The 576,716-nt window shown below is 40.1% G+C and overlaps 2 protein-coding genes across 9 annotated transcripts; one reads left to right on the top strand and one right to left on the bottom strand.

Moving 5' to 3' along the window:
- Nucleotides 1-192,444: 192,444 nt before the first annotated feature.
- Nucleotides 192,445-308,944, top strand: LOC132823422 (progesterone receptor-like). 3 transcript variants are annotated; one of them, XM_060837247.1, is made up of 9 exons: nucleotides 192,445-192,676; nucleotides 196,105-197,123; nucleotides 256,690-256,847; nucleotides 266,870-266,986; nucleotides 280,398-280,676; nucleotides 282,788-282,932; nucleotides 297,843-297,973; nucleotides 298,927-299,084; nucleotides 301,850-308,944. In XM_060837247.1, the coding sequence occupies exons 2-9, from the start codon at nucleotides 196,132-196,134 to the stop codon at nucleotides 302,003-302,005; spliced, it is 2,136 nt and encodes a 711-aa protein (XP_060693230.1). In that variant the 5' UTR covers nucleotides 192,445-192,676; nucleotides 196,105-196,131; the 3' UTR covers nucleotides 302,006-308,944. The 3 variants fall into 3 exon arrangements, with proteins under 3 accessions (XP_060693230.1, XP_060693229.1, XP_060693231.1); XM_060837246.1 differs by lacking the exon at nucleotides 192,445-192,676 and adding an exon at nucleotides 193,533-193,656; XM_060837248.1 differs by lacking the exon at nucleotides 192,445-192,676 and adding an exon at nucleotides 194,660-194,854.
- Nucleotides 308,945-312,427: 3,483 nt separating this feature from the next.
- Nucleotides 312,428-560,959, bottom strand: LOC132823420 (rho GTPase-activating protein 26-like). 6 transcript variants are annotated; one of them, XM_060837239.1, is made up of 25 exons: nucleotides 560,012-560,959; nucleotides 482,074-482,169; nucleotides 481,190-481,251; nucleotides 478,505-478,576; nucleotides 477,486-477,587; nucleotides 466,936-467,046; nucleotides 466,256-466,360; nucleotides 457,748-457,877; nucleotides 455,618-455,718; nucleotides 443,885-443,979; nucleotides 442,894-442,972; nucleotides 434,280-434,319; nucleotides 432,319-432,384; nucleotides 425,088-425,162; nucleotides 421,200-421,278; nucleotides 406,584-406,642; nucleotides 385,559-385,664; nucleotides 371,785-371,944; nucleotides 368,952-369,093; nucleotides 350,187-350,346; nucleotides 339,723-339,770; nucleotides 328,990-329,022; nucleotides 317,976-318,086; nucleotides 315,188-315,279; nucleotides 312,428-314,194 (listed from the first exon to the last, which is right to left on the bottom strand). In XM_060837239.1, exons 1-25 carry the CDS (start codon nucleotides 560,163-560,165, stop codon nucleotides 314,091-314,093), a joined length of 2,382 nt encoding a protein of 793 aa, XP_060693222.1. In that variant the 5' UTR covers nucleotides 560,166-560,959; the 3' UTR covers nucleotides 312,428-314,090. The 6 variants fall into 6 exon arrangements, with proteins under 6 accessions (XP_060693222.1, XP_060693224.1, XP_060693223.1 ...); XM_060837241.1 differs by having other exon boundaries at nucleotides 312,428-314,179; XM_060837240.1 differs by having other exon boundaries at nucleotides 350,187-350,343.
- Nucleotides 560,960-576,716: the final 15,757 nt, after the last annotated feature.

Below are 576,716 nucleotides of genomic sequence, written 5' to 3'. Positions count from 1 at the left end.
CATAGAATTTAAAGGCAAGGAGGTTCTGCTGGAACTATATAAAATGTTGTTTAGGCCACATCTAGAATATTGTGTGCAGTTCTGGAGTCCACATTATAGGAGGAGTGTGAATGCACTGGCGAGAGTGCAAAGGAGATTTACCAGAATGTTGTCTGGGCTAGAGAGTTTCAGTTCTGAAAAAGAGGTTGGATAGATGGATTTGTTTTCCTTAGAGCTGTGGACTGCTTGACTGAGACAAGGCATGATTATGAGTGACATAGATCTTTTCCCTTGGTGGAGAGATCAATGATCAGGGGTCATAGATTTGAAGTAAGGGCAGGAGGTTTCGAAGGGATGTGAGGAAAATGTTTTCACTCAGAGAGTGGTATGAATCTGGAATTCACTACCTCTAAGCGTGGAAGAGGAAGAAATACAACATAACATTTAAGAAATTATTTAGATGTGCACTTGTGATGCCAAGACATAAACGGTCATGGGTCAAGTGCTGAAGGAGGAGAGTGATTACAGAAAGTTAGCAATTACTTGAGAGCAAGTACAGAAAAAAGTTCATACAAGTATGAATGAACAATTCTTTCTACATCACCTTGAAAAAATGCCTAACTAAATATTTCATAATACCATTTCAAGGACTATAATGTTAATATGATCCATTGTATTTTTACTTTAAACAATGTGGTTATCATTTTCTGAATTGCTGGTGAAACTCAAAAGATCTGGCAGCATGAGGGAAGAAAACAGTGTTAATGTTTCAGTCCAGTTCTTTGTATCAGTAATTGGATTCTGTTTTTGTTTCAAATCTCCAGCATTCACAGTTTGTTTTGCTTTATTTTATGGTTATAATATTATTTTGTATATATACTTATATTGAAAAAGTTGTAATACTGTGCCAACCACTTGTGGCATTTAAATGAAGGTACAGTGGAATTCATGTTCCCCAAGTGTTTTCCTGTGAACTTGTTTGCATGTGACTCAGCTGACCTCTTTTCTTAACAGAATTATATCAAAAATAGCCTATTCTGTTTTGTGTTGTTGGAGAAGCTTGTTTCCTATCTAGATCTCTAGCACTTATGTTCAGAGGATCCTATAGGTTACTCTGTATCCCAATGCCCCAAGATGCCAGTCTTGTCTCAGTGGATGCATTCTCGTCTCTGATATAGTAGGTCATCAGTCCAACCCCAACCCACTGCAGACATTCGAGTATATAACAAGGGCTGGTATTTCAGCACAGTTCTGATGTAGTACTGCAGTATATGAGGTATTGTTTTCAGATGCAATACTGAACAAAGTTCACATCTGCCTTCTTATGTGGACATAAATGATTCCATTCCATTATGTAAAGATGAATGAGGGAGTTCTTCTCATAGCTCAGCCATTATTTATCCATTAACTAATGTAATTAAACAGGTAATCTGTTAATTTATCTTATTGCTATTTGTGGGACTAAGCTATGTACAAATTGGCTGTCATACATCCTTACATTGCAATGGGAATTACATTTCAAAACTTTTAATTATCTACAAAAAATTTTAGGATGTTCTGAGATCATGAAAAAAGATATATAACTTTGAGTGCTTTCTGCAGGATGCTCTATTTAGGCATAGTGTACTGCACTGCCTCAAGCTTTTTGAATCCCTTTAATCTTTTGGAGCCCATTTTTAAGTGCACTCAAGGTGCTCCTATTCAATTGTACTAATGATACATCTATCCAATTAGTTCAACCACTCTGTTCTTTCCCTATTGCCTTGCATTTTTCATTTCCTTCAGATATTTTTCTAATTCTCTTTTGACTCTTATTATTGAATCTGCCTCCAACACCATCTCAGGCATTGCATTCTGGATCATATTCACCTTGTGAAAAAGAAAGATTACATATGCTTGCTTGGCTCTTCTGCTAATTACCTTAATATGTATCCTCTATCTACTGATGTTTTTACTACTGGAAATAGTTTCTCCATATTTACTTTTTCTAAATGCTTTATATTTACCAAACTTACTCTTCAACTTTTCATTTTGAACTAGACCAATTTAGTTCCTCTGTTTTCTTCATATCACTGCAAGTGTACAATTCCTGATACCATTCTAGTAATTTTTTCTGTGTCCTCTCAAGACTGCACCCTTCTGAGACCTAGTCATTCTCAATGTATTCAACACATACAATGAATGTGTTGAATATGGTACGGTTGAGCACATTGATTCCCAAAAGATTCTGGTGTAGCCCATGGCTTCTTGGTAAATGACGACCACACATAATAATTTTCAAAACTCCTTGGACCTACAGGTAATAAGATACTGAAATGTATGTTCTGGGCATTTTCAATCTTCTGTATGGCTTGCAGCTATTCCAATAGGTTTTCATACTCAGAAACCCCAAGTTTGAATTCACACAATTGGATGCACTACATAAGCTGGTTGTATCTAAAATACCTGATGTGGCCTGATTTTCTCACATACTACAGGAACTGTGGGACACGGAGCTCAACTATCCATAACTTTTCTTCAACTTCTATCTACTTTTTAAAAATTGTATAATTTATATAGTTTAGTTCTTACACATTCCAGTGGATTTCTAATTCATGTACAATGGATTTTTATTCAATACCATTCACACTTCTTTAATGTTACCATCCTTTCAGTTATTTTAATGTTAGTCTTTTAAATCTAATTAATCACTCAAATGATTTTTATATTTACTGCTGTCCATTAGTTTAAACATTTCAATACCTCCTTCACCCATTGTGCCATTTTTCCATTGTCATCAAATTCCATTGCCTCACTGTTGAGTAAGATACTCCATTGGAAAGAATTTTTAACTCAGTGCCTACACAGCTCATATTCAAACAAAGCAGTTTTTACACATAGACATTTAAGCAAATCTCTCAGTTCCACCTTTAATTCAGTTCACCTGCTGTTGATATGCTTAATCCATGCTTTTGTTATTCCTAAACCTGACTCTTGTTCAGCCTGTCATGCTCTACACTTTGTAAGCCTGAGGCCATTCAAATCCTACAGCCAATGTCCTTATTTATAACAAATCCCAGCCACCTATCACCTAATCCTCACTGATCAACATCAGCTAATGGCAAGAGGAATAATCTTCATTTTAAACTTCACATTATTTCTCTCAAATCTCTTTATGATCTCTTTCCTTGTGATTTTGTAATATCCCCTAGCCCCACAGCTCTCCACGATATCCACTCTTCTCCAATTCTGACCACTTATGCATCTCCAATTTTAATAATTGTGGCAATGTCTTCAACTGCCAAGACCCGAACATCTGGGACACGTTTTCCAAACCTTTCAATTTTTCAATGTCTCTTTCTCCTTGAAATATGTTCCTTAAAACATACCTCATTTACTGAACACTTGGTCATCTGTCCCATGACCATCATATGGCTCAGCATTCATCTATGTTTTAGTAACACTTAGAGTCATAGAGTCATAGAGATGTACAGCTCAGAAACAGACCCTTTAGTCCAACCCATCCATGCCAAACCAGATATCCCAATCCAATCTAGTCCCACCTGCCAGCACCCAGCCCATATTCCTCCAAACCCTTCCTATTCATGTACCCATCCAGATGCCTTTTAAATGTTGCAATTGTACCAGCCTCCACCACTTCCTCTGGCAGCTCATTCCGTACACACACCACCCTCTGCGTGAAAAGGTTGCCCCTTAGTTCTCTTTTATATCTTTCCCCTCACCCTAAACCTATGCCCTCTAGTTCTGGACTGCCTGACCCCAGGGAAAAAGACTTTGCCTATTTACCCTATCCATGCCCCTCATGATTTTATAAACCACTAATAGTGACCCCTCAGTCTCCGGTGCTCCAGGGAAAACAGCTCCAGCCTGTTCAGCCCCTTCCTATAGCTCAAATCCAACCCTGACAACATGCTTGTAAATCTTTTCTGAATCCTTTCAAGTTTCACAACATCTTTCTGATAGGAAGGAGACCAGAATTGCATGCAATATTCCAATAGCCACAACATGATCACCTAACTCCTGTACTCAATACTCTGATCAACAAAGGAAAGAATGACAAATGCCTTTTTCACTATCCTATCTACCTGCAACTCCACTTTCATGGAGCTATGATCCTGCACTCCAACGTCTCTTTGTTCAGCAACACTCCCTAGGACCTTAACATTAAGTATATAAGTCCTGCTAAGATTAGCTTTCCCAAAATGCAGCACCTCACATTTATCTAAATTAAACTCAATCTATCATTTCTCAGCCCATTGGCCCATCTGGTCAAGATCCCATTGTAATCTGAGGTAACCTTCTTCACTGTCCACTACACCTCCAATTTTGGTGTCATCTGCAAACTTACTAACTATACCTGTTATGCTCACATCCAAATCATTTATATAAATGATGTAAAATAGTGGACCCAGCACCGATCCTTGTGGCACTACACTGGTCACAGGCCTCCAGTCTGAAAAACAACCCTCCAACATCATCCTCTGCTTTCTACCTTTGACCCAGTTCTGTATCCAAATGGCTGGTTCTCCCTTTATTCCATGAGATCTAACTTTGCCAACCAGTTTCCCATGGGGAATCTTGTCGAATGCCTTACTGAAGTCCATGTAGATCAAATCTACTGCTCTGCCCTCATCAATCCTCTTTGTTACTTATTCAAAAACACTCAATCAAGTTTGTGAGACATGATTTCCCATGCACAAAGCCATGTTGACTATCCCGAATCAGTCCTTGCCTTTCCAAATACATGGCTGAAAATGTGTTGCTGGAAAAGCGCAGCAGGTCAGGCAGCATCCAAGGAAAAGGAAATTCGACGTTTCGGGCATAAGCCCTTCATCTGGAATGCTGATGAAGAGCTTATGCCCGAAACGTCGAATTTCCTGTTCCTTGGATGCTGCCTGACCTGCTGCGCTTTTCCAGCAACACATTTTCAGCTCTGATCTCCAGCATCTGCAGACCTCACTTTCTCCTCTTTCCAAATACATGCACATCTTATCCCTCAGGATTCCCTCCAACACCTTGCCCATCACCAACGTCAGGCTCACTGGTCTATAGTTCCCTGACTTGTACTAAATGTCTTGTGTTTCATCAAGTTAAATGTGCTATATCAGTACTATGGACTGTTGTAGTATTGAACATAAACAATGATACAGACTAATTGGATCCAATTATTCTCATTCTGTGTTGAACATTCTATTTGAAGTGACGCTTTTAGTGCACTGTAAACAAATGCATTTATAGGAGAAGTAAAGGTCACATAATCATCACAAACAAGCCATTACACTTAACTGCAGCTGCATTTCTCCCACAATACCTCTTTACCTAAAATGAAAGTACTATCATTTGCAGTTGCAAATTATGCAAGTTACTTAATATACATAGTCACAAAAAAGCTAGTCATTCATTAACAAAGTAGAGTGCTAACTCGAGTTAGTTCCATCTTTGTCAGTCTCTATACATGCATTGCATCTTTAAAATGTGTTGGTCTCTTAATACTGTGTATGCATTTCTGTTGGTGGATTCATCATCATTTTATAATTTTTGAATGAGATTGTTTCTTCCCGATCTGCAGCCTGCAATGAAGGAACAACTTCTCAATTGTGTGGATACGTATACAATTGTGGCAATATGTGTAGTTGTTCATTTTCACCATGTACAATGTAGTTAATATCTGTTCAATGCATCTCCCAAGTTATTATTGAGAGTGTTGACCTTTTTCACTTCGATTGCTCACCAATGCTCAAGTGTGACGCGGAAAAAGCTCAGTATGCCAAGCAGCATCCAAGGAGCAGGAGAGTCGACATATTGGGCAAGACCCTACATCAGGACTGGGCTCAGAGATCATGCTGGAAATCAGAATTGAAAAGTGTGGTGCTGGAAAAGCACAGCAGGTCAGGCAGTATCCAAGCAGCAGGAAGGGAGTGGGAGTGGGAGGGGAAGTTGAAGTAGTAGGCCACAGGGCAGTGGGGTTGTTGGGTGCATGTGTCTCGAGCTGGTGTCCTGTCTCCCCCATGTAGACGAGACGGTGTTGTGAGCAATGGACACAGTAGATGATATGTGTGGAGGTGCAGGAAAGTTTCTGCTGGATGTGGAAGGATCCTTTGGGGCCTTGGATGGAGATGAGGGGGAAGGTGTAGCCAGAGGTTTTACACCTCTTGCAGTGGCAAAGGAAGGTACCAGGAGGTTGGGTTGGTGTGGGCGTAGACCTAACAAGGGAGTCATGGAGGAAATGGTCTCTGTGGAATGCTGATAGGGGGTGGGGAAGGAAATATATCCCTCGTGATGGCGTCTGACAGTTGGTGGCAGAAATGGTGGACGATGATGCATTGTATCGGGAGATTAGTGGAGTGGAAGATGAGGACCGGGTGGGGCGGGGGGACGTGGGGATTCTATTCTTGTTGCGGTTGGAGGGGTGGAGTTCAAGGGCGTAGATGTGGGAAGTGGAGGAGAAGATGTGCTGGAGGACATTGTTGACCACGTTTGGGGGGGGGGAGGTGATTGTGTTCCTCGAACTAGGAGGCCATCTGGGATGTTCTGGAGCGGAATTACTCCTCCTGGGAGCAGATGTGGTGGAGGTGGAGGAATTGGGAGTAAGGGATAGTGTTTTTAGAGAAGGGGAGTCTGGGAGAAGGTGTAGTCCAGTAGCTGTGGGCCTCGGTGGGTTTGAAGTAGATGTCTGTGTTAAGTCAGTCACCAGAAATGGAGATGGAGAGTCCAGGAAGGGGAAGGAGGTGCCTGAGATGGTCCAAGTGAACTTGAAGTCAAGGTGGAAGATGTTAGTGAAGTTGATGAACTGTTCAACCTCCTTGTGGGAGCACAAGATGCCGCTGATAGTCAGTGATCTAGCGGAGGGGAATGGTGCTGTTGTAGCTGTGGAAGATGGACTGTTCCATGTATCCGATGAAAAGGCAGTCATAGTTGGGGCCCATGCAAGTGTCCATGACTACCCCTTTGGCCTTGAGGAAGTAGGAGGGTTCAAAGGAGAAGTTGTTGAGGGTGAAGACCAGTTCAGGCCAATCGAATGAGTGTGTCAATGAAGGGGTACTGGTTGGTTCGGCCGGAGAGGAAGAAACAGAGGGCTCGGAGGTCTTCGTCATGGTGGATGGATGTGTACAGGGATTACATGTCCATTGGGGCCAGAGAAGTCATGAAGGAGCTGAAGAGTGTGGGTGGTGTCCCAAAAGCATATGAGAAGTTGCTGGACCAAGAGGGACAGGACTTTATCAAGGTATAACAAGATAAGTTCGGTGGGGCATGAGCAGGCAGAGACAATGGGTCGGCCGGGGCAGTCAGGTTTGTGAATTTTGGGTAGGAGATAGATCTGGGCAGTGCAGGGTTCTGGCAATATGAGGTTGGAGGATGTGGGCGGGAAACCCCCTGAGGTGATGAGGTTATGGATGATCTGGGAGATGATAGTTTGGCGATGGGAGGTGAGGTCGTAGTTGATGGGACAGTAGGAAGGGAGGTGTCTGTGAATTGGCACTTGGCTACAGAGGTATACAGGTCATTGTGCCAAACTATCACTAACCACCCCCTCACACCCCCCCACTATGTCCACTGGTTTGATGGTGAGGTTGGGTTTGGAGTAGAGAGTGTGTGTTGTGAGGGGAAGAAGTTGGAGTGGGTGAGAAAGGTGGTCAGGTTGAGGCAGTCAATGTCTCGACAGCAGTTAGAATTTAGATTAGATTAGATGAAGAGATCGAGGGCGGGTAATAGACCAGCATGGTGTGTCTAAGTGGATGGAGTACGTTGGAGGTGGGTAAAGGGGTCCTCAGAGGGTGAGTAGGAGTCCTGATGGAAAAAGTAACCGTGGACGCGCAGGCGGCAGAAGAAATATTCAATGTCATTGGTCTGGGATTAAGGTGAGGCCTTTATTGAGGACTGATTGTGAGGTAGAAGAACAAATAGGTAAACAGATTATGGGAAGATGTAGAGGCAATAGGGTAGTGGTGATGGGAGATTTTAATTTTCCCAACAGTGACTGGGATACACTTAGCGTCAGAGGTCTGGATGGGGTAGAATTTGTAAGAAGCATCCAGGAGAGTTTTCTAGAGCAGTATGTCAATAGTCCAATGAGAAAAGCGGCCATATTGGACCTGGCACTGTGGAACGAGCCAGGACAGATGGTAAGAAGTTGCGGTGGGGGAACAGTGACCACAATTCTGTAAGTTTTAGAATACTCATAGTTAAAGGGGAGAGTGGTACTAAGGGAAGTAAACTGGGCCAAGGCCAATTATATCAAAATTCGGCAGGAGCTCGGAAATGTGGTTTGACACTGCAATTTGAAGGGAAGTCCATATTTGAGATGTGGGAGGCTTTCAAAGATAGGTTAAAGATAGTGCAGGATAGGCATGTCTCGTTGAAGGCAAAGGAAAGGAGGGGCAAGATTCGTGAACCGTGGATGACAGGAGAAATAGTACGACTAGCCACGAGGAAAAGGAAAGCGTACTTAAGATCTAGGCAGCTAAGAACAGAACAGGCCCTGGAGAAATATCGGAAGATTAGGACAAGTCTTAAACGAGGAATCAAGTGGGCTAAAAGGAGTCATAAAGTAGCTTTATTAAGGAGCAGAATTAAGGAGAATCCCAAAGCATTTTATTCTTATATAAGAAGCAAGTGAGAAACGAGAGAAAGAATTGGTCCACTAAAGGATAACGAAGGAAGGCAGTGTGTCAAGCCTGAGCGAATGGGTGAGATTCTAAATGATTACTTTGCATCAGTGTTCACTCAGGAGAGAAACATGATGAATGTTGAGATTAGAGACAGAAGTTTGATTGGTCTGGATCACATTGACATAATAGGGAAGATGTGTTGGGTAGGCTAGAGGTTATTAAGGTGGACAAATCCCCAGGACTGGATAGGATCTATCCCAGGTTGCTGATGGAGGCGAGAGAGGAAATAGCTTGGGCTCTGACAGATATCTTTGTAGCATCCCTAAATACATGTGAGGTGCCAGAGGACTGGAGGGTTGATCATGTTGTCCCCCTGTACAAGAAGAGTAGTCAGGATATTCCAGGTTACTACTGACCAGTGAACCTGACGTCAGTGGTGGGAAAGTTGCTGGAGAAGGTACTGAGGGATAGGATCTATTTATATTTAGAAAAGAATGGGCTTATTAGTGATAGGCAACATGATTTTGTGTGGGGGAAATCGTGCCTTACCAACTCAATAGAGTTCTTCGAAGAAGTGACCACGATGAGAGATGAAGGAAGGGCTGTTGATGTTGTATACATGGACTTTAGTAAGGCATTTGATAAGGTTCCCCATGGTAGAAAGTGAAGTCACATGGTGTGCAGGGTGTTCTAGCTACGTGGATAAAGAACTGGTTGAGCAACAGGAGACAGAGAGTAGTAGTTGAAGGGAGTTTCTCGAAATAGAGGAAGGTGACCAGTGGTGTTCCACTGGGGTCAGTGTTGGGGCCACTGTTGTTTGTAATATACATAAATAATCTGGAAGAGGGCACTGTTGGTATGATCAGCAAGTTTGTAGATGACACGAAGATTGGTGGAGTCGCAGAAAGCAGAAGGAACTGTCAGAGAATACAGGAGAATATAAATAAACTGGAGAGTTGGGCAGAAAAGTGGCAGATGGTTTTCAATCCAGACAAATGTGAGGTGATGCATTTAGGCAAGTCTAATTCTAGAGCAAATTATACGATGAACGGAAGAGCCTTGGGAAAAGTTGATGGGCAGAGAGGTCTGGGAGTGCAAGACAATTGTACCATAAATTTGCTGCACAGGTGGATAGAGTGGTCAAGAAGGCATATAGTATGCTTGCCTTCATTGGATGGGGTATTAAGTATAAGAGCTAGCAAATCATGTTAAAATAGAACAAGGCATTGGTTTAGCTGAATTTAGAATATTGTGTACAGTTCTGGTCGCCACGTTACCAAAAGGATGTGGACGCTTTGGAGAGGGTGCAGAGAAGGTTTACGAGAATGTTGCCTGGTATGGATGGTGCTAGCTATGAAGAGAGGTTGAGTAGGTTAGGTTTATTTTCATTAGAAAAAAGGAAATTGGGGGGGAACGTGATTGAGGTTTACAAAATCATGAAAGGTACAGACAGGGTGGATAGAGACAAACTTTTTTCCACGGTGAAGGATTCAATAACGAGAGGTCACACTTTCAAGGTGAGAGGTGGAAAGTTTAAGGGTGATACATGCAGCAAGTACTTCACACAGAAGGTGGGGGGCGTTTGGAATGCGTTGCCAGCAGAGGTGGTAGAGGCAGGCATGGTAGATTCATTTAAGATGCGTCTGGACAGATGCATGAGTAGGTGGGGAGCAGAGGGATACAAATGCTTAGGAATTGGTGACAGGTTTAGACAGTACATTTGGGTCGGCTTAGGCTTGGAGGGCCGAAGGGCCTGTTCCTGGGCTGTAAATTTTCTTTGTTCTTTATATAAATAGGCATGTCCTTGATGACTGTAGGCCATGTTTGCATCTTTAATCTCTGCAACATTTGGGGAGTTGCACTTTATTGTATAATTCGCATGATTTGAACATGACACTGGTCTTTCAGATTCAATTTCTCTGTTGAGTTGATGACTTCCAAAACCTGTCAAGCCATTCCTGATGAAGGGCTCTGGCCCGAAACGTCGAATTTCCTGTTCCTTGGATGCTGCCTAACCTGCTGTGCTTTAACCAGCAACACATTTGCAGCTGTGATCTCCAGACCTCATTTTTTACCCGACTTCCAAAACCTGTCAAGCTGTTGTTTCTCATTGAATCTGAAAGATTTTACACTCTGTCTTAATTCAGTTATCTTCATAGGGAATGCTGCTCCATACAGCATGTTAGCAATGTTCATCATGAACATTGTCATGAACATGGGACACCACTGGTCACCTTCCTCTATTTCGACACACTCCCTTCAACTACTACTCTCTGTCTCCTTTTGCTCAACTAGTTCTTTATCCACCTATCTAGAACACCTTGCACTCCATGTGACTTCATTTTCTACCATGGGGAACCTTATGTCATGTTTTTATTTCATGTCCAGGTGATATCTCCATAAAGAAGTACCATTTGTTATGAATGTAATTGTGTGGTGTTGCCTCTTTAAGAGACTGGTGACTTTAGGTGACATCATGTGGGAGCTAGGGGAGGCAGTCTAGAACTGACAGGGGAGTTGAGAGGATAAAATAAAATATTCTTTGATTACGTTTACCCTCTGTTTATCTCATATTCTATTTCTGGTTCTAGTGAACCACAAACTCAACAACTGGTAATGAGGACGGAATCTGGCGCACAAACTGTGTGTGAATGCCATTTTTTTTGTCAGGAGGAAAGAGCATGGAATTGTGGATGTAATGTTGAGGGAAACAGTCATGAGGGGACTTGGCTGGAGTCGATGCCAGACAAGAAGAGTGTAGTGAGCCAACGCTCTGGATGCAAACAGGTTGTGTTTACTGCATAATAGTTGTTCCAAGTTCTGTCTGGCTGGCATCACACTGCAAAGTGGCTTCTTCATTGACATCGTTGTACCTTAGCATGATGTTTTCATCACTAACTGGACCCCAATACCACTGCATGCACTCAGCAGTAAGCTTATAAATAAATTTTCACTCTCATGACAAATTAGATTTTCAGCATTTTTCTAAATAGATCACAAATCCAACAAACCATTGCACCGCTTTCACATGTATTGGTTGCTCCACCTGTGCTACAACTCCCACCTTGTCAGAATCCAATTGAAGTCTTTTCACTGTCGGTACATGACCTATGTACTTGATTTCATGCACCTTCATGAATATCTTTTTCATATTCAATTTCAGCTTTGTCTGATGAGCTCTGTCTAGCAGTCATGCCACATTCTGATTGCGATCTGTGATGGCTTCTTCCACAGTCTTAGACTCTCCAATACAACTCATCCATAATATCTTCCACACTGGGAGATTCATTGACTATCTCATGCTGTTTGCATTAAAACTATAATGGAGCAGTGAAAATGCCAAATGGATGTGCACCCATCTGTTTCCCTCCAAAGACATCCAGAACTTAGATAGAAAGTTGCTGTTTTCATCCCGCTTCACTCACTGGTAAGCATCTTTAGCATAGAGGGCAGTAAAGACTATTGACTTGGCCAAGTGTGGCAGAATTTCTTCAACAGTTGGAATGGGGCACTGAGAGCTCTTCAAGGCTTTAGCAAGACCTTTGGATCAATGCATGCTCTTCACATCCCACATGGTTTTCATAGACACTCATGTTGCCTATTCAGTCTGCAGGAGTTGTCACTTTCTTAATTACGCCCTTATTTCCCTCTTGCCCTTCAGGCTGGACTTAACAGCAGCTGGAACTCTCCTCAGCAGATGCTGCATTAATATCACCACTGTGAGGTGATAGTCATTAAGGAGACCTTTATAACCTTGAAAAATATATTTGTAATCATCTAGGATCTGTTTGGCAGTGACTTAGTGACCATCAAAACACTGTAAGTCTCTTCTGGCACAATTTAGGGTGACCAGTCCAGGTTTTAGACTGGCTTCAGCTAAAATGGATGGATTTTGCTTCATATCTCAAATCTAGATCTCCAGATCTTCATTCTTCACAATGAATTGGGCTCTCAGCATCTTTTATCCTCTTGGAATGAGGATTGTCCCATCATATGGTCTCAACTATACATTTGAGGTTTTCGCTTTTTAGTCACAGTTTTGAGCCAGCCTTCACAGACTGGTATAGTTCATGGTGTTGAACAAAGCACTTGTGTCAATCTGATACTTCATACTCACTTGATGCTCTTTTCCTGCAATTACCATTTTAGTAGTCTCAAACCACTTATCACTTTGAGACCTGACAACACCAACCTGTTCTAGACTATAGTGTAATTTGTCAGAATGATATTTCTCAACGGTCATCCAAATCGATTTGTTTTGCTTTTTTCTAGCTTAACATTTGTGTATAAAATGATTCAGTTTCTCACAGTTAGCTTACTAATTTTTCCACAATGGGCAAGCTTTGTTTTCTTTTGCGTGATGTTTTCAGCAATATTTGCATCCCATCCTCTGGCCTTTTTCTTTATGCTGGCCTTTCTACAAATTTGTATACCGTTTTACAAATCTGTTGTTCTTGTTTGGTGTGTCATGTCTCTCAGTGTAATGCAGAACCTGGTCTCTTCTCCTATCAATACTCTGTTGCTTGACGATGTATAGCCTCAGATACTGATAATTTTCTTTAGAGAAAATTTCTCCCTGTCTCAGTTGTAGATGGCTCATTCGCAGCTCTGAAAATTCAAACATCTTCAGCTGCAGCATTCTGACACCAGGTTGCAAAATGATGCATGTTTAATAGCTTTCACAGACTTCACACAACGGTATTTACAGTGGAGATAGAGGTCACACGAATATAACAAGCCAGCAAGTGGCCCAAATTTCTCCTAACACATTCAAAGTAAAACAGAGATGAAAGTCAGTAAAGAAACCAAGAAATTGCATTTGTATTGCACCTTTATGTGAGATCTGCCAAAACACTTCACATTTAATGAAGTACTTTGAAGTGTAGTTATACTGTTGTAGCATTAGGCAAATTTTAGTGGCAGAATTCATAAGGTTAGAATTACAAAATGACTCAGCACAGCCTGTGGCACTGTTTTGTTTCCATCCAGTAAAAGCTAACCCTTCTTCAGTCATACTCTTGCTTTTTCCTGACCATTTGAGAAATGACTCATTCTCTGATGCTGGCTTTAAAATCTTCTACAGTATGTGTGTTTAAACTGGATCGTTACAATATCAACAATTGTAATATTAGTTTCTTAACCACTCTAAAATGACTCAAGGCACTTAAATTGATGTTTAACACTGGGCATTCATAGCTAGAAGGGGGTGGTTTGTTGTTGCTATGATTACATTACATCTAAAACCACACAAGAAAAGGCACACAAATCAGTGCACAAATTAAATGTCTTGTGGCTGTACAAAATGTTCACTGTGCATTTCATGGCACAAAACAGTCACTGCCTGATACCTTCCAAGATGCATTTTAACCAGAGAGGATATGTAATTATAACTACATTAACCTGAATCATATTCCTCTCCTGCAGCTTGTAAACTCATGAATGCTTTGGACATGTTTCAACCCATTATCTGCTCTTTGAGAGTGCTGTTAAGTTTGACTTCCTGCACCTACCTACAAGATATGCCTTTCATTTAAATAACATTGTTTTCCATAGGCAAATAGCGTGTTGAATAAATGCACATCTCTGCGGCATATTTTTCCAGTCTCAGGGTATTAATAAACACATAAATAATAAATAAGTACACAAATATTGGCAAGGCCTTCCCAACCTACTTATGTAATTTTGGTAGGAAACCAGCAGAAACTACAAAAAAACCCATCATACATGGTGAAGCAATAACAGCAGATAGGAAGAATTGCCACAGAAATACAGACACTCAGGTAAAAGGAAAAGGGGCTGAAATTCATCTTGGGTGGCAGGGGCATATAAAACTCCACCTCAAAGAAATTTGGTTGCCAATTTGATATCGCCTATTTTCTGCAATTACCCAAGATAGATTTCCCCTTCAAAATGCTGTGTTTACTGAAAGTTTGAGGAAGTGTTTAGAGAATGGAACAAATTCAATGTAACTGACCTTTTAGTTTTGTGTATGATTAATTATAATCTGCCCTCAATCTTTCTTTGTGGCATCATAATTTCTGATCCAGCTTTGAAGCATGTTTCATACTTCTTGCAGTCTCTACTTTCTCTCCACAGATGCTGCCAGACTTGCTGAGTTTTTCCAGCAATTTCTGATTTTGTTTCTGATTTCCAGCATCCGCGGTTCTTTACTTTTTTGAAGCACGTTTATTATTTCTTTTTTGCAATTCTTTTACAATCAGTTTCTGGATCAATTTGGTTTCACTGTATGAAGATAATAAAACTGTCCTGTTACTCATGAGACATGAGTTTAAATCTGCCAACTTTGTGGAAGGGGCAAATGGTTAATTTTAAACTGTAAGGGACTTACTGACCATAGCCCAACACACTTTTCCAAGATTCCATTATAAACTGCTCCTATGGGCAGTTGTGGATGACATTTGCCGTAATTCAAAAAGTCCCTTCTTTGAATATGGGGTTCAGTTTCCAGTTCCCTTATAGCTTTTATTTTCATTCGAAGCCTGTGATGAAAAGCAATACTGTTTTGGACAGACTTCATGAAACAGTTGGAAAAAAATCAAGTTGCTATATTTACATTGACTTTCCTAATGGTGACAGGAGGCGAAAGATGCCATGTCTGCACCATCCAAGGAAAATCATGACAAATTCTGAAGCTCAATGCAGTGACTTACCTGAATCCCTTAGCTCGCTGACAACAGTGTCTCTTCTCTTAGCATTTCACAGCTGCCAGCCTTCTGTAACCTCCAACTAATGTTGGGTTGAAGACTTGAATCAAAATTTCATCAATGTCATGTTGCTTCCTGCCTCAATCCCCACCTGCAAGACATATGTCCCAAGCTAAAATTAGAGCTATGATTAAGTCACCAATGCCTAAACATACATAGTATTTTGGAAATTAAGTATAATTAATCTTTTTGTGGAACAGACTATAGTCATTTCATATCTTATTTTGAAATATTTCTCCAAATCCAACACTTTACAGAAATTTACTACAGTGACTGTCAATGTGGGCTCTTTACTGGCATCCTGTGTGACGCCCTTCTGTTCTACTTTGCCTAAACTCATTGGTTTTCACCATCTAATCCTAAGTAAGTGTTGTCATCTATGATCTGAACATTGTTATTGACAATTCTTGCTTAGGGAATTTGAAAAGTGGATTCAAGGCAGGGCGACCAGTGCTACAAAGTGTGGGGTCTTTGGGGTTAAGAGCAGGGATATGGATTCTTCCTGCAGACAGTGTTGCTCCTTGTCACCGCAGTGACCAGAATCTAGCAAGATCCTCTTTCTTGTCTAGGTGACCATGGCAGCCATTCCCCCTGCTACACCTTGTCATGCCAGGCTTCATTTTCAAACCCTGGGTGTTCAATACCTAATCTCATTAGCATTTGTTCAGTGTCAAGGGCACTTTCCTTACCAAGTGCCAGTTCTGAATTTCCCCCAAGCCTGTTATGTTATCAAACAAATGTCTTGTGATGGTCATGACATTTTCTGTTCTCTCTCACCTTCCTTCAGCTGGTCCATTACTTAAGACAGTACAGCCTGTTCACCCCTTTAACAAACTCAATATCATCCCTTAACAAGCTCTGAACGAACTTTATGAACATGTTAATTCACTTCACTTGAAGAGAGTGCAGGATTCCAGTCCTGCACCAATCACCACCTGTAATAATTGCTGGTGGGAAAGTTCACAATTTTAGCAGGACATGAAAATTCGGCCTAAGTTGCCAAATTGTAGTAATTTCAGATAGCCTGTGACTTAAATGAATACCTTCTGTTAGAGTAGATTCTGTTATAATCAAACCAGACTTCTTCACTACTGGAAGGTTTGTAACAATAACCTTGACATTTTTAAGTATTGTTATTTTATATAAGTGTAAAATTGCAGCAATTAATTTCTGAAAAGCTAATTTCACAGAAAGTGTTTCCAAGAGATTTCAATGCCAAATTCAAGTCCCCACGAATTCCCATTCCATGTAATTTCTGGAAAATACTTGACCTTTCATGTAATTTCATGTCAATTTACCAGTCAACAATTACCCAGATCATTCTAGACTTGCAGAAGTGGCATTTGGCGCATTCATAAAGGTTTGATCAGTAATTGCTGCAGCTAGAGATTCCTTTTTGAAGTGGTGCTTTGTCTCTTTAGCCTTGGACTTGCTTTTTACTGCTTGTGGGTGCAGGAAACCACAGCCTTGATCCACCCACCTTTACTTCTGGTGAAGCAGGAGCAGATGAGACATTCCTTTTTATGTCATTATTCTTTTGCCAATTGGTTTAACATTGTGTCAAACGACCAATACCTCTGTGACTGGGAATACTTTTATCACAAGCTGATCATTAAGGAAGAGGGAACTCTTTCTGGTGAGGAAATAGAGACAAGACAAACTGAAGCAGAGTATTGAGATAATTGCTAAAAGAAGTAAAGGACAGATGCAAACACATATTTGAATACAGGGAGTTATTGATGTCGAATGCTCTGTCTGAATGTGCAGTGGAAGCAGATTCAACAATAACTCTAAAAGTGGAACTGAATAAAAATAAATGTCTTGGACCATAAGCCATAAGAGTAAAATTAGGCCTTTCAGTTCATTGTGTTTGCTCCACCATTTAATGAGATTATGACTGATCTATCCCTGATGAAGGGCTTATGCTCGAAACGTCGAATTCCCTATTCCTGAGATGCTGCCTGGCCTGCTGTGCTTTGACCAGCAACACATTTTCAGCTGTGATCTCCAGCATCTGCAGACCTCATTTTTTACCCCATTATGACTGATCTAACCATTCTCAACTACACTTTCCTGCTTTTTCTTCATAATCCTTGATTCCTTGACTGATTAAAAATCTGTCTATCTTAGTCTTGAAAAAGCTGGATGACGAGTTTCCACAGACTCACTAACCTCTGAGAGAAGAAATTGGTCCTCGGATCTGTACAAACTGGGTGACCCTTTACTCCGCAATGATTCTCTTGCATCCTAGACTCCCCCAAATCCCCGCCCCTACCTTTTATCTCAGCCCCCTTGGCACACCAGATCCTGAAAAAGGGCTTATGCCCGAAACGTCGCTTCTCCTGCTCCTCAGATGCTGCCTGGCCTGCTGCGCTTTTCCAGCACCACATTTTTCAACTCTGGTCTCCAGCATCTGCATCCAAACACATACTTTCTCCATGTTTGTGACTGATAAGGTTTCATATCACCTCTGCTCATATGCAAAATAAGCTACACAAACAGCAGCAAAGTGACCTTACAATGAAGTCTATCCTATTCGAGTGATCACCAAGTCAATTGCCAGGATGTTAGGGATGCATTTATTGCCTGGGAATGATTCTACAACTCTAGCTGTGCCATGATTTACCATCCAACAGTATCTCATTGATATTCTGGGGAGGTGACCCCAGCTATGTTAGGGATAGAGCATCAGGCTGATCAGCACTCAAACAGCTGCTCAGTTTCTGCTGCAAACTGTATGCCTGATCACTACCTTCTTCTCCATTGATCATATTCTAACTTTGTTACTCTTACCTTATGTCTTTCACCACATAATTAAATAAAGGAAAGATCCTAAAAAGCAATGCTCATCATAAAACATCGTAGCACATCAAACCACTTTACTATTTCAGAGAATCTCAGTGCATCCTATAGCATCTGTAGAGAGAGAAATCAAGTTAACTTTTTAATTCCAGTTATAACTCTTGTTTGGACATTTGTTGTTGCAAATTTTCAAAATTGCAATATTGTGATTTTACTCTTTACTATTTTAATGATAATGTAGAGTTAATTATCATATTGAATAAATCATAAAAATGTCTTTTCTGAGGTGGCTTTTGCCTCCATTAAAACTGGCTCACTAAGGTCCTTCAGGGAAGCAAATCTGTCATCCTCACCTGGTCTGGCCTACATGTGACTCCAGAACCACAGCAATCTGGTTGACTCTTAACTACTTTCTGAAATGGCCGAGCAAGTCACTTGTATTAATCACTACACAGTCTCAGCAAAGAAATGAAACCTGATGGGCCACTTGGGCATTGACCTAGCCATCAAAAAAGACAATGTAGAAACCTGCCAACCCTGCAAAGTCCTCTTTACCATCGCCTGGGTGATAGTGCCAAAATTGGGAGAGCTGTCTCACAGACAAGTCAATCAACAGCTTGACATAGCCATACTCATACAATCGTACCAGTACAAAGGAATCAGGCACCATCATCACAATTCGTGCATATGCCCTTTCGCACTAGCAAGACCAATCCAGCAAAGGTAGTGACACAATGGTATACAATCAGGTGAAAGTGGCCCTGGGTGTCCTCAGAATTGACTCTGGATCCTATAACATCTCATGGCTTCAGGTAAAACGTGGGCTTGGAAACCTCCTGCTGATTATCACATTCCATCCTCCCTTGGCTGAGCAATCAGTACGCCACTATTTTGGGCAACACTTAGAGGAAGCACTGAGGGTGACAATGGTGTAAGCTGTACTGTGCGTGAGGGATTCCAATGTCTATCACTGAGAGTGGTTCAGGAGTTGCACTATACTGATCAAGCTGTTTGGGTCCTAAATAATGTATTTGTTCACCCGGATCTGTGGCAGTTATAAGGGAACAAGACAAAAAACATACATGACCTCATCCTTCCCAAACTGTTGTCTGCAAGTGCATCTGTCGATGATAGTATCGGTAAATGTCACCATCGCAGGAGACCAGCCTTCACATGGAGAGGTCCATCGTGTTGTGTGGCACTATCACTGTGCCAAATAGGACAAAGTTTGAACATAGAGTCATAGAGTCATACAGCATGGAAACATATACTTCAGTCTAACTTGTCCACGCCAGCCAGACATCCTAATCTTATCTTGTCCCATTTGCCAGCATTTGGCCCAAATCCATCTAAACCCTTCCTATTCATTTACTTATCCAGATGCCTTTTAAATGTTGTAATTGTAACTCCCTCCATCAGTTCTTCTGCCAACTCATTCCACACATGCCACCACCATCTACATGAAAAAGTTGTCCCTCTGGTCCTTTTTAGAACTTTTCCCACTCACCTCAAACCTATGCCCTCTGGTTTTGGTCTTGCCCACCATAGAAAAAAGACCTTGCCCTATCCATGCCCCACATGGTTTTATAAACCTCTATAACTTCACCCCTCAGCCTCTGATACTCCAGGGAAAAGGCCCCAGCCTGTTCAGCCTCTCCTTCAAACAGTCCAGTTCCGGCAAATTTCTTGTAAATCTTCTCTACATCCTCTCAAGTTTAACAACAAATTTCCCATAACAGGGTGACCAGAATTGTATGCTATATTCTAGAATTGGCCTCACAGATGTCCTGTATAGCCACAACATGATATCCCAACTTGGGAGCCCCTAGTTCCCTTTGTTTGGCAACACTCCTCAGGGCCCTACCATGAAGTGTGTAAGTCCTGCCCTGGTTTGCCTACCAAAATGCAACACCTCACATTTATCTAAACTAAACTCCATCTGTCATTTCTTGACCTATTAGCTCATCAGATCAAGAGCCCAGTGCACTCTGAGATAATTTTCTTTACTGTCCACAATACCTCTATCTCCTACCTCAAGAAAATGTTGTATCAAATTGGCTAGATCCCCCCTTGGATCCCATGTCATCTGATCTTGCTAACCAGTCTACCATGTGTAACTTTGTCCAGCACGTTGCTGAAGTCCATATAGACAATGCCTTCATCGATGTTCTTTGTCACCTCTTCAGAAAACTCAATCAACAGTTCTAGCAACTGTATATGGGCATGTATGAGGTATTGTAGGCCATCATATACTCCAATAAAATCTGCTATCTCATTTCCCAGCATACCCCACTCAACCACTCCCATCAAGCCAGAGGATCAACCCTGGTTCAATAGATTGTGCAGGAGAGCATGCCAGGAGTAGCAGTAAGTGTTCCTAAAAAGGAGGCACCAACCTGGTGAAGCTGCCAAACAGGAATACTTGCATGCTAAACAGCGTAAATCGCAAGTAATAGACAGAGCTAAACAAACCCACGAAAACCAGATCAGATCAAAGCTCTGCAGTCCTGCCACATCCAGGCATGAATGGTGGTGATCAATTAAACAATACACTAGAGGAGGAGGATTCGCAAGCATCCCCTCCTCAACACTTTAGCATAAAAGATAAGGATAAAGCATTTACAGCATAACTTCAGCCAGAAATGCCAAGTGGATGATCCATCTCAGCCTTCTCTAGTGGTCCCGAGCATCACAGATCCCAGTCTTAATTCACTCCGCATGTTATTAAGAATTGGTTGGATGCACTAGATTCTGCAAAGTCTATAGGCCCTTACAACATTCCAATAATAGCACTGAAAATGTGTGCTCCAAAACAACACTCAAGAAGCTTGATGCCATCCAGGACAAAACAGCCTGCTTGATTGGCACCACACCCACAAGGATCCAGTCCCACCACCACCATTGATGCTCATAGTAGCAGTTTAAAAGTTGCACTTTAGAAACTTAATAAAGATTTACCTTGTGAATGTGTGCCATGCATTGTGTAATTGGTACATGCTGCTGCTACTAATCGTTTAGTGATTGAGGGGGTGATTGTTTGTGGATGTGATGCCAATCAAATGGGCATTTTTTTCTGCACGGCATCAAGCTCCTTGAATGTTGTTGGAGCTGTATTTACCCAGTCAAGTGGGGAATATTCCATCGCCTTGCCAAGTGAGAATGTCAATGATGATTTGAACCACTTATAAAAAAGTACTGACTTGGAGCTGGTAAGAAACAAATCTCCCCTCTCCTGGTGTGCAGAGTTTCTATCCACTTCTTGATGAAGTGAGGGACAGCCAACTGCTTTGAATGATTTGTGACTGTGAATGCTGAGGATGATGATAATCTTGATGGCCTCCTTTAGGGTGTGCTATATGCTGGTAGATCCTATAGCTATAGAACCTACTGAGGGAAGTGACACAGACAGTGAGTGTCTCCTTGTTGAATCATAGATGACACACACATTACCCCTGACTGAAGTCGGAGTTGTTTCCTGAAGCTCTTTGATGCATCAAGCACTCAATGCAGAGCCCTCCCGCTATGCACAGATTTCCATCTCTGTAACCTGTCATGCTGGAGACCAATTTCCCATGGTGAGCCTTAAATTTAATTTTTTTAAGATTTTCTTACACTGCATTACTTTTAATAATGTGAAACACTCAAACTGTTAACTGAACATTCTAGAAGAAAAGGCTAATCCTTCCAAGAGATGAACTTACTCCCGCCTCTCGCCTCAAATGTTTCCGTCATTACTCTTCATTGATATTACACGTGTTATCTGTTCCTTTAGATCTTCTTTGCTTCCTCCTAACATTTAGATCTGTCATTTTCCTTCTTTACTTTCATAACTTCGAAAAACATCTCATTACACAGTTTCCTGTTTTTATTTTGTTTTGACCTGAGACCTATGCAATTCCATATTTTTCTCACTATTTCTGAAAGTCAGTCATGGCACAGTTGGCTGCTTTCTTAGCTCTGGGTCATTACTTTCTGAGCTGGAGCTGAACTTCAAAACTTGCAACACAAAAAGTCAAGGTTGATACTCCTGAGCAAAACTGAGGTAGTGCGATATTTTCAGGGGAGCAGTCATTCAGTTATGGTGGTAAATTGAGGTCTCTCTGCCTGTGAGGATTGATATTAAAATCTCATGGCACCATTTCAAAATGACATCTTATGCAATATTTATCTCCTTGAATTGACACTAGGAAATCAGACCCTTGGCCCCTATACATTGCTGTGTGCAGGAATTGCTAGGCTTAAATTGCCTGCTGTGTTTGCAACAAAGACTACACCTCAAAAGTATTTTAATGGCTGCCAAGTACTCTGAAATGTCTGTTGGTCATGAAAAGGACTGTATCAATGCAAACATTTTCTTTTTGTTTCTTGAACACTTGCCAGGTTTTTAAGACCCAAACTGCAGACCACCTAATCAGTTTTCACTTTACAGTCTCACTTATTTGTTTCTATTTTTGTGGTAATCTGCACAAAGGGCTTTGCTCCCCTTTGGAGTGGAAATGTGTTGCTGGAAAAGTGCAGCAGGTCAGGCAGCATCCAAGGAGCAGGAAAATCAACGTTTCAGGCATGAGCCCTTCTTCAGGAATGAGGAAGGTGTGCCAAGCAGGCTAAGATAAAAAGTAGGGAGGAGGGACTTGGAGGAGGGGCATTGGAAATGCTTTAGGTGGAAGGAGGTAAAGGTGAGGGTGATTGGCCGGAGTGGGGGTGGGGGCGGAGAGGTCAGGAAGAAGATTGCAGGTTAGGAAGGCGGTGCTGAGTTCGAGGGTTGGGACTGAGACAAGGTGGGGGGAGGGGAAATTAAGAAACTGGAGAAATCTGAGTTCATCCCTTGTGGTTAGAGGGTTCCTAGGCAGAAGATGAGGCGCTCTTCCTCCAGCCGTCATGTTGCTATGGTCTGGCGATGGAGGAGTCCAAGGACCCTGGAGGAAGAGCACCTCATCTTCCGCCTAGGAACCCTCCAATCACAAGGGATGAACTCAGATTTCTTCAGTTTCCTCATTTCCCCTCCCCCCACCTTGTCTCAGTCCCAACCCTCGAACTCAGCACCAGCTTCCTAACCTGTAATCTTCTTCCTGACCTCTCTGCCCCCACTCCCACTATGGCCTATCACCCTCACCTTTACCTCCTTCCACCTATCGCATTTCCAACGCCCCTCCCCCACGTCCCTCCCCCCTACCTTTTATCTTAGCCTGCTTGGCACACCTTCCTCATTCCTGAAGAAGGGCTCATGCCTGAAACGTCGATTCTCTTGCTCCTTGGATGCTGCCGATCTGCTGCGCTTTTCCAGCAACACATTTTCAGCTCTGATCACCAGCATCTGCAGTCTTCACTTTCTCCCCTTTGAAGTGATCAGGATAAAATTAAAACAAAATCCTGCAGTAGTTAATTTCAGATTTCCAGTGTAGGTCATCATTAACATGTACAATTAACAATTGTCATAGTTTCACGACAATATTTTGCTCCATTTCCAAAAGAAAAATGGTTATCTTCCTGCACTGTGTTTTATAGCATACTGTGTTCATATAAGTTAGAAACAAAATTATTTTGTGATGACAGCAAGTTAAGATGTTTATCAAACTCAAATGTTACTTCCTCACAGAATGTGAATGATAAGCAGTATGTTAGTTCATCTCAGTATTGAACGTGAAGGTCACACATATTCATGTAGAGTCCCTGATCTTGGGAAAGGTCTCACCGCCTTTTCTCTGTAAACAGGTAACAAAGCACATAGATCCAGAAATAGGCTTAGGGTTGAGCCAATGCTGCAAAAAAAAACAGTGAGAAGACTATCAATAGTCTATCAGCAAAGTTTGAGATTAGAAAACAGATTGCAGTTATGACACAACAAACCTTTATGTGGCACTCGCAGGAGTGTCAGCAAATAAACTTTGACAGCAAACCAATGGAGATGGCAATGAGTTTTAAGAAGCAAGTTAAAGGAGGAGATGGAGAAAGGCAGAGTGCCTTAGGGAGGAAATTGCAGAGCCTAGGGCTCAGGCAGCCAAAAAATTGTTGTGTGCTTAAATTCGGGAAAGCGAAAAAAACTGTGGCAGTGGAGTAGGTCATGACCATGTGTTGGGAAGATTTGAATGTTTGGCTAAGGATTCTAAATCCAAGATATTGCCACTTTGGGAATCAATGTAGGTCAGTGAGCTCAATTGTTTTTGAAAATGGGTCTTGGTGTGAGTTAGGACAAAGAGCAGCGGGGTTTTGGGTGGAAAGAGGGTAGAAAATAGAAAGCTGGTCAGTAGAGATTTAGAACATATGAAGTGACAAATTCATGAACAAGGGTTTCATCAGCAGATGGACAGAGACAGAGGCAGAAAGGAGTGATGTTGCAAAGATTTAAATAGCCAGAGCAGATATGTACTTGGAAGCATATTTCAGGATTAAATAAGGTTATCAACAATCTGGTTCAGCCTTGTATAGTAATCAGGGAGAGTGATATTGCCAATACCTAAGAAAAAGAATGCAGGAGAAAAAAATAATGTTGCTGGAGTAACTTGTCTCACTCATGTAGAGATAGTGCTAGATTCTTTATTGCTATCACTGTCTTAACATATGCCTACTGGTCTGTATCTTGCTCCAAAATGAATTATCAACATATCAATCCTCATCTTTCAGGCATTTGCTTCATTTAGTAGCACACACTCTCTTTCTTGGGCTGCCTTCCTAAGGGTATGCAGCCTCAATAACTTGTCTGACAGCATTCACTGGGTTAAAAGCAGAAATTTCTGGAGAAACCAAATGGGTCTGGCAGCATCTGTGGTGAGAAACCCATAGAGTTACCCAAACCCACATCCTTGGCCCTGCCATGATATAAGCTGCTCTAAGCACAACCCATTTTCACCTACTTATAGTCTCTATTAATAACTTTTCTTTCTCCTTGGCATATTATCATCCATCCTGAGCTGAAAATGTGTTGCTGGTTAAAGCGCAGCAGGTCAAGCAGCATCCAAGGAAAAGGAAATTCGACGTTTTGGGCACAAGCCTTTCATCAGGAATTCCTGATGAAGGGCTTGTGCCCAAAACGTCGAATTTCCTGTTCCTTGGATGCTGCCTGACCTGCTGCGCTTTAACCAGCAACACATTTTCAGCTCTGATCTCCAGCACCTGTAGACCTCACTTTTTACTCGAAGATATTATCATCCATCCCTTTGTCTACCTAACTGTCGTTATATCTCGCTTTGGCTCCATCTCTGCCTATCTGCTCACTCCTTTCTCTCCCAGATCTTGCTTCCAACATGTATGCAACCTTCTTTTTGCTGCAATCGTTTCTGAAGACGGGTCACTGCACCCGAAACATTAACTCAGCTTTCTCTCCACGGATGTTGCTAGTCCTACTGAGTTTCTCTATTTCTGTTTTTCTGAATTTCTGTTTTTGTTTCAGATTTCAAGCATCCACAGTTCACGGTTTTCTTTTGACATTAAATGAATGGCAGAGATGAAAACAGCCAATTAGGAAGTTGAATCATGCAAGAACGTACATTATAAGCCAATGCAGTTGCTGATGAAGGGCTTATGCCCGAAACGTCGATTCTCCTGCTCCTCGAATGTTGCCTGTCCAGCTGTGCTTTTCCAGCACCACACTCTCAACACTGCTCTCCAACATCTGCAGTCCTCACTTGCTTATCATGTGATTGGAGCTCAAAAATTGACCTGCAAAGGAAGAGTTACTTTAAAATTCCTCCCTTTTCTTGTTTTTGCTCATGATGAACCACTTGTTAATTTCAGAGAAACGCAAAACAAACTAAACGAGATAGCAGTAATGGTGAAATTAATCAATGATTTTATTATTATCTGATTAAAGACATGGGGAATATAGCTTCTGTGCATTTAGGATGGGACCATTCTGTGGCCAGTGCTCTTCTGAGCTACATAAATAGGGAAATCTAGAGAATTTAAAATAAATATTGGTAGAAGAAATCAACTTTGGGAATCTGCAATAAATAAAAGAATTGGGAGGAAGCAAAAGAGAATGTCATACATAGATGATGACAGGAAGAGATAGAGAATACAAATCTAAGACTAAATCAACAGATAGGGCTAATTTCTACAAAAAATAAAAACATTAAATGAAAGACTCTAAATGGAATTTTCACAGCCCTTAAGCAGTGCAGGCGAAAAACATGACAAGAGGGAAAAGATCAGATTCTCGATGTTGAGAAGTTTTAATTTCCCTCCTCTCCTTAAAGTTTCAATGGTGAGTCCTGAATCTCATTAATAAGCAATGATATCTTATTTCTATGGTATTTGCACTTCATCATTAGTTGATCTCACCTTATTTACATTCGGCTTATGATTCTGCAATCCACTGTTAAGAAACTGGCATCAAGTCCCAATATGAAAGTCAAAGCTGCTACCTGATGAATGCAATTTGCACTTGCTTCTCTAGACTCTCATTTTAGAGTTCATTCATCAATATCTCATCATATACTCAATGGGCAGTGACTGCCTCATCCATCGAAGTTGGCGCCAGCAAAACACCAGCCTCACAGATCATCGTTGACAAGCTGGAAGCTAGAAGAACACAGCAAGCCAGGCAGCATCAGGAGATGGAGAAGTCAATGTTTCGGGTGTAACCCTTCTTCAGGCTGATCTCAGACTAACTCATAATACACTCCAGTATTTCACGCTATATTTGGACCACATGGGTACCTGACATTTCCATGCTCTTGCCACAAAGGAACACTCACCAACCTCATGTATCTGCACAGGATGCATTTTATGACTCAAAGCTTGGTTTCTTCACGCTCACTCACTTTGCACCTACTTGGAGACTTATCACTTCTCTGACTTGCCTTACCTTTAAGCACAGACAGAAGGGCTTTTGCAATTGTAACCAGTGCTGAGGCAAGGGAGTGGATATGTTGTTATATGGCACTATATGCAAAGACAATGTCAAACCTAAAGCATATAAAACGAGCTTAAATGGCAAACACATGCACTTCAACCAAAAGACTATGTCTGAAAGGTAAGGGGACCAGGCTTTAGTGGTGAAGGTGGTGCTGAGTTCGAGGGTTGGGACTGAGACAAGGTGGGGGGAGGGGAAATTAAGAAATTGGAGAAATCTGAGTTCATCCCTTGTGGTTGGAGGGTTCCTAGGCAGAAGATGAGGCGCTCTTCCTCCAGCCGTCGTGTTGCTATGGTCTGGCGATGGAGGAGTCCAAGGACCTGGAGGAAGAGCGCCTCATCTTCCGCCTAGGAACCCTCCAATCACAAGGGATGAACTCAGATTTCTCCAGTTTCCTCATTTCCTCTCCCCCCACCTTGTCTCAGTCCCAATCCTCGAACTCAGCACCACCTTCCTAACCTGTAATCTTCTTCCTGACCTCTCCGCTCCCACCCCCACTATGGCCTATCACCCTCACCTTTACCTCCTTCCACCTATTGCATTTCCAAGGAGAATATAATCAGTTAGAGAGTGGCAGCACACCCAACACCCAATCAAGAGTTCATTTGATCTCAGTCTAGGGGATTGGCCATAATCCCTCAGGCATTTGATTTGGCCAGAGTCCATCGATTCTTGTCCTTGCATTCAAAGGAGGAGTTAGCCTCAAACATCAAGTCCAACCACTGCATAGATCACAAGTACTTTAGTGAGAGGACTGTGGGGATAGGGTCTGGAAACTTGAGTCTGTTTATCTGGGGCTGTCCTCATACATCAGTCTAGAGTGGGAGAGAAGGGAAGGGTGTTTATCATGGTCAATCCTGAAGATCTGGGTAGTTAAAGTTAAGGAGGTTTATTAGGGGGTAGTCTGTGAGGTATTGTTAAAAGTAGAAAGCTCAATGCTGTGGATAACTGCATTATGTTGTGATACTGAAAGAATCCTGTGAAGGGGGGCATTTCCAAATATTAGATTACTTACAGTGTGGAAACAGGCCCTTCGGCCCAACAAGTCCACACCGACCCACTGAAGCTCAACCCACCCATACCCCTGCAGTTACCCCTTACCTAACACTACGGGCAATTTAGCATGGCCAATTCACCTGACCTGCACATCTTTGGACTGTGGGAGGAAACCGGAGCACCCGAAGGAAACCCACGCAGACACGGGGAGAACGTGCAAACTCCACACAGTGAGTCGCCTGAGTCGGGAATTGAACCCGGGTCTCAGGTGCTGTGAGGCAGCAGTGCTGACCACTGTGCCACCGTGCAGCTCACTAATATAAGGATGGAATCTTGTACACATGTGAGCGTATAGGTCATTGTGGGAGGTGGGATGTTTTCAAGTCACCATCACCTTTGCTTCAATGGGAGGACAGTGGATTACAATAGTTGGCATGGCAATATGGCAAGCTATGGGCTGAGGAAGAAAGTTTGGTACAATAACCATCTAATTATGGAGTTGGATGGCAATGTGAGGGCTTTAAAGCTGTTAGGGTTGCCTGCACAACATAGTGGGTGATGTAAGTTTTTTCTTCTCTGATGGGGCAGGGTGATGTGACACCCCGATAGGAACACCCTGTAGGATCAATGCTACCCCACATCTACCATCAAACTACACTTCATGTGCCACTTTTTCATTGATCAACAGTGCACTTTGCTTTCTTGGCCAAATGTTTCATTGTTCATGTCAATGTGAAGCTGATGTGATCACAAGTGAACTCAACAATGTTCCTGTATTCGTCAATTCAGAAACACATTTCACAGGCTTCATTATCACATACGTCTTGGAGCTGCTATCCTCATGCACTGAACTGCAAGCACTTAAGACAGTAATCTGTAAAATTGAATGTTACATTGATGGGTGTGTGGGTGGTTGGCATGGGGTGGGGGGAGTGGAGTGGGGAGGTCAGCAATGAGGTCCAGTCCTTCAAGAATTGTGATTTCCCAATGTTGATTGGCAACATGGTTTGTGTTGTACATATTTAGATTAAGTGAAATAAGTCAGAGGACCATGCAGCAGCATTACCTTGCCATCCTTCAAGAATCTTTTGTGTCATAGTGTAGCCTGTTTCCACACTGTAAGGAATCTAATATCTAATATAGTGTAGAGTGCTATATTATAATGATTTGTTTTAACAGGAAAGGGTTCCATTCAGTTAATGTGCAACTAATTTGTGATCATCATTGCTATATCTTCAAGGTTAGCACCAGGCATCCAAAGAGCTGCTATTATGTTTATATTCTTAACATCTTAAAGTTCCGGTCTCACTCCAAAGGCTACACACCATGGATGGCTGCTGGGAGACAAGGGCTATCCTTTTGAGATATGATTGATGACATCTTTATGGTACTTGCTGACTGATGCAGAACCATGAGAGAGATCTTCCATCGAGCGCAAGAAGCCAAACAATAACTGATTGATACCCAATTACTGATTGGAGGAGAAAGTGAGGACTGCAGATGCTGGAGATCAGAGCTGAAAATGTGTTGCTGGAAAAGCGCAGCAGGTCAGGCAGCATCCAAGGAACAGGAGAGTCGACGTTTCGGGCATAAACCCTTCTTCAGGAAGGCCTTCATTCCTAAAGAAGGGCTTATGCCCAAAACGTCGATTCTCCTGTTCCTTGGATGCTGCCTGACCTGCTGCGCTTTTCCAGCAACACATTTTCAGACCCAATTAATGATTTCATAGAAAAGATAAATAAATGCCAAACAAAAAAGCTACGCTTGTTTTTGTAAGTAACAACAACACAAATTAATAAAACTGAATGATGTCTCCACCCAGTTCATACATTCTGGAAGCAGGTATTATGTGACATAGCCATCTAGAGTGTACAGTAAGACCCTGCCAAAATGATCCAAACATCTGAACCTCATCTTGAGGAGAACAATGGACTGTAAACTGTGCTAGCCATAATGGTATACTAGGCTGCATTGTATCTGTGTTCTGCATAAGTGAGTGGATTTTGTAAATGTGTCACTAACCATGTTTGGATCAGGTTGCTTGTTTCTGTCACCAAATGCTTGAACACTTTATATTATCTGCTCTTCTCATATTCAAGAATTAAGAGATTGTGTGTTCTGATGAGCACGAGGGAAAAGATAGCAGTCATTCAGAGAAGATCATAACATCCGGTGGTGTTAACACCTGCTGCTATCTCAGATGGTTTGTCAGGAATTAGCAATACCTCACCAATACAACTTCCACTATCTTTGGGATCTACAAAGAGGATGTTTTACTCTGACACAGTAGCCAGTTAATCAGGTCCTACATTAAAATCACAATCGATCAGACATGTTGCAACGGTGAGTAGATATGAATTAAAACTTGGAAAAGACTCTTTACGATGATGGGTCATCAGTACCACCTATGTGCCCTCAGAGCTTTTGTTTCCATGTCCTCCTACCAAATCTAGGTACAGTCCAGAGGGGCATTGAGAGAACCTACTCTGGAGTGGACCATATTGAACTGGAAGATATTTGTGGCTAGATTGTCCAGACATGCTGGGAGGGTCACATCTGGAGTGCTTGTGTGTGGCTTCCCCTACATATGGGAGTCTGCTAACCCCAACTTGTTTCACCTGAAGTGGAGTTGAGGTCCCTCTTATCCTGCTGCTGCTGAGTCCTAATGACTATGTGTATTTCCAGCAGCCATTGAGCTATCCCAGCACTGACCTGCCTATCTCATGGTGTTCAGCAGTTTGGGTATGGAGACAGCCACACAAATGCTGAAGCCAACATGTTACTGCACATGTTGATAGGTTCCTCCAACCTTCAAACTGGTTTACCCAAGATCTGTAACAAACCTGCCTGATGTTCCTACACCTGTCTGTGCATGTAAACATTGGCCAATATAATGGGACCATCTTCTGGTTAGGGATGAGCAGGTGCCTGGTCTCCAGCAGTCCTCTGAGTGCCATGAACTTGAGGCATTTTTTCCTTGACCAGCGGTGGAGATGTGAAAACGATGTGGTCACAAGACCATGCTTCTGAATCTAACCTACTGAACTTACTTCACTGAACTTACTTCAGTGAACTTACTTCAGTGAAAGTCTCTGAGCTGTTGGATGGTACAGGGATGCCTTGCAGTTGCATCCTCTGTGGGAGCTGCTCCTTCCTCCACAGACATGGAGGAGAAGCTGATGTCCAGAAGGACTGGTCTCTTCTGGGTGGAAGCTGTGTATAGTATCTCTGGTACCTGCAGAAGAGGAGAGGTCATTCATTGTGCAACAGCGTTCGAAGCTTGAGCATCTTAAGAATAACTTAACTCTGATGATAAGGAGGGAACAGTTCAGCACACATCAACGAAGCTTACTATGTTATCTCGACCCAGAAGTCTTGGCATCCCCACATGATCTGTCTCAATACTTTCCAGCACTCTCAGGGCATCTTCTCTCCACAAAGGGTGAGGAGTTGAATGTTTGCCAACCTACTGTGTATTTAGCCCTCCCTGTGTGGTTACGAACTATTTTCTCCTGCAATGAGTGGGAAGGGTGGATTGAGTGAGTTGAAAGTGAATGGAAGCGCTGTTATTGATTTGACAGGAACTGTTAATGTGGTATGGAGTCCCAAGTGAGAGAGTAGGAAATGGAGAGGCCAGAGGTGTTGGGTGGGTGAGAGCTGTTGAATGGAAATGATGCATGCAGTTGGGAGAATTCTTTTTGCTTTGTGGTGTTACTGTACATTGGCAGAGTTAGAATGAATTGCGTAGCAGGAGGTTATTGACCATCTTCCTGCATTCTTGGGCATTTTGTTTGGTCGGATAAATGGTACTGAGCAGGACCACTCTCTGGGTCTCCTTTGTCAGTCTGTAGGAAGGTGAATGGGCCTCCTCTCTACAACCTCATCCACCAGCACTTCTAAGTCTCTGTTGGTAAACTGGGGTAACATCTTCCCTTTCTGCAGTATGTCCTTTGTGATAATGGTGGAGCAATACAGAGTGGCAGTTCCTGGCTTCCAGCATTTGAAGTGCTGCACAGCTGGGTTTAAACATGGTGCCAGCAGTGAGAACGATGCAGAGTCTGGCAGAAGTGAGTTCCTTCATGTCTGTTGCCAAGTGATTGCACGATATGGACACTGTAGATGCATAATTAGTGAGCTGAGCATTGGCAAACAACATGAGAAAGGTAGGTGTGAGCCATGCTGGAACACATACCATTAGACTTCCGGAAATTATACTTTGGCTAAAAATAGGAACATTCAGCCTTCTGTACCCGAAGAAATAGAGAATATGAATCTAAGAATCAACCAGCAGGTTAGACTAAAAGTTACAAATAACGTAAAAGCATAAAACTAATGCTCTGTGGCTGAATGAATGTCGCATTCTAAACAAAATAAGTTAAATAAGAGCATAAACAAAAATAAATATGAACTGGTTGCCATCACAAAGACATGGCTGCTGGTGACATGGATTGATGCCTGAACATTAATAGATACAGAACATTTAAGAAAGGCAGAAACTAGGAAAAGGTGGAGAGGTGACCCTGTTAGTTTAAGATGGTATGAGCACAGTAGAGAGGGATGACCTAAGATCAGGAAATAATGATGTTGCCCCCAGCAATAACCACATGGTCTTGTGGAGCACAAACCAAGAAATAATGAGAGCTTGTCAGAAAGGCAATGAAGTAATCCTGGGCGATTTAAATCTACGTATTGATTGGAAAAGTCAGAAAGGCCAGCCCAGCTCAGATAATGAGTTCATTGAATGTTTTTGAAATTTCTTTGAACAGAATGCACTGGGACTAACCAGAGAGCAGGATGCACTAGATTATAGTATTATGCAACAAGATCAGATTAATTAATGATCTGGTAGTGAAGGCACCCCAAGGTAGCAGTGATCACATTGTGATTAAATTTGACATTCAGTTTGAGAGGTAAAGGAATGGGTCCAAGACTGTGTTTTGTTTTAAATTTATGTAAGGGTAATTATGAGAGCATGAAGGCAGAACTGGTTAAACTGCTTTGCCAGACAAGGTTGAAGGATATGACAATTGTGATGCAATGGCAGTTATTTAAAGGGACATTTCAGAATATAGGAAAGATATAAAAAAGTCAAGTGGAGGAAGCTCATAATGAACAGGGATTGATTGGATCATTGTACATTCTAAGGATACAAAGATAAACCTTGCAGGAACAGAGGATTGCAGCCACATTCACTGCATGTAACATTAAGCCTCACAAATGTATTTTTTTAGGGAATTTATCAATTCTTGTATGCTTCTAAAGCATTCATGGGATGTATGAGTGACTAGCAAGGCCAGTTTTCATTTCCCATCATGAATTGCCTTTGAGATGAGGGTGGTAAACTGCCTTCTTGAATACATCTTGTAGCTTGTTAGGTTATTTCAGAGAACAGTTAAAAGTCACTCAAATTTCTGTGGTTCTGGAGTCAAAATTGATTGATTATCACATATACTGAAGTACAGTGAAAAGCTTTTTATGAGCAGTACAGACATTACAGTAAGCAAGGATGTACAGATCAAAAAGACATAGACAGAGGTACATAGGTTACATTGCACAGAGCATGCACTCGACGACAACAACATTAGCATGATCAGCATTATTTGAGGCTGGAGAGTCCATTCGTCAGTGTAATAATGGCAAAGAAGCTGTTTCTGAACCACTGGGGTGTGTGTGTGTGTGTGTGTGTGTGTGTGTGTGTGCGCGCGCCATGTAAATAACTCAAGACTAAGTAAGCACAACAGCTTTGCTTTCCTATTGGGTTAGAGACGAAACAAACTGCAGATGCTGGAATCCAAAATAGACATGCAGGAGGCTGGAAGAACACAGCAAGCCAGGCAGCATCAGGAGGTGGAGAAGAAGGGTTACACCTGGAATGTCAACTTCTCCACCTCCTGACGCTGCATGGCTTGCTGTGTTCTTCCAGCCTCCTGCTTGTCTATTTTGTTTTCCTTCTGGACATTAGAGAATCAAATGAATTTTTACAACAATCCATTCATTTCACAGTCATCATTACTAATATTAGCATTTTTATTCCAGTTACATCAACAAATAGAATTGGAATTCTCAAGCTACTATGATAAGATTTTAACTCATTTCTCTGAATTATTAGTCCTGATTTCTGGAATAGCAGTTTCATAACAAAACAACTACACAATCATATCCATAATTTGATTTCATTAACAATTTTTTTTAAAAATGGCAGTTTTGCTGAAGTGTCAAAGATGTGTGAGGCATAATCATTTCCTCTCAAAGCATTATTTAAATCTTATGATTATGGGTTAATGAAAATACCGTCCATCTGGCTGTACGCCCACAGTTTCACGATTTTAGAGCAGAATTAACTGAACCAAGTTGGCTTACAACAGTGAAGTGATTAATTTCCCGCTATTGAGATGTCAAAATAGTACTGTATATTTCCAGATAGTCTGCCTCTGAATGGCTTAAATTACTATTACTGGCAAATTAACTGACAGTAATGTAGGTCAAGCCAGTTCCCTTCCTATGTGTCATCTCTGTCATAGAGAAGCAATCTTGAGCTTTTTGTACATTTGAAGTAAGACATACATCATAATTGTTACATGCTCAAATGTAGCCAAGTAGATGTCAATAATTAGCCATGCTGTATAGACTAGAGTGTGCTATGATGATTGGTGGGTGAAGCTTTCAGAACAACTGAGCATTGTAAGGCTTTAGGTTATACATTTCCTTTTGATCAACTGCCTTGAAGAGACATGGGCACATAGGACATGTTGTAATCTTGGGCTGTCTACCTAATGTAGAGTGCTGTTAGCTAGTCTCATCACTGGATTGTTTAAAACATGTCATCTAAGATATCGTTTCCCAGATTCTATGATGAATATAGATGTCACTGAGGCTCCCTACAAGAACCTTCGGTATATAATTATTCCTGCCTTCTTAACAGAATTCTTAAGTGCTAACTAGACAACTTTCCTTCCAACCATTCTGTGCCTTCACACATAATACCCGAACTACTACAGCATTACACCAAGAAAACAAATTAAAACAAGTTGGCTTACAATGGTAAACTGATTCATTTCCCACTATTGAGATGACAATGTAATACAGTATATTTCCAGGTAACCTGCCTCTGAATGGCTTAAATTACTATTACTGGTAAATTATCTGACAGTAATGTCGGTTTAGTCAATTCTCTGTATTATGTGTCATCTCTCTCATGTAAACATGGAGAATTGCAACACGGTGTGCGGGGAATTTGAATCAACATTAATGTGCATGCTAGAAGAAGTTGAATGTATACTATCATGGTGTCAGCCCCCCCCCCGCCACCCCCGTTTATCTCTCCACCCTGGAGGCTTCCTGCCTCTATTCCTGATGCAGGGCTTTTGCCCGAAATGTCAATTTTTCTGCTCCTCGGATGCTGTCTGATTTGCTGTGCTTTTCCAGCACCACTCTGATCTAAACTCTGGTTTCCAGCATCTACAGTCCTTACTTTTGCCTGTCATGGTCACACAACCCTGCCAGTTGCTCATATTTCTATTTGTGAAACTTGGATCAAAGGATGGGTTTTGCACTATACTCAAAGTAACAAGCACCAACCTTTGATGTAGAGTGATTTTTGAAGAATGTCTGTTATTTCAAAATCTATGGAATTACTTTGGAATGTTTTTGATGAAGGTATGGTATGTTCCTTGATTTGACAAGGGAAGTATTGTTGCATTCACACTGGAATGGCAAGGGACTACGTCCCCTGTCCAAAGTAAGGCTGCAAAAGGTATAGATCTGCAATAGCAGAAGAACTTATCCTGCCATCAAATATAAAATTCCATGGACCAGGGTGAATCCAATTTAAATGTAAAGAACATATAGCTGCTGTACTACAGTTCAAGCAAGATAAATTACTGAAATTTTGTACATGACTCTGAACCAGCATTGTTCACGTTTAACTAGAAGATCTACAATTCATTAATGAAACTGGGAAGTCAAAGTGAAGCAAGGAATTGAATCGATATTACAACAAGATGTTATCTCACCTGTATTAACACCTGCATGTTGGCCTGTTGGCATCGATGGAGAAACAAAGTTAATATCTCAAATCCAATATGACTTCTTCAGGGTTCCAAAGAAGACGCATATCGGACTTATTACATTAACTTTTTTTAACATCAACCTTTTGAAATTTTAGCATTGTCTCTCCACAGATACCGCTGGAGCAGCTGAGTTTCTCCAGCACATGGTGTATGTGGGTGCAACATTTAAAATACATTTGGATAAGTGCACGAATCGGAAATGTTTGGAGGCATATGAGCCAAGCACAGGCAGGGAGACTATTTAGTTTGGGATTATGGTCAGCATGGATTGGTTCAAATAAAGGGTCTGTTCTGTATAACTCCATGACTCTATTGTTAGGTTATTTAATTCATGCAAGTGCTGTCTGTTTGGAAGTCAATGGGATGAGCTTCATATACTTATCAGCCATAATTGAATGGCAGGAGACAAAAATCTGCAAATGCTGGAATCCAAGCAAGCCAGACAGCATCAGGAGGTGGAGTAGTCAATGTTTCAGGTGTAATCTTTCTGTGTCAGCAGCCGGAGCTACTGAGTTTCTCCAGCGCATTCTTTTTTTTATTTTAAATCTCCAGCATCCAGAGTATTTTTCTTTTATTGTCCACAAGTTGATATTCAGGTGCATTTCCAGTACCAAAATCAAATAAGACACTATGAATCTGTATAGATCCTGCACAGTTGAATTATGTTTTTGAAAGAGAAACATATCCAATGGCATCTGTGGATGAGAGTCCAGCAAAGCTAGGAAAGAGCTCAATTTTAACTCAACTGGATGTGAAGAATGTATTTTGGAAACTAGCCTTGGATGAGGAATTCAAATTATTTCCAGCTTTCATCATATCATTTCAGAGAAAGTCTTTTATTCAAAGTCTTTTATGTATCCTTTGGTATCACATTTGTAAGAGTTTTTTTTCTGGAAAGAATGGTAAGTACTCTCAAAGGATCAGAGAAATTAATAAGTCACATGATAATATCCTAATCTACAATTCCGGTACAATAGAACATGATAGAAACTGAGAGCAGTGCTACAATGTCTATCAGAAGTAAGACCTTGATAACAAATTAGAGTTTTCACAACTAACGTTACATGTCTAGGACACTTTATATGTGCATCAGATCAAATCTTCTAAAAGCCAGAGTAATTAAAGAATTACTACCTTCATTGAATGTCATAGAGCCTCTCTGATTTACAGGGATGGTGAAACAAATGGAAAGAATCTTACCCAATTGTTATATATCAGAAATTCACTACATTAATCACTGGAGAAAGAAAATATCCAGGGCTGCTTGTACTGCAAAGTGCTGTGTCCAAGTCTGAAATTCTGATTGGTGGTCACGGTTCTTAAAATGATGCGAAGAAATTATTTCTAGTGGATAGAAGTCAAATATCTGCATGGTCTAACCTTGGAAGCTGTCATTACATTATTGAAAGATATTTTCGCTACATTCAGGTTCCAGACAATGTTTTGTCTTTATTATTAAATAAATATATTAAATATACAATTATACAAATGAAATAAAAATATTGGAATATGCTTAACATAAAAATACTCAAAAAGGCATTTTTGAAGAAGAATAACAATAACAACTGTTGAATCATTGTTCTATACTCTTCAGTATGGTCTGGTTCCAAGAAACTTTGATAAAAAGGCTGTGGAATCAACTCCCTGGTCTTCTGTACACAGAAAGGTTACACCCGAAACGTTGACTTCTCCACCTCCTGATGCTGCCTGACTTGCTGTGTTCTTCCGGCCTTCTGCCTTGCTACCTTGGATTCCAGCATCTGCAGTTTTTTTTTGTCTCCTACTATTCAGTCATGGTTGATAAGTTTATGAAGCTCATCACATTGACTTCCAAACAGACAGCCCTTGCAAAATTAAACAACCTAACAATAGAGTCATAGAGTTATACAGAATGGAAACAGACCCTTGGTTTGAACCAGTCCCTGCTGACCATAATCCCAAACTAAGTTAGTCTCCCTGCCTGTGCTTGGCTCATACACCTCCAAACATTTCCTATTCATGCACTTACCCAAACATCTTTTAATTGTTGTACCCACGTCCACCACTTCGCCTGGAACTTCCTTCCATACACAAACTGCTCACTGTGTAAACAAATTCCCTCTCATTTTTCTATCTTCAGAATAAGTTTGTACCAGAAGATCTGAAGTAAAGTGTCTTTGCACAGGCTGCATTTTCTAAATTAGTCAACCATAATACAGGGAAGTTAATCACCAAATATGTACATTTGTCAGCATTACTTTCAGTTGTAATTAATGCAAATTGAAGATTTGAACTTGAAATTCATATAACTAACTGCCAATATAGTCCAAAACACAATGATAAGCCTTAATTGCAGTTAAATACCTGAGTATACCAGTCACAAATTTCAGTCAGTGAAATAGCTGAGTTTTTCAACTCTTGAAGAAGTTAATAGGGTAGGAGCTGGGCAGATTAAACTGTAGTTTGGAGTCACAGTCTCAGAATAAGGGGTTGGTTATGAGGATAAACTTTATCATGCCAAGAGTTGTGGATTAATGGAGTTTTCTGCTCCAGAGGTCTGTCATGCTTAGTTATCAAATATATTCAAGACACATTTTGTTAGATCTGTGGATGCTTGGAAATTAAGGAAATGGGGATCATGCAGACAAGTGGATTTGAGGTAGAAGACCTTATTGAATGATAGCATAAAACAGAGTTGAAAAATGTGATGCTGAAAAAACACAGCAGGCCAGGCAGCATCCGAGGATTAGGAAAATCGACGTTTCAGGCATAAGCCCTTCTTCAGGAATGAGGCTGGTGTGCCAGGCGGGCTGGGATAAAAGATAGGTGGGAGGGGATTTGGGGGAGGGGCGCTGGGAATACGATAGGTGGAAGGAGGTGAGGGTGAGAGTGATAGGCCGGAGAGGGGGTGGGGGTGGAGAGGTCAGGAAGAAGATTGCAGGTCAAGAGGGGGTTGGGACTAAAATAAGGTGGGTGGAGGGGAAATGAGGAAGCTGGAGAAATCTACATACATCACGTGTGGTTGGAGGGTTCCTAGGCGGAAGATGAGGTGCTCTTCCTCCAGGCGTCGTATGGTCAGGGTCTGGCGACGGAGGAGACCAAGGACCTACATGTCCTTGGCGGAGTGGGAGGGGGAGTTAAAGTGTTCAGCCTCGGGACGGTTGGGTTGGTTGGTGCAGGTGTCCTAGAGGTGTTCCCTGAAACATTCCGCAAGTAGGCAGCCTGTCTCCCCAATGTAGAGGAGTCCGCATCGGGTGCAACGGATACAGTAAATGATGTGTGTGGAGGTGCAGGTGAATTTGTGACGGATATGGAAGGATCCATTGGGGCCTTGGAGGGAGGTTCTCCTGTTCCAACCACACGGGATGAATGTATATTTCTCCAGCTTCCTCATTTCCCTCCCCCCACCTTATCTCTGTCCCAACCCTCAGATTCAGCACCGCCCTCTTGACCTGCAAACTTCTTCCCGACCTCTCCGCCCCAACACCCTCTCCGGCCTATCACCCTCACCCTCACCTCCTTCCACCTATCATATTAGGTGGTATTAGTCAACTAATTTCGAAAACATCGATTCTCCTGCTCCTCGGATGCTGACTGGCCTGCTGTGTTTTTCCAGCATCACATTTTTCAACTCTGGTCTCCAGCATCTGCAGTCCTCATTTTCTCCTCCCTGATGGCATAAAAGGCCTTATCTGCAGATTTTTTTTCATGTCCTTTCCTTAGTCGACTGTTCTACTTTCACAATTCCAGCAGTTTTCACAGGACATGAGACACAAAGCATTGGCTTCTGATGCTATGGTAGGTAGTAAATATAGCTGAGTGAAATTGTACAGAGTGTTAACCCAGGTCTTCTAAACAGAAGCAATATTCTTTTTTTAAATTCTAACTCAATTCTCCAAATGTTTCAGGAAATGGACACTGGAAAGACAATGCCAAAAAAATGTTTTTGAGAATTTATTACAAATCACCATCTTGCTGCAGTGGCTAATTGCTATTAAACACCTTTATTACTTTCCCACATTTTAATGTAACAATCTGTTTGTCTGTGATTAAGTCAAATTGCTTGTTTTAATGCAACAACTACATGCCTATTCCCACGGGGAGATTCAATTAAGAGTTTATTATTTAGCATTTTAAATTTATAATTATAGCAAAGTACAAACAATCAGACCAGAACACCTTCAGCCAGTCAACAGAATCCAGAAAATTACAACAAAGCATCTGGATGACAATATTAAAGCAGCATATAATGAAAATGTTATTTTTATAATCCTGATGCCTGGAACGCAAAGAGAAACAAACTTGAAAGGTCATTGGGGTTATGAATTAGGAAACTGCGTCAGGAGACATTGGAAATACATCAGCCCTCAGATGCACCAGACAATGCCAGTGTGGATGGCAAAGCTATGCCATGGACTATACCAGTGGGTGTATGAACCAGGCCCACAGCAGGAAATGTTGCCAATGTAGCTACGAAGCAGAGCATACAAAAATAAGGTATGAGATGCATACCAGTGTGAGTCTAAGGATAATTTGAGAGCCAAAGCAAAATAAGATGATTGCTGCTTTTATTCTTTCTGTGTTACAACTCACATAACGCCAGGTTATAGCCCAACAAGTTTTTTTGGAACTATCACCTTTTGGAGTGCTGCTTCTTCATCTGTGGAGCTGGATCATAAGACATGAAATTTATGGCAAAAAATTACAGTGTCATGCAACTGGTCATTTAGAGATGTACCGCACAGTCACAGACCCTTCAGTCCAACTCATCCATGCCAACCAGATAGCCGAAATTAATCTAATCCTATTTGCCAGCAAGTGGTTCATATCCCTCTAACCCCTTCTGATTCATATACCTATCCAGATGCCTTTTAAATGTTGTAATTATACCAGCCTCCCCCACTTCCTCTGACAGCTCATTCCACACACGCATCACCCTCTGTGAAGAAAGTTGCTGCTTAGGTCCCTTTTAAATCTTTCCATTCTCACTTTAAACCTATGCCCTTCAGTATTGGACTCCACTACCTTGGGATAAAGACTTTGGCTATTTACCCTATCCACGTCCCTCGGGATTTTATAAACTTCTATAATGGTCACCACACAGCCTCTGACACTCCAGGGAAAACAGACCCAGCCTTGTAGCTCAAACCCCCTAACCCTGGCAATATCCTTGTCAATGTTTTCTGAACACTTTTAAGTTTAAACAACATTTTTCCTATCGCAGGGAAACCAGAATTGAACGCAGCATTCTAAAAATGTCCTGTATAGCCACAACATGATATCCCAATTCTTACACTCAATGTACAGACCCATAAAAGCAAGAGCTATAGGGAGAGGTTGAATAGGCTAGGCTGTTTTCCCTGGAGCATCAGAGGCTGAGGGGTGACCTTCATAGAGGTTTATAAAATCAAGAGGGGCATGGATAGGATAACTGGACAAAGTCTTTTCTCTGGAGTGGGGGAGTCCAGAACTAGAGGGCATAGGTTTAGGGTAAGAGGGGAAAGATATAAAAGATACCTAAGGGGCAACATTTTCACGCAGAGGGTGGCACGTGTATAGAATAAGCTGCCAGAAGGAGTGGTGGAGGCTGGTACAATTGCAACATTTAAGTGGCATCTGGACGGGTATATGAGTAGGAAGGGTTTGGAGGGATGCGGGCAGAGTGTTGGCAGGTGGGACTAGATTGGGTTGGGATATCTGGTCAACATGGACAAGTTGGACCGAAGGGTCTGTTTCCGAGTTGTACAACTTGTCGATGATTCTCTGACTCTAACTGAAATAATATATTGAACAAACGTGGATTGCTATTAAGAATGGGATGCAGGTTTCACTTCATTAATATGTAAATCCCAGAACTTCTTTTTAAGTTACATTCTCGAGATAACTTAAGATTTTATAAACAAAAGTGACATCTCAACTCAGACAATGCATTAAAGGTGTGAGTTTAGAGTCTGTCTGTATTCCAATCTTGAGTTGGACTGGTTCTATTTCCAAAGTAGGAGTTTATAAAATATTACATGTAGTTACATGGATTGACCACCTGCAAATTGTGCACTTTATGAGCAAAATAGAATGCATTTGCAAATACAATGTTGCAAATGCAATTTTTTTCTGTTTCAAAAATCCTTGTCTTCATTTGTGTAGTGAACATTCTATACCATTTGTATCCAGTGCTCCAAGTGATTTTAATGTTGGGCATTCAGAAGTCTACAAGTAAAAATGCTACATATGGGCATGGCAGAAGGAAGGGTAGTGGTTGGTGTGCACTGGGGTCAGTGTAAAAGCAGTAATCATCATCTACTTCTAAGTCCTATTGCAAATTCAATTGTGACTTTAAGACTTAATTGATACACATTGGTGTAAGTTCGAAAGGATGTTGAGTTAATTAGACCTTGGCGTCATCCTCTTTGGTGAATGTCAAAGAGAAGTGAGTTATCCCAATCTCTTGGTCAATATTTGTCCTTAAAACACTATCACCAAATTAACAGTTTATCTGATCATTAGCACTCATTAATGATAATGCTGTCATGCTTCAAGGACAGCTTCAGATCACCTTTGTAGTGATTTCTTCATCTTAATCTGGAATTCTGTCTATTTACAAGTTGAAAAATGGAATCTGGGAAGGGAATTTGTAAAACTTTTCATTTATTCAAACAGTGTCCAGTGCATCATAGTTAGTTATGTGGGGAGTTTACCTCAATGCCTGTAGAACTGGCTTTTAGAAGAACATTAGTATCTGTTCAATGGTCCTCCAACTGAACCCGGAGAATGGAGCAGAGACATTGTTGATAAACTCTAGCAATCATAAGTGTCACTGATAAACTGTCTGAAGGCTCACTGCAATACAGAAGTCTGATGATAACAACTGCACTGTGCAGTGGGATTCTGTTGACTTGTCTTTCTTGTCAAGTGCTACTATTGTAGTTTGTAGAAGGTTGAACATCTGCAGCTAATCCAGTGTTGGATCTCTTTGTCAGTGATGACCGCTTAACAGACATGACTGCTAAACTATAGAGTGTGTTCAACACATTCAAGTGTCTTTCCTTCAACGTTTATCAGAAGTGGAGTATGTAACTGACAAGGTCTGCTGTTGATAGGAAGTTTGTTCTGACAGCATTCTGCAACAGGCAAATCTTTTGAATCCAGATTAGTACAACAGTAGGACAGTGACCACATCTCAACAGCAACTAAGGCATTTAAAAGTGCAATCAATTCTGAAATGTATATAAAATGACATTTTACAGAAAGTACAGTATCAGGATCTTAGGAGGGCCCTCTTGTTGTGCAGTTGTAATGTCCCTACTGCTGAACCAGGAGGTCTGGTTCTGAGGTGTACAATAACATCTCTGAATAGATTGGTTAGAAAAAATAGGTAAAATAAAATGAAAAATATCAGAATCTCAGCAAACAACAGAGGCACTTTTCATTGGGAGGCTGGAGCTTTATAATATGATTCAATTCCTTGTATAAAGGGGAGAAAGGTTGAATACAGTAAATCCTCTGCAGGATGCACTCATTTGTAAGTATTCTTTTGCAGATCAAGGCCCATTGATTAGTGCTGATCTTGAGGTTTTGCAAACCATTTAGGTCATTAGATAAGCACCTCTGTTTTGCAAGGCAAAAGTGAGAACTGCAGATGCTGGAAACCAGAGTGTAGATCAGAGTCGTGTTTTGTAATCCCATCTTGTTCTCCAACTGCATGAACAATGGCCACTTTTCCCAGTGTAGCTGGAACTCTCCTATGGTCGTGCACCATAGTTTGGCAAATGTAAAGATGGTCTATCAATTGATCACCTCTTGTAAGGTCACACCACACTACCCACCTCCAACACACTGTCAACCATCCATTCATTGCCCAACTTTCTTTCTTTTTCTTTATGTTCCAGCTCTATCTATCTGCTCATTTCTTCAAAGCATCCACCTCTTCCAGTGGGGCATCTGCCACCCAGAAGTGCAGGCTCTCACCTCAGGAACTTCCTGCGAACTCAATAAGTCAAGCAGTAGGCTGGAAGAACACAGCAAGCCAGGCAGCATCAGGAGCTGGAGAAATCAGCATTTCGAGTGTAACCTAATGTTGACTTCTCCATCTCCTGATGCTGCCTAGCTTGCTGTGTTCTTCCAGCCTCCTGCATGTCTGCCTTAGATCCCAGCATCTGTAGTCTTTCTTTGTCTCAAACTCAATAAGACAGCAACCTCTTTACTAGTCGCCTTGTGTAAATTTGTGTAAACAGACGTATACACAGACCAGCAGGAGCTCAGCATCTGCATATTGTCTTGATGCATAAGGGGGGCATTGCTAATCCCAGAAAACTTTGGTCTTTGCAACTCTTTTTTGATGAATCATGTATGATATGTACACTGCTGTATGAGCTAATGTGAGCCACTGATTACCCACATTTACACAGAAATGCATATATCACGTGATTACTGGATAAGGAAGTTCATTTTCCCAAAGCAAGCAATAAAACCAGATAAAATCATTGAGAAGTGACATAAGTTCTGTTGAGAGACCTGTAATTCAGGTTTTTTCACGTGCTGTGGAATTCTACCAAGTGTGAGGTTTTATTTTGAAAGGTTCCCAGCATGATGGACAGATTTTACAGTCATTCTAATTGCAAACATTCAAGAGGACACGAAATCCACATTGACCACTGTTGCCAGTGTAAACACGGTGGGGGGTCTCATTTTGTTCCTCAATGGGGAGAATAGTGAACAAGGGAGTAGGTGTGTTGTCCTGCTGGGAAAAAGCTGGGAGAAAGCACTTAATCCCTTCAATCGTCAAAAGCTGATTTGTTTTGCTTTGGTTGCCAGTTTTCCCAAGGCCTGGGAAGTTCCACTGGACAATAAGACCAAATGACCAAATGCCTGATGAAGGATGTTTGCTCAACACTTCGACTCTCCTGCTCCTCAGATGCTGCCTGATCTGCTGTGCTTTTCCAGTACTACACTTTTTGACTGATCTCCAGCATTTACAGTCCTCACTTTTTCTGAATAAGACCAAACGAGTCAGTGCTGCCAAAATACAAGCATTCCTTGTAACTCTTGCTCCCAGAAAATGGAGTGTGAAATAAAATAGCACTAAACAAAATTATTTTTTCTGTAAAATAATCCATGTGATAATAATAGGTTATGTTCCATGCAATTATTAGTTGCAAGCTGACGCAGATTGTAATCGTTTTGATTGTGGTATGAACTGGTTGATTCTGGAGTTGTGCTGGTTCCCCCTCCTATCTAACCAGAGATCTGTCGCCTGTTCAATTGTTAGTGGAGAGCAGGAAATAGCAGAGGATTGACCATCATCTGAGCCACCGCCTCAGGTCCAGTTACATTCTGCTGGCAGAGGGCAGCAGAGAATCAGAGACAGTGAGGAATGAGGAATAGGCCCAGAGATTAGGAACACAATGGGCCCAGCAACTGAGCAAATGTACTAGTTGTTAGAAGAAGGGACCCCAAGAGATTACAGTATTGGTCAAAATAACCACTGGAAGACATAGTGCAGCTCTAGATAAACAGTTTAAGCGTGGGTAGAAGAATGTAAAGATCCTGTTCCAGCAGAAAAGGTGGGGAATTTGTCCCTGTCCCACCTTCAGAAAAGATCAGGAACCAACCTCTCTCCATTCAGAAGAGCCCTGGAACCATTTCCTCTCTAGCAGCAGAGACAGTTAGGATTCGTCTCCGACAAATCTACAGAACTAAGAATGAGGTACATCTCACCAGATTACTAAGATAGAACAAGAGTATGGATATATAATAATGCAAATGGTCCATTCAGCTCTGTGATACTTACAAACCACAACAAATCATCCAATGGGGTTCCACTGTTACCTTGTCGAGAGACATCAAGTGCACATACTCAGGTAGTCATAGAGTCATAGAGATGTACAGCATGGAAACAGACCCTTCGGTCCAACCCGTCCATGCCGACCAGATGTCCCAATCCAATCTAGTCCCACCTGCCAGCACCCGGCCCATATCCCTCCAAACCCTTCCTATTCATATACCCATACAAATGCCTCTTAAATGTTGCAATTGTACCAGCTTCCACCACATCTCTGGCAGCTCATGCCATACACGTACCACCCTCTGTGTGAAAAAGTTGCCCCTTAGGTCTCTTTTATATCTTTCCCCTCTCACCCTAAACCTATGCCCTCTAGTTCTGGACTCTCCGACCCCAGGGAAAACACCTTGTCTATTTATCCTAGCCATGCCCCTCATAATTTTATAAATCTCCATAAGGTCACCCATCAGTGTCCGACGCTTCAGGGAAAACAGCCCCAGCCTATTCAGCCTCTCCCTATAGCTCAAATCCTCTAACCCTGGCAACATCCTTGTAAATCTTTTCTGAACCCTTTCAAGTTTCATAACATCTTTCCAATAGGAAGGAGACCAGAATTGCACGCAATATTCCTAACCAATGTCCTGTACAGCTGCAACATGACCTCCCAACTCCTGTACTCAATACTCTGATCAGTAAAGGAAAGCATACCAAATGGCTTCTTCACTATCCTATCTACCTGAGACTCCACTTTATGATCCTGCACTCCAAGGTCTCTTTGTTCAGCAACACTCCCTAGGACTTTACCATTAAGTGTATAAGTCCTGCTAAGATTTGCTTTCCCAAAATGCAGCACCTTGCATTTATCTGAATTAAACTCCATCTACCACTTCTCAGCCCATTGGCCCATCTGGTCCAGATCCTGTTGCAATCTGAGGTAACCCTCTTCGCTGTCCACTATACCTCCAATTTTGATGTCATCTGCAAACTTACTAACTGTACCTCTTATGCTCGCACCCAAATCATTTATGTAAATGACAAAAAGTAGAGGACCCAGCACCAATCCTTGTGGCACTCCGTTGGTCACAGGCCTCCAGTCTGAAAAACAACTCTCCAGACTAATTTAAAATGTCAATTTCAGGACCATGACTGCTTGACCATAAATATGATGAGACACCTCCAGAGGTATGTTGGCTCTGTTTGGGGCTCAGTGGAACTTATGTGTGTCACCATAGAATAACTAAGATCACAGCTTATAGCATTATTTGAAAAAGTAACTTCATCAGATGGCCATATATAAAACTTTTTTAAAACTGTCACATTTACTAAACAAAGGGTGTGGACTGAAATAGTTACTCATTTCCACTTGTGAAATCACATAGGGAAAAGGCAGGGAAGTGGAGTTGAGGGTTATTGGATCAGCCATGATTTAATTAGATAGTGGAGCAGACTCAATGGGCTGAATGGCCTACTTCCACTTCTATCTCTTATGGTCTTATTCCACAGTGGCACACATAAGTTCCACTGAGCCCCTAACAGAGCCAACACACATCTGGAGGTGTCTCATCATGTTTATGGTCAAGTAGTTCTGGTCCTGAAATTGACATTTTAAATTAGTCTACAGCTCAAGAAATCAGACCTGACAGAAAATTGGCCAAACCCAATTAAACAGCAGCAGCAGCTATCGACCCCAGAGAGCAGTGGAAATCAAGATCAAAACGGTCACAAAGGTTCAAGGAAAACCAGTTGCATGAACCCATGGGTTGTGTATTAGAAAATTGTTGATCAGACATTCTAGCACCTTGACTGCCTGATTGCCTAAGAGCTGATGGGTCAAATACAAGTATAGTTTCTAAGGTTAGGAAGACCCCCCACTCTGGCAGCTGGTATCCAGACTTATCCAACACAAATGGTACAAACTGGTGGTGTATGTTGTTGTATCATGTTTGGCCAGTGTGTTTTAAAACCACCACATTTTGTGGTCTTGGTGTAGCCCTCGGATAAACATATAGGGGGTGCACTTCTGGCTAGTTTTAGGCCATTTCTAATTTCATACAGATCATATTTCCCCATGCCCCATAGACATCATTATCCAATTTCTAGCCCTTTCTCTGGGCCAATAGCCAAACATCGTATTTCTGTACATCTGGTTTTGGATCAAACTGCACCAGTCACCCCGATGTCTGGGCTTAGGTAGCAATAGTTTGAGCTCCCATTTGTCTTCCTATACACAACATGCTGGTTGTTACACCATGTCAGGATTTTTCGGGATGAACCCATCATTCTCACATTCATGGCCTACTGTGGATCAAATCACAGATAGACTCACTTGCCCAATTCATGCTTCCGATGATTGCATCCTGGCAATCCAACAGGCTATGTATCGTCATCCTGGAGAAGGGATCAGGATACATCTGTTTTTATCCTTATGTAATATCTGAGCAAGATTTGATACCTCCACACCCTTCTCCAACAGTAAAGATTTTTCCTAATTCCCTCTGGACTTGACCCATGCTCAGTCAAACTCCTCCCAAAATTTGCTTTTATTGAATTCTCTTAATACCTCTTTTGCCATTGTGTGTGTCAGAACGCACCTCAGGCCTGACATTTATTGATTGAGAATGGGTTATTAGCAATGAATCAGTGCACTGGCACTGTCTGAGGTCCAGATGATTAAAATTTAGATGATGAGGTAGGAAATGAGCAAAAAGACGAAAATGATTATGATGGCGATCCACCACATTGTATAGTGCTGTAGCTCTGTACGACCAGGGTGGACTGGCAGATTCAGGCCACAGTAGTAGTGGGGATTTATGAAAATGTTCTTTTATGATCAGGATACTGCTCCACTATATCTTGCTGGGGGTGTTGGAATAACTGCCTTGGAATAGAGATTGTCTATGTCTCTGGCTTAGAGCAACACATAGGATGCTTTCTTGGGTGGACTCTCTCTTATCATCCCTTTCACTTCAGGGCTGCTGCACACTAAGGCCTGCCTCTTTTGGCCGGAATTGTTGGGGCCAGCTGTGGTTCAGATTCTCAGGAGAGACAGTGTCCAGGGCTGATCCAGGATCCTGGCCTGGATTGGTAACTGGGACTGGTCGTGGAATGGAATCAAGAATTTGGATGAGATCTGGATTAATGACTGGTCTAGGGTCAGGATCAGGACTCGGGTTAGTGGCCACGTTCGCGTTCCCCTAGAAGAACATGGGCTCCATAGATCCATAGTTGAAAAGAGTGGCACTGGAAAAGCACAGCTGGTCAGGCAGCATCCGAGTAGCAGGAGAGTTGACATTTCGGGCGTAAGCTCTTCATCAGGAACTGGAAGGGGAAGGGGGATAAGTGATGAATGGGGTGTGGGAGTGGGGCAGGGGCTGGGGGGAACATAGTTGGATGCAGGTGGGTGGTAACTGTGATAGGTCGGTGGGGAGAGTGGAGCGAATAGGTGGAAGGGAGGATGGACAGGTCAAGAGGGAGGTGCTGAGTTTGAGGGTTGGATCTGGGATGAGGTGGGGAGAAAGGAGATTTGCAAACTAGTGAAGTTTGCAAACTGTTGAAAGGTCACAAGACGGAAGATGAGGCAATCTTCCTCCAGTTGGCAGGTGACTTGGATTTAACTTGCATGTCCTTGGGGGAGTGGGAGGGGGTGTTGAAGTGTTCAGCCACTGGCTGGTGGGGTTGTTTGGTATGTGTGTCCCAGAGATGTTCCCTGAAATGTTCTGTGAGTTGGCATACTGTCTCCCCAATGTAGTGGAGACCACATCAAGACCAACAGAGCCAGTAGATAAGGTTGATGGATGAGCAGGAAAATCTCTGTCAGATGCAGAAAGATCCTTTTGGGGCCTTGGACAGTGGTGAGGGGGGAGGTGTGGGCGCAGATTTTACACCATGCGGCAGCAAGGGAAGGTGTCAGGTGTGGACTGTGGGTTGATGGGGGGCCTGAACCTAATAAGGGAGTCACAGAAGGAATGGTCTCTGCAGAATGCTGAAAAGGGTGGGGAGGGAAATATATCTCTGGTGGTGGGGTCTGATTGTAGGTGGTGGAAATGGTGGAGGATAATGCACTACATCTGGAGGTTAATGGGTTGGATGGTGAGGACCAGGGAGGGTTCCATTCTTGTTTGTGGTTGGAGGGGTGGGGTTCAAGGGCAGAGGTGCAGGAAGTGGAGGAAATGCACTGGAGGAGATTGTTGGAATGGGAATTGTGGTCCTTGAATTAGGAGGGGCCATCTGAGATATCCTGGAGTGGAAATGCTCCTGCTGGGAGCAGATATGGTGGAGGTGGAGGAATTGGGAGTAAGGTGTAACGGTTTTACAGAGGGGGTAGGAGGAGGGATAGTCCAGATAGCTGTGCGAGTTGGTGGGTTTGAAATAGATGTCCGTGTTGAGTCAGTTGTTGGAGATGGAGATGGAGAGGTCCAGGAAGGGGAGGGAGGAGTCCAAGATGGTCCAGTGAATTTAAGATTAAGATAGAAGGTGTTGGTGAAGTTGGTGAACTGTTCAACCTCTCCGTGGGAGCACGAGGTGGCATTGATACAGTCATCAATGTACTGGAGGAAAAAATGGGGCATGGTGCCAGTGTAATTGCAGAAGATGGATTGTTCCATGTATTCCACAGAGGAGCAGGCATAGCTGGGTATCCATGGCTACCTCTTTGGTCTGACGGAATTGAAAGGATTCGAAGGTCCATGACTAACTAACTTCATGCCACCCAGATTTTCTATATCCATCAAAATTATGTACAGATGGATTGGTCTTGTCTGTCACTGAGCAGGATCCTGAATATCTGGGGGACAAGTTGTTCTTGGGCTCGAAAATTTGTAACATCATCTGCTGCCCCACCTCGTACTTTAACGGGTTCACCTTCCCACTAAAGCACAACATGCTCCACGTTTTCTTTTTTGCCATTCTGATGGCCTGTTTTGTGTGCAGCCCGTACGTTTTCTCAGAATTTTGTGGTGGAGGGCATTTTCTTTCCCTTACTTATTTGGGGTGCTCTGATTCAGGGGGTATCTTCCATATCACCCATTGCTCTGTGTGGGTGCTGTCTGAGGGATCACCATTTTCATAGGCTTTCCTCACTGTCTCAGTGACATGCAAGGGAGGTGTTCAGGTCCAATTTGACCTGTTTTGTGGTGTCAGAGCTGTCACATCTAGGTTACCCAACACTCCTGTGAACCGTGTCCACAGGCGCCTGGCAAGTGCAGCTGGGTGCTCTCCCTTTCACTGCTTACTTATTTAATCCCTCCATGGGATCCCCCCTATTGTACCCTACAGTGACTAAGATTGCTGGGTTCATGGCCTGCAGTTCCCCTCCTCCCACATTTTGTGAATTGGCTAAGACAGAATGGATCACAGGGCTCAGGCACATTAACATTAAGTTTACCTCCCCAACATCATGGACCTCATGGAGAACCCTTTATTAATGGGGGTCAGCTATGGGCTTAAATATGGGATCTTGTTCACTTTCTCTGACTTTGGCAGAACCATAAGCGGGATTACGTAAATAATTGGATTATTGTTCAGACCATCCTGAAGAATTGTGGTCAGTGTGTCCGTTGGGGCAGAGTAAGATCCTTGGGGTGCCAAAGGATCTACTCTCTCTGGAAAGGGCAGTGGGAGAACCCAATCTTCGGTGCTTTCGTTGTTCTTCCGTTTCCTCCCAAAGTATCCCATAATCACTGTCCCCATTTGATTCTATCATCCCAAATCTGGACATCATTCCCTTTTGAATGGCAAGTTGGGACTGTAACCTTTCAGCCTCACACTGGTATTTCAAATGGTCTACAGAGTGAGCTTGCCTGCTTGGTGTAGGACTCTAAGTGTAACATTCCTGATGAAGGGCTCTGGCCTGAAACATCGAATTTCCTGTTCCTTGGATGCTGCCTGACCTGCTGTGCTTTAACCAGCAACACATTTATCAGCTCTGATCTCCAGCATCTGCAGACCTCACTTTTTACTCTAAGTGTAACAAGTAAGGTTTTGTACTCCTTGGTCAGCTCATCTACAGCTTTGAGGGCAGCATCCCGATCACTGACTGCACACTGCTTCTCCTGGTACAGTCTGTCTCACTGGATCTGAAACTGTCCCAGTGTACCACATACGCCTGGCTCCTCTGGTCCTGCTGTGCTACTTTGACTTTACTTCTACCAGTTTCTGCTTCGCTTTCTCCAGCTCCTTACTTTGTTTCACCGTCTCCAATTCTCTACCTCTCAGCTGCTCCATGCAGCTGGCTATTGCTATCGTCTTCCAGGTTTCAACCACATTTTCCTTTAGCTTTCTGAGCTGCCTCCCAGCATTGCTGTTCTGCAGTTCCTGGAACAAACTGTTTGTTCACTGAAATGGTCGATCTACCTGGGCCACTTCTTATTTGAATATTTCTTAGTACCTCCTCCCACTGTGGGCACTGTTCCATTTCACCATTTTTAAGATTCGCTTGTAGGACCTGAGCATCGGTGGCTGGCCAGCGTGTTTATTTGGTGAGCCAAGGTGAGTTTCTGGTCAATGGTAGCCCCAAGGATGTTAATAGTGGAGTAAGACCAGTGAATGATAAGGTGCAGTGATTAGATTATTGGAGATGGTCATTGCCTGGCACTTCTGTAAATATTATTTGCCACTTGTCATCCCAAACTTAGATATCGTCCAGATCTTGTTGCATTTAAGCCTGGACTACTTCAGCATCTGAGAAGTTGTGAATGGCGCTGATCATTGCACAATCGTTGATGAATACCCCGACTTGTGGTGGAGGGAAGGTCAGTGATGAAGCAACTGAAGGTGGTTAGGCCTAGAACTTCTGCAGTGAAATCCTGGAGCTGCAATGACTGATCTCCAACAACCACAACCATCTTCCTCTGTGCCAGGTATAACTCCAACCGGTGAGGGGTTTGCCTGCTGACACCGATTGGTTCCATTTTTGCTAGAGTTCCTTGATGCCACACTTAGTTGAATATGGCTTTGATGTCAAGGGCTGTCACTCTCATCTCGCTTATGGAATTCAGTTCTTTTGTCCATCTTTGAACCAAGGCTGCAATGAAGTCAGAATGTTAATGGCCCTGGCAAAACCCAAACTGAGTGTCACTGAGCAGAGTATTACTGAGTAGGTATTGCTTGAAAGCACCGTTGACAACACCGACTGTCACTTTGTTGATGATCGAGCATACTCTGATACAGTTGTAACTGGATGTGTTGGATTTGTCCCGTTTTTTTGTGTACAGGCACACCTTGGTGATTTTCCATATTTTTGGATAGATGTCAATGTTATAACTGTACTGCAGGAGCTTGGCTAGGGAAGCAGCAAGTTCAGCAGCACTTGTCTTCAGAACTGTTACTGGAATGTTGTAAGGGCCCATAGCCTTTACAGTATCGAGTGCCTGTAACCATTTTGTGATATCAGTCGAGTGAATCAAATTGGTTGAAGAGTGGCATTTGTAATGCTATTGTTTCCTTTAATTTAAAACTATGTCTCTCTTTCTTTCTCATGGGTCTGTGACCCTATATTAGCTGGTTTTTTTCTTCTCTGTGACTCTGGGTCCTTGACCATTTTCACTATCTCTTACCTCATGTGTCCCTGACCATCCTCTAGCTTTTCTGAAAGCCCATGGATCTCCATCCCTGTATCTGTCTGTTTCTCCTCATGTTACAAACACTTGGTTTATGGCTCAATCACTGGTTGGACACTTTCACCCTCTTTCACCCATTTGAATCCTGCTGTCACATGGGACAACTGCCCTCTTAATTCATACTCAGGCTGGACATATGAATCTGGTTTGCAATTCCACTTGATTAAATTAATGAAACATTCCTTATTCAAACACTATGGAAATATCTAGGAGAAAGTGAGGACTGCAGATGCTGGAGATCAGAGCTGAAAATGTGTTGCTGGAAAAGCGCAGCAGGTCAGGCTGCATCCAAGGAGCAGGAGAATCGATGTTTCGGGCATGAGCCCTTCTTCAGGAAGTATCTCACTATGGAAGTATCTCACACTTTCCCACAATAATTACTCTCTATCTAACTCTAACCATCTGAGAAAGGCAATAATCCATGTGTTTGAGCTGGGCCCTTGGAACCTCCTTCTACTTTGATGCGCAGCTTGCAGTCTTTCATGAAGAGTCAAGGTGGATCTCCTCCTGAGTCTTTTTGGATTGCAACATGGTCTTCTGCCCCAAAGTCTTGCTGCAAGTCTTCACCAAGTCTTTACTGAGGATGTAGAGCCAGGTGTTCTTATTCCTCCTCACCCTGACCATCCAGAATGCTCTGTGACCTTTGGCCAATGGGGACATGAGCTGGATTCAATTCATCCAATGGGGTTCCATTGTTACCTTGTCGAGAGGCATCAAGCGCAGCTTTATTAAAAAAAGGTGACATCTCAGCTCAGACAATGCAGTAAAGGTGTGAGGTTAGATTCTGTCTGTATTCCAATCTTGAGTCAGACTGGTTCCATTTCCAAAGTAGGAATTTATAAAACGTCACATGGGTTGACTGCCTGCATTAACTGGCTGCAGATTGTGCATAAAACTTTTGGGCAGAAGACCATGCTGCAACCCAAGAAGAGGGTACAGGAGGAAATCCACCCTGCTCTGTAAGATCCACCTTTGTTAAGAGAGCTAGCACTGCTTGGGAGAAGAAGGAGACTCCAATGGCCCAGCTCAAACTTATGGTTTATTGCAGGTGATATATTTTCTCAGATAAAGAATAAAAAATTGTGGGAATTTAGAAAATGTTCTCCTGCTGTTTTTAATAAGGAATATTTTGTTTTAAAATTCTATTGAATCACAATCTGAGTTTATGTCCCTCTATCTGGTTTACTGACAAGAATTTTTCGATAAAGTGTATTTAATACATAAACTGTTCAAAATGTCTAAAGCATGGACAATATCGTGGACCATTCAGCCATGATGACTGGGACAGTAAAAATCAGGTGCCTTGTCCATTACAGAATGGCTAAAAATAAGTTATGCAGGACATTCTATATTCTTTGGAATATACAACCTGTTATGATTTGTCTACAAGGTGATTTATCTGACATAGTAAAATGAGTATATTTTCTTTTGTAACATAAGAACTGGATATTGGGATATTGAAGTACTGAATAGAGATTTATTATAACCAACTACCACGTACAAACATTGACCCAGATGTTCCATTGGTCAGACAAATGTTATTTGGCATAAATGAGAGTTACACATGGAGATATTATAAAATCTTCATCATCACAGACTCCAAAGCAATTAGCCTAGAAACTCAATTTTCTATTTGGCAATTTCCACTGGACCATCCTGCTGGATTGGAGCCCTATCCTGCCCCTGGGTTCCCCTACCAGCAGACAAATCAACCTGGCCCCTATCAACCATGAACTTGACCCATTCAGCCCCACTACCAGAGCTGACCAACAGTTCTGCACAGGACTCACTCTAGGCCAAAGCCCTACAGCTGGATCAGACCTGATACCACACCGAACTTGCCCATACACCATCTGACCTTATCCACCATGAGTGGACCGAGCCTAACTAGCCCCCTCACCCCAGACCAGACCTGATTTCTCCCACCCAATTCAACTTACCCTAAACACACGTCACTTAATTTGCCAGCTTGCACCTAGGCTGCCTACCCATGTGAGAACTTGTCCCTTACTCACTTAGTATCCTTCCCACCTGTCATCCTACTCTGCTGGAATAATATTTACCTGGCACCTACCTCTTTCCCATCCCGCTTCCTATTTCTAGCAGGCTAGCTCTACCCAGCCAGATGGGTAGTGATGAATTGGGTGCCAGGTAGTAGAATGTCAGTGCAAAAGGTGCCAGGTGGGCTAATGGTCTACCAGATAAATAGACTACCAAGTCTATAGACTACCCCTCCCCCCACCTTGTCTCAGTCCCCCTCCCCCCACCTTGTCTCAGTCTGAACTCAGATTTCTCCAGTTTCCTCATTTCCCCTCCCCCCACCTTGTCTCAGTCAAATCCCTCAAACTCAGCACTGCCTTCCTAACCTGCAATCTTCTTCCTGACCTCTCCACCCCCACCCCACTCCGGCCTATCACCCTCACCTTGACCTCCTTCCACCTATCGCATCTCCAGCGCCCCTCCCCCAAGTCCCTCCTCCCTACCTTTTATCTTAGCCTGCTGGACACACTTCCCTCATTCCTGAAGAAAGGCTTATGCCCGAAACGTCGAATCTCCTGTTCCTTGGATGCTGCCTGACCTGCTGCGCTTTTCCAGCAACACATTTTCAGCTCTGATCTCCAGCATCTGCAGACCTCACTTTCTCCTACCAGGTCTATTTACCTGATAGTCTACCTATCTACACTCTAACTCTTCCCCAGTTGGCATCCTACTTCTGCCAGGTGCCCTGTTGAGCTGGCACTCGACTAAGTTGGAATCACGTCTACCTTGAACCCTATCATTTCCTCACCTGGCACCTTTTGCACTGACATCCTACGTACCTGGCACCCAATTCACCCCTACCCATCTGGCACCCAACCTTCCCAGCACACTTACATAACACTTAATGTTTCAGTGTTTTTAGTCAATCTGTTCAGAGATGTTATGACACACCTCTGGAGAAGATAGGACTTGAATCTTGGCTTTCTGCCCAGTGGTAGGGGCACTATCACTATTCCACAAGAGCCCTTAAGGACATTTAGCTTATATATTTCCCATTTGGCAGACTGTCAGGACCTGTAAGTGTCAGAATATGGTAGCTGATTGCTTTGAAAATGGGATGTGGCTTGGCTTTCTCCGACTATACCACAAAGGGTATGTCAGAATTGAAATATGGCTCTGCATTTTTGAGGGAACCCTAAATGGAATCCCCTTTCTGTTTAAGTCAGCTTATTTAACTTGTCTTGTTTAATTCTGAGAAACTGAATACAATCAAGTGGATATATGGAATTGGTAATAATTCAAAAAGCCTGTTTCAGTCAAATGAAAGAATAGTAGTATTTGCCATAGTCCCAAAAGACTATTGTTTCATGAGAGAGAGATAACTGGCTGTGACTTTAATCTGGGGGCCTCTATACCTCAGGCAAGGAGCGAGGTTGAGAAGGTGGAACCATCACAGTGACCACAACTGATGTGGGAACTGAACCTACACTGTTAGCATCAGCCTGCACTGCAATCCAGCCAACTGAGCTAACTGACTCTCCCCAATCAGAATGGGTTGTTAGAAAGTGCTTTAAATAGAGGATTATTATCATAACTCATACGCCAAGCTGCCTGTCAGGAATGAGTTGACCTATGCTCTCTTGTTCAATCTCTGTTAAACTCAGAAGTGAATTGGCTGATAGTGGAATGTCGTTAGATTGTTACACTTTAACATTTCAACAAACCGTCATTTACTCATTTTTGAAGATTAGAATTCAGCCCAATAGCACCATGAAAATATATAAAAGTCTGACTAACGCAATCATACAGTGCACAAGGAAGGCATTTGAGGTATCGCACCTCATTAGTAGAGTTATCTTGCCCTCTCCCCTACTCTCCATTCCCCCTTTCCCTCCACTCCTCTTCCCCCTCTCCCACCCTACCCACTTCTCCTTCCCCACAACTCTCCCTGCCCTTCCCCTCTCCCACCCTCCTCCTTCTTTCTTTCTCGTTTTTCCTTTCCTCTGCTCTCATTCCTCCTCCCTCCACTCTTTATCATCATTATCCTGTTATTGTCATCCTCACCTCCTAGAAAACTGTTTCTAAGTATGCTCCAATTGACTTCAACTGCTCTTAATCAGATCTGGAAAAGCTCTTATCCACACTTACAAAAGTAGTCATTTCCAATGTTGTTAGGTCATATGTCAATAAAGCATCTTGGGACATTTTGAGCTATTAAACGTTCTATTTAATTGAAAGTAGTTCTTCTCCTTTTAAATCACAGTTTAGATCAGAATCTAGATCAGATCAGAAAGTACATACATGAACCATAGAATGTACACATTGCATTGAGCCATGAATACACTGTGTCCCCATATCATTCTGCAGAAACCTAGTTCATTTTGCAGTTTGATAATAGACTGAATGTTGGTTATCACTTCAATAGACTGTAATTGATAGAAAAAAAGATAGTGTAAATAAATGATCCCTCATGAACCAACATTGTACATCAAAACTTATCCTATTAGCAGCTTTCCACAATTTGAGTTGTGGTGGGAAATCTGTTAGAACGACACTATTTCATTCTTTTAGTTATATGTCCTAATATATATATATTTTTCTTTTATAATGCTTCAAATATTTAACTGATTAATGATTGTTCGAATCTTATACCACATATGGTTTACTGAAAGTGCAGTTGAATTTCACTTAACTAGCAAATGTTTATCAAATATTTTTGTTAACATTTATCTAAAGACTAGCATTCCCTTTGCTTTATATTTGACAGGATAAATGTTCTTAGATTTTATAGTGTTGATTGTTCTATAACATTTAAATATTTGATTCATTTTCTGAATCCTTTGTCTAGTCCCCAAATTCAATAGAATCACAGCTGGTACAATCACAAATTCTTCTCATTCTCTTTCAGTGTGATCAAAATTGAAATGCATCTTTGAGACAAGATGTTCTGGTAATTTTAAGGAGTCTTCTATACAGATCGGGTAGATGGTAGTTGTGTGGTGGGAGGCAGCAGGCAGTGCAGAACACTGGAATTTCATTGAGGAATCTTCATTGAATTTTGTTCTCTTCAAACTAGCATTAATCATTAGGTTATTAATTGGTATTTTCTCACTTGATTCAAGAGCACAGAGTGAAACATTGTCATTTGTATTTTATGATCCCAGTTGATGGTAATTCAACAAGTCAGATCTGGTAACAAAATCTCTTTGATTTTTTGTTTTAGTTGGTTAATGTGGTGTGAGTCACTGAAACATACTCATAAAAGGCTGCGGATGGTTTTTTAACAACAGGAAATAAATTTTGAAGAAGAGTCATCAGATTTGAAACACTGACTCTATTGCTCTCTTCACAGCTTCTTCTAGACTTGCTAAGTTACTCTAGCATTTTCTGTTTTATTTCAGATTCCCTGCATCCAGAGTGTTTTAGTATTATTTGAGAACATAAGCGTATCATACAAAAAGGAAAACAATATATGAAATAGATTTGGAGACAGTTTAATAAGATCTTAACACAAACATCAAGGCAAAGTTTCCCAATAACATGTGTTACAGAGACTCAAGTCCAGAGAAATTATACTCCTCTATCAGCTCATTCAGTTTCAACTTATTAATTCCTTCCAGGTTTTCGTTTTGAATTGTAGAGAAACTTTTCTGAGTCATTGCTGGGTCAGAATCTTTCATAATTCTGATGGTGTAAATTTCCTCAGTTTTAACAACATAAACATTTTGAAATCAAAACTGTCCTGGCTTGAAAGTTTCACAAACTAGAACTAATTTCTGATGAAGCAACTAATTCCTTAAACTGAACTGACCTTCGTTGGATATTCCTGTTGACCAAGAAGTCCCAAACCAGGAGTGACAGTTGTGAAATATAGTGTAAGATATTTTGGACTGAGGTAAGGAGAAATTTCTTTACCAAGAGAGTGGTGAGCCTGCCACAGAAAGTAGTTGAAGCCAAAAACTTGAATGTTTTCAAGAAGGAGATAGATATCGTTCTTTGGACTAAAGGAATCAATGGGTATGTGATGAAATTTGGAACAGAGGACTGAGCCACAGAATGTAGAGATGTAAGCATGGAAACAGACCCTTCAGTCCAACTCATCCATGCTGACCTGATATTCTAATTTAATCTATTCTCACTTGCCAGCATTTGGTCCATATTCCGCTAAACCATTCCTATTCATGTACCCATCCAGATGCCTTTTAAATGTTATAATTATATCAACCTCCATCATCCCCTTTGGCAACTCATTCCATACCCACACCACCCTCTGCATGAAAAAGGTTGCTGCTTAGATTCCTTTTCAGTCTTTCCCCTCTCACCTTAAACCTATGCCCTCTAGTTTTGATCTCCCCCATCCTGAAAAAAAAACATGTTGACAATTCACTCTATCCATTCCCCTCATGATTTTATAAACTTCTATAAGGTCACCCCTCAACTGTCCACGTTCCAAGGAAAAGAGCACTAGCCTATTCAGCCTCTCCCTGTAGCTCAAACCCTCCAACCCTTGCAACATCTTGTAAATCTTTTCTAAAACCTATCTTAACAACATCTTTCCTATAGCAGGGAGACCAGAATTGAAAGCAGTATTCCAAAAGTGACCGAACCGATGTCCCACACAACTGCAACATGGCCTTCTGACTCCTCTACTCAACGTTCTGACCAATAAAGGCAAGTGTTCCAAATGCCTTCTTCATTACACTATCTACTTATGACTTCACTTTCAAGGAACTGTGAACCTGCACCTCAAGGTCTCTTTGTTCAGCAACATTCCCCAGGACTCTACAATTAAATGTATAAGTCCTGCCCTGACTTGCCGAACCAAAATGTAGCACCTCGCAGTTGCCTAAATTGAACTTCATCTGCCATTTCTCAGCCCATTTGCCCATCTAATCATGGTCCCATTGTACTCTGAGGTAACCTTTGTTGACCACTACATCACCAATTTTGGTGTCATTTGCAAACTTACTAACCGTACCTCCTATATTCATTTATATGAATGACCAAAAACAGTAGACCCAGCACAGATCCTTACAGCAGACCGCTGGTCACTAGCCTCCAGTCCAAAAAGTAGCCCTCCACCACCACCCTCTGTCTCCTACCTTTGAGCCAATTTTGTATCCAAATAGCTAGTTCTCCCTGTATTTCACATGATCTATCCTTGCCAACTATTCTACCTTGCAGAACCTTGTTGAACACCTTAGTGAAGTCCATATAGATAACATCCACCATCCTGCCTGCATTAATCTTTTTGTAACTCCTTCAAAAATCTCAATCAAATTAGTGAGACACCATTTCCCATGAATAAAGCCAATGTTGGCTGTCCATAATCAACCCTTGCCTTTCCAAATACATATAAATCATGTCCCTCTGAATCCCCTCCAACAACAACCTATCTCTGATGTTAGGCTCACTGGGATTTAGTTCTCTGGCCTTTTCTTACCACCTTCCTTAAATAATGACCCTACGTTCGCCAACCTCCAGTCTTCCTGCACCTCACCTGTGGCTGTAGATAATACAATCACACCCCTAGCTTCCCACAAGATTCTAGGGTACACCGGATCAAGTCCTGAGGATTTATCTGCCTTTATGCAGTTAAGACTTCCATCACTTCATCCTCTGTTTATATGGACAAGATGTCATTATTTATTTCCCCAAGTTCTCTAGCTTCCATATCCTTCTCCACAGTAAAGACTGATGCAAAATACTGTTTGGTATCTTGCCCATCTTCTGCAGTTCCATGCATAGACAGCTTTGCTAATCTTTAAGCGGCTATATTCTCTCCCTAGTTAGTCTTTTGTCCTTAATGTATTTGTAGAATTGCTTTGGATTATTTTAACCTTAACTGTGAACTGTGAAACAGTTGGACAATATTGTTGGTAAATCACCCTTAATAAACTACTTATTTAAAAAAATCTCATAGATAATCAAGTACTGAAACAATGACTTAAACTTTATTGCATGCAGCAACCAAAATTAAACCCCTAAAGTAACCAAATCAAGCTTCACAATCCAACCTGGCTATTACCCAATTAAGGGTGGAATTTAGCTGTGATTCTGGAAGTGTCTGGAAGTGTCAGTTTGATCCTTGTGAAATATTGTCCTCAGGAGATCTGTTAAGAGAGAGTTCTAGGGTTGCTTTCTAATACAGTTTCTCATCTTTCAAGTCCATGACGTGATATTATTGATGATTCTTTAGATTCCTTTCATCCAAAATATTAATTAGCCTTTTGGAGTTCTTGAGACTGCAGTGTGTTTCTGACCAGAAATAATTTCTTTGTTTCTTGTTACATTTGGCTTTTAATGTCTGTTTGAAGACACTGCTTTCCTGTGATTAATGGCTTAAATTTTTTCAGCAGGGCAATCATTTATCCTGTGGCATGAGGCATCCAATTATCAAGCAGGTATCAAAACAGTTTTATCTATGCAGCCTCAACTCCTTCTATTGCCAGACACAACTCATTGCTTTCAATGTCTATGTAACAGCTTGTCTTTGTCCCTTAACTGCTTACTCCAGCCAGAGTTATTGCCACTCCTTTCCATGTATAACACGTTGTCTTTGTTGATTCTTTCAATCCATGAGCAGGAAATAAAATTCTGAAGTTTACATTATCACAATGATCAGCCATGATCATATTGAGTGATGAAGCAGGCGGGAAGGGCTGAATGGACCACCCTTGCTTCCATTTTCCATGTTTGTATATAACTCAGCTCGACTCAACAAAATATGGTTCCCCTGCTTGGAGCGAAACTGTCCTCTCTCAGCTGAGCTCTGAGTTCTCTGTTCTGAAATAACAAAAAGGTTTGGCCTAATATGCTTATGCTTCATAAATCCCAAAAGTAAACATCTTTTATGAGCACTTCAAGGATCTGCCAGCACTTGACTGCATTTATACATCTTATTGCAATTGCTACATTTATGTCACTATTCTAGAATGACATTCTGATTTTTTTTAAAAAAAGCCTTCGCAGCAATTACCTAAATCCATCTGCCCCTCTTTTTAAAACAATCCAAATTCCAAAAGTTGAATATATTATTCATTACTTACACATCATGTTGCAGGAGCCTCAGCTTTGAGGCTCAGGTTTGAAATTCTTGCTCCGTCTGTGGACAATAGTGGGGACTATAGGCTAGATTGCAAACTGACCTGACTGTGGTACAGGAAGCCATTCAGTGGGATAGAAAAGAGAAGTGTAGTTTTAATTAGGTACAGTATAGTCAGGGGAATAAACACTGTTCTCTGCAGCCAGAATCGAGAGTCCCAAAGACATTTTTGCTGCCAGGAAAACTTATCTGGAGTGCAGAGCAATGTGGAGGGGAAAAGTCCAGTTCTCATCATTCACATAGGTACCAATGATATATGTAGAATGAGGAAAGACATTCTGCTGAGAGAATATGAGCAGCTAGGGGCTAAATTAATAAGTAGAACTAAAAAGGCAATCATCTCCACATTACTACCTGAGTCACAAGCTAATTGGCACTGGGTCAATAAGATTAAAGAGGTAAATGCATCATTCAAAGATTGGTATGGGAGATATGGGCTTTAATTCATGGGGCGTTGGCACCAGTACTGAAGAAGGAGGGAACTATTCTGACAGCACGGGCTCCACTGAATAACGCTAGGAGCAAGTTGCATACTAGGGCTGTAGATGAGATTTTAAACTCAATAGTGGAGGGGGGGGGTGTTCAGTTGCATGAAAAAATAGAAAATTAAAGTGGAAAGAGTGCGGTTAGTAATGAGTGCGATGGTTATCAGAAAAGAAAAGGAAGGGATGAAATGTGTGATTGACATATCATAGCAAGGAATAGTAGAAGAGTAGGGAAATTTGATAATAGAACAAACTTAAATTCTTTGCATCTGAATGCACAAAGCACGTGGAATAAAATTATTGAGTTAACAGAGCAAATTGAGACAATTGGGTAAGATTTGGTAACTACTGCTAAGTTACAGGGAGACCATGTTTGGGAAATGAATACTGCAATGTTTCAGAAGAATAGACAGGGAAGGAAAAGGAGATTTTGTAGTTTTACTAATAAAGGAAGAGATAATGCTGCAATGAGAAATGATATTAGTGCTGGAAATTGAGACATAGAATCAGTCTGGTAGGAATAAGAAATAGGAGGGGAAGGAAGTCCCTGATAGAAGTAATCCATAGGTACCCAAACAGTAGTCCCACAGTGGGGCACAGTATAAACTAACAAATACTGGGGACCTGTAAGAAAAGTACAGCAGTATTTACTGGTGATTTTAATATGTGTGTAGAATGGATAAATCAAATTGGCAAGTGTAGCCTTGAAGTAGCGTTAATTGAATTTTTAGAGGTTGATTCTTGGAGCAATGTGTTGGGGAACCAGATAGGGAGCAGGCTATTCTGGATTTAGAACATAAAAACGTAAGAAATAGGAGCAAGAGTAGGCCATCTGATCCATTGAGCCTGCTCTGCTATTCAATTAAATCATGGCTGATCTTTTGGTGGACTTAGGTCTACTTACCTGCCCGCTCACCATAACCCTAAATTCCTTTACCGTTGAAAAATCTATGTATCTTTGCCTTAAAAACATTCAATGAAATAGCCTCAACTGCTTCACTGGGCAGGGAACTCCAAAGATTCACAACTCTTTGGGTGAAGAAGTTCCTCCCCAACTCAGTCCTAAATCTGCTCCCCCTTATGTGAGGCTAATGTCCCTGGTTCTAGTTTGACCTGATAGTGGAAACAACCTCCATTCTTATTCTTGTAAATTCCAATGAGTATAGTCCCAATCTACTCAATCTCACCATATAAGCCAATCCTCTCACCTCCTGAATCGACCTAGTGAACCTCCTCTGCATCCCCTCCAGTGCCAGTACATCCTTTCTTAAATAAGGAGACCTAAACTGTACAAGTACTCCAGGTGTGGCCTCACCAGCACCCTGTACAGCTGCAGCATAACCTCTCTATTTTTAAACTCCATACCTCTAGCAATTAAGGACAATATTCCATTTGCCTTCTGACTTACCTGCATGCACCTGCAAACCAATCTTTTTGTGCATCATGCACAAAGACATCCAGGTCCCTGTACACAGCAGCATGCTGAAATTTTTCACCATTTAAAGAATAGTCTATTTTGCTATTATTCCTACCAAAACAGATGGTCTCACATTTACCATTGCACTCCACCTGCACTCCTTTGCACTCTGCCTGTCAGACCCTTGGCAATTCACTTAACCTATCTATATTCTTCTGCAAACTTTGTGTCCTATGCACACTTTGCTTTACCACTCATCTTAGTTTCATCTGTGAATATTGACACACTACACTTGGTCTCCAACTCTAAATCATCTATGTAAATTGTAAACAATTGCGATCCCAACATTGATCAGTGAGGCACACCACTAGCTACTGCTTGCCAACCAGGAAAACGCTCATTTATTCCCACTCTTAGCTTTCTGTTAGTTAACCGAACTTCTGTCCATGCTAATACATTATCTGTACACCTTTATCTTCAGCAGTCTTTTGTGAGGCATCTTGTTGAATGCCTTCTGGAAATCCAGATACACTACATCCACTAGTCCTTTGTATTGTGTAATGTGATAGGTTTCATTAACGATGTAATGGTAAAGGATCCTCTAGGAAAGAGTAATCATAGCATGCGAGAATTCCGAATTCAGTTGGAGGGTGAGAAACTGGAGTCCCAACTAACATTCCGGAGTTAAACAAAGGTAATTATATCGGCATGAGGACAGATCTGGCCCTAGTGGATTGGCATGAAGGTGGGACAGTTAATGAGTAATAACAGATGTTTAAGGAGACACTCAATTGCTCCCAAATAAAATATATTCACGAAAGGAAGAAAGATTGTAAGAAGAGGAAAAAATCATCCATAGCTAATCAAGGAATTTAAAAATAACATAACGACAAAAACTGAAGCATACCAAATTGCAAAGGTGATTGGCAGGCTGGAAGGTTGGAAAATTGTTAAAGATTCACCAGGGGTTACAAAAAAAAGTCATAAAAAGAGCAAAAGTGAAATTATGGAAGAAAAGTAGCACAAAATATAAAAATAGGTAGCAAAAGCCTCTATCAGCATTTAAAAAGTAACAGAATAACTGAAGTGAATGTTGGTCCCTTGCAGGATGACACTGGAGACATAATGGTGGGAAACACAGAAATGGCAGAATCATTAAATCAGCTTTCCCATTGGAGGGTACTAGTACCATCTCAATCGGAGCAGGTAATGCAGATACTATAGAAAACGAGGAACTTAAAACAAATATCATCACTTGAGAAAAGGTACTAAGAAGCTTTTAAGATGGAAGGCAGACAAGTCCCCAGAGCATGATGGCTTACAATCTAAGGTCTTAAAGGAATTGGCAACAGAGATAGTGATCTCCTAGGGAAGTGCCACAGAGATTGGTTATAGTGTTCCAAACTTACCTGAATGCTGGAACAGTTAACGTGGATTGGCAAAATGCTAACATAATACCCTTATTCAAAAAGGGAGGGTGGCAGAAAATAGGAATCTATAGACCAGTTAATTTAATAAGAGTTGTTGGGAAATAGTTAGAATCCATTATTAAAGGAGTAATAACAGGACATTTGGAAAGTCAAAATATAATCCATCTGAGCCAGAATCATTTCATGCAAGGAAAATCATGTTTGACTAAGTTGCTGGAAATCTTTAAAGATAACAATCAATATGATTAAAGGAGATCCTGTAGATTTAGTATATTTGGATTTCTAGAAGGCATTTGATAAGGTGCTGTACAAAAAGTTAATACACAAGGTATGAGCATATGAGTTAGGGATACTTTATTAGTTTGGATAGAGGATTGGCTAACCAATAGAAAGCAGAGAGTTGAGATAAATTAGTCTGTTTCTGGTTGGCAAGACATAGCTAGTGGGGTGTCACAGGGTTCAGATGTTTGACTGCAGTTATTTATAATCCAAATGAATGATTTAGATGTGGGGATAGAAAGCACTGTAACCAAATTTGCAGGTGACATTAAAATAGGTAGGAAACTAAGTTGCAATAAAGAAATAAGAAACTTACAAATGGATATGGATAGTTTAGGTGAATGTACCAAATTTGGCAGATGAAGCTTAATGTAAATGAGTGTAGTGTGAGGTTATCGTTTTGTTTGGAGGAATAGAAAGGCAACTTATTATCTAAAGGGAGAGAAAACTTCAGAGTGCTTTGGTGCAGAGGGACCTGGATACCCTTGTGTATGAATCACAGAAAACGTGTGCATATACAGCAGGTAATAAGGAAAGCAAATGGAATTTTGGCATTTATAGCTCAAGGAATAGAGTTCAATTGTGGGGAAATGGAGGTACAATTGTACAAGGCATTAGTGAGTCTGCCCCTGGAATATTGCATAAAACTTTGCTTCTTGGACTTGAAGAGGGATGTAATTTAATTGGAGGCAAGTCAAAGGAGGTTCACTTGAATGATTTCAGAGATATTGGATTTATCTTAAGAAGGGAGATAAAGCAATTTAGGCTTATATTTTCAGGAGTTAAGAAGAATGAGAGGCGATCTAATTAAGGTGCGTAAGATGTTAAAGGGTATTGACAAAATCATTGTAGAAAGGATGTTTCCTAGTGGGGCATTCTGAAATGAATGGTCATAGTTTTAGACTAAGTGGTAGCAGATTTAGAACAGAGATGAGAAGAAATTATTTTTCTTGAAGAGTTGTGAACCTTTGGATATTACTACTAAAGTAACTCCAAAAATGCCAGTATCCCTTTATCAAGTTATCCTTTATTCACACATGTAAAGTTCTTGCCAGCTCTCAGAGTATATAGAACATCTGACACTTTTGTTTATATATAAGGTTCCCTGATTGGACCGAGTTAACAGCCCCAATCATGGATCTTATATTCTATGAGATCCACCTGACTGACTTTATTATAATCACTGCAACAACCCCTGACTGTGATGAATGCTGGGACATTGAATACATTTAAATAGGAGATAGGCAGATATTTAATTAGTAATGGGGTGAAGTGTTATGGAGAGTGGACAGGAAAGTGGAGTTAAAGCCAAGATGAGGTCAGCCATGATCATATCAAATGGTGAAGCAGACTCATGGGGCTAAATGTGCCTACTCCTGCTCCTCATTCTTATGCTCTTACGTTCTACCTGATAGCATAATTAAAGTGATGTATGACTCGCCTCTCTCTCTCTCCTAACAAATAAGGAAGTAAATAATAAGTTTTTTCTGAAGAAAGTTACTGAGAATTTGTGATCATTTGACAGACATGAAATTATGTTTAGAGTTCAGTTATCTTAATTGGCTAGAAGGAATATCACCAACTAAATATAGAATATCACCAACTAAGTGGGTTCATCCCTATTGCTGGCTGAGGCAGTTCTTGTGGCCTTATCTTTCTCTTCGGAGATAAGAGCTCCTGGACAATAAGAAAACTGTATGAAGAGAGAAGTGACATTTCAATCTGTACGCTAGGGTATTTTCATATGTGCTAAATTCTGGTTTCAGTAAAAGGGTCAGTTATCTTACTGCCAGTTATCTGATGAGTTTGAATAAAGTACCGGGTGTCCAATTCTATGTTGTGTTTGTGAGATTTTAAATGGAATGTATAGAATAATATAATAAAAATGTCTTTGTAGATTAGATTTCCCTACAGTGCGGAAACAGGCCTATCAGCCCAACCAGTCCATACCAATCCTCTGTGGAGTAAAACACCCAGACACATTTCTCCCTGACTAAAGCACCTAGCACTATGGGCAATTTCACATGGCCAATTCATCTAACCTGCACATCTTTGGACTGTGGGAGGAAACTAGAGCAAACCCACTCAGGCACGGGGAGAATGCGCAAACTCCACACAGACAGTCACCTGAGGCTGGAATCGAACCTGGGACCCTGGGGCTGTGGGGCAGCAGTGCTAACCACTGAGCCACTGTGCCACCCCATAATATAAGAGAAAAATATTGCAAATACTGGAAATCTGAAATGAAAATGGAAAATGCAGAATATACTCAGCAGGTCAGGGCAGAATTTGAGGAAAGAGAAAACCAACAGAGTTTACATTTTCGGGTGTGTACTCTTTCATCAAAGTATTTCTGGTACTTCCTGCATTTTCAACATATTTAATTTTTCACATGCATTAACAATGCATTTTCTGTGGGAAAGTACAACTTACCCTCTGTAAACCTACACATTATGGCGTATTCATATTTACCCGACAGGTTATGTATAGAATTAAAAGGGTTGGTTTCATTTGCTTTACTACACATAAAGAAAGGCAGGCAATAGTTCAACTTTTTAATGACCACAGGACACCCTAAAACATTTCATGCGTATGGCATACTTTACTTTCTACTATTGGAAATTCACACACAGCAACATTCTACAAACAGTATTAAGAAAAATGGCCAGATAGCTGTATTAGGTGCTGCTTGATGGATCACTATTGGCCAGGAGATTGGATCTTACTTCATTCTTCTTATTTAAAATAGTACCATATGACCTTATACCTGCACCCGGAAGGACCAACAGGTTTAATACCTTCATTGGAAAGATAGCACCCCAGTTGTGCAATATTGCACTAGCATCTCAGTCCAGATTTAGTGCTCAAAATATCAATCATTGGGGTTGATCGTGAACCACCAGTCTCATTTTCTTAATTCAAATTCAATGTAGGAATTCCCTCAGACCTGCTCTATTGACACTCCAATTGCCAGCAGTACAACATAATCATATTCTCGTGCATAAACACATACCTGACACACTTCAGCTGACATTATGGTGGTGGAGTAGACACAATTCCTGGGAGATTTCCAATCTAAATAGCATGATCTAAAAGAGATTTGAAACATGCCTGGTGTATTAAGCTGTCATAACCTGCCTTTAATGATTCATTTAACCAATGTTTAAGTATTGCACAATGTCCTATGACTGATAAAGTTAATCGGGCAGTGGAAAGACCGAATTGCTGTAATTACAACTATTTCTTGACATTGTAGCATAGTTCTGTAATCCACGTATCATACAGATGATGGTGCAAGTATTTGACTCCTACATTTTTGGTACAAGTACTAATTGGTATAATAGAATCCCCTACAAGTGTGGAAACAGGCCACTTTGGCCCAACAAGTCCAAACTGACCCTCCAAAGGGTGAACTATGCAGACTCATTCCCCTACCCTTCATTTAGCCCAGACTAATGCACCTAATGCACACATCCCTAAACACTATGGACAGTTTAGCATGGCCAATTCACTTAACCTGCACACTTCCTCCTGGGAGGAAACTGGAGCATCCAGAGTAAACCCAAGCAGACACAGGGAGAATGTGCAAAGACCACACAGACCATTCGAGGCTGGAATCGAATCGGGGTCCCTGGCGCTGTGAGGCAGCAGTGCTAACCACTGAACCACCATGCCACCCACAGGAAAGTTAATAATTTGATATTACTGTGCTTTTACATTTTGATCTTTTCATTTTCAGTAATTAATTTAGTATTTATTCTGCAGTAATTTACCTAAAATATGAGTGCCACTGCCATCTAGGAACAGAATTGAAATCTCTTCAATTTTAACTCATCTGAAAATTGTTGATTTATCAACTATTTTATCCTTAGTCTGTCATCTCAAAATTATTTCCTGTACATAAATGCTTGAATAAAATTTCCATATTTGAAGCATAGCCAATATGACTAGTTGCTTTTGTCATTTTTTTATAGGTTGCTGGGGCCATGGACACCTATTGACAGATGTCATACAACCAGCTGGAAGCCTGGAGTAAATTTACCAAATCATTTCTGGCATGAGAAGAATGGCATTGCATAACAAAGTTTGAATTGATGGCATATTTAATTAAAATGTTGAAGTGGTTAGTTACCGTCATGGTTGTGATGTCAGAAGGCTTGTGGTTTTTCCAATTTGGAATCCATACTGGTTTTTTGCCATTTTAGTAGACTAGTCAAAGGGCAAACCTGTTTGGGAATTGATATATAGTGATTTTTTTTTTGATTTTGTTAATTGTAAGCATTTGTTGTTTGTCAGCAAATGCCAAAAACGTGCAGTCATGCTCACAAATGCAGTCGTCATTTGAGCCCAACATTCCTCACAAACAGAAAATGGAGCTGAATGACCCAATTCATTTGTTCATGATGGTGTTATCTGAGATAATATTTTATCGGTCAGCACATGATGGGATCTTTTATGTGCTAGTGAATAAGCAGGTGGAACCTTGGTTTTACATCGCAAGCCAAAGATGGTCATTGTAGCAAAGCAACACTAAACTAGAAACCTCTCAGAATTGATACAGTGCAGAAGGAGGCCATTCACCCCATTGTTTCTGCACCAGAATATTCAGAGAGACAGTGCAGATACAATGGGCCAAATGGCCTGCTTCTGCATTGTAACAATTCTCAGATGTAAATTCCATCAGCTGAAATGTTGGATTTTAATCATATCCCTAAAATATTAGCCTGACATTCCGATGTAGTGACATGACAACAAATCCACCATATTCCTATTTCTCTCTTATGTATCCTCTTCTGTGCTGGAGTTATACATCTCCAACAAAGGTGAAAATGCAACAGACTTAATCCAGATTATACAAGGAGATTATCTACACCATTGGATTTAGAACAAATAAACTATTAAAATACAGGGAGCAACAGTTCCTCTGAAACTTGATGCCTGCTCCAAGTGTCAGATTCAGATTTCATTTGCTGTTTGAAGGACTATTTGAAGTTTGTTTTTGAAATATTAAATTGTTTTATGGGTGTGTAATGCCAACAATTACCAACCTGTAGTCACGTGGATAGATGCCACCATATTCTAACAGTGAGGTTATTTTCTGTAATAAGAAGCAACTTGTTGCATGATAACAAACATTTATGTTACATTAGTGAGATGTATATTGTTAGCTATAGTTTCTAAGAGAGAACTTGACTAACAGCTCTGATCCCTTCAAACTTTAAGATGCTCTGATTTACCCCACCCACATCCTTATGATAACATTAGAGTGGAGTTCAATTCAGTATTAATCTGTTCAGAGCTATTTCCTTATGTAACATAAATGACCTTGGGGTGAAAAATAGAACTTAGTTCATTGAAACTGAATTCTCTTATTCAACACAATTGTTACAAAGAATTTTTGGTCCTTTACAGACATCCTCGTTTGTATTTATAGATGGAACTTCTGGTATTTGTTGATGTTTAACACACAAGTTGCTTTGTTATGTCAGTCATAGGTATGTGTGGTAACAATGATTTCACAGTATGCAGTTGCATTTGAGTCTAATAATAGCTGGTATGCACGAGGAGCAACCAGAATAACCGGAGAAACTAACCAGAAATTAGTTGACACCCAGTTTTGCCAGTTAAACCTGATTGCTATCATTTGTGATTTCTTGGGATCAGTTGATTTATGAACTAGAAACTGATGGATGAAAGCTGAAGATACTGTTCCTCATGAGGCTTTGTGCTTGTGCGTCAATTATCAAATTGTATTATCCTCTTTTCTGTGTGTCATATCAGACCATTCACACATATTCACCCTTTCCTATATATCAGTATCTGCTTGGACAAAGTTTTCATACTCTTTCCATTATACTTACTATCAATTTAGTTTAGTGGGGTATAGCCAGATGTCTACCTATAACTGGTGGAGCCCCAGTTTCTCCCAGTGCTAGAAGAGTGACGTTTAATGACTATCAGTTGCAGCAGACAGCTTAGAAGTTGTGATGGCAAATAATCATCTGCTCCTGATTCTTTGTGTTTGTCCTTACTTCACAATCTAAATCCACAGAAGAGATGCTGCTTCCAGTTTCTCACACTTTTGCTGCTACAATACCCCTGGCCACTGTATGCGGCTATTGTTGGGGAGCTCTGCTTTGTTCATTGCTGCAAGAGCCAGTGACCAAACTGCCCTGATTCATTATCAGGGCCACACTGGATCTAATGCCATACTTTACAAAACTCTCTGATTTAAATGTGACTTTTGAGTGATGTAATTGTGAATGAATTTAAGTGATTGCATCTCAATGAGTGGAAGAAGGAAAAGAGAACAGAAAGATATTAGTCTGCCCATCTTGTGAATGGCTGCAATGTAAATGAGCATGACTTTAGAAAGTGACTGGAACAGAGGTATTCTAAGCCTCTACATTCCTATATCGTGCTGTTGAGCAACTGGCACATTGTTTCAAAATATACTTAATGGTTTCATTGGGTTAGCAGAGACAGAGATGTTTTCAGATGAATAAAAGGGAAGGTAACTGAATCAAAGAGAAATGTGTGGATATTTGCAAGAACGACAGTTAACCATTGCAAATTGTCCTTTCACATGTCACAATATTACCCATCCTGAAATAAATTAACTCATATTAGAAGGGTCACGTTCTGTAATCAGTAATAGAACCCTGCTTCTAAAGATCTACAAAACTCACCATTTATTCTATGATTCCTAAGTGACTGTGACTGCAGAATCTTAAAACAACAGCACTTGATTAATTCATCATTGCTTCTACAGGTGAAGACTGCACACAATGCTAGAAAATGACAGGCAGTCAGAGAAGGTCTTGATACTGACTTTCCCCCAAGGACTGGTAATAATTAATTTCAAACATGGCCTGGTAGTTGGAGATGGAAATGAACATATGAGTATAAGAAATAAGTGTAGGAGTTAGCCATACAGCTTCTCACACCTGCTGTACCTTTCATGGTTGAATGTTTTACATCAAGCTTCACTCTCCTGCAGTATCCCCAAATTCCTTAATTCCCTGAAAATCCTAAATATTTATTGATCTCCATCTTGAGTTGCAGCAAGCTATTAGGAAGGCTAAAGTAATGGTAGCTTTTGTTGCAAGAGGATTTGAGTAGAGGAGTAGTGAAGTCTTCTTTCAATTATATAAAGGGTTAGTTAGACCGTGCCTCGAGAACTGTGCACGGTTTTGGTCTCCTTGCCTGAGGAAAGATATTACTGCCACAGAGATGATGATAGGCCCATACTATGAACAAAGATTGGGCAAACTGAGCCTGTTTTCTCTGGCGTTTTAAAGAATGAAAGATATTTTCATTGAAACCTACAAAATTCTTAAAGGAAGGGGTAGGGTAGATTCATTTACATTTCACGCAGCTGGGAGGAGAGAACCAGGGGACACAGTAACGGGGGGGTACCATTTAGAATCAAGATGAGGAGAAAGATTCTAACTCAGTGGTTTGTGGATCTTTGGGATTAAGTGTGGTACTGGAAAAGCACAGCCTGTCAGGCAGAATTCGAGGAGCAGGGCAGTCAGTATTTCAAGCATAAGCTCTTCATCAGGAAGTGAAGCTCAAAATGTTGACTCTCCTGCTCCTTAGATGCTGCCTGGCTGGCTGTCATTTTCTAGCACCACACCTTCTGACTCTGATCTCCAGCATCTGCAGTCATCATGTTCTCCGATTCTATGGAACTATCTGTCCGAGTTGACCCTGGAAGCTCAGATTTTGAATAGATTTAAAGTAGCAGTTTATGGATTTCTGTATACTAATGGCAGAAAAGGTATCAGGATAATGAGAATAAGATATTCAAGTGTTTGATGAGCCATGATTGTATTAAACGGTGGACCAAGCTCAATGGGCTAAATCACCTACTCCTGTTCTTATGTGCCAACTTACTGACTCATCCATAATCCCCTGGGAGAGAAAGATCCATAACCAATATATCCCCAAAGCTATTTTTTATTCTGAAGGCCTGTTGATTTCAATGTGTTGTTTAATTGATTTTTTTAAACATTTCCGCACTCATACTTTAAACAACGAAATTTGTGATCTGGATATGCTGTCGCTTCCAAGTTTCTATATGCAAATGGAACACACATTGTTTACAAACTTACAAGCAAAGGAATTTCTCTTTATCACGCATGTTGACTTTTATTGTATTATTTGATGACTCTGTTTAGTCTCCAGAACAAAGTTAAAAATCAGACAACATCAGGTTCTCATCCAACAGGTTCATTTGAATGTATTAGCTTTTGGAGCGCTGTTGCTTCATCATGCAGCTAATGGGACAGAATTGTAAAACACCTTCCAATCTTGATGCAGACTGGTTCTATTTCCAAAGTAAGAATTTATAAAATGTCACAAGGATTGACTGTTTGCATTGACTGCTTACAGATTGTTTGCTTTTTGAGCAAAATAGAATGTACCTGCAAATACAATTCTGCAAAAGCAAATTCACCCCATAGACTAATATATGTGTATGTGCGTAGGAAAGAGTATGAATGTGAATGTGTGTGTGCAGGCATGACTCAAAGATTGGAATACATACTGACTCTAACCTCACACCTTTAATGAATTGTCTGAACTGAGATGTCAGCATTTTTTAAAAAACCTTAAGTTATCTTGGGAATGTGACTTGAAAGAAGTGCTGGGATTTACATACTAATGAATTGAAAACTGCAACCCATTCTAAAAGATGAAAGACTTAACAGCAATCTAGATTTGTTCAATATATCGTATTAATTGCATGACACTATGATCTTGTGCTATCAATTCTGTGTTTTATGATCCTGCCCCACTAGCTACCTGATGAAGGAGCAGCACTCCAGAGCTAGTATTTCCAAATAAAGCTGTTGGACTATAACCTGATATTGTGTGATTTTTAATTTTGTCCACCCAGTCCAATACCGGCACCTCCTCATCATAGTCTTCAAGGGTAATGGTATTTGAGTCCATGCAATTTTTGACAAAAACTTTTAATTTACAGCTTGATCTGTGTACACATTGTCTTCAGACCAGGCTAGACCTTCAAGCGCTCACCACTTAATCATATGACTCTGATATGATTACCACATCATCAAGTATGCTTCTGATATTAATCCCATTAGTCTACATCTGAACCCCTTATCGTCTGATCATACAGCAGATACATGGGAACATCATCAGCTGCATGTTCCCCTCCAAGTCACTCCCCCTCTTAGTTTGAAAACATATCCTGTTCCTTCACTGTCGCTGAGTCAAAATCCTGGAATCCCTCTCTGTCATTGTGGGTCTACCTGCAGCATTTACACTGCAGCTTGCCACTACCTTCTCAAAGGCAACTAGAGACGGGCAATATGTTCTGGCCCAGCCAGCGATGCCCATGTCCCATGAATGAAGAAAAAAAATAGTTATTGTCTCTCGAATCAGGGAAAACAGGCCTTAGTAGTTTTTTTCCAGCAAGCCCTCCAAGAATCTTATAAGTATTTAGTGAAATCAATCCTCATTCTTCCAAACTCAAGTGTATGGATATCCAATCCCACACTGACAATACTATTGACCTTGTTGATTGCTTGCTGTACCTGCCTGTTAGCTTTCTGTGATTCACATACAAGAAAATCCAAATCTTCTGAATCATAGCATTTATGAACTTCTCAACTAAGCTATACCATTATTCATAACAAAGCTTCCTGTTAATCCACATTTTTCTAGCTTCCAGCAGACGATGACACATCCCTCCCAGATCGTCTCAACGCCTTCTATATTCGCTTTGAGCAGAATTTCAGCGGAGACGTAACACCTATTCCAACAAGTCCTGACAAACATATCCCAACAGTCACTGCATCAGAGGTCAGATTAGTTTTCCTTTGTGTGAATCCAAGGAAAGCGATGTGACCAGGCAGAGTATCAGGAGGTGCACTCAGAGCATGCGCAGATCAACTGGCAGAGGTCTTCTCAGACATCTTCAACCTCTCCCTGCAGCAGGCCATTGTCCCTATCTATTTCAAGAGGGCCAACATCATCCCTGTGCCTAAGGAGGCTCAGGCGGCATGTCTCAATGACTACTATCCAGTGGCCCTAACTTCGGTAGTCATGAAGCGCTCTGTTGGTCATGGCGTTAATCAACTCCAGCCTCCCCACTACTCTTGACCCACTCCAATTTGCCTATCAGACCAACAGATCCACAACAGATGCCATATCACTTGCCCTTCACCCCTCCCTAGAACATCTTGACACCATGAACAGCTACGTAAGAATCCTACTCATTGACTACAGTTCAGCCTTCAATGCTATTATCTCCTTGAGACTGATTACCAAACTTAGTGATCTCGGATTAAGCCCCATTCTCTGCACTGGACCTTAAGGTTCCTGACCCACAGGCCACAATCAGTGCAGATTGGAGAAAATATTTCATCATCACTAACACTCAACACTGGAACCTCCCAGGGGTGTGTACTCAACCCCCTACTGTACTCACTGTATACCCATGACTGCGTCACCAAATACCAGACTAATGCCATGTACAAATTCACTGATGACATCACCATAGTCGGTCAAATTTCAGATGGCAATGAAACAGACTACACACAGGAGGTGGAAGACCTGGAAAAATAGTCCACCGAGAACAATCCAGCTCTCAATGCCAGCAAAACCAAGGAACTCATTATTGACTTTTGGCGAGATGTTACTCATGCCCCCCTACACATTAACAGCACAGAGGTGGATCCAGTGGACAGTGTCAAGCTCCTGGGAGTGCTCATCCACCACAAGCTTTTTTGGATTCTTCATGTGGATGCACTGGTTACAAAGACCCAAGCCTCTTCTTCCTCAGGTAACTGAGGAAATTTGGTATGACAGCGAATATCCTTGCCAACTTTTATAGATGAGTCATCGAGAGCATTCTGTCTGGATGTATCACTACCTGGTATGGCAACTGTACCATTCAAGATTGGAGATGGTTACAAAGAGTGGTGAACTCAGCCTGGACAATCACAAAGGCCAACCTCTCATCTATAGAATCCATCTACCAGGCCCGCTGTCAAGGAAGGGCCACCAGCATTCTCAAAGATCCATCCCACCCTGGCCATGTTTTTCTACAATCTCTCCCATCAGGGAGAAAGTACAAAAGTCTGAATACACGCACCAGCCAGTTTCGCAACAGTTTCTACCCTGCTGTTGTTAGAATACCGAATGGACTCACTAAGTCTTAACATTCGCCAGTACCTGTGTTTTTGTTTTTGCTGCTGTCACCTATTATTTACTTATCTATGTTATTTAACTATGTGACCTGCCTGTATTGCTCGCAAGACAAAGGTTTTCAATATGCCTCGGTACACGTGACAATAAATTCAATTAATTTCTCGTGCAATTTAATTAGTCTGTATCATATAATCATAGAAACCCAATAGTGTGGAAACAAGCCATTTGGCCCAATACATCCATACCGACTCTCTGAAGAGCATTCCAGGCAGACTGACCCCCGTACCCTCTCCCTATAACCCTGGATTTCCCATGGCCAATCCACCAAACCTAGACATCTTTGGACTTTGAGGGAAATCTGGAGCACTTGGAGGAAACCCACGCAGACACAGGGAAAATGTACAAACTCCACACAGACAGTTGTCTAAGGCTGGAATTAAATCCAGGTCCTTGGTGCTGTGAGACAGCAGGGCTAACCACTGAGCCAACATACCTCCCCCTTTTATAGCCTCTTCACAGCTTACATTCTTATCCAACTTTATTGCTGTCAAGTCTGCTTATCAATTCTTGTCTAGTTCTGAAGGCATCTCCCAAATCTACTCAGATAGAATGGGAATCAAACACATGCTGTTTGTGCAATTCTGAAATGCACCCTCGCCGAACTAACCAAACATCCAGGGTCAACTTTGTTGATTATCGTCTACATTAGAGTGGTGCTGGAAAAGCACAGCCAGTCAGGCAGGATCTGAGGAGCATGAAAATTGACATTTTAGGCAAAAGCCCCTCATCGTGATTATAGTGCAATACTACTCAGGCAGAAAAAGTAATCAACACTTTTTTTTCTCTCTGGATTCTCAATGAAAGGATAGGAGATTGCTCAACAGTAAGATCCTTGCAATTACTGTGGCAACCTCTAACAACACATCTGCATGTCCATTCATCTCAACGCTCACTCTTTCCCCATTTCAGGAGCACAGAAACACCCATTTATTGGAGGACATGTATTTTAAATCTTGAATTGATGTAACATGATAAAAGGTGCTATAAGCCACAGCAATGGAAACTCATTGCTTTCTGAAATAACTGCACAGAGACCAGTATCCCGTCACCAAGTCACCCTTCATTTACATGTGGCTTATACATGTGCTCTGACCAGCCAGCTCAGAGACGGTGCCTGGGATCAGGAGATGCTCTATCTCCTGTTAAATCTTTCAGCCCAGGCTCCCGGATTGACTCACGTTAACAATCCCATTCATGAATCACACAGTTAATGGGATCCACCTGACCCTGGTTCCAATCATTACACTTTCCAACAACCATCCTGCCTTTTATCCTCATTGTTGAAATAGGGCTGTGACATGGACAGATAACCTTCAAAAGTCTCATGGCAGCTCCTGGTTTGTTATGAATCCACATGCACAAGACTGTATAATCAGTAGCCCTTGAGGGTCTGGCAATTCTGTGACTGCAATCAAATTGAAAAAACTGATCTGCCCTGAGCAGACCAGGCATTTTGGTGATTTATCTAATAGAGGAGATCACGGTGAATTGGCTGATTGTGCTGAAGGTTCCTGTGACATCCTGCAAAGAGCCTTTTGCTTAAAAATTCAAGAGCATGGTCACTTTCTCAATGTGAGATCTAAACCTTGGTTTCAGATTTCAGAACACAACAAACATTTCTCCTCCAATTGCTTATGTCTGAAGCATAATCTCCAGCAACAGTTTCCATGGGGATGATCTCTGAAAGTGATTCACAAAGTTATTCTGAGTCTATACATCATACTAGACAGGCAATCCTATGATGGTGAATATCCCTTGTAGTTGTTCTGATTCCTGTCTAACCTTTCAGTCTCCAGGAGTTTCTATTCAAACTCATCTAACTCATATAAAATGCTAATTCAAATCGAGAAACCTAATCTGTAGATCTCATATCCTGGCCTGAATGTTTGTTCCTGAGGTGGGATACTTAAAATGGGAAGCATGATAAGGGAAATATCCTTGTGCACCACACCCACATCTGGAAAATGTCCCCGAATGGTGGAATTTTCATTCCTGGGGATAGATGTGAATAGTCAGGTTAATTGTTCAATCAAGTTGTATGCTTGTTCTTAAGTTCTCTAGCCCTCACATGACCCACATCCACTGCAATAGCCCTTCAAACTTTCAATGCCAACTCATGTCCCTCAAACTCCACAATGAACCTGTATAGGCCCTAATTCCATTTTAATGTAAACCCATGCCAATCCATCCACAACCTGTTGTCCTGACATGATTTATGCCAACTCACCCAGTATCCATCATGGGCAGACTTCTGGAGCCATATTGATATGAAATAAATTTCCATATATCTATTACAACCCTCCCTATATTTAACAAAAAGTAGCTTTAATGGAAGACAATTCTAAAATCAATCCCTTCAAATACATAATCTCTAATAAAATTGAATAGATTTTATTCAGACTCCCACAAACACAGCTATCCTTGAATACTTTCTTTTAGCTCTCAATCAATCTTAGGACATCATGCTTGAGTAGGTTGTGGCTGACAAGCAGTAATAATGATGAATGATTGCCCCTGAGGAAATATACAACAAACTGCTTTTGTAACTAATAGACCAGCTTTTTTTTGTCTCTCCCTAACACAGGCTTTTTTTCACTTTTAAAAGGGATAATGATTTAAATAAATTCATAGCATGCCTGTCCTAGAGACTTTCTCCACCCTTTGGAAGCATCTATTTTCTATTGTAAAAACCTGTAGCTCCCATTCTGTGGGATACAGCTTTACAGTTAAAAAAAATGCTTTCTATTTGAGCTCAGCACGGACTTCAAGTGACTCCAATAAGTTTGTGTTTTTCGCCTGTGCGTCATGGCCCAATCCTTTCCCCGACTGCAAAAAATGAGATATGTCTGAAATGGGACGGGATTCCTTGCTAATGGTTTGGAAATTTGGAGGAGTCTTCCCATCCCCTGGTAAGTCCAAACCTCTGGCAAAATTACTTGCTGAAATATGAAAGAGTTGTTATGCTTTCGATTGATGGCACTATGGGACATGTCAGATCCAGGAATGAAATCTAGTCTGATAGATTCGATCATATATTTTTATTAATGTGATGGTAAATCACAGACATATAATCACATGATGCTGCAGAGATTCTTTAACAGCACAGAAGTTAATTACACAAAATGCAAAAAAGCCCAGTTTATCTAGATATAGAACACATATAGAAAACAAGGGATTAGAACAGCCAAGAAAATAAATTTTCAATCATCATTTTCAACACCATCACTTTACAGTGATTTGAATCCACAGAAATTTCCACTCTATATCAAATCTTCAGGTTTATCATAACTCGTGTTCCCCTGTTATTTCCTGTGAATTGTATGGTCTTCTTACCCAAATACTCACAAAACTGAAAGCTTTGATTTTCTCAGCATTGACAAACTTGGTTTGTTGCACAGCTATCTTACAATCAGACACGCAGGGGTCTTGGAATAATCGTCAATGGTATGATTCCAGATAATCCAATATCTGTAGTAAATATCAACACTCTGCACCATAAACCAAACTTACACTTTGCTTGACAAAAAAGGCTCAAAAGACACTATTCAGAATGAATTTGACTTTAAATCCAGATAGTAACCAGATATTGAACAATTGCCATTTGAAACTCAATTGCTGAGGTCACAAGTAAACATAATCCTAATGCTTATAGAGTCATATAGTCATAGAGAAGTACAGCATGGAAACAGACCCTTCGGTCCAACCCGTCCATGCCAACCAGATATCCCAATCCAATCTAGTCCCACCTGCCAGCACCCAGCCCATATCCCACAAAACCCTTCCTATTCATATACCCATCCAAATGCTTCTTAAGTGTTGCAATTGTACCAGCCTTCACCACTTTCTCTGGCAGTTCATTCCATACACGTACCACCCTCTGTGCAATAACGTTGCCCCTTAGGTCTCTCTTATATCTTTCCCCTCTCACCCTAAACCTATGCCCTCTAGGTCCGGACTCCCCGAACCCAGGGAAAAAACTTTGTCTATTTATCCTATCCATGCCTCTTATGATTTTGTAAACCTCTATAAGGTCACCCCTCAACCTCAGACGCTGCAGAGAAAACAGACCAGTCTTGTTTAGCCTCTCCCTATAGCTCAAATCCTCCAACTCTGGCAACATTGTTGTAAATCTTTTCTGAACCCTTGCAAGTTTCACAACATCTTTCTGATAGGAAGGAGTCCAGAATTGCACACAATATTCCAACAGTTGCCTAACCAATGTCCTGTACAGCCCCAACATGACCTCCCAACTCCTGTACTCAATACTCTGACCAATAAAAGAAAGCATATCAAACGCCTTCTTCACTATCCTATCTACCTGTGACTCCACTTTCAAGGAGCTATGAACCTGGACTCCAAGGTCTCTTTGTTCAGCAACACTCCCTAGGACCTTACCGTTAAGTGTACAAGTCCTGCTAAGATTTGCTTTCCCAAAATGCAGCACCTTGCAATTATCTGAATTAAACTCCATCTGCCACTTCTCAGCTCACTGGCCCATCTGATCAAGATCCTGTTGTAATTCAAGGTAACCTTCTTTGCTGTCCACTACACCTCCAATTTTGGTGTCATCTGAAAACTTACTAACTGTGCCTATTATGCTCGCATCCAACTCATTTATGTAAATGACAAAAAGTAGAGGACCCAGCACCGATTCTTCTGGCACTCCACTGGTTACAGGCCTCCATTCTGAAAAACAATCCTCCACCACCACCCTCTGTCTTCTACCTTGGAGCCAGTTCTGTATCCAAATGGCTAGTTCTTCCTGTATTCCGTGAGATCTAAACTTGCTAACCAGTCTCCCATGGGGAACCTTGTCGAACGCCTGGCTGAAGTCCATATAGATCACATATGCTCTCATCAATCCTCTATGTTGAGATCACTTACCGAAGAGTTCTGTATACAAGTGTTGATTTTTAACAGAATAGTCTACATAATGTTAAATACAGAGGAGTTACCAAAATTACAAAAAAAAGTGAGAAGCTTGAAATTGTGTTTCTCATTTTCTAAGTATGTAGAGCAGAAGTGCACTACCTTTGAAGAGAAACATTTTTTTTCTGTCAGAAAATAAGTCTCATTTGCTGTTGTTTGAAGGTTTTCTTGCTTGCATGTAGATGTTCAAAAGGTCAAACAGATGCTCGATTGCCACTCTTCCAACATAGAACGACAAGAGCAGCACAGAAACACCACTACTGCAAGTTCCCCTCCAAATCACACACCATGCTCACTTGGAAATATATTTCTGTGCATTCACTTTTATTGGGTCAAATTCCCAGAATTCCCTTCCTAACAGCACTGTGGATGTCTCTACACTCCCAGAGTACAGCAGTTCAAGTAGGCAGCTCGAAGCAAATAGGAATTAGCAAATAATGCTGATCTAGTCAGCACCACCTACATTTAATTATTGATCTTTTAAAAATTTCCGGATTCCTAATGAGAGAGAATATCCACCCTGTCATGTCAGATTCATAAATGTTTCAATAGCATCATCTTTAATTATTCTAAATTGCAATGAGTATAAGCTAACCTGTCAAGTATTCCACGTAAAACAAATCCCTTATTCATGAAACAGGTTGATGAGCCTTCTCTGAGTTGCTTCCGAAACAAGTATTGCCCGCAATAAAAGGAATGCACTCCCTAGGCGTGGACCTACTACGTGCTCTGTATAGTTGTTCCAAGAATTCCTTCCTTTAATCTATTCCCCTTGCAATAAAGGCCAACATTCTGTTTGTCTTCCGAATTTTGTGTTTTACATGCTGCTGACTCCTTGCAATTCATGTACACGGCACCTAAATCTCAGATCTCTCTGCATTAGAATGTTCTGCAGCCTCTCTCTAAATAGAATTCTGTTTTCCTGCTATCCTTGCCAAAGTGGGCATACTTATATTTTTGCATTTTATAAGTCCTGCTGCAAAATATTTGCTCAACCCATTTATTTCTCTTTGCTACTTCTTTATATGCTCCTCAGAACCTATTTTCCTTTGTCATTGCATCGTCAGTAACTTGGTCTTCAACACTGTCCACCCCTTCAAACAAATCAAGATCCCAAGAGGGATTGGGGTCTTGGAAATTTCCATTCTTTTTGTGCCACTTAATTTTATCCAGCACTAGTAGGTGCATTTGAAGCTCCCTTTCTGCCCAAAACCCAATTATATCTCCTTGTACTGCTTTATAAATAAAAACAAATCATAATTTTATAATTTCCCAACATCATTCAGGTTCTCTTCTTCCTGCTTTTTCTCTGGACCACAATTTTATACTGCAGCATACTGGAACTGATTTATATGTGTTCCATGTACAAATGAAACAATTACTTTCTTACAATGGTTTCCTCCAAAGCCCTTACTAAAAGTTGTTGTTTTTTGACATAACTGTCCAATTGCCTGTGTACCTGCATTTTTTGTCCCACCCAACAATGGTTAAATTTTCTAACAACTGGACTGTTAAATGAGTCCTTATGACTCCGTGCTGTGTCTCTCACTTTAAGTTAGAAGCCATGAGTTCAAGACCCAACTACTCTCAAGTTTTGCCTGAAAATGATGATTAAAAATATTGACAACTGAATTGTTGAAGGCCAATTGGATTGAAGGTTGGTTTGCTTTATCACATTTAGGTCACTGGATTGTGGGTCCTAGAATTTTGCTTATATCAATTTGGATGCTAAGCAACCAACTATGGTGCTAAGAAATTGTGAATCAATGGAGTGACTCAATATGGTTTGACATTAAGTGTCAGACAAATCAAAGTAAGAAATTGACTTCTAAAGCTTTGGAGTTTTATGGACTATGAATCTGAAAAGGTGTCCCTTCAAATCAAATACTCAAAACAAGACATCTTATGTCCTATTATCAAAATAAGACACAAGTTAGAAATCTGAAACTAAACAGAAAAGCTGCTAACATTTAATGGGTCAGTCTTCATCTACAGGATGAAAGGCACAATTTGTGTTTCAGGTATAAATCTAATTAGAAGGTTTTTAAACAAAGGATTATTAGCTGAAACATCGTTTACGTTTTTTATCAGCTCCTGACTTTATGTCTGCCCTATCACCTTAAAACCCCCATACTGATACAGTGTTCAAATAAACTTACCACAGAAAGTGAAGTCCAGTTATTTCAAGTCCAAGTAACATATTAAATGACACAGCAATCAATGTTTCAAACCCTGATAATTTAAAATGAAGACTTTCATTTTTTTCAGATTTCAATAAAATAAGAATAAATCAAACTTTTAAGATGTAATTTTTTCTGCCATTTTCTCAATTAATCCAGTCTTTCTTTGAGTCCTTCTTATTTGATTTGACATTGAATGCACCCCTCTAGTTAACACCACCTTTGTACTTTCTATTTGACAATCCCTCAATCTTATCAGTGAAGGAGATACGTTATTGCTTGACTATTTGCTCAAATCTGGGGGAGGCGATGATGTAGTGGTAATGTCCCTGCACCAGAAGCCCAAGTTAATGGGCTAGTAACACAAATTCAAAGCTCACCATGACAAATGGTATTACTTGAATCCAATAAACAGTCTGTATTAAAAAGATAGTATAATGGTGACTGTGAAGTTGCTATCAGTTGGTGCTTACAAACTGGCCCACTAATGCATTTGAGGGAAAGAAATCTGCCATCTGTATTTGTTCTGGCCTCCAGATCTACAGCAATGCGGTTGGCTCTAAACTACTCTCTGAGAATGGGCAAGAAATGCTGGCCTAGGCAGGGAAATCCAAAATCTACGGATGAATTTGAAAAAAACATACAGGACACTGCATTGTTTCTATTATGCACTTCCAGAGCAAAATATCATTATGTTTAAATGGGTAAGGGCAAGATTAGTTAACAGCAGGCAATGTGCATTTCCAGTTTATAGGAATTCTTGGGCTCCCAAACACTGAAGCACTGCTGCCCATTATAATAGATTTCAGCCTAGTGTCAGCATTACCAATATTTGCTGTATTTCATTTCCTGGAGATGGTGGAATAGAGCTATTATCAATGGATTAGTCACACAGACACTAAGACCATTTCTCTGAGGAGGTGGGTTTGAAGCCCATCTCACTACAGATGATGAAATTTGAATTCTATTAATAATTCGGACCATGAAACCACTGATTTAAAAATAAATAATCTGTTTCATTATATCCCTCAGGGAAGGAGAGGCTGTTATCCTCATTGCTGTGATGCAAGACTCGCAGCAGTATGGTTAACACTTAACTGCCCTATGAACAAGCCCAGAAGCCACTCAATTGCATCTAACCATTATGAAATGTAATTAAAGGAATGAAAATGGATGGATTACCTTGCATCCACCAAGGCACTGGAAAAGAAAATGGCACTCCAGCTCTGTCTATCCTGCAAATTCCTCCTTCGTAATGAAGAGGGGCTTGTAGCATAGAATATAGAAAGGTACAGCACTGAACAGGCATTTTGGCCCACAATGTTGTGCCAAGGTTTAATCCTAATGTAAAATATAATAATTTAATCTATGCACCCCTCAATTCACTACTCTCCATGTGCCTGTCTAACAGTTGCTTAAATGTCCCTAATGTCTCTGCTTCCACCACCACTGCTGGCAACGCATTCCATGCATTCACAATTCTCTGCGTAAAGAACCTACCTCTGACGTCTCCTCCATACCTTTCCCCTAATATCTTAAAACTATGACCCCTCGTATCCGCCAATCCTGCCCTGAGGAAGAGTCTCTGGCTATTGACTCTATCTATTCCTCTCATTATCTTGTACACCTCTATCAGGTCTCCTCTCTTCCTCCTTCTCTCCAGAAAGAAAAGTCCGAGCTTTTGCAATCTTTCTTCATAAGGCAAGCCGTCCAGCCCAGGCAGCATCCTGCTGAGCCTTCTTTGCACCCTCTCCAAAGCCTCTGTATCTTTCCAAAGGTAGGGCGACCAGAACTGGACATAATATTCCAAGTGTAGTCCCACCAGGGACTTGTAGAGTTGTAGCTAAACCTCACGGCTCTTAAACTCAATCCCCCTGTTAATAAAAGCCCAAACACCATATGCTTTCTTAACAAGCCCATCCACTTGGGTGGTAACTTTGAGGGATCTATGTACTTGCACATCCAGATCCTTCTGTTCCTCCACACTATTAAGAATCCTTCTTTAATCCTATATTCAGCATTCGGGCTTGACCTTCCAAAATGCATCACTTTGCATTTATCCAGGTTGAACTCCATCTGCCATTTCTCAGCCCAGCTCTGCATCCTGTCTATGTCGCACTGCAGCCTGCAATCGACAACACCTCCAACCTTTGTGTTATCTGCAAATTTACTAACCCACCCCTCAACCTCCTCATCCAAGTCATTTATAAAAACTACAAAGAGCACAGGCCCAAGAACAGAGCCCTGCGGAGCCCCACGCAACACTGACCTCCAGGCAGAATAATTTCCATCTACAACCACTCTCTGCCCTCTGTCAGCCAACCAATTCAGAATCCAGATAGCCAAATCTCCCTGTATCCCATACTTCCTGACTTTATGAACGAGCCTACCGTGGGGAACCTATCAAATGCCTTGCTGAAGTCCATATACACCGCACCTACTGCTACACCTTTGTTGACCTTTCTTGTGACTCCCTCAAAGAACACAATAAGATTTGTGAGGCATGACCTGCCCCTCACAAAGCCATGCTGACTGCCTATAATCACGCTATGTTTGCCAAATAGTCATAGATCCTTTCCCTCAGAATACTTTCCAAAATTTTGCTGACCACAGACATAAGACTGACTGGTCTGAAATTGCCAGGGATTTCCCTATTACCCTTCTTGAAAAGAGGAACAACATTCACCTCCTTCCAACCCTCTGGTACGACTCCCGTGAAGAATGAGGAGGCAAAGATCTTCGCCGGCGGTTTAACAACCTCCTTTCTTGCTCCCCAGAGCAGCCCAGGATAAATCTTGTCTGGCCCTGGGGACTTATCAATCTTAATGTTTTCCAATATTTCCAGCACATCAACTTCATCAATCTTGATCTAGTCAAGACTACATCCCAACTCCTCAAAGTTCTCATTCACAACAAGATCCCTTTCTTTAGAGAAAACTGAAGCAAAATACTCATTCAGGACTTCACCTATCTGCTCAGACTCCACGCACAAGTTCCTTACGCTATCCCTCATCAGCCCTACCTTCTCCCTGAACATTCCTCATGTATGAGTAAAATGCCTTTGGGTTCTCCCTAATCCTATTTGCCAAGCCTTTTTCATGCCCCCTCCTGGCTCTTCTCAGTCCATTCCTGAGCTCCTTTCTACCAAGCCTATAATCCTCTAGAGCTGTGGTAGATCCTTGCTTCCTCCACCTTACATAAGCTGCCATCTTCCTTTTGACAAGAAGCTCTTCTGTTCTCGTCATCCAAGGTTCCTTAATCTTACCCCTTCGTACCTGTCTCAGAGGAATAAATGCATGCATCACTTGCAACAGCTGCTCCTTAAACAGTCTCCACATGTCTGCTGTGCCCTTTCTGTGGAACAATTGCTCCCAGTCTGTACTTCCCAACTCCTGTATCAAAATTGGATAATTGCCATTTGAACTAGTTGAGCAGCAGTCTTACATACAGTCAGGAGGGAGTTTCCCTCAGCGTTGACTCTGGATCAGCGAGTCTCATGGCATTCAGTGAAACATGAGCAAGGAAACCTTCTGCTGTTTCTGTGCCTCTCTGCTGTTTGCAATAGGGATTTGAAATGGGTGAAGGGCTTTAAATATTTTAAATTTGTATGCAGATTTTATTGATGGTAATTTGAATCATAGAATATTTAGATACTGTGAAACTGCTTCAACTTTAAGTAATCATCAACACTAAGTATGTTAAATATAATAGATAGAAAATAAAATCCATGTTTTATTACTCTAACAAGGAAATTAAATGATCATCAACAGAATAACTATGATGCAATTACAGGTCATGAAAAGTATGAACCACACCATTCAAAACTGGTCAAAACATTCATTCATTGGATGTTGTTATCACTAGCTAGGCCAGCATTGATTGTCCACCAAATTATCTTTGATAGCAAGCTTCCTACTCAAATTACTGCAATCCGCAGTGTGGAAAGCCATTTTTACAAGTGAGGTTTGTGGAGCCCTTATTTCTCCCTCCATTAGCAGCCATGATACAAGTGTCTTTTTTTTAACTACAGAGGAAACAGTAACATGCAGTAGCTTGGAAAACTCCAGTAACAGAAAAAAAAGTCTCTCTCTTTGGAAATGGTGTGCTTGATTCTGCAAAAGGTAATTAGCCTTCAGAGAAAAGTGACTGTGAGAACAGAGATCTTTTGCAAATATGGCTGCGTGCCTTGCTACAGTCTCCAGAAAAACCATGGTTTCAACATAGAATTCCTTCATTGAAGACATGGATTTTTGTTTCAATTCCACTGACCCGTACCTTGTGTAGAATTCTACTTGACTGCATGTTAGTGTGTGTGTGTATATCTTGGAATTCAGGACAGATTTTTACTTTTTTAATGTTTACGCCTATTTGCTGTGGGAATTCACAAACAAACTAGCTCTTTAATTCAGATTAATCGGAGGATATCTGTCTGGTATGTTCTTTATAGTTTCTATACACGTGCAAGTATATATTGAGTTGATTGCACATTTTTAAAAATTCAAACTTTATTTATCAACCTCAGGAATAGGGAGAGAGGAATTTTTTTCACTTCTCCAGACTTGGTTGCAATGCAACCGTGTAAAATGGCCTATTGATGCAAATCTGAAATGTATATTGTGTGTAAATCTTGTGCAGATCCCATGCCAGTTAAACCAGACTATTATCAAAGCTCACATTAATAAGAGAACATCCATTTGTGCTGAGTCCAACAAACAGTTATTTGTGTGACATCCCACTGCTCTTCTGAGTCACACGAGAAATAGCATAAGAAACTCAGCAATAGAAAACAATAGTTGCTTACTTCACTGCTGTAGAAGATACATCTCTATTTATATAGGACTGCATTGTTTAGTTTCTACTGTAATGTAATCATTTTTAGCTAATAATAAAAATATGCATTAGTTTCTGTGGAAAGATGTGTTTTTCCCCTCCAATGCTATCATGCTTCTGAAGGCACAAATTTTGGGTGCATTCAGCAATGATCATGCAACATCAACTGGATACAGAAAACAGTCTGAGTATTCCACTCACTAGACTGGAATTATTGAAATCAACTAAAACATAGTTCTCCCTTTCTCAATTAACATTCCACGGAAGGTCATGGTTCAGAAGTATAGAAGTAAAATGTGGAACACTGTAGTCGAAACACAATCCAGCTGACTGCTCTGTCCTGAATGACATTCATCTAAGTGATTATTACTACAGCTGAACACATCCAGGTGACTAATAAATATTCTACCATAGTCCTATAAGACTTGGAGATGGGGGAGAGGATTTCCAGTAGTAGACCACTCATCACAACTCACTAAATGTCTATCCTGTTTTGACAACTAAATGGTTAAATACTTAACACGGCACTATGCTTTCAGCCCTGTTGGTTCCAAAATCAACAATATTTGTGGAATGCAATTTGGCAAGTTTGAAGTGTAGTTTTAAATGAGATCAATAACCTTTCCTACCCCTTCTTCATTAATTTTAAAAAGAAGTGGGTAGCCTGAATATATTGAAGTCAAGGTTAAGTAATATGCTGATGAAATTTGAATAAAGTATCAGAGATTTGAAATGCTAACTCTATTTTTCTCTCTGCTTCACCAGTTAGGCTTCTTTTCTTCTGGCATAATCTGTTTTTATTTCAAATGTCTAGCATCTGCAATATTCTGCTTTCCCATTAGTGCATGTTGTAATGTGGTAATACAATTTGTGCAAATCCCCACCTCTCCTCTGTAAGAATGTGTAGAGCTTTGCTATACATTTATTTTTACAGTATCTTTTGAGACCTTAGGTACTTAAAGATTTAGAAGTGCCACAAGTCCCAGATGTAGATTCTGAACTGTTTGAAAACTTCTATTGCTTTAATTATTTATTCATAGGCACATCTTTTCTTAGCCTTTTCACCTAATTCTGCTCATTTTTACTCAATGAATATTTCAGCTAGAGTAAACATCTCTAATTCACCACTTAGGTTTGCTCATTTCTTTGACAGAGCAAAATGACAAAGTTATCTTGTTATATTTCGGGCATGTTATGGAGTAAGTGTTATCAATCTCTGGCATATTTCTTGGGATTTTCCAGGATGCACAAATGACAGATGAAATTTCTCATTGTTGACATCTGCATCATAGATGTTTATCAGGATAAATATAGATCACTTCATCAAATGTAGCTATACCACATTTTTTCTGAAACAATCCTTGCATTTGCCCGGTCTGGCCAAACGTGACTCTGGACTCACAACAATGTAGTTGATCTTAACTGCCCTCTGAGCAAATAGGGATGGGCTGATCTAGCCAGCTACACCCTCATCCCATGAATGAGTAATAAAATAACTCAGAGCTGTGCACAACACCATAATTAGAGAAGTGCAAACATCGTGGAAGATTGTAGGACTGACAAATGTTACTGAGGTAGAGAAAATGAAGCTGTGAAGCGATCTGAAAACAAGGATAAGAATTTTGAAATAGAGGCATTGCAAATCCAAAATCAACTGTGGGTCAGCAAGTACAATTTGGTGGGCAATTCCAACTTGGCTTAAATTACAATATGAACAGCTTAATTGCCTCAAGCTTTTGAAGGATGAAAGATGAGAAACTAGTCAGAAATGTGTTGGAATATTTAAGTTTAGAGGTAAAACAAAAGGCAGGGATGAGAGTTGAAACAATAGGCACAAGTGGAGTCAGACCATGATGTGGAAGTGAAAATAAGCAGAATTCATAGTGGCCACGAAAGTGTGATTGCAAGCTCACTTTGGGGTCAAATACTGAGGTTGTGAGCAGTCTACTTCGTCCTGTCAGTCAGAGAAGGATGCCGTCAGTGGCTACAGTTTGTGATCAAGACCGAAGACAATAGCTTTTACATTCTTAATATTCAGTTGAAAGAAGTTTCTGCTCATCTGGATATCAGAAAAACAGTGGGACAAATTAGAGATATAGTGGTGTAGGAGAAGAAGGTAAACATGAGTTGGAGGCAAGGTAGTTGTCAGTATACATATGGAACTCAATGTGTCTTTTCAGATGATATCATAATATAAAACAATGTCTAGATAATAATAGAATTCATGTGATGGCAGTGGTGGTTTGATAAGGATAAATCTTTGGGTGTTTCCAATGGGAATGATGCAGGAGCAGGAAGAAAATATATAATTGCAGGTGATGCTCTGGCTATAACACAACAGGTAAGACTGGAATCAATGAACAAAGCCCCTCAGCTGGAGGACAGAGGAAAGACATTGAAGGTGGGTGATGAGGTCAATCATTCCATTGCATACTCAGGTTGTGATGAGAAAATGCTTGTATACTCTTAAGGGTGGCACGGTGGCTCAGTGGTTAGTACTGCTGCCGCACAGCGCCAGGGACCTGGGTTCAATCCCAGCCTCGGACGACTGTCTGTGTGGAGTTTGCATGTTCTCCCCATCTCTGCATGGGTTTCCTCCCACAGTCACAAAGATGTGGAGATCAGGTGAATTGGCTATGCTAAATTGCCCATAGTGTTAGGTGCATTAGTCAGAGGGAAATGGGTCTGGCTGGATTACTCTTCAGAGATTCAATGTTGACTTGTTGTGCCAAAGGGCCTGTTTCCGCACAGTAGGGAAACGCTACTATATCTATACAGCACTGGATGTTTCTTACTCCACATTAATTCCTTCTAGTATTGTTACCAAGGTTGGCAGCAAAATGTACTGACTCTTTATCTTTTGTCATCTTATTCATGAAGATGGGTCTGTTCTAGATCATGTCAAATGGCAGGTATGATATGTCTCTGAAGAAGGGGGAAAGATTGTGATGGAGTTATAGGCAGTGGGATAAATTAGCTTTCCAGCAATTGAGTGAATTTGGTGAAGCTGTTACAGACACTGCAATCAAAGGAGAAGAATGGATACACTGTTAGGCCTCTGCATTTGAATTAAGGACACAAGCATAAGGATACCTTTCTCAATCTCGATTGACATGGGAATCAGCAGATTCTAAAAACATCCTCACACTACCGAAGCAATTTAATTAAACAAATCTACTGTCTAATCGTTGAACAAATACAATAAGCATTTTCTCAATAACCTAAGTCATAAATATTAAATTGTGATTCCTTCAATGCTTCCTGGACAGCTTGAACCCAACATGATAAACAAACATGCAAAATTCTAAACTTTTTGAAGGCAATGGTATTAGCAGCCTCAGTCTCCAATATGTGAGAAAAAGGGTAATAATAGAGTTTACAGTGAGATTAAGTATTCCAAACATAAACATGGATCTTTGTTTTACAACAAGTTTGTTTGCAACTGTAATTTTTACCTGAAATTAACCAAATTTATAGGCAGGAAGTGAGCATTCAAAATTGAAAAATATTGCTGAACCTCCAACTATTTACTTGAATGTGTCGGCATAGGATTCTCTTACCTGGAGTAGTGAAACCTTTACCTTAATGCTGTTCCAGGCTATATCAGTTAAATATCCATAGAGTCTCCTGAAAAGTGCACGCTTGAAATTATCTCTTTCTGTCAGTTCAGTTAAGATGGTTGTCCAGGATTTCTGAGGCTCATGACATAGTGGTTAGCACTGCTGCCTCACAGTGCCAGGGACCTGGGTTCAATTCCAGCATTGAGTGTAAATCTGTGTGAAGTTTGCATGTTCTCCTCATGTCTGCATGGGCTTCCACTCTGTGCTGCAAAGATGTGCAAATTAAGTGAATTGACAGGCTAAATTGTCCTTTAGTGTCAAGGGATGTGCAGGCTAGGTGGATTAGCCACAGTAATTTTGGGGATAAGGTGGGGAGGTGGATCTTGGTAGAATGCTCTTTGGAGGTGCAGTGCAGACTTGATTGGCCAAATGGCCTCTTTCTGCACTGTAGGGATTCTATATACAAAAGATGATAATATGCTGTATAAATATAAATACTTCCTATGACTATAAAGCTTTACAGTCAGTGGAGAACTCCTTCATCAATACAAAATTCAGAACAACAGTCAAGCAATTGTTAATAATTAATTCACTAGCTTGTTCACTGGCAACTATTTGCTATGCAATATATTGACCTACTTATTGATACAATTAGTCTTATTCATACAAACACAGCACAATGTCAAAGCCAGGTTAAAACAAAGCATTACAAAAACAACTAACGACACCAATGAAAACTGAAAAGCAAAATTCAGTTTCAAATAAAAGTGAAATAATTAATCATTCACCTTTAACTGTGTTGATGCAGATTTTCACTTGGTCCAGAATGCTGGATTTGAGTGCTGACTTTGGCTTTCTTTCCTGTGCAGAAAGCAATTATGGACCTAAATTGACCTCTCTATGGGCATTCAGTGGAAGCTGGTTAGTTCTCATACCTGAATCTCAAACACAGTTTCCCATGAAATGTTATACTTGAGTAAGGTATGGGAGCTAAATGGCTAGAATATAAAAACAGACTTGGGATTTGCTGTGTTATTAACTGGTATTTGTCACTTCCAATGAGGAGAGTTCAGCAAATTCAGTTTACTTACATTGAACAAGCTTTTTCGTTAACTCTATTTGCTTCCTCCAAATAAAAGGCGTTGCCATGGGAACACGTGTATCCTAGCTACGCTTGCCTTTTTGTGGGATACATGGAAATTCCCATTCCCAGCTCCACTCAAATCACCTGCCCAAACTCGAGATTTTATTTTTGGTATACTGAAGGCTATATCAGTGCCACTTTTTGGTTTCACCCTAAAATGGAATATTTCATCATCTTAACTGCAAATTTCCAACCCTCTGACTCTTTTGTTCCATTCCTTAACTTTTCTCTCAAAATTTCTGGGCATAGGCTAACATCTCCTAACATAACTGGCACAACTACCTTGATTATATTTTTTTCCACTGTACTCTTTTAAGGATGTTTTTTACAGCTCAAAATTAGATCTGTGGGTCACTGCCAGCACTATCTTACAGGTCTACCTCAAGCAATTCACCTTTGCTTATGTACCAGTGTCACTGCTGAACAATCTTCTGAGTTTCTACACAACCAGTCTCAACACACAAGTTGCTTGCTGATGTCACAAATAATCAACTACTTGCTTTGACATGGCAATTCCAAATTGGACCTGTTCTGAGGGGGTGGCTGAAGCAGGTTTTAGACTGATTTTAGTTAAGGTTCAACTGACTGTATTCATCTTTAGTCAATGTTCGGGACAACTTGTGGAACAGTTGTTGAAAAATTGAATTGGGCTCATTGGCATTAATAGACATTGGAAAGGAACTGGTAGCGAACAGGTCTAATTTGCTCAATATTATTTCCTTAGTCCACACTTCCCATTTCTGGTTTCCAATTTAAATGTAATAAAAAGCCATGATTGCTATGCTGTAAATTAGATTCTCCACTAATAGTTCAGTGAATGAAACCAAGCAGATAGCAAACAAATTAATTTTTATTATCATAAACAAATAATGGTCTAGTCCAGTTTACCCCATTAATTAAAAAAGCCTGCAACATAGTTACAGTAGATGGTAATTACATTCAGACTAAACTTACCAAATAAACATTTGGAGCTTATCCACCTAAGCGTAAGTCCTGTTTTAAAGATATGGCAAATATTGCCAAGCAACCTGTTTAACAAATCTTGACAAATCTACTGGAATTTTGAGGATGTAACAGGTAAGGTTGATAAAGCAGAATCATAGATATGTTTTACATGAACTTTCAAAAGGCTTTCCGTAAGGTCCCAAATAAGAGATTAGTGTATAAGGTTAAAGTGCACAGGATTGGGGTAGTGTACTGACATGGATGGAGAACTGGTTGGCAGACAGGAAAAAGAGTTGAGTAATGATAGAAAATGCTTAGACTCAGGCTATTCTGAATACAGTATATGATTTAAATGAGGAACTAAGTGTAATATCTCGGAGTTTGCTGATAACACAAAGTTCGATGGATAAGTGAACTGTGAGGAGGATTTAGAGACATTTCAGTGGACTGAGTGGGCAAATGCATGACCCTTTAGAACTGAGATGAGGAGGAATTTCTTCTGCCAATATGATGGTTAATCTTTAGAATGCTTTGCTGCAGAGGGCTGTGGAAGCCGAGTCATTAAGTATATGTAAGAAAGTGTTGGAAAGGTTTTTAATTAATAAGATGGTCAAGGGTTATAGGGAGAAGGCAGAAGAATGGGTTAAGAGACATATCAACCATAATCAAATGACAGAGCAGACTCAGTTGGTCTAATGGCCTAATGTTGCTCTTATATCTCACGGTCATGTGACCTTCTAATTGTGAGATTATCCACATTGGTAGCAAAATATTGGCAAACAGTGAAGTGCAATAAGACCTGGTGTCCTTGTACACCAGTCAGTGGCAGTAAACATGCAGGAGCAGCGGGCGATGAGGAAGCCAAATGATATGTGACCTTCATAGTGAAAGGATTTGAGTACACAAATGTCTAGCTGTCATTGTACTGGGCTGTGGTGATACCAAACCTGGATAATAGTGTGCAGTCTTGGTCTCCTTGTCTGAGGAAGGATGTTCTGGTTACAGAGGAAGTGCTACAAAAGTTTACTCGACTGATTCCTAGGGTGGCAAACTGTTGTATTAAGACAGACTGTATCAATTCAACAAAGTTTCATAGAAATCTATGAAATTCTAACAGGACTAGACTAGGGTAAATGCAAGAAGAATGTTCCTGATAATCAGATAGTCTAGAGCCAGGGGTCATGGACTAAAGATACAGGGTAGGCCATTTAGGATTGAGATAAATGGAAATTTCTTCATTAGGACAATTGTGAGCCTGTGAAATTCTCTGCCACAGAAAGCAATTGAGGCCAAAAGATTGTACGTTATCAAGAAAAAGTTAGATATTAAGAGTTAAGGTTAAAGGGAACAAAGGAAAAGCAGGAACAGGGTATTGAGTTGGATGACCAACCATGGTCATATTGAATGGCTGAGTAGGCTCTAAAGGCTGAATAGCCTACTTCTGCTCCACTTTTATGTTTCTTTATAAATTCAATAAGAATGAAGTAGCAATCCATCAGCTTTTACTTATTGTTGATCATTTTAAAAAATTAATACTTCTAAGTTTTATTTCCTTTCTCTCATATTTTTCTACCTTAATTAAATCGGACTCCTTTTTTTTCCATTTGCTGCATCTAAACCAACACTGAATTTCAATCGTAGTGGCACTTCCTGGTTCCAATTCTATGCTGTTCATTAAGGATTCCTCAGTCTGATTAGTTAGAGATTAGTTATGGCTATTTGCCCTGTTCTCATAGGCCCCAAATACTTGACATCCTGCTTTTTAGCTCCATAAGTTACAATAAATGCCAATGTCAAACCCCACAGAAAGTTTATTAGCAAGTTAATTAATAGCATTGGCATATTATTAAATATGTATTAGTCGCTGAGGGTTTTTTTGCCTTCTCAATAAAACATACATACTTAATGCTGAGGTTGTTAATTACTTAAATATTTTCCACATAATAAAATCTGCTGAATTTAAGATGAGCTATCTAGCTGACAACCCAAAGCAATTGCAAAAGTAAAATCAATAGCAAGGTCGATGTTTATGTATTAAAAATATAAAACATTTTGTGCTGTCTATGTGAAGTGAACACTATTAAACAAAGGGACATCAGTGAGGAATGATTTGGATTTTGACAGTAAAGCTATGGCATTATTTTCAGCCTTGAAGACTTAACATTTTGAAATTAATATTTATGGGCACTTACCAACTGGATTATTATTCCTAGCTGGTTGGGAAATGACTTTTTTTTATTTTGGTCTTATTCTTTATCATATAAATACTTCATATCCATCTATTAAACAATGCACACCACGTATCTGTAAAAGACTCTTTTTAATCAGATCTCCATTATCTGACTTTAGCTGAAGTATCAGGATGCTCAGGGACATTGTCCTATTTGGTACTTTATTTAATACTTTTTGTTCTGCTTCTGAAATTTCCCAGTAGCAGCCACTTAACATAACATATTATTATAAGCGACGCCAGCACAATGTTGCAGAGAATACCAAGCAACTGGAAAAGAAAATGTAACAATCCATTGTTTAATTAGATTAGATTACCTACAGTGTGGAAACAGGCCCTTCGGCCCAACAAGTCCACACCGACCCGCCTAAGCGCAACCCACCCATACCCCTTCACCTAACACTACGGGCAATTTAGCATGGCCAATTCACCTGACTCACACATCTTTGGACTGTGGGAGGAAACCGGAGCACCCGGAGGAAACCCACGCAGACACGGGGAGAATGTGCAAACTCCACACAGTCAGTCGCCTGAGGCAGGAATTGAACCCAGGTCTCTGGTACTGTGAGGCAGCAGTGCTAACCACTGTGCCACCGTGCCGCCCAATTCTGCATGAGAAAAAGTAATGCCAATTAAATGATTTAATATACTTGAATATACTTGAGAAACAGCACATTTTCTCATAACATATTGTATGCATTTATAATTCTGTCAATTACTTATCAGCTTTCACTTTAGAAACCCACAAAACTTGTTTGCCAAACAGAGAAAAATTTTCAGCACTAACATCCAGACACTGCAAGCCTTGGAACAGATGGGGAAGATACTGAAGTACAGGGGAATGCCATCTACCCCAACTCTGGTCATGTTCCTTCTTCATTTTACCATGTAACCAGGATATGATCCACATGGGAAATTGTTCCTTGTTTTCCTTCCAGAATTTTTGACATTGCTCTTTGAATTAAGTTTGAAGGAGGCTCCAAATAGTAGACAGTAGAAGCAATACCACCCAAATGGTGTAATGAATGTAGACAGCCATCTTGATTCATCATCCAGGAATATCTGCCAAAATCTGTTGGTGCCAAATGTAGTAAGTAACTTGCTTCCTATTAAACTGGTCAAACTATTGTTGATCAATTAAATAGGATGGATTTCTTTATTTGACTGTTGGAGCTAGATACAACATTTTAACTCTCCCTTTTTCTTGGGAATCATTACTATCCTATCCACATCTGTGTGTGTCCTGTCACTACAAAACAATATTTATCATGCTGTCTCAATTGATTTCACTTTTCCATCAGAGGATGAGGAATTTTCTCAATACAAAATGGATTTAGCACCTTTTGCAGAGTCATGTGATAACCCTAATTTAATTTGCTCAAGCCTTTGAAAGAATTACTGAGAAAAGACACATGATGAAGTTTTATTGTCTTACAATCATCGGGACAATTTGAAGGAATACCAATATACAGGGAAAAAAACAGCATTTATACTGTATGATTAGTAGGTGTGGTTTTGTTGTTAAGTAGACTCTGATGGGAAGAGGCATTACCATGAAAATTGCACTAGTTAATGATGATTCACAGTTAACTATTAATCTCAATGAGCAGGAAACTGATTGCATATTACCAGCCCATGTTTGCAAAATTTGCAGCGCGGTGGCTATCATTAGGTCTAATTCTGTAATCAGACAACATCTATTAAAAATTGCTCAGTGTAGAATAAATTACATTGACAGCGAGTTTAGGATAGTCAGTTATGCTCATAGTATGAAGCACTTGAGTGTATTGGAAGCAACATATGTTAATACATGCAGCTCTGTTCAATGAAGACACAAAGAATATGTACGCACACACTGTGCTTTTTTCAACTCAGCTCAACTCAAAATAGATGACAGTCATTCCCTGGTTCAGTTCTCAGGGCACAATGCCCTGAATAATAAGAATTACCTGCCTGGTTTAAAATTTAAATAAAACTTAAAACTTACAAAAAACTTTAAACAAAAGAAAAGACCAAGCACAGTAGTTGTTCTTATCTGCACTTTTCTTGAATGTGCAATACAGCAAAGTTGTATTGTGCTACTTCTAAACGGGCAAAAGAATATACAAACTCTGAAAATCATCCCTCAGCAAATCATAGAAGTAATTAAGAAAGATCCATGCAACAGTCTTCTCTTTGGCAAAAAATTAGTGAGATTCCCCTGCAGTTCCCACAATCAGACTGTTCCCCTTCGTAGTCCTTCCTATGGTCCAGTGAACATGTACATTTGTCTGGTGAGGAATAAGAGGTTGTGCAATAGCATCAGGAATGTATCTTCACTATTCTTCAGAATTGCAGCAGGGATTCCATCTCCATCAGAGGCCGAGTCAATTTTCAGCTAATAAGTGACTTTTGCACCTCATTCCAGACTGGCGCTAGTGCTGAAACTGAACAATATAGGCAGTTAGAGTAATTAAGTCATGGGACAATAGAGTCTGACAGCACGGAGACAGGCCTTTTGGCTCAAGCCGGTCCATGCCAACCAAAATGTCCATCCATATAAATCTCTACAAGGTCACCCCTTAGCATCCAATGCTCCAGGGAAAACAACCCCAGCCTATTCAGCCTCTCCCTACAGCTCATTTCCTCCAACCCTGGCAACACCCTTGAAAATCTTTTCTAAATTCTTTCAAGTTTCACCACATCCTTCTGACAGGAAGGAGACCACATTTGCACACTATATTCCAAAAGTGGCCTCAGCTATGTCATTTACAGCTGCAACATGACCTCCAAACGCCTATACTCAATGCTCTAACCAATAAAGGAAAGCATACCAAACACCTTATTCACTATCCTATCTAACTACAACTCCACCTTCAAGGAATTATGAACCTGCACTCCACAGTCTCGCAGTTTAGCAACACTCCCCAGGACCTTACCATTAAGTGTATAACTCCTGTTCTGATTTACCTTTCAAAAATGAAGCACCTCACATTTACATAAATTTATCAAAGAACTATAACAAATTTGTGAGGCAAGATCTCCACGCACGGAGCCATGTTGATTATTCCTAATTAAACCCTGTTGTTCCAAATACATATATATCTTATCTCTCAGAATCTTACTGGTCCATAGTTCCCAGGTTTTTTTTGCAGCCCTTCCTGAATAACAGCATAACATCCGCTACCCTCCAGTTTCCAGGACCTCACCCGTGGCTAACGACGATGCAAAAATACCAGCCAGGGCCCCTGCAATTTCTTCTCTCGCCTCTTGCAGTGTTCTTGGGTATATCTGGTTAGGACCAGGAGATGTATCCAACTTCATACATTCTAATACGTCCAGTCTACTGTGATATCGACTGTCCCCAAGATATGACTACCAACTTCACCAAGTTCAAGTCTTCATGTCTTACTCCATGGTAAACACAGAGGAAAACGATTCATTAAGGACATCGCTCAACTCCTGTGGTTCTACATGCACATGTTCAGTTTGGTCCTTCAGAGGCCCTATTCTCTCTCTCTAGTTATTCTTTTACTTCTGATGTACTTAAAGAACCTCTTTGCATTTACTCTAATCTTCTCAGTCAAGGCTATCTCGTGACACTTTTGTGCCCTCCTGATTTCCTTCTTCAGTAAACTCCTATATCCCCTAATCCCTTATATACCTCTATGGATTCCCTTGATCCCAGCTGTCTGTCCCTGAGCCATACTTCTTTTTTTTTCTGGTCAAAGCCTCAATATCTCTTGTCATGCAGGGTTTCCTATTTATGTCAACCTTGCCTATCACCCTCACAGAACATATGGACCTTGAACTCTAGCTATTTCACTTTTAGAGGCCTACCACTTGCCCGAGATACCTTTGCCTGCAAACAAAATACTCCAATCAAGCTCTTGGCTAATCCATCAAAAATTGTCTTGCCCCCGTTTAGAACTTGAACCTGTGGACCAGTTTTGTCCCACTCCATAACTATTTTAAAATTAATAGAACTATGGTCGCTGGTCCCAAAGTGCTCACCACTGTCACCTCAGTCACCTGTTCTGACTTATTTCCCAAGAGTAGGTCGATTGTGAAATAGAGTTAACGAAATTGAAGTTGAACACAGATGAGGATAAGAAACACTTCAGAATATTCTCTCCAGTAAGCATTTATTGCTCAGTGGTGGGCCTGTGGAATTCATTGCTGTGGAGTGCAGTGGAGGCCGGGACGCTAAATGTCTTCAAGGCAGAGATTGATAAATTCTTGACGCCACAAGGAATTAAGGGCTACGGGGAGAATGTGGGTAAGTGGAGTTGAAATGCCCATCTGCCATGATTGAATGGCGGAGTGGACTCGATGGGCCAAATGGCCTTACTTCCACTCCTATATATTATGGTCTTATCCTTGATGGGTTCTGTTCCATGCTTGACTTCTAGCAGGGTGAGCCTCTGAGTGTTAGAATCACAGAGTCATAGAGTCACGGAGATGTATAGCATAGAAACAGACTCTTTGGTCCAACTCGTCCATGCCAACCAGATATCCCAACCCAATCTAGTCCCAACTACCAGCACCCAGCCCATATTCCTACAAACCCTTCCTATTCAAATACCTATCCAGATGCCTTTTAAATATTGCAATTGTACTAACCTCCACCACTTCCTCTGGCAGCTCATTCCATATACATATCACCCTCTGCATGAAAATGTTCCCCCTTAGGTTTGTTTTACATCTTTCACCTCTCACCCTAAACCTATGCCCTCTAGTTTTGGATTCCCCCACCCCAAGAAAGTGACTTTGCTTATTTATCCTATCCATGCCCTTCATGATTTTATAAATGTTTATAAGGGTACCCCTCAGCCTTCTACACTCCAGGGAAAACAGCCCCAGCATATTCAACCTCTCCCTATAGCTCAAATCCTCCAATCCTGGCAACATCCTTGTAAATCTTTTCGAAACCCTTTCAAGTTTCAGAACATCCTTCTGATAGGAAGGAGACCAGAATTGCATGCAATATTCCAAAAGTGGCCTAACCAATGTCCTTGTACAGCCACAACTTGACCTCCCAACTCCTGTGCTCAATACTCTGACCAATAAAGAATAGACATGTTCATGCTAAAGAAACCACACCACCTATTTGAGTCCTTGAATTGTTGGCTCTCACACACTCTTTGTCCTGACAACTGTTCTTTGTTTCATGAGTTTAATGCTATACTGCCATTTTCAGGCACTATATTTCTGCTGTTTTCCTCAAACTATGAAGTTTCTGGTGATGTGAAACCTACCCACAAAGGCCCTTAAAGTAGTTTCCCAGACGAAGACTGAAAAAAGCAGTTCCTGGTAGACGCACAAGATTCTGTACATGTGCAATGCACAGCAATGTTTTCAGCTGTTTTCAGCTTTTTAAACATTTAAAAGCCCAACTATATAAATCAACAGAATTGCACCAATCTAGCATAGAAACCAGTATGGTTATTATAAAAGGGAAGCCCACTGGACCAGAGCAGTGTGCCAGGCTAAAGCCTGAAAAACTGATTCCAACATTGTCAGAAACAGTTCAAGACAGATCCAGGAAAACTAAAAACAATTACTAGGAAAATAAACTATTGGAGCTTGTATTCAGAAATCCCAAGAGAGGGAGATAATGAGAAGGTTTCAAGAGAGCGGCTGAGAAACCAGACAAAATTAAGAAACGACCAAAAGTCACAGGAAGCAGAAGAAAAGGAGAAATCTGCTGAGAAACCAGTTGGGGACTGAAGGAAGAGGAGCAAAAGAAGAAGATTTTGGCAGTGAATTGGTGCTGTGTGCAGGCTTCATGTAAAGCAAGCTGCAAGGAGCTCTGGAGGAGGTGGGAAGGAGGTGGAGATTAGCCAGACAGACAGTGTCCGGGAGTCTCTGAGAAGCAAGATTGAACTATCCGGAGGTGAGCAAGAATTTAGGTGCTCTGAGGCAGAGTAATATTGGAACAGTTAAAAAGCTAAGGCTGAGCATGAAGCTGAAATCCCTCATAAGGAAGATCAGCATTAACAAAACATTTAATGATTCACAATACCTAATGACATTTGAGTGAGTTGCTGTCAAATCCATGAGTTTTGGTTTGCCTATATCTGCCATTCAATGCGCAGGGTACTGTGTCACTATTTGTTAATTCATAGTTACCTTATCTAAAATTAGCATATTAATCCAAAAGTAGATATCTTAAGTATCTTGATGTATAAATTTGGACAATTAACCTCTAAAACATTAGCTACTTTAAAGCCTTCAATGTTGGTTTGAGAGAAAAAGTGAATAATGTGCTGGTACACTTAAAAATTGCCGTAAAAGTCACCTGACCTGGAGGTAGCCCTGCTCACAGGAATCTACAAACGAACATAAACTCATGTAGTAATTACATAGGAAAAAGATTATCCCAGAGTAACTACCTGGGCATCAAAATTCAACATGTGAAATGAAATTGGTAACAAATAAGACTTTTAAATGTCAATAGTGGAAAATTCTTGACCACAGACTCTTAAAATCAAAATAAAAACCAGGAAGGACTGGAGGAACTCAACAGCTCAGGCAGCATCTGTGGAAACTGACATTAAACCTAAATCCTTTAAAACATGGAAATTTTATCCATACAATAATATCCGTGAGAACAAATGAACCATTAATCCCTTCACCCAAAAACAGCAAATGCCTTTCATTTCCACTCCGACTCAGCCTATAGTGTTTTGTATTGCTTGTGAGCTATTGTGCATATGTGTGATGTGTATATGTCACAAAAATCAGGATGGATTTTATCCTGTTAGTAACGTTTGGTGTAATGCACTCAAGTAAAAAAAAACTCCTTTAATTTAATTATCAAAGAGAGCTTTGAAAAAAATGCTGAGTGATGGCATTGGAGTTAAAACAGACTGCAAACTTTGAAACAATGAAAGGAGGTTACTTTCCACTTGTGTTTTAACATATTACATCTAAGCTTATTCACAATAATATTCTCAGATGCATCATCCAAAGCACTAGGAGCAGTTTTTATTCAAGGACAAACTGAAAGTCCCATGACATGAAATACTTAGGATATGGGAGACTATATATCAGTGCATACAGTGGTACAACCATTGCAGGCACACAGCAACACTATCATTCTAAGTGTTGAACTCAACAAACTAGAAAGTTCCGTACGGTCTCAACCTGTAAGATTCGAATGTTGAAGGCATGAAAGAAGATGACAAGTTAGGTATTGGTGATGAAAGTGTTCATAGTCATTATGGCATTAATGTTGATGTTTTGATAACAAAGATTAAGTAAGTATAAGTAAATTCCTGGAATAGTTTAGAACAGCAGACAGAAACTGTATTTTTTTAGATGTTGGGATAGAGGTTGGAGAAAGCAATATAATTTAATTGTAAAAAAAATAATAATTTATACGTAATCAAAACTCATATAAATCATGATGATGTGATTTATTGCATATCTCTGGTACCAGTAAGAAAAGCCACTATTCTGGAATGAACAGGTGAAGAGAGAGGTCTGAGTCACTACACTAGAGGGATGTATTTACTAATTTATCAATAGTATGAGCTTCACAATATTTCTTGCCCATCCCTAAATGCACTTTTGGGAATTGAATATGTTCTCTCTGAAAGCAGTTAAAGACCAAATCCTTTTTATTTTTCTGTATTTTGAATTAGAGTTATAGAGGAAAGAGTGAGGACTGCAGATGCTGGAGATCAGAGCTGAAGATGTGTTGCTGGAAAAGTGCAGCAGGTCAGGCAGTATCCAAGGAGCAGGAGAGTCAACGTTTCCTGAAGAAGGGCTCATGCCCGAAATGGCGACTCTCCTGCTCCTTGGATGCTGCCTGACCTGCTGCGCTTTTCCAGCAACACATTTTCAGCTTAGAGTCACAGAGTTGTACATCATGGAAACAGACCCTTCATTCTAACTTGTCCATGCCAACCAAATATTCTAAATTAATCTGTTCCATTTGCCATCATTTGGCCGATATCCTTCTAAACCCTTCCTACTCATACACCCACGCAGATGCCTTTTAAATGTTGTAATTGCACCAACCTCCATCACTTTCTCCAGCAGCTCATTCCTTACATGCACCACCCTCTGTGTGAAAAGTTGCCTCTTAGGTCCTTTTGAAATCATTCCCCTCTCACCTTCAACTATGCCCTGTAGTTTTAGACTCCGTACCACTGGGAAATGACCTTGGTTGTTCACCCTAACCATGCCCCTCATGATTTTATAAATCTTTATATGGTCATCTTTCAGTCTCTAACACTCCAGGGAAAATAGCTTCAGCCTATTCAGCCCCTCCTGTCATCCCAATCCTGCCTCAGAGACACAGTATAGTTTTACCTCCTTCATCTTTATTCCAGGCCCTGGAGGGAGAGAGAACGATTGCCCATGTGCATGGGGACATGAGTTCTCAGTCTTCTCTCTGGAACAGCAGTTTCTCAATGAACTATATAGTCATTTTACAGGGAGGAACATCCAGATAAGGCAACATACATATTAATTGAGTGAGTGTTACAATCAGCGAGTGTCAATAGTAAAGATTAAGCCATCTGCTGTTACACAATAACTGGCTTTACATCATGAATTCTTTTCACCTTGTTAACTGACTTTACACACTGAATGCTTCCTCATCTTGTTAAATGCCTTCACATAATGAATGCTTTTCCACCTTGTTAACCCACTACCCTTGCCTCCAGCACCTCATTGTTTACTGCAAGTTTTTATCTGATCTGAGTGATGCTCAGCTAAAACTTTGGTTTCACAAAACTCAAAACTTAACTCTTTCCCTACCTGCTCATACCCTATACACATTCTCACTCCCTGTAGCTGAAAACTTCCATCCCTGGCAACACCCTTATAATATTTTTCCAAACCCTTACAAGTTTTACAACATCTTTCCTGTAGCTGCGAGACCAGAAATGAACAGAGTGTTCAAAAGTGGCCTAACCAATGTCCTGTACAACTGCACTTGACATCCCAACTCCTATACTCAATGTACTGACCAATAAAGGCAAGCATACCAAATGCCTTCTTCACTAGTCTGTCTACTTTCAAGGAACTTTGAAGCTACACCTTAAGGTCTCTTTGTTCAGCAACACTCCCCAGGACCTCATCATTAAGCGTATAAGTCCTACCCTGATTTACCTTACTAAAATGCCACACCTCACATTTATCATGACTAAAATCCTTCTGCCACTCCTCAGCCCATTGGCCAGTTGTATTCTGAGATAACATTCTTCACTGTCTACTACACAGCATTGTGGACTGAAATGGGAAAAGGAATTATTTTAAAAAGCTAAGGGAGAATACATAAGAGGGTTTGAGTTTTGTGTTGACAGATCTGATTGTACCTGTAGAAGAGTCTATTTATTTGTAGAAAATAATAATTCTTGTAAAGCACAGAGACCAAGTATGTGCTATCAACCTGGATCTGAAAGTCAGGTAAGTTGCAGAATTCTGCAAACTTTGTTAAAAACATTTAATTTTTACAGTGATCGTTTCGTGAATAGCAGGGCTTGATTTAAAGCACATCATCTCAGTGAGGCACAAAAGTATACTTTTAAAATGGCAGTAACTGGTCAAGTTAGATTTGTCCTACCTTTTATGAGCAGACCTGTTTTATTAGATTAGATTAGATTACTTACAGTGTGGAAACAGGCCCTTCGGCCCAACAAGTCCATACCGACCCGCCGAAGCGCAATCCACCCATACCCCCACCCCTTTACCTACCACTACGGGCAATTTAGTATGGCCAATTCACCTGACCTGCACATCTTTGGACTGTGGGAGGAAACCGGAGCACCCGGAGGAAACCCACGCAGACACGGGGAGAATGTGCAAACTCCACACAGTCAGTCGCCTGAGTTGGGAATTGAACCCGGGTCTCAGGCGCTGTGAATTGTGGTCAATTTTCCACAAAGCCGATAGGTGCCAGTGTTGTAGCCAATGTTAGTTAGGAGTGCAGCAAGTTCTGCAGCAGCAAGTCTTTAATACTATTGCTGGGATATTGAGAGCCCATAACCTTGCAGTATCTAAATCCTTCAGCTGTTCCTTGGTCCCATGTGGAGTGAATTGAATTGGCTGAAGACTGATAACCTCCTGAAGAGAAGAGATCAATCATCCATGTAGCACTTCTAGCTGAAGATGGTTGCAAATGCTGAAGCTTTGTCTTTTCAATTAATGTACTAGACTCCCCAAGTTGATGTACCTATATCAAAAGTACCAGAGTGATTAAGATAGTGCCTCATCACTAATGTCTCAGTGACATCTTGGAAGATAAACAATGTTAGCCTTGTTGATACTACTGAAATTCCATAACAAATAAATAAAACACCCTAGCCTGCATAAATTATATCCTTGTACTTTAAAAGAATCTGGGAAAGTGATAGAAGCTTTACAACACAGTTTTATTTTTGTTAGAGAAACTGTCATGTCAGAAGACTGACAGAAAAATAGTTATATCTCTATTTAAGAATGAAGGCAGAACATGCCCAGAGTGAAAAATAACAGTTAGCTTAATATCAGTGACAGGAAAAATAATTGAATCCAATCCCTGCTAACGAAAGAATAGAAATTTTTAGAAATGAAAAACATAATAATGAATAGTCAGCGTACATTTTAATAAGAAAGGTCTTGCTTCATCGATCTTTTTGAATGTTTTGAATAGATAGCAAAGAGTAGACAACGTTAATGAGACAAGCATAAAAACCTTTGTTAAATTAGCACAATGGAATAATTAATAAGATGAAAGAATGAGGCTTTAAGGAGCAAGTATCAGAATAGATCGTTGGTTGGTTTCAAGGAAGAAAACGGAGTAGAGATAAAAGGTAGCATAGAAATGTAATGTAGCATGACTTTAGAAGATGGGAACTTGATGAGGACCCTCCTCCAACCCTCTTACACATCATTGGCTTGCATCCAAAGTGACAAAAATCAAATTTCTAGAGTCGGGTTCAGGAGTTGCTAAAAAGTGTTAGCAGGAGGGAAACACTGTTTACCTAATGGAATCCCATACCAGAGGACGTGTTGAGTCCGGCAGAGTTGGGTGTTGAGGGTGGTGAATCAATTCAGGTCTGGTCAAGAAGTAGTAATTGGGAGTCCTGGGTTTTGGGGTGGGGTGGGGACAATGTATTGGCAGCATATTTGTTGAGTGTCAGGTGTTCAATCCTCACCCTTAACAATTTCTCCTTTGAATCCTCCCACTTCCTCCAGACCAAAGGGGTAGCCATGGGCACATGTAGAGGCCCCAGCTATGCCTGGCTCTTTGTTGGCTACGTTGAATAGTTGATCTTCCGTAATTACACTGGCACCACTCCCCACCTCTTCCTCCGCTACATTGATGACTGCATTGGCACCACCTCGTGCTCCCGCAAGGAGGTTAAGCAATTAATCAACTTCACCAACAAATTCCACCCTGACCTTAAATTTACCTGGACCATCTCTGATACCTCCCTCCTCTTCCTGGATCTCTCCATCTCCATTAGTGACGATCGACTTGACACTGATATTTTTTACAAACCCACCAACTCCCACCCTACCTCTTGCAAAAATGCCATCCCGTATTCCCAATTCCTCCATCTCCGCCATATCTGCTCCCAGGAGGACCAGTTCCATCATAGAACACACCAGATGGCCTCCTTCTTTAGAGACCGCAATTTCCCTTCCCACGTGGTTAAAGATGCCCTCCAACGCATCTTGTCCACATCTCGTACCTCCGCCCTCAGACCCCACCCCTCCAACCATAACAAGGACAGAACGCCCCTGGTGTTCACCTTCCACCCTACAAACCTTCGCATAAACCAAATCATCCGCCGACAGTTCCGTCACCTCCAAAAAGACCCCACCACCAGGGATATATTTCCCTCCCCACCCCTTTATGCCTTCCACAAAGACTGTTCCCTCCGTGACTACCTGGTCAGGTCCACGCCCCCCCCTACTACCCACCCTCCCATCCTGGCACTTTCCCCTGCCACTGTAGGGGAACTGTAAAACCTTTGCCCACACTTCCTCCCTCATCTCTATCCAAGGCCCTAAAGGAGCCTTCCACATCCATCACAGTTTTACCTGCACATCCACTAATATCATTTCTTGTATCCGTTGCTCCCGATGTGGTCTCCTCTACATTGAGGAGACTGGGCGCCTCCTAGCAGAGCGCTTTAGGGAACATCTCCGAGACACCTGCACCAATCAACCACACTGCCCTGTGGCCCAACATTTCAACTCCCCCTCCCACTCTGCCGAGGACATGGAGGTCCTGAGCCTCCTTCATCGCAGCTCCCCCACCACCTGGAGGAAGAACGCCTCATCTTCCGCCCCGGAACACTTCAACCCCAGGGCATCAATGTGGACTTCAACAGTTTCCTCATTTCCCCTTCCCCCACCTCACCCGAGTTCCAAACTTACAGCTCAGCACTGTCCCCATGACTTGTCCGGACTTGTCCTACCTGCCTATCTTCTTTTCCACCTATCCACTCCACCCCCTCCTCCCTGACCTATCACCTTCATCCCCTCCCCCACTCACCCATTGTACTCTTTGCTACTTTCTCCCCACCACCACCTTCCTCTAGCTTATCTCTCCACGCTTCAGGCTCACTGTCTTTGTTCCTGTTGAAGGGCTTTTGCCCGAAACGTCGATTTCGCTGCACTTTGGATGTTGCCTGAACTGCTGTGCTCTTCCAGCACCACTGATCCAGAATCTGGTTTCCAGCATCTGCAGTCATTGTTTTTACCTCGTTGATTTTAACCCTACTGTGAATCCTCTTGCAAGGATGCCTGCCTTGAAGAAGTTTTCCTCCTCTCTCTACAAGAATCTCAGGGAGTCCCTCTCCCACTGCAACTCCCAGGTCATTTCCTCTTCCCATGAAGCTCTTCAACCATGTAATGAAACAAACTCGGAACCACAGCCACATTTGCTTCCTCAGTGCCTGCCTCCATAACCAACTCATGCCACACGGACTCTGGACCACCTTTAAACCAGCAGAGTTCGGACCCGAACAGGACAAACAGTACAGACTACAGATTCAAAAACACCAGCAACAGTTCTCCTTCAAGATCCTCTGCTCCAAGCTCGCAGCAATGCGCTGGCACCTAACCTCTCTACAGTCAGCCCTGCCTCAGCTGAGGGCCACACTCTCTCAGAATTGCAAAGGACCCACTCTGTACTACATCCTCAGGAGAATTCATACTCTGAACAAACTCCATCTCAAACATCAAAAACTGTAAGTACAACAAACTTTTATCTACCCACCTCCATAACCAGCACTCCTCAAACATTCCAGAAGATTCCCCTGGCCTCGGAAATGACTCAGACGCTATTAGCCATGCTGCTGATGCAGCTACCACCCCCACACTGATTGATGACATCACTTCCGCCCTCATCATAACCACTCCCACAACTACTTCCGCCCCTCACAATTCCTCATGCATCACAAGTGACATAATATCCGCCCCTCACATCATTGCTGATGCCACACGCTCAATGACTTCTGCCACCCCTACTACCATGGTCACCACCACTTCCGCCCCCACCAGCGCCACTCACCTGCATTCTGCTGACACGCCCGCCACAGACCCCACTGTTACTATCCTCACCCCCCAGAACCCTGAGGGGAACACTACCCCTGCTCATGACTCCACCCCATTCCCCCCACCATCACACCCACTCCAGTTACTGGCTCCGACCCCACCCCCAGCTCCACACCCACACTAGATCCCAGCTCCCAGCCCAGCTCTCCATGCTTCAGGCTCACTGCCTTTGTTCCTGATGAAGGGCTTTTGCCCGAAACGTCGATTTCGCTGCACTTTGGATGCTGCCTGAACTGCTGTGCTCTTCCAGCACCACTAATCCAGAATCTGGTTTCCAGCACCTGCAGTCATTGCTTTTACCCTGTTCAATTTAACATTTATCCAGGAGTTGCATGAGGCTTTTAATCCTCCACCTTGGTCCTGGATAATAACTAATTTGAAGCAACTCAAAACCCTCAACATTTTGAAACTTAAATGAACTCTCTTGGAGTGTTCCAGATGCAGGGGAATTGCCAATGAAAAGTCTAAAATTTCCTGGATAATTCCCATAAAGTCAGCTGCACTGGGGATTTTGCATGATCCTGGTACTCAATTCCAATTTAGACTGACCAATGACTCTCTGGCCGTTGGATTATCTGACACAAAATTTCTAAATTTCCAGATGCCACCAAATTCAAGGGGGATAGTCAATACATGTGCTGAGGAAAACTGCAACAAATTGCAAGATATTAAGAAACTTATTAAATGAGCAAATAACTGGGAAATGAATTTCAACTTGGCTAAATTATGTTAGGCTTTAAGAGAGTAAGAACAAATAGAATGTTTCCAATTTAAAGAAAGAGCAAAACTAGAGGTCATCAATATGACCAAGCAGATACCAGCAAAGGCTGAATAAAAATATCCTTACAGCTGAGCTGCCAATAGAAAGGAAGGCAATGGCATTGTGGTATTTTCACTGGGCTAGAGATCCAAATCCCCAGGTTAATGAACAAAGATTCAAATTCAATCATGGCAGATGGTGAAATTTGAATTAAATTTTAAAAAACCTTGTCGTCAACAAAGTTGACAATGTCAATTGTTGTTAAATACTCATCTGTTTCAGGAAAGGTCCTTTTAGGAGAAAATCTGTCATCCTTACCTGGTCTGGCTTACATGTGACTCAAGAGCCACAATAATACATCTGACCCTTAACTGCACTCTGAAATGGCTCTCGCAAGCCATTCAAGTCAAGGGGAAGTTAGGCTGAGCCAGCCAGCTATGCCCACATTCCACAGATGGACTTAAAATCCTGGGAAATTCTGCAAATTAAACATGGTTTGATGGTGGGGATCTTCTACCAGCTGCAAAAGCCATCGATATGGCCTTTTGAGACTTTCATAACCAATGTTAATAAAGTTAATCAGAGATGGAATACTATACGATCTTTAAACCTATAAGAGGAGTCATTTCTTTCTGTGGACTATCTTTCAGCTAATGGTACAATGATGTGACAACTCATTTTAGTAAGTGGAGTAGCAAAGACAATGAACAGTGTCCACTGTGATGCACTGAAGTAGATGTAGTAAAGCCTATAAATGTGGGCCCCAAGCAACAATAGGTGAAAATAGATTAGGTGGTATCACATATCCTTTGATAGATCCTCATAAATTCTTCCTCCTCATCTCAAGTATTGAGAATGTGGAGAACTGACAAGAATTGTCGACATTCCAAGCTTTTTTCAATATTCGTTCACAGAATGTGGGTGTCACTGGCCAGAAGACAGTTCAGAGTTAACCACATTACTGTGGTTCTAGAGTCACATATAGGCCAGACCAGGTAAGGATGGCAGATTTCCAGATAGGGATTTTTTTTCCTGACCATCTGCAATGGTTTCATGGTCATCATTAGACTCTTAAATCTAGATTCTTTTTTAATTGAGTTCAAATTGCACCATCTGCCGTGGCAGGATTTGAACCCAGTTCCCCAGAACATTAGCTGAGTTTCTAGATTAGTAATCTAGCAATAATAGCACTAGGGCATTGCCTCCCCATTTTAAATTTCCAAAGAATAACAAGGAAAATTGTCGGCAAGGAAAAAGAAACAAACATGCAAAAATGGAAGCATTTGTGTCAAAAACAAATAATGGTAAGTCTAAAATCAGCTTTCCTCCCTTCTTTCACTTTCCCTTTAAACAGCCTGTTCAAGAAACCCTAATACCAAGTTCCCTGATGAGTCCATTGTCAAAAAAACCACATGATACATGTGTTTTCAATCTGCAGTAACAAATGGGGCTTCCAATTAAATGCTCTAAATGAGGTTTAAGTAGCTGGGCAGCATATTGTTATCATCACCGTCATCATCATCACCATTATTATCGTCATCATCATCACCATTATTATCATCATCATCATCACCATCATCGTCGTCGTCATCATCATCATCGCTCGTCATTGTCACCATCATCACCATTATCATCATCGTCATCATCACAATCATCATCATCATCATCATCATCATCACCCCTGAAATCACAAGCTGAAAAATCGGGTGCAGTGGGAATCTTCCCCACCCCGATGCATTTTTTTGCAATGTTATCTACCTGTATGGACAACCTTGTATTAGGGAAGATAATAAATGAGTAGATTCAATTGTTTTCTAATAACTATTATTAAATACATAATTTGAATCTTAAATAAATCTAAACAAGCCAATTTAACTGACATGGTTGTCATGGAAGCAGGTGCTGCAGTTACACATATTACAGTCTGGAGACTTATGGAGCACAATTGGCATGAATGGTACTACAATTGCTTAGCTTTACAAAAAGAGGAATATGAAAGTATGAGGAAAAAAATTTACAATTACAGAGGTTGTATAGTAGATATAATTTATTTGGATTTTTCACAGGACTTCAATCAAGGACTGCATACTAGATGAATTGCTAAAGCCAAAACATGTGGAGTCAGTGACCAGTAAATTAATGAATAGCAAATTGACAACAGAAAACAGATAATAGGGATTGAACTCAGACTGTTGGGAAGTAGGGTTGAGCATGGATCTATATTGGGACCACTAATATTTACCATTTCCGAAAACAATTTGGACTTTGAAATAAAGCACAATTTCAAAATTTGTGAATATCACATTAAGGATATATTTAGTACAGAAGTGGACTGCAACAAAATAAATATCAATAAAATTACAGAGTGGCCATCTAATCTGGCAAGTAACAGCAATGAAGCTAAGTGTAATTTATTGGTATGAACAAAAAAAAGAGGCTGCATAAGTGCAAAAATGGTTTTCTTCTGAAAACCAGATGGAGGTCTTGATGTGTGATACAAGCATTAAAGGATGTACAAGGGGGATGAATTGATTTTTGTATGCAATGTGGCAGGAGTTTGCTATTAAGGTTGCTTTGGAGTGTTTGTCATTAATCAATATTATTTTGGCATTGTGACCAAAAAAGAATAAAATCAAAGACTAACATTTATATGGAATCTTTCATGACTACCAGGTTATTCAAAGCACTTTACAGAATTCCTGATATCTTTATCGGCCACTGTGCCATCTGCATTTGAAACACCATGTCATGTCACTTTGTAATGTAGAAAATGAAGCAGCCAATTTGCAGAATGCTACTCCCACAAACAGCAATGTAATACTGACCAGATTGTGCATTTTATGAATTTGATTGTGACTTAAATTTTGGCAGGATACAAGGAATAATGCTTCTGCTCTTCTTTAAATAGTGTCATGAGATCTTTTCCATCCACATGAAGGGACAGACATTTCACTTTAACATCAGCTCCAAATGATGGTGCAGTGCAGCAAATTTTCAGTACTGCACAAAGTGCCAGCTTTGATTTATGCCTACAAATCCTGGAGTGGGACTTGAATCCAGATCTGAATCACAGCTAATGCTTGAAGGAGGATGCAATGATGGTCCATAACTGAGAGAAGGTTAGGGTATGGAACTGTTGCTGAATGGAAAATTCCATTGTGTTCATGAGGACCAAAGTTGAATAAGTCCGTGATGGACAGCTGAGTCAGAAATGAGCTTTACTGATTACATCTTTCCACCTCAGCTTTCACCTGCTCTTTGCCTTCTTCCTCAGTAGAACGAGATATGATACTAAGAGTCATCATAATCCTTGAGATGGTGATGTTATGCAGCATGCAACCATAGTGAGTTTTGAAGCATTCTGTCACATTCTACAGAGATCCTCCAGAGTGGTCAAGGTGAAGAAAGCAATGTTGAAGTGTCTCAATATTCTGCTCAATCATGTTTTGTGTATCTGAACAGCCTTTATAATATGTCTGCTGCTCACTTGTCTGTAGGTTACACAGCAGAACAGCAAACATTGGAATAACTTCTGGATGAGATATTTCTCAGAATTGACATATGTGCCTATAAAGGGATTTGAGTAAAGTCATTGGCAACCTCACTGTCAGGCCTATACTCCTCATGAAAATAAGTACGGTATTTGTTCCACCTATTGTTTCCTGGAAATGGAATTAAATCTTTTTGAATATAAAGTCATAATGAACTCATGTATACAGAAATGGATGGTAAACTGGAAGATGCTTCAAATATTGACTGGCCCAGCCTCATAAGAGCCAGCTGCATGGAGTTCACTTTGCAACTCACAGTCACTTACATGGCTACTGTCAATGTCATCTTCAACAGACCTGTGGCTGCAGTTCAGCTGGCAACAGGTGATGGATTTATGTGAGGATCTCTGTTAGTGAAGCAGAAATTTGATGCATAGTTTGTCATTGAGATTGAGGTAGGTTAATTGCTCCTGCATACTCCAATACATATATCCATCTACAAACAACCAATTGCCACTTTTTCTCCAGCAGCTTGTCCTTCTTGCTCTCCCCTCTGCCAATTTTACCTGCCCTGCTATAGTCCATGGAGACTGCAAACCACTGCACCCATAAATGAAAGCAAAGGTTTTGTGCAGAATCTTTGAAGTCAGAACAAAACCTTCATACCTGCCCAAAATTATTCGCAAATGTCAATAACTCTGAAGAACTGGACTGTCACAATCGCCATAAAGACAAATAATGTTAAAAAGTGATTCAAACTTCCAGTTAATAGCTGAAAGAATGGCACAGCAAGAGTTCACTTTATAAAACATTTATTGCATGAGATGATTACAAGTTCTATTGAAAAGACATTATTTTCTTTCATAGGTAATTTATACTTTAAGCAACCAAGTTTTTATTTTATTATTTCTGATTAATCTAGGGGTAACTGTTGCTGGGGATGCAGAGTTGTATTCAAGGATTTTCAGAACAAAGTAAGATAAATAAAGAGTCATAGAGTCATAGCAATGTACAGGCCCTTCAGTCCAACTTGTCCATGCCAACCAGATATCCCAACCCAATCTAGTCCCAACTTCCAATACCTGGCCTGTATCCCTCCAACCCCTTCCTATTGATATACCCATCCAGATGCCTTTTAAATGTTGCAATTGTACTAACTTCCACCACTTCCTCTGGCAGCTCATTCCACACACATACCACCATCTGTGTGAAAATGTTGCCCCTTAGGTCTCTTTATATCTTTCCCCTCTCACCCTAAACCTAAGTCCTCTAGTTCTGGATTCCCCCACCCCAAGGAAGAAATTTTGTCTATTTATCATATCATGCACCTCATGATTTTATAAACATCTATAAGGTCACCCCTCAACCTCTGACGCTCCAGGGAAAACATCCCCAGCTGATACAACCTCAATTATTATTTCAATTTTTTGCCAGCAAAACGTAAATTAGAGGGAGTATGCATTTTCCAGGTTAAAATAAGCTTCTTTACTAAAGGTTGAAATATAAAATATGGGACATGTTCACATTTAGAAATATATGGATGAAAGAGGAGGTAATGGATGGGGTTAGCTGAGGTTATGTGTTCTGAATTCAAGCAGATGCAGCAGCTCAAACAAGCATGGATAAACAGAGTAAAAATTTCCAAGAGCTATAAGGTGTCTATATTATACTTGTTTGAATTTAACTCTGTCAGAATAAACTGGATTGATTCCTGAATAGATGATGCAATTACAACACTGGGCAGCATGATGCTCAAAGTAATTAGTCAAATTAGACAAATTAAGCATGTAAGGATGCATTGGGATTAGTAATGGAAAACTAATGGAAACTTGGTGAATGATTACGATAGGCAACTGAATAATGAGATATAGGAAGTGAGATATTTTGACAGGAAGTGGTTTTGTCTTTTAAATGGAAAAAAGCATCAATCATAAATATAAAACCAATGAAGAATGAATAAACCATGATCTGTCAGAAAAACATCATTTGGACATGGCGAGTATGTGTCCATGGGGGTTCTCCATGTATATTGCAAGTTTGGAAGAAAAGCACAGGAACCTTATAGAAATAGCATAAGCACCATTTATTCACATTTGGATAATCCAATACAAAAACTTCTGCACCTCTATGCCATAAGTTAATGATATTCCCCAATGTACTTTATGACAGTGTGAATGATCAACCATCCAACTCACATATTACACTCTCCAAGGATCTCATGATTTCAGCCATTTTCTGTCTGCTGCTTTACTATGGGAGACCTTAATCTGAGCAACTCAGACTGAAACATCTTATCTCCAAACTCACACCTAATTACAGAGTTATAATCACAAAAGTCCATGTCTGGATAAATCATGTGGGGAAGAAAAAACAATTACTTTCTTCAAGATGCAACACCCATCAGATCTACTGGATAACAAGAAAAAGTTTATCAAGCAAAATAAACCCTCTGGACGGTACTCCTGCTAATTCACCTACAATGGTCAAATTAATGCAAGAGCTGTAATAGAGACTGAAGTTTTATAACTGTACACTTGTCACCTGCTCCCCATATTATAGGTTTCACTATTTGGTACAAATCCATCCAAATAATTCTCCTGAAATAACTGCACAGAGGCCAGTATCCCATCAACATTTATTTAGATGAGCTGGTCTCTGATCAGTCAGCCTCAGGGCCAGTCCCTAGAATCAAGAGACTCCCTGAATCCCCTGTTTATGTCTGTCAGCCAGGGCTCCCTATTGACCCAGGTTAACAGTCGCAGTTTCATAATCAATGAGACCAACTGGCCCTAGTTCCAATCCCTGCACCTCCAACGCAACCTGGCACTCATTCAGGTTTTCACCATTGGTCTTAGACTCAGTATATTTCTGTTTCTCTCCACTTAACAATGGACAACCTATCTCCTTATTGACAACATGAGAGTTCAACCCTTGCTCTATGGAGTCTCTGTATCATAATCTCCATCAACATTTGACAGATCCACTTTATATCTGTGACCCACTGTCACAAACCCTCTCCAGCACTCTTAAAAATCGAATCAGAATACAGACAATATAGAAGCAGCTTATAGGATAACATGTTCTGTGGCTGGAAACTGAAGAAGACTCCAAATGCAGCAAAAGGGGTGAATGAAAAGCTCAACATAAAGCTAAAGGTAAAGTTGCTGAAAACCATCGGGCCACTCCCTTATTCGAGGTAAACAACTGGCAGTGGGTTTAACCTGAGGTCACCATGCCTTAGGCAAGGAGTAAGTTTGAGCAGACAGGGGCCTCAATGAACCTGTGTTATTGGTGTCACACTACATTGCAAACCAAACATCTAGCCAACTGAGCTGACCAATCCCTAATGGAGACCTCAAGAATTTATTCTGAGGGCTGTTGAGCAGATGCACACTTTACTGAGACCAAATACTCTGAGTAGAAAACAAACCATGAAAATTCAATCATGCTGCATATCTTGCACTAACAAAAACAGATTTCAGTCATCGTTTCAAACCAGACAGTCAAACCATCACTGATCCCACTAAGAGAAAGAAAAATTTGCCTCACCAGACAGGAGGCATTTAAAATGGAGCACAGAAATGACATTTCTTTCCTCCCCTGATTTGACTGACTGCAATTTGAAATCGCAGCTAATGAATAAAAGCAGTCCAGTTACAAAAGTTGCTTTCATATTTAGAGAATTTGCCAGGGAAACTCAACAAGTCTGGCAGCATTTGTGGGGAGAAAGCAGAATAACATTTTGAACTGCTTTCTCCCCACATATGCTGCCCGACCTGCTGAGTTTCTTCAGCAATTTCTGTTTTTAGTTCAGATCTCCAGTGTCTACAGTTCTTTGTTTTACTTTATTATTTTGTTATTTATTTCTCAAGATCCATGAAGAAACCTTCATCAAATTCTGCTCCAGGTTTCACCCTTCCAGCTTTCTGCTATCCCTGACCTCAGAAAGATCTTCAATTTACTTTCTACTCTCCACACTTGAGCAGATGGCTAATGTAAGCACATTAAAAAGACTTTAATAACATTGCTTGCTCCTCATATATACCATTTTGGAATAACTGCATATAACCTGTACCTCTCTTGAGGGACTAAATATGATCAACTCTCATGTTTCAGACTAATGGTACGGGGCACAGACAACATATTCCTGTATAGATAACATCCAGCTTCATTGTTAAAAATCACACAACACCAGGTTATAGTCTAACAGGTTTAATTGGAACAGGTGTTTCTCCGATTAAACCTGTTGGACTATAACCTGGTGTTGTGTGATTTTTAACTTTGTACACCCCAGTCCAACACCGGCATCTCCAAATCATCCAGCTTCATGTTTGTGAATGTGTGCTGGAGATCGACAAATCACCAGCCTTTTCCAGTTTAAACCAATGGAATGGCCTTCCCCCCCTCCCCCTCCCCCCCAATGTTAGCTTAGCAGTAAAAATAAGTGCACATCCAGCCTCTTTCACATGTTACAGATGTTATCCATCTGTAACCCAGCTCAGTTCTTTTGAGATTTAAAGGAATATTTTACCACAAGCCTTCTTTAAAATAGAGACTTCTATATCCTATAAGGGAAAATGACAATGATATTTGAAGCTGCTGAAGCTATGATATCATTGAAAGAATATGAAACAATGCAATTAGTTCATATGTTCTTGTAAAGGGCCTGCACAAAGACAATGACTTCTTTTGGCTATGCAAACATAAATGATCGTCCACCAAATTCAGTAACTTTGAGGCATTTTTCCCTTGTTTACCCTGTGCTTTTTTTGTGGTAACCAGATTTAAATAAGATCAATGAAATATTAACCTGATTCAAGTGGAAAATTACTGTTTCCACTCAGTCGTCTGAGGGTTTCTGGTCTGTACAGATTGAAATGAAGATTTAACACATTCAGGGAATATGCCAGCGATAGACTTTGTAAACCATGATATTTAAGGGGCATGAATGAGTAAAAGGGAGTGTCATTACAGATAGACAAAATTTTGAAAAGCTTCAGAAAGATTCAGATGGCATCTGAACCCTTTTGCTAAGGTGAAAGAGGAAAAGAAGAAAATCCAAGGTGTAACAACAAGTCTGTTTGATTTATTTTTAACCACTTCAGAGCCCACTGTAGTGTCTTTTATATGAAGCACCTTCAGAGATGTGCCCACAATCCATTGTCACAGCAGAAGGTAACAACTTCACTGAGTCAGAAGTTTCTCAAGTTTTTAAGTTCGTGGGGAACCGTCCAAGCAACCTCATTTCCTGCAGGAAGGTTCTTGAAGATACGGTGGATTCGGAAATAGAGGAAGTAAATAATTTGGTAGGAAGGAAAGTAAGAAGTGGTTAAAGTGAATGATTTGATTGTCATTTATTATGATCAATGTTTCTGTACAAAGTGAACACTTTATGCAGTAATTCTGAATATAAGACCATAAGAAATAGGAACAGCAGCAGGTTGTTCAGCCCCGCCCCCCGGCTCTGCCAATTAATAGGATCATGGCTAATCTGACATTCTTCATATCCACCTTCCTACCCTGTTTGCATAACACTTGATTTTCCTACTGATCAAGAATCTATCTCAGCCTTAAATATATATAAGGACTCTGCCCCATCAGTTCTCTGTGGCAGAAGTTCTAAAGACTTCCAAACACCTAATGGGAGAAATACCTTTTCATCTCAGTCTTAAATTGGTGATCCTTTATACAGAGACTATTTCCTCTGGTCCGAGACTCTCCCATAAAGAAAAGCATCCTGTTAGCACTTACCCTGACAAACCCCTGAAGAATTCTATATGTCCCCATGAAATTGCCTCTCATTTTTCTAAACTTCAGATGCAACCTACCCATACCAGACATCATCCTCACCAGCCTTCTCTAAACTGCCTCCAATGAAATCTTACCTTTCCTTAGATAAGTAAACCAAAACTGCTCACAATACTCCAGCTGTGATCTCACTAGCATCTTGAATAGTTCAGTTAGACTTCCCTACTCTTATACTCCAACCCTCTTGAGAAAGGGCCAATATTCAAGAATTCAGTGGACAACTGAGATGAGTACACCACCACCATCACAGTTAGCAAGTGCAAGGAAGATTGTGTGCCAAAGAAATCAATCTGTGTGTTCCCCAACCAGGAACCTTGGATGAACCTGGGAATCCACTGCCTATCAAAGACCAGGCATGCAGCATTCAAGTCGGACGACCCAGACCTATACAGAAAATCCAGATATGACCTCCACAAAACCATTACAGATGCCAAGAGGCGATACTGGACCAAGATAGAGGCCCAAACTAACCATACGGACATCTATGGCAAGGCATACACAACATTACGGGATACAAAATGAAGCAGAGCAAGATAGCAGGCGAAAATACAACCCTCCCAAATGCACTCAATGCTTTCAATGCTCAGTTTGAGCAAAATGCCAGCGGTGTGGTGTCACCTGCTGTGACAGCCCTGGATGCACCTGTCCCCTCCGTCACTGCTTCAGATGTCAGATCTTGGGAGCCAATCCAAGGAAAGTAATGGACCCGGACAGAGTCCCCAGCCATGCACTTACATCCCGTGCAGACCAGCTGGTGGAAGTTTTTGCTAACATCTTCAACCTCTCCCTCCTATAAGATGAAGTTCCCAGCTGTTTTAAGAAGGCCACCATATTACAAGTACCAAAGACAACCCATGCAGCATGTCTTAATAACTACCACCCAGTGGCTCTGACTTCCATAGTCATTAAGTTCAAGAGGCTGGTCATGGCCCACATCAACTCTAACCTCCCAGCCTGCCTCAATCCTCTGCAATTTGCCTACCTATGAAATAGGTACACAGTGGATGCCATTTCCCTAGCTCTGCATTCATCCCTGGAACATTTGAATAACAAGGACACCTATGTCAGACTCATCAACTAGCTCCACCTTCAACATCATAATCCCCACCAGATTAATCTCAAAACTCCGAGACTTGAATCTCGGCTCTGCCCTCTGCACTGGACCCTCAGCTTCCTGACCTACAGACAACAATCAGTGAAGATAGACAAGAACACATCCACCACGATAATCCCCAACACTGCAGCCCCACAAGGATGCATTCTCAGCCCCCTACTGTACTCCCTGTACACCCACACCAAACTGTGTCACCAAATTTCATACTAATGCTGTCCAAAAGTTTGCTGATGTCACCACTGTGGTAGGCTAGTTATCAAACAAGAAGATGGAATGTTTGGTCTCATGGTTCAATGATAACAATCACTCTCTTAATGTCAGCAAAACAAAAGAACTGATCATTGAGTTCAGAAAGAAATGAGGAGGACATGCCCCTGTCAACATCAATGGAGCTGAGGTGGAAAGGTTTGAGAACATCAAGTTCCTCAGAACAACAATAACCAACAATCTCTCCTGAACTTCCAATGTAGATGTGACAGTCAAGAAGGTACAACAACACCACTTCTTCTTCACATAGCTTAGGAAATTTGACATGTCCTCAAGACCCTCACTAACCTTTACAGATGCACCATAGAAAACATGCTGTCCAGGTGCATAACAGCCTATTATGACAACTGCTCTGCCCACGACCATAACAAACTACAAAAAATTGAATGCACAGCCTAGACTATCGTGCAAGGCAATCTCCCATCCATGGAATCTATTTGTACTTCGCATTGCCATGGAAAGGCTACCAACATTGTCCAAGACCTGTCTCACCCCAGTAATGCTCTCTTCTAACCTCATCCATCAGGCAGAGTATACAGAAGATTGAACATACACACAATAGGTTCAAGAACAGTTTCTTCCCTGCTGTTACTAGACTGCTGAATGGACCTCTGTTACAACAAATAATGTTCATCTTGCTAAGGCTGACCTTGCTTTGTGCACCAACTGTGCAACCGTAACCTTGTATGCCTCACTCTGACTAAGAACCCTAATGATCTGTATGTCCTTGTTTGCTGTGATCTGCATATAATGCTTGTAAAACAAAACTTTTCACTGTACTGAAGTACATGTGACAACAATAAATCAAATCAAATCACATTCCATTAGCCTTCCCAATTACCTACTGACCTATATTCCAGCTTTCTGTATTTCATGCACAAGTACATCCAAGTTCTTTGTAGGAAGAAAATAGATTGAAGCAGACAAAGTAAAGAACTACAACATTCAATGATAATTATTTGCAGTTGCCACTGCAAATAATTTTGAAAATACAAACCTATTCAGCAGAGATGGGTGGGTCTATTTAAATATTATGGAGTATTATGGACTCGGCCAGACCACTCAAAACATTCTTAAGGAGGCAGCCCAGACCATAACTTTGCAATTTATTTCAGTAAGTGTACAGTGAAAATTACCCAGAGTAAGTTAGTGAGTTTGACTATCAGGTTAATAACACACAAAAATTTATTCACGATATTACACAATTAAACTTTTGAAAAAGTGTGGACGTAGTAGGGTTGTTGTAATGGGTGACTTTAACTTTCCCAATATTGATTGGAACCTCCTTCGAGCAGGTGGTTTGGAAGGATCTGTTTTCGTAAGGTGTGTTCAGAAGGGTTTCCTAACTCAGTACATTGACAGGCCGATGAGGGGAGAGGCCATTCTAGACTTGGTGCTCGGAAATGAGCCGGGGCAGGTATCAGATCTTGTGGTGGGAGAGCATTTTGGTGATAGTGACCACAACTGCCTCACATTCTACATAGCTATGGAGAAGGAGAGGATTAGGCAAAATGGGAGGATATTTAATTGGGGAAGAGGAAACTATGATGCAATTAGACATGAGTTAGGAAGCATGGATTGGGATTGTTCCATGGTAAAGACACTATAGACATGTGGAGACTGTTTAAGGAACAGTTGTTGCAAGTGATGAATAAATATGTCCGTCTGAGACAGGCAAGAAGTGGTAAGATAAAGGAACCTTGGATGACGAGAGCGGTAGAGCTTCTCGTCAAAAGGAAAAAGATAGCTGACATAAGGTGGAGGAAGCTAGGGTCAAGCTCAGCTCTAGAGGATTACAGGCAGGCGAGGAAGGAGCTCAAAAATGGTCTGAGGAGAGCCAGGAGGGGGCATGAGAAAGGCTTGGCAGAACGGATTAGGGAGAACACAAAGGCATTTTATACTTATGTGAGGAATAAGAGAATGATCAAAGAAAGAGTAGGGCCGATCAGGGATAGCATAGGGAATTTGTGTGTGGAGTCTGAGGAGGTAGGGGAAGCCCTAAATGAGTTTTTTGCTTCTGTCTTTACGAAAGAAATGAACTTTGTAGTGAATGAAACCTTTGAAGAGCAGGTGTGCATGCTGGAATGGATAGAGATAGAGGAAGCTGATGTGCTGAAAATTTTGTCAAACATTAAGATTGAAAAGTCGCCAGGCCTGGACCAGATTTGTCCTCGGCTGATTTGGGAACCGAGAAATGCGATTGCTTCGCCACTTGCAAAGATCTTTGCATCCTCACTCACCACTGGAATCGTACCTGAGGATTGGAGAGAGGCAAATGTAATTCCTCTCTTCAAGAAAGAAAATAGGGAAATCCCTGGCAATTACAGACCAGTAAGTCTCACGTCTGTTGTCTGCAAGGTATTAGAAAGGATTCTGAGGGATAGGATTTATGACCAACTGGAAGAGCATGGCTTGATTAAATGTAATCAACACAACTTTGTGAGGGGCAGGTCATGCCTCACAAACCTTATCAAGTTCTTTGAAGATGTGACTTGAAAAGTTGATGAAGGTCAAGCTGTGGATGTGGTGTATATGGACTTCAGCAAGGCATTTGATAAGGTTCTCCATGGTAGGCTCATTCAGAAGGTCAGGAGGAATGGATACAGAGGAACTTAGCTATCTGGATATAGAATTGGCTGGCCAACAGAAGACGCCAAGTGGTAGTAGAAGGAAAATATTCTGCCTGGAAGTCTGTGGTGAGTGGTGTTCCACAGGGCTCTGTCCTTGGGCCTCTACTGTTTGTAAATTTTATTAATGACTTGGATGAGGGGATTGAAGGATGGGTCAGCAAGTTTGCAGATGACACAAAGGTTGAAGGTGTCATTGACAGTATAGAGGGCTGTTGTAGGCTGCAGCAGGACATTGACAGGATGCAGAGATGGGCTGAGAGGTGGCAGATGGAGTTCAACCTGGATAAATGCGAGGTGATGCATTTTGGAAGGTCAAATTTGAAAGCTGAGTACAGGATTAAGAATAGGATTCTTGGCAGAGTGGAGGAACAGAGGGATCTTGGTGTGCAGGTACATAGATCCCTTAAAATGGCCAAGCAAATGGACAGGGTTGTTAAGAAAGCATATGGTGTTTTAGTTTTCATTAACAGGGGAATTGAGTTTAAGAGTCGTAAGATCTCGTTGCAGCTCTATAAAACTTTGGTTAGACCGCACTTGGAATACTGTGTCCAGTTCTGGTCGCCCTATTATAGCAAAGATGTGGATACTTTGGACAGGGTTCAGAGCAGGTTTACCAGGATGCTGCCTGGACTGGAGGGCTTATCTTATGAAGAGAGGTTGACTGAGCTCAGACTTTTTTAATTGGAGAAGAGGAGGAGGAGAGGGGACCTAATTGAGGTATACAAAATAATGAGAGGCATAGATACAGTCGATAGCTGGACACTATTTCCCAGGGCAGAAATGACTAACACAAGGGGTCATAGTTTTAAGGTGGTGAGAGGAAAGTATAGAGGGGATGTCAGAGGTGGGTTCTTTACACACAGAGTTGTGAGAGCATGGAATGCGTTGCCAGCAGCAGTTGTGGAAGCTAGGTCACTGGGGACATTTAAGAGACTATTGGTCATGCATACGGTCACAGAAATTTGAGGGTGTATACATGAGGATCAGTGGTTGGCACAACATTGTGGGCTGAAGGGCCTGTTTTGTGCTGTACTGTTCTATGTTCGATATTCTATGTCTGTATTCTGTTCTATGTTCTATGAAACAGAAAGAACAGAATTGTGAACCCCTACAGACCTCAGTCTATACAAACTATTCTTAATTATGCTGTTCCAAATACACACAACAGTCCCAATAAGCAAACCCCCTTAGAAACCAGAATAATTGAATGGAACAGATGCTTACAGGTTGAAGTTAGAAGGGCAGAGAAAGAGAGAGAGAGAGCTTGTTTTCACACAGCTCAATTTTGAACTCACAGATAGTTCTGGACTAAACTGAATTGCTCAGCTAGAGAGCTGATCATTCCCCTTTCATTATACAGGTCACTTCTAAAACATGACCACTTTAGCCTGAAGTCTCATCTGTTTACATATAAACACAAAGGCCTTTCAATACCGTTTCAGCTCTGTACCAAACCAGACTAATCAGCACAAAGAGCGGTTTCTTACCCCTCTGACAAAAACCAAGGACATAGTATCCTTGAGAAAAGGAACAGCTTTTGGAAAAAAAAACACTTTGTGACAGCAACAACAAAAAAATCGAAATGACAGAGTGCGTCATAAATTCCTTAGCTATATTCAAACCTGGGAGTCTTTAAGGAAGGTGATTTATGTGTTCTGCAATGTATCTTTGGTAATTCACACTTTATTTTAAATTTGATATCCCATCACTGAAGGAGAACACAGGACTATGTAAATTCACAAAACTTGCTCATGTTGTAACAATGCAATAAGCAATGTTTCCAGTAAACATGTTTACCCCAAAGCTCATTAAATGTGGCAAGAAACATACAGCAAGTCCACTGCCAATAAGCACTAAGTGTATGTTCACACAGAGAAAGGATAGAAGACAAAAGTATGTTTCATTTTTATCATAACTGGAAGTACCATTAGAATCCTGCTGTAAAAATGAACTTAACAACCAACATTCTTGTCTTTAAACCAAACAGCTGATCCTCAGTTCCCTTGTGCAATGCATGTGCTTGCATGTCATTGCTTCATTGTCAATAATCAATTTGTGACAACAAAAGAATAAAAAATAAGACTCAACAATTATTTTGGATCGTATTTCATCAGCCAAATCAGAAACTGTGATTCAAGTTACTGCTGAAAACACTTTTGTAAAATCACTCCATCTATTTGGAGCTCCAGCTTTATTGCTAACATGAAATAAAAAGAATTGCTTTAAATCATCAGAAACCTGAGTCATTAAAGATCAAAGATAAGAACAGCGGAGCCACAGAATATGGGGGAGATACTAAATGGATATTTTGTATCAGTATTTACTGTGGAAAAGGATATGGAATATATAGACTGTAGGGAAATAGATGGTAACTTCTTGCAAAATGTCCAGATTACAGAGGAGGAAGTGCTGGATGTCTTGAAACTGTTAAAAGTGGGTAAATCCCCAGGACCTGATCAGGCGTATCCAAGAACTCTGTGGGAAGCTAGAGCAATGATTGCTGGGCCACTTGCTGAGATATTTGTATCATCGATAGTCACAGTTTTGGAGCCGGAAGACTGGAGATTGGCAAACATGGTGCCACTGTTTAAGAAGGGCGGTAAAGACAAGCCAGAGAATTATAGACCAGTGAGCCTGACCTCGGTGGTGGGCAAGTTGTTGGAGGGAATCCTGAGGGACAGGATGTACATGTATTTGGAAAGGCAAGGACTGATTCGGGATAGTCAACATGGCTTTGTGCATGGGAAATCATGTCTCACAAACTTGATTGAGTTTTTTGAAAAAGTAACAAAGAGGATTGTTGAGGGCAGAACAGTAGATGTGATCTAAATGGACTTCAATGAGACGTTCAACAAGGTTCCCCATGTGAGACTGATTAGCAAGGTTAGATCTCATTGGATACAGGGAGAACTCGCCATTTGGATACAGAACTGACTCAAGACAGAGGGTGGTGGTGGAGGGTTGTTTTTCAGACTGGGGGCGTGTGACCAGTGGAGTGCCACAAGGATCGGTGCTGGGCCCTCTACTTTTTGTCAATTACATAAATGATTTGGATCTGAGCATAAGAGGTACAGTTAGTAAGTTTGCAGATGACACTAAAATTTGAAGTGGAGTGGACAGCGAAGAGGGTTACCTCAGGTTACAACAGGATCTGGACCAGTTGGACAATGGGCTGAGAATTGGCAGATGGAGTTTAATTCAGATAAATGCGAGGTGCTGCATTTTGGGAAAGCAAATCTTAGCAGGACTTATACACTTAACGGTTAGGTCCTAGGGAGTGCTGCTGAACAAAGATACCTTGGAGTACAGGTTCATAGCTCCTTGAAAGTGGAGTCGCAGGTAGATAGGAAAGTGAAGAAGGTGTTTGGTATGCTTTCCTTTTTGGTCAGAATATTGAGTACAGGAGTTGGGAGGTCATGTTGCAGCTGTACAGGACATTGGTTAGGCCACTGTTGGAATATTGCGTGCAATTCTGGTCTCCTTCCTATTGGAAAGATGTTGTGAAACTTGAAAAGGTTCAGAAAAGATTTACAAGGGTGTTGCCAAGGTTGGAGGATCTAAGCTACAGGAAGAGGCTGAACAGGCTGGGGCTGTTTTCCCTGGAGCGTCGGAGGCTGTGGGGTGACTTTATAGAGATTTACAAAATTATGAGGGGCATGGATAGGATAAATAGACAAAGTCTTTTCCCTGGGGTCGGGGACTCCAGAACTAGAGGGCATCGGTTTAGGGTGAGAGGCGAAAGATATAAAAGAAACCTAAGGGGCAACTTTTTCACGCAGAGGGTGGTACATGTATGGAATGAGCTGCCAGAGAATGTGGTGGAGGCTGGTACAATTGCAACATTTAAGAGGCATTTGGATGGGTATATGAATAGGAAGTGTTTGGAGGGATATGGGCTGGGTGCAGGCAGGTGGGACTAGATTGGGTTGGGGATATCTGGTTGGCATGGATGGGTTGGACCAAAGGATCTGTTTCCATGCTGTACATCTCTATGACTCTATTAAATTGGACAATGGTGATTCACTTTTAAATTGTTCAGCTCACAAATGTGCTATTAAATGTGCCGATGAAAAAAATTATTTGAGTAAATTTTCAGCTTATAAACTTTAAAATCAAAATAGGAAGTTCAAGAAAAACAAGTCCGGTGGCACCTGTGGAGAGAGAAACAAACATTTTGTTTCAAGTCCAATATGATTTTTCTTCTGATTTCTTTTTTCTGGATTCTAGCAGGCACAGTAAACACAGAGTCTTTTATGGAAAACATATTTTAGTCAGATTTACCAACCTCAAATAGTAGAACAGTGTGGTGCTGGAAAAGCATAGCAGCATCCGAGGAGCAGGAGAGTCAACATTTCAGGCATAAGCCACTCAGCAGGATGCCGCTGAGCTGCTGTGATTTGCCAGCACCACACTTTCCAACTCTGACTCTCCAGCACCTACAGTCCTCACTTTCTTCGAATAGTCGAACCCTTTGTAAACTTTAGCAATAAACATGATCTCTCAAGAGGAAAAATCAAGGAGAAATGCATGGATAAAATTTGTATTCCAGTGCATTTGTTACATGAATATTTCTTAATCAATGAACGTTTGAGAAAATGGGCCAAGCAGGTAAAGGCTACCATTTCATTAATTATGCATTGATTCCCTTCATAGATTGGACATGAAGGGTTGTGACTTGGAATGGCAATCCACTTCCTCTAGTCCTACAGATATCTGTGATGTTGACATAATAAGTGAAATGATAGACCTTAGTTATATCATCCATGTCAATATTCATGTAAATACGATTTGGAGTTGCCGGTGTTGGACTGGGGTATACAAAGTTAAAAATCACATAACACCAGGTTATAGTCCAACAGGTTTAATTGGAAGCACTAGTTTTCTGAGCGCTGCTCCTTCATCAGATATTTGTCTGATTGATCAACCACCTGATGAAGGAGCCGCGCTCCGAAAGCTAATGCTTCCAAATAAACCTGTTGGACTGTAATCCGGTGTTGTGACTTTTAATCGTGTAAATACGGATAACCTGCTGCATTGGAGCACAAAATGTATCCACAAATTTTCTGTTCAATTTTCCCAACTGTCAAATTTGTACTTTGTTGTATGAACTTGTTACTTTCTTTATCTGTGGTTGATGAATGTATTGGGGGAGAAATTAGTCATAGAACATAGAACCTAAAATAATACATCACAGGAACGGGCCCCTCCTATGATGCCAAATTAACCTAATCCCTTCTATCTAGCCATGGTCCATATCTCTCCAATCCTTGCATATTCATGTGCTTATCTAAAAGTCCCCTAAATGCCCCTATAGTATCTGCCTCCACCAGCATCCCAGCAGTGCATTCTTGACTTCTACCACTCTCTGTGTTAAAAAAACTTGCCTATCACATTTCCTTTGAATTTTCCCCTTTAAAAGCATGACCCCTAGTTTTAGACATTACAATTTTGGAAAAAAGATTCTGACCAGATTCTCGTTAATGTGGCATTAATTGTCCAGACAGAAATAGGTGATGAAAGTTTTTGTAAGTCTATGTCCTGCACCTAAGGAAGATTAAAAATTGTGTGGCATTGTTTTGATTCTGGATGAGGTACATCTATCTTAGAACCCCTCTGATGAAACTCTGATGCTCAGAGTTTATGGGAAGCCTATGCCACCAATGTTGGTGTTTTTATCCAACTTTGGTGTGTAAGCAGATAGTGTTGAAGTGCTTCATTGGCTCCATCACGACTGGCCTTCTTTCCATATGTTCTTCAATCTGTCTAGAACTTACCTGAGGGTTAGAACCAACAAGGCAAATGAACAGACAAATACCCTGCTGCAATGAATGATCTGGAACAAAACTGGACCTCATCTAAATTTTGAAAAAACGCTAAAGGCTTTGCCTGCAAAACAAAAGATCATGAACCGATTGCTCATCTGCCAATATAACGCTACTATTCATTTCCAATGCGACGGCTCAATGTTCAACTCAATGCCCTTCCTATACAATTCAGACTAATCTGTATATCTAAAATATTTCCTTTTGGACTTACCTCTTATTTCCAATCTGTATATGTGTTGCTTTAATAATGCTTTTCATATTTCTTCATTTATAAACTTATTCTTTGTAATTTGCACTTTTGAGCTTCAGAATTTTGTTTTCTCAAGTGAATATTTTCTCCTGATAATCTTTATGTCAAACAATCTGTCTTTTGTCTCTTTTAGTCTTGAATGTATGTATGTTGTTGTGGTTCTGTTCGCCGAGCTGGAAGTTTTTGTTGCAAACGTTTCATCCCCTGGCTAGGAGACATCATCAGTGCTCTGGAGCCTCCTGCGAAGCGCTTCTTTGATGTTTCTTCCGGTATTTATAGTGGTCTGTCCTTGCCACTTCCAGGTGTCAGTTTCAGCTCTCCGCTGTAGTGGTTGGTATATTGGGTCCAGGTTGATGTGTTTGTTGATGGAGTTTGTGGATGAATGCCATGCCTCCAGGAATTCCCTGGCTGTTCTCTGTCTGGCTTGCCCTACGATAGTAGTGTTTTCCCAGTCAAATTTATGTTGCTTGTTGTCTGAGTGTGTGGCTACTAGGGATAGCTGGTCGTGTCGTTTCATGGCTAGTTGATGTTCATGTATGCGGATTGTTAGCTGTCTTCCTGTTTGTCCTATATAGTGTTTTGTGCAGTCCTTGCATGGTATTTTGTAAACTACATTAGTTTTGCTCATGTTGGGTATCGGCTCCTTTGTTCTAGTAAGTTGTTGTCTGAGCGTGGCTGTTGGTTTGTGTGCCGTTATGAGTCCTAAGGGTCGCAGTAGTCTGGCTGTCAGTTCTGAAATGCTCCTGATGTATGGTAGTGTGGCTAGTCCTTTTGGTTGTGGCATGTCCTTGTTCCGTGGTCTATCTCTTAGGCATCTGTTGATAAAGTTACGCGGGTATCCGTTTTTGGCGAATACCTTGTATAGGTGTTCCTCTTCCTCTTTTCGCAGTTCTGGTGTACTGCAGTGTGTTGTGGCTCTTTTGAATAGTGTCCTGATGCAGCTTCGTTTGTGTGTGTTGGGGTGGTTACTTTCATAGTTTAGGACTTGGTCTGTGTGTGTTGTTTTCCTGTGTACCCTTGTGGTGAATTCTCCGTTCGGTGTTCTCTGTACTATCACGTCTAGGAATGGGAGTTGGCTATCCTTTTCTTCTTCTCTCGTGAATCAGATTCCTAGACAAATCAGATTACATCAAAAAAGCACAACAACTACTCGCAGACACCAACACCTACCAAATGAAGGATTCTGACCCCACACCACAACTCACCAATAGAATAAATAACACACTAAGGAATCTACAAAAAAATGGACAGATAATCAAAGCTGACCTACAAAGAATGAAACCGGAAAGCAACAACACCCCCAGATTCTATGGACTACCCAAAGTACACAAACCAGACATCCCACTCAGACCCATAGTATCACTACCAGGGACACCAGCATACAAACTGGCCAAAGAACTACAACAGAAACTGAAACACCTGGTCAGCGGATCCAAACACTCCATACAATCAACACAGGAATTCTTGGACGCCATCAGGAATACACACATAGACAAAGAAGAAACCATGATCTCATTCGACGTGACGGCACAGTTCACTTCGATTGACAAAACCCTAGCCAGAGAAACAATAGCCAACCTACTGGACATACAGAACAGAAAACAGGAGGCGGAACCTATCAACAAAGAAGGCATACTTAAACTACTGGACTTGTGCCTCACTACACACTTTACATTCAACAATCAGATATACGAACAAATCAACGGAACACCCATGGGATCACCAATCTCGGGACTCATAGCAGAGGCAGTTATGCAAAGGTTAGAACAAACAGCCCTCCCACAAATTCAACCCAAACTCTGGGTCAGATATGTCGATGACACGTTTGTAATCATCAAAAACACGGAAATAGAAAAAACACACCGGATCATCAACGCCACATTCACAGGAATCCGATTCACGAGAGAAGAAGAAAAGGATAGCCAACTCCCATTCCTAGACGTGATAGTACAGAGAACACCGAACGGAGAATTCACCACAAGGGTACACAGGAAAACAACACACACAGACCAAGTCCTAAACTATGAAAGTAACCACCCCAACACACACAAACGAAGCTGCATCAGGACACTATTCAAAAGAGCCACAACACACTGCAGTACACCAGAACTGCGAAAAGAGGAAGAGGAACACCTATACAAGGTATTCGCCAAAAACGGATACCCGCGCAACTTTATCAACAGATGCCTAAGAGATAGACCACGGAACAAGGACATGCCACAACCAAAAGGACTAGCCACACTACCATACATCAGGAGCGTTTCAGAACTGACAGCCAGACTACTGCGACCCTTAGGACTCATAACGGCACACAAACCAACAGCCACGCTCAGACAACAACTTACTAGAACAAAGGAGCCGATACCCAACATGAGCAAAACTAATGTAGTTTACAAAATACCATGCAAGGACTGCACAAAACACTATATAGGACAAACAGGAAGACAGCTAACAATCCGCATACATGAACATCAACTAGCCACGAAACGACACGACCAGCTATCCCTAGTAGCCACACACTCAGACAACAAGCAACATAAATTTGACTGGGAAAACACTACTATCATAGGGCAAGCCAGACAGAGAACAGCCAGGGAATTCCTAGAGACATGGCATTCATCCACAAACTCCATCAACAAACACATCGACCTGGACCCAATATACCAACCACTACAGCGGAGAGCTGAAACTGACACCCGGAAGCGGCAAGGACAGACCACTATAAATACCGGAAGAAACATCAGAGAAGTGCTTCACAGGAGGCTCCAGAGCACTGATGATGTCTCCAAGCCAGGGAACGAAACGTTTGCAACAAAAACTTCCAGCTCGGCGAACAGAACCACAACAACGAGCACCCGAGCTACATATCTTCGCACAAACCTTGAATGTATGTATGTATTTGGGTTTTCCAAAGGGATATTATTTAAATAGCACAGTAATATTGGATTTTCTTTGCCATTTGTTGAAGTTGTATCTTGACAATAAAGAGTTCTTTACCATTAATGATAAAACCTGTGTGAATTGCTTTTGGCCTGAACAGCAATCACTCAGGCAAATTGTTCATCTTGTTGGTTTAGTTAAATATTCACACATTTGTAATGACTTGTGAAATAGTGGGGTATGATGAGGAGCCCACTTTTCCCTGTTAAGTCCCACAGTGGCCAGTCTCTCAGTCTGTCCAACTGCAGAACAGGATACAGCTTACTGGAATCCATATGTGACCGTGTCACTAAATTCAAATATATTCCTTTTTTTTAAATTTCCTAGGTGCTGTGAGTCATCCACTGCCACACTTTGTTTTCCTGTAAATATGTTGAAATATAGTATATGAGTAACTTATGCCATGGCATTTGTAAATATAGTAGGCTTTGCTCTAGATGACTAGTTACTTTGGATTAAGGAGTAAGCAATTCTGGAGGATGCATGTTTGTCATCAGATCTCCCCCACTCACAAATGTTTGTAACACACATAAATTTTAGAGTGCACATTGCAGACACATTAACTATGAAGTATTTATAATGGTGATTATATTGATGTGCTAAACTCAACAGCAATCAGCTAACAGGAGATATTGTATTTCCTGAATACTTATTACAACACACATGATATTTTCTTCTCTTTTTTTCTTTGTATCCCAAAGTGCACTTACACACAACTGAATGTTTTCTTTTCCCATTACCAAATCACGCATGGTAACAATGGATATTATTAAAGTGTCAGATAATTAATGTCAAAGTGAGCTCATTAATTAGGACTTATTGATCTTGTGTTGAACTCTAGTCTCCTGCAGAGAAAAGTGTGATTCTAATTATTTAAAGGGTTTATTTATTCGCTTCAGACTGATTTTGTGTTTACACGACTAAATAAGGAGGCATCAGAAGGATAAAGGACACCTTTACTAAAATCATCCTGGGTGAACACATAAATGCAGCTCCATCTTTAAGCCTAAGTAGAGATCACATAAAGACTGGCTGATAAGCAATAAATTTTTGATCACTTTTTTACTTAATGTGATTGAAGACATGTTAATTATGTACTAATCACTTTTAATATTGGAACATTACAAATTGCATAGACGTTACTCAGTAGTTAGTAATGTCAATAATTCCACCATTTCCTGGAACATGCAGCACAATAGGAATGTAAACCAGTTTCAGCAAATATTGAGACATTATTTCCCAATATTGAAAACCCTTTAAATTCTCAGAAAGTTTCAAGTCGCAACTTCCATAGTGTCTCCCAAATGTTTCAGAAATTCAAATGTGTCCTTTCAGCTTCTCAAGCTTTTGTAGCCCAATACAGGTTCATTACATCCAGATATTTATCGATGCATACAGCACAGAAAAGGCCCTTTGGCCCATTGAGTCTGTATCAACATAACTACCACTAAAAGTGCACTAATCCCAATTTCATGCACTTGTCTCATATCCTTGAATGTATTGATATTTCAAGTACACATCCAATTTTTGTTAATGGTCATAGGGTTTCCAGCCTCCACTACCTTCCCAGGCAGTGTATTCAAGGTTCCCATCACCAAATGAGTGAAAAGTTTTTTTTTCACAAATTCCCTCTGAATTTCCTGTCCTTTACACTAAAACTATACCCACTCATGATTGACGTCTCAGCCCAAGGGAACAGCTGCTCTCTATTCACCCTCTTCATACCCCTCATAATCTTATACAGCTCAATCATGTCCTCCCTCAGGCTTCTCTGCTCTAAAGAAAACAATCCAATCCTTTTTAGTTTCTCCTTATAACTCAGTTTCTGCATCCCAGGCAACATAATGCTGAACCTCCTCTCTACCCCCTCCAGTGCTATCACATCCTTCCTGTAGTGAGGTGACCAGAACTGTACACTGTACTCCATAGAGTCATAGAGATGTACAGCACAGAAACAGACCCTTCGGCCCAACCCATCCATGCCGACCAGATATCCCAGCCCAATCTAGTCCCACCTGCCAGCACCTGGCCCATATCCTCCAAACCTCTCCAATTCTTATACTCATCCAAATGCCCTTTAAATGTTGCAATTGTACTCACCTCCACCACTTCCTCTGGCAGCTCATTCCACACACTCTGTGAAAAAGTTGCCTCTCAGGTCTCTTTTATATCTTTGCCCTCTGCTGGGGCATCTTCTTGCTCTTAAATTCTATGGCACATCTGTTGAAAGAAAATTTCCCATATGCCTTCTTAACTATCTTATTCAAAGACTCTACTGATTTCAGGGATCTGTGAATAACTACCCAAAGCTCCTGTCCTTCTAAAATATTCAGTGTCCTGCCATTCATTAAATATTCCCTAATCTTGTTTCTTCTTCCAAAGTGCATCACCTTGAAATTATCAGTGTTAAATATCATCTGTGACTAGTCTATAACCTACAACCATCTTCTTCATTATTAACCACTCTATCAATCTTGCAAATTTGCTTAACATCCCCCCCTATATAATTTATGCATATAACAAACAATAAAGATCACAGAACTGATCATCGTGGTACACTGCTGGACACCTGTCTCCAATCACTCAGTTAGCATTCTACCTTTTGCATCCTGTTATGAAAACAGTTTCTGACCTACCTCGCCAAGATTCCCACAATTCCACATGCTTTAAGTTTGTTAATCAGTCTCCCATGCGGGGCCTTGTCAAAAGCTTTGTTAAAATCTACATAAACTACATCAACTGAATTTCCCTCATCCATTTGATCACATTTTCAAAAAATTCAAACAAATTCGTTTGGCATGGCCTCCCTCTGACGAAGTCATGTTGACTATCGCTAATTAACCCATGCCTTTCCAAGTGGGAATTAATTTGCTCCTTCAGAATTTTCTCCACTGACGAGAGACTTATCAGTCTGTAATTTCCTGGTTCATCTCCACCACCACTCTGAAAATGAGTAACCATGTTAGCTGTCATCCAATCCTCTTGCACTTCCCCTGTAGCCAGACAGGAATTAAAACTTTGTGTCAGAGTCCCTGCAATTCTCTGCCTTGCCTCATACAGCGGCTTGGGAAACAATTCATCAGGGCTAGGAGATTTGTCTGTTTTGAAGCCTGACAGAGCCTTCAATTCCTCCCCATGTCCTACGTCAAATTGTGCAAGTTCCTCACAGTCCCTTTTCCTGAATTCCATACCTACATTCTCCTTTTCCAGAGTCAAGACCGAAGAAAAGTATTCATTTCACATCCTTCAAATATCCTGTGGTTTCACAGACAGATTGCCCCTTTGGTCCCTAATGGGCCCTACTGTCTCCCTGGTTAACCACTTTACTTTAATGCTGCAAATGTGTTGCTGGTCAAAGCACAGCAGGTTAGGCAGCATCTCAGGAATAGAGAATTCGACGTTTCGAGCATAAGCCCTTCATCAGGAATGTAAATATAAAGTATCTTAGAATCCTCCCTAATCCTGTTCAAAAATTCTTTCTCAAGTCCCCTTTTCACTAATTGCTGACGTAAGTTCCTTCCTACACTTCCTACATTCATCGAGGGCTGTAGCTGAAAGCTCCCTTTGAACTTATTAAAAGCCCTTCTGTTCTTCTACATCCAGTCATGGATTGTTTCTGACATCCAGGGTTCTCTGAACTTTTTGCTCCTACATTTCCCTCTAAAGGGTACATGTTGAACCTGTACTCTACCAAGCTCCTTGGTAGAATGTCCCCCATTGCTCCTCTGTAGACTTACCGACAAGGAGCTGTTCCCAGTCCACTTTGGCCAGTTACCGCTTTATTGTAATGAATCCAAAGCCATCTTTTCGAAACTATCTTTTTCTTTGTGCAGAACAAATTTGAACTGTGCCATGTTGCAATCACTATTGCCTAAATGTTCCCCCACTGCTACACCAAACACTTGCCCCATTGTTTTCCCCAGAACCAGATCCAGCACTGCACCATCCCTTATTGGTCCTTCTACGTATTGATAAAGAAAACTCCCCTTGATATATTTCAAGAAATCCACACTCTCTAAACCCTTAAGACTATGTATATGTGGGAAAGTTTCATTCTCCAAGTATGAAAGGAGATTCAAGGGGGACCTGATTAAGGTTTACAAAATTATGAAGGGTGGATAGAGACAAACTTTTTCTCAGGGTGAAGGATTCAATAACCAGAGGTCATGCTTTCAAGGTGAGAGGTTGAAAGTTTAAGGGGGATACACGTGGCAAGTACTTTACACAGAGGGTGGTGAGTGTTTGGAACGTGTTTCCAGCAGAAGTGGTAGAGGCAGGCACGGTAGATTCATTTAAGATGCGTCTGGACAGATGCATGAGTAGGTGGGGAGCAGAGGGATACAAATGCTTAGGAATTGACAGACAGGTTTAGACAGGGTTACATTTGGATCGACTCAGGCTTGATGGGCCGAAGGGCCTGTTCCTGGACTGTAAATTTTCTTTGTTCTTTGTTCTTTATAAGTACCAGATTATAACTCTAACACACCTCTGTGAACTGTCCACATATTTGCTCCTCTATTTCTCGCTGATTCTCTGAGGGCTATAATACACTCCCAGTAAAGTAGTTGCCTCCTTAACATTCCTATGTTGCTATGTTCTATCCACAAAACCTCATTTGAGGACCCTTCCAAGATATCATCTCTCCTCATTGTAGTAATTGACTCCTTAATTAATAATGCTACACCATCACCCTTTTTACATTGTCCTCTAGGTGATCTAAAGATCCTATACCTCGGAATGTTAAGATGCCAGACCAGCCATTCCATCAACTATGCTTCTGTGACGGCAGCAATATCATACTTCCATGTGTCAATCCATGCCATTAACATGGCATACCAATCCATGCTATCAAGCTATGTAAGAGCAAAAAGTTTCTAAATATCAAGTAGGTGAGCGCTCAGAGATCTTCAGTATCAAGGCCACAACCGGCGCTTGGGATCCCATCAGGAGCACTCACTTCCCTCTAGAAACAGCTGACTTCACTGACCGATATCCAGGATCGTGGGAGACATGCTGGACTTCAGGTGAGACTGAAACTCTAAGGTTTCAAGTTACGCCCCTTCCCTGCATACTCCTGGCAAACATTCAAGCCATTGAGATCAAAATGGATAAATTTAAAGTGAGACTCACCTTTCATAGAGAGCTGAGGGAATGCTGTGAGTTGTGTTTACAGAGACATGGCTCACCCTGCTTCACCAGACTTTGCTTTATAACTTGAATTTACAACTCACCAAATGGATCTCAGGCAAATCATGGGGTAGTAGAGTCTGCCTCTGAATCAACACCTCCTGGTGCTCAGACGTGCAACTTTGGGAGTCACTGCCCCCCCCTTCCCCCGACCTCCCAGACCTAGAATATTTAAAAGTGAAATGCCCATCCAAACTACCTGCTGCACGAGTTCACCTCTCTATCCTGGCAACCAGAAGTGAAGAGTGCACTTGAGGAAATATACAACACTACAAACAGTCTTGAAATGGAATACCCCGAAGCCTTCCTCATTGTAGTGATGACTTCAATCAGACCAGCCTCAAGAATGTGCTTCCAAAATTCCACCAACACTTCTCCTGTCCCACCAGAGGTCTGAACATCATTGATCATTGCTACACAACCACAAAAGATGGCTACCGTTCCATCCCTTGTCCACATTTTGGAAAATCAGACCACAATGCTGTGCTCCTCCTCTTGGTTTACAAGCAGAATTTGGAGCATGAGAACCCAGTGCAGAAAGTAGTGCAGTGTAGGTCTGATGAAACTGAAGGGCATCTACAGGACTGCTTAGAGTCAAAGGACTGGTCCATATTCAAGAACTAAGCACCCAACCTAAGCAAGTATGCTACGACCATTATGGACTTCATGAGTAAGTGTGGAGATAACAATAGCCAAAGAGGTTTATCTGACTGTTCCCCAACTGGAAACCATCCACTCCCTAGTGAAGTCCAACTCTGAAGCATTCAAATCAGGTGATCCTGATCTATACAGGAAATCCAGGTACAACCTTCGCAAGGCCATCAGGAGGTCAAGAGGCAATAACTTGAGACCCAGACTAACCACATGGACACCCGTCATTTGTGGTAAGGTTTACACGACACAACAGCGACAAAGTGAAGTTGAACTGAATTGCAGATAACAGTACATCCATACCCGATGAGGTCAATCCATTCTATGCTTGCTTTGAACAGAAGGTGAGTGAAAAAATATCACCCATCCCATCAGCCTCAGAAGCTGTACCCACAGTCACCACTGTAGATGCTAGATCGGTCTTCTTGACAGTGGACAACAAGGATGCCTACGTCAGGCTACAGTTCCGCCTTGGAGAAAGTGAGGATTGCAGATGCTGGAGATCACTCGGTGCTGAAAAAGCACAGCAGGTCAAGTAGCATATCAGTAGCATGAAAATTGACATTTCAGGCATACGTCCTTCATCAGGAATGAGGCTTGTGGGCCGGGAGGCTGAGAGATAAATGGGAGGGGAATGGGGCTGGGGGGGAAGGCAGCCAGGAATGTGACAGGTAGATGAAGGTGCGGGTGGAAGTGATAGGTCGGAGAGGAGGGTGGGGCTGATGGTTGGGAGGGAGGGAAGATGGACAGGTAGGGCCGGTCAAGGGGGTGGTACTGAGCTGGAGGCCCAGGACTGGGATAAGGTGGGGAGAGAGGAAACGAGGAAACTGATACAGCTCTTCCTTCAACACCTTATTTCCAAAAAACACCTATCTCCAAAGTACAGCACCTAGGTCTCTGCTCCCCCCACTGTAACTGAATTCTCAACTTTCTGACTAACAGATCGCAGTAAGGATAGGCGACAATACCTCCTCGATCATAAACCTCAACACCAGTGCCGCGTATGGCAGCATTCACAGCCTGCTATTATACTCCTTATACACACACACATCTCTGTGGCCAAATTCCACAGAAACTCTATTTACAGCTGCTGAAGGGACCACCATTGTAGGTCAGATCTCAAACAATGATTAGAAAGGAATCCAGGAAGGAGATAATGTTTGATGGCATGGTATAAAGACAACGATCTCTCCATCAATATCAATAAACAAAGGAGCTGGTCGTAGACTTCAGAAAGCGAATGCAGGGAACAGCCCTGTCTGCATCAATGGTGCTGAGGTGGAGATGGTCGAGAGCGTCAAGTTCCTGGGAGTGATGATCACCAACAATCTGTCCTGGTTCAGCCACATCAACGCAATGGTCAAGAAAGCACAATAATGCCTCTACTTTGTCAGGATGCTAAGGAAATTCAGCATGTCCATATAGACCCTTACAAAGTTTTATCCTATCTGGATGCATCACAGTTTGGTGTGGCAACTGATCTTCCCAAGACCGTTAAGAAACTACAGAGAGTTTTGAACATAGCCTAGTCCATCACACAAACCAGCTTCCCATCCATTGACTCCATCTATACTTCCCACTGCATTGGGAACACAACCAATATGATCAAAGATCCCTCCCACTTCAGTTATACTCTCTTCCACCCTCTTTTGTTGGGCAGAAGATATAAAAGTTTGTATAAAAGTACGAGAAGATTCAAAAGCAGCTTCAGCCCGCTGTTATCAGACTTTTGAGTGGATCACTTTAATGTTAACGTTGATCTCTCTCTGTACCTTTTCAGTAGCTGTAACATTGTATCCTGCATTCTGTTACCCTGATGTATTTGTACAACAAGATCTGCCTGTAAGACAACACCTTTCACTGTACCACAGTACATGTAACACTCAGATGCATGCATGGCTGATGAGCTGGTGTATGAGAGAAGTATTCATATTTTTGGATCATTGGAATCTCTTCTGGGGTAGATGTGACCTGTACAAGAAGGATGGATTGCACCTGGTATAGGGAAAGCTGGATGACTAAAGAAATTGAGGGTTTGGTTAAGAAAAGGAAGGAAACATATATCAGGTACAGACAGGATCAATCGAGTGAATCCTTAGGAGAATATAAAGGCAGTAGGAGTATACTTGAGAGGGAAAGCAAGAAGGCAAAAAGGGGAATTGAGATAGCTTTGGCAAATAAAGTTAAGGAAATCCAAAGGATTTTACAAATACATTAAGGTTGAAAGGGTAACCAGGGAGAGAATAGGGCTCCTCAAAGGTCAGCAAGGCAACCTTTGTGTGGAGCTGCAGGAGATGGGGAGATACTAAATGAGTATTTTGCATCAGTGTTTACTGTGGAAAAGGACATGGAAGATATAGAATGTAGGGAAATAGATGGTGACATCTTGCAAAATGTCCATAAATCAGAGGAAGTCTGGAAATGCATAAAAGTGGATAAATTCCCAGAACCTAATCAGGTGTACCCTGGAACTCTATGGGAAGCTAGGGAAGTGATTGCTAGGCCTCTTGCTGAGATATTTGTATCATTGATTGTCACAGGTGAGGTGCCGGAAGACTGGAAGTTGGCAAACGTGGTGTCACTGTTTTAAAAAAGTGGCAAGGACAAGCCAGGGATCTATAGACCAGTGAGCCTGATGTCAGCGGTGGGCAAGTTGTTGGAGGGAATCCTGAAGGACAGGATGTACATGTCTTTGGAAAGGCAAGGACTGATTAGGGATAGTCAACATGGCTTTGTGCATGAGAAATCATGTCTCACAAACTTGATTGAGTTTTTTGAAAAAGTAACAAAGAGGATTGATGAGGGCAGAACAGTAGATGTGATTTATATGGACTTCAATGAGGCATTCATCAAGGTTCTCCATGTGAGACTGGTTAGCAAGGTTAGATCTCACAGCACACAGGGAGAACTAGCCATTTGGATACAGAACTGGATCAAAGGTGGAAAACAGAGGACGGTGGTGGAGGATTGTTTTTCTGACTGGAGGCCTGTGACCGGTGGAGTGCCACAAGGATCGGTGCTGGGTCCACTACTTTTCATCATTTATATGAATGATTTGGATAAGAACATAGGAGGTATAGTTAGTAAGTGGTCATGGATAAGGTAAATAGACAAGGTCGTTTCTCTGGGATGGGGGACTTCAGAATTAGAGGCATAGATTTAGGATGAGGTGGGAAAGATATAAAAGAGACTTAAGGGGCAACCTTTTCACGCAGAGGATATATATGTGTGGAATGAGCTGCCAGAGGAAGTGATGAAGGCTCGGACAATTGCAACATTTAAAAGGCATCTGAATGGGTATATGAATAGGAAGGGTTTGGATGGACATGAGCTGAGTGATGGTAGGTGGGTCTAGATTGAGATGGGATATCAAGTTGGCATGGACGAATTGGTCCGAAGTGTCTGTTTCCGTGCTGTACATCTCTTTGACTCTATGATTCCAAATCAAATCCTGCTTTACATGGCTAAACCAGAATTGTACTTCTGGCAGGTGGAACAGACTGGTCAAAATCACATTAAGAAAACCATAGCAATGTTTAGAATTGGTGTATCGCCTGTGCCATTTTATTTGCACAATTACCTTTACCCAGAAATTTCCTCTTGAGGCAAATCTCATACCTTTGAATTTATCTCTTATTTATCTCCTGCTCGACATTAAGTTCTCAGTCAGCCATCTTGCCAGTTGGTTGACACCTGCCCAGCTCTGAGAAGCATTCAAAAAGATATCCTTCGCAACACAGGAATCAGCAAGATTCAGAACAGCAGCACTGTAACATACAGCCACAGAAACCTCCAACAAATCTGAAACAATTCTGCCAGTATCTTTTGGATGTAAAACTGATAAATGTTTCCTTGTGTGAAATGTAATGTTGTTAGCCTGCTACTCCCTGTGGGAGATCGAATAAAGCAAGGTTTTATTTGTTTCCATTCATCACTTAAAACAGACCCTGATCTTATTATCGAACAAATTAATGAGAAGCTGTGCTAATGCTTCCCTGACAGCATGAAGAGAGACAGTTGGGCGTTGGTTTTTCTTTTTAACTGGTTTAATAAGGGGAGTATTAACCCCACAACATACACACATTAAAAATAAATTGGGTTGGGCGGAATGTTAAAATGTCAAAAATCTTCAAGTTGGCAGTCTAATTTAATAGAAGCTGCCAGCCAGCTGGAAGAGATACTGTTGCTATTTTATTATATTGTAATAGAGCTATGCGCCTCATATTCAATCATCCCTTCAGCTTTGGGTGGTTGGATTTTCGGGGCTTCACTCCATCTGCTTCAAGCAAAGATCCCGCGACGGAAACTCCTCTGACCTATGCCTGCCCTTGCTGATCTCCCTCATGATGGCCCCACCTCGGGAATTTCCCCAGATCTCCACGTCGTTTCCTGCTACAAACCCTGGCCATTCCCCGCTTACGCCTCCCCTGCAGGCGGCCCAGCTCCCAGTCTCCTCTCGCCGCCATCTGTAGACATAGAGGGATGGGTGCCACTCAGACCCTGCGGTTCAATAAGGCACTTTCGGGTTTCCTGACCTCTGCCCGCATTCTCACCCCATCCCCACATCCACAAGGAACATTCTTCAGGGGGTAAAGTTTTAGTTTTAGATTGCTGTTCATAATAATGCTCTCGTTGGGGTAGATCTTGACTTTATGAAATGGTGTAAAGTAAATAATGCTGAGTCGGGTGAGTGTCTTATCGTAGGTGAGGCAGGTATGCGGAAGCCAGCTTCTAAAAATAACTCACTTCCCAGACCGAGCGGCTCTCACCTCCTTTTCGTCGACGGTTTTATCAGGTAACTCGGCTGTTGAGAGTTAAATTTAAAGCAACATATGATTGTAATTGAATTAAGCTTCCATCAAATGCTTAAACCTGCCAACTTGCATCTCAGAATGACACTCTCTGATTTGCACTAAATAAAGTAACAGGGGAAACTGCACAAATGGACGATGCACTCGCTCATAACTTCCCCCAGAAATCAGTGGTAAAGTAGTGGTTAGTTCACATCGCCACTATTATTAATGAATACAGTGTGCCCTCAAGTATTTTATGATGTAGTGGCTATGAATTGACCGAACTGCTGCGCTTCTGCGCTGTTAGCTCCCGAAAACAAAATTCGAATTTGGCCTCAATATTCGTGTCAAGATTAGTTGATTTGAACAGTAAATATAAATAAGCTGTGCCGCAGATGTTTAAAAGTGGTATTTCATGTCATTACTGAACTTCTTAATGATGTGATTTATTATCCTGCCAAACTTCCAGATAGAAAATATTTAAAACCCTTCCTCTTGGAGGTAATAAAGTGTTGGTCCAGATTTTTAGCATGCTTATATTTTTTCCCTCCTATACTAAATTGATCCTTTCAGCTTTTCCCATGGCACATGGGGCCATATCAATGTTGGTTGTTCACCTTGGTACTAACTTTTTTTTGGATTTGGGACAATAAAAGTCTGCAGATGCTGAATCCCAAGGTAGACAAGCTGGAGGCTGGAAAAACACAATAAGCCAGGAAGCATCAGAAGATGGGGAAATCGAAGTTTAGGGTGTAATCCTTTTTCAGGACTGAGGGGAGGCAGGGTGTAAGTTGAGCTGGAGATAAAGAGGGTGTTGTACAGTCAGGTGCTATTTCTGTTACCAGGCCTCTCCAATTACCCAGGTTATGGATTGGCACTGACACACATTGCCCTATTCTGAATTATTTTATAGCCACCAACTCCTAGAGTGGTACCTGACCTTGAGGCTGTCTGGCTCAGAAGTAGGAGAGCCATCCACCCAGCAAAGCTCAGCATATGCTGGAAGAACAGTGTCTCATTTTCTACTTGAGGACTCTGCAGCCTTCAGGACTCAATATGGAGTTCAATAATTTTAGAACAAAATAAAGAACTGAAGATGCTGGAAATTTGTGTTGCTTTCTCTCCACAGATGATGCCAGACATGCTGAATTTCGCAAACAATGTGTTTTTGTTTCAAAGATTTTAAGAGGCTGAATACCACCAACTACATAATAGTCCATCATGACATAGTTGCTTTCAAACTCTGCTTTTGTACATTGTGGCTTGGATTTTCAGACCTTAGAGGTACTGAGCAGGGACAAAAAATAGTTTAATCAGCTAATATGCCAGTTCCCTGGCTCCATTCTGCCTCCAGGCCATTTCTGTGGAAGTAAGATCACAACCAGCAGGGCTACCTGTCCACTTGTGGTGGATAACTTGTCAAGCTCATTAAGCACCTTACTAAAGCACTGACAGAGCCGATTCCAATGCCTGGAGGCATAGATTAGATAACATGTGGATATCCATGTGAGTAACATAAACAGATCTTTCCCTACAAAGTATTTCAGTCATTCATTTAAAATATTAGGTCATATTCATCAGGCATGGTCTACCTTTTTACAACGTCTCTCTCTGGTCACTGAAAATGTTTAATGTGTTTAATCAGCCTACCTTAACTATAATCTCAAGTAAATTCCTGATAATGAATATTGGTCCAATTGATCAATAGTAATGGTTTGATTGACTTACCATTCTCAATGACGAATGACATTTTCACAATCTAAATATTCTTGAATCAAGAGAATTGGAAAGGGAGAGGCTGAATGGGCTGGGCTATTTTCTCAGGAGTGTTGGAGGCTGATGGGTGACATTATAGAGGTTTATAAAATTATGAGGGGCATGTATAGGGTACATATTAAAGTCTTTTCCCAGGTTGGAGGACATAGATTTAAAGTGAGAGGGGAAAGATTTAAAAAGGACCTAAGGGGCAACTTTTTCATGCAGAGGTTGAGTGTGTATAGAATGAGCTGCCAGAAAAAGTCATGGAGGCTGGTACAATTACAATATTTAAAAGGCACTGGATGGGTATATGAATAGGAATGGTTTGGAGGGATATGGGTCAATGCTGACCATTTGGCCATCTGGTCCGTTGGGATTAGATTAATTTTGGATATCTGGTTGGCATTGATACGTTGGACTGAAGGGTCAGTTTCCATCCTGTACATCTCCATGACGCACAACCCTCTGTAAGAAAACCTAAGTATTAACTAAGCATTCAACATGTCCATTTCTTTACTTTGATGTATAACAGACTGAATCTTGAGATTTTTTTCTGTCAGTGAAGACTTCCAGAGGTTTCTCTCATGTAATTATCCATTCCATCTCTATGGCACCCTTCTTTTCAAGTCTAATCCCATCCTACTACTTGGCATTCCCAGAAGATTTAATCAGTTACTGGATATCACTGAAAAATCTGCAAAACTGGTACTGGCACCATTTTCAAAGACCACCCAGCATCTGGACAATACTAGCACTCCAAACCATCCTGGTCATCAAAGATGAATGAGTCACAGAAAATGGTATCACAATTCTCTAAAAGGGACTGGAGGCCTGGGTGATCCAGAGCAGTGATCTTCTCTTCTTCGAAGACCAGCAGAGAAGACCACACCAAGATTCAAGGTCACCTGATCAGGGTCATCTCCATGGTGCAAAGGAACGGTCAACAACTTTCTCCAACCCAACAGGATGAGGTCCACACTCTTCCCTCTCCCACCTCATTGTCACTCTATCTCTGCCACTACACCCACATCCTACCAAGACTCATGCACTGCTACTCACACTACTGCATGAAACATCTTCCTTCACTTGTTCTCATTCTCCCTTATCCTCTCACATCAATAACTCTGCATGGATTCTGCTTAATCAACCAGCTCACATCACCATCTTCTCCCCACCTGGGAAAGATGGAAGTTTCCTTCCCTGAATGACATCAGCAATGGTTTCATAATCATCATTTGTGCAACAGACTTGAGGGGCTGAATGACCTCTTTCTGTTCCTGAAGTACCTATGACACCCACTTTAATCTCACTCAATCCCTCCTTTTCTCTCATTCTAGGAGAAAAGTGGCCATAACAGGTGTAAAGGACCAGGGTGAGTGAAGGAGGGCTCAAAATTAGGCTCCTTACACACTACCAGGAGAAAATCTTGTCACTCGCAGGAAAATACTGGGACTGACCTTGGAGGGATGCGAGGACATCATCTGCCACCAACCAATTAAATACCACTGTTTATTCCACTACAACACTTACAGTAACCCTTCTGTCAGTGTCATTCATTGAACACCACTTCTAACCATTGTCCACATATCTTCTCTCCCTTGTGTATTGCAGATACCAGTGGGGTGGCTGTGGCTGGGAGGAGAAATGTGATGCTGTGCCAGAAGGCACCTACTTCTAAGAAAGAGAGTTCCAAAGTCTCAGAGAAATCATCAACAAGGCTGTTTCCTGACCTCTGGACCCCATTTTCTCCCCAGTTTAGACACTGATACCTCAGAATGAATGTCAGGTGCCATGTGCTGGTGATACCCACTGCAACAACCAAGGAAGCAAAGCCCAAGGTCACTGATGCTCAGATGTCTGCCAGAAACTAGACACCTGCTCAGCCCCAACCAGGAGAGGGTCTATGGGTCTTATGAGTTACTCATATTTTTGTTGTTATTTTCACCTCTCCCATTTGTCAGGATCTGTAATTTTTTAAAGCATTTTTGCATGATTTTTCTTTTATCCTTTAACTTCTCTGTCATTTACATTTGTTTTTGGTAAGTATATGATTTCTGAATTGATTTTAAATAAATGAACATATAGCATGGAATAAGTTTGTTATAAACCAAAGGGGAAATTGCTGGAGAAACTCAACTGTCTGGCAGCATTTGTGGAGAGAAAGCAGACTCAATCCAGCAGAGATTTTCCAACATATCCAAACACCTCATCTACTGTGTCTGTTGCTCTCAATATGGTCTTCTCTACATTGGGGAGCCAGGGCGCCAACTTGCAAAATGTTTCAGAGAACATCTGACACATGCACTAAATAATCCCAGAAGCCAATCACTTCAACACCCCTTCCCACTCCTCCAATTCATGCAAGTCCTGGGCCTCCTCCACCACTAGATCCTAGCCACCCGACAACTAGAAGAAGGACACCTTATCTTCCGCATTGGGACCCTCCAACCACACAGAATCAATGTGAATTTCATCAGTTTCTTCATCTCCCCTCCCTCCCTTTATCCCAGATCCAACTCTCCAATTCAGCACCGCCCTCTTGAACTGTCCCACCTGTCCATCTTCCTTCCCACCTATCCACTCCACCCTCCCCTCTGACCTATCATCATCACCTCTCATCTTCATTTACCAATTGCGTTCCTAGCTACCTTCCACCCAGTCCCACCCCTTCCCATTTGACTCTAGGCCCCTTTTCCCACCACCTCCCCCACATTCCTGATGAAGAGCTTATGCTTGAAATGTCAACTCCCCTACTCCTCAGATGCTGCCTGACCTGCTGTGCTTTTCCAGCGCCACACCTTTTGACCACAATTACTAATTTGTGAAGAGGAATGCATGCACTAGTACTAGTGACAAGCAGGCAGACAATTCTGATGAGTGCATTGTCTTATTTCTGTGAACCACTGGCATTGTTATGTGAAGCCAACATTGTTGTATTTACTTCTCTTTTGTCCTCTCAGTAGGAAAGGATATATGATGCCTGTGGATGGCCTCACACAAGAGGAGGACTCCTTCAAGTTGGCATCTCACTGCAGCAGGGTGGTGGAAGTGGTTGATGGATAGATGGCAGAGTTGGAATAGGTGAAAGAATATTGAATTCTTAGGTGAAAGGGACAAAGTAAATCCTGTCAGAATGGCAAGAATTCAAATGTCCCAAAAGTCCCAGTTCCTCAGAGGCATCTATTTCAAAGCTGGGTTCCCATGATCTTTTTCTGATGTTTCTCACAGGCCTGGCTTTGAAAGGATAACACACAGCAGCAGTGGGGACCTCAGATGAAATGGAAGCCACAAAACCAGCACCATCACATCATTACTCTGCCAGCACAGTTATAATCACGACATTTAGCCCTTGTAAGTAGTTTAACACTTTGAAATAGCCAACATATGAAGAATCCATGAAGAACTTTAAGAATACCATCAAAATAAAATCTGCCGAGTACATAGAGTCAATTAAAAGTCTGAAGAGAAAGTTTAAAAGAAAATTCTGCAAATCAGTGTTGTACAGCAGCAAGTTTAACTTTATGAAGTTTAAGAAAACAACAGGCAGACAGCCCAACAGAAAAGAACAATACAAATATTCAAACAGAGCTAAATTGGAGCTGCAAGTAAACTGAGAAGCTAAAATAAACTGGCCAATTACAGAATTGATTTTGAGGCCTGAAAATCCATTTCTAAAAGTTGAGAATTTATTTTCCAAAATTAGGAAAACATTCATCAGCCATTTTGAAAAAAATAAATGGAAAAGGTGTAAATCCCCCATTTTGTTTTAAAGCAAAATTATAGTTTTATGACACTTCTAGAACCCTGTCGTGACGTGGAAACCACAGTTTACAAAGTAGCTCAATGACATTACTGCTATAATATTGCTACATTTAAGATTTGCAGCAATGTTGCTACGTACAAGATATTGCTACATTGAAATAGTCTGAAGAGCTTTTTGCAATACTGTTGCCACATCAAATATCCTTTAAAGCTTCAAACAATTTGCAAACACAACAGTTTCTTTTTTCTAAGAAGCCCAATTTTAAAAGGCAATAACAGAACAAGAACAAACAAAGTCAAAAGTATATTGTCAGAACGTCCACAAAATTTTGTAGCTTGAATTAAGAGTAAGATGTAACAGACCCCCCTGACTGAATTTAAGATATTTAAACAGTATTAAGAGCTATGATTTCTAAATGTGTCTGATGCAGAAAAGTAAGCCATTAAGATTTGTTTAACAATCGAAAATGAATGTCTATGCAAATTAAATATGTCAGAATCAATGACTCAGGAGCTAAAAGATCCCCAATGTCACCTGAGAAAACTAATTCAGAATCAGATCATCAACTCAAATTCATGTAATTTCGACACAAGCCTACAAAATCCACAATCACTTCATGGGCAGATACAGAGAAAAAAACACCTTGTTATATGTTTTTCTTTCCAATGGGAAGCTCACAAGCAGAATTGCTGAATTGGTGATTGCTTCCAATCACATGGAAGTTTTCCAAAAGATTTGCCAGAAAAACTGAAAACTTATAGTGTTGAACAGTTACTGACGGTTAGACATAAATACAAAAAAAAAACAGGTCAATGAAGTTTACAGTCCCAAGTACAAATTCAGTTGTTGACACAATTACTGGATCACCCAAATATAACATGACATACAGGAGGGCCTTCTGCATGCACCAACAAAGCACCCAGCTTTTAACAAATGTTGTAAGGGATGTGACAGAAAAAAACATAGATAGAAGCCATGCACAAGAGCAAAAATAAGGCAAAGAAATTAATGCTAGAGATCAGAAACACACAAAAAAACAGAAATTCTAAAGAAATTAAATATCTGTGGAGAGAAAACAGAGTTAATGCTTTGAGTCCAGTGATGCTTTATTTCTGAATGTTGCCAGATTTGTTCAGTTTCTCCAGCAATTTCTGTTCTTGAATGCACTAGAGCAAACACTGACGTAACCACAAGCAGTCGTGCACTAACCCAAATGGGCTTCTCATGAGGAGTGCTTTCAAGCCATGTTATATAGAGTCAAAGAGATGTACAGCACAGAAACAGACCCTTCGGTCCAACCAGTCCAAGCCGCCGGGGCATTAACCGCCTCAACCTGTCGCCGCCGGGACATTAACCGCCTCAACCTGTCTACCCCCCTCCCCCAATCCAACCTCTCACTCTCAAAACGCGCAGCCCTCCAATCCCTCTGCTCCAATCCCAACCTCACCATTAAGCCAGCGGAAAAGGGGCGCAGTGGTAGTCTGGCGCACTGATCTCTACACCACTGAAGCTAACCGCCAACTCAAGGACACCTCTTCCTACTGCCCCTTCGACCATGACCCCACCCCCCATCACCAAACCATCATCTCCCAGACCATACAGAACCTCATCACCTCAGGAGATCTCCCACCCACAGCTTCCAACCTCACAGTCCGGGAACCCCGCACTGCCCGGTTCTACCTCCTTCCCAAGATCCACAAGCCTGACCACCCTGGCCGACCCATTGTCTCAGCATGCTCCTGCCCCACTGAACTCATCTCTATCTACCTCGACACTGTCCTATACCCCCTAGTCCAGGAACTCCCCACATACATTCGAAACACCACCCATGCCCTCCACCTCCTCCAAGACTTCCATTTCCCCGGCCCCCAGTGCCTCATCTTCACCATGGATATCCAATCCCTCTACACCTCCATCCGCCATGACCAGGGCCTCCAAGCCCTCCATTTTTTTCCTCTCCAGACGTCCCCAACAGTACCCTTTCACCGACACTCTCATTGGTTTGGCCGAACTGGTCCTCACCCTTAACAATTCCTCCTTTGAATCCTCCCACTTCCTCCAGACCAAAGGGGTAGCCATGGGCACACGTATGGGCCCCAGCTATGCCTGTCTCTTTGTTGGCTACGTAGAACAGTTGATCTTCCATAATTACACTGGCACCACTCCCCACCTCTTCCTCCGCTACATTGATGACTGCATTGGCGCCACCTCGTGCTCCCGCGAGGAGGTTGAGCAATTCATCAACTTCATCAACACATTCCACCCTGACCTTAAATTTACCTGGACCATCTCTGACACCTCCCTCCCCTTCCTGGACCTCTCCATCTCCATTAATGATGACCGACTTGACACTGACATTTTTTACAAGCCCACCGACTCCCACAGCTACCTGGATTACACCTCTTCCCACCCTATCTCTTGCAAAAATGCCATCCCGTATTCCCAATTCCTCCGCCTCCGCTGTATCTGCTCCCAGGAGGACCAGTTCCACCATAGAACACACCAGATGGCCTCCTTCTTTAGAGATCACAATTTCCCTTCCCACGTGGTTAAAGATGCCCTCCAAAGCATCTCATCCACATTCCGCCCTCAGACCCACCTCTCCAACCGTAACAAGGACAGAAACGCCCCTGGTGCTCACCTTCCACCCTTCAAACCTTCGCATAAACCAAATCATCCGCCGACATTTCCGCCACCTCCAAAAAGACCCCACCACCAGGGATATATTTCCCTCCCCACCCCTTTCCACCTTCCGCAAAGACAGTTCCCTCTGTGACTACCTGGTCAGGTCCACAACCCCCTACGACCCACCCTCCCATCCTGGCACTTTCCCCTGCCACCACAGGAACTGTAAAACCTGTGCCCACACCTCCTCCCTCACCTCTATCCAAGGCACTAAAGGAGCCTTCCACATCTATCAAAGTTTTACCTGCACATCCACTAATATCATTTATTGTATCCGTTGCTCCCGATGCGGTCTCCTGTTCATTGAGGAGACTGGGCGCCTCCTGGCAGAGCGCTTTAGGGAACATCTCCAAGACACCTGCACCAAACAACCACACCGCCCCGTGGCCCAACATTACAACTCCCTCTCCCACTCTGCCGAGGACATGGAGGTCGTGGGCCTCCTTCACCGCCGCTCCCTCACCACCAGACACCTGGAGGAAGAATGCCTCATCTTCTGCCTCAGAACACTTCAGCCCCAGGGCATCAATGTGGACTTCAACAGTTTCCTCATTTCCCCTTCCCCCACCTCACCCAAGTTCCAAATTTCCAGCTCAGCACTGTCCCCATGACTTGTCCAACTTTCCTAACTCCTTTTCCACCTATCCACTCCACCCTCTCCTCCCTGACCTATCACCTTCATCCCCTCCCCCACTCACCCATTGTACTCTATGCTACTTTCTCCCCACCCCCACCCTCCCCTAGCTTATCTCCCCACGCTTCAGGCTCTGTGCCTTTATTCCTGATGAAGGGCTTTTGCCCGAAACGTCGATTTCGCTGCACTTTGGATGCTGCCTGAACTGCTGTGCTCTTCCAGCACCACTGATCCAGAATCTGGTTTCCAGCATCTGCAGTCATTGTTTCTACCTAGATATTTTAACCCAATCTAGCCCCACCTGCCAGCACCTAGCCCATATCCCTCCAAACTCATCCTATTCATATACCCATCCAGATGCCTTTTAAATGTTGCAATTGTACCTGACTCCATCACTTCCTCTGGCAGCCCATTCCAAACACACACACACCACCCTCTGAGTGAAAAAGTTGCCCCTTAGGTCTCTTTTATATCTTTCCCCTCTCACCCTAAACCTATGCCCACTAATTCTGGAGTCCCCCACCCCATGGAAAAGACCTTGTCCATTTACCCTATCCATGCCCCTCATGATTTTATAAACTTTTATGAGGTCACCCCTCAGCCTCCGAAACTCCAGGGAAAACAGCCCCAGCCTATTCAACCTCTTCCTATAGCTCAAATCCTCCAACCCTGACAACATCCTTGCAAATCTTTTCGAACCCTTTCAAGTTTCACTACATCCTTCCGATAGGAAGGAGACCAGAATTGCACACAATATTCCATAAGTGACTAAACCAATGTCCCATAGAGCCGCAACATGGCCTCCCAACTCCTGTACTCAATACTCTGACCAATAAAGGAAAGCATACCAAATGCCTAATTCACTATCCTATCTACATGTGACTCCACTTTCAAGGAGCTATGAACCTGCACTCCAAGGGCTCTTGGTTCAGCAACACTCCTGAGGACTTTACCATTAAGTGAGTCAGTCTTGCTAAAATTTGCTTTCCCAAAATGCAGCCCCTCGCATTTATCTAAATTAAACTCCATCTGCCACTTCTCAGCCCATTGGCCCATCTGGTCAAGATCCCGCTGTAATCCGAAGTAACCTTCTTCGCTGTCCACTTCACCTTAAATTTTGGTGTCATCTGCAAACTTACTAACTATACCTTTTATGCACACATCCAAATCATTTATATAAATCATGAAAAGTAGTGGAACCTACTCCGACCCTTGTGGCACTCCACTGGTCACAGGTCTCCAGTCTGAAAGACAACCCTCCACCACCACCCTCTGTCTTCTACCTTTGAGCCAGTTCTGTATCCAAATGGTGAGTTCTCCCTGTATTCCATGAGATCCAGCCTTGCTAACCAGTCTCCCATGAGGAACCTTGTTGACTGCCTTACTGAAGTCCACGTAGATCACGTCTACCACTCTGCCCTCATCAATCCTCTTTGTTACTTCTTCAAAAAGACTCAATCAAGTTTGTGAGACATGATTTCCCACACACAAAGCCATGCTGACTATCCCTAATCAGTCCTTGCCTTTCCAAAAATAATATACAGCCTGTCCCTCAGGAATACCTCCAACAACTTGCCCTCCACAGATGTTAGGCTTACTGCTCTATAGTTCCCTAGCTTGTCCTTACCACCCTTCTGAAACAGTGGCACCATGTTGGCCAACCTTCAGTTTTCCGACACCTCAACTGTGACTATCAAAGATACAATATCTCAGCAAGAGGCCCAGCAATCACTTTCCTAGCTTCCCATAGAGTTCTAGGGTACACCTGACCAGGTTCTGGGGATTTATTCACTTTTATGCATTTCCAGACATCCGGCACTTCCTCCTCTGTAATATGGACATTTTTCAAGATGTTACCATCTATTTACCTACATTCTGTATCTTCCATGTCCTTTCCGCAGTAAATACTGATGCAAAATACTCATCTCCTGTGGCTCCACACAAAGGCTGCCTTACTGATCTTTGAGGGGCCCTATTCTCTCCGTAGTTACTGCTTTGTCCTTAATGTATTTGTAAAAACCTTTTGGATTCTCCTTGACTCTATTTGTCAAAGCTATCTCATGTCCCCTTTTTGCCCTCCTGACTTTTGTCTTAAGCACACTCCTATTGCCTTTATACTCTTCTCAGGATTAACTCGATCTATCCTGTATATACCTAACATATGCTTCCTTTTTTTTCTTAACCAACTCTCAATTTCTTCTGTCATCCAGCATTCTCTACACATACCAGCCTTTCCTTTTACCCTAATAGGAATATACTGCCTCTGGACTCTCGTTATCTCATTTCTGAAGGCTTCCCATTTTCCAGCCATCCTTTTACCTGTGAACATCAGCCCCCAGTCAACTTTTGAGAGTTCTTGCCTGAAACCATCAAAATTAGCCTTCCTTCAATTTTGACCTTTGGTGCAAGTGAGTTGTGTAGAGGGCATGCAGGCTTAATGCTGTCAGTTTGGGCTTAGGGTGGGTGAGAGCAATTAAGAAGATGTTGCAGCAATTGTGAAAGTGGTGGAGCATAGGCCTTGATGGGAGGTGGGTTGAATGGCAGAAATAGGGTGAGGTATCAGAAAGAAGATATTGACACATACACTAATGAAGTGAGAAAAGACATTGACTTTCTTCCTATAGTGTGAGGCATTGCTTCAGACAGCTGTGACTACCTAAGTCTAAGTGGCAATCTTGGGGCATGTTGGCACTGATGTTGTGGCTGCCATTGCTGTTCCTGGGGAAAGAGGAAGTCCTGCATCAGGGCTATACTCTTCAGCAAGGCCTCCTGCAAAGTGGGGCACTCATAATTTTCCCTGTCGGCAAAATACAGGGTAAATGTCAGCAAGCCTGCAATGCAGCTCTGAACTGACCATGTTTGTCTGTGTGTTCAACTTGATTTTAAAGATGGCACAGGCAAAAGAAATGCTAGCGAATTCCACTGACTGGTGAATTGATCCAGGTATGCGGTAAGATGGGGTGAAAATTGGACATGAGAGATGTCATAAGAATATGGTAGGTAATTAATCAAGTGAATTTGGATGAGACAACTTGCTAGATCTCATGGCAACAAATCCTCCAAAAACCAAGCCACAACTTGGAGTTAGCCAAAAGAATGGTTTTAGGATGAATAATGAAGTGTGTAAGATAAATTATGGAAATAGAGTCATGGAGACAAAGAGTTGTACAGCACAGAAAAAGATCCTTCAGTCCAGCTTGTCCACGTCAACCAAGTATCCCAACCCAATCTAGTCCCAGCTGCCAGCACCGGGCCCATATCCCTCTAAACCCTTCTTATTCATGTACCTATCCAGATGCCTTTTCAATGTTGGAATTATTCGAGCCTCCACCACTTCCTCTGGCAGCCCATTCCACACACGCACTACCCCCTTTGTGAATAAGTTGTCCCTTAGGTCTTTTTTTACATCTTTCCCCTCTAACCCTAAACCTATGCCCTCTAATTCTGGACTCACCCACACCAGGGATAAGACCTTATCTATTTACCCTATCCATGCCCTTCATGATTTTATAAACTTCCTTAAGGTCACCCCTTAGCCTCTGATGCTCTAGAGAAAACAGGCCTAACTTATTCAACCTCTCCCTACAGCTCACATCCTCCAACCCTGGCAAGATCCTTGTAAATCTTTTCTGGACCCTTTCAAGTCTCACGCATCCTTCCAATAAGAAGGAGACCAGAATTGCATCTGATAATACAGAAGTGGCCTAACCAATGTCCTGTACAGCCGCAACATGACCTTCCAACTTCTGTACTCAATACTCTGACCAATAAAGGAAAGTATACCAAATGCCTTCTTCACTATCCTATCGACCTGTGACTCCACTTTCAAGGAGCTATGAACCTGCAGTCCAAGGTCTCTTTGTTTAGCAACACTCCCTAAGACCTTACCATTAAGTGTATAACTCCTGCTAAGATTTGCTTTCCTAAAGTGCAGCACCTCGCATTTAGCTAAATTAAACTCCATCTGCCACTCGTCATCCTATTAGCCCATCTGATCAAGATCCTGTTGTAATCTGAGGTAACCTTTGTCACTGTCCACTACACCTACTATTTTGGTGTCATCGCAAACTTATTAACTATACCTCTTATGCTCACATCCAAATCATTTATATAAATGATGAAAAGTAATGGATCCAGCACCGATCCTTGTGGCACTCCACTGGTCACAGCCTCCAATCTGAAAAAACAACCTTCCACCACCACCCTCTGACTTCTACCTTTGAGCCAGTTCTGTATCCAAATTGCTAGTTCTTCCAGTATTCCATGACATCTAACCTTGCTAACCAGTCTCCCATGGGGAACCTTGTCGAACACCTTATTCAAGTACATTTAGGTCACGTCCACATCAATCCTCTTTGTTACTTCTTCAAAAAACTGAATCGAGTTTGTGAGACGTGATTTTCCACACACAAAGCCAGCCTGACTATCCCTAATCAGTCTTTCCCTTTCCAAATACATGTACATCCTGTCCCTCAGGATTCCCTCCAATAACTTGCCCACTACAGACATCAGGCTCACCGGTCTATAGTTGCCTGGATTATCCTTACCACCTTTCTTAAATAGTGGCACCATGTTAGCCAACCTCCAGTCTTCTGGCACCTCACCTGTGACTATCAATGATACAAATATCTCAGCAAGGAGCCCAGCAATCACTTCCCTAGTTTCCCACAGAGTTCTCGGGTTCATTCACCTGTTCAGGTTCTGGGGATTTATCCACTTTTATGCATTTCAATACATCCAGCATTTCCTCCTCTTTAAATTGTACATTTTTCAAGATGTCACCAGCTAGTTCCCTATTTCCATGTCCTTTTCCACAGTAAACACCAATACAAAATACTCGTTTAGTATCTCCCCTACCTCTGCGGCTCCACACAAAGGACGCCTTGCTGATTTTCATGAGACCCTATTCTCTCCCTAGTTGCCCTTTTGTCCTTAATATATTTGCAAAAACCCTTTGGATCTTCCTTAACCCTATTTGCCAAAGCTATCTCATGTCTCCTTTTTGCTTTCCTGATTTCCCTCCTAAGTATACTCCTACTGCCTTTGTATTCTTCTAAGGATTAACTCGATCTATCCTGTCTGTACCTGACATATGCTTTCTTCTTTATCTTAACCAAACCCTCAATTTCTTCCGGCATCCAGCATTCCATATCCCTACCACCCTTTCCTTTCATCCTAACTGGAATATACCGTCTCTGGACTCTAGTTATCTCATTTCTGAAATCTTCTCATTTTCTAGCCATCCCTTAACTGTGAATGTCTGCCCCCAATCAGCTTTCGAAACTTCTTGCCTCACACTGTCAAAATTAGTCTTCCTCCAATTTAGAATTTGAACTATTTAATCTGGTGTATCCTTTTCCTTCACTATTTTAAAACTAGTAGAATTATGGTCGCTGGCCCCAAAGTGCTCCCTCACTGACACCTCAGTCACCTACCCTGCCTTATTTCCCAGGAGTAGATCAAGTTTTGCACTTTCTCTAGTAGCTACACATCATCTTGATCCAATCAGAGACAAATGCAAGTTGATCAATGTACCAGGATCCAAACATGTGCGCACAGAGTGGTCAATACATGTTTTACATTGTCAATCACATGACAATCATCAATATTATCAAGCCATTGAAAACATTTGTAAAAACTCAAATCATCTGTCTTCCGAAAATTGGTGATTATCATAAATGTGATACTGGGCAAGTGCCAAAATACTACCCTGGCAAAGTTTTTAAACACTATCAACCCACAGATATGAAAAGCCATGGTAAATATATGAAGGGAAACTCTCAATATACAGCATTTCAGCAATTTGATGAACAGGATCAAATCGAACGTGTATGAATGAAGAAAAAGACACAATCAAAAATGCTTGGAAGTCACAGATATTTTGCATTGTAGGCACTGAGTTTTGTAGTCTTGCAGTTGATTGATATTTTTGTATTTGAGTTTTACAATATTTGGAATACTAGTTAATAGCTGGGACATGCCACTCTAAGCAGATGCATGAATTTCCCCACTGGTGCTGCCTTAACTTGATGAAGATCTACAGAGTTGGCATGCAAAGAGAAATAAACGGTTCCAAAAGGAATGATCTTACAAACCGATTGTCGTCAAATAATTAATTAGAAGACAGTAAGAAATGTTTCATTTGGATAAGGTTTCTTCGAAAGAAAGCAATCAGGAAGAGAGAACATAATGTTGAGCAATCCATGGTTGACCAATGTCAACATTGTACGAATAAGCCATTTAGTATTGTGATTGCCTTTCATCATGCCAAGGGTGAATGGCTCGCAAAGGTTATTATGGTCTGTATTCCAGTGGTTCGATGCCAAGACTAAAGGCAAAAATAACAGAACAAGAGTTATGCACCCAGTAAAGAGTGTTGTGAACTAGCATCCTGAAATGGATAGACTGAAAGCCAATGCTTTTATTTCAATTTTTCTTTGTATTTATTATGATGTATGTAATAAATGCTGTAAAGCCTGTGTAAATATATTTCTACCAATAATGGGTCTTGTAGATAGTCGGGACTAGGAAGCCTTTAGAAGGCTTTCTTAAAATCAGTCTATGATTTTAATTATAAGTCTGGCAGTTTAAATTGCACTTCAAAATCTGACAACAAGAAACAGGATGAACCACAAATCACCAATCCAATGAAATGCCTTTGTCCTGGGAGATCTGGAGCAATTCATATGTAAGGCAGATCAGGCTCAGTGTGATCAGCCATAGGAACACAGCTTGGGTCTAAAGCAATGCAAACGAGAGGTGGCATTGCATAATGCACACATCAAGCAGCTGCAAATCATTCAGTGGACAGTCCCTTAAAAAATAGCAAGTGGTACAAACAGAAAACCAAATAACCATTGAAGTGGCACTGGAAGAGGTCCAGGCTCCATGAAAATATAAAAGAAAAGAGAACTTGACAAGACAATATAGTAAAATCCATGTCTTTTAATTTTTATTTTAAAAGCTGGGAACTGAAATGAAAAAGAACTGTTTTAAAAATTAATGTTTGAAAAAATGGCTACTAATTTGACAGCAAGTAACCTGGTACCACATGTAAGTAACTGAATAAGCATTAATTGCATGGTTGCAGACGATTTGGAGTTGGAGGCAGGGGTGTATTGATGTTGCTTTTGCTGGCAACTAGAAGCTGATTGGTCTCTGAACTAGTGACTAGTTATCAATGACAGATACCTATTTACCTGGCAACAACTTGGTTTTCAGGTAACTGAGCAACTTGAAGTCACTTTTGTCTTTGTATATGTTTCTGTGTCTGTGTGTATGTATGTAATGGAGGGTTTATAAGGACCCTCATCAACTTTTATAGAGGCACCATAAAAAGCACTCTATTCAGATGCATAATAGCCTGGTACAGCAACTGCTCTGCCCAGGATAATAAGAAACTACAGAAAGTTGTGTACACAGCTCAGATCATTATGGAAGCCAACCTTCCATCCATGGACTCCATTTACACCTCTTGTTGCTGCAGAAAAACTGCCAACATCATCAAAGACCCTCCAACCCCAGTAATGCTCTCCTACAACCTCTTCCCTCAGGCAGAAGATACAGAAGCTTGAACATATGCATCAACAGTCAAAAAGCAACTTCTTCCCTGCTGTTATTAGACTGACGAATGGTCTGTCTAATTTCAAATAATGCTGATTTTGTTGAGGTTGATATTGCTTCATGCAGCTCCTGTGCAGTGCACCCTTGAATACTTCATTATGTCTGAGCATCCTTTTAATCCATATGTCTTTGCTTGCTATGATCTCCTGTTCTGCTCACAAACAAAAAACTTTTAACTGTATCTGTGACTATAATAAATCAAATCAAATCAAATCAAATATAAGTGGATTAGAGTTTTATATAATATATAAGGTATTGTGTACCAATTGTTTATAATTGTCTACTTTAGCTATAGTTTGATTACTTGCAATAAATAATGATTCTTGTTCAGTACAGAAATCTGGTCTTTCTATCAATCTGGGTCTGAAAGACAGGTAATTTGTGAAACTTTGCGTACGTTATAAAATCCTTAACTTTTGTGACAATCCAGGAATAGCGGGGCTCAAATTCCAAAATACTACCCCCATTGAGTTGTAATTGTATCACCGAATCCCTACTATCATAGAATCATAGTATTCCTACAGTGTAGAAACAGGCCATTCGGCCCAACAAGTCCACATTGTATCATGAATGAATGTGGAAATCAATGGCACTTCAAGCCAAACTTACTACCACAAGTTCTGGATATTGCACTAAATTAATACTCATTACAGAAACTTATTTATTACCATAAATAGTTGCACCTTCTTTTGGAATGGAGGCAGATACAAATGTGTGTTTTTTGCCTCATGACCCCAGGTGCTGTGCATAAGATTGCAATTCTCTCTATCTGTCGGTGTGACTGGGAGTGTGTATGCAGTACACATAAAACTCAGTCTCTCTGCTATAATATTTATTTCGTAATTTATACTGTGTTCTAATATGTTTAATTAGTTTAAGCTATGCATGAATCCATGATGAATTCATTTTTAGACCAAAAGAACCTGACAGTACAGGCCACCTCCCTGCACAATATAGGCATCATCCTGTTATGTGTCACCTTTCTCTTCTTCCTCCTCTCCTCCAATAAGTTGTGTCAGTCTAACATTACATCCTCTCCAAGGATCACTCCTTTCTGGAGGCATGCTCTGGAGATTATAGCAGATCAACTCACTGCACAAGAATGTTGCAGAAGTATCCTGCAGGGCTACACCCAAGTCATGGAAGCACCAGAGCCATACCTTTGGAAGCATATTTTTGTGAGAAGATGGCTACAATTATAATGCCTCTGTCTTTTTATTTTGTGTTTGCATAATGGTATGGGGGAAAAGCAGGACATTGGCACTAGGTAATGATGCTTGTTTGAAGAGCTGATGCAGACACAATGGACTGAATGGCCTCCTAACAATTCCATAAAATGACCACTAGCTTGTCTCAGAAGGAATAGGGATTTTTTTACTTACATGATGAACAACCCCTAGTTTGGAAGGCTTTTGTATTCAGTTCACAGATGTCCGAGTTCTATTAGAGCAAGGGATTCATTCAGAAAGGACAAAGGATTTACTTTGAATGTTTCAGACCAGTTTTGTTTAAAACCCTGAAGTGGTTATTCGGAGTTGAAAAAAACCAAAGCTCAGATTTAAAAAAGAAATGAAATAATGGGCCAGCATTTATTGTTCATCCCTAATTGCCCCTGGAAAAGGTGATGGTGAACTGTTTTCTTGAACTCCAATAGCCCATTTATAGATAGATATCCATGTAGATACACCTACAGTTCTGTTAGGGAGGGAGATCCAGGATTTTGACCCAGTCATACTGAAGGAATGATAATATCTTTCCAAATTTGAGTAGTGAGTGGCTTTGACAGATACTTGTCGGTTGAGGTGTTCCCATGTATCTGCTGGCCTAGTCCTGCTAGATGGCAACAACTATGGCTTTGGAAGGTGCTGTCTAAGAAGCCTTCACAACCTTCTGCAATGTATTTGTAGATGGGACATGTTGCTGCAGCAATGGAGGGAGTGAACATTTGTAGATGCGGCACCAGTCAAGGGGACTGCTTTGTCCTGGATGGTGTCAAGCTACTTGAGTGTTGATGGAGTTGCACATATCCAGGCAAGTGCGGAGTATTCCATCATACACCTGACTTGTGCATTGTAGATGATGGAGAGGTTTTTGGGACACAGGAGAGAAGTTAGTCACTGCAGAATTCCTATCCTGTGTTCTGCTTTTATAGCCACTTTATTATATGGTGAGTCCAGTTCAGTTTATGGTCAATGTGAATGCCTAGGATGTTAATCGTAGGAATAAATGCCATTGAATGTCAAAGTATGATGATTAGATTCCCTCTTATTGGAGATTATCATTGTCCAGGAATGTCTGATGTGAATGTTACTTACCACGTGGTCAGTCCAAGCCTGAATATTATCCAATTGGAAAAGCGCAGCAGGTCAGGCAGCATCCAAAGAGCAGGAGAATTGACGTTTCGGGCATGAGCCCTTCTTCAGAAGCCCGTCTTCTCCATTCCTGAAGAAGGGCTCATGCCCGAAATGTCGATTCTCCTGCTCCTTGGATGCTGCTTGACCTGCTGCGCTTTTCCAGCAACACATTTTCAGCTCTGATCTCCAGCATCTGCAGTCCTCACTTTCTCCTTGAATATTATCCAGGCATGGACTGCTTCAGTAACAGAGGAGTCATGAATGATATTAAATGTGGTACGATGATCAGTGAACATCCTTAATTCTGATCTTATGATAGAGGGAAGGTTATTAATGAAGCTGGTTGGGCCAAGGATATTATCCTTTGGAACTTTGATAGTAATGTCCTTGAAATGGGATGACTGAATTGTAACAACCACAACCATCTTCCTTTGTGCTAAATATGACTCCAATCAGAGGAGTGTTTTCTGCCTGATTCCCACTGATTCCAGTTTTTGCTGGGGCTCCATGATTCCACAATTGGTCAAATGCTGCCTTGACGACAAGTGCAGACTCTCTCACCTCACTTCAGGAATTTAGCTCACTTGCCACTGCTTAAACCAAGCCTATTCTGAGGTCAGGAACTGAATGGCTGTGGTGGAATCCAAACTGGACATCAGTGAATAGGTTATTGCTGAGCAGGTTTTAGGTTAGATTACTTACAGTGTGGAAACAGGCCCTTCGGCCCAACAAGTCCACACCGACCCGTCGAAGCGCAACCCTACATTTACCCCTTTACCTAACACTACGGACAATTTAGCATGGCCAATTCACCTAACCTGCATATCTTTGAACTTTGGGAGGAAACTGGAGCACCCGGAGTAAACCCACGCAGACACGGGGAGAACGTGCAAACTCCACACAGTCAGCCACTTGAGTCGGGAATTGAACCCGGGTCTCTGGCACTGTGAGGCAGCAGTGCTAACCACTGTGCCACCGTGCCGCCCATTGCCACCGTGCCGCCCATCAAGTGTTGTTTTATAGTACTGTTGACAATGCTTTCCATCACTTTACTAGCAATTGTGAGTAGATTGATGACAGATTGGAGGATTTGAGCTGTTTTTTTTTTGTTTTACCTTTGCCTTGGACAATTGTCTAACTTTTCAGATAATTTCTAGTGTTGTAGCTTTATGGAGCTTGACTAGGGGTGCAGGAAGTTCTGGAGAACCTATGTTCAGTACTGTCATTGAAATGTTGTCAGGGGCCATGCCCTTGCAGTGTTTAGTGCCTCCAACCATTTCTTAATATCATGTGGAATGAATCAAACTAAATGAAGACTGGCATCTGTGATGCTGGGGTCTGTTGCAAAGGCCAAGATGGCTCATCTGCTCACCACTTCTGGCTGAAGACTATTGCATTTGCTTTAGTCTAATTTTTTGCATTGGTGTATCTGGCTGCCCCATTGTTGAGCCTCCTCTTCCAAGGAGATATTTTTGTCCACTATCATTCATGGATATGGCAGAATTCTAAAGCCCAGATCTGGAAGCCTCGTACAATATCTTTGTATCCTCATTAGGCACCGGAGAGGTTCCAGAGGGCTGGCGAGTGGCTAATGTTGTTCCTCTGCTCAAGAAGGAAGATAGGGATAACCTTAGGAGACGACAAACTGTTGAATCTCACATCGGCGGTTGGGAAGCTATTGGAGAGAATCCTTCGGGATAAGATTTACACGCATTTGGAAAAGCATTGCCTAATTAGAGATAGTCAGCATGGCTTTGCGGAGGGCAGGTCTTGTCTTACTAACTTGATTGCATTTTTTGAGAAGGTGACAAAAAGTGATTGATGAGGGTAGAGTATAGATGTTGTCTACATGAAATTTAGTAAGGCTTTTGACAAGGTCCCTCATAATAGGATCATCCAGAAGATTAAGATGCATGGGAGTCATAGTGACTTGGCCATGGGATTCAGAATTGGCTTACCCATAGAAAGCAGAGGGTAGCAGTGGAAGGGTGTTTTTTTCAGTTCCACAGAGATCTGCTGTTTGTGATACATACAAAAGACCTGGATGACAATGTAGGTGGGTGGGTTGGTAAGTTTGTAGACAATAAAAAGATTGGTAGAATTGTGGATAGTGTAGAATGTTGTCAAAGGATATGGAAGGATATAGATCAGTTGCTGATATGGGCAGAGAAATGGCAGATGGGGTTTAATCCATGTTAAGTGGAAGATGCTGCACTTTGAGAGATCAAATGTTAAGGAATAGTATACAACAAATGGTAGGACCCGAAACAACGTTGAAGTACAGAGGGATCTTGGTGTTCAAGTCCATAGCTTCTTGAAAGTGACATCACAGGTAGATAGGCTGAAACAAAGGCTAGGAGAAAATGAGGACTGCAGATGCTGGGGATTAGAGTCAAAATGTGTAGCGCTAGAAAAATACAGCAGGTCAGGCAGTTTCCTAGGAGCAGGACAATTAACATTTCTGGCATAAGCCCTTCATTAGGAATGTGGAGTGGGAAGTGGGTTGAGAGATAAATAGAAGTGTAGGGGTGAGGCTGGGCCAGGGTAGCTAGGAAAGTGATAGGTAGTTGGAGGTGAGGGGTGATGGTGATAGGTCGGAAGCGAAGGTGGACTGGACTCGGCACTGCCCTCTTGACTTGTCCCAACTATCCAACTTCCTTCCCACCTATATGGTCCACCCTCCTCTCCAACCTATCACCATCACCTCCCACCTCCCACTTCCCACCTATTACCTTCCAATGTTTAGTTCAGTCTATCATTTGCTATCATGCTGTTTGGTATGCAAATTGTCCTGTTTTGAAGCTTCATCAAATTGACATTTAATTTTTAACAATGCTTGAATGCAACCTCTGGCATACCTTTCTTGACTCTTCATTTTATTATTGCTGATGTCCTGGCTTAATGCTATTGGTAGAGTGTGATATTGTGGGCCATGATGTAGATTTTGTTGGAATACAATTCTGCTGCTATTGGCTGACAGTGCCTCATGGATGCCTAGTTTAGCATTGCTAGATTTGACTGAAGTCTATCCTAATTAACACATTGATAGTGCCACACAACATGATGAAGGGTATTCTTGGCATGAAAAATGTACGAGTCTTTCATATTCACAAACTACACAGTGGTCACTCCAACTGATATCATCTTGGATTAATAAAGCTGGAGACTTGTGCTGTGGAAGTCATCAATGTTTTTCCTTCTTATTGATTCCCTTACCACATGCAACAGTTGATATAACTGAATGTTTGCTAGTTCATTCCACAGGGAGTTTAAGAGTCAGCCATATTAATGTATTTCTGAAGTCATGTGTAATCCAAACAAGGTAGGTCTGCAGAGTTCCTTCCCTGATGGACATTAGTGGACCAGATTGGTTTTACTGACAATCTAATTAGACATAAAATTCCAGATTTTATTTACCAGTGAATTCAAACTTTACAATCTGCCTTGGTGGGATTCAAACTCAAGTCCCCGGAATATTACTTGAGTCTCTGGATTACCAGTCCAATAACAATACTACTAGGCTATCACCTTCACTTTATGTAAATATGCAAGGAAACAGCTATCAGGCTCTAAAGACCAGGACTTTAAAGCAACAGTTGAATTAAACTTATAACTGAGATACAGAAGGGAAATATCTCTGATACTTCAATACTGTAATTGAATGCTTTTGGGATAAAGATATTTTAATGTGTTTTTAAGTATTTCAAATTTTATAAATATCTTACTTTATTTTATTTTATCTTAATGTATTTTGTGTAATAAGCCTCTGTTCCATTATTAAACCAAATCTGCAGCATTGCATGCTGATGTTTTAGTGAAAATGACCTTGTTAAATAAACAAAAAAATATGATTTATCAAGCCAAGTTTCAAGTTTCAGTTTGGAATATGACTTGTCCAGAAATAACACCAGCTGTGATCATAAACCACTATATACATGTTTTCCTTTGTTCATTTCCAGCAAGCTATTGTACTATGGGAAGGGTGTCAAAGGTCTCAAACAGGGCACCCTTCCTTTCCTAAAGCATTCCAAACTTAGAAAACTGTTAAAGGGATAAACAGACTGGATGCAGAAATTAAGTTTCCTCTGGCTGTGAAGTCTAAGACCAGGTGGCACAGACTCAGAATAAAAGGCTAGCCATTTAGGACTCAGTTGTAAATTTTCACATCCTCTATCCCAAAGAGTTGTGGATGTTTAGTCATTAAGCTCAAGACAGAGTCTAAGAGTCATAGAGATGTACAGCACAGAAACAGATCCTTTGGTCCAACTCGTCCATGCCAACCAGATATCCCATCCCAATGTAGATCCACCTGCCAGCATCCAGCCCAAATCCCTCCAAACCCTTCCTATTCATATACCCACCCAGATGCTTTTTAAATATTGCAATTGTACTAGCCTCTCTCACAAAGCTGGTTTCTTTTTTCTAAAAGCTGTTCCTTTTCTCAAGGATACTATGTCTTTGGATTTGTTTTCAGAGGGGTCATAAACCGGTCTCAGTGCCGATTAGTGTGGTTTGGTAGAGAGATTAAAGAATATTGAGAGGCCTTTTTGTTTATGTGTAAACAGGTAAGACTTAAGGCCAAAGTGGTCATGTTTTAGAAATGACCTGTATAATGAAAGGGGAGTGGTCAGCTCGCCAGCTGAGCAGTTCAGTTCAGCTGCCCTTCTAACTTCAATCTGTAAGCATCTGTTTATTCATTTATATTGGTTTTTAAGGGGGTTTGCTTATTGGGACTGTTTTCTGCATTCGGAACAGTATAATTAAGTCTAGTTTGGATAGACTGAGTTCTATAGGGGTTCTTTATTCTGTTCTTTGTGATTCATTGTGTAATTTTGTGAATAATTCTTTTTTGCTATTAACCTGGTAGTCAACCTCCCTGACTTACTTTGGGTAATTTTCACTGTACACTCACCAAAACAAATTGCAAAGTTATGGTTTGGATTGCCTGCTTTAGAATGCTTTGAGTGGTCTGGCCGAGCCCATAACAGGCTGGGGGCTCTTTGTGGGATTTTAAACAACGAGTGTCGGTGCTAATGTCTTTATTCCGGGTGTTGGCTTGGTTGGGTAGACAAAGCTTGGGATAGTTATGGCTCTTTTGGTCGCCAAAACATTTCTGGATGTGGAAGCTGTGGCTTTGGAAGTTTTGCAAAAAGTGAATAAGACCAAGCTGCAGGAATTAACAGACCAACTGTGATTGGAACTGCCTGTTTCTGTGAGGAGGGGAGAGATAATCACAGCAGTAGCTCAGCATTTAAACTTGCTGGAGAAACCATCAGAATCTGCAGAAATGGCAAGAGTTCAATTGCAAATGAAGCAGCTTGAGTTAGAGGCGAGAGATAAGGAAAAGGCAGCAGAAGAGAGGGAAAAAGAGAGATCAGAGAAAGAAAAAGAGACAGTGTTTGAACTTCAAAAATTATAACTTAAAAAGGAAAGTCAGCCTAAAAGGCTGGAGATAAAGGTTGAAGGTAGGCTTAGTGAGGAAGAGAGTGAGGATGACTAAGCCACTGGTAGACAAAAGCCTAGTGAGAAATTGCTTAAGTATGTTCAAGCATCACCTAAATTTGATGAGAAGGATGTGGATGCCTTGGATTTTGCCAGATGTGTCATACATATTAGCTAATCAGAAAACCACAGGCAGTAATAAAACCTGCACCATTAATACCTATTCCAGCATTAGAGGAACCTTTCACAAGAATCTTGATTGATTGTGTAGGTCCCCTACCTCAAACAAAAAGTGGGAATAAGTAGTTATTAACAATAATGGGTGTGTCAACTAGATTTCCAGAGGCAATCCCATTACACAACATCGCAGCTAAAAGGGTTGTAGAAGAATTGCTTAAATTTTTTACTCAGTACAGACTGCCAATGGAGATCCAGTCAGATCAAGGATCAAACTTCACATCCAAACTATTCAAGGAGGTGATGGATAACTGGGGAATAAAGCAATTCATATCTACTGTGTATCATCCAGAATCGCAGGGAGCGCTAGAGAGATGGCATCCAACACTAAAGACTATGTTGAGGGCTTATGGGTCAGGATTATCCAGATTGGAATAAAGGAGTTCTGTTTGTACTTTTTGCGATCAGAGACGCACCGAATGAATTAACCAAATTCAGTCCATTTGAATTAATTTTTGGCCATGAACTAAGAGGACCTTTAAAATTGATTAAGGAGAAATTAATAAGTCAGAATTCAGAGACCTCCCATTTGGACCATATGTCAAATTTTAGAGAATGATTAAATAGAGCTGGAGAGTTGACTAGACAGCATTTACAAGTATCACAGTGTACAATGAAACAGGAAGCAGATAAGAAATCACAAATTCACAACTTTGAAATTAGGGATAAGGTATTGGTGTTACTTTCAGTAACAGGTAAGCCTTTAAAAGCAAGTTTAGTGGACCATATCAAATTGAGAAGAAATTGAGTGAAGTCAACTACTTGATAAGGACTCCAGACAGGAAGAAATCTCACAGAGTGTGTTATGTGAATATTCTCAAAAGATATTTTGATAGGGAAGGAAAGCCAAAGGAGAAGGTTTTGATGATTACAGCACAAAAGGAGGAACCAAATTCAGAGGATTCTGAATTGGACATTCCTCAAAACAAATTGGATAATGAGGAAGTTGTCAAAAATTGGGATAAATTATTGAGTTACCTTCCACAAGGAAATTGAGATGACCTGAAAGAGTTATTGCTATCACATGGGGCGATATGTGGAAATAAACTGGGAAGTACTAACCTAATTGTGCATGATGTAGCTATAGGAGATGCTGTTTTGATTAAGCAACATCCTTATAGGCATAACCCTCTAAAGTTGGCACAGGGTCAGAAGGAGATAGAGTGCATGCTCCAAGATGGTATAATCAAAGTGAGTTACAGTGACTGGAGCTCACCAATTGTCATGGTGCCAAAGCCAGATGGTACCCAACGGTTATGTGTGGAATATCGCTAATTCAACACCGTTACAAAGACTGATGCATATCCAATTCCACAATTGGACGACTGTGTCAAAAATGTGGTACAAGAAATTTACATTTCTAAGTCGGACTTGCTTAGATGCTACTGGCAAGTACCTCTGTCAGAGAGAGCAAAGGCAATTTCGGCTTTCGTAATGCCAAATGGACTATATCAGTTCAAAGTCATGCCATTTGGTATGAAAAATGCTCCAGCCACATTTCAGAGACTGACTAATAAGATCATTGCTGGATTGCCCAACTGTGTGGTGTATATTGATGACCTGGCGATTTTTGGTCACTTGTGGAAGGAACATTTGCTGCATTTATTGGACTTGTTCCATCGACTTCAGAAGACAAGCTTACTGGTAAACCGAGCTAAAAGTGGATTTGCCGAAGCCCAAGTCACCTTCCTGGGCCGTATTATTGGACATGGACAAATGGTCCCATGGAATGCGAAAACAAAAGTAATTGCAGAATTTCCAACACCATCAACGAGAAAAACAGTACTACAGTTCCTGGGATTGAATGGATTTTACCGAAGGTTTGTGTCAAACTTTAGCAGTGTGGCTGCTCCACTCAACGAATTGTTAAGAAAGGGCAAGAAGTTTCAGTAGATAGTGGACTGTCAAAAGGCATTTAGGCAAAAGTGAGGACTGCAGATGCTGAAAATCAGAGTCTAGATTAGAGTGGTGCTGGAAAAGCACAGCAGGTCAGGCAGCATCCGAGAAGCAGGAAAATCGATGCTTCGAGCAAAAGTCCTTCGTCAGGACTGATGCCCTGTCAAAAGGCATTTGACAACTTAAAAACTGTGTTAACAACTGCCCAAGTATTAACCACACCTGATTACATGAAGCAGTTCAAGGCGGCTATCAATGCCAGTGATGTGGGTATCAGTGTGGTGCACCTGCATGAGGATGACAAGGGGATAGAAAGACCCAGTGGGTATATTTCCAGGAAGTTGAACAGTCACCAACAGAAATATTCAATGGTGGAGAAAGAGACTTTAAGCTTAGCGTTGGCATTACAACATTTATATTACCAACAGTGCATCTAAGACAATCATATACACTGATCATAACTCATTGACATTTGTGGAAAATTTTAAGGATAAAAATGCCAGACTGTTTAGATGGAGCTTGTTGTTGCAGCCATTCAATTTGACAATTGTGCATGTGGCAGGTCGAGAAAACATGATTACCGATGTAATATCGAGACTCGAATGAGACACAGAGGCATTCGGTGGCGGGTGTGCCACAGCCTGAATTCGCATGTAGTTGTGCATGTTTGGTTGTTTATAGTTAATAATGTATATGTGTGTTAAGACTACTAATCAGGTTTTTGAAGGATTTTAAAAATGAAACCATCTTTTGGTATTGATGGGGTTTTTTTAAAGAGGGGTGGTGTCACACAATTAGTTTCTTTTTTCTAAAGGCTGCTCCTTTTCTCAAGGATACTATGTCCTTGGTTTTTCTCAGAGGGGTGATAAACCACTCTCGGTGCTGATTAGTCTGGTTTGGTACAGTGGTTAAAGGGTTTTGAGAGGCCTTTTTTAAAATATGTAAACAGATTAGACTTCCAGTCAAAGTGGTCATGTTTTAGAAGTGACCTGTATAATGAAAGGGGAGTGGTCAACTCTCTAGCTGAGCAGTTCAGTTCAGTCCAGAACTAGTTGGAAATTGGCCAGTGAACTGTGTGGAAACAAACTCTCTGTCTCTCACTGCCCTTTTAACTTCAAACTGTAAGCATCTGTTCCATTTATTTATATTGGTTTCTGTGTGGGTTTGCTTATTAGGACTGTTTTGTGTATTCGGAACAGTATAATTTGGATAGTTTGGATAGACTGAGTTCTATAGGGGTTCATTACTCTGTTCTTTGTGTTTCATTGTATAATTTTATGAATAAAGTTTTGTCTGTTGTTAACCTGGTAATCAACCTCCCTAATTTACTCTGGGTAATTTTCACTGTTTACTTACAAATTTCAAAGTTATGGTCTGAGCTGCCTGCTTAAGTATGTTTTGAGTGGTCTAGGCCTTGCCCATAACACATCCACCACTTTCTCTCAGAGCCTATTCCACACACACACAACCCTCTGCATGAAAATGTTGCTCCTTAGGTCTCTTTTATATCTTTCTCATCTCACACTAAACCTACACCCTCTAGTTCTGGACTCCCCCAACCCAGGGAAAAGACCTTGTGTATTTACTCTATCTATGAACCTCATGATTTTATAAACTGCTATAAGGTCACCCCTCAGGCTCTGACGCTCCAGGGAAAACAGCCCCAGCCTATTCAACCTCTCCCTATAGCTCAAATCCTCCAACCCTGGCAACATCCTTGTAAATCTTTTCTGAATCCTTTCAAGTTTTACAACATCCTTCCAATAGGAAGGAGACCAGAATTGCATGCAATATTCCAAAAGTGGCTCAACCAATGTCCTGTACAGCCACAACATGACCTCCCAATTCCTGTACTCAATAGATTTCTAGTTACATCAAGGAATATGAAGATAATATGGAATATGGCATTGAAGAGGATGATCTGACATGATACAGAATGATGGAGCTAGCTTGAAATCTGAATGGCTTGCTCCTTCTCATGTTTCTGAACAATGGAGATGCTCTATGGACAATGGAGATGCTCTATGTGGTTGACCATGCATGTTGCGTTTTCAGTGAGTAAGCTCTTTATGTAGAATTTAACAGCTACATCTTTGCATACCATCCAGCAAATGAGTGGGTTATTGGTGTCAGTCAATCCACACTGGAAGTTTTCATGGTACATACAAGTACATATACAAAAAGGATATGGTTTCAAGAAAATCCGTCGACCACTGCACTTTGGTTTCTCTGCATTACCAAGTATTCCTGTTGGCTTCATACACTGTAAATGCATTTTACATTATCTTGGGCACCTTGCAAGGTTTGATGCGAATTGATCAATTTGATGGATCATTGATCCATGCATTTTGATCTATTGACACAAAAACAGTTATGAATAATGCACCTGGATCTGAAGGATTTATAAATTGATTTTTGTGAGTAGATTAAATATTTATTTCTGTGCAATTTAAATGATGTATCTGAGTTTCATAGGAAAGTTACTAAAATTCTGGGTAATCCAAAACTGAGTATGGGAATAGTTTCTGGCTGCAACAGACTGCTCCTTTTTTGAGGTATTATAGTGTTGGAGGTGATTTCCTCAAATGCCAGGAGCAGCAATTACTGTTTTGGAACTTTGGGAAAAAAACTCAAAATAATGGTACTTTTAAAAGGAGAGGAACAGACCAAGGCAGCAGATGGTGAGGTCAGTGCAAAAGGGAGAGGGAAAGAGAGAGAAACCCACACTGCTAACTGACACAGCAGTGAACCTGTGCAGTTACTGCCTTTGTTGTTGAATTCCTGTATCGCTGGACATCAGAGTGCATCTAGGAAAATTAACAAACAGTGAAATTCACAACTAATCTTGGAGGAACCTGTTTGGGAGAGGTCACAGCACAGAAACAGATAATTAAATAGTTTAAGTGTGGCCTTGCTGTAAGTTTGCAGTAGTAAGTCAGTGGGTTCTTTCTTGATTATATGTTTTATTGAGATATGTCTCTTGATTAAACTGAAAAATATAAGCCATAAGGATTAAGTTAGCCTAGAGTAGTGTTTTGTGGAGGAATAAGACAGTGCTATTTTCTGGGTCTGCAGATTGGAAGAAGCCAAAATAGCCCTTAGTAGAGTGATATGCTCTTCTTGTTGGATGTGGGAGTTCAGGCAGAGTTTATTTGTTACTGAGGATAATATCTGCAATAAATGCTGTTGCTTGTGAATCCTATCAGATCGAATGAAACGGTTGGAGCGACATTGAGAGGGCAATGAGGAATTTACAAGAGCAAGGAGGTGTAATGGAAGGCATTTATAGGAAGGGAAAAAAGTTGCAGATACAGTCACATAAATGAGTTAACTCCAGGAAAGGTAAGTAAGGTAGTCGGGTAGTGTGGGGAGTCTGCTGTGGCTATCCCCATTTCAAACAAGTATGCTGTTCTGGAAAATGGAGGGGGTGATGGATTCTCAGGGGAATGTAGCACAGACAGTTAAGTTTCTCTTATTGAAACTGGCTCAAATGGAATGAAGGGTACATCAGATTCCAAGAGATCGATTATGTTAGGGGACTTTCTAGTCCAAGGCACAGATAGAATGGCGTGTTGCCTCCCTGATGCCAGGATCAAGAATGTCTCAGAGACAGTGCAGAATAGTCTCAAAGGGGACAGAGCCCAGTAGGAGATCATTGCACACATTGGAACCAATGACACAGGAAGGGAAAAGGATGAGATTCTGTAGGGAGAATACAGAGAATTAGGTAGGAGTTTAAAAAGGAGGTTCTCGAGAGTAGTAATACTTGGATTATGCCAGGTACTACAAGCTAGTGAGGGTAGGAATAGGAGGATAGAACAAATTAATGCATGGCTGAGGAGCTGGTGTATGGGAGAAAAATTCTTGGGAATTTTTGGATCATTGGAATCTCTTCTGGGTTAGAAGTGACTGATAAAAGAAGGATGGATTGCACCTGAATTGGAAGGGGACTAATATACTGGCAGGGAGATTTGCTAGACCTCCTCAGGAGGATTTAAATTGGTAAGGTGGAGGAGTGGGCACTAGGGAGATAGTGAAGAAAGAGACCAATCTGAGACTGCAAGTCAAATAGTCAGGGCAGGCAGGGACAAAGCAAAGAACAAGGTAAAACTGACAAATCAAAATACATTTATTTCAAGGCAAGAGGCCGAACAGGTAAGGCAGATGGTCTCAGGGCATGGTTAGGAACATGGGTGTGGAATATCATAGCAATTATGGAAACATGACTCAGGATGGGCAGGACTGGCAGCTTAATGTTCCAGGATACATATGCTACAAGAAAGATAGAAAGGGAGGTGAGAGAGGAGGGGGAGAGGCGTTTTTGATAAGGGATAGCATTACAGCTGTGCTGAGGGAGTATATTTCTGGAAATGCATCCAGGGAAGTTATTTGGATTGAACTGAGAAATAACAAAGGGATGATCACCTTATTGGGATTGTAATATAGACCCCCTCATGGTCAGCATGAAGTTTCAGTTAACTGTAAGTATAATAGGGTGGTTACGGTAGGGGATTTTAACTTTCAAAATATTGACTGGAACTGATATAGTGTTAAGGGTTTAGATGGAGAGGAATTTGTTAGCATCTATAAGAAAATTTTCTAATTCAGTTTGTGGATGAACCTACTAGAGAAGGTGCAAAACTTGAACTACTCTTGGGAAATAAGGCAGGGCAGGTGACTGAGGTGTCAGTGGGGGAGCATTTTCAGGCCAGAGACCATAATTCTATTAGTTTTAAAATAGTGATGGAAAAGGATAGACCAGATCTAAAAGTTGAAGTTCTAAATTAGAGGAAGGTCAATTTTGACAGTGTGAGGCAAAAACTTTCAAAAGCTGATTGGGAGTAGATGTTCAAGGTTAAGGGACTGCTGGAAAATGGGAAGCCTTCACTAATGAGATAACTAGAGTCCAGAGACAGTATATTCCAGAAAGGAAAGTATGGTAGGGATATGGGATGCTGGATGAAGAAAGAAATTGAGGGTTTGAGTAAGAAAAAAAAGGAAGCATATGTCAAGTATAGACAGGAATCCTTAGAAGAATATAAAGTCAGTAGGAGTATACTTAAGAGGGAAAGCAGGAGGGTAAAAAGGGAACATGAGATAGCTTTGGCAAATAGGGTTAAGGAGAATCCAAAGGGTTTTTACAAATACATTAAGGACAAAAGAGCAACTAGGGAGAGAATAGGGCCCCTCAAAGGTCAGTAAGGCGGCCATTGTGTGGAGCCCAAGAGGTAGGGTTTTGCATTGGTGTTTACTGTGGAAAAGGAAATGGAAATAGAGAAATAGCTGGTGACATCTTGAAAAATGTCCAGTTGACAGAGAAGGAAGTGCTAGATGCCTTGAAATGCACGAAAGTGGATACTTCCCCAGGACCTGATCAGGTGTACCCTAGAACTCTGTGGAAAGCTAGGGATGTGATTGCGGGGCCACTTGCTGAGAGATATTTATATCATCGTTAGTCACAGATGAGGTGGTGGAAAACTGGAGGTTGGCTAACATGGTGCCACTATTTAAGAAAGGTGGTAAGGATAAGCCAGGGAACTATAGAACAGTGACCCTGATGTCTGTGGTGGGCAAATTGTTGGAGGGAATCCTGAGGGACAGGATGTACATGTATTTGGAAAGGGAAAGTCAGATTAGGGATAGTCGGCCTGGCTTTGTGCGTGGGAAATCATGTCTCACAAACTTGATTGAGCTTTTTGAAGAAGTAACAAAGAGGATTGATGAGGGCAGAGCAGTAGACGTGATCTATATGTACTTGAGTAAAGTGTTCGACAAGGTTTCCCATGGGAGACTGGTTAGCAAGGTTAGGGGTCATGGAATACAGGGAGAACTAGTCATTTGGATACAGAACGAGCTCAAAGGTAGAAGACAGAGGATGGTGGGGGAGGATTGTTTTCCAGACTGGAGGCCTGTGATCAATAGAGTGCCACCAGGATTGATGCTGGTTCCACTACTTTTCATGATTTATATAAATGATTTGGATGTGAGCATAAGAGGTATAGTTAGTAAGTTTGCAGATGACACCAAAATTGGAGGTGTAGCGGACAGCAAAAAAGATTACCTCAGATTACAACGGGGTCTTGATCAGATGGGCCAATGGGATGGCAAGCGGCAGATGGATTTTAATGTAGATAAGTGTGAGGTGCTGCATTTTGGGAAAGCAAATCTTAGCAGGACTTATACACTTAATGGTAAGGTCCTAGGGAGTGTTGCTGAACAAAGAAACCTTGGAGTGGAGGCTCATAGCTCCTTGAAAATAGAGTCACAGGTAGATAGCATAGTGAAGAAAGTGTTTGGTATGCTTTCCTCTATTGGTCAGAGTATTGAGTACAGGAGTTGAGAGGTCATGTTGTAGCTATACAGGACATTGGTTAGGCCACTTCTGTAATATTGCATGCAATTCTGGTCTCCTTCCTATTGGAAGGATGTTATGAAACTTGATAAGGTCTTATCCCTGGTGTGGGTGAGTCCTGAACTAGAGGGCATAGTTTTAGGGTGAGATGGGAAAAATATAAAAGAGACCTAAGGGGCAACATTTTCACAGAGAGTGTGGTGTGTGTATGTAATGAGCTGCCAGAGGAAGTGGTGGAGATTAGTACAATTACATCATTGAAAAGGCATCTGGATAGGTACATGAATAAAAAGGGTTTAGAGGGATATGGGCCTGATGCTGGCAGGTGGGACTAGATTGGGTTGGGATACTTTGTTGACATGGACAAGCTGGACTGAAGGATCTTTTTCTGTGCTGTACAACTCTTTGTCTCCATGACTCTATTTCCATAATTTATCTTACACACTTCATTATTCATCCTAAAACCATTCTTTTGGCTAACTCCAAGTTGTGGCTTGGTTTTTGGAGGATTTGTTGCCATGAGATCTAGCAAGTTGTCTCATCCAAATTTACCTGATTAATTTCTTAGCATACCCTTATGACAACTCTCATATCCAATTTTCACTCCATCTTACCATGTATTTGGATCAATTCACCAGTCAGAGAAATTCGCTAGCATTTCTTTTGCCTGTGCCATCTTTAAAATCAAGTTGAACACACAGACAAACACTGTCAGTTCAGAGCTGCATTGCAGGCTTGCTGACATTTGCCCTGTATTTTGCCGACAGGGAAAATTATGAGTGCCCCGTTTTGCATTCAGGGTCCTGGAGGCCTTGCTGAAGAGTATAGTCCTGATGCAGGACTTCCCCTTTCCCCAGGACCAGCATTGGCAACCACAACATCAGAGCCAACATGCCCCAAGATTGCCACTTGGATTTATGTAGTCGCAGCTGTCTGAAGCAATGCCTCACGCTGTAGGAAGAAAGTCAACGTATTTTTTCATTTCATTAGTGTAAGTACCACTATTTTCTTTCTGATACCTCACCCCAGCTCTGCTATTCAACCCACCTCCCATCAAGGCCTATGCTCCATCACTCTCATAATTGCTGCAACATCTTCCCAATAGCTCTCACCCATCCCAAGCCCAAACTAACAGCATTAAGCCTGAATGCCCTCTACACAGCTCACCTGCATCAACAGTTTTAGTTATGCCACCATTTCCATCTCCTGTAATATCTGCCATTCTCTCATTCCATGAAGAAATCTGCTCAGAATAAGGCAGAAAGAGTCAAGACAGATAGTAAGCTGCCCGACATGCATTTTGTTACCATTTAAGTGCATCTTGATAATGATTGTCCTGAGCTATGCCCAGACTCCAATCAGAAGCTGTCCTTACTTATGGAAACCACTGAGGTGAGGCTATCCCTCTTCATTGATTGAGGCCTGCTGACAACTATAATAAAGTTTCTAGCATTTTGTTCTGCACTACAAGGTTTTGCAAGACATCAGTGTTAAGAGCCTGATATCTCTGGCTGAAGGAGTAATGTGCAAACAGGCAGGGCTCCTATGAGCATCAAGGTTGTGCCACGGTGATTGAGCATTTTGACAGCAAGTGAACAGTTGAGAAATGCAGACTGGTCCTTTCCACGATCTGGGCGTGTGTCTCTGTGCTCACAGTGTCCTTGCAGCAGCATTACAATGATAGTTGCAGGTCAGCCTGAGGTGCAGCACTGAAGTACAGAACTATTTTGGAAGTTGATTAGAAATATAGCAGGAGGGTTCTCAGAGACTGGCAATGACAGGTGCCAATGTCTGAGGTCATGGCTGCATGTGGCCAGCGCCCATTGCCCAATCTGAAATGTGGCTGGTTTTTAACATGGAGATCATTTGGAGCAAGCAGTGAGCTGAATGCACCCAGGTGCTCACTGTGGTTTCCTTGTCACGTTTTCTAGATGTCCAGCTTCTTTGGTGACTTTGGTGAATGTGAATCTGAATATTAATACGTTAAATTGTGCCATTAACAGAGTAGCTTAACAAATGTTAGTCCCTGTCAATTGACACTTACTGTAACCTAACATTAATCTCACCACATCACTTGGGAAAAGCATGAAAGATGGAATGAAATGACGTCAGTATCAAGATGGGACTCACTGCACTTATCACCCATTTCTGTCACATGTCTTGCTATAGCCCATGTTGCTCAGGCTCCTATAAGTTTTCACCTTATGTCTCTTAACTGTTGGTGGTGAATAAAAAAAAGTGACTTTATTGAAGACTAATATATTAAATATCAGTTGACCAGTCTCCAAATGGTTTCTCATTCCTTTAGTTTATTTAGTGCCTGTTACACTTGAAGCTAATTAACAGCTGCTATAAAATGATTTAAGTTCAGTTATGTTACCTGCTGAAGCATTGCATGAGATTTGTTACATTAAAGGTGAATTCAACAATGCAGAGCACTCACTCACTAATTCTTCTGTTAAAAGTAAATAAGCATAAGTGTGAGAATTAGCTACTGATCTCCACAACTACCATATAAGTTTTTACGTTTTTAATGGGTTAATGCTGTGGTGTGCATTAAATACTACCCAAAATGATTATGCCATATAAACTTGGATGTGGGAAAAGCTTTGGATCTAGAAAGAGCTAGACCTACTGTCTAGGTCTGTCTTATAGTTTTACTAACAATGTACCAATATAGCTTATAGTAAAGTCAGCATTGTCCCAAAGGACCACATGGCTGCTCTCAACTTTGGTGAGTTTAACCTGACGGTGTCCATGTCTCAGGTAAGGAGCGAGGTTGAGAAGATTGGATCTTCATGGTAATCCCAACCATAACTTATACGTGATTGTTAGTGTACAATAAACATTGTATGTTTAAGATAACACCCTCTTATCATTAGTTTACCAAACGGTTTTCCTCGGTTAACTATAGATGAGTAAGTCCTTTAAAGCCAAACCTAAAAGAAAGATATGGGCAACAAATCTACCTAATGCCTCTTTCACCAAGGAACCTGGAGTGACAGTCCATTATAGAGCAAAGTAAGCTCTGCTATGGTTTTGGGTGAGCTTTGAAGAAATGTTCTGACACAGCTTTATGAGAGTTACCAGTACGGATAGTCAACAGCTGGAAAAGTGGAACATTCAACAAACTGCAAAAGAGAAGATTGTGGCAAAATTCTACAAGGCAGAATCTTTGGTTGCTTGTGAAAAAAATGTTTCAGACCTGATAAGACATGGGAAGCAGTAAGTGTGAGTGAGAATCTCTAAAGATCTGGAACATGAGCTAGTCCTAGGCTGTTACATATTGGGTCAGGTGCTGGTGATCTGTGGGAGCATTGCCGAATGAAAGTTCAGCTGGCCAGTGAACAGATCTCATAGGCTCCCTGAGTAAAGTTTGAAATCACTGATGGGGAAGGCAATAGCTTTAGAAAATTACATAGTTACCACTGGAAAAGCTATAAGTAAGCAACACACTTCTAACCTGGATCAAGCATTGCCAATCTAGCAGGGAATGCCCACAAGGTACGATTGCAACAGGAGAGATCAAGAGCCACAGAAGCAATTAAAAGTTAGATTGCAGAGTGGGGACATTTCAAAGTCAGAATTAAAATGAAAAAGAGGCAAGGTAGAAACCTAAGCAGGTAGTGTCTGATGAAATAGGAAAACTAGGAGACTACTGAAGCTGCAGAAGAAAGTGTGAAATCCATTATTTATATTGGAGTAAAAGTGGGAAGAATTTGGGACTCATCCAGAAACAAAAACATAAGGTGACAGAGATTATTAGTAGTGCTGGAGTTAGTACAAATCATTGAGAAAATCTATAAATCAGTATATGATTCATCTTATAGAGTTTCAGAGAGAAGAATTCATTTGGCAAAGCTTGAAGAGAACAGGTTGTCTTTGATGTCAGAGACTGCAGGATTCATTCAGGAGTGATATTTAAGACAACAAACTGGTCCTTAAAGCTACAGATAGCAGGGATTTATTTAGTAAAGCATTCCAAAAGTACAGAAATTTTTAACAAGTTGTGAATTTTTTGCATTTCACTTTTGGAAAATAGGAATCATCTTTTATTTTATTATTCATTCGTGGGACGTGGCATTTCTGGTCCCTAGGTGCCCTTGAGAAGGTAGGGGTGAGCTGCTGTTTTGAGCTGCTGCAACCCCCCCATGTGCTGTAGGTTGATCCACAATTTTGTGAGGGAGGGAATTCCAGGATTTTGACCCAACAATACAGAAACTTCACTGAAATTCATTATATGCAACAAAGGAACTATTACTCCCATAGCAGTAATATAATGAGACTTTTCGGTGTTTACAGTGCCACAACATGTGCCACAACACAGTCTGATTTTAAAAGTGAGAACGTACCACCTTTAATTTTGAAAGTTTTCTCCAGAATTGTGACTCTTGAACTTAGATCTCCATATGTGTCATATGTTTCATTTCCAAATGGATTAATAATATTTATTTAGATGTAATTCAATTGCCACTTCAGAGACTTAAGGGTTGCAGAACTGAGAAAATGCTGAATTATACGAGTTGCTGTTTTAATGTACTTTTATTGGAGGTGGAAATAGCAGCTCAGGAACAGTAAATAGATGATGGTGTTTTCAGGCTAAGGAATCTGCTAGAGAATTTTTCCGTGCAATCAGCGACAATAGATCTGGAGGATATACAAATATAAGACATAGGAGCAGAAGAAAGCCCATCAAGTTTGCTCTGTCATTCAATGAGATCACAGCTAGTCTAATAACCCTCAACACTACTTTCTTGCCTTTCCCTCATAAATCTCGATTTCATTTCACGATTAGAAACCTGTGCCTTAGCCTCGAGTATACTTAACAATCCAGCCTCCATAACCCACTGCAGTAAAGAATTGCACAGATTCATTATGCTCAAAAACACTTATAAAATTCCTCCTCATCTCCATCTTAAATGGATTAACCCTTATTCTGAGATTATGCTCTCTGATCGTCAACTCTTCCACAAGAGGAAAAAACCTATAAAATCATAATCTATAGGAACAAAAGCAGGCCATTCAGCGCATTGAGTCTGCTCGATTATTCAGTGAGATCATGACTGATCTGATCATTTTCAACTCCACATTCCTGCTGTTCAGCAAAACTGATGATTCCTTTACTGATTAAAAAAATGTCTATCTCACCCCTGAATGTACTTAATAACCCAGCCTCTATGGTCTTAGGTGGTGAAGCATTCTGCAAATTCGCTAGCCTTTGAAAGAGTAAATTCCTCCTTATCTATATCTTAAAAGGGAGATTTCTATTTTGAGATCATGCCCTCTGGTTCTACAGTCTCCTATAAGCATGTAATCTGTCAATATTGTCTGTTTTAATAAGGTCTCCTCTCATTCTTTTAAACTCCAATGAATACGGGCCCAACTTACCCAATCTCTCCTTCTTAGTAAGTCCCTCTGTATCCAGGATCAGCTGAATGAACCTCCTTTGGATTGCCTCCAGTGCAAGTACATCTTTCCTTAGAGAAGGGGAACAAAACTGTGCACAGTATTTCAGCTGTGGTCTGACTACTACCATGTATAGATGCAGCAAGGCTTTTTTATTTTCATACTCTCGTCCCTTTGAAATAAAGGCCAAATTCTATTTTCCTACCTGCTGAACATGTATGCTAACTTTTGACATTTTTACAGGAGCATTCCCAATTCCTTCTGTGCTATAGTTTTCTGCAGTCTTTCTCTATTTAAATAATATCAGTTCCTCTATTATTGTTTTCAAAATGCATAACCTCACATTTTCACGCATTATATTCAATCTGCCAATTTTTTTACCTACTAACTTAACCTGCCTGTATCCCACCAAATTCTCCATGTCATCCTCACTTCTTGCCTATTTTTGTGCCACATCCAAACTTTGGCTATTGTACATTCACTTTCCTCACCCAAGTCACTAATTGCGGTCCCAACACTGATCCCTATGGCACAACACATCACTAGTTATGGTTTCCATTCTGAAAATGACCCCCTTATCCCAACTCTCTGTCTTCTGTTGGTTAACCAATACTTTATCCATGCTAATATACTACCTCCAACACTTTGACTTTGTAAAGCAGTCTAACATGTAGTATCTTAGCAAAAGAGTTCTAACATGTTTGTCAGGCATGATTTCTCCTTCATGAAGCCATGCAGACTCTGCTTTACCATATCACATATTTATAAATGTTCTGCTAATATATCTTTTATAAAAGACTCTAACATTTTCCCAATAGCAAATGTTAGTCTAACTGTCAAACAGTTACCTGATTTTTGTATCTTCTTTTTAAATATGATTGGCAGTTTTCCAATCCTCTGAGACTTTTTTTCAGAATCTAAAGATTCTTGGAAGGTTATTACCAGTGCATCCACTATCTCTTTTAATATCTGAGGGTGTATCTCATCAGGTCCAGGGGACCTTCATCCCCATTAGTTTCCTTAGCAATGTTTCTCTAGTGATAATAATTGTATTTATTTCCATTCTTACTTGATCATTTAATACATCTGGAATACTCTTAGTGTGTTATTATCTCTTGTGAAGACTGATGTCAAATGTTTATTCAACTCCTCTGCCATTTCCTAGTTTCCTTGGCCATGTTTATTGACACCACACACATGTATGCTTTGGCTGGCTTAAATTAGTGCATGTGTAAATAATTGGCTTTGCCTTTAAACTTGGTGCAGCTGTGAACCAGAGAAGAGTGGGCTGAAACAAAGTTAGAAACATCTAAGTTACATTTAATCTTGTCCTTCTCGAGGCAGAAAACACTTTCCCCAAGCAGACCTTTTGTGAATACTCACCTATGACATAACTGCAATGCTCCCATTCTTTATGGTTTCACCATGGCAGTGGTTGTAATGTAAGACAGATACTAGTCAAGAGGTCCCAAATGCTATCTGCTCTGAGCAGCTGCTTTCCTGAAAGTTATGAATTGACAAAAATTAGCTTTTTTTCTGCTTCTTCTTCCTCTTCTTTGTTCCAGCTACCCAAAAATAACTTCAAAATTTCTTACTTCAACTCAACAAGCACAGAATTCTCCACCAAGGTCCAGTTCATATATGTGGGCTGGCTAGCTGTAATCATTGACCCAATATCTCATATCTCTGATACTAACAGATCCTGATGTTCTGATCCCAACCATAACTTGTATTTATTTAGCCTTATAGATTTTAGGAATTTGTGATCACAGTTACCTAATATAGGCAATCAACAATTAGTAACTAATTTTCTGATAGTCTGTTAAGAAGCAACAGTTTAGATATGATCCATTCGATAATTAAACCTGACAACTGGAAATGGTTCACTGATGCCACAGGACCAATAGGCTGTTGGCATGGAATGGCTCAGTGTTGTTAAAGTGGTGGAGGGGCCAGATCCTGCTCTCTAGTTGAGGTGAAACTCTTCCCTCAGTTTTTCCCCTTTCCTTTGGTCCATCTTCCATTTATGTGGTGAAGACTGTTCAATGAAGATTGTTTTCTGGAGACCACCTGATTAGAAATTCTGCTTGATGAGAACCTCTCTGCCCTGAGCACTTATTGTCATGTCATATTTCTGGGCGAGGTAGCTTACACTATGTTAATCAATTGTTTGAACCCTTTTGTCCAATGGCTATGGGTCAGCCACTTGTGATGTTGGATGATCACTGACCTCTTGCTTGCCTGCCTTCACCTGAAGGTCCATTTTCATTCCTTCTAAGAATAAAACCCTCTTATCTTTGAAAACAATACACTGATAGTAGGATGTTTTTGGTGCTAAATAAATTGTTGACATTAGTTCAATTGGCATCATGACCTCTGTTTTTTATGATTCTTTTCTTTGTTTTCATATGCTATAATTTTGGAAAGTTAATTACTCTGTAAGCGCTGTTAGATTAAGTCTTATGTTACATAGTAACTGCTAGGAAAATTCAATTTTTAAGAGACTACACTATTCAACAGCACCTTCAGTATAAAAAAAATCCTAGGTACTTCAAGGTAGATTTATGTATTAAGCAGCTATTAGTAATAACTCAATTTTTCTTGTATCCTGTAACTCACCACTGGCATGGTAGAAGGATAACTCAATGGACCATGATTTATTTCTCTCCAGCAACTCCCATTTTAAGATTGAATATTATTAATATTATTGGTGAAGGTATGCAAGTGCAAATGAACTATTTGTAGTTTACTTAACACTTAGTCTTGAAAGGTTGTCTTGCGAAGCCGAGGCCACTCATTTGCCAATACTGTGCTTTACCTATTTTTTACTGTTTGTCCTGCTCAGATCTTTCTCACCTTGGTATTCAAAGATCTACCTGACGAGTACTTCTGCAAAATATCAATTCATGTTTTCTTCTCTTTCAAATGATGCAGGCATTGTACAATGCTGGACAGTTTAAACATTTCTGAATATTCACCATATGATAGTCACTGATGTGCATGATTATATTTTTGTGGTCAGGTAGTACTTGAATTTAATTGGGTGGAAACGATCTCCTTTCTGGGAAACTGTAGAGTTAATGTAAACATCCCTGATGCCAACAAGGTGACAGCATATAAAAGCTGGCTTCCTGTTCAACTGGTACACCCATTTTACAAGGAAACTGATTAAAATATTACTGAAACTGAATAAAATCTAATAAATTTCAGTTCCCTGAGACATAATCTTCACTGATGAGAATTGGCATCCATGACCTAGATGTTTGTAGGTTTTTGTGCAGCATATGTCACCAACTCTGTGGAAGCTCATAGATTATAATGTTTCGAGAAACAAAAATGTTTACATTTGGCACAAAGACTATTTAGAACCCATGTGCCAGCAGGAAAATAAAAACAAGTGAAAAAACATTTAGAAAATTGCAGAATTGTACTTCCTTTATTGGCTGTCCTTGCCAAGAGATCTTTAAGAACATCTAAGTACAATTAACATATATTCTGCTATACATCAGACCGTCCTCAATCCTCACATTATTTCCTATCTCTAAACTGAATAATTTTAATAAATAATAAATAATCTTTAATTGTAATTTTCCCTGCCATTTGTCCTAAATTATTTGGAACAAAGTTTTGGTATAATGTGGGTATAGTTCGAATTCCTGCCCATTTTTCACCCCTGAACACTGGAATGGAGCGGGCAGTTATGAGTTGAAAGTTCAGGATTTGGTGAAACTTTAATGCAATAACATTTAAATGCTGTTAATTAAATGATGGCTCAGTGGTTAGTGCCGCTGTCTCACGGCAACATGGAACTGAGTTCAATTCTACCCTCAGGCAATGGTTTTACACATTCTCCCTATGTCTGCGTGGGTTTTCTCCCACAGTCTAAAGATGTGTAGGTTAGGTGGATTGGCCATGGGGATAGGGTAAGGAGGTGGGTCTGGGTGTAATGTTATTCGGAGAGTGGTTGTGGACTCAGTGGGCTGGATGGCTTGTTTCCACACTGTACAGATTCTATAAAACATCCGGGTGATGCCAAGATTGTAATTATCCTACAAACGATTCAGACTTGGGCACTTTTGAAAGGGCCTTCAAATATTTTGGATTGTTTATTAAATAAATAGTTTTAACTGGTGAGAGATTTTGTATATTCCAAATAATTCCATTATTTCTCAAAATATGATGCAGAATTTTGCAGTACGATGCTTGAAATTTGATGCATAGTCTGTCATGAACTTATAATGAAATCAGAGTGCTGGAAATACTCAACAGATCAAGAAACACTTATGAGGAGAGAAACAACTGAGTTGAATATCATCTTCAGAACCGAATTCAGGCTGAAATTTGATAGGTGTTATGCACTTGAAAGGGGAGGGATGGAAGAACAATAGGGAAAATCTGGGATAAAGTTGACAGCGAGAGAGATTAAAGATAAAAATGTCATCAGACAAAATGCCAAGAGCGTGGCAAGGATGTGGCAAAGAGGCAACGTATTTGTTCAGTGTAAGTGGACATGTCAGAATAATGGACAGCTGTGTCTGAAAGCAAAATAATAAAGAACAAAATTCAAATTGAAATTGTTGAACTAGTTTTGAGTTCAGGAGTATGGTAAAGTGCCTAACTGCAAGAAGAGATGTTGTTCTTCGAGTTGTGTTGAGATTCAATAGAACACTGCAACAGGCTGAGCAGAGAATTGTAAGTGTGAAAGTGTGAATTAAAATGGAAAACAACTGGACAGTCAATCATGCTAGCAGATTGGCCAAAGGTGTAATGCAAAGTGTCATTCAATCAGTGGTTGGTCTGACCTATGAAAGGGAGACCTGTGCATTGAGCAATGAATACATGAAATTGCAGCCTCATGTATAAGGAAAGTTTGGGACCTTGGACAGTGAGGACAGCAGTGGTGAAAAGGCAAATGTTACCTGCTGTAATTGATGGGAAGGTGCAGTGGGAAAAGTGCAATGTATCTGATGTGATTAAGGAATGTAATAAGATGTTGTGGAGGAAATGGTCAGTTTAGAATACTAGGAGGGAAGGAGGAAGTGTGTTTGTTGGTGGCAACATGTGGTGAAAATGGAAGAGGGTAACCCTTGGAATTTTGAGGCTGATGAGGTGGGAAGGGAGGACCAAGGTAACCTAATCACTATTCTGGGAGGGAAAGGGAGAGGACAGAAGTGCAGGAAATGGGTCAGTCATAGTTGACAGCTTTATTTACCACAATGGGAAAAGTCCATCGTTGAGGAAAAGATTGTGGCAGATTCATTGCAAGTAGGGTAGGGAGACCTAGTGATAATTTTGTAAGTCATACTCATAAATACTGTTGAAATCCTAGCATCTGACCAAAAAGAATTTATAATGAACCTCCATTCCTTGTCCTTTCATTTCATTCCCATAATGCCTCTAATCTAATTTTTTTTAAAAAATCAAATTTTAAAAAAAAACATGTGCATTAAGGGAGAGGAGCTGCATATAATGAACATTTTATTCAGGGATTTGAGCTTGTTTAAAATTTGCTGCAGTTTAGTTCAAATATTTACTGCTTTTTCTTTCAAGAATGTTCAGAGCACTATCATATATTTTCAAAGTTAAAAAGGATTTGGAAGGAAGTGAGAGTGGAAATTACATGGGAACTGGATACAATCATACAGTTTTCCCTAGACTTAATGGAAGTGCCAGAAGACTGGAACCATGAATTATGAACCAGAAAGTTGGGGAGCTTCAAGAGACAACTGTTCAGTGTAGAATTGGGAGTTAATTGGAAAAGGTGGATTGATTTGAAGGAATCAGCATGGATTTCTAAAGGGAAAATCATGTTTAGCTAACTTGTTAGCTAATGTGGGTAACACTGCTGATGTGGTGTATGTGGACATTCAGGAGAGGTTTCACACAGTGCCAAACAAAAGGTGAGTGAGGAAAGTGATTATTCATAAAATAAATGTGGACATGGATAAAAACTGGGTCAGTGATGGAAAACACTAAGGGTAATAGTTAATGGATATTTTTCAGGCAAAAGGAAGGTTTGTAGTGGAATTATAGAGTGATACAGCACAGAAACAGAACTCTAAACCCTTCCTATTCATGTACTAATCCAGGTGCCTTTTAAATGATGAAATTGTAACATCACTCTGGCAGCTCATTTCATACATGCACCACACTCTGCATGAAATTATTACTTATTAGGTCTTTTTAAAATCTTTCCCCTCTCACTTTAACACAATGTTCTCTTGTTTTGGACTTCCACAAACCCAGGAAAAAAATCCTTGGCTCTTCATCCTATCTGTGTCCCTCATGATTTTAAACCCTCTGTAAGTTTACCCCTCAGACTCCAATGCTCCAGGGAAAAAAAAACCCAGTCTATTCAACCTCTTCCTATATCTCCATACCTTCCAGAATGCAACATTCTTGTAAATCTTTTCTCCAGCTCTCAAATTAACAACATCCTTCCTACATCAGTGATCAGAATTCTATGCAGTATTCCAAAAGTGACCTCCTGTACAGCTGCAACATGACATCCAACCTCTGTACTCAATGTTATGACCAATGAAGTCACTATCCTATCTATCTGTGAGGATCTATGAACCTGCACCACAAGGACTCTTTTTTCAGCTACATTCCCCAGGGCTGTACCAGTAAGTGCATAAGTCCTACCCTGGTTTGCCTTACCAAAGTGCAACACCTCACATTTATCTGAATTAAACTCCATCTGCCACTCCTCAGCTCATTGGTCCATCTCATAAGGTCCCATTGTATTATGAGATAATCACCAACCATCTTGGTGTCATTTGCAAATTTACTAACCATACCTCCTATATTCACATCCAACTCATTTATATAGATGATGAATAGCAGAGGACGCAGCACTGATCCTTGTGGCACAATGCTGGTCACATGCCTCCAGTCTTAAAAACAGCCCTTCTCCACCACGCTCTGTCTCCTAATTTCAAGCTAAATTTGCACTCAATTGTTTAGCTCCCCCTGGATCCCATGTCATCTAACCTTACTAGCCAGACTACTATGCGGAGCATTGTTGAATGCTTTGCTGAAGTCCATACAGATAATGTCTACCACTCTGCTTTCATCCACCTCCTTTGTCACTTCTTCAAAAATCTCAATCAAGTTAATGAGACACCAGTTCCAGGAGTGGTTGGTATTAGGACCCTTGCTTTTCATCATATATATTATTGATTCAGATTTTGGGATGCAGGAGACAATTTCAAAGTTTGCAGATAACACAAAACTTGGAAGAATTGTAAGCTGTGAGGAGGTCAGTGTAGAATTCCAGAAGAACATGGATTAGTTGGTGGTCTGGGCAGATAAGTGGCAGATGAATTTCAATCTAGAGAAGTGTTAAGTGATACATTTTGGTAGGAATAACATTAAAACAATATATAATATGAGGGATACAATTCTAAGACAGGTGCAGGAGCAGTAGGACCTGTGTGCATATTTGCATTGATTATTATAAGTGTCAGGACAGGTAGAGAAAATAGTTCGTAAAGCATACAGAATCCTCAGCTTTATTAATAGGGGCACAGAGTACAAAAGCAAAAAGGTGATGTTGAACTTGCATAACACTCTTGTTAGACATCAACTGGAGTACTGTGTACAGCTCTAAGTGTCACATTATTGGAAGGATGTGAACACATTGGGGAGAGTGTAGTAACAGTTTACAATAATGGCTCCAGGGGTGAGGAACTTCAGTTTATGAGGATCGATTGAAGAAGATGTAACTATTCTCCTTGGAGAGAAGTAGCCTAAAAGATCTGATAGACACTTTCAAAACCAGGAGTGGATTGGATGGAGTAGATTGGGAGAAACTGTTCCTGCTCATAAAAGGAACAAGAACAAAAGGGTATATATTTCAAGTGATCTGCAAAAGAAGCAAGTGTGAAGTGAGTACTCAGCAAGTAGTTAAGGTCTGCAATGAACTGCCCAGATATGTGATGGAGGCAGTTTAATTCAGGCATTCAAGATGACATTAGATAAAAATAATATGTAAGGTATGAGGAAAAAGCAGGAGATTGTCACTAGGTGATAGTGCTCATTTAACAATCCAGTAGAGGCACAATGGCTCAAAAGGCCTTCTTCAGTACCAGGACACCTCTGTAATTCTGTGAATAGTACAGTGTGTGACAAAGGTTGTTTGAATGTGTAACCTGCTCCACTTGTTCCAACAAATTGCTCAAAATGCTTTTAGGATGTTTTGCTTCACACACACTTCTCAGCAACTGAATTTTTAATGTTCAAATTCACAGTTTAAAGAAATGAAAAATCAAATCAAATGACTGTGACCAGCTGGATAAATTACATGTGGATCAGCTGCTTTGATGCAATGACCATGAAATATAACATCTCTGAACAGGTTGATTGGAAAATATTGAAACCATTGGAGACAATGCATGTGTCAATAGATGTGGAAAAGAGACTAAAATTTTTTAAAAAATGAAATAAACACATGAAACCTTTGGATATAGAATAAGAATGAATAAGGAGATTAAAATGAAATGAGAGTATTTAATTTAAGAATGCATCTAAACTGCACATATGCAGCAATGTGGTCATGGTTAGGTACTCAATTCCAGTGATGTTGATGATAACTAAATACTGGACAGAAACCAGTATGTTCTCAAATGAAATGGAATGGAATACTTGACATCTATTTGCGAAGGCAAAAGACCTCAGTTAAATATTTCACCTGAAACGTGAGCACAATCTCAGTTTAGCAGCTTCTGTCACTACAATGGAGTGTCACATTTTGTGCTCACGTCTTTGCAGCAGTACTCAAACCCAGAAAATGTTTCACAGTTAAGTATGCTACCAACCAAGCCATAGCTGACAGCAGTAAGAATTATTTTCATGCTATCCAGTAGGAGGAAATGCAAAGAAAAATTTACAAAACGTTTCCAGCTTTTCTAGATCAGAAGGAATCAGGGCATATGATAGATGTTGAAATTGATTTAAAAATGGGAAAGATGAAATAGAAATAAACTTGCCCCACTGTTGAACCCATGAGATAATAGGAGAAGGAAAGAGGAACAGAGGTTTGCGGTACTGTGCAATGAAGATATAGCAGAGATTGTGTTAACATTTAAGAATAGGTTGGTTAAGTGTTTGAAGTAAAGATTATGTTAGAACTGGTCGGGCACATTTTACCGATGTGAAAAATACACAGAGTCTAGGCCAAATGGTCACCATCCGTTTTTATCACGAATACACAAAGTGACACCGACAAATTATACAAACAAATAAGTTTCTTTACCTATTCTAAGTTGATGTCTTATTTGATATTTGAAAAACAACCAAAGCTCCTTTGAGGAAACAGATGGAAACTCAAGACGGGTAGGGAAAGAGAGAAACTTGTTAACGTTGGGGGAAATGGAGCCTCTGATCTGGAGTCAACAGCCTCGAAGTGATTGGATCGACATCATTGAGGTTAAAATTGAAATGACTGGCAAGTGTACTAAGCGGGTGTAGGACTCCAATAGATAGTTCAAAGGGGGGGGGGGGGGGGGGGGGGATTGAAAGGGAAATTAAAATGGAATAGGGAAGTTGAAAAGGAGTGAGAAGGCAACTCATCCCGTAGAAAGATCGACAGAAAGACAAATTAAACATGGGGTTAGCAGCAACAGGCAAGGAAATGAGCGCATTTTCTGACGCAAGTCGTTTTTACGTTAAGACGGACTGGTTGCAACAATCCTTTAGCAACCTGAAAAAAAGAGAAAATGCGCCGATGGGTTTGTGAATGCTGGGCAAATGCAACAGTGTGAAGAGGGCAGAGAGTAAATTTATTTTTTCAGGCGTTGGAAAGTGACATGTTGCAGTGAAATTTACAAAATGATTTGCAGCAAATTTGCCTGAGTGCTCCACCTACTGTCCAGGAGAGCTCTGTGGCTGAGTGTACTGTACAGTGACAGAGAGACACAGACACAGACAGACAGAGAGAGAGAGAGAGAGAATCACTCTTCCACACAACTTCAGTCGGCGCCTGCTGCTTAAGACGTTTCGGGATCCCGCAGCAAAGGATTCATTCTCAGACACCGCCGCTGGCTCTGACATTTCTCTCGCTGAGGATTTTATATTTGCGATAGCAACACCGAATGTTTCTGGACGTAAGTTAGAAATCATTATCACGCGAAACGTTGCGAAGTTTCGGCGCTGACAGCTCAGCTGACACCGAACTGTTGCTCGCATCCGCTGGGTTCTCACATCTGACTAGAAAGAAGTGATAACTTTTCGTTGTTGGCATTCCCTCCTGAAGGGGGTCGGAGCTACACGACGTGACTTGGGCGTTGAGGCCTTTACTCAATCAGATTGAGCAATTATTATTTATTTTGATTTTTTTTTCGCAACAAGAAGGGGGCTGTTTTCTCCCGCCTCTCTCTCTCTTTGCTTCCCGTTTTCTTTTCCGCCTCTTTTTCAGCGGAGGCACGATCTTGTATCTTGAAAACGTTAGGCTCCTGCCGTACACGTCTCGCAAACGCCCCCACCCCCAAACTGGAAGAGCTAGTCATCCAGCAAAAGAGAACCTACAACAAATTGCATCAAACTACAGTAAATGCGGGGGTGGGGATTTAAACGGAGGCGTCGAAGGTTAAACATTGCGAATATATTTGATGAAACCTGGGGCAGACACATTTCTTAAAGTGGTGTTGCTGCCCACAAAAGTTTGACATGTCACTATTTTAAGGTGTCCAACTTTAATTATTTCATTATCTCAATTATGCTGTAGAATTCACAGAAAAATTAGAACTTTCAACGTCTATTGCTTTTAGATAAGTAATCTCATATTTTGGTTTATTGCAATGTTTATTTTAGAAAAAACATTTGCTTCGTGTAGCGGCCGTCTTTCAATCAGCGCCGCTCACGCGTCGACGTCACGGGACGTGCTCGTGATTGGCTGCGTGCCGCGCTCCTACGTGGCCGCGCGGCGGAGTCTCGCCGCCGTCCGCGTGCCCGGCTGAACGGTCTGTGAGCGGACATTTTAGGATCGGGGGAGGAAAGGCGGGCGAGCGAGCGAGCGACGGGTCGGCAGGCGGGCAGGAAGGAAGGCAGGCAGGAGGAGAGCGCGGAGGCCGAGTGCTGTCATGAGGTGAGGGAAGCGGCTGGCGGGCTGACTGTGCCTTCACTCCGGGAGTGGCGAGCCCGCCGGGGGTGGGAGCGGCCCTGGCCCTGGCCGGATGGGTCCTCTGTTTACCCTGCCTTGCCCCCGGAAGGGAAGGGGGGGGGAGGGAGGGGGGTCGCTGTTTGCAGAAGGCGGAGAAACAAACAAATAAACAAACTGCAACTTTCACACCGATTCCGCTCTTGGAGCCCGACCCAATGGAGATCGGGGGTTCGTGGGCGTCGCCCCTTCCCTCTCTTTCCCCCCCCCCCCCCAACGCCGCCTGCAGATAATGTGGATCAAGAACCTGACAGGCTGCTGCCTGAACTGCTGTGCTCTTCCAGCGCCACTCATCCCGAATCCAGAGGCGGGCGGGCAGATGGTTCACGCGCCGGTGAAATAAGTTGCATAGCGGCTTGGAGATTAACGAAAAAAGTTTACATTGAGAGACCGTGGAGCTAGCCGACTGACAGAGCAGCCGGAGTGCTGTCATGTTTTCTTGCTGTGAAGGTGCCCGTGTGTTGGACTGGGGTGGACAGAGTTTAAAAATCTCACAACACCCAGGTTATAGTCCAACAGGTTTATTTGGAAACACCAGCTTTTGGAGTTCTGCTCATTTATCAGATAGCTGTAGAGGAACACCGTTGGAAAGCTAGTGCTTACAAATAAACCTGGTGGACCGTAACCTGGTGTTGTCATTGTTTAAACAATGTTCTCTTGACGCACTTTTCGATCGTGCTTACTTTGACAATGTCTGTGCCCTTTTTTCCCGCTGCTTGCAATTTAGTGTGTGTGGTGTCTGTCAGTGCTTCAGGTACCAGGAACCGTGTGCTGCTCGCAGTACTTGAGCAAGACACTCTTCTTTCTCTTCCCCCCCCCCCCCCCCCCTTGAAATTTCCCTTTAAAGTAGACAATGTTTTCTGATTATTTCCAGTACAAAATCACTCAACGAGTTTTGCTTTGATCCAAGTTCAAAGCAAGAACGAGGCCTCTAGGTAAAAGATATGTACAGTGTGCGATTTGAATGACGTTATGGTGGATACATAGTATGCGTGTCTTCACAATTCATTAACAAAAAAGTCAGCACCCGAAATTCAAGCCCTGCGCATTAGGACACTGATGTAAGATGCATTAACTTGGAATCTACCTGGATAGGTGATGGAAAAATGTTACAATTATTTAATGTGTAAGTAAATGTTTAAATGCATATCCATAAATTGTCAGATAGGTATGAAATTGTCAGATAATATCAAGTAGTAAAGCGTAGTTTTTACATCATAACTGAGGAGCTGGGTATTCTGGAGAATTAAGGAATAGTGTAGCCTAAATAAATCACAGCGTTGTTTCTCACTGCAAGTGAACAACACTTAAGTATAAAAACTGTTAAAAACTTAAAAGCAGTGCTGTGGCTGCTGGAGATCTGAAATAAAAAAAATGCTAGAAGAATTCAGCAGGTCTGACAGAATTTGTAGAGAGAGGAATAAATTAACGTTTTGAGTCCAATATGATTTTTTTTTTGCAATATCAAATAAGTCACATTGGACTCCTTTTATTCTGTTTGTCTCTCCACAAATTCTACAAGGCCTGCTGACTTTCTCCAGCACTTCATCTGCCTATTGCATTCTCAGCTACCTTTTACCCAACCCCACCCATTTATCTCTCAGCTCTCTTTCTCCCCCCCCCCCGGCCCACAAGCCTCATTCCTGATGAAGGGCTTATGCCCGAAATGTCAAGTCTCCTGCTTCTTGGATGTTGCCTGACGTGCTGTACTTTTTCAGCACCACACTCTCTATTCTGATCTCCAGCATCTGCAGTCTTCACTTTTTCCTACTTGGTAAGCCTAGTAAGGTAATCAAGATAATTCCAGTCACCCGTTTTTTGTTTTGACTGCTGAGTACCACTTGTAAAAATGCAGTATATTTTGAATGTTGTATGGATGGACTATGCTGTTCACAGGTTAGAAGAACACAGTTAGGAAGAGATGCTCAGTGATTATGTAATTAAAGCTTTTATGTGCACTTAGATTTCATTTTTGCACTGTTGCAGTGAGAAATAAAAGTTTCAAAGTTGGTTTATACTGTAAAGTATACATGTAGAAGTTGGTTCTATGTGGATGAAATTGTACACAGGCAGTATGCACAAAAGGAAACAGACCCTCTTAGGAACAGTGCCTTTGGGGAATTGTAGACCTAACAATGATGCATCTTCAGAAAAGTCAAAGTTGCAAGTAACTTGGTCATATTCACAGGGAAAACATTTAATTAAGACAGTAGAGAATTAATTCTGTGCCTCAAATCAGGTCATGACAGAATGGAATCGTGCGCTTGTTTTATGTATACTAGATCCAGATTGGAGAAAGTTTGAAGTTTGTAAGAACCGGTGTTTATTTCATTTTTGTGATGAGCAATCTGCCCGAAATATAATTTCTTGTTGCAGGTCATGCTGTGAGTGCCCAGCTCGGTAATGGCAAATTTGATCGAGGATGAGAACATGAAACCAGGGAAACAAATCTGGGATGTGGTTTCTCAGTTAAGTGAAGGGAGTGGCAGTCTGAGAGACTGTGAAGGTGTTATGGAAGGCAGCACAATGCTGACAACCACACCACCCATACTACAGTTCCAACCACATGACAGCAACAAAAGTGACAAGCAGCAGTTGGATGGAGTTGGAATCACAAATGGAGGTAGCGGGCAGCAGGAGTCCTTTTCCCAGGCAGCTACCGACTTGTCAGAGTTGGAACAGAGCCTTGCTGCTTTGAATGAGTTGCAGGAGGTAGGGAATAGATCAAAGAGTGACACGGATATTGGGCTGTACCCAAGTGGCTGTGAAGAGGATCTCCTGGGTGGGCTCGATGATGCTGGCTCGGTGGATTTTCTTCCTGATCTTGAGTTCTTCCCATCTCCAAGAGGGGAAAAGCAACAGGGCAGTCCTTGGAGTCTGACTGCCTTTTGTGGAGATGATGATTCTGGTTTGCTGTCACCTCTGTCCTCTGAACCTGCCCTGCTTAAGGATCGTCTGGTGGATTTGCAGCCAATTGAAGAATGTACTGCTTCTTGGTCAACTCCAGAAAGTAGGTGTACTGAGAAAAAGGAGGATATCTGGGCTCCTATGCCAGTTCCAACCACTGCCCCCATGGAAGTGAAACAGGAGCAAGAGAGCTACATTGAATTAGTTACTCCTGGTGTTATTAAACAGGAGCAAGTCAGCAGGGGTTACTGCAGAGCTGCCAGTGAGGCAGCAGGAGCCAATGGTCCAGCCAAGGAACCCATTTATTTGTACAGTACAGAATCAGTGCAAACCAGTAGCAATCAGAAACCCATCTTCAGCTTTGTTCCACCTTTCACAGCAGTTGCTCAAGCTTGGGAAATGTGCCAACGTCCCAATGCAAATTTGTCCAACAGTCGGGTGAGGAATATCTGCAGTGGGGCAGATGCTTTACCAGCCAAGTACAATAGGTAAGCACTATTTTTGCTTTTCAACCAGTGTCCAGCTATGAAATTATGCTACCAAATATCGTCATTGTGAGAGCAAAAATTTACATAGCAGAAATTAAAAGTAGCACTTCATTGGCTGTGAATTGTTTTGGGATATGTTGGGTTCATAAGTTTTTTTCCCCTCATTCATTTTTCCTATTACAAAATGTACCTTAAGACGACCTGCACATTTAGCATACTGTAATGCCTAGTGCCTCAGTCCTGGATAAAGGGAATCTAATAAATCCCATAAGCAGCAGCCCTTGAGGATCTTGTATTTTTCAATCAAATCAGCTCTTACTCCAATAAACTCCACTGGATACAAACTTAGACTATCTAACTTTTCCTCATAAGGCATCCCTCCTACTCCAGGTAAACTAAGCAATAATTTATATTACTCAAGTTTCAAATAAGTGTATAAATTTCCATCAGAATTGGAGCTTAGTGTCACCATGGATATATCAATTGTAATAATCCAAAATATTGCCTTGCTAAAGATGATGTATGTGACAAAGGCTTAAAATTTCCATGTAACAATATAGTAGGAGGAGCTGAGCCCATGACTGTTAATTTGATATTGACATTTATAGGTTTGGTTTGCAAAGGATAGTTTGAACAGAAGAGAGAAATTACTTGTGGGTCAAATTTGCTTAGAAGTAGGACAATTTGCTTCATTTCTGTCTATAGTTGTTAAACTAGGTTTTGCAGTTGATCCAGAAACAACTCTTTTCTAAAACAAAAATTGATGTGGGGGTTATAAAGTGCATTTTATAAAATTGAAACATCACAAGTTGCTGTGTTTAATATTAATCAATTTCAACAAAAGAACCAAGGATGTGATTGGTTTAAACAGCGATCAGCTTGATTTTAATATGAGGAGAGTGCAGTCTATAACTTAAAAAGGAAAAATATTTTCCTAGCTCAGTCCCATTAAAATGTTGAAGATCACAAGTATTTGAATTGAGGTATATTGCTGGTTGTGGAGCAAGAAAGCTTTGCTTGTATTGCAAATAAGAGTCAGCATTAGTAGAGCTGAAAATCAGTGTTTCACTAAACCTTTTCGCAGACTGCACAGTAATAGCATTGAAGCCATCATTCACATTGAAACTGGACCTTTAAGATTATATGTTTGCACTAATTAAAATATTTTCTAGTTAACTGGTTAGTGACTGGTAAGTCTGTTAACTCTAGGCCAAAGCCTGTAAAGGCAGACTAGATTAGTCAAGATCCTGTTAGTTTATTAATAGTTCCATTCAGGTCTGCATTAATTCTGTCATTTGACTTATTCACTTCTGTTCCATAAAACTTCACAATTTTACTTGACTGTTACTCTAAAATCTGCATGCTATTCATCATGGACCCAATTTTGCTGCATCTGGAGACTGTCAGCTCTCATTTCAAAACACAGACAGGAATTAGTTGACAAGTGAAATTTGTTTAATAGAATGGTTGGACAAATGAATTCAATGCTCAGTTGCTTTTTTTTTTAAAATGAGTGCACAAATGCACAATTTCCTGAACCAATTTATTCTCAGAAAATCAGCACTAACTCTACTACTGCACAGGGCTAGGTCTTTAATAAAAATCCTCTGATGCAACCTAAGCAGTGGTATTTAAGTCAGCTTGTTAATTCCTTTCTTTGTAGTTCAAGAAATTGGACTACTTAGTGTTTCATTGGCAGATTGAAATTCTGGCCATTTGTTATGTTGGAAGATAGGACTAGCTGTTTTTCTTGTCTAACAAAATTGCAAACAAACAATCAGGTATAAGCAGGTAGAGAAAGTTTTGTGAAAACAAGAGATTCACCTGCTCATGACTCAGATCAGATAATAACATGCAGTTAATAGGGTACTGGAGGCAAGGATAATGGGTTAAAAACAGGTGAAAAAGCATCCATTATGTAGAGCTAGTTAACAATACTGGAAGTATTCAGTATGTAAGGTCAGTTTAACATGGTGGATCTATTTTTGCTTGGCATATGGCTAAAGATTTTCTTTTCACATAGAAAAACATTGAAATGCAAGAGAAGTATGAGGCAAGCAATTAGATGGTGTATCAGTTCCATTCTTTTCCTGTAATGTTAAATTTTATTGAGACTGTAAATAAGACTTTGTCTGAAACAATGAAGCAATGAGTGTCATCCTGTTTTGCCCCTCAGTTGAAACAGGAAAGTGTGTAGTTTTGCCTCCTTTATCTTTATTCTGGGCCCTGGGAGGGAGGGAGAACAATTGCCCATGTGCACAGTCATAGATGTACAGCATGGAAACAGACCCTTTGGTCCAACTTATCCATGCTGACCAGCTATCCCACCTGGTCCATATCCCTCCGAAAACTCTTCCTATTCATATACCCATCCAAATGTTTTTTTTAAATGTCCCATACACATACCACCCTCACGTGAAAAGGTTGCCTCTTAGGTCTTGTATCTTTCCCCTCTCACCCTAAACCTATGCCCTCTAGAGTTCTGTCTTCCAGAGACAAGAGCAGATTCTTCAGGAATTATACAATCATTTTACAGAGGAGGACCATCCAGATAAGTCAACATATTTTGCTGTGGTTCTGTTCACCAAGCTGGGAATGTATTGCAGACATTTTGTCTCCTGGCTAGGTGACATCCTCAGTGCTTGGGAGCCTCCTGTGAAGCGCTTCTGTGATCTTTCCTCCAGCATTTGTAGTGGTTTGAATCTGCTGCTTCCAGTTGTCAGTTCCAGCTGTCTGTTGCAGTGGCCAGTATATTGGATCCAGGTCGATGTGCTTGATTGAATCTTTGGATGAATGCCATGCCTCTAGGAATTCCCTGGCTGTTCTGTTTGGCTTGTCCTATAATAGTAGTGTTGTCCCAGTCAAATTCATGTTGCTTATCATGTGTGTGGGGCTACTAAGGATAGCTGGTCATGTCATTTTGTGGCTAGTTGGTGTTTATGGATGTGGATTGTTAGCGGTCTTCCTGTTTGTCCAATGTAGTGTTTTGTGCAGTCCTTGCATGGGATTTTGTACACTACATTACCCAGCATGAGCAAAATTAGTGTGCAAAATCCCATGCAAGGACTGCACGAAAAACACTACATAGGACAAACAGAACGACTGCTAACAACCCACATCCACGAACACCAACTAGCCACAAAACGACACAACCAGCTATCCTTAATAGCCACACACAGATGACAAGCAACATGAATTCGACTGGGACAACACTATTATAGGACAAGCCAAACAGAATAGCCAGGGAATTCCTAGAGGCATGGCATTCATCCAAAGATTCAATCAAGCACATCGACCTGGATCCAATATACTGGCCACTGCAACAGACAGCTGGAACTGATAACTGGAAGCGGCAGATTCAAACCACTACAAATGCAGGAGGAAAGATCACAAGCACTTCACAGAAGGCTCCCAAGCACTGAGGGTCATCTAGACAGGGGACAAAACGTCTGCAACACAAATTCCCAGCTTGGCAAACAGAACCACAACAAACGAGCACCCGAGCTACAAGTCTTTTCACAAACTTTGAATGTTGTGTGTGACTGTTAGAATCAACAAAATGTCAGTAAAGATTAAGCCATTTGTTGTTATACATTGAGTAACTGTTTCACATAATGATGGCTTTTCACTTTAACCTGACTTTATGTACTGAATGTTTCCTCATCTTGTTAAATGGCTGTACATAATGAATGCTCCAGTTCTAATATTCCCCGAAAAACAAACTCAAAATACATTTTTGTGAACAGTCTGCATTAAAACAAAGATATTATACAATATGCTCATCTGGCTAAAACATTAATCACTGACCCAGTTGTTTTATTAAACAGGCATTTTAGCATTTGAAAAAAATCAGGGGCTCAACGCACTCAACTTGTTTTAAGGTTACAAGTTAGATAATTTAAAAAAAAGGACATGGACAATTTCAAAGTTAAAACAACAAATCTACCCCATTTACACAGCCCACAAAGTACATTGGATTGAGATACTGATTCAAATAAGGCAAATCAGTTACTTAGAAGGATTTTCTGAACTATTATTTTAAACTAAAGTATTTAAACATTAAACACACTCAGCATGGCACAATTTACTTTGAAACTTCCTGTTCTGACTCAAGAATTAGTACAACCTTAATTTCAGCATTTAGTCATAGAGATGTCCAGCACAGAAACGCTCTTCAATCCAACTCTTCCATGCCGACCAGATATTCCAACCCAATCTAGCCCCACCTGCCAACACCTGGCCCATATCCATCCAACACCACCTATTCATATACCCATCCAGATGCCTTTTAAATGTTGCAATTGTACTAGCCTCCACCACTTCCGCTGGCAGCCCATTCCACACATGCACCATCCTCTGCATGAAAACGTTGCCCCTCAGGTCTCCTCTTTCCCCTCTCACCCGAAAGAGTATGTCCTATAGTTCTGGACTCCACCAGGGAAGAGACTTGGTCTATTTACCCTATCCATACCCCTCATGATTTCCAAAGCTGAGGTCACTCCTCAGCTTCTGACACTCTAGGAGAAACAGCCTTAGCCTATTCAAACTCTTCCTACAGCTCAAACCCTTCAACCCTGGCAACATCCTTGTAAATCTTTTCTGAAACCTTAAGTTTCACACACCCTTCTGATAGTGAAGAGACTAGTACTGCACACAACATTCCAAAAGTGGCCTAACCAATGTTCTGTAAGCCACAAGCATGACCTCAAAACTCCTGTACTCAATACTCTGACCAATAGAGGAAAGCGTACCAAATACCTTCACTATCTTATCTGCCTGTGACTCCACTTTCAAGGAGCTGTGAACCTGCATTCCAAGGTCTTTGTTCAGCAACAATCCCTAGGACCTTACCGCTAAGTGTACAAGTCCTACTAAGATTTGCTTTCCCAAAATGCAGTATCTCACATTTATCCAAATTAAATGCCATCTGCCACTTCTCAACCCATTATCCCATCTGATGAAGATCCTGTTGTAATCCAAGGTAACTTCTTCACTGTCCACTACCTCTCCAATTTTGGTGTCATCTGCAAACTTCCTAACTATACCTCTTAAGTTCACATCCAAATCATTTGTATAACTGAAGAAAAGTGATGGATCCAGCACTGATCCTTGTGGCACTCCACTGGTCACAGGCCTCCAGTCTGAAAAGATCTCGGAGCCAGTTCTGAATCCAAATGGCTAGTTCTCCCTGTATTCCGAGATCTAACCTTGTTAAATCAGTCTCCCATTGGGAATCTTGTCAAACACCTTGCAGAAGTCCATATAGATAATTTCTACCTCTCTGCCCTCAATCCTCTGTTACTTCAATAAAAACCTCAAGTTTGAGACAGAATTTCAGGCTGACTATCCCTAATCAGTCCTTGCCTTCCCAAGGCAGTGTGCATCCTGTCCCTCAGGGTTCCCTCCAACAATTTGCCCACCACAGACATCAGGCTCACTGTTCTATAGTTCCCTGGCTTGTCCTTACCATCCTTCATAAGCAGTGACACCACATTAGCCAACCTCCAGTTTTCTGGCACCTCACCTGTGTCTACCAGTGATAGAGAGAGATCTTTGCAAGGGGCCCAGCAATCACCTGCCTAGCTTCCCACAGTACACCTGATCAGGTCCTGGGGATTTATCCACTTATACATTTCAAGCCATCCAGCACTTCCTCCTCTGGTGACATCTTGCAAAATGTCCAATTTACAATTATTTCCCTACATTCTGTATCTTCCAAGTCCTTTTCCACAATAAATAAGGATGCAAAATATTAATTTGTTATTATCTCCCCCATTTTCTGTGGCTCCACACAAAGGCCACCTTGCTGATCTTTGAGGGGTGCTGTTCTCTCCCTAGTTACGCTTTTGTCCTTCATGTATTTGTAAACATTCTTTGGATTCTCCTTAATTCTATTTGCAAAAACTCATTTCCCTTTTTGCCCTCCTGATTTCCCTCTTAAGTATATCCCTACTGCCTTTATACTCTTCCAAGGATTCACTTGATCTAGTCTGTCCATACCTGACATATGCTTCCTTTTTCTTAACCAAACCATCAATTTGTCTATTCATCCAGTATTCCACACACTTACGAACCTTTCACCCTAACAGGAATATACTGTGTCTAGTTCTCATTTCCGAAGTCTTCCCATTTTCCAGCCTTCCCTTTACCGGCAAACTTCTACCCCCAACTAGCTTTTGGAAGTTCTAGCCTAACGCCATCAAAATTGGCGCCTCAAATTTAGAACTTCAAACTTTTATATCTGATCTATCCCTTTCTTTCACTATTTTAAAACTAATAGAAATATGGTCACTGGCCCCAAAGTGCTTCCCCCCACTGACACCTGAGTCACCTGCCTTGCCTTACTTCCCAAGAGTAGGTAAAGTTTTGCATCTCTAGTAGGTATATCCACATACTGAATCAGAAAATTGTCTTGCACCCACTTAAATTCCTCTCCATCTAAACCCTTAACACTATGGCAGTCCCAGTCTATGTTTAGAACATCAAAATCCCCTATTCTTCCTACAGATAATTGAGATCGCCTTACAAGTTTGTTGCTCAATTTCCCTCTTTACTATTAGGGGGCCTATAATGTAATTCCAATAAAAGTGATCATCCCTATCTTATTTCTCAGTGCCACCCAAACAACTTCCCATTTCTTGCATTCTCTCTATAAAATTAGACTTATAAAGATAAAGCCCTCATAGCAGACCACATGGTGAAACAGTCCAAGACACACTTTTCCCAGAGCAAAGACTGGCAGAGCCTCAAATTTCAACATTAGGAGTCTTTAACCCCTTTGTCACTTTACTCCTCATGGGGGCTCAAACCCCAATTAAACACAGAACTCCAATCCCAGTTTCTCAGTCTATTGGGAACTCTAATCCCATTACCATGCAGTGGCCTCAAACCTCAGTTAACCCACCAGGGGACTTGAACCCCAATACAGCACAGAGGACAGGAACCTCAATCACATTTTCCCCCACCCACCCACCCATGCAGCACAGAAGACAATAACCTCTTTCTTTCAGTGCACTTACAAAACTGTGTCTCTCAACTGAATTATCATTTAAAGAATCCATAGAATAGAGAGCAATAAGCAAGGGGACCACCTCCAACACAAGAATGTCAAGGGACCAATGTTTAAAATCTTACCTTGTGGGCCCATCTGTCTCAAGACATCAATGCTCTGGCAATCACTGACACCATCTGATCATAACTATTTATTTGGATCTTGTTAACTACACCAATATCATCATCCCATTTCTCCCCTCAGTTGAAACAAAAGCTCTGAGACATAGTATAGTTTCTTCTTATTATTACAGGCCCTGAATGAAGAGAAAACAATCACCCATATGTCCACAGTCATGAGTTCTCAGGAATAGCAGATTCTTAATAAATTATATAGTCATTACACAGGGAGGAGCATCCAGATAAGGCAACATACATATTCATTGAGTGACCATTACAATCAGCAAGTGTCAATAGTCAAGATTAAGCCATTTGTTGTTACACTGGCTTCAGATGCTGAATGTTACCTCATCTTGTTAAATAGCTCTACATAATGACTGCTTTTCCACCTTGTTAACCCATTACCCTTGCCTCCAGCATCCATTGTTAACTGCAAGTTCTTATCTGATCTGAGTCATGGTCAGGTGAATCTCTTGTTTCACAAAACTCAGAACTTAACTCTTTCTCTACCTGCTCACACATTACCAAAATTCTCACAAGGATCCGATAATCTTTGCTGTAGGTTTCCTCTTTTCTGATGTCAGTTTGAATCTACAGAGGGATATCTGGAATGGAGCAACAATGATGTTTCCAAGCAGGATAACAAATTAATTGAATACACATTTAGGATTACATCGGTTAAATAGCACAAAACAGCCCATTTGTGTCAGTTTGGATCCAAGCCAATTGATGAGACAGAATACCAAGGCACCTTTCCTTGTGAATAGGTTTTATTCACTATTTCTTACAGCTTCTTCCACCCAACCGTCTCAACCGTTCAATCTTTAACCAACCTACTTGTGGATGTGATTTGACTCAACTCCACGGCCATCATATTCAAAAGTGGTAGTTGATCTCATATCTTTTGGCTGAAAATGTGTTGCTGGAAAAGCGCAGCAGGTCAGGCAGCATCCAGGGAACAGGAAATTTAACGTTTCGGGCATAAGCCCTTCCTGAAGAAGGGCTTATGCCCAAAACTTCGAATTTCCTGTTCCTTGGATGCTGTCTGACCTGCTGCGCTTTTCCAGCAACACATTTTCAGCTCTGATTTCCAGCATCTGCAGACCTCACTTTCTCCTCATATCTTTTGGCCCAGAGGTACAGCATTATCACTGCACTGCAAAAGTCTTTCTTTCTCTTTTATGTATACTCAGTCAATTAATAAATCAATTAACCCAATTAACCACTTGCTATTTTAATAATTTTGTTCAACTCTTTTAAACTCCACTCTCAGCTTGTCCTAGCTTTCCTCATCTAAAACATTAATAATAACCCAGTATTCCCTTCTTCCTTGTGCTTGTCTAGCTGTCTTTAAATGCATTTGTACCATTAGCTTCAACCTCTCCATGTGGTAGAGAATTCTGTATTTTCTCAGATTGTAAACCTGGAAATAAAATACTTTTTGAACTTTTCAGTTTTAATTTAAATTTTATGGAGCAGAATAAATATTGAGACCTAGGTGCAGAATTAAGGTAGGAATTGAAATATTTTTAAACTTGGGCTGTATGGAGTTCAGAAGGATGAAGGGGTCAATTCAGAAGGTAGGGGTCAATTTGGTTGAAACTTCTAGAATACCATAGGAGAATCTGGGACTCAAATGCACACTCTCTGAATGAGGGATGTAACTTTAGAACTGGGATGAGGAGGAACTCTTCAGCCGGAAGAACTCATTATCTCAGAATGCTGCGGAGGCCAATCATTGAGTATATTTAATATAGAGATAGGTTCGTGATTCATAAGGGGAATCAAGATTTATAGGGAGAAGGCAGGAGAATGGGTTTGATAAACATCTCAACCATAATTGAATGGGAGTGCAGACTCGATGGACCATTGACCTACTTTTGATCCCATGTCTTTTGGTCTTATTCATCTTAAAATTAGGAGAGTTTCTTTTACCTCAGTGGGAAAAAAATTGAAACTTCATGAATATTAAATTTAGCTTCTCAGTGCAAGGTTGTTTGTTAGAAAGTATGATCGTGGTACATCATTAAAGATCTAGTACACCTTATTCAACGTGGTGTAATACTACCTAGCCACTTTAAGTTGAAACTAATAATGTAAACTGACAAATGGTCAGTTTTGTGATTTTTCTACTTGTTTGTCATTTGAGGGTGAGAGAATTTCTGTGTCTTCTGTGAAGAAACAGAGAATCGCTGATAGCAACTTTTGAATTTCTATGTCTAACTGTTTGCGTGGAGTCCAGAGCTAGCTGTCAGGTTCAGAAGAGTATTGACAATGCATTGAAGCAGTTTTGCTATCATCAAATTGCTGTAATTTTTGTTACAGATTCAGAGCCTGTGTCCTTCTGTTGACATTGAAGTCTGACACATTTTGTAAGAAATAATATGTTACTCCAAAATATATCTCCGGGATATGGTTCAGACATGGAAAGTTAACTGACTGAAATCCAGTGAGCCATCATAGTAAATATTATCCAGAATAATGATTATACCATTTATTACAGGCAGCTAGGGTCATGAAGAATTTTAAACTGGAAGCATTAGCTAAGTAAGAATTAATGAAGTTCAATAAAGGAAGAAGCAATGGTCGAGTTGGATTTCGTGCATGTTAGAAAGATTGCAACAGAGCTTCAGAGAACCTGAAGGCTACGAAGGTTAAAGAATAGCTAAAAGAACATGAGTTATGGAGTTTGGATCTGTCTTTATTTTTGAAATTCTCAGCAAATATGATCCAACGGCATTGAAGGCAGGCAATATTATAAAAGTGAAAGTAAGCAGTTTTTGTTTGAGAAGTTTGCAAACTCTGTTTCAGCATAACCAACTGGCTAGGGAGAGGAGTTGATTTTGGTGGCAGTAGTGTAGCTTGTAGCAACTTGTAACAGGATGTAAGAGTTTTGATTTTTGTCTTTCCAATGTTTATTCAGAGGGAAGTGCACCTTTTTTTTGAAAACTGTATGTTGCAGCATGACTCCATTAGTCTGGAGGAGGTGAAAGAGATAGAATGGACGTGTAGCTTGACCTCTTGTATGTGGATAATGCCAGTAGGAAGCATATAAACAAGGAGGAGGAGTCCAAGATAGACCATTGGTATTGTGAAAGGTCAGAAGAGTAATGTGTTCCATTTGAGCAGTTGTGATCAAGTGAAAACAAGGGAGCAGAAATTCCACTGAGCTCTACAACAGAGAAGAGGACTTCGAGGAGGAGGGTAATGCTAGGTGGATGGCATAACATAATGTCTGAAGCTAAAGTGGTTGAAGAACGTAAATGTAGTATAATCACTGATTGACTTTGACTTTGATTAGAGCAGTTTCATTGTCTTGTCAAGGAAACATTCAGACATGCAATTACAAGTAAGCTGAGCCCCTTCGTTTTGGAAGCTAGTGGAAGTGTTTATGGATTTTGAGAAGAAAAAGAGAGGCTGGAAGTGTGATGGTTTGTAAAGGACAGTGGAGTTGGGGGTGCATTTTATTTTAATTATGGAGGAAATAATGGTGATTTGCAGAGGAAAATTACCTGAAGAGGTTAAAGTTTTTACATGATTGGTGCATTCACTTGACTTTTTTTGGACTTCATGTGGAATTAATTTATACCATCATATTTGAATACTGCAGATATTCTTGCGTTTATTTCACTGCTTAGAAAGTGTTTGAGATGACTGTCTTCTCTGGAAAGATCGGCACTTGTTTAGTTGAGTCTATATTAGCTGTTCTGAGAAGCATTCCTATATGTTTATGTCTCGGGGGAAGTAGAGAGTACTCCTTCAGTTAAGTTTAAGTCTGCAGTGTTCTGAGCTAAACCTTCGGACCCTAATGTTCTCTTTGTATCCACAGAATTAATTCATATTATCGTTTTCTTAAAGGTTGTTTTACTTCCTGCATAAATTTATGTAATCTTCAATGATCAAACATAGCTTCTTTGGTATTTTAGCGGTGATCTCTGCCCTTGAACTATACATCATTCTTGCTGGTCTTTGAACCTTTGCCATTGTATTTTGTACTTTAAAAGTGTGCCTAATTTTTGCCATGTTATAAGTGCTTTATATTATCAGAATTTCTCATTGTGAATTGATTTATGTAAAATGATGGAACTATAGAATTAAGTTTTATAATGGCCAAAATATTATGTTTTTATTAACGTATAATGAGTCAATATTACTGATAGCTTTTATATTTGGGTGTTGAAAGTGGCTTTCAATCTGGCAGCAGAGTAAAAAATGAGGTCTGCAGATGCTGGAGATCACAGCTGCAAATGTGTTGCTGGTCAAAGCACAGCAGGTTAGGCAGCATCTCAGAGATGCTGCCTAACCTGCTGTGCTTTGACCAGCAACACAATCTGGCAGCAGAACCTATACTAAATGAGTGAGCAATGTTTTATTCCTTCTGTAAGACACAGTTGCACTCACTTGGATTAATCAAACTTCTGGTCCTTGGATCTTTGTTCAAGATGTGATACCAGATGGTTACTTCAGGAAGAGTGGTAGTGAAAATAGAGGGTGCTGGATCCTTTAAACATGTATCTTGTACCCTATGAAATTTGTAACTATTTTTCGATGTTTGAGGCTGGAACAATTGAAGACATTAAATGAAGAAGAAAATGAATTCTACTTAAACAAAGAACCTATGATGAGATAAAGTTCTGAATACTTGAATGTAAGATCAATTGAAGGAAATTAAGTTGGGAAGACATTAACAGTACTGATCATCTTAATTGAGGCCTCATTATCCGCATATGTATTGCTATTGGTGAAGTGCACGATTTCAAGCTGTAAAGTTAATCTTAGTGATTCTTGCTTTGGTAATGAAATTCAGGTTAAATAATGAAGAATTGTTTTGGTATAACAGTAACCTCCTCCTAAAGAGAGTTGCCATAATCTGTTGTGTATGTGATAATTAACTTGGATTTTCTGGTTGAGGTATTGAAACCTTAATTGTAGTTCTTTGAAATTTGTAAATTGAGGAAAAAAGAGCACTCTTTTTCTGAAAAGTTAACTCACATCCTAGCATTCTGTTTTAAGTGATTGAAGGAGCAAGTACTTCCATAATTCAAGCTGAAACTATGCTTATCTTTTCTAGCTTAAAATTTTAATTTTATTAAAGTTTTTGATCAGAATGTGCAGATGTTCTATATTAGAATGGTCAGTGTTGTTCAAAGTAAGCAAGCAACAAAGAAGCCTGGTTATCGGTCAAATAGTTGTACAGATGTAAAACTCTATTACGGGCTCATTTTGCTCACGACAGGAAACTTAATGTTGGCATGGCAGGAGGAGATGAGGTAAAAACAATGACTGCAGATACTGGAAACCAGATTCTGGATCAGTGGTGCTGGAAGAGCACAGCAGTTCAGGCAGCATCCAACGAGCAGCGATTTCGCTGCTCGTTGGATGCTGCCTGAACTGCTGTGTTCTTCCAGCACCACTGATCCAGAAGGAGGAGATGAGGATTTGGTGGCAATGATTGTTGCTTTGTTTTAGCACAACATATTAAATAGGCTCAATTTTATTATATGTTTGCATTAGCATTTTATATTTGCTTGGAAGCTTAGTTTGTATGTGCATTAAGTTATGCTTTATGATAGTTCAGTACAATGACTTCTCATAGCTAAACCCAGATTATTTTACCTGATGACAAATTGTCTGCTTATGGCATTCAAATGAAGAGCTGGACCTGTATACTTTGGAAAGTTAAGTAATGTCACACTTGTAAGAGTTCTATAACTAAAACACCACTATCCAAAACCTACATTTGAAGAGTGATTCTGCAATTATATAACAGTCTGGGTGTCACAGGTTAAGTGGTATAGCTTGAAAATTTCACCTTTGTCTTTATGCTTTTTTCTGAAATTCTACTGAATTTATTTCAGAGCTGTTGAATGATGGATGGTTTAAAAAAAAATTCCTCTACCTGCTGGTGGCTGTCAGTAGCAAAGCCAAACAGACATGAGTGTTTCTAGGTTTCCAATTCATGCTGAGTCTGCACTGATTGTGATTCTGAGGCCATTTGGCTCATCAAGTCTGCACTGACCCTCCGAAGAGCATCCCGCCCAGACCCTCTCACCAAAGTTACACTGAGTTGCCATTCTGTAACACCATGCCAGATTTGTTCCTTTTACACTTTACTTTTTCTGAAAATGTTCTGCAAGCTTTCAGATATAGGTTTGGCTTTCCATTTCAATAAAAATAGACAATATTGATTTTCTCTGACTTTCTTTCTGAAACTTTTTTTCTCAGTTGATTTTAGTAGATTTTATTTATTCCACTTTAATTGCATCTGTTCTGAGCTTTTTGTTCTTTGTTTTAGCTTTATCAGTTGCAACTTTGAGGTTATAAAAGTATTCAGGACACTGAAACTGGAGCTGAGGATATTGTTCTGAGCATTTCAATTATCTACATTTAAAAAAAATCAACTATACATTTTGCCTAGTCATTTCATTGCAAAGCATGGTACTAGTTCTCAGGAAAATCTTTTATAGTGTTGAATGTGGATGGTCATTGGACAGTTATTGCTGGTTCGTTTCTGATTGAACTTCCACCGTGGCACCTGCAGTATCATTGAATCATAGAATCCCTACAGTGTGGAAACAGGCCTTTTGGCCAAACAAGTCCACATTGACCCTCTTGAGTATCCCACCCAGATCCATTCCCCTACTCTATTGCTCTACATTTCTTCTGACTGATGAACTTAATCCCTGAATACTGTGGACAATTTAGCATGGCCATTTCACCTAACCTGCACACCTTTGGACTTGGGAGGAAACAGGAACACCTGGAGGAAATCCATGCAGACATGTGGCGAACGCGCAAAACCCATACAGAGTCGCCCAAGGCTGGAATCAGACCCGGGTCCTCGCGCTCTGAGGCAGCAGTGCAACCATGAGTTACCGTGCCACCCATTAAGAGCAATCCCGATTTCTTCAGTCTGTCCACTTACTGCATATCCCTGGACACTGGGTAATTTAGCATAGCCAAGCTACCTGACCTGCACAGCTTCAGACTGTGGGAGGAAATTGGAGCATCTGGAGGCAACCCACACAGAAGAACATACAAACTCCCTATAGTTACCCGAGGGGGTATTGAACCTAGGTCCCTGGCACTGAGGTAACAGTGGTAACCACCATGCTGCCCTTGCAACTACATGTTAGTTTTTTGCATTGGTCATTACTCTGCCATATTATTGATCATTTTGAAGTATTGGTTTGGCATTGAAAAATGATGAGTTTATTTAATTATATGACATGTTATTAATGTTTTGTATATTTGAAGACCCTTGCAGAGTATGTACAGTTCACAAGGAAAAAAACCTTCTCCTTCAGTCCAAAATAAGAAAACTATGTTGAAGTATTTAATTTGGCAGCAGTTAAAAATAAATACATGTTCAGTCAGAGTCAAGCACTAACTTAAAATATTTATCCAATGGAGTACAGTTTCCTGTTGATCTGGCAACTTGACTCCTGTCTGATTTAGACTGTTTCCAAACACTGCATACCGTGTTTACTAATTTGTTGAACTTTGTATATATTTGAATTACACTTAAGTATTCATCATGTTGGTTCAAAGGACACTAATAGGAGTTTGCAAATAAGAATGAAATATTGTGTATGTACAGTGATCTAATGGACCTAGTGTAGCATCTGGAGATGTTTTTCTTATAATAGCTTCAATGCTGATTATTGTCCAACTCAGAAATTTACAAGGCGTATTATTAGACGTAAGTACAGTTTTTAAGAATGGTCTTTGGAGTAGAACAGAGAAGTAAAGAAGCTTAAAAGGTTTGGAGATGGGATTCCAAAGACTGGCACCAAAATGATTGCACATCTACCAGTGGTGGAGTAGAGAAAATGGTGGATGTGTATGTGGCCTGTTGAAGTAGAGAGACATTGAGATTTGAAGTGAAGGAGAAGATTAGGTTGGAAAGGGTGAATATGTGAGCCAATATAGTTTAGCAACATAAAGACAAAGGCAATAATTGGAGACCAGTAATATTATGAAGTTAAAAGTAGACAATGTTTGTGATGAAGAGGGCAAAGGGTCAGACTGCAGTAAGGACAAGCAACAACACTTCCTCTACCATAATTCCCAAAACCAGTAAGGCAGCTTTCACAGCCCGCTATTATACTCCTTATACACACACATCTGTGTGGCCAAATTCTACACAAACTCCATTTACAAGGTTGCTGAAGGCACCACCGTTGTAGGTCAGATCTCAAACAACAATTAGAAGGAGTATAGGAAGGAGATAATGTATGATGGCATGGTGTAAAGACAATGATTTCTCCATCAATGTCAACAAATAAAGGAGCTGGTCATAAACTTAAGGAAGCGAGTGCAGGGCACACCTCTATCTCATCAGTGGTGCTGAGATGGAGATGATTAAGTTCCTGGGAGTGGTGATCACCAACAATCTGTCGTAATGGACAGTGAAGAACATTACCTCCGATTGCAACAGGGTCTTGATCAGATGAGCCAGTGGGCTGAGGAGTGGCAGATGGAGTTTAATTTAGATAAATGCAAGGTGCTGCATTTTGGGAAAGCAAACTTTTTAGCAGGACTTATACACTTAATGGTAAGGTCCTAGGGAGTGTTGCTGAACAAAGAGACCTTGGAGTGCAGGTCAATAGCTCCTTGAAAGTGGAATCGTACGTAGAAAGGTGTTTGGTATGCTTTCTTTTATTGGTCAGAGTATTGAGTACAGGAGTTTTGAGGTCATGCTATGGCTGTACAGGACATTGGTTAGGCCACTGTTGGAATGTTGCATGCACTTCTGGTCTCCTTCCTATCGGAAGGACGTTGTGAAACTTGAAAGACTTACAAGGATGTTGCCAGGGTTGGAGGATTTGAGCCACCAGAAGAGGTTGAATAGGCTAGGGCTGTTTCCCCTGGAGCATCGGAGGCTGAGGGGTGACCTGCTAGAGGTTTATAAAATCATGAGGGGTATGGATAGTGTAAATAGACCAAGTCTCTTCCCAGAACTAGAGGACATAGGTTTAGGGTGAGAGGGGAAAGATATAAAAGAGACCTAAGGGGCCATTTTTTCATGCAGAGGGTGGTGGGTTTATGGAATGAGCTGCCAGAAGAAGTGGTGGAGGCTAGTACAATTGCAACATTTAAAAAGCATCTGGATGGGTATGCGCATAGGAAGGGTTTGGAGGGCTATGGACCAGGTGCTGGCCGGTGGGACTAGAATGAGTTGGAATAACTGGTCGGCATTGACAAGTTGGACCGAAGGGTCTGTTTCTGTGCTGTACATCTCTATGACTCTATGGCTGGAGTTAGGAAATGTTTTGACACACTTAATGGTGTTTAAAAATTTGGAACACTCACCTATAAATGACAATTGATGTTCAATCTCAGTTTGAAAATAAACAATTTAGTGTATCAATTTTCATTAAACAAATATATTAAGGGTTATGAGAAAATGCCGATATTTGCTACTAGGTTGCAAATATCAACTAATCTTTCGCTGACTAGCAGAACAGGATCAAGCGGGCCAGTTATATTTTACTGACATTTCTGTCCAAGTTAACTTGATGAACTATCACCTTACAGTACCTTTCAACTTTTGAAATTTATTGAAATAAAATTGTTGTACTGCAGACTTTTTAATCAACTAACATCTCAGGGTGTGCTGGTTGAACAAATATTCAAGTTAATCAAGAGGTCTCGTAAACAAGGTAAAAACAGAGAAATAGAAATGCAATGCAGGGGGTGTACACATCACTGTTATACTTTACTTACAGCATAAATAGCTTAAGTAATACTGCAACTTTGTCTTAAATAAAATTGCGAATGGAGGGTCTTCTCACTCCTACCCTCAACTGAGTGTTCTGACATCGAGCTAGTGCAGTAAACGTCTGGTATTTTTGCCAGTTTATTGAATACTGGTTCATAAGGTGCCAGGTAAAACAGCGTTGATCATGTGTGTTTAGTGGTTACAAATTGTACAAGCTACAGTAAATTAAGTCTTCATTGATCTTCAGTCTAGGTGTTGCTATAAGATGTAGAAGCAGGAATTAGGCCATTTGGCCCATTGAGTCTGCTCTGCCATTCATTCATGGCTGATAAGTTTCAATCCCATCCTCCTGCTTTCTCCCCATAACCCTTGATAATCAAGAACCAATCTATCTCTGTCTTAAAAATACTCAGTGACCTGATCTCCATCTGGCAATGAAGTCCATAGATTCACCACTCTGGCTGAAGACAGTTCTCTTTATCTCTCTTCTAAAGGGTCTTCCCTTGACTCTAAGACTATGCCGTTGGGTCCTAGTCTCTCCTGTCACTGGAAATATCTTCCCAATGTCCACTCAGTCCAGGCCATTCAGTATTCTGGAAGTTTCAATTAGATCCCACCCCTATCCTTCTAAACATGGAGATGCCGGTGTTGGATTGGGGAGGACAAAGTTTAAAAATCTCTCAACATCAGGTTATAGTCCAACAGGTTTACCTGGGAACACAGGCCTGATACCATGAGAAATATTATAAAATTCTCTGGATATTTATTACTGATTAATCAACTAGGTGACTATGACAAATGTTGACTATCGTCCCTTCAGGTTTTAATTATCATTGAAAATTTTAAAATTAAGTTTTTCCTTTGTCTTTTCCTTATAAGTAAATCCTTTTTTCCCTCTTTTTTTTACTGGCCTAAAACTGCCATTGAATTTACCCACTCAAATGTGCAATTGCTTCTTGGTCCTTGTGCTGGTAAGATCATAATCCTTCAATCTGATTAATGCATTCAAGAGAAAGCTGGTATTTATTTATTTTGTTAACTCAGAACCAAGAAAGTCCTGTTTTCCTCACTGATATTGTCCATTCATATTTTCAACAATATTAATATGCAAACAATTAAAGATCAAGAAGAACAAGGTCATTGAATTAATTGGAAGTGGCTTGTAATGTTGTGGTAAGAAGACATGCCCTGTCAGAGTTTGCTCCTTTTAAGCCTGTTTTGACTTCATGCAGTTATTATACAAGTGCAGAAATCTTGTATGTTGTCACAGTATATTAAGCAGCTATTCCTTCTCTATCAGATTAAGTAGTGGTGAAAAATGTATACGTATTGTTGAAGCATTTCATCTTCTGCTGATCAGGACGTTTTTAAACAATATAAAGGAGCCAAGTTTTGTATGGAGAGTGAGTGTTGATTGGGCAGGTGGACTTTGATTGATAGAGGCAACATAGAGAATGCACTAAATAAATGATTACTGACACTTGATTGTCAAGCTGTGCTTAAATTTAAAATCAGGCAGGTTGACTCTGTTTAAGGCTTTGCCCTGAGGACCGTACAAAAGAATTTTGCACATTGTTCCTAACTGACAAGCTTAAATTAATTGTCAGCATAATTCCTAACACATACCAGATTATTTAGCAAATGTTGTTTGATTGTGGAATTGCATCTGAAATTGCACACTGTCTTCAGAGATTTTTTTTCAAACGCCAAGTGGTTGTACAGTTCGTACCTTGTTTTTTTGAATAGCTGACGGGATGTGCTGTTTAGAATGTTCCATTATTCCACTATTACTATGCTGTTTTCTGAAAATGTTCTCCATTCATGAATGAACACATCTGTATCATAACACCAATCAGTTCTTTATCTGTTTTAGAGGATGGATTCTCCCATTGCTTTCACAGTTGTGTTCAGCAAAAAAAAAGCCTATTTACAGTCTGGTATTGACATCATCTTGCATCATTTGACCAAGCCTCAATTTGTATAACTGGTTTCAAATACTGTACATGAGGGGTAGATCAAATCTTGGACTTTATACTGTGCACACCCTATGCTGAAGGCACTTCGCGTGTTTCGTTTCAAATGCCAAACACAGTTGATGACCGAAACTTGTCCATTTGGCTCTGTACATGGTTGTTTTAATTGCAATGTATTCCATTCTAGCTTTCATGTTTTGAGGTTGGCTTTCAGAATGCCTTTATATTTCAGATTGGGTATCTCATGATTATGTTACTTGGCCTAGCTGCTATTAGTATTGGGGGCCCTCTCTGTGAACCTGATGACCAGCTGTGTATTGCTAGACTATGTAATGTCTTGGGAGCCTGAGTTTGAATGTTATTGTGGCAGATGATCGAATTTGAATTCAATATTAATCTGGAAATAAGAATTTGATGATGCAATGAAACCATTGCTGATTGTCAAGAAAAACCCATCTGGTTCACTAATTTCCTTTTAGGTAAAGAAATCTGCCATCCTTCCTAGACTGACCTAAATGTGTCTCCAGACACACAGTAATGTTATTGACTCTTAACTGCCCTCTGGGCAATTAGGGATAGACAATAAACACTGGTCCAACCACTGATGTTCTCCATCCCATGAAAGAATAAAGAAAAATCCAGCAAAGCTGTGCTGGTCAGAACATTCTCCAATCCACTTTGCAAGAACCTAGGTATTGGCAGTTTTGTCTTGTCAGCTAATGTTGCAAGTAGATCTAGGAAGCAAAGGTAGATGTTTCTTGTTTTTAGCTATGTTGGTAGGGGTGTCCAAATCTTGAACCAATAAAGAAGTAATATAAGAACCATTGGCTGATAGATGTGGATTTTTTTTTCCCAAAGTCTGTGAGTAACTCTTACCAAGTGCCTTGCTGATTTTTAACATCTAATGTAGGGTTATTGGAGAGGATACTCCCATGATGATAGAACTGCAGTTTTGACAGAAGTATGTGGTCTTGACAGTGACTGTGGGGTCGTGATTTAGTTACTTACTATGAAAAGACCTATTCTTCTTTTAATGCTTTCCTATCCCCAGATATTCTTTCACAAGTCAAGATGTAAGATACTTTTCTTACTCCTTATTCTTGTATCCTTTTGTGTTTAGTAATTGATTTAATTTTGGTTAACACTCTGTATTGCTATAATCTAGGCTGATGTTGGCTGTTCTTGCACAAATTGCCATTGATAATTTGATTCCTCAATCTTTTCAAAGTGACCTATAATTCTTCTATCCTGTTGAATTTATATGATCAGGAGGCTCAAAACCAACTTAGAGGCTGCTTTTCATGGTATTTTAAATTTGTGACAACATCTGAAAGGAGAATGAACCTACTCCATGTAGATGTGGTGTTCTAAGCATTCCTCCAATATGATTTGACTTTCCTTCGATTGAAAACATGACATTTTTAAAAAATCTGCCAACAGAATTTTGGAAACCACCTCTTTAACCCCTTAGACAATTATAAATCGTTCAGAAGAGCACAACATAAAGATTTATGTTATATTTTGGTCTGGTGTTTGTCACCATTGTCACAGTCCGAACTGGTCCAGTTCTGCTCAAATGTTATGCAGCAAAATAACACGTACTGCATCTGTGGCAAACCATTCCATTGACCTGTTATTCTTGCCTTATCTAAAGTGTTCTAAATATGTGTAATGTAAACATTTGATTCTTTTACCTTTCATTTTTATTTAGAACTTCATCATAAGGCTCTTAAGTACTCATAAGTGTTGTTTTTATGGTTAGCCTTGTATTGAGCCTAATATACTTCACAATGTGAGGGGATCAAATCTCTCTGCACCTCATAATGGAGTCACTAATAAAGAGTGCCCAGTGTCTTATCGATTTCTATTATATTACCTTTTTAAAAATCATCTTCTGTGATTCATCTCTTCTAGGTGGATGAAATGAGCAGCCTGGGTTTTCTTGGCACATTGTCATTACATAAGTCAAAAGTGCAGCAAATCTGTTGTACAAGAAAGGTGATAAATGGTTCTGATTTTTACTTAGATGACTTATTCTATGATTTAACTCCAAGAAGTCATCAAAGTAATTCAATTGATCTGTTTCAGGTAGTTTCTAATCTCCAATGTATAACTAAGTAGCAACATATAGTTTCAACATTTTGTTTCCAACCCTACCCTTTCCTTTAATGAGCATGATGTATCATATACTTTATCAAAGTTATCGCTTTTGGGATCTTGGGGGTGTTCAATGTTCTCTTGAGAAACAACTCTATAAAAAGAAATCTGAGATCTGCAAAGACCTTGCTGTAAAGACAATAGTGGGGCTAACAGTACTGACTGTTACTAATTTGCAAATTATGCTGCATCTTCCAGCCGTTGCACATGGTGCCCAATTAAGCCTGGAAATCCAGAATTTGAAGTTCAAAGTGCTCTGCTGTTTTAATATATACCTTTTGGCCATTCTCAGGAAGCTGAGTTCTGTACTTGTCTCATGGTTTTGGCCTAAATTTATCAAAAAAGGTTGAGGCTTGTACTCTTCAGAGTACATACCTTTCCACCTGCCAAAGGATCTCTATCACTGAAAAGTATCTTCCAAAAATATCAGTTTACTAGTTGTGGTTTCTGATAATTTTTGAGTTTCAAAATAAATATTTTAACTTTTTTTCTTAATCCAAACTCTTTCCCTTTTTTGTTTTGTTTTGTGTTTGACATGACATTGAATTCACTGTTCTAATTTAGACATTTCCTGACATAAAAGCAAAATATTGTGCTTGTCAAAAATCTAAAATAAAGCCAAAAATGCTTGAAATAACATACCAGGTAACATTTGTGGAGAGCCAAAAAGAATTGACATTTCAGGTCAATGACCTTTTTTTTTCAGAAACTTTCTACCTTATTTGCTTCAAACTCTGGACTGCTCATTAAAGATTCTTCACTCTAAATAGTTATGAAGATGGACAGTTGCTCGTTTCACACAAGTCCTAGAGTCCCCATGGAGAATGTTAATGTTTTAATGTTTTCTCGATCAGTATCTGTTAAATGTCTAAGGTCAATTGTGTTGAATGGTAGTGCCATGTGTTTGTCTCGCAAAGTATAATCCAACCAGTCAGAATTTCTGAAGCAAAAGACATCCTCATTTTAATACAATTCCTGCTCTGCTGGAGCCTCTCTCTCCACTTGACTAGAAGCCTTCTCTTTTATAACCAGTTATAAATCTCGAAGCATGCATACTTAATATTGGAGAGTATTTTGCTATTTTTTCATAGAATTCTCCAGTATGTAATTTGTTAAATTCACTATTTGTTGTTCCTTCATGATTTTCTGCTTGTTACTTGATTTTTGTAGTACCGGAGCATTTTAAAAAATTTTGTATTTTCTGTAATAACTCTTTTTGATTTTTGTCTTAGCATCCTGACCCCTCTAATCATGTTCTGTACATTGGCTTTTCTCATTATCAGCGCTGAAAATGTGCAGCTGGAAAAGCACAGCAGGTCAGGCAGCATCCAAGAAACAGGAGATTCGATGTTTCGGGCATAAGCCCTTCTTCAGGAATCTCATTATCAGTTCTGTTAACATCATTTTTAATTTTACTGTTGATTCATTTGAAGCAAGTTTATTTCTTTGTTTGATATTTTTGGAGATTGGCAGATTTAAAGCCAAAAGATCAGGGAAGTGGTGCATTTATAGAGTCTTAGAGTCCTATACCATGTCCATGTATGTTAACCCCAGTTTCCTGCACTTGGCCCATATCCTTCTAAACCTTTCTTATCCATGTATTTGTCCGAATGCCTTTTGAATGTTGTTAGTGTATTTCCCTCAACAACTTAGACTGGCAGCTCATTCAATGTGTACCACCCTCTCTGTAAAGAAGTTGCCCCTCAGGTTCCCTTTTATTCTTTCCCTTCTAACCTTAAACTGTTGCCCTCTAGTCCTCGATTCTCCAACCCTAGGAAAAAGACCAAGGGCATTTACCCTATCCATGCCTCTCATGATCTTACGCACTTCAATAAGATCCCCTATCAGTCTCCCATGCTGTAAAGAAAAATGTCCTAGCTAGTCCAGCTCCTCCCTATAATTCAGACCCTTGAGTCCTGGCAACATCCTTGTGAATTTCTTCTGCACTCTTTCCAGCTTTATTACATCCTTCCTATAACAAGGTGACCGAAACTGAATACAGAATTGCAAGTGTGGCTTCACCATCGTCCTGTACAACTGCAATGTAACTTCCCAACTTCGATACTCAATGCCCTGACTGATGAAGACAAGTGTGCCAAAAGCCACCTTCACTGTTCTGTCACTTTCAGAGAACCATGCGCCTGAATTCCAAGGTCCATCTGTTCCACTATACTCCTTAAATTCCTACCATTCACCATAAAACTCCTACCTTGATTTGATTTTCCAAAATGCAAGACCTCACACCTATCAATATTAAATTTTATTTGCCATTTCTTGGCCCACTTCCCCAGCTGATCAAGGTCCTGCTGCAATTTGTGATAACCTTCCTCACTGTCCACGATTCTACCTATTTTAGTGTCATCTACAAACTTACTAATCAATCCTTGTACATTCTCACCCAAATCATTAATGTAGATAACAAACAGCAGTGGGCCCAGCACTGACTCCTGAGGTTCTCCCCTAGTCATGGGCCTCCAGTTCGACATGCATCCTTCCACTATTATGCTCTGCTTCCTACCATAAGCCAATTTTGAATTCAATTTGCTAGCTTCCCCTGGATTCCATGTGATCTCACTTGGCAGAGCAGCCTGCCATGTGGAATCTTATCAAATCCTTCACTGAAATCCATGTAGACTATGTCTACCACCCTGCAGTCATCAACCTTTCTGGTTACTTGATCAAAGAACATTAACAAATTTGTGAGGCATGATCACCCACACTGACTATCATAATCAAACCCTGTCTTTCCAAATGCATGTATATCTTATCCGTCAGAATCTTCTCAAGAAACTTACCCACCACAGATGTTAGGCTTGCTGCTGTATAGTTCCTAGTTTTCTCATTGCAGCCCTTTCTGCATTCGCACCATCCAGTCTTCAGGGCCTCGCAAAAATATCAGCCAGGGCCCGGCAATTTCTTTTCCAGCCTTTTGCAATGTTCTCTGATATATCTGGTCAGGACCAGGAGTTTATGCATCTTCATACATTCTAGTATGTCCAACACTTCCTCTACTGTGATAAGGACTGTCCCCAAGATGTGACCACTAACTTCCCCAAGTTCTCAAGTCTTCATGTCTTCATGATAAATGCCGAGGAGAAATACTCATTGAGGACCTCACCCATCTCCATTCCAGTAAATTCCTATATTCCTTATAAATCTCCTAAGGATTCCATTGAACCAGATGCCTGTACCTGAGCCATGCTTTTTTTTCCTTCTGATCAAAAGCTTCAATCTGTTGTCATTCAGGTTTCCCTATTCCTGCCACCCTTGCCCTTCAGCCTCACAGGAACATATATATCTTGAACTCGAGCTAGCCCACTTTTAAAGGCATTCCACTTGCTGGAGATCCCTTTCCTGCAAACAAACTACTCCAATCAACCCCTGCAAGCTTCTGTCTAATCCATTCAAAATTCACCTTCCCTCAATTCAGAACTTGAATCTATGGACCGGTTTTGCCCCTCTCCATATAAGTATCTTGAAATTAAAAGACCTACTGTTCTGGTTCCAAAGTGCTCCCTCGCTGTTGCCTCAGTCACCTGTCCTGTTGTGTTTCCCAAGAGTAGTTCGAGTTGTGCAACCTCCCAAGTAAGACCCTCTATATACTGCCTGAAGAAACTTTCCTGAACACACTTAACAAATTCCACTCCATCTAAGCCCTTAATGCTATGGCAGTCCCAGTCTGTTAGGAAAATTTAAAGTCCCCTACTATTGGTCCTGCAAGTCTCCTCAGTCTCCCTGCATTTCTGTTCCTCTAATTCCTGTTGACTACTTGGGGGCCAATAGTACAATCCCAATAATGTAACCACCCCCTTTTTATTTCTTAGCTCCGCCCACAATGTCTCACTGGTTGATCCTTTAATTATTTCATCTCTGACAACTGATACTCACCTTAATCAAAGATACAACTCCCTCTCTCTCCCTTCCTCCACCTCTGTCCCATGTAAAGCACCTGCACTCTGGCACATTATGTCTCTCCCTTAGCAATGTTTCTGAAATGGTTGTAATACCCCAGTCTGAGTTGAGACCCTTTAAATGAGTATTTAATGTTGTATTAGGTAGTTGGCCTTAAATGGAGTTGAAGACCTGTGGTGCTGGAAAAGCACAGCAAGTCAGGCAGCATTTGAAGAGCAGTAGATTCGACGTTTCGAGCATAAGCTCTTCGAAGCATCGATTCTTGTGCTCCTCAGATGCTGCCTGACCGGCTGTGTTTGCCTAGCACCACACTCTTCGGCTCTGATCTCCAGCATCTGCAGTTGTCGCTTTCTCCCAGTTGGCCTGAAACAGTCAACTCGGAAGCTTTGGAATAACTTCCTCACTTATCTGTAAATGACTCTGTCCCTGGATGGGCACACTCAATTCTAATTGTTTCTTGTCAGTTATTAGTCATTTCAATGATCTACAACACTTCAGCATAGATCTAGTTACCGTCCCGAGATAACGATGTCTCTTACCTAGTTACTGTACTTAATTAGTCTGAAGGTAATAGGAACTTGTTATCTTGCTGTTGTATAATAAGCTGCCTTTTGTTACTCAAGTATGTGCTTCTTCCACTGAAGACTTCAGCAATTAATTCTTCACTCAATGTAAATAAGCCCTGTACACTAATAGCACAAAAAGGAATTCTGGCAACAAAACTAGCAAAGAAGATCGAAGCAGAACCAGGAGCTGACTGCAGTATCTGTTACAAGAATTAATTGAACTCCTCTTAATTGCTGGTGAGTCATGAAAGTCGCCCATGAAGTTTCTCACTCATAACTTAATTAATTGAATAGCAAGAAGGGGGTGAGTTTCTCTCCAGGGCAGACTCACTTAGCGCTTCTCTCCACCTTGCTTGCCACCTCCAAGGAAGGGGAACTCATTCTTTATGAATTTCATTTGTTATCGAAATATAAATAAGCCCTTTTGCTTCAAAACATTTCTTTACATGAATTATCCTTGAGTCTTATTGCTCACTGGTGTCAAACTTGGTTTAGTAATAGGAATCTGATGTGAATTAGAAGCCTATGGATTCAAACTACATTTCCAGTGGCTTAAGCCCATAACCTAGGCTAACATTAAACTGCTGTACTGAGACAATATTGCACTGTGAACGGTGCCACCCTTATAAATGGCATGGTAAGCTGAGCCTCTGTCTTTTGTCTCTGACGGGCATAAAAGATCCCTTGACACTGAGAAGATTAACAAATATGTCCCGTTGACCTCCGTTTTAGAAGACAATTATCCAGCTATTTACGTCATACAATGTATTGCACATTAGCTGATTTACTTCCCTACCTTACTCTGATTATGCTTCAAAAGTACTTAATCAGGATTTGATGAGTCAAATGGTCTAATTTTATTCCTATATCTTATGGTCTTTCTTGGCTGTGAGCTCCTTTAGCCTGGCCATTAATTGTTCAGAATATCATATGGATACAATTTTGTTCTTTGTTTGATAATTTCATAGATATTATCAAGAGTTTTGAGAGCAGCTTGTATGCCCTGAATAAAATAGATATTTCCTGTTTGCAAATGAATTATAAATATTGTATTGAAGGCTTTCAGTCCTCTTAAAAGTTTAATTTTCTTGGCATAATGGATGAATCTATTTTAGCTTACAGATACTCAAAAACACACAATCCCACCCTGCCCCACTCAACTCTGCAACACCTACATTATATCAAGAAACATAACATGACAGCAATGCTTCTACCAATGTAATCCATTAATTATTCTTCAATTAAAAGCCCCTTTGATGTTTGAGTTTCTTGCAACCATTTTTGATTTCAACATTCGTGGATACCAAGAACATAGAAACATGAATAGATCATTTTTGAGCCTATTCCATAATGCATTGAGATCATGAATGCTTTGTGACATAATTGGACTAGATATGTAAAAACTCCTTCTGTAAGATGTAGGAGCAAAATTTGGCCATTCACCACATCGAGTCTGCTTGGCATTTGATCACGGTTGGTATGTTTCTCAACCCCATTCTCTTCCTTCTCCCCATAACCTTTCTAATCTTGATCACCTTACTAATCAAGATTTTAACTATCTGTGTAAAATGACCGAGCCTCCATAGCCCTCAGTGGCAATGAGTTTCAGAGAGTCACTGCCTTCTGGCTGAAGAAGTTCCTCCTTATCTTCCTTCTAAAGGAATGTTCCTTCACCCCAAGGCTGTGTCTCCTGGTCCTAGTCTAACCTAGAAGTGGAAACATCTTCTCCACATCTACACTATTCAAGCTTCTCAGTGTCCTCCTAAGGTTCAATCAGATTCCTCCTTCATTCTTCTAAACACCATTGAGTACAAATTCAAAGTCCTCGACCATTCCTCATATGACAGGACCTTCATCCCTAGGGATCATTATTTTAAACCTCCTCTGGACCCACCCCTGGTCGCTCTCCCCAAATACCAGCCAGCAATTCTTTCCTTGGGCATGGGGCCCAAAACTTCTGAGTATTCCAAATGCAGCTTGACCAGACCCTTATGCAGCCTTGGCAGTATACCTCTGCTCTTGTTTTCTAATCCTCTAGAAACAAATGCCAGCATCGCATTTGCCTTTCTGACCGCCAACTGAACAAGGACTCCCAAGTCCCTTTGTGCATCTGATTTCCATAGCCTTTCCACATTTGGAAAAAAGTCTATACATTTATTGTTCCTACCAAAATGTATAACCTCATACTTTCCCACATTGTATTCCATCTGCCAATTCTTTGCTTGTTCGCCTATCCGGTCCAAGTCCTTCTGCTACCTCCCTGCTTCTTCAACGCCACCTGTCCCTCCATCAAACTTTGTCATCTGAAAACATAGCAATAATGTCTTAAGTTTTTTCGTACAGATCATAACGTAAAACATGAATAATTGTGGTTCCAACACTGACCCAGTCACTGGCTGCCATCCTTGAAATGACTTCTTTACCCCTATTCTCTGCCTTCAGCCAGTCAGCTAATCATCTATTCATACTGGCACCTTGCTCTTAACACCATGGGCAGTTATCTCATTTGGCAGCTTCCAGTCCAGCACCTTGTCAGAAGCCTTCTGAAAATCCACGTAGATCATGTCCACTGGCTGTCCTGCGTCTAACCTGCCTGTTACCACCTTAAAAAAAAAATTCAGGTGTGACTTCTTCATGATTAAGCCTATTTTACACTTAAGTCTCATCCTTAGTAATGAACTCTGAAATTTTATCACCGGCCAAGGTCAAGCTAGTTGGCCTATAGCTTATTATCTTCTGCCTCCCTCTCTCAAACAGGGGTGTACATTAGTCATTTTCCAGTCCTCTAATACCTTCTCTAACTACAGTGATTCCTAACAGATTACCACTGAAGCGTCAGCTATCACCTTCAGAACTTTGTGGTTATAATCTATCTGGTCTGAGTGATTTATCCATGTTAAGACTTCTCTGCTTCCCCAGCATCTTCTCTTGGCCACTACACTTTCACTCTTGTCTCTCTCTTACCTTTTTAGATATCTTAAAAAGACTCTTGTGGTCTTCTTTTATTACTGATTAGCTTGTTCTCTCATATTTCATCTTCTCTCTCCTTTATTGCATTTTTAGTTATTGTGTGCTGGTTTCTAAAGGGCTGTTAATCCCCTGGCTTTCCATTATTCTGTACCATATCTTTCTTTTTCTTTTGCTTTTATGCTGTCTCTGACTTCCCCTCTCAGATATGGTTTCCTCGTTTTTCCCTTAATATGTTTCTTCTTCCTTGGAATGAATTTCTGCTGTGCCACCTGAATTACCCAAAAATTCCTGCATTGCTGCTCCACTGACTTCCATGCTAGGCTTCTCTTCTAGTCAAGTCTGGCAGCTCCTTCCTCGTGTCTTTGTAGTTACCTTTACTCAAATGTAAGTGTTATGTCTGATTCAATCTTCTCCCTCTCAAAATGCAAGGTGAATTCTATTGTTTTATGGTCACTGCACCCTAGAGGTTCCTTCATTTTCAGACCCCCAGTCAAGTCTATGCTTTTCCAGCACCACACTCTTGACTCTAACGAAGTCTGCCTCATTACACTTCTCTAAATCCAGAATTATCTGTTCCCTACTAGGTTCCGAAAAAAAAATCTCATAGACAGCTCGCAGGTCTTTTGGTAAGGAAGAAAATTACTATTTTACAGAGCTGTAGTAAAACTCTATATTGAATGTTTATTTTCTTTTAACTAATCAGCAAGTTTGATTAATCAATGTTTGTTTATTTGTTTGGATTAGCAGTAAAATTATAAGTTGTTTGGTTATTAAGATACAATGTGCTGGAATTTTCCATGATTCTTGCCCCTTTCTTTTCAGTCCAAACCCCTCAAATTTTGGCACCAAAATCTTTAAGTTTCAGTCTTTCTGTTTTCTCAACCCTGTTTAAGTCACTAGGAAGTCAAAAATTTTGTTGACTGTTTGCCAGGGCTAGCAAACTCCTGCGATTGACAGTCAGCCAAGACCTATAATCACCATTGATGTTATCAGTCGGGAAGTTCTGAAGTTCGGAATAATAACTTCATATTTACATAGAATGGAGCATTGTACTAAGCTTCAATATTGGGAGATTGTGAAGGAGTCTTGTGTGAAATTAAAGGCAATTAGAGCATTAACACTTTTGAGGACCAAATGGTTTACTGATGTAGGATTTGCAGTGGTGACAAGAGTATAAGTGTCTTTGTCTCAAAATAATTCTGGATCTCTTTCACTGGCAGAACATTTCTGGTGGAAGACATGGTGCATGAATAAAGGGAAGCTGGTGATTTTCCAGCTCTTGTTACGCTATAATATACACACCAGTTAATCATAGAAGAATCCCTCCAGTGTGGAAGCAGGTCATTTGGCCCAATGAGTATACACTGATCCTCCAAAGAGCAAGTCAAGCAGACCCAACCCACCGCTGCATTCTATCCCTGTAACACTGCATTTACCATGGCTAATCCACCTAGCTTGCACATTCCTGGACGATATGGGCAATTAAGCATCACCAGTTCACCTAAACTGCACATTTTTGGATTGTGGGAGGAAATTGGAACACCGAGGAAACCCATGCAAACATTGGACCACTGCACAAATTCCACACAGACACTCGCCCCTGAGGATGGTATCAAACCAGGATCCCTGGTGTTGTGAGATAGCAGTGCTAACCACTGATTGCTGTGCCGCCCTGTTATACTGACAGATAAAGTATCACTCAGACATTGATTGGCATTTACTAACAAGAATAAACATGACAAGGCAGGAAAACCTGTATTACTTCAGCTAGATTTAGAGAAGGAAAGATACCAGTGTGACTTGTGATATGGGCAGTGCCATGGTAGATGATTCTTAATTCACAAAATGCATGAAATTATGTAATCTTAAATCTTTGAAGGTGACAGGACAAACTAAGTAATCTGTAACTTGCTTTGGAAGAAGATATGTTTCTTGGCTTTACAAATAAAGGCATAAAGTACAAAAGCAAGGAGGTTATTGCAAAATTTTATTAAATCACTAGTTAGGTCTCAACTGCAGTATTGTATCTAATTTTGGGAACCACAGTTTAGGAAGTATGACAAAAAAACTCAGCAGGGGCTGAAACAATTTAGTAGAAATGTGCAAAGGAGGTGGGATCCCTGGAGAAACTTGGACTTGTTCTCTTCTGAGCATCAACTGACATTTGGAGAGGAAAATTCCCAAATTTCTCTCAGCTGGCATGTAGAATTGGTTCATTTTAACTTCAATCCTGAAACAGTTGGTTCCAGTTTTTAAAGTTGCTAACAGCCTAGATTTTCCAATTGTCAACCTCATGAACTAACCATCTTAAATTCCATGGAATGTGACCCAAGTTTGTATAATTTCTCCTGCATATTTAATCATTAGACATTGTTTAATGAGCCTTGCATTGAACTCTCTGCAAGGTGGCTCAGTGTTTAGCATTGCTGCCTCACAGCACCAAGAACTTGGGTTCAATTCCAGCCTCGGGCAACTGTCTGTATGGAGTTTACATGTTCTCCCAGTGTCTGCGTGGGTTTCCTCTGGGTGCTCAGGTTTCCTCCCACAATCCAAAGATGTGCAGGTTAGGTGAACTGGCCACGCTAAATTGCCCATAGTGTTTATGGATGTGTCGGTGAGGTAGGGTAGGAGAATGGATCTGGGTGGGATACTCTTTGGAGGGTCGGTGTGGACTTGTTGGGCCAAAGGGCCTGTTTCCACACTGTAGAAATTTTATGAAAGGCACTTGTATTCTATCTAATATGTGGTTTCCAGATCAGAACATGCGATCTGCTTAAAGTGTTTTGTTGCATTACTCAAACACCTTATTTTCATTCTTTAGAGATAAAGTTCAAAATTCAATAGACTTTTAAATTATTTTTAGTACCTGATTATTCAGTTTTATTGATCTATATACATGGGGCCCCAAGTTTTCTTATGAAGCCATCTCTCTGTTCCATTCCTTAAGAGTCCATTGTCAATTACCTCACATTTTCTATAATGTAATCCATTTGCCAGAGATTTGCCAAATCTCACAATCTATTGATATTACTTTATAATTATTCTATTCTATGAACATTCTTTATAATTTAAACTATTTTGTGAATCATTGGCAAACCTGATATGTAGCTTCTTACGTCATCATCTGAGTCATTATATATGTTGAATAATCGAGCATCAAAACAACTACTTGGCAGATGCTGAGCACTAGTTCTCAGATATCTCTTCCTATCTCCCCCTGGTCTATGACCACACCGTAGATCATCAGGCTACTATGTCCATTATGGACACACAGATGGGGACACACACCCCTCCTACCCATCACGGATCCATTCCTTCTGCCTTCTCCTTCCCCACTGAAGCTATCTCTTCCTATCTCAACTCTACTCCACGCCCCCCCCCCCCCCCCCAATCCCATCCCACTTACAGCTGCGATTTCACTGATGCTTTATATTAGTTTCAGACATTCCGGTATGCAGGCTCTGGCTACCTTTTCCATGGTTGTGCAATCCCTTTAACATCCTTCCCTCATCAGGATGCTCTCAGGGCTCTTTGCTTCTTCTGGGGAAAAAGGCCTGAAATGTCCCAATCCATCACCACCCTCTTCCACCTGGCCTCACACTGAACTCGTCCTCACACTGAACAACTTCTCTTTTAATTTCTGTCATTTTCTTGGGTACCCACATGGACTCCAGTCATCGTGTCTCTTTGTGAGATATGTACAACATTTCTTGTTCTAGTCCTATTCCGGCCCTCACCCACAATCTTTTCTCTGGTTGTATCTATGATACCATCGGTACTGCTTTCCTCTCGTGTATGCAATTGGAAAAGTTTATCAATTTCACTTTCTATTTCCACCCTGTTCTCACCTTGAGCAGGTCCATCACTGGCTGCTCTTCCCTTCCTCAACATCTCTATTTCCATTTCTGGGAATAGGCTGGCCACCAATATATAGTATAAACCAACCAACTCCCACAGTTACCTTGACCATACATCATCAAACCCTGCTTCCTGTAAAGACTGCATTCCATACCTCTGTCTCAGTCACATCTGTTCTGATGATGTCAACTACGACAAGGAGACCTCAGAAATGTCCACCTTTTTCCCCAACCAAGGATTCCCCAGCATTGTAGTTGGCAGGGCATTCAGTCGGGTCAGACCCACTTCCTGCACTTCAGCCTTTACACTCCTTTCTTCCCACCTTAGGCGACTGACTGTGTGGAGTTTGCACATTCTCCCCGTGTCTGCGTGGGTTTCCTCCGGGTGCTCTGGTTTCTTCCCACAATCACAAAGATGTGCGGGTCAGGTGAATTGGCCATGCTAAATTGCCCGTAGTGTTAGGTAAAGGGTAAATGTAGGGGTATGGGTGGGTTGTGCTTTGGCGGGTCAGTGTGGACTTGTTGGGCCGAAGGGCCTGTTTCCACACTGTAAGTAATCTAATCTAATTTTCCCTCTTACAATAGTGATGGGCTCCCCTTGTCCTTACCTACCATCCACCAGCGCCCACATCCGGAGGATCAATAGCTGCTATTTCTGCAACCTCCAGTGGAGTGCCACTATCAGACACACGTTCTCCTCCTCTCCCTTATCAACTTTCTGCAAGGGCCATTCCCTGTCAGACACCCTGGTCCACTCCTCCTTCACAGCCCCGTGGGACTCTCCCTTGCAACTGCAGAAGGTGTAACTTTTCTCTGTTTACTTTCCCTCTCCTCGGTACCGAAGGGCCCAAACCCTCCATCCAGGTGAAGCAGCGCTGTACCTGCACTTCACTCAATCTAATCAATGCTTTCACTGCTCACAATGTGGTCTCCTCTGCATTGGGAAATGAAGTGTAGACTGGGTGACCACTTTGCCGAACACCTATATTCTGTCTGCAAAAGGAATCCTAAGCTTGCTGTTGCCTGCCACTTCCACACACCCGAGGGTATTCCTGATGAAGGGCCTTTGCCCGAAACGTCGACTTTACTGCTCCCCGAAGCACCACTAATCCAGCATCTTGTTCCTGGCCAACATCTGCCTCCGGCTTGCTGCAGTACTCCAGTGAAGCTCGGTGCAAGCTGGAAGAATAGTACCTAATTTTCTGCTTGGGAATTTTCTGGACTCGATATCAAGATCAACAACTGTAAGGCTTGATGCACTTTATCCAACCTTACCCCAACTCCAAAACACCAGGCCTTATTTATCATATGTTTGCTATCACATAGCACACAACCCATTGTTAGCTATTAATAGTCTCCATTAGTAGCTGTTCGTTCTTCTAAGCTGACCATTATCCACTCCTTTGTCTGTTTGACTGTTTTGCTCTCCCTTTGGACTCTGTCTCCACCTTACATTCCCCACCCCACCATTTTCTGCATTAAAAAAATAACTTTTTCTGAGATGCCATCCGTTCTGAAGGAGGAACACTGAACCTGAAATATTAACTTTGATTTCTCTTCACAGATGCTGCCAGCAATTTGTGTTTCTGTGTCTTAAAACACCTTGTGGGATACTACCAGTGAGATGCTATCATTTCCACTCCCCCCACCTTGTCTCAGTCAAATCCCTCGAATTCAGCACCGCCTTCCTAACTGCAATCTTCTTCCTGACCTCTCCGCCCCCACCCCCACTCCGGCCTGTCACCCTCACCTTGAACTCCTTCCACCTATCGCATTTTCAACGCCCATCCCCCCTCCCTTTTATCTTAGCCTGTTGGACACACTTTCCTCATTCCTGAAGAAGGGCTCATGCCCGAAACATCGATTCTCCTCTTTGGATGCTGCCTGACCTGCTGTGCTTTTCCAGCAACACATTTTCAGCTCTGATCTCCAGCATCTGCAGTCCTCACTTTCTCCTCGAAGATACAACCAGTTAGGTCATGCTTGTAGGGTTCATTATCCCTACTTTGTGCCCTGCTATTGAACCGGTTTCCTAACCAAGTTAATAACAACCTTCAATCTCATGAGCCTCAACTTTGATTAACAGACTTTAATGAGTTTTTCAAAAAAATTAAATGTTTTTTGGAACTCTAATTAATGCTTGTAAATAATTTCTTATGTACAATTTTAACTTCCCCTCAAAAGTTTTAAATGGTTTGTCAAGCATTAGGTTGGTTAAAAGATGTTTGGCACACTTGCCTTCATTGCGGTGTCCTTTGAGTATATGAGTTCGGAAGTCATGTTGAGGTTCTGCAGGTGAGGCCTCTTTTGGAATATTGTGTCCAGTTCTGGTCGCCCAGTTATAGGAAGGATATTATCAAGTTGGAGAAGGTTCTGAAGACATTACCAGAATGTTGCCGGGTATGCAAGTTTGAGTTAGAAAGAAAGGCTGGATGGGATGGGACTTTTTTCACTGGAGTATAGGAGGTTAAGAGGCGATCTTACCAAAGGTTATAAACTAATAAGAAGTTTAGATAGAGTTGATAGTAGTTGTCTTGTTCCTAGGATGGGGGAATTTCAAGACTAGCAGACACATTTTCATGGTGAGAGGAGAGACAATTTAAAAAAGATATGAGCCAAATGTTTTACAGAGAAGGTACTTCTTGAGGGACATGGTAGATGTGGGTAGAATTCCGACATTTTAAAAGATATTTAGATAAGTACATGAATAGAAAAGGGTTAGAGGGATATGGGCCAGGACCAGGCAGATGGGACTAGTTTCGTTCGGATTTTGTTTGGCATGGGCTGGTTGAACTGAAGGGCCTGTTTCCATGCTTTCTGACTGATTTGTTCTTTACAAATGCACAACTGAACTCTGATCAGCTGGCAAATTTAGAAGTTTTCAGCCTCTTCCTCTTTAATTGAAGACTCCAGCGATTCTAAGATGTTCAATAATTGACTTATGATAAAGGAATTTTTTTCTACAGTAGAATGGATAATATAGATAACATGGATGTATAATAATTGACAAAAGAACCAGAATAGAGATGATGCAACATTTACACAGATTTGTAATTTGCATTGCACCACCTGAAAGCAGATTCAATCCTTACTTCCAATAAGGAATTGGATATATTGGGAAGGAAGACTTGCAGATCTGTGAGATAAGATTAGGGTAATGACTGGTGCTTTGAAAGAGTTGGCAAAAACTTAATAACCAAATGGCCACCTTCAATGCTCTATAATTCTATGCATTGGCACTCTGTGACAAAAACTACTGTGCCAGTAACATTTCCCTTTTCTAAAAAATGTTTAATTCTTTCAATGATTTGATTATCGAGGTAGTGTGTATCCATTCTTCTATTGCATTCATAATATTACCTGGCCCAGAGAGTGATATCACTTTTCTGTGTCCAAATTTATCCAGCACTGTTTGTAAGTATGTGGAAATGGTAAATGGCCATGAATTTATGATCAGAACTACAGATCAGAAAGTTGCAAGTAACATTTGCTGATGTGCTCAGTGTACCAATGTTAATGTGAGAGAGAAGTCAATAAATTAGTCACTGTTTTTGTTGTGTTGGAAGATTGTCTGGTTTGCCATAATATAATTTACATGATTCACAGATGAAGAGTGAACATTCCTCCAACCTAAGAATTATAGCTGTTCTGCTATAACGTGGTATTTGTGTTCTCGTGTGACCTTGTGTTATAGGAAATCGCACAATACATATAACGTGGCCAATGGGAAAAACAAGGTTGGGGCGAACTACCAAAAATATTGGTAAAAATCAGAACAAAAATGGTAGTTAGCCTAACACAACCAATATCACAGTCTAAGTAAATATTAAAAACATAAATCTTAACAAAATAATACAATAAATATAACACTTTAAGGGGTATCTGAGTTTGTTGAGTTACAGTACTGTATTATGAGTGGATAGCTGTGCTTCATCATCTTCAGACATTTTCTTGAGGGTTGGCTTAAAAAAGGCATTTAGGTTTTGCTGCCTTGTCATCTTTTTGTCTTTCATGAAAAAGCTGTCCATAAAAAATTTTTTATGGCAGATAAGACTTTATGCCACAAACTGTTCTCCTGCTGCGTTCTGCATTGTAGTTGTTGTCTTCTAAGAGCTGCAACTGCTTCTTAACTGCTCGGGATAAAGAGCAAAAGAGAAATGGAAATTTTCCGCTGTGCTGCACTTTGGACTACTTCATCTTCATCTGGAGCTTCAATTTCCCCTGCATCAACAAGCTGTCGTAGGTCAGTCTCCATGAGCGATGCAATGGACTTTTGATTGCTGGAAGCTCTTGTGTTGGTTCAATGCCTTTAAAATCATGAGGAAAATCTGGGAGAAGCTTCCGCCAAACTGCATGCAAGCAGTCCTTACTGTCATCAGCCCAGGCCTCCACAATGATGTCAATAGCATTCTTAATGTTAAAGCTCTTTCAAAATTGAAGAACACCGTCCTCATTATTTCCCTCACTAGCTGAAATCAGCTTCCTTAATATGGACCTTTGAATAATATGCGTTAAAAGCTGCTGTTTCACACTGGTCTATGGGTTGAATGAGCGAGATTGTGTTCGGAAGTAGAAATAGCACTTTTTGATGTTTTCAGAAAGCTCACCAATGGTGGGAGAATGACTTGGTATGTTGTCCAGGTGGAGAAGAATCATGAAATCCAAATTTTCTCCTGCTGTAATTTCTAAAAATATCCTTAAACATCAACAATAAGGTCAGGGAAAAAAAGTTGTCCTGTCATTCAAATTCTCTTGCTTGACCTGAAGTAAACACCTAGAGTGGACTTAAGGTGACCGGGGATGGAATCACATAATAGCCAATGGGAGTTCGCATTTTAAAAAAGTTGTTCCCCAATTCTCTTATCTCATTACAGCCAAATCGCTTTGATAAAACATATGTTATAGGAGAATGACCTGTAGTTTTTATAAACATGCCTTTATGACAGGTAAATCTTTCTGGAAGTAAGAAGTCCAAAAGTACACACAATACTTCAGGTATGGCCCCTCAATGATTGTAGTAGTACTGTGAAATATCTTTACTCATGTACTCAAATCCTCTTTTGTAATAAAGGTCAGTATACCATTTGCCTTACTTGCTTGAAGGACCTGCATGTTCAGTGACTCATGAACAAGGAGGTCCAGCTTCAGTGGCATTCTTCAGTGGATACAGTATAGCCTTTCAAAACTGGCAGCCTTGGGACTCTGATTTTCCAAGACTTTGGATATTATTGGAATTGGTTCAGGTGTTTTGAGCACCAGGTAGTTTGGGCTAGCCTGATATAATTGGGTTCAAAAGTCACTTGGAATGCTGGAATAGACAAACATGTAAGTGGTAAATCAGAAAACAGATTTGGTTCCATACAGTGCCTAGGTGAATTGTCCCAGCAAATTCATTTTAATTGATTGAAATTTAAAACAAGCATGAATAGCTTGTTAAAAATGTTTGGTTTTCAGTCAGCTGGTTTTAAGATGGCAACTGGTTTTGATATGTTATCTGGAACTTCCTCAATGTTGTAGTGCAATGAGTTGAATCTCTGGGGCTCTCTTCTGTCTAAGGCACTTGTTGCCCATCTTTGGAGAGGCCTGTATCACAACCTCTGGTAATTTTTAAAAATAGATTTTGATTCCTAGAAACTAACCAAGGAATCAAGCAACAAGTTTTAAGACTTTTACTGTCACAAATTAATTCAACATTTACTAAATATTACTTACAGGTAACTAATACCCTCATCTATAAACACTGTAACTATGAAGTTTTGAAATGCATCGCAAGATTCACTATGAAGGAATGTCTGAAAAACATATTGGTAATACTTGAGAAATGTTTCATGAGAGTTTTCTCAAAATAAAATTATCAATATGCTTTTGTGGTTAAACCAAGTTGGGTCTTCACTGTTGCACCAGTGGCAATTCTCCATTGTTTATCAACGAGTTAGGTGGCCAATGAAATCCTTGTTGATTTGCAAATGTGCTTTGTGTTTATTCAGCAAAATTGACAAACGAAATAGCAAATCTGGTAGTTTGAATGACAGGAGAAAAGCCTACTTTCACAGTTTTACCTCTGATCTGTTGCTTGCATACACGCTTTCAGATCGGAAGTTACAACCTCTCTCAATTTCTCTAGTTCTTCAAGTTTAGGAAGCTAGTTCGCTTGCTCATTTTGTTTTCGTTTTGGTATGTCCAGCCACTTGTTTAGAATATGAAGTGATTTGACCTTGAATCCAAATCTTGATACTGCGTCTTCTAGTGAATGAAATGATGGCTGTGTTACATAATACAGCACATTTTACCCTTCCCCAGCCATTGCCTATTCCTGGAGACAAGATTTCAGCCCTTTAGAATAGGAGGTCCCACTCAGCTGCTATCCAATCAGGGTTTAGCAGCTCCTCAGCACTTTGGGACAGAAACGTGCAGTGTTGGATACATGCCAAGGTGTTAAGCTGCCAGGCTGGGTTTGAGATGGGAAGCGTACAGAGGTAAAATTGCTGATTCCATTCCTGCCACTGGTATAATTGTGGTGGAGGAATCTTTGTTGAACAGACACCCACTAGATTTAACAAGTTCTCAGCATTAAACCCCCAGTGGTAGATTGTAAAACCCAGCTTATTATATATTTTACAGATTTCTGATTTCTCTTTTGCAATCATCTCTAGCTGCTGTCTGCAACAAACAATATATAACTTCAGTGCCTTTAGTTTAATAAGAGAAGAAACATTCTCCTAAATGGATTATCTGTATAGGAGTGTCTCAGTTGATATTCCAGACTATTGAATGTAAAATGCAGGGCATGAAAATAATATTTCTCAATTAGACTCCAGCTTGATAGAACACATCATTTTTCCCAAGTCAAGGATGAGTGAACCATCGTGGAATCCTCACCAGAACCTTGCAGTTTTAAAATTTGGATGAAACTATGTAACCACAGTGAAAATTCACTGTAAATTCGATATTGAACCTGGCATTCTGGACATGGAGAAATGGGCTCATCAGAGCAAGGTTTAGAAATCTGATGTGCTAAAATAAACCCTTTCACAATATTTAAAATGGCAGCAAAAATGGTCAATCTTCAAATTGAGGTACATAATGAACAGGATAAATGATGATGCGTGTTACCTTTTGAGTTGGGAAAAATTGATGGAGTCTTGTGTTTTAAGTCTAATCAGGAAGCATTATTTTCACTTCAGGTGTTTCTCTAATTCCCTTTTGTATACATAATTGAACTTCTTTCCACCATTCTCTTGGGTTTAGCTGGCTAGGTAACATTGTTTGTGTATCTTAGTTGCCTTTGAGAAGATCACGGTGAGGTCTGCTTCTTGAATGGCTGCATTCCATGTCATGTGGTTACAGTACTATTGGGGTGGAGTTGCATGGTTTCAACCCAGAGACTGTGAAGTTATAGTAATTATACTTCCAAGTCAGGATGGTGTGTGTCTTGGAAGGAAACTTGCAGGTAGCAGTTTTCCCATGTATTTACAACCCTTGTCTTTACAGATGATTAAAAATTAATTTTGGAAAGTCCAGTCTAACCTTTAACATAATCAAACTTTCCATAGTACTTCAGACGAAAATAGTAAAACTAAGTTTGAAATTGTGTTACATAAGGAAATAATGAGTCAACAAAGATTTGGCCAATGAGCTAGGTTTTGAGAGCTGTGCAAGAGGAAGGAGAGGTAGGGAGGCAGCATAGTTTAGGGAGGGTATTCCGAACTTTGGACATTTAGCAACTGAAGGCAGTGTTAGAGTGTTGGCGAAGTGTAACACTTTAGAATTGATGGGTTGTAGACTTCACACAGACGGCTATAAGGTCTGATGACTTTACAGAGATGGGTTCTCTGGCCACATAGGGATTTGTGAAGAGTTAGTTTTGAAATTGAGTCACACCTTATGTGAGACTTGATGTGGGTTTGAGAATCTAGTCAGTGTGAAAAAGACTTCACACAAGTTTGGACACAGACATTTTAAAGGATCTCCACATGGGAGTCTAGGCAGTATTGGAATAGCTAACTCAAATATGCATAAAAGTCTCAGCAGCAGAGGAGCCAAGGCTCACAAGGAAATTAGGCCATGTTGCAGAAATGTAGACTGGTTCTCTTAGTAATGGTATGAATGCATGTTTGGAATTCATTGAGAGACCAGCTACAATGCTACGGTTACAAACATGCTGAATCAGGAAGTTGCTGGGCAGAGAGATGGATTTGGCAACGAGGATAGCTTCCAAATATTGGAGGAAATTGTCTGCTCATCCAGTGAATATCAGATAAACAGCCTAAAACTTTAAAGCTGGCAGGAAGTGCTACTCCTCTGGATGGCAGTAGTGTGGCCGATCCATCTAAACTGCACATCTTTGGATTGTGGGAGGAAACTGGAGCACATGGAGGAAGCCCACACAGATGTGGAGAGAATGTGCAGACTCCACACAAATGGTTGCCCAACGGTAGTATCAAACCTGGGTCACTGGCACTGTGAGGCAGCAGTGATAATCACTCCGCCACTGTGCTGTCTGTTAAATTGTTGGTTTCTGCTCATGTGGGGGTTTGAAAGGGAGGTTGGATGCTCAGCAGTTTAAATGGAATCGAATTGAGCAAGCAAGATCTGGGAGTTGTGGACAAGATAAAGTTTCATGAGACAAAAGGCAGATGGGAGAGAAAGTAATGAGGTAAGAGTTCAGCGCAGGATGCAAGTGTTCAGTATAGTTTAGTGTTGAGCTGATGCACAAGGGCCTTTGCAGATGATGTTGTCACTGCTTAGTCAGATTTCTGATAAAGTTGTAATATTGATGAAATTACTCAATGACCTCATGGATGATAAGGTCTAACATACTAGTTGCCTCCCACTTGTTCTTACTCATAAGAAATGCTTAGTGAAACGATTAGATGCACTTCACGATATAATATTATCTGGCCAAAATTCAAAATGTATTAAAATGCTGATGTATAGTATTAACTAGCTCACCTGCAAGTCCAGCTGTACTTTTAACTTGTATTTTAAATGCAAGCTATTTATCGTAATAGTTAATTGTTTTACACAGCAATATTGGTAGGCCCTGCAGATGAAGGGCTTATGCTCGAAACGTCGAATTCTCTATTCCTGAGATGCTGCCTGGCCTGCTGTACTTTGACCAGCAACACATTTGCACCTGCAGATTTCTGTCTTGACAGTTAGATGTTAAACACTCAATTTACTAAATGTCTCAAAGTACAGTTTAACGGCATAATTGAGATATAAACGTAGAATTACATAATCAACTATTATCCTTGTTGAACTACAAGAAACTGTATTGCATTCACAGGCCAATCTCCTTGTATAAAAATGAGAGAAACTGTGCCAGGCATTCAGTAGAAGTTGATGTTGCTGGCTTATTACAAGATGAATCAAATTGACTTTCAAACATATAATACTGATCTTTTAATTAAAATTCTGTCACAAACCTTCTGACCAGTAGTACGATCACATCAGATTTAGTTTGCGTTGTGCACATTATTCCATTAGTAATTGACAAGGTACGTAATGGGTGTTAGAGTTTAACTTTTAGTCTAATATAATCACCTTCATTGATTTGACATTTTTGGTGTGGTGGAAAGTATACTCTGAACTGTGAAAACAGAAAGTTAGAATTTGTACCTGTAAATTACTTCATAAAAATTTTTTAGGACCTCTGATGTTGTGGAAAGGGATAAATGGGCAAATGCTGTCATTTCTTTCCTTGGCTTGCAGACAAAGGGAAAAAGGTTGGTTATCATGAAATAGAATTCTGTATGAGGGGAAAAGATGTTCTTGATGGTGAGATCACCTGAAGGTGGCAGAAATGGCAATAAATCTATCAAATGTGGAGGCTGGTGGGCAGAGTTATGAGAACAGGTTAGGTTGTTTCACAGTGTTGAGACCGTACAAAAGACATGACGACTGAACATGGCCAGACAAGGAAAAAGGCCCTGCCAACCACATTGGAGTGAAATCATATTGGAGAAAAAGTGTATTCTCTGAAACTTTGAAGAAATTATTTCAGTAGAATAAATACACTGGAAATAAAGAAACTTTGAAGGAGGGAGAGGAATGGAAAAGTAGTTGTGGGAATCATCAGACGGTTCATAGATGCTGGTGGACCATCAAATTCCAAAGTTACAGGCTTCTGAGAAGGGAAGGTTTCTAGGAAGGGCGGTGCAAAGGAAAACACATTTGGAATTTTGAACTGTTAAAACTGTTCAGATCACGTTTTGGAAGTAAAAGTATCACTTTCACAATTATCTTTATACAGGAAAAGTAGTTCTGGCAAGAAGCTATGTAGGACTGGAACAGTGTTGAACTTAGCCAACAAAAGCATATGTAAAGCTCAGACCAATAACGGTTCCTGCAGCAATACTTTTATCTGGGGGAAATAAGTGATGTTAAAAGGAAAGTTGGTTAATGTTAAAATTCATTAGCATACAGGACAGTCATGGTGCTGTTGGGAATGATTAGGCCACTGATCAAAGTAAAATGAATGGGCATGTGTATGGTTGGGTAGAGATGTTTTTAGTGTGGGGGAACTGAATCCATAGTGAAAACAAGTTTTTCAGAGCCAGGAAACACCATCTGTCTTGCTTTCTCTGTCACACTTGCTCTTTGTCCATCGCGCTGTCCCTCTGGCCCTCGTGTGCGCCCTTTCCTCCCTCACACCACCCGCGCGTGCACTCTCTTTCCCCCTCACATACCACCTGCTCGCTTTCCCCCCTCATAACACCCACGTGTTCTCACTCTCGCTCTCTGCTTAACATAGTTTAGCCGAGCATTGGGTCTTGGGCGGTCTTGCCGGATCATCCAATATTCGGATAATCAAGGTTCCTCTATACGTCCCAGTACCAGGGCAACAAGAAATTACCAATATTGCTTGCATTCTGGAAATGAAGGAAATTATACTCCCAATTTCAGTGACATCATTAAACTTGAAAATAAGTTTCTGCATCAATAATGATATGTCATTGTGATTTATCTATTTTATGGTGATCAGACAGGTTAATTCCATACACAAGCAGAAATTGCTGGAAAAGTTCAGGTCTGGCAGCATCTATGAAGAGAAATCAAAGTTAACGTTTCGGGTGAGGTGACCTTTTCTCAGAACTGGTGATAAGTAGGAAAATGCCAGTCTATATGTAGAAGATAGAGTGGGGGTAGTGGGCAATGAGGAAACAATAGGGAGGGATGGAGCCTAAAGAGGAAGCAGTTGGACAGACAAAAGAGTCAATAATGATCTGGATGGAAGGGTGAATAGCTGTTAATGGAGACTGTTAGACTGCCATTACACACTACCTATTGTTAGCCACTATGTGATAACAAGGCTTGGTGTGTATGGTTGGGGCCTAGAACATGGGGGATTTCAGGCCCTACAATTCAGCCTGGCCAACATCTCTATCACAGGCTTGCTGCAGTGCTCCAAAGAAGCTGGAAGAACAACACTTCATTTTCCGCTTGGGGACCCTTCAGCCCTCCAGACAATATAGAGTTCAATAATTTCAGAGCCCGAACCCCTCCGCCCTCCCATTTCCTAGCCCCCTACACCATACACACCAGGCTTTGTTGGAAACACTTAAAGACAAAACAGTTGTTTCACCCAGCAAAAGTCTGTTCATACCTGAAGGCATTAGCAGGGGAATTGAGTCAACTTCAGAAATGCAGTGTAATTGGCCAAATTGTCATGAATGTCATAGATCCATTCCTTAAAGCAACTCTGATGGGTTGGCTACCAAATTCCAGTAATTATTGGTTTCACAAAGCAGTGGAATTGATATGGAAATAATTGGACTACAAAATTATATTGAGCGGAAAGTCAGATTGAAGGACAGTAATTTTTGCACACTTCTAAGTAGGATACCTAATTTATCATCCTTTGTTTTTAATGTTAAAGCTTACTATGGCTGCACATGCTTCTGTGAGACAGCTTTATCCCAAGTGAAGTTCAGTGATGTAATCAAGTTCAAGTATTGCACCTGCCTCACAGCCATTTGACGGACTGTACATGATTAAAAATCTCAAACTGCAACCCAGACTTCAAGGCATTGGCAGATGATGTGCAGTCACAGCTGTCACACTAAGACTTTCACATACTTGGTTTTAGATTTGTATAGCACTAAAAATAAACTGTTTATGTTGTATTTGTAGTACTTCCTAGGTTGCTCTTAAACTCAAAAAGTGATCTTAACGCTTTAAAAGATTTGAGACCATGGATCTACAGAAATAAATACAAATTGTATTAAAAATTCTTAAGATATTGGAACAAGTTATTAATTTGTAAGATTTTGCATAACTTTGTTCTTCAATTCCATAAGCAAAGCCATGTATTATCTGCTTTCTAAACTATCATCCCATTTCCCCCTGCCCCTCAGTCAAAGCGAGACGCTTGGAGACATTAGTTTTACCTCCTTTATCTTTAATCTTGCCCCTAGAGGGAGAGAGAACAATCACCCTTGTGCATAGAGACATGGATTCTTGGTCTTCTCTCTGGAACAGTAAATTCTTAATGAATTATATAATCATTTTACAGGGAGGAGCATCCCGATCAGGCAACATACATATTAATTGGGTGACCAGTAGAATCAGTGTGTGTCATTAGTAGAGATTAAGCCATCTGCTGTTGCACAATGAATAACTGGCTTTATGTAATGAAGGCTTTTCACCTTGTTAACTGCCTTTACATACTGAATGCTACCTCATCTTGTTAAATGGCTCTACATAATAACTGTTTTTCCACCTTGTTAACCCATTACCTTTGCCTGCAGCACCACATTGTTAACTGCAAGTACTTATCTGATCTGTGTCATGCTCAGCTCAACCTCTTGTTTCACAAAACTGCAATCTTAACTCTTTCCTTCCCCTACCTGTTCATACCTTAACCACATTCTCATTCCCTCCTTTTATCATTTCATGATAATGGATGGTATTACCAGCTTTCATAAGACTTTGACAACCAGTTTTTAAGCAAGTTATTGACACACAGCATACAATGATTATAAGAGCAAGAATTCCTGGTCCATTTACAGTAAATAGAATTTGAAGAATCCTCACATGTGGAAAACAAATCACCGGTAAAGTTGTTAAATCCACAGTCCTAGTGACCATTCTATCCTCTCCAACTCGAGTGGAAACTTGCCCTTGCAGTCATCAGAAATCTTTGTATGTATCACAGGTCTTCCTGTTTTTGGCAACCCACCACTCCAACCCAACCTCAAAATTTCAAATGTATACAACACTATTTCTGTATATTGTTTCATCAAAAGTGCTTTACATCATGCTTAGCTGCATTAAATTGAATCTTCCAAAGATCTGTGTCCTCTTGAAATCTATTTTTTGTTGATTTTAACAACATTTCAAAATTGTATTGTCTACTTTTATTGTATTCAGCTATATTTCCTTAATGAGCTTCTTGTCAGTGGATTTATTAATCAAATAGCAACATTCCCAGTTGCTTTCTGATTAGTGCCTCATGTCTTGCTGTTCATTCTGCTGTAAATGCCTTACCTGTTATTTTTGCATAAACAATGGCTCCCATAAATTGCAAAGCTCCTTTTTATTAACATGATTGTGATCTGCATGTTCTGCTGTTATCACCACTTCATGATAGTTGAATTATATTGCTTAGAAAATGTGATATGTAACTTGAAGGCACACATGCAGTGAGATATAGTCTGTCCCAAAGGTAGTGAATGCACCAGAAACATGGTGGATTGGTAGCAGATTCAGTGGAATATGCCAGGCATATTGTTTAGGTGAACTCTGGAACATAGTAGCTGCTGCCAGTTAAAGGATTTTTTTATTTTATTCACTCACTGGGTGAGTGTGTAGCTGGCTGGGATGGCATTTATTGCCCATCCCAGAGGGCAATTAAGAGTCAACAACAGTTGAGCTGTAGTCACATGTAGTCCAGACCAAGTAAGGATGGCACTGCCTTTCTCTAAAGGGCTTTAGTGGACCAGATGGGTTTTTCAGATAATCGACAATGGTTCATGGTCATCATTAGACTCGGAATTCTAGGTTTTTATTAATACTAAATTTCACTAACTGCCATGGCGGAATACGAACCTGAATCCCCAGAACATAACTTTAACCTGTGGATTAACAGGAGAAAGCAAGGACACTTTTCACCTCTCTGGATTAACAGTCCAGCAATAATATCATCAGGCCATCCCCTACTTGTGTTCATAGTTTTGAAGTTTCTGTGTCAGCGCTGACTTGTGATTTATGTAGAAATGTTTTGAAGTCAGGGCAGCTAGACCAGATGGACTACAACAGAGATCTGAAGGAGGTAGCTGAAGAGATTGTGGAGGCATTGATGGTGATCTTTCAGGAATTTCTGGAGTCAGGGAGGGTCCCAGAGGACTGGAAAAATGACTAATATAACACCCTTGTTTAAGGAAGGATTGAGGCCTTTCTGGTAAGCCTGCCCTCAGTGGTTGATGATTTTAGAGTTTATTATTTAGGATGAGATTGCAGAATACTTGGAAGTGCATGGTGAAACAGGTCTGAATTAGCATGGCTTTGTGAAAAGGAGGTCATGCCTGACAAATCTATTAGAATTCTTTGAGGAATAATGAACAAGTTAGGCAACGGAAAGCCAGTAGATGTGATATATTTGGATCTCCTGAAGGCCTTTTGACAAGGTGCTGCATAGGAGGCTGATAAATAAGAGTTCATGGTGTTATAAGCAAGGTTCTGGTATGGATAGAAATGAGCTGATTGGCAGAAGGCAGATAAAAGGGTCTTTATCAGGATGGCATTTGGTGAGTCCTTTTCAAACCTCTAGTAGCAGGTGGACAGTAAAATGTAATAGGTTTTTCAATAGTGCTCAAAATCCTCAGCAATGATTACAAATCAAGTGGTTGCTTTTAGAAAGGCGTGAAGTTTATTGCTATCCACCAAAATACTGTGCAGCCTCATTAATAAGTGCTCACAAGCAATTTCAGTGGCAAAGTCAGACTCTTTCTTCTGACTGGTTGATCCTAGCTTGTGTTTTATTTCCTTTTCCAAAATGCACCTCGCACTTTAATGCAAGTGATTCCAGCAATGTCGCTCAAGGTTCTTTAGCAGCTCAAGGAGTTGCTGAAAATCCTCCTTGAGAACTTAGACCATGATGTGTCCTAACTATTGTAAAGGTTGGTTTTATTGATGCTGACCTATTATTATGTGGAACTGAGCTTAGTTTAAATCCTGAACTGGTGTACAGCCTGAAGTTTTGAAAATTAAATAAAACTGATCTTGAAGGTTTTGAGATTATTTTGCATTGAAGATTAATTTAGTTTAGAATGAGTAATATTTAATTCTAGCATGCTTGTCATTACTATTGGTAAAGAAGAAAAATAGCAAACCTGCACGTTTCTGAAAATATTGACTGTCTTGCCTTTTTTTTGTTTTAAAATAACTGCTCTTCTTGATCGATCATAACTGCAGTTCTGAATTAATTTTGTTTGAATGAACCCAAAAGAGAACACTAGACTGATAGGTATTGTTTTGATAATTAAGGTTCAGATTGTTTTTCCAGTCATAGAACAGCTAGTTAGTCCCATCGAGCAAAATAAAATTGTTACCAGCACAAGAATGTGAAACTTATTTTGTGGTTGCCCTGCTAGTTCTTTATTGCTGGCAAAATTTGTGGTTTTATTCATTCACATTTATCACACTTATTCAATTTCACTCATGCCTTCACTGCACAAGGCTCTGTCCAAAATAGACTACAGCTGTGGAATATTTAAAGTTATTATTAGCTGCTCTTTTTGTGGTGCATAGTACACACCCAGATCAATATTAGAAGCCTTTGCAGAAGCCTCAAAAATGTTTTTTTTTAAAAAGTGCATCTTCAGGGAAGGCAGAAGCGCTAGAATTAGAAACATGCAGCACGGTAGCTTAAGCAAAGAGGAAAAGAGTTGGAATGGGCTGAGGAAAGAGCAGAGACTGAGTGATTGGATGGAATGATCTGTTAATTTAGTTTACTTTAATATAACAATAACCTAGATTAGAAGATTTTTTAAAAGATTATTAAATGCTATTAACGTGTGAATAAACTCTTGAAAGTTTTCTTACATTTACTATTTGAATTAATGGCATAATTAATCAAGTTCATCTTGTGCTTCCTCTTCCTCTTATGCTAAAGCCTGGTAAGCATTTTCATTGATGTAGCAAGATGAAGGTTTGTCATTTCGTTTTTTTTCCAATGCCTTAATCTATTAATCCTATTTTTTGGTTGTACTTATCTTTCATCCTTTTGCCATTCTTTTACTATTTACATGCCTTTAAAAGATTTCTGGATTTGCTTCATGTTTGTTGCCAGTCTCTTCTAATATTCTTTGCTCTTTTACTTGTTTGTCATCACTGTATTCTGAACTTTGCATATTTAGGTTAGTTATCGGTTGTATTATCAACCCGTCATGTATTATGCGGTCCCTTTTTCTACTTCATCTTATTCTCTCTGTCATTGTCCTTTGTCGTACCTTTGTGGTTGTAGAAGGTACCTGGGCTGTGCTCGAACTATTTCATCTTTAAAAGTAGTCATTATTTGGCTATAATTTTGCATTCCAATTTACTGGGTCAATTCCATTTTCATCCAGTTGAAATTGACCATTCCACAATTAATAATTTTTACTGTGGAGTACTGTTTATACTTTTCCATTCCTAGTCGAAACCCTATGATGCAATCCTCACTGTCTACTCAAAAGTTCCATTTAGATAAATGTGAGATGTTGCATTTTGGTAAGGCAAATCAGGGCAGACTTATGCATTTAAAGGTAGGATGCTGGGGAGTGTTGCTGAACAGAGAGACCTTGGGGTGCCACTTCATCACTCCTTGAAAATGGAGTCGCAGGTAGACAGGATATTGCAGAAAACATCAGGTACTGTTGCCTTTATTGGTTTGTACACTGAGTGTAAGAATTGGGAAATCATGTCGTGGCTGTACAGGACATTTTTGGAATACTGCGTTCAATTCTGGTTTCCCTGTGATAGGAAAGATGTTGTTTAAACTTGAAAGGGCTCAGGAAAGATTGACAAGGATGTTGCCGGGGTTGGAGCATTTGAGCTACAAGGAGAAGCTGAATAGGCTGGGTCTGTTTTTCCTGAAATGTCAGAGGCTGTGGGGTGACCTTTATAGAAATTTATAAAATCCTGAGGAATGTGGATAGGGTGAATATTCCAAAGTGAGGGAGTCCAATACAAGAGGGCATAGGTTTAAGGTGAGAAGGGAAGGATTTAAAAGGGGCCTGAGCAACAACTTTCTTCAGAGTGTGATGTGTGTATGGAATGAGCTGTCGGAAGAAGTGGTGGAGGCTGGTACAATTACAACATTTTTTAAAAGGCATCTGGATGGGTATATAAATCAGAAGGATTTAGAGGGATATGGGCCACATGCTGACAAATAGAACTAGATTAATTTCGGCTATCTGGGCGGCATGGACGAGTTGGACCGAAGGCTCTATTTTTGTGCTGTACATCTCTAAGTGACCAGGAAGACTGATGACGGCAGAGCGGTAGATGTGTTCTGTATGGATTTCAATAAGGCCTTTTGGTAAGGTTCCATCTGGTAGGCTGATCTATAAGGTTAGATTGCATGGAATCCAGAGTGAGCTGGCAAATTAGATACACAATTAGCTTGATGGTGGGAAGCAGGGGGTAACAGTGGAAGGATGCTTGTCAGACTGGAGGCCGAAATGTACTGTTCAACTCAGTGTCTGACTCTATGATGTGATCTGTATACTCAGTTCATTCCCTCTTATCAGATCTGGTAATACTCCTTTTTCATTGTGCTGGAAACATATTGATCTAAAATCTTATTCTGAACACTTCAAAAACTTTTCTCCCTCTCTGTCTTTTATATTATTTCTACCATGGTTCATATTAATATGATAATTCAAGTTCTCCATTGTAATTACTCTCTAGCTTTGTACCTCTGTAATTTCTATCACTTTTTGTAATTTTGAAAAAAAATGTTGAAAATAATAGGTTTTGGTTCTCTCCTTTCCCACTTAGCTATATTTATGTACTCTTTTCTCTCTTTCAAATATACCTAATGAAAATATACTGGAGTAAAAACACTCAAGTTAAATGCCAATTGCACTAACATTACAGAATCCACTTTGGTTCTACTGGCTATGGATAAAGGATATGCAGAAACACTGAGAACTGGGACTCATATACTCAGAGTCATAGAGATGTACAGCATGGAAACAGACTCTTTGGTCCAACCGTCCATGCCGAGCAGATATCCCAACCCAATCTAGTCCCAACTGCCAGCACCTGGCCCATATTCCTCCAAACCCTTCCTATTCATATACCCACCCGAATGCTTCTTAAATGTTGCAATTGTACCAGCCTCCACCACTTCCTCTGGCAGCTCATTCCATACACATGCCGCCCTCTGTGTGAAAAGGTTGCCCCTTAGTTCTCTTTTATATCTTTCCCCTCTCACCCTACACCTATGCGCTCTAGTTCTGGACTGCCTGACCCCAGGTCTAACGCCTTACTGAAGTCCATATACATCACATCTACTGTTCTGCCCTCATCAATCCTCTTTGTTACTTCTTCAAAAAACTCAATCAAGTTTGTGAGACATGATTTCCCACGCACAAAGCCATGTTGGCTATCCCTAATCAGTCCTTGCCTTTCCAAATACATGTACATCCTGTCCCTCAGGATTTCCTCTTACAACTTGCCCACCACTGACATCAGGCTCACTGGTCTATAGTTCCCTGGCTTGTCCTTACCACCCTTCTTAAACAGTGGCACCACATTTGCCAACCTCCAGTCTTCCGATGCCTCATGACAGGTTGAATTGTTGAGATTATTTTTTTTAAAAACTGCAGGTTGGTCTGCTTTATAAATAGAATCACAGAATACAAAATCAGGGAAGTATGATCATGAACTATTGAGTTGGAATATTGCGGTCAATTCTGGACTTTACACTTTAAGAAGAATGTCAAGACCCTGGGAGGACACAGAAGAGACTTTCTAGAATGGTATTGGAAATGAAGTATAGAGTTGTCTGGAAGACTAGAGAAATTGGAATTTTGCTTCTCTAAACAGTTCTTCAAAAACAGGTGATTTAACATTTTCAAGAATATCTGTAGTAAACAAGGACAAACTGTTTCCAAAGGAGAGAGATTTCAGATCATTGCTGAAAGAATCAGATGCAAGGTGATTTAAAGAAGAGATTTGCACCAGCCTAGAAGGTGTTAAAAGCAGTTTCAACAGTCATTTTCAAAACTGAATTGGATATATTGAAAAATATATTGAGCAAAAGCATGACAACTTGAATGTTCTTCAGTGTTGATTATTTCCAGGATATTATTTAGGATGGTAATGAATACCAGCCTGATGTAATGGATTGCTTTCTTTTGTTGCAGTCAAGGTCAGATACAGATTAGTCTGAATTGATGTAATAGTCAAATCTTATGCATAAGGAGCAGAAGTAAGTTATTTTGTTGTTTTCCCCTTCTGCCCATATGCAGAGGTTTTATTTAAAAAAAATTGTTCGTTTTGAGAATGGCTCTGATGTATTTTCCCAAAACATTCTGACCCTTTTTTTTATATAAATAGTGCACGGCAAAATCCTTTTGAAGGTTAAAATGAAAGTAAAGTTTATTTATGCATTCATATCTGAGGGGTGTTTGCCATACAATACAGATACACATGCGAGCATACAAGAAAGAAAGGGAAATAAAATAAAACAGGAAAGAGGTTGCGGTCAAGAATAGTTTGTATATTCAAAGCAATGGCAATAAATTCACTTGATTTTTGTATGAGTTCAGAAAGTCGGTCTCCACCAAAGGTTCTTTTCTCAGGAGCTCTTATTAGGGTAGGTTCATTGTCTAAAGTGTCAGAATTCCTTTTAAAATTGACAGAGGTTCAGCACAGTGATATTGGTGTGCAAACCTGTCCCACTTTTACGGCGAATAAGAGTTTTCATAAATCAGATTTCAAAGAGGCTGAGACTTGAGGCATGCTGAGCTCAGGCTGGAGTATAGCCGTGATGTTAGGAGGCCTTAAATTCTTAGCATACTGATAAAACCATAAACACAGGAGCAGAAGTAGGTCATTCAGCTGATAGTCTGCTCCTTCTTTCAATGAGGTCATGGATAATCCTCAACTCCACTTTCTCTATAACCCTTGTTTCTCTGACAATTGACATGCTTTTAGTTCAGCAAAGTTCCTTGTTTAAATTTAAAAATGACATAAAGCTTTTAAAACAATTTATGAACTTTGTTCATGAGCAGTTGGACATGTTGTGTCTTATTTACTGGCTCAAAACATAAACTAGTAATAAAGGTATGCTCATCACATGAAACCTACTACTGCCTTCCAGTTACTCTTCTACTTGAACATATGGCATCTGTGATGTCATTAATAAATCAACAGCAAGCTTGACTCTCAGCATCTAACAGTTAATCCAAGGGAAAAAAATGCCTTACAGCCATAACATAAAAATTAATACAAAAAATCAATTTACTTTACTCTGAAAAACCACCATACTGACATACTTGCAGAAAAGAAGATACCCTTGGGGAGATGGTTAAATGGATAGATATATAGTCATGACCGCTTCTGTCATGCCCTCTGTGATTAATGCTAGATTGAACAGGTCTATTCATTGCTATGTCAACAGCTCCATCAATGATTAAAAGACTCTTAAAATACAATTGTAGGCATACTTGCCAATTGACAACATGTATTTTCGTATTAGGAGATGTGTTTGCTGTGATTCATGAAAATCCTACGTAACATTGTTGAAGACAAGTATTATCCTCTCTGATCATCCGTAATACTATTTTTGCATATCCCACTGTAATAAGTTTCAGAATAATTTTTGTCTGTTCAGCTACACTGCTTAATGTTTCAAAGGAATAATCTATCATAAATCTCAATAAAATTGAGAACACCACCAGATCTAAGTCCAGGTCTAAGTCATACATCACCTTAACATTGGATCCATATCACTGTTCCTTCATTGTCACTGGATCAAAATCAAGAAACTCTATATGTCCAGAAACAGATGGATGGTCTACCCACCAAATAAATGGCAGCAATTCAAGAAAGTGGTATGAACGTATGAATGAGGAGCAGAAGTAGGTGATTTGGGTTGTCAAACCTGTTATGCTTTTTATAAGATCAAAGCTAATCTGTAATATCAAATCCATACTCTGACCTAGGAGTGATGACCTTTTACTGCTTTCCTTACCAAGATGGTATCCACTTCTACCTTAAAATGTGCAAAGACTTCACTTCTGCCTTTTCAGGAAGATGATTCTAAACACTCTCAATTCTCTGAAAAATGTTTTGGCTCACTCTCTTTTTAAATTAGGAATCTATTAATTTTAAGCAGGAACAGCTTAGTTCCAGATTGTCGCAGAAGAGTAATCATCATCCATATATCAACCATGTTAAACCTCTTCAGGACCTCGTATGCTTCAATAAAGTTATCTCTTATACTTCTAAACTCTAGAGAATAAAACCTAAGTGAAAGTGAGGACTGCAGATGCTGGAGATTAGAGTCGAGAGTGTGGTGCTGGAAAAGCACAGGAGGTCAAGTAGCATCTGAGGAGCATTCCTGATGAAGGGCTTTTGCCCACAGTGTTGATTTTCCTGCTCCTTGGATGCTGTCTGACCTGGTATGCTTTTCTAGCACCACACTCATGAGAGTACAAACCTAGCCTGTCCAGCTTTTTCTCCTAAGACTACCAGTCCATTTCTGGTTATTCAAATAAACCTTTGCTTTCAATGCATTTGTTCCTTCCTTAAATAAGATAACTAATACTGTGCAAAGTCCTTCAGATCTGGTCTCACCAATGTCATGTATAATTAAGCATATCCTCCATATTTTTGTATTTGGGTCTCCTCACAATAAATAATAACATTTTGTTTACTTTTTGCATTATTTGCTGGCCTTGCCACAATTCATGAAATATTGGCGGGGGGGGGGGGGGGGGGGGGGGTGGAAATTGAACTGGTTCAGTTGCAAGCATTTTAAATGTCACTTGGGTTCATGATTAGCTTCTCAGTAGAAAAACAGGTGACATTGTTTGGCACATACTGAATTATTGATTCATCTTTTAAATGGCACGGAGAGCCTAGAAAGGATAAATTGAAGTTTCTGTTTGAAGCATTTGATCATTTATAGGAAGTCAAGTTTTTTTTTATTGCATATTTTATGACCTTTACAATGTCCAAAATCGTTTGCAGAAAATTATGCACTTTTTAAATCTAGTTACTGTCATAACACGGGACAATGTGGCAGCCAGTTTATGTGAAGTTAGATTCTGAAAACACCAATAAATGTTAATATCTGTCCCTGAGAGTGTTTAAGCAAAGTGCTAACTCAGGTTACTTATTACTTGATATGGATTCCCTAAACAAGTCTCCATAAAACTTGTAGGATGTGTTTCTCTCTAACACTTCCAAACTGGTGCCTTCTGGAGCTTTCTTATTAGTGACTGCTGAGCATCTCATAACCTTTCCCCAGCTGCTTAGACACCGCTAATAACTGCATACCTGTTGTTCTGGGCCTCTTTCACCTGTAAGAACCTGCTTCTGGCTGCTTCTCTCTCTATCTAATGGTCCTAAAATTCAAATCAGCAAGTACCTTAGCAGTTATCTCTCTAGGCAGCATGCCTTTAGTTAAAACCGCATGACTTGAAAATATTATTTGGAACTTGATGTTCATAAGGACTTTCTGACATTTTTTGAATAAAAGAGATCTTCACAAAACTCAACTAAAATCCATTGTTCCTTCACTTCAGAACTCTAGTTCTCAAATAATAATGTATTATTAAAATTCAAAATCTAAACTGTGCTGTTTTAAGAGGGTTCAAATGCAGAGGGTCTTCCAAGCACATGTGCACAGTAGTAGGAAACATTGATAGTGATTAAGAAAGTTTAAGGCATGATTGGCTTTATAAAGAAGGACAACTCGTAAAAACGCAGAAGCCATTCTACATCTTTACAAATAGCTGGTTAAACCTCAGTTAGACATTGTACAATTTAGGAGTGGCGTCAAGCCTATGGAGAGGTTATATAGATGGCTTACTGGGATGGTACCAAAAATGAGAGGCTTCAGTTATGTGGAAAGATTGGAGAAGGTGGAATTGTTCTATGAGGAACGGGGGAAGTTATGGAGATGCCTAACCGATGAATGGTATTGAAAGTTTTGAGATACTTTTGACAGGGATTATTTGTTTCCTTTGACTATTAGGATGAAAACAAAATAGTATGTATTAAACTGGCAGACAAAAAAAAACTAGAAAAGAGATTTTTAAATATGTAGTAATGATGGAATGGTGCAGAATATAATGATTAAATGGCTATAGTTACAATTTTAAAAAATTTAAAAATGCAAAACACAGTTCAACATATTGCACACGAGACAAATATTGAAAAACCATTTTTGTCCAAAGCTAACTTCAAAAATTCTGCAGCATTAAGTAATAAATAATTAGAGCCGACGAAGGAAAGCATTTATCTGATATCTATGATAAAACATTTACTCCTGATGAATCCAACACAGGAATCCTTTGTATTTGTAATTTATATATTGGTTTCACTTTCTCAGTGCTATTCTGCAATTGATGGTCAATGACATGAAAATGGAAGTGATTTCTATTTTATGTCAAATCAAGCAGAATGGAGAGTGTGTCAGTACCATTTTTTTTTACAACAGGAGTTATTACTTAATATGCAATGTACTTGGATTGAGATTGTGGAATCAGTCTAGTAGTACATTCTGAACTGCATTGTATGTGACATTGAAATTATTAGTAACTGGAGAAATTCCACGATTAAGCTGCTTGTGCATGTGTTTTTCAGAATGGTGGAAGTTGCCATTTTGTATAAACAATTTGTTCTATTTCTGGTCTTTTTTGATTTATCTATTGTGTTGAGCTTTCAGAATGAGAAATGATAGCTTTTCTTGACACTGTCCAGGCTTGGATATGTTAATAAGGTCAATTTTGAACCCTCTTGTGGATCATGAGTTTTGATGTTAGTTCAAATATTGGTTGTTTTATTACCATGCTTTGATAACTAGTAATATTTTAGTTTCAAAATAAATCGACAAAAATAGAAGAATCCTGTGATTCTAATTAAATTATTTTCCAAAATGTTCAATACAAAATCAGTGTCATCTATACATTGTCATCAAACACTCAAATATTGGTAGAAAAAATCAGCCCAAAGTATTGTTCAAAGTCTTTCCAATTTCCTTGTTTCCTATTATTAATTCCCAATCTCTCATTGTAAACGACCAGTTCACATTTCAGCAGCTCATTTTTATTTAGATTCTTTCTGCTTATAAAAGCTAAAATCATCTTGTTTTCACATTTTGTTGCTAGTTTAGTTCAATTTCTCCCTCTTGCTTACAAATCAATAGAATGTGGCAAAAAAAAGTTTCCTAACAGACTACTGATAATCTTTGCTGCATTGTATGCCTTTTTGTTTCAGTGGATAACTCCCTTTAACTTCCTTAGTTGCCCACAGGTGGTGCATCCTTCCCACCGTCTTTCTCAATGAAATTATTCAGAGTTCTGAAGTATTTCCATAAATATCTGTCATTGCTCTTCTACCATTTTTACCTCAACTTATTTTTCGATTCCAATTTGGTCAACTCTGTCATTATATCAATATAATTTCACGTATTTATGTTGAAGCCACAAACTTCAGTTCCACAATTTCACCCCCAGAATTTTACATTTAATTAATAACTATCCTTACCAAGAGAATCCTTTATTATGATGGCCTGCCTCATTGCGCACTGCTAGATTTAAAATAGCCAGTTCCTTTCCAGTATGCATTTTACAAGGAACTGTCCTGATAATACAAATTTCTTCCATAAACTACTTCTGTCGGGTACCTTTACCAATTTGATTTGACAAATGTATATGCAGATTAAAATCTTTCATGATATTGGAATGCATGTTTTATAAATTCCCATTTTTCTTGACTTGTACTTTATCCTACAATGTAGCTACTGTTATAGGGGCCAGAAACTACTCCCACCAGAAATGCCCTCCCTTTTTCTCTTCATGAAAGCTGTTATATGCGTTGATCCTATGAATCAACTCCTTTACCTTATCTTTTATGGACAGAGTGATTTTCCTTTCTTCTCATTTTTCTTTCTTCCTCCCTCCCAAAACATCAAATCCTCTTGAGTATTCAGGACCCAGTCGTGGGCAACTTTGCAGTTAGCCTGTATGATGGCTGTCACCTCATGCTCCTTTTATTTTTACTTGTGGAACCATTTGATCTACCTTGTTATGAATGCTCATATATTCAGATAAAGAGCCTTAACCACTTTTTCTATGCTTGCCATAGGATCGGAAGAGGTAGTTGTTGGTAAAGAAAATAAATAGGCTTTGCTTTGCTTTCCAGGGTGATTTTTAATCAGTGGCTAATTATGCCAGACAAGAGCAAGGCCTATTGCTTGTTGAGATCCAGTCAGATGTAGCAATCACAGGCATCAGTCTCTGTCCAAAGGTGGTCTGATTGCTGGCTGCTGCCGTGCTCTGCACTAGGTTGCTATCCCAGTTCCCGCACCAAACTGCTGCCATCACATCCTGCACCATGGTGCCACCATGGCTCTGGATTGGCCTGCCGCTGCCGCACTCTGCACTGGGCTGCTTGTTTCCCTTCTCCAGTTGCTGATTGCTGGCATCCCTGCTCTGGTGGCTGATGTCACCACTCTGGCGGCCAGTTGCTAGCAATCCCACTCTGGCTGCTGGCATCTCTGCCAGATCTGCTTCGGAGACTGGGGCCAAGTGTCCGAGGCTGAGTGAAGATAGAGAAGGGAGGACGGAGGCAATGAAAAGAAAATGAGCAGGCTGGCTCCAGCTGGAGTGGCCCATTCTGCTGCCATCTTACTGGATATCCTGCCTCTTATCAGATAAACACAGACTTTATTTGATGGATTAGCCAAAATGTTTTACTTCAAGTGTTGAAAGTAGGTAGAGTATTATTTTTACCTCATTTAGTCGTCTTATCTGTAAACAATATTTCTCAGAATATAATGGGCAGATTTCATCGAAATGTGATTCACAAATCAGGTATGGTTTAAGGAAGAGCTGGTTTAGGTTTTGCTGAAGATTCAGATCTGGGTCTTATAATTTTTGGAAAGACCTGTTGACATTGAGTGATGAGGCAAATTGTCTTCTGGTTTAGAATGTTGAGAGTTGCTTTATTTGGAATGTTGGTTGTTTTAAAATGTTATGGGTTAGGGAGCAAGGCTTTTAGAGCAGTTTGTTGAATATAGATTTTCTTGAGTCCTCCAGTGAGATGGAAACTCAAAAAGATTGAAAAGAAAAACAGATTTTTAGTTCAAGAACATCGTCAACAAGGGAAGAGCCTCAAGGAAGATGGGATTGTAGTAATAGCATTGAGCTAACATAAGTACAGCAAAGGTGTGCACAGTATTGAATGCTCTTGTCATTTGTTATGTTTATGTATTCATGTCGTTGAAATATTAAACCGTAATGATACAGTTCATATGGAGTAGCAAAAAAGTGTTCTCTAAGTACTTATGTACACGGTATCTCCTCATTCCATTCACTTTCCTCTCTACCATATTTGGATAATTACCTGTGATTCCTTCAAATTCCAGTTTTTATAAATTCATAGTTGCTAAAAGGCAATCGAGTTCTGCCAGTACTTCTCATTTAAAGTCTGCTTTCAAGAGGCAACCAGAAAGCAAATCTGAACTAGATAAAAGCCAAAGGACGGACATAAAGAAAGATCAGAAAAATAATGATTTGTGGCTTTAATATTTGTTAATTTATCATTTAACAGAGTTGACAGCAGGAATTCAGTACCAATTAATTGGAGCTATGGATCAGAGTTAGAATAAGTATGCACTTAACATTATTGAAAGCAGGAAAATGATGCAACAGCATGGTCTTGAAAGAATACCCGTGAACAGTATTTGTCACAACTAGTGGAAAGTCTGAAAAAGGGATTCTCAAATAGAAAAGTCCAAAGTTCCGTTATTTTCATCAAGTGAAATGTAATGTTGCCAGCAATTTCCCAGTAATGGATTGGTGGACCTTGCACAAGATAATTATTTAAATATTGCATTTTGGAATTGTCCTTTTCAGAGAAGTAAATTGTATTAGTGCCAGATAAAATGTCATTGGCATCTGATACAAATTTAACAAGAGACAATTTACATTTAAAAACTTGTATTTGAATTTTAATGCTTGCCAAATCTAGCTAATTTTATTTAAACTGAAACTTGTTTTCTTCCAGCACTACTCTGAAATCAGACGGAAGCTCATCATCATCTACTGCCACCTCGGGGCCACCTGCCAAAGTCTGTCTGGTTTGCTCAGATGAAGCATCTGGATGTCATTACGGTGTTCTTACATGTGGCAGTTGTAAAGTTTTCTTTAAGAGAGCTGTAGAAGGTAAGAATGAGTCATTTTCTACTGTGTTCATGCACTTCAGACAACTTGTTTTGTCAGTCTTTTTTATTGTAACTTCTGTTTTTAAAAAAAAAAGAGAATCTGAATACAAATAAATATCTAATTCTGAATCCATGCTGACCAGCTTTGTAAAGGTAAAGGCATGGCAGAGAAAGAAAAGCATTGTAACCAAGGACTCTGGGTTAAGATTTTCAGTGCTTGTTAATGAGTTGATTGTCATACATGATATCTTGACCATTGCTTTAGAAAGGTTTGGCATGAACTCTGGAAATATGGATGCTACTAATGAATCCTTTAAAGCCTCAAATGTAGTGTACCACACAAATGATTTCTTGGTCACCTAGGAATAATCTTTGGTCAAAAAGCCTGTTTGTTACTAACAACAATCACAACTTCCATTTGTCTTTAATGTAAATTGCTTCAATGTGATTCATTATAAGTGTTACAAATTGAAACTTGATGCTGAGCTACATTGGGAGATAACCAAGCAAAAGCCAAATGATTGGTCCAAATATTAGTTTTGTGAGAGGGAAGAGAGGCTTATGAAGGGATTTCTAGAGCTTAAGGCTGAAGGCAAGTTTTCAAAGTTCATTAATGCAATATGCACATTGATTGCAAATCCATCATTCCTAATCAGCTTAGATGGGTGATGGTGAGTAATCTTTATGGATAAATATAATCCATGTCATGAAGGTATCTTCACAGTGCAGTCACAGAAGTAGCCGTGGAAGTTTGACCCAGTGCCGTTAAAGGAATGATGATGCATTTCTAAATCTTGATACTAGCTGACTTGGTGGCCAACTTGCAGATACATTCAATAATTGCACTTCTCTTCTTATCTAACAGAAGTTGCACTTTTTCCGTCAGATATACATAAGAGCTCCTATGACCCTGTTTGAAGAAGAGCAGTGAAATTTTACCCAGTAACTTGACCTATTATTTCTTCTCTACAAACATTACTGTTGGTAAAGCTGGCAGCAAAGTGAAATTCAATGATGTGAATTTGAAATTAACTTAATATTGCACTTAGAGATAATTACAATCCTTTAGCTAATGAGATAACCATTGCTTCCTCGACCCTATTGCCATCAGACTGCTGACTGTTCAACATCTCTTCTTCACTCTGCGTTAATAGATGTTGCTTACAGGTCTCTCTTCAGGAACTGTTTCTCTCTTTTAAATCTTCTGTATTCAGCTCTTCCCAGAATGACACCAACACTTGAATCCTGTGTCTTTACAAATTACCATCCTATCTTGAAGCCTCACTTTTCATTCCCAAGCCTGTCGATATGTGTCCTTTCCCAAGTCTTTGCCCATCTTTCCTGGGAGCTCCATATTTGAATTGACCCTACTATAATACTGAAATAGCTGTCAACATCACAAATGACATCTGTGTCTGTGACATAGTTAACTTATCAATTTTCATCCCTTTTGATCTCTCACTAACCTATATTAGAGTTAAACACATAGCTTTTCTAATGCCCAAATATGTTGGTTTGCACTTGTCTGGTTCCATTTTTAACCTCTATAGCCAAATAATTACCTGCATTGTTGCTGTCTCCAACACAGAGCTGTTACCTGTGGAGATCTGAAGCATTTACCCTAGTCCCTCTTTTATTTCTCTTCTATATGATCCTTTTTGGGGCAACAGCATCTAATAAATGCATGTATGCTACCAACATCCAAACAAGTCATCACTGCACTCGCCCTCTGACATCACTAAGCTGTCATTCTGTGTGTTAGTCATCCAGTACTGGATGAGCAGATATTTCCACTGATCAAAAGACGTTTCCTTTTGGTCCCTGGTATGATTCCATTCCCCTCCCATTAATTCCATCTGTTTTCTAGAAAATGTGTCTGAGGCTGAGTCACACTAATGCCACCTATTTCTACCTTTGTAATGCTACCCAACTGTGCTTCTCTTCACTCATCTGTTGAAACTTTCATCCATGCCTTTGTTACCTCTCAACCTGACCAATTTAAAACCTGCCTGTCTGGTTTTCCATAAGCTTGAGATCATTCAAACTCTGCTGTCCTAACGAACATAAAGACCCATTCATCCATCACACCTATGCTCACTGACCTAGCTCCTAGTCAAGCAACCCCTTGAATTTTAAATTTCCATCATTGCTTTCAAATTCCTTGATGGTCTTGCACCTTCCCTGTCCCTAATCTTTGTTCACCCCATAAGCCTCTGAGATATCTATGGTGGTGTAATTCTGATCTCTGGGTAAGCCTGATTTTAATTACTCCATCGGTGGCCATGCTCATCTGCCCAGCCTTTTCTATGCTCTAATCTAATCACTAAGATTGATGAATGAATGGGCATGTCCGGCTACAGATGATGCTTGGGCCGTTTTAATCTGATTTTGATTTCATTATAAGATTCTGTTATTCCTCGGTTAGTGGACCATGGTGCAGATATGGAAACTAACGTTCTTGCTTACTGTAATTAAACTTCAAAAACCTTACTAATTTATTTAACGATTTCTCTTTATTTGCAAAAACAGTTTAGAATTGTGATCACTAATTATTATCTCCCCTTAACAGACCTTGATCTGAAGAAAACAACACCAGCTTGTCTCGTCCCTCCATATAACCAAGCTTCCTCATTCCTGGTGTAATTCTGTTCAGTCTCATGTGCATCCTCTCCAGGGCTTTGACATCCTTCCTAAGATGTGGTGCCCAGATTTGGACACAATGCTCCAGCTGAGGTTTATCCAGTGATTTGTAAATTTTAGAATATCTATTTATAGAATCTAGCATCCTGAATGAATTTTTTTCAGCCATTGCATCTTGCCCAACCGTTCTCAAAAATGTTTGTTTGAGAATCTGTAGTTGGTATGCGATCATTAAAATTGCAACATTTAATTTTGAATATCACAACACCAGGTTATAGTCCAACAGGTTTATTTGGAAACACTAGCTTTTGGAAGTTCGAGAGTTACTCCTTCATTAGGTAGCTATGGAGCAGGATCATAAGTAGATTTTATAGCAAAAGATCTGTGTCATTCAACTGAAAAAATTTATTGAACAAACCAAGAGTGCTATTAAGTCTTTCATCGTTTAGAATGCATTGCAGGTTTTGTTTCATTAAAATGTAAATCCCAGAACTTCTTTCCAGTTGCACTCAAGATAACTTAAGGTTTTATCAAAAAAGGTGATATCTCAGCTGACAGTGCATGTAAGGTGTGAGGTTAGAATCTGTGGGTATCCCAATCTTGAGCCAGACTGGTTCTGTTTCCAAAGTAGGAATTTATAAAATGTTACATGGATTGACTACTTGCAGATTGTGCGCTTTTTGAACAAAATGGAATGTATCTGCAATTACAATTCTGCAAATGCAAATTCACCCCATAGACTTGGGTGTGTGTGTGTAAGTGCATGTAAGGGAGGGAGAGGAAGTGTGTCTCTGTGAGCGAGTTTGTGTGCATGCTTGGTAGAGTGCATGCGTGAGTGTGACGGACTACAAGCCTGTGAGAGGGTGTGTATGTGTCTGAGAGAGAACGTTTGTTTGAGAGAGGGTCTGAGTGAGTGTGTGTTTATAGTGTTGTGGGGCCACCTCTCTATCAGCCTCTGCTCAGCCACTCTACATTGTTGCATATGCCGAAGTCCACCTTGGAGGATGGTCACCCGAAGCTCTGAGGCTGAATGTCCCTGACCGCTGAAGTGTTCCCCGAATGTGAGGGAACATTCCTGTTTGGCGATTGTCCATTCATCCGTTGTTGTAGCGTTTGCTTGGTCTTGCCAATGTACCATGCCTCAGGGCATTCTTGCCTGCAGCATATGAGAGAGAGAGACACCGTTGGCTGAGTCACATGAGTACCTGCTGGGTTGTGGTGGGTTATGTCCCCATGTGTAATGGTAGTATCCATGTTGACACTCTGACACATCTTGCAGTGGTTGCCATAAAGGGTTGTATGTTGTTGTGGTCTCTGGTGTCCTGATGGCTGGGCAGTTTGCTGCGAACAATGGTCTGTTTAACGTTTGGCAGTTGTTTAAAGTTGAGAAGTGGAAGCATAGGGAAGGTCTTGGCGAGTTGCTTATCCTCATCGATTGTGTTGCCAGCAGTTAAGAACATGGCATAGTTTCTCCACTCCTGGGAAGCACTGGACAATGAAGGCTACCCTATCAGTCGTATCCCAGTCTATTTCCTGAGGACGTCATTACAGTTTCTCGTTGTGGCACGTCTGAACTGGTGATCATTGAGTTGAGTATCATACCCTGCTCTTATGAGGGCATCCTTTCAGCACCTTCAGGTGTCCTTCATGTTCCTCCTCATCTGAACAGATCCTGTGTATGCACAGGGCTTATCTGTAAGGGATGGCTGTTTTAATATGTTTAGAGTGGAAGCTAGAGAAGTGCAGCATCATGAGATTATCCGTGGGTTTGTGGTAGAGTGAGGTATCGAGGTGCCCATTCTTGATGTAGATGTGTGTGTCCAAGAATGAGACACATACTAAAGGTATGTAAGTCTGATGGTGGAATGAACCTTGTTGATATCACATTGTAGTCATTTCAGTGACTCCTCACCATGGGTCCAAGAGGAGAAAATGTTGTCAATATATCTGGTGTATAGTGCTGATTGGAGATTCTGTGCAGAAAAGAAGTCTTTGAACTTTTGCATGAAAATGTTGGCAAATTGGGATGCAAATTCAGTCCCCAAGGCTGTTCTGTATGTCTGGATGAAGAACTGGTTGTCAAATGTGAAGCATTTGTGGTTGAGAATGAAGCGGATGATGCTCGGAAATTGGCATTTATTGGTATTGAGTACTGAGGCTGTTGCAGCGATGCCATCATCGTGGGGAATGCTGGTGTAGAGTGCTGAAATATTCAAGGTGACGCGGAATATTTTCAGTTAAGGTTGGGGTAATGCATTGTCTGAGCTGAGATGTCACTTTTTTTTATAATATTTTAAGTTATCTCAGGAATGTGACTGGAAAGAAGTTCTGGGATTTGCATATTAATGAACCAAAACCTGCAACTCATTCTAAAAGATGTAAGACTTAACAGCAATCTCGGTTCGTTCAGTGTATCAGACCAGTTGCATGACACAGATCTTTTGCTATAAATTCTATGTCTTATAATCCTGCTCCACAGCTACCTAATAAAGGAGCAGCGCTTGGAAAGCTTGTACTTCTAAATAAACCTGGTGGGCTATAATCTGGTGTTGTGTGATTTATGACTTTGTCCACCCCAGTCAAACACTGGCACCTCCAAACATTTAATTTGCATTGCCTTTCCTGATTCTATCTTCTAGAATTCATCTTTCTACACTTCTTTGCATCAATTTTCATTTGTTTGTTTGTGTGCATCTGAAAATTGCTACATCTTTTCATTGTTCAGTTTATGAGTTCATCTTTGACTGCATATTTAGAAACTATGTCCCTTAGATCATACAAAAAGAGCAGTGGTCCAAATAATTACCCTTACAGGCATGACTATAAATCTTTCATCAGTCTGATAAATGTCCATTCATCACTATTTGAAGCTTTCTCTCTCCTCAATTTCATATCCATGTTGTCTCTGCCTCTTCAGTTTCTTTAAAAAAGTCTGCCATGTAGTACTTTATTACACTCCTTTTGAAGGTTCACATGTATGACATTTAAGCACAGTACAAGAGCAAAAATCTCCAGATGTTGCCAAATGAAAAATGTTGGAAATATTCAGCAGGTCAGGCCACTACCACCTGATGAAGGAGCGTCGCTCCGAAAGCTAGTGTGCTTCCAATTAAACCTGTTGGACTATAACCTGGTGTTGTGATTTTTAACTTTGTACACCCCAGTCCAACACCGGCATCTCCAAATCATCAAATAACTTGAATTGCATTTGTTAAATACCTTTAGTAAATTCATACTGACAGTCAATTTTTAATTCATGTTTTTCCAGTTGACCGTATTGTCCAGGATTATGGGCTCCAAATGTATTCTACAGGTGGCAGGTTATAGTTTCATAATTTACTGGCTAAATTCTGTTTTGAAGTTTTTTTTTGTATTATTTTCATATTAATTGAGGGGCCTAGATAGAGTGGATAGGAGAGATACATTTCCCTTGGCTAGAAGATCAATGACCAGACCCCTGAATTAAAGTACTTAGCAGATGGTGTAGAGAATAGGTCAGTCTTTTTTTTTAAGGCAGAGAGTTGTTGAAATCTGGAACTCGACACATTTTAAGACAAACATTTGCACTAGGGTTGCCATAACTTACTGTTACAGATCAAGAGCTGGGAAGTGGGATTACACTGCATGGTTACTTTGCAACTGGCATGCACACGATGGGCTGAATGACCTTCTTCTACATCCTACATTTTGTATATTTCCAAATGGGAATATTGAATGCCGTTTGTTACAGCAATGAAGGATGCATCATTATTTTTTGAGGACCCATTTCTTGCATGACTGAGCAAGTGTTAGATGCAGTGTGTCCTGTCCACCCCCTTGGTACTGAAATTGCTCCAGTGCTGCTGGCCAGCAATAATAAAACATACATTGTGGAAATTCATTCATTCAGTGAAGTTGTAAAATGCTTGCTTGTCAGTTTGAAGTGTTTCTTTGATTAGTGAGCAAATTTGCTTTCACTTCTAATTGTTTGCAGCTAAACTGTAATGTCTTATTGGGAGGCAATTAAGTAATGTCTGTTAAATCAAAGAAAGGAAATCAACTTTTATAACATAGCTGCATTGGGACAACTCAGTAAACCAGGTGTTCTTAAGTGGTTATTGGCACCAGCCCCAAGGAAGCAGATGGGATTTATGCTGTTAATGGTTTAAAATTTGTTGTAGCCACTGTAATTGTAGATAGAGATGTACAGCATGGAAACAGACCCTTCGGTCCAACCCGTCCATGCCAACCAGATATCCCAACCCAATCTAGTCCCACCTGCCAGCACCCGGCCCATATCCCTCCAAACCCCTCCTGTTCATATACCCATCCAAATGCCTCTTAAATGTTGCAATTGTAGCAGCCTCCACCACATCCTCTGGCAGCTCATTCCATACACGTACCACCCTCTGCGTGAAAAAGTTGCCCCTGAGTTCTCTTTTATATCTTTCCCCTCTCACCCTAAACCTGTATCTTCTAGTTCTGGACTCCCCTACCCAGGGAAAAGACTTTGTCTATATATCCTATCCATGCCCCTCATAATTTTGTAAACCTCGAAAAGGCCACCCCTCAGCCTCCGACGCTCCAGGGAAAATAGCCCCAGCCTGTTCAGCCTCTCTCTATAGCTCAGCTCCTCCAACCCTGGCAACATCTTTGTAAATCTTTTTTGAACCCTTTTCAAGTTTCACAACATCTTTCCGATAGGTTGACATCAACTACAGTAAATTATAAATTCAAAGTAGTGAAAGATACGAAGTGGTGATTATTTTTGCTCACACTTCTTTAAAAAAAAAGTTATTTGGAATGTGCTACCTGAGCATGTGGTGGAGGCAGATTCAGTCATGATTTTCGAAAGGGAATCAGCTAATTATCCAAAGGCAGATCATTTGTCAGGCTACAGGAAAAGACAGGGAGCGGAGCTAGTTCAGTTACTCTTACTGAGATCTGGTTCATCTTCTGTTCTGTGGCTATTTTGTGATTCATATTATTCAGTCTGTTGTTCTTTATCACTGTATTTGGGGTGGGGGTGGGGGTGGTGGGGGGAAGATGGGTTGGGAGCAAATTCTGCAAAGCTAATAGTGAAACAGATCCTAAACTATTAAACACTTGGAGTTGAAATGTGTTTTGCATAAGCTCAATTAGTGTTAGTGCAGCACTATGAAGTGTTCCCTCGACTAATATGACTGACTGTGTATCTCAATTTTAGTGTGGTCAAAAAGAATTATTTTCTGAAGGTGTGCCGCTGCTTTGAATATACGTTGTCAGGAGAATTAAATTTCTGATTGAAGTTTTGTTTGGTTAATAAGGTACAGGTACAAGATCCTTTATCCGAAATGCTTGGGATTCCAATAAACCAGCTGTTTATTGGAATTCAGAATTTTTCGATTTTCAGAATGTGACAGTTTAATGGTGAAATTTTTTAAAATCTTGCCGGAGATGCAGACTTCTAACTAAGAACTTCTTGGCCACACCACCCCAGGTTACATCTGAGTGACACACGTCAAGTGGGTGTTGATTTGGGGGTCGTTCACAGGGAAACCCCAGGCCAGTCAGTGCTTGGCCACACCCCCAGTGTCACATCTGAGTGACACACATTGAATGGGTGTCAACTTGGGTTAACTATTTGCTCGCCAAACAACCTTGTTAATGAGAAAAAATCTTCACAAAACACCCTTTGGATTTCAGAGCTTTTCGGTTTTTGGAAGTTTGGATAAAGGATATAGTGCCTGTATTAGTAATCCTACTCCCATCAGAAAGAAAATTGTTGTAAAAATCAGTTCAGAAAAAATTAACAGCAAGTTATGCAAAATTTGTTTTTAGTTGATTTTTGTGAGAAGCTCTACAAATTAATAAATTGTTTTAATTGTGTTTATGTTCTCTGCTCTTGTGTTGCTGACTTCTCCGTGAGCCTTTCTAAAATTGTATTGTGAGTGAATAGATTCTAAAACAGGCTTTTTAATTGAATAGATCTTTTAAGCTGTTTGTTGAGCTTTCCGTTCTTGCTCTCAAATTGTATTCAGACTTCCATAAATTTGAAACCCATCAATCCAGCAGATAATAACACTTGCACTTAATAAATCTGAGCTAGATTCAAGTGCAGCTTTCTGAACAGGAAGCAGAAGGAAGCGAGTTGACTCTCAAATTGATAAGCTGTCAGAAAGGCATGCTGATTTTTCCAGATGGAACAATTTTTCAGCTATTGACAATGAAACATTTGCAAAATTATGATTGTATCTATAATTTCCTCAGTTTCTTGAACCCTGAAGTAGAAAACTATTTAAGTACTGGATGTTGTCTGTCTTAATTCCTATTTTTTTCCTCTTCTGCGATTCTTTGAGGTTTATTAATTCTACCAAGTTCATCCACAGTACTTTTTATATGTTCCCTTATTGACAATTTTCTTGCTAATATAGGAACAGTTACAATACACTCAGCAAATATGCCATTTCTGTATTATGCACTGAAATCTCATATGACTCTATTTTAATTGGGCAGGTTCTCCTTTATCACTGAGGCTATGATTATTGTGTTCTTAATCCCCCTTTGCATTTGTTGTTACTCTCTTAGTATTCCTTTAAAGGTTTTCATAATTAGTCTGTTTCCTTCCATTTTGGAAGCTGTTTCTTTTAACTTAATACAGTTGCGTGCATCATTTATTCACCATGATGATTTACATACACAAGCAAATCCCATGATGTTTGTGGTATGTACTGGTTTAGTAGCACTTCAAACCTTTTAACTTTCACTTTAACTATATCATGGCCCATAACGGATCATTTTTTTTCCACTATAATCTTTGCCTTAGTTGAATTTAAAACTTGTTTTTAATTTTCATCTGCCTCCCAAAAATAATATCAAATACAATCATATCATGACCACCACCTCCAATGCCAAGGAGGTACTTAGAAGACTCCTTCCATAGTATTTTGCTACTTATTTCTTCTGTCCATTGTGCTTCCACTGCCAGATCACCATTGCTGAAAACCCTTTCTTTCCACGACAGTAATTGTAATTTATCAACCCTGTCATTTCCCTTCCTTTTCAAATTGCTCTCTTCTTTCTAAGGATTCCATAAGCTTGGATTGTATATCCAATTATCTCAATCATGCCCTGCTTATAGCCATTGCTGTAATGTCCATTACAGATTGTTGCATAAAAAGCAAAAGAGCTGCAGATGTTGTAAATTAAAAATAAAAACAGAAATTGCTGGAAATGCTCACCAGGTCTGGCAGCATCTGTGGAGAGAAATCAGAGTTAACGTTTCAGGTTGAGTGACCCTTCCTCAGAATGTTGTATATTATCACTAACATTTGTTAGCAGTGTGTCCCTACTTTACTTACACCCAATTGAATTTTTATGTTAATTACATTAATGATATACTCAAACATTTTGTTTTCATTGTAGGACAGCATAACTACCTCTGTGCTGGAAGGAATGATTGCATCATTGATAAGATTCGTCGAAAGAACTGCCCAGCTTGCCGTTTTAGAAAGTGCCTCCAGGCTGGAATGAATCTCGACGGTAAATTTGATTGCTTCATGCAGCCAGGAGAAAATTAACATTAACTTTAGAATATTTATACCACAGTAAAGTACTATTATTAAGTGTTTAAAAGGTTACCTGTACCAATCTGGCATGAATTAACCTAAAACCTAAATTTTTCCATCCGTAAGATGTGTCAGGATGCAACTGCAATGCAGTACGTTTTAGCCTAAAACAGTTTGGGTGCTATTTTATGCACCACAGTTTATACTTGCTAAAAATTAAAATAGCAATGTCATCATATTCTGGAAATTACGTGTTGATCAAATTCAGTAAGAAGTGCTTGAAGATTCCATTTCAATGTTGCCATTTATAGATGGCAAAATAAATCACACACCATCAGGTTACATACAGTCAAATAATGTTCAGGTTCTCGAATGTCAAGATTTTCATGGAGTACAGCAACAATGACAAATCTGAGTGCTGTACTGTCGTCATAGTTCAGGAACCCCGATATCTCAAGATTCATTATTATCCTTTGACAGAAGAAATTACTCCTCACCTTGGTCTTAAATGGGTGACCCTTTATTTTGAGAGTGTGCCTTCTGTTCTCAACTCTCCCACAAGCAGAAACAATATTTTCACAATTATCCTATCAAGTCCCTTAAGAATCCTGTGTGTTTCAATAACATCTGTAGTGCTGAGGCTACAATTATTGCAATTTACATTAAATGCTTGGATGAGGAAAGTGAATGTACTATTGCCAAGTTTGTGGATGACCTAAAAATAGTTGTGAAGGCGAGTAATGAGGATGACATAGTTGCAGAAGAATATAGACAGGTAAAATGAGTGGGCAAAAACTTGACACTGGAAATTTAATGTGGGGAAAATGTCGTACATTTTTGCAGGAAGAATAAAGGAGCAGAATATTATTTAAATGGAGAAAGACTATAGAAAGCTACCAAACAGTGGAATTCAAGTGTTCTTGTGAATGAATCAACAAAAAGCTAGTCTAAGTTCATTAGGTAATGGAGATGGAAGATGGAGCGTTGGCCTTTATTTCAAAGGGAAAGCATAAATACAGGGAGGTTTTGCTAAAACTAGCAGCTAGTCAGACCACAGCTGGAATTCTGAACAGTTTTGGACCCTCTATCTAAGAAAAATACACTCACTGGAGGCAGTCCAAAGAGGATTCATCAGGTTTGGAGGGTCTGTCTTACGAGGAGAGATTGACTGACTAGGTTGGGCTTGCACTTATTGGAATTTAAAAGAATGAGAGGCGATGTTATTGAAACACACAGGATCCTTAAGGGACTTGATAGGATAGTTGCAAAAATATTGTTTCTCCCTGTGGGAGAGTCTAGGACCAGAAGGCATACTCTCAAAATAAAGGGTCACCCATTTAAGACCAAGATGAGGAGGAATTTCTTTTGTTAAAAGATAATAATGAATCCGTGGACTCTTTTTACTGCAGAGGGCTGTCGATGCTGGATTGATGAGTATGTTCAGGGCTAAGACAGATAAATTTTTAATCAGAAAGGGAATCAAGGGTTGTGGGGAAAAGTCAGGAAAGTGGAGTTGAAGATTATTAGATCCTGGAAGTAAAAATGACTTAGTCAACTGAGAAGAAAATTTAAGTGTACAGTTTCAAACCCAAGACTCAGGTCATAGTTCATAGGGCCATATGATCTTGAGACTTGGGCAATCATTATTGGGTACGGGAGACACACTTCTGGTAGCTCCTTTACATGATCTAGAAATGAGAAAGGCAATCCAACAACGGCCACTTCATAAACGAGGTTTCTCAGAATCCAAGTATTAATCACTTGAAACTAGACCTGCTGGTGACGCATGTTACCTGTATGCCTAACACCAGACTGTGAAAGCAGCTCTGTGCAAGACACAATCATCTTAGGAGACTCCCAGAAGGACAGTGAAATGTTTTGGGGATGTATAATATGCCCTGAAGAGGTCAGACATAACCATTGATTCATGGAAGTCACTGGCTTGTGACTAACTGATTTAAATGATGAAAGCTCACTTGGAAGTCAGTGAACACTGTTAAGAATGTGAAAAAATGAATTTGAGGTGTCATATGGGACCTACAAACCTCTACTCAGACAATGCCTCTACTCAGCCCTTCAAGCACCACCTGCCTGTCAGATGGTAGAGTATGCAGATCAGCCTTAGCAGTCTTCTGAATCCATCAAATTGGAGAGGAAACCAGCAATCCTCAATGTACTGCCTAAGACCCCATTAGTATGTCAGTCAATTACTTGGCTTTTGACAGAGCCTGAATTCAATTTAAAGTATGAAGCTGAATGGAACAAGGCAGGAAGAAATGAGACCTAATAACAGGGTTAAAGGAAACAGACATATCATTAAACAGGCAATTGCCAAAAAGAGAGTAGGTCATAGCTTGAAAGAACCTTTTTTCTCTCGAGAGAGAGCTGAAGAGCATTAGATATAAATTTATATCTTTCAGTTGTGGAGACTTAAAAAGTTGATTACTTATAGTGTCTAGTGAGCTGATATCATGGCAGGCATGAATTCTGGGGATTGAAGGTAGAATGTCAAAAAGGAACAAGAGTGCCATCTGTTGCTCTAATTGCCTAATGTGCATTAATTGCAGCACAACAATTTGGAAGGTTTATATTATTTTGTTTTGGCATAAGAATATTAGTAAAACCTTTGACTTTTAGAACAGATTTTATCTGCAGGTAGTGCACACTATTCCAAACTTTGATATATTAAAGCTCACATATTTACAGGCATCTCTTATCTTGACGTTTTCTCTGCAATTCATTCTCTTCATCCCATCAGTTTCTGTCATGATGCTACAATCATACTATTGATGTTGTGATTGAATTTTTCTCTTCATTGAAGTAGTGCTTAGTAATGGAGCCCAAATGGTACTGTTCCTGCCTCTGAGCCAAAAACCCCAGGATTGTGTCCTACTTAAGGACTTGCTGGCCCCAGAAGGACCCAACCACTGGCACAGGCGAGTCAACATATATTGGTACAAGTCCACAGCCCAAATAAATGGACAGGCTTGGCAAGAAAAGGCTATCCTGCTGTCAAACCACCCACCAAATCTGAAAAATAAAATGATATTAGTCTGTTGAACCAGCATTGAAACCATCCCATGTCAGTGTCATAGAACTGTACAGCTAGGAAACAGACCCTTGGGTCCAACTCTAGTATGCCGACCAGATATCACAAATTAATCTAGTCCCATCTGCCAGCATTTGGCCCATATCCCTCTAAATTCTTCCTATTCATATATCCATACAGATGTCTTTTAAATGTTGTAATTGTATGAGCCTCTACCACTTCTTCTGCCACTTCATTCCATACATGCACCACTATCTGTGGAAGAAGTTGCCCCTTAGGTCCCTTTTTAAATCTTGTCCCTCTCACCTTAAAACTATGCCCTCTAGTTCTGGACTCCCCCCACCCTGGGGAATAGCCCGTGACTATTCACCCTATCTATGTCCCATGTAATTTTATAACCTTCTATAATGTCACCACTCAACCTCCAATACTCCAGGGAAAATAGCCTCAGCCTATTCAGCCTCTCCCTATAGCTCAAATACTCCAACCCTGGCAACAGCCTTGTAACTCTTTTCTGAATCTTTTTCAAGTTTCGCATCATCCATCCTTTCGCAGGGAGACCAGAATTGGACACTATTCTAAAAGTGGCCTAACCAGTGTCCTGTACAGCTGCAACATGACCTCCCAACTCCTCTAGCCAATGCACTTACTAATAAAGGCAAGCATATGAAACACCACCTTCACGATCCTGTCTACCTACAACCCCACTTTAAAGAAACTATGAACCTGCACTCCATGGTCTCTTTATTCAGGAACACTCCCCAGGACCTTATCATTAAGTGTATATATCTTGCCCTGATTTGCCTTTCCAAAATGCAAAATCACATTTATTGAAGTTAAACTCCATCTGCCACTCCTCAATCCATTGGTCCAACTGATCAAAGTCCTCTTGTAGTCTGAGTTAACCTTCTCTGGCTGTCCACTGGAGTCATCTGCAAACTTACACACAACCGTGTTTCCTATATACGCATCCAAATCATTTATATAAATGACGAAAAGAAGTAGACCCAGCACTGATTCTTGTGGCACACCACTGGTCATAGGCCTCCAGTCTGAAAAACAGTCCTCTACCACTCCCCTTTGTCTCCTACCTTTGAGCCAGTTCTGTATCTAAATGGCTAGTTCTCCCTGTATTCCATGTGATGTAATCTTGCTAACCATTCTACTATGTGGAACCTTGTTGAAAGCCTAACTGAAGTCCATGTAGATCACCTTTTGAAGGGCTTTTGTCCAAAACGTCAATGTACCTGCACCTTGGATGCATACCAACTGGCTGTGCTTTTCTAGCAACTTGGTTCCATGTAGGTCATGTCCACTCCTCTGCCTTCATCAGTCCTCTTTCGTTACTTAGTCATTGAGATATACAGCATGGAAACAGACCCTTCGGTCCAACCCGTCTACGCCGACCAGATATCCCAATCCAATCCCACCTGCCAGCACCTGGCCCATATCCCTCCAAACCCTTCCTATTCATATACCATTCCAAATGCGTCTTAAATGTTGCAATTGTACCAGCCTCCTCCACATCCTCTGAACTCATTCCATATAGGTACCACCCTCTGTGTGAAAATGTTGCCCCTTAGGTCTCTTTTATATCTTTCCCCTCTCACCCTAAACCTATGCCCTCTAGTTTTGGACTCCCCGATCCCAGGGAAAATACTAGGTCTATTTATCCTATCCATGCCCCTCATAATTTTGTAAACCTCTATAAGGTCACCCCTCAGCCTCCAATGCTTCAGGTAAAACAACCCCAGCCTGTTCAGCCTCTCCCTGTAGCTCAGATCCTCCAACCCTGGCAACATTTTTGTAAATCTTTTCTGAACCCTTTCAAGTTTCATAACCTCTTTCCGATAGGAAGGAGACCAGACTTGCACGCAATATTCCAACAGTGGCCCAACCAATGTCCTGTACAGCTGCAACATGACCTCCCAACTCCTGTTCTCAATACTCTGACCAATAAAGGAAAGCATACCAAACACCACCTTCACTATCCTATCTACCTGTGACTCCATTTTCAAGGAGCTATGAACCTGCACCCCAAGGTCTCTTTGTTCGGCAACACTCCCTAGGACCTTACCATTAAGTGTATAAGTCCTGCTAAGATTTGCTTTCCCAAAATGCAGCACCTCGCATTTATCTGAATTAAACTCCACTTGCCAATTCTCAGTCCATTGGCCCATCTGGTCCAGATCCTGTTGTAATCTGAGGTAACCCTCGTTGCTGTCCACTACACCTCCAATTTTGGTGTCATCTGCAAACTTTCTAACTGTGTACCTCTTATGCTCGCATTGAAATCATTTATGTAAATGACAAAACGTAGAGGGCCCAGCACCGATCCTTGTGGCACTCCACTGGTCACAGGCCTCCAGTCTGAAAAACAACCTTCCGCCACCACACTCTGTCTTCCACCTTTTGAGCCAGTTCTGTATGCAAATGGCTAGTTCTCCCTGTATTCCATGAGATCTAACTTTACTAATCAGTCTTCCATGGGGAACCTTGTTGAACGCCTTACTGAAGTCCATATAGATCACATCTACTGCTCTGCCCTCATTCGTCATCTTTGTTACTTCATCAAAAAACTCAATCAAGTTTGTGAGACATGATTTCCCACGCATAAAGCTATGTTGACTATCCTGAATCAGTCCTTGCCTTTCAAAATACATGTACATCCTGTCCCTCAGGATTCCCTCCAATAACTTGCCCACCACCGAGGTCAGGCTCACTGGTCTATAGTTCCCTGGCTTGTCTTTACCGCCCTTCTTAAACAGTGGCACCACGTTTGCCAACCTCCAGTCTTTCGGCACCTCACTTGTGACTATGGGTGATATAAATATCTCAGCAAAAGGCCCAGTAATCACTTCTCTAGCTTCCCACAGAGTTCTCAGGTACACCTGATCAGGTCCTGGGGAGTTATCCATCTTTAACCGTTTCAAGACATCCACCATTTCCTCCTCTGTAATCTGGACATTTTGCAAGATGTCACCATCTCTTTCCCTACAGTCTATATCTTCCATATCCTTTACCAAAATATTCATTTAGTATCCCCCCCCCATTTTCTGTGCTCCACACAAAGGCCACCTTGCTGATCTTTGAGGGGCCCAATTCTCTCCCTGTTACACTTTTGTCCTTAATATATTTGTAAAAACCCTTTGGATTCTCCTTAATTCTATTTGCCAAAGCTATCTCATGTCCCCAGTTTGCCCTCCAGATGTCCCTCTTAAATATACTCCTACTTTCTTTATACTCTTCTAAGGATTCACTCGATCTATCCTGTCTATAACTGACATATGCTTCTTTTTTTCTTAACCAACCCTCGATTTATTTAGTTATCCAGCATTCCCTATACCTACCAGCCTTCCCTTTCACCCTGACAGGAATGTACTTTCTCTGGATTCTTGTTATCTTATTTCTGAAGGCTTCCCATTTCCAGCCGTCCCTTTACCTGCGCACATCTGCCTCCATTCACATTTGGAAAGTTGTTGCCTCACACTGTCAAAATTGGCCTTTCTCCAATTTAGAACGTCAACTTTTAGATCTGGTCTATCCTTTTCCATCACTATTTTAAAACGAATAGAATTATGGTCGCTGGTCCCAAAGTGCTCCTCCACTGACACCTCCATCACCTACCCTGCCTTATTTCCCAAGAGTAGGTCAAGTTTTGCACCTTCTCTAGTAGGTATATCCACATACTGAATCAGACAATTGTCTTGTACACACTTAAGAAATTCCTCTCCATCTAAACCTTTAACACTATGGCAGTCCCAGTCTGTTTGGAAAGTTAAAATCCCCATACCATAACTACCCTATTATTCTTACGGATAGCTGAAATCTCGATACAAGTTTGTTTCTCAATTTCCCTCTGACTATTGGGGGGGGGGGTCTACAATACAATCCCAATAAGGTGATCATCCATTTCTTATTTCTCAGTTCCACCCAGATAACTTCCCTGGATGTATTTCCAAGAATATCTTCCCTCAGCACAGCTGTAATGCTATCCCTTATCAAAAATGCCACTCCCCCTCCTCTCTTGCCTCCCTTTCTATCCTTCCTGTAGCATTTGTATCCTGGAACATTAAGCTGCCAGTCCTGCCCATCCTGAGTCATGTTTTCGTAATTGCTATGATATCCCCGTCCCATGTTGCTAACCATGCCCTGAGTTCATCTACCTTCCCTGTTGTTAGGCCCCTTGCATTGAAATAAATGCAGTTTAATTTATTAGTCCTACCCTTGTCCCTGCCTGCCCTGACTGTTTGTTTGACTCACTTAGGTTCTCAGCTGTACCCGTCCCAGATCAATCTCTTTCCTCACTCTCTCCCTGGTTCCCAATGCACCCCCGCCCCCTCAACACCTTACTAGTTTAAATCCTCCTGAGCAGCTCTAGCAAATTTCCCTGCCAGTATTCTAGTCCTCTTCCAATTTAGGTGCAATCCGTCCTTCTTGTCCAGGTCACTTCTACCCCAAAAGAAGATTCCAATGATCCAAATATGTGAATCCTTCTCCCATACACCAGCTCCTCAGCCATGCATTCATCTGCTGTATCCTCCTATTCCAGCCTTCACTAACTTGTAGCACTGGGAGTAATCCAGATATTACTACCCGTGAGGACCTCCTTTTTAAATTTCTGCCTAACTCTGTAATCTCCCTTCAGAGTCTCCACCTTTTCCCTTCCAATATCGTTGGTTCCAATGTAAACAATGACCTCCTGCTGGCCCCTCTCCCCCGTGAGAGTATCCTGCACCCTCTCTGAGATACCCTTGATCTGGCACCAGGGAAACAACACACCATTCTGCTTTTTCTCTGCTGGCCACGGAAACGTCTGTCTGTACCTCTCACTACAGAATCCCCGAACACAATTGATCTCTTGGAAGCTGATGTGCCCCTCATTGCATTAGAGCCAGTCTCAACACCAGAAACTTGGCAGTTCCTGCTATGTTCCCCTGAGAATCCATCACCCCCAACATTTTCCAAAACAGCATACCTGTTTGAGATGGGTATATCCACAAAAGACTCCTGCACCAGCTGCCTACCTCTCTTACCCTTCCTGGAGTTAACCCATCTATGTGACTGTATCTGATACTTTACCCCCTTCCTATAACTGCCATCCATCGCATACTGATACTGTTGCTGTTGCAAATTCCTCATTACTTCTATCTGTCTCTCCAACAGATCCACTCAATCTGATAAGATACGCATCCAACAGCATTTATGGCAGATATAATCCGCAGTAACCCTTAAACTCTCTTTAAACTCCCACATCTGACAAGAAGTACATATCACTGCAAAGGCCAGTTTTGCTCCTTCACAATCTACAGACCCAGAAAATAACACCGTCTTATTCCTCTACAAACACTGCTCCAGGTTAAATTAATAGCTATGGCTTATATTTTAAGTTTAATCAAGAGACTTATCTCCAAAAACATATAATCAAAAAAGAATCCACTATACTCACGACTGCAGCCTTTCTCTTGGACAGACTTAAAACAATAATTAACTTATCTGATTCTGTTCTGTGAACTTCGCCCAACAGTTCCTCCAAGCTTAGTTGTGAATTTCACTGTTTGTTAATTTTCCCAGATGCACTCCGATGTCCAGCGATATACGAATTCAAATAGCAAAGGCGGTAACTGTGCAGGTTCTCTCTCTCTCTCCCCTGCACTGTCCTCACCATCTGCTCTTCTTTCTTTTAAACTGCTGTTGTTTTGACTTTTTTTTCTAAAGTTCCAAAACAATGCAGCAGCATATAAAACAGTAATTACTGCTCCTGGAATTTGAGGAAATCACCTCCAACTCCTAAAATACCTCAAAAAAAAAAGGAGCAGCTCTTACAGCCAGAAATTTTTCCTGCCCTCTATCTTGGATTACCCTCAATCAAGTTTGTGAGATTTGATTTCCCATGCGCAAAACCATGTTGACTATCCCTAATCAATCCTTGCCTTTCCAAATAAATGTTAATCCTGCCCCTCAGGACCCCCCCCAACAATTTGCCCACCATTGATGTCAGGCTCACCGGTCTATAGTTCCTTGATTTTCCTTTTCACCTATTTTTAAATAGTGGCACCATGATAGTCACAGGTGAGGCGCTGAAAGGTTGGCTATCAGTGATGCAAATATCTCAGCAAGAGGCCCAGCAATCACTTCCCTACCTTCCCACAGAGTTCTCAGGCACACCTGATCAGATCAGATAAGTATCCACCATTGTGTTTTAAGACATCTAGCATCACCATCTATGTAATACGGACATTTTCCAAGTTGTTGTTAGTTAATTCTCCAAGTTCCATAATTCTTCAACACAGTAAACACTGATGTAATTTACTCATTTCATATCTGGCCCATCTTCTGAAGGTCCACATGTAGGCAGTCTTGCTAATCTTTAAGTGGTTTTATTTTCTCCCTAGTTACTTTTTTTTATCCTCAATGTATTTGTAGAATCCCTTCGCCTATGATTACCTCATGTCCCCTTTTTGCTCTCCTGATTTCCCCCTTAAGAATATTTCTACTGCGTTTATACTTTTCTCAGGATTGACTCAAACTCTCCTGTTTATACCTGACATATATTTCCTTTATTTTTCTTGACCAAAACCTCAATTCCTCTAGTCATCCATCATTTCCGACACCCGCCAGCCTTGCCATTACCCTAAGAGGAACATATATGTCTCTGAAGTCTGGTTATCAAATTTTTTGAAAGCTTCCCATTTTTCAGCTGTCCATTTACCTGCAAATATCCACTCCCAATCAACTTTTGAAAACGTGCCTAATACTGTCAAAATTGGCCCCCCTCCAATTTAGAACTTCAACTGATAGATCTAGTCTATGACTTTTCCATCACTATTTTAATACTAATAGAATTACGATCACTGGCCCCAGAGTGCTCCCCCATTGGTACCTAAGTCACCTGCCCAGTCTCACTTTTCAAGAGTTCACCAGTTTTTGCTCCTTCTATATTAGGTACATGCACATGCTGAATCAGAAAATTTTCTTGTACACACTTAAAAATTTCTCTCCATCCAAGCCCTTAGCATTATGGCAGTCCCAGTCTATGTTTGGAAAGTTAAAATCTAGTGCCATTACCACACTATTATTCTTACAGATATCTGAGATTTCATTACAAATTTGCTTCTCCATTTGCTGCTGACTATTGGAGGGGAGTGGTCTATGGTATAATCCCAAGAAGGTGATCATCCCTTTCTAATTTTTCAGTTCTATCCAAATAACCTCACTGGACGCACCCGCTGTAATATATTTCCTGTAGAATATACACACTGAAACATTAAGCTGCCAGTCCTGTCTGTCTGGAGCCTCGTCTCTAATTGTGATGGTATCCCAGTCCCATGTTCCCAACCTTGCCATGAGTTCATCTGCCTTACCTGTTTGACCTCTTGCATTGAAATAAATGCACATTAATTCATCAGTTCTTCTTTGTTCTCTGCTTTGTTCCTGCTTGCCCTGACTGTTTGACTTGCTCCTTTTTCAAACTGCACCAGTCTCAGATTGCTGTCTTTTCTTACTATCTCCTTGGGTCCCTTATTAGTTTAAATCCACCCGGACAGCTCCAGCAAATCTCCCCACCAGTATATTGATCCCCTTCAAATTCAGATGCAATCAATCCTATACAGGTCTTATACCTGACTTATTACAGGTCACTTCTACTCCAGAAGAGATTCCACTGTTCCAAAAATGTGAATCTTTCTCCCCTGCACCAGATGCTCAGCCATGCATTCATCTGCTCTGTCCTCTTGTTCCTACTCTCACTGCCTTGTGGCACCGGGAATAATTCAGATATTGCTACCCTCGGACCTACATTGTACAATGTGCCTAATTTCCTATATTCTGTCCTCAGAACCTCGTCCTTTTCTCTATATATGCCATTTATTCCAATGTGAATAACACCTCCTGCTGGTCCCTCTCCCCTTTTGAGAATAGTCTGCACCCTCTCAAACGTATTGTTGATCCTGGCACCTGGGAAGCGATACACCATTCTGATGTCTCGTTGTTGGCCGCAGAAATGTCTGTCTGTACCTCTAACTAGAGCACCCTCTATCACAATCAATCACTTGGAACATGATATACACCTCATTGCTTTAGAGCCAGCCTTGGTATCTGAAACCTGTTGTCAGTGCTACCTTCCCCTGCGAGTCCATCACCTTGTACGTTTTCCAAAATAGCATACTCCTTTGAGATGGGGATAGCCACAGGAAACTACTGCACTACCTGCCTACCTCTCCTAACTTGCCTGGAGGTAGCCCATCGACCTGACTGTATCTGTAGTTTTTCTACCTTCCTGCAAATGCCATCTATCTAGCTGCTATAAATTCGTCATTGCCCCTAACTGCCACTCCTACTGATCCAAGTGATCTTATAGGATTCGCAACTAAACACACTTCCTGCAGACATGATCCTTAGTAATATGGAAACTGTCCCGAATGTCCCACATCTGACCGGAAGAGCATATCACTCTAATAAAGGCCATCTTTTGTACCTTGTAATGTGAAGAAGGCCAAGAGACAAAAAGATTAAAATAGTGAATCGTGTTTGCATGATTTTCTTACCTTTGAATCTCAGTTCAATTTGTTTTGTAAATTCTCCTGCTTTTCCACTTTCTTGGTCTTAGTATTTTCTTGTTTTTGTACTGGTTGGCCTCCAATTCTTAATGGCTGTTCTTTGAAAATTTGAGCCTTTGTAGTGTCAGCTATCCATCTCCCATCATTGTCCATTTCTTATGTGTCACCAACCATATGAGAATTTAGAGCTAAGCAGTTCTGACCTCGCAAGTTATAACTTTCTCTTTGCCTCCTTTACGTCTCCATTTTTATCACCTCAGGTGACCTGCTATGTTGCCATGCTGTTATTACCTTAGGCGAAACTCCTTATAAGGTCAAGAAGATGGAAGTATTGAGCATTATTCTGTTAGCCATGGTTGACCACACATTACATGTGTGTATGTGATGGCATATGTTATTTGGTATAAAACAAAATTTGCCTGTCGTGTCAAAAACAGTGTCACAATAATTATGTTGTATCTAATTGACATCCATTATACTACTTCATATTTAAAATGCAGAAGGAATGAAAAGAATGTGTACATAACAACGAATTGTGTTTAACTTGGAAGAAAGCTCAGAACTTCAAGTATTTACCTGCCAGTTTACAAATAAATTGTTGGAATAGTAGATTTTTAAGATCTTCCTTTTTATTGCATTTTATACCTTACTTATACTTCTGATTTGTATATATTCCTCAGTTTCAATTTTCCATTGCTGCGGTGTTCTCATCTGTGACTCAGGAAGTAGTTTTAAGTTATTTGAGGCACCGTTCCACCTTAGCAGAATGATATATAGTGTGTAACGTAATTTGAAGCTCCTGTCTTTTATGAAGCATTTTGGTCAATATGAAACTAATATGAAAAACTAATCAGTAAATTACAGCACAACAAATTCTTTAGTTCAATTACAAAGATTTAATTAATTATGTTAGACTCATACAGTCATAGAGATGTACAGCATGGAAACAGACCCGTCCATGCCAATATATCCCAATCATCTAGTCCCACCTGCCAGCACCTGACCCATATCCCTCCAAACCCTTCCTATTCATATACCTATCCAAATGCCTCTTAAATGTTGCAATTGTACCAGTCTCCACCACCCTCTGTGAAAAAGTTGCTCCTTAGGTCTCTTTTATATCTTTACCCTCTCACCCTAAACCTATGCCCTCTAGTTTTGGACTCCCCGACCCCAGGGAAAAGACTTTGTCTATTTATCCTATCCATGCCCCTCATAATTTGGTAAACCTCTATAAGGTCACCCCCTCCGCCTCTGGAGTTAAACATTTTTCTTCACTTTGATTATATCCTGTATCTGATTAAATTATTTATATTTCATGTTTTGTTATAAAGTCACACATTTTCTTGGTTATTGTTATTATTACTATTATTATGTGAATAAGAAATGTTTGGAATAATTTGAGCCAAATGCAGGCTGGTGGGACTTGTTTAGTTTGGAATGATAGTCGGCATGGACTGGTTTAAATGAAGGGTCTGTTTTTGTACTCTATAATAATATTATGTCTTTGTTCTTTTAATTTTCTAGATTTTTTTTATTTTACTGACATGAGCACTTTGTATATGTTACATTAAAAAGCTAGTCTTCTCTAAGTATACAATATGTTGTGACTGCCCGTAATATATTGCAATAGTAACCAAACTTTGATTTATTTCATGATTTAGTCAGTCCTAGAAGTGACCTTTTCTTTTGTGGTAGCTGAATTGTATTTTAGATTGTGTTTTTCTTTAGGATGGAATATTTTGAAACTTTCAGTTAATTTATTATATTACTTCTAGCTCGAAAGACAAAGAAATTGAACAAGATGAAGGCGCCACATACCACCACTTCAGAAACTGCAGCAAAAGCAGCACCACAGGATTCCTCTTTAGTTTGTTCTGCAATGCCTCCCCTGACTCTTCCCATGGTTTCAGTCCTTGAGATGATTGAGCCAGATCTCTTGTATGCAGGATATGATAGCTCCCTGCCTGACACACCCAACCGACTCCTAACAGGACTGAATAACTTGGGTGGACTACAGATGGTCTCAGTTGTGAAATGGGCAAAGGGTTTACCAGGTAAGTAACAAAGCCCTGTCCTCCAAGAGAAGCTTTGATTAATTTTGGAGAAAGGTTTTTAAAACAAATCGTTTCCTTTTGTTTTGAGAAAATACAATTCTTTAATTATTCCCATGTTTCCCTAAACTGTTAAGTTCTCTCATTCTTTTCCACATTTTCATCCGTGTCAATTGTCTTATTATATAGGTAAGTATTGAAAAGTTATTCAGTCACAAGGAATATTTCAAATGAGTTTAACATTGATTTCAAAATGCACTTCTTCAGTAAAAAAGGAGAATTGGGAATCCTGGCCTGGAATGGGAGTATGACAATCAAGAAAACTCCGATAGCCAATGTGCCTGAGGTCTTACTTGGTACATGCATTTTAGTGTATGTAACTTGAAGTTCCTTGTTGGGTACATTCCTTGTGCCTTTCTACTAGAGGTAATGGGTGCTGTATAGCACCATAAATTGTAACTTATTCCTTCAAAATTAGAATTATTATTGTGAGAAACCAATTTTGTTTTACATAAATACATTAGAGATCTGAAATCTAAGGCACAATACAATAGAAAATCCAGACTTGACTTGGCATCATGAACTGTTCTCATTTTGAGAGTTTTATGCTATCATAAGATTAAATAGAAAATATACTTTTTTTCCAACACTTACATCTCAATTTTTCACCAACAAAAAGAAATTTTCTCCCTTCTCATGTCTGCTCAAAATTAGGTAACGTATGACAAAGAAATATTTTTCTAATAATGTCATTGTAGTTTTGATTGAAGTAATGGTGTGTGAATGTAAAACTGAATAGATGTGAAGACTAAAAAAACCATTCAATGTATTCATAGAATCCCTAGTGTGGAAAGAAGCCATTCAGCCCATTGCATTGCACTGACTTTCTGATGAGCCTTACACCCTAACTTGGTAGCCCTACATTTACTAAGGCTAATCCACTTAGCATCCATAGCCCTGGATGCTATGGCCAATTTAGCAGGGCCAGTTCACTTAACTTGCATGTCAGTGGAAAGAAACAGGACGTAAATATGGGAAGAATGTGCAGACTCCACACAGACATCGCCACCTTGTCTCCTTGTAAATTGACATATGCTGCATCATAGACTCTGGCCAGTCCAATGTGTCTTCTTTTTCTTTTCTCTAGTTATGTTGATAAGTTTTTGTATGGGAGCAAATACGTACAATAGCAAGAAATGATCTTGGATTGAAAGATCTGGAATTACATAGCAGTGGAGATAAAATATAAAATGGAGAAGGTGACACCAATTGGAGTAGTCTATAGTCCCCCTACACCATTAATACTGTAGGACAGAGAATAATTCAGGAGACAAACACCCATTCCCATTAATCATGAATGGCTTTGTGTATATTGGGATAGCCAGACACAGCTATGAGGAATAATTCATATGGCATACTCAGGGTAGTTTCCTAGAACAGTATTTGTGGGATGCAGGTTTAATAAGTGATGTCAGTGTAAAAGATCCCCGCCCATACTGTGATCATAACATGGTAGACTTTAGATTACAATTTGAGAGGGAGAAACTTGCAGCAGAAATAACTGTAACAAGCTTAAATTTTCAATGGAGTGTGGGCAGAGCTAGCTGGAGTGAACTGGAAAAGAAGTTTAACAGCAAAGATGTTTGAAGAACAATGACAAATGTTTAACAAAATAGTTCCTGTCTCACAGCAAGATATATCCCAATGAAAAAGGATTCCCAGTAGGGGATAAGCCAACCACAGTTAATCAGGGAAATTAAAGATAGCATCAAATTGAAGAAATAAAACATAGAATGTAGTATGAATTGATGGTAATCCAGAATGTTGGAAAACACACAAAATTTAACCAAAAAATTTTAAGTTTGATACTTAGAATCTCAATGATTTTCCCTTAAAAGGAATCTAAAAGCATTTATATACAGCAGAAATGCAATGAAGGCATTCTGAAAAGATACTGTGGATAGATTTATCTCCAGCAATACTTGTACGGGCAAGTTAATTTCTTACAAAGAGAAAAGAAAACCACATTCAAAATGGATAATGCACTTCTGTCTTTCAAGCAATTTTGCTGGCATCGGAATATAATTATTCTGATCATTCATCTGCTTCTACAGGGTTCAGATCTTTGCACCTGGATGATCAAATGATGTTACTGCAGTATTCCTGGATGTCTTTAATGGTTTTCAGTCTTGGTTGGCGATCTTATCAACATGTCAATAGCAATATGCTCTTCTTCGCTCCAGACCTAATCTTCAATGAGTGAGTATTATATCTCAACTTCCTTCAAAAGTCTATAGAAAGTTTTTGCAGTCTCAACTATGGATATAAGGAAAGTCTGAATGGCCACTTACAGCCACGACTGATGGAGAAGAATAAAATTTATTGTTGCTATGCCATAGGGCTCAAGTAAATATGAAAAAAAAAGTTATTGCTTTTCATCTTAGATGGCAAAGAACAGAAACCTGATTCATTAGTCATTTTTTAGTTTTAATAGAGGGTGAGTCATATTAAACGACATTATAAATCATTTCAGTAACTTTTGTGCACACCTCTGCAGGAACAGAATAAAAGTCAAAAGGTACAATTTTTATTTTCAATCTAATGTAAAGATGTTTATAAAACAGTTATCCTCCATTTTCCTTGGGCACAGAATTCAGTAGTTGTCATTAACCATCTCTGTGTACTCTATGCATCCCTCTGAGTGGGACCATTTTGGCGCGGCTTGTTTAACGCAGACCCATTTAGGCGCAGAACTATTTCGATGAGCTGATATTTATTCCTTTTCAGACTTAGTTAAAAGCATGAATGAAAGCAATAAAAATAATGTTTATTCTCTTTAGTAAAAATGTTAAAAAAGAAAAAAAAAGAAATAAGTTATTTAAGAAAAATCTAAAATATGACATTTATTCAAAATTATGGGCAATCCCTTGTAAATACTCAACATCATTTCTCTCACTAAATCTTCTTATGTGTGTTTGTATTCTAGTGTCTGCTTCCCTGAATTTCTTTAATTTTAATGGAATATTGTGCCCTACTACAAGATACTGATAGTAAATGTCCCTTCCTCTCTGAACTTTTCGTAAACTATCAATAAATTTCCAAATAACTGCATGTTCCACTCCAAGTTCATATTGTAATCTCCTGTGGGCAGCTTCTGCATGATTGTTTGTTCTGTCCTCATTGTTTAAAGTTCTTTCATATAAACTCCACATTCCAACTGGAAAAAGCAGTGGACGCCTACCATTAAAGAAATTCAGGGAAGCAGACACTCAAATGCAAACACTCGTAAGAAGATTTAGTGAGAGAACTGATGTTGAGTATTTATGAGGGATTGCCCATAATTTTGAATAAACGTCATATTTTAGATTTTTCATAATTAACTTTTTTTTTCTTTTTAGCATTTTTACTGAAGAGAATAAACATTTTTATTGCTTTCATTAATGCTTTTAACTAAGCCTAAAAAGGAATAAATATGAGCTGTGCTGAAATAGTTCTGTGGCAAAATGGGCTGCGCCAAATCGCTTGCGCCAAAATGGTTGCGCCAAATGGTCCTAAACCCTGCATCCCTGTGTACCTCCATATTCAGTCATTTATATTTTGAGATTTTTATATTTATTCTGTATCTCCATTTTAGTTGTAGTTTCTGGTGCTGCAGAACACTTTTACAGTGAAAACATAAGAATTGAACATTTTTTTTAAGACCACTGTAGGTTATGCATTAATTTGCAGTTAAATTATGAAAGAGTGGAATTGAGAGAATTTTAAACAGTGATTTCGGATGGCAGCAAAAACATCATCTTGCAAAGAACTATGAAGCTGTAGATTTCTACTCCAGATCTATTGGTTGAGGCACAAATGATGTCAGCAAATAATATTGGATTAAGTGGTTAGCACTGCAGCCATAAGTCCCAGACACCAGAGTTTGATTCCGCCCTTGAGCGACTGTCTCCCTGTGTCTGTGTGTGTTTCCTCCCACAATCCAAAGAGGTGCGAGTTAGGTGGGTTGGCCATGCTAAATTGCCTATGGTAGCCAGGGATGTGCAGGCCAGGTGGACTAGCCATGTTAAATGCAGGGTTAGGGTATGGATGTAGTTCTGGGTGGGATGCTGTTCAGAGGGTCAACGTAGACTCGGTGGGCCGAATGGCCTGATTCCATACTGTAGCGATTCTATGACAGGGGGAAAGGTGTTGAAAGTATGCTTGGGAATGTAGTGGTCAAATGCCCATTTAGATGTTTGCAACTGAAAGGTCTAGTTTCCAGTAACGTTCATGTATTTCTGTTTTTCCCAAATGAACTTCAATTTGAAAAATGTTGTGGTTATTACTCTCCCATTTCCTCCTATCTGTCTCTGATACTGTTAGTCTCTTAATTACTCACACACATTGACATGATTGTGGTGTTAACATTGTTCACAAAATTTACATAATTATTTGTCACATGCTTTTCTGATTTTTGTGTATGCCAGATCAAGATATACCAATAAGGGGACATATTGAGAATATGATTAGATTACTTAATGTGGAAACAGGCCCTTCAGCCCAACAAGTCCACACCGACCCTCCGAAGAACAACCTACCCAGACCCATTCCCCTACCTTTATCCCTTCACCTGACACTACAGGCAATTTGGCATGGCCAATTCACCTAACCTGCACATCTTTAAACTGTGGGAGGAAACCCACACAGACACGGGGAGAATGTGCAAGCTCCACACAGACAGTTGCTCGAGGCGGGATTTGAACCCAGGTCTCTGGTGATGTGAGGCAGCAGTCCTAATCACTCTGCCACTGTGCCGCCTGACTATGATTTCATTAAATTTAACATTGGGGTTAAGAGAGATGGGCGAGAGATTATATAAATATATACAGCACAGAAGAAGACCCTGTGGCCTATCTTGTGTCCTTGCCAGTCAAAATTGACCACCTAATCACATTTTCCAGCATTTGGTCCAAAGCTTTGGCATTGCATATCTAAATGCTACTAAAACATTATAAGGTTAGTAGAGGCAAAAACCCTCACAGTTAGTCATTTTTAGATTCTGACTACTGTCTGGTTGAAAAGGCTTTTCCTCATCAGTTCTGAGGAAGGGTCACTCAAATTGAAATGCTAGCTCTGATAACTTTCCACAGATGCTGCCAGACCTGAGCTTTTCTAGAAATTTCTATTTTTGGCTCTGATTTATAGCATCTGCAGTTCTTTTTTTTTCCCACTTGCAACTCCTATAAATCTTTGCTTTCTGACCTTAAATCTATTCCCTTGATCATTGATATTTCCATTCAAGGGGAGAAATGTATTCCTGTCTACCTTATCTGTGCGCCTCATAGTTTTAAACATGCCCTCTCAATCTCCTCAGCTCGAAGGAAAATAATCCTAGTTTGTCTGATCTCTCTTCATCACTGAACCTCTCCGAAGAGCATCATCCATACTCGCTCCCCCTACCCTTTCCCTGAAACCCCTCACTTCCTATGGTTAATTCACCTAACTTACACATCCCCGGACACTATGGTCAGTTTAGCGTGGCCAATCCACCTAATCTGCGCATCTTTGGACTGTGGGGGGAAACCGGAGCACCCGGAGGAAACGCACACAGTCCCGAGGAGGATCTGCAGTCTCTACACACACGGCCGCCAGAGGCTGGAATTGAACCCAGGTCCCTGGTGCTGTGAAGCAGCAGTGCAAACCACTAGCCCCTGTGCTCAGTGATACGCAAGTACTGAAAGTGCAAAGTTTTTACTGAAGCCTGTATTTGTTGGAATTTATATACATCGCCTCAACATATAGATCAGAGTTTAGTCCTTTTTTCAATTGTACAAATTAGACAAATATACTAAGTTACAAAATAACATCAAAGTACCAAGTACACTTCTATAGTTTGCACAGAAGTAGTTTGAATGTTTAGTCTTGGGAGAATTGGGTGGCATAATCCTTTCACATTTTTGGTTCAAATTCAGTCCACATTAATGTGATACAAATCTCACCTCCTTCCAGAGTTGTGTGAATTAATCTAAGCGTCACCAACTTATTCCCCTGACACACCCAGGAAATATCAATCTTCTTGAATTAGGATGACATTCTCAGCTGTTTTAGAAAATAATAGTATTGTATAGTAAAATGGCTTAGCTAGGAGGATCAACTTTACTCCAATTACAAACAGTTTCTTTGGCAGAATACAGGTAATTGTTTTACGATTATGTCCAATTTATTGTTGTTTTTTCTGTGTATTATATAAGCCTTTCAATTAGCGTATTATTTTATCTAAGTTGACCAAAATGGGCGGCACGGTGGCACAGTGGTTAGCACTGTTGCCTCACAGCGCCTGAAGACCCGGGTTCAATTCCCGACTCAGGCGACTGACTGTGTGGAGTTTGCACGTTCTCCCCGTGTCTGCGTGGGTTTCCTCCGGGTGCTCCGGTTTCCTCCCACAGTCCAAAGATGTGCGGGTCAGGTGAATTGGCCATGCTAAATTGCCCGTAGTGTTAGGTAAGGGGTAATGTAGGGGTATGGGTGGGTTTCGCTTCGGCGGGTCGGTGTGGACTTGTTGGGCCGAAGGGCCTGTTTCCACACTGTAAGTCTAATCTAAATCTAATCTAAAATAGCTTAAATGCATGAGTCAACTTCTTTAAGAGGTACACACTGATTTAACATACCAATTTTTGTTTTTTTGTATAGTTACCACTGCTTGTAGATTTACCCATTAGCAGTTCAGTCCAGCTTGCTTCAATTCAGTTATTTCTCATCCTGTGTTTTACTTATTTAAATTTAAAAGTTCAGTTGTGAGTTGGTTTTTGAGTGAGGCAAAGGAGGAAATAGGAGTACTTGCAATTCTTCTCTGGTCATAGGAGAGATGCCAGAGGACTAGAGGACAGCCAATGTCAAGAAAGGTAAAAGGATAAACCAGAAAACTACGGAACAGTCACTTTAACCACAGTGGTGGGGAAACAATTGGAAGCAATTCTGCGGAACAGAGTTAATCTGTATTTGAAAAGTCCAGAGTTTAATCAAGAACACTCAGCAGGGTTTTGTTAAGGAGAGATCATGACTGACAACTTGATTAAATTTTTCGAAGAAGTGACCCAGGTTTGTAAATGAGAGCAATGTTTTGATGTAGTCTACGTGGACTTCAGCAAGGTTTTGCATTGGAGATAGATTGCAAAGATAAATGCAGATGGATTGATCAGTAAGTTCATAGACAGTACAAAAATTGGTGGGCTGGTAAATAGTGGGGAGGATAGCTTTATCCCCATAACTGTAATGGGATTCAGAGAGATTGGTCAGTTGGCAAATCAATGTCGAATGGAATTCATCTCTGATAGAGATGAGGTGATGCACTTGGACAAACAAAGGAAGAGAATACAAGATGGACAGTAGGTCCTTGGGAAGCACCAAGGACCAGAGGGACCCTGATGTTCATGTGCACTGGTCCCTTAAGTTATCAGGACAGGTGCATAAAGTGGTCAAATTAGGCATACGGTAATAAAGGTATGCTCACCTTCATTAGTCAAAGCATAGAGTTTAAGAGCAAGGAAGTTATACTGGAAATCTATAAAATGTTAGGCCACAGCTAGAGTATTGTATGCAGTTCTACAATCCACATTATAGGAGGGATGCAATACCAATGGAGAGGGTGCAAAAGAGATTTACCAGGATGCTGACTTGGAAATATATCACTGTTCCTTAAATGTCGCTGGATCAAAATCCTAGAATCCCTCTCCAAGGGTGTTTTGTGGGTCAATCTACAGCATGTGGCTAAAAGAAGGCACCACACCACCACCTTCTCAAAGGCAACTAAAGGCATTCAATAAATGTTGGCCCGCCAGCGATACCCACATGATATGAGTGAATAAACAAGAAAGTTTGTTTGGCCTGAATGGCCTGTTTCCACACTGTAGGGATTCTTTTTAAAAAAGAAACTGTGGGTCCTAAACTCTTATGAACTTGTCTTTACAAGACTTGCACATGTCAGATGTCGATTTGCCTTCAAACAACCAGCCACTAGCTAATTTCTCCACTTTCTGCCTGATATTGTGGTAATCATCCTTACCACAGTTTAGTATTTTCACCTAAGGACCAGTCTTAATCTTATCCGTAACTGTCTTAAAACATGTGCAATTATGATTCCTGTTTCCAAAATGCCTCCCCAAAGAAACATAATCATCTGTCCCTGCTCATTCTTCAATACAATATCTAATAATGCTCTGTGCCTAGTTAGCCTATCTACACATTGTTTCAAGAAATCCTCCTGGATACACCTAACACATGGTGTCCAGATAAAGCCCCAGGCACTATAGGAAGTTAAGTCACCCATTACAATAACACTTGTTTATACATCTTTCCATTATCTGCTTACAAATCTGTTCCTTGATGTCCCACTTGCAAATAGAAGGCTAAAAGTATAACTCCATCATAGTGATTGCACCTTTCTTATTCCTAAGTTCTCGCTGGTTGAGCCCTGTAAGATGTCCTGTCTTAGTACAGCTATGAGGTTCTCCTGAATCAGTAATGCAACTCCCACACTACTTTTACATCCCTCTGTCTTGTCTGAAACATCTAAACCTTGGAATATTGAGCTACCAGTCAGTCTTCTCAACCATGTTTCTGTAATGGATACCACGTCTGGGTCTCAGGTACTCACCGAGGGTCTGAGCTCATCTGCTTTGACTGTTGCATTCCTTGTATTAAAATAAATACAATTCAGACCCCGCTTGTTCTGTTGTGTTCATTAATCTGGCCTTGCCTGTTCTTCCTATTAGATTTACTTAAACGCTATCTTCTTTTCAGTCATTCCACAAGCTGACCTACTGCTCTGATTCCCAACTTCCTACCACAATAGTTTAAACCTCCCAGGTAACACTATTCTCCTTGCGAGGATTATTGATGCCCTTCCAGCTTGAGAAAGACCCACTTATTCCTACTCTCTGCTTCCTATTAGCAAGTCAATCTTCTATCCATGCCAACACATTACCATCTAGGCCATGAACTCTTATTTTCACAATAATCTTTGATGCAGCACCTTAACAAATGCCTTCCTGAAAGCTAAACAATACTTTCACTGGTTCTCCATTATCTACAGCACAAGTTACGTCTTCAAAGAACAACCATGGTGGCTCAGACTGGTTACCTTAAATTTATCCAAGTACTGTGTTATAATGACTTTGATAACAGCTAAGATTTCCCCTATGGCAGATGTTAAACTAATTGGTCTTAGTTTCTGCCTTTTGCTTTTTGGATAAAGAAGTTGCAGGAGCTATTTTCCAATCTAAAGAAACTTCCCTGAATCTAATAAGTTTTGGAAAATTAAAACCAACATTTCAACTATTTCACTGGCAGGAGAAATCAGGCCCATGGAAAGCTCTTTCTGCAATATGTTGGAAAATCAGGGAATCTTCCACTGTCCACAGAGACCAAGTATGCAGGAAGTATGTTCAACTGCAGCTCCTCTTTTGCCACATGGACTGCTGCAGATGGATTTGCTTTGAAACATCCACAAGGCTAAGAAGATTATCACAGAACTTTTAGTGAGCTGATCACGCCGGAAGAGTTACGCAGACAGATTTAGTGTTGAGTGACTACCATGAACACTACTAAGATGAGGTGGCAGTGCAGGAGCTGCTGTGGCGATTTCCTTCTCATATATACCATTTTGAATACTGTTGTTGGGGGAGGGGTTGGGTTTGCTTCTCAGGGGAGGCAACAGCAGTAGCCTGTAATCAGTGGTAACAGTTAACGCTGTTATACAGCAGGGATGGTTGAAGTGTAAGTGAGCAGTAATGATAGGGGATTCTATGTTCAGGGGAGCAGATATTTCTATGGTTGCTAGCAAGACTCCAGGAAGGTGTGTTGCCTCCCTGGGTGCCAGGGTCAAGGACATCTCTGAGCAGGCAGAGGATATTCAGAAAGGGGGAAGGTTAGGAGCCAGATATCATGGCCCATACAGGTACTACGACATAGGAAGAAAGAGAGATGAGGTCCTGCAAAGGGAATTTTAGTGAGTTAGATAGAAAATTAAAAACCAGGACCCCAAGGAGTTGTGATTTCAGGATTACTCTCCTGTGCCATGTGCTAATGAGGCCAGAAGTAGAAAGATAACATCCTTGAACACATGACTAAACAGCTGGTGTAGGAGCGAGGGCTTCAGATATCTGAAATCAATTGGATCTCTTCTAGGGCAGGACGAAGGTCAGATTGCACCTAAACACCATGGTTGTTCTTTGAAGACGTAACTTGTGCTGTGGTTAATGGAGAACCAGTGAAAGTGTTGTTTAGCTTTCAGGAAGGCGTTTGTTAAGGTGCTGCATCAAAGGTTATTGTGAAAATAAGAGTTCATGGCCTAGATGGTAATGTATTGGCATGGATAGAAGATTGACTTGCTAACATGAAGCAGAGAGTAGGAATAAGTGGGTCTTTCTCAAGCTGGCAGGTTGTCATGAGTGATGTATCACAGAGATTGGTGCCAGGACCTCAACCTCTTACAGTTTATATAAATGATTTGGGTGAAGGCACCAAAGATATGGTAGATAAATTTGCTGATGACACCAACATGGCGAACCTTTCTTATCTGTATTGGCTGTAACATGATTCCAGCCTCTTTTAGTTTAAATGGCATGGCTATTGTGTAATTTTCTTTCAACGCGAGATCACATGAGAATAGAACTATCGATTTAAAGCAGAAGCAACTGTACTGTGCACATTGCTGGTCACTGTACTTAAGAATTTTAGTGCATCGGAAGCAATTCACAGAAGATTATTGGACTAATACTTAGAATGAGCAAATTGCCTTCTGCAGAAAGGCCAGACAGGATAGACCTGTATCCACTGGAGTTTAGAAGAATCAGAGGTGACTCAATTGAAACATATATGATCCTGAGCGAACTTGATCAGGTGGATGTTGAAAAAATGTTTTCTCTAGTGGGAGAATCTGGAAAAAGGTTCTGACCTGAAACGTCAACTCCCCTGCTCCTCTGGTGCTGCTTGACCTGCTGCGCTTTTTACAGCTCCAGACTTTATTGACTCTAAAAATAAGGGTGCACTCATTTAAGGTAGAGATAAAGAAGCATTTCTTTGAGAGTTCAGTACCTTTGCAATTTCCCTTCCTTAAAAGATAGTGAATGCAGAAATTTCAAAATATTTTTAAGGCAGGGGTAAGTAGATTCTTGATTCCAAGGGAATGAAAGTTTGAGGATACGCAGAAATCTATCAGCTTCACCATGATCTTATTTTATGATGGAGCAGATTCGAAGGCCGAGTAGCCTGCTCTTGTCTCTTGTTTGAATTCAATTTCCAAGCTTGGCCTAATTACTTACTTCTGATGGAACTTTAGGATTTATATCAAGGAATGAGTGACCTGGATCATATCTTCTAACCATCTGTAGTGAATTCTTACCATGGACAGTCGATAATTTACATTTGATTGATCTGCCAAAATTTTATGAACTATTTTGTCCATTACTGTGTGCTTCTTTTCATGTACCCATATTACTAAAAGGACTTTCCACTGCCATATTCATAACTTTGCATTCATATTGGTATGTGCATCTTCAAATTCAGTGACCAATTTTGTTTTTCCATTATTGTATCTACAGAATGCAAATTCACAGATTTTCCAACTACGATAGTTTTGTTGTTTTTACATCCAGTTTCATCTACACTTGTTTACTAAATGAAAGTGGAATTTTACCAGGTACTACATCTGTGTTAATAAAATGATGAATTGCTATCATTTTGCAAGGTATAGCTACTCTTTGAAAAGATCTAATGTTCTCATCTCCAATTCTTTTAAGGGTGGAAGTCTCAAGCTCTTCTATTTTGTTCTGATCTTAATTACTCAATCTAAATAGTCAATCTATTTCACAAGGTAGATGTGTATTCTCTATAAAATGCTGCAGACTTGAAAGATTTTGACCACCAACCAATTCTGAAACTTCTTGTCACCAATACAATGCCCTTTCCGTAACCATATCACTATTATCATCTTCTGAGTCCTCTCTTTCTTGTTTCATTTTGAATACTTTATTATACCATTTCGGACACTTCCTGGCATACTGGCATGTTAAATCACATCTGAAACATTAATTAACTACACCCTGAATATTGCTTGACCTGCAGCAGGTCAAGCAGCACCAGAGGAGCAGGGGAGTTGACGTTTCAGGTCAGAACCTTTTTCCAGATTCTCCCACTAGAGAAAACATTTTTTCAACATCCACCTGATCAAGTTCGCTCAGGATCATATATGTTTCAATTGAGTCACCTCTGATTCTTTCATTCTTTTATTGTAAGTCCCAAATCTCTTCACCTCTCAAAGTAGTCAAAAGTACATATTTCTCTTAATAAATTCTTCCTACATTCTGTCATCTACAGCCTGTATTAAGACAGTGTCCCTAACTAGTTCACATCCATTTTTTGTTGTATGGCCATTTGCGCCACAAATGCTGCTGTAAAGAAATGCTTTTCAAGGAAATATTTTCATGCATTTGACATTTATTCTAGTGGTGTGTGTTTTTCTGGAAATTTATGTCCCATTAAACCAGGATGTCTGCCCAAACTTGATACTTTGGCACAGTAGGATCGTCTAAATGCCAGCACACATTGGGGAATTTCCAGGTGAAATTTGACCATTCTTGTATGCAGTGTACTGAATCCTATTGTGCACCCTCCTGTCTTTGCTCTTTCTGAATTTGTCACTATCAAACTGTACTTTGTAAACAGTTATTTGACATGTTTTTGATACATTTTATCTATGGAAGTTAAAAATTTGGCCAAACTTCCTTATCTGTTTAAATCATTAGTTTTCAATTCTGAAAAATGCTTTGCTACTTATCCTGTTTTTGTATGCTAGCAGAATTACCAAGGCCAGTATTTTTCTCATTCTTAGTAAAATAATAAAATGTCCAGATGGTTACTCTGTTCTTCCAACGATCATAATATTCACTTGCAGAAAATAGGGTTGGATAATCATACCATGATATTTTGCATTTCAATCCAGCTGTTTCTTTGAAGTTTTCTTTAAATCATTTTTTGCTTGAAACTTTGCTAAGTGTTCAATTTTTGACTTTTATAAAGCTGACTGCTATCCACTACCAATGTTAATCACTAAAAGTTAATGTTTTTTAGATAAATGTTCAGGCTTTTATTTAGTTCATTTTATTCCAACTCTCACATCACAAAACTCCAGTACTGGTTTACTTGTTTCCTACATACCTGATATCCCTGAATGAGCATACAGTTCATTCTGTCATAACATGTGTTTCGTCAACGTGAATTGGCTATAACGTGATTAACGAATTATGGACGCTATTTGGATAACGCAATCTTTCCAATGAATGGTTATAACAATTTCCTATAGCGTTCTTTTTCTTTGCAATTTTCTATAGCAGTTTTCATTAGCACAAGGTTGTAGATAAATTCAATTGTTGCATTATAGCAGAAGGACCTGTACAGCCATCACCTAGTTCCATTTGGTTCCCTAGTTCCATTTGCCAAATATTACTAGATGATAATAGCCTTGAACCTTTTTGTTTACAAATTGTGATCAATTGGCAGAGGATCAGTATATTCTTTTTGATATTGAGTCATTGCTATTCTGGCTGTGGTTTTTTTTTGCTTTTTTTTGCGATGTTTATCCCCTATATATTTGAAACTTTTGTTGATTTCTATAGTTGTAAAGAAGATAAAATTAGATGTTTGTATGTTTTCAGCATCATGTAAAATAATCCACATGTACAGTGTGCAATGCAAAAGTGTAATTGGTGTGTTTTGATTCGAACATGTGTCAGTCGAATGTATTGATTCAAACGTTTACTGCGGATCATGGGATCAGTTTGTATTAGCTAATGTTAAGTACGTGTCGTGGAGTTAGAAATATACAGAGATAAATTCTCCCAAGTAGCAAGTTTGTTTACATAAGAGACAACCTCAGAGAAATGGTCTCAACCTTAGAGGGATTCTAGTCTTCTAATAAAACTGTATTGAACTGCGCTGAAAAGCTAAGACTTGAGGAGTCATGGAGTTGGGACCACAACCAGATCAGCAATGATCTAACTGAATGGAAGAGTAGGCTCAGAGTCAAATGTCACATCCTCCTTCCAAGTCCTAATCTTATTAAAATTCTATGGACTGGGTCTCAATGCAGCAATAGCACAATCTGTAAGACATGAAAGGAGATGCAATGAGAGTTGCCTATTAGTTGAAGTGAACAAGCAATTAAGAACCTGAATGACAGAAAAGCTACAGGGCTAGCCATCATACTTGTTGAATCTGTGACGACCAGAGGAATGATGGCAGTCAAAGCTATCTAAGAAAATCATTCACCTCATCAGAAATGTAATTTGGTCAAATGATTGTCTGATTTTGAAGCAAGACTGTTCGAAGCATAGAATCAGTAGTCTAATAAGCCATGTCTTGGAAGCGTTCATGGAAATTTTCAGACAAAGTGTCTCATACTTCATTGCACCAGAATTAGGTGAGGCACAGTTTGGTGACCAGTTGTCATTATGTTGCTGCAAAGCATAGCCAAGAAGTGTTTGAAAAAACACAATGACAAGGTATTTGATGTATATCACTGCAATGACCATTGGACAGGTACCCTATGCAGAGCTTTCAGAATCCCTGTGTGCTTTTTGGGTATTACATCACTTAATCTGGTTCATTAAATTATGAACAGACAAAGGGTGTGGTGAAACACTTAGAGACAAGATGGGGGCCACTTCATTTTGACATGGAGCACGACATAATATTTCACTACTACCTTTTAGTGCCATAGTAGGAAAAGCCATTAGAGAAGTCAGTCTGGTTTCCCCAGACATATTAGACCAGTATTGGCGATGACAACATCTGGAACGTTAGATATGATGATGGCGTAATGCTATTGGCTGAAAAGATAATGGTTGAAAAATCAGGAATGTCAGATTGGAAGTTTGAGTTGAGGATCACACAGCAATTCATGCTTATGAAACTTATGGTGTGAGCAATATGACAATTCTGCAACCAATTACAGATTAATGTCAGTTTCCCCTTGAAAGAGATCATAAATGGTGATCACAACACTCCAATCTGTTGTCCACTTTACAACTCTTCAGCCGTAAGAAGAAGTTACGCTTGAAAAGTATTAGATTTTTGGATGCATTTGATCAGTCACCTGAAATAGGCAGTTGACTATTTCTAAGCAATTTACAGATAATGTATTGAGTTTGGTAAGCAGCAGTCCAGGTACAATGCATTATTTAATTGGATAAAGGAAGGAAATATGTAACTTAACACAGATGAGTACACTTCACCAATCCTGTTCAGTAGAATAGAGAAGCAGAAGTGTTGGACAGTTGTAGATATTATTATGTGCAAACCTGACACCACCATTTCCCCCCCCCCCCCCACCAAATAAGTTAGAGAGCCTAGACTCTAACTTTTACATTTATTTAAAATCAGGTGTAAGGCACTGTGTTCCCGATGTAATTCGACTGGACCACAGTAAGCTTGAAGCAAAAAATATATTATTCTTACAACACAGTTAAAATACAAACGGAAAGAAGAACTGGCATAACTTTAAGACTATAGCAAGTTAATATGATTTAACTTCTAATCATCAACTGTTCCAATTTAGGCAGCATCCAATAAACGCACCTTTGGTAAGACAGTTTATCACAATAGTTTTGTTCTCGCATGCGGTCTTCTCACTCTAGCAGCTGGGAGACAGCTCTAGCTGTTAGTTCCAGCAGCCAGCTGGAACCTTATCACTAACTGAAAGCTAACTAAAAACATTTCTGTGTCTGTGAAAGCCCTGACCCCACTCACTAATGATTCTTTTGTCTCATTTGAAAGTAACACTCAGGAAAAGCTCAAAAGCTGTTTACCAGCTACCTGTCTGAAGGAAATGTTCGAGCATTACTGTGGCATTACCCCTCTACAACAGAAACAGCACAAAACACATCTCTTTTACAGGCATAATACTGTCACTTTTTGGAGTTGTCCACCTTTGATCCCTGATATCTTGTACTCTTTGGTGATAGCCTGAAATGGTAACAGTCTTGATGCAAAGGACTTTCCTAGTCTCCTCCAAAAGACCAGGAATTCCCAGGTTTCTTTCATTTTTTTTCTGAGACTGTGTGTGTGTGTGTGTGTGTCTGTCTGTCTGTCTGTCTGTCTGTCTGTCCTCCATAATAACCATTGTCACCTTCGTTGCCTTCATTTGAGAGCTAGCTTATCATTCTTTTTAAGAACAACAATGTTTTATTTTCCCACCTAATACTTTGATAAGGGAGTAAATATGGTGTCTGATAAATCACTGACACTGATTCAGTGGCGAATTGTGACATTAGTTATTCTTGTGACTTTTCCTATCATTTGGAAAACTAGTTAATGCTGCAACAGCAGTTAAATGAAATATCATGCTACAGAATAACAACTAGGAAAGTTCAGTTTTAAAGGGGTCACCGTTTCCAACAAATACAACTTACGAAATTCTTGTTGTGAAGCATCATCTTTATTAGGTGTGAGATTGCCAGAAAGGTTGGTGTGAAGAAGATACAGCTTTTGAATTCTGCCTCTGGTGAATGGTTTTCAGCAGAGGAAATGATCTGTTCACAGGAGCATTGAAACCGAACAACTCATGGACTTTCAGCAGAAGTAAAACAGAAATTGGCAAAGTGTGACTAGTGGAAACAGCAGAATGAAGATTTACTGTTGGTAACAATAAAACGTGTAAAATCAGGAAAGGCTGAGTCTGAAGAATTGAACGGGTGCACAACATCAGAAACTGCACAAAGTGAGAATAACAGCAACATGCAGAGTCTGAGAATAGAGAGTTGTCTATGGTCCCTTGCCAACTATGTACAGAGTTTAAATAGTAATACTTACTCTCTTTAGAGCGAACTAATAATTAGCTGACAAGAAATTCTACTGACAGCCTGGACAAAATCTGGTAGAGTTTCCTCCTTGCTAAGTGCTTCTGGGCAAGGGAAGTATCCATGTGTGTCTGACAAAATCAAATTCAACTGAAATTTATTAATGATTAAATTGATACTTGTCCTCTGGAAAAGGAGCAATTGAATTAAAGTAGCTTTCTGATACCGCCACTTTCTAAACACTTAATTTACAATGCTTTGAATAACAAATATAATGGAGTATAACTCCCATAAGCAACTAAATTCATTGACATTTTTCATTTTATTATGATTGAAGGGAACGGATGCAGCAATCTTCGATGTACAACTTATGTAAAGGAATGAGGAACATTGCGTTGGATTTCAGAAATCTTAAGGTTGCCTATGAAGAATATCTATGCATGAAGGCATTATTGCTTCTTGGTACAAGTAGGTATTTGCTGGTGGCTAACAAGTAGATTGGGCACATCATATTGTTTTCTATTAATTTGGTGATGTTAGTTTCAGTGCAAAGCCTATTATATTGTGTAATGTAGCATAGCATCTTTGAGATCCTGTGTACTATGATAATGACTAATTATATATGACTTCTGACTAGATGACTTGCCAGTTTCAAACACCATGTTATCGTAAAATGTCAAAGAGAAGCTAAGCATTTGTTTACATTGCTATGGAAAAAAGTTAGAACGTCCTGCATGACGTCCTCAAAACATGTTTGATTAAGCACTAAACTATGGCAAGATCAATCATATTTGAATGCAAGTACAAAATAGTTGATTATGAAAATTTGTCCTGAATAATTAAATGCATTAAACCCCTCCATTAAATAAAATAAGAAAGAAAACTGAATACAATTTTGTCAGGAGACAGATCTATTTAGCTAGGCATGAAAATCGTTAGCTCAGTAACAGTAATTTAGCCAGTTTTAAGCAGGATTTAAGCCCTTTGTCAGGACTTGAATGCAGTGTAGGTTAAGGTCTCAGCACAATGCTAAACTGTGAAAGTACCTATCAACAGAGGTGTCACATTTGAATGTGGCATTAAATCTAGACCACATCTCCTCTTTCAATAGTGCAAAGGGGTCAGATTAGTCTGTATCCCTTGACTAACATCCCAATAAAGAGACTATACTAGCATTAATTTATCTCATTGTGACTGTGTGATCTCATATATTTTAATCTATTTTTCAAAAATTAATTTCTGACAATGAAATATGATATTGTATGAACGTTAAGTTCATTCTTCACTGAAGATATTTCTTCATTTAAATATCAGATTCTTGAAAGGATTCTTTTTTTTTGTTTATTTTTATAAAGTCTTTGGAGGAAAATGTCTTTTTGTTGTTACAAATTAATATCTGTTTGCTGCTATGTTTGTTCCAGTACCAGTAGATGGTTTGAAGAGCCAGGCAATGTTTGATGAAATTCGAACCTCCTATATTAAGGAGCTAGGGAAAGCCATAGTGAAGAAAGAGGGAAGCTCGAGTCAAAACTGGCACCGATTTTATCAGCTGACCAAACTTTTGGATTCAATGCATGATGTAAGTAACTCTTGTAATAAATATATCAATGAGGTGAACGGGTATGCTTGTTAAATCTAGTTAAGATCATTACAAAACTATACAGTGTTTTTAAAGTTTAAAAAAAAATCGCTGTCCTGATTAAAGAATAGACTGATAAAAGGAAGACCAGTATTTATATACGGAACAACAACCTTGGTTATCTGAACGTCAATTATCTGAATTTCAGATTATCTGAAAAAGATCTCAAGGTCCTGTAAAAATTTTATGCATTATCCAAACAAAATACTCCTAAATACCTTTGGATAATCGAGGTTGTTCTGTAATGCTTTTCACAACCATTATCTTCTGCCATCACACCAAAACAGGAAGTCAGTGCTCTTGACATTATTACTGTGCTCTTGTTGAACACTTTCTCCTCAACCTACTTGCTGTTATCCTCGTTGCATTATTTGCTATCCACTCTCATCCATTGGCTGACTTAGCTTGCTATTATATTCATTGCTGCCGTCGTGACCCCTCACTGCCTGCTTCCTGCCCTGCTCCCTTGCTGACTGGAAGCTGTAGGCAAGGGAGCAGCTCAGCAAGCACGATGAAGGGAGCAGCTCAGCAAGCACGATGAAGGGAGCAAGGAGTCAAGAGTAGAACAATGAACAAATCGCAGTTGCAATCTCAGGATTTTAATTAGTGTTTTGGTGTGCAATATTCTGTAAAAGCTGTAATCCTTAACCATGATATTAGGCTCTTAGTGGGATCACACAATTATACTCTGCATATTGGAGAAACATTGTGGTGGTAAGAAAAAGCACTTTATTGGGGCAGTCATATTAAAATGTCTATGCAGTTTTCAGTACTTCAGACAGGCCTGTCCTTTGATACAGGCAACTACCTGCAACATTGTAGGCAATGATCTTGTGTGGTGAGTGTGCCCCCTGCAATCACTGTGCCAGTGAATGCAGCCCTCCCACAAACAACACTATGACCATGACCAGATTAACTGTTGTTTTCTAACTGATTTAGGGGATTAATGTTGGCCACGTTTGTGGGCTAACTCTCCTGAATTTCTTTCAGTTAATGCCACAACAGCTTTTACATTCACCTAAACAGGGAGCTGGGGCCTTGGATTAATGTCTCACCCAAAGGACAGCACCTCTGACAATGCAGTGCCCTGAACTGGGTTTTGAACCTTGTAACACAGAGAGGCAACAATTCTACTGACTGAGTTTAAGGTTGTGGAAAAGGGATGTAGTTGTTTCTTGCTGTAGCGGTGAGCCTGATACAATCAAGTACCAGATAATCTGGAGGATTGTGAGAACCTGTGGGTTCACTTTGACTTTGAATGTGATTTGGCTTTCCCTATGTTTTTAGCTGTGGCTGGGATCTTGCCTTGGACATGAGACATGTTCTTCCACTCTGTTCTATGATAATAGCCATCGATGACTACAGCTTTGAAGTAAATTCTTCATTTTGGTCAGCCCATCATTAAGGCATGCAAAAGTGGAATTATTTCGGACTGTATCAGTATATATAAACAGAAATCCACATTAGCTGCTGTAAGCGAGTTGCAAAGCAGGGCCTAGTCTGGCCAATCTGGACAGAGGCTTAATCTGAAAACTAAACCAATTCTGTATCTCATCATATATATTATAGGGAACATACTGTGCTATCATTGGCTAGAATTTAATGTGTGCTATGCCCTTCAGAAAGGTTTTGCATTTCTTTCTACATTATTGAAAGAAAATATATTTGTTCAAACCTTAGACTACATACCTCCCAGGCAGTGTCAGGAAGTAGATGTGTATAGTTAGGTTAGTCTGAGCATTTCTCTAGCTTTTCAAATCCAACAAAGCCATGTTGAACACAAGAACAAAGATGAAAAGAGCTGGAAGCTATTAAGCCCCTCATGCCAGCTCCACCATACAGTAATATCATAGCTGGGATCTGATTCTAGCCTCAAAACTGTATTCCTGCCTACTCCTGATAACCCTTCAATCTTTGCTTAAAAAGAATCTATTCAAGATCTGTGCTTCTACTAATTTTTCAGCAAGAGACTTTCAAAAGCTTATAGCCTCTGAGAAAATATTTCATCTATTCTCTGTTTTAAATGGGTGACCCCATCTGTAGCACAGTCCAGAAAACAGACTGACTATATGACCCATCAGACATAATATAGTGAAGAGATTATACTGAGAATAAACAGAATTTATTGGGTAGGATGCTCATAATAACAGTCTTGCTTCTTACTGCATCCATTGAGGGGAATGATCTGTTAATCTTCCCTAAAACTAGGTGTCTCCCTTTTTGAGTAGTGCAGTGAGATTGTTTTTCTGTCTAGCTCTGCTTAATGAAAAAAGCAAAAATTAAGTCTGTTATTAAGCTTGATGTTTTTGTATGGCTGTTTCTATTAATTAGGCAAAAGTAGGCACCACTCTGTTTCTTTTAATTACTCATTTAAATTATAAATTCATTGCTTTAAACTTTTTTTTTTGAGTTCATGTTTACTGTTATCGTCCCCCGAGGGTAAGAAAAATTGAAATGTGGCCCCTCCACTCTATTTAGGAAGATTAGCCATCACTGAGATAGGTATGCTACTAGGGAGTAGTGGAAAGGGTTGCTTTCAGAATCCATTTCTCAGTTCCAATATTTTTCTAGTTTTCAGTGTAAAGTAATAAGTTGATTTTCTAATCATATTTCATATTTTATTGATATTTAATTCGTACATCAAACAGCTTTGACTCCACAAATATGTTACATTTCACTGATATACTTGCTGTTATCTTTTATAGTTGGTTGAAGGATTGTTGCAGTTTTGTTTCTACACCTTTGTGGAATCAAAGACTCTGAGTGTGGAGTTCCCTGAAATGTTGGTGGAAATCATTAGCAATCAGTTACCAAAAGTCATGGCAGGTATGGCCAAACAGCTCCGGTTTCACCACAAGTGACAGCCTTAAATGGAAAAAAATGCCTTAAAGTTATCCTCCATAGCTTTTCTTTTCGCAAAGTGATCGGGAATTTGGAAATGTTTGTCCTGCAAACGCTTGCCATTATGTCATATGCACTACATATGGTTTACAGAGAGGATCGGGCCTGGGCTGAAGCGAAAAGGAGATGAAGTTTTACAGCCTAAGGACTGTACATTGAAAAACATAGGTGGCAGAAAATCTGCATGTATTTTGTTTGTAAATTTTATTTTTGTGTTCTGTGATACAGATTTGATTTTATGCATGCATTCTAATGAGACGTTTACAGTGTATATCAGAAAAGGGAAAATTGTGCCTTTTTTAAGCTTTTTAAGTCTAATGTAGCCAATTTGGACAGTTCATTGTTAATGCAGGAGAACGGCTAACTTGCTTAGTTTTTTTTCCTGTATTGGTATGTATTTTTATATTAAGTGGAATTTGAGCCGATAAAGTTTTTCTTTATAGCCATCGTTGAATTCTGTTGTACAAATGAGCCTGCTCAGTGCTCTCATGTAAATATGCAGAAACTGGTCATTTTGAAAAAGACTGATCAACTACAGATGAATAAACCAGTATTTGAATTTCTCAAAGAAGCATACTGGTATGTGATCTAAGAGGACAAATCTTGCACATCAGGAAAGTGTGGGAAAATGTACACAGCCCTCTGCAAGCCCATGGCCTGGGTTAGATTGATTCAGCAACATAATGGTGACCACATTTAAAGATGCTACAAAATTTCTGCCAATTATTTGCCCTTGGCATCCATGTCACATTTTATTATTTACTTTGGTTCTGATGCTTGTTGATTCATCATTACTGTTAAATTTGTACCCATGCTCCATAATGGAGCTAGCACAGTTTCTGTAATAAGCACCTGGACCTTATTTAGGAAATTCCCCTCTCGGCTTCGACGGGGTTGATGCATTCCTTAATGTAAGCATATTGTAAATTTTTGACTGACAGAAGCTTATTGTAGCATAGGCATAATTCTGGTGATAAAAGTTTATATTTTTTAACTCATAATCTAATTACAATCTACCTTTGTATTCAATACATTTCTAGTTGATTTGTCAGTCATTATCTATGCTTCCCTCTGGTATGCAGTTTGTAATATATTGGACAGTAACATCATGGAATGGAGAGAGAATAGGAGTTTTGTTCATGTTCACAGTTGTAGTGTTGAGATGGTAATTCAAGATTTTCTGACTTATTGTAGTTAAATATCTATAATTAAGATAGATCTGCTGAAAACAAGAAGGGCTGCCTTCAAAAAAACAGGAAATGAAAAAGCAGAAACACGTTTAAATTTATTTCCATTCCTTATTTTCCAACCCCTCACCTACAGCCTGGGCCATGAAATTTACTCCAACCATCACGGATGGTGTCTCACAGTTAGGTGTAACTTAAATCGAATAACTTAAACATCACTTTTTGCTTTCCTTCAAAATTTGGCACTCTACTCGAAACAAGAGATTTGGTCAAGAATTAGTAGAGTAGATAACTGAGCTGGGAAATTAAATTATATCTGTCTTTACATCCTTTTAAGAAAGAGAAAAGTCTTGCACCATTTTTGTCACTGTTACATCCACCATATTTTGTTGCAATAACTGGTACACATATAAGCCCACTAAACCTTATGTTGATTTGCTTCGAGTCTCATTAGCTAATAACATATTTGTCAAGCAACAACAAGAAACCCTTGATTTCAAGGTATCTGATGTAGTCTAAAATAGTTTGGACAATTGACCGCAAAAATGTTGGGAAGGCTGCATTTCAGCTGCTTAGTTTCATAAGAAATCTGTACAGGTCGCTCTTCTATAACGTGCATTTTCTCAAAGCAAATTTGCTGTAACGCGATTGACAAATTGGGAACACTGTTTATGAAATGCAATCTTCTAAAACGTGTGTTGGTTCTAATATGATTACATTGCCAACACTCTTAAGTGCTGTTTCTAAAGTGCTATAACTTGGGGTTGCATAAAAAACAACCATCGTGTTATAGAAGAACTGACTGTATTGATTTTTAGCCATATGAGTTAATTAGGTTAAAATATTGCTTCTGCTGAGTACCATAACTTGTCCAAGATTTTAAATACACTGGTACTTTGGGGTAGTGTCTCAGTAATGGAGTAAAAATAAATCTTACTCTTGACACTTATTCAATGTATTTATTTTGAAGACATTGATTTTTCCCAATTGAACTAATTACCAGAAACCCATGAAAACAAAATGCTTTGTTTTTAACTGCAATATTGCAATTATTACAATTATCAGATCTCAACATAGGAAATTAATACTGACAGCCTGAATTTGTTTAGTTTCAGTTCACTCAGTTTGGGTACAGGTATTATGCTAGTGTCAGCACGAAAGAAGGGACAACAGGAATGTTAATTATACCAATGTGCTTTGATATGAAGATAAATGAAATGTAAGAATTATGTTTATAGAGGTGAATTCTACAGTTTTTTTTTTGTAATTTGATTCAAAATCAATGCAGAGCAATAGTTGCCAAGCTCCTTAATTTGGCCACTATTTCTTAGTGCTACAAGTCAACACAACATATGTCAGGTAAAAATTAACACGAACTATGAAATGTTCATTTGACCTCACTAAATGCAACTGCAATTTTTGTTCCAATATACTGTCCTCTTTAGGAAAATGCGTAGTGCTGTTTAAATTCAACATCTCTCAGCAAATTTCAAGTTGCTCTCACTCATTTTTTTGAATAAGGTATAGTTTTCCATGGAGCATATACGGTCTGGTTTGTTTTGCAATATTCTTTTACAATGAGTGCTTGCAATTTGAATAAGGTAACTTTGAATTATTTCCTTAATTGTTAAAACAGATCTTGCAGCCTGACTGTTTTTATTTGAGTTTCGTACTTCCTTTTGAGTATACATGGTTATTTTCCATTTACTGTTATTTCCCAAAATAACTACAATTAATGTGGGATTATAAATAACTAAAAATTTTAAAGAGCTTAAAAAATCTTGAATCCGCCGCATATAAATGCCCCAAAGATACACTTGGTTGAGTCAACTTGGAGTATTTGCCTCAGATTGGAAGACTTGTGTGTATGTATAAATATAGCATTTCTTCTGTATCTGATAATTCAATTCTTCACCAGAATTATGGTCTCAAATTGTATTCACAAAATTTAACTTTCAGGTAATGCTACTTTTAATAGTTGCTTCTTGATCAGTCTTATCTAAAGAAAGAGATTTTTCATAGTCAGAAATCTGACTGGTACCTTACACCTGATCTAAAGGCAACCTTTTAAAGAAAAGTTTATAGTTTAATAATTTAAAAAGTGACAAATAATCAATTGGATCAGAGCACTGGCGTGTAGAAATCAAGATCATTAGCACTTACTCAGATTTTAAATTGTTTCTTTATTTACGTTCTGCAATTTCCACTGTGTGTAAAGGGGAGATTTTTATATATCCATATAAAATTTAATACCATCCATTAATTCAGGAATAATTTCATTATCCCTCTAAACATGGAGGAGAATTATCTGGAGTAATTACACAGCAGAAGTCTTCAGTTTAGAATTGTTTCAATCTTTTACCTGTTGAGTTGATGCTGCTTTGTTTGTCCTGGAAATTCTTTGCCCTTCCCAAACATCAGAACAGTACATGGGATAACACAATTATGGCTTTTGAGATGCGTAGGGGTGTGTCATGGGAATCTACATCTGGTCATTGGCATTGTAATTTTTTCTGAAAAAGATTACGAAACAGGTAGGTTGGACTAAACATTTTTTTTGACGTTGAGATGTTTTTCCCAAAATCTGTTCTGTTTTATAACTCCTGATCTCTGGTCAGTGGTATTAATAGTAAAGTCCTACAGAGACTTCCATTGTGCTTTAGAAGGAAGAGATTTAATGTTGTGGATGTTCCATGCTTCTCTATAGCTAATTATCCTTACTATTTCTTCACCTGTCATAAAACATCATTCATGAGAAGATGAATGAATCTAGGTAACTAAATCAGTATAGCTCGCAGTAGCAATGAATGTGTTTCTTATAAGTTTGTGAAGGTTAGGAGTTTTTGGAACTCTTTGCCACAGAGTCCTTGTATACATTTAAGGCTGAGGTAGATAGATTCTCGATCAGTCAGGGAATCCGAGGTTATGGGGAATGGCCATGAAAATGGACAGGGGTAATGTCAGATTAGCCACGATCCTATTGAATGACAGAGCAGGCTTGAATAGATTGGGTTGGGATATCTGGTCAGCATGGACGAGTTGGACCAAAGAGCCTCTATGACGGGCCAAACAGCCTAATCCTGTTCCTAATATTTGTGGTCTTGTTGCAAGCAAGCCAATATTTCTTTTTCTTTAACGTCTGTATATCTTTGTTGGTAATTTGGTTAGATGTTAGCAGTAACAATATAAAAAGTTTTTTTTTAATGGCTGGTTCTGATTATTTTTCCTATAGGAACAGAAAATGCTGCTGAGAAATAGCTGCAAGTTTTTCTTCTGTATGAGTCATATGACAAAGTACTGGTGAAATTTGATCAGTCATTATTTTTATTCATAATCAGACATGGGGCCTGGTTTTAAATTCAAATATCCTTTGAAGCAAAGAGATTCACTATTCTTTGTTTTAATATATTTAATACCTTTTTCAACTCCCATATCTTTATAGCATACAGAATTTTTAAAAAGTTTATAAAATGGCCTGGTCCCATTATGGGGAGGAGATATATATTTTAATTTCTACCCTAAACCTAGAAAAAAAATGTCTACAGTTTGTAGACTTTGGCCCATCAGTCAGCAACAGCAAAAACAAATTCTAATTCAAGATTAGTTCTGAACATTGTTCCAGAGGCAATTACAGGCAAATGTTATTGCAAAATATTATCTCATGCATGTGTACAGAAGCCTGTCTTGTTTTTAAAGACAGTATATACACGTGACTTGGAGGGCTCTCATGGTGCAGTGGCAGTGTCCCAACCTCAGACAGGAAGCCTGAGTTCAAGTGCATATACATCACTCTGAACAGATCTATATAGATGGCCACAGACATGTGTTCTACAAATCAGTAGCTTGTATCAGGTGGCGTGTTGCACGTAGGTTTTGGTTCCCTTTGAGAAAATCATTCATCTTTACTGACTTGGCTTTTCTTTAACGAGAGGATATTAAAATAAGTGAGAATATTTTTTACATTGATATTATAAAACAGCTTCAATTCCTGTACAGAATTGAATCTATCCCTATCTCTCTCAGGAACTAAAGCCCGCATTTCAGTACACAGGATGTCTCGTACCACAGGTAACTTGTTTTGTGAAGTACCTTTATGAAATATTTTCATCCAAATTAACTAGTGAGCTGATCTTAAGTGATATTTTAGATCTTTGCCTGATTTTATTTATAAGCTGTGGTAAATCGCAACTCTTAAATAGAATTGAAAGAGGAGATGAATTAAAGATGGAAGAGAAAGGCATCAGACATGAATGAAGTTGATTGCATTGCACATTTTTACTGACACTGAAATCACAAATCACTCTTTTGATTGAACATCTGCTTTAGATTAAGAATTAACAGGGAAGTTATGGAGGACTTTGAAGGAAGGAACAATATGATGTTGGATAAATAAAGCCTACTTTGTCATTTGCTTTACACCAGACAAATTAAAACCTGGTTACTTTTATTTCATTCTGTTTTGAGATCCATTGTCACAATGCACGATACCTACAAATTAAAGATATAAGGAAGTAAGTACAACACAGGATATACCCTGACAAGCGTCCTACAAAATCTTTTCCAAAGACATTCATCAGGTTGCATTTTTCCTTTAACAGAGCATTGGTAAAACTCAAGGATTTATTCTGGCAGGGTGATCAAAAACAACAAAAACCAACCATTATCTGAAATCATACACAACATCTAATGTGTAGGCACCACAAAATGTACTTGAAAATGTAGAAAATATACATCATGTAGAGTTAGAAAAAATAACCAAATCAAAAAGAAAATACTTATTTTATAAATTTAATGCAGCCTATTAATGTGAATTTATAAAAGGGTTGTGCTTTTAACAAAATCCAGATAATAATTAAATGGCTATATATTTTATACATGTATTTTTTAAAACATCCACCTAATTACATCCCGTTTGAAATAGATCAAATTCATTAGAATGTGATATTAAATTAAGTTCTTTAAAAGTGACCAATTTTGATAACCTAACTTGTAATTTTGGGAAGTTTTAATTAATATTTTCCTAAATTTATTCAATAAATATAAACTGAGGATACTGACACTTTAATTGTTACTTTAAAGGTGTGCCTTCTTCAAAAGGGTAGAAAACTCTCATCTACTGTATGCAGAGATATACATAAATATTTTTCAGAATTGCATCTAATTTTGAATGTATGATGTTATGTACATGCACTGAGAATGTGTAAAGATCAGACAATCAAATATGCCCCTATTACCTCAAAATTTGCTCATGTATGTTGTACACAGAATGGTCTATTACTGGCATGTTTGCTTTAAACATGGAAAAGAATGCTAAAATGGTAATATCAGAATTGTTTTTTTTTAAAAAATAACAATATTTGGATAAATATTTTGGAAGACTTGCTTCACCCCATAATCTCAACTTTACAGGAGTGCATTGTAAAATGGCCCACCAATAAGTGAAAATCAATGTGTACTTTTTCTCGATCTTTTTAGTTTCCTAAAATACATATCTAAAACCTGAAGCTTATGTATTTTTTTTCTCCATAGTCCTGCTTCCCTCCTTTTATTCTGCTTAGAGCTGGTTGATCTTTGTGGTACTTCTGAAAATTTGTCTCATTACTCATGTTGTTTCACTTGTAATTCGCATTATTGTGCAAGTGTTTAAGTCCAATAATTGTGAACAGCTTTCCAAACTGCAGATAACGGACAGAAATTGGATAATAAATTTGCTTTTCCACCAACTGTTTTTAGTTTTTACTTCAATAAAACAACTTCTTTCCATTTCTGCTAATAATGGCAAAAAACTTTGAGTTCAGAATGTGCCTAGGAACATTATGCAATGCACTTACATCTGTGAAATGCAAAAGCACATGGAGATTTTGTAGTGGAGGATGACCAGTATGATATTTCCAATTCCTGTTGCCTTTCATTTTCTCATACTGCTCCTTCTCTATGTCTGCTTCCTTCAAAATAACTTTGAACTTATTTGAAGTACAACAAAAACGGCCCTAGCATTACAAAAGCATCGATAGTGCATTGTTTCCAAGCTTAGAGATAGCAAGAAAGAAGTATTTACAAAGGAAATCAAAATCAAGTTGGAAGTGAGAGACTGGTAATGACTCGTGACACTTTTTCTGTATTCAGTGCTTCCCTCTGCAACATTGCTGTTCCACAACCTCGACCCTTAAGCCAAAGTGTGTCAGGAAGAGATGGATTGACCGTCGTGAAAAAAACACCAAAGCCAAAAGCACCATACTTGGCACACCCTTCTCTTCCTGAAGAAGGGCTTATGCCCGAAATGTCGATTCTCCTGCTCTTTTGATGCTGCCTGACCTGCTGTGCTTTTCCAGCAACACATTTTTAAGGTTTGATTTAATGGCCTTTATAGAAGATAGGAGGTTGACTAAACCCGACAATAGAAGAAACAGTAAGCTCAGTTGAGAGACAGGATTTTGGAAAAGATTGTACCAGTTTGGACAGGCCTAAAAAAGAAGAGGGGAACATATACTGGGTGTGTCCTGTAGAGGCTCCTGAAGAGTGGTTGTAATGTAGAACAAAATATAAACTAGGTAATTAGAGCTGTGTGTAACCAGGACGATAAAATAATTTTGAAGAGCTTAAATTATAGCATGAGCAAACCAAATTTATAATAGTAGAGTGGACACAAGTTTTAAATGTATACAGGAAAGGCTAGTCAATAAGTATGCCACAGTGTCAAGATGAGAACAGGTTACCTCATCTAGTATTGTGGGAAAGGATTAATTATAGGAAAGGAGTGGTGAGGAAGGAGTGACTGTAAAATGCAACAAATTATTGCTGAATTTAAATATAAATCTTGGGTATGGAGGGGATGAGTGACATTCAGTTAGAGTGGAATTGGTAAAGCATAGCTTATGACTAGGAAGACATTGGCTAGTATTTAAATTCATAAATTGCAACAATTGTGCATTCTTTAAGGTACAACAGCCTGCAAAACTTAATTCTTGTGGTATCCTAAAATCCAACAACAAAATCAATAGCACAAATACTGTAGCCATTTCGGATGGGAGGTTTCAATAGGCAGCCCACTGGCTATGTTTGGGGTTCTTGGTCCACGAGGGCAGTTTCCTACCACACAATTTGACATAGCATTCATAAATGGAATATCTTCCTGTTAGTCTATCAAAGGTCAGTATAGCAGAACCAGAATGAGATAAACTCTAATTGAACAGAATTAACTTTATTCTCAAGCTGGGTTCACCAGTGGGTTGGGACAAGCTTAAACCAAGTTGTTTATGTTTGTTTTGGGGGTAGTTAAAGGGATGAGTATTTAAAGCTTTATCATTTAACTAATAATTTCGTCTCTTTTAATAAGTTTTGTTTTCATTAGCCAATAATTATTATTTAAGAGGTTTCAGAAGATTATTTAAGAATCTTGGTTGATGTTTTAAGATTTAAAACCAAGTATTTAGTTGGTTATTTCAGTAACTGGGAAGATACCTCATTCTGCGACTCGTGGAATTAGAGTGACACTGCAGCCTTAGTCATTCCACGAGTTGTCTTCATTGATAAAATTGGAAACCTTTTAAGTTAGTGCGGGGTAATGAAATAGTCTCAAAAAAGTTTTTTGCCAATTGATGGATTAGTCTATTGACATAATTCTTATAATCAATTCCATTTCACAGAAAAAAGCATGCTTAATTTCCAAGGTGATGTAAAGCTAATAAACTGGCATGTATAACGATCAAATGACAATCCAGCAGAAATAACGAAGATCATTTTAGTAACATCAAATTAGTAAGCCCCAGAAATTCATCAATGATATTTTTCCTCATTTTGAATGAGGAATTCTCAGCTCCCTAGCTATTGTGCCTCAGGACTCACTGTAATATAACTACTGAGGAATCTGGTACTCTGAAAAGTATTGGAATTTTGGGATGCTGCTAGCATCTAAGCTCTGCATCCTATCATCGTTAGGCCTCCAACATCAGAATACGCTCCCAAAACCTGTTTATCTTCATTTCTTTAAAGTCTATGCCCGTTAGGGTTTTAGTTGCCTTTCTTGTATCTCCTTTTGTTGTTTGTTTGTTATCTGTTGGTCTGATTATGTCTCCATGGAATTCTTTGGAGATAGTGGGGACTGCAGATGCTGCAAAGTCATAGAGACGTACAGCACAGAAACGGATTCTTCGGTCCAACTCGTGCAGGCTGACCAGACATGCTAAACTAAACTAGTCCCATTTTCCAGTACTTGGCCCATATCCCTCTAAACCGTTCCTATTCATGTACCCATCCGAATGCCTTTCAAATGTTGTAATTGTACCAGCCTCCACCACATCCTCTGGCAGTCAACATTAAAAAGGGAAAATAATGGCCATAAATTTTTAAATTTTGATTTCAGAATAGTGCAGTATTGGTATTTATATCAGAATTTTCCATATAAATACCCCTTGGCAATAACTTGAAAAAACTTTTGAAGATACCAGCTCCCATCAATGACATCTGCAGATAACTTACTAACAATGCCACCATTCTTCCCTAGCCTCTGGGCATGTTCTGGGGACATGAGCTCAAATCTGATCATGGCAACAGATGAAACTAAAATGTAATTAGTGACAATTGTACTTGAAAGTGATATTCTGTAATTGTGACCACCAATTGTTGTAAATACCCATCTAATTCACTAATACTCTTTTGAGAAGGTAATCCACCATCTGTATCTAGTCTGGCTTATATATAACTTCAGACTCATGTGATTAATTATTATTTGCCCTCTAGCCTAATAAACCACTCAGTTCAGGGGCAATAAATGATGGACAACAAATGCCATCCTTGCTAATGATATGCACATCCCATGAAAGAATGTAAAAAAAAGTTCTAAATTTCAAGGAAACTGCAAGGTTCTGCTCTGTGGTCAAGAAAGGAACACCTACTTATTTGACGGTACGTATTTGATATTAGGATGTCAGTGCCATCCGTTCCATAACTGCACATGTGGATACATACTGCACAAGTGTTTGCAAATAGTTTTCTCTTGCTAATCTAGTCTTATTTTCAAAACTATAACCTCAGTGCAAAAAAAGTTGAGTTAAGCAATGAAGTGGGAATTTAGTACTTTAAATATTTAATTAGCAATTAGAATTAGCAACACTGAATTAATGTGCACACTACAAACTTGATTAGATAAATATCTTATTTCATTACATAAATCATACACTGATCTTTCATATACCAAATAACTTTATTTTCATCTGAAGGTAAGTACAGACAATGCAAAGTGATGCGGCTTTGATAACAATATGTTTTTGAAAGAGATGAGCTATCTAGCAATAATTTTGTTACAGTGAACCACATGGAAGGCACATTAACCACTGCTGCAAAATCACACAAAACTCTGGATATCACAACCAACTGGATTCAGCAAGCTTGCCATTAATTATTTAAGTTAGTAATGAGGAGTTTAGTAATTTTAAAAAGCAAAAATATCCCTCAAAACACAATATCCATTTAAAATAAAACAAACCTCAATCTTCATTTGATACATATTTTGTTCAGTTCGAATCAAGTAGAAGAATGACAGATCATGAAAGCTTTCCTTTTCTTCTCCCAGATTTTTCTTTCCCTCAATCTTTTCATCCTGTTCCTTCCTAGCTGTTCAAAGCCCAATGACCCCTTAAAAAGCTAAATTTGCAGGATGACTAAATTAACATAAAGCTTGTCCTAAACAGACACTGCTATAACTCTTTACTTATGGTCACTGTCAAACCAATGTAGTAGGTTCAGCCTTTTAATGGATGTACATTCTGATTATGGAACCTTTTCTTATTTGCACCTGGAAAAATAAAATGTTTGTTTTTGTTGTTGCTGTGTTTGAAATTACAGGTTTCAAAGACAGTCTGAAATCAGTGCATTTATCTGAAACCAGACTAGATGTGTTTTTTTAGGAATTGGCACAAGCATAGCTTCTCCAACTTTAGAAGCAAGAAAAAGAAGATTGCTAAATCATATATTTTTGCTCACAATTCATTTTTCAGCAGTTAAAAATAAATTCTGATATGGAGATAGTTTGAAACATCTCACTTTTTGGTCGATTGTCATTTTTAAAAATGTTATACAAACATTTTTATTAAAACCAGTAACACATTCTTAAAATCCAATTCTTTTACATCAGAGGGCAATAATTTTTTCTGTAAACAAATCTCATGCAAATATCACAAATGAATATATAATTTGAAAAAAAAACAAAATGTTTCCCATAGTGATTAAGATTTAAAAATAATTATATAGACAGTGGTGTAAGCTTTATCTCAGTATAAAATTTGACCATCTGATGTCACCATTCTAAGCCCTTTGTACCTCTGGTATGCATTATCACAATTCTATAAGCATGTGATTCCTACAGTTCATTTGGGAGAAATCCTTGTTAGTAGATAAGTAGTATGACCAGCTTAATTTTTGGTCAATGATGGAAACATCTTTAAATAAAATGGCAAACTAACAGATACTTTGCAAAGGAAAAACTGTAACACACTGCCTACATCATATTGATTACATTCGCCACCAGCTTCATAGAATGAATATCTACATTATATACATGATATGGCATTGTTCAGATAAAATAAACCCCAATTTAGGAAACCAGGGACTGTTTGAATTAAAACAAATCCTTCAGAAATAATTACAGGCTCTGGTTCGATAAATTAACAGTGAATCAAATCAACACTACGGGACAGTAGAAGCTAGGGTTGAAGTTAATCATCTATCTCCAGTTCACAAATGGTTCCTTATTGCATTTCTGCAATAGAAGTAAAACCTTAAAAGCTAAAATCTTGTTGAAGTCTTCGCACATTGCCATGGATACCATGTAATGCTCCGAAATAATGTCTTGCACCTTTGGCTATAGAAACTCAACATAATTTTCCGGAATTAGTCCAGTTTTCCCATCCAATGTTCCTTCAAGCCAACCAGGTTCTTTGGATGAATGAACTGCAAAACACACAACTGTTAATCCTGAGAGTGTAAGTACTCTTTTACACCAGCTCCAGAACAAGAGGTCTTCATCAAGGGGAAGCAAAGAATGGTTAATTAAACAAATTTTGCATTGATATTTGTATTGCATAGTGTCAAGTCTCCTCATTTGCATTTGCTTCATTGAAAACCTTGGACAGTACCTTCCATTGTGTGCAGCCTCTAAGGAGAATAACTGCTCACTTATCCATTGCTAAAAAGAGAAATGAGGTTGAAGCGTTTCATCTGGCACTCATGAGGACAAACTTTGAAAGGGAAGATAATTTATAAAGCATGAAAAGACCAGGTTGTTGGCTGTGCCATGGTTTGCATGGAGATGCAGCAGGATCTATTAACTGCCAATCTTAGTTAGCTGATTAATTTTGAATCAAACACTGGTGAAGGAATTGACAGTCTCACTGTTCCTTGCTTCAATGAAAAAGGTGCAATTGTATGTACAATTTCCTTTTTACCACACAGAATGGGGTGAATATATATGTAGCTTCGAGCACATGCAAATAAAATGCAATGCAAACTCAGCCAATAATGTTAAATTGATTTCTGATGTAATTCTTCAGTCTTTTATAGCTAAACCATAACTGCTTTGGGCAAGTTGTGAACATAAAGAAGTTTGATTGAACAACCTTGGGCGGCACGGTGGCACAGTGGTTAGCACTGCTGCCTCACAGCACCAGGGACCTGGGTTCAATTCCCGCCTCAGGCGACTGACTGTGTGGAGTTTGCACGTTCTCCCCGTGTCTGCGTGGGTTTCCTCCGGGTGCTCCGGTTTCCACAGTCACAAAGATGTGCGGGTCAGGTGAATTGGCCATGCTAAATTGCCCGTAGTGTTAGGTAAGGGGTATATGTAGGGGTATGGGTGGGTTGCGCTTCGGCGGGTCGGTGTGGACTTGTTGGGCCGAAGGGCCTGTTTCCACACTGTAAGTAATCTAATAACCTCTAATTCAATATAATTTTCTGCACACTTACCATTTTCAAACATGGTTCCAGCACTAAAGGATAATTCTGAGTCATACTCTGCTTTACATGCATACAAGGCTCGAGCTTTGCGACACTGGATACTGTGAAAGTAAAGAGATAGTATTAAGAGGATTTACTTTAAAACGTCATAAGAACAGTGGTTAGGTAACTCAACAGTTCAGAACAGCTCAATATACTGTTCACTGATGCTCAGTTTGGGTTCTGTGAGGGGTTTCCAGCTTCTAACCTCATGACAGTCTTTGTTCAAATATGGACAAAGATGAAATTAAATGCCTTTCAGATTAAGATATATTTTAATGATTGCAGTATCATTAGTATTACTATTCTCTGTTCTATGTCCCATGATCAACATCCTGGAGGTTATCACTGACCAGAAACTTAAAGCAGACATATGATACTGAATGTACAAGAGCAAAGGTCATAGTTTAGAACTTCTGAGATGAGTATTTAATTTCCAAACTCCTCTAAAGCCTTTCCACAATCAAAAATGAACAGTTCAGGAGGTGATGGAATGCTCCCCAGTTGCTGAGATTAGCGTGACTACAATAACATTGTTTAGAAATTCATCTAGGATATAGCAATCTGCTTGAACTCTGTCAAATTTACTTACTACAATATACACACACCTTGCATCACCAATGCACAGGGAAGCGTTTTATCCTCGGTTCAATATTAATTGAAGCAACGCACCAAGGCTCATTCAATAGCACCTTCCAAACAATTTACCTCTACTACCAAGTCAACGAGGGCAATGGATACATGAGAACTATACCAATTACCATATTCCCTCTGAGTCACATTCCATCTTGATTATTATCCCTTCACCAACATGGGATCAAACTCCTGGAACTCTTCCAAACAATACTGTGGAAGTATTGCTGAAAGAGAGACATGTTGAATTCATCTTGCACTCATAAGAACAAATGCAAGAAAACCAAATGATCTGAACATTTCATCCTAGAGGAAATGGTGTTGATTGGTAGTCAATTTAACTCTGATTTAATGAGAAAGCAACACAGACCTTTAGACTCATTACAGTAACACATTATTAAAAAGCAAGAGAACACAGCTTGAACATATTCCTTTGGATTTCAGGGAATAAAACCCTCAGTACGAATGTATATTGCTTCTACGAATTGTAAATCTACCATGTTACAAGTTCAACTTATCATCACGATTGACTGCTGGTACAGATATTAACACACCCATGAGGTTTAGCAACTTCTACCCAATTGCAGAATGACATCCAACAAAACATATTTTGATTGGGGTTTTAATTGTGGGATGGTTGAGAATGATCTGTACTCTGCCTATTATGAACAACCACAGGAATATGCTGTTTGATTAGATAGGACAGGACATAAGCAGGGAAAACAGGAGTCTGGAACATTAATGGTAAAGTATGATTCCCTGACTGCGACTATGTTTGAATGTTGCCTTTCTAATCTGTGGGCCAAAGTCATGCAGTTTTTTGGCGCAAGTGCCCAGATTAGCAAGGAGAAAAATTAGCAGGAAAATCCTTGAATTTGCAACTGAAACATGAACAAATGATCAAGAATACTCAAAGCAGCTAAGACAGCCAACTAAATGGCTAGATATAGTAATCAAAATTTAACAAACAACGTAAATAAACACTCAATTTAATCACTGAATTTTGATATGAGGACAAGGGACAAGATACATTGCTATGAATAATCATGCTTCAACAAAATAAAATTCAAATCTTCCCTTGTAAGAAATATTATTTTAACATACTGCATATAGACACAATTATGAGAAAAAAACAAACTGTTCAGCATACAAGATACTAAAAAAATGGTGAGAAATATATACTGTAATTATGAATGCCCTTTACAGTTCATCTTTAACGAGTTATTTTACTTGGTGTTAGTACCCACTGCTTTGAGTCAAAAGGATTGAAGACTACTGCTGGATAAAGACAAGCCAGCCTCAGTTTCAACTTCATTTAATACTGACGACTGGTACACTTTGCAAATGTCTTTGGGAATTGACCTGAGCTTTTGTCTGTATATTCAAGCAGATATGAGAAATCCCAGACAAACAGGAATTTATTCTGACGTCTTTTTTAAAAGGATATTTTAGATTTTCTAGTGTTCTGAAGAAAAGTTAATAGGCAAGTGTAAGACACTCAACAGTGTACATATCTTACATTCCCAATATAATTCATTAAAAATATCAGTGAGTATGAATCTGTTTTGTACTGTTCTACATCATGATACTCTATCATTATTTGTTACTTAACAGCTATTAAATTAATTAAAATAGCTTTAATATAATTTATGATAAAAGTAATTTTTTCTTATTGGAATCAAAGCATTGCAAACAAAATAGTTATATAATTTCAAAATATTTTTCACACAATTTTGTAAAGCCTTTTTAAGTTTGGAGAAGTCGTAATCTTATTGGTTTATTATGTAAAATCTGCATTTTCTCATAGGCTTTTTAAAATCTTAACTGGCTGTTATGCCTCTATCAAGTTGTATTACATTGAAGAGATACAGCAGTCACCACCATAAAAGGCTGATTTTTAGTTAGCTAAAGATCTCTAAACCATAATTTAGCCATTTCGCTACCTGGTACTAAATGGATAATATAAGATTAACTTATCATTAAAGAATGTACAAATGTCAATTTGAGTCAGTGATCTCATTTACACACTTAGTAATAAATATCTAAAACCTTTTGGGAGAAATGGTTGAGTTTCTCCCCAAATGCAGAAGTAGTTAACAATTGAAAAGAAAAGTTGGTACCACACCTGAGAGGGGAGGAGTCGCTGGAGGTTGAGGAAACAGGTACTGGACTTGAAGGTGCTGAAACCATGGGCCACGAGGGTGATAATGGTGAGCTGGGACTGGGAGGGAGAGGACTAGAAATTCAATAAGCAGTGTTAAAAACTGAAAAAAAAAATGAAAATGACAACAAATAGAGGACATGATTTTCAGATTCATTAGGTTGGCATGTCATATTAATGATTTATTTGTGAACTTGCTGACATTTTGGCAACAGTTTTCAACATGATTGTAAACAAGTACAGTGAACTACAAATAAACAGGAACATGATCACAGCACAGAAATAAAGTTGTATTCAAACACATTTTGGTAAAATCTCTGATTCAGAAGAGTATTAAAGCAAACTCCTGCTATTTCTTTCGATCTACAATATTTTTAACATTTTGTTTGCATAAAGTAGAGGAAGGGAAAAATAGATTTGTGATTTTACATAGCCTTGCATGGCTACATAACTTCTTGGCGCTCAGTTGTCATCGGTATCCTTGACAACCATAAAATGTTGATGCTGAACATCTTTTGTTAATAACTGACTGAAATACAGATTCTCCACATTAAGGTAATCCAAATTTAGATTTCTTCCATTAGATAAAAAGAATTACCAGCTACACTGGGGGATGAAGAGAGCACGACAATGCACTGGAGGTAATGAAAGATCAGAAAATAGACATATTCCAACGGCAGCAGTAGTTTTCGTAACTCAGGACAACCACTAACCTTTCTGAATTCACAGTGAATTTCTCATTTGTATCCTGCTAACTATTCAGTAAAATTCTACCAAAGTGATTTCATTCATATATGAAACAAACCAGAACAGCCAAAACATTGTATGATTACCACACAAAATGGGAGTTGATAAAAGAATATAAGTGAAATTGCAGAAAATACAAGATGCATTAAAATAGGAGACGGGAGCATAGGAACACAGAAATACAGAACAGGATGTTAGCCATTCAACACCTTTCTATGTGGATGGGTTTCCTGATATCATTCCTGAAAGGTCTGGTTCTAACCTTGATCCATTCCTCCTCCATTCCCACTATCTCCCCACAGCCCCATTCCATGCAATCACAGAAGGTGTAATACCTGCCTGCTCACTTCCTTCCTCCTCATTGTCCTAGGCCCCAGACCCACCTTCCAGGTGAAGCAGCAATTCACCTACATTTCACTCAACTGTAATCGCTGCTCACAATGTTGTCTCCTCTACACTGGGGAGATGGAGCACAGACTGGGTGACTGCTTTGCAGAACACCTACGTTCTGTCTGCAATAATGACTGAGTTTTCAGTTGTCTGCACTTTCAACACCCCACAATGTTCTCGAGCCAACAACTCTGTTTTGGGCTGATTGTAGTGCTCCAGCAAAGCTCAGTGCAATCTGGAAAAACAACACCTCATGTTCTGCTTGGGGACTCTGCAGCCTTCAGATCTCAATATCGAGTTTAATTATTTTAGGGCATGAGCATCTTCTCCAATGTCTTTACTCCAATCCCTGCACACTAGGCCTTGTCATCACATGGGCTGTTACTACAAACAACCACTGTCAGCTAGGTCTCCATTAGCACCTATTTATTCTCCTCGGCTGACCTTTACCCACGCTTTCGTCATCCCAACCATTTTTCTCTCTCTGGGCTCCATCTCCCCCTATTGCTTACTCCTTCCCTACCCACACTCCTCCTTTATAACATTTATACACACTATCTCAGCTCCAATCAGTTCTGAAGAAGGGTTACCAGACCTGAAGCATTAATTTTGCTTTCACTCCACAGATGCTGCCAGATATACTGAATTTTTCCAGCAATTTTTGATTTTGTTTCTGACTTCCAGCATCCGCAGATTTTTTCTGAAAATGGGATATACTGGGGCAGTCATCATGACACCCACACACTAAGAATTTCAAAGTGTGTTTGCTTTGGAAACTAACAGAAAAATGTCAGGAAGAAATGAGGATTTGCAGTTTGTCTTGGGGCCAGGGACAACAATGTTTAAAGTACTTCTCAAAAGGATATAGCACCTGTAAATCTGAGGTAAAATCAGCACGATATCAAAGAGGATGTCCTGACCAGATCTTCAGAATGAGGCAAGTAATCAAAAAGTACAGCAAAAAGCTAACAATAACCTGTAGTTTTAGAAAAAGACACATTTGGACAGATGATGCTGCTGGTGATTCTTTGGGTTTGTGTCTGACGATATAACCTCAGGCCAGAACTCAAGACATTTCTTAAAATAATATTTATTTACATGAGGATCGTAAAGTAAACATTTTGGCCATAAGCTATTCTAGTTCCAATCTGCAAACAGAGCCTCCTTCACGTGACTACTGAGGTCACTTTAAACATCACAGCATATCTCAGAGGCTCAACTGAATATTCCATTGATATCATAAGTACAACTAGGAAAGAGAATATCTTGAAAAATTAGCAGATTAACTTGAAAAATTTCTAGATTATGAAGTAGATGAGGGAAACAAAAATCATTGGAGAACTGAATAAAAGATTGTGGAATGCTTCATTGTGGTGAGGATAGTGTCAGATATTCATTTTCTTCAATATAGTCAGCTGACAAATTATGATTGATGCATTAGGGAGGAAATAGTGAATCAGTGATCAGCATTAAAGAAAATCAAGATAGTTCTAATGAAATGTCATCAACCATAAATGTTAACTTTTTTTTCACAGATTTTGCTACATTTGCTGAGCATTCCCAGTTTTTTTTATTATAAGCGAAGGTCAGGACACAGTAAGCTCTTTGAAAAATGTGAAGGATAATTATATTCTCATTGGCTGCTATCACAGTAAAATGAAAAACTGATCAATGAAGAATGGAATAGCTCAATGCCAGATTCCCAATTAACTAAATCACAGATTGTATAAAGAAGATAGCCATGATGTAGAGATGCCAGTGTTGGACTTGGGTGAACAAGGTTAGAAGTCACACAACAGGAGGTTATAGCCCAACAGATTTATTTGAAATCACAAGCTTTCAGAGCGCTGCTCCTTTGTCAGGTCATTTCACCTGATGAAGGACCTAAACTCAAAAGGTCACCTTTCATTCTTTCCACAAGTCCTGTTTAGCATTGAGTGTTCCTAACTGCTCTTGTTTTTATTTCAAATTTTCAACATCCGCAGTATTTTGTGTTATGTACAAGGAAAATGCTAAAAGAGCTGATGATAGTTAAAATAGAACACGCAGCATGAAACAGGAAATGTGTGCCAAATAGCAAACTATTATCTTGGTTCTTTTTAAAAAGAGCTCTGAAATTGAAGCTTTTCAAATTCACGCTTACCTGGAATGACTTCAAGAAAACCAACTTTTGAAAAGAAAGTACAATTTATGTACCATAACACGTTATTGATTTATTGCATTGTGATTTGCAAGATTATACAGCATGAATTAGGAAACTGATAGGTAAATATTGATTGTAAAAGTCTAAGCTTAGACAATTTACCTTCACAATAGAAGAGCAAACTGCAAGCCAGAACAATGACAATTTTTGTTTGAGAAGTGGCAGAAGGGAGAAAACAAAAATAACATTGGATAGATTTGATAGTTGACCCAATTAGGACATAGAGAGGGGAAAGTTAGGATGGTTGGATTGCATCAGTATAAAGTATGCTAAAAATAATAACTTGTCCCAATTTTCACCAAAATTGGGGCAGCACGGTGGCACAGTGGTTAGCGCTGCTGCCTCACAGCGCCAGGGATCTGGGTTCAATTCCCGCCTCAGGCGACTGACTGTGTGGAGTTTGCACATTCTCCCCGTGTCTGCGTGGGTTTCCTCCGGGTGCTCCGGTTTCCTCCCACAGTCCAAAGATGTGCGGGTCAGGTAAATTGGCCATGTTAAATTGTCCGTAGTGTTAGGTAAGGGGTACATGTAGGGGTATGGGTGGGTTGCGCTTCGACGGGTCGGTGTGGACTTGTTGGGCCGAAGGGCCTGTTTCCACACTGTAAGTAATCTAATCTAATCTAATCTAAAATAGTGCATCTTAATCTAATACATTTTAAAATGAATTTAACACATCTGTTTAAATGTTAGACTGTTAATTAATGTAAAATTTAAAATTAGTTTCAGATACAATGATTTGAGAACTGTACTTTGGTCTTCTGATTATATAAATGCTAGTCAAAGTAACTTGCATTCAATTTAATGAATAATTAGTTACCAATATATCAGACTGAACTAAACGTCCAAACGAATAACCTTGGATTCCTTCCAACTGCATATAAAATTAGGCTAATATCTTAAACTTATGATGTGGAGCTGCCGGTGTTGGACTGGGGTGGACAAAATTAAAAATCACATAACACCAGGTCATATGGTCCAACCTGTTGGACGACTACCTGGTGTTGTGATTGATAAGGGTAAAAAATGAGGTCTGCAGATGCTGGAGATCACAGCTGAAAATGTGTTGCTGGTTAAAGCACAGCAGGTTAGGCAGCATCCAAGGAACAGGAAATTCGACGTTTCGGGCATGATTCCTGAAGAAGGGCTTATGCCCGAAATGTCGAATTTCCTATTCCTTGGATGCTGCCTAACCTGCTGTGCTTTAACCAGCAACACATTTTCAGTTGTGATTGATAACTCCATCTTCAACTTAAATAGTAGCTAATGGAACATGCATATGCACATCCTAAATTAATCTTTAACCCTGAGGCATCCAAGCTTGGCTTTAATCTCGGTAATGCATTGTCGAATCTGCAAGGGCATGATGTTATTAACACCAAATAAATGATTTTTTCAGATTTTGAGAGCCTTTGCTGATGTTGACAATTATTATGCATTTTAAAAAACAGAAAGCAATTTGTCATTTTATTATGAGCGTTAGTCCTCACATGGTGAATTTCAGGTTTCTCCCACAAGACTGTAAAAATTCTAAGAAAAGGGGAACAAGACAGAAAGACAAACAACTTAATTTTCCATTCACTGTATTTTCTAGATTATCGGTGAGTGAGATGATTTAACTGAGCAAGAGTCCAAAAATTAGATTCCTGCCGTTGAGATAAATGTTAACAAACATGAATTCCTCCTTAGTTGGTGAGATGACTTTCTCACCTTCAGACGGTAAATATTGTATTTGCTCCACAGTGGCAACTTAGTGCACAGGATCAGCCAACAGATTTCATCCCAGGGTGGCATTTAGAACCAAAGGCAAGGCAGCAGATTTGCAACTATGACATTAGGGCACAAAATGGGTTTGGCTTATGACAATTGACAATGGTCACAGGGTCACAGCAATGCAGAATCACATGGAGCACATGCTGATTAGAAACTAGCCAAGAGGTTAACATCCAGGAGGGAATGATGTCAGTGTCCTATTAATAGCACTGTGTACTTTTATTTATGTTTTCATGGATCTCCACAAAGTGAAAGGTCTACGGCTCAGATAAACTCTGCCTTCCTACAGCTGCAAAGCATCTGACTCGGAGAACTCAGACACCAATAATAGCAGCAACAACAATGACAGCCACTAATGATTGCTGCACAGCATCCAGAAAAGGATTAGCAGAACAAAAGCCACTATATCAAAGGAAAGCCATTGTGTAAACCTTAAATGCAGCTATTTGATGATGACTCAGCCACTGTTTCATACCTCCGCCAGCTTTGATGGGCAAAGACTTAAGGCTTCATGGACTAGATGGGAATTACATCTTGGTAGCCCTAAAGGTAACAGCTGCCCTGAATTTCTTTGCAAGTGAATCATTTCATGGAGTTACTGCAGACTTTTGTGATATTTCACAGTTCTCAACTCATAAGTATGTATCTGGGAGGCCACTAAAGCTCTCTTTGAAAGAGCCCATCTACTCATCTCTCTCGTTGCTAATGAGGATTCTCAGCCATTAGTGGATTTCCACTGGTTCAGGACCATCTCTCTCTTAACCAGAAAACTTGGTGATTACTATCAAAGATCCACATACCTACAAGTTGGACTTAAAGATCATTTAACACTGAGGGTAACAATGAGGTCCGGAGTGTAATGATGTTGCTGCTTTAACAAGGTTATGTTGTCCTTTTTTTAAAAAGGTTAAGTGCAGAGGTTCCAATATGTCTGGAAATATCTACTTGAGAATGTTTTTAAGTCTTTCTTTTAAAACACTTATACAATGAAAGGGAGGTGGCCAGTTCACCAAGTTCAGAGTTTGGTTTGGTTTGATTTTAGTAAGCAGTCAGTTTTTGAGGCTGCTGATCAAAGAAACAGCTCCATGTCGATCCTTTCTCTCCCTGACATCTCTCCTATAAGAACTTGTGTTTAATTGTACCTTTTTTTGCCAAGAGGTGTTTATGGGGTGTTGCAAGTATTTGGAACAGCATCATTAAGTTGCAACAGAGTCAATTGGATTTTCAAACAGGTTACAATATTTGAAATTCGGCTCTCTTTTGTTCACGTTCATCTGTAAATAAATTCTGTTTTGTTTAAAACCAAGTGGTTGGGCCAGCTGCATAACTCCTACATTATCCACTTTACATCTGCTTAAAACAACTAGAAAGGTTAGGATCGGAGCACTGCTTCTTCATCAGGTGGTTGATAATGAAGCCTGATGAACCACCGGATGAAGGAGCAGCGCTCCAAAAGCTAGCGCCTCCAATTAAACCTGTTGGACTATAACCTGGTGTTGTGTGATTTTTAAAGTTGTCCAACTCTGGCAACATCCTTGTAATTCTTTTCTGAACCCTCTGAAGTTTCACAACACCCTTCTGATAGGAGGGAGAGCAGAGTTACACACACTATTCCAGAAGTGGCCTAATCAATGTCCTGCAAAGTCACAACATGACCTCCCATTCCTCTACTCAATGCTTTGTATGGGCCAAATGCAGGGAAATGGGGTTAGAGTGGATAGACATGGTGATTGGCCAGTTTGTGTCAAAGGGCCTGTCTCTGTGCTGTAGGACTATGAGTCTAACCTTGTACATTTCAAGGACATCACCTCTCGTGTTTCTAAATTCCAGTGAGTAGAGTCCCAATCTGTTCACCCTTTGATTACTTTACATCAGTGTTCACTGATTAACAGGAGGTGATGAACGCTGAGATTAGAGAAACAAGTTTGTTTACTCTGGATCACATTGACATAACAAGGGAAGAGGTGTTGGGTAGGCTAAAGGATATTAAGGTGGACAAATCCCCAGGACCGGATGGGGTCTATCCAAGGTTGCTGCGGGAGGCGAGAGAGGAAATAGCTGGAGCCCTGACAGATATCTTTGTGGCATCCTTAAATACAGGTGAGGTGCTGGAGGACTGCTCATGTTGTCCCCCTTTACAAGAAGTGTAGTAGGAATATTCCAGATAACTACAGACCAGTAAGCCTAACATCAGTGTTGGAAAAGTTGCTGGGAAGGTACTGAGGGATAAAATCTATTTATATTTGTAAAGGAATCGGTTTATCAGTGATAGGCAACATGGTTTTGTGCGGGATAGCTCGTGTCTTACCAATTTAATAGGTTCTTTGAGGAAGTGACCAAGTTGATGGATGAAGGAAGGGCTGTAGGTATCATATACATGGACTTTAGTAAGGCATTTGAAAAGGTTCACCATTGTAAACTAATGGAAAAAGTGGTCACATGGTATGCATGGTATTCTAGCTATGTGGATAAAGAACTGGTTGAGCAACAAGAGACAGAGAGTAGTAGTTGAAGGGAGTTTCTTGAAATGAAGAAAGGTGACCAGTGGTGTTCCACAGGGATCAGTGCCAGGGCCACTGTTGTTTGTAATATACATAAATGATCTGGAAGTTTGCTGATGATGCTTGTGGGATTTGCTGCTGATTGTTGATCTGATCAGTAAGTTTGCATATGACACAAAGATTGGTGAAGTAGCAGAAAGCATAGGGGACTGTCAAAGAATACAGGAGAATATAGATAGACTGGAGAGTTGGGCGGAGAAGTGGCAGATGGAGTTCAATCCAGGCAAATGTGAGCTGATGCATTTTGGATAATCTAATTCTAGAGCGAACTATATTGTAAACGGGAGAGCCTTGTGAAAAGTTGATGAGCAGTGAGATCTGGGAGTTCAGGTCCATTGTACAGATGGATAGAGTTGTCAAGAAGGCATATGGTTTGCTTGCCTTCATTGGAAAGGGTATTAAGTATAAGAGCTGGTAGGTCATGTTAAAATTGCACAAAATTTTGGTTCGGCTGCATTTAGGATGTGGACACTATGGAGATGGTGCAGAGAAGGTTTATGGAGGATGCTGCCTGGTATGGAGGGTGCTAGCTATGAAGAGAAGTTGAGTAGGTTAGGATTGTTTTCATTAGCAAAAAGGAGATTGAGGGGGGCCCTGATTGAGGTCTACAAGATCATGAAAGGTATAGACAGGGTAGATATGGGTAAGCTTTTTCCCAGGGTGAGGGATTCAATAACGAGAGGTCACACGTTGAGAGGTGAAAAGTTTAAGGGGGATATACGCAGCAAGTACTTTACATAGAGGGTAGTAGGTGCCTGGAACGCATTGTCAGCAGAGATAGTAGAGGCAGGCACAGTAGATTCATTTAAGGTGTGTCTGGACAGATGCACGAGTAAGTGGGGAGCAGAGGGATACAGCTGCTTAGGAACTGGGCGATAGGTTTAGACAGTGGATTGGCTCAGCTCAGTCTTGGAGGGCCGAAGGACCTGTTCCTGGGTTGTAAAGTTTCTTTGTACTTTTTCTTTGTTCATAAGACAATCCCTCTAAATGGCTATCAGAGCACCTTATTATGAACCAGTGTTTTTGTAGACAAGAAAGACTTCCACTCCATTGAATGTTTAAATAATTTGTGACCATAGCAGCCAGATATTGTAGATCTGAATTAGATATCCAGGGAGGTATCAAGACCCTTACATCAGGTGTCAAAGTATGTGTCGAACCTTTATGCCACCCCTTGTGAATAGCTCCTCTAGAGCTCTCTCTCGTCGAGAAGAAGCACTTGGAGTGAGGTCGAGGTGCCTGGTTCTCCTCTTGCCTTGCCATTGATTTACAGCACCCATGACTACTAGAGGGCTTAACACATTCTCAGTATCCACAGTACATTCTGCTGGGACTGGATCTCTAAGGTGGCTCCCTTCCTTTCCATGAAGGCCACCAAGTGTTTGCATGCTGGAGCCACTACAAGCAGTGAGAACACAGATGGATGCTTCAAGCTTTCCTGTCAGTCCACAGAGGACCCCAACTGCCGATTGAGCATGTCACTATGGCAGAGTAAAGAGACAAGGTTTTTGCACTCAACTGAACATTTGCTTGATCTCCTGCAGTCTGAAAGGGGGAGGAGAGAGGGAGGTCAGAGACCTTGGACATTTCTTCTTCTACTGGCTCATGTCAGTAATGTGTACATTAGCTTGCATCCCTGAGTCTAGCTAAATTACTTATCAAAGTGGCTGTGGAGTGCCAGGTCCTCAGGAGGTTGAGACTTAAGCTTTTTTGGTTAGGCTTGCTCCTAGGTGCAGGCTCATGCAATGAGTTGGTAAAGATGCAAAACAGCATGCACAGATGGCTGTATTCACATTAGTGCACTCAGAAAAGAGCAGATTGCAGTGCTGCTGAGTCATTCCTGTCTCCCTACCACCACTGCAATGATAAAATGACCCCAGCCAGATCTATAGCACTTCCTCAAAAAGGAGTGAGGATCATTATGCCCAGCATCCCTCCAATGGTCTTGACTCTGTCTGCATGATTGTAAGTCAGCTTTTCCTGCAATGTGTTAATGAGAGGATTAAATGTGATTGCAATGGGACACCAGTACTTTGTGTGCCAACCCCAGTGTTTTGCCAGGAAGGAATGGCAGTTTGAGAAAATGAGGAGAGTGAGAGTGGGATTTGAACCTATGACTCCAGAACATTAGCCTGCACATTTTGCAGCACTGCAGTTGGGCTAGCAACTTGTAATGGACTAGCATTTTGGCCCAGATCAGTCAGTTTGATGGGATGTCCTCCTGGTGCCAACTCCATTCTATCCAACTCCATTCAAAACAGATTGCAGAGAAGTGTCATTGATTCAAGGGGCAAGCTTCTACTTCTTGGGTGTGCAATTCTTTGTTTTACACTGACCACTACTGGTTAAATGGATGCCCCTAGCTTGCAGTGAATGAAATGGTGTTGAGCTGATACTTAAATATGGCTCTCGAACTTATGACACCAGAGGACCGGGTCAAGAGCAGAAACTTCTTCCACCCCGCCACCTGATTTGGTGATTCACTTGCTCAATATCTTACTTGCATAGATACTGAAGGTGAAAAGCATGGAATTGTGTCAGATAACTCATCACAGACACTGATGGGCATGATGCATTGAACATATCCAGTAACATACGTCAACCTCAAAATGGAAGATCTTGGCCAAAGTGTCACCTTAGTGAAATGGCTCAATTGTCATCATTCAGTATATCAGGTGGTATTGTAATAATGGTATAAAAGTAATTGGGGACAAATGACACTTAGAGAAATTATCTTGAAAAAGATGAACAAGGCTTCCTCTTCCAGCAGCTCAAGTTTCATAGAATCATACATTACAGAAGAGATCCTTTACCCAATTGAGTGTGCAGACTAATATATATTACCTATGCTATTCACTTTCCCACACTAGGCCCACAACCATGAACGTTATGACAGTTAAAATGCTGATCCAAATATTTTTTAAAGTTGTAAGTTTGCCATAAGGTTGACAAAAGCTATAGTAATAATGCTACAAAGGTAACTAGAAATTCACCAAGTTATCAAGTTCAAACTAAGGGATGTAGATTAGTTTGATTTGGATTTAGTGATTTTTGTTTGGAAGTCTTTTTATGAATGAAATCAACCTCAATGATTGAGATTTTCTTTACAGGCACTTTAACTGAGGCTATTTATGGATACAAATGGCTGAGATCTATAAATCACCATGTGGAGAGTTGTGCACATTCCATCATTCTTTGCATAGCTTATTAGCTGCTTGGGTTGTAGCGCAACATATCCACCATTGTAGTACACTCAATACCGATAGAATTATAGGCTACATTAGAGATAAAATGCACGTACACATACCTAGTAAGATTGGGTTTTCTTTTGGAGTTTAACCTGTAAACGTTGACAAAGAAAGACAGATGAAGTCAATAACATGTTCGTTATGCTAGTAAATTAGGTTTAGATTTATCTTGAAAAGATCCCCACACAAGAAGCAACACTTGCGCATGCCGCTGAATTAATGTCACCAATCAGTAAATTCGCAATTCTGGTTAGACCACCCAAGGCACAAAAAAATTCACTGTATGCAGCTACTGGTAAGCATGTCAGCTTAGTTATCTAGGATGTTTTCATGTTATTAAAATTTTTAAGAACTCAATTGAGAAGAATGTTGTAATTGTAAAATTCTAGTTTTTATACTTATCTCATGAAATCATATTCTTTTTCATCATAAATCACTGTTGTATATGAGTTTGGTCCTAAGAATTGTCGTCACACTACATTAAAAATAGAGATAATAGCACCATCCTTTTTCCATTGTTCATTGCTGCAGCTACAGGATAATAGGGTACTCCATACATAATGCTAATTAACATGATGAATGTTAGTCATTGTTATGCTTCTATTGCTATTGTTAGATATAAGAACTTAACTGTTCACTCCGCTCAACAATAATCTGTTGCATTCCGAAACTCAAAGGTGTTTACCAGAAAGGAAGATTAATTCAGACAATTCAGTGTACATAAATCTGGCAAACTCATTTATCTCCTGAGTTTACGCATACACAGCAATATAGGGCATTGAAAAGGCAGAAGGTCGAAGGTATAATTATGATAAAAATTAATTGAGGTCTCAAATAATATATTGCTTATATAGTAACACCATCTTTCTTCCAAGATCATCTAACATCATTTATGATTCACCTTGTTTCAACAGGCAATGATTTTCAAATACCATATGGTATGCAGCATTCCATTTTGACCTGCTACAGCCCTGAGATTTATCAACCTGGAGAGACCCCATACCAACACCAAAAAAGTGTAGCATTGCAACAGAAAGGACAATGAAAATAGAAATATTAAAGCTTTTTAATTATACACAAACATAGTTGAAGGTGCAAAGAAAACTAATCTAACTAAAACAAATATCTAGCAGTAATCCTATTTAACATTATGAAATACTTTCAAATAAAATACTTTAAAAGTTTCCATTAGTGCAAATTTTAAAAATCATAACCTACATAAAATTTAAATCATTTTCAAGATTTTTAATCAGCAAAGTTACTAATATTTGTTCAACCTTCACTAATTATTTTAACCAACTTACAAGCTGCTGCTACTTTTGTCTTTTCTGACATCTACAGTCAAAAACATTCTCATAGTTCACAGTCTTTCTACAATTATGAGATATGAACCAGAGACAAAATTCTTCAAACTCAATCCTTTATGCTTAGTCATAGAAACAGAAATGAAGGGCTGCTGACACCAACCATCTTCGAAAGGAAAAAATTTAAAATTCAGCAAACCCTGATGCAACAGTGAAGCAGTAAACTACCAGTTCTTTATTCAATCTAGTCCACTGTATTCGCAGCTCACAATGTAGTCTCCACTACATTGGGGAGATAAAGTTCAGACTGGGTAACCGCTTTGTTAAACGCCTCTGCTCTGTTTGTAAAAATGACCCAGTTGTCTGCCACTTCAATACATCACTTGTGTTTTCATGCAAAAATTTCTGTCTAAGCCTGCAGCAGTGCTCCAGTAAAGCTCAATTCAAGCTGGCCGGACTCTAAATGGTTAACTCTGTTCTTCGCTTCACTCAAAGTTTCTCCAGCACTTTGTTCTTGTTTCAGATTGGCAGCATTCACAATCCCTTGATTTATTTCTTTTATATTTGTTACTGTCTTGAAAAAGCAATATCAATTTTATTAGATAATTGAAGGGTCTTAATGGATCTCGTGAATGTTGAAGGTGAAGGAAAAGGGGCTACGCTGCAGAGGTATTTTTTTTAAACTTGTGCTGATGTTCTGGTGTTTAACAGAGCAGCCCGGGTGTTTTGAGCATTGCATTACTTGAATGGAAGCTGGGAGTAAATCAAAGTTTGCTGATTGTGTGTAATATCCAAATAATTTCATATAATGTGTAGCCATATAAATATACTTGAGCCTTATCTGAACAAAAATGCCCCTTTCAGAGTGTCCTTTCTTCCCAGTCTCCTTTTTTTCTTCAATGAATACAAAATATCATTTTATTTTATAATTAGAGGACCCTCATAATCGAAGAACTTAAGCTGTAGTTTGCTCAGCTTATGCTGAAATCTAGCACTAGTAATGTGGAAGGATGGTTTGAAGGGAAAACATGAATCCTGATTCCTAAGATTAGTCAAGGGCATAACATGCAAGTTTTGAATCCAGCTGTTGGCAATGATCATCACAGAGGTGACTAACAGAATTTAAATTAAATTGGACAAACATAATAAAATTCAATGGCTCCAGTGAATCAAAAGTTAATCCTTTCAATACACTTAACAATGCAGGAAATTAGTGGAGTTGAAACTGCATTTGGAATAGTAGGTAACCCAAATTGGGAAAAAACAAATTCTCACCCTTATGACCACAAATAACTCAGACACAAGTATTGACACACTGATAAGCAATGATACCAACACCTCAGCTGTGATAAGTGCATAACTGAGCAATTTATGATAATGACAAAAAATCTGTCTATAATGGATTGTTTTTCACTGGCCATAGATATGAGACTAAGCTTTACAATACTTGCTGGCTGTGAAGAGAAATATGTCATGTAACTGCTACAATATGCTTGTGCATATCACCTGAATAATCAATACAGATTAAAAACCAGTGAAGATCCAGGATTAATACCTGTAGCAACTTACAAGTTAGCTTTCTAACCTTAAAATGACCACCTCTTCCAATTCTATTTTCTGGTAATTAGCCAATTCTCTATGCAAAGTAATATATTATCCCTAACACCATTGACTTACGTGATACCTACTGAAGTCCTTTTGAAAATCCAAATGCACTAGATCTAAAGGTTCCCCTTTAACTATGTCTTCGATGGACATTCAAACATTTGTAACAAACTTGTCAATACTGTCTGATATGGTGGTGCCGATGTTGGACTGGGGTGGAAAAGTTGAAAATCACACACCAGGTCATGGTCTAAGAGGATTATTTGAAGATATAAGCTTTTGGAGTGCTGCTCCTTTGTCAGGTAGCTCGTGGGTCAGGATACATGGGACACTGAATTCTGTATCCTGCACGCCTTATAGTATGCAAGGAATGGTCTTGTCTTTAAAATTAAATTTCATATTGGATACACTAGGAGTTGAAGTTTGCTGTTATGTTATAATTCAATTAATGTACTAAAGAGAAATCCAAGTACATAAATTAATAGAACTACTTCACAAAATTCCCTGTTTTGAATGAAAAGAAACTACTCTATATTGATCAGAAGTTCAAGAAATGAAACATTACTAAAGAAATGTTTGAATTCATAAAGACTTAAGTATAAATCTAGTTCCTTTGTTTTCCACTTTCTCCACCATCTCAAATAGCTCCTTTATGTGTTATACAAATCTTGAAGGTTTATTCACTTCGTCTCTAGGGCCAAAGCAAAGATGTATCACTTCTTTCTGGTTTTGATTGATTTCTCTTCAATGTGCAGCTACTCCTTAAGGGACAAGATTTCTTTGGGGTCTTTCCATTCACTTTTGGCCAAGCAACCATCCAATATTAATACCTCACATGTCTGGATTACACAGCATAAGCACAAACTTTCCTATGCAGTGGTTTAAAACTTGAGAAAACACCCATGTGTTCCAATAGACAATGATTTTGAACTGCATAAAGATTAACTGGCTTTCACTGACAGGATTCCTGCAGATTTCTTCCTTTGTCTTCTCATGAAAGGAATATTGAGTTGCAAATATGCCAGTCACAACAAAGAGTAATAATTCTGTATTGTCTGCCTGGCACCAGCATTTGAGACATCTGCACAAGTCAGGCAAAGATCCTGCAGTGGAAGGTGAAGGATCCAGTTGTCATGACATAGGTGCCAATGGCAGTAGAAGATCTTGGTATGATGCTTAGCAGAGAAGGTATGAGGAGCTGGGTACTAAATTAGAAAGCAGAACTTCAAAGGTTAAAATTTCTGCATTATTACCTAAAGTCAGGTGTAAATTGTTGTAGAGGACATTAAATTAGAGAGATGAATGCATGACTTAAAGACTAGTGTGAGAGAAGTGGTTTCTGGTTTGTGGGGCACTGACAACAGTACTGGAAAAAATGGGGACTGTACTATAGGAACAGCCGACACTTTAGCTGTGCTGGGACCAGAGCTCTTGTGAATCACGTGATAAGAGAGGTACAGTGGGTTTAAAACTAAATAATGGGAAGAAGCTCATATTGTAGGGAACAAAATATATTACATAAAAGGGTAGAACAATACATTGAAGATTGGTTGATTAGCAGAAAACACAGAGCATACATAACTGGATCCTCATCTGATTGGCAGGATGTGACGAGTAAAGTCCCAGGGCTCTGAGCTGGGTCCTCAAACTTTTATAATTTACATCAATGACTTAGTTGAGAGGAATAAAGCCAAGATAATATACTTTGCAGATGACATAAAGATAGGTAGGAAAGTATGTCAGAAATGCTTCAAGCTGGTGGCCTTTCATCAGAACTCAAAATATTAACTCTGTTCCTGTCCATAAATGCTGTCTGACTTGGTGAAAATTAATAGTTTCAGAAATGGTTACAAAACATGATATGGATACTTTAGAAACCAAATCAAATTTTGTTGTTTGAATTGTATTAAATTCAGCTGTTTATAAAGATTATCCACCATGCTTTAAGCATGTTAGAAATTAGCATAAACATGAGGAGAAAAAAAGAATTTGTTGACAACTCTAACTTAGTGACAGATGATTAAGTAATATACTCTGTTAGTAGTGACTGCCAACAAAATTATATCTATACATCACTGGATCAGAAATTAAATTGTTTTTTGTTCATATCATTCAATTATAGAATACAGTACGGAATTTACTGACTAAATCAAAATTCTTAAACAATATATCACAATTTTTCTGATTACAATGACATGAAAACCTACTGACATTGTTGTGGAACTGAAGATTACATTTTTCAATTTCAAGCAAAAAATACTTTTAAAGGCTGGTAAAAACACAGGCAAACAAAGAGAAACTGTGTACTTATGAACTAAATCTGTTTGTACCATAGTATTACGGAAAGAAAAGTATTGATTTCTCTTGAATACTTTAAAAAAAATTGCAAGTTTTAATATCCGTGAAACTACTAGGAAGAACAAGGTGATAAGCAGAAGAAAGCATTCATAATAAAATGCAGGTCAAGTGCTTGGTCACATCCACATTAATGCTTCCCCCTCCTTTCCTGACAGTTCCACATTGTCTACAAATGGTGTGGGGTCTCAAAAATCTGTACTTATCTTTGCTCCATTCAAATTTTCACTTCAGCTCAAATGCTACAATGGCTCTTGACAAAGTCACGAATTATGTTCTATGTAATTTCAACAAAACCAAAGTATTCCTCCTAATCCTTTTTTGAGCCATAAGCAGTCCTTGGCATGGAGGGCAACATCTTCCTTCCCAATACCTGTTTACTGTTGCCCAGTTTGACAGGAATACACGCAAGATTAGAGTGGTGCTGGAAAAGCACAGCAGGTCAGGCAGCATCCGAGGAGCAGAAAAATCGATGCTTTGGGCAAAATCCCTCCCTCAGGAATACACTCACTTGGTTCCACTCTTACCCATCTAATCATAGAGTATCATCTGAAGTGTTTCAGTTATTGTTCCTGCTCAGATGTTCCTCAAGGGTCTGTCATGGGTCACTTCCTCATTCTAAACTGCATGTACTAGCTTGAGTCTGAGCAAGAAACTTAGTGCAGAGATTGAGGTAATGCTACACTGAAGTTTGGGTAAAAGGAATATAGAAATTTCATTATTTTCTGATGCCTGAGGGAACTATTTCTAACCTTCCATTTGGTCTTGTGTAATATAATTCATGTTTTTCTTGTTTAATAGGTATTTGACTTTGTGTTGGGATAAAGGTTTATAATAAAGTATTTAGAATCTTGGGTTTTAAAGTACAGGTAAATGGTTATATTTTGTGTGTTTCTTTAGTTCTGTGAATGTGATGTTTTTCACTCAAAAGGTCAAAGACTCATCTTTTCTTAAGCAGTGGGTCAAAACAACAAATCTAAGAAATTGTGTGACTTAACCAAAACAATTGATGAGATCATTGCTGAAGCATTTAATGAGTTGAAATTTTATGACCCATACAACTTAGAAACAGACAGATGGAGATGAGACACAAGCAGGTTCAGTTAATAAAAGGTAAAAACAATGACTGCAGATGCTGGAAACCAGAGTCTAGATTAGAGTGGTCCTGGAAAAGCACAGCAGGTCAGGCAGCATCCGAGGAGCAGTAAAACCGACGTTTCGGGCAAAAACCCATCATCAAAAGATTTATACTAGCAGAAGAAGAGTCTCTGGACTATCAGAGTTGGAGAAAAATCTTAAACTGTTTTAACAATCCTGGTGAAGAGGACTGGGGTAAAAAAAGACACCTAAGCTCTATCGACTGATGGAAGGGTAGAAAGTCATTAAATAGAAATGGATGGAACTTCATCAGTTGAGTAAGAAGTTAGAGCGAAGATGAAATAATACTTCACTGGGCTCCAGTATCTATAAAGGATATTGCTGGGAAAAAGGATTGAATTTTTCTTTTGCTATTCATACAATCTTTCCAGACTATTTTACACACAATCGAGCTTTGTTTTATCTTTTGACATTTTATAAACATGTGGTCTTTTCATGCAAGTTTCACTGGCAGCCTTAGGCAAATGTGTTCAATAACTGAAGACCACAATAAAATAAAAATTATGGTCTAGCCAAGTTTTAATTTAGTCTGACTAATTCAATATTACCATTAACTGGGATGATAATAGTAACAGTAATGTTGAAAGTATATTGGCAGCCTCTTGTGAATGTATTCGTTAAATGACCTCCATGGTTAAAAACACAAAGTTAGGTTTTAAAAAGTTAGAATCAAACAAGCCAGGACGCACTCTGGAATCATTATGTGGGGTCATGCTATCATGCCTGTGCTTACTGACCCGTATTGCCACTGAGTTTGTACTTTCAAATAACCTGTTGGACGATAACCTGGTGTTGTGCGATTTTTAACACTGGCCACTGAGTTAAGCAACACCTCAATTTTAAAATTTTCACTCTTGTCTTTTTTACATATGCCTTCATGTCATTGTACCTTCCAAATCACCGCAGTCTCTTCCAGATCTACAGCTCTCTTAGGTTTGCACTTGGCCAGTTCTAGTCGCTTGAACAGAGCTCATTTTAATCATTCTGCCATTAGATGATATATGGAGAAAGTGAGGACTGCAGATGCTGGAGATCAGAGTCGAGAGTGTGTTTCTGGGAAAGCACAGCAGCTCAGGCAACCTCCGAGGAGCAGGAGAATCGATGTTTCGAGTATAAGCCCTTCATCAGGGGTGAGGCTTGTGGGCCAGGAGCTGAGAGACAAATGGGAGGGGAGTGGGGTTGAGGTGAAGGTAGCTGAGAAAATGATAGGTGGGAGAACGTAATAGGTTGGGTGGGGCGGGAGGAGTGATGGACAGGTCAGGAGGCTGGTGCTGAGGGGGGTAGGGGTGTGTGTGTGTGTGTGTGTGTGTGTGTGTGTGTGTGTGTGTGTGTGTGTGTGTGTGTGTGTGTGTGTGAGAGAGAGAGAGAGAGAGAGAGAGTTGAGGAACTTGTTGAAATCCACATTTATCCTGTGTGGTTGCAGGGTCCCAAGGCGGAATAGGAGTTCTTCCTCCAAACATCAGGTGGTGGAGGCGGCCCTGGACCTGCATGTACTTGATGGAGTGGGAAGGGAAGTTGAAGTGTTTCAGCCATGGGGCGGTGGGGTGAGTAAGAGTGTCCCAGAGATGTTTTCTGAAGCGATCCGCAAGAAGGCGTCCCATCTCTCCGATGCAGAGGAGACCACATCAGGTGCAAAGGATGCAATAGATGACATTTGTTGAGGTACAGGTAAATGTTTGATGGATGTGGAAGGATCCCTTAGGATCTTGGATGGAGTTGAGGGGAATAGTGTGGATGCAGGCTTTGCACTTCCTGTGGTGACTGGAAAAGGTGCAAGGAGTGGGGTACGGGCTGGTGGGGTACGTGGACCTGACAAGGGAGTTGCAGAAGGAATTGTCTCTTCAGAACACTGATAGGGGTGGCGAGGGAAATATATCTTTGGTGGTGGGGTCCGTTTGGAGGTGGCAGAAGTGGCGGAGGATGATGCAATGTATGCGGATGTTGGTGGGGTAGAAGGTGAGGACCAGGGGGTTCTGTCCTTGTTACATGGACAGTGGTGCATGAAGTGGAGGAGATGCACTGGAGGGCATCGTCAACCATGTGGGAAGAGATCTTGAAAGGAGGGGGCTATCTGGGACTTTCTGATGTGGAACTGGTCTCCTGGGAACAGATGCAGTGGAGGTGGAAGAATTGGAAATAAGGGATGGCATTTTTACAGGAGGTAAGGTGGAAGGAGATGTAGTCTAGGTAGCTGTGGGAGTCAGTGGGTTTGTAATAGACGTCTGTGGTTAGCTGGTCACCTGAGACGGTGATGGAGAGATTCAGGAAGAGGAGGGAGGTGTCTGAGGTGGTCCAGGTGAATTTGAGGTTGGGCTGGAAGATGTTGGTCAAGTTGATATGATCTGTTCAACTTCCTTGTGGGAGCACAAGGGGGTGCTAATCCAGTCATCGATGTAGTGGAGGAACAAGTGGCGGGGGGGGCGGGGTGGGGGGTGATGCCGGTGTACCTGCGGAAGATGGACTGTTGCACATACCCAACAAACAGGGAGGCATAGCTGCGTTTCATTGCTGGTGCCCATGGCTACCCCTTTGGTTTGGAGGAAGTGGGATGATTGGAAGGAAAAGTTGAGGGTGAGGATAAGTTCAGCCAGACAGATGAAGATGTCGGTGGAAGGTTACTGGTTGGAGAAGAAATGGAGGGCTTGGAGACCTTAGTTGTGATGGATCAATGTGTACAGGGACGGGATGTCCATGGTGAAGAGGAAGCATTGGGGCCAGAGAAATGAAAATCGTGGAGGTGGTGAAAGGCATGGGTGGTGTCCTGAACATAGGTGGGGAGTTCCTGAACTAAGGGGGACAGGATGGTGTCGATGTAGGAAGAGATGAGTTCAGTGGAACAGGTGTAAGCTGAGACAATGGGTCAACCAGGGCAGTTAGGTTTGTGAATCTTCGGTAGGAGGTAGGATCAGGGTCCACAGACGATCAGGTTGAAGGCTGTGGTTGGGATATCCCCACATGTGATGAGGTTATGGATGGTCTGGGAGATGATGGTTTGGTGATGGGAGGTGAGGTTGTGATCAAGGGGGCAGTAGGAGAAAGTGTCTGAGAGTTGGAGCCTGGCTTCAGTGGTGTAGCTGTTGGTGCGCCACACTGCTACTGCACCCCCCCCCCCCCCTCCCCTCACCTTGTCTGTGGGTTTGGTGGTGAGGTTGGGGTTGGAGTGGAGGGCTGGAGGTTGGAGTGGATGAGGGGGGGTGCATAGGCTGAGGCACTCAATGTCATGGTGACAGCTTGAAATGAAGAGGTCAAGGGCGGGTAACAGGCTGGCACGGCATGTCCAGATGGATAGGATGTGTTGCAAGGGGGAGTAGGGGTCCTTGGTAGGTGGTTGGATGTCTTTGTTAAAAAAGTAGACCCGGAGGTGGATGAAGGGCTTCCTGATGAAAGGCTCATGGCTAAAACGTCTCCTGCTCCTCGGATGCTGCCTGACCTGCTGTGCTTTCCCAGCAACACACCCTCAGCATTAGAGTTATATCTTCAGTTATTTTGCTTTCCCCATTTGGTTTATTCCTTAATTACTTCATTGATAAAATGTTTTGGTCATCCAAATAGTATCTTAAATATCTCAATGTCATATTTTGTTTCACAGCCTTCCTGTCAGGTATTTTGGTACATTTCATAATGTTAAAGGTGCTATATAAATAAATTTACTGTGATTACACTGACATTATACAATCCAAGTCTTCAAAGTGTTAGAAATTGCAATTTTCAAAATCATATTTTTGAAATGATGAGGTTGCAGTTTAACAGACTGATCACTTTTGATCATGATGAGGATGCGAGCAAAGTAAAACAGAAACACTGTGGAGGCAGATGAAAAATGTCTTTAAACTGGTTCCAAAAAGAATTGTCAGTGGGTTTAGGGAGTAATAATCTTCTGAGAACTTGTACCAATTGAATTTGTAGATTATAGTCAAGAATGAAATAGTTAAACCAAATCAAAGCTGTCGAGTAAATTTCCTCTTTTGCATTAGGGACTCTTTCATAGTTCTTAGAATTGTAACATGCACAATATAGGTTCATGATGCATTGAAAAATGAAAAATAATCTATCAAAAAGATATTAAGGTAACCACAGTGTTATATTAAGAGGACACAAATTAGATAACGTACACATAGTAATGGCCAAAATAGCTGCAGCATACAGTGAATTTGTTGTTTTCCCCTTTTCCCATACAAATCACTCTGAAACAAGCAAATTGTGCAAGATTAGTGCTTTGCAATTTCATTAAAGGAACAACAATATATCAAGAAATGGGTCTCCACTCTCTTTCCCCTTCTCACCAGAGGGATACAATTCATATTTTAAAAATATTTTATTATTTGCAGCACCGTGCAAGGAACCTGTACTATGTATTATTCTCCTTTCACCTTTTGCGGAATCTAGCTGATAAAGTTGCATAACTTGACCACACAGCCCTGGGAAAAATCAACAAATAGTCATTTTACAGATGGCAGGGCTCGATACAAACAGATTAACCACATAGACCATCATAACATTTGGTTTACTTTAGATCATGTAACTCAATCAGCTGCTTCCTTCTGCTGGCAGATAATCCAGATTTTCCAAAATAGGTCGAACAATGTCTTTAGCTTACCTGGATCAGAAGACACCAAAAAAAAGTCCCTTAAAGAGTCCCTTTAAATAATAGTACCAGAAAAGAGATTCTTCTGAAAGATTCTGACAAGTTATGAGTTAATTAAGCAGTAGAACTTCCAAGATATTAATCTCTGGATTACTATCTGAGCCATAGGCAAATTAGCATTGGGTTAAAAAAAAGTTGAGGAATTAAGTGCATGGATCAAAGAGCAGTGTGAGTAGAATTGACTTCAGTTTGTGCAGCATTGATAGCAGTTCTAGGATAGAAAAGAGTTGCTTCTGTTCTCTCATTTAATGACAGCATAGACTTGATGGGCTGAATGAATTATTTCTTATCCTAAATATTTGGTCTCTGTGGGACACGCACCACTTGGACTGTGTAAGAACTTGGTGAATTGAATAATTATGGTTGTATAGAGGATTTTAAACTAATGGGCAGGATGTTTTGGAAAGGAGAAATATAAGCTTAAAAATTAAGAGGATACGGCAGCAGTCTAGAATAGCTATTTTGTTCATGATCTCCGGAGTGGGACAGTACAGGACAAAGCATACAAAAATAGAAAATCAACAGTAAAAGGATTGGTGGGGGGGGGGGGGGTTGGTTGCAAATGGTAAAGAACAAAATCGGTGAATTAAAGGCTCCTAAATAGTTCTGGCTTTATAGCCATTAGTGAGACATGGTTACATGAGAACAAAGCCGGCAACTAAATATTTAGGGGTATATGGCTTTTAGGAAGGACAGGATATTGGGCAGCATTCCCTCTAACTTTCTTCCTGGAACTGGAAGTTAATGCCACAATCAGCATATTGAGACCATTCATTGTGCACAAAACCTTGAAGTGGCTGTAAGAGTGCTGTCATGTGGCTTAATAGGAACGCTGGTAATGGCTTACCATTATTATGGTACATAATATTATTATAGACATATTCCATCGGGATGTAATATGTCCAATAACAAGAAATGGTCTTGGATGAGAAGATGTAGAATCCACATAGGAGCTAAGAAATAAAAATAGGAAGCTGACACTGGTAGACATAGACTAGACTCCGCAACAGTAAATATACAGTATGAATAAGAATAAATCAGGACATAACGAGGGCACGTAAGAAAGGCAGTCTTTTAATCATGGGTGAATTTAATCTTCATATCGATTGGGTTAGTCAGACTGGCATAGAGTCATGGGGAAGAATTCTTAGTATGAGATCAAGGCAGTTTCCTACAACAATAAATTGTGGACTCAACGCACTGGAGTTTAGAAGAACCTCTATTAAAACATACAAGATTCTTAGAGGATTTTACAGGGTAAATACAGAAATGTTGATTCCCCTTATGGAAGAGTCTAGGCACAAACAGGGATCAGGCTATTTTGGATCTGGCAATGAGTAATGAGATAGTTTTAATAAAATGACATCATAGTAAAAAATCCCCTAGAAAACAGTAACCATAGTATGCTAGAATTCAGCATTCAGTTTGAGAGGGAGGGACTTATCAGAACCAACAGTGCTAACCTTAAATAGGGGTATTTACAGTGGAAAGGGCTGAGTTAGCTAGCGTGAACTGGGAAAAGAGATTAGCAGCAAAGACATTTGAGGAAAAATGTTTAAAGAAATAATTAATGGGTTTACACAAAGATGTATCGCAGTGAGAAAGAAAGAATCTTCAAAGGAAATGAATGAACCATGGTTAACCAGAGAAATTAAGGGCAGGATCAATTTGTGTTCTTGTTTTTGCTGCTGTTTACCTATTATTTACTTATCTATGCTACTTAAGTAAGCAATACACCTGTATTGCTTACAAGTCAAAGCTTTTCACTGTGCCTCAGTACACGTGACAAAAATTCCATTCAATTCAATTCAATGAAAGAAAACATACATTATAGTAAAAATTAGTGGTAATCCAGAGAATTGGAAAAGTTTCAAAACCAACAAAAGACAACCAGCCAAAAATATAAAGAGGAAGATGATAAACCTTGAGGGTAAATTTGCAAGTTGCATCAAGACAGGTAGCAAGAGCTTCTTTAAAAATATATATAAAAGGCGACAGTGGCTAAAGTTAATATTAGCTCCTTCAGAGAATGATAAAGGGGAACAGGAAACGGCAGAGGAATCAAATAAACACTTTCTGTCAGTCTTCTCAGGAGATGACACTAATAGTATTTCAAAATTAATAAATAATCAAAGGGCAAAAGGTGGAGAGGAAATGTCTACGATAATTATCACTGGAGAGAAAATGCTAAGGAAATTAATAGGGCTAAAGACCTGATGAAATGCTTCCTCAGATATTAAAAACAAGTGGATGGACTGGTGGTAGTCTTCCAAGTATCCTTAGATTCTGGAAATGTCTCAGATGATTAGAAAAGTGTCACTGTACATCTTTGTTAAAAAAATTGAAGATGCTGGGGCCATAACTATTAACAATACATATATCAATGACTTAGATGAAGAAAGTGAATGTACTATAGCCAAGATTGCGGTGACACAAAAAGAGGTGGGAAGCCAAGTGCAGAGAATGACACACAGAGACTACAGTGGGAAATTGACAAATAAAGTGAGTGGGCAAATCTTGGCTGATGAAAAATAACTTCGGAAAATGTGTGGTTATGTAATTTGACTGAAAGAGGAGAGGATTTGAAATATTATTTAACTAAAGTAGAACAGTAGAAAGCAGATTTGGGAGTCTGTGTAATCACAAAATGCTGGCATAAGCTAATAGGTCAGGCCACAGCTGGAAAATAGTGAACAGTTTTGTTCCCCTTAACTAAGGAAATATATACAGTACTGGCGTTAGAGGCAGTCCAGAGATGTTTCACTCAAGGGTATGGAGGGACTCTTTACAAGGAGAGGCTGAAAAGGTTAAGCCTGTACTCATTGGAGTTTAGAAGAGTCTCTCTTAAAACATACAAGATTCTTAGAGGATTTTACAGGGTAGATACGGAAATGTTGATTCTCCTTATGGAAGAGTCTAGAGGCTGAGGCCATTATCTCAGAATAAGGGGTCCTCTTCAGAAACAGAGTTGAGGAGGAATTTATTCTCTCAAGGGTAGACAACTTATGGAATTCTCTACTGTAAAGGACTGGGTCATTAAGTATATGCAAGGCTGAGCTAGACAGATTTTTAATCAGTAAGGGAATCAAGGGTTTTGGAGGAATGGCAAGAAAGTAGAGTCAAGGATTGTCAGCAGGTCAGGAGCAGGAGAACCGACGTTTCGGGCATGAGCCCATCTTCAGGAATGAGGAAGGTGTGCCAAGCAGGCTAAGATAAAAGGTAGGGAGGAGGGACTTGGGGGAGGGGTGTTGGAAATGCGATAAGTGGAAGGAGGTAAAGGTGAGGGTGATAGGCCGGAGAGGGGGTGGGGGCGGAGAGGTCAGGAAGAAGATTGCAGGTTAGGAAGGTGGTGCTGAGTTCGAGGGTTGGGACTAAGACAAGGTGGGTCGAGGGGAAATGAGGACACTGGAGAAATCTGAGTTCACCCCTTGTGGTTGGAAGATGAAGCACTCTTCCTCCAGCCATCGTGTTGCTATGGTCTGGCGATTGCAGATTGAAGAAACTTAAAAAAGGAATTAGAATATTCCAATCAAACTTACAGGCTGGTACATTACAGTATGTTTTTCTGTCCACAAGTACTGTCTGCTGTGCTGAGTATTACCGGCATTTTCTGATTTTATTTTAGTAGCTCCCATTTCTTTGTTCAATGATGCAATCTCCTGTATCTTTTTTACTCCCATTATGTTTATCAAACTCTTGACCATATAGACAAGTCTTTTTCTTATGTTTGTTTCCAAATTTTCCTTTTCATTTTTCACCACATTTTCTACATTAGTCAAGTTTTAATATGAGCAGCCCTGGTTTCACGTAGCTTGATTTTAGTTTAGTCTTAATCGATATAATTTTATATAAAGTTAAATTTTGAAGAGTACAACTAGTTATTACCTTTGCCCTCAAATTCAAAGTTTTTTTTACAACTGATCTATCAGACTGCTGGTTAACTTTTTTGTCCAGTTAATTATCTCCTACTATCTTCTGTTTTTCCTTTTTTAAAAACGCTTCCTCACCCTTTTTCATTTTCATAAAGAACTGTGCTGTGGTCACAAGTGTCTATTATTCCTCTTAATTACATCAGAAATTCATCTCACTTCATTTCCAAGAACTAAATCAAGGAATGCAATTTTGTTTGTTCAATGTAAAACATACTGCTGGGGAAACACTGTCTCAAATGCATTCTAAAATGTGGGCTCCACTCCATTAATTTTAGCCTTATCTATGTGAGAATCAATATTGTCCAATAGTATTGCTCTTTTCTTCTCCCATATGTTGTCTATTTTAGCTGGAAAAAGGTAAGGAAAATTATTATTTAAATAGGAAGCAGATTCAAAGTGCATCAGTGCCGATGGATCAGTCTTTATGCATGAATCACAGAAAGTGCCTATGTAGGTGCAGTACGTAATCAGAAAGGCAAATGGAATCCAGGCATTTATTCGAAAAGAACTGGATTATAAAAATAAAGAAGCATTGTTACAATTATGTAATGCATTGGTGAGATCACATCTGGAATATTGTGTCCAGTTTCGGTCTCCTTACTTGAGGAAGGATGTGGTTGGAGGCAGTTCAGAACATGTTCACCAGATTGATTCCAGGAATGAAAGGGCTGTTGTATGAGGAGCAGTTGAATAGCTTGGGCCTGCATTTGCTGCAGTTCAGAACAGGAAGGGGTGATCTGACTGAGGTATATAAAATCCTCAAGGGGATTGATAAAGTGGACTTTCAACAGATGCCCCCCTTGTTGACAGTCTTGAAAAAGATGTCATAGGAAGAGAGGAGGTAAGTTCAAAACTGATATGAGGAGAATTTAATTGTCTCAGAAACATACTGCCCCAGAGTGCAATGGAGACGGATCAAGAAAGAAATAGATAAGTTTTAGATGAAAAATGGGATAAAGGGCTATGGGAACAAGCAGAAAAGTGGAGTTGAGAGCATGATAAGATCAGCCATGATTACGTTAAATGGCAGAGTGGCTTGGAGCACTGAATTGCTATTCCCACTCCTAATTTCTAATTCCAATCTCTCCTGTTCTGGTCGAACTCCACACTCTTCTGTCTTTCATACTCCACTGATCTCTCAAAGCTCTTTTCCTTTGACTGAATGCAGGATCGAAGTATAACAGACTGTTTGGAAGTGTAGGACACTGGAACTGCATTTATTCTCCTTCAAGACTACTTTCATGTCACAGAATAAAACAATAAAACAATAAAAGGATCAGAAGGAAAGCATGTTGTGAGGAGCACCCAAGTCTGCAAGTATACATAGTTTAAGTGAGTTGGCAAAATTTAGCCTGTGGAATATACAAAATGTGAGAACATGAGACATTATGTACTTAGGTGAGAAAAACAGACAAACTCCTATTGGTTAAGAGTCACTACAGAATACTGCACAACAGCGGGACCTTATTGCCCTTGTAGATGAATCACAAAAGTTGAGCATGCAGGTACAGTAATTAGGGTGGTAAACGAAATATTGACCTTAGAAGTGGAATACAGTATCAAAGTAGGGAGCCCTTGTTACAGGAGTACAGGTTAAGCCATACTAGATGAGTTCTAATCATTTAAGCAGCAGCACTGGAGGCAGTTCAGAGAAGGTTCACTCAGTTCATTCCTTAATTGAAGAAGCTGCTTTATGAAGATTGGGCCTAATTTCACAGGAGTTCAGAAGAACAAGAGATTTTACTAAAACAAAGAGGGCTTGACAAAAAGATGCTGAGTGGATGTTGGCCCTCACCTCATAGCCCTGAAAGACAAAAATCTGTATAAGAATCAAACACCAGAGCTCCACCTACAGCAGAACTCCAAAGAACAATTTTGCCAAAGAATTGAATCCTGGACATTTCAACCATCATTGGTGGAAATCCTGGCCAAACTACACCAAGTTTGGGATGTCATGTTGTACAGGACATTGGGCAGGCCACTTTTGCATACTGTCCTGCTTGAGGAAGCTAAAAACCACAACACCAGGTTATAATCCAACAGGTTGAATTGGAAGCACTAACTTTCGGAGCACTGCTCCTTCATCAGGTGGAGTACACAATTGTAAGACACTGAATTTATAGCAGAAGTTTACAGTGTGATGTAACTGAAATTATACATTAAAAAAACCTTGTTTGCTTGTTAAGTCTCTCACCTGTTAGAAGTTTCACTTCTTTTACATGTATATCACAAAATATTTTTAAAAAGTTATCATTCCCAGGTTAACTGTAACAATTGGTGTCCGCCCAGATAAGATGTTGTCTGTGCCATCATGTTTAGACTGATTCTAATTTAAAAAATGAGTTAACAGTCTTATGAGGATTCATGCAGTTTTTGAGCAAAGTACAATGTAACTCTACAAATACAAATTCACCCCGTGTGTGTGTGTGTGTGTGTGTGTGTGTGTGGGGGGGGGGTTTGAGAGTGAAAGAGTGTGTGTGTAAGGGTACTTTTGAGAGAGGGAGAGAACGAGAGCGAGAGAGAGAGAGAGAGAGCGAGAGAGACAGTGAGAGAGAGCGCGCAAGAGCAGGAGCGGGAGAGGGAGGGGGAGCGGGAGCACAAGAGTGCACATGTCTACGTGTATGTATAGTGCAATGGTGTTCACCTGTAGTGTGACATGATCCCAAGGTCCCGGTTGAGGCCCTCCCTATGGGTACCAAATTTAGATATCAGCCTCTGGCCGCCACTTTTCGCTGCTGCCTGTCCCAAAGTCCACCTTGGAGAATGGTCACCCGAAGGTTCGAGGTCGAATGTGCTAAAGTGTTCTCCAACTGGGAGGGAATACTTCTACACTCCACCCCAGACAGACAGACACACCCCTGCAGACACACACACACACACACACCCACATGCATTCTCTCACAGACTTAGACCACTTTACACTCACACGCGCACACATATACACTCTCTGTCACAGACACTCACAACCCCCCACCCCAGACACACATACACACTCCTACAGACACACACACTCCCACACATGCATCCTCTCACACGCATACGCATTCTCTCACACACCCACACACACACCCACTCTCAGACTTAGATCCCTTCTCTCACACTCTCTCTCACACCCACACATCCACACACCCACACACACCCCCTCTCAGACTTAGATCCCTTCACACACACACACAAACATTTTTGGGGTGAATTTGTATTTGCAGAGTTACATTGTACTTTGCTCAAAAACTGCTGAATCCATGTAAGACTCTGTTAACTTATTTTTAGATTAGAATCAGTCTAGACATTATGGAACAGACAACAGAAGCTTCAACATCTTATCTGGGCTGACACCAATTGTTATAGTTAACCAGAGAATGTAACTTTTAAAAAAAGTTTTGTGATTTACATAAGAAAGAAGTGAAACTATCATGGTCATTCTAACAGATGAGAGATTTAACAAACAATCAAGGTATTTTTCAATGTATAATTTCAGTTACATCACACTGTAAACTTTTGCTACAAATTCTGTTGTCTTACAGTTGTGTACTCCTCAACCACCTGATGAAGGAGCAATGCTCCGAAAGCAATGCTTCCAATTAAACCTCTTGGACTATAACCTGGTGTTGTGCGAATTTTAGCTTTGTACACCCCAGTCCAACACCGGCATCTCCAAATCATGACTGCCAGAGAAAGGATGTTATTAAATTGGAGTGGGTGCAGAAAATATTTCCCAGGATGGTGCTGGGACTGAAGAGTTTGACTTATGAGGAAAGTCTGGATTGACTGTGAATTTTTTCACTGGAGCATAGGGTGTAGAGGTGTGACCTTATAGAGGTTTATAAAATCATGAGGGGCGTAGATAAAATGAATAACAAAGATATTTTCACTTGCAAGGGGGAGCTCAAAACTAGAGGACATATTTTTAAGGTGAGAGGCAGAAGATTCAATAGGGATCTGAGGGGCAACTTTTCAGCAAGGGTGGTTTGTATATGGAATGAACTGCCAAATGAGGTGGTAGATGCCAGTACAGTTACAATATTTAAAAGACATTTGGATAGGTACATGAATAGGAAAAGTCGAGGGATTTAGGCTAAAAACAGGCAAGTGGGACTAGTTCAGTTTGGAGAAACCTGATTGGTATGGACAAGTTGGACTGAAGAGTCTACTTCCATGCTGCATGATTCTATGACTGGTGGGGTAAATTGAACATTGAAGGACAGTTTTTAAATAAGAGGTTTCCAAATAAGACAGAATTGAGAAGAATTTTAATCTCCCAAAAAAGTTCACTAGTCTTTGAAATTCACCACCACAGAACACATTGAATTTATTCAATAACTCGGTCTCCAATGTCAAGTCTTATTCATAGTACAGTGCAAGAGAGATAAGCAAAGTAAATCCCATGGTTTTGAACCATATTCATCTTTTCCCCTCCCTTCAGCTATTTCTCAAGGATGAGTGTGTTGCTGGAAAAGTACACCAGGTGAGGCAGCACTGGAGGAGCAGGAAAATCAACATTTCAGACAGGAGCCCTTCATCAGGAATGCGGCTGGGAGCTTCAGGGGTGGAGCGATAAATGGGAGGGGAGTGTGGCTGGGGAGAAGGTAGCTGAGAGCGCAATAGGTGGATGGAGGTGGGGATGAAAGTGATAGGTTAGAGGGGAGGGTGGAGCGGATAGCTGGGAATAAAGATTGACAGTTGGGATAGGTCTTGAGGGCAGTGCTGAGTCGAAAGGTTAGAACTGGGGTAAGGTGGGGGGAAGAGAAATCGGAAAACTGGTAAAGTCCACATTAATTGAAGGGTCCGCCTCAGGTCATCAATGTGGACTTCACCAGTTTCCTAATTTCCCCTCCCCCCCCCTTACTCCAGTTCTAACCTTTCGACTCAGCACCGCCCTCAAGACCTGTCCCACCTGTCAATCTTCCTTCCCACCTATCTGCTCCACCCTCCCCTCTGACCTCTCACTGTTACCCCCATCTGCCTTCACCTCTTGCACTCTCAGCTACTTTCTCCCCAGCCCCAACCACTCCCATTTATCTCTACACCCCAGAGGCTCCCAACCTCATTCCTGATGAAGGGCTCCGGCCCGAAACTTAGATTCTCCTGCTCCTCGGATGCTGCCTTACCTGCTGTGCTTTTCCAGTAACACACTCTCAACTCTGATCTCCAGCATCTGCAGACCTCACTGTCTCCTATTTCTCAAGGATTGACACTCACCATATACTAGAGATACCAGAACCTTTGTAAATGAAAAGTGTAGGAGAAGAACATTATGATCTGCTGGGATACTGCAACATCATAATAAAAATATAACGGCACTGTGTGAAATGTGGGACTGGAACAAAATAAAATACATTGAGAAAACAGAATTACAGTTAAAAAATGAACATATTAAGGGTATTGTGTTAGCTGCCTTTTACAGTAGGCAAAAGTGAGGACTGCAGATGCTGGAAACTAGAGTCAAGATTAGAGTGGTGCTGGAAAAGCACAGCAGGTCAGGCAGCATTAGAGGAGCAGGAAAATCGACATTTCGGGCAAACGCTCTTCACCAGGAATCTTCTAGAGTAAGTGCCCCTTTTCTAGATCCAGTGAATCCAAAAAGTAAATGGTAAGCAATGCATCCAATAGTGTCCATCTTACTATGATCCATTTAAAGTCATAGTCATAGAGTCCTAGAGATGTTCAGCATGGAAATAGACCCTTCGGTCCAACCCATCCATGCCGACCAGATATCCCAACCTAATCTAGCCCCACCTGCCAGCACCCGGCCCATATCCCTCTAAACCCTTCCTAATCAAATACCATCCAAATGCCCCTTAAATGTTGCAATTGTATCAGCCTCCACCACTTGTTCTGGCAGCTCATTCCATACACGTACCATCCACTGTGTGTTAAAAGTTGCCCCTTAGGTCCCTTCTATGTCTTTCCCCTCTCACCCTAAACCCTCTAGTTCTGGACTCCCCGACCCCAGGGAAAAGATTTTATCTATTTACCATATCCATTTTGCACTCAATTCTACCCTATTGAGTCATTGAACAATTTTATTCTATTTGTAACATAAAATGGATACTCCAATCAAAACATTTGTAAAAAAGTTTAATTACAAATCTTTAATGAGTCCTGTAGCAAATTCTGAATCACCAGTGCAATTATCATGGATTTAGAAATATGCATAGTAGAAAAGATGTCCACAGAAGAGACATTCTTATTGCTCTATAGCTCTACGTTTTGTTTCACAGAAATCAGCAAATAATGTAAACTGCTGCTGTACTTACAGAGAATTGGGTCGTTCTAGTTTCACTGTAGAAGTTTCAGTGTCACAAGAGCCAAGGCTATGCACACTTTGTCGATGAGTTTTAGCATTCAATGAAGCGTTCACAGCAGCGATGACCACAGATTCAGTACTGGAGTTTGTAATGTTTTTCTGCTTCTCTGCTAAGAATAAAACATTTTTCTTTACATTTGATATATCTACCCAAGTGGCAAAATATTCTACAATCACTTTCCAACAAATGCTTTTACCAAAAGTTATAAATGCAGTTTTACTGCTAAAAGATTAAATCAACTAGTTTCACCTTTACCTTGAAATTAAAATTTCATCATTTTAATGTTATTAACTTTGCTCAAGTACTTCCCTTGAATTGACCAGTATTGCTGCATGCATGAATGGAATTGAAATTCCCAAAATTACTAGCTGAATATTCCACTACCTTCAAAGGCAAGGACTGCACTTAAACATGCAGACATCCACTCACTTTGCATCGCAGAGATGGTCTGCTGGTCCTTACATTAAATCCATATTCAAGAAAATACAAAGTCAATGTTTGGTAACCTTTGCTAAGAAAATTAGACATTCATTCATTTCCTTTCTGTTAGATATGCTGTGTTAGAACACATATGTATTCAAACAAAATCAGATAAGATTTCACACATTCCCTGCAGAACAGGGAAGACTGCGTAGTCCCTTTGAGGCATAAAATACCTTTCTAAGCTTGGAAATTTAAACCAGAAAATGTCTGCAAGGAGCTGCAGATGGACAGACAGTTTTAAAATGGAAACATGTTACAATTGGCTGTGTGATTGGAAACCGTAGGCGTGTTTGTTATTATGGGAACTACCTTACATTGGCTAATTATTTCAGAACAAGCCCTTATTTACTAAAAACCTATTAAATTTAAACCAGAGGGTTTTGACTACCTGGAACCAATCCGATTGTAAAGGAATTAATTGACCGTTACGGGTATAAATAAGGGGGCAATTGGACTGACAGGGGAGATCAAACTGTCATCTGCTATCAGTTAAGAGTCCTCAGTTCTCAAGAGAAATTGGCTCTTACAGTCATCTATGTATCAGAGAAAGCATCTAAATAATCCAAATAACATCGGTACCAACATCAGAGAAGGCATTTTGGTCAGAAGAAAATGACTGAGAAAGCGTTTCGGATGGAGGAAGACAGAAGAAAACACAAAGTTCCGAGGACGGTGACGCCTTAGCTGCAATTTCGGGAAACTAACTTCTATTTCTTCGATATATGTATATATTAAGTGGGACTTGATTTTATTGAAACAGCATACCATTAGAATAGTTTATTAACGATAGTTAATAGTTAATGGGGAATTGTTTGGTTTGTTAGTGGTTCTGTTAATTTGCTTATTGTTGGACTTACATAAATAAATTGTTACTGATTGATTTATACAGTAAGTGAAAAAAATTCATTTCATTTAACCAAGCCTTTGTTACAGATTGGGAGTCGAGAGGTAGGCTATTCTGTTTACCATTCCTGATGAAGGGCTTATGCCCGAAACGTCGAATTTCCTATTCCTTGGATGCTGCCTGACCTGCTGTGCTTTAACCAGCAACACATTTTCAACTATTCTGTTTACCACACTTTTTTTAAAAACAGCATATGAAGCAAGGCAAGGTGAGCCTAGCCTCTATGGATGTTTCAGCGTTCGTTCTCAGAGAAGGAGGTTGACCCCTGATTCATAATAATAGGTACCAGATGAATCAAGTCAATGCACTCTTCCGGGTCTCTTGTATGCAGTTGAAACAGGGAAGGTATCAGGAGAAGGGCAATGACAGTCTTGTTCCTCACTTTTGCAGACATCCCTCATGGGACTCAGATTATGGTAGAAAACAACGTTGTGAATAAGAACTATCTTTGAGAGACATAATTTTAATATTTGCACCATTAATGCTTCATTGCACTGTGTCAAAGCTTAAAGGCAGAGTACAGTGAACAGATATTTAGACTCCAAGCCAAAGCTTTCCTACATTCATTCAGGGATTTCTGAGCAGAATCACCAGTTGTGGATATAGATGCTGATCTCCTTGGCGTAGAACAACTTTCCAATTGTAATTTCTACTTGCAAAACTGTGGTTGGTCTGTGCTAACACATAGTGAGGCATATTTGCTTCCTAGTTAAGAACCATTGATGTGAATAATTACTTTTTTAATGTGCATATTCCATATAATATGAACAACCCTACAATGTCTTTATAGATGTAATTTGTCAGACCTTTCAATTGAAAGCTGTCACTGTGTGAAAGTTTGATACCAAACAATATTTGATTCCATGGGAAAAGGAATTAAGGTGTCACGCTGAATAAATAGCATTTACAATTTTTTTTGACATTTGTACATATAGCAAACTATCTCATGTGGAAGGATTGAAGGTTTGATAGAATGAAAGCTGGGATGAAAACCTTAGTAGTCTCAATTTCTCCAGCAGGAGCTATATCAGATCTAAATTGTCCCAGAATCATAATGCCACAAACCATCTTTTTTTGTGAAGCAAATGTGGCAAGGATAAATCTCCTGTAGCAAGTTTACTCTGAAGGGTTGATAAATATTGGTCCAGATCTAGCAAATGAGTGCCAACAAAACATCTCCAACATCAATGCACTCATATTGATACTCGCTCAATTTCACCATCTAACTCATGTAACAAATTCAGAACCCACTAAAGAATTCTCTTCTTCGTTGCTTTGGATGGTGCAATTTAAATACTGTACCACCTTTCTATCACTGAAAAAAATAACTTTAAAAGCTAAGTGTTATTCCCTTCATTTTCTGGCAAGATTCCATAATTTTAAAAAAATAATAATACTTCAGTTGCTACCTTCGGGCGGCACGGTGGCACAGTGGTTAGCACTGCTGCCTCGCAGCGCCAGGGACCTGGGTTCAATTCCCGCCTCAGGCGACTGACTGTGTGGAGTTTGCACGTTCTCCCCGTATCTGCGTGGGTTTCCTCCGGGTGCTCCGGTTTCCTCCCACAGTTCAAAGATGTGCAGGTCAGGTGAATTGACCATGCTAAATTGCCCATAGTGTTAGGTAATGGGGTAAATGTAGGGGCATGGGTGGGTTGCGCTTCGGCGGGTCGGTGTGGACTTGTTGGGCCGAAGGGCCTGTTTCCACACTGTAAGTAATCTAATCTAATCTTAATCTAATGCAAAGTTGGGAAGAGTATTTGTGGATTTGACGACAAGATGTTCGAATTTGATGTTTATAAAATGATAGGGTGGGGGAAATAGTGTGTGGTCCCTTTTAAAAGATTGTGTTTTTTATACTTTGTGATTGGAAAATGAGTGTATGGGCAACAGCTTCCCTGTGGCAGGTGCTTGAATTAGAACATTTGTATCAAAAGGCTGCATTGTTAGTAGGCAAAGCAGTAATTTTACCTAGACAACAGATTTTAAAGTTAGTTAATTACTTTTAACTAAGACAGTAATAGCAGCAGGAGCAGGTACTGAGGAACAAGAGAGACAGTAACACCAGCAGCAGGTACTGAGGAACAGGAGGGACTGTAACACCAAACAAAAAGTGGGCAGCACAGTGGCATAGTGGTTAGCACTGCTGCTTCACAGCGCCAGAGACCTGGGTTCAATTCCCAACTCAGGCGACTGACTGTGTGGAGTTTGCATATTCTCCCCGTATCTGCGTGGGTTTCCTCCCACAGTCCAAAGATGAGCAGGTCAAGTGAATTGGCCATGCTAAATTGCCGGTAGTGTTAGGTAAAGGGATAAATGTAGGAGAATGGGTGGGTTGCGCTTCGGCAGGTCGGTGTGGATTTGTTGGGCCGAAGGGCCTGTTTCCACACTGTAAGTAATCTAATCTAATCAAGCACTTGGAGATGAGGGACTAATTAAATTTAAATCTGATGATTTTGACAACCTAGAACCAATCCAATTGTAAACACATTAACAGGTCATCAAGGGTATAAAGGAAGAGGGCATTTGAAAATTGCAAGAAAGCAAACTACCATCTGAAGGGATTAGCTCTCTCAGAGTAACCATCTCCTGACTAAAGGTACAGCAGCACTCTTAGATAATATTCCTGACACCAAGAGGCGTTCCTGATGCAATAATTCTAAGGAAGAGGCATTCCTGAAAGAAGATCAACAGAGAAGACACAGAAAGGTCCAGAAGACATAGCCTAGCTGTAACTTCAAGAGACTATATTCTATTGGTTTGTTATATAAATGGGACTTGTATTTATTAGAACATTAAAAATTTGTTGGATTTGGGAACTGTTAGTAGTTAGAGGCGATTATTCAGTTTAATAATGTTTCTGTTAGTTTGTTCACTGTTGGAGTTAGATAAATAAATGGTTACTTTTTGATGATAGAGTGAGTGAAAGGATTTCATTTAATTTAACCACTCCTTTGTAACAGAGTGGGCGTTGAGAGGTAGGTTGTCACACTTCTCTTAACAGAGTATGAGGAGAGACAAGCCTCTCTGGGTGTTTTGGTTTTCGTTATCCGGGGGGTGTGGGAGGGGAATGTCAATTTCCTCTCATGTTAAAAACTGAGTGGCAATCATTATGATTTGCTGTCGTTATGGACTAGGCCAGATCACTCAAAACATTGCTAAGCAGGCAGCCTAGACCGTAACTTGGTGATTTGTTTCGGTAAGTGCATAGTGAAAATTACCCAGAGTAAGTTAGCTAGGTTGACTACCAGGTTTTAAAACAGACAAAGATGTATTCACAAAATTATGGAATGAAACACAAAGACCAGAATAAAGAATACTTACAGAACTCAGTCTGTCCAAACTAGACTTAATTATGCTGTTCTGAATATGCACAACAGTCCCAATAAACAAACCCCTTAAACACAGTAAAAACAAAACAAAGGCTTACAGATCGAAGTTAGAAAGACAGAACGAGAGAGAGTTTAGCAGCCTATTTCCACACAGCTTCTGCTGAACTGACTCAAACAAGACTTCAGCTTTTAGGACTGACCACTTCCCTTTCATTATACAGATTACTTCTAAAACATAAAAGCTTTGGCCTAAAGTCTTATCTGTTTACATATAAACAAAAAGGCCTCTCAATAAACCCTTTCATCTCTGCACCAAACCAGTCGTTTAGGAGCCCTGACTGTTTTCGACTCCACTGAAAAAAACCCAAGGACACAGTATCCTTTAGAAAAGGAACAGCTTTTAGAAAAATGAACTAGCTTTGTGACACCGTCTGAGATTACGTTTTCATGTGAATGACCACTCATATTGCTTGAAGATTTTGGTGTCCTTGGACAAACCGTACAAATGTATCTCACAGAATCTCTGCAGTGCAAATAGACATCATCTGGTCCATAAGACTGCACTGATCCCCCAAACAGCATCCCACACAGACTCACCCACCCTAGCCTAACTCCAGAACCACACATTTTCTGTGACTCATCCATCTATTTTGTACCTCTCTGGACACTTTGGGGCTGTTTAGTATGGACAATCCCCACCTAACCTGCACATTTTTGGACTGCAGCAAGAAACTGGAACATCCATGCAAATTCAGGGAGAAAGTGCAATCTCCACAAAGCAGTCACCCAAGATTGGAATCGATCCTAAGTCCCTGGTGTTGTAATGTAGCAATGTTATCCACGAAACCACTGTGCTGCTGGATGAGAGATCACAGATTTGGAAGGGACTTTGATGAGTTGATGCAGTAAATCCCTTATGAGATGAGTTACTCACCATAGAATCCCAGACTCTGAATTGCACTTGTAGCCACAGTATTTATTTGGCTGCTCCAGTTCTGTTTCTTGTCAATAGTAACTCCCAGGATGTTCATAATGCAAGATTCAGCAAGGGTAACACCATTCAATGCCAAATGGAAATAGTTAGATTCTCTCTTGTTTGAGATGCTCATTACCCAGCAAAGGTTTCTCGCAATGTTTCTTGACACTTAGCAGTCCAAGCCTGAACGCTGCCCAAATCTTGCAGTATATTGACATGTACAGCTTCAGTACTGAGGAGTTACAGATAATGCTGAGCACTGTGCAAGACCTCCATTTCTAACTTAAGGCGGCACAGTGGCACAGTGGTTAGCATTGTTGCCTCACAGCTCCAGAGACCTGGGTTCAATTCCCGCCTCAGGTGACTGACTGTGTGGAGTTTGTACATTCTCCCCGTGTCTGTGTGGGTTTCCTCCGGGTGCTCCAGTTTCCTCCCATGCTCCAAAAATGTGCAGGTTAGGTGAATTGGCCACGCTAAATTGCCCGTAGTGTTAGGTTCAGGGGTGAATGGGTCTGGGTGGGTGCGCTTTGGCGGGTCGGTGTGGACTTGTTGGGCCGAAGGGCCTGTTTCCACACTAAGTAATCTAACCTAATAATGGAGGAAAGGACATTGATGAATGAGCTAAAGATGGCTGGTTCTAGGATATTGTTCTGAGGAACTTTATAATGAGGTCCTGTGACTGGAATTATTGACCTCCAACAATCATAATCATAATATTTTTGCCAGGCATTACTCAAAACTAGCATAACTTGTTTATATACCTGAATTGTCAATGCCTGTGGAACTTTAACTCAATTTGTTCCCTTTAAAAAAAAAGGAGTTCAAGAAAGAAATGCAATGTAACAATAGGTTTAAGAAAAGCTAAGGTTGAAGCAACATACATTAGTCCACCTAAATTTATTCTTCTTGTATACAAATATTTCCGGACTTGCTTTGGATGAAAAGTGTTGTTCCATAATGCTGAATACCGATATAAATATTATAGAAGATATAGAGAACAGCAAGGGAAATGATTCCAAGTTTGAGAATGAGGAAAGATTTACAAAATTCAATCTCTTTCTTTATATGGTGATTAAGGGAGGACTTGTAGAATCACAATTATTACAGCACTGAGCCTGTTATGTCCCTTTAATCTCTATGTAAAACCTGCTCCGTTAAGCCAACTCCCTGCCTTCTTCCTGTGGCACTCCAAAGATCTTTTTCTCTTCAAATAATTATTCAATTTTCTTTTGAAAGTCATTCAAGGCAGTGCATTTCAGAGCATAGCCATTTAGAGTTTTTTTTTCTCACGTTACCTAGTTCCTTTTTTAAATAACCTTAAATCAGTGTGTTCTGGTTCTCCATCCTTCAAACTGTAGAAAAATGTCTTCATACCTATTCTGTCTATATTCTTCATTATTTTAGAAACCTCAATCTTCTCTCCTCTCAATTTTCTTGTCTCCGTGAACAGTTCCTGCTTCACCAGTTTTTCATTATTAGCCTGTCTTCCCTAGAACAAGTCTCATAAATCTTTTCTGTGCTCTCCTCAATTCCCTTATACCTTACTTAAAACACAATATCCAGAATTAGACACAGTATTCAAATTGAGGTCAAACCAATGTTTTGTAAAAGAGTAACCATAACATTCTTGCTTCTGTACTTAATGGCTTTAAGAAGGCAAAGGTTGCTTCTCAGCCTTCTCCAAAGTCTTTAACAGACAGAGCACATATGCCTCTTCATAGGCACCCCATTTAGAATTGTCTTCTTTATTTTATACTGTTTCCTCCTTCTTCCTACAAAACATACTACTTCACATTCTCGAAATTTCACCTGACGTGTCTATGAATTCCACCAGCTTGATGATGTCATTTTGAAGTTGATCATTAACTTCCTTAAAGTTAACAATGGCAATTTGTATGTTGTGCCTTGTATGTCTACACACCACATTAATTTTGATCAAGAATCACAGAGGTGCTAATAAAATCCAACAGTATGTACCATGAGTTTCTCTTACTTATCACTCAGCAAACTTCCTTTCCTTGCTGTCACAACCCCTTTTACTCAACTTGGCTTAAATTTTGCTGACAAGTCTTGATGTATACAAAAAATGGCTAAAATAAGGAACACATTTAAAAATAAGACAAGACAAAAGCACAACCTAATGAAAAATAAATTCAAATATATTACGCAAAAGAATTATTAGAATTTTGTGATTAATTCTGGTAGACCACATAGTAGCAACGTAAATTTATTCAAGTGTACAAGAAAATCTTCTGATTCAGTGTGTGGATATACCTACTAGAGAAGGTGCAAAACTTGACCTAATTTTGGGAAATAAAGCAGGGCAGGTGACTGAGGTGTCAGTGGGGGAGCACTTTGGGGCCAGCGACCATAATTCTATTAATTTTAAAATAGTGATGGAAAAGGATACACCTGATCCAAAAGTTGAAGTTCCAAATTGGAGGAAGGCTAATTTTGACAGTATTAGGCAAGAACTTTCAAAAGCTGATTGGGCGCAGATGTTCATAGGTAAAAGGACGGCTGGAAAATGGGAAGCCTTCTGAAATTAGATAACAAGAGTTCAGAGAAAGTCTATTCCTGTTAGGGTGAAAGGAAAGACTGGTAGGTATAGGGAATGCTGGATGACTAAAGAAATTGAGGTTTTGGTTAAGAAAAAGGAGGAAGTATATGTCAGGTATAATCAGGATTGCGCAAGTGAATCCTTAGAAGAGTATAAAGACAGTAGAGTATACTTAAGAGGGAAATCAGCAAGGCAAAAAGGGGACATGAGATAGCTTTGGCAAATAGAGTTAAGGAGAATCCAAAGAGATTTTACAAATATATTAAGGACAAAAGGGTAACGAGGGAGAGAATAGGGCCCCTCAAACATAAAAGTGGATAAATCCCCAGCACCTGATTAGGTGTAACCCAGAACTCTGTGGGAAGCTACGGAAATGATTGCTGAACCTCTTACTGAGATATTTGTATCATCAATTGTCACAGGTAAGGTGCTGGAAGACTGGAGGTTGGCTAACGTGGTGCCACTGTTTAAGAAAGATGGTAAGTACAAGCCAGGGAACTATAGACCAGTGAGAGCCTGAAGTTGGTGATGAGCAAGTTGATGGAGGGAATCCTGAGGAACAGGATGTATTTGAAAAGACAAGGATTGATCAGGGATAGTCAACATGGCTTTGAGCATGGGAAATCATGTCTCACAAACATGACTGAGTTTTTTGAAGAAGTAACAAAGAGGATTGATGAGGGCAGAATTGTGATCTCTATGGTCTTCAGTAAAGCATTCAACAAGTTTCCCCATGGGAGACTGGTTAGCAAGCTTAGATCTCATGGAATACAGGGAGAACTAGCCATTTGGATACAGAACTGGCTCAAAGGTAGAAGACAGAAGATGGTGGTGGAGGGTTGTTTTTCAGACTGGAGGTCTGTGACCAGTGGAGTGCCACAAGGATCAGTGCTGGATTCATTACTTTTCTTCATTTATATAAATGATTTGGATGTGAGCATAATGGGTATAATTAGTAAGTTTGCAGAAGACACCAAAATTGGAGATGGAATGAATAGCAAAGAACGTTATCTCAGATTACAACAGGATCTTGATCAGATGGGCTAATGGGCTGAGAAGTGGCAGATGGAGTTTAATTTAGATAAATGAGAAGTGTTGCATTTTGGGAACGCAAATCTTAGCAGGACTTGTACACTTAATGGTAAGGCCCTTCGGAGTGTTGCTGAACAAAGAGACCTTGGAGTTTAGGTTCATTGCTCCCTGAAAGGGAGTCACAGGTAGATAGGATAGAGGTGGCGGCGTTTGGTATGCTTTCCTTTATTGGTCAGAATATTGAGTACAGGAGTAGGGAGGTCATGTTGCAGCTGTACAGGACAATGGTTAGGCCACTGTTGGAATATTGCATGCAATTCTGGTCTCCTTCCTATTCGAGAGATATTGTGAAACTTGAAAGGGTTCAGAAAAGATATACGAGGATATTGCCGAGGTTGGAGGATTTGAGCTAGAGGGAGAGGTTGTATAGGCTGGGGCTGTTTTCCCTGGAGCGTCGGAGGCTGAGGGGTGATCTTATAGAAGTTTATAAAGTCATGACGGGCATGGAGAGGATAAATAGACAAAGTCTTTTCTCTGGGGTCGGGGAGTCCAGAACTAGAGGGCATAGGGTGAGAGGAAAAAGATATAAAAGAGACCTAAGGGGCAACTTTTTCCACGCAGAGGGTGGTACACGTATGGAATGAGCTGCCAGCGGAAGTGGAGGTGAGTACAACTGCAACATTTGAAAGGCATCTGGATGGGTATTTGAATTGGAGAGGTTTGGAGGGATATGGGCCAGATGCTGGCAGGTGAGACTAGATTGGGTTGGGATGTCTGGTCAGCACGGATGAATTGGGCCGAAGGGTCTGTTTCCTTGTTGTACATCTATATGACTCTACACAAAACAAAGAAACACAGAAACGCATAAGAAGGAGTAATCATTAGGAACTTCATTATTATCACACCCTCATTTTAGATCAAGGCTGTTCATCTTTCTCCATGCCAATTTCTCACACTATCACCATATATTTGATATAATTAGTATCAGAAATCTATCGATATCTGTTTTGAATTATTCACTGACTGATCTTTCTCTTGAAGATTTACTATCCTCTGAAGGAAGAAATTCCTCACCTCAAGATAGATTACTGGCCCTGTATTCTAAGACTGTGTCCCATAGTTCTAGATTTTAACAACCTTGCTGCATCAATCTGTCTAAATTCATTAAGAATTTTGTAAGTTTCAATTAGATCACCTCTCAAACTTACAGGCTTCACAATTTCTTCTCATAGGATAGTGCAACTATCCCAGAAACTACTCAAGCAAACTTCCACTGCACTCCCTCTATGAAATGTTCATCCTTCCTTAGGTAAGGGGACCAAAACTTCACACAATATTGTAGGTGTGGTTTCATGAGGCTTCTATACAATTTAAGCAAGACATCTTTATTCCTGTAGTCAAATCCTTATGAGAAATATTAACATCCCACTTCTGTTTCGAATTGCTTGGTACTCCCTTCATATTAGCATTCAGTGACTTATAAACAAAGATACTCAAAATCCCTTTGGGCACCGACACTTGTCAATCTCTCATCATTTAAAAAATAATCTGCACATCCATTCCTCCTACCATACACACCCATTTTATATTATATATGCTATGCTCTTGGGCACTCAGTCTGTGTAAAGCCCTTTCTTTGCATCATTATAACAACACACTGGTGAATACCTAATGATATTATTGCAAGATTGTATCATAGCAGATGGTGGAATTTGAAGTTTACAAAAATCTGGAATTAAGAGTCAAATTATGATGAAGAATACTTTGTCAATTGATGGAAAAATAATCTGGATGACTAATGTCCTTCAGGGAAGCAAATTGCTGTCCTTTCCTGGTCTGGTCTTAATGTGACTCCAGACCTCAAGCAATGTGATTGACTCTGGACAATTAGGAATGGGCAATAGTGCTGATACAGCCAGTGACATCCGCATTCCACATGACTGAATGGGGACAGAAAAGTCCCATTTAAACTTGTATCACCTTTAACTCCCAAATCAAAATCATTAAAACAGATTGTGAAGCTAGGATGCCAAACACTGATCTATTTGGTGCCCAACTAGTCACAGCCTGTCAACCTGAGAATGTTGTATTTATTCTAACTACTGTTTTCTATATTTGAGAACTATCCTGGCAAAACGTGAATATTAGCAAAATAAAATTAGATGGGAAAAATTACTTTTTCTCATACTTTGTTCTTCTTATATCAATTGCTACATATTGTCATTCTCCTTCTTCTTAAGAGAAGGAATTGAATTTTGGGGTGGGGCTCTATAGCATTGATAACTCTATTATATTAAAGAAAAAGGAGCTCTTCTTTATGATGGAGCCACAACAGTGAGATTCTAAAGTGGTATTTTACCCCAGGAAACAAAAGATCAAAAGAAGATCCAAGCTTCACCAATTGTTTGCACTAAGGGCCTTCCCTTGTTACAACAGGTCTATACGACAACATGGAGGAAGTCAAATGAGAAATCAATTAATTTGTTAAAAGGTCATTTCTATAATTGCGGCTTGCTGATTAAAAGAGTATAACATGTTTTACCTCACAAATAGCAGATTGACCTACACAGGTTCAGAGCAGAAATAATGACTATTTCAAAAACTGCTGATTATGGTTATATTCTGGAGCATCCATTCTGTAAATAAATGCATAAAGTGTAAGGAGCACTGCCCGTGATTTCTGTGGATTTACAACGACATTCCAATTACAAGGTTGTTCTATAATAAAGCGAGTTTTATCAACGCAAATTCGCTGCAATGCAATTGATGAACTAAGGATACTGTTCATATAGTGCAAAATTTTATGACATGTGTTGGCTCTAACATGATTATAGCATGAACACTTTAAGCGCTGTTTTAAAAGTTTGATTTTGCTGTAACATGGGGCTGCACAAGAATGCACCCATCGCATTATGAAAGAACTGACAGTTTGTATGTATTCCTGGCTTCTCATAGATGACAAGCCTCCAGAATCTATGAAATCAGTTATTTCCCATTCCCAAAATATTGTACAGAATAATTGACAAAATATATATCAACTTTGGAGCAAACATAGTTGTAGCATTTATTCCAAAAATGCAATAGTCAAACAAATCTTTGATGCACTAAAATATTTGGTTGGAAAGGGCAGCATGGTTTCATAGCAGTAAGCACTGTTGCCTCACAGCCCCAGGGATCTAGGTTTGATTTATGGGCTTCCTCCAGGTACTCCAGTTACCTCCCCCCGTCAAAACGATGTGCAGATTAAGGTAAAATATGCCCTGTAGTGTCCACGGATGTGCAGGTTAGGTGGATTGGCCATGATAAAAACCCCATGTGGGGTTGTGGGTCTGGGTAGGATGCTCTTCAGCGGATTAGCGCAGTCTCAATGGATCAAATGGCCCCTTCCTGCACTGTCGGGATTCTATGATCTTGTATGGAGAAAACATATTGTTTTGTCAACCATTGCAAAATGAAAAAAGACCTAATTGGAGCAATATTTAAAGACCTTAGTGCAAGATTAGCATAAAAGAGGCACTCTCACTATTAAGTCAGGTAGTCATGGATTTAAACAATCTCTAGGATTCACGTATGCCATCCATGACAACACATTAATACTCCACTAACTGGAGTGATGTACTGCTGGAAGAGCCATTTTCAAGTGAAATTTCAACTTAAGCCCCGTCTCTCAGTCAAGGTGCTTACATAGCAAGCAATTTCACTCAAAACGTATTAAATTGGTTGTGAGAATATGAAACTCTACATGCACATACATTCTTTCTTAAAGGAAAGGAAAGTGCAACTGAGTTCTACAATGATGATTAGTCCCTTCAAAGGTTTAGGTTTCAAGTTGGAATCTAGGCTTGGTGACTTTCTGGAAACATGACACTTTTAAAACAAATACTCACAGTTAAGAAAATCAAGTATATAGTTAGTTGCACAAGAAGTCAACTGTAAAGACAACACTCACTAACTCCTTCGAAGCACAACTTATACAAGTAAAAGTGATTCTGAGATAATTTTTTAAAATTCAAATAAAGGTTACCAGTACCAGCAAAGTGATAGCACAAGGACAAAAGACTACTTTATATTACTCCGAAATTTTAGTGTATTCAACAATTAAAAGAAAAAAAAGGTGTTCACTGCAAGAGTATTAGAGCCATAGAGATGTACAGCATGGAAACAGACCCTTCGGTCCAACCCGTCCATGCCGACCAGATATCTCAACACAATCTAGTCCCACTTGCCAGCACCCGGCCCATATGCCTCCAAACCCTTCCTCTTCATATACCCATCCAAATGCCTCTTAAGTGTTGCAATTGTACCAGCCTTCACCACATCCTCTGGCAGTTCATTCCATACACGTACCACCCTCTGTGTGAAAAAGTTACCCCTTTGGTCTCTTTTATATCATTCCCCTCTCACACTAAACCTATGCCCTCTAGTTCTGGACTCCCTGACCCCAGGGAAAAGATTTTGTCTATTTATCCTATCCATGCCCCTCCTAATTTTGTAGACCTCTGTAAGGTCACCCCTCAGCCTCCGACGCTCCAGGGAAAACAGTCCCAGCCTGTTCAGCCTCTCCCTGTTGCTCAGATCCTCCAACCCTGGCAACAACCTTGTAAATCTTTTCTGAACCCTTTCAAGTTTCACAACATCTTTCCGATAGGAAGGAGACCAGAATTGCACACAATATTCCAACAGTGGCCTAACCAATGTCCTGTACAGCTGCAACATGACCTCCCAACTCCTGTACTCAATATTCTGACCAATAAAGGAAAGCAGACCAAACACCTTCTTCACTATCCTATCTACCTGTGACTCCAGTTTCAAGGAGCTATGAAACTGCACTCCAAGGTCTCTTTGTTCAACACTTCCTAGGACCTTACCATTAAGTGTATAAGTCCTGCTAAGATTTGCTTTCCCAAAATGCAGCATCTCGCATTTTAGATTAGATTACTTACAGTGTGGAAACAGGCCCTTCGGCCCAACAAGTCCACACCGACCCGCCGAAGCGAAACCCACCCATACATTTGCCCCTTACCTAACACTACGGGCAATTTAGCATGGCCAATTCACCTGACCTGCACATTTTTGGACTGTGGGAGGAAACCGGAGCACCCGGAGGAAACCCACGCAGACACGGGGAGAACGTGCAAACTCCACACAGTCGGCTGAGTCGGGAAATGAACCCGGGTCTCTGGCGCTGTGAAGCAGCAGTGCTAACCACTGTGCCACCGTGCCGCCCGAATTTATCTGAATTAAACTCCATCTGCCACTTCTCAGCCCATTGGCCCACCTGGTCCAGATCCTGTTGTAATCTGAAGTAACCCTCTTCGCTGTCCACTACACCTCTAATTTTGGTGTCATCTGCAAACTTATTAACTGTACCACTTAGCTCGTATCCAAATCATTTATATAAATGACAAAACGTAGAGGGCCCAGCACCGATCCTTGTGGCACTCCACTGGTCACAGACTCTAGTCTGAAAAACAAGCCTCCAGCACCACCCTCTGTCTTCAACCTTTGAGCCAGTTCTGTATCCAAATGGCTAGTTCTCCCTGTATTCCATGAGATCTAACCTTGCTAAGCAGTCTCCCATGGGGAACCTTGTCGAACGCCTTACTGAAGTCCATATAGATCACATCTACTGCTCTGCTCTCATCAATCTTCTTTGTTACTTCTTCAAAAAACTCAATCAAGTTTGTGAGACATAATTTCCCATGCAGAAAGCCATGTTGACTATCCCTAATCAGTCCTTGCCTTTCCAAATACATGTACATCCTGTCCCTCAGGATTCCCTCCAACAACTTGTCCACCACCGAGGTCAGGCTCACTGGTCTATAGTTCCTTGGCTTGCCTTTACTGCCCTTCTTAAACGTTTGCCAACCTCCAATCTTTCGACACCTCACCTGTGACTATCGATGATACAAATATCTCAGCAAAAGGTCCAGCAATCACCTCTCTGCTTCCCACAGAGTTCTCGGGTACACCGGATCAGGTTCTGGGAATTTATTCACCTTTTACCGTTTCAAGACATCGAGCACTTCCTCTTCTATAATCTGGACATCTTTCAAGATGTCACCATCTATTTCCCTACAGTCTGTATCTTCCATATCCTTTTCCACAGTAAATACTGATGCAAAATAATCATTTAGTATTGCCCCCATTTTCTGTGGCTCCACACAAAGGCCACCTTGCTGATCTTTGAGGGGCCCTATTCTCTCCCTAGTTACCCTTTTGTCCTTAATATATTTGTAAAAACTCTTTGGATTCTCCTTAATTCTATTTGCCAAAGCTCTCTCATGTCCCCTTTTTGCCCTCCTGATTTCTCTCTTAAGTATACTCCTACTTTCTTTATACTCTTCTAAAGACTCACTCGATCTATCCTGTCTATACCTGACATATGCTTCCTTCTTTTTCTTAACCAAACCCTCAGTTTCTTTAGTCATCCAGTATTCCCTATACCTACCAGCCTTCCCTTTCACCCTGCCAGGAATATACTCTCTCTGGATTGTTGTTATCTCATTTTTGAAGGCTTCCTATTTTCCAGCTGTTTGTTTACCTGCGAACTTCTGCCTCCAATCAGTTTGGGAAAGTTCTTGCCTCACACTGTCAAAATTGGCCTTTCTCCAATTTAGAACTTCAACTTTTAGATCTGGTCTATCCTTTTCCATCACTATTTTAAAACTAATAGAATTATGGTTGCTGGCCCCAAAGTGCTCCCCCTCAGTCACCTGCCCTGCCTTATTTCCCAAGAGTAGGTCAAGTTTTGCACCTTCTCTAGTAGGTACATCCACATACTGAATCAGAAAATTGTCTTGTACACACTTAAATTCCTCTCCATCTAAACCTTTAACACTATGGCAGTCCCAATCGATGTTAGGAAAGTTAAAATCCCTTATCATAACTACCCCAATATTCTTACGGATAGCTGAGATCTCCTTACAAGTTTGTTTCTCAATTTCCCTCTGACTATTAGAGGGTCCATAATACAATCCCAATAAGGTGATCATCCTTTCTTATTTCTCAGTTCCACCCAAATAACTTCCCTAGGTGTATTTCTGGGAATATCCTCCCTCAGCACAGCTGTAATGCTATCCCTTATCAAAAATGCGACTCACCCTCCTCTCTTGCCTTCCTTTCTATCCTTCCTGTAGCATTTGTATCTTGGAACATTAAACTGCCAGTCCTGCCCATCCTGAGTCATGTTTCCATAATTGCTATGATATCCCAGTCCCACGTTCCTAACCATGCCCTGAGTTCATCTGCCTTCCCTGTTAGGCCCCTTGCATTAAAATAAATGCAGTTTAATTTATTAGTCCTACCTTGTCCCTGCCTGCCCTGACTGTTTGACTCACTTTTGTTCTCAGCTGTACCTGTCTCAGATCAATCTCTTTTCTCACTATCTCCCTGGGTTCCTCCCCCACCCCCCACCCCCACCTCCTTTTTAAATTTCTGCCTAACTCTCTGTAATCTCCCTTCAGAGTCTCAACCTTTTCCCTTCCAATGTCGTTGGTTCCAATGTGAACAATGACCTCCTGCTGGCCCCTCTCCCCTGTGAGAACATTCTGCACCCTCTCTGAGACATCGGACAAGAAGTACATATCACTGCAAAGGCCAGTTTTGCTCCTTCACAATCTACAGACCCAGAAAATAACACTGTCTTATTCCTCTACAAACACTGCCCCAGGTTAAATTAATAACTATGGCTTATATTTTAAGTTTAATCAAGAGACTTATCTCCAAAAACATATAATCAAGAAAGAATCCACTATACTCACTTCTGCAGCCTCTCTCTTGGACAGACTTGAAACAACAATAAACTTATCTAATTCTGTGCTATGAACTTCGCCCAACAGTTCCTCCACGATTAATTGTGAATTTCACTGTTTGTTAATTTTCCCAGATGCACTCCGATGTCCAGCGATACATGAATTCAAACAGCAAAGGCGGTAACTGTGCAGGTTCTCTCTCTCTCCTGCACTGTCCTCACCATGTGCTTCCTTTGTCTGTTCTTCTCCCTTTTAAACTGCTGTTGTTTTGACTTTTTTTTTCCAAAGTTCCAAAACAAAACAGCAACATATCAAACAGTAATTGCTGCTCCTGGAATTTGAGGAAATCACCTCCACAACCTAAAATATCTCAAAAATAAGAGCAGCTCTTACAGCCAGAAAGTTTTCCTGTCCTCCATCTTGGATTACCCAGAATCATTTAAGTTACAACATATTTCTTTTTCCAAACATCTGATAAAACTCTTCCTGGAAATATGCTTTAAATCGTCAAAAATATTTTGAAATGCAATTAATAATAAGAACCAAGACATATTCAGCAATATTTATTAATTGACTAGCAATTGGTTATTAATTGCTGCTCGGATTAAGTTACAGGATGTAATTTTCTTTATACAAGGTCAGTTGTACTACTCCAGTATTACACTTAAATTTAGAAATATTAGAATTTGAGTTTAGTGTAAAATGCTTGAATTGTCACAAGCGGACTGTATTCTGCCCAACTGGAATGCTTTTCCTTTCAAGTGCAAAGCATGCTTTGTGATCACTTTAACAATTGACACATTCTGAAGTCAATCAAAGTGACTTTTGCTCTAAATTGATGGCCAACAGTAAATTCTTAGATCTTCCTGAAGGTCAGAAACCAGCAGAAATTGACTGACTTTCACTCTTTATCACAGGTTCAATACTCAAAGTACAACATCTGAAGTGTGGTGAATTCAGATACCTAGAGAATAGGAATGTTGAAAAAAATGAAATTGATTTCCTGTTTGAACCTTTCAATTAAATATATATTCTTACATATATCATCGGGCAATGGGAGGGGGAAGGTGCTCGGAGGTTCGGAAGTGTGAAAGATCACAAGTGGAAGTTTTATACCTCAGTAGAATTACTGGTGTGTAGTAAATTATGTCACATGCTTTATTAGCTATGCATATTCACATTAAGAATGCAGCAAAATGGTGGCTGGCAGAAATTTAAAGACCCCAGGTCGCAAAGTTTTGAGTGATATTGAAATGCTCATGGTGGGCATCCCACGAACTCCAGTAGGCTATTTCTCATTATTCAGTGCTGTTACATGTAGGCGGTGACCTAAGTTACATATCTGTATAAGGAGAAAAACATGAACTGTAATGGTGATCGTAGGTTTTCCCGCATCAGTTGAAATAAGCATTGATTCAGCAGGGCATTTTTAAACTCAACAATGGCATAAAAGAATTGCATGGCTTCTTGTCTCAAAAATTGCAGCTAAACAATCTCTTTATTCTATTAGGTAGAAGTTCCATAATTCCAATTTTAAACAGAGATTAACATGAAAGTTAAACAAATTAAAATTGTAGAACATTGCTGATGAAATATAACTGGGTATTTTATGAGTACAACAAAACAACAATAGTTATATATAAGTGAGTTAACAGCATAGATTTGTAGATACTTACCATTTTCATTCGAATTTTCTGGAAACAGCATTAAAGGCCTCTGGCTACATAAGGGAGGCTTACATTCAAAACTCTTCCTTTGTGCAGAACTCAATGTTACATTTGGTTGAATTGTGGTAGTTTCTGGTACTATCTGAAAAATCTGTGAATGAAGAAAACATCATATGCATCCTGAATTTAAATACTGGTCGCAATATGCTTTCTGGACATATTCGTGCTTGTGACAGCTCAGCCTACCATATCCCCAAACATACTCCTCCCCTTAATGGCAGTTGGCTCCACAAGTACTAGTCATCACTCTTAAGCAGTCATCCTTCGCTGAAAGGCCTAGGCAGCATATAGTAAGACAAGAATTTCTATTCAACAGAAGAGCAAAGCCCAACATGCCCTCATCCAATATTGCCACACACACGTTGCCAACAGCATTCATTGTACAGAAAGGAGTGGCGAATCACCGTGGAGCATTTCTTCTCTAGTTTTGAAGGTCACTGAAAAGGAATCTTGTCCTGCTTTCCTGCCCCTTCCCATCATTGTAAACCAAACTAGTCTCCTTGGCAATCATTTAAATTGTAGAAGTTAGTTGCTATGCACTGATATTTGTCAATGTATTTAATTGTTTCCTGTTGCTTTGGTTAATCAAATTTCCATAATGGACAATACTAAGATATTAAATAATCTTGACAACTAATCTAATACTATGGAGACAAGTTCAAATCTTACCAGTAGAACCTGGAAATTTAAATTCAATCAATTACTAATTCTGGAATAAAATACTAGCCCTCGAAAGCCACCAGATTACCAAGAACATTCATCTTCAGTGAAGGAAATTTACCATGTTTACCCGGTGTGAGCTAAACATGACTCCAGATCCACAGCAGCATTGTTTACTCTTCACTGCCCTCTGAATAGCCTACCAGCTAAGTTCAATGCATGTCTGTGTAACAACATCCCCCTTCTGTTCTTGTCCTATCTAAATCTTTCCCAAAACCTATTAAGGGTCTGATTTTTCCTACTTTTAACTAAATGTCCCTGCCTTGAAACATTTATTGTGTCTCTATCCACGGATGCTCCCTGACCAGTTGTGTGTTTCCAATATTTTATGTTTTTATTTCAAATTTCCAGAGTCTGAAGTATTCTGTTTTACATTAATCATGCAAAGGACACAGGCATACAAGTTAAATTATGGGAACATCCGGTATTACAAGAGCATCCTTTACTGGGGAATTGATGGCTATACCACTGGGACAGTCAAAACCTGAACTGCGCTGGAACCAGAGCTCTGGTAAGTCATATAACTAGGGAAGTATAGATTGCTTTAAAAATAATGGTACAGCACTGAGTTTGGATGGATGAACCAAATCAAAGGGTGGAGTCAAAGCAGGAGACCAAAATAGTAATGTGAGAAATGAAGGTCACAGAATGGTAGGAATGAAGTGAGAGAATAAATTTTAAAATATACTAACATTCAAGACTAGACATTACAAAGACAGCAGCTAGACAAAAGGCTACGTATCTGAAAGCATATAGTATTGACAACATAAATAAATTGACAACACACACTGAATATATATAATCTGATAAACACTACGAAGAACTGGTCATTAGAAGAATCACTACACTTGAAATGGTAATTCTGTTTCTCTAGCCATAGATGCTGCCAGACCTCTTGAGTTTTAGAATAGTCTTCGAATAAAAGGGTGCCAACTTAAGGCTGAAATGAGAAGGAATTTCTTCTCTCAGAGGCTTGTGTGTATTTGGAACTCCTTGCCACAGCAAGTTGTGGGGTCAGAATCCACAATACTTGGATATATATTTATAATATATATTTAAAGCTAAGACATAAATATTCTTGATCAGTAGGGGAATCAAGATTTATGGGCAAAGGCAGGAATATAGACATGAGTGTCAGATTAGCCAATATTGCATGGTGGAGCAGGATTGAGTGGCTGAAAGACCTACTCATGTTCCTATTTCTTATGGTCTTACAGTCTTTCTCCAGCATTATGCTGGTTTCAAATTTTCAGCACTTCTGGAATTTGCTTTAATAGAAGTTAAATGATTGAAATGATACAATGTTAATGACAATACACGAACAGATAGATTTAGGGGGCATTCATACACAAATGTTTGAAGGTGGCAGATTTGTATTGGAGTAGTCAATGGATCATAAAGGATCCATTAAAATTGTGCATAACCCAAAAGCCAGGAAGTTAAACCAAACTTAAATAAGATATTAATTCAGTCTCAATTACAATGTTGTGTTTGAAACTGAGTATTAATCATCAAAAAAACATGAAGTTTTGAAGAGAGTACAGAAATAATTGCTAAAATAATTTCAGGCATAATGAATTACAGTTAAGTAGGCAGGCTGGAGAAAAGGGATTGTTCTCCATTGAGTAGAGAAGGATAAGAGATTTCTTAATATCATGAAATGTTTAGACAGAGGAAATAAAGAGAAATCCTTCTTAAATAGTAGAAGGATTAGTAATAAGAGAATGCAGATTTAAGATTGATTGGCAAGAACCAGAGATGACAAGAGATAAAACTTCTTAGAACAGGTGGATTGGATTTAGAATGAACTCTCCAACAGAGTGGTGGGAACATATCCAATTTCAAACTTTCAGAAGGGAAATTGGTAAATACAAAAGGATAAAATCACAGGCATATTGGAAAAGAGCCAAGTGTTGGGCCCAACGTGTTTGCCCTTAGAAAACACTAGTACAGACATGATGGACCAAATGATCTATTTCTTGAAGTGCTATACTATTCTACAGTAAAGGACCATTAATATTTGCAAAACAGTGAATCTGAGCAAAGCATGTGAAACTCTTACCTGTTCATGGTTTTCTATTAGAATTTCAACAACTATATTCTGGAACTTGATATCCATGATTGCTGCTACAGTTTCTTCCTTTGGTCTAAGCAGAGTTGGTCCAAACACCACACCCAAGTTTGCCACAGTCATCAGATTTTGTTTGTGGTTTTTGGACACCCTGGGCAACAAGAAAGAATGAACTCACTGACTGAAGACAGACCTACAAAATTATTCTAAAATATTGCAATTACTCAAAACAAAACAAAGCTACCAGCTCAGCTTCCTAAAACATTGATTAGCAAATTCTTGGAAAATGCCAGTTTTGCACGTTATTAACTCGGTGACTGAGACTAGCTGGTGTACACCAGTTGATCTTTACACATCTTGAAACAAGTCTAAGCTGCAGAAAAAGTTCCTATAGTCAATATTCGACCCAGTTGCTCTCTTTGGTATTTGTATCACATTCATACTTAAATCATATTGGCAGTTGTCTTAGATAATAAAAATGAAAGTTATTAACAGTCAAGTAAAAGCAAAATTCTGCAGATGTTGGAGACTTTAAATGTAAAAATAAATTATAAACTCAGTATATTAGATTAGATTAGATTACTTAGTGTGGAAACAGGCCCTTCGGCCCAACAAGTCCACACCAACCCGCTGAAGCGCAACCCACCCATACCCCTACATATTACCCCTTACCTAACGCTACGGGCAATTTAGCATGGCCAATTCACCTGACCCGCACATCTTTGGACTGTGGGAGGAAACCGGAGCACCCGGAGGAAACCCACGCAGACACGGGGAGGACGTGCAAACTCCACACAGTCAGTCGCCTGAGTTGGGAATTGAACCCGGGTCTCAGGCGCTGTGAGGCAGCAGTGCTAACCACTGTGCCACCGTGCCGCCCAGAAACTATAGAGAGAAAGAAACAGAGCCAATGTTTCAAGTCTAATGTAATTTCTTCAGAGCACATTATCATTTCAGACTTGAAACATAAGCTCTGGTTCTCTCTCCATAGATGCTGCCAAACCAATGTTTTGTTGTTTTAATGGGCGCTTTGTTTTTATTTCAAAGTTATTCCAATCTTAACTATGATTTAGCTATAAACAAATTAAAATTCAGATAAAAACATTATAAAAGATTTTTGTGACATATTTATGGAATGAAGTATATATAACAAGGCAACATGAACATTGTCATTCTCAATAATCGCAGAGCCTTGGGGGAAGATGAAGTTATTGTGACCTGCAGCCTCAAGTGTCTGTGGATGATGCATCTTGACCCACCTGAAGACTCAACATTACAGAACCAAATTTTCAGCCAATCTGATCACGGCATGTAATATCAAGAAGCAGCGTAGCATATTAGTTTATGTTTAAGGCCTTTGGCCCTAATGATTTCTGAGCTGTAGTCCTGACCACCTGCTTCAGAACTAATAAGGCATAATTAAATTGTTAACACACTGACATTTGGCCGACAAAGTAGAAAATCGTCTAAGTTCAACTATTACCCATAAAACTGGACAAAACCATCCAGCTAATTACACCCATCAATCCCCTGCACCTCAAGTGATCTACATTCAATGATTAATAAACTGATGGCAGGGCTCCTCAATGTTACCACCACCTGGCACAGACTTAGCATCAAGCTCAATGCTTTGCTGGGTTCTGCCAGGGCCACTGAGCTACAAACCTCATTGAAGTCTTGCTTCCAACATGAGAACACACAGAGGGTTCTAAGGAGTATGGACAGGCTGAAATTGAAAGGATGGCTCTTATTTTGGGGTAATCTAGAATGATGGGGACACATTTGAAGAATATGATGTCACCCATTATTGATTTATTAAGGTTGAGATGGATAGATTCTTGAACTAAAAGGAGGATTGTAGAAAATCAGAAGAAAGGGAGAGTTGAGGTCAACGTCAGATCAGTCTTGACTGCAATGAATGCTAGAGCTAGATTAAGGGCTATTACATGTTCCCATGACCTTTTTTAAAAAAAGGAATTTTTTTTGACTATTTCAACAAACACACAACCAAACGATTCAAACCAATGTTAAGAAACCCCACTAATTACATAGATAAATAATTAACTAAAACAAAAGGATAATAGAAATAGTGATAACACAGCTTAACAAAAGCAATATCCCTCGATCATGGAGTTCATGAATATATATGTATCCTGCGTCCAGGTAGTTCAAAAAGGGCTGCCACGTCGTATAAAAATTCTCAGTTTTATGGTGCACCTTATGTGTAAGGAAGTCTAAGGGGATGTGTTCCATGACTAGCTTACGCTAGCCCAACAGCCCGGGGGAATTTTCAGTCAAACACCCCAACAAAATGTTCTTTTTTGCACAAAAAGTGAGGATAGTGAAAAGCCTTTTTTTGTGTGCATCTAATGGAAGTGAATTATTACAGTTAAGAGGAGGAGATACCAGGCCCATCTTCACCTCCATCCCCAAGACCTTCTCTATTTTGCCTACCACAGCGTATCAATCTGCCTGCAGCCTGTGGCAGGACCAGAGTCAGTGAGTGAGCATGCCCATACTCACTCTGCATTTAAGACACATAGGAAACGCTCCCACCTTAAATTTTGGAGGCAGTCTGGACCCAAGTGGGCCCTGTGGAGAATCTTCAATTACAAGGCATGGGTTCTGTTGCAAATCAAGATCCTTCTTACATTTTCCCAGATATCCTCCCATACTTAAGAAGAAATCTCAACATCCAGCTTCCTCTCCCATGCATTGCAGAGCCGTTCAGACTTGTCCGGGGTACCTTCTCCCAACAAAGGTGATAAACCTTGCTCACAGAAAGTGTACCCTCAGTGCTCAGCACCCTCTTCTCCATGTCAAACCTATAAAAATCAGTTAGGTCTCTTTTTGTATGAAATTTCTAATTTGAAAAAAAATGGAAGAGGTCCCTACTGGGCAACTCATATTTCCGAGTCAGTTGGTCAAAAGACATCAGTTTGTCCCCTTTGAATAAATCATCCAGGCAAGACCCGCCCCGCACTACTTATAGTTTAAACGCTGAGTCCATCATACCTGGCTGAAAACCCAGCACAACAACTATGGGTGCAAATAATGAAGTTCTGGCAAAATTGCCCTCACTCTGTTGTATTGCCCTCCATGCCTTGACAGTATTAATGACTATTGAGTGAAGACAATATTCCTTAATTGTCTTCATTTTGTCCAAGAACAGCTGGCTAATAAGGGGGCATCTTGCTTGAGATGCTTTGATGTCCAACCAAAGTAAGTGAGGGTCTCTTCGGGCCCAATCATAAGTTTAGTTGATAGTTTTTGATAGCTGGGAGGCCCACTATAAGGTAACTGCCAATCTAGTCAGTTTGAATAGGGGTCGACGTGATACCAGATAAAGGAACTGAACCAGACATTCAGTCTTCTAAATGTTTGCTTAGTAAAAAGCAGAGGAAGTATTTGCATTGGATACAACAGGCGGGGCAGAACATTACTTTTAAGGAAGGCTATCTCTGACCCAACCAACAGATCGGAAGTACTTCCCATCTACGAAGGTCCTGCTTGATTCTGTCAAATAAATGGGCAAAATTGGTTTTAAATAGCCAATCAAAGATGGAGGTAATAAACATATCTAAGTAGAGAAAGCCCTCCTGTGACCAGCTGAAGGTAAATTAAGATTTGCCCTCAGGATCAGGCATTGTTAGAAGACCACCGATGGGCGAGGCCTCTGATTTCACAAAGTTGATCTTATAACCCGAAAAGCCTCCAAATAAATTAATGTCTTGTATCAGATGCAGCATTGAGACTGATGGGTATGATAAAAAGACAAGCATATCATCTGCATACAATACAATCTTATGCGACTCAGTTCCCACTTTTGGAGCGGATATATTGGGATCTCTACGAAACTCCGCCAGCAGTTCAATCACCAATGCAAAAAGCAACAGTGATAAAGGACAGCCTTGTCGACTGCCCCTCAGAATATTGAAATTGCTTGACCACACACCATTGGTGAGGACTGCGGCATGAGGGTCACTATACCAAACCTCTATCCATCTGTGAAGGCCTCGTCCAAGCCAAATCACTTTAAAGTATAAAAAAAGATACGGCCACTCAACCCATCAAATGTCTTTGCCGTGTCTAAAGAGATCACTAATAACTGTACTGATCATTGTTGACATACTTGGATCATACTAAGTAACCTCCTGACATTGTTCAATGATCTGTGACCTTTTATAAACCTCGTCTGGTTAATGGAGGGCAGTACAGTTTCTAGCCTTAGTGCCAAAGTCTTAGATAGGATTTTGAAATCAACATTCAGGAGTGTAATGGGCCTATAGGAAGCACAATCCTCTGGGGCCTTCCCTTTTTTAAGGATGAGAGAACTGATCATCTCTCTTAGAGATAGTGGAAGGAGGCCACAACCGTGAGAGTTGTTAAACATACTAAGCATCGGTCCTGACAACATACTTATAAATTCCTTAGAGATGTCACTGGGGAGCCAGTCAGGCCCAGGCACCTTTCCATTTTGGAGCTGCCTCACAGTCTCCTGCACTTCTTTCTCTGACAACGGAACATTAAGGAAAGACTCTTGTTCAGGGCTCACTCCTGGAAGGTTCAATTCTTAAAAAAAAGACCCCATCCTAACCAGCCCATCCTCAAATCTTTCAAACTGATATATTTCAGAGTAAAATTTCCAAAATTCTGCATTAATCCTTTTAGAATCATGAGTTAGATTTCGAATGTCCTCCCTGATCAAGGTAATGGCTTGGGGACCACCATTTTTCCAGGCGAGGTACGCTAAGTGCTTGCCCAGCTTATCCCCATGCTCAAACAGCCTCTGGTTTGCAAATGTAAGCTCCATTTTGGTTGTCCATGTGAGCATGCAGTTCAGTGTAGATCAAAGCGCTAAAAACCTCTGCAGTTTAGCCAGTGAGGGCCTGTCAAAATATGTGTTTTAAGCTGCTTTCAGACGCATCTCGAGGAAACGTTGCTGCTCACCTGTCTGGTGTTTCTTACTGGGTGAATGGGAAATAACTAACCTTATTGCATAGGCTTTAGCAGTTTCCTAGAGATTGGATGGATTACTGATCGAGCCTGAATTAATGTCTAAAAAGTCCTGAATTCAGTAAACTTGCTATCCTTAAGGATGAAGGGGTCCAATCGCCAATGCCTCAAACCTTTCATGGTGTCCTTACTCTTGACCATTAAATACACTGGGATGTGATCAGAAATAGTGATATTGACAATTGTACATGACAACATTGAGCCCAAATGCGCTGCGGTGGTCAAAAAAAGATCAATCCTGGTATGACATTTATGCAGATTCAAGAAGAACGTGAAATCACTACCAGTAGGGTGAAGCTACCTCCAAACATCTACCAATCCCAGTTCAGCACATAAATCCCTTAATTGCTTAGATTGTGACGATGATTTCTGAGGGCCTTTGGAACATCTGTCTGCCATAGGAACTATTAGACAACTGAAACTCCCCTCCGCTACAATAATACACTGAGATGCAGGGTTAACCAGTCTAGACCTTAAAGGGTTGGGCCGGGGGACAATGACACTTAAAATTCGTATTTTTCCCCATGTATCAGAGCTTTAAGGATTATAAATCTCTCGTGTGTGTGTCTTTAGTACACTCTCTAACAACTTAAATGGAAGATTCTTTCTAACTAGAATGCCTCCCCCCCTCTATTCCTCGTATTGAAAGATGAGAAATAAATCTGGTCATACCCATTCTGTTGCAGTTTCAAATGCTCTGCATCATCTAGGTATGTTTCTTGCAAGAAGGAAACATCCACCCTCTCCCATTTAAGACAGGAAAGTAGCCTTCTTCCTCTTGACTGGCGAGTGACTCCCCTTAATGTTCCAGGTGCACCACTTGAACACATCCTTTTTCATAGCACCATTTAGACTCCAGAGAGGGAAAACTCGAACTACAGATCATTGAGCTTCAATGCAAGAAAATCCACAAAACCCAAAACTACATAAACTAACTACAGCCAACAAATCCATAAAACTTAAAAACCATATACACCAAAGAGAAAAAAAAAATCACCAAAGGCACTGATTAGAACAATTTACCCACACCCCACCTCCCCCCAATTCAGATGGGGCAGCTACACATCCCATGACCCTGCTAACCATTCCAAACGCCTTCTTAACTCCTACCCGCTGGGGTCGTACCACATACACTGGCAGCCCAGTAGTAGGGAAAAAACCAAAGACAAGTTAAAAATAAATATTTCACCCATCCCTTGGTATAACTTAACTTAGAGATGAAGGGTAAATACTCTATTGACCTCGAGCACAAGTTAACGCAACTTCTTATCGACAGAAAGGAGATTCCACCAAGTCCTCTTTAAAGGAGAGCAAACCCGAACAGCTCCGACCTCTATGCCTATTTGATCGCCCTATTTAAGTCAGCATGTCCACAAAGTTCCTCGTTTTCTCTGGAGAGTCAAATAAATGTATACATCCATTATGATTGATCTGAAGTATCACTGGATATCTTAAAGAATACTGGATTCCAAGTTCTCTCAATCTCTTCTTGAGGCAATCATAGGACTTTCTTGTCTTGATCATCGAGAAGTCTTGAAAAAACATGACCCTGGAGCTCCCATGCACAAAAGCCTTTGGATCCCTCGCCTGGGCTCTGGAAGCTTCATGGACTCTTTGCTTGTGTTTATAATGATGAAACCTTACGAGGACAGGGTGGAGGTGCTGGTCCATACCTGACTTTTGTGCTACCACCTGGTGGGCTGTCTCAATCTTTACCCTTCCCTTTTCAGCCTCCAAACTAAGGAATTCTGGGAACCACTTCTCAAAGAACCCCACCGGTCACTCACCTTCCGACCCCTCCAGTATGGCATCAACATGCAGGTTCTTTCTTTTGCTTCCATTTTTGAGATCATCCACCAGATTCAACAAGCCATGGACCTGTGTTTCCATGTGTTGCTGAGCAAAGAGACCTTGGAGTGCAGGTTCATAGCTCCTTGAAAGTGTAGTTGCAGGTAGATAGGATAGTGAAGAAGGTTTTTGATATGCTTTCCTTTCTTGATCTGAATATTGAGTACAGGAGTTGGGAGGTCATGTTGCGACTGTACAGGACATTGGTGAGGCCACTGTTGGAATATTGTATGCAATTCTGGTCTCCTTCCTAATGGAAAGATGTTGTGAAACTTGAAAGGGTTCAGAAAAAATTTACAAGGATGCTGCCAAGGTTGGAGGATTTGGGCTATAGGGGGAGGTTGAATAGGCTTGGGCTGTTTTCCCTGGAGCGCTGGAAGCTGAGGGGTGACCTTATAGTGGTTTGCAAAATCATGAAGGGCATGGATAGGATAAATAGAAAAAGTATTTTCCTTAGGGCAGGGGAGTCCAGAACTAGAGGGCATAGGTTTAGGGTAAGAGGGGAAAGATATAAAAAAGATTTAAGGGGCAACTTTTTCATGCAGAGGGTGGTACGTGTATGGAATGAGCTGCCAGAGGAAGTGGAGGTTGATACAATTGCAACATTTAGAAGGCATCTGGATGGGTAATGACCAGGAGGGATTTGGATGGATATGGGCCAGGTGCTGACAGGTGGGACGAGATTGGGTCGGGATATCTGGTCAGCATGGACAAGTTGAACCGAAAGGTCTGTGTCCATGCTCTCCATCTCTATGCCCGTAACTCTACCACAGTGAATCATATGGTCACAAACTTTGTAACAAAGATGTCTATGAGTTCATCGCACACTGCTGGAGGTGAGGATTAAGAAACCTGTGAGAAAGGTTCAAATAAACAATTTGTAGGAGCTTACCATGATATTCCATGATGATCCTGAAATAATCAGTTATTTCCAAAGTTGAGAACAAAACCTCACAGGGCTTTATGGTGGTCTTACCAAATCTAGCATTGGAAGGTTGGATAGGTTGCCTGCCATAAATATTCAACAAGTTTTAAGAAGATAAATGTTTAAATCTGTGACCCACTGATTTTACATGGCGACAACCCACCAAGGTGAGAGAAAATAATGTTTTAATGGGGTCTTAAGCATTGGAAATGAGAGTGGTTACAGAAATGGCAAGACTACCAGAAGGTCAGGCAAGGTTGGACAATTGAGATATCGAACTTGAAGTTTGAAGTCAATATGAAGGCAGCCTTTTGCAGTAATAGACAAATAAATCACACAGTGGACGAAGGTGGGAGTGGGTTAGTGAAGCATGATATAGGTAAAGATCAGTCCAAGGAAGTGATGGGAAATGGCCTTACCTGTGGTGGACACTCTGGAAGTGGCAAGGCCACATGAGCAAAAGCAGTGGCTGCAAATATAGACTGGGGAATTTATGTGGACGGAGAGATTAAGGATGAATAGGAGGGTGCTAATCTCAAGAGCAAATGGACAATGATGAAATGAGATGAAAGTTGAAATCTCAAAATTCGTTGTTTATGTGTAGATAATGGAGGAGGAAAACAATGCAGATACAGTCGGTTCTGATATCCCACAATAGTTCTGGTCTTGTGCAATCTCGTGTTACAAGAAAATCACGAAAAAGCCACACCATTTAAACTAATGGGAACAGAGTTGCATTATTGCCAATACAGGAAAGGAAAGTTCACATTCTACAAATAAGGGTCTAAATTCTTCAATCGCATTAAAGCTAATTCACGTTGAATAAACGCGTGTTATAGCAGAACTGACTGTAGTTGGTGAGAAATGTGCCATGTGCCATAGTTGGGGAGAAGGAAGAGAACAAAGATTTTAAAAGAGAGGAGGTCAGAGGGGTGTAACAAGCTAAAACGTTCAAAGGAGCAGAAAATCACACAAGGGTTAGACCGACGTGTGATTTTCTGATAAGAGACAATGTGTCACTGCAATATTGGAGTAAGGTGAATAATGAAAGCAATTGGCAGGTAGGAAGTTACAGTTAGATGACAGTCGCATCACTCCTCTATTAAGTTCCTATTCAATCCACAATACTGATGAATCATCAATAATGAACTCCTTGCTTGCAGTGACCCAGTGAAAGCACAAGGTGGAGGGAAATGCGGAGAGAATGGTGAGATCCGACCCACTGACATAATCCACATGGTCAGCATTAGGAGAGTTCGGTTGGATTGGAAGAGGCAGTAATTGGCAAGCTTAGCCTGCTGCTAGGACATTGCTGAGGAAAGTCAGCAAGAGAACATTAGTGAGCACTTGAGATTGCTGCTTGTACTGAAAGCAGCCATGATTGACCCTTCAGAATTCCAAAACAGGTAGAGAGGGAACTCATGGGTTACTCAAGAAGGAGTAAAGCTTGGAACAGCACAAGGAGGTTAGGAAGTTTGAGAAGTAGTGAAGGAATGAATTAGATATTTAGAAGAGTAGAGTACCAGAGAGTAGGGAGGTGAAAGGAAGCATAAAGATAGATCGCACACAAAGAAATTATAGAAAGCTGGCTTCAAAAAGGTGTAAATATAAGTGACTTGCTTCGAGAAATCACACACTTTAACGGACAAGATGAAAACTCAGGTAACAGAGATGAAACAATATGAGAGAGCCCAAGGTTAAATTCACAAGTCACATGGGGAGATAATGCTCAAAATTTGAGGGTGGACTGAATTTGACGCTTAACAAAACAGTGTCTATACAGCAGATGAGTTAGTTCAGAAGTTACTTTCGGGATAGAGCACCAAAGTAAGCACTGATGAAAATACTGCATTGGGAATGAACTTCTGAGAAGTGTGCCAATCAATGGAAGAACAGAAAGATGATGGAAAATTGCAGGCCACCTTTAGATCAGGAAGCATAAAATTTACTTTAAGTCAGGACCATGGAATTCCAGCCAGATACAAAGATGCAGACTGGCAGTGGACTCTGTTGTAAAGCGAAAGTTGACCCCTTCTGATAACTAAAACCGAAACACAAGAGGCTAGTCTCACCTTATCATCTATTAAAGTAGTGTGAAAAGTGGTATAGACTATCTCTCACCAATCTGTTGTAAAGGAGTGATTAAATGAAATGAAACCCTTTCACTCACTCTATAATCAACAAGTAGCAATTTATTATTGCACTCCAACAATGAAAGATTTTCAGAACCACTAACAATCCGAACATTTCCCCTCTAACTATGAACTACTGCCAACTAAAACAAAATTCTAATAGATTGCTTTCCAGTGAAATACAAGTCCCACTCATATAAAAAAAACAATAGAATTTAGTCTCTCAAAATTACAACTAGGATGTGTCTTCAGGAATACCGTGTGTCTTCTCTGCTGATCTTCTTTCAGGAACACCTCCTCTTTCGAATTCTTGCATCAGGAATGTCTCTCTTTGTCGAATTCTTGTGTTAGATCTTTTGTTAGGAATGTTCTCTCTGTGAATTAGCTAACAGTACTGTGGGACCTTTATTAACTAGATGGTGCTTTCTCTGAGAGCTGAAAGTTGTTATCTCTTGGCGGACATCAGTTGGCTCTCATCCATTGTCCAAATGTTGTCTTCTTTTACACCCTTGCTGACCTATTAATTTCTTACAATAGGGTTGAGGCTAGGTTGTCAAAACCAGCAGATTTAAATTTAATGGACTCTTGGTAGCTAAGTGCTTGGTTTAAATTGATTGGCTAAATTTAAAAAAGACTTGTTGCCTTGGCAAAAACTTTATTTGGCTTTCCAATACAAAATGCTACAATTTGCATTAAAAAAACACATCTTTTAAAAGGGACCATACGTTCCTCCTCCTTATCATTTTACAAACATCAAATTCTAACATCCTGTCTTCCAATTCACAAATGCTCTACCCATATTCGCAACAATTCTCATGGGCTGAGATGCATAACACAGATCTCTGGGAGCAGAATGTCCAGGAGCACCACTTTAATCAATTTATTAGAATCTTAATTAATCTAGACTCAACAGTAATGGTATTATCACATGTTTTTAATTTGACAGAGGAACATAATTGCAGATTCAATAACCACTTAGATTTTTATATTACTATGTATCCTACTGCCATCCTTTCACAAAATTGATGTCAAAGTACACTTGCTAATCTACTAAATAGCTGTGGTGATGTTTTACAATTTTGTAAGAGACGCCTAGTTTTTAAAAAATTCTGAACATTTTGTCATGAACCTGATACCTAAGTATTAACACAAGGGAACTCTTCTCTCCACTTAAATTTGGTTAAATAAAACAATGAATGAAAACAAGGTGACTTTCTGCAAATCAAATAGTTCTTAGTAGCCTTGTTTTGCATCTGCCCATAACATTCCCATATTATTTGTATGCGAGAAAGTATACAATTCGTTCCTCTACTTCGCAAATCCAGTTTATAACATACTATGAAAAGAAACTGTCCAAGATTTTTCTTTCCATTTAACATTCCTTAGCTCCTCGTTGTCCACAGATGGTGACATCTTGCAAAATGTTCAGATTACTGAGGAAGAAGTGCTGGGTGTCTTGAAATGGGTAAAGGTGAATAAATCCCCAGGACCTTAACAGGTGCATTCGAGAACTCTGTGGGAAGCTAGAGAAGTAATTGCTTGGCCTCTTGCTGAGATATTTATATCATCGGTAGTCACGGGGGAGGTGCTGGAAGTCTGGAGGTTGACAAACGATGTGCCACAGTTTAAGGAGGGTGGTAAGGACAAGCTAGGGAACTACAGATCAGTGAGCCTGACCTTGGTGATGGGCAAGTATTCATAAGGAATCCTGAGGGACAGGATGTACATGTATTTGGAAAGACAAGGACTGATTAGGGATAGTCAACATGGCTTTGTGTGTGGGAAATCATGTCTCTCAAACTTGATTGAGTTTTCTGAAGTGTAACAAAGGGGAGTGATGAGGGCAGAGCAGTAATTGTGATCTACATGGACTTCAATAAGGCATTCAACAAGGTTCCCCATGGGAGACTGATTAGCAAGGTTAGATCTCATGGAATACAGGGAGAACTAGCCATTTGGATACAGAACTGGCTCAAAAGGTTGAAGACAGAGGGTGGTGGTAGAGGGTTGTTTTCAGACTGGAGGCCTGTGACCAATGGAGTGCCACAAGGATCTGTGCTGGGTCCCCTACTTTTTGTCATTTACATAAATGATTTGGATGCGAGCATAAGAGGTACAGTTAGTAAATTTGCAGATGACATCACAATTGGAGGTGTAGTGGTCAGCGAAGAGGGTTACCTCAGATTACAACAGGATCTGCAGCAGATGGGCTGAGAAGTGGCAGATGGAGTTGAATTCAGATAAATGCAAGGTGCTGCATTATGGGAAAGCAAATCTTAGCAGGACTTATACACTTAATGGTAAAGTCCTTGGGAGTGTTGCTGAACAAAGTCCTTGGAGTGCAGGTTCATAGCTCCTTGAAAATGGAGTCGCAGATAGATAGGATAATAAAGGCAGCATTTGGTATGCTTTCCTTTGTTGGTCAGAGAATTGAGTACAGGAGTTGGGAGGTCATGTTGCAGCTGTACAGGACATTGGTTATGCCACTGTTGAAATATTGCGTGCAATTCTGGTCTCCTTCCTATCGGAAAGATATTGTGAAACTTGAAAGGGTTCAGAAAAGATTTACAAGGATGTTGCCAGGGTTGCAGGATTTGAGCAACAGGGAGAGACTGAACAGGCTGGGACTGTTTTCCCTGGAGCGTTGGAGGCAGAGGGGTGACCTTAAAGATGTTTAAAAAATTATGAGGGGTATGGATGGGGTAAACAGGCAAAGTCTTTCCCCTGGGGTCAGGGAGTTCAGAACTAGAGGGCATAGGTTTAGGGTGAGAGGGAAAAGATATAAAAGAGACCTAAGTGGCAACTTTTTCACACAGAGGGTAGCACGGGAATGGAATGAGCTGTCAGAGGAAGTGGTGGAGGCTGGTAAAATTGCAACATTTAAGAGGCATTTGGATGGGTATATGAATAGGAAGGGTTTGGAGGGATATGGGCCGGGTGCTGACAGGTGGGACTAGATTGGGTTGGGATATCTGATCAGCGTGGACGGGTTGGACTGAACGGTCTGTTTCCACGCTGTACATCTCTATGACTCTGTGACTCTAATACAGTCTGAGGAGTGACATTCCAAATTGAAATTAGTGGAGATTTCAGGACAGGGCTACACCTCCATTGCAGCTGCTTCTTTTGAGCAGCAGTCTACAAGAAGAAACAGGGAGACAAGGATGTTGGTTGCTGGGGAGAATAGGTTGGAAGATAGGCCTGTTCCTCCCACTTGAACACACCTCCAGAGGAGCTAAGATGTAAAAATGCAATGGCAAGGCCAAAGGGAATGAGAACTAGAGGCAGCATGACCTGGGACAGATGAAGTATTACACAGGACTGAAGGAAAGCCTATCTTGGTAACTCAATGGGATATCAAATTTTTCCTGAATGATGTTTAACCTACAACCCTCCCAGGCAAAGCAGATGAGAGAGAATGTGAAATTCACCTACTATCTTGGTGTCGCCAGATAAGTTAGTCCTCTGTTTGAAGACTGTTCATAAAAAAGTATTTTATCATAGCTCTGATTATGAAATAAATTGAATACCTTCTTGTTCTAACTTTGTTCAGCAGCCTACTTGTGTAAAAAAAAATTGAAATATGCTGCTCACAAGAAAAAGGTCCACAAGTTTGACTTTACTGGTCCTCTGTATCAAAAGTACACAAATTACAAACTGGTGGCGTAAAGCCACGATTTGCCACTTGAGAGAATACAATAGCAAAAGGAGTTACACGCAGAACATCATTTTATTAGATTTAATAATTATCTAAAAATTAATTTGTATGCATTTGTAAAGAGAATTAGTGAAAATTTATACTAAAACTCTATTAAATCAATTAAAACAGGGAGCTTTGTCTTACTTTGCCAAATGTTTGATTGTTATTTCCAACATGGCTCTGTTCTTTTCTGGGAGCCGATGCACATATTTATGAATCTCTGAAAGTCTCGATTCTGGATGATCCAATTCTAGTCGGAATTAAAATCAGAATTAAAATATTTATATCAACTAAGTTAAAAATCACACAACACCAGGTTATAGTCCAACAGGTTTAATTGGAAGCACACTAGCAACACTATGAAAGCTAGTGTGCTTCCAATTAAACCTGTTGGACTATAACCTGGTGTTGTGTGATTTTTAACTTTGTACACCTCAGTCCAACACCGGCATCTCCAAATCATGACTACATCAACCAAAACTGATATTTTCACTTGAAAAAATACTATAATATCATTTATCACTAAGAGTTCTCAAGTTAGTTGGATGTCAATACATGCAAAGGGTTAATTGTGCAAGCACTCTTTTGAAACAATTAGTTGGATTATTAGTTTGCTTCGTAATACAGCTCACATAGGTTTCATAAAATGAACGTTGCGATCTTACGTTGCCATTTAGAAAATATAAAGGACATTAAAATCATTAAAATGGTCTTTGACAAGCCCAGAATTGCTAAATGCCATCCATACTCAACAGAAAAGAACAAAGAACAGTACATCATAGGAACATGCCCATCAATCTATCATGCTGACACATGATGCCTTCTTATCCTAAAAATACTTTTTCTCTACATGCTCCCATCTCTCTATTCCCTGTCCTTTCATGTATCTGTCAAGATGCCTCTTAGCCATTGCTATCGTACCTGTGTCTACCACCTCTTCTGGCAGTGCATTCCAGGCACTTCCCAAGCTCTGTGCCAAAGCCTTACCTCTCACATCTTCTTTAAACTTTCCCACTTTTACCTTAACCCTTTGTCCCTAGTAATTGATATTTCTAAAATGACTCCAACTATCTATTACAACAATGCCTCTCATAATTTTGTAAACTTCTATAAGGTGACCCCACAGTGTCTGACGTTCAAGTGAGAAGAAACCAAGTTTGTCCAATCTTTTCTCATAGCTCATACCCTACAAACCAGGCAATATTCTGGTAAACCTGTGAAGAGAGATCAAAAGCTCTACAGGACTGAGCAATTCTCCACCTAGAACTATCTGTCAATGAAAAGGGGTTAGATGGTTGTGCTGACCACGTATTCTACATGTGACACCGGTTTGCTTTCCACCCTAAGTTGGGCAACAGAGGGTTTGTTAGTTATGGGCAGCTGGCTAGACTAGTGACTATGTCGGCTGAGCAAATATTCTGGAGCTTTGCTTCATTACACAAGGGTATTTATGGAGTATTTTCTCTGTTTAATTTAAATAGAATACGAGAGGAGCAAAGCAATGGGAGAACCTTTTGTCAAGTATTCAACATCACCAAGAACAGTGGCCAAGGTGAGGACACTAGTATATATTTAATATTCTTATAACAAGAGGGAGTATCTGGGCAGATAACTTAAGAGTAAGCCACACTAAGACAGCCAGGCCAGATCAAATGCTCCTCTGTATGTGGAAGGCCAGGGATACTTATATTGCTTAAGGTGACTACATGTGCACTAAGTTAAAACTGAAAGAACTGCAGATGCTTGAAATCAGGTACAAAAACAGAAATTGCCGGAAAGGTTCAGCTAGTCTGGCAGTATCTGTGAAGAGAAATCAGAGTTCCTGTTTCGGGTCCAGTGGCCCTTCCCTACATAGTCACGATTCTAGCTAGCTGCCCATAACTAACAAACCCTCTGTTGCCCAACTTAGGGTGGAAAGCAAACCAGTGTTGCATGTAGAATACGTGATCTGCACAACCATCTAACCCCTTTTCATTGACAGACCCTTCAGTCCAACCTGTCCACACTGAGCAGATATCCTCAAGTAATCGAGTGCCATCTGCCAATATTTGTCCCGTATCCCTCTTAAACCCTACCTATTCATATACCCATCAGGAGTCTTTTAAATATTGTAATTGTACCAGCCTCCACCACTTCCTCTGGTGGCTCATTCCAAACACGCATTACTCAATGCATGAAAACGTTGCCTCTTAGGTATCTTTTAAATCTTTCCTCTTTGACCCTATGCCCTCTAGCTTGGACTCCCAACCCCTGGGAAAAGACCTTGTCTGCACACCCAATCCAATTCTCGCATGATTTCATAAACCTCTATACAGAGACATCCCTCAACTTCCAACGCTCCAAAGAAACCAGCCCCAGTCTACTCAGCCGCTCCCCACAGCTCAAACCCTCCAACCCTGGCAACATGCTTGTAAATTTTTTCTGAACCCTTTCAAGTTTCACAACATCCTTCCTATAGGAGGGAGACCAGAATTGCACACAATATTCCAAAAGTGCCCTAACCAATGTTCTGTATAGCCGCAACATGACCTCCCAACTCCTGTACTCAATACTCTGACCAATAAAGGAAAGCATACCAAATGCCGCCTTCACTATCCTATCTACCTGCGACTCCACTTTCAAGGAGCTATGAACCTGCACTCCAAGGTCTCTTGGTTCAGCAACACTCCCTAGGACCTTACCATTAAGTGTATAAGTCCTGCTAAGATTTGTCTTTCCAAAATGCAGCACCTCACATTTATCTAAATTAAACTCCATGTGACACTCTTTGGCCCATTGGCCCATCAGGCCAAAACCCTGTTGTAATCTGAGGTAACCTTCTTCGCTGTCCATTACACCTCCAATTTTGGTATCGTCTGCAAACTTACAAACTATACTTCCCATATCCACATCCAAATCATTTATATAAATGATGTAAAGCAGTGGACCCAGCACTGATTCTTGTGGCACTCCACTGGTCACAGGCCTCCAGTCTAAAACGCAAACCTCCACCACCACCCTCTGTCTTCTACCTTCAAGCCGATTCTGTATCCGAATGGCTAGTTCTCCCTGAATTCCATATGATCTAACCTTACTAACCAGTCTACCATGAGGAACCTTGTTGAATGCCTTACTAAAGTGCATATAGACCATGTTCACCACTCTGCCATCATCAATCCTCTTTGTTACTTCATCAAAAATCTCAATCAAGTTAGTGAGACATGACTTCCCATGTACAAAACCATGTTGACTAACCCTAATCAGTCTTTACCTTGCCAAATACATGTAAATCCTGTCCCTCAAGATTCCCTCCAACAACTTGCCCACCACCAATATCAAGCTCACTGGTTTATAGTTCCCTGGCTTTTCTTTACCATCTTTCTTAAATAGTGGCACTACATTAGCAAATCTTCAATCTTCTGGCACTCACCTGTGACTATAAATGATACAAGTAGGCAAACAGTGCAGGGATCCTCTGTGGCCTTTCTCTTCAATAATAAGTATACCGCTTTTGATATTGTTGGGGGGGTAAACAACCTACCAGAGGAAAGCTACAACGGCCAGATCTCTGGACTGGGCCTAGGTCTGTGCCTCAGAAGAGAATAGGACAGCGATGGTGGCAGGAGAATCAATGGGTAGACGAACAGACAGGAGATTCTGTGGTCACGAACGAGATTCCTGAATGATATATTGCCTCATGGGTGCCAGGGTCAGGGGTGTCTTGGATCGAACCTAAAAGACTCTTAAAGGGGAGGGTGTGCAGCCAGAAGTCGTGGTACTCATCAGTACCAATGACATAGCCAGGCAAAAGAATGAGGACCTGAAAAGAGAATATAGGCTGTTAGGTTGGAAGCTAAAAGGCAGGACGAGCACAATAGCAATCTCAGGATTGCTACCAGTGCCATGGGCTAGTGAAGCTAGGAACAGAGAGCGAGTGCGGCTGAACATGTGGCTGCAGAGCTGGTGGAAGAGGGCTTCAGAGATGTGGATCTTTGGGATACCCTCTGGGGAACGTGGGACCTGTACAAAGAGGATGGGTTGCACCTCAACTGAAGAGCTACCAATATCCTGGGTGGGAGGTTTGCTAGGGCTCTTTGGGAGTGTTCAAACTAGTTTGACAGGGGGATGGGAACTGGAGCTATGGATCAGAGGATGCGGTAGCTGGTGAATAGGCAGATACAGTGTGCAGAGCGAGAGTGAGGAAGGATAGACAGTTGCTAGCTGAAAATGTGTTGCTGGTTAAAGCACAGCAGGTCAGGCAGCATCCAAGGTACAGGAAATTCGACATTTCGGGCCAGAGCCCTTCATCAGTCCTAGACAGTTGCTAGGACAAACATGCAGTCAGTGTGATGGGTTGAAATGTGTTGATTTAATGCAAGAAGTGTCAGGAATAGGGGTGGTGAACTTAGAACATGGATCAGTACTTGGAGCTACGATGTTGTGACCATTATGGAGACTTGGATATCACAGGGGCAGGAATGGTTTTTGGATGTTCTGGAGTTTAGATGTTTCAACAGGAATGGAGATGGAGGTAAAAGAGGTAGGGGAGTGGCATTGCTAATCAGGGACAGTATAAAAGCTGCAGAAAGGAAGATCATTGAGGAGAGTTTATCGACTGAGTCAGCATGGGGTGGAAGTCAGAAACTGGAAAGGACCAGTCACTTCATTAGGAGTTTTCTACAGACCTGTCAATAGCAAGAGAGATACCAAGGAGCAGATTTGAAGGCAGATTTAAAAAGTGCAGAAGTAACAGGGTTGTTGTCATGGGTGATTTCAACTTCCTTAATATTGATTGGTACCTCTTTCATGCAAGTAGTTTGGATGGAGCAGATTTTGTCAGGTGCGTCCAGGAAGGATTCCTGACTCAATATGTAGATAGGCCGACGAGAGGGAAGAAAGTGAGGATTGCAGATGCTGGAGATCAGAGCTGAAAATGTATTGCTGGAAAAGCGCAGCAGGTCAGGCAGCATCAAAAGAGCAGGAGAATCTATGTTTCGGGCATGAGCCCTTCTTCAGGAATGAGGAAAGTGTGTCCAGTAGGCTAAGATAAAAGGTAGGGAGGAGGGACTTGGGGGAGGGGCGTTGGAAATGCAATAGGTGGAAGGAGGTCAAGGTGAGGGTGATAGGCCGGAGTGGGGGTGGGGACGGAGAGGTCAGGAAGAAGATTGCAGGTTAGGAAGGTGGTGCTGGGTTCGAGGGTTGGGACTGCGACAAGGTGGGGGGAGGGAGGAAATGAGGAAACTGGAGAAATCTGAGTTCATCCTTTGTGGTTGGAGGGTTCCTAGGTGGAAAATGAGGCGATCTTCCTCCAGCGGCTAGATGAAGGAAAACCCCATGGCGTTCTACACTTAATGTAAGGAATAAGAGGATGGCCAGAGTGAGGGTAGGGCCAATCAGGGATAGTGGAGGGAACTTGTGCCTGGAGTTGCAGATGATAGGGGAGGTCCTTCATAAATACTTTGCTTCAGTATTCATTAGTGAGAGGGACCTTATCGTTTGCGAGGACAGAGTGAATCAGGCTGTTATGCTTAAACAGGTTGATGTTAAGGAGGAGGATGTGCTGGAAATTTTGAAAAGGTGTGAGAATAAGTAAGTCCCCATGGCCACATGGAATGTACCCAAAGTGACTACAGGAAGCAAGAGAAGAGATTGCTGTGCCTTTGGCGACGATCTTTACATCCTCACTGTCCGCTGGAGTAGAACCAGATATTTCGAGGGTGGCAAATGTTATTCCCTTGTTCAAGGTATGGAATAGAAATAACCCTGGGGGGGGGGGAGAATCCAAGATGGCGGCGACCCAGCAAGACTGAGTCCACAGTGCTCTACCCAAAACTTGGGCAAAGTGGGCTATCCACCCCCACCACACTCACTAAACCATTTATAATAGTTGTTAACCTTAAATAGTTACCTATTAGTACATTTAAATAGTCTAATACTAGCTGGAAAATGAGTAAAGGGAAGGGAACAGGCGGCTCTAAGAAAGCAGGGACCCCTCCCCCACCCTCTCCCTCTTCAGCTGCAACAAAGGTGTCTTCAGCTACTTCAGGAGATTTACCAACGAAGATGAGCTTTGAGGAGATGTTTGCCAGGTGGGAGGCAAGGATTGATGCTTTTATCGATGAGTCTCGGCAGAGCAGAGAAGCACTATCAGCTGAGCTGCAGAAGCAGGGCAGAGACATTCAGGAATTGGAGTGCCAAGTCAGAGAGGTGGAGTCGAAGGCCGCAGCCTCAGAGACTGCGATAAAATCGGCAGCCGACCACATCCGTTTTCTCGAGAATCGAGTCCAGAACCTACAAAACCACATTGATGACCTCGAAAATCGATGTCGTAGAAAAAATATTCGGTTGTTGGGCCTGCTCGAGCAGGAAGAGGGAGGTCAGCTCACAGCATTCTTAGAGCATTGGCTGCCACAACTTTTAAATCTGCATAATGGATCAGGCCGGGTAAGGGTGGAATGGGCCTACCGGGTCACAGTACGTGGGCCCGGCTCAACCCAGCGCCCACGCCCGGTCCTGTTCCAGCTGCAGAGCTATAGGGAGAGGCAGATGCTCCTGGAAGCCTCAAGAAATCTGGGAAAAGATCCCCAAGCCATGATCTATAAAGGATCCAGGATCATGCTGTTCCAGGACTTCTCCCCAGCTTTGGTCTGAAAGAGGAAGGCATTCGATGAGGCGAAGAAGCGTTTAAGGGACTTAAATATTCAGTACTCCTTACGATATCCAGCGATGCTACGCCTTAGCCACGAAGGATCCATATATAACTTCGGATCACCGGAGAAGGCTAAGGAATTCTTGGACTCTCTTAAATAAACTGTAAGAGATTGTGGACGCTGGTCTGCCTTTCCCATTATTTTGGTTTACATCCCTTCATCTTTTCTTATCTTTCCCCCTATGTGTGTATGTTATATATGTTGGGGCGTTTGGTTAATGTTGATGGGGAGAGGTGGTTACCTTATTCTATTTTACTTCTGTTTTTAGGAGCGGGGTTGTTTTTCTTTCCCCTGTTATTTTGTGGTATTATATTTAAGTATTACATGTTGAGATTGTAATCTTATAGTTATATATGGTATTAATATTCCCAAATATATTTAGATGTGGGTGTGGGTGGGGGTGGGGTGTTCACTGTTAACTCTAGCTTTATATTATATTTGAATTCTCCTCATTTTATTGAGGAACACCTGGGTCAAGGGTGGGGCACTGGTTGGAAGAGGGTAAGATGGACTGTGGGAGAGGAAGTGACGCTCCCTGGGAACAAGGGAGAAAATCTCCAATTCGGAATGTTTTATATCTTTTATACTTAGAAAGAGTTTTTTGTTATATTGTTTTGAGTGTATCAGAGAGTCTTTACTTTTGTAAATCTTGTATGCTCCATGCTCGGGATGTTCTAGATAGGGTTTCCCCTCCTGAGGGGTCTCGGATCTATCCAGACGATTATGGCTGAACAGTCGGTTAAGTGGTGCACCTGGAATGTCAGGGGGGGGTAATTCGCCAGTTAAAAGGAAGAAAATATTATCAAATCTTAAGGAGAGAGTTGATATAGCTCTCCTACAGGAGACACACCTGTCGGATAAAGAACACTTAAAATTACGACAGGACGGGTTTGATCAGGCCTTTTTTTCCTCTTTTAATTCAAAAAGCAGGGGAGTCGTTTTTTTTAGATTAGACTTACAGTGTGGAAACAGGCCCTTCGGCCCAACAAGTCCACACCGACCCGCCGAAGCGCAACCCACTCATACCCCTACATTTACCCCCTACCTATCACTACGGGCAATTTAGCTTGGCCAATTCACCTGACCCGCACATCTTTGTGACTGTGGGAGGAAACCGGAGCACCCGGAGGAAACCCACGCAGACACGGGGAGAACGTGCAAACTCCACACAGTCAGTCGCCTGAGTCGGGAATTGAACCCGGGTCTACAGGCGCTGTGAGGCAGCAGTGCTAACCACTGTGCCACCGTGCCGCCCACATTATCCTTGTCCGGAAGAACTTCCCTTTGAAAATTCTAAATCAGATAAAAGACGAATCTGGACGATATATTTTGATTAAAGCCCTCATAAATGGAGAGGAATATGGGATCTTAAATGTGTACTGCCCCCCGGCACACCCCTTTAAATTCATAATGGAAGCTTTTTCAAAACTGATGGCCTTTGGTGCCCGTCATACAATTATAGGGGGAGACTTTAATTGTATTATGAATCCGGAAATAGACAGGATTCCCAAGAGTGCCGCTGGAGTATCTCCCAGATCTAGACAACTGGCGGACCTGAATAAAGAATTAGGATTGGTAGATGTATGGAGATGTCTCCATCCACAGGGTAGAGATTTTTCTTTCTACTCTAATCCACATAAATGTCACACAAGAATTGATATGTTTTTTGCCCCATCGATTTTTCTAAATTCTATAGCAACCTGTAAAATAGGTACTATAGCAATCTCTGACCATGCCGCTGTATACATGGAAACTAAGGTAAAGAACAATGGGACATCCGCTCGGCATTGGCGTATGGACCCCTTCCTGATAAAAGATAGCAAATTTTTAAAGTACTTCTCCCAAGAACTTAAAACATTTTGAGAAATTAATACTGGTACGGCTAGCAATCCGTCAATGATGTGGGAGACCATCAAAGCTTATGCACGAGGTTTGATCATCTCCTATTCAGCGACCCAGAGGAAAATGAAGGGAGAGCAACAGCGTCTGCTCGAAGCTCGCCTAAAAGCAGCCGAAACAGCATACGCTGATAGACCTTCTATCACAAAATTGCAGAGGATTACAGCTCTTAGGACAGCTTTAAACACCGCGCTTACTCAAACGGCTAAAAGGGAAATATTATTTGCGAAACAAAGATTATATGAATATGGCGACAAACCGGGTAGATACTTAGCATTTCTTGCAAAGAAAAAGAAAGCCCCTCAAACTATTCCGACCATCAAGGAAAGTACAGGTACCCTGACTCATGATCATAAAAAGATCAATGCGACCTTTAAAGAATTTTATTCTGAACTATATAGATCGCAGGATTGTGAAGATAGGATTAGGAGGATGCAGTCATTTTTTAAAAATTTGACCTTCCCGGGCCTGACTCCGGAACAGGTGTCGGCCCTAAATACCCCTTTAACAGTCCAAGAAATACTTGAGGCAATTAGGCAACTTCAGAGTGGAAAAGCACCGGGCCCGGATGGTTTTCAAGCTGAATTCTATAAAGAATTTACAGGAATATTGGTTGACCCACTTATGGATATGTATAATTTTGCGCATAGTCAGGTCTGTCTCCCGCCCACGCTGAAAGAAGCAAATATTTCTCTTATCCTCAAAAAAGGAAAAGACCCAGAAGATTGTGCATCTTACAGACCAATATCCTTACTAAATGTAGACTTTAAAATTCTCTCAAAAATGTTAGCAGTAAGACTAGAAAGGGTACTGCCATATATTATAAAGGAGGACCAGACGGGATTTATTAAGGGCCGCAGATCATCCAATAATATCAGAAGGGTCTTGAATATGCCTGTCATCAGGGAAAGATACCAGGAGTAGTAATTTCATTGGATGCAGAAAAGGCATTTGATAGGGTTGAATGGTCATATTTATTTTACACATTGGAAAGGTTTGGCGTTGGACAGGTGTTTACCAAATGGGTTTCAACATTGTATAATGACCCCAAAGCAGCTGTTATTACTAATGGGTTAAGATCGGATGGCTTCAGTGTGGGTAGGGGCTGCCGTCAAGGATGTCCTCTCTCACCATTGTTGTTTACACTGATAATCGAACCATTAGCAGAAGCCATCCGGACTGATCCTAATATAACGGCCCCGAAGATTGGTACAGGTAAACACAAAATTACCCTCTATGCAAATGACGTTCGCTTATTCCTCAGTAATCCTTTAATGTCAGTGCCTCGTCTAATTCAAGTTATTAATACATTTAGTGCATTCTCAGGCTATAAAATTAATTTTTCAAAATCGGAAGCCATGCCAATGAGTGGTCTGGCTATGATACCCCACTTAATGGACGGATCCCCTTTTCCCTTCCGTTGGTCCTTGGAGGGCTTCTTATATTTAGGTATTTTTATCACGCCAGTATTTGATCAGCTGTATAGGGCTAATTTTGTACAATTAATGGAAAGGATAAGGCAGGACCTCCAGCGATGGAGAGACCTTCCGACTTCCTGGCTAGGGAGAATAGCATTAATTAAAATGAATGTTCTGCCCCGTCTCTTATATCCTATGAGAATGCTCCCGCTGATGCTGCCAAGGCTAGCCCTACGTAAATTATATGGCTGGTTGGGCTCCTTTATTTGGAACCATAGACGGCCCCTTATTAAGCTGAAGAAGCTACAGCTTCCACAGGCAAGGGGAGGACTGGACTTCCCAGACTTTAGGAAATATCAGTTAAGCTCCCTACTAAGTTACATAGCTGATTGGGTTTCATCTGATCCACAATCAATTTGGCTGGATATCGAAGCCTCCCAAGTAAAATACCCACTTATTAACCTTTTATTTTCAGATAAGAGGAAAATCATTACAGACCACTGTAAAAATCCCATAATATTAAACACAATTAAGGCCTGGAATATGATGCGGCAAAATGAGGGTAACTCATATAAAACATCCCCCCATGCACCAATAGTAGGCGCATGGGGATTCCAACCGGGGATTACAGATGCCACCTTTAAACTCTGGAGATCCAGGGGCATCTCATGCTTAGGGGACCTATTTAAAGATGGGATCCTGATGTCCTTTGAGCAGCTGCGTCTGAAATTCGGAATACCTAATGGGGATCTCTTTCGATACTTCCAAGTTCGAGATTATATACAGAGGAAGACTACATTAATAGATAGTCTTTATAAATCAGACAGAGAACGTAATGTCTTACGACCAGCGGGGGCATCCTCCGTTAGTACTATATACCATTTGCTACATGATGGAGTCTCAGGAGACATGGATGACCTGCTTAAAACATGGGAGCAGGACTTGGGGCTAGAAATCTCTGAGGATATGTGGAATGACATTTGGGAAAATGCTAGAAGAATTGCTATCTGTAACAGAACTCAGGCTATCCAACTAAAGATACTTCATAGGGCCCATATAGCTCCGGCTCGACTGGCAAAATTTAAGGCAGGAGCATCTCCAATGTGTCCCAAATGCAAAATAGAGGTGGGTACTCTTGCACATTGTCTGTGGACTTGTCAGAAAATCCGCAGATACTGGACTAAAGTGGCAAATACCCTGACAGAAATTTTAGGAACGGAAATTAGGGTGGACCCTGTATCTCTCCTTTTGGGCTTTTCGAACCTCTCATCTCTGGATATGCATGGGAAGAGACTATTTTCTATTCTCTCTTTCTGTGCAAGGAAAAATATTTTGGTGAACTGGGTGGCTGAGGGCCCCCCTGGACTTTCAAATTGGCACAGATTAATTATGGAATATATCCCCCTTGACTTCCTTACAAATATGGTGCACCGAAAGACTGAATTATTTTATAAAATATGGCAGCCCTTTTTGAATTATATAAATGCAGATATTTCGGCCATCCTAACAAGGGCTTTTATTTAGTGAAGATTTCAGACCGGGCTGCTCCGGGGCCCCTTGGGAGAGGAATCCTGCGCGAATACGGGTTTTATTATATTTGATGTTTATACATTCCGAGCATGTAAGAGACTTAGGTATACACTCTGGTTAGTTATAGGTTAGATTAGTAGAAAGTTGAGTTTTTTTTTCTTTCTTTTTTCGTTTCTTTTTTTTTCTCTTTTTGTTTTCTTTCTTTCTCTTTTCTTTGTTAAATTATGACTATTGTATATATGATTTAATTGTACATCAATGTTTGTATTTGAGAGTTTTGTTTATTTTTGTAAATTTGCAAAAATGTTAAATTTCAATAAAAATATCTACAAAAAAAAAGAAATAACCCTGGGAACTACAGACCAGTCAGTCTTACTTCTGATGTGGGCAAATTGTTGGAGAGGATTCTGAGGGGCAGGATTTATGATTATTTGGAAAAGCATAATTTGATTGAAATAGTCAGCATGGCTTTGTGAGGTGAAAATGTGTTGCTGGAAAAGCGCAGCGGGTCAGGCAGCATCCAAGGAGCAGGAGAATCAATGTTTCGGGCATGAGCTCTTCTTCAGGAATGAGGAACGTGTGCCAAGCAGGCTAAGATAAAAAGGTAGGGAGGTGGGACTTGGGGGAGGGTGGTTGGAAATGCGACAGGTGGAAGGAGGTTAAGGTGAGGGTGATAGGCTGGAGTGGGCGTGGGGGCGGAGAGGTCAGGAAGAAGATTGCAGGTTAGGAAGGCGGTGCTGAGTTCGAGGGATTTGACTGAGACAAGGTGGGGGGAGGGGAAATGAGGAAACTGGAGAAATCTGAGTTCAATCTGAGTTCTCCAGTTTCCTCATTTCCCCTCCCACTACCTTGTCTCAGTCCCAACCCTCGAACTCAGTACCACCTTCCTAACCTACAATCTTCTTCCTGACCTCTCCGCCCCCACCCTCACTCCAGCCGATCACTCTGACCTGAACCTCCTTCCACCTATCGCATTCCCAACACCCCTCCCCCAAGTCCCTCCTCCCTACCTTTTATCTTAGCTTGCTGGACACACTTTCCTCATTCCTGAAGAAGGGCTTATGCCCGAAACGTCGATTCTCCTGCTCCTTGGATGCTGCATGGCCTGCTGCGCTTTTCCAGCAACATGTTTTCAGCTCTGATCTCCAGCATCTGTAGACCTCACTTTCTCCTAGATGGTTTTGTGAGGGGCAAGTCATGCCTCACAAGCCTGACTGAATTCTACAAGCATGTGACAAAACACATTGGTAAAGGTAGAGCAGTGTATGTGGTATATTTAGATTTCAGCAAGACATTTAATAAGGTTTCCCATGGAAAGAATTTGATAAGGCTCATTCACAAAGTAAGGAATACAGGGGAATTTGCCTGTCTGGATACAAAATTGGCTGGCCCATAGAAGACAGAGCGTGGTATTATATGAAATGTATTCAGTCTGGAGCTCGGTGACTAGCGGTGTTCCACAGGGATCAGTTTTGAGACTTCTGCCCTTTGTAAATATTGTAAATAACTTGGATGAGGAAGTGAAAGGGTGGGTTAATAAGTTTGCTGATGCCACAAAGGTTGGAGGAGTTGTGGATAAGTGGAGGGCTGTTGTCGGTTGCAATGGAACATTGACATGATGCAGAGCTGCGCTGAGAAGTGGCAGATGGAGTTCAACCTGGAAAAGTGCAAAGTCATTCACTCTGGAAGGTCGAATTTCAATACAAGTTATAGGGTTAAAGGCAGGATTCTTGGCAGTTTGGAGGAACAGAGGGATCTTGGGGTCCATGTCCATAGATCCCTCAAAGTTGCCACCCAAGTTGATTGGGTTTTTAAGAAGGTACATCATGTTTGGCTTTCATTAGTGGGAGATTGAGTTTAAGAGCCGTGAGGTTATGCTGCATCTCCACAAAGCCCTGGTTAGACCACACATGGAATATTATATTCAATTCTTGTTGCCTCATTATAGAAAGATGTAGAAGCTTTAGACAGGATACAGAGAAGATTAACCAGAATGCTGACTGGACTGGAAGGCATGTCTTCTGAAGAAAGGATGAGGGAACTAGGAATTTTCTCATTGGAGCGAAGGAGGAGGAGAGGTGACTTGATAGAGGTGAACAAGATGATAAGAAGCATAGAGTGAGTAGCCAGAGACATTTTACCAGGGCGGAAATGGCTATAGTGAGGGGGGCACAATTTTAAGGTGATTAGAGGAAGGTTGAGGGGAGATGTCAGAGGTAGGTTCTTTACACAGTGGCGGGTGTGTGGAATGCACTGCCAACAGTTGTAGAATCAGAAGCATTAGAGACATCTAAGCGACTCTTAGATAGGCACACAGATGACAGTAAAATGAAAGCTGTGTAGGTTAGTTTGATCTTAGAGTAAGAAAAAAAATTGTCACAACACTGCCTGTCCTATGCTGTACTGTTACACATTCTAAATAAACAACTCAGCAAGGGACTCAGCAATCACTTCCCAAGCTACTCTGAATTCTAGTGTACACCTGATTAGGTCCTGGGGATTTATACATCTATGCATTTCAAGACATCCAGCACCACCTCCTCTTTAATATGGACATTTTCAAGTCGTCACCATCTATTTCCCCACATTCTATATCTATCACGTCCTTCTCCACAGTAAACACTGATGCACAATACTCAATTACTAATTCCCTCATCTCCTCCAATTCCACACATAGGCTGCCTTGCTGATCTTTGAGGGGCCCTCTTCTCTCCCTTGTTACCTTTTTATTCTTAAAATATTTGTAGAATCCCATTGTATTCTCTTTAACCCTATTTGCCCTATCTCATGTCCCCCTTTTGCACTCCTGACTTCCCTCATAAAGATTCTCCTACTGCCTTTATACACTTCTCAGGATTCACTTTATCTCTGCTGTCTCTACCTGACATATGCTTCCTGAAGAAGGATTACATCGGAAACGTTGACTTCTACCTTCTGAAGCTGCCTGGCTTGCTGTGTTCTTCCAGCGTCCTGCGTGTCTCCTTTGGATTCCAGCACCTGCAGATTTTTTGTCTTTTTTTCTTGACCAAAACCTCAATTCCTCTCGCCATCCAGCACTCTCTACACCTACCAACCTTGCCTTTCATCCTTACAGGAATGCACTTTTTCTGGACTTTTGTTATCTCATTTTTGAAGGCTTCCCATTTTCTAACCATTTCTTTACCTGCGAACATCCATCTCTATCAACTTTTGAAAGTTTTTGCCTATTACCGTCAAAATTGGCTTTCCTCCAATTTAGAACTTTAACGTTTAGATCCAACCTGTCCTCTTCCATCACTATTTTAAAAGAATAAAATTATGGTCGCTGGTGCCAAAGTGCTCCCCTACTGACACCTCAGTCACTTGCCCTGCTTTATTTCCCCAGAGTAGGTCAAGTTGTGCACCTTCTTTAGTAAGTGCTCTGTGGGAAGCTGGAGAAGAAGTGATTGCTGGGGCTCTTGCTGAGATATTTGTGTCATTAATAGTCACAGGTGAGGTGCCGGAAGACTGGAGGTTGGCAAACTTGGTGCCACTGTTTAAGAAGGGCGGTAAAGACAAGCCAGAGAACTATAGACCAGTGAGCCTGATGTTGATAGTAGGCAAGTTGTTGGAGAGAATCCCGAGGGACAGGATGTACATGTATTTGGAAAGGTAAGGACTGGTTAGGAATAGTCAACATGGCTTTGTGTGTGGGAAATCATGTCTCACAAACTTGATTGAGTTTTTTGAAGTAACAAAGATGATTGATGAGGGCAGAGCAGTAGATGTGATCTATATGGACTTCAGTAAGGCGTTCATCAAGTTCCCCATGGGAGATTGATTAGCAAGGTTAGATCATATGGAATACAGGGAGAACTAACCATTCGGATACGGAATTGGCTCAAAGGTAGAAGACAGTGGGTGGTGGTGGAGGCTTGTTTTTCAGACTGGAGGCCTGTGACCAGTGGAGTGCCACAAGGATCGGTGCTGGGTCCTCTACTTTTTGTCATTTACATAAATGATTTGGATGCGAGCATAAGAGGTACAGTTAGTAAATTTGCAGGTGACATCACAATTGGAGGTGTAGTGGACAGCGAAGAGGGTTACCTCAGATTACAACAGGATCTGGACCAGATGGGCCAATGGGCTGAGAAGTGGCAGATGGAGTTTAATTCAGATAAATGCAAGGTGCTGCATTATGGGAAAGCAAATCTTAGCAGGACTTATACACTTAATGGTAAAGTCCTAGGGAGTGTTGCTGAACAAAGAGACCTTGGAGTCCAGGTTCATTGCTCCTTGAAAGTGGAGTCGCAGACAGATTGGATAGTGAAGGCGGCGCTTGGTATGCTTTCCTTTGTTGGTCAGAGTATTGAGTACAGGAGTTGGGAGGTCATGCTGCAGCTGTACAGGACATTGATTAGGCCACTGTTGGAATATCGTATACAATTCTGGTCTCCTTCCTATCAGAAAGATGTTGTGAAACTTGAAAGGGTTCAGAAAAGATTTACAAGGATGTTGTCAGGGTTGGAGGATTTGAGCTATAGGGAGAGGCTGAACAGGCTGGGGCTGTTTTCCCTGGAGCGTCGGAGGCTGAGGGGTGACCTTACAGAGGTTCACAAAATTATGAGGGGCATGGATAGGATAAATAGACAAAAACTTTTTCCTGGGGTCGGGGAGTCCAGAACTAGAGGGCATAGGTTTAGGGTGAGAGGGGAATGATATAAACAGGGCAACTTTTTCACGCAGAGGGTGGTACGTGTATGGAATGAGCTGCCAGAGGATGTGGTGGAGGCTGGTACAAATGCAACATTTAAGAGGCATTTGGATGGGTATATGAATAGGAAGGTTTGGAGGGACATGGGCCGGGTGCTGGCAGGTGGGACTAGGTTGGGTTGGGATATCTGGTCGGCATGTGCAGGTCACTTCTAACCCAGAAGAGATTCCAATAATCCAAAAATGTGAACCCTTCTCCCCAGCCACATGTTCATCAGCTGTGTTCTCCTATTCCTACTGGCTCCTAGCACCAGAAATAATCCAGATATTACTACCTTTGAGGAAGTCCTTTTTAAATTCCTGACTAACTTTCTATATTTTCCTTTCAGAATCTTTCTATGTCATTAGGTCAAATGTCCTCAACACGTTCTGCTGGTCCTCCTCCGCTTTGGGAATATTCTGCACTCTTTCAGAGATATCCTTGATCCTGGCACCAGAGCGGCAACACACCACTCTGAAGTCTGGCTGCTGGCCATAGAAATGTCTGTCTGTGCCTTTGACTAGACAGTTCCTTATCACAATCAATTGCTTGGAACCTGACGTACCCCTCATTACATTATAATCAGTCTCGGTACCAGAAACTTGGCTGTTCATGCTCCATTCCCCTGAGCGTTCAACATCCCCAACATTTTCTAAAAAAAACATACTTGATTGAGATGGGGATAGCCACAGGAGATTCCTGCACTACCTGTCTGCCTCTCCTCCCTTTCCCGAAGGTAATCCATCTACCTGACTGTATCTGATTTTTTTCCTTCCTGTATTTACATGTAACAAGAACGCTTCCAACATGCACCCTCTCATAGATTTATATCCCAATACACACACACATACACTCACACCCACATCTGCGTGCACACACATATACATAAGTTTGTGGGGTGAATTCATACTTGCAGAATTACATTTTGTTTAGCTCAAAAACTGCATAAATCCATGGTAAAATTCTGTAAATCCCATTTTAGAAATAGAATCAGTCTGACCTAACACTGGGACACAGACAGACTTTAATTTCACACCTTCAATGCATTATTTGAGCTGAGGTGGCACCTATTGTTAAAAGCTATCTTGAGAATGTAACTTTAAAAAAGTTCTGGGATTTGCATTTGAAGGAACTTAAACTAACATGATTATTCTAAAAGTTGAAAGACTCTAGCTAAATTTGTTTGATAGTACATTCCATGACACTGCAATTCTGTTGCTATAAATTCTGTGTCATTTGATTCTGCTCCACAACCACCTGAAGAAGCAGGGCTTCAAAAGCTAGTGCTTACAAATAAACCTGTTGGACTATAATCTGGTGTTGTGTGATTTTTAACTTTGTCCACCCCAGTCCAACACCAGCGTCTCCAAATCATTCGCAATCACAAGTGAATTTAATTTACATATGTACTGGCTAAACCACATTTGCAATAATATTATGGCAGATGAATTCCTAGAATGTTCAAGATTAATTTTTAGAACAGTACATTTTGGAAACAACTCAAGCGCAGTTTATCCTAGATTCAGTTTTGTCCAATGATAAGGGATTAACTAGTAATCTTGTAGTGAGAGGTATTTTAGGAAGAAGTGAACACAATATGGTCGAACTCTTCACTGGGATAGAAAGAGAAGTAGACCAATCTGGACTCAAGTCCTAAATATAAACAAAGAAAACCATAAACGTATGAGAAGGGTGAATTAGCTGTAATAAGCTGGTTAACCTGTGGCCCAACAATGATTAAGAAAATAAAGTAAAGAGGGAGATAAATTGATAAATAGACAAATGACTCCAAATAATTTAAACTTACTTGAAAAAGTAGCAAGCCTGAGGACTTGCAGTTTAGAATTCAGCAGAGGAGCAATAAGGAGATTAAAATGGAAAAATAGAGTATGAGCACAAATTTGTAAGGAGCATAAATCAGACTGTAAGAGCTTTAAGAAGAGTTTGTAAAAAGAAAAAGATTACTGAAGACAAATGTAGGCCGCTTACAGTCTGAAACAGGAGAATTGATAATGGAGAATAAGGAAAATGGAGAGCAATGAATTCACTGAAGACATAAAAACTTCCCAGAAGTGGTAAGGAAGTTTGGTAAGAAAGAAATTAAGTTTAATTAAATTGAATTAGTATATGAAGAAACAAAAGCTGCAGAAATTAAGGGGACTGAAAGCTGATGCATCCCTAAAGTCTGATCATTTGCATTCCAGTGAAGGTGACCAAGGAAGTAGCGGCAATGTTGGTCGTCATCTTTCAAACTTCTCTAAATTCCTGAACATTCCTAGCAGGTTGGAGAATGGCAAGTGTAAACCTGTTGAGGAGAGAAAAAACTGGGAATTTGCAGACTGGTCAACCTAATATCAGTTGTAGGGAAAATGCTGAAATCTATTATAATGGCTATGTTAACAGGTCTCTTAAAAATACCAAAGGTATTCCACTAAATCAACATGGATTTATGAAAGGGAATTTGTTTTTTTTTGAGGACATAACTAGTATAATTGAAAAACCAACAGATGAAGCATATTTAGATTTTCAGAAAACTTTTGATAAGGTCTATCATAAGAGATTATTGTGCTAAATCAAAACATGTAAGATTGGTGTAATATATTAGCATGAATTGAGAATTGATTAGGCAGACCACAGAGAAGGAATAAATGGGTAATTGTAGAAATTAGATACGACGGGGATCAGAACATGGACCCCAGCTATTCACAATGTATAATGAATGGTTTGGATAAGGGAATAAAGTGTAAAACTTCCAAGTTTGCTGACAACACAGAACTCGGTTGGAGTGTGAGTGGTGAATAGGACATGATGAGGCTTCAGAGTGATAAGTTGAGTCAAAGTCGGCAAATACATGGGCAAATGCAGTACAACATGGATTAATGTGATGTTGTCCACTTCAGTGGAAAAAACAGAATGCAGACTACATGTTCTCCCACACCAATCTTTGAGACATTTAATTCTATAGTCTTTTTGACCCTATGCCAATTTGCTAGTGTCTCAGGCAATAATCTGGAGACAATTGCCTTTTTGGTTCTGATTTTCATTCCGCCCTGGCTACTCATACTCCCTTCAGCAGAACACCTTTCCTCTTTCTACCTACATTGTTGGAACTTATATGAACCACGACAACTAGAAATTTCTCTTCCTACTCCAAGTTCCTCGGCAGACGTGGTGACATATCCTGAACTCAAACACCATGCAGACAACACAGCCTTCAGGATTCTTAATTCTGACCAGAAGAACAGTGTCTATTCTTCTCAATATATTATCCCTGATTATTCTTACATTTCTCTTTTCTCCCCCAACTTGAATGGCTCCCTGGACCACTGTACTATTGTCAATTTGCTCATCCTCTTTACAGCCCCATTCTTATCCACTTAGTAAAACTCTCAAACTTGTTAGACAAGCCCAAAGGCTGAGGTTCCTTCAGCACTATCCCTTGGGTCCTTCGACCTATTTTACCAGTAGTCACATCCTCCAGTTCCTGTTCACTGAATGAACTTGAGGTGATTAATGTCAGGGGTGTGACTGCCTCCTGAAACATTGCATCCAGGTAACTCTCACCCCCCCCCCACTCCCTGATATATCGCAGTTTTCGAAGTTCAGAGTCCAGTTCATTAATTCTGAGCCCGAGTTCCTTAAACAACCAACATTTGCTACAGATGTGTCTACTATGAACAAATGTGGGCTCCACTAGCTTCCACATCATGCAATTACAACTCATTGCTTGGCCTGACATATTTATTTTAAATACATAGTATTTAATTTAATTTTTTAAAAATTGTACTGGTGTTTTAGCTTGTAGCCTGTGACTACTTCCTCAAGTTACCTCGAATCTGAAACTAACAATAACAGATAGTCAAATTAATAGCTGTCACCACCAATGAACTTACAATTTACCTGCGATGTCACTCTTTTGTGCTGGGCCCCGATATTGGGGTTCAGTTTGTTTTGTTTAGAAAACACCCTACAAACTATGAGCCAAAAATACCAAACAGAAAGCATCTCTTCCCCACTGCACTGAATTCCCACGCTGCCTCCAAGTTCCTAGGAGAAAGTGAGGACTGCAGAGGTCCTGTCAGGATGCCAACTTGCGGTTAATTCACCCTCCCACTCTGCTAAGGACATACAAGTCCTAGGGCTCCTCCACCGCCAAACCCTAATCACCCAACGTCTGGTGGAAGAACGCCTGATCATCTGCCTTGGGCCCCTCCGACCACATAGGATCAATGTGGATTTCACAAGTTTCCTAATTTCCCCTCTCCCCACCTTATCTCAGATCTAACCTTCCAAATCGGCCCTGCCATCTTGAAATATCCGAACTGTCCATCTTCCTTCCCACCTATCTGCTCCACCCTCCTTGCTAACTCCTCCTTCACCTACCTATCCCATTCCAAGCTACCTTCCCCTCAGCTCCATCCCCTCCCCCATTTATCTCTCAGACACCTTTTGCCACAAGCCTCATTCCTGATGAAGGGTTTATACTCAAAACTTCAATTCTCCTGCTCCTCGGCTGCTACCTGACCAGCTGCACTTTTTCAGCAACACACGCTTTGACTCTGCCTCCAAATTCCCCAAACTATATAATCACTCAGGCGCTCTCTCATTCTGGATGTTATGCCCCCTTTCTGATGATGCAAAAGTTATTACATGTCTTACTGGTTCTGTACAATCAGTAGCCAAATTTTACAGATTGGGAAAATCACCGATTCAATCATCTATCTGTAATATATATATAAATTTGTGTGTAAACTACAGGTAGCCTATTTGACTCACAGAATTTAATATCATGTATAATCTTCTGCCAAACACACACACCATTTTTATCAAAAGAGAAATGGGGTTAAAATGCTCATAACAGTATCTGCTGTAATAATTCTGCTGAGTTGCATTATTCTGGTAAAGCAAAGTTCTCTACTTACTGGCTGCTTTGATAAAGCTGTGTTGTAACTGGAATGTCATCAATGGAGCTGGGAGCACTCTAAAAGAAAAAAATAAAATGTCATAATGCTATTGATAACTAGCGATTTTGATTTTACAATTAATTTCACATACAAGTGCAATAGCATGTTTATCATGATGTTAGTAATTAAGAGGCTGTTTGAGATTCTGTATTCAACTAAATTAGCTGAAAATAAAAAAAATTCTTGCATTACTAGAAGCTAAAATTCAACCTGATAGATTGCCATTCAGAAAGTATCAAAACATACCCTTCTGCACTGCAAGTGATTTCAGACTAACATAAATGACCATGACATTCTCTTGAAGTAATTATGCAAAATAAGTAACTGAATCTTAGAATGATAAAACAAAAGGAGGCCGTTAAGCCCATCAGACTGTCAATTATACCAAGCTGCTACAAAAATGGTTGAAGAATGTAGTATATACCCTTCTCAGGGTAAGTAGATAAAGTCTGCAGTATCCACATCCAATAATGATTTTTTAAAAAATACTTTTAAAAATTGGCAACACTTTTCATCAGGCTCTAAGTATCAATGAAACCAATAGAAATAGTGCCAGATGTTTCAGCAAAAAGGATTATGCATTATCCAGATCATCTTTCCTTTCACTTTTTGAAACCAGCTCAAGGTGAAAGTACAGCAAAGTATTTATAAACCCCCACTCCCAAAATACAAGAATAAACGATATTAAAAGCATCAATTTTATGGAGTCTCCAAATTTAGCCCCCACTGGTGTTAAAGACTGGTCATGACTTGGAGACACTGGTGTTGGACTGGGGTGTACAAAGTTAAAAATCATACATCACGAGGTTATAGTCCAACAGGTTTATTTGGAAGCACTAGTTTCAGAATGCAGGTCCTTCATCAAGTGATTGTGGAGAATAAGATTGTAAGACACAGAATTTCTAGCACAAGTTTACAGTGCGCTGTAACTGAAATTATATATTGAAAATGTTTGTTAAGTCTCTCATCTTTAAGAATGACCATGTTGGTTTCAGTTCTATCATATGTAAATAGCAAAACCTTTTTCTAAAAGTTACATTCTGAAGTGAACCTTAACAATTGGTGTCATGTCAGCCCAGATAATGTATTGAAGGTGTTAGCTTCCCAATGTGAGGCTGTCTGTGCCACAATGGTGAGACTGATTCTAATCTAAAAAAAATGGATTTACAGAATCTTACATGTATTCATGCAGTTTTTGAGCCTAGTAAAATGTAATTCTGCAAGTACAAATTCATCCCACAAACTTATATGTGCATGTGGGTTTGTGTGAGTGTGTGTGTGTGAATGAGTGAGAGTGTAAAGGGGTATAAGTCTGTGAGGGGCTGTGTGTGGGAGCGCGTGTGTGTGTGTGGGAGCGTGTGTGAGAGAGAGAGAGAAAAAATGACGCCATGTTGTTTGCAGTCTGCAAACAATGAGGATGAACATCTCACCAAGACCATCCCACACCTCCACTTCTTGCCTTCAAACAACCACCAAACCTCAAGCAGATCATCGTTCATAGCAAACTACCTAACTTTCAGGACAATACCATACAACCTTGTCACAGTAGATGCTGCAAGGCATGTCAGAATGTCAGCGTGGATACTACCATTACACATGGAGACACCTCCCACCATGTAATTGGCAGGTACTCATGTGACTCAGACAACGTTGTCTATTTCACATGCTGCAGGCAAGGATGCCCTAAGGTATGGTACATTTGCAAGACGAAGTAGAGGCTACTGCAATGGATGAGTGAACGGACACCGCACAACAAGGCAGGAATGTTCCCTCCCAGTCAGGGAACACTACAGTGGTCCGGGACATTCGACCTCGGACCTTCGGGTGACCGTACTCCAAGGCTGACATCGGGGCAGGCAACAACAAAATGCCGCCGAGCAAAGGCTGATAGCCAAGTTTAGTACCTATGGGGATGGCCTCAACCGGGACCTTGGGCTCATGTCACACTACAGGTGACCCCTGTAGTGACACAAACACAAGAAATCTTAACTTTCTTTTACAGAAAAAAAGTGTTATTCAAATTTAGTGTCTGTTTAAGGTAGGGGAACATGGCAGACCATTTGTGCATGAGTAAGATCATAAACAGCAACATGTTAACAGTCTGGATCATCATTTTAAATGATAATCATCAAAGGATTGATAATGGCCAAGGCAATAAAAGAAACACCTCTGCAGTTTAGCGGATTCTTCAACTTCTGAGAGCACGTACGGAATTCTGGTCGAACAAAAAGGGGGCAACAGTGACGCTGCACTGAAGAATCAGCTTAAGTTTTATGGTGAAGTCTTCTGGTTGAAGGAATAGGGCATTAACACAAATCCTCTGACTCAGCATGAGAATGTGATCACTGTGCCAAGTCATTTTTCAGATATGTGACATTCTAAAGATTTCAAAATTGTGCACAAAGAGATTGAAAAGCAGGATCTCATGAACAACACTTTTTTTTTTACTTTTGGTGTCAGTCCACAGCATAGCAGTAAAGCAGCTAAATGGAGTCTTAATTTAATGTTACCAAAATTGAGAAACAATTAACCACCATCCCATTTGCTACATTTAATCATGACTGAGGTTTCCACAATGGATCTCTATTCACAGTGTCACAGGTTTGTCAGATGACTGACTGTTTCTTCTCAGTTTGTACACTGCAATCACACCACTAGCCACAATGCTTCCACTGGATCAAAATCCACTTTTCACCTCAGGTAATCTGAGGTAATCTTATTTAGACAAGTCAGGATGATCCCAAAGTCATTCAGAGCACACTGACAGAGAAAGGAGATGACAGAATCGTGAAAAATCAGAATGGTCAGCCTTACATGGAGTTTGCACATTCTCCCAGTGTCTGTGTGGGTTTCCTCTGGGTGCTCCGGTTTCCTCCCATAGTCCAAAGATATGCAGGTTAAGTGAACTGGCCATGCTAAATTGCTCATAGTGTTCAGTGCATTAGTCAGAGGGAAGTGGGTCTGGTTGGGTTACTCTTTGGAGGGTCAGGGTGGACTGGTTGGGCCGAAGGGCCTGTTTCTACACTGTAGGGAATCTAATCCAACTTGTGTACAATGATCAAGTGTGAGAGAAATATAGGGATCAAAGGATATCACGCAGAGAAAGGGTTTCATCAGCAGATGCAAGTAGCTGCATCAAAAAAGAATCTTCCAAGACTGATGCAAAATTTTCAGAGTTGCTAATTTTTAAGCATAAAATTTAACTGCAAACCAGTATATTATGATTTGGCCTTAGCTGTCTTTTAAAGATATATCTGCTACTGAAGTAATAAACAGGGGAGCTGCTTGCAAGATCTGAGTTTGGCTAAAATGACCTGAAGATGCTGAAGAGTCTGGGCTTAAGTTATTGCGTTAATTTAAATGCAAGTGTAATTTGAGGCATGTTTGTCAGCTTTAAAAGAATAATAAAAATATTAAATTACCAGCTCGAACTGAGTATGACACCTATCTTCAAATGAGAATCATGTGGTTTGAAAAGGTTTTAATTTATTGACCAGTTATCAAACTAAAACTATAGAATAAAGTATCTATATTTTTAAAAGGACGTACTACTAGAAAAAAATATGCTTAATTGCTTAGCATTCCTCATGAGATCAGATAAATAGTTTTGTGATAACTGGTGCTATTGGCCAAAAGATACATTGGGCAGAATCCTCCCATTTTCTGGTGGTATATTTTCAAGAGAGATTCATGGCAGCTGGCCAACAATCATCCATGGAGACCTCTCTCATGTAGCAATCCACTCCTCACCTTATTAATTACACACTGGCCTTCTTCAGCACCAGACTCAAAGAATATGTGCTCATGTCTGCCTGGGTTTTGTGATGTTCACATTACTATCAGGAGAGTTGAATCCCAACTTCACAGCACTGCAGATGTTTCAAACTAAGAGATGCTCTTCACACTGTGATCCTGCATCATTTTGCCAAAGGAAATGAACCAGAAGGAGATGCTAGCTTCTTGGTTTGCAAACAAGCACTTGGAGGTGCTAGTGGACTAAGTAGTGGAAAGGCAGGCAGGCAGAGTTATTTTTCGGATAAAGACAAAGAAAGCGAGTGCACTTAGCCAGTATGGACAGAGATAGTAGCTTGGACCCAGTGCTGTGTCCTGGGATAAGCAGGATACCCAGAAATGCAGGAAGATGATTCATGGTCTTCTGTGGTTAGTAAGGATAAATGGCACCATCTTCTTTCTGTTGTCTCACACTCATAAGACCAACATTCACTCTAACTCTACCATTGCACACAATCCTCACTATTGAATGAAGCATATCCACTCAATGGCTCTCATCCATCTGAACCTCCCAAACTACTAACTCTTCCTTCCCTCTGTGCTTCCAACTCAATCGCTGGGTACATTTCACCATTTTCCCATGCTTGCATCACCACTAATGGCCCCTCTGTCTATTTCTATCAATCTCAACCCTGCTTTTGTTTCTGTGTGGTAAAAGCAACATCTCACAGTTGGTCCAATGGCTCAAAGATCAGTCAGGTGTCCGTTGGACATGAGGTTGTTAATACCACATAAAAGGAAAAGATATTGGGTTTGGCTGAAGAAAAGAACAATCAGGCATGATGACACACACAAATCTCCATGGGTAACAGCCCAGTAAGATTCACTGAACTGTGCAGCTCTCCCATTACCACCGATGCTAATTCATTCATAGGCTCTACAAGCCTTTATCCCTCTACACAACCAATTTACTCTCCTCTTATGCAGTCACCTGTAACGACAAACCTCTTCCCAAAGACTCTCAGCTTCTCTCATACTCTCAGCAAAATGCCAGAGTCTCTCAGCTCTACCTCGGAGGAGAAAGCACTCAACCCTCAGGGAATGAAGGGACTGGCAAGGCCTTCATCTGCAGTTTCAAATCTACTTCAAACTATTATTTTGATGGGTTACTTTCCAGATTAGACTTGGAAGCACAATCTGGTGAACCCATCACTAATATTGTCACAGCTCAGCAGGGAAGAAACTCAAGAGTCAGACACTTGAGGACTCAATATTATTGAATACATTTAAGACTAATGTACATAAATTCCTGTTAGTTAGACAAAACAGGGGTCAACAGGTATAGATGGGACCCAGCTCCTGCACCGATTGCTCCACAGCACCCCAATGGCCTATTGATAATTCCCAGACTTGATACACTTGACTCACAGGAGTGACTATGACTTTGTTCCTAGACTCTGGTAAGATCAAGTTCCTGATTATTCGTGGCCAAAGCCCTGGACCAGAAATGACTCCATTAACTGAGTATAGTGATACCCCCCTCCCACTCTGAGTGACCACAGACCCTTGAACCTTTTAAGGATTAGTTCCCTTTCATGTTCAGACATGGTCATTTCATTGTAACACATGCAATGTGCTTGCCTTGTACATTAGTGATGCATGCTGCATGTGTGACATTGAACTAACATGTCCACCAACTTGACTGTTCAGTGCTTAAAAGCTTGACAAACTGTCTGACTCTACCTAAAAGAGAATGCAAGCTGAAGGCTAACAGCCTGCAACTTAGCACTGACTAATCTATGCACTGAGAAACAATGCCATTCACAAAGAGAGATTGGCAGCCTCCAAGTAAAGAAGAATTGAAGCTAAGAACCATTAAACGCATCATGTGTCGATGTAAAAGATGCAAGTGTGCCCCTGAAAACAAAGCAACTTGGAAAAAGCACACAAGTCCAGGATGTCCCCAAGTTCAAAAGTGAACTTCCAAAGAATTGAAGGGATATGAGAGCTACCCCAAAAGCAGACAAAATTATCTGTTGAGGATAGTGGTGCATGGATTAAACATGTTCTTTTTGTTTGACCTGGTGGATCTGGTATATGAACATATGTCACTTCTGACACACATAAGTAATTGATATTATAAGTTTGAATAAGGATCTTAACTCAGTGTTTCAAAACTGAGATGAAATAAACTTTTATTTAGCAAAGGCACTGCAGAAATCAGATAGAAAGGTGGATAAATGGAGCTAAGAGAAACATCACCAATGATCTACTTATGGCACAAGGAGTTGAATGATGTAATCCAGTCACTATTCATAGAAAAATGTCTCAATCTTTAATAGCTGAAAAATTAAGTGGTTTGCAGTAACTCTGCTGCAATGCTAAGTCCCTTGCCATTGGTGGTTTGAGGATGGTCTTTTGTACATCAGTTAAAGAGTGATGTTAGATTTGAAGAACTTTTGATTTGGTTCCTGGGAAATTGTGGTTACAAAGGCATTTACTACCAAAATTCTATTGAGTAACTGAGATATTTCACCTAATGTTCTAGTAGTTGTACTAGACTTCATAATTAAAGAAAGCAGCATAAGAATTGGCTGTTCCACACAAAATTCACTGCATGATAGAAGGTGTTCTTTTGAGACATCTGGGTTGCAAATAACTGGATCACTTTCATTTCATTTTAACTACTGCTTTAATTTTTCTGAACTGAACCTACAATTCTTATGCAATGTTTGTCATTCATATAGCACAGGAATGACCATACTTCTCATCAACAGAGTTAAACTCTGGATTATGTTTCAAAGTAGTCCTAATAAAGATGATCAATATAGACTGTTGTTTCCATTCTACCTCCACTGACATTTATTGTCAACTTGTTATTAACTGCCAATGTAATTATTTCAGAAAATTCTTGACACAAGGGAAGGTTTCAGTCAACATTTACCTAGCTTTTGCAATCTTAGTGACATTTTTACAACAGTGAGTAATGACCAGATACAGTTTGGAGCTGATTCAGATCAATATTTCATTTGTGAAAATATCACAACAATTTTACATTATTAGCCCTCTTCCTACTTTTAAACCAGTTAAGTATTCTGCTACTAAATATCAGCATTTCTGCAACAATTTAAAATCATCCTTCGGTAAATATACGTTGTCTGTTGATATCATCTTGTTATTTTTACTTCATAGAGTACTCAGCATCAGATTATTTTGCTGGGGATAACTGCAAGTTTGAAATAAATGAATGGACTCTGGCCAATAAGTTGCCATAGGGATTTACTCATTGCTCAGTAATTCATGATTCATAAAATGGATGAATTCAAGATGGTCATCTTGCAATAAAGAGCTGCTTTTTACTCATCTGCCAGGGCATTGTTGTGACTCAGCTAACAAAACAGTAGCTGGAAGTATAAGCTAAAAAAAAGGCAATTAAAATTCAACCTGCAGGATTCCCAATGTACACTGGACTAGCAGCAAACTAACAACACCAGCATGACAGGTCTCATTCCATGAAGCATTCTGAGGTCCATCAGAATCTTAGACCAGCTGAATGTCATAAGACTTAATTGTACACATTCCTGTTGCTTTTCAATCGCACCAGTTTTTCCAAATGATGCATAACTTATTTTTCTAATCAGAACAGAACAGTTTCACATCAAGGCAGTGTTCAAGCTTCTGTCTTTGTAAGCCATATTAAATGGCAAGATACAAATGCAAGTTGCTATGATCTTCAGCACCAGATTGAAATTATCCTGCAATTTAATAGCTACAGAAGGATCATTACATGGCTAAGATTCATACACAAATGAATTTTGGGCATGAAAACAACAGAAACTTTCCTACTTACAACCCAAGGGCTATATATGGACTCCAGGCTTGGCAATCAATCTATCAAGCCTTAGACAAATCAATTCTAATTGTACAATTGCTGAATTGTTACAAAAGCTAAATGCTTAATGGGACTATATTTTGAGATAACGCCTCATTAGCGGTTAAATCTGAAATTAAAACATATAAATGTTCACAACTTGACAGACATACAAGTTAATGAAAAGTCAAAATTAATCTTCAGTTGTGGTAAGAAAGGCAGCACAACACAAAACCTTTCAGTAGGAGAGGGAAAAAAACTACAGAAATAACTGTTGGTCAATTTGTCATATAAACCACTTTAAATAATCATGTCAATACACGTAGCATGGCAACAACTTAAAAACAAAAGTATAACACTGGCTGAAATGAAAATTTGAGAGAGACTGGCAAGATAAATGAGGAAAATAATCAATACATATTAACAGTACCATATACTAACAATTTCCTGAAATAAGTTGCTCAACCATTCCCAAATCTGTAGTTTTAGATGCGCACTGTATAATATGCACTGAAGGCATAAAAGATCATTTCCAGGAAATATTCCACACTAATTGCAATAGAAGAATAAATTAACGTTTCATCCAAACACATTTAAAATGTACTTGTAGAAAATCCCAATTTAAATCAGAATGAACTACAAAGTTTGTGAGAAGATTTGTAGCTCGGGTGCTCGTTGTTGTGGTTCTGTTCGCCGAGCTGGGAGTTTTTCTCAGGGGACAAAACGTTTGCAAGAAAAACTCCCAGCTCGGCGAACAGAACCACAACAAGAACGAACTACTTTCAGTATCTATAAAGCTTTATTATTGTAGGCAACTCTCACATAATCTTCATTTTTAAAATCATCTTGCAGCGAGCAAATTATGTTAGAAAACTGTATCATTTGCATATGGCCAATTTCTAAATAGTACTCAAAACCTCTCAATATATTTAAATAGCCAATGGTTCTCATCCAAGATGGGTAATTATTGCATTTATTTGTGCAGAAAACCAAGACCCAAAACAAAGATAACTTGCTTGACAAAAAACCACCATGGACATTTCACAGCTGTTTGCAATAAAGTAGCTGAATGCCATGTGTAAGCAATGCAATAATATTAACATTTTAAAGTCATTCACAGCCCCAAAAATGTGAGAAACAGATGTAGGAGTTTCGACAAAAATTCAGTGTAAGAGGAGAAAGTTTACATCATCCAGTTGTTTTGCAAGTCAAGCATATGGCATATATTTTTAAATGATGCAATTGGTTTCTACTTGCAAGTAGCTTCAAAGTATGCGATACATAACATGGTTCACTAACTGAAATTCATGAAAGGAAATTTGTTAATAAAAGTGGTGCCTTTGAGGCGCTTTGAATAAAGGTAAAGTTGCCATAGTCTTACCAGACTACTGGACTGCTCTCTCATTAGAGACTGGAAGTGGTTTAACCTAAGGTTTACCAAGCAGAAGGGAGAGGGGAAGAAATTAGAAATTGGCAAACAATTTCATTTTTGATTATGGATTATAAAATCCTGTTTAAGGTCATTGCCAACATTATCTGGTCTGCTCTGGGATCAGTGGTTCACAGTGCCGTACCAGGCAGGAAGATCGCCGAGAGCCTTGTACTTCTCAGGGATACGTTGGTTACGTGTAGGACGGAGGGTAGACACCTGCATCATCAGCCTGGACTGATATCTTGCCTTTGAAAAGACATCATAAACCCAGATGAGCGATGTGCTCTCCAAAATGAGCTTTGGGGAGGGAATCTACAAATGGATTCAACTGTTAACACCAATAACATTAATGCAGTCTTAATCAGTGGGCAGGAATCAGAAAGCTTCCCAGTCAGACCTGAAGTCAGGGCTGCCCACTCTCTCCTGCCTTGTTTGTGTGTTGTACAGATCTCTTTGCCATCAAGGATAGGAGCCTGAGGGAGGTGACTATTCTAGACAGCGGAAGCCTGAAAATCAAAACCTCCCTGTACATGAATGATGTTGCCATTTTCTGCTCTGATCCACGGTCAGCACGCAGACTGATGACCATCTGTGACTAGTTCAAACTGACCTTGGGAGCAAAGGTAAACCAAGGCAAAAGCGAGGCCCTGTTCTCTGGAAACTGGACTTATTGATCCTTTATCTCTTTCACGGTCAGGTCAGATTATCTGAAGGTGCTGAATATATGGTTCCGAGAGCCTGGGGCTTGCGTCAAAACCTGGGAAGAGTGTATCACAAAATGAGGGAAAAACTGGGCAGATGGGAACACCACTCATTTTCCACTGTGGGTAAAAACCTGTTCATCAGGTGTGAGGTGTTCTTGGTGTTTCCTATTTGGCCCAAGTCTGGCCTATCCCAGATTCTGTCTCACTGCAGTCACCCAAGCCATCCTCCACTTCATTTGGAGATCAAAGATGGACTGTGTGCACAGGAATATTTTAAAACACAGCTTACTGTAAACCAGCAACACAGAAAAGATTTATCCTGTGCAGTAAGCTGTGAAAATTCAAAAGGCCAAGAACTATATAAAGTAAAAATTAATAATTTTATTTCTTTAAGTATAACAAAGAATAATTAACTAACAACTAGTTCCAACTCTTCTTTAACCTATCTTTTACTTTCCCTTCTATAATACTAGTGCGATACAATTACAATTTAAAAACAAAACTTCTTATCTCAAATAAAAGCTAATTACTGCAGATGCTGGAATCTGAAACCAAAAGAGAAAATGCTGGAAAATCTCAGCAGATCTGGCAGCATCTGTAAGGAGAGAAAAGAGCTGACGGTTCGAGTCTAACTGTTGGACTCAAAACGTCAGCTCTTTTCTCTCCTTACAGATGCTGGCAGACCTGTTGAGATTTTCCAGCACTTTCGCTTTTGGCTTCTCATCTCAAAACCAGGCAGCTTTCCGTTTGCTCTGTATTCCTGTCATCTTTTCTTCTTCTTGGAGATTCTGCTTCAGAGGTTATTGATCTATAGAGGTACCTTTTAAGAGAGCTATTTTTCCAGACAGTCCTTACATGCTGGTAGCTTGGCAGTTCTGCACCCAACTGTTTAATTTTCCCCGGTCTTATACCATCAAAGCTTTGGATTGTGTCATCGGCTTTAAAGATTGTCAATACATTAAATTCAAACTGGATTGCAGTTAGGTATTTTTCAGACTATAACTTAAACTGATTGGCCTAATTCAAACCTGTTTTGTCATTTTCGGGCAACCAGATACCCTAGCTACCCCAGTAGCTGAAGCACATGTTACACTGGATCTTTTTCAGAACACTTGGTGCTGCCAGGTAGGTTTTATTAGCTTTTAACTCGCTTAAAAGGTGCAGTACACCCACATCTGCATAATAAATATCATGTGCGATGCTGTGGATAAGGAGGGGGAAAGATATACGCAACACTGTCCTCATCCTGATGGCCATCCTACATGTGGCTGCATCAAGCGGTGCATGGGCACTCTGTATGCAAAACCAATTTTCACTTTGACTGGGATTTCACTTGTCCCTGGCATTACAAAGGATGGGGGTGACCTCATTGCCGCAGGATGCTTCAAATAGTTGGACCATTCCATTTCATCTGTCCCTTGTGGAAAAATTTGTAAAGAAAAACATCTTTAATCATAAGGCTATCAGGCAATTGAGACTCTGCAAGAAAAGGAAAGATTGGATCCTATTAGGCTGTTCCCTGAGCAGACTGTCAGTCATTTGGCTCAATGCCTCATCACTAGAACTTTCCAATAAGCACCAAGATGTAGCCAGCTGCTGGTAAGAAGAGCATCACATATGAGATCCTTCACATATGCCCAGACACACACTGCCCTCAAACTGATTGCAGTACGGGGAAAGAGACTGGCACATTCTAGAAGGAGATGTGTGACCATGCAAAGAAGGTGTGGAGATGATGCAGTCGTTTTTGTTGAGGTTTGTCCAGAGCAGGTCCACAATGCATGACTCTGTATGGTCGGGTTCCCAGGATGCTCACCAAGACAAACATTGTCTGCACCTGGAAGATCTATCAACTTGATGAAAGATGCTGGTCTTCCTACAACTTGTTAATCTTCCAGTGCAAAGAATTAACGTGGACCGAGTGTTGCAGACTGGCACATTTCAAGATCTCAGATTTCTTCAGTTTCCTCATTTCCCCTCCTCCCACCTTGTCTCAGTCCCAGCCCTCGAACTCAGTACCGCCTTCCTAACCTGCAATCTTCTTCCTGACCTCTCCGCCCCAACTCCCACTCTGGCCTAACACCCTCACCTTAACCTCCTCCCAACTATCGCATTTCGAACTCCCCTCCCCCAAGTCTCTCCTCCCTACCTTTTATCTTAGCCTGCTTGACACACTTTCCTCATTCCTGAAGAAGGGCTCATGCCTGAAATGTCGGTTTTCCTGCTCCTTGGATGCTGCCTGACCTGCTGCGCATTTCCAGCAATACATTTTCAGCACATTCCAAGATCCACCACAATGTGCTGAGGGACACACTTTGCCTCAATGTATATAAATAGTGAGCTGCATGAGTAGGACATGTCTTTATTTTAATAGCTGCAATGTTTATTCTTTATATACAAGGACTGTACAAACTGCTTTAGTATCTTGTACGCACATAAATTTTGTTTCTGAATTAAACAATATTTTTGCAATAAAAAACCCTCAGGTCACCACACCTCATGCAAGGGAGAGGTCGACAAGGAAAATCCTTCCTAATAATGATAGCCAGTGCAGGAATTGAACACATGTTGTTGGTAACAGTCTGTATCACAAAGCATCTATGCAGTCTACTAATCGAAACCAATCCCCACCTTTGAACTAGTTCAAAGTCTAATGCACAACTTGCACTTCTACCTCTTAAACAGGATCTATACCACAAAGTCTGAATGAATGGCGAAATATCTCTGCCAAATATAAAAGACCAAGAGATCATACAATTGTTGAAATGTTCAGGTAATTAGATGATGATAAAATATTAAATTGACAAATATGCTCATTTAGTTTTCAAAATCCTAAAGAGTCTCCAGCCACATTCTTAGTATCTTGCAATACAAAGAAGGAAAACGTGTATTTTCTAAAGCAAAGCATCATAAAGAGAAACAACTTTTAAAAAAAAATATGGAAAAGAGGTAACTTCAGGGCAAAAGATTGTTTGGAAATTTAAAACAGACATGTTAGGCTGCTACATAGCTACACACAGTGATTCCGGATCAATAAGACAAACCACTGTTTGCACACCTTGTGCTCCGTTTGCAGCAACTTAAGAACGTAAGAAACAGGAGCATGAGTAGGCCATCTGGCCTCTCCACCATTCAGTAAGACTCAGCTCCACTTACCTGCCCACTCTCTATAAGCCTTAATTCCTTTACTGTTCAAAAATCTACCTCTATCTTAAAAACATTCAATGAGGTAGCTTCAAATGCTTCACTGGACAGGGAATTCCACAGATTCACAAATTTTGGGTGAAGAATTTCCTCCTCAACTGAGTCCTAAATCTGGCCCCCACATCTTATTTTGAGTCAATGTCTCCAGTTCTTGTTGCACCCGCCAGTGGAAACAACCTCGCTGCTCTTATTCCCCTTATAATTTAATGTGTTTCTATATGACCCCCACCCCCCCATTCTTCTAAATTCCAATGAGTATAGTCCCGTCTACTTAATCTGTCCTCATTAGCCCATCCTCTCAACTCCAGAACCAACTAGTGAACCTCCTCTGCATACCTTCCAGTGCAAGTACATTGTTTCTGAAGTCAGCAGACCAAAACTGTAACAGTACTCCAGGTGTGGCCTCAGCACAGCACTCTACACAACTGCAGCATAACCTCCCTATTTCTAAACTCCATCCCTCTAGCTATAAACAACAATATTCCATTTGCCTTCTTAATTGTCTGCTGGACCTGTAAACAAACTTTTTATGATTGATGCACAAGAACACCCAATTCCTTCTGCACAGCAGCATGCTACAATTTTTCACCTTTTAAATAATAGTTATTCCTACCAAAATGGATGACCTCACATTTAACAACATTATAATGCATCTGACACACCCTTGCTCACTTACTTAATCTATCTATATCCCCCCTCCAGACTTTCAGCTTCCTCTGCAAACTTCGACATACTACACTTTGTCTCCAACTTCAAATCATCGATGTAAATTATACACAATTACGGTCCCAACACTGATCCCCAAGGCACATCACTAGCTATTGATTGCCAACCAGAAAAACACCCATTTTTTCCCCACTCTGCTTTGTTACTTAACCAATCCTCTATTCATGCTAACACATTACCCATAATGCACACTTTTATCTTATGCAGCAGCTTGTCGAATGCCTTCAAGAAATTCAGATACACCATTTCCACCAGATCCTCATTGTCCACTGCTTGTAATATCTTCAAAGAATTTCAGTAAATTAGTTAAACAGAACCTGCCTTTCACAAACCCATGTGGCTTGTCTGATGGGATCCAGATGTCTCACTATTTCTTCCTTGATGATAGATTCAAGCATTTTCCCCACTATAGAAGTCAAGGTAGTGAGCTTGTAATTACCGGCCTTTTATTTAGCTTCCTTTTTAAACAGTGACATCACGTTTGCTGTTTTTCAATCTGCTGGAACTGCCAGAGTCCAGCAAATATTGGTAATTGCAATGAGCACATTTGCAATTTTCCCTGCCACTCTGTGATGCATCCCAGAGTGAGAACATTTGTCTACCTTTAGCTTACCCAACACTACCTCTTTCGGGATGATGATGATTTTTAGGTCCTCACCTGCCAGAGTCTCCTTGTCATGAATTATTGGCATGTTATTTGCATCTTCCACTGTGAAGACCGACACAAAAATAATAACTGTTGAAACTTGCAATAAATTTTTTCTACTTCCATAAAAATTCTCTTCACTCCTCTCAGTAAAGGGCTTCAAGCTGTGAAAATTAGTTTTAGAGCCTAATGAAGTATAACTACATATTTTCTAACTTGTTAACAGAATTGAAGACCATATTCCACTTGAAGATCTTACCTCAGGTAATGTTTAAGCGTGCTAGTAATAGTCTTTATCTCCCATTCAGTTGAAGTCTCCAGATCGACATCAACTGATCCTGTTAAATGCAAGAAACACAATAATTGTTAGAGAAGCAGGTTATAGTCCCAGTGAAGATAACTTTTTGGGAAGTTTGAACTTTTGCTTTTGCTACTTTATTCAATGCCTTCTCTCTATGGTATGTAGGTTGAACCCACTTATGCTGTAACTTCAATGGTTTTCTTGCAGGTTAAGATTTTACTGTCAAAAAATGTTGATGCTACTATTATTTAAACAGTAAAACAATTTTCAATAAATGTCCTGTGTGCAGCAAAATGCCTATGTTCAAAAATTGTTGCCTAACTTGTACTGATCTGGCATCAGCTTTGTTAAAAAAAAATGTTCATATATCTCATTGGGGCGAGGCACTGGAAATCAATCCCATTATTACCAGAATCATTTCAAAATTTGAAGATTTAAAAAATATACAGAATTTCCCAATTTACCTGTCCTTTAGACACAGGCTATCAGGAAGCAAAAACCAGGTTTCTGTCCTTAATGGGAGTGATCATTTGTCACAAATAAGTAGGTTCCAGCTACAGATAAACAATCATGAACTATGAACATGTAACTTTACTAATTAAAATCCTAACCCCCTTCTAAACTCTCCCCTAAACACATACGACAGACAAGAAAAAACATAGGTGTGACAGGCAGAGGGTAAGACAGCCAAGGCAGTTCAATGGTCCCAGTTTGTAAGGTTAACTTGTCAGGACATGTCACTCTTTAATTCGTCTCCAGGTACTTTCACTTGTTTGAACAAAGAATAGAATGGTGAGTTAATACTTATAAAGTCTATGGATTACTTGTCAAGAGCCACAGTTTACAGTAACTGTTGAAGGAAAAATAAACTGGCTTTCTTCAGGATTCAGGTTTTTTTTTACAAGAGAAAAGAAACATTTTATGTCCTTGCAGAGATCCAACAGTTTCTCCCAAACATTCACACACATAAGATGCTTAGCTACCTGGCAGCTAATCATATATCTGTTGCCAGTCAGAAGGTCTTTGTCACTGATAACTAATTACAAGTAGAAAGATCAATTAGCAACTTATTGCCAGCCAAACCCCCATTCATACACACTCCTCGATCTGAGCTCATCAGCATATCTTCTCCACAGTACTTGACCACAAAACAGTGTAAATAGCACTTGTAATGAATGTCAGGTTATTTGCTTTTTAAAAATGCAGCAATCCTTCAACAATATTTTGTTTTTAAAACAGTCCTTTTCTCATTTCAGTTCACAAACAAAACTACAAAAAAAAATTAAAATACATGGTTGTTACAGTATTTTGCTGCCTTGCCTCACTGAGTTATAATAAATGGTGGAAAAGTTTGTATGTGTACAATAAATACAAAAGTAAACTCACCACAGAAAGTAAAACAACTCTAAACACTCTGGCACTAAAAATCAACTACTAATTATGCAACCTAATTCCTTAAATCACGCATTCTTGGGCAAATTTAAATATATCAAATATAAAACTGCAATGTTATTATTCCTTTATCTTTTTAGTTTAATTTTTCTTTTCCTCTCTATTTCTCGATCAGATTTCCTTCTCTAGCAGTCTTGTTAATTTTCCATCTTTCAATCTGATTTATCTATTCTTATCGGCTCACTCTCAGCACAAAAGAGTTGTCCCATAGGTCCCTCTTAAATCTTTCCCCCCCTCACCTTAAACCTATGCCCTCTAGCTTTGGACTACCCCATTCTGGGGTAAAGAACTTGACTATTTACCCTATCCATGCCCTTCATGACACTCCAGGGAAAACAGCCACCTCCTTTTAAACTCTCCATATAGCTCAAACCCTCCAACCCTGGCAAATTCCTTGAAAATATTTTCCGAAGTCTTTCAAGTTTCACAACATCTTTCTGAAAACAGGGAGATCAGAATTGAATTGATATTCCAAAAATGGTCAAATCAATGTCTTGTACAGTTGCAACATGATCTCCCAACTCCGATACTCAATGCACTGACCAATAAAGGCAAACATACGAAAACCTCCTTCACTAACCTATCTACCTGAGATTCACTTTCAAGGAACTATAAATCTGCACTCCAAGATCTCTTTGTTTGGCAACATTCCCCAGGACCTTACCATTACGTGTACAAGTCCTGTGCTGATTTACCCTTACCTGGGAAGACGACCCTGATTAGTCACCCTATCCATGCCCTGCATAATTTTATAAATTTCTATAAAGTCAGCCCAGCCTCTGCTTGCATTATCGACTGAAAGTTCCATTTGACAGGGCAGCAAAACCAAAGTAGGTTCTACATTAATCTATAACTGGCAACAACAATAATTGTGTACTATTTGAACTGAGAAGTTCTCATTGAAAACAACTCAGGCTCAGGATCATCGCAATAAACTGGCATGGATTCTGGCAACGCCAATTTGTAAACTTAACCACCACCAATCCCAACTTCATACCAATTGAAGAATCCCATTTTTGATTTCATATTATCAAGGTCACTGATATTTCCCAATTTTGCAGCCATGAAATTTAGTTATGGTCTTTCATTTCCTTAAATTTCCTTTCTCATTTATTTTTTCAATTATTTCAGCACCCTCATGCTTCACCATTAGATTCATTATTTGCATATTCTGTAAATGCTTACTCTTTACTTCAATTTTAAAAATTCTTTATAAAAAAATAGCACTTTTGTCTGAAGATGTATATATGTCATTTAACTTAACCATGTCAACTCTCAGTGAATTACTAACTCCCCTTCTCCATTTTCTTTTAAAGTGGTCTTCAATACTGACAAGATTCTAGGATTTAATCAAGAGTCAGATATGCATGGAGTTAGGACAATTCCAGAGACCTTTCAAAATAATGGGTTACTCTTGAGGTGGAAGGTCCACACTAATTTATGACAGATCCTATTTTTGGAGTGGAGTGAGTGAGGATAGCAAAAAATACACTTACAGAAAAAAACTAAACTCAGCCAGGCCATTTGAAATAAAAGTAGATTTCAAATTAACTTTATATTTACTGCTCCAAGAGCCATACCAGTATGGGAGTCACAAATTTACAAAGTAGATCTAAACACTTATTAAGCATAGATAAAGTCTATTTAAGTGTCAGTCGTGAGGGCTTTTAAATCCCCCAATCCTTTAAGCTGCCAGACTTTTAAAAAATACACCTCTGATGGCTTGCTTCAATTGACTTGCCATCTGGCATATTACAGAATAATTACAGCATCGAAGGAGGTGATTCATTCCATTATGTCTGTACAAGCTGTCTAAATGAGAATCTCTCTCAATTTTATTCTCCTGCGTTCTCCCTCTAATTCTGAAAACAACCCCTTTTCAAATGTTTTTGAATGTAATTCTCTTTTGAATTTTGGTTTGAATTTGATTCCACCATACTCTCTGGAAGCATTTTCCAAACTTAACCATTCATTATGTTTAACAAAAACGTTTAGCTGGGTATCACTTTTGCTTCTTTTGCTCACTAATAGGTTACCATTTTCAATATATTAAGACAAAATGTTTGCATAAGGAGAAAAAAAGTGCAATCTAAAATGCTGCCTGACTACACTTGGTTAATGGAACATTATCTGTGATTGTGCCAATTAATGAATGGAATCATTGCACCTAGTTTGCAGATCTGCCCATAATTGAAACTATATGCCATGAGCATTGCTGAGTTGTTTAGGAATTTCCCCATGAACTCAATTAATAAAAGTCCTGTTTTGACACCACAGAGGTCACAAACTGAGAATCAGAAACACAATTGAAGCAAGGCAATGCACGAAATGAATTCATAATTTCATAAATAAACATGTGCACAAAAGGAGAAGAGAATCAAGCACAGTACTTACCCATTAATAAACCTAATAGCTTTTGAACTCTGGAGTTAACACCAGCTATTCGATATAGGCCCTGTTCATTTATACCTGTTTTTAAAGTAGAGAAAAATCTGTTAATACATCAAGTTGAATTTCTAATGTTACTCTGCAAAATGTACAGCTATTGCCAATCCACATACTAGTTAAACTTAAATAATACTTTGTAAAAATATATATTTAAGCATTTTATATTTGTTACCCATGTATATGTTCAATCCTGTGTGTTGAGATGGCTGCTTTTATGTATGCTTACTTGTTAATGACTAAAGAAATAAAACAGAGAGAAATTGGAGTATGAGAGAAAACTATGATGGAAATATGAAAACATAAATATGTAAATTCTCAATTCCTTCTACAAGAATATAAAAATGGAAAGCGTAGCTGAAGTGAAGGTTAATCATTTACAGAACTGCCATTTCTTTGTTTCTCACTGTAAAGGCCTTTACAGAAACTTTAAACTTTTGTGCCAGAGGGCATAACCTCAGATTAAGGGGTTGCACATTTAAGACCGAGATGAGAAGGATTTTTTTTTCTCAGAGGGTGTCAGATTCTTCACCTCAGAGGGCTGTCAAAGCTGGGCTACTAAGTATATGAGGAAGGCTGAGATAAATAGACTTTCCATCAGTAAGGAAATCAAGGGTTACAGGGAAAAGGCAAGAAAGTGGAGATAAGAATTATCGAACAAACTTCATTCAATGGTAGTATAGACTCAATGTGCTGAATGGCCTACTTCTGTTTCCATTTCTTATGGACTATGATCTAATTTGTGTATTTATTACAGATAGATATAAACATAAATGACCTGATATCCATTAAAGAGACATGAGGTTTCTAAATTCTTGGAAGTGCAGGGTTGGATTAGAACAAGTCAACATGAATTTAGTAAGGGGAGATCATGCCTGACAAATCTGTTAGAGTTCTTTGAAGAAGTAACAAGTAGAATAGACCAGGGAAACCCACTGGATGTTCTCTACCTAGACTTCCAAAAGGCCTTTGATAAGGTGCCTCAAGAAAGGCTGCTGAATAAGGTGAGGGCCCATGGTGTTCGAGGTGTGCTACTGGCATGGATTGACAGAAGGCAGAGAGTTGAGATAAACAGTTCTTTTTCAGAATGGCAGCTAGTGACAAGTAGTATCCCACAGGGTTCGGTGTTGGGGCTGCAGCTGTTCACTCTATATATTAATGATCTGGATGAAGGGACTGGGGACATTCTGGCAAAGTTCGCCGATGATACGAAGTTAGGTGACAGGTAGGTAGTTCTGAGGAGGTGGGGAGACTACAGAAAGATTTAGACAGTTTAGGAAAGTAGTCCAAGAAATTGCTAATGAAATTCAACTTCAGCAAATGCGAGGTCTTGCACTTTGGAAAAAAGAATGTAGGCATGGACTATTTTCTAAACGGTGAGAAAATTCATAAAGCCAATGTACAAAGGGATCTGGCAGTGCTAGTCCAGGATTCTCTAAAGGTTGACTTACAGGTTAAGTCCGTGATAAAGATAGCAAATGTAATGTTGTCATTTATCTCAAGATGGTTGGAATGTAAATGCAGTGATGTGCTACTGAGACTTTATAATGCTCTAGTTAGGCCCCATTTTGAATACATGTCCAATTCTGGGCCCCACACCTCAGGAAGGACATACTAGCACTGGATCGTGTCCAGCAGAGATTCATACAGATGATCCCTGGAGTGATAGGTCCAACATATGATGAATGGCTGAGAATCGTGGGATTGTATTCATTACAGTTTAGAAAGTTGAGGGGAGCTCTAATACAGCTTACAAGATAATGCATGACTTAGAAAGGGTGGGTTACTGGGAATTTGTTTCCGTTAGGCAGGGATACTAGAACCCGTGGGCACAGCCTTAGAATTAGAGGGGTTAAATTTAGAACGGAAAAGAGGGGACATTTCTTCAGCCAGAGTGTGGTAGGCCTGTGGAATTCATTGCCACAGAGCGCAGTGGAGACCGGGACGTTAAATGTCTTCAAGACAGAGATTGATAAATTCTTGATCTTGCAAGGAATTAAGGACCAAGGGGAAGAGTGCGGGTAAGGGGTACCGAAATGCCCATCAGCCATGACTGAATAGTGGAGTGGACTCGATGGGCTGAATGGCCTTACTTCCACTCCTATGTTTTATGATTGCAAGGTGACCGAGACTTGAACGCGATATTTTGAAAAAAAAAGGAAAAGGTGAGATAACCCTGAATTTATAGCTATCAGTATATTAATGACAGATTACCTCAATTTGAAAGATCAAGACGCAGAAAAGTAGAATATGGGAGAAACCTAACTTGTAATAAAAGCATGGAGTGTGTTTCTTCTCGTCTTTAAATAAGAAAAAAACAAGACACACTGGAGTGTGCGCAAACCTGGGGAACTAATACTGGAACTGAAGAAAATGGTGAATGTACTGAACCGAATATTTTTGTGTCTGTCTTCCTAGTCACAAACTTGCCGAAGATACTTTTTTTTTAAAAGATATTTTTATTAGAAATTTAATATTTTGACAGATTTACAAAAATAAACAGAACTTTCAAGCACAAACATTAATATAAAAATAGATCTTAAATATATAATCATCAAAATTCAAAGGAATGATACTAAAGAAGAAAGAAAAACAATGAAACTCAGTTAACTACTAATCTAATCCACAATTATCCAGAGTGTATAGTTGAGTCACTTACATCCTTCAAACAAGAGAAAATGTTCTCTAATACACTCATAACAGTATAATAAAAAGGAAACTATTTCCAAACAATAAGAACAAAAAAAATAAAACATGTTTGAATGGAGATCCTCCCCCTTATTCTCAGGGGGCCTTACTTCCTTTCTAAAGGTCCACCATATCCTCTCCCAAACAGTGTCCCACCCTTGACCCGGGCGCTCCTTAATAGGATTTAGATATAATACCGAGCTAGAGTTAACAGTGAGCGCCCCACCCCCACCCCTCCCCACCCATACCTGAGTATATCTGATAGCATCAATGCCACGTACAAACACACATAACTATAAAATTACAACTCCAACAAATTACAGTTAAGTATAATAACATAAAATAGCAAGGGAAGACAACCCTGCTCCCAGAAGCAAAAGTAAAGTAGAGTAAAGTATCCATTTCTCCCCACGGAGTGTGGAAGAGGCAAGCCAACATAAATTGTCTCTTACGATTTATTTAAACGAGTCTAAAAGTTCCTTAGCCTCTTCTGGTGATCTAAAATTATACTCGGATCCTTCGTGGTTAAAGCATAACGTCGCTGGGTAGCGTAAGGTGTATTGAATATTCAAGTTCCTTAGACATTTCTTCACCTCATCAAACGCCTTCCTCCTTCGTGCCAAAGCCGGGGAGAAGTCCTGAAATAACATAATCTTGGATCCTTCATGAATCATAGCTTTAGGATCCTTTCCAAGCTTTCTGGAGGCATCCAGGAGTATCTGCCTCTCCCTATAACTCTGCAGCCGGAACAGGACCGGGCGTGGGCGCTGGTTTGGGCCAGATCCGCGTACTGCGACCCGGTAGGCCCACTCCACCCTTACCCGGTCAGTTTCAGCCCCCAGGTTTAAAAGCTGGGGCAACCATCGCTCCAGAAATACTGCTAACTGTCCCTTCTCTTCTTGTTCAGGGAGGCCCAGAAGACGGATATTCTTTCTCCGATTTCTATTATCCAGGTCATCCATGTAGATTTCAAAGGCCCGGACTCTCTGCTCCAGAGCTCGCACCTGTTCTGCAGCTGTTTGTGCTGCAGCCCCGGAGGTCGTGGCCTTTAGCTCCGCCCCCTTCACTCAGCCCTGTAATTCCTCGAGAGCCTGGCTGTACTTTTGTAGCTTTTCTTCGAATGCATTCCATCTCTGTCTGGATTCTGCAATGAAATTGACGAGTGTCGTTTCCAGCCTGGCAATCATCTCTTCAAGGCCTGTTTTTACATCAGCTGCAGCCGGAGGAGGAGAGGAGGGTGGGGGAGGGGTCTTTGTTTTCTGAGAGCTGCGGGATCCCTTTGGTTTACTCATTATCCACTTAATATTAAACTGCTTAAATATAATAGTAAACAGCTAATTAAGGTTAGAAAATTTTTTTGGGTGGTTTGGTAAGTGTGGTGGGGGTGAGTAACTCACTTTACCCAGGTTTTGGGAAGAGCACTGTAAACTCAGACTTGCTGAGTCGCCGCCATCTTGGATCTCGCCGAAGATACTTGATTATCAAACATAAGGGAAGAGGCAAATTAAAATAATTTCCATCATGAGAGGAAAGTTGCAAGAAAAATGCTTGGACCTAAAGGCTGAAAAGTTCTGATTGCCTGCATCCAAGACTCCAACAAGTAGCTATTGAGATAGCTGATGCGTTTGTTATAATTTTCCAAAACTTTTTTGAATCTGGAAGGTTCCCAGCAGATTGGAAAACAGCACTTGTAATACCTTTATTCAGGATAATGGCAGGAAATGCTAAATGATAGAACAGTTATCTTATCACCTGTCATTTGTCATAGGAAACTGCAAGAATCCACTACGGAAGTCACATTAGGATACTTTAAAATCATAATGTGATCACGCAGAACAGGAAAACCGTGTTCAACTAATTCAATAGTTATTTGACAAAGTAGCAAGCAAGGTGCATAAAAGGCTACCTCTAAATGTGATATATTTGGGCTTCCAAAAGACATTTGGTAAAGCTCCACAAAGGTTACTACACAAAATCAGAGTATCATGATGGAGGGGAATAACATATTACCATGGGAAAAGGATTGGTTAACTAACAAAAAAGCAAGGAGTCAGGATTTTTCTCATTTGCAAGTTGTGGAGTAGATTTCCACAGCAATCAGTGTTGGGCCCTCAACTATTGACAATCTATATCAACAGCTTGGACTATGGTAGCTAAATTTGCTGATCACACCAATATAGAAACAACAAGAGAGGTAAGACAAGTAATGCATCTGCTAAGGTGTACATGTATAGATATTTTGTGTGTGGGGGGAAAAATATGGGAGACTGAGCATTATGAGAAAATGTGAACTTACCTACCTTGGTGGAAAGGATAAAAAAAGTAGTATAATACTTAAATGGAGCAAGATTGTAGAACTTGATGGTACCAAGGGATCTGAGCCTCCTGGCACATAAATTGCAAAGATTTAATTTGCAAAGTCTTACTGTGCTGGTGTAGTAAGTGATTAGGAAGATGAATGGATTGTTGCCATTTATTGCATGGGAAACGGAATATGAAAGGAAGGATGTTTTACTGTTGCCGTGCAAGGCCTTGTTGAGACCACATCTTAAGTATTGTGTACAGTTCTGGTTTCTTTATTTGAAGAAAGATATAATTGATTTAGAAACAATTCACAGAGGTTTTCATTCTTTAAGTTCCTGGGATGAGATGCTTGTCCTATAAAAAAAATTGGGTCTGATGAGTGGAGTGTAGACGTAATCTTATTGAAACATGCAGGCTTCTCAGTGCGGATAGGGTGAATGCCGACAAAATACTTCTTGTGGGAGATTTATAGCTAGATGCAGAGAGAACAGTTTAAACTAAGGGATTCTCACACTTAAGACAGAGATAGCGAGATTTTTTTTCCCCACTCATTAATCTTTGTAAGTCTCTTCAAAGAAAACAGTGAAGGCTAGCCACTGAATTTATTCAAACACAATTTACAAAATTTTGATTGCCAAGGGTTATGAGAGCAGACAGGCAAGTCGAGTTAAGGCCACAGTCAGTTCAGCAATGATCTCGTTGAATGGCGAAGGGTAAAATGGTCTACTCCTGTTGCCATTTATGATCTTTTATACTTGTGCTCCAGAATACACAGTTGTGTGCTCCTATGTACACATAGGAACATAAATGTGAAAATCATTTGTGAGCATGTTTTTATTAGCAGGTTTAAGAGCTACATGCAAAATATTTCAGAGATTTTGGTTTGCATAATGCACTGCTAAGAATTCATGTAAAAGAAACTTCTGTAAACTATCTCACATAGCTGCAGTCACATTGAGTACAAGATCATCCTAAACTATTCTTCTGCTTCGATTACAAATATTTCATGTAATTTTTGAAAACTATCAAACCCAACAAGCACCAAAAATAATTCCACAGTTAAATTTAAGTATCGAATAGTAAAATATATGGTCAAGGTATTTGATAATCAGATCGTCATTGCACCAGCATGACAGTCACAACAAGATCATGTGGAAATCCAAACACAAGTGACTGCAAGCAAATTGTATGGGAAAATGAAAATTCCAACAGGCAATTGTCTAACATCTGGGATCTTTCAGAAATAGCCCAATCAAGTCAGAGAACTTGGAGGATTACAACTCACTTAAGTTCAATAGTTATGCAGATAATGTTGGAAGATTTAAAAACCTACTCTTACATAGGTAACTATTAAACTGAACTGCCTACTTGTCACTTGGCTGCCAAAATACACCTCTGACTCCTGACACCATCCGTCACACTTCCCCATTCGATCTGATATTCCTGCTACCTGATATGACATTCCACCATTCACAACTCTATCCCACAGACCCGTATCTGAACCAACTCAAGAGACACTCAATCTGATAGCTAACTTGACATTCACTCCCCAGAACTCCCCTAAAGCACTCATCCACTTACCTAGTATCCTATTCCCTCAACTATCCAGCATCTTATGTCCCTCACATTCCTGTCCTCCTAAAACCTTTACCCACCCAGCTCCCATCCTAGCCCCTCACTTACCTTACATACTGGTCTTTACAGAGTAACTTTCTAAGTATCTGCTGGAAATGTAAACTTCAGGACACACCACTCAATGCTGAAAGGAAGTGCAGTTTCAACAACAATCTGCACTACTGAGTTGATTTGTAACAGGAAGTTCATTTCCAGGAAACTCCAGTTCAGAAGTCAACAACAGATAAATGAGGTTTTTTTTATCAAAAATGGAATTAGGTTTCCTGATTAGATTTTCTGGGCCTATATTTGAGAAAAAGGTCATAATGCTAGATTTACACATTAATTCAGTAAAGGAAAGATGGAGACAAAAGATTTTGAAAATATTTGTCTTGCAATTTGATGAGTATGGTTGACTTGCTTGTCAAAATAATTGAAGTCACTTTCTTACATTTCAGTCATTCAAAAGATGATGCCAGATTAGTGAAAAAAATAAAACAAGACCTTTATAGATAGGAACTTTGTACTTACAATGTTTTTAACATAAGACAGATACAAGTAAAAATTGAGCTACCTCTTTCTTCAACAGCACGAATACATTTCTTCACCAAATCAAATCCAACTTTGTCCAGTTGGGCAGCTGAAAAGCAGAAACAAACCCGTCAATCTAATCATAGTTTGAGCTTCAAACTCTAGACATCTAAAATATAATTGTCAGGTAGATTAAACAAGAGGGCTGTCTGTTTCACTTGGAAGACTTGGTAGTGTATTCCCAATAATCTATTCAAATGTAACAAGTCAATAAAAAACTTCTATTTATATTCATCAATTTTACTAATCAATGAAAAACATGCATCTTCTGCTTTTACTTACAATAGTTAAAATGCTGCATTAAATATTGGTGAAGTTCAATGCTACTTTTCAACTCAGCTGAAAATCCAGGAATTCGCATTTTATAAACAACTAGTCCGTTTCATCTGAATTCAGGCTACTTTGGCTCTCCAAACATTGAACAACAATTTCTGAACTTGACCAAGCCTTTAACAAAGTGTTTTTTTGTTCTCTAAGTCCATTGCCTTGTTCTCAATCCTCCTTTACCTGTGTGCATAAGGGGACTATGATCGGGTTCTAACATTACCTCAACTGAGAAAACAGCAACTGAAAGAGGAATCCACCTGACAATCTACAATTATCATTTTCTTCCACTACCTCAACCAAATTATAAATTTTACTTCTACAATACAAAAAAATTGATAAGGAATCATAATAAAATTTCAAGCTTCTAAATATAAACTTGATGGATTAAGTACTCAGATATCTTAGCTGCAATAATGTCTCATAGTTGGAGCATGGGCAGAAAATTGAGCAATTACTTAAAAGCAGGAATTGAATATCTAAGAATCAATTCTCAAGACTTGCTCATAGAATCTCTATCTGGTTTATGCCGGGAACACGAGCAATTACAATCTTACCCCAAAAGTGGACAAAACAAAAATCGAAATTCTAGAGGAGAGGCAAAACATCACAGCCAGCATTTAGCAGAGTGTGACATCAACAAGGACGAACAAAACTGAAGTCATTGGAAAGATGGAAAACTCTCCACAGGGCTGGAGTTACACAAAGCACAAACGAAGGTGGTTGTGACTTTTGGCTGACCAATCATTTAGTCTCCAGATATCATTGCAGGATTAAAACAAATAACCACAGATGCTGGAGATCTGAAACAAAAACAGAAATTGCTGGAAAAACTCAGCTGGTCGAGCAGCATCTGTGGGAAGAAAACAGAGTTACTATTTCAAATCCAGTGACTCTTCGTCAGAACTCTTGGGACTCCAAACATTAACTCTACTTTATTTCCACAGATGCTGCCAGATCTGTTCAGTTTCCCCAACAATTTGTATTTGTTTTACATGTTTGCAAGGATTTCTCATGATAATGTCACAGTCCTGAACAGCTTCAGCCTCTTTATCAATGATCCTCCTTCCATTATTCGGTCTCAAGTTGGTATATTTAACAAGTGCATTCCATTTGCAACTACTCAGTCCGCATTCAGTAACACCTGGATTACACTCAAGTTTGGCCTGATAGGTAGCATGTAATATTTACCTAATACATAACAAAGGCATTAATATCTTCAACAACTGACAATCTAACCACCTCCCCATAATATTCAAATGAATTAACAGTGATCTGACACTTAACAGTAACCTAACCACATATTTAAATAATGTGGTTAGAACAGATCATCAATCAAATATTCTCCAGCCTGTAACTTTCCTCCTGATTGCCCAATGTGTTTTTCACCATCAATGCGACACAAGGCAGTAGTATGATGTAAAGCCCTCCATATTTCCTGAATTAATGTCCCTTCAACAACACTCAAGATGCTCAATCATTGAGGACAAAGCAGTCTTCTAGGCACTCATCCACCAGAATATGATTACAATGGCACCATCAAGAAGATACAGCGGAGAAACTGACCAAGTGTCCTTGATCAACACATTCTAAAACAAATTATTAACAATAGTTGCTTACCGCCTTCACTTATTGGATTGTCCTTATTCAAGTTGTACACCTGGAAATTAGTAAAATATTATTTTACCCAGTGAAAACATTAATACAAAAACTATATTAGGATTGGAAATTTAATTTTTCAGAACCAACCAAATGTTATAAAGTCTGTGTTATTCAAGTAAATTATGCACACATGCATATAATATAGGAGGTACTACAGACAGATGAAGGCTCAGACTTCGAGTATGTTCATGATGGTGATCAATAGATTGCTACATATTAAAATCATCAGGGATATGGAGATAATGCAGGAAAATGGACATTGAAGTAGAAGGGTGTGTAATCTCAAAGGGCTGAATGGCCTACTCCTAATATGTAGAATTCATCACCTACAAGATTGTTTTATTTCTTAAGTTATGCTTATTGTTCCGCACCCAGCACATTATGATACAAAATCCTGAAAAGAAGTCATGTTAAACTTGTATAAAAACACTCATTTAAGCCTTGGAGTGTGAAGTCCAAATCTGGGTGTCACACTAAGAATGATGTGATGAGGGTATAGTAGAAATCCACAAGAGGTCCAGAGAAAGTTTTAAAAATTATTCCAAAGATGAAGGGCTTGTCCTACGAGAAATGGCTGAGACTCTGGGTCTGCACGTGAAGTTTAGAAGGATGAAGAGGGATCGCATTGAAACTTACAGAATTTGAAGAGGCTTTGATAGAGTAGATGTGAGAATAGGACCTGAAGGCACAGTTTCAGAATGAAAGCATGACATTTTAGAACTGAGATTAGGAGAAATTTCTTCAAATCAGCAGGTGAATCTGTGGAACTCATTGCCGCAGAAAGCTGCAGAGTTAAAGTCATTGAGTGTATTTACAACAGAGGTAGAAAGTTAGGGGATCAAGGGTTGCATGGAGAAGGCAGGAGAATGGGGTTGAGAATCACATCAGTGCTAATCAAATGATGGAGTAGATTTGATGGGCTGAATGGCTGAATTCTGCTCCTATATTTTATGTCTGAATTAGAATGGTGCTGGAAAAGCACAGTAGGTCAGGCAGCATCTAAGGAGCAGAAAAATCAATGTTTCGGGCAAAAGCCCTTCATTAGGAATAGAGGCAGGAAGCCTGCAAGGTAGAGAGATAAATGAGAGGAGTGTGGGGGGTAAGGGGAAAGTAGCAGAGTACAATAGGTGAATGGGGGTGGGGATGAAGGTGATAGGTCAGAGAGGAAGTAAGTGGATAGGTGGAAAGGGAGATAGGCAGGTAGGACAGGTCATGGGGACGATGCTAGCTGGAAGGTTGGAACTGGGGTAAGGTAGGGGGAGGGGAAATGAGGAAACTGGTGAAGTCCACATTGATGCCCTGGGGTTGAAGTATTCACAGGTGGAAAATGAGGCGTTCTTCCTCCAGGCGTCGGGTGGTGAGGGAGCAGCGGTGGAGGAGGCCCAGGACCTGCACGTCGGGAGGAAACTGCCATCCTTATGGTCTGGCCATTATGACTCCAGACCCACAGCAATCTGGGTGACTCTTAAACTGCCCTCTAGATAATTAGGGAAGGACCATAAATGCTGGCCTAAACAGGAACACTTTCACTCTGCGAATAAAACTTTCCACATCTCATTTCCTCATGTTGAAATGGAGTTCAAAGATAAATGGCAAATAGCAATTTTCCAACTGAAATGTTTCAATTCAAATTTTAAATAAAATGTCCTAATACCAAAATTAAATGCAGAAATTTTGTTTGTTACTGTTACAAGAAACACACATTTGTCATCTGACATCAGAGGAAAAATCCCACATAACAATAACTGGAAGAGTTTATTTTCAGCTGAAAAACAAATTGAATCTAAATCTCATTTTCAACCTACCAACTAGCCACGAAACGACACGACTAGCTATCCTTAGTAGCCACACACTCAGATGACAAGCAACATGAATTCGACTGGGACAACACTTCTGTTATAGGACAAGCCAAACAGAGAATAGCCAGAGAATTCCTAGAGGCATGGCATTCATCCACAGATTCAATCAATAAGCACATCGACCTGGACCTAATGTACCGGCCACTGCAGCGGACAGCTGGAACTGACAACCAGAAGTGGCAGATTCAAATCACTATAAATGCCGGAGGAAACATCACAGAAGCGCTTCACAGGAGGCTCCCAAGCACTGAGGATGTCACCTAGACAAGGGACGAAATTCCCAGCTCAGCGAACAGAACCACAACAACGAGCACCCGAGCTACAAATCTTCTCACAAACTTTGAACAATAACCTTGGCCCCTAAGAAAATGGCTTTTTTTCCTTCACTTGGAGTTTTGAAATTTTTTTTTTAAAAACTGTATTCTGTAAATATACAAGAAAACTGCAATTAAAATTAATTTTACATTGCAATGTTGGGCCAATAGTCTCCATTTGATAATCTCAAACAAAAGGCATTTTATCAAGTTCAAAGAATATTGTAAGCATAATTGTGCTGTTATGGGGATATAAACCAAGGTTCAATCATAATGTGCTTGCTTGGATTACACAGCTGACAGACAGGAAGCTGGAAGAACACATTAAGCCAGGCAGCATCAGGAGGTGGAGAAGTTGACATTTCAGGTGTAACCCTTCTGCAGAACTGGGGTTGGTGTTGGGGGAGCTGCTGATAAAGGGAGTGGCGGGGGCAGGGTGGTGAAGTGGAGATAGGTGAAAACAGGCAGAGTGTATGACCTAGTTGGTTAATGGGAGAGGTGAATGCCGTAGGTAGCTGGCAGGAGTGGAAGGGAGATGGAGGTGATGGGAAGGGGAGTCAGAGGATGGGAAGGGAGGTTATTTGAAATTGGAGAACTCAATGTTGAGTCTTCCAGGCTGTAAGCTGCCCAGGCAGAAGATGTTCACCCAATTTGCGGTTTAGTTCATTGTGGCAACAAAGAAAGCCAAGGATGGTCATGTCGGAAAGAGAGTGGAAAGGGGAAATAAAATGGGCAGTTACTGGGAGGATCAGTCAGCGCCTGCAGGCCATGCCTTGCACTGAGAAATAGAGAAAAGAACTTCAAATGAGAACTGCTTTCCAGATTTTTATTTAGGAAATACTTTAAAAAGCACACTTCTGTGAAAAAAGAACTGAATTCTGATAACAGAGAGACAGATTCTCTCTTTCATTAGTATGTCCATTTAGTTTCATTGCCTATGTGCGCCGGTGGAGAACATTACGTACTATTTTAAATGTCACAACAAGGCAGCATGAGTCACTGAGAACTTGATCATCCAGAAATCAGGTCACCTTTCCATTTACTTCAGAAACTGCTTCAGTACTTGTCCTTCATTAGGCAAGAACCGAAAGAGCAACAGAAAAAAAAAAGACTAAAGGTGATCAGGTGTTAATGTACTTCAGTTCAGTAAACATCTTTTAACGTAATTGAGAAACAGAGTAAAATGACTTGAAATTAATGTACATGGACAGGGCAGACATCAGGCAACCTGGTGAGGGAATGTGGGACATGTCTAGATGGTCGTATATGTCTGGTGGTACTGACTCGATGGGCTGGAGGGCCTTTTTTGTACTATATGATTCTATGATTCCTTAAACTTGATCTTGGTGAATCATTTATTTCAAATTGGTGCCATTTGGAGATGAACAGAAAACTGGCTTGTAAAGCACAAGAGATCCAACCCACCTTCGGCATCACAATGGTGCACAGTTAGAGTCACAGAGAAGTAAAGTATGGAAACAGACACTTCAGTCCAACTCATCCATGCCGACCAGATATCCCAACCTAAACTAATCCCATTTGCCAGCACTTGGCCCATATCCCTCTAAACACTTCCTATTCACATATTCATCGAGATGCCATTTAAACGAGTGAAGTGAATGTTGGGGATGTGGGGTGATAATTAATGAAAAGAGAAGCTGCAAAGGTATGGAAGAAAAGGGAGAAAATATTATTTTCCAGCAGATTCTAATTACTTTTAACCCAGAGTCTGGCTGGAGCACTTTTCTCAGATCCAAATTTAGGTTAGTGCGTTTTAATACACTTAATTTGCTTAATGTAGTTTTACATAAGAGTCCTTTTACAACATAAATATAGACCTACTTTTCCTGAGTCAAGATGAGTCTGGTGCCAGCTATTTACATAAAATTTTATGTCCTTTATTTACACAAGCAAAGGATCTAAAGTCTATCAAATGCTCATGCCTGTAATAAAGGTCAAAGATTTTCATCTTTACTGATATAGCAGGCAATATACTTCCATCTTGTAACGAACATGCAATTCCTGCCACCTTACTGGAAGTTTTGGAGGCCATTTAGCTTGCTGATTGATTGAACTGAATACATAAGTTTTGGTGATTCACTAATTGTTTTGCATTATACAACCACAACTGATCAGTTCTGTACTGCTTTGATAGCATAAAGTGTATTCATCGATACTACAGCTGACAAGGAAAAGCTCAAAGCAGTTCATATAATTAGTTTCAAAGTACAGTACCCATAAAGGCAAACAAACAGAGCCTAAACATTATCAATAGTTTCATTACTACTTTCCTAATTACTTATGCAACATTAAATAAGAATATCAACTTTAATGCATTTGGCACTAATCAGATTATCCTGGCATAATGCCCCACAAATCAACAGCTTTGATTTCAAAGACAGCATTTTGTGTTATGAATTCATAATGAAACCACTGACAGGATAAAAAATGTTACCTGAACTAGTTTCCTATCCAGAATGTCTAAGATTTAAGTACTGAAATACCACATTGCATGGCAAAAAATATGATCAGATCGAAAACTAGAGCACTGCTGTCTCTTGGAGGAAAAAAGATGAACTGCAGACAGCAGTGTGATGAAAACATTTTCTCATTAAACATGATTACACGACTTAGCTTTAACTATCTCCAGAGTTTAAGAGTCATAGAGATGCACAGCACGGAAACAGACCTTTTGGTCCAACCTGTCCATGCCAACCAGATATCCCAATCCAATCTAGTCCCATCTGCCAGCACCTGGCCCATATCCCTCCAAACCCTTCCTATTCATATACCCATCCAAATGCCTCTTAAATGTTGCAATTGTATCAGCCTCCATCACTTCCTCTGGCAGCACAATTCCATACACGCACCACCCTCTGCGTGAAAATGTTGCCCCTTAGCTCTCTTTTATATCTTTCCCCTCGTACCCTAAACCTATGCCCTCTAGTTCTGGACTCCCCAATCCCAGGGAAAAGACTTTGTCTTTTTACCCTATCCATTCCCCTCACAATTTTGAAAACCTCTATAAGGTCACAACTCAGCCTCAGACGCTCCAGGGAAAACAGCCCCAGCCAGTTCAGTCTGTCCCTATAACTCAAATCCTCCAACACTGGCAACATCCTTCTAAATCTTTTCTGAATCCTTTCAAGTTTCACAACATCGTTCAGATAGGAAGGAGACCAGAATTGCACGCAATATTCCAACAGTGGCTTAATCAATGTCCTGTACAGAAGCAGCATAACCTCCCAACTGCTGTACTCAATACTCTGATCGATAAAGCAAAGCATACCAAACGCCTTCTTCACTATTCTATCTAATGGGACTCCACTTTCAAGGAGCTATGAACCTGCACTCCATGATCTCTTTGTTCAGTAACACTCCCTACGACCTTACCATTGTGTACAAGTCCTGCTAAGATTTGCTTTCCCAAAATGTAGTACCTCGCATTTATCGGAATTAAACTCCATCTGCCACTTCTCAGTCCATTGGCCCATCTGATCAAGATCCTGTTATAATGTGAGGTAACCTTCTTCACTGTCCACTACACCTCCGATTTTGGTGTCATCTGCAAACTTACCAACTATACCTTTTATGCTCACATCTAAATTATTTATATAAATGACAAAAAGTACAGGATCCAGCACCGATCCTTGTGGCACTCCACTGGTCACAGGTCTCCAGTCTGAAAAACAACCCTCCACCACCACTCTCTGCCTTCTACCTTTGAGCCAGTTCTCCCTGTATGCCATGAGGTCTAACCTTGCTAATCAGTCTCCCATAAGAGATTGAATGCCATACTGAAAATCCATATAAATCACATCTACCACTCTGCCCTCATCAATCCACTTTGTTACTTCTTCAAAAAACTCAATCAAGTCTGAGAGACATTATTTCCCACACACAAAGCCATGTTGACTATTCCTAATCCGTCCTTGCCTTTCCAAATACATATACATCCTGTCCCTCAGGATTCCCTCCAACAACTTGCCCACCACTGACGTACAGCTCACTGGTCTATAGTTCCCTGGCTTGTCCTTACCACCCTTCTTAAGTAGCACCTCGTTAGCCAACCTCCAGTCTTCTGGTACCTCACCTGTGACTATCAATGATACAAATATCTCAGCAAGAGGCCCAGCAATCACTTCACTCACTTCCTAGAGAGTTCTAGGGTACACCTGAGCAGGTTTTGGGGATTTATCCACCTTTATGCATTCCAAGACATCCAGCACTTCCTGCTCTGTAATATGGACATTTTGCAAGATGTCACCATCTATTTCCCTACATTCTACATCTACCACGTCCTTTTCCACAGTAAATACTGATGCAAAATGCTTGTTTAGCATCTCCCCCATTTTCTGCAATTCCACAGAAAGGCCACCTTGCTGATTGTTGAGGGGTTCTATTCTCTCTCTAGTTACCCTTTTGTCATTAATGTATTTGTAAAAACCCTTTGGATTCTCCTTAATTCTATTTGCCAAAGCTATCTCATGTCCCCTTTTGCCCTCCTGATTTCCCTCTTAAGTACACTCCTACTGCCTTTATACTCTTCTAAGGATTCACTCGATCTATCCTGTCTATACCTTACATATGCTTCCTTCTTTTTCTTAACCAATTTCTTTAGTCATCCAGCATTCCCTATACCCACCAGTCTTTCCTTTCACCTTAACAGGAATATACTTTCTCTGGATTCTTGTTATCTCATTTCTGAAGGCTTTCCATTTTTCAGCCGTCCCTTTACTTACGAACATCCGCCCCAAACAGCTTTTGAAAGTTCTTGCCAAATACCGTCAAAATTGGTCTTTCTCCAATTTAGAACTTCAACTTTTAGATCTGGTCAATCCTTTTCCATCACCATTTTAAATCAAATAAAATTATGGTCACTGGCCCCAAAGTGCTCCCCCAATGACACCTCAGTTATCCGCCCTGCATTATTTCCCAAGAATAGGTCAAGTTTTGCACCTCCTCTAGTAGGTACATCCACATACTGAATCAGAACATTTTCTTATTCACACTTAACAACTTCCTCTCCATCTAAACCCCTAATACTATGGCAGTCCCAGACTATATTTGGAAAGTTAAAACTCCCCTACCATAACCACCCTATTATTCTTACAGATAGCTGAGATCTCCTTACAAGTTTGTTTCTCAATTTTCATCTAACTATTAGGGGGTCTATAATACAATCCCAATAAGGTGATCATCCCTTTATTTCTCAGTTCCACCCAAATAACTTCCCTGGATGTAATACCGGTAAGATCCTCTCTCAGTACAACTGTAATGCTATCATTTATCAAAAACGCCTCTCCCCCCTCCTCTCTTATCTCCCTTTCTACCCTTCCTATAGCATTTGTATCCTGAAACATTAAGCTGCCAGTCCTGTCCATCCCTGACCCATGTTTCTGTAATTGCTATGGTATCCCAGTCCCATGTTCCTAACCATGCCCTGAGTTCATCTGCCTTCCCCGTTAGGCCCCTTGCATTGAAATAAATGCAGTTTAATTTATTAGTCCTACCTTTTCTTAAGGGTCTTTGAAAAACACCAATATATCTACTTCTGATCCCATCTTCAGCATACTCCATTGATTCCACTTGCCCTAGTGAATTAATTTCAAAGACATTTGTTCTCTAATTCTTCCATTGTCTCACCCCACCCTTTCATTGATCTCCTCTTGTCGTGCTTTCTTAAAATGTACATTCTATTCTACTCCTTGTCCGTGTTTCACTTAGCATGTTAGTGATGAGTGGATCTTGATCCTCTACACTCCCCAAACCAGACTCCCGCTTAAAAGATCAAACCTCCCTTTTTCGATTATGCTTTTGCCTTCACTAAGTTTTGGTTTCGCCATCCTCATGGTGATCAAAAATCACAGACCTCTTGCTGAAGATGGGAAGTTGTTTTAATGTCATATCGACTACGCAATTTTTCTTCTATGCTCGAAACTCAGCATAGATCCATGCTCTATAGCCAGAGCAACAAGGCTACTACCCAGTTCCAGAACCCCAATCTCAGTGCACAAGAGCCATAAATCAGTTCAAAATAACTCTTGGATCACTTTTCAGCCTTGTTTGCAATGGTTAGTCACAAACCTGTTGAGTTACATTTGTAGTCAACAAGAAGGTCTGCGGATTTTCACTGTTTAAATGCATTGTCACTGAAACAAGTAAAAGATGTGTAATAGCGATCACTTGACAACCTCGCCATTTTAGCGTGCATCCAACAGAGCTAAAACAGCAAAACCTAAGTGTCCATGTATTCAGAATCCATATCTAAACCAACAATCTGCAAACATCAGCTTGTCACGATAAGTACAAGATGTGCAATTCAAATTGGCCAGCTTGAAAAGTAACAAACTGGAATTAGATTCTTCATACAACACTAATCATTAGTATTATCCTTACTGGCTCTCTGCCATCCATGGCCTCTATCCACAGTCTTCTGTCCTCCTCAGAAAGTGCCTGCATGGTGATCGTGGTTGCCCTGTGGAGGATACAATGCAATCAAAACTGTCCATCTCAGATGACACTTCAAGAGTTCATTTAATTGTCTCGAACAAAGAACATATTTATATGCTTTCCTTCCTGAAAATAGCAGAATGTAGCAATACAGCGAGGCCAAAAAAGGTATCTTAACCAATATTTAGATCTGAGAAAAAGTTTTCTCATACAAACAATTTGATTTCATGTGAGATTTTATAGATGTATTTTTTAAAAGCATTTTATCTTTTTTTTGAAGTTATTTATTTAAAAGTGAAGAAGTACAGTTTGGATTGCTGCTATCATGAAGTTAAGCCATCCTTGGAACAAAGCAAATCCACTGAAAAGCAACTTCATCCAGTTATATTTAATCATCATAGTAATAACTGTTTCTGAGAATTTGCAGGTTTAAAGTGAGATCAGGATCTGTCTACAGCTTATTTCAAATAAATTCAGACTCTTATCAGCAGGAATATTTAATTTATGATTTATAAGCAATGACATTCAAAACACTTTCAGGATCTTAACATTAAAGCGCAGGACCATTGTTAGGTACCTTGCAATCTTAGTTGTGATTGAACTGTAGAGAAATTTCATTCTTGCAAAAGATGCAAAATATAGAACGTGTCATTCTCAAACACAGTCACCTTGAGAAACACGAGCATACAGAGTCAAGAGTGTGGTGCTGGAAAAAGTACAGCAGGTCAGGCAGCATCCGAGGAGCAGCAAAATCGACGTTTCGGGAATAAGCTCTTCATCACAAATTTAAACACTAGCACACAAAAGCTTCAAATTCAAAAGCAGTTTACATTTGAACATGGAGAGACTAGAACTTTCTCTCAATGGGCATTTGCAAGACCAGCAAAAAACATGCATGTGATATCAATAAAATTACAATGTGCACCATTCAACTCACCTGTCTACTCCTTCCACATCAAAACAGAATCTCTTCTCGATAGAATCAGTTTTTCTCCTAATGCATGACTTTAAGGTAAATGTTTCTTCATCACCCTTCGAAAAACAAATGCACCAATGAATAATATTCTAATTCCTTTCAACAATTATACAAAAACAAAAATAGTCACAAAAAGAAATGCCAATTGGATGGATATGAAATGTTTCCTGGCTATCATAGGACTGCACACTGGAAATTCTTAATAAAATCTTGATTTTCAATAAATAGATGTGATGAACACCATGATTCAGGAGGCTGTTATACATGTCACTCGAGCAAGAATACCGAAACTCATTCTAAGTAAAAAGTATTTGTGCTAATGCACCAAATGAATTTGTATTTTTCTGCGGTATCATTAAACCCACAACTGGAAATATAAAACACTTGAGAAGGAACACATGAGACTAACTAAAGTTTACAAAATGAGTAAGTCAAGCAAGTCCACAATAATTCCTTCTGCATTACGTTTTGCTGGCTGTAAAAAAGGTTCATGAAACTCAAAGCATTGGCCTGAATTTTCACAACAGAACAGCCCGAAAGTTGCAATCCCACCTCAAATACTGCATTTTCCATTTTGGTGGGGATAGCAACATGATTAGTTGGAATTTGCACTTGCTTGATTTGCAGAGACAACTTGCTACTTAAACATCAGCTGCTTCCATTCAAGCCAAGGATTTTTTTCTAGCAGCGCAGCAGTGTGAAATCCAAAGTAAGCAGAGTAGACATGGTAAGAACAGGTAAGAACTTTGTTCATTTCTTTCTGTAGTGCTATTCCCACAATGTGGAGGAATAGCCAACAATGCCCTAAAAATGTGCCCTCTCTGCAACTTCACATTCACTCTCTCTGTTGTTGCATACTGAGGGTCATGTTCTGCCACTCTCAATATTGCTTGTAACATCATTCCTCACCTGAGCGCACCCAATAAATCTCTCAGACCACTGCCTTCTCAGAACATCTCACCGCCTTTCACCCATTTGCTCCTAAAGATGTATCAGACACTTTCGTATCAAGCAATTCCCTCTATTTCTCTCATTACAGGAGAATTTGTGGGCGGCACGGTGGCACAGTGGTTAGCACTGCTGCCTCACAGCGCCTGTAGACCCGGGTTCAATTCCCGACTCCGGCGACTGACTGTGTGGAGTTTGCACGTTCTCCCCGTGTCTGCGTGGGTTTCCTCCGGGTGCTCCGGTTTCCTCCCACAGTCCAAAGATGTGCGGGTCAGGTGAATTGGCCAAGCTAAATTGCCCGTAGTGTTAGGTAAGGGGTAAATGTAGGGGGTATGGGTGGGTTGCGCTTTGGCGGGTCGGTGTGGACTTGTTGGGCCGAAGGGCCTGTTTCCACACTGTAAGTCTAATCTAATCTAATCTAATCTAAAGATAGCCCATAACAGAGCAAACAGAGCCTGAAAAAGTTCAGTAACCCTGATAGTAGACTCCTTGCAAGAGGAGAATCCTGGGCCTCACAAGGGAAGACTGTGACCACTCCTGCAGGAAAGCAGGAACATCCAGATCCTATCAACTGAGTGAGTATCACTCTTCATTCCACTGCAACCCTTATATTAAACTTGCTTTCAATATTATTCATTGCAACCCTCTTCTATTGGCTATTATGACTTCTTTCTGGTGTGTTCTCGCGGGTATCAGCAGCATTTCCACCACAATTGTGGTGTTTTCACAAATTCTGCTCATCCCCCAGACCTCTTGTTGTAGGCATCATTCTCCTGACCATGGGCAAACTATCCCGATCCTACATGACACCCTCCCCATTCATGCTTTATTGTATTGCTCCTTTGCAGTATCATTGCCCCCTTCATAAATGTCCTCACTTTCCTTCTCCTACCTGCAGCCCCAATCCTAAAGATTAACTTGCCAAGTTTCATTCCTGTTGCAATGGCTATTAGGGGAAATAATGGGTACGGTATGAGTTAGCACGGGCTAGAATATAATGAAGAGTTTTAGTTAGCTTAATAACCAACAATCATTTAGTCCATTTATTTCGGATTTACTGACCATTTATTCTTATTCAAGAAAAGTAATCAGGTTAAAATAAGTCAAAACACACAAGGCTCAGCATGCTGATACATTTTATAAAAATGTAACATGGCTGAACCAGCACTGAACAAAGAAAGAACAAACAAAACAGCACAGGAGCAGACCCTTTGGCCCTCCAAGCCTGCACCAAAACTTTTGCACTTCCATCCTACACATGTCTTCACTTACAGGGCCCATATCCCTCTAATACTTTTCTATTCATGTATGCGTCCAGGTGCTTCTTGAATGCTGCTACTGTGTATGTCTCTGCCAACTCCTCTGACAGCGCATTCCAGGCACTCACCACCCTTTGCCTGACACATTTCTCTTAAATGCCTTCACACCCACAACTCCCCCACCACACCTTGAACCTGTGTCCCCTACTAATTGACCTCTCCACCCAGGGAAAAAGCCTCATTTTCCACTCTATCCATGCCATTCACAATCTTATGAACTTCCATCATGTCATCCTTCAACCTCCTGCATTCCAGTGAAAACAACCCAGTCTATTCTAACCTTTTCTCATAGCTAAAATCCTCTGTACCAGGCAACATCCTGATAAACATTTTCTGTATCCTCTCCAAATGATCCACATCCTTCTGAGTGCAGTGACCAGAATTGTCCACAACATTCCAAGTGTGGCCTAACTAAAGCTCTTTAAAGCTGCAGCATTATATTCATATCCTGATATGCAATGCCCCTTTCATTGAAGGTAAGGATGCTATAGGCCCTTTTTTACTAACTTAGCTGCCACCTTCAGTGATCTGTGGACATGCACACCCAGATTCCCCAATACGCTGAAGGGTTCTTCTATTCACTGTATGATTTCCTTGACCTTGCAAAATACATCACCGCATATTTGTCTGGATTAAATTCCATCTGCCATTTTTTCTGCCCATGTCTACAACTGATCTGTATTCTGCTATATTTCTAACAATCCTCCTCTGTATATGCAACTCTACCAATCTTTGTATCGTGGGCAAACATACTAAACAGACACGGGTGTGTTTTTCCTACAAATCATTTATGTAGACCACAAACAGAAGTCCCAGCACTGATCCCTGTGGAACACCAATTGACACAAACCTCAAATTTGAAAAGCATCCGTCCACTGCTACCTGTCTCTTATAACTAAGCCAATTCTGTATCCATCTTGCCAGTTCACCCTGATACCATGTGACTTCACCTTTTGTACCAGTCTGCCATGAAGGACTTTGTCAAGGCTTTCCTGGAGTCCAAGAAGATAACGTCAACTGCTTTTCCCTCAATCTTCATCACCTCAAAAAAAATTCGATCAAGTTTGTGAGGCATGACATCCTCTGCACAGGACCATGCTATCAGTAATAAAGCTAAAAATCACACAACACCAGGTTATAGTTCAACAGGTTTATTTGAAGGCACAAGCTTTCGAAGCACTGCTATTTCACTGGGTTGCTCATCAGGGACAATGTCCAGGAAAGTACTGAAAGCACCACAGAATGGTGAAATGGCATGTCATCTTAGATTCAGATGAGTATTAACATCGGGGACTTTGCCCTATTCAGGGGATTTCACCTTGGACCGGAATTGTGAATGGTGCCAGGAACTCAGACCAGCCATTGTAAGCAGGGTCCCCAACAGGTGAAAGATAATGAAACCCATGTCTAAAGTAGTTTCAGCATTCATTAGGTATATTGGAAACATGTGCAAACTAAAGTAGATAACTGTTTAATACATATTGATTGCTGTATATACACATATTTACTGCTTAATGTACATCCATATACTTATCTGACTATACTAATTATCATTTAATATAGTCATCATTATTTTATTTATAGAAAACCACCAATAAACTTGTTAACTGCAGAGTACTTTGTTATATCCAAGTGAACCCACTAACAAACCATAACACATGCTCTTTTTGAAGATGATATCATAAGAATTTTTACACCTTTCTCAGGGGCAAAGGGGAACTTAAATTAACACCTTTACCCACAACTATGGAGCAATCATTTAATAGTGCACTGCAGTGTCATCCTTATTTTTTGCACTCACGTTTCAAGGAGATCTTTACCCCCACAGTGTTCCTGGACCACAGCTGGCACCGAAATGCTTTCAAATTCCTGATTTACTGTGCGTGAATGCTTCAAGGTGCTTAGCTACTTACATTATTGCTGACGTCATTCTGCTCAATGTCATATGGCCTGGCACCAGATTCAAAGAACCATCAGGAAAGGGGAAAACATGCCATGAAAATCACTAGATCTTTATAGGAAGTTTTCTCTGATGCTAGTGAGAGTGCAACTGCCTCTCTGTTCACTGTAAACTTAAGACTTTTGTTTTACTACCTACTGATAGCACCCAGCCATATTGTTTGGTGTTAAGAGAAAAAGCAACATAAAAAATGGAATTAAAGCAAAACACTACAGGTTCTGAAAATCAAAAACAAACAAAGAAAATTGTAGAAAATCCCTGCAGAACATTGTTCTTCTCTCCAAAGATGCTCCATGTTGAATTTCACATTGACAACTGGTTGTCAGAACACATCTGGTTAAAAGTTGCCAACTAGAAACATTACCCATTTGCAGGTTGGCAAAAATCACAAAATTGGCATAAATGGAGGATTATCACCAGAACAAAACTAGGTTTTTACTTAATGTAAGCAATTATTAAGGTAGCAAATACAATGGAAAATTACCCTAAAAGGCAATTTGATAAATATTTGAGGAGAAATATGAGGATCCAAGATGGCAACGACCTAAGAGGATCACGTTTGCTGGGCTCTGCGCCACAACAAATCGGCAGGAAAGAGCTAGAACCCACCCCATTCAAGTTACTAAGAGCAAAAATAAAACAGTAAAAGAGCCACAGAACCTGAAATTTTCACTTAGCTTCATTTTTGCAGCAGCAGAACACCAAAGAAAGGAGGAAGTTCGTCCGGGATCGGGGCCATGGCTCAACCCACCAAGGCTATAGGGGCTTACTTACTCATCAGGCCCTGGTTGAGGAGCTTGCCAAATCTCATGAGGTCCTAGGAAAGCAGATTGAAGAGAAAAATCGAGGAAAAACTGGCCCTGGTCTCTGCTATGCTGAAAGAACCTGGCGAAAAGGACTGATGAGCTCGAGCGCCAGGCCACAGGGTAGAGGCAGAGGTTGATTCATTCAAGACTCCAATTGAAGCCCTGGAAACACAGGTCCATGGTTTGCTGGATCTGGTAGATGATCTTGCAGAAGATCAGAGAGAAAAAAACCTCTGTTTTGTTGGCATGCCAAAGGACGGAAGGTGAGCAGCCAGTGGTATTTTTTTGAGAAGTGGTTCCCGGAATTCCTTAATTTGAAAGCTGAAAAGGGAAGGATAAAGACTGAGAGAAGCCCACTAGGTTGCAGCACAAAGGCCAGGAATGTGCCCTCGCCCTATGCTGGTATGGTTCCATCATTACAAAGACAAACAGAGGGGCATGGAAACTTCCAGAGGCTGGTGGAAGGATCCAAGTGCATTGGTGTGCAAGGGCTTCAGGGTCATGTTCTTTCAAGACTTTTCAGCAGTGATTGAGCACACTTGAGATCCAGTACTCTTTAAGATACCAGCAGTGCTTCAGATTATAATGGATCTGTATATTTATTTGATCCACCAGAAAAAGCGAGGAACTTTGTGTACACGCTGACTTAAGTCGGACTATTGAATGGCAGACAACAGAGTTATTTGGGTTTGTCCTTTAGTGAGGACTTAGCAGAGTCTCTTTTGTTGGTAATAAGTTGCATATAATTATGCTTGAATGGATAGAAGATTAATTTAATTTCTAAGTTACACCAAGGGATGGGTGACCTATTTACTTTTAACTTACTTGTGTGTATTAGTAATCCTGCTTTTTTTCTTTGTCCTACTGGGTTGCCTGCGTGTGCAGTGCGACCCTAGCTGGTAGGAGTTAAGTGGGTGGTTGGGATGGTTAGTAAGTTTTGGTTTGTGTTGGTGCCCCCTTTGAATTCCTCTAATCAGTGCATTTCGTGCTTTTTTGTTTTTTCATTTTTGGTGTGCATAGTTTTTGCAAGTTTCATAGGTTTGTTGGTTGGAGCTGTTTTAGTTTAGTTAGTTATTGTGTTTTGTGGAATTTCTTGTACTGAAGCTCAGTGATCCGTAGTTCGAGTTCTCTGGAGTCTAAATTGTGTGAGAGAAGGTTATGACTTAGAATGTGTTAAAGTGATATACTTGGAACATTAAGGGGAGTCACTCGCTGGTCAAGAGGAAGAAGGTACTTTTCAGTTTGACAAGGGAGAGGGTGTCCTTTTGTGAGAAATACACCTCTATGATGCAGAGCATCTGAAAGTGCAACAGAATGAGTATGATAGGGTTTATTTCTTATCTTTCAATACGAGGAGTGGGAGGGGGGGGAAATTCTAGTTAGGAAAAGTCTCCCCATTTAGAGTGTATTAAAGACACACACAGGAGATTTGTAATCCTTAAAGTTTTGATACGCATGGGAAGAATATGGGATCTTAAATGTTTATTGTCCCCCAGTCCACCCCCTACAGTTCTTGATAGACTCACTTTCTAAACTGGTTAACTTCACATCTCAGCATTGTATCGCGGGGGATTTCAATTGTGTAATAGATCCTACAGTGGACAGATTGCCCAAAGGCACCCAATATCTTCTTTGAGATGCAAGCAATTAAGGTATGTGTGTGTTGAATTAGGATTGGCAGATGTTTGGACGCACATTCACCCTACTGGCTGGGAGTTTACGTTTTTCTCAAAACCACATAAATGCCAAGCCAGGATGGATCTCTTTTTGGCTCCCTCATAGTGCATTTGAGGTCAGTGATGTCATGTACAGTTGGTAATGTCAGTTTTTCTGATCATGCTCCAGTGTATCTAATGGTCAAGAGTAAGGATATTATGGTAGGTTCAAGGCATTGGCGACTGGATCCCTTCATCCTTAAGGATCGCAAGTTTACTGAATTTATTTCTACTGAATTCAGGGCTTTTTTAGACATTAACTCAGGCTCGGTCAGTAGCCCATCCATTCTCTGGGAAACTGCTAGGGGGTTAGTAATTTTTTAGATTTAGATTAGATTACTTACAGTGTGGAAACAGGCCCTTCGGCCCAACAAGTCCACACCGACCCGCCGAAGCGCAACCCACCCATACCCCTACATACACCCCTTACCTAACACTACGGGCAATTTAGCATGGCCAATTCACTTGACCTGCACATCTTTGGACTGTGGGAGGAAACCGGAGCACCCGGAGGAAACCCACGCAGACACGGGGAGAACGTGCAAACTCCACACAGTCAGTCGCCCGAGGTGGGAATTGAACCCAGGTCCCTGGCGCTGTGAGGCAGCAGTGCTAACCACTGTGCCACCATGCCGCAGAATTTTGTATTCTGCCAGGAAGAAACAGCAGAGGAATGAGCAGCAATGCTTGCTTGAGCCATGTCAGAAGGAGCTAAACAGGTATACTTTGATAAGCTCTCGTTGGCTAAACTGCAGAGTATCACAGTGCTTCGGTTCACGCTGAACTCCATGCTCTCACAGACAGCTAAGAGGGAGTTTACATTTGCAAATCAAAGGCTGTTTGAGCATGGGGATAAGCCACGCAAGTACTTAGCGTATCTTGCCAGGAAAAGGTGTGCTCCTCAAGCCATTACCTCAATCAGGGATTAATACGGCATTTCAGAAATTTTACTGCGAACTATACCAGTCTGAAAGTTGTGAGGATGGGCTGGTTAGGATGGAGTCTTTCTTTAAGAATTTGGACTCCCAGAAATGATCCCTGAGCAACAGGCTCTCCTTAATGCCCCATTATCAGAACAAGAGGTGCAGGAGGCTGGGAGGCAGCTTTAGAATGGAAAGGCACCTGATCCTGACGGATTTCCCAGTGAGTTTTTATAAGGAATTTATAAGTATACTGTCAGGACTAATGCTAAGTATGTCTAATAATTCACATAGCCGTGGTCTCCTCCCACCATCTTTAACAGCGGCAAACATTTCTTTTACTCTTATAAAAAGGGAAGGCCCCAGAGAACTGTGCTTCCTATTGGCCCATCTGACTCCTAAATGTCAATTTCAAAATCCTATCTAAGACTCTGGTACTAAGACTAGAAACTGTGTTGCCCTCCATCATTCAGGAGGATCAGATGGGTTTTATGAAAGGTCGCTGGTCGTCAAATAATGTCAGGTGGTTACTTAATATAATCCACGTATGTCAGCAACGATCGGTACAGGGATTAATGATCTCTTTAGATGCGCAGAAGGCATCTGACCTGGTCAAGTGGCCATACCTTTTTCATACTTTAAAGCAGTTTGGCTTGGGTGAGGCTTTTATCAGATGGATAAAGGTTTTGTATAGCGACCCTTTTGCCACAGTCCTCACCATTGATGTGCGGGCAAGCAATATCAACATCCTTAGGGACAGTTGGCAGGGCTGTCCCTTACCGCTGTTGCTTTTTACATTGGTGACTGAACAGCGGGCCGAGGCAATATGTAGGGATCCCAATATGTCTGCTCCAGAAGTGGGACAAAGCCGCATAAGATTGCAATGTATGCAGGTGACACTCGTCTTTTTATCAAACTCAGCAGTTTCAGTGCCTCATCTGATATAATGCATTAATTCGTTTGACGGTTCCTCGAGTTACAAGATCAATTTTGCGAAATCGGAGGCCATGCCCAAGGAGGGGAGGGTTCTCCTAAAAATGCCTGGTCGTTTCGATGGTCACAGAAGGGCTTTCTCTCCTTAGGTATATTCATTTTGCTCCAGTCTTTGATCATCTATTTAAAACCAATTTTGCCCATTTATTCGACAGAATCAAACAAGACCTTCGAAGATGGGAGGCGCTTCCAATCTCTTGGTTAGGTCGGATAGCCCTCATTAAAATGAACGTTCTCTCCAGTCTGCTGTATCCTACGCAAATACTTCCTCTGCTTTATACTAAGCAAACATTTAGAAGACTAAACAGCTTTATCTGGTATAGCAAGCAACCCCTTAGTAAACTAACTAAACTGCAGCTACCCCACATTCTGGGAGAAGTGGACCTCCCAGATGTCAAAAACTAAGCTCGTCCCTATCTTAAGTGAATTACTCGGCCTGTGGGGACCCTCACTCACTACGGCTGGACATCAAAGCATCTCAGGCAAAATGCCTCCTTACTAGCTTGGATTTCTAGGACAAAATGTGGACAGTTAAGGACTATTACTTGAGCCCAATAGTCATTAATACTACTAAGGTGTGGAGGGCAATGTGTCAGAGTGAGGGCAATATTGCCAAAACATAATTTTTTACACCTATAGTTGGTATGCCAGGTTTTCAGTCAGGGATGATGGACTCAATGTTTAAACTATGGGCAGCTAGGGTGTGTCTTGCATGGGTGACTTATTTGAAGGGGATAGACTGGTGTCTTTTGACCAGTTGGCTGGTAAGTACGAGTTGCCCAGTAGGGACCTCCTTTGTTTTTTTTTCCCAAATTAAAAATTTCATTCAAAAAGAGACCACACTTCTAACTAATCCTTATAGATTTGAAACGGAGAAGGGGGTGCTGAGTGCTGAGAACACACTTTCTGTCACCATGTCTATCATGTATTGGGATAGGGGCCCTTGGACAAGTCTGAACAACTCTTAGGGGTGGGAGAGGGAGCAGCTGTTGAGATCTCTTCTGAAGGAAGAGAGAATGTCTGGGAAAATACAAGGAACATCCAGATTTGCAATTGAAAATTCTCCACAGGGTCCACTTGATACCAGAGCACCTTTCAAAATTTAGAGTGGGAGTATCTCCAATGTGTCCTAAATGCAAACTCAGTGTCTTTGGCCCTGCCACAGGCTGCAGGCAGACTGGAGTGCTATGGTAGACGAAATAGAGAGGGACTTGGGGATGGGGCGGAGATGGACCCAGTATCTCTTCTTGGCCTTGTTAGTCCACTCCCATCAGGTGCACACTAAAGCAAGCTTTTCAGTATTCTCACTTTTTGTGCAAGAAAGAACATTCTGTAAAGGTGGGGGTCTGAAAACCTCCTGGGGCTGTCGGGTGAGCATAATCTAGTCATGGAGCACACCTCCTTGGACATTTTCAGAAGCGTGCTGCACCACAAAACTAAGAATTTTTATAAGATGTGGTAGCCCTTTCTGAACTACTTCGGTACAGATTAGTCTGCCAAACGAATAAGGGCATTTATATAGCCATGACGATTCTGTTTAATGAGTCTGGTACCCAGGGAGGAGAAACTACAAACACATGAATATCTATAAATTTATGCTTTCGACAATCGAAGGCTATTACTATGTTTCATTGAGCTGTATTATTATTATTATTACTACTAACTTTGTTTTAGTTACTAGTTATTATTTATGTAATTTGTGGGCTTCTTTGTGTTGCTTTGAATTGTTTTGTATTTGTTGCAATATTCCAAAATCCTTTTATTTAATAAAAATACATTTTAAAAAATGAATATGAAGATTAGGTTGAAAGACAGGAAGTTCAGAATGCATATTTTGTTCAGTCATAGAAATATACAGCACAGAAATAGACTACCCTCTAGTTCTGGACTCCCCCTCCCCCCCACCACCACCCCCACAATCCAAGGCAAGACCTTGTCTATTTACCTATCCATACCCCTCATGATTTCATAAACCTCCATAACATCACTCCTCAGCCTCTGACACTCCAAGGAAAATATTCCCAGTCTATTCAGCCTTTCCCTATAGCTCCAACGCTGCAACATCCTTGTAAATCTTTTCTAAACCCTTTCAAGTTTCACATCCTTCCAAGAACAGGGAGACCAGAACTGTGTGCAGTATTTCAATAGTGATTTAACCAATGTCCTTTACAGCCACAACATGACCTACCATGTAATCCAAGATGGAGGACAGGAAAAATTGAGTCTGTAAGAGCTGCTGCTTCTTTGAGGTATTTTCATTGTTGGAGCTGATTTCCTTGAATTCTAGGAACAGTAATTACTATTTTATAAGCTGTTGCATTGTTTTGGAACTTGGGGAGAAAGATCAAAACAACAGCACTTTAAAAAAAGCAGGAAGACAGATAAAGAGCAATGATTCAAATGGAGAAAGAAACCTAAATTGTTGTCTGACCCAGCAGTCATCTGCACAGTTGTTGCCTTTGCTGTCTATTTTCAAGTGTCTCTTGACATGAGAATTCATTCGAAGAAAATATAGTTGTCTATGAAAAACTTGGAACTATGTAGACAGAACAAACTGAGAAGTATGCTAATTTTCTGGGATATGGGGCAGCTAAAAGTCAACCACACTGGTGTCGATATGGAGTTATAGGCAAGTTAAGGATGGTATTAGTGAACCAGATGGATTCGTACAGTAATCAGAAGTGATCATATGGTAGTTTTTCATTCCGGTTATTTTGTTGAATTCAAATTTCACCATTTACCACCATGAGATTTGAACCATATCCTCAGATAATTAGCCTCCAAATTACTAGTCCCAAAGTATTACAGCAAAACTACAGCTTCCCCTAAATGTGTACAGTTATCTAACATCAGCACCTGCAACCTACATGTTACTAAAATTATTCAGAAGCAGAAGTCCTTTAATTCTATTGTTAAAATACAGATATATATCCTATCATCATTTGAAGACCATTCTGTCAGAGCCCAGCTTCATCTTTCATTTGTAGTTGAATTTTTAAGTCTATTTTACAGTCAAACCAAAGTAAAACATACTATTTTTCCTCCAGTTTTTTGGTCAAATGGCACCATTGTAACCTTCTTGGCTTCTTTTTGATACGTGCAGTAGTGCTTCACCCAACTGGATCCAAAAGGACCTAGAAAAGGATTCTTTCTTTATTTAAGTATTCAAAAGTAAACTTGCTCAATATCAGATAAACGTTTAAAGAATTTTCCAAACTATTGGTGGCATCTACATATTAAAAGATGTGCTTATACCATAAAGTAGTTGAAGGCATGTACTGTACCTTTAACAGAGAGTGAACGCTGTTCTGAACTAAGAGCTCACAAGTACCTGTGTGAGATGACTAGATGGCAGTCTCAAAGTATACTGGAAAATTAAAAATATGTAGCATTTGGCTGTGAAATGGATACCCAAGTTGGTCACTGTGTTGACAACAATTCAAATTTAACCATTTTAAAATATGCCACATTACCAAAAGGATGTAGACACTTTGGAGAAGGTGCAGAGAAAGCTTATGAAGATGTTTCATGGTACGGAAGGTGCTAGCTATGAAGAGAAGTTAAGTAGATTAGAATTGTTTTCATTAGAAAAAGGGTGAGTGGGGTGGAACCTGATTGAGGTCTACAGAATCATGAAGGGTATAGACAGGGTGTATAAAGATAAGCTTTTTCCCAGGGTGAGAGATTCAATAATGAGAGGTCACGCATTCAAGGTTGGAGGAGAAAAGTACACATGGAAAGTACTTTACACAGAGGGTAGTAGGTGCCTGGAACACATTGCCAATAGAGGTAGTAGAGGCAGTCACGGAGGATTCATTTAAGGTATATCTGGACAGATGCACGCGTAGGTAGGGAGCAGAAGAATACAGATGCTTAGGAATTGAGCGATAGGTTTAGACAGTGAATTTGGATTGGCACAGGCTTGGAGGGCTGAAGGACTTGTTTCTGGGCTGAAAATTTTCTTTGTTCTTTTGTTCTATGCCCCATGATATTAAAACCCAATCTAGTTTGGATTTGTTTTGCCAGCATCAAGCCAATGAGACGATCCAATGTTTGGGATATAAAAATGCAGTCATTTTGAAAATTGCAGACAAAGCAACTGCCATCAACACAGATCCAAGAAATTAGGAAACACTCTCTACCAAAGGTACCTTTTCATATGAAACATATTCGCAGTAAAAAGAAAGACGACGACCCAGGGAGATCTTCAGCTGGCACCGAAGACGACAGCTGCTGTGTGGTTTTGAAATTACCATATGTACTTGTGTATAGGTCAAGTTTTGAATACTTTTTAAAAGCTGAAATTAGGGGTCGACTTATACACAAGCTATTGTCGGAGGGCATGAAATTCATGTTTGGCATGAGTCAGAAAATGGACAAACAAGAGCCAGATCTCTGTAAAATAATAAATAACAAAAGGAAAAAGAAAAAGAATTATGGCCATCATAGAATTTAGGAGGGTTTTACAAATAAGTTCAGAGCACAATTGTATGTGACACCTACTTCTAAGAAACTGAGGCAACAGTGGGAAGACAAGGTCGAGGGCTGCCATGACATATCATTGGCAGTTTTATGCACAGGTCAAATGTAAATATTACATAAATAAATACATACAGTATGTATTTATCAATATTCAAATTAATGATTTGAAAATCGTGTCGCACAAACATATAGTGGTGCACGTAACATGTGATAGTACAGGTATTGCATCTGAACCAAAAATGTGCAAATCATGCCCTTTAGGATGCATATATGGTCAGGAAGAGACCCCTGCAAAACTAGAGTTTACTTACACACAAGGTATATGAAAAATTCCAGATATTTTGGTCAAAATAAGTCAACTTATATGTGAGATCAATCTATACATAGCTATATATGGTAAGTTAGTGTAATTTTAATAAGTGTCTTATTGGAACAGCATATTGTCATAGAGTTGGTGGCAGGTAGTAAGCATTTGGGCGGGTGGGGAACTGACCTGTGAATAATTGTTGTTTCATCTTCACTTTTAGAGTTAAAGAATAAATTGATACTATTTTCTTTAAATAATGGAATTTCAGAGTTCTCTGTCCCTCATATTTTAACAGATTACGAGGCGAAGTGAACTTTTCTGGAAGCTTGGTTTAATTAACAGAGGGTTCGCCGCTGTCTTGTAACAATACTCACTTTTTTTCTGCACAAAGAGGTAACCCTCCATTGTGTATGGGCTGATGCTCTGATGTTCCTGAGGGTTTGCCTTCATTTTCTTCATTAATGATTCAACTTCAGACCGTGTACCCTCAAAACGGTCCCGTGTCTGTAATGAGGGTAGTTGATAATCAAAACTTTGAGTGAAATCTATCGATGGAGGTCTAAAATTCTCGTATTCTAATCTGTTGAACTGTAAAAGCACCAAAACTACTTTTATATTTAGTCTTTCCAAATGGGTGTTGCATATGGTTGGAGAATTTTGAATTATAATTCAATATAGAATATTTTTCCAGTTAAAGAACACCCAAATTTGGGTGTAGCACTTTGAGGTTGTTTAGCAGTAGCATACAAGAATAGATGCTAACATGATTTCTTTAAAATATAAAATATATTAGCATCAATATGCTTTTAAATAAAAAGTTGTGTCAACACTGACAATGGATACAATTTGTTTGAGGGCGAACATCATTTCCAACATTGCAGATTGCCATTCAGTAGCATGTTATATTTGAAAAATGCATGGTTCAAGGAAGGTATTGATCGTTAATTTCAGCAACATTCAAAAAGTGTCACCTCAGCTAATCAAAAATTAACTTTCAGATTTATAGTCGTTTTCAATTTTCCACATATATGTTTGAAAATACAGGAAGGTACTTGACAAGGAAATTAGGAGGGCAAAGAGGGGCCATTAAACATCTTTGGCTGACAGCATCAAGAAAACCCTCAAGGCTTTTTATAAGTATACCAAGAGCAAGAGCATTACTAACGAAAGAGTGGAACCTTTGAGACACCAAAGGGACAACAATTGCATGGGGCCAATGGAATTAGCCAGGGTCATCAACTGGGATGGTGAGGTTCTATAACACATTCAGATAAATAAGGAAAAGATTGTCATCAATTTAGCATGGATACAGCTGCACTAAATCCTCATGTCCTGATGAGATTTATCCCAGACTGCTATGGGAGGTAAAGAGGAGATTTCTGGGGTCCTGGTAGATATTTTGAACACTTTGCTCGCCATAGGCAAAGGGCCTGATGAATCGAGGACAGCTAATGTGGTTCCTTTGAACAAAGGAACAAGTAGGAATAGGCAAAGTAATTACCGACCAGTTAGTCTGACACCAATGATAAGGAGATTATTGGAAAAATTTCTGAACGAGAGGATTAATCAAAAATTGGAAAGGCAGGTATTGATTAGGGTGGATATTTTAGAGATATCCTGTCCAACTCATTTTGGAGTTTTTTGAAAATGTGACCAACTATATTGCTGAGGGATGTGCAGTTGATTTGGTTTACATGGACTTCACCAAAGCAGTTAGCAAGATGCCATATGGAAGGATGGTCCAAAATGTAAGAGAACATGGGATCCAAGGCAAGTTGGAAAATTGGATTCAAATTTGGCTTACTAATACAAGGATCAATACTGGAACACTTGATGTTGATTTAACGACTTAAATGTGAATGTAGAACGTTCATTAGTAAGTTTGCAGATGATACGAGAATGGGGAGGGGGGGGGGGATGTTGCTGATAATGAGAAGAATGGTCTCAGACTACTGGCTGATATTGATCAGCTGAAATTGGGCAGAGCAATAGCAGATGGAATTTAATCCTGCTAACTGTGAGGTGATGCCTTTGAGAGGGTTAATAAGGGAAGATATACACAATAAATGGTAGATGCCTAGGGAGTACTGAGAAACAAAGGGACCTGGTGGACAAGTTAATGGATCCCCGAAGATGTCAGCACAGGTAGACAGAATGGTGAAGGCAGCATATGGGGCATTTGCCTTCATTAGCTGGGGTGTAGTATAGGAGCAAGAAGTGTGAATACAGCTTCATAAAATATGCAATACCTTGTATATTTTGGTTGCCATAGTATCAGAAGGATGCACTGGAGAGGGTACAGAGGAGGCTGAGGGGGGAGCTGATTGATGCATGCAGAATTATAACAGGTATAGACAAAGTAGATTGAGAGAATCTTTTCCACATGTCTTAGACTCTAAGACATAATTTAACGTCAGGACCAAATGGTTTACAGGAGATGGGAGAAAAATGTTTTCATCCAGACAATGGCATATCCATGCCTGAGAGGGAGATGGAAGCAGATACTCACACAACATTGGATGAGTACTTAAAAATGCTGGGACTTATTGGTCAATGGACCAAGTGCAGGACAATGGAATTAGTATAGTTTGGTGTTTGTTGGTTGGCATAGGCATGGTGGGCTGAAGAGCCTGTTTATATGCTCTATGACTCTGTGACATCTTACTTGTAATGCAAATAATTGAGCTCAAAGCTTCTGAAATTCAAGTTGAAGCCTGGAAATGAGTAAGTAATTAGCTTCATGGTAGAGCAAAACACTTGTTCAAGGAGTCATGCAGAAGTGGGAATGGGACAATCAGTCAGCCATTAGGGATCAGCATCGGGACTGTTGCTGCTTCTAATTTACATCAATGATTTGGAATCAAATTTACAGCAAATTGGTTAAGATAATACCAAATTAAACAGAACAGCAGAACCAAAGAAGAAAACTCAGAAATTACAGCATTGGTTAAAACAAAGAACATTGAGTAAGCAGGACAACGATAATTGATTTAATTCAAATGATAAAAATAAAACCATGCTCATCAGAAATTACTGGTCACTACGTATATCCACAAACTGTGTTGAAATAGCTGATGTTGAAGCAATAAATTGATTGAGGTAGGAGGAATGTATTTCATTTCATGGAGAGCTGGCACCAGTCCTGGGACAAAATGTTCCGAGAGAAATATAAGCTTGCAAGTAAAAAGGATATGGTGGTATTGCAGAGCACCTATTTTGACAATCACATCCAAAGTGGGACAAGGAGGGACAGAGTATGCAAGCATACAAAAAGAAGGCAAAAGCAACAAAGTATAATAAGGCAGAATTAATAGCTTTTTATTCGAATGTGCTTAGCATTTGGAAGAAAATAAATTAATTAGAAGCACAAATACAGGTTTATAGGTACAACCTTACAGAGGCATGGTTACAGGAGAACAAAGCTGGGAACTGAATCTTCAAAGGTATTTGACCTTCAGGAAAAAAACAGGAGGGCTGGTGATAGGGTGGCCTTGTCAGTATGAAATAGAATCAGTACGTTAGTAAATGATCTTGGATCAGATGACACTGAATACCTATACTAGAGGTGAGAAATAATAAGTGAAAGACAGTAGTGGGTGAGTCTTTAAGGCTCATATCAGTAGGACAGAATAAACCAGCAGATAATGAGGACAAATCACACAGATAGTACATTAATCATGGGCAAGTTTAATCCTCAGTGATGGGGAAAGTCAAACTGGCAGGGCTAGCTATGAGGAAGAATTCATAAGTGTGTGTACAGGACAGTTTCCTAATACAATATATTGTGGGTCCAACCAAAAATTGGGCTATTTTGGACCTGAATGTATCATGAGGCATATTTAATAAATGATCTCAGAAATAAAAGATCCTAGAGGGGATAGTAACCATATAATGGTAAAAAGTAGCATTCAGTTTGACAGGGAGAAACTTGGCTTGGAAATAATTTTGCTAAACCTAAACAAGGGCAAAGACAAGAGAATGAGGGAAGAGATGCTGGGGTATACTGGGAAATGACTTTCATAGAAAATATAGTTGAGGAAGAATGGTAGACATTTTAAACAAAGTTTCTGACTCACAGTACATATATATTGAAATGAGGGAGCAGGATTCTAGGAAAGGTATAAACCAACTTTGATTATTCAACAAAGATTAGTGGTAAATTAGAGTTAAGGCAAGTTATAAAAGCCAACTAAAGATGACAAAAAAATAAGAAAAACAAACAATGAGGGCAAACTAGCAAGTAACAAAAATAATAACAGCTTCTTTAAATATGCAAAGACAGAGGCAATGGTGAATATAGGCCACTTCCTGACTGATGATGGGAAACAAAAATGGAGACACAGGAAATGGCGGGGAGCTGAATACATACTTGGTATCAGTCTTCATGGTAGAGGATACTAACGGTATTACAAAATATAAAATAATCAAGGGGCTAAAGGTGGAAATAAAATAAACTCAATAAATTTCACTGGAGAAAACATTTAGGATGACTAATTAAAAGTCATTTAGTACCCTAGACCTGACAGGTTGCATCCAAGGATTTTCGTGGAAGTAGCTGGAGAGATAGTGAACAGACTGGTAATAATCTTCCAAGAATCCTTAGATTCTGGAAAAAATTCCAGAGTATTGGAAAACTGCCAAGAAATCATCCTTGTTCAAAAAGGGAGACAAAAAAAACAGTTAACCATAGGCCAGTTAGCTTAACATCGGTCATTGGGAAAACATTTGAGTCTATTATAAAGGATGCAATATTAAAATATTTAGGAAAACCTAATATAATCAAGCAGAGTCAGAATGGCTTCATAAAGGGGAAATCATACCTGATAAATGATTTCCGGTTCTTTGAGGAGGTATCAAACAGCATAGGTAAAAGGGGAAGCAGTAGATGTAGTATATTTGAATTTCCAAAAGGCATTTAATAAAGTACTACAAATTAGGTTACTTAAAAGGACAAGAGCCCATAGATCCGGTAGTAATAGCAGCATGTACAGGGGATTAGCTAACTAATAGAAGTCAGAGATTTGGATAAGAGGGTAACATCAGGATGGGACTTGTAACTAGTGGAATACCACAGGGATCAGTGCTGGGTCACAATTATCTACAATGTATATTAATAATTTGCAGGATGGAAGTGAAATTACCACTGCCTTGCTTGCAGTTGACAGAAAGTAATAGGTGAGAAAGCAAGTACTCCAGACAGGGATATAGATAGGTTAAGTGAATGAGCAAAAAACTTGGCAGATGGAATATAACATGGGAAATGTAAGGTTAGGGTTAAGGAAAGCTAAATATTATTTAAATGGGGAAAGATGTGAGGAAACTGCAGCAGAGAGGGATTCAGGTGTCCTCATGCATGAATCAAAAAAAGCTAGCATCCATGTTCAGCAGATAATAGTTAGTCAAATGGAAAGTAGGCCTTTAATTCAAAGGGAAGTGAGGGTAAAATTGGGAGGTCTGGTCAGTAATCGTCAGACAACACTGTGGACAATTTTCGTCCCCTTATCCAAAAAAAAATACTGGCATCTGAGGCATTCCAGAGAAAATTCACTGGGTTAAACTGGGGTACAGATGTAATTTTCTTAGGGAGAGGGGTTACATCCGTTGGGCTTGTACTCATTGAAGTTGAAGAGAATAAGTGGAAACCTTATTGAAATATGCAAAATTCTTAGGGGCTTGGCAGGGGACATGCAGAGAGGTCTTTTCCCTTCATAGGGCAGTATAGAGCTGGAGGGCATAATCATAAACTAAGGAGCCAAACATTTAAGATAGAGATGAGGAGGATTTTTTTTCTCTCAGTAGGTGGTGAATCTGTGGAATTCTTTACAGTAGAGAGCTGTTGAGGCTGGATCCTTAAGTTGATCATCAGTTTAACATCTCATCCAGAAGACAGTGCATCTGAGAGTCTGTTGAGTTTTAGGTCTTGCAATGGGACATGAAACCATAATAAGGGGAAGAGTGTTACCAACTGACCCACAGCTTACACACAAGACAACTGAAGGATACAAACACACTAAACAGGGAAATCAAAAGTGGCAGATGCAGTCCAATTTAGAGACTGTGAAGCAATACACTTTGGAAGCAAAATTAGTGAAAAGAACCACATAGGGCAGATCTTCCCTGTCTACCCAGAGCACTTAGAAAGTTGGGAGCATGTCTTAATTGGATGGGAGAACAATCTTCAGATTCTTGAAGTCAGGTTAAAGTTTTGGTATTAAGTTTTCAGGAAGTTTAATACAAATTATCTTCCCAGTTATTCACCAGCAAGCAATGAATATTCATTAATATACCAAGCCATTGAAAGTGCACTCATTATTTGCTCACATATCCTTCTTTCAATACAAGATGCTTGACCAGCCAAACTCAGCAATAGTATTGGCTTTGGTGTACCTAACTAGAAAGGGCAGGCAAAAGAGTGTCCAGCATCAATAGTACCAGAGACCCAATGCTCGAGGAACTCCAGCTGTGGAACTTTGATATTTTGCAGTCATCATCCCTTACGCCAAGTGAATAGGATCAGGTGTATTCTTTGATCAATGCACTGAACTTTTGCTGGAGGGGGCCAGATTCCAAGACATTTACGTTTGGCCCACAGAATCCAATTTGTACCCCACCTGAAGGGCTAAAACCAGTCAACGATGTTACACTCTTCCCAAGACCCCAAAGTCCAATTGCTTTTTATAACTAGATTGTAACTCACTGGAATATAAGGAGGACCTGGATGAAACTCATTAAAATTGGATGTTTGTCCAATGATTGTTTGATACAGAAAACAAGATGAAACCACTTTGATTTTTGAAACATAGACACAAATTTATTACAACAAGCATGAAATCTGATGGTTATACAAAATGTACAAGTCATAAATCTAAATAAATTTTGAAAAGAAACATAATTCTTAATTCATGAGGGAATCAAATTCAAATTTTACTCATTACAGATACAAGGGTCATTAGAATAGACTAATGCTCGAGCACTAACTAGTCTGGACATCAGTTAGACTAAACTGTAGCACTTCTACTTTGCATATGGCTTCAAAAAATCAAGATCAATGGTTATGTTTTTGTATTTTCAACATTCATAACTTATTCCCCATCACTGATTGAAATTCCAGCACCAACTAACATGAATATTGAAGAAAGCTATAGCTTGAGTTTCATGGAAATGAGGCAAAAGGAAGGTGTGTCCAAATTGAAAATTGCATTCTGAAGATGGAGTATGGAAACACTGTAACCATTATTTTAAAGGGTATTATGACGAATGATCATCAATCCAAAACTTTAACTCTGCTTCTCTCTCCACATATGTTGCCTGGCCTGCTCAGTATTTTGGAACATGTCCTGCATTTATTTCAGATTTTGCATTATTCGCAACATTTCACTCCATATATTTTACATAAGCTTGGTTGAAGAAACTTGCAAAGTTATGATGGCTACTTAGAGCTATTAAGTATATCACAAGGGAAATTTAAGTTTAAACTTTTTGTTTTGAGACAATAGAAAGACTGCAGTAAACTATAATCTAAGTTTATAAATGAGAGATGCATTATTGTCGTATTGAAGTATTTCCAAGTAATTAGATTGCTGTACAGTAGGCCACTGTATTTTCAAGTAATCGTTAGATCATTGGCTTCTGCAGTCCGGTGGTCATTCTGTTAAAAACAGCACAATCCACATGTTTATCAACAATATTGTTGAGCACTATGGGCAGTTTACTGGATTGGAAAGCCTTCTTAGATGGATCCAAGAATTAAGTTGATTCAGTTAAACCAACATGAAGCCTAGATACTTCAGACACTGACTGGAATGAACTGTACACTCCTCATTCATGTGCCTTTTCCAAGGTGATACTAAAGAAAGACAACTCAAACAGTTACAATCATCATCGTGGTTCTGTTCGCCAAGCTGGGAGTTTTTGTTGCAAACGTTTCGTCCCCTTTCTAGGGACATCCTCAGTGCTTGGGAGCCTGAGTTACAATCTTTGAGTTACAATCATCATTTATTGCTGTGCATGAGCTTTCCCTCAAATCTGATGTGACCTGACTTGACCTTAGCAATGTGATCAGGAATAGAATTTTACATTCTATCAGTCTTATTAATATATATGACAATAGTGTATCACTTTCCACACTAGGCTTAATATGCCAGAAAGAAATTGGTCATCTAATTTCGCCTTTACTAAATTTAAATGCTTAATTGGAACTTCCAATTCTTTTGACTATGAAATATCAAATAGACTGAAGGGACAGCAAAGTTCTAGACCTTCAGGAAAGAGTGATTATTTCTGGATAGAATTACTTCCTTCCTTAACTAGATTTACATAATCTAAATGAATTTGCATTGTATGGAATTTAAAGAATGCATTTTAGATGATAAAAATAAATCAACTTTGAACAAGTCAACGATGACAAGAGAATGTAAAACACAAGAACACTTTAATAAAATCTAGCTAGATTCTCAATAATGTAAGATGGGAACTAATTAAGCTATGTAGGGTCATTCTGCTACATAGCTTCAAGGGGTGGGGGTGACGTCCATGTCCTGTCCACTACACAGAAAACCTAATGCACAACTTTTTTTTTGTATATATTTCTAGTATCTCCTAACAAGAAGTCGTCCAGTCACAAACCCCCCAAAAATTAAGAGTGCTTATTCATTTTCTTTGTCAGCAGTAATCTGAACGACAGCATCTAAAAGATTTAAAACAAACAATGTCCTCCTTTAACTGTTGTTTGTTTTGATGGCTACTTTTCAACTTGAATTTGTGGCATGAATGTGCAAAGAATGAGTGAAACATTAAACTAATTACAGAGATTACAGGTAAAAATTTGTTGCTGGAATTTCTCCTAGTGTCTGTGGATGGGAGAAATTCACTACTTTACTTACATTCTGAATGCTGATCTGAAGTGGAGTTTTAAAATGTCCAAAGTCTTTTGCCAGTTCATAGCCATGATGATAAAATGTGAAGAGTCCTTGCAAGAATGCAAGCAACTGTATAAAAAAGTCAAATAAGGCAATCATTAACCATGAATTTTTGTCTTCATTAAATGTCATACTGAATTCAATATATCTTTCACTTGGCTGCTAATCAGCAGACTCAAGAAATCATAGTAGCCAGTTAATGCAATATTTAACAGCATACCCTTAATTTATTGGCTCATTAAAATAGCAATAAACATAATTACAATTTTAAATGGAAAGTAATCCATGTAATCTGAGAGACTGAACAGGGCAACAGGTTCTTAAAGGTTGGATGCACATATATGTAAAATTTTGAGATAGGAATCTCAAAAGCAGGAGGATGCAATAACAAAAATACTAACATAATCGCAGAAGAAACACTGACATGTGAATCAGCAAGATATAACGATGCAAACTGAAAACTAGTGGCAAACTGACCTACAAATTTGGAATATTCATTTGAATGAAGTAACTTGTAGGAACATAAACTCTGTGGCTTTGGAATTGTCAAATACTATGGACCTCGAAGACAGACATTTAAGAGATATATTAAACCCGCATTGAGTCAGTACTATAAGCCAGTGTAATTTAAACTGTTCACCTACTGGTTCCACAAACTCAAACATCTTTCGTTCTTGCACTTCATGCACTCTGAATACGTATTCCAGTGACACTTCATAGAAGTGCTGTCGGACGACATCAACCTGACTGTCTGCCTGTAAGTCAAAGCAAAACATTTCTAGAAACCAAAATCAACATCAGAACAATACAGAACAGAAACCAACAGAACTGCACTTACCAACCCCAAAGCAGAATCATTTTTTAGGTTAAGCACTTTATTCCAAATGTGAAATCACCCCATCATTCAAGGAGGATGAGAGAAACCAGATGATGCAATTTATCAGTTGGAAAGGACTTGCATGACTACTTCATAAATGATGTGGAGGCGCTGGTGTTAGACTGGGTGGACAAACTTAAAAATCACACAAGGAAGTACTAACATTTGGAGCACTGCTCCTTCAACAGGCAGCTGTTGAGCAGGATCATAAGACACAATTTACAGCAAAAGACCTCAGTATCATGCAACTGAATCGATAGAGTGAACAATAGATTGTTCCAGTTGCTATAAATTCTGTCTCTCATGATCCTGCTCCACAGCTACCTAATGAAGGAGCACTGCTCCGAAAGTTAGTCCTTCCAAATAAACCTGTTGGACGTGAGATTTTTAACTTCACTATAAATGACAGTGATACAGCAATTGGGCAAGTGTGAACTGATTGTCTGTTTGGATTTTAACAGTAGTAAAGCAGGTAACCCTAATCTAGTTTAAAATTTTGAGTTAATTTCTACACTGTAGTTAAGAAAGCAACATAGATACTGCCTACATGGACCTCCTGAAGGTGTATGATATAATAAAAAAATTTGCAAATTGAAAGACGACAAAAGAAATTCTTGTAATTGGTTCAGGATATAGGGAACCAAGTGTGCGTGAAATGAGATTCCCCTGGGATCTAGATTTTTCTTCCATAAATATGAATGATCTTGAATGGAGAAACAGAATTGTTTATCCACATTTATTTGCGACATTAACAGGTACACAGAGTTAATCAGATGATAAAGGATCAAATAGATTCAGAGAATTTTGCAAATCTTTGGCAAATGAAATTCAATGTGATCTTATTGGCTAACTGGGAACTCAAACATAACTAACTGCAGCTTATATTAATAAACGTTAAAAACAAGAACAAGACAATATCCCTTGGAGTGTGATCTTAATTATCTCCACAGTATCACTTAATCCTGGGTCCAGGGCAATATTTCTCTCTCAGCCAACATCATAAAAAAGATTGCCATGTCATTATAGTTTGCGAGAACTAGCTGTTTGAAAAACGGTTCCATTATTTCATGCATTACAGTGAAGTCACCTCAGAAGCATACCATTGCCTACAAAACACTTTGAAAGATCTGATAGTCATGAAAGACATTTTTATAAATGTAAGCTTCTATTTCTTTCACATGGTGCATGCATAGGCAGTTTACTTTATTATTTACATTTGTTGGCAGGAAAATTAAGATGAAACACACAGATTGTCTTTTAATTATTAAATACTTAACCTTGATAAAATTTGGAAATAAGGAAATATTTATTTCTAAGGAAATAAATATACACTTATCTGTAAGGCATATAAAAAGTGTTTGCAACTAAAATTAATGTACAGCAGAGAAAGTGTCAACACAGCCACATCTGCAACTGATGACCAATGAAAATTTGCAAGTTACAACATTTTGATTTCCAATAAACCTGCAATAGAATGCTGTACTAAAGAGATTGTGCACTTATTGCATTCATGTAAAAGAAGCTTAATTATTAATGGCTAGTCTTGTGGAGCATGGGTACCCATCACTCCTGTGACAATGCTGCTCCTTTAACATGGTTATGTCGTCCTTAGCTCTTTATCCCCCCAGAGAGGTCATAAAAACAGCAAATCCAAAAAGTCTAGGTTACAACGGTTTTAGGGTAAATTTGATTATAGCTAATAGATACTGCCTCAGTGAAAAAAGTTTTTAAAAAAAACACTTGTAGAATGAAAAGGCCAGTTCTCACAGCTCAGTTTTCTTTGGTTTGGTTTTTAACAATCTGGCTGACCTCTGAAAGCAGTCAGTTGTTTCGAGACTGCTGGTCCAAGAAACACCTACATGGAAGGTTTTTTTTATATGCTGAATCTCGCTGCCATTTCTCTGATATCTTTCCAGTATTTGATTTCTCCTTTTTTGCCATGGGGTGGTTATAGAGGATTGTTGCAGGTATTTGGAACAGCATCATTAAGTTGGGATAATCCGTTGGGTTTTCAGATAGGTCAAGTTATTCTAAATTCTGTTTTGTTTTCTTTGTGTTTCATTCAGTAATCTTGTAAATTAATTATGTTTTGTTTAAAACTCAATGGTTTGACCAGATGCATCACTCCTGGAATATCCAGTTTACAAATGCTGAAAACAACTAGCAAAGTTAGGGTCTGGGCTACTTCTCTGAAATGGTTTGAAGGGTTCTGGCCTGGTCCATAGCACTCCTCCGCTTGCTGAACTACAATGTCTCCAAGTACTAACAATGTCTTGAATTAAAAGTTTTCTTATGTTCAAATCTCTCAAGTGAGCCAGTGGACTCCAACATTCCTCTCTCCGTGGCCTCAGAGAAATCAGAATTCCTCCAATTCTGACCTCTTTAGATATCTCCAATTTCCTTCACTCAACTTTGAAATTTCATCCCTAAACCTTTTCAGTTATTTTAGTTTTGTATTCTCTAAGGGGTTCCTTAAAATTTATCTTCAAGATTACTGATATCTATCCTAACATAATGCTTTGGTATCAAGTCTTGCTTGATAATGTTCCGGTGAAGTACCTTAGGATATTATTGGTATGGTTTAAATGTAAGTTATTGCACTGCAAATTTCACTGCTTTTCATCTTTATTCATAGTATAGATGAAGATATTCAGTCAGCCCTGCACAACTTCGCTGTTGGCATGCAGATAAGCATAGTCAGAGTGGGGGAGTGGGGATGGTAGCATGGGGGAGCTTAGTCAAACTCAGATGGAATCATAGATTTGGAACTCTTCAGCATGACCCATCAAATCTGGGCTGGTCAAAAACTTCCATCTAATGATTCTCATCCCATTTTTCAGCACTTGCATATTTTAAGTGTTACGAAGACTTCATTCCAGACAGCGAGTTCCAAATTCCCACTATCCTCTGGGTCAAAAAAACGCTTTCTCACAGCCCCTTGAAATTTCCTGGCCTTTAACTGAAATCTAAGCTCTCTGATCATTGATCGCTCTGCCAAGAAAAGTTTCTTCCTGTCTACCCTATCTACGCCCTTCAGTTTCATACATCTTAATCACGTACCCCACCCCCCCTCAGTCTCCTCTGATCCAAGGAAAAAAAATCTCAATCTAGACAACCTCTCTTCATAACCAAATCTCTCCAACATCCTGGTGAATTTCCTCTGCACCCACTCCAGCATAATCACATCCTTCCAACATAGAGATTCCAAAACTACACATAATAATCTATTGGCCTAACCAACTTTTTATACAATTCCAGCGTAACCTCCCTGCTTTTAACCTTGCAAATGAAAACAACAAATATTCCAAATGCCTTTTTAACCACTTTATCTACCTATTCTGTGACATTAAGGGACTGGATGACATGCACATCAAGTCTCTCTGATCCTTAGGGTCCAAGTATTCATCATGTCTTCCCTTGTTTTATTTGCCCTGCCCAAATACATTACCTCACATTTAGACAGAATTCTATTTGCCACTGATTGCCATCTATATTTCAGAAACACAGACAGTAGTATGAGTAAGCCATTAAACTCATCGAGCCTGCTCCGCCATTCAGTATGATCATGATTGATCAGCAAACTACTTCCATTCTCCCCTTATACCCTTGAGCTCTTTAGCAACCAAAGCTATATCTAACCTGTTCTTCAAAACACAACGTTTTGACCACAACCATTTTCTGCACGGCCGTAAGAAAAAAGAATAAGAGTAGGCCTTTTGACCCTTCAAGCCTGTTCTGCCATTCAGTAAGATCATAGCTGATTCAACGTTCATTTCATCTACTTTCCTGCCATATCTCCATATCACTGGATTCCCCTAACAATCAAACATCTATCTCAGCTTTAAATATATATAAAGATTCTGCCCCCACAGCTCTCTGTGGCAAGGAGTTCCAAAGGCATTCAACCCTCAGAAAAAAATTCCTCCTCATCTCAATTTTCAATTATCTTGAGATAATGCCCTCAATCCTAAATCTCCTACAAGGGGAAACATTCTCTCATTATTTATCCTGCCAAGGCCCTTAAGCACACACTATTTTTCAATGAGATCATCCCTAATTCTTCAAAATTCCAGCAAATAGATTCCCACTTGTTTAGCTTTTGCTCATAAAAGGTGATCGCTCCATACCAGGGGTCACCTGAGTTGATCCTTCTCTTAACTGCCTCCAATGAAATTACATCTTTCCTTCAATAAGGGGACCAAAACTGCTCACAATACTCCAGATTGTGTCTCCAGCACCTTGTTCAGTTGTAAAAATACTTCTCTACTCTTCACACCAACCCTTTTGAAATAAGGGTCAACATTACTGTGGCGCAGTGGTTAACACTGTTGCCTCACAGCGCCAGGGCCTCAAGTTCAATTCCACCTTCAGGTGAGTGAGTGGAGTTTGCACACTTGTGTCTGCTTGGGTTTCTTCTGCTACTCCAGTTTCCTCCCACAATCCAAAGATATGCAGTTTAGGTGAATTGGCAATGCAAAACTGCCCATAGTGACTGGAGACGTGCAAGCTGGGTGGATTGGCCATGGGAAATACAGAATTACAGGGATGGGAGGTTGTGGGGGCGTCTTGGTTAGTTGCTCTTTGAAGAGTTGGTGTGGGCTGAATGGCCTGCTTCCACACTGTAGAAATTCTATAATTCAATTAGCTTTCCTGATTATTTGCTGCACATGTATGCTTGCTTTCTGTGTTTCGTGCACAAGTACCCCCCCCACAAGACCGAGTTGCAGCTTTCTGCATTTTTTATTTAAATAATATTGTTTCTTTGTTCTCCCTTTCAAAACGAAACTTCACATTTTCCCCACATTAAATTCCTAATTGACAACTTTTCCCCACTTAGTTAATTTATCAATAGATCTCTGTAAACTGTTTGTATTCCTTTCTCAATCTGCCTTTCCACCTATTTTTGTGTCATCTGCAAATTTGGCTGCAACACATTTGCTAAGTTATTAATATATATTTAAAACAATTCCAGTTCAAGCACTGATCCCTGTCGAACCCCACTGATTACAAGTCGCTAACCAGGAAAGAATCCCTTTTCCTCATTTGTTGTTTCCTGCCTGTAAGCCAATTGTCTATCCATGTCAATCTATTACCTCCAAAATGATGGGCTCTTAACTTGAAACTTGGGTCCCTGGTGCGGTGAGGTAGCAATGCCAACCACTGAACCATTATGCCACTGTTTGTAGAAGTCTAAATACAACACATCTACTGGTTCATCTCCATCCACTCAAATCATTTGGCCCATTGAGTTTGCTCCACTATTCAATCATGATGGTTAAGTGCCTCAGCCCTATTCTCCTGCCATGTCCTTATAATCCTTGATACCCTTCCGGATCCACCACCTGGCACATCTTTTCTGCATTTAACTATCCTGGTCATAGAGTAACACAGCATGGAAACAGGCCCTTCAGTTCAAACAACCCATGCCAAGCCTAATCCCAAACTAAACTAGTCCCACCTATCTACACTTGGCCCATATTCTTCCAAACATTCTTATTCATGTACTTATCTAAATGTCTTTCAAATGTCATATGTGTAGCCATATCCACCGCTTCCTCTGAAAGTTCATTCTACACACGAATCACTCTATGTTAAAAAATTGCCTATGTCTTTATAATATCTTTGTTTCACTTTAAAAATATGTGCCCTCATCTTGAGATCCCGCACCTTAGGGAAAAGACACCTTATCTATACCCATCATTATTTTATAAACCTCTACAAGGTCACCTCTCAACCTCCTATGCTCCAGTGAAAAAATCCCAGCCTATCTATATAAATCAACCTCTCCATTGTTGGTAACATCGTGGTAAATCTTTTCTGGACCGTCTCCTATAATAGGGTGACCAGAACTGGATACAGTACTCCAGAAGAGGCCTTACCAACATCCTGTACAACCTCAACATAATATCCTACATTTAAAAGTCTGAGCAATGAAGGCAAGCATGAAAAATGCCTTCTTAATCACCTTATGTGATGCAAACTTCAAAGAATTATGTACGTGAATCTCTAGGTCTAGTTCTACAACACTGCCCTAGAAGAAAGTGAGGATTGCAGATGCTGGAGATCAATGTCAAAACGTGTGGTGCTTGAAAAGCACAGCCAGTCAGGCAACATCCGAGGAGTATGAGAGTCAATATTTCATGCATAAGCTCTTCATCAGGAACGTGAAGAAGAGCCAATGCTCGAAACATTGACTCTCCTGCTCCTCGGATGCTGCCTGACTGGCTATGCTTTTCCAGCACCCCAGATTTTGAACATTGCCTAAGGCCCTACTTTCAATCGTGTAAGTCTAGCTTTTGTTTGTTTTACCAAACTGTAAAACTTTGCATTTATCCAAATTAAACTCCATTTGGCACTCTTCAGCCATTGACCCAATTGATGAAAATCTTTTTGTAATTTTTGATAAACTTCTTCACTGTTCACTATACCACCAATTTTGGTGTAATCCGCAAATTTACTAACGATACTTCAATATTCTCATCTAAATCATTCATATAAATGACAAACAAAAAATAGACCCAGCACCAAGCCCTGTGAAACACTGCTGATCAAGGTCTCCAGTTCGAAAAACAACTCTCTACTTTCAAACTTTGTCTCCTGTCGCTCAGCTAATTTTGCATCCAATTGGCAAGCTCAGCCTGAAACCCATGTAATCTAACGTCTACAATGGGGAAACTTGTCAAAGGCTTTATTAAAGTCCAAATAAACAATGATTACCAGCTCTGCCTTCAATCTTCTTGGTTATTTCCTCAAAAAACAAACAAGTTTGAGAAACACTATTTCCCATGCACAAAACCACAGACTATCCCTAATTATGCCTTGCCTCTCCATATGCACATAAATTCTATTTTCGTAATCACTTCCAATAACTTACCCACAACTGAAGTCAGACTCACAGGTCAATCGTCCCCAGGCTTCTCTTTACATCCCTTGTTAAACAAAGGCACAACATTTGCCACTCTCCAGTCATTTGGTACTCACCATATTTATACATGATATAAATATTTCTGAAAGGAGCCCTGCAATTTCCTCCCTCACCTCCCACAAAGTCCTGGGATGTATTGATCCAGTCCCGAAGATTTACCTATCTTTATATTTACTAAGACCTCCAGCACTTCCTCTTCTGTAACGTGAACTGTTTTCAAAACAATAATATTTATTTCCCAGAGTTCTCGAGCCTCATTTCTTTCTCCACAGTAAAACTTGATGCAAAATACTCATTTAATAGGTTTTTCATCTTCTGAAGTTTAACACAGATTACCTCTTTGATCTTTAAGGGGCCCTACTCTCTCTGTCTAGTTGCTCTTAATGTACTTGTAGAAATCTCTTTGGGTTATCCTTAGTCCTGTTAGAAGTTTTTAGGCTTCTATGATATCGCCTTTAATTCTTCTAAGCTCCAGTGAATACAATACTAACAAACTCAATCTCTCTCCATACGTCAGCCTTACCATACCAGGAATCAACTTAATAAATCTTTCTTGTGTTCCTTCAACACCAAGAACATTCTTCGTCAGATAAGGAGACCAAAACTGGACACAATCTTCCAGGTGTGGCCTCACTATTAGGCTGTAGAATTTTATCTGGTGTTCATTCACTGGAGATGGAATTGCTGGCCTGGCCAGTATTTATTGCCCATTGGGCAGTTGAGAGTCAACTACATTGCTGTGGATCTGGATTCACATGTAGGCTAGATCAGGTAAGGATGACAGATTTCCTTCCCTGAAGGATATTAATAAACGAGAAGGGCTTTCTGACAATCAGTAACAGCTTTATAGTCATCATTCGACTCTAAATCCCAGATTTTATTGAATTCAAATTCCACCCTCTGCCATGGCTGGATTTGAACACAGGTCCCCAGGAAATTAGCTGGGTCTCTTGGTTAATAAACTAGTGATAACACTAGTCCATTGCAGCAAGATATCATTGTTTCTATACTCAAATCCTTTCACTACAAGTGTCAACATTCCATTTACTTTCTTTAAAGTCCTCTGCGCTTACTTTCAGTGACTGGTACATGAGAACACCCAGGCCTCTCAATTTTTAGATATTCAAATAATAATCTTCATATTTTTGCTAACAAAGTGTATATCCTCACATTTACCCATATTATACAGCATCTGCCCTCTCACTCAGCGTGTCCAAATCACACTACATCTCTGCATCCTGCTCACAGTTAACTCTTCCAACCATGCTTTGTGTCATGTGCAAACTTTGATGTATTGCACTTAGTTTCATCTAAATCATTAACATATTTTATAATTAGCTGAGGTCGTAGTACCTGCAGTGCCTGACTAGTCGCTGCCTGTTGATCATCTGGTCACCTAAGGCTAACTTTCTCACTATTTACCACCCCACCAATTTTTGTAAAATCAGTAAATTTACTGATCAACCCTCCTAAATTCAAGTCTAAATCATTTTTGTATACTACTGATAACAAGGGTCCTAAATACCAATCCCTGCAGATTCCCACTGGACACAGGTTTCCAATAACACAAACACTCCTTATTGTCATCTTCTGCTTCCTGCCACTTAGCCAATTCTAGATACAGCTTGCAAAATTCCTTTGGATTCCCAAGGTTCTTACCTTTGATATTATCTCCCATGTGAGACCTTGTCAAAAGCCTTGCTGAAGTCCAAGTAGACTACGTCAGATGCATTGCCCTCATCTAGCACTTGCATACCTCTTCAACAAATTCAATCAATTTGGTCAGACACGACCTCCCCTTAACAAAACCAACCATTCTTGTTTAGATCCTGCTACTTCAAGTTCAGATTAATTCGGTCAGTCATATTGCATCCAAAACTTTCCCTGCCACAGAAGTTAGACTGGTCTGTAGTTTCCCAGTTTATCCCTTACCCCCTTTTTGAATAGCAGCACCGCATTGACTGTCCTCCAATCCTCTGGCACCTCTCCTATAACCAGAGAGGAATTGAAAATTATTGCCAGTGCTCTTATTTCCTCCCTTGACACTCGGGCATGGATACATTTCTTCTGGCCTGGAGATGTGTCTACCTTTAAGCCTGCCAGAATACTCAAACCTCCTCTCTGTTTTATGCTAATTTCAAATATATCTCAGCCCTTCTCTGATTTCTGTACCAACACCATCCCTCTCAATAATACCAACACAAAGTATTCATTTATATTTCTAATTAGTCCTCTGGCTCCATACAAGAATTATCACTGTTCTTCATGGGCCCTACTCTTCACTTGGCTATTCTTTGATCCTTAATGTACTTGTAAAATAATTTCAGACTTTCCTTTTTTTCACCTGTTATTCTTTCTTGCCCCCTTTTTGCTCCCCCAATTCCCCCTTGCATATTCTGTAGTTCTCTAAGGTTTCTTCTGTGTGAGCTCTCAGTATCTGACATAAACCTCCTTTTTTTTTTCTTTATCCAATCTTGTGAGCCCTAGATATCAAGGGACATACAAGATTTGTTGGTCTTATCCTTTGTCTCAGTTGGAATATGTTGACCTGGACTCTCCTGAAGAAGAGCTTATGCCCAAAACATCGATTCTCTTGCTCCTTGGATGCTGCCTGACCTGCTGCGCTTTTCCAGCAACACATTTTTCAGGTCTGAACTCTATTTTCTTCTTGAATATATCGCACTGCTCTGACACAGATTTATCTCAAAGTATCTGCTTCTAGTTTATTCTGGCCAAATCCTATTAAAAGCAGACTTCACATAATTGAGAAGTCTGATTTTAGGCCCATCCTTGTTCTTTTCCCTAATAATCTTGAATGCAAGAGAATTATAATTATTGTGTAGAAAACACTCCCCTAGTGTGAGTGAGTGAGTGAGAGAGAGAGAGAAGGTATTGAGGAAATGAAAAAGGGTAGGGTCACAATTTATACCCATTTCAAAAACCATCCATTTAAGGACAAGTTTTGGAAACTAGAGGTTTTTGCTCTGAACAAGTGTAGACTTTGAGGCGCATATGCTTAAGACCTTTAAAATTATGAAAATATTATATTCAAAGAAATACCTAAATCTTGAAATAAATGCATTTTACTTTGGGATCGACAGGTAATCTGCATTGGCCAATGGCACACTTGTGCATGATATATACATGTTTGGTCATGTACACTAAAATTTGTTAATCATGAACTGTTCATTTACATGGGGACTGTCCTACCCAAGTACTGAATTGGCCAGTAATGTTGCAAGATTCATATTCTTATTCCAGATTTTAAAAATGGATATAAAGATAGTCAATTACAGTATTAAATCAGGTTCATGAAATTCAAAACAATGACAAGGTTCTGGATTCAAAATCAGTTTCTCAAATTCAGTAAAATGCAGGGGTCAAATAATTACCTCTTGAAGATGAGAATCTTTTTTCTTTGATGACAAATTTAAATGTTTTTCTAGCACATTGCAATACTTTTCTGTTTCCTTATCATATTTTTTCTTTGCTTCCTGCACAGAAGAAAAGTAGTGGTGAATGAAACATCTCAATTTACCGATAAATTTCCTGCAGGTGGCCAAGCAAGAACATTCAGTTCATTCTTTTTTCACTAAAAGAGGATAGCATAAGGGGATTTGATAGAACAGTTTAAACTATGAATGGATGCTCATGGCACAGAAAGTTAAATTATATCCAGTGCAAACTCGAACAAGATATAACGATCAGTTCTGAGGAAGGGTAACTGGACCCAAAACATTAACCCTGATTTCTCTTCACAGATGCTGCCAGACCTGCTGAGCTTTTCCAGTAACTTCTGATTTTGCTGTTGATCATAACTGTTAGATTTAATATAGAGATCCAGAGAAACACCTTTTTTTACAGAGCTTTTAAATTACGTAAAGCATAATGAACTGATCATTAAAAGAGACCTTGTCAATATCTAATACTAGATTAAGTGCATCTGCATTTTTCTAACATGAGGAAGCAGTGATTAAGGCTGTACAAGGAGGGGATGGCAGGAATGAGATATACAGAAGTACAACCATGGAATGAAAAAGTGTGGACAAGGGTGTGATCAAGCAAAATAATGCCTGCAGAAGTATTCCAACAAATGGCGGGGGGAGACAAAAGCTCAACAAACTGTTTGAAAGTGCAGTTGAAACTGACTTGGAAGTTTTTTTTTGCATGAGTTCTTCTTCTCACCTGAAACAGTGATAAGAAATTGGCAAAGCCTCACAACCTATCAACCAACTTTAATTGAAAACAACAAAGCTGAGCAGCTGGTCAGATTCTGTGTCTCAGAAGCAGACCTCCATGTCACAATTATTAACAGGCATCAACTATCTTCCTTGTTAGTACAGCCAAATAAAATAATTTATTTCATGTGACAAAATAAGAGGGTAGGGAGCAAGAAAGTGGTGCAGATTACCTTTGCAGCTCCAATCTGCTCCTTCCGAAATCTTTCCAATGGACTGATTAAAACATCTCCAGCATTCTCAATCTGACATGAAAACAAAGCAATGTTAGAAGTGCAACTTCATAAACAGTGTAAGTTGACTGAACGTGGATACGCGTGACTCTGGTATTTAGCAGGAGTTCCTTTCCTGTAATAAATCTGCCTGATCCAGGTACAATTCATTTCACACTCGCATATGTTTCTCATGTCAAGCTTCAATAAAGTTCCAATGATCCAAAGAATGTTTTTGGTTGCTCTCAGAAATCAAAGTTTCAGGTCATAAAAGCACCTCAAATTCAGTGTTAGCTATATCCTCAATTAATTTTCATAGACTACCTAACATTTTTTTTTTCTGTATGTCACAGTTAAGATAAATATCTGCTGTGATGATTTTAAAATAGCCACTTTGTAGTCTTGGTACAGTTAATACAGATTTTACTCAAGGGTGTGATTGCAGGTCCATTTGGTGCAAGTCCACAAAGATCTCTCTTCAAAACAAAGAATGACAATTTAGAGTTGATGTTTTTACTATCACTGCATTACATTATATATCCTTACCAATAAACAAAGCTATATCACTTGTACAGGTGTCCCTTTCATATTTTCATTAACCATGTGAAGTGTTGTTATCACTGTGACTCTACATCTCCCTTCTACCTGCTATCTTATCAATTCAATGGTCTTATTCATAATTGTGAAAATAGTTACATTTCACCACTTATGTTCAGAGTGTCATGGAGTCATACAGCAAAGAGAAAGGTCCTTCAGTCTATCATGTCTATGCTGACCAACAAACATCAAAGTATATTAATCCTATTTAACTACACTTGATACATAGCCTACTACACCCTGGCATTTTAAATACACACCCAGATGCTTCTTAAATGTTGAATGCACCTGCCTCCAATACCCACTCAGGCTGCCATACCATAAACGTATGCCCTCTGGTTTTAGATATGTCTGCCACGGAGAAAAGATTCTCACCATCTACTGCCTATGCCTCTCATATTTTTGTATAAAAGTAATCTTTGGCAGACAGGATCAGCAAAAACTCCAAAGCTTTTTATAAGTAAATTAAGAGCAAGAGAATTACCATGGGAAAGAGCAGGACGTATTAGAGACCAAAGAAATGGGTGTGTGAAGCCAGTGGATGTGAATAAAGTCTAAAATGAGTAGTTCTCATTTGTATTTACAGAGGAGAAAGGCATTGCACTTATGGTAGTGAGGTACTAAACATATTAAGATTAATAATGAGAAAATGTTAAATCTTTTAGCAGGCATCAAGGTGATTAAGCCCCAAGGGCCTTATGAGATATATCTCTGGCTGCCATGGGAGGCAAAGAATGAGACTGCTGGGGTCCTGGAAGATAAATTTAATATTTTGCCTCTTTGCCTTCTTAATTTCCTTGTTATACACCCCCCTACACTCTTTACCCTGATCAAGAACCCCACCCCCTGTTTTTAATGCAATTCTATGCCTCTCACATTTTTATTACCTGGCATATTCTTCCTTCATTTTCTTTATCAAACTCTTGATATCCTTTGACTTGCTGCCCTTGCCCATTTTTAGCTAGATTACCATAGCTATGGAAACACTGTCCATCATTCCTACAGTATTGGCCACGAGCTTTGCTACATGCATCTAGAAAGTAACCATAGATACAATTGTCTATTCTTAGATATTAGCGTGCATTCAAAAATTAATCTTGTTTAATTGTCTCACTTCATACCCACTTACAGCTTTTAGGTGGAAGAACATTACAAATGTTTTTTTCTTAGACAGTGAATGAACACTGGGAAAGTCCACAATTATCACATATCTCTATCTGTACCGAGGGGTGGTGGTCAACCTTTCCCTCAAATTGCAGTATTTCAAAACATGAACCCTTCAATATTGCAAAAAGGGACAAATGCATTAAAATAACCCACAATTACTTAAATGCCATCTCTAATACAAGATTGCTTCGCTTCTTCGCGAAATCTTAAACAACGCAAAATGAATTAAATGCACTTGTTGCACAAGAGACTTTTCCTTCAACAATTTTATTTGCCGATACTGAAGTCAAAGGCAAGTCAAATTAGACAGGTAATATAACAGACAGCTAATCAAACCAAATCGGACCCTCTACTCCCTGATGATAGGCTCGGAGACCATATTGTGCTAATTGTGTGTAATGAAATAAAGGATAAGGGAAAAATGTCTTGCAGCATAGTGTAGTGGCTCTATTTCTGGGTTCAAACTTTAGTTTCAAGTCTCACCTTAGGACATGATAGCAACACAAGTGCGTCATAATACATTTTACAAGGTTGATCGAAAGAAAAGGATACATTTACAACAGTTAACATATAGCTTGTGAAGATAAAGCAAACATGCAAAAATATTTCCAAAGTCATACAGAATTTAATTTTTGGATTTTAGTAAAATGCAATTCGATTATATTAAAATGTTGAAGTTTTTAGCATGTATTTATTGTACAAACCAGGAGGGGGCTCAATTACACAAGCAATTCATGAGTTGTTTTGCCCTCGAATCTCTGCTTAAAATTCCATAGAATACTGAACATTCCAAAAGTACATTCTATATTTCCCAAATAAAATCTTATTCTTATGCCAATCATAGTGATCCATTTCATAAGTAGTTCCTAAGAAATCACTTACCAAACGACCCCGCTCATCTTCAAGGCTCCTTAGAACTCCTGCAAACTCCTGAAGTGACCTCGCTTTGAAAGAAAGTATTATTAGCCAATAGAAATGATTAAAATTGCTGATAGAAAAAAATAATACCAACCTATGCCACTGCATTAAAAAGGCACAAATTAGATTGTAGCCATCAAATACACAAACTGAATATATTATTGAATCATGCAGTGGCATAGTTCACTGGTGTTTCAACATATAGCCCTTGCCTTTCTCTCATTAGCCTGACCCTGCATTTACAGTTACAAATAGATCTCATGCTCCATTTATTTATGTAAAAGACCAAAACGTTTATGGGAAAACACAAGTTAAAGAAAGAGTTGAAATGAACACAATCTATCTACTAACCAACTGTCACCAAAAGCAGAACATTGTTTCAAATTAGAACCCTGAGGGGAATTGGAGGCAATCACTTGGAGAAATGACAACAGTAAATACTTATTTTAAATACAAATTCTGATCTTCCATACTTTGGCGGTCATCTTTTTTTTTCCCATTTATCCATCACAAACCAAAGGTAGCTCATGATAATGAGATACCACTAAATGTAATCTATTCTATAGATGAACAGTGGAAGAGTAATAGGTTACAAAAACTATACTGAGACTAGAACCATTTGTTGTTTACAATGAACCAAATTAGATGTACAGGTATTACCTATGATGTAAATCGTTCAGTACGTGAGCACTGAAGACATAAGATGCTGAGTGAACTAAACAAGTCGGAGAGGGAGTAACAAGTCACTATTAACCAATTTTGTATGATGGTCATTGAATAATTTATCTTTTTGGACTGTGAAGCTTGTTACTAATAACATAAGGAGAAGAAAATAAAATAAAACTCACCTATATGGATCTCATCATCTGTCTCTGCATCTCCAATACACTGAAACTTAAATTCATTTAAAGATTCGGCAAACTTCTTCTTTGCAACAGACAGATCTGAATAGAGACAGCAAAAGCAATTAAGGTTGTTTTCTTCTCAAACAGTACTGTGGCAATTTGTTTGTTACATTTACAACCTGTTTTGGATGCCAGGAGACAAGTGTGGGTTTACGTAACTGGCCTAATGAAATTGTGTAGTGCTTTAAGGCGTTCTAATATGCTATGTTGTTAAACCAGCAAAGTAGCACAAACCACTAAGCTTCTGTCAAAGTTGACACGTGAAAATCATTAAATTCATTTGCTCATTTCTTTTTCAGGGTGGGAGGTGGTTCTTCTCAATTTAGTTTTTTTATGGAGTTGTGCATACACCACAAACAGCAGTGGAAATGTCGGGAGAGTGGGGAGGCAGGGAAAGTTTAGGGAAACAAACACAGTATGCAACAATAACCCAATTTACCCATAACTTACCCGTTGCCATTTGACCATGATGGGCTTCATGGAGGCCAAGCTGAATAGGCTTGTCTGTGATAATAGTGCTGATATTTTGACTGCAATTGAGGTTTTCTAGAGCTGAATTTAAGCAGCTTAAGGGAAAAAGCAGCAACTACAATTTTTTCAAGTCAGGAGATAACTGGGATGCTTTTGTAACCCAACAGACCTGGGTCCTGCATCTATCAGACTTTCTCCCATTTCTAAACCCACAAGCACTCTTGCAAACTTGCCCAGCATGCCAACAGCCACTTTGATTGTATTCACTTACTACTGATGTTATTTGATTTCCAAGGACTTTTCCTGCAATGGTCTCAAATTATATCCTTCGAACATTAACTTTTCAATCAGTCAACCTGTCAATCTAGCTGGCTTCTAACTTAGAAATTAAACAAGACATGATGATGATGATAAACTCAAAAGCACCTTTGTATTTCTGAACTATTCCCTTACAAACTCGTTACCAAAATAGCCACTAACCATAAACATCAGAATCCATGTCTCAGCACTGAGTAAGGATGAAGTAAACTCAGACTGAAGGTTGCTCATGTTGTCCCCCTGTACAAGAAGGATAGTAGGGATATTCCGGGTAACTACAGACCAGTGAGCCTGACATTGGTGGTGGGCAAGTTGCTGGAGAGGGTACTGAGGGATAGGATCTATTTATATTTCGAAAAGAATGGGCTTATCAGTGATAGGCAACATGGTTTTGTGCGGGGGAGATTGTGCCTTACCAACCAAATAGAATTCTTCGAGGAAGTGACCAAGTTAATAGATGAAGGAAGAGCTGTTGATGTCATATACATGGACTTTAATAAGGCGTTTGATAAGGTTCCCCATAATAGACTAAGAGAGAAGGTGTGCAGGGTGTTCTAGTTAGGTGGATAGAGAACTGGTTGAGCAACAGGAGACAGAGTAGTAGTTGAAGGGAATTTCTCGAAATGGAGGAAGGTGACCAGTAGTGTTCCACAGTAGCCAGTGTTGAGGCCAATGTTGTTTGTAATATACATAAATGATCTGGAAGAGGGCACTGTTGGTATCATCAAGTTTGCCAATGATACGAAGATTGGTGGAGTAGCAGAAAGCATAAGGGACTGTCAAAGAATACAGGAGGATATAGATAGACTGGAGAGTTGGGCAGAAAAGTGGCAGATGGATTTCAATCCAGACAAATGTGAGGTGATGCATTTAGTCAAGACTAATTCTAGAGCGAATTATACAATGAACGGAAGACCCTTGGGAAAAGTTGATGGGCAGAGAGATCTGGGAGTACAGGTCCATTGTACCCTGAAGGTTGCTGCACAGGTGCATTTGGTGGTCAAGAAGGCATATAGTATGTTTGCCTTCATCCGATGGGGTATTGAGTATAAGAGCTGGCAAGTCATGTTAAAATTGTATAAGACATTGGTTCGGCCGCATTTAGAATACAGTGTATAGCTCTGGTCGCCACATTACCAAAAGGATCTGGACGCTCCAGAGAGGGTGCAGAGAAGTTTTACAAGGATGTTGCCGGGTATGGATGGTGCTAGCTATGAAGAGAGCTTCAGTAGGTTAGGTTTATTTTCACTAGAAAAAAGGAGACTGAGGAGGGACCTGATTAAGGTTTACAAAATCATTAAGGGTATAGACAGGGTGGATACAGATAAGCTTTTTCCCCAGGGTGAAGGATTCAATAACGAGAGGTCACGCTTTCAAGGTGAGAGGTGGAAAGGTTAAGGGGGATACACGTGGCAAGTACTTCACGCAGAGAGTGGTGGGTGCCTGGAACGCGTTGCCAGTAAAGGTGGTAGAGGCAGGCACGGTAGATTCATTTAAGATACATCTGGACAGATGCATGAGTGGATGGGGTGCAGAGGGATACAGATGCTTAGGAATTGACCAACAGGTTTAAACAATACATTTGGATCTGCTCAGGCTTGGAGGGCCGAAGGGCCTGTTCCTGGGCTGTAAATTTTCTTTGTTCTTAATGCTGTTTTGTAACTGGCCACGAGCTTTGCATGTGCAGCCAGAGGTGACATAAACGGATGTGAGGAGGCAATGGCCCAGATGCAGTAGCGCTAGACCACTAAGCTAGTTTATTATTCTAGGGACTGGTTTAAATCCCATCATAGCAGATAGTAGAATTTGAATTCAATGAAAATCTGGAATTAATAATGACCACAAAACTACTCAATTGTCAGGAAAACCTATCTGGTTCACTATACCTTTTGGAAAGTAAACTGCCATCTTTGCTTGGTCTGACCTATATATGACTCCAGATTCTTAAATGCCCTATGGGCAATTAGGAATGGACAAAAAATATTGGCCTAGCCAGCGATACCCACACCTATGAATGAACTTTTTAAAAAAGCATCTATTTTCAATTGTTGTCAGTTTGAAAAAAAGTGTTGTTCTTTGCTCAGCAACACTTTTGGGTTCCATGTCAAGAGTGTAGTGCTGGAAAAGCACAGGTCAGGCAGCATGAGAGAAGCAGGAGAATCGACGTTTCAGGCATAAGCCCTTCATCAGGACTCTGATCTCCAGCATCTGCAGTCCTCACTTTCTGGTTCCACACCCAGTACAAAATATTACCATATCAAATCATTCATCATAGATGCATTGCCTGCTACTTTGAAAGTCTGACATAAGAGTTATAAATTGGTGCAACTATATTTGTAATTTAGTACCATTTTCACAGTGCTTTCTACTAAGAAACAATTGCTCATTTTAAACAAATTTTTCAGACAATATAGGGTTACACAGAGGACAGAACTGAGTACTTTAACCTAAAATTCAGCTGAGTGACCTTTTTCCACATTCCAATAATATATCCACAACAGCAGTTGATAATAAAAAACAATCCATATTGATAATACATAATTAAACTTGTTAATTAATTAACAAGAATATATTGGTCACCAGTTTCAAGGAGCTACAAAAAAGTTACTTAACATGTCCCTTCCAGAAAATTGTTCCACTGTTTAGTTTGTGATGTTGGGGTACTCTGGTTTTTACAGTTTAATATGCTGATTCATAGACTGATTCATAGACAGATTCAGGTACTCAAATGTTCAACTTGAATCCAGGTCATGAATCCAGTCAAAACCTAGAAATATGCAGTGTCGGTAGGATAGGCTTGACCCAAATTACAAATCTGACGAGAAACAGCAGTTGCCTTGTTCCAATGAAGCTCAAAGTGAAATGCTATTCCTTTCGAGGCACCTTAAAGCCTTCTGGACAAACATTAAGTTCAACAATTTCAACCATAATCTCGATTTCATTTTATTTCAAAGTGGTAGTTTTAGTTGTTTTTAAATTTACTCTTAGACACCAGCTGTTGATTGGTCAGCCATTCACATCTCCTCTGGGAAAATCTTTTGTTTCTTTACTTGTAGCATTACTGCTCAATTTGGCTACGCCCATGAATTTTTGAAATTCAATGACTCCCATTTTCCACACTTTTTTTTTGTCCTATGTCATAACCCCACCCCCCCCCCACCCTTTACATCTCACTCGTATAAATCCATTTCTAACTTTTAATCAGTTCAAATGACACAATCTGAAATATTACCTCAGTTTCTCTGTCCACAGAAGCCGCCAGACCTGCTGAACATTTCAAGCATTTTCCTCATGTCGCACATCAATAGTCTTATTGCCTCACCACCCATTACCCCAGGAGTTATAATACAATCATCTCTTCACAAATTGAGCTACTTCTCAAAAACTCAGGAAAAAAACAACATACAGCAACTGAGATCATAAAGAAATTCCATGACCAACCAACCTAGGGTTGGTAACTTTACAACTCCAAATATGAAACCAATACTGAAAACCTGTTCACAAATACCATCTCACTTGCAAAAAGAGAAAATAAAATTAAAAAAAGGAAACAAAATAACAAGAGCTATGAGGAAAACAAAATTGTTCATGTCTAGTTTGCTCCATGTTTTTAAAATTTTCAAAAATGAACAGGAAAAAACTTAAAGTATCAAGTCAATCCTGAAAACCTGTTTGTTTCTGGTAAAGATTAGGACATCTATTTATCCTGATAGCAAAAAAAAAATGAAGGCACAGGAGGCTATCAAAAAACAAACTTGACAGAAATTCAAAATACAAGGTGGACAACCTTGCTTCATTTTCTTATGATGTGCATATTCAAAACCTCTCTCCATTTATAACAGGCCTCTCTGTGTATTTTATTACAGAATCCCTACAGTGTGGAAGCAACACCCACCACCCTATCCCTATAACTTTGCATTTCCCATGGCTAAGCCACCTAACCTGAACACCTCTCAACCGAGGAAGGAAATCAGAACATCCAGAAACCCATGCAGATATAGGGAGAACATGCAAACTCCACATTGACAGTCGTCCAAGGCTGGAATTTAACCAAGGTCCCAGGTGCTGTGAGGCAGCAGTGCTAACTTCTGAGCCACCGTGCCGCTCATTATTACACTCCAATAAGACAAATCCATGCATATTTCAACAGTACTGGATTTAAGCATAAACTACAACTTCGAGCCTAATGCTATGAGGGGCCACGACATGTGAAAAAATTTCAGATTTTAGATCATCAATTGAAAAATAGGAAATGAAAATAAAACACACATGTTTGATTTGATTTGACAAAATATACTTATATGGCTACACCATGTTATATAAAACAGTCCTGCTTGGATATTAAACATCACAGAAAATTTTATTCTCAGCCTTCATTAGGAAATGCAGTACTCAGGACTCCCAGATCTCTCACTGTTGAACTGTAGCATATCAACATGGTTCAGAAAAACCTCCACAGTGCAGGCCCTTTCTCTTGACCTTCAGTCATATAGTCCAATTAAACACTTTAATCACCAAATATATGGCTTTTGTGGCTTTCAAGATCACAATAGATATGAAAATATTTTCTTAATTTTAAACTATTTCCTTTTAAAAAATTAATTCATTTCCTAAAAACAATTAAAGCCTCAAAAACACTCCTTTCTTTCTTTGTTACCAAATATATGATTGTCATTTTTAAAAAATTTCTACTTGTAAATAAAGGATCGAGCTCAAAGAATTTGTCTAGAGCTTATTTCTCATTATTACAGAGAGGCCTGATATAAATGGAGAGAGGTTTTGAATATGCACACAAGAAAATGAAGCAGTGGCTTGAAGAATGACCAAAAAAATTACAGAAAATTGATGAGTATTTCACTGTAATGCAAGAGGGGTCTCATACAAAAGCAATCAGCAAAGCCAACAACAACCACAAGCATCTAATTCTTCTACTAGGATAGAAGATAAGGATATAAATGTGACAACTACACCTAAGAACGTTACAAAGAGTTCATTTCATTCAGTTCAAGTTGATGGTGAAAGTGTATTTGGGAATGGCCAGTATACTCTCCAAGATCAGCTATGTTTACCTTTGATCTGCAAACTTTTCCCAACATCACCAACAGCACTGACTAATGATGGTTTAATGATTACCGAAGCCCTGTCAGAATTCAATATCACGAGAACTCAGCGGATTGCTGAAAAGCGTTGCTTATATATTGTGACAAGGCAACATTGATAACCTTGGACTGAGACTTGAAGAAACACTTGAAAATAGAGCAAAAGTACTGGATGTGTTATTGCAGTCATGTACAGATTAGAAGAACATCGACCAGCTTTGAGGGGAGGCAATGAAAATTTTGGCTCATCTTACAATGGAAACTTTCTTGGCTTAATAGAACTTGTTTTTAGGTTTGATCCATTTCCTGCTAACCATATAAAACATTCCAGAAGCAGTGGATCTAGAGGCCTTTATGTCTGTCAAAACCAATGTGATAAATTCATCCACATTATGGCTGAAAAAAAGGAAGTGTTTTGTGAGTAACTTGAGAATATCAGGATACTTCAGTTTGTCTGTTATCTTCACAGCACATCTTCCACCTGTTCATCTACTAACTGCTATTTTAAAACGTGTGTCAACCAATGATCATTTCCCATTGAACACTAAGACTTTTCTTGAATTAGAATAGCATCGTGATGAAAATATGGCCGACATGGATGCTGGGTTGTTTAGGCAATGAATAAAAACCAAAAGAACTGGAGATACTGGAGAACAGAAACAAAAACAAATTGTTGGAAATGCTCAGTAGGTCTGGCAGCATCCGTGCACAGAAATCAGAGTTAACATTTCAGGTTGAGTGAACCTTCCTCAGAATGCTAACTTGACCTCAGCAAGTGCAGAGGACAGACATTTGATTATGCAGCTAAAATGGCAGGAACACTCAAATGACAGAGCAAAATGAAAAATAAATTGATATTGGACTTCTGCTCCTAAGAAATCTAACTGAAGTTTTTCAAACATTCTTGTGATTTTTAATTGTGAAGACGACCAGGAAGGGATTCGTTATTGTATTGTTGATAGATCTGGAAATTTTATCACTTGTGGGTGTTACAGATATTTATGTTGAAAGGTTAAACAGATGCTGATTCTCATGGTGATTATAATAATGGATTTGAACAAACAATTAAATAGTTTATTGATCAATTGCAGCTAGGAAGAACAGTAATTTTTTAAAAATTTCTTCATATTTCGATTTACAAGACCATCTCTGAAACACAATGCTCGCCTTGCAAAACAAGGTATAAAACTGTTTCCAACGAATGCTTAAATCAGGCAGTCAAGTCAGTTACAGGAGGTATGATCAACAAGGAGATGACTATGCTAATCAGTGTTAATATGTTTGCTGATATATCTTGTGTTGTAACCTTTCATGTAGAAGAATATCAAATGTTGTTTGGAAATCAAAGTAGACCATATTAATCAGGAAGGTTCTTGAGCACAGAATCCCTGTCCCTGGGCCAGAAGGCCACTGTTCAAGTCCCACCTGCTGCAGGGATGTGTGATAATGTCTCTGATCAGATTGATTAGAAAATACCTAACACACCTATCTGGACCCTTTTACCCAATTTGCTTCTTCAAAAGGCTTTAATAAATTAGGTAAACAATTTCCTTTTCACAAATACATATGATTAGGCAGTCAAGAATATAATTTTTATGTGGCCTACTATCATCGCATTAGTAGTGGATTTTAGACACAGCATTACTACAGATGTTAGACAAAATTATTTTAACAATCTTGATTTCGGTCTTCCCTTTTCCTTGATAGTTAATCTCCCATCAGTTAGGTGCTTCCTGTTTATCTACTCCAGTCACACAAACAGCTTTATACCATCGTACTCTATTTCCTGTCCACCAAGCCAATTTTGGATCCAACTTGCCAATGTACCCTGGATCCTATGCACTTTTACCTTTACTTTCAGTCTCCCATTTAGGACCTTGCCAAGGACTTACTAAAATCCATATAAAAGAGATCAACTGCATTACCCCCCATAGACAGGCTTTCTCCGGGTTACGAATGCCCGAGAACAGCCCTGTGTGAAGCCTACTATTTTAAAAAATCCAGCACCAGGTCTATCCTCTCCAGCAGCAGGTCAACCATCTAATTAATAAAGTAATCTTAATTATTATTTAAGGCCCCTTTCAGTACGCAAGACATTGATTTAAACAAGTGTAAGTGTCAACCTTTAATCACTTTTTTTTAATCTAAACAGTTTAAGAAATGTTTCTGTAATGTTTTTATACTAAAACACACACAAATATTGTACTGTAGTTACATTTATGATTATATTTAAGATGTTTTAGGTAAAATAATTGCTATGCACTAAGACAAACATTTGAATAATTGACGCTAGATGTGAACCATACATAACTGCACCAACTTGGATACAAATTTGACTTACAAACAGACTTAAAAACAGAACCTGGGACATCTTCTTGTACATGTTTGGTTAACTCCCCACTAAATTTGTTAGGCATGACCTTCATCCAACAAAGCCAAGCCCACTGACCCTGATCACACTTTGCTTCTCTAAATGGAGATTAGTTTTCTCCTTCAAAATCTTCAGTTTGGCTGCCTGGATTGCCCATCCTGTTCTATATGAACAGTTGTAGACACTTCATTTGGCCTACATAATCATAAGCGTGACAGAATCATAGAATGTCTACAGTGTGGAAACAGGGCCACCAACCGTCCTGCCATAGAAATTTGAGCTTTAAGTTTTGGAACTCAAGCTTGAGCTGTGTCATTGTGGTGCGTCTTGGAAGATATAGAGAGAATACTCTGCAAAATGTTCACACTGAAGATTTAGAGGTTGGCACAGGGAGAATAGGTGACAATGAGGCATCTAGAAGGACAAGGCAGGAGTCACCCAAGTCTCTCTCATATTGGTGAGAATTATGGATCATCAGAGGAATGTTGACAGGTAAACACATGGCATAGCACTGACTCAACTGCACAGAAGTATGTGGGGGGAAAAGTGAAATGGATGTAATAATCATAGTGATAGGTAATTCAAAAGTTAGGTTAACAGACACTTCTTTGGCAGTGACAGGAATCCAAGACAACATACTGCTTCTCTGGTGCCAGGGTCAAGAATGCCACAGATCTGCTGAAAAATATTCTTTTACGAGGGAAAAGATGATGAAAGGGAGGTCAGGGTCCACATTGGCACCAATGAAATGGAGAGAAACAGTAGTGAGGTCCTGAAAGTAGGATTTAGATTGACAGCCAAGAGCAAGAAAAGCAGGAAAGAGCAGGACCTGTAAGGCTGTAAATCTGAGGGGTGCTCCCAGGACCACACATTAGCGGGTATTGAAATAGGAAGATTGAGTGAATGAACACATCTCTAGTAGGAGACCAATGCCATCTGACAGTGCGCGACCCGCAAACAGCTGTACTTCCAAGGCATGAATGCCTACGGAAACAGGTACTACCTATATGTCTTAAATACAAACCTCCCCTTAATACCCCATTAGCCAAAATTATAGCAGAACAGAACGGCCGCAGAATGCTTAGAAAAATGATTAACAATACACACAACAGACTCTATAAATACAACCGGGAAATTTCGTGCCAAAAGACTTCACTCACTAAAGTGACAAACCATGCATGGACAGACACAGTAGAATGTGCCATTAGACATTAGACAGCAACAAACACAAAAAATGACAAAACTAGACATGCAGAAAAAACTCAACAAACTCACAAAATAACACAGATGACCTAGAAGCATGGATAAAAATACTGAAAAAGATACTGAAAAATCCGTCTTAGCAACAGGATTAAATTACAACTTCCAAGATGTGGACAAGACAGACTTATCAGCATTAGAAACAACACAAAGGCAATGAACTCACAGAAGAAATGCAGCAAACCATCAGACAGTTGCACCAACATTAAGCAGGAAAAAAAAGGAAAGAAAGAAACACACTCTATACACAAGAAATGAAAGCACTAGAAGGACTCAAAAAATAACAGCATTGTTATTCAACTTACAGACAAAAGGACACTTCACAGTTATTTTAAACCAAACAGGCTACATTGAGAAAGAGAACATACTGCCTGCAGGTACCAACACTTACCAACAGGTAGTAACAGAGGTGACCCCACAACTAGAGAACCAAATCACAGCCCTACTCAAAAAAACATCCGAAATCTGGAGAATTAAATAAGACAGACTTCCAAAAAATGAAACCAAACAGATCCAACACACCACGTTTGTACGAATTACCCAAAATTCACAAACCAGGAGCACCTACCTCAGACCCATAGTCTTGTTACTTGGAACGCCAATGTACAGATTAGCCAAGAAATTACACCTAAAGACTAAAACTCTTATTGAAAACTCATACCACTCCATTCACTCCACCCAAGAAATCCGGAACACCAAAGACACTAAGATAGAACAGAATGAAATAATGGTCTCCATTGACGTAACAGTCCTGTTCACATCCATCGACATCAACCTGGCCAAAGAAACACTGACTACACTATAAGAACCAAAGACACATACACCAAACACCACCAACCATCAGCAAAGACAACATCAAGCTAGAGGACCAATGCCTTACCACCCATTTCACTTTCAATAACAAAATTACAGAAAAACCAAACAGAACACCCATGGGATCTCGGATATCAAGGTTCTTAGAGGCAGTAATGCAGAGACTTGAACAAACAGCTCTACCAACCATCCAACCAAACTTTGGGTCTGTTACATGGATGACACCTTTGTCATCACTAAACAAAACAAATTAGAGGAAACCTTCAAGGCAATCAATAATATCCTTTGTGGCATAAAATTCACAAAAGAGAAGGAAAACAACAACAAATTGCCATTCCTAGATGTCACAGTAGAACGAACAGCCAATAGGGAACTTCAAACCAGCGTCTACGGGAAAACTCCACATATAGACCAAATACCGAACTAAAGAAGGAATCATCTCAACACCCACAAACTAAGCTGCATTAGAACACCATTTCAACAAGTCACAACACATTGCAGCACAGCGGAACAATGAAGAGCAGAGGAAAATCACCTATATGGCATATTCAAAAAGAACGGGTCTCCAATGAACACAGTCCACCGATTTCTCAGCAAAAAATCCAAACAAGCAGACAAAACACAACCAGAAACCATTGTCACTCTCCCCCACATCAAAGGCATCTCAGAAATGACTGCCAGACTACTCAGACATCTTGGTATTATGGCAGCCCACAAACCCACCAACACACTAAAACAGCAGGTAATGAACTTGAAAGACTAGACTGACACCAAACAAAACATAAGTCATTTACAAAATACTTTGCAAGAACTGTAACAAATACTACATTTGACAAACAAACAGAAAACTAGCCACCAGGATACATTAACATCAATGAGCCACAAAAGACATGACATACTATCACTTATCCTTTACATACAGAAGAGGAAGGACACCACTTTGACTGTGACAACACATCCATCCTTGGACAAGCCAAACAGAGACACACAAAAATGCCTAGAAGCATGGCATTCCAATCAGACCTCTACCAACAAGCACATCGACTTGGACCCTAGTTACCACCCTCTGAGAAAAGGAACAGGAAATGGCATCACCAACCCAAGGGAATCTAAATAGAAAGTGGGTCATAACACCAGTGCTTCACCAGAGCCTCATTGATGATGGTACCCAGGATGGTGACGAAATGTCCGAAAAATGAACATTCCAGCTCAGCGAGCAAACTTACATCTATATTTCTAGTAGAATGGTGCAAAGGTCTGATTTCTAGATCAATGGAACAAATTCTGGGGCTGATGGGATCTGTACAAGGAGGATGGGTTACACATTAACAGGCTTAGACAACATACACTCATGTGGAGATTTATTGGTGCTATGATGGAAAATTTAAACTTGCTCACTAGGATTATGGGAACCAAAAAGATATTCGGATAGAACAAAAACTGTAAATTAAAATTTCAAACAGCAACAAACTCCTAGAACAGTGTTAAAAACACAACTAAAAGCCTATCTGAATGCAAATAGCATTTTCAACAAGCTCGGAAATTTACAGCACTAGTAAAGTTGAACAGTACGCTTTAATTACTATTATTGAGACATGGCTATAGGACAACTAGGAACAGAATACCAAACAAAAACAGAAATTGCTAAAGAAAAGAGAGTTAATGTTTCAAGTTCAATGACCTTTCTCCAGAACCAAACCAATTCTTGTTTTATTTCAGATTTCCAGCATTAGCAACTCTTTGTTTTATTATGACAAAACTTTAATTATTACTTAACATTTAAGGCTAGGGAGAGAAAAACGAATTCAGGTAGCAATAAGGAGGGATGGGACCAGTTATGAGCAAGACGACTTCCATCTTTAAGAACAAGACAGAATCTGTTTGGCTTCAGCTAAAAAGCATCAAAGCACAGCAAACATTGGTAGGAGTAGTTTACCGGTCATGAAACCGTAGGGGCTATGCAGAGCATAGGATAAAGCAAGATGTTAGAGATGCACGTAGACAAGGAGAACACTAAAATCATGGGTAATTAAATCTTCAAATTAAATTGGTGTGACAGAGGAAGAATTTAGAGAACATGTTTGTGCTTCCTGGAGCAATATGAGGAGGAATTAACTCGGGAACAGGTTATTTTAGATTAGTATTGTGCAAAAAGACTAAATAATAATAGTTTATGAAAGGAACCTTTAGTAAATAGTGACCATTGTTTTCTAGAATTTTTGATGAAGTTTCAAAAAAAGAGGCAGGTCATTTTTAATCAAACACAATCCACAACCTCATGTTCAGCATGTAATAGAATCCATCTCTACAGTGTAGAAAGAATGGAGTCTGCACTGACTTTCTGAAAAGCTTTCCACCAAAATCCATCCCTCACTCAATCCTCGTAACCCTGCAAGGGTTTTTTTTAAACCATGGCTAAGTCACGTAACCTGCATGTTCTTGGACATTACTGGACAATTTTTACCATGGCTAATCCACCTAACCTGCACATCTTTGGACTATGGAAGGAAACCATAGCTCCCAAAGGAAACCTATGCAGACCTGGGGAGAATGTGTAAACCCCACACAGAGTCACCAAAGGCTGGAATCAAGCCCAGAACCCTCATGCTGAGGCAGCAGTGCTCACCACTGTGCCACCATGCCACCCCAATCTATCATTACCAAGAAGCATACAAGACAACATGCCAAGAGCAACACTAAGCATACCGAAAAATAAGATCCCAAGCTGGTAAAGTTGCAACACAAGACTATTTTCATATCAAACATTTTAGCAACAAGAGACCCCTAGACAGTGGTAAGCAACTCGGCAACGAGTAGATCAAAGCTTTGGAGTCCTTCCACATACAGTATTAAATGGTGTATGGCAACTAAACAACGCACTAAAAGAGGGCTTCACAGATGCCTCATCCTCAATAATAATGGAGGTAATGCAAGAAATAATATTGAAACATTCGCAACAATTTCAACCAGCAGTGCCAATTCATTTTGATTTTCTCCAAAGGACCCCAGCATCACAGATTCCAGTCTTCGGTTCATATAACATCAAGAAATGCGAGAGGAACTGGATACTATAATGGTGTAGGCCCTGACAATATTCCAGCAACAGTACTGGAGATGTGAGCTCCAGAATTTGCTACATTCTTAGCCAAGCTGTTCCAGTATAGCTGCACAACATTGGCAACTATCTGACAATGTGGAAAAATTGCCCTGGTTGTATCCTATACACAAAATGAAAATCCATCTCAGATAATTGCCCCAGCATTCATAGTGATGGAAAAGGGATACCTACAGAGCTATTAAACAGCATTTACTTAGCAATAAACTGTTCAATAACTGTCAGCTTTGGTTCCACCTAAGCCACTCAGCCTCTGACTTCATTACAGCCTAAGTTAGAAGATAGTCACAAGTGTTGAATTCCAGAGGAGAGGTGAGAGTGATTGCTCTTGGCATCAAAGTCATGTTTGATTGAGGATGGCATCAGAGAGTTCTAGCAAATCTGGAAATAGTTAGAAATCAGGGGAAACCTCTTCACTGATTAGAGCTATACCTCGTACAAAGGAAGTCAGTCATTTCAGCTCCTCAGGGTCTTATTCTAGGCCCATCCATTTTTTCAGCTGCTTCATCAATAACCTTTCTTCCATCATAATATATGAAGTAAGGACTATTGCACAATATTCAGTACCTTTTGCGACTTCTCAGAAACTGAAATGATCAATGTCCACAAGCAATAAGACCTGGATAAGATCCAAGTTTGGGCTGAAGAGACAAATAACATTCATACTGTATAAATATCAGGCAATCACCAGCTCCAACAAGAATGTAACTCACCATCTCTAAGTGACATTCAATGTCATTACTCTTGCTGAGTCCCTAAGGTTTCAACCAAAAACTGATCTAGACTAACCATTTAAATGCTGCAGGATGAAGAGCAAGTCAGAAGCTGGGAATCCTACAAGTCAAATCATCTCCTGACTCCACAAAGGCAGTCCACCATCTACTGGTTGCAATTCTAAAATGCGACGAAACTCCTACTTGCATGGATGGGTACGAAACAAACAACACTCAAGGAGCTTGACACTATCCAGGACAAAGCAGCCTGCTTGATTACCACGACATCTATTCTCTCTAATACCAAAGGTCAACAAGATGCACTCCAGAAATTCACTAAAGTTTATTCACAACCAATACCATCTAGAAGGATAAGTACATCAAATGCTTGTGAGCACAGACATGCAGTTGATAGGAGTTCAGGAGCGGCACATTCCTGCAAGAATGAAGGTTATGTGTGGAAAGTTACATGAACCTTGGATGAACAGGGATTTTATGGCCTTGGAGGCTTTGGCCAGAAAGAAAAGAGAAGCATATATGAGGTGGAGGATGGGAACTGATGAGGCCCTGAAGTACATAAAGAAAATAGGAAAGAACTGAAACAAGGAATTAGAAGTGCTAAAAGGGGTCATGAAAAGTGATTAGCAAATAGGACTAAGGAGAATCTCAAGGCTTTTTTATATACACGTACAAAAAGCAAGAGGGTAGCCAGGGAAAGGATTAGCTCACTCAATGACAAAGGAGAGAATCTATGTGTGGAACAAGAAGAGTTAGGTGAGGTCATTAACAAATATTTTCTGTTGGAATTCACCAAAGAGAAAGAATTGGTGGAAGACGATTTCAGGGAAGAGTGTGTCAAGTTTCTCACCTAAGTTGCTATTAGAACGGAAGAGGTGTTGACGGTCTTAAAAAGTGTCAGGCAGATAAACCCCCAGGTCCTGATGGGGGATCTATCCCAGAATATTGAGGGAGGCAAGAGAACAAATTGATGGAGCATTGTCAGATATCTTTGTATCCTCTTCAGTCACAGTTGAGGTCCTAGAGGACTGAAGAATAGACAACATTGCTCCATTATTTAAGAAGGGGGGCAGGAATAATCCTGGAAATTACAGACCTGCGAGTCTCATATCGGTGGTAGGACAATTATTGGAAAAGATTAGGGACAAGATCTTTATGCATTTAGAAACAAATGGATTTATTAGTGATTGACAGCATGATTTTCTACGGGGGAGGCCATGTCTCACTAAGTTCTTTTGAGAAGGTGGTGAAGATGATTGAGGGAAAAGTGGATGATGTTGTCTACATGGACTTCAGTCAAGCCTTGACAAGGTCACTCATGGCAGACTGGTACAAAAGATGAAGTCACATGGTATCAGGGGAAAGCTGGCAAAATGGATACAGTACTGGCTTAGTCATAGGAGACAGAAGATAGCAGTGGAAGGATGCTTTTCAGAATGGAGGTTTGTGACTAGTGGTGTTCCATAGGGATCAGTGCTTGGACCTCTGCTGTTCATTGTCCACATAAATGATTTGTAGAAAATGCAGCTGGTCTAATTAGGAGGTTTGCAGACGACAGAAACATTGGTGGAGTTGCGGACAGCAAGGATGACTGTCAGAGGATATAGCAGACTATAGATCAATTGGAGACAGGCAGAAAAATGGCAGATGGAGTTTAATCCAGACAAATGAGAGGTGGTGCATTTTGATAAGTCAAGCACAGGTGGAAATTATACAGTGTATGGCAGACCCCGGGGGAGTATTGATATGCAGAGGAATCTGGGTGTGCAGATATACGATCATTGAACTTGACTGCACAGGTAGATAAGTTAGTAAAAATAAAAGGTTTATGACACGCGTGTCTTAATTGGAAGGGGCATTGATTATAAGGATAAACAAATTCTAGCTTGACAGAACGTTAGGTCACACTTGGAATTTTGCATATAGTTCTGGTCACCACACTACCAAAAGGATGGGGATGTTTTGGAGAGGATATAGAAAAGATTGACCAGGATGTTGCCTGGTTTGGAGGATTTTAGATATGAAAAATTGTTGGACAGACTGGGTTTGATTTCACTAGAACTGAGGAGGTTGAGGGATTTATAATATCATGAATGCCATGGTTGAGTGGAATCTTTGAGGCTTTTTCCCAAGGTGAAGAGGTCAATTAGTGGGGACACAGGTTCACGGTGCGAAGTGGCAAGTTTAAAAGAGATATGCAAGTTTTTCATACAAAGGATGATGAATGCCTGCAATGCATTATCAGAGGTGGTGGTGGTGGAGATAGACACAATAGCAGCATTTAAAAGGCACCGGATAAATACATGCATAGTAAGGGAATAGAGGCATATGGATCCTGTAACTGAAGACAGCTTTAGTACAGAAGGGCAAAATGTGGCGGCACAGGCTTGGAGGGCCAAGGACATGTTCCTGTGTTGTATTGTTCTTTGTTTATTCTAACACTACCACCAGTAAGTTGCTTTGCATGGAATTATATTGTTTTTCCTTCTGTATTACTGGTTCAAAATCTGGAACCCTTTCATTATAAAGGCATCTGCATTACATGGACTGCAGCGTTTCAAGTTGACTGCTCACCACCACCTTCTGAAGGGCACTTGGGATAGGCAACAAATTCTGACCTACCCAGAGATACTTAAATCTCATGAAGACTGAAAAAAATACTCATTCACTCAATTCGGTGAAGGCTATTCGGGTACCTTTCTTAACATCACATTTATTTCTTCCTAGATACTGTGTGATGGTTATAACCCAGTTCCTTAAGTGACCTGTTAGTGTTTCTATTTCTCATTTCTACTCAAATTGATTATACATCCTTTAGAGCCAGGTTTGTCTCTTGCTACTATACTAATGCTTAATTAACAGACATTCCAAAACCTCCCAAATTCATCACATTTTTTATAGTTGTCAATATTTTCAAAGTACCAAATATCCTTGAAAATTCAGGTCCCATCTTTGGACCTGCAGTTATATAACTGCAATAGCTATCAGGTCACACATATTTAGAACATCTGTGCTAACAGTTTATCAATTTTGTTACAAATTCTGTGTGCACTTACATGGTGAAACTTTGATTCCATATTTTCACCACTTGTGCAATCCTTGGCATTATCTGTCAGTGCACTCAAGATTGTACACTTTCTTCCAACCATACTCAGGTTATCGTTACTCAAATTGCTATTTTGCTCTTTTTTCACTGCTTGATTTATCACTTCCACATGATCCATTCCTACTCCTTTTTGATAGTGCTGTGGCAGCTTTATTTTTGCAGACACTCAATACGGTGTCAAGATTGCTTCCAAAAAGTTATGCAATTGCCTATATCTCTCTTTTCTCTCAACTCTGACCCCACCTAAAGCTTTGGATGAATATATAATATCACATTTTTTGGGGGCAAGACCAAGTTCATAAAAAAATTAATGCATATTTCAAAAGATATAAAATGTGCCTTGCAATGGATAAATTTAGTTTTACTTCAAAATTAATTTCAATTATTGGGGGGGGGGGGAAAGGGAGGAGGGGAAGAGGGGGAAGGAAAGGCAAACTTTTTCTAACATAATGTAAGTAACATGATGTTTCTACATTACAGAACATTCCAATACAGAATGCTAAATAAATACTCAAAGGATGTTTCTATTCTAACCTCTGACAAAAAAGTGCTACAAGATGCACACAGCCAAAACTTTATTAGCTTCTATTTCGCAAGTCCTGCAACTGACACACTTCCTTTGGGCGGCACGGTGGCACAGTGGTTAGCGCTGCTGTGAGGCAGCAGAGACCCGGGTTCAATTCCCGACTCAGGTGACTGACTGTGTGGAGTTTGCACATTCTCCCTGTGTCTGCGTAGGTTTCCTCCGGTTTCCTCCCACAGTCCAAAGATGTGCAGGTCAGGTGAATTGGCCATGCTAAATTGCCCATAGTGTTAGATAAGGGGTAAATGTAGGGGAATGGGTGGGTTGCGCTTCGGCGGGTCAGTGTGGACTGGTTGGGCCGAAGGGCCTGTTTCCACACTAAGTAATCTAATCTAATCTAATCTTTCTACCTACAAATTAATTGCAGCCACATTTATAATGGGATCCACTTATGTAAATAATACTCATGACTAAATCAGTCTTTTCAAACTGAAGTCCACTATTGTCTTTAAAAAAAATTCCACTAACACAAAGATGATAAACTTGCTTAAATCTCTTGTATCCAATGAAGTTTTATACAATTGTTATTTAATAGAACAGTATTAATGCCCTACTTGCCAAATTGCCAAAATACACTAGCGAACCAATGGAGCTCTGGTGTAAGCTGCAAGTCAACTAACAGTTCCGAGAGGCATTCAAAATAATCAAAAACAAATTTCTCCTAGTTTTAAAGATCTTGACACGTACACAAACACCTTCTTTGTTGCCATTTGAACAAAATGCATGTGATCTTCTACTTTCGAGTCAAGATGAATATTTATGGCCATAAATCAGTAATTCTGATCCCACAAAATTCACAAATACAAATTTTATTCACAAAGTATTACAAAAGTTTAACATTGCAAATTTTGTTGTGAATGATTAGTAATTAGTAATTCAGCTGGTCACAAACAAAACCAACAATTTTGCATTAAAAATTTTTCGAATGAGTATGGCAGTGAAATCAATGTAAAAATGTTTCCTTGAACTTGGGACATAACTGTTATTTAAATTTCTAACAACAAACCAAGTACAGAACGAGGACATTTGTATATAAAAGCACAAGTAAATCCATATCCAACCAACAACGACTTGTGATTAACAGTCAGGAGAGAGGGAGAGTTAGAGAGAGGGAGAGTTAGAGAGAGGGAGAGTTAGAGAGAGGGAGAGAGGGAGAGTTAGAGAGAGGGAGAAAGACTTGAGGGGCTGGGAGGCGGGAAAGAGAGAGAGAGCATGAGTGAGCGCAATTTTATGAGTAGCAAATGGCTCACCATGAGGTCATATCCATCTCTTCTAATCCCATTTTCCAGCATTTGGCCCACAGCCTCCCATGCTATGATTTTTCAAGTGCTCACCTAAATTATTCTTTAAAATCTTGGGGATTCCCATTTATGCCATCTTTCAGGCAATAAGTTGCAGATAACCACAAACCACGAGATGAAAAATGTTTTCCTCAAATCTCCCACTCCCTCCCTCAAAACTGTGCCCTCTGGTTACTGACCATTCTACTAAGAAAAAAAAGTGTCCATCTACCCTATACCCCTCAGAACTTTGTAGACTTCAGTCAGATTCCCCCACCCCTCCTCAGCCTTCTCCTCCCTAAAAAAAAAGAAAGCAGCTCATAGGTGAATCACTCCACCAAGGCAATATGGCGGCAAATCTCTTTGCACTATTTCTACTGCAGTCACATTCTTCCTTTAGATTGGTGACCATAATTTCATAGAGTCTTCCAGTGGTGGCCTAATTTACAGAACATATAACTCCATCATAACCTCTTTGCTCTTGCATTCAACACCTCAACTAATAAAACCAAGTATCCCATATGCCTTCTTAAACACCTTATCTACCTGTTCTCTGAAGGAGGCTCACTGAACCCGAAACATTGACTCCGTTTTCTCTCCACTGATACTGCCAGACCTACTGAGTTTCTCTAGCTATTTGTATTTTTTTAAAATTCTCTACTTGTATTACTGCTTTCAAGGATCTACGGGGATGCACATCCATGTCCCTCTCATCATCCATAGTTCCAAGGGCTATACCAATCAACATTTCTCCCTTGTCTCTTAAGTTCTCCCAAAATGCATCACCTCACACATTTTAGGATGAAATTCCATTTGCCACAGAACAATACAGTGCAGAACAGGCCCTTCGGCCCTCGGTGTTGCGCCGACCTGTGAACTACTCTCAGCTCGTCCCCCTACACTATCCCATCATCATCATCCACGTGCTTATCAAGGATTTTTTAATCCCCCTAATGTGGCTGAGTTAACTACATTGGCAGACAGGGCATTCCACACCCTTACCACTCTCTGAGTAAAGAACTTGGCTCTGACATCTGTCTTAAATCTATCACCCCTCAATTTGCAGTCATGCCCCCTCGTACAAGCTAACATCCTCATCCGCGGAAAAAGACATTCACTGTCTACCCTATCTAATCCTCTGATCATCTTGTATGTGTCTATTAAATCCCCTCTTAGCCTTCTTCTTTCCAACGAGAACAGACCCAAGTCTCTCAGCCTTTCCCTCCAGACCAGGCAACATCCTGGTAAATCTCCTCTGCACCTTTTCCACCTCCTTCCCGAAATATGGCGACCAGAACTGTACACAAAATTCCAAGTGTGGCTGCACAAGCATTTTGTATAGTTTTAGCAGGATATTGCAGCTTCAGAACATCAATCCCTCTACCACACCTAACACACTGTATGCCTTCTTAACAGCACTGTCAACCTGGGTGGCAGCTTTCCGGGATCCATGCACATGGACTCCAAGTTCCCTCTGCACATCTACACTACCAAGAATCTTTCCATCAACCCAGTATTCTGCCTTCCTGTTATTCTTGCCAAAGTGAATCACCTCACATTTAGCTGCATTGAACTCTATTTGCCACACCTCAGCCCAAGTCCAAGTCCCCCTGCAACCTGCAGCATTCTTCCACTGTCCACTAATCCACCGACTTTAGTGTCATCTGTAAATTTACTAATCCATCCACTTATATAAAAGTGACAAACAGCTGTGGTCCCGAAACAGATCCTTGTGGCACACTACTTGTAACCAGACTCGAGGCTGAATATTTTCCATCAACCACCACTCACTGCCTTCTTTCAGATAGCCAGTTTCTAATCCAAACTGCTCAATCACCCTCAAGCCCACACCTCTGCGTTTTCTCCAACAGCCTACCATGTGGAACCTTATGAAAGGCTTTACTGAAGTCCATGTATACCACGTCAACTGTCCTACCTTCATCTACATGCTTGCTCACCTTCTCAAAAAACTTGAGACACGACCTGCCCTTGATAAAACCATGTTGACTGTCTGAAATCAAATTTTTGCTTGCTAGATGATTATAAATCCTATCGCTTATAATTCTTTCCAAAACCTTTCCTACAACAGAAGGCAGGCTCACTGGTCTATAATTACCTGGGTCATCTCTACTGCCCTTCTTGAACAAGGGCACAATATTTGCAATTCTCCAGTCCTCTGGTACTAAACCTGTAGACAATGATGATGCAAATATCATCTCCTTCCTAGCATACCAGAGAATCCTCGGATAAATCCCATCCAGCCCAGGGGACTTGTCTACTTTCACTCCTTCTAAGATTGATCACCCCTCTTCGTAACTAACCTCGATCCTTTGTAGACTAACTCGTACTTCATTCTTCTCCTCTACAATATTCTCCTTTTCCGGAGTGAAAACTGATGAAAAATGTTCATTTAGCACCTCTCTGATCTCCACAAGGTCCTCTCTTTGCTCTTCTTAACTCTCTCTTTAAATCCTTCCTACCTGATCTGTAACTCTCCATCGCCTCATTTGAGCCATCTTACCTCATCAACATGTAAGCCTCCTTCTTCTGCTTAGTTCAGTCCATCTAACAGGCCTGTCTACATCATCCTGTAGTCTAAAGTTTTCCTCTTCACTACTACAATGGCTAAATTCTTGTCATCTGCAAATCTATTGATCACACCTCCAACATTCATGTCTAAATCATTAATATACACAACAGACAACAGGAACCCTGCAAAGAACCCTGTAATATGAAACTGGGTACAGGCTTTTAATCACAAAAAAAAAACGCTTTGATGATCATCTGCTTCATGACCATTAAGTCAATTTTGGATCCAATTTGTCCTAATCCCAATGGTCTTAGTTTCTTAACCAGTCTGCTATGCAAGATTTTCTCAATACCCTTAAGTCCATGTAGACTGCATCAACTGGACTATCCTAATCTACAAACTTTGTCACCTCAACTTCGCTGTTCTTGTTCACCAGGGCAAATAGATTTTGAAAACAAAATCCTAAAGTCTAGTGACATACAACATGAAAGCAATGATAATGTTGATCTTTGCAAGGCCTCATTTAGACCACATATGAAATTTTAGGTATACTTTGGCCACTATTACAGGAAGAATATGAAAGAAGACTAGATACCATCATGTTCACAACAATATTATCAGCCATAGAAAAATCATGAAGAATGCAGTTTTGGCCATAGTTCATCCCACTGTCGCATTATTACCGAGCAGTTTCTTAAATTAATAAAAGACTATCATCTCAGCTGCATCAAGTCCATTCCAAATTCTTTGCTAACTGCTTTTGTAAAGAAAATTGCCCACTATTAATCCAAAATTCTTCTATAATACCAGTCATTTAAATTGTTCTCATGCACTACTTACACAAAATGAGGTTTTTGGTCTACCTGGATAAAGGGGAGCCAGTAGATATATTTATTATAGTTGAATTTCTGACAAGTTGCCACATAAAATGTTGTTGTGCAAGATAGGTGCTCATGCTACTGGGAGTAATGTATTAGTATGGATTGAGAATCAGTTCATACAGAGTCAGGATTTATGGGTCTTTTTCAGTTTGGAAAGACATGACTAGTGGAGTGCTACAAGAATCAGTATTATAGTCACAATTATTTATTATCTATATGCATACTTGGAGGAAGGATCAAAATGTGATGTATCCAAATTTGCTGACAATATAAAATAAGGAGAGGGGAAACAATATGTTGTGAGGAGCAATCTGCAAGGAGAAACAGATCGGTTTGAGAGTGTGGGCAAAAATTTAACAGATGGAGTTTAATGTCGGAAAGTGTATTTTCACGCATTTGGTAGGAAGACTAATATTCAAATGGAGAGAAATTGTAAAGAAGTGCAGCACAAAGGGATTAGAATGTTCTTGTGAATGAATCATAAAACTTAACATGGAGGTGCAATATGTAATTAAGGCAGCAGATGGAATTCTGACCTTTATTGCTAGAGGTTGGAGTTTAAAAACAGAGAAGGCTTTGTCAAATTAGTGCTTCCTTTCGAACCAGGAATTAGACATAAGACAAATGGTTAATGTGAACAGTAACACTTTACTGATGATGCTCACACTTCTACAGCCCTGCTAGACTCCTCCAAGTTCCATCCCTCTGGGTCACCTGACTAGCTCTCTTAAAAGGGCAGCACCCGCAACTACATACAAAGGGGAATGGTGCTATTTCAAAAACTCCCATTATTAAACATATATTCAATTGTAAAGAATATAGCATTGTAGCCAACATATATACAATGTCAAGAATATTTACAAAAGCATGGCAAACATGAAAGAACAACTACTCCTCCCTTATATAAAACATTGCATCTGTAGTCTAATTTAGCATACTTAGTCTCCTAGGTGAATGGTGGTTCCTAGACAATCATTTCCTCATCTCAAGAACATTTTCTAGTTTAGTCTCCCGGGCTTCTGGAAGCTCCTGTTTTTCTGCAAATACATCTCTCTGTGATTGGCTGGTTTTACTGCGATGTTCCGGTTGCCTCTTCCTCATGGATGATCAATGCTGCCTCAGTGTCATACAGCTTGGTCAAAACTCCTGGTTCCAACAGGACCTGCTCAGTATTCGGAGGGATTTCCCTCATTGGTGAGGTATGGCAACCAGATGGTCCATGTCTCTACTCCAGACCAGTTCATTCCAAGACTGTACATGTTTGAGTCACTTCCACCACGGGGACCCATTTCTCCCCAAGAGCTGTAATATTAAGCCAAAACAGTCTCCTCTCTTTGGAATATCCTCAGTCTTGCCCATCTGGCCATCTGTCCTTTATGATTTCATGCAACCACCTATCTGGTCTCTTCCAGCCACAGTATGTAAAATATGGTTCTCTATTGGTGGTTGAACATAACCCATTATTTGCTGGCATCTGTTATCACATGTGGCATGCTGCGAAACTTGTTGATTGGCAACTCCTTCCCTTGCGAAGCTTTTAAGGCCTGCATCATAGTTTGAACAAATCTCTCCACCTAGCCCTTTGTCACAACACAACAAAGAGCTGAACGTATGTGTGACTCAGTGATTTTCCCCCAAATTTGGCAAATATTTTATCCAGTCAGTCTATCATTGCTACTGCCAATACAGACTGCTTGACCACTACCTCGGGCCACTTGAGTGTGCATCCACGACCGCCAGTATTATCTGTCCCTCTACCGGTCCCATAAAAAAAATTAAATGTGAACCCATTGCCATGGTTTTGAAGCCATTCCTATGGGTGAAGGAGCAACAACAGTGGTGCTTTCTTACTAATATGCATAATTCGTATGTCCCCACTTTCTCCTGAATCTGGAAATCTGCATTTGGCCACCAAAATAACTCGTGATTATTTCATTCATTTGCAACATGCCAGGTTTCTTTTGGAGCGGTTATTCTATCACCCTTCTTCTTATCAGGGCAGGATTAAGAACTCTCATTCTTATCCAATATGGATAATCCCCACCTTCTGGACAGGTAAAGGCATCACTTTGGCAGTTTCCATGACTGATCCCCCCTCTCAGGACTTAGCCCATCACTCTGCTGAAAATCAGGTCAATCCAAGTCACATTCGACACCTGATTTGCTGACACCAGCACTTTGTCATTCTGGGAAATGTGCATAATTTTCAGCTTCCAGTCGAGAACATCTTTATTCCCTGGTAGTGGCAGCCTTGATAGGGCATCTGCATTGCCATGCTTCTCCAGTTATTATTTAATCACATAGGAGTAGGTGACAGAGCCAATGCCATCTCTGCAGGCATGCTGTCACCATTGGCCAAAGATGGAGGTTAGAGAGACATGGTCAGTCAGAAGAAGTGTCTAACATAAAGGAACTAGGTAAACTACAAACAGGATGTTCAATCTTTCTTTAAATCGACTTAAGCATAATTTTCCTCCATCGTCATCAGTGACCTCAATGCAAATGTAAAGAGCCTTTCCGCTTTGTCTGGTAAGATGTGCGACAGTACAGCATGACCCCTATAAAGGTGAGGCTTCACACCCCAACTATAGTGACTACTTCAGGTCAAAATGTGTTACCACTTCAAAACTTTTTAAAAGACTTGCTTAAACTCCCAGTAAGCTACTTCACATTCCTCCGTCCATGTCCACAATGCCTTTTTCCCAGCAACTGATGCAGAAGTTTTAGCATGGTTGCCAGATCAGACATGAACTTGCCATTAAGAGTCTCAAGAACCATCTCAGTTAAGACACATTCTCTGGTCTAGGGGCCTTTGCAATTGCCTCCACCTTCTTGGGTACCTTGTGTAGTTCCTTATCATCAATTATATGGCCCAAATATATTATATTGTGTTTAAAAAACCTTACATTTTCTCTTTTTCCTTGTAGGCCATACTCCTGAAATAGTTTCATGGTTCCTTCTAAATTTTTCAAATGCTCCTCTTTTGAGGATCCAAGAATCAAAACATTGCCCAGATGACACTAGACTCCTGGCAATCCACTTAATCTTTGATCCATGGCCCTCTGAAACAGAGCCAACACTGAGATAACGCCAAAATATTTGGAGCAGATAATATCATCATCAGTAGCAGATGAGACTCCTTTGTGACCCACATCTGTAAATAGGCCTGCGACAGATCCACTTTTGAAAATTTCTCTCTCCCTGCCAGTCCACTGAATAGGCCTTCTATGAGTGAAAGGGGCTATTGATCTACACTTAGGGCTGGGTTGATTGTAACCTTAAAGTCACAGCACCATCTGTTTTTACGACCAGAATTATAGGAGCGGCCCATTCCCTGGTGGTCACTGGTTCCAATGCTCCCAGATTTACCAAGCATTCCAGTTCTGCCTTTATGTTGATGGCATACCAGACATGTCTTCAGGCTCCTAAGATGAGCTTCTGGTTTCAGCTGTACTTTAATTTAGACTCCTGCCATTTCCCACAGGGTTACTTCAAAGACATTTTTGTACTTGTTCAGGATATCTTGCAGACTCATGATCGAGTCCACTAGCCTATTAATCATGCCCCAGTTTGACTTTAACTTGTTTAGCCAGGTGCATCCAAACAATGCAGGGTGTTCACCTTCTACTACGTAAAGTAGTAATTCTGCACATTGGTCTCTTAACTGTACTTTCACCACTACATAGCCTTTCCATGACACTTAATGTATGTCCATAGTATAATCTTAGCAGGGTTCAATGGATGTGCCCTCAACTTCTCCATATAGATTGAATGGAAACCAAGGATACTCTTGCCACATTAGTGGCATTCTATGGGTGGAATCGTATTCTGCAAGTTTTCACTACTTGAAGCATTCAGACATCATCAGCCACCTGGGTGGTTTCACTTATGGCCAACTTCATCAGGGTAGCAATTTTGAAGGTTGGCTTGAAATCCAGGTCTCTGCACGTTAGTAGCTTCCATTGAATGGTTTCATGCTGAAGCCACAAAACAAATGGTCCCACAAGGCTTCATGGAGGAACACTCCAAAATCACAATGTTTTGCCAACGTCTTTAGAATGGTCACGTATTAGGCAATGAACTCACCATCATGTTAGATCAGTTTTTAAAACAGCAATGTACACAATCTTCAGAAACTAATTTCCTAAAATAATTTACAAACACTTCACATAGCTCTTGGAATATGTTCTTTATAGGTTTCTTTGGTTACAACAGACTCCATTGGATTGTCAGGGCCAGCTCCTAATTGTATTTAATAAAACCAGTACCACAATGTCCTCAGCCACTTTGTTCATCCTCAAGGATGGATTAAAGCATTCCATGCATAAAGTCCAATTTTATTACTCTTCAAATGGTCCCATCGCCTTAAATTGGCACACCATTTTGTTTTCCACCTGGCATAATTTCTTCATGCCACTCAAGTCTCGTAGCCATTTGCAGCCCCATTTCCTCATGGAACACTCCCACATCAGCTGCTCCCTCACCAGTTGTGCTAGTGTACCATTCCTCCCTTGTGTCGCTCATACCCAGAGTCCCCTCAGGACCATACTTCACGACGACTTCATTTGTCTTGGATGCATACTCACTTCTTTAGCTGTTAGCGAGAGTGCCCTTATGAGTGCTGCTTTTGGCCTACCATAATTCCTGGCAATGACCATGGCCTGAGGCCTCTCGCAAATGTTTCCCTTGACGTTACCTCCTTAAACCCAGAGTGTTTCCCAAGTCCAGATGAGAGCTCCACTGGACAGAAATAAACCAATGTTTGCACACAGCTCATAGGCTGAAACCCACTCTTGTCACCAATTGTTAAGTTTGTGGTTCAAAAGGAAGCACGGATTATACTATTCAGCTTCTGTGCATATGTGAACAGGAACACTGTACTGATGATGCTCGCGCCTCCTCAGTGGATTCTGGACTGGGCTCAAGCTCCACCCCTCTAGGTCACCGGACCAGCTCTTTTAAATGGTCAGCAACCTCCACACATAACAATCATCTTAAACTGTTCAGGGTGTTGACAACTTCCGTGGACTTCACAATCCTTTAAATATTGGGCGGGGGGCAGAAATAGCAGAAGATAGCACTGTTATGTTTCACAGCATGTTCATTACATCACCAATGCATTATAGCACATGTCCCAAGGGTGGTCAACAGACAATAGGTGCAGGAGTAGGCCACTCAGCCCTTCAAGCCTGCACCACCATTCATTATGGTCACGGCTGATCATCCACAATCAGCATCCTGTCCCTGCCTTATCCCCATAACCCTTGATTCCACTATCTTGAAGAGCTCTATCCATATCTTTCTTGAAAGTATCCAGAGACTTGACCTTCACTGCCTTCTGGAGCAGGGCATTCCAAATATCCACCACTCTCTGGGTGAAGAAGTTTCTCCTCAACTTCGTTCTAAATGGCCTTATTTTTAAACTGTGTCCTCTGGTTCTGGACTCACCCATCAGCAGGAATATGCTTCCTGCCTCCAGAGTGTCCAATCCTTTAATAATCTTATACGTCTCAATCAGATCCCCTCTCATCCTTTTAAACTCAACTGTGTACAAGACCAGGCGTTCCAATCTTTCAACATTTGATAGTCCCGCCATTCCGGGAATTGACTTGGGAATCTACGCAGCACTCCCTCAATAGTTAATTTGGAGACAAAAACTGCACATAATACTCCAGGTGCAGTCTCACAGGGCCCTGTACAGCTGCAGAAGGACCTCTTTGCCCCGATACTCAATTCCTCTTGTTATGAAGGCCAGCATGCCATTAGCTATCTTCACTGCCTGAAGCTATGAAGATCATGCACACCATCTTACCTCAGACCACTCTAAGCATGACACTCTACAGGAAGCATGTTCCTCCTTTGAAAGTTAGCTACTTAATTTTGCTGTCAAAACATATTTGCCTAAGGAATATAATGTTTGTACAAAATAGCTAACTGTAATACATGCTTATTGATCTCTATCATGATTTCTATTCCCAAATTCTCATGCTATGGGAAGCAACACACACATTGCTGCATCAGATAAATCACCCTATTGGAAGCAATACACATAAGGAGGGGTAGCCCCTTCATTCCTCTTGACAATTACTCAGCATTGTCAAAATTAGAAAGGACGTATACTGTAACATAAAACATCAAAATTACAGTGCTAGCATCAAATCCAAGTTATGGACATCATTATCTATTTGCTTCATGCATGTTTGGTTTTAAAGGTAATATTTCCACAAATGGTCATACACAAAATCCACAGTCAATTCAGCAGTCCTTTTATCACCCAAAAAGTGGTAACTGTATGGAATGTGTCACAAGGTGTAAATACATCTTTGCTAAGTGGTAGCTAAAAAAGCTAAAGAGAAAACATACAGAAGAATGTGATATGGTTAGATTAAAAAGGGTGGGAAGAGAATAGTAAGAGCAGAAACCCAATATAAACCATTTGGACTGGCTGGTCTCCTAGTTGCTGTCCACTCAATGTAACTCGGTGAGGCATTCATTCTAGCTAAATCTATTTAAACAGGACAGTTAAAATAAATAAGCTTTAAGGAATCTGAAATTGCCTTACAAGCAATGCTTTTCAGAAATATAATTTTTGCAAAGACTTAGATTGTGCGAGCACTAATTAACAATAATGATATTCTTATGTCTCTCAGCAAGACAAAAGAAAACATGACAGAAGCATATGATTTCCAGTTCTTTGACATTTACACACAATCTATCTTTGATTAATTCAGTTAATGACAAGATTAATATAATCTCAAAGTCCTCAGATTGCTGGTCAGCTAGCTCTAAACTATTTCTTGCAGGTTATCATCACTAATATGTATGACTGACCATTCTACAATGAAAAAAGTCAGTTGATCCAAACGCTTGCAGTTATCTTTACAGACAAAGTAACTTCCAGATTTAGTCCTCAACAGGTTAACCACAACCATAAACCTTCTTAATGTCACATCTGCTTAAGGCACAAAATCTTTCCGGTTACAGTCTAGGTATTAAAAATCACAATCATCATTCCAAACTGGTTCTGTGCTAACAAAAGTTAGCTACTTCAAAGTTAAACTGAAGAAATTGAGACATATAAAAACAGGAATTCAGAAATGATTTGGAACAATGCATTGTAAGACAGCTGTCTTTTTGTACAATTTTATTTCGGAAATGTGAAAGTGCATGTGTGCAAAAGCCTGTAAACATTTTTCATGAAAGCTGCAGTCTTGATAAATTTGTGATTTTGAGTAGAGTGCACAAGTTGTGTTACATGTTGGAGACAATTCCCTTGGGAGGTAGAAGATGACAGGTATGCATAGAAAGACATTCATACAAGTTGCTAAAATAGACAGCTCAACTGAAAAGATCACAATACACCAAGATGTGGTAGGACAAAGCTCATTAAAAATGTAACCGAATTAAGAAAACTGCTAAAGTTGATGTGCAGACTGATAAAGCAGTATATAATAGTTGCACTTTATATTAAAAACAAAACTCCTTCGATTCTAAATCTTCAGAAATTGATAAACTTCAAAATAAAAATAAAAATTGCTTTAGCATTAGAAATAAGACAGAACTTTCCATAACTTGTGGAAGTTTTTTGTTGCAACTGCTTATGTACTTAAAGCAGGTAGAGAATTTCCACTGAAGCAAGAGCTTAAAAAAAGTTTCAAGAAAACATTTTTCTTCATTTCTGGGATCTAGTATCAAATTATTACAAACAAACCAGATTCCTCTCAGCAAAGATCTGTGCATTTTTTTCATGAAGGTGCAGTCTTGATAAATTTTAAAATGCCTGCCCCATTAGTTCTTTACAAATGGCAACATTTAAGAGGCATTTGGATGGGTATATGAATAGGAAGGGTTTGGTGGGAAATGGGCCGGGTGCTGGCAGGTGGGACTAGATTGGATTGGGATGGGGTAATACCTGGTCGACATGGACGTGTAGAACCAAAAGGTCTGTTTCCATGCTGTACATCTCTATGACTCTATTTAAAGTCTTAAAAGTAAAGCAGTCAATTTGACACAGATAGGATGAAAGAAATATTTATTCTATTATATGCTGTGTAACAGCACCAAACTTGTAAGTGGTACAGAGAAGCTGCAATGCAGACGTTCCTCCTGCATTACCTAACAAAACTTTTTTTTTAAACCACAATATTCAGAATGGCATTTTTCTTTACAAACAACTCAATGTTTTTAACAGCCAGACTTTATGGCTGCCATAACTAAGTGCTCAAACAAAACATTACATTCTAAAAATTGAGTATTTATATGCACGAACTGGGACAGACACAAGCTAATATGTACATCACTATATTCATGAGCTTAAAAAAGCTCCAAGCACCTTCATAATTTGTTGTTAGGGAATTTAGTAATGGGAAGTGAAGCATCTACTTCCAACCAATCCAGCTTTCTAATATATCAGCCAAAAGGATGATTCCAGGTATTTTATCATAAGGAAAATAAAGAGGCTGTCATACTGTCACAATCACATTGTTGCAAAGCAGTTTTAATCCTGTCTCACTATGAAAATAGCCTTAAACAAGAGAACTATGGGACTCTGGCACTTTCACTTCAACTATAAACTCAGAAATTGTAAAAGTACTAATACCATACAGAGCAATGACCCACCTTCATCAGTCTAAATATTGAGTACAAGGATTGGGACATCATGTTACAAATGAACAAGACATTGGTACGGCCACATTTGACGTACTGTGTACACATCTGGCTGCCCTGCTATAGGAAGGGTGTTATTAAACTGAAAAAGGGTGCAAAAAAGATTGAAAAGAATATAGCAGAGACCAGTGGAGTGCCAGACTGATGGGTGATCTTAGAGAGACTTATAAGTTCACGAGGGCATCAATACGGTGAATAGCCAAGGTCTTTTCCTCAGGATAAGGGAGCCCAAAACTAGAGGGCATTGGTTTAAGAGGGGAAAGATTTAAAAACAGACCCAAGGGGTAATGTTTCCACACAGAGGGTGGTATGTACATGAAATGAGCTGTCAGAGGAAGTGCTAAAAGTGGGTACAATTACAATATTTAAAAGATATTTGGACAGGTACATATATAAGAAAGGACTACAAGGATATGGGGCAAACACAGGCAAAAGGGACTAGTTCAGTTCAGGAAACCTGGTCAAATGGACAAGTTAGACCAAAAGGCCTATTTCCACATTATTTAACTCTATCATCAGATTGAATTTGCAGGGGGTACTGTCGGCTATTTCATTTCACACTTCAGAGTGATTTAGGGTGGAATACAGAGGAACCTCAATTATCCGAATACCAATCATCCGAAAATCGGATTATCCAAAGATGATCTCGAGGGCCTGATAGAAACATGACAAAGACAGGTTTCCAACACTGATCGCATCTTTTGTTTACAGTGATTAAATAGGCAACGTCTCCAAATGACTGATCTCCTGCTCTCCCCTCTCCCCACACTTTGCTTGGAGTTCTACAGAGGGGTGTATGCTAAACCCCCTTCCCCAGATAAATTCTCCAACATTGTCCTGCACAGGGCAAACGTAGAACCTGTCAAAAAGGTGCAATAAGACGTTGTGTGTCTGGCTGTTGCTGCGCACGCACTATTTGGAGACTTACCCCACTAAGGCGACAATAGCAGCAGTCTTGTTTTAGATGTCCAGTCTGGCTGCCCCGGAGAGGGATGGGGTGGCCGGGGTTAGGGGTGGGCGCGGGGCCAGTGATGGACAGGGCGGGGGGCAGTGTTAAATGCGTTTGGGTGGCAGGTGGGCAGGAGTTGGTGCGGCAAGGCAATGCTGGATAGAGTTTGGGGGCAGGTGGGGGTGGTGATGGATGGGGCAGGGTGGTGTTGGATTGGGTTGGGGGGGCGGTGATGGATAGAGGTGGGGGGCAGTGATGGATGGGTTTGTGGGTGGTGATGAATGGGGTGGGTGATATTGGGTGAGTTTGGGGGACAGGTGATGGATGGTGGGCAGGTGATGGATGGTGAGCAGTGATGGATGGGGGCAGTGTTGGATGGGGTTGAGGGCAGGGGGCAGTGTTGGATGGGTTTGGGTGCAGACGGGGTGTGGTGATGGATGGGGTGGGAGCGGTGTTGGATGGGTTGGGGGGTTGGTGATGGATGGGGGTAGGGAGCAGATGACCGTGATAGGCAGGGGCGGTGGGTACTGTTGGGGCTGGGGCCTCGTGCGCTGCTGCTCATCTCCTGAGCAGGGAGCAGACTTCAAAACTCTGAGCCCCAGAGGAAATGTGCTTAATCAATTAACCAAATAATTGATTATCCAAACAAAATAGTGCCCGCCCATCTTGTTCGGATAATCGAGACTCCCCTGTACATCAGGGACAGGACAGAGGTGCAGCCACTTGTTTTAGTTGCTCAATAAATCTGTAGGCATTGCATAATTCTATCATTGTTGATGGAAGAATTTCTACTTTTGCTGCATTTCCCTATTATCTGAACAGGAACTGATGAGAGAAAAGCTGCAACTATTTTTTCTTGAGCAGTTTTTTTACTGTGATTTTTTTTCTTTTTCAGGGATAGCTCATTGATCTGTAGCTACATCTTTTACTTGACCTTTGTAAAATCACCTCAGTGGCTTTACTGACACTGCTTCAAGTACTAAGAAAGTCTATAGCCTTAAAAATTGTCTTTAAACATTTAGACCAAACTGTAATGCTGAATTATAGATTACATTTACTGCACGAGAAAATAGACAGGCAAGGCGGTTCAGAAAAAAGGAGGGGATCTCAAGGAATGCAGAAGATAGGGACATCTGGGCTTACCAAGTGAGGCAATTAAGAACACTTGCCTTAGCATCAGAGAATTTGTGTGAACAGGATACCAAGTGATAACATTCACAGCCATTCCTTTGTGAAATTAATGCCAGTGTTTGATTCTGACCCAGAATCAAAAGCTTTGTAATTAACGGTCAGATGCTGTTAATTGTAATGGATTCTTATTACCCCTTGCAAGCAGGGCAGACACAGAGAGAAAAAAAATCTTTGCTGTTACAAAACCCTGACTTGAGAGTTCAAAAGAACAAGAGAGAGAGAGGGAGAGAGAGAGAGAGAGACAGAGAGAGACAGAGAGAGAGAGAGAGATATTTAGTACTGAGGTGCCAGTATAAAATTAACTCTGTTTACTTGCTATGGATTGAATTTAATTGCATTGAGACTTTTTGATGATTTTGTGTAGCCATTACTGGTTATGAAATGCAAACTCTGTAAAAGGTAATATTGATAAAGCTTTAACTTACTTGCTGTTTTTACAAGCCATGACTGCCCCACTGTCAATTCTAACTAGTCAGATCTTATACCCTATTTGAACTTGAATTACAAACTTGAAAAGGAGGCATGTTTAGTTCGAGACTAATTAATCATTTTAAATACAACCTTGCAGTAACATTTCAGCCTCAGGTACAGAATGATTCTGTGCTTAAGATAAAAAGCAGGAATCTGCTCCCAGCCTAAAATTATTCTCAACCTAACATTGAATCTGTTGGGAAGCCATTTTATCGTCAAATGTTTGCTCCTTGCTAAGAAGCCATTTTGTAAAACAATGATATCAGACATGCAAGCTGTGCAAGATTATGTTATGACATCTCCCACTTAATTTCAACTGGTATTTCCTTAAAGGAACTTATCTCGCTGCAGATGCCTAACTCATTTGGATTTGTTTTTCCCACCTGATGGATAGCTCAAGGCCTGTAGGAGTGATCAGTCAAGCGCACACAGAACCTCCTTACGAATGATTGTCTTTCACTATTATCTGTCTAATTAAGAACATGCAATGTTTTTGTTCCAAACTTTTGTATAAAGGAAGCCACTTTGAATCAATACACCGGAGTGGCCTCTTGTGGCACTTGAAGAGCTGGCACCCTACTCCCCTAGGCTATTAGAACCGATTTAGTTTAGCTTATAGGTATCAGTGTTACGTTGTAAGTGATGTTACTGGTAAATAAAGGGGACGACTTAAAATTAAACTAAACTCTCTGTAAGAGGGTTTTTTTATTCCAGACTTCCAAAGAGTACGATCTACGGGAAGAATCAAGAGAGGGCTTACGGGTCTGAGTCCATAAGGGATTCCCTAGGCCATCTCAAATCTCCACTTTAACAGTACAATACAGAACAGTGCGTTCAATGCATTGACTTTATTGCATGAAGTTTAAGATGTCTGACTACAGGGTGTTTTTCTCTCTCATAGTGGAGGTATCATGGATTGAAGCAAATTTAACCAACATTTCCTCTAAACTGTTTGGCTGCGCACACAGTTGCTCTAAAGGTTTCACACACAGTGATCGGCATTGACTTCCAATTCAAAAAGTTGCTGCTATGCACAGATCTTGGAGAGGTCTAAACAGAAGAAAAAGACTGTTATTTATACATGATTACATTTCCATCTAAACAACCAATTTGGACTCTCAATTCTGAAGGAGTAAGTATCATATCAGACTCAAACGTTAATTATTTCTGTCACCACAAATGCTGCCAGACCAGAGTTTCTCGAGCATTCTCAGTGTTTATTTCAGATTTCAAGCATGGGCAGCAATTTACTTGACATAACTAATTTAGCTGACCAGGACAGAACTCTTGTAATTGCTGTGCAGGTAAATGCAGCACATAGTCCCATGTTCCCAACCATGCCCTAGGATATCATAGATATTACAAAAACTTGGTTTAGGGAGAGGCAGGGCTGACAATTTGATGTTCCAGGGTATAAATGCTATAGGAAGGATAGAAAAGAGGAGACGAGAGGGGAGCAGGAGTGTTTTTTTTTGTTCAGAATAACACTATGGCTGTACCTAGGAAGGATATTCCTCACAGAACGTCTACTGAAACTATATGGGTGGAACTGAGAAATTGGAAAGCGATGATCACCTTTTTGGAATTGTAGTATATGGTCCCCCAATAGTTAGCAGGAAAGTGAGAAGAAAATTTATAAGGAGATCTCAGTTATCTGTAAGATCAATAGAATTGTAATGGTGGAGGATTTTAACTTTCTAAACAGAAATTGGGACTGCCACGTGTTGAGGACTTGGATGGAGAGGAATTTGTTAAGCATGTACAAGAAAAGTTTTTATTCAGTATGTAGACGTATCTACTAGAGAAAGAGCAAAAACCTAACCTTCTCTTGAGAAATAAGGCACAACAAGTGAGTGAGAGAAGCACTTTGGGACTAGTGATCATAATTCTATAAGTTTTTAATATTGTTATAGAAAAGAATAGCCTTGATCTAAAAGTTAAAGTTCTAAATTGGAATCAAGCCAATTTTGACAGTATTAAGCAAGAACTTTCAACAGTTAATTTGGGGAAGACTATTCACAGCTAAAAGAGACAGTTGAAAAGTGGGAGGCCTTCAAAAATGAGACGAGAGTTCAGAGGTAGTGTGTACATGTTTGACGAGCTGGTAGGTGTAGGGAATGCTGAAGAACTCGAGAAATTGAGGCTCTGGTCAACAGAACGTAGGAAACATATGTTGATTATAGACAGCTGGGATCGAGAGAATCTCTAGAGAATTACAAAGTGAGGAGGAGTGTACTCAAGAGGGAAATCAGAAGGGCAAAATGAGGACATAGGATACATGCAGACACAGTAGGAACACCTGAGGTCAACTGACACTGTCTCCAATGAAAATCTGAAGCTCCAGAGGAAATCAGAAGCACAGAAACCCTCAGATAAAGCAGCGCTGCTTCTTGAAAATGTTAGGCACATTGGTTGAAAACCACTAGACGTCACTGCCTCTATACTGTCATACCACTTGTCCAGTATCCAGTACACTGAAATCTGTAATTTCCTGTAATTAAGTACGAGAAGATGAAATCCATTATCTTCAGGTTCTTCTAGAAACTCTGTCCTCACCAAAAATTTCACAACTTTAGGCTGTACCAGAATGCTTGCAATGCTGGGAAGTCTGAACTATTGATATGAACCATATCCACCTTCAATCTATTGTCCACTTACAAATATTGTAGACTGCCAAGATTTACTGTAGGCAATATTTCAATTGATTATTCCATAATAATGTTGATTTTCTTCAGGGAGTTAGTGTGGTCATAAAAGTACTAAAATGATCATTGCAATTCCACTGAATAGTTAAAAAGAATTGACTTCTTCGTGAAAAGAAGTGTCTGGCAAAGCAAATTACATATCCCCTTTTCGAGTCGCCTTTCCTAAATATCTCTCAAACTACCAGTTTCTGAGCACTTGGGAGGTATAATATTTGACAAAAATTCATCCTGTTGTTTAATGCATTGGGATTATTTACTACAGTAGTGACAGGTGTAGGTTGCCAAGGGAGCAGAGTTCCAGAATGCAGCAAAGTTTAGAAACTGGTTCAGAATGGCTTTCATTTGAAGAACGTCACTGTGTGGCTTTGTTTTGGTTGCTAGGTATTGGAATAATTAGATGGTCAAGAGCTGAAGAGCTCTACTGTTAATGGAAGACATCCATCTGACCTATTCATTTCATTTTCTACAGTTTAGATTTACAGTTTAGCTCAGGATTAATGGTGATGTAATATTGTGGGATTAGCATGGCACATTATGTAGTTGTTTCCATCTAAAACTATGTCTATTGCAAAAGTGGGATAATTTAGCTGTTTACAGTACACTTCAAGTAATTTGTGCCATACTGTTTTACACAGAATTTACAATTTATACACATTATAGATTTAAGGTGAAATTTGATAATCATTCTCTCTTTAGTCTGAGTGAAACTATGAATTTATGAACAGACAGTACCATTCTAATATCTAGCACCATCCAACTGCTTTGCAACAAGTAAAATTCTAAAGATTTTTCTTGATTTTATGCTCCACTCTTCTTTTTAAATGCAGTTGCGGGATGTGGGTGTCACAGACTGGGCGGGCATTTACCTGTCCCTAGTTGCCCTTTGCTTAAATTCGAGAGAGACTGAATTACACAACTTGCAGTAAATACAATTTTGAGCAAATTCTGAGTTTCTGATAACACTACTGGTTCTAGTTTTTATGTTAAAGGTAACCCATGGATTCTTAATGCATTATCAGAACTGTCTTACTATTCCATATATTATTCAAAATATTACATTATGACACTGCAGTTAATACGTAATGGTTCAATTGTGAGGAACTTTTATTTTCATTAACCGGTGTAGCCATTGTCGGCTAGGCCAGCATTTATTGCCCATTCCTAATTGCCCCAAGAATAGTTAAAAGTCAACCGCATTGCTATGGGTCTCGAGTTACGTGCACGGATCAGGTAAGGGCAGTAGATTACTTCCCGAAAGGAAATTAGTGAACCTGACAAGTTTTTCTGACAATCCATTCATGGTCATCATTAGACTCTTCATTCCAGACTTGTACTGAATTCAAATTTCACCGTCTGCCCTAGCAGGATTCAAACTTATACCTCCAGAACATTACCAGAGTCTCTCGATCAACAGCCCAGCAATAATACCACAAGACCATCACCTCCCCTGTATGGATGCAAGTTCATTTTTTCTTGGTTTCATCTGGAAACAAGTACATCAATAACCTTTGAAGGTGATCTAGGTTCAAGACTCATCTGATCTGGAGGTGTGTAATAACATCCCAGAATTGGTTAAAAATCATAACAAATAGCATATTGGTCTTCATTACCACTTGATTTGAACCTCCATTTAGTTTCTAAAACTAAGACTGCCTATCTATCCTACTTGAGTGTTATTGAGACGATGGCCTGTTCTAAATCCAAGTTATTACACATGATAAATTTGTCAATTATTTAATTTCGGTCATAGTTTTTCAATGAGCAACATTTCGTCCCATTTTGAATTGCATTTACAATGTGATTTCAATACTAACTACAACACTTCATTTAAAGCAGTTTTCAGTAATGGATTCTAAGTATTTCCAGACAGATTTATGACATAAATATTTTCAATACTTCCACTCTGGAGGCACTACACTTGAAAAAAGTAAAATACTCAGGTGTTGACAGGAAAACAGCTCAATCAAACAGTACCTTACCACTGTAAATCCTTCGTCTTACGTTGGGTATACTCTCAAGTCCATTGTTAGTCACTCCCAGAAGTGGACTTTGTGGTCCTTATGATTTTGAGAATCAATATGCTGCAAGGAAGGGAGTCCCATGATTTTGACAACACAACAGTGAAGGAACAAAGATGATTCCAAGTCAAGATGCAGTATGACTTGAAAGGTAAGTCGTAATTTGTGGTGCTCCTATATTTCTGCTTCCCTTGTCCTTCTAGGTGGCTGAGGTCACAGATTTGTAAGGTGTTGAAAGAGTCTTACATAGTTACAAAATTAAAAATCACACAACACCGGTTATAGTCCAACAGGTTTAACTGGAAGCACATTAGCTTTCGGAGCAACGCTCCTTCACCAGGTGATTGTGGAGGGCTCGATCGTAACAGAATTTTTAGCAAAAATTTGCAGTGTGATGTAACTGAAATTATACATTGAAAAATTGATTGTCTGTTAAGCCTTTCATCTGTTAGAATAGTGATAGTTTCACTTCTTTCATGTGTAAATCACAAAACCCTTCTTTTTAAAGTTGCATTCTCGGGTTAGCTGTTAAATTCTGTGGTTATGATTGAGCCCTCCACAATCACCTGATGAAGGAGCGTCCCTCCGAAAGCTAGCGTGCTTCTAATTAAACCTGTTGGACTATAACCTGGTGTTGTGAGATTTTTAACTTTGTACATCCCAGTCCAACACTGGCATCTCTAAATCATTAGATAGTTACTGTATTGTCTTCTGTAGATGGTACACAGTGCTGCCATTGAGCATCAGCAGTGAATGAAGTTAATGTTGATGATAAAGGATGTGAGCCAGCCAAGCAGGTTGCCTTGTGAAAACTGCAATGCTGTTGGAACTGCATCCAAAATAGGCAAGTTGAGAATAATGCACTTCACTACAGTTTTTTGTCACATCATACACACCCTCGCCTCACTCCTCACCTCCCCCACCCCACCTCACAAACCACACCAATCCGCCATCTCCATTGACTTCACTTTTGCTAGGAGTGCTTTGTCAAATGTTGTCGTGATGTCAAGGGTAGTCACGCTCAACTCATCACTGGAAATCAGCCGTCTTGGCTTTGTTTGACGTAAGGCTGCAATGAGATCAGAAGCTGAGTGGTCCTGGCAGAACTCAAAGTGACCAACAGTGAGCAGATTATTCCTTTGTAAATATTAGTTGGTAACACTGTCAACAACTTCTTCCATCATTTATAACAGTAACTGGTCAGAGGCTTGCTTTTTGTCAACAGGACTTTCTGGGACACGTTCCATTTTGTTAGGTAGACGCGAGTATGTTCCCAACGCGGAACAGCTTGGTTGGGGCACAAGTAGTAATGCAGCAGAACATTCCTGGAATGTTGTCAGGGCCCCATAATTGTTGCAGTAACCAATGTTTCTTAATATTACATGGAGTGAATCAAATAGCTTGTAGACCAGCATTTATTAAAAATTGCATTAATTCGATTGCACTGAAAGAAAAATTCTCAAATATCCTTCAGTTTCATTTTTTAAAACAATGTTTTTCCTCACATATTTTATGCACAGAGTTTGATTATATAACAGATTTATAGCTTTTTAAAAAGTTTTTATATCTGGGTTTCCTTTACCATTCAAGTTTTCTAATCAAGGTGTGCTGTCCTGCCACTGAGAGAAGCGATTCTATTTGTCTGGCACATATTACTATGGGATTACTGCTAGTGTTAAACTTGGATGAACATTTCAAGCAACAAAGTGAACAAATGAAAATTGTCCTATGCTAGGAAACATAAGGGCGGCACGGTGGCACAGTGGTTAGCACTGCTGCCTCACAGCGCCTGTAGACCTGGGTTCAATTCCCGACTCAGGCGACTGACTGTGTGGAGTTTGCACGTTCTCCCCGTGTCTGCGTGGGTTTCCTCCGGGTGCTCCGGTTTCCTCCCACAGCCCAAAGATGTGCGGGTCAGGTGAATTGGCCATGCTAAATTGCCCGTAGTGTTAGGCAAGGGGTAATGTAGGGGTATGGGTGGGTTGCGCTTCGGTGGGTCGGTGTGGACTTGTTGGGCCGAAGGGCCTGTTTCCACACAATCTAATCTAATCTAATCAAAAATTCCAGAATATAGTGAACTGCTTTAAAGTACATTTTTGTCAACAAATTTAATTAGAGGTGAAGAAAATGCTAGAAAAATCCACAGTGTATTTACCAACAGTAAAACAGATTCACCATGCAGATTTGATCCTCCATAGACAATGCAAAGAGTGGGGGCCGACGTGACAAACAGAAAAAGAAAAAAAAATGGGAAAAATCAAATCTACACAACATCATCACTTCATTGTCTTTGAGGGGATGCTAACCAATACACTTAACAAAATAATCCTACAGAGGCCAGTATCCAGTCACCAAGGTTCCCTTTACTTACACCATTGTGCTGCCTCATACAGAGTCATGTACCAGAGTGTCAGTATCCCCGAGACAAAACATATGTCAGCCAGGGCTCTCAGATTGGACTAGATGAACAGCCCCAATCACATGAGAGTCAGAGATGTACAGCATGGAAACAGACCCTTCGGTCCAACCCGCCCATGCCAACTAGATATCCCAACCCAATCTAGTCCCACCTGCCAGCACCCGGCCTATATCCCTCCATATACCCATCATATTCATATACCCATCCAGATGCCTTTTAAATGCTGCAACTGTACTAGTGTCCACCACTTCCTCTGGCAGATCATTCCATACCTTACCACCCCCTGAGTGAAAAAGTTGCCCCTTAGGTCTGTCTTATATCTTTCCCCTCGCACACTAAACCTATGCCCTCTAGTTCTGGACTCACCCACCGCAGGGAACAGACCTGGCATATTTATCCTATCCATGCCCCTCATGATTTTAAAAAACACTCTAATGTCACCTCTCATCCTCCAATACTCCAGGGAAAACAGCCCTAGCCTATTCAACCTCTCCTTATAGCTCAAATCCTCCAACCCTGGCAATATCCTTGTAAATCTTTTCTGAACCCTTTCAAGTTTCACAACATCTTTTCGATAGGAAGGAGACTAGAATTGCACACAATATTCCAAAAGTGGCCTAACCAATATCCTGTACAGCCACAATACGACCTCCCAATTCCTGTACTCAATACTCTGACCAATAAAGGAAAGCATACCAAATGCCTTCCTCACGGTTCTATCTACCTGCGACTCCACTTTCAAGGAGCTATGAACCTGCACTCCAAGGTCTCTTTGTTCAGCAACACACCCTAGGACCTTACCATTAAGTGCATAAGTCCTGCTAAGTTTGCTTTCCCAAAATGCAGCACCTCATATTTATCTCAGTTAAACTCCACCTGCCACTTCTCAACCTGCTGACCTCATTACAATCATTACATTCCTCTCCTTCCAAGTTTACAGACATAGGTTGGTCCTTTTACTTTAAACACCTCCTGGGGCATTTTAGCACCAGGTCAGGTTCCTCTGACTCAGCGTCCAACACAGGCGGCATTAATTCATGGGAGCTTACCTCTTGTGACAGGAACACCCCAGTAGACTTTCACTTTTTTTTTTGACTATAAAGCATCAAGGTTGCTTCTTTCAATTATGTCTACATCTGACTCAGAGGACCCAACAATGTTTGAGAGTGTAGATGAATCCACAGGTTCCAGCAGCATTTCCAAAAGGTTCAGAGGGGCAGGGGATGTTTTGCTCCTGCACTGTTTGCAAATTCACAGCTTTTAAATTGTCCACACACTTATTCAGGATCATCATACTTACCCAAACTTTATTTGTGATTAGTCCCGACCTTGCGTCCATCATACCTCTCATCCACATGGAGCCACTTCCATGATTGTCACACCAACCCTCAGCCCCTGTATCAAACTGTCTTTCTCACTTGGTAGAGTCTTGCATCCAGCATTGGAACACCTGATGCCTTTTCACCTTCTGCAACCCCTCCCCCCTCACAAGCCACCCTCTATTTACACATACACAGTCTTTGATTACTGTCCTGCTTCATATAGAGTCAGGCACCAGAGTGTCAGTATCCCTGTTGTAGTGATTGTACAAGGTGAGCCAGGTGGACCTCATGGAATATGAGGAACTAAAGAAAATAAAAAGAATAAAAATAAACAGGAATGGGTCTGACACTGGTGTGCACTCGCACCCAGGAGGAGACTTTCCACTTTCAGGCCTTGCAGCAATACGTTTACATCGAGCCTTCTCCAAGGCGGTGCACTCTGGCGACATATTTTTTCCACCAGGTGCGTAACCTCAACTATAACACGCAGCTCCTTTTCATCGACCGTGATGGTTTGGAGGTGGCTCTCGGGACACTGCCTGTCTTTTACCAGGACCTGATCACTGTCTGGAACATAGTCGAATCGCATTGCTCCTACCCTCGGGCAGGAGTAGTGGCTGTCCTCAGGGAGCCACTGCTCAGGAATCTGCACCTCCATATTCTGGGGTACGAGTGGCTGTCAGAGGGGAGGGCCGCGGCTGCAAGGGTGATCAGGGTCAGGGACGTGCTGGGTGGCAGGGGTCTGGGCTGGATGCTGCTGCAAGATATAGTGAGCAGGGCAGCGGCAGACATTTGGTTCATGGCCACTGCCACTCGGCGCCTTAAAACGGCGGTGCTCAGACCAGACATTGTGCACCAGTTGGAGAATGCTCAGGTGTGTGATGGAATCCTGTCTGTGCCCTCACCTCCTCCTCCCCCCACCACCCCCCGCCCCACCCACCCGGGCTTCAAGGTTCCATACTTCCTCCAGGATCTTGTGCCCCACAACCCTAGATGCCTCAGGAGTTTTAGTTTTGCACCTTTTAGGGATATAAAACGCAGGCCCTGTCTTGACTGCTGCTGCCACTCTTCTCCCTCATCCACCACCCGACATGCCTTGCCGTGCCCATTTCCAACCAGGTGGTAGGGATCCCTAGTGGAGGGCTCTCTATGTGGGAGCCCTCCCTCTTTCTCTCGGGGATCTGGGGTGGGGTGTGCTGCATGCAGCGGTCCTCTGCAACTGCAAATGGCGGTGATTCACGGACTCCCAACCCAACTTCTTGTTCTGTGATGTTGTGGAGTCCATGGACCATGTATATATTGGGTGTGGGTGCTTGCACTCCCTTTTTAAATTTTCTCAAACATCTTCTCCTCTGTTTTTGGTTGCACTTCAGTCCCACACTCCTGCTCTTTGGGCACCTGGTGCAGGGGGGGGACAGGTCTGAGGACCTCCTCATGAGTCTGTTCCTGGGTCTGGCCAAACTGGCCATAAACAGGTCCAGGCAGTGGATCGTTAGGGCCAATCACCTGCCCCTCTTCCGCGGTTACGTCAGAGCCCAGGTATCCCTGGAGAAGGAGCACGCAGTTTCCACTAACACCCTTGAGATTTTCAGGGAATTGGGCACCGCGGCAAGTGGAGTGTATTATTTCCCCCTCCAACTCTATTTTGCCCTTCCCTCACTGTTTGATCACGCAACATTGCCCTTTGAGAAGGGCACTGTTTGTCAATGGCCACTCGGGTGCTTCCTATCTTCCTGGTAGTGGAATATAAATAAAGATGGACACACTTGTTGTTTTTCCACTGTGTCCAACACTTGCAGAAAAAGAAAACAAAAGAAAAAAAAATCAGAAGTGCCAGAGGTTCTGCTCATTCAGAGCTGGTTCCAAGGAAGCTAGATCAATGTCATGATCTCTTCATGTGTAAATAAAGGGCAACATGGAGGCAAGATTCTAGTCTCTGAGTGGCAGGTGAAATAACTCCACAATCTTTTCATATGAGCCAGGGCCCACTGATTGGATCAGATTAACAGCATCATAGTCTATGAGGTCCAGCTGGCTGATCTCGTTATAATCACTATACTTGGCCCCTTCAGGGAGTAATGTTAATCAGCAACACCAATGCTCAATGTCAGTGCTAACATTATTCCATATAAGCAAACAAGTTGGAAAAAAAACAAGTTGATGACATTTATTCACAGAGGAGGTACAGTTGCTACAGTTCAATTCAGGAAAGCACCTTAAAACACAAGAGAGTGCTTCTTTAATGCTCAAATTGCTGAAACATTAGGCAAGATGCTGAAATTCATAGAACTGCATTATAATGAGGAGTCAGAAATGTGAAGTGAGAAACAAAAAGCAAAGCAAAAGCATACCAAATCTCAATAGTATGAGCTGCAAACATTCCTTCGAACACTGAGAATTTAAAATATACCTACATGTTACCTCATAACCAATTCCCAATTTAGGAATTGTTTTTTTATCCCCTGTGCACAACAAACCACATACCCCTTCCTTGCCTTTCACTCATTCCAAAATGGCATTGCCTCATATCTTTATAAATCTGTTCATAATCAGAAAATATGATTAATACAGCAGAGCAAATCTACAACACGGATTTGTCAGCCATTCACATCTCTACCAGACATTTTTTTAATAAATTTTTGAGAACTAGACACTAACTACTGAATTATATTGATTGACATTCAGCAGAAACCAAATTGTATTTATCCAGTGCTGATGAATCAACACCCCAAAAATAATCAGTCTATTCTTTTTATGAATGCTGCTGGACCTCCTTTGTATTTATAGTACTTTTTTTTAAAAAATACCTAATTAACAGTTCTTCATTTCAAATATGTTTGCCAGCGAATAATGAAATAATACAGCCAGTTGTAGATTGTGATATTTGAATTTCTGAGCACAAGTTAGAGAGAGAGAGAGAGAGAGAGAGAGAGAGAGAGAGAGAGAGAGAGAGAGAGACACAAAACATTTTGCTCACCTGCAGAGCCATCCAACCCTGGTAGAAATGTTATTTGCTACCAGACTGATCTGAAAACTGGCCAGTCAGTGGATATGTTATGGTCCAAGTGGTTTTACATTAGAGTGGGATTTCCAGTTCCAGTCACATCAAAAAGACAGCATGGAAACCACAGAGGGAGATGAATCCAAGTCTTTTAAGCAGGGAAGGAGATTTAATTTAAATCTCAGAATAAAAGATTCTCTCAGAAACGATGAACATAATATGGCAGAATTTAGGATTCAATTTGAGGGAGAAAATTGGATCAAAAACAATGGGATTAAATTTAAACAAGGGTTACCACAAAGGAATTAGGACAAATCTAGCTGGAGTGGACTGAGAAAGGAGTTCAGCAAAAAAGACATTTGAGGAATAATGACACATTTTTTAAAAAGTTTCTCACGGCTCACAACAAAGATGCATTCCCTTCAGCAAAAAGAATTACAGGAATGAGATAAGCCAAACATGGTTAGCCATGCAATTTAAGGACAGCACAATCTGAAAGAAAATTACATATAATGTGTAACAATTCATGGTAAGCCAGAGGATTGGGAAAGATTTTAAAACCATCAAAAGATGACCAAAGAAAGCTAAAAGAGGGAGAAAATAAACTTCAGCAGTAACCTTACTAGTAAGATCAAGTCTAACAGGAACGATAACAGGCATGTGTTGGATGTTGTGAATTTGGATTTCAAGAAGTCATTTGATACGTTTCACACAACAGACTACTTAAATGTACATGCTGTTGGAGGGAGTATAATGGCAAGGATAGAAAATAGGCTAACCAACAGAAGCTAAACAGTTAAGATAAAAGGAGACTTTTTCAGGATGACAACCAGAGAGGGAGGTGAGTCTAAGTCTTGTAAGCAGAGAGAGAGGTTTAATTTAATCTCAGAATAAAAGATTCCCTCAGAAACAATGAACATAACTTGTAGGGGATACCACCGGAGCAAAATTATTTGCAATATGTATTAATGACTTGGGTGATCAAAGTGAATTTATTGCAGCCAAGTTTGTGGATGACAAAATGGGTGGATAGGCAACTGCTGAGGAAGACACAGAGTCTGCAGAGGGTTACAGACATTAAGTGAGTGAGCAAAACTCATAGCATGGGAATATGAGGTTATGCACTTAAGCAGGAAAAATAGAACAGTTGACTATTATTTACATGGACAAAGACTGCAGAAAGCTATCGCAGAGTTTGAAAGTTTTCGTGCCTAAATCATAAAACATTAGCATACAAGTTCATGCAATATTAAAGGCAAGTGAAATGTTGTTCTTTATTTCAAAGGGAATGGAGAGTATAAATTAGGAGGAAGGCTTGCTAAACCTATACAAGGCATGAGTTAGACCACATCTAGAATACCGTGAACAGTTTTGGCCCCCCGTAATGAAAGATAAATTGGCACGTCACCAATGTTGGAGACAAAAACATCTACAGATGTTGAAATCCAAAAGTAGACAAACAGGAGGCTGGAAGAACACAGCAAACCAAGTAGCATCAGGAGGTGGAGAAGTCAACATTTCAGGGAAAATCCTTCTTCAGGACTAAAGAATGCTGAAGAAGGGCTATGCCTGAAACATTGACTTCTCCATCTCCTGATGCCACCTGGCTTCCTGTGTTCTTTTAGCTTTCTGCTTGTCTATTCGCCAATGTTAGTATCCAAATTTAGATAGTTTTCAAGATTTGGGAAGTGGGCAACAATTTCTAACAAGCCCATAGGAACACTTCCAAAGACAGTACATTTCAAATCTTGGAAAACTCTCAAAGTTACACTATTTGCTAATGTCATACATCTCATATGGGACTTAAAACATACAATTTGGCTAACATTTCAGCTCATTGTTGAACAATTGCCACGCTACATTCTGGTACACACTGAAGTTCCAGTGACAGTGTTTGAAGAGGACATTGATAAGCCTTTCAATATTCAGCCAACAGTCATTTACACCACTGTATTTGTGGATTTTCATTCTCAGTTAACTAATTACTTGCACATTGTAAATGATCCTTAAAAAGTGATGGTGACTCATCTTACTTATTACCTAAAATTGACTGGTGGAAAATACTGAATCTTTCTTAACCTTTAGCTGTCATGAATGCATATCCGTTCACACTTCTAAATTCATCAAAAACCACAGCCCAAAATGACACGCGTATGCACAACATATTTTTACACTAGTTATTTGGTCTGCAAAATAATGAAAGGCAACTTTACACTGATGAAAGCAAAAACTGTAGCTTCAATGTCAGTCATAAATGTGCAGTCCCAGAATCCAAAACATCTCTGGCAAACTGGTAACCCCCAAAGCCAATTCTATCAAATAATACCCAATGATAGTAAACAATGTTCATTTTAATAGAGTATTTAATGTCACATGCCATATATGCATTACGAGGACAATTGACCAGAAAATGCAAATTATTTCATCTTTGTACAAACCTCAGTCCATGCCAGTTAGAATATTGTGCTCAATCACTGTAATTTTGAAGCTTTAGATGAAATGCAAAAGAGGACTCCTAGACTAATTCGCAGTTGAAAGCATCTAACATTTTCAAGAAGGGTTTAAAACTTGGTTTACATTTCAGGACAGCATCAGTCAAGTACAAAAGATGACAGTTTTATTCAATGGGTTAAGACAGAAGCAGATACATTTTAGTGCATCCATTGTGATCCATGAGATAATACGATTGTGGAACAGATTAAACACACTACCATACTTGTAAACAAAAGTAAATTTGAAAATTCTGTACATTAAGTAAATTAACAAACTAATAACTGTCTTGGCTTTACTGTAGGGAGTATTACAATTACATTTGAGAATATTGCAGGTACATACTGGGTGAGGATGTGGCATGGTGGTAATGTCACTGAACTAGTAATTAAGAATTCCAGGTTTATTGTTAGAAGTGAAATAGATTTGAATCTGTCCATGGCTGATATTGAATTTAAATTTCACTAAAATCTAGAATTAAAAGTTAGCATAATAATGACAAAGTAACTACTGTCAATTGTAAAAACCTAAATTCACCTTTGCTCTTCAGGGAAGGATATCTGCAAACCTTAACTGAGTTGGTACTAATTATTCAAGACCCACAGCAATGTGGTTGACTTTTAGTTGGGTCAAACACTACAAAACTCGAGACAGAGAATGGAAACAGGATGGACCTATACTGACCTAGGCAGTGGAAGCAACTGCAGGAAAAACTTTTGCCAACAAAGTCCTCCATCTGGGTCTCATGCCAAAGTTGGGAAAACACAGATACACAGGCAACAGCATGACATTTTCAAAAAGATAGGATTCAGTATGTGTGACTGCATCCAGAACACTACTATCACCCATCATTAAAATATGTTCTGTCCCACTAGCAGGACATGCCCTCCAAAACCAATGGCATAGTGGTACACAGACAGGACAGGATTGTCCAGTCAAACATGGCAAGGAAATCTCCTACCGATTGCCATCTCAGCTGATGAATCTGTATCCACCATAGCGAGCACCACTTGGAAGAAACACAGACGGTAGAAAAGGCATAGAAAGTACTCCATGTATCGAACTTCAGCGTGCATCAGCAAGACTGGTTCAGGAGCACCAGCACTGGCTGAATCCTCATGAACAGAACTGCTAGATTCAATCTGTGGCTGGTGGAATCAACAAGATAGAAAAATCTAACTGATCATACCCTCACCAATCTATCTGTGGCAGATGTGTCTATCCATGACAGTTTTGGACGAGTGACCACCATACACAGTCTTTATAAAGACAACATCTTATCTTCACATTGAAGATGCCTTCTATTATGTAATATGGCATTAACAGTGCTGAATGGGAAGCACTTCAAGCAAATCTAGGAACTCAAAACTGGGCATCCATGAGGCAGTAGCAGGAGTGGAGTGAACCATAATATATAACCTCCTGATCAAATATATTTCCCACTCTACCATTACCATCAAGCCATGAGGTCGACTCTAGATCAATAAATATGCAGGGGAGGGCTTGAGGGGAGCAACACAAGGCATACCTAAAAATTAGTCGTCAACCTCAGAGTACAACATAAAACAACAAGCATGTCAAATAGCAGATAAATATCAAAGACAGGAGTAAACAATCTCACAACTAAATCATATCCGAGCTCTGCAATTTTGCAACACGAAAGTCTATTCTTGATCATCAGTAAAGTGATGGAAGAGGTCATTGGTAGGTCTATCAAGAGAAACCTGTAAATGAATAACTGCTCACTGATGCTTATTTTGGGTTGAAGTGGATGAAATTATGGCATTTCAGAGGTGATGACAATAGTCAACACACCACTGTAATCATCCTTTTGAGTGGGGTGTGTGCGCACGTGTGCGTGGGGGGGGATCTTTCACCTATTGCTGTTGCTTAATTTTGCCTACTATGCTAAATGTGCCTGGGCTGCAAACCCACTAACAAATACCCAGCCCCCCCAAAGACACACATTTGCTCTGAGCTCTGTCTGAACGTATAGTTTCATCCCTAATTTACTCTTAACCAACTTCTGTTCCCTCTCAAAATCGTTCCTGCTCTATTACTCCATTTCCACTGAATGGCTGACCACCAATTAAGAGACATATTCCATGGTGCTTTTGCTTTCTTCTCCTTTCCATTCCTATCCCTTTCTTCCAACAAACGCACTACAAATGTTTAAAGATTAGACACATTACTATCCATCATAAAGGTTTTCAAATTGCAGCTTCAAAAGTAGATCCTCAAGAAGTCACTGATTCCTGACAGGTAGTTTTATTTTTGTCACTATTTATGCCAAACCACAGTCCTAAGCTCCAGAGTACACTAATGTTATGATTGATAGCAGCTGAGGACAGAAACTTAATGTTACTGAGCAGAACATCTTCAGGAAATAGGAATGGAGGAAATGTGGCTTGGACTGACTGGATTAATAAAGAATTCCATCACATCATTAAACAATGTTTCTGGCACTTACAACAAGACAACCTCCATATGGAAGCAGTCATAAAATAAGAAGGGAAACCACACGTATTATAGAGGAAGAGTCAGTTGAGATTAGATAGTAGACAGATTAGTTGATGACTCAGATGTGCAAGGACACAGCAGTGATATTATTAGGTGTTTTCACATATACTGTTATAGACTGGAATGAAGGTAATGCATATGGTTAAATGGTGAAGAGCTTATGGAATACATTCATGACTGTTGGCTAGGTCTGAACACTTCTCGTTCAAATAAAAACACAGCTTGTTTTAAATCTGGTAATTGAAGTGATGCAAATATGGTGAACAGGAAACATTAAGGAAAGAGAAACCATTACTGTTAAAGAATGCTCAATAGTCATATACAATAGTGATGAACAACAAAAGGGAAAATGGATTCAAATTAAATGGAACTTAGAACAGCAGTCAGGAATCTTGGAAATTTGAATTGCATGTTAATTTGGCATACAGCTGATGCAAATACAAAAAAATGACAAAGCTAGCTCCTCACACAACACAAATTAAAACTAAATACAATGACGCATTATCTAATACAAACATTGAGTAAAAATTAAAACAAAAAGTGATCTAGAAACTCTGCAGGTCTGGGAGCATGGAATCTTGTCCATCAACTGATAAAGCAGAATGGGGCCTCAGTTTCATGCCTCCCTCTATGAGACACTGGAATGTCATCCTTGATTTTTGTAATCAAACCCTTGAGTAGAAGTTGAAGCTGGAATAGAATTAGAACCTTGAGACTAAGAGCATTACCAACTGAACCACAGCTCACACACTGCATAATCCTGATTTCAAATTTTATAAAGTCATAGATGTGCTAAAACCAAGTCAGTGCCTTTACAGTTTTCCTTTCAAAATTCTATTTCATGGAAAAAGCATTAGTCTCTTCCCTTTCCTCAATTTCTGGTTAGCTTTATAATCTTTATCCACTTCCATAATATAAAATAGTCAGCAGGCTTTGCACAATAAATATTTACTGTTTAGCCACATTCAAATACATCCTCTGTTTTTTATTTTCCCCCAGCCCCACTGAGCCCAACAGGAAACATAACCTAATACATGTTGTGATTCAGCCTAGCATGCTGTCCCACAGCCAGATGGTTGTAGCTTCAAATCCTAACCCAGTACTTGAACGCAAAATTCACAGCTGAACAGTGAAATATTGAGAGAATGCTGCATGTTAAAAGTATCATCTTGAGAATGAGAAATTAAATTGTCTGCACTTGCAAGTGACAAAAAGACCTTGCTGCACCACTTCAAAGTGAAGCAGGAGGTTTACTTCTGCTTTGCAGGTCAGTTTTAATCCCTCAAATCAACACAAAAACAGACAAGCTGTTCACAAAACTGTTAGTAGGAGCTTGCTGGGATCACATTAGCTACCACATTTCCAAATAATACAACAGTGCCAGGACTTCAAAAGTATTTCTTTGACTGTGACATGCTTTGGGGCATCTTGACATTATGAAAAGCACAATATACATGCAAAGTCTTTCTTTTGCAGTATGAAAAATTGCAAAGAAAGATTTCATAAGTTTTTATATTGTTTTGGTATTGAAGGAAATGTTCCATTTGAAATTCATGAAATTGGAATACCTAATTTCCCTGACGTATCTGATTCCACAAATCTAGATTTACCCTTACAATCTTGAAAGTGATAGTGTGCTTCAGATAGTATTCTTAGCAATACTAATTATACACCTGCAGCAAATGTTGAAGAACATGATTAAAAAGAACTACACCACCAACTGGAAAGAACAATTCTATTTCAATAAATTAATTTTAGTTCAAGGCCAATGATCCAAAGTTTGTTGCTTGTAAACATGAAACAGCAATACAGCCCCATTTTCAAAGTGACAAACTTATTATGTCATTGCAGGTTAAAAATTTTGCCCTGCTTTAAAACCCCTCAAAATATATGTTAAGAAGATAGCTTAGACTCCAACTTTTTCCTATTTTTAAAATCAAGTGTAAGGCGTTGTGATCCAGACGCAATATGATAGTTTGACCAATCAGGCCTGAAGCAAAACACTCTAATCTTACACTATAGTCATAATAAAAACAAAAAGAAGAACTGGAATAACTTAACTTTACTGGAAAACTTAACAGAATAATATAATAATAATAATAATAATAATAATAATAGCAATTGTTTCAATATAGAAGCATCCCATAAACACACACTTAACACAGGCAAATTCAGTAAAATAGATTGCCTCACATGCAATTTTCCAGTCCAGGAAGAAATAATATCCAGAGAGACAACTCAAGCATTTTACTGTAGCGAGGAGAGATATGCAGCAGCTTCCAAACCCCGACAGCTACTGAAAGTTAAACTAAAAATCCTGGTTCTGTGGAAGGTTGACCCCACCCCACCCCTGCATACTGCTTCTACTATTCCAACTTTAATTAAAAACTCAAGGCCTCTCAAACTGTTGACTTTATTGGCTCGGAATAAACTGTTTGCCACCTCAGTCTCAACCTCTCCATTTTAAAACAGGACAAAATACACCACTTAAAGCGTAATTATAGTCATAACAGTAAAGCACAATCTACATGAAATCAGTTGGATTAATTTCAATTCATTTATGTATGCTCCAGTTGACAACCCACAATATGAAAGGCCCATAATTTTACATTAAGCAGGTAATTTGCACAGAGCAGTAAAGATAACGACCAATGTGGAAAAAGGTGAAAATAGGCCAATGCAGAGTTTACAGAGTTAATGCTACCACCTAGGGCAATGTAGCATCACTATCATACTATTATAAAATGTAAACCCAACTATTGAGCATGAAAAGTTAAATTTATCAAATTTACACAAAAGTAGTGCTAACTAATTTAGCCTCTATGCACCATTAACCAACACAGCTTCACTTCATTTACATGATGGTAATGTCACGAGATTTGTTTTAATTATTCATTCAGGGGGTGGAGACTTCACTGGAGAGGCCAACATTTATTGCCCATCCATGAGATGTCCATGCTATCTTTGAGCAGATAGTGACCTTCATGAAGTGTTTTAGTCCATTGATATAAGTACACCTAAAATCATTATGGAGACAATTCTAAGGGATTTTGATCCAGTGACAGTGAATGCAATAGATTTCCAAAAGATGATGATGAATGACTTGAAGAGAAATTTAGAAGTGATAGTGTTTCCATGTACCTACTGCCCTTGTCCTTCGACATGGTAGAGGTTGTAGATTTGGAAGATGCTGGACAAGCACCCTTAAATGAAATTCTGCAGTGCATCTTATAGATGGTACATTCACTGTTGATACTATGCATCAATGATAAAGGAAGAAAACCTTTTAGATAGGGTGCCAATCAAGTGGGTTACTTTGACTTAGGTGATAATGTTTGCTGATGATTGCACGATGTACAACACAGACGTTAAAGCTGCCATGTCCCAATGCAGCAGGACCTGGGAAATTTTCAGGCTTGGATACATATGTGACCTTTGCTCCACGCAATGATAATCACCAATGAGAGAACTGAATAATTACTACTTAACATTCAATGGCTTTACTAATGCAGAATCCACCACTAAGAATATTCTGGGGATAACTATTAACCAGATATTGAACTGAACAAGCCAAATAAATATGGTTACAAAAGCAGATCAGAAGCTAGATGCACTCACCTTCTTACTCCCCAAAGCCTGGCTACCATCTGCAAGAATCAAGTCAGAAATCTGAAGGAATATTTCCCACTTGTACCTAGATTAATGCAGCTCCAAAAATAATCAAAAAGCTTTACATATCCCGGAAAAAGAAACCTGCTTAGCACTCCACCTACCATCTTCAACACAGACACCACCAACACAAATGCTCAGTGGCAACAATGCACAAGATGTATTGGCTCCTTCAGGAGTACCAGTCAAAACCTGACCTCTACCATCAAAAAGGCCAAGGGCAGTCAAAACATGGAAACACTGCAACCTGCAATCTCCTGTCCAAGCCACACACCGTTGTAACTTAGAACTATAATCACCATTCCTTCACTGTGGCTAGATCAAAATCCTGGAACTTCCTTCTGAACACTATGGATATCCCTATGCTCAGAGTTTGAGAAGACAGCTCACAACCATGTTCTCCAGTATATTTAGGGATTGACAATAAATGCAAGGCTATCTTGCAATACAAGATCCCAGGAATAAATTTTTTTTAAACTTTTGAATTATGTGAATGATTATTTTGCCAAAGTGTACCGAATGTTATATATCCCTTGAGAAATGCATTGGCAAAAAGCAGGTAGCATAGATTCAGAGTCATACAGCATGGAAACAAACCCCTTGGTTCAACGCATCCATGCCGACCAGGTTTCCAAAATCGAACTAGTCCCATTTGCTTACATTTGGCCCATTCATATATCTGTCCAAATGTCTTAAAACATTCTAACTGTACCTGCCTCTACCACTTCCTCTGACAGTTCATTCCATATACATACCATCCACTGTGGAAATAAAATACCCCTCAGACCACTTTTAAATCTTCCACTTTTCACCTTAAACCTATGCCATCTAGTTTTGGACTCCCCTACTTTTGGAAAAAGACCTTGGCTATTCACCTTATCTACGTCTTTCATGATTTTATAAATCTCTAGAGGGTTACCCCTCAGCCTCTTATGCTCTAGGGAAAAGAGTCCCAGCCAATCCAGCCTCTCCTTATAACTCAAACTCTCTAATCCTAGCAATATCTTTATAAATATTTTCAGTACCCTTTCGAATTTAACAACATCCTTCCTATAGCAGGGTGACCAGAATTCTACACAACATTCTAAAAGTGGCCTTCGCTGCTATTTATATGTATTGCTTTTAAAACTATATATATGCTAGTTTTCAGAGAATCTTTGACCTGTGAATAAATTGAATGTGTGAGCTACAGCGTGGGTTTGAGGATGACAAATTTACATACATCTACATTTTGTATGGCATCAAAAAAAACATATTTCTCATTTGAAAACAATAGCTGAGACCAAAAGTGGGAATGTGACAAAAAACTTTTGCAGAAATAGAAAAGCTCAGTCTGAGAAAAATGGACAGCTTCACACCATCTGGAGTGCTGTGCAAAATATTGGTCACATTGGCATTCTTTCTTTAAGTAATTTGTTGGAGGCATTAAGAAAACGTATTAGACTAATAGCCGGAATGGGAAAATGATGACTGCAGATGCTGGAGATCAGAGCTGAAAATGTGTTGCTGGAAAAGTGCAGCAGGTCAGGTCTGTGACACCCGGACCACGTTTCAGAGAACACCTCTGGACATCCAGATCAACCAACCCAACCACCCCGTGGCTCAACACTTCAACTCCCCCTCCCACTCCGCCAAGAACATGCAGGTCCTTGGACTCCTCTATCGCCAGACCATAGCAACACGACGGCTGGAGGAAGAGCGCCTCATCTTCCCGCCTAGGAACCCTCCAACCACAAGGGATGAACTCAGATTTCTCCAGTTTCTTCATTTCCACTCTCCCCACCTTGTCTCAGTCAAATCCCTCGAACTCAGCACCACCTTCCTAACCTGCAATCTTCTTCCTGACCTCTCCGCCCCCACCCCGACTCCGGCCTATCACCCTCACCTTGACCTCCTTCCACCTATCGCATTTCCAACCACCCTCCCCCAAGTCCGTCCTCCCTACCTTTTATCTTAGCCTGCTGGACACACTTTCCTCATTCCTGAAGAAGGGCTCATGCCTGAAACATCGATTCTCCTGCTCCTTGGATGCTGCCTGACCTGCTGCGCTTTTCTAACAATACATTTTCAGCTCTAATAGCCGGAATGGGCAGGTTATCTTTTGAGAAAGGGTTAGTGTGCTTGTATCTGCTGGGGTTTAGAAGAGCAAGAGGTGACTTGATTGAACACCGAAAATACTTAGGAATATTGAAGGGGAAAAGAGGTTTCCTCTTTTGGAAGAATCTAGAATTAGAGGTCACTACTTAAAAGTCATGTGTTAGCCATTTAAAACAGACAGACAAAGAAATTCTATCAGAGGGTTGTGAGCCTTTGAAACTCTCTCCTCAAATTTTTTAAAGTACAAGGAGATAGATACTTGTTAAGCAAAGGGACGGGAGGTTATCAGAGATAAGTGAGAACGTGGATTTCAGTTTGCAATCAGATCAGTCAGGATCTTATTGAATGGCAGAGTAGGCATAAGCAGCTGACTTGCCTCCTCCTACTCCTGATTCATAAGCTCGTAATGTAACAACTAATTTTATGCAATTATATACAAAATCATTGTCAGACAGAGATCACACAAGCAGGCCAGAGGTATGGTTGCATTATCAGCCCTACATTTATCCAAAATTAATGAGTGCAAAAATATCAATGGAATAATATTATAGTGGATTAATTTGTGTCAACTTAACAAATAAATAACTGAATGGTTTTATAGTTTACACTTCTAAAGATTAACTCTGTTAATTATCTCGTTAAATCTCAACCTAGCAAAACAAATTCTGCATCTACTACTAACTGAGTTTTAATCAACTTGACAGTATACATTCAACCAAAACCCACCAGCACTGCACAGTATTGTTCTGTCAAGAATTAAGAAATGTTACATATTTTAACTAGAGACATTAGTATGCTAAACATGGGATTCTGCATAACCAGTTGCTTCGGAAAATTAATGCCTCACAAAGTAATCATTTGTGTAAATACTTTAGCTTTCCAAATCAACTTCATTCCACTTAAACTACTTTCAATTTATACTAAATTGAAAGAATCTGGCTTTGCTTTCAAATTTAATACACAAAAGAGACACAATTAAATCCAACCTTAATCTCTGCTGGGACAATATAATTAAGCTGTTTTTATATTACATGCAATATTTTGAGCCTTACCCGCGTATCAATGTTTCAGATGCATTTAGAAACTATAATCACAGGAAGTTCTCTCAACAGCTCAGTTGGAAGGAAAACCACATGATGTGGCAACAAGCTATGTTCATCATAAGGGTTTTCAGAATTAACCACTTGCCTGTGCAGAGTTCACTGATCTCAGCCAGGTTACTGGCAAGCTATTCAGAGCCAATTATAAGAGAAGAAAATAGCTCCATTAAACTGTATAACATCTGTTTAACAGAGTAATAAATAAACGGGGCAAAAAAGCTTGCTCGGAACAGAAAATGTATTTGTAGCATATCTTACTTGCCACTATAGAAAGGTCATAGGTGACTTGATCTCTTCTAAGTGCCAAAGATATGCTCAGGTTTTGAGTTGCAGAGAAAGAATTGGTACCGTAGCAAGTATCTACATTTTATAAAATTGAACTTTACATCCTTACAGTACATTGAGAATCATAAATTTTGCTGCACTCACCACTACTCACAACAAGATTTAACTATTTTCAGTCCTAGAAAAACCTTAGTTTAAAACACAACTTTTTACAAGATCACTGCCATCTATTGATAAATCCTGCACATGTCAAACTGCAAAGACATGACTAGAGACTGGGTAAAGAAAGAAGCTGGTTTCTTTTCACATACTGGAGATTTAAATTGAACCAAACATTTCTACCAAACCCAAATTCTTGCTCACCTATTATCCTCCATTCATTAACAAAAAGGTCGGCACAAACATAAGGTAGTGAAATGCATTTTAACCTCAGGCTAACATGATAAAACAGAGGAAAATATACCCCAATTATAAGATTTCAATTCATAAGGAATAATCAGAAAAATATTAGTATTGTAACAACTTCAACTAAGATAAAAGAATGCACAACCCAATAATGAAGGTGATTGTGCTCAGATTTTTTTACTCCTGATTGTTTGGACTGGGGTTCTAGATGATGCTTTTTACAGCATTCATTTCAGACCAAAACAATGAACTTATTTCTCACCATTGTAATTAGCAGAACATTATTAGCTTTTTTAAAATGATGTTGTATGTTGCATTATAATGCATTAGTGCTGTTCAAGCACATACATACAAAATAAATAGGAGTTAATAAATTTGGAGATTAAACTCGCAAGAGTGGACTTTTTCCACATAAAATTTAACTGTTGCTTTAAACTCCAGATCAGACATATTTGCTTTCAAGCATAAATATGTATGTTGGACAAAGCAGAGGTAGCCCAATATTCTACTAAAATTGACATGTTATTCAATAACAGTCTCTAGTCCTATAACACACAATTTTGGCCAATGACATGTTCAATGAAACGCTGTGTTTTTTTCTTTAAATATTAAAAGATAGGAGACTATTGGAAGTCTCTCTCTTTTCATCTACAACAGAAGGTAATTCACCAAACCCAAGAATTAAGATATTTGATTAGAACGCAGTTCCCTTGACTTTAAACAAACACCACACCTTCCAGAATCTCAAAGATGATCCGAAATTCAGCTAATTCCAAGTGTTCAATCAGACCAAAACCAGTTGGAAAAGGCTGACAGAATTGAAGTATTGTAACTGAAACTTTGTGGAAGCAGCAGGATGATACATAATCAAACTTTATTTTTTCCTCTTGAAATATGATTTACAAAATAATGCCTCAAAATACAGTACTTTAAGAGACATCAATCCTAAAACCGTTGTCTTCAAAATGCCAGACAAACACTAATATAATCCGCTTATCAAAATCAATGTCACAGGTGATATTCACTCATGCTTAAGTCTGAAGTTGTTCTTGAAATGATTAACCTATGCATTTTCACGGAGAAATGGAATGACTGCTAAGTATAAAGATATAGAACGACAGGAGCTGGGGGAAGACAGTCAACGAGTATTTTACATCAGTATTTACTGAGGAGGAGGACATGGAAGATATAGAATGTAGGGAAATATATAGTGACATCTGAACAATGTCCAAATTACAGAGGAGATGGTGCTGGATGTCTTAAAACGCATAAAGGCGGATAAATCCCCAGGACCTGAACAAGGTACCCTAGAACTCTGTGGAAAGCTATGGAAACGAACGTTGGACCACTTGCTGAGATATTTGATAGTCACACATGAGGTGCCGGAAGACTGGAGGTTGGCAAACATGGTGCCACTGTTTAAGAAAGGTGGTAGGGAAAAGCCAGGGAACTATAGACCGGTAAGCCGGATATCAGTCGTGTGCAAGTCGTTGGAGGGAATCCTATGGGACAGGATTTACATGCATTTGGAAAGGCAAGGACTGATTAGGGATTGTCAACATAGCTTTGTGCATGGAAAATCATGTCTCATGAACTTGACTGAGTTTTTTGAAGTAACTCAGGATTGATGGGGGCATAGCAGTGGACATGATCTACATGGACTTCTATAAAAGTGTTTGACCAGATTCCTCATGGTGGACTGGTTAGCAAGATTAGGTCACATGGAATACAGGGAGAACTAGCCACGTGAATATAGAACTGGTTTGAAGGTAGAAGACAGAGGGTGGTGGTGGAGGGTTGCTTTTCAGACTGGAGGGCTGTGACCAGAGATATGCCACAAGGATCGGTGCTGGATTCACTGTGTTTTGTCATTTATATAAATGGTTTCGGTGTGAACATAGGAGGTACAGTTAGTGTTACATCATGGGATAAATCCTTCTGCTGATTTGAAGCAGACTCACAGAAAGATTATATGGGGAGGTGAGCCTGTTAAAGTATGAGTGACCCAGAACTACAAAAATCTTTCTACAGAAAGCAAAAATTAACAATTTATTCTTTAGCTCCAAGAAACACAAGAAAATTAAAACAACTATTTACATGGTAATCCTCCTTTGTCTAATCAATTTATCTACCTCCCACTCTTCACCAATAGACTGATCGGATAAAACCCATTGATTAAGCTTACAAAAAAAAAAATCAAAATTTCAAAACTAGCCAGTTATCACTGTGCCCTTGGTATCTTCATCTGTGCTTTACTGGGGTGTTTTCTTCAGTCTTCCGCTCCGCAAATTTTGTATGAAAAGGTATCTTTCGGAGAGCAATTCTGCAGGCCACTTGTTTGTTGGTGCTCTTTGGTGCTCTAGCTAACTGTTCAAAGTACCCAATTTTATATACCCCACAACACTAGAGCGTCTAATTGGTTTGATGTCATCAAACCATTAAAATTCAAATTTGATTGGATTTTGTTATCTTGACACATAATTTAAATTCATTGGCCAAATTCGGATTTGTTGTGTACCATGGCAACGCAACTCCAGCTATTTGTTTCACAACCAAATGTTACATTTTTAAATTTTTCAGCACACTATGCCTCTCTCGGTCCATGCCAGCTTCTACACGTTCTTAAAAGGTACAGCACACACCTACATCTTCATAACACTTCCCCACAACCCCCCCCCCCAAGAAAACAAAACTATGATGAAAAGTGGCTTCACATTTTTCCTCTATTCCTTAACCATATTACTATGACATACATGACTTTAATCTAAAACATTGAATAGCTACCAATCTCATCCATACTTTATCAGTTAAATCTGGAATAATGCATCTGCTACTACATTTTTACAACCCGCAACCTGTACAATTTGTAATTTAAAAAAGAGTCCAACAATATAATCTCATGTTCTGGTCTTTAAAGTGTTCCAAGAATGTAAGCCGATTGTGATCCATGTACACAACAATCTCAGACATATTGTTTGTGACATAAATATTAAAACATTGTAAGGCCATTACCAAACTCAAAAGCTCTTTTTCGACCATAGAGTATTTTCCTGATGGGTGTTGAGTTTGTTTGAATAGTAACCAACTGACAGTTCAATTCCATCATCACTTTCTTGGAGCAGTACAGCTCCAACTCCTATATCACGAGCATCGATTGCAACTTTGAAAGGTTTCAAAAGGTTTGATGTAGCTAAAACTGGTGCAGTGGTTAATATGGCTTTTAAATTGTCAAATGCCCACTGGCACTGCTCTGTCCACCGAAACTTTGTGTTCTTCTTCAGCAAATCTGTTATCAGTACCACTTATGCTGCTTCTCAAAAATCAAAGCACCTCTTCCTTCGAGGTTGTTCGTGGAAATTCCTCGACAACCTTAGTCATACAGTCATAGAGATGTACAACATGGAAACAGACCCTACGGTCCAACCTGTCCATGCCAGATATCCCAATCCAATCTAGTCCCACCTGCCAGCACAAGTCAACCTTCCATGACCGATGCTGTATCCCAAGAACGTTACCTCGGCTTTTGCGAATTCAGTTTTGTTTAGGCTTATTATCAGTTTTGCTTCTCTTAATCAGTCAGAGCTCTGCCAACCATACCATGTGATCTTCCCAGGACTCACTAAAGATCACTACATCGTCCAAGGAGACTGCAGTTTGTTAACCCAGCCACACCTCTATTCACGAGTCTTTGGAACGGGGTGGGAGCATTCTTCATTCTAAAGGGCATCACTATAAATTGAGCCCATTCGGGATTACAAACACAAATTTCTTTTGCCATCTCTGATAAAGGTACCAGCGAATAACCACACAGTAAATCCAACTTTGTGATGTAGCTAACTAGCTTGTCCCACTTTCGCGATACAGTCCTCCAATCTCGGTATTGGGTAGGAGTCAAATTTCAATACGACGTTGACCTACCGATAAATGAATGCAAAATCATTAATTCACATCAGATTTGGGAGCTAAGATGATTAGCAAACTCCACTCATTCTGACTCAGTTCGATACTCTCTTCGTTGAAGATGGTCTCCACTTCTTTCTGGTTATGTCTGGCTCTGAAAGAATTAAGCCGATAACTGTGTTGTTTCATCGGAACAGTATTCCTGTCAGTTAAAGTATGAGTAACCATAAACTAGAAAAATCCTTCTGCGCAAAAAAACAATTTATTCTTCACACCTAGAAACACAAGAACATTAAACAACAACTATCTATATGGTAATCCTCCTTTGTCTAAATCAATTTATCTACCCTTCCCCCACCCCCACCATTCTACAACAATATACTGATCCGATGAAACCTCCCGATTAAATTTACAAAATCAAAATCAAATTTCAAAACCAGCCCATTGTTGCTGTGCCCTTAGTATCTTAACCTGTGCTTTCCTGGGTCTTTTCTTCAGTCTTCTATTTCACAAATTTTGTAGGAAAAGGTAACATTCAGAGAGCGATTCTGCAGGACATTTGTGTTTGTTGGTGAAGTTTGCCACTCTGGCTGACTGCTCAAAATACCCAACTTTATATATCCCAAAACAACGGACCATCTCACTGGTTTGATGTCATCAAAACATTAAAATTCAAATTCAATTGGATTTGGTATCTTGGGGAATAATTTAAATGGTTTGGTCAAATTTGAATTTGTTGTGCACCATGGCAACACGAAACCAGGCTATTTGTTTCACAACCAAATGTTACATTTTTACATTTTCAGCACACTGTGCCTCTCTAGGTGCATGCCAGCTTCCACTCTCTCAAAGTGACAGTAGACACCTACATCTTCATAACATTAGTAAGTTTGCAGATGACACCAAAACTGGAAGTGTAGTGGACAGCAAGATTATCTCAGAGCACAACGAGATCTTGATGACATGAGCCAATAGACTGAGGAGCAGCATATGAAGTTTAATTTAGATAAACATGAGGTGCTGCATTTTGGAAAGGCAAATCAGGGCAGAACTTATACACTTAATGGGAAAGTCCAGGGTGTCATCCCATTCCCCACCTTGGTCGAAGCAAAACGCTCCGAGACACAGTGTAGTTTTACCTCCATCTTTATCCCAGGCCCTGGAGGGAGAGAGAGAGAATGGTCACCCATGTGCAAGAGACATGAGTTCACAGTCTTCTCTGGAACAACAGTTTCTCACTGAACTATATAGTCACTTTACAGGGAGGAGCATCCAGATAAGGCAATGTACACATTAATTGGGTGACTATTAAAATCAACGAGTATCAACAGTAAAGATTAAGCCATCTGCTGTTACACAATGAATAACTGGCTTCACAAATGAATACTTTTCACTTTGTTAACCAACATTACACACTGAATGCGACCTCATCTTCAAAGTTTGTGAAAAGATTTGTAGCTCGGGTGCTCGTTGTTGTGGTTCTGTTCGCCAAGCTGGGAGTTTTTGTTGCAAACGTTTCGTCCCCTTTCTAGGTGACATCCTCAGTGCTTGGGAGCCTCCTGTGAAACACTTCTGTGCTGATTCCTCCGGCATTTATAGTGGTTTGAATCTGCCACTTCCAGTTGTCAGCTGCTGAATAAAGAAACCTGGGAGTGTAGGTTCATAGTTTCTTGAAAGTGGATTGGCAGGTAGCTAGGATAGTGAAGGCAGCATTTGATATGCTTTCCTTTATTGGCCAGAGCATTGAGTATAGGAGTTGGGAGGTCATGTTGAAGCTGTACAGGACATGGGTTGGCCACTTTTGGAATATTGTGTGCAATTTTTGTCTCCCTCCTATGGGAAGGATGCCAAAGGACCATAAAACAGAGCCGAAATTAGGCTATTCAGCCTGTCAGGTCCGCTCCACAATTCACTCACGGCTGATAAGTTTCTCAACCCCATTCTCCTCTGTCTCCCCATAACCTATGATCCCCTTGATACTCAAGAACCTACCTCAGTCTTAAATGTACTCAATGACCTAGCCTCCGCAACCTTCTGTGGCGACAAATTCCATAGTTTCACCACTTACTGGCTGAAGAAACTTCTCCTTTTTCCCCCATTCTAAAATGTCTTTCCTTTACTCTAAGGTTATGCCCTTCCGCCCTCATCTCTCCTAAGAATGGAAACATCTTCCCAACATCCACCCTCTCCAGGCCATTCAGTATTCTGCAAGTTTCAATTAGATAGCCCCTCATCCTTTTAAACTCCATTGAGTATGAATCCAGACTCCTCAAATGTTCCTCTTTTGTTCAGCTTTTCATTCCTGAGACCATTCTAGTGAACCTCCTCGGAACACGCTCCAGGGCTAGTAGACTCTTCCTAAGATACAGGGCCCAAACTGCACACAATATTCCAAATGTAGTCTGATCAGAACCTTACAGAGCCTCAGAAGTACATCTCTGCTTTTATATTCAAGTCCTCAAATTAAATGCCATCATTGCATTTGCTTTCCTAACTACTGACTCAACCAACTGGTTTACTTTGAGAGAATCCTGGACTGGAACTCCAGAGTCTCTTTGCACTTCAGACGTGAATTTTCTCCCCAACTGCAAAATAATCAATGCCTCTATTCCTCCTATCAAAGTGCATGACCTCACACCTTTCCCTGTTGTACTCCTCCTTTGCCTACTCTCCTAACCTGTCCAAAACCTTGTGTAGCCTCCCAGTCTCCTCAATGCTACCTGTCTCTCTACCTATCTTTTTATCATCTACAAACATTGCCAGAATGCCCTCAGTTCCTTCATCTAAATCATTAATGTATAAAGTGAAACGTTGTCCCAACGCGGAGCCTTGTGGAACACTACTTGCCGTCCTCAGAAAGACACTTTTGTTCCTCACTCTCTGCTTTCTGTCAGACAGCCAAGTTTCTATCCATGCTGGCACCTTGCCTCTGACACCATGGGCCCTTATCCTAAACAATAGCTTCTTGTGCAGCATCTTGCCAAAGGCCTTCTTGAAGTCCAGGTAGACAACATTGGCTGGTTCTCCTTGGTCTAACCTGCTAGTTACTTCTGCAAAGAATTCTAGCAGATTTATCAGGTATGACCTCCCCTTGATGAAACCATGCTGACTTTGCTCTATTTTACCATGCACTTCCAAGTATACAGAAATCTCATCCTTCACAATGGATTCCAGGATCTAACCCATGACCATGGACAGCTGGTCAGTCTGTAATTTTTCATGTTTTGCTTTACTCCCTTTTTAAACCAGGGTGTCACATTAGCAAATTTCCAGTCCTTTGGGCTCCTCCCTGATTCTAGCAATTCCTGAAAGATCACCACTCATCCCTCCACTCCATCTTCAACTATCTCCCTTAGAACCCCAGGATGCAGTCCATCTGGTCCAGGTGATTTATCCACCTTCAGGCCATTCAGTTTTTCTACCACCTTCTCCTTTGTGATAGCCACCACACTCATCTCTGTCCCCTCACTCTCTTGAATTTTTAGGATATTACTTATGTCTTTCACTGTAAAGAAAGTAACATGACGCAATTATTCAGGTCCTCAGCCCATTTCCTTGTTCCCCACTACAATTTCTCCACTGTCATTTTCCAACAAATTAATGTCCACCTTCAACTGCCTTTTGTCCTTTATATACTTAAAGAAACTCTTACAGTCTATCTTACCCTCATAATTAAACTCCTTCCTAATTTTTTTTTGTTGCCTTCTGATGGTCTTTATTGTGAAACTTGAAAGGGTTCGGCAAAGATTTACAAGAACGTTGCGAGGGTTGGAGGGTTTCAGCTGTAGGGAGAGGCTGAATATGTTGGGGTTGTTTTCCCTGGAGCATCGCAGGTTGAGGGGTGAGCTTACAAAAGGTTTATAAAATCATGAGGGCCATGGTTGGGTAAATAGACAAGGTCTTTTTCCTGGGGTGAGAGTCCAGAACTAAACGGCATAGGTTTTGGGTGAAAGGGAAAAGATTGAAACAATATAATCAGAGCAACCCTTTCATGCAGAGGGTGGTGAGTGTATGGAATGAGCTGCCAGAGGAAGTGGAGGAGACTGGTACAATTACAACATTTAAAAGGCATCTGGGTGGGTATATGAATAGAAAGGGTTTACAGGGATATCAGCCAAGCGCTGGCAAATGAGACTAGATTAATTTAGGATATCTATTCAGCATGTACAAGTTGGACCGAAGGGTCTGGTCTGTGCTGTACATCTCTATGACTTTATATAATAAGCTGACTGAATCACAGTATGAGTCACTCTGTTTAACAATCATAAGGCTACAGCAAATAATATTAACATTACCTCCAATGTGGATAGCCACAGTAACCAAGATTATGCTCCAGGATCACATTATGAATTCTAACTTAATAAATACAAATATTTCACAACTCATGGTATTATTTACACCTGGTTTGCTACAAACTTTGAAATACTGCAGTCTCAGCACAGTGCCTCTCATTCAAATGAGTGTTAGCCATTCCAGTTACATGGTATTTTTGACAACTCTGCGCAAGCTGGTTATTTTGGTACCTGAATCAAATGTCCATTTCTTTTCAATTACCAAAGTTCTAATTATAAACAAGTATTTTTATAACTAACTGAAGCACACACTAAGCTTATTACCATTCTACTCAGAAAATTGACAACAAACAAATGGAGCTGCTTCCCTCATGCAAAGATGGAAGTGGGGATTCTGTTGAAAACATATTTTTATCCACTTATTTCAAAAGCTAGTCATTAGGGTATATCATTTATTGATTTATATAAATGTTAAAACTGTATATAAAAATAAGAGCAATGATCATTTACCTTTGCTGTTTCATGAACATAGATTTGCTTTACTATTCACATCCTGGCCAGAAGGATAAAAATCACTCACTATAAACAGAATCAATTTGAATTACATTCAAAGTGAACAATATGATTGAAGGACATTCAGCAGTGCATTATAGTTGTCAGTATCTCCTATCAAGTAAATGTTCCATATGTAGCAATTATGCAAGTGACTTTGTAAAGTCCAGTGGCCCATTTCTTCAAATGACAGATTACAAATCACTAAAATGTACAAGTTAAGGCTATTTAAAGAGATTCACTTTTTGCCCCTCTGACACCATGCCCAACAATAGTACACCAGGATTCAGAATAGTACAGAATTCAATAACACAAAACATTAAAGGAAGTAATATTTCAAAGTAATATTACAGAGTAACAGTTCATGCTCCAATCACATCCTTCTAGCAATGGTAATGTAATACTTCAATTTGACAGGCTTTGCTTTATTTTAGATTTGGAATTGTTGGAGCAAAGAACTGAAAATTCTGAAAACCTCAAATGAAAACAGAAACTGTTGGACAAACTTAGCAGGTCCTGGCAGCGCTATGCTTTCTTTCCATAGATGTTGACAAACCGGAGTTTCTTCTGCAATTTCTGTTTTTGTTTCATCTCCAATTGGATCATTCGCCAATTAGATTCCCTACAGTGTGGAAACAGGCCCTTTGGCCCAACAAGTCCACGTTGACCCTCCGAAGAGGAACCCACCCAGACCCATTTCCCTCTGACTAATGCACCTAACACTATGGACAATTTAGCATGGCCAATTCACTTGGCCTGCACATTTTTGGACTGTGGGAGGAAACCAGAGCACCACAGGGAGAATGTGCAAACTCCACACAGACAGTCGCCCGAGGCTGGACTCGAGCCTGAGACCCTGGTGCTGTGAGGCAGCAGTGCTAACCACTGAGCCACCGTGCCGCCCCCTTGCATCATATTACTTAACAAAACAATAATCTCTAAGAATTACATAAAAATACATTGGATGTTTTAAAGTTGATTGCTTCAAAAAAGAAAATACAATGGCCTTCTCAAATGCAAACTGCAAAGTGATCAACAGGCATACTGTAGGAAACCTAATCTAATCTAAACAGAACTGAAAAATGACAACTGAAAGCAAGTAACTTTTGAGATAATTGAAAATGTCATGAAAGCCATCAACACCTTCTACTTGCATGGTATTCCTAGCAAAGGTAAACCTACAAAGGTAGAACACTAAGCTAAATACAGAGGGAGACAGAAAGCAATAAAGTGCAGAAACCAAATTGGGCGTGAGGAAATGGGAGGGCGAGCACAAAAGATACAGATTCATTTTCTTTTGAAGGAAGAGTGAGAGCTATCAAGATTCAGTTGTGCATCTATAGAAAAGAATTTTTTCAGGACAAGAAAATAATTTACATGGATTGGCCTCGGATAATGGACTAAGAAACAAGTAATAATCTGGAGTTTCACTACAGTCCCTTGATAACCAAATTATGAAACTACCTTGACAGATAAGCCGCTGTTTGACTATGTTGGTTGCATCAACAACCAAACTACTTTCCACCTTCACTTATCAGCGTCAGAAAAGAAACCAAGCATTTAACATTTATATTTCTGAGTCAAATGTTATGCCCAATCTCATTTTGCCCTTATGTCAATTAATCATTACCAGCATCAAGCATAGGTCAAACATCACACAAACAACTAAGAACACAGCACTCTCTGCAAAGTTCTAAAGATGTACATTCAGCTGAAGCAAAGATGAACATCCATTCCCCAATGGCATTTCCATTTCTCCACTGTAGCAAATTTTACAGACTAAGTAAGAACAGCAAAGCATGTAAAACAACAAGCCTTTTAGTTCCAAGTGCTTATTTCCAGCAAAACAATAGATCAATATGACTACTTTGGATTTTTTTCTTTAGAAAAAAGCCCATAAATCTTGCCAATTTCAAGTCAGAATCAAGATTTCACAAGTCAACACAACCTATATTTGTATACCTCTAACATGTTCCACATTGAACAAGACTAAAATTACTTTTAAACTGAAGAAAAATTCACTAGGATGGGTAACTTAAAGCTTGATCAAAGTGGTATAAGGAGTATCTAAACAATGCGCAGAGGCAGTCTAAGGCAGTTTCCAGAAGGGCAAGGGAAGTGAGATTTGTAGATTGTATACAATTTCAGGAGTTAAGGAGAATAAAAGCCATGAGGAATTTGAAAATGTGAATAACTTTTAAAATCATGATATTGCTGAAAACTATCACATATTAAGGAGGTGCAATGCCTCAACCTGACCACAGTTCGTGCATTAAATAATAAATAATTCGTTAATTTCAGCATTTGTTAAACTCTGATGTCATCTGTCTGTGAAGACATTCAAAAGAAATGAGGTATCAGCAGCCAGACAACTCCAGCAAATATTGTGATATTAGTCAAAAAGCTGTAAGGGCAAGCTTTGACCATGTTGAAACATTTAGAGTGCAGAAAAGCTGGAAGTTGTTTGGTTTAAATCATGTAAAATGACTGACTAATGAAAGCAGCAGCAGTGTATTTTTGTTTGAAATCTTCATATTATCACACAAACATATGTTTATCTGCAAGAATAGAGGGATTGCAATGAGAAAGGATTTTAACTTGCCAAACATAGATTGGGACTTCCATAGTATTAACACCACACATGAATTTTTTTTTAATTCAGTACGTGGATGTACATTCTAGAGGAGGAGCAAAACTTAACCTTTTCTTGGGAAAAGGCAAGCAGGGCAAGTGACTGAGATGTCATTTGGGGCCAGTGTTCAGAATTCAATTGATTTTAAAATACTTCTAGACCTAATTTACAAGTTATAATTGGAGTAAGGTCAATTTTGACAGTAACAGACAGGAACTTTCAAAAGTTCATTGGAGGAGGGAAAGTGGGAGGTCTTCAAAAATGAGGTAACGAGAATTCAGAGACACTATATTCCTGTCAGTATGAAGGACAAGGCTGGTAATTGTAGGGACTGTTGGATGATTAGAGAAATTGAAGTCCTGTCAAGAAAAAGGAGGCATATGGCAGGTATAAACTACTGGGATAGAGTGAATCCCTAGAGGAGTATAATAGCAACAGGAAGTATACTTAAGAGGGAAATCAAGAAGGCAAAAAGTGGTCAGGAGCTAACTTTGGCAAATAGAGTTAAGGAGAATCCAAAGAGATTCAACATATTCATTAAGGGCAAAAGAGTAACTAAGGAGAGAACAGATCCCCTCAAAAGATCAACAAGGCCATTTATGTGTGGACCTGCAGGATATGGGCAAGTTACTATTCAAATATTTTAGTCAGTATTTTCTATGGAGAAGGACGTGGAAGCCTGGGAACTTGAGGAAATAAAAATGGACACTTTTAAAGATATCATTATTGCAGAGTGGTGGTGCTGGAGATCTTAAAACACTAAAGTGGATAAATTCCTAGGACCTGATCAGGTGCATTCCAGAACTTTATGGGAAGCTAAGGAAGAGATTGCTGGGCCCCTTGCAGAGATATTTGTCTCATTGATAGCCGCTGGTCTGGTGCCAGAAAACTGAAAGGTGGCTAGTGTGCTGTCATTACTTAAGGTGGTAAGGAAAAGCCAGGGAACTATAGACTAGTGAGTCTGACATCAGTGGTGGCTAAGTTGTTGGAGGGGATTTGGAGGGACAGAAATTGTATGCATGTGAAAAGATAAGGACTGATTAGGAATAGTCAAAATTGTTCTGTGCATGGAAAATCACATATCACTAACTTGTTTCAGTTTTTTGAAGAGGTAACAAAAAAGATTAATGACGTCAGGGTGGTAGATATGGCCGAAATGGACTTCAAGACATTTAGCAAGGTTCCGCATGGTACACTGGTTAGCAAAGTTGGATCACATGGAATCCATGGAGGGGGGGGGCAGCTAACGAGATACAAAATTAGCTCGAAGGTAGGAGACAAGAGGGAGGTGGTAGAGGCTTGCTTTCTCTGTAAAGGAAAGTGTACCAGGAGTCTGCATTCTGCTGCTGCTGTAATTGGAGCTGGGAGGCAAAAGTGGCAATATCTGTTGCAACTGAGAGCAGCTGGAGCTAATTGAGGCCTAGAGTCTGGAGCCTCCAGCACTGCAACCTCGTTTTCTGAAGGGACTCAAGCCTGGGATTCTCTGTTGCTGCTACTCTGAGAAGCCTGGTGACCTACATGTCTGGTACGTAGAAGGGTCAATTCCTGGAGGCTAGACTTTCTCCTTCAGTCAGTGGATTCAGGCCTGGACAGCAACAGCTTACGTCCTGAATCCTCCTTTGTGAGTGACTGCATTTTGGAGTCTGGGCCTCTCCTCATTTAGTACTGTGACCTATAACATTGCCATTTCCGACCAGTGACCTTGGGAACGGGGGAACTGTTTTGGACCTGTGGATGAGTGGTAAGCCAGGACACAGCTGCATGACACGACTGGATTAGCAGAGTCTAATTAGACTTTTTCCTGTTTCCTTCATTTGTTATTTGTCGGCAGAATGGTGGTGGTTCTGGTTGGGGGTGATCTTCTAGAACATCATCTATGGTGAAGCCAAGTCATTTCTACGCAGAGGTGATTACATCCTCTGTACCCCCTACCCTCGACCCCACCCCACCACCTTAAATGGGCCTTGTCATTCTCCATTCGCAAATCTAATACGCTCAGAGCAAAATGGTAGACTTGCCCCAAGATGACCATCGAGGCATATGCAGAGGCCTTGCTGAAGCTAATCAGTGTCCCCAGCATTGTTACTGTGTCAGAAATGTATGAAAATTCAGTATTCCTCCTAAGAACTGAATGAGTGATCCACCTCATCCCGAAGAAGGGGCTTAATTTCAGTGGGTCATTCTTGTTGGTCGACCCTCTGGAGGTAGTTGCTCAGAGGGTCATTTTGTCAAATGTCCTGTCCTTTGTACCACTTGACCTCCTCTCTCCCTACCTCCGCCAGATTGGGAGGGGAGGTCAGGAATGGTGTTGCTGTTGCTTGGTCTGAAGGAGGCCAACCAGAGCCTCCTTCCAGAGACAGGTTTTCATTTGCCTGTTTCAGGAGGTGGCCATGGAAGGTGGTTTTACTGTCTAGCAATGAAGGTGATTGCATACTGGGTCTTCTGCTTGGTGGAAAACATGTGGTACCATGCATCTAAGGAACAGCCTGGCTTCAAAGGCCACTGCCAACACTGAGTGGCCGCAGCTGGGCACTGTCACCTTCCCCTCCATGACATTCAGTCAGGAGGTAGCTGCCTTAGCTAAGGATTCAAGTGTGGGGGTGAGGGCATCCACCAGAGAGGAAGACCCAGAGGAAGATTAAACACTTGGTGGTGGCCTCCATAAGAGCCTGACAGGGTCCAACCTGACCTCCCAGTCACCGTCTATTTTAATTCCCCTTCCGACACGACCATCCTTGGCCTCCTCCATTGCCACAAAAATTCAGAATGCAAATTGGATGAACACTTCATTTTCCACATGAGCAACATACAGCCTAGAGGATTCAACATTGCACTTTCCAATTTCAAAGAACTGCCCTTTCCTTCCCCCAACTCCCTTCCCATCCGCCCCCATCCCTTCCATTCCTCTCTTCAACCCTTCCTTCTAGCCACCAACTGGATTCACTCCATCGACCAACCAGGTCATACCCTCTACCTGTGTTCACCTATCCACCCTGACACCCCCACCCCTTTTATCTGCAGCTCCCCTTACACCCACCAAGAGTCCTGAAGAAAGGATACACTCGAAATGTTGACTTCTCCACCTCCTGATGCTGCCTTGCTTGCCGTCTTCTTCCAACGTCCTACTTGTCTATCTTGGATTCAGCATCCGCAGCTTTTTTTTGTCTCTGACTGGCGGAGTGCAGTCAGACACTAATGTGCCTCCGCACCCATGTAGTGGGTTTCCGCCTTTAGGCCTTGCAGTGATACCTTTACATCAAGCGTCTTCCAAGGTGTTGCATCCTAATGATTTATTTCTTCCAACAGGTGCACGGCCTCCACTCTGACACACAGTTCGTTCCTGTTCATAGGATGGTCCTGGCCTTAAGTAGTCTTCCAGGAATTATCTACCTTCTATTTGGACCTGATCACAGTCTTGGACACGGTTGCCCTTCAGGAGTGGTTGCTCTCGCTAGGGAGACGCTGCTCAGGAACAGGTTCCTCCTAAAGCGTGTTTGCACTGGTCAAGAGTGGCATGAACTCAGGGTGTACGGCTGACAAAAATTCGAAACATGCTGGTTGACACTGAAGCAGGCTGATGAAGGCTCGCACAGTTGGCCACATGGTCGATCAACCTCCAGTTCACAAGCCATGTCATCCAGAGGCTAATTGACAAGACAGTCAGCTCTGACACCCCGCACACACTCAAGCCAGCTCAAGCGTGCAGTAGACTTGCAAAAGAACTGACTCATCTGTCCATGTTTCGCCATGGACCCTCCTGCTTGGCGCAGTGCCCCACAATCTAAGCCATCTCAGGAATATCCTCCCAGGGCCCTTTCAGCCAGGGCAGTGGTGCTATCTGTACAGGCTGATACCGCACACTGCTCCATACTTTCACCCACTGCCCAGACACACCTTGGCATGATATTTTGCCATACGGCAGCCATGATCCCCAGTGGAGAGCCCTCGAGAAAGGGGTCTTCCTGTCTTACATTGATGATTTAGTTGGAGAATGCTGCACAAGATGGTCCTGTACAACCAACAACTAAGAAAAGTTACTAGGTGTCAGATCACAGGCATGCACTCTGGTCTGGCGGAAATGGTTTTTCATTTTTATGTTGAGCGTGTCCATTTGCAACCTGTTTTAGTTTTTTCTTGAGAGTTCTGCTGTTAAAGGTTAGTTGCATTTCAGCCCCACACTTCTGATCTACAGGCCACCCAATGCAGGGAGGGGCACAAGTCTAAGAGCCTTCTCATGGCTTTGTTCCTGGACCTGGCCAAGATAGCCTTGAACAGATCCAAGCAGCAAGGTGATGAGGGACTTGTCATTTCTGACATTTTTCACAGTTACATCTGCACTCAGGTGTCCCTGGAGAAGCAACACATGGTGCTTTATTCAGTTTGAGAATTGGGGTAACTTTTACTTTTTGTTTTAAACAAGTAGAGTGGGCTTTACTCTTAAACTGGTACTGCCCTCCATCCCAGAAGTGTCTGATGGTGGCAGTGTTCGGGGGTGGTTGACTTTTCTGTTTGCATCCTTCATTTAAAAGAGTATAGGGTTGTTTTTCTGTTTGGAGATTGATGACCAGCAGTATGTCACAAGGATTGATGCTGGATCCACTGCTTTTCGTCATTTATATAAATGATTTAAATGTGAACATAGGAGGTATGGTTAGTAAGTTTTCAGATGACACCAAATTGATAGTGTAGTGGACAGTGAAGAAGGTTATCTCACTGTACAATGGGACCTTGATCAGATGGGCTCATGGGCTGAAGAGTGGCAGATGGAATTTAATGTTGCATTTTGTTGAGGCAAACCAGGGCACGACTTATACAGTTTCTGGTTGGACCCTAGGGAATGTTGCTGAACAAAGAGACCTAGGGGTGCAAGTGCATACTTCCTTGAAAGTGTACTCTCAGGTAGAGAGGGTGATGAAGGCAACATTTGTCATATTTGCCTTCATTAACCAATACATTGAGTATAGGAGTTGGGACGTCATGTTGCAGCTATAAAAGATATTGATGAGGCTACTTTTAGAATACCGCATGCATTCAATTATGTGAAAGGCGTTGTGAAACTTGTAAGGATTCAGACAAGATTTACAAGAATATTACCAGGATTGGAGGGCTTAAGCTACAGGGAGACTGAATAGGTTGGGCATTTTTTCTCTGGAGCATCGGAGCCGAAGTGTAACATTGGTTTATAAAATCATGAGGAGAATAGAGAAGTAAATAGTCAAGGTCTTTTTCCCAGGGTAGGGGAGTCCAAAACTAGAGGGTGTATTTTAAAAGGTGAGAGAGGAAGTTTTAAAATGGACCTGAGAGGCAACCTTTTCACGCAGAGGGTGGTGCATGTATGGAACGAGGTGGAGATGCGTTCAATTACAATATTTAAAAAGGCATCTGGCTGGGTTCATGAATAGCAAGAGTTCAGAGGAATATTGGACAAATGCTGACAAATGGGACCAGATTAGTTATGATTGGCATGGACGAGTTGGACCGAACCAAAAATATGCCCATCCTATCCAGTCTCCCTATAGCTCAAGCCCTCCAATCCTGGCAATATTCTTGTAAATCGTCTGTGCTATATGATTCCATAAAGCTGATCAAAGTAAAGCAGCAAAGCTCCATCGCTTTAAACAATTAAGTATTGGTTTCATTTCAAAAGATTCTTTCTCAACAAATATCCAGTTCTGATCAGATAAAACTGTATTTCTGAGTTTGACTGTAGTTTGAAGATGGATAGTATGGGTACCCCACAAATGTCAAATTCCCAGGGCACTTACAGTACTACATCGCAGAATCTGAAAGTGGACTTAAGCCAAGGCCTTAAGCTTTTAATAATGCCACATCATTTTTATGATCACAAGGTTTTGGTAGTTAACTGCAAGTCATTTAGAGCTAGGAGAATTGAGTGCAACAAAATAGTATAATTTTGTTATGGAAGATAGGATCAAGCAATGAAATTGCAAGAAATCAATTGTATGCAGAAACAAGCTTAGTTTGAGATAGGTTTTGACTCGCCACACTCAAATCATCTGCTCTGTGCAAAGTACACAAGGTAGCTGCTAAACAAAGTTTTTTTTAAACTGTTAATAGCGTACATCATGTGCAGACATTCCCTGAATGTTAGTACAAAAAGTTTGCTTTTCATGTTTGCACTTGCTCAGCAGCACATAATAGGATCTTCAAGAGAAGGGTAAAAAAAAAGATTTGCTTTTCAGAATAACTGGTTGCCTCAAAGTGCTTTGGATGCAATTTAGTACTTGAAAAATCTGCAGTTGCTGTTATAATGTAGGAACATGCTACCAATTTTGTGCAAAGTCCAGCAATGCAATAATGACTAAAATAGCCACAACTTTCATGGAAACTTATAGTACCAGGCAGCTCCATTGAAACAATGACAAAGTTTCAAAATGTTTCTGAAAAGAGAACTGCTCTCAGAAATTACATGCCAACCATTTTTGTGATTAATATAACTCAGCTCGATTGCAAAGTGCACTTATGCCCTCTGAAGCTTCTCACTCCAGTATGGCTCAGGAACCAAAGTCAACTTTGCGTGTCATGTCCAAACTTTACAGGCTGCTCAAATTTCTTTTTCAAATTCAATCTTCATTCAAAGATGAAGTACTATCAAAATATTTGATTTTGCTTATATTTAAAAGAGTTAAGAGTCAAAGAGTTAATTTCCTCAAGTGACTTCAGTGTTCGACAAAGGACAAAGTAGATGGAGGTGTCCAAACACTGACCTTCAAGAGAGATGGAAAAAAAAACTGCAAGTGACTTATGGCGACTCCAACATATTCTGAAATTCTTATCAGTAACTTTCATTTTTGCTAAAGTTCCCACAGACTGACAGTAACCATTTTCCAGGTCTCAAAAAAATTCAAAAGTTAGAAGGTTTAAGAAAGGCTAAATTATTTTAAACGCAAAGACAAATAGAGCAAGATAATACACTGCAAGTTAATTCAACATTTTTCTCCCGAGGACAAAGCTAAAGTACACTAAATTATCCAGAAGAAATACAGTGAGCAAAAGCTTACATTGTTTAAGGAGAAAGTAAAATCACACAATACCAGGTTATAGTCCAACAGGTTTATTTGGAGGCACTAGCTTTCAGAGTGCCACTCTTTCATCAGGAGGTTCAGAGCAGCGCTCCAAAAGCTAGTGCTTCCAAATAAACCTGTTGGACTATAACCTGGTGTTGTGTGATTTTGCTTTGTCCACCCCAATCCAACACCAGCACCTCCAAGTCATTGTTAGAGAGCAAAGAGACAACAATATGCCACTTGACACAACAGGTGAGTCAAAGAAAGCAAATGTCAACCAGCCTGCTACTGAAAAGAAACATTTGATAATCTAACGCTAACAGCCGCAACACTGAAAAGTGATATACTGTATATAGACAAGTTGCCAAGGCTATACTGTAATTTTGAACATAATTGTTACACTTACTAAATGAAACCCAACTAATATGGATTAGGTATGATAATAGCTATAACAGTTATGAAAATCTAAATTATACTAAGAAAATAATTTTATAAGTTATACCTTTCCAAAAAAGTCCTTAATTAGCATCTCTAGCTTCAACTCAATAGCGATTAGTTGCATTTCACAGAATGTTATAGTGATATTTTATTTCTGACTTATTTAATGTGTCAATAATCAATCTGCTTTAGATATGCTTTGCATGATAATTTGAAATAAATAACTTCAAAATAATGGCAACCAGCGCAACGGACTCATATGGTTATTTCTGCCCACTTGTCCACCTGTAGGAATGAGCTCAAAGAAGAGGATGGATTGTCTGGGCACATGCCCAGTTTGACATATAACATACCATCCAGGCAAAAACACATTCAACAGGGTTATGTAAATTCCAGCCAACAGAAGGCAAAGGCAAGGGCAAGGGCAAGGAATTTATGATATATCTTTAGAAAACACTGGATTAGCTTCGGTTGGAGTACTGAATCCAATGTTGAGCAACAAACTAGCAAGCATTGCAGAAGATGCAGAAAAGGTTTATCAGAATGGTGACGGGGTAAGAGATTTAAATTACGTGGATAGATTGGCAAATTTGTGATTGTTCAATGCAGAAAACAAAAGGTGGAGAGAAAATTTCAAACTCACAAGGGGTCAGCATAAACTGTTCAGTGTTGGTAGAAAGGATGACAAGCACAGGAATCCAATTTAATGCGACTGACAACAGAACTGGTGGCAACATGAGGAAACTGTCATATGCATTAAGTGGTTAGGATCAGAATGCACTGCCTGCAGCTTTCAAAAGGGAACTGAATATGAGAAAAAAAATTTGCAGAGTTAAGAGAAAAAGGCAGGTGAGTGGAATGAGTTGTATTTCTTACAGCAAGCCAGCAGGAAACAATGGATCAAATTAATAACAGAATAACCTCCTTGTTTATTTTAACTATTCAGTGGATTATATCACTGAAATAGTTAACTAAGTGAAATGTAACCTTTCAGTTCTTCATTCAAATGAAGAATATACTCCCTCAATCTCCAATCAATAAATTTCATTGGAACTAGCTGTTGGAAACAGGGCAATCAATATTTCACAACATTGTAAACATTTCAGCAAATGTAATCTTCAGAACTACAATTTATGGCAATGGTTAAATAACTTAAATTTTAAAAAACTTACTTTTCATTGCCTGAATCAATGCTTTTCCATCTTTAATCAGATCTTTAATGAACTTATTTGTTTTTTCCAGCTCTGCTTCATGAGATTTGATTTTGTCCCGGAATTGTGGACTGTCTAGGTAGCAATCACTGAACTCAAGTGCCGGTAGGCCCATGGTTATCAATAAGGACTAAAAAAGAGCAGCAGAAGAAAGGTACCAGGACCCAAAGCAAAATGTTCCTCCACTCCTCCGAATGCTATTGCTACACGGATTTTCGACTGTAATAAATCGATTAAGTGATATCTCACTGAGCTCTCTGCCACTGCGTCTATCCCCGAACCCACATTCTTGCTCTCTGTTCCTGGGTGCGGGGGTTCAGTAACACTGTTTAACCCTTTTATCTGACTCTCCTTCCCAAAGTCGTCTCTTTTCCGTAGGAGGAGTTAATACCGCGCTCTCTTCGGGTTACTCTTTGATCCTCCGGAGTGCGGATGTATGTGGCTCTTCCTCTAACCAAGGTGACAGTCGGTTTCTCCCTCTCTGCCCCTGGAAAAATTACACAAGAATGCGTCCTTCTGGTGTGTTTTTGTGAACGTGTATATGAAGAGAGAAGGGAGACTGCCTTTCACTTAGTTATATCTGTCGGTGTCTCTCTCCCTCCTCCTGGTGTGTTTCCCTGCTCCTAAATATATCTGTTTTTGTGTCTCTCCTCCTCCCTAACCGTGGTGGTTCCTTTCTCCCGGAGGGCTCGCGTTTTCCCCGGCCACAGGCGGCTAAGAGTCTTGTATCTCGAGCGGAGCTGCACGACCTCTGGCAAGCGGCCGCTCTGCTCAATCCAGGCTGCGGTTGGGTAGACTCGGCCGCCGCTTCCGATGGTTTCACATTTTCAATATTATCGGCGTCGCCGCCACCGCAGCGAAACTTCATGAAGGTTCCGCTCGCGCTTCCGTCAATCGGCCAACCTAGCCTGATTACTATGGTTACGATTGACGGTTGGAGCGTCCAATCCTGAGAACAGACCAATCAGACATTCCGTTACACGGAGCAAGTTCGGTTGAACCCCACCCCCGCGAGAGGGGGGTTAAAGGGGGTGGGGCTCGTGCTGATTTAAAGGCAAGTACTGCGCGAGGCGCGCGCCTTTATCTTAAAGGGGCATTTTTTGACACAAAGGGTGGCGCATGTATGGAATGAGCTGCTACATTTACAACATTTAAAAGTCATCTAGATGGGTATATGAGTAGGAAGGGTTTAGAGGAATATAGAGCTGAAAATGTGTTGCTGGTTAAAGCACAGCAGGTCAGGCAGCATCCAAGGAACAGGAAATTCGACGTTTCGGGCCAGAGCCCTTCATCAGGAATGAGGAGAGTGTGTCCAGCAGGCTAAGATAAAGGGTAGGAAGGAGGGACTTGGGGGAGGGGCGATGGAGATGTGATAGGTGGAAGGAAGTCAAGGTGAGGGTGATAGGCCGGAGTGAGGTGGGGGCGGAGAGGTCAGGAAGAAGATTGCAGGTTAGGAGGGCGGTGCTGAGTTGAGGGAACCGACTGAGACAAGGTGGGGGGAGGGGAAATGAGGAAACTGGAGAAATCTGAGTTCATCCCTTGTGGTTGGAGGGTTCCCAGGCGGAAGATGAGGCGCTCTTCCTCCAACCGTCATGTTGTTATGTTCTGGCGATGGAGGAATCCAAGGACCTGCATGTCTTCGGTGGAGTGGGAGGGAGAGTTAAAGTGTTGAGCCACGGGTTGGTTGGGTTGGTTGGTCCGGGCGTCCCAGAGGTGTTCCCTGAAGCGTTCTGCAAGTAGGTGGCCCGTCTCCCCAATATAGAGGAGGCCACATCGGGTGCAGCGGATGCAATAGATGATGTGTGTGGAAGACGGGCCGCCTACTTGCAGAACGCATCAGGGTTGGGGAGACGGGCCGCCTACTTGCAGAACGCTTCAGGGAACACCTCTGGGATGCCCGGACCAACCAACCCAACCACCCTGTGGCTCAACACTTTAACTCTCCCTCCCACTCCACCGAAGACATGCAGGTCCTTGGACTTCTCCATCGCCAGAACATAACAACACGACGGTTGGAGGAAGAGCGCCTCATCTTCCGCCTGGGAACCCTCCAACCACAAGGGATGAACTCAGATTTCTCCAGTTTCCTCATTTCCCCTCCCCCCACCTTGTCTCAGTCGATTCCCTTGAACTCAGCACCGCCCTCCTAACCTGCAATCCTCTTCCTGACCTCTCCGCCCCCACCTCACTCCGGCCTATCACCCTCACCTTGACCTCCTTCCACCTATCACATCTCCATCGCCCCTCCCCCAAGTCCCTCCTCCCTACCTTTTATCTTAGCCTGCCTGGCACCCTCTCCTCATTCCTGATGAAGGGCTCTGGCCCGAAACGTCGAATTTCCTGTTCCTTGGATGCTGCCTGACCTGCTGTGCTTTAACCAGCAACACATTTTCAGCTCTGATCTCCAGCATCTACAGACCTCACTTTTTACTTAGAGGAATATAGGCCAAGTGTTGGCAAATGGGATTAGATTAATTTAGGATATTTGGTTGGTGTGGACAAGTTGGACCGAAGGATCCGTTTCCATGCTGTACATCTCTATGATTCTTTGACTTCATAGAGTCATAGAGATGTGCAGCATGGAAACAGACCCTTCGGTCCAACCCATCCATGCCGACCAGATATCCCAACTAAATCTAGTTCCATCTGCCATCACCTGGCCCATATCCTTCCAAACCTTTCCTATTCATATATCCATCCAAATACCTCTTAAATGTTGCAATTGTACCAGGCCCCACCACTTCCTCTGGCAGCTCATTCCATACACGTACCACCCTCTTGGTGAAAAAGTTGCCCCTTAGGTCTCTTTTATATCTTTCCCCTATCACCCTAAACCTATGCCCTCTAGTTCTGGACTCCCCAACCCCAGAGAAAAGACTTTGCTTATTTGCCTTATCCATGCCCCTCATAAATTTGTAACCCTATAAGGCCACCCCTCCGCCTCCGATGCTCCAGGGAAAACAGACGCAACCTGTTCAGCCTCTCCCTATACCTCAAATCCTCCAACCCTGACAACAGGGTTGGAAGTCTTGTAAGTCTTTTCTGAACCCTTGTAAGTCTTTTCTGAACCCTTTCAAGTTTCACAATATCTTTCCGATAGGAAGCAGACCAGAATTGCACGCAATATTCCAACAGTGGCCTAACCAATGTCCTGTACAGCCGCAACATGACCTCCAAACTCCTGTACTCAATACTCTGACCAATAAAGGCAAGCATACCAAACGCCTTCTTCACTATCCTATCTACCTGCGACTCCACTTTCAAGGAGCTATGAACCTGCACTCCAAGGTCTCTTTCTTCAGCAACACTCCCTAGGACCTTACCATTAAGTGTACAAGTACTGCTAAGATTTGCTTTCCCAAAATGCAGCACCTCGCATTTATCTGAATTAAATTCCAACTGCCACTTCTCAGCCCATTGGCTCATCTGGTTCAGATCCTGTTGTAATCTGAGGTAACCCTCTTCGCAGTCCACTACTCATCTGCAAACTTACTAACTGTACCTGTTATGCTCGCATCCAAATCATTTAAGCATTTAGGATACATGCACAGGCCTGAGTGGTGAAGAGCGGTCTCAGGCAGGTTCAGTTCAGGAAGAAAAGATCCATGTAACAGAAAGTTTAGTTCTGGCAGTCTTCAGCCACTGGAGCTGAAAATAAGCCAACTTCTTTTGGCTTACCAGCTGTTTTAGCAGCCCAAAAAGGTACGGCTGGAACAATGTCCTGAGTGTTTTCTAAGAGTTCAGTTAGTTAGTTTGTCTTATGTGTTACGACACAGGGTAAATGCTCCTGCTTTAATTTAAAACCAACAACATGGAAAGGTCCTTGGGAGTGTTACTGAACAAAGAGGCCTTGGGGTGCAGATTTATTGCTCCTTGAAAGTAGAGTCACAAGTAGATAGGATAGTAAAGAAGGCGTTTGGTATGCTTTCCTTTATTGGTCAGAGTATTGAGTGACAGGAGTTGGAGGGTCATGTTGCAACTGTACAGGACATTGATTAGGCCACTTTTGGAACACTGCATGCAATTCTGGTCTCCTTCCTATCATCAGGATATTGTGAAACTTGAAAGGGTTCAGAAAGGACATACAAGGATGTTGCTAGGGTTGGAGGATTTGAGCTACAGGGAGAGGTTGAATAGGCTGGGGCTATCTTCCCTGGAGCATCGGAAGCTGAGGGGTGACCTTTATAGAGACTTACAAAATCACGAGTGGCATGGATAGAATAAATAGACAAAATCTTTTCCCTGGGGTGGGGGAGTCCAGAACGAGAGGGCATAGGTTTAGGGTGAGAGCTGAAAGATATAAAAGAGACCTAAGGGGCAACTTTTTCACAAAGAGGATGGTACGTGTATGGAATGAGCTGCCAGAGGAAGTGGTGGAGGCTAGTACAATTGCAACATTTAAAAGGCATCTGAATGGGTATATAAATAGGAAGGATTTGAAGGGATATGGGCCGGATGCTGGCAGGTGGGACTAGATTTAGTTGGGATATCTGGTCGGCATGGATGAGTTGGACCAAAGGGTCTGTTTCTATGCTGTACATCTCTGTGACACTATGACATGGGCTCCCCTTTATCCACAGTACATTTTACTCCTTCAAAGAAATTTAATAAATTATTTGAATATGCTTTTTCTTTCACAAACTCACACTGACTCTTCCTGATTGCCTGGAGTTATCTCAAGTGCCTAGTTATGACTTCTTTCAAGACTAATTGCAACAATTTCCTCACTTTAATAGTAGATAATATGGAAATGGCAGATGAAATGAACAACTACTTTGCTCCTATCTTCACTATAGCGGTAACAAAAAAAAGTCCAGTGATAGTTGTAAATCAGGAAGGGGAAGAGGAACTTCGTTAAATTACAATCACCACAAAAAGTGATACTAACTACGCTGATGGACCTGTGGGCTGCCAGGTTTCTGGGTTCAGTTAGACTTTATTCTTGGTGGCTAATGAGGCAGTAGATGTATTGATGTTAATTTTCCAAAATTCACTAAATTCAGAAGAGATTCCATCAGAATGGAAAGTAATAAATATAATACCTCTATTCAAAAATGAATGGAGGGATAAAACAGGAAACTATAGGCCAGTGAGCTTGACATCGGCCATAGAATTATACAGCATAGAAATAGTCCCTTCACCCCAACTTGTGCATGCTGACCAGATATCCTAAATTTATTTAGTCCCATTTGCCAGCATTTAGTCCATATTCCTCTAAACCCTTTCTATTCATTTTAAAAGGCATCTGGATAGATATGTTGAAATTGTATCAGCCTCCACCACTGCCTCTGGCAGCTCATTCCATACACACACCGCTCTATGAGTGAGAAAGTTGTCCCTTAGGTCCCTTTCATTTCTTTCCCTTCTCACCTTAAACCTATACCCTCGAATTTTGGACTCCTTACCCTTACTCCTTACTCCTTATCCATGCCTCTCATGATTTTATAAACCTCTGTCAGGTCACCCCTCAGCTTCCGATGCCCTAGAGAAACAAAGCCCCAGCCTATTCAGCCTCTCCCTGAAGTTCAAACCCTCCAACATCAGCAACATGCCTGTAAATCTTTTCTGAGCCTGTGCAAATTTAACAATATAATTTCTATAGCAGAACAACTAGAATTGAATGCAATATTCCAAAAAGTGGCCTATCCAATGTCCTGCACAGCTGCAACATGACATCTCAACTCATATACTCAATGATTCCTGAAGAAGGGCTTATGCCCGAAACGTCGAATCTCCTGTTCCTTGGATGCTGCCTGACCTGCTGCGCTTTTCCAGCAACACATTTTCAGCTCTGATCTCCAGCATCTGCAGACCTCACTTTCTCCTCATATACTCAATGCACTAACCAATAAAGGCAAATGTACCAGACTTGCTTTCTTCACTACCCTGTCTACCTGTGACTCCACCTTCATGGAACTATGATCCCGCACCCCAAGGTCTCTTTGTTTGGCAACACTCAACAGGACCCTACCATTAAATTTCCAAGTACTGCCCTGATTTGCCTCTCCAAAACGCAACATTTATCAAAATTAAACTCCATCTGCCACTCCTTAGCCCATTGGTCCATCTGATCAAAGTCCCATTGTACTCTGAGAAAACCTTCTTCACTGTACACGGTACCATTATCACTGTTTATTTCTCCAAGTTCTGTTGCTTCCATTTCCTTCTCCACAGTAAAAACTAAAGCAAAATACTCATTTAGTATCTCACCCATCTCCTGCAATTCCACACATAGACAGCCAGCCTTGCTGACCTTTATGGGACCCTATTCTGTCCCTAGATACTCTTTTAATCTTAATGTATTTGTAAATCTCTTTGAATTCTCCTTAACCCTGTTTGCCAAAGCTATCTCATGTCCCCTTTTTGCTGTCCTGATTTTCCTCTTAAGTATACTCCTTGAGGGATTCACTCAACCCCAGCAGTCAACACCTGCCATATGCCTCTTTTTCCTTTACCGGAGACTCAATTTCTCTAGTAATTCAACATTTCTTACATCTACCAGCCTTGTCCTTCACACTAATTTATCAGTCTTACCTCGTTCTCTGCCTTGCTTTTGCCTGCCTTGACTATTTGACTTGCTCCTCTTAACTGTACCAGCCTCAGACTTATTTCTTTTCTCATTATATCTCTGTGTCCCACCCCTCTCTTACTAATTTAAAGCCTCCCGAGTAGCAGTCGCAAATCTCCCTGCCTGTATATTGGCCCTCATTCTCACTCCCTAAAGGATTAACTCTCAGTTTACTCATTTTTGTTTCCTTTTAAAATACTCAAAACCCTTGCTTTCCATTTTTACATTTCTAGCTAGTTTTCCCTCATATTCTAATTTCTTCTTTTTCTTTTTTATATATTCTGACCAGTCATCTGACCTACCATCTTCATTCTAAGTTAAATGTTTTTTCCTCAAGTTTGATACTTTCCATTTCATCTTTAGTTAACCACAGCTGTTGGGATCACCTGGTAAGTAACTACTGTCCCAAATGTCCCAACTGATAGATCTAAGAATTATTGAAATTGTTTGATGGTATGAATTCAAATACAATGTATGACCCCTCAGTGACTGCTGATGCCTGAAACAAATTCAAGCGCAAAATTACCATGCAAACTTGATACATAGGTCTGATGCATGTTTTAATTTAAACAAAGCAGACCAGGAATTAAAGAGGTTACATGCCCTTTCTTTAAGGGCTTTCTAAAAATCTTCCTTGAGATATCAAATTTATTATCCAGTGTCTTATTTTCATTGTTTTCATAACATCTGTCATTTAAGAAATTGAGAGATGGTGGTATGAGGTTTGTAATAGCAGAGTTTTTTTTGACATACTATAATTAAGTGTAATCAACAGAGTTTCATGAAGGGGAAATCATGCCTGACAAATTTATTAGAATTCTTTGAGGAGATTCCAATGCAGGATAAAAGGGAACTAATAGATGTATTATATTTGGATTTCCAGAACACATTTGGTAAGGAATTACACATAAAGCTATTTAATATGAGTCAGTGGTGTTGGAAGTAGTATTAAATTATCTGAATATTAGAAGAGTTGGGATGAGGGAGATATGTTCAGGATGGCAACCTATTGGAGTGCCTCAGGAATCAGTTCTAAGGCCACTGTTATTGATAATATATATTAATGACTAGGATTACAGAAATGAATGTACTTGTGCTAAATTTGTGGATGACACAAAAATAGGTGGGAAAATAAGTGGTGAGAATGACATGAAGAATCTACAGAGGGAAATATACAGGTTAAGTCAGTTTCAAAAACTTGTCATAAAACAAAACAAAAGATGTGGATGCTGGAACAATGAAACAAAAACAGAAATTGCTGGAGAAACTCAGTACGTCCGGCAGCATCTGTGGAGAGAAAGCAGAATTTATGTTTCCAGTTAATTGTTTCACATTTCTGTTTCAGAACTGAAGAACAATCACTAGACCAAACATTAACTCTGATAAAAACAAGGACTACAGATGCTAGAAACCTGAGTCTAGATTAGAGTGGTGCTGGAAAAGCACAGCAGGTCAGGCAGCATCCGAGGAGCAGGAAAATCAACATTTCAGGCAAAAGCCCTTCATCAGGAATAGTGGCAAACATTAACTCTGCTTTCTCAAAAAACTTGGCACTTGCAAATTAATGTGGGAGAATGTGATGTTCTGCACTTTGGCAGAAAGAGACAAGCTGAGTATTATTTAAATAGAGCAAGACTACAGAAAACTGCAGCACAAACAGATTTGGAAGTCATTGTTCAGAAATTATAACATCAGTTTACTAGTTCAGTAGGTAAATGGAAGGCAAATGGAATGTTGGCATTTAATTCAAAGGGAATCGAGTACAAAGAGAGGGATGTCTTCCTAAAATTCTACAAAGCACCAGTTAAGAGCACACCTAGAATATTGTGAACAGTTCTAGTCCCCTAATCTAAAGAAATATTTTTGCATTGGAGGCAATCCAGCAAAAGTTCGCTATGTTAAATCCAGATATGAAGGGATTTTCTTGTGAAGAGTGTTGTGTAGGTTGGGCCTGTGCTTATTGGAGTTGAGAAGAATGAGAGTCAGCCTTAGTGAAACATATAACGTTCTCAGGTGGCTTGACAAGGTCAGGCTGAGAAATTGTTATCTCTGTGGGAAAGTCTAGAAACAGAGGGCATAATCTCACAGTAAAGGGTCACACAGTTAGGACAGAGATGAGAAAGAATTTCTTATTTCAGTGTGTAGTTAATCTGTAGAGACTGCACCAATAATTAAATTCGAGACTAACATTTTTAATCAGGAAAGAAGCCAAAGTTTATGTGGAAAAGGCAGCACAAAGAAATTGAGGCTTCAGGTCAGCCATGATACCATTCATTGGCAGAGCAGACTCAATGGATCAAATGGTGTTCTTCTTCTCCAATGTTTTATAGGGTTATGGGTTTAGTCTTGACTCAACAAAAGTACAGATTCTACTTCACAGTTGTTAAATTATTTACAGATTGAAAAAAAACCAATGAAATAAGCTATAATGACTGAATTAAACTACACATCTTATTACAACCTTTCCATTTTGTTCTCTTTTCCCTTTTCCATCCTTTATTTGCTCAAAACCTAACACAATTCTAACTTTTCTCTGCTCTGCTGAAAGATCATGAACACTTATCTTTCCATCTACACCGTCTGACCTATTGAATATTTTTAGCATTTTCTGCTTGGACTACTGTTGTAAAGATTCCATTTAAATGTCAGTTTAATTTGACATGTGAATTAATGAACATGAGCAGAAGAACTATATGCCCCAAACAAATTGAGAATTTATTTTGTCATCCCCTTCCTAAAAACATATATGGGTCAGAAGCTTTGTAAAAGCAGTAGATTTTGTGTCAATTAATTTCTTTAGAAGAAAAAAACTGGATATATTTTTAGAAATGACTTGATAGTTATAGTTATTAGTGGAGGGTAAGTATGGCACAGATGAATTCCTTGCCGAGTTCATGAAAATGTCATTTGCAGAAAGCATCAATGCAAGACAGAATGCCAAGTAGTGCCAAGTCAATTTTTAAATGCTACAAGATAATATTTCTGAGTGGCTGTAATAAATAAGTAATGCTGTCTCAGTGAAAAATGTTTATAAAACAGTTAAAATCTATTTATTCAAAAGTGCTTTTGTGACAAACTATTGTCTTTTCTTCAGTAATAGAAAATACATTTGTTCCTATACTGTAAGAATGTTTTTCTTGAGAAACTCAACATTCCAACGTTGAACTATCTCAGCAGTTTATGGGAAGAAGAATGAAAAATTTCTGGGATGTTTCCACAATTATCAGTTAAACAGCACTGACAGATACTCAGATATGATTATTCATCAAAATGATGCAGTGTACCACAGTTTGGATCAGCATATCAACTTGTTAACAATACAATTAAGGTTTTAGTAAAATCACAAAGGATTCTATGCTGTAGTGTTCTTGTAATGTAAGATTCAGAGAATAGAAAGTGTATGTATTGATAGAACATTTAAATACAATGGGAAGCCCCTTTGTGCAATGAGAATTCCTAACCCAGTGAATATTAGTATAATCAATGTTAGGGTAAGGGATCACTGAGCAATGCTGTACTACCTCTCTTCATTTCATTTCCACCTATCCAAATGTATTGAATATATCTCCAGCAATGATTTATCTTCCTGCGCTCATTCTAGCCAATAATGCCCTTTCTAATAACCCACGTTTTAATTTTTGGGGTCTTAATTCACCTCATTTACGTAATTCCCATTGAAGAAACTACATAGTAGCACAAGATCAGTTTTCATACATTTGTAGAAGATACTTAGCTTTATCTATCTACCATTATCTTCAGTTCTATCAACTCTTTTTGTCAGACTGTCTATCTAACATTACATCTTGTGTGAGCTAAAATGTTTTCCAATAAAGCTCTAGTCAAACATGATCTATCGTCTTGATGGCCTAAAAATAGTTAATATTGCCCTTGTTTACGCTGAAGCAATTGATACCCCAAGGAACGATGGTCTGAAGTACTTTACAGTGCACATTCTATCCATTACCAACATGGCTGTACCATATTGGTCACATGGTGCACCTGCCTCAAGCAGAAAAAAACTTTCAAAACCTTAAAATTAGGAATTCTCCTCACCAAATCTGAGATCTATCCTACACAACAATACTGAAATGTCATTGCTCTAAACTCTTCTACTCACTCATTGTTTGCTAAATTTTCTCTAATCCACTGAATACAGGATTATTGTTTCAGTATAAAACACTTGAAGGGCTCTGCAGTCTCTTTTACTCTTATTCAAATATTTGTTCCGTAGTTTTTCAACTCTTTCTTCTTCCATTCACCACATGCACCACCATCAATACCATCCTCCAGCAATAGCAAAACCATCAAACATAAGCTTTCTAGAAGTCCATTGTTTTGCTTTCTCTCATCTTGTTTTTAAGATTCCTTAAAATCTAGTTTGATCATTTCTTCAGCCACCTCTTTGTCATCTTCTTCTGTACTCCAGTAGTTTATTCCCTCTTTAAAAATATTGAAGCTCTTGATTATCTTCATGCTAAAGCATTGTTACCTAAAGAACTGCATGAAATATATTATCATCAGAGTACTTTAATCCCTTGTAGAATGATTGATCATTTCAAAGGTTGTACAGTCAGTGACTTGGTGTGTCTCTGCCTCGATGTAGTACTCACTTGCTGCAATAGTTTTACTCTGAACAAATCATGTGACTTTGGTATTTACTTTTCAGAAAAGGTGATATCTATGGTACCTTGTTTTGACACAGAAATTGACATGAATGTGAGTAGTATGTTGCAAAGGGGCATTGAGAGGTTAATTACCAGTAAAATTGTGGCTGATGAGAGTTTAATGTGGAAAAGTGCAAATTCATCTCCTTTGGACCCAATTAAAATATTTCAGATTAGGAAGGTAGAAATTATAAACAAAAAAAACACTTCTGAGATCTAAGTACAGAAATAACTAAAAGATGGTGGAAATTGATACAAAATACAAAAAAAAAGCGATTAAAGTATTAACTTTTATCTCATTGGAGCTAAAGAAAATCTGAAATCACGTTACAACTGCAGAGAGCTCTTGTCAGAACCGAACTGTAGTATGAATTCTGTTCTGGGTCACAATCAGGATTTTAGCCTTGAAGAGAGTACAGGATAAATTCACCATAATGATATCGGGACTAAAAGAGTTAAACTAAGGGGACATGTTGCATTGATGTAGTTAGCATTATTTTGAACGTGGAAGAATAATAGCAAACAGAATTGAGGTGTTCAAGGTAATTAAATAATTTGACACGATATTTCAATACAAACTGCTTCATTTGGTGGGAGAGTTCAAAACAAGCATATTGAACTTCAATATTATAAAGTTAGACTATTTAGGAGCAATGTTCCTCACACAAATGGTTGTGGAAATTTGGAATGCTCTCCGTACATTCAGAGTTGAGGCTAGATAAAATGAAATTTCAAAACTAAACTTGATGGAGTTGGGGATGGTGCATTTTTTGTTAAGGAACCAACAAAAATCTACAAACTGATAAAAAGTGCTGCTTGATTTCCTTATGCTGCAAAAATATAATTACATATGTGCATACATTACAGCACATAAATACAGTTCTACAATTAGTTCTAGGCATAAGTAAAAAGTTGATTATAACAATTTGTACTTTTTAAAATTAAAAAGTTTTAGAATTACAAAATGTACTTTTAGTTTTACATCTGATTTACAATTTATTTCAGAGCTAACAATATTGTTCTTTTTCATTCAACATCGTACAGAAATAAAACAAGGATTTGAAGTTCACTTAACGTATCAAATTCCAGGCTAATCCAAGATTTATCCATGTATCATTAACCTAGTTTATGTTTTAGATATTACTGTTACCTCAAGGATACTATATGTTCAAGTATTTGAAGCTAAATCTAAATTTGAAGGTAGCGTGTTACTTTGCAGGAGAAAAAGATACTACTGAGTTTTGAAGGGAGGGTATGGAATGAGATTTTGACATGGAGGACAGGGAGCCATTTACAATGTCAAATAAAATAAACACCAACTGCGGTACAGATATTTTCGGTGTTACATAACAAGTTTAAGGGTAGTTGGACAACAGGTAACTTATGGAATGCATCCTAAAATTTTACATAACTGAGGATTACTCACCTCATATCATTTTCTGTTGAAGACTGGCTAGTAAAAATTGGTTGCCATAATTAGCTAACATTCCATTAGCTCTGTAGCAACCATCAGGATAATACAAGACAAAAGGGATGGCCCTTGGTCTTTTTTCTGTCCAGTAATTCCAATGTACCTTCGGTACATACAAGTAATGAACATACTTTGTTGTTGTAGAGCTGCACAGCATGGAAACAGACCCTTCAGTCCAACTCATCCATGCCAGATACCCTAAATTAACATAGTCCCATTTATTAGCATTTTGTCCATTTCCATCTAAACCTTTCTATTCATATACCCATCCAGATACCTTTTAAATGTTGTAATTGTATCAGCCTCTATCACTTCCTCTGGCAGCTTTCCATACACGCACCAACCTCTGGATGAAAAAGTTGTCCCTTAGATACCTTTTAAATCTTTCTCCTCTCACTTTAAACCAATGCCTTGAATTTTAGACTGCCTCACCCTGAGGAAATTACCTTGGCAATTCACCTTATCCATGCCCCTCATGATTTTATAAACCTCTATACCTCCCAACTCCTATACTCAGTGCAATGATCAATAAAGATAAGTATACCAAATGCCTTCTTTACTATCCTGTAGAAATTGTGAACCTACAATCCTGGGTCTCTTTGTTCAGCAACATTCCCCAGGACCGTACCATTTAGTGTATAAGTCCAGCACTGATTTGCCTTTCCAAAATACAGCACTTCACATTTATCTAAATTAAACTCCATCTGCCACTCCTTAGTCCATTGACACAGCTGATCAAAGTCCCACTGTACTCTGAGGTAACCTTCTCAGCTGTCCACTGCACCTCCAATTTTGGTGTCATCTGCAAACTTACTATAGCCAAATATCCTATGTTTACATCCAAACATAATATAAATAATGAAAAGCAATTGACCCAGCACCAACGTTTGTGGCACACCGCTGGTCACAGGCTTCTAGTCTGAAAAGCTACCCTCCACCACCACCCACTATCTTCTACCTTCAACCCAATTCTGTTTCCAAATGGCTAGTTCTCCCTGTATTCCACATCAATACAAAAAATGAAAAACCATCCCTGTGAACAGGATTCATTACACATAGAGGGAATATCAAATTTATGAGAAATTTATTTATTCAAATAACAAAAGATTAAAATGTGAATTTATCAAAATTTATTTCTAAGCGGTGACATGTTCTTTCAATAGTTAAAAATTGAATAACAGTCAATATTTCTCATTTTTGAAGCCTGAGATTAAATAAATGCACTCTCTCATTGAATTGGAGCATGTGACATTGATAGATTTCACTTTCAAAATGTGTGCAATATAAATTGTTGCATGCATCACAAATGGCATCTTACGTGAAGGTGTCATCATTTTTAATCTGTCCCCAAACATCATAGTTCATGACACAGTCCTCTTCCAACATCACTCCATCACATTTTAGCTCATTGCCACTGTATTCAATTCTGCTTGCATTTGTTTAATCATTTCCAGTGAATAACAGCAACGGTTTATCTTTCCACTCCTTCATTGTTAGCCATGCAGTGCCCCCTCCTCTTCCTCCTCCCCTCCCCCTCCCCCTCCACCAAGGATTTTTAATTGGCCTATTTGTAGTTCTTAGTTGCATACAACCCTTCAGTGACCAAAGCTACAGCATCAATTTTCACATGATGGCTGATGACCCTGAGCTTACTATGACCTATTATCCTCTCCATTGTCTAAATTATCAGAACTTCCTCCAACTAAGTACATGATATCAAGAGAGCCACAGTCATTGTTTTCAGAGCCTGCTATAGCCTGTTCCCTAGCTCCTGACTCCAAGCTATCCCTGTGAATGATAAATGAGACTGTTGACAAACTTTGCATCATATTTGGCTGAGATGTGACTCTTACCACCTATCTGCACCATCATTAAAATTGCCTATTTTCACCTCTAATATCATTCAACTCAACAGTGACTCAACTAATCTACCGCAGAAATCTTCATCCATGCCTTAGCTACCTTTTTCCCCTGACAATAGCAAAACACTCCTGGCCATCCTCTCAGCATTCAGTTGATGTAATCGAAAACTCTGCACCCCACACCCTTACTTGCATCAACTTGTTGAATCAAATTATTCTTCAGCCAGGAATAATTGACTTTAGCACATAAGTAATTAAATTATTTTTAATTTGTTAGTTACAAACATTTTCATTAACAAAGAAAGCCGTATTGCCTCAGTCAAAAGTAGATCCTTTGTTTGTAATTTTATTGCTCAGGCAAATGTACATATTTTTAAACAACCTATTCAGGGATTATCTTGCATGCTTCTATAGCGAGTAGGACTTGCACCTGGGCCTCCTGTCCCAGAGGCATGGATGCTACCATCATGTCAAAACAACCTTCTCAGGCTAATGCAAACCTAGGTTAATGTGAGAATATTTTGAAATGAAAAGGTTTTACTCAATGATGCAGCTATGGTTTAAGTTACAATACTAAACCAGTATAAAGTATGTAATCAATGGGTGTGTGTGCACACACGCACATATTTAGACACAAATTTGTAATTAGATTCTGTAATGACATCTGTAGTCTTGTGGGGTTTTTTTGTCCTTTTTAGATGTATAATTTGGGATGGCAATTACTCACTGCAGGTAACGTAACATTCTTGATGCAAATGCATACATGATCTCACCTGTGCTTTCTTATCTTGGTAACAATTTAAAGAGTTGGTAAGCTAAGACAAACTGTTACAAAAGGAATGATCTTACAAAGTGATCAGAAAGTCAAAGAATGATTGGGGATATTAGAAAGTGATATCAGTAAGATGACCTTTACTTTTAAAAAAACTAATCAGAAATTGGGCAGATACAACCTAGCCAATCCAAGCATTGTACTTGCACTGATATGCTACTGAGTCCAGGAAAGGAACATAAGACATAGGAGCAGAAATTAGGCCATTCATGCCATCATGCCTGCTCTGCCATTCAATCATGGCGGATAAGTTCCTCAACCCCATTCTCCTTGATTCTCAAGAACCTATCTGTCTCAATCTTAAACATACTCAATGACCTGGCCTCCACAGACTTTTGTGGCAATGAACTCCATAGATTCACCACTATCTGGCTGAAGACATTTCTCCTCACCTCCGTTTTAAACGGTCATCCCTGTACTCTAAAGCTGTGTCCCCAGGTCCTCGTCTCTCCTATCAATGGAAACATCTTCCCAATGTTCACTCTGTCCAGGTAATTCAGTATTTTGTATGTTTCAATTAGATTGCCCCTCAAATTTCTGAACTCCATACAAACAAAGAGTCCTCAAACATTAAGCTTTTCATTTGTAGGACCGTTCTTGTGAACCTCCTCTGAACACACTCCAGGGCCAATATATCCTTCCTGAGATATGGGGCCAAAAACTGTAAACAATACTCCAAATGTGATCTGACCAGAGCCTTATAGTATGCCTGCTTCTATATTCAAGTCTTACCAAAATAAATGCCTTCACTGTATTTGCCTTCCTAACTACTGACACAACCTGCAAGTTTACCTTGAGAGAATCCTGGACTAGAACTCCCAAGTCACTTTACACTTCAGACTTCTAAATTTTCTGCTCATTCAGGAAATAGTCTATGCCTCTATTCTTCCTAACTAAGTGCATGATCTTACATTTTCCCACTTTGGATTCCATCTGCCATCTCTTTACCCACTCTCCTAATCTGTCCATATCCGTCCACAGCTTCCCCACCTCCTCCATATTACCTCCCTCTACCTATCTTTTTATCATCCATAAATATAGCTGGAATGCCCTCAATTCCTTCATTTAGATTGTTAATGTATAAAGTGAAAAGTTGTGGTCCTAACATTGAGTCTTGTGGAACACCAATTGCCATCCTGAGAAGAACCCTTTTATCCCCACTGTCTACTTTTTGCCAGACAGCCAAGCTTCTATTCATGCTAGCACCTTGCCTCTGACACTGTGGGCCCTTATCTTACTCAGTCACCTCCTGTTCAGCACCTTGTCACA

The sequence above is a fragment of the Hemiscyllium ocellatum genome, chromosome 16, assembly GCF_020745735.1.
Source record: "Hemiscyllium ocellatum isolate sHemOce1 chromosome 16, sHemOce1.pat.X.cur, whole genome shotgun sequence".
Lineage (NCBI taxonomy): Eukaryota > Metazoa > Chordata > Chondrichthyes > Orectolobiformes > Hemiscylliidae > Hemiscyllium > Hemiscyllium ocellatum.
This window is presented reverse-complemented; position numbering and strand designations above follow the sequence as displayed.

Bases quoted from the DNA above. Each gene is read 5' to 3' on its own strand.
- LOC132823422 (XM_060837247.1), top strand. From the start codon at position 196,132: ATGGCAAATTTGATCGAGGATGAGAACATGAAACCAGGGAAACAAATC. The intron at 266,987-280,397 runs GTAAATTTGATT...TATTACTTCTAG, and splicing joins GGCTGGAATGAATCTCGACG to CTCGAAAGACAAAGAAATTG. The intron at 280,677-282,787 runs GTAAGTAACAAA...CTGCTTCTACAG, and splicing joins ATGGGCAAAGGGTTTACCAG to GGTTCAGATCTTTGCACCTG.
- LOC132823420 (XM_060837239.1), bottom strand. From the start codon at position 560,165: ATGGGCCTACCGGCACTTGAGTTCAGTGATTGCTACCTAGACAGTCCA. The intron at 482,170-560,011 runs GTAAGTTTTTTA...GTCTCTATTCAG, and splicing joins ATTGATTCAGGCAATGAAAA to ATCTGTCTGTTGCAAAGAAG. The intron at 350,347-368,951 runs GTAAGTATCTAC...TTTTATTCTTAG, and splicing joins AGAAAATTCGAATGAAAATG to CAGAGAAGCAGAAAAACATT.